The 556,349-nt window shown below is 57.4% G+C and overlaps 15 protein-coding genes across 37 annotated transcripts in view; 6 read left to right on the forward strand and 9 right to left on the reverse strand.

Annotated features, from left to right (window-relative positions):
* Positions 1-14,937: 14,937 nt before the first annotated feature.
* ZNF664 (zinc finger protein 664) lies at positions 14,938-37,978 on the reverse strand. 8 transcript variants are annotated; one of them, XM_062182779.1, is made up of 4 exons: positions 37,891-37,978; positions 27,829-27,909; positions 16,942-17,004; positions 14,938-16,850 (listed from the first exon to the last, which is right to left on the reverse strand). In XM_062182779.1, the coding sequence occupies exon 4, from the start codon at positions 16,306-16,308 to the stop codon at positions 15,523-15,525; it is 786 nt and encodes a 261-aa protein (XP_062038763.1). In that variant the 5' UTR covers positions 16,309-16,850; positions 16,942-17,004; positions 27,829-27,909; positions 37,891-37,978; the 3' UTR covers positions 14,938-15,522. The 8 variants fall into 8 exon arrangements, with proteins under 8 accessions (XP_062038763.1, XP_062038766.1, XP_062038764.1 ...); XM_062182782.1 differs by having other exon boundaries at positions 16,942-17,059; XM_062182780.1 differs by having other exon boundaries at positions 27,829-27,912; positions 37,891-37,972.
* Positions 37,979-38,547: 569 nt separating this feature from the next.
* On the forward strand, positions 38,548-78,443 carry CCDC92 (coiled-coil domain containing 92). Its single transcript, XM_062182413.1, has 4 exons — positions 38,548-38,622; positions 74,455-74,601; positions 75,001-75,042; positions 77,196-78,443. Exons 2-4 carry the CDS (start codon positions 74,472-74,474, stop codon positions 77,969-77,971), a joined length of 948 nt encoding a protein of 315 aa, XP_062038397.1. The 5' UTR covers positions 38,548-38,622; positions 74,455-74,471; the 3' UTR covers positions 77,972-78,443.
* Positions 78,444-78,824: 381 nt separating this feature from the next.
* Positions 78,825-197,743, reverse strand: DNAH10 (dynein axonemal heavy chain 10). The gene is given in 80 exon segments (XM_062182412.1): positions 78,825-78,971; positions 79,110-79,255; positions 79,841-80,021; positions 81,304-81,471; positions 81,561-81,772; positions 81,870-82,001; positions 82,790-82,961; positions 83,429-83,524; positions 83,612-83,821; positions 84,565-84,765; positions 85,191-85,374; positions 87,183-87,337; positions 88,240-88,394; positions 88,581-88,685; positions 89,247-89,520; positions 90,492-90,721; positions 91,158-91,437; positions 93,395-93,542; positions 93,651-93,872; positions 95,337-95,554; positions 96,234-96,370; positions 96,852-97,033; positions 101,752-101,926; positions 103,903-104,064; positions 105,161-105,358; positions 108,219-108,299; positions 108,793-108,996; positions 109,682-109,853; positions 110,449-110,637; positions 111,347-111,514; positions 111,686-111,779; positions 112,578-112,750; positions 118,666-118,926; positions 120,978-121,130; positions 121,380-121,525; positions 122,770-122,889; positions 124,749-124,965; positions 125,159-125,293; positions 126,338-126,460; positions 128,571-128,706; positions 129,679-129,837; positions 131,065-131,183; positions 133,812-134,003; positions 134,861-135,007; positions 136,238-136,426; positions 136,700-136,852; positions 137,342-137,476; positions 140,149-140,332; positions 140,434-140,703; positions 142,692-142,915; positions 144,818-145,051; positions 147,071-147,193; positions 150,281-150,514; positions 151,565-151,718; positions 154,443-154,654; positions 155,750-155,928; positions 157,358-157,460; positions 157,551-157,667; positions 159,048-159,206; positions 159,310-159,786; positions 160,725-160,881; positions 162,451-162,658; positions 162,990-163,154; positions 165,864-166,015; positions 166,392-166,567; positions 167,535-167,660; positions 169,207-169,383; positions 170,843-171,013; positions 174,740-174,934; positions 177,873-178,071; positions 180,344-180,351; positions 180,353-180,535; positions 182,597-182,827; positions 183,237-183,394; positions 186,922-187,141; positions 189,016-189,131; positions 191,735-191,843; positions 192,423-192,517; positions 194,951-195,034; positions 197,530-197,743. Coding segments are annotated over 80 exon segments (13,770 nt in total).
* Positions 197,744-198,251: 508 nt separating this feature from the next.
* Positions 198,252-234,935, reverse strand: ATP6V0A2 (ATPase H+ transporting V0 subunit a2). 3 transcript variants are annotated; one of them, XR_009864909.1, is made up of 21 exons: positions 234,773-234,933; positions 230,354-230,432; positions 227,753-227,850; positions 225,161-225,298; positions 223,905-223,990; positions 222,178-222,304; positions 218,152-218,234; positions 216,395-216,488; positions 214,913-215,125; positions 214,044-214,194; positions 213,701-213,837; positions 212,783-212,970; positions 212,600-212,690; positions 208,916-209,034; positions 208,008-208,218; positions 205,991-206,110; positions 204,648-204,767; positions 203,119-203,236; positions 200,898-201,069; positions 200,264-200,496; positions 198,252-199,326 (listed from the first exon to the last, which is right to left on the reverse strand). XR_009864909.1 is itself a non-coding variant. In XM_062182797.1 (20 exons), exons 1-20 carry the CDS (start codon positions 234,887-234,889, stop codon positions 200,391-200,393), a joined length of 2,568 nt encoding a protein of 855 aa, XP_062038781.1. In that variant the 5' UTR covers positions 234,890-234,933; the 3' UTR covers positions 198,252-200,390. The 3 variants fall into 3 exon arrangements, 2 of the variants coding, with proteins under 2 accessions (XP_062038781.1, XP_062038782.1); XM_062182797.1 differs by having other exon boundaries at positions 198,252-200,496; XM_062182798.1 differs by lacking the exon at positions 225,161-225,298 and having other exon boundaries at positions 198,252-200,496; positions 234,773-234,935.
* An 887-nt stretch (positions 234,936-235,822) lies between these two features.
* TCTN2 (tectonic family member 2) lies at positions 235,823-261,642 on the reverse strand. Of its 4 annotated transcripts, none has more exons than XM_062182384.1 (19): positions 261,472-261,642; positions 261,241-261,348; positions 260,964-261,043; positions 260,232-260,421; positions 255,925-256,025; positions 248,395-248,591; positions 247,920-248,046; positions 247,065-247,206; positions 246,778-246,882; positions 245,766-245,831; positions 244,940-245,074; positions 244,625-244,702; positions 243,447-243,527; positions 242,808-242,919; positions 241,218-241,324; positions 239,301-239,454; positions 236,420-236,545; positions 236,217-236,305; positions 235,823-235,998 (listed from the first exon to the last, which is right to left on the reverse strand). In XM_062182384.1, the coding sequence occupies exons 1-19, from the start codon at positions 261,551-261,553 to the stop codon at positions 235,895-235,897; spliced, it is 2,184 nt and encodes a 727-aa protein (XP_062038368.1). In that variant the 5' UTR covers positions 261,554-261,642; the 3' UTR covers positions 235,823-235,894. The 4 variants fall into 4 exon arrangements, with proteins under 4 accessions (XP_062038368.1, XP_062038367.1, XP_062038370.1 ...); XM_062182383.1 differs by having other exon boundaries at positions 260,958-261,043; XM_062182386.1 differs by lacking the exon at positions 246,778-246,882.
* A 4,388-nt stretch (positions 261,643-266,030) lies between these two features.
* GTF2H3 (general transcription factor IIH subunit 3) lies at positions 266,031-283,573 on the reverse strand. Of its 2 annotated transcripts, XM_062182070.1 has the most exons (13): positions 283,478-283,573; positions 281,596-281,675; positions 277,122-277,228; positions 275,150-275,316; positions 273,021-273,083; positions 271,823-271,852; positions 271,651-271,679; positions 270,427-270,501; positions 268,627-268,680; positions 267,622-267,690; positions 267,120-267,255; positions 266,995-267,031; positions 266,031-266,912 (listed from the first exon to the last, which is right to left on the reverse strand). In XM_062182070.1, exons 1-13 carry the CDS (start codon positions 283,488-283,490, stop codon positions 266,843-266,845), a joined length of 930 nt encoding a protein of 309 aa, XP_062038054.1. In that variant the 5' UTR covers positions 283,491-283,573; the 3' UTR covers positions 266,031-266,842. The 2 variants fall into 2 exon arrangements, with proteins under 2 accessions (XP_062038054.1, XP_062038055.1); XM_062182071.1 differs by lacking the exons at positions 275,150-275,316; positions 277,122-277,228; positions 281,596-281,675; positions 283,478-283,573 and having other exon boundaries at positions 271,823-271,860; positions 273,021-273,073.
* An 85-nt stretch (positions 283,574-283,658) lies between these two features.
* EIF2B1 (eukaryotic translation initiation factor 2B subunit alpha) lies at positions 283,659-294,148 on the forward strand. Its single transcript, XM_062182569.1, has 9 exons — positions 283,659-283,759; positions 284,338-284,439; positions 285,466-285,602; positions 285,802-285,918; positions 287,378-287,494; positions 291,202-291,266; positions 292,327-292,402; positions 293,371-293,496; positions 293,981-294,148. The coding sequence occupies exons 1-9, from the start codon at positions 283,747-283,749 to the stop codon at positions 294,146-294,148; spliced, it is 921 nt and encodes a 306-aa protein (XP_062038553.1). The 5' UTR covers positions 283,659-283,746.
* DDX55 (DEAD-box helicase 55) lies at positions 289,930-311,638 on the reverse strand. The gene is made up of 14 exons (XM_062182568.1): positions 311,510-311,638; positions 306,535-306,585; positions 306,363-306,449; positions 305,596-305,687; positions 305,448-305,510; positions 304,541-304,690; positions 303,816-304,005; positions 300,560-300,642; positions 299,253-299,384; positions 298,538-298,630; positions 297,195-297,309; positions 296,451-296,619; positions 295,860-296,149; positions 289,930-295,717 (listed from the first exon to the last, which is right to left on the reverse strand). Exons 1-14 carry the CDS (start codon positions 311,615-311,617, stop codon positions 295,541-295,543), a joined length of 1,800 nt encoding a protein of 599 aa, XP_062038552.1. The 5' UTR covers positions 311,618-311,638; the 3' UTR covers positions 289,930-295,540.
* A 1,570-nt stretch (positions 311,639-313,208) lies between these two features.
* TMED2 (transmembrane p24 trafficking protein 2) lies at positions 313,209-326,743 on the reverse strand. Its single transcript, XM_062181963.1, has 4 exons — positions 326,490-326,743; positions 325,360-325,552; positions 321,029-321,136; positions 313,209-314,712 (listed from the first exon to the last, which is right to left on the reverse strand). The coding sequence occupies exons 1-4, from the start codon at positions 326,667-326,669 to the stop codon at positions 314,588-314,590; spliced, it is 606 nt and encodes a 201-aa protein (XP_062037947.1). The 5' UTR covers positions 326,670-326,743; the 3' UTR covers positions 313,209-314,587.
* A 13,302-nt stretch (positions 326,744-340,045) lies between these two features.
* On the forward strand, positions 340,046-375,009 carry RILPL1 (Rab interacting lysosomal protein like 1). Of its 3 annotated transcripts, none has more exons than XM_062181914.1 (8): positions 340,046-340,425; positions 349,584-349,734; positions 356,192-356,310; positions 356,835-357,056; positions 366,835-367,007; positions 367,842-367,934; positions 372,047-372,134; positions 374,289-374,379. In XM_062181914.1, exons 1-8 carry the CDS (start codon positions 340,117-340,119, stop codon positions 374,292-374,294), a joined length of 1,161 nt encoding a protein of 386 aa, XP_062037898.1. In that variant the 5' UTR covers positions 340,046-340,116; the 3' UTR covers positions 374,295-374,379. The 3 variants fall into 3 exon arrangements, with proteins under 3 accessions (XP_062037898.1, XP_062037896.1, XP_062037897.1); XM_062181912.1 differs by lacking the exon at positions 372,047-372,134 and adding an exon at positions 372,350-372,373 and having other exon boundaries at positions 340,048-340,425; positions 374,289-375,009; XM_062181913.1 differs by lacking the exon at positions 372,047-372,134 and having other exon boundaries at positions 340,050-340,425; positions 374,289-375,009.
* A 3,146-nt stretch (positions 375,010-378,155) lies between these two features.
* SNRNP35 (small nuclear ribonucleoprotein U11/U12 subunit 35) lies at positions 378,156-385,069 on the reverse strand. The gene is made up of 2 exons (XM_062182502.1): positions 384,929-385,069; positions 378,156-379,680 (listed from the first exon to the last, which is right to left on the reverse strand). Exon 2 carries the CDS (start codon positions 379,675-379,677, stop codon positions 378,937-378,939), a length of 741 nt encoding a protein of 246 aa, XP_062038486.1. The 5' UTR covers positions 379,678-379,680; positions 384,929-385,069; the 3' UTR covers positions 378,156-378,936.
* Positions 385,070-402,930: 17,861 nt separating this feature from the next.
* RILPL2 (Rab interacting lysosomal protein like 2) lies at positions 402,931-423,498 on the forward strand. The gene is made up of 4 exons (XM_062182533.1): positions 402,931-403,299; positions 412,291-412,442; positions 417,481-417,585; positions 423,068-423,498. The coding sequence occupies exons 1-4, from the start codon at positions 402,973-402,975 to the stop codon at positions 423,096-423,098; spliced, it is 615 nt and encodes a 204-aa protein (XP_062038517.1). The 5' UTR covers positions 402,931-402,972; the 3' UTR covers positions 423,099-423,498.
* A 4,575-nt stretch (positions 423,499-428,073) lies between these two features.
* On the reverse strand, positions 428,074-445,018 carry KMT5A (lysine methyltransferase 5A). 2 transcript variants are annotated; one of them, XM_062182786.1, is made up of 8 exons: positions 444,937-445,018; positions 440,360-440,481; positions 439,174-439,330; positions 434,833-435,052; positions 434,382-434,469; positions 431,449-431,508; positions 429,550-429,740; positions 428,074-429,058 (listed from the first exon to the last, which is right to left on the reverse strand). In XM_062182786.1, the coding sequence occupies exons 1-8, from the start codon at positions 444,944-444,946 to the stop codon at positions 428,848-428,850; spliced, it is 1,059 nt and encodes a 352-aa protein (XP_062038770.1). In that variant the 5' UTR covers positions 444,947-445,018; the 3' UTR covers positions 428,074-428,847. The 2 variants fall into 2 exon arrangements, with proteins under 2 accessions (XP_062038770.1, XP_062038769.1); XM_062182785.1 differs by lacking the exons at positions 440,360-440,481; positions 444,937-445,018 and adding an exon at positions 440,744-440,830.
* A 14,589-nt stretch (positions 445,019-459,607) lies between these two features.
* On the forward strand, positions 459,608-536,018 carry SBNO1 (strawberry notch homolog 1). 6 transcript variants are annotated; one of them, XM_062182604.1, is made up of 32 exons: positions 459,608-459,712; positions 476,419-476,550; positions 478,253-478,357; positions 480,589-480,901; positions 484,547-484,647; positions 492,072-492,168; positions 494,566-494,726; positions 496,442-496,575; positions 497,554-497,644; positions 500,002-500,163; positions 501,056-501,191; positions 501,269-501,374; positions 502,094-502,247; positions 503,651-503,833; positions 504,259-504,356; positions 508,294-508,445; positions 509,484-509,681; positions 510,045-510,212; positions 510,293-510,468; positions 512,151-512,282; positions 513,605-513,740; positions 514,894-515,006; positions 515,115-515,186; positions 515,898-515,997; positions 519,634-519,708; positions 520,232-520,378; positions 520,463-520,557; positions 520,655-520,747; positions 526,385-526,522; positions 527,180-527,256; positions 528,901-529,094; positions 530,160-536,018. In XM_062182604.1, the coding sequence occupies exons 2-32, from the start codon at positions 476,419-476,421 to the stop codon at positions 530,300-530,302; spliced, it is 4,182 nt and encodes a 1,393-aa protein (XP_062038588.1). In that variant the 5' UTR covers positions 459,608-459,712; the 3' UTR covers positions 530,303-536,018. The 6 variants fall into 6 exon arrangements, with proteins under 6 accessions (XP_062038588.1, XP_062038589.1, XP_062038586.1 ...); XM_062182605.1 differs by lacking the exon at positions 459,608-459,712 and adding an exon at positions 468,216-468,347; XM_062182602.1 differs by lacking the exon at positions 459,608-459,712 and adding an exon at positions 471,115-471,250.
* A 12,557-nt stretch (positions 536,019-548,575) lies between these two features.
* The window catches only part of CDK2AP1 (cyclin dependent kinase 2 associated protein 1), a 10,246-nt gene continuing 2,472 nt past the window's right edge, over positions 548,576-556,349 (forward strand). The window contains exons 1-3 of one of the 2 annotated variants that reach the window (XM_062182710.1): positions 548,576-548,690; positions 552,886-552,983; positions 554,576-554,702. In XM_062182710.1, the coding sequence (XP_062038694.1) occupies positions 548,597-548,690; positions 552,886-552,983; positions 554,576-554,702 (319 nt within the window). In that variant the 5' untranslated portion in view covers positions 548,576-548,596. Of the gene's footprint in view, positions 548,691-549,207; positions 549,316-552,885; positions 552,984-554,575; positions 554,703-556,349 lie in introns of those variants that run through there. The other variant, XM_062182711.1, reaches the window with a different exon arrangement.

Here is a 556,349-nt window from a genome sequence, read left to right on the forward strand (position 1 = left end):
GGAGTGGGCGCCCATCCACAGAGCCCAGCTGACCTCCACACAGGGAGTCCCGGGCGTGGCCACCCAGGGTGGCTGGGTGGGTGGGTTGTCCACGGCCCGGCTGTTTCCTTGGCACTTCCCTCCCTCTCCCAGAGCTCACCCGTGCGCACCGTGACACCCCCGCCGGGAGCTGGCCCTTGCTCTGCTGGGCAGGTTGCAGGCCCCGGGGAGTGCAGAGACGCTCGCCCGGAACCTGTGCCCGCGGTCAGGGGTGAGGGAAAGGCCTCGGCTCTGGGACTCGGGGAGGCATGGCTGTTCGTCGGCACAGTCACGTCCGGGCGGCCAGGCACCTGGAGAAATGCAGCCCCTGCCCCAGCCAGGTTCAGACCAGCACCTTGGGGGGCCTCAGCCAGGCCCCCCGCAAGTCCTCTGCTCCGGTCAATGCCCAGAAACGCGGCTCCACGGGAGCCCAGCCCCTGCCCACGGTGGCTCCCGTGTGGCGCCGCGGCCAGAGTGCCCTCGTCTTCCTGACACCCAGAAGACAGACTCTCACTGCGAGTTCAAGGTCTTCGTTGATGGCACGCGGGATGTCCCCGAGCAGACCCTCGGGCACGCAGGGGTCCCCCATCTGCTGGAATGTTTGCAACCACGGGAGCCCCCGAAGGCTGAAGCTCCAGCCAGGAAAGCACAGGGGGTCCCTGGCAGTCCCGGCGCCCACGTCCCACAGAGCAGCACCCGGGCTCGAAGCGCAGCCCCGGCTCCTCGCCCCGGCTCCCGGGCGATGCAGACTCCGGGGGGCAGCTCAAGTCACTGGGTCCATGACTGAGCTGCAGCTCCTGGCTTTGGCCTGGCCCAGCCCTGGCTGTAGTGGGCATCTGGGGAGTGAGCCAGGTGGAATCTCTCTCTCTCTTTCTCACCCTGACGGGCCTCGCCCCCTGGCTCTTGATCGGCGCTTTGCGACTAAGTTGGCGTGTGCGAATCAGACCGAACCTCTCCGAGGTGCCTGACGCGCCTCTATGCCTCCCCTCGATCTGCCCCACTCGCGGGGGGCAAGTGGCCGGGGTCTTTCTTTACTGAGCCTAGGAAAGCCACCGGCAGCCACAGCCGCCGGCCTCAGCCCGAGCCACGGGTGTCCACGGCAGCCACTGAAAGCTGAGGGCCTCTTCTCCAAGTCCTTCTCTCGGGCCACCTGAGGCCACTTCTGACTCTCGAAATAATCCCAGTGGTCTGTAAGAGATGTCCACGGGCTGCGAACCCCACCGTGACTTCTGCCCCTTCCCCCCGCCTCCGTCCACAGTCCATCCTCTCTCCCCACTCTTTACTCCTGGCTAATGGGAAAGACATTCACAAATAGGACAGTGTGTTGCAGGAGACTTCTTGGTTCTGAAAAATCAGAGGTGCATTTGAAAGGAAAAGGACTTGGGGGGGGAGAGCCTACGTTCCCGGGGTGTTGGGCTTGGCTGCCCCCTGGTGGACGCTCTCAGTAGCGACAAAGCCGCAGAGAGAGGGAGACAGGGAGGGGAGCAGAGGGAGGTGCAGAGAGGAGGAGGAGGAGGAAGGAGGCCCAGCACCCCGGCTGTGGCTTTAAGACACCCAGCGTCTGGGGTTCAGTTGGGGCAGCCACGGGACCACTGCTGCCCCAGAGCGCTGGAGGGTGTGCACGGCGGGAGAGGTTGCCTGGGCGTCCCCCACCCCCCCACCCCCAGGTTCCCAGGGGGCAGCAGGGATTCTGGCTGGATCTGCCCCCAGGGCTCCTCTCTGGTCTCCTGCAGCCCACGCCCCGTGCGTGTGGAAGGACGGAGACAGCCTGTGGAGACACTTCCCCCGGTCAGCTGCTGCCGCGGCGCGACAAGAGAGCCGCCCAAATCCGCGGGGCACGCAGAGGCCAGCCTACTTTGGTGCAAAGCAGTTGGCAAATCTGTGCATCGCTCTCTCGTAACGCGCGATGTCCACGAACATTCTGAAGACCGCGCCTGCGCCATGGGCACGGACAGCTGGGAGGGGCGCTCCCCAGCATCGCTTCCAATTCCCCCGAGGCTCGGCTGACCCCGCGGGACAGAGAACCGTCCCTCTCCCTCTCCGGCCGGCCCTGCTGGTTTCATTCCTGTTCCCTTCCTGTTCTCCCAGGACCCCACCCCCCTGGTGGGCGGTCCCGTGGGCAGATGTGTTTCCTAGACAGGAGAAGGTGGCTGCACCCAGCACAGCCCACAGCCAGGGCCCCGTCTCCCATGGAGCTGATTCTCTCGCTGCGTTGAAGACGGAAGCTGCTTCCCAGATTTATCGCCCTCGCTCGCTCACTAACATCTGAGGGTTACACACAAAGCACTAGGAGATTTTAGAAATTGGGCGGGGGCTGGCGCTGTAGCGGGTAAAGCTGCCACCTGCTGTGCCAGTTGCCGGCATCCCCTAAGGGCACCAATTGCACTCCCAGCTGCTCCACTTCCGATCCAGCTCTCTGCTATGGTCTGGGAAAGCAGCAGAAGATGGTGCAAGTGCTTGGGGCCCTGCACCTGCATGGGAGACCTGGAGGAGGCTCCTGGCTTCCATCTGGCCCAGCTCTGGCTGTTGCGGCCATCTGGGGAGTGAACCAGCGGATGGAAGACACCCCCCCACCCCCGTAACTCTGCAGCGTGAAGTCAGGAGCCAGGAGCTCCTTCCAGGTCTCCCACATGGGTGGCAGGGGCCAAAGCGCCTGAGCCGGGTGCCAGGTACACACCCTGCCTCCAGGTACATCAGCAGGAGTAGATGGGAGGCCACGCAGCCAGGGCGCAAACCCGGCACGGGGGCAGGGACCAGGCGCCCAAGCCGCAGCTCAACGCTGCACACCAAGGCGTCTACACCAGGTGTTCAGAGTTCCCGGACCCAGCGGCACGGCCGACTCACCATGACCCACGCCAGTGCTCGGGGCCACACTGCAGCTTGCTGGGCCCCAGGCAGGCTTGCCTATGTCCCCCGAGGGCTCGTGGTCCCCACTCCTGATGGTGACAGGTGTGGGGACCTTCCAGGTCCACTGAGTGGGAGGTCCCTGGGGGCCCCGGGGGGCCCTAAGTTCTCACACGAGGGTCCTGACAGAGAGCCGCCCCACCGGAGCCCCCTCCTCCTGCACGTGCGCCCACCACCACGCTGCGAGCTGCCGCGAGGTCCTCGCCATGCCCTTGAGCCCCCAGGACCGTCACCTCTTTCCTTAATAAAGTAGCCCGACATCCGGTATCTCACTGCGGCAACAGAACGTGGACGACTTCGTTTAATGAACGAAGCACAGCTCGCCGGCTGGGCTCCACGTTCCGGGAGCCCCCTCGAGGCAGGGCCGTGTCGGCGACACCGAGTGTGCCGGGGACGGTGGCCGGCGCCTGGCGTGCACCTGCTCCTCCTGTCATTCTAGGGGAGCAGAGTCAGGTCACACTGGAAGTGGGAAATGGCGCAGCCTCGAATCCACAGCCCGGGGCTGGCTGTGTGCGGTGATGAGAGGGGACCTCACAGCGGGACATTTGCACCTTAACCTGAGGAAGGGGGAGGGGGGAGGCAGCGTGTGCTGTTAACCGGGGGCCCCCAGAGGCCAGCAGGACCACTGCGCCCCAGGAGCCTGCTTCGGCGACCGCCGCCACCCTCTGCCGGCTCAGCTGCTTTTCCACTGACTCACGTTTCGAGAACGCTGTGTGTGTACACGATGACCTGCGGCCTCCTCTTGCCTGAGACAACTTTGCTTGTCCGCTTCACTGTGCCTGTGCTCCTACTTAAAACAGTCACAACACGGGGCCGGCGCGGGGGCGCAGCGGGTCAAGCTGTTGCCTGTGATGCCGGCATCCCATCTGGACGCTGGTTCTAGTCCCAGCTGCTCCACTTCTGATCCAGCTCTCTGCTGTGGCCTGGGAGAGCAGAAGATGGCCCAAGTCCTTGGGCCCCTGCACCCGCGTGGGAGACCCAGAAGAAGCTCCTGGCTTCCGCCTGGCCCAGCCCCAGCCATTGCGGCCATCGGGGGAGTGAACCAGGGGATGGAAGACTTCTCTCTCTCTTTGCCTCTGTAACTGTGCCTTTCATAAAAATAAGAATACATCTTTAAAAATAAATAAATATGAACATGTAAACTTCCCACATTAAACATGCGTGGCTGCAGGTGCCGACAGTTGCGTTAAGATCTGATGTGTCTGGGACACGACACAGATGCTCCCCCTAGATGGCGCTGGCCTGCCAGTCACAGGGAACCCCCGCCCCTCCAGCAGACCCCAGGCCCTCCCACCTGCACGTGGCGATGACACCACGAGGGAGACCCGGGCCCCACAGACCCCCTGTGATGTCGCCGACTCCTCCCTGCTCCCCTGGGGCTCAGAAGAGTCCCCAGGGAGGGAAAGAGGCCACGTTTCGGCACCCAGGGCGGGGATCCGGTGAGGCTTCTCCAACAGCTGGGCTCACGTCACCGCGGAGTTCAGTAGTCGGGGAGACACTGGGGGAGACCTTAAAGGACTTTCTGGAAAAACGCCTGGCCTTTCACTGTTGGGCCCAAAACCCTCAATCATTTGAAGCCAGCAAGCGCCCCCTTGTGGCTGCAGGCTGACAGTGCGGGCTGGCCAACAAAATGGCTGACTGTGGGGTGGTGGGAGGCCGGGGACAGATGAACTTGGAAGGCCTGAGGCTTCCGGCCGGGCGGCAGATGGTACCACCTCCCAAGGCCAAATCCGGATGTCACTGACCATGTCCCATCCGCCAGTCCCGGGACCTCCCCTCCCACCGTTCTCTCCAGCCTGCCCCCAGGTCCATAGCCACGTGGGACACCTTTGCAGAGGGTCCTGCAGGGTGCAGCATCTGGCTTGGGGGTGAGGAGACGGCCGGGCTCGGGTTCGGGGTCCGCTGGGCCTGGGGAGGCGGATGCCCTGTCAGCCTCTGTCTCACCATTTGCACATCTGTACAGGGGCACGCTGCACCTGCTCGGGGAGTTGTCGTGGCGAGTGAGTGCCAGAGCTGTGTCTTGGCCGCCCGCACCTCGGCACCCCGGGGCCCATCCCAGCGCCCTGACCTCATAGCCCACACGGTGCAGGCTGCAGCCACGCTGAGGGGCCCGCTGTCCCCAACCACGCGTGGCCACCAGCCGTTCTCAAAGTAGAGTCCCCAAACCACAGCATCACTGCCACCCCGCCCCCCCCCCCCCGAATGTATTAGAGATGCAAACTCCCTCCTCTGCGACCCTCAGAGCTCTCCCGCAGAAGCCTCTGGGTCTGTCCCGGGAAGTGCGAGAGGCCGTGGGCAGCTGCAGGTTCCTGGGGCGCTGGTTTGCCGGCCCCCAGCACTGCACTCACTGAGCGCTCCGGCTGGTTCCTGGGCACCTCTGAGTCCCACGGCCACAGTGACAGTCGCGGGATGGGGCTGGGAGTCCCCCACGCCGCAGCCTCCGGGCGGGACGGAGCGGGAAGCCCACGGGAAGTTTCTGATGCCCGGCTGAGGTCGCTCTGCCTCTTCCTCTCCCGCCCTCCTCGGCGGTGGCACCTGCACGGCCAGCGCAGCTGAGACTGGGGATCTGCGGTGCCTGGGGCTGTTAGCTGGAAAGAATGGCCTTGGTGTAGGGGAGCCCGGCAGCCGGCACCGAGCACCTGCTGGGATGCTGACGCTTGGGGCCCTGACAAGGGGTCTCCTTTTCCGCCCACGGCACAGGCGAGGCGATGGCTTTGTCGCTTCATGGTGTACGCAGCTGACCTCGGCTCCCACCATGCACCTCTCCAAGGAGACCGTCTCTCGCAAACGTGCCTTCCGTTTTTTATAGCGACTTTGCCTCCTGCGGAACTGAAGTCTCACCGGAACCACACGTTCTAGACGGTGAAGGAACCAAGCAGCGCCGGTCTGGTTGGTAGAACTCGAGAAGCATTGACAAAGCTTGCAAGCAGCTGGGTCGGGTCGTCAGGTTCGATGTGCCATGGGCTGGACTGCGGGGCCACGGAGTTCTGTGACACCCGTGGTGGCGATGGGACAGCACTTGTCGTGAGCCGGAAAATGTTTCCTGGGTGGGGAGACACCTTTGAAAATGAATTCAGGGGTCGGCGTTGTGGCGTTAGGCTAAGCCTCTGCCTGCGGCACCGGCATCCCACGAGGGCACCAGTTCAAGTCCTGGCTGCTGCTCTTCCCATCCAGCTCTCTGTTATGGCCTGGGAGGGCCGTGGATGGCCCAGGTGCTTGGGCCTCTGCACTGTGATGCTCCTGGCTTCAGATCGGCGCAGCTCCAGGCCGCTGAGGCCATTTGGGGAATGAACCAGCGGATGGAAGACCTCTGTCTGCAGCTCTGCCTCTCCAGTCAATAAATCTTCAAAATGAACTCAAAGTGGCAGTTTTTCTCCCAAAGAACCAACCAAGTAAAAACGTTTGGGGAGATGTACGAGGTTGCCATGGAAAATCCCCAGGAAGCCACCCAAGCCCCCACCCCAGGCCGTGGCGACGAGAGGGTGCATCTCCCTCCTCCCACCCCCTGCCTCTTTCCAAAGCTCAGTGACTCCAGTCACTTGCTGCTCCCCAAGGGGCCGGGGGCTGCACCGCAGCCTGTGAGTCGCGGGGCTCGGGACACCGCCAGGTCCCCTGCCCGCCAGTCAAATGCATCTCCAGGGCCGAGGGCGGGTGTTGCTGATTGAAAACAGATCGGCCTCCTAGCTCCAACAGCTCCAGGGTTCTCAGTGAGAAGCGAGGGCTCGGGGCCCTTTGTAAAAGGAAAACAGACACCTCTGGCTGCATCGCGGTCTTCAGGGCAGGGCAGGGCAGGGGAGGGCAGAGCTGGGCAGGGCAGGGCAGGCAGGGCAGGGCTGAGCTGGGCAGGGCAGGGCAGGGCAGGGCTGAGCTGGGCAGGGCAGGGCAGGGCAGGGCAGGGGAGGGCAGAGCTGGGCAGGGCAGGGCAGGCAGGGCAGGGCTGAGCTGGGCAGGGCAGGGCAGGGCAGGGCAGGGCAGGGCTGAGCTGGGCAGGGCAGAGCAGGGCAGGGCAGGACAGGGCAGAGCAGGGCAGGGCAGGGGAGGGCAGGGCAGAGCTGGGCAGGGCAGGGCAGGCAGGGCAGGGCTGAGCTGGGCAGGGCAGGGCAGGGCAGGGCTGAGCTGGGCAGGGCAGGGCAGGGCAGGGCAGGGGAGGGCAGAGCTGGGCAGGGCAGGGCAGGGCAGGGCAGGGGCACCACTCCCCAAGCTACAGAGAGCCAGACCGCAGGATGCAGCCTCGCCGCAGGACGGAGCCTCGCCGGCGTCAGCGAGCCCCCGCTCCTCCCGCAGGAAGATGGCCGGGGGCTGCTTCGATGAGGTCAGCGGCGCTCGCCCAACCGCGGAGTGAACCAGACTCGCTCAGGGAACGTGAGCGCGTTCAGTCTGACCCTTCAAACCACGGGAGGGCAATTCGGACGCGGACAGACTGCGCGCACCCACGTCACCATCCCCGCTGCTCCCCTGCCACCCTGCGTACTGAGGATGGGAACTCAGACCACGAGGACCAGAGGGCTCTGAGGGCCGTGCAGACCCACTGTGTGCTGGGTGCCAGGGCTGCAGACCCACTGTGTGCTGAATGAGGGTGTGCAGACCCACCGTGTGCTGGGTGCCAGGGCTGCAGACCCACTGCGTGCTGAATGAGGGTGTGCAGACCCACTGTGTGCTGAATATGAGGGTGTGCAGACCCACTGTGTGCTGGGTGCCAGGGCTGCAGACCCACCGTGTGCTGGGTGCCCGGGTGTGCAGACCCACCGTGTGCTGGGTGCCAGGGCGTGCAGACCCACCATGTGCTGGCTGCCAGGGTGTGCAGACCCACTGTGTGCTGAATATGAGGGTGTGCAGACCCACTGTGTGCTGGGTGCCAGGGCTGCAGACCCACTGTGTGCTGAATGAGGGTGTGCAGACCCACCGTGTGCTGGGTGCCAGGGCTGCAGACCCACTGTGTGCTAAATATGAGAGCATGCAGACCCACTGTGTGCTGGGTGCCAGGGCGTGCAGACCCACCGTGTGCTGAATATGAGGGCATGCAGACCCACTGTGTGCTGAATATGAGGGTGTGCAGACCCACTGTGTGCTGAATATGAGGGTGTGCAGACCCACTGTGTGCTGGGTGCCAGGGCTGCAGACCCACTGTGTGCTAAATATGAGAGCATGCAGACCCACTGTGTGCTGGGTGCCAGGGCGTGCAGACCCACCGTGTGCTGAATATGAGGGCATGCAGACCCACTGTGTGCTGAATATGAGGGTGTGCAGACCCACTGTGTGCTGAATATGAGGGTGTGCAGACCCACTGTGTGCTGGGTGCCAGGGCTGCAGACCCACCGTGTGCTGGGTGCCCGGGTGTGCAGACCCACCATGTGCTGGGTGCCAGGGCGTGCAGACCCACCATGTGCTGGCTGCCAGGGTGTGCAGACCCACTGTGTGCTGAATATGAGGGCGTGCAGACCCACTGTGTGCTGAATGAGGGTGTGCAGACCCACTGTGTGCTGAATATGAGGGTGTGCAGACCCACTGTGTGCTGGGTGCCAGGGCTGCAGACCCACCGTGTGCTGGGTGCCAGGGCGTGCAGACCCACCGTGTGCTGGCTGTCAGGGCGTGCAGACCCACCGTGTGCTGAATATGAGGGTGTGCAGACCCACCGTGTGCTGGGTGCCAGGGCTGCAGACCCACTGTGTGCTAAATATGAGGGCATGCAGACCCACTGTGTGCTGGGTGCCAGGGCGTGCAGACCCACCGTGTGCTGAATATGAGGGCATGCAGACCCACTGTGTGCTGAATATGAGGGCGTGCAGACCCACTGTGTGCTGAATATGAGGGTGTGCAGACCCACTGTGTGCTGGGTGCCAGGGCTGCAGACCCACCGTGTGCTGGCTGTCAGGGCGTGCAGACCCACCGTGTGCTGAATATGAGGGTGTGCAGACCCACCGTGTGCTGGGTACCGGGGCGTGCAGACCCACTGTGTGCTGGGTGCCCGGGCATGCAGACCCACTGTGTGCTGGGTGCCAGGGCATGCAGACCCACTGTGTGCTGAATATGAGGGCGTGCAGACCCACTGTGTGCTGAATGAGGGTGTGCAGACCCACTGTGTGCTGAATATGAGGGTGTGCAGACCCACTGTGTGCTGAATATGAGGGTGTGCAGAAGCTGAAGTTCTGATGCGGAGGACAAGCCACGTGGCTCCCTCGCCAGTGGCTCTGGGAGCCTGGGAGAGCGGCCTGTGGCGGTCACCGTCTTCCCAGGGGCTGCTGGGGACCTGGGCCCGTGCTTTGTGGAGACGCACAAGCTGCCAGGAAGCGACCCCATGTCCCGCCATGGCTGAGCACCAAAGTGGACCTGAGCTGGGGACGCTGACTCTGCCCCCTCGTGCCCTGCGATTGGACGCTCAGGGCCCTCAGATGGGGCTTCGTGGGTTTGACATCCTCTGTGAAAGCGACTGACCGACAGACACCACTCTACTCACTGAGGACGGAGCGCTCTGTGGACTCACCCAGCTGGGTCCCTGGGTGAGCTCAGCCCTTCAACTGCGTGGTCAGTGCGTGCTGCTCTTGAACCTGGACAGCGGGGTCCTGGCCTGGCCCATGCTTTAGAGGTGCCCACTCGGACCCCCAGAGGCCCCAGGGTGGAGCCAGCTCAGAGCCAGCCCCACTGCCCGCCCCGAGCTTCCTTCTCAAGCGAGAGCCTGGTCCCCAGCTGTGCCCTCCCCAGCCAGGGTGTCTACAAGGTAGCCCGCACGGACAGACGGCCAGAGCTCAGGCTGAAGACTGGGGCCGCCGCACAGGCAGGCGGGGATGGGCCAGGCCAGGCCAAGGTCGCACGGGTCCCTCCTGTGCCACGTGGTCCCGGGCGAGCTCCGGGAGTCGTCGGATCTCTGGGCTGTGGCCATGGGCAGGATGGAGGAGCAGTCTTTAGCCGCTGCTTTGACGACTGGATTTACGGCTCTTCCAGGGCGGGCGTGCAGGGTCCAGGCGTCCACGTGGAAGTGACGTCACGACGTGGGAGCTCCTGAGGGTGTTTTGACAAACAACCTTCTGGTATACACAGAAAAACAGCTTAAACGACAATAATGCATAAATGAAAAAATAAGAGGATTAAAAATCATATGGAATTGGTAAGAGACTGAGGGGTGAGCGCTGTGGCTCAGCATAAGCAGCCGCTTGGGACGCCCGCATCCCACACTGGACACCTGGGTTCAGGTCCCAGCTCCCTGCTGATGCACCCCTGGGGGAGGCAGCAGTGCTGCTCACGTACTCGGGTCCCTGCCACCTCCATGGGAGACTCGGCTGGGGTTCTGGGCTTCTGGCTTCAGCCTGGCCCACCCTGAGGGCGGGTGCCCGGAGCCCCCCAGGCCCTGATTGCTTCCTGCAAACCTAGCCCCTTGGTGCTCTCTCCACCTCCACGGGCGCCGCGTCTCCAGGCCTCTGATGCCTCCTCTCCTGCCCCAGAGAGGCCTGCCCACCCCCCGCGCCCCCTTTCTGGATGCCAGCGCCCTCTGTCACCCAGCCTACACGAGCCTGGGATTCCAGGGGGCATTCTGAGTGCATGTGTCACATGTCTGAAACTCGAAGGTTACTGGGCGTCCTGCATTGCCTCCGGCGAGCCCCAGGGCCCTCCCCTGGCCTCCCCGGCAGCCTGCAGGGCCCAGGGGCGCTGGAACCCAGCGTCTCCCTGGCTCAGATGGGAAGGGGGAAGTCAGGAGATTGACCTCAGCCGTGTATCCCTTTACTTCTGCCCACGTGGTCAGGAAGCACACACAGGTGAAACTTCCCTCGCAGCGCGTGGTCGCCGGAGGAAAGGCACCTGCCCGCTCTGCACAGTGCGGGGAGGGAAACGTGGGCCACACAGCCCCCAAGGGCGCCCCCCTCCACTCAGCCGCGCGAGCACGGGGCAGCAAGCCCCCAGAACAGCGGCGTTCCGACACAGGAGGCGCCCACGGTTACGTGGCTCAAATTATAAAGAAAGGTGATGAAGTTGGCAAACCACCCGCGCGTGCCCGCGCCCTTCCCTTCCCAGTCGGCATCGGCGCCGTGCGTTCAACACCTTGGCATCCAGCGACGAGAAACAACGCCCGGTCTTCACCGGAGGGAAGAGGCTGGACAAACCACCGGGTGCTGCTCCTGACACACAGCTCAGAGGGGGAGGGGCAGGTGCTGCGGAATAAGTGGAGAAACCCAGAAAAGCGAGCGGCTGGCTTTGTAACGGCACCGCCCATGGCCAAGATGCAGGAAGCAAAGCTGCTATGGGGGCAGGGGTGCCGGGGTGCAGTGGGCTAAGCTGCTGCCTGGGACACCCACACCCCACACTGCAGGCTGCTCCGAAGCCTGGCTTTCAATCCAGCTCCCTGCTACTGTGCCTGGGGAGGCAGAAGATGGCACAAGTGCTTGGGTCCCTACCACCCAGGTGGGAGATTTGATGGAGTGTTGGGCTCCAGGCTTCAGTCTGGCCCAGCCATTGTGGCCATTTGTGGAGTGAACCAGCTGGATGGATTCTGTCTCCATCTGTCTCCCTTTCAAGTAGATAAAAAAAAAAAAAAAAATTAAGTTCATGGAAAATGGAATTAAAAGATTTCTTGTTTTTTAAAGGGCAGGATAGCTGGCTAGCCATTTGGGGATATCCACGCGGGTGCAGGGGCCCAAGGACTTGGGCCACCTTCTACCGCTTTCCCAGGACATAGCAGAGAGCTGGATGGGAAGTGGAGCAGCCAGGACTCGGACTAGCACTCATATGGGATGCCGGCACTGCAGGTGGGGCTTTACCCCCTATGCCACGGCACTGGGCCTGGGGAAATCCTTTTGAATCCTTATCTCATTCTGTACAAAATTTGGTGTAGACCAACCAAGGAAACAAATGGAAGCATGCTGCACTGAGCCACCGCATGGCCCTGGAAAAACAAGCGCACACCCCGGCACGCAAGTTAAGATCCTGGGTCTCCAGGTTCCAGCTTTGAGAAGTCTCCACCCACAACACTGCGGTCAGGCTCTGGGAGGGGCTCCCAGGCTCCGTGTTCCCGCACATCTTGATACCTCAGGATAGGAGCTGTCACAACACCCAGTGACTGATTTCACAGAAAATCCGCCCACGTACCCTGGGAACGTCACCTCCGGGCCCCTGCCCCTCAGGGGGCAGCTCCGTGGCCTGTGGGTGCCCAAAGTCCTCCCGAGGTGACCACACCTCTTCCGCCCCACCACGTTCACTCATGCATGGTGCCGAGTTCTGGCCCACTTGAGCCTGGATACGGGACCCACTGTCTCCGCCCCCTGCCGACCCTTTTGCCCACTTGAAAGCCACTCCCTCTCAGCATCCCATCCCCCAGCTCCAGGGAGGCACCGTCACCCAGGGTCCCACGGGAGACCTTGCCGCCGGATGCCGCCTTCGACAGGCTTCCTCGTTGTCTTCCTGTCACGGACTCTCCTGGGAGGCGGAGTTCTTAGCATGCACCTGAATCCCGGACACCCCCCCCCCCCAAGTGCACTGCACACACCTCACCCCTGGGCTGCGTGCCGTGTGCATGGTGTGCTGTGCACAGGTGCAGTGTCCACACCGTGCAGCGTAGTGAGGACGCACAGGAAGGTGTGCAGTGTTGGGCCCTGACTCATTGGAGTTTCTTCTTTTGGGGGGGGGGGGGGTGAGGAGGAGGAAGAGACGGAGTGAGATCGTCCATCTGCTGGTTCACTCCCCAAATGGCTGCAAAGACAAGACCAGGCCAAAATGGAGTCAGGAACTGCTTCTGGGTCTCCCACGTGGGTGCAGGGGCCCAAGCACCTGGGCCATCCTCCACTGCTTTCCCAGACACATTAGCAGGGAGCTGGATCCAAGTGTTGGTGTGGGCTGCCAGGCCCCACCGTGAACCACAACGCAGAGTTCCACGGAAGCCAGCGAACACCAAGAGCTGTCAGACCGTGCACAGCCGGGGCCGACAGCCGGGGAGGAGCAGGCTGCGTCCACCAGGGCCACGGGGGTCAGCAGGCACAGGCGAGACGGGGGGAGAGACATCTCCAGTGTGTGAAGACTGGACTCTGTGTAAGAATCTGAGGCACAACGTACACGTCAGCCCTACACACACACACACACACTCAGCCCACCACACACACACACCACACACAGCCCACCATACACATCACACACACGGCCCACCACACCACACACACACACACCACACACACTACACACGCACACGCAGCCCACCATACCACACACACACCACACACGGCCCACCACACACACACACCCCACACACAGTCCACCACACACCACCCACACACACGCGTGGCCCACCACACACACCACACACACACAACCACACGGACTACACACACACCACACACAGACCACCACCACCCACACACATGAACCACCACACACCCTACCACACACAAAAACATGTACCACCACACACACACACACGAACCACCACACCCACCACCATATACAAACACACACCACACACACACACGTACACACACACGAACCACCGGCCGAATTCACTTGCATGGCAAGCGCAGAACCCCGTTATAAAGTGATTTTATTAAATTGATTTGGACATACTGTAGGTCAAATAATATTTTCTGAAGATAACAATTATGGACCTTAAAGCTCGACATAAAATTAGTAGCTTCCAAAGTGTTAGTCATCCTCCCCAGCAACAGCATGATAAAATAATTCAACTATGTAGAAATATAGAACTCTAGGACTAGCTGGAAACTCGGAAACCGTGGAGCCTGCCATCCTCACTGCGCGAGGAAACCCAGACCCGAAGATTAAGCGACTCGCCCAAGCTCACATACCTAACAGCAATAAAGCTAGAAATCAAACCGATTTTTTTCCTAAAACTAAAATTCTACCAATGATATTCTCAGCTGGCTGTCAACTACAAGTCTAGGCTTTTCTCGAACGCTCCACACTACCGTGGCAGGAAGGGGTCAGCGGCCGCGTCCACCGGGCCTGGAGGGGCTTCAGCAGATCCCGAAGCCGGCCCTCCACGGCAGGGCAGCCCTGGGGAGGGACGCCCGGGCCGGCAGCAGGCACAGCCAGGTGAAGACCCAGACAGCGGCCCACCCACTCCGCTCCTCCTGATCGCCTTTGCGTGTTGAGGTCTTACAGACAACCCCTTCCGGTTCAACAGAAATGAATTCAAATATGGAGACAATCCAGCTTTGCGTCAGTACTTGTGAGACCGTTTGAGTACTCACCCCCGCCTCAGCCCACAAACAGCGACTCGGCCACCCACTCAGAGCTGCAAAGACCCTCCACGTCCCCAAGGACTTCCTGAGCAAAAGGACTGTGTGTGGGAACACGGGACGGGAAGGAAGCCACGTCAGACACGGGCGCTTCTGTCCTCGCCGTCGGGGACTCTGGTCTTCAGTCCGCGAGTCCCTCCAACCTCCTCAACGTCACCCAGCACCGAGCAGTGCCTGCTTCCCCGCGGCCCACCACCCCCAGCACCTGCCTTCTTCCTGTCCCTACACTCAGGGCAGGTCCTGGAGCGAGCACCCCATCCGGGGCTTCCCTGACCACTAGCTATGTCACCCCACCCCCGCCCCGCCCCCACCACCCCACACCATCACCCTAGTTTATTTCTCCATAGCACTTAAGCACTACCTCAAACTACGCTACGTACTTGCCTATCGCCTGTCTCCTGCGCCAGACCAGGTCGGCAGGAGCAGGCCCCTCGCTGTCCGCTCAGAGGTGTTCCCGGCACCAGCAGTGCGCGGCACACAGCAGGTCCTCAATAAATACGCGGAGTGAACGAAGCAAGCAAAGGACGGTGGCCTCACGGGGCTGCAGCCCGGCCCACCGCGGCTGCCCCGTCGCCCACGCAGCAGGAAACGCCCGCCCACCGGGCCCTCAGCAGGGCGCCCCTGGCGACCGGGACCACGCGCCGCACGGGCAGAAAACGCCCCCTTTGCTTGCTTCTTCCTCTCTATTTACATTCAGCTGTTTTGGAAAATTCAAGTTAAAAATGTGATGCAGCCACTGGAACGCTAAGTCTGAGTGACGGGACCCAGTGATCAGCAGATCCACGACACTGAAGCCGAGTGCAGGGCGCCCGCCAGCCACGGGCAGGAGTCACCTAAAACCTAGCCGCGAGGTCCCGCCACCTAGGAAGGGGTCTTTCCAGGTACTCTGAGGACACTCGGACAACAGGGTCGGGAGCACTGGGGCGCGTGGAAGCTGCGTGGGCCGATCAGAGCACGGCCCTGGGGTCCGTCCCCGATGGCAGTAACCAGGAGGCTCGAGTGAAGGGGAGGACGGGCCTGGGAGCTGCGGAGACAGCCCGGGACCCTTCCGCTCGGGCAGGGAAGGCGGCTGGGGAGGCCGGGCGGTGCCCACAGCCTGTGGTATCTGCACGTGGGGGATTCCTGCTGGACTCCACACACACCCCTGAGCAGGGCCCGGCTGCCCGCGTGGGCAGACCCTCACAGGGACTCCACGGTCACAGCCAAGTCCAGGAACAAACTTGGCATGAACCAGAAAGCAACCCGACACGGCCTCCTCAGGGGGACGCTCGCCAGGGCCGCCGCAGGTATTTCTCGGGACAGTGTGGGTATTTACAGGGTCTCCTTCCTAGTGGCACTTATGGGTTTGAAGATTTTTAACTCTCAGCACGCCTCACATAACTGCTATCTTGAGATGGTTCCGCTCCTTGGTGTGGACCCTCTGGTGGATGCACAGGCTCGTGCTCTGGCTGAAGGCCTTGCCACACTCATCACATTTGAAAGGCTTCTCCCCCGTGTGGACCCTCTGGTGGATGCACAGGCTGGAGCTCTGGCTGAAGGCCTTGCCGCAGCCACAGCATCTATAGGGCTTCTCCCCCGTGTGGACCCTCTGGTGGATGCACAGGCTGGAGCTCTGGCTGAAGGCCTTGCCGCACTCGTAACACTTGTAGGGCTTCTCCCCGGTGTGGACCCTCTGATGCATGCACAGGCTGGACGTGTGCCTGAAGGCCTTGCCGCACTCTTCGCATTTGAAGGGCTTCTCCCCGGTGTGGACCCTCTGGTGCATGCACAGGTTGGAGCTGTTGCTGAAGCCCCTTCCGCACTCACTGCAGACGTAGGGCTTCTCCCCGGTGTGCACTCGCATGTGGATCTGGAGGTGGGAGCTCCAGTTGAAGGCCTTGCCGCACTCGTAGCACTTGTAGGGCTTCTCCACGGTGTGGATCTTCTTGTGCCTGTTCAGCTTGGTGGTGGTGCTGAAGTCCTTGCCGCAGTCGTCACACTTGTACACCTTCTCTCCTGTGTGGTCTCGCCCGTGGCTGTGCAGCTCCGATATGTGGAAGAAACCCTTGTCACACTTGTCGCACTTGTGGGGCTTCTCGGCCGTGTGGATTTTCTGATGCATAAAGAGATCGGCTCTCTCCGAGAAGAACTCCCGGCACATGGGGCACTTGTAGATCATCTTTCCTATTTGGTATCGCGAGTTCGAGAACACGTCCGGACACGCCGGCTGCGGGACTGCTGTCAGCCAGTCTCTCACTTGGCCATGGCGGCCGCCTATCTGGGGCTGGCTCCACTGCGTGGGCGTGCGGTCAGCCTGAGCGTCTCCCTGCCTGCGTTCCTGTGGAAGGCCTCTCCCTGCATAGTGCCCCTCCCAGTGCTACAGTGGCATTCGCCTCCACGCACTTCTGCAACTCACTCAGGAAAACTGCCTTGGAGATCCTGAGTTGTCGACATTCCCAGGGCTGCCAAGGCGCAGAGCCTGGCGTGGCCGAGCCCTGGGGGCTCCGCTCGTGGGGAAGTCCCGGATGCTCCCTTCGAGGGAAAGGACCGCACAGTGTGTCCCCCACGCTCCAGGGCGAGCGTGCTGGCCGGTCAGGAGCCCCTCAGCCTCGCCGGAGTCAGCACATCTTCCTGGCCCCTGCACGTCAGCTGGAACGCGTCCAGGAAGCGGCTCCTCGGGCTCCGGGCGGGGAATTCCTTTGTGGGCAGCACCCCAGCCTCCTGTAATGAAAGCACAAACTGCGCTGAGCCTCTTCTGTGGTGGCGCCACAGGCCCCACAGGCCCCCTGCAAAGCGACAGCAGCGAACAAACCTGTGCTGACCTTGAGGCACGGCTCCCTGACCTCCCAAGGCGGCGGCTCCTGGACGTGCAGGTCTGAAGAAGAGAACCGAGATGTCAGGCCTGCTCCCGGCCCAGCTGTGCGCCCCAACTGCAACCACAGACAGGCAGAGTTATCCAAACACCAGCACGGAGAACACGGTGGAGCAAAGGAACCCTCAAAGACCGACACCAGAGTGTCGCCCTGCCCACTAGGACCTCCCTGTGGAGCGCAGCAGGCACAGTGCGGTGCCGGGCTGTCGCTGCTCACCCACAGCATGGACACGGACAGGACGCACCTGCTGCCGGCGTCCGCAGGGCCCGGCTCACTACAGCTCTCCACACCCCAGGCTGCCTCAGGGCCTTTGTGCACGCGGTGCCTCCCCACGCTGCAGGGGCTGTGCCAGGTGCTGCTGCCTGAAGTAGGAAATGCCCCAGCGAGTCTCCCTGCATCTCAGAGCACACACAGCTGACAGCTCTCATCTGTGCCCTGCTTTCCGATCTGTCCACTGCGCGAGGGAACTCAGCCAGCGCTCACAGCTTCTCCAGAGATAGACGCCCAGAAAAATCACACTCGCGTCCATTGTGTCTGTGCAGCTCTGCCCAAGGACACGGGTAAGGGCAGGCAGTGTTTGCCACACTGCGTGGGGGCCACCCGCACAGCAGACACGGCCAGGGCACCAGGACTGGTGCACGGGAAACGGGCAAGGCACAGGCGGCGCCGAGCGGGCCCTTCCTGGCTGCGGTGGCCTGGGTCTGCGTGCAGAGAACTCGGTCACGGTCGCCCAGAGCGCCCAACTGACCACCTGGGTGGCAGGGAGGGACGTGAACGAGGTGAAGACTTGGGGGAATACACCTGGCTCCGCCCGCTGGCTTGGGAAACACAAACGTTGACAGATTCCAAAAATATCAACAAGCAGAACTGGAAGAGAAAACAGCCTCTAGAATCCTCAAGCGAAACAGAATGAGCCCTGACTGCCCTGCTGGTGACGCGAGCACAGGAGAGCAGGCGTGCACACCCTGCAGGCCCAGCCACTGACACGGAAGCGCCGGACCTGCAACAGCCCGAGAGGCAGTCGTCCTCACGAACGCTGCTGGGAACCGCGAGTCGACAGAGGAGTACAGGCATCAGGTGGAGGGGAAACCCCCCTCCCAGTTTCTCCTCTGGTAGCTCAGTCCACCAGCACAGCCTGGAGGCAGCAGGACCGATGGGAAGCGCACGCGGAGCCCTGGGGGAAGGGGGGGTCTCCCTTACACAGCAGCCGCCCCTGGCCACAGAGGACATCAGCTGAAACACCGAATGAGACCTGCACACCTGCTGTCCCTCACAGCAGGGGGGCACGGGTAAGGCAGAGAGGAGACCCCAGATGCTGGACCAAATGGAAGCAGTGAGGGCGCCAGCTCTGAGCCTGGACACTGGCCAGCAGCAGGAAGGAACCAAGCCCGGCTCCTGGTTTCCTCCAGGAGCTCCTGCAAGGCCAGGAAACCCCCTCTCACACGAGGGCCCTTAAGGAAACACCTGCCTTGGCCCACCACGGGCAGGAGCCTGGCACTCACCGGGGGTCAGACTGCAGTCACCTGCAGCCTGCCCCGGTATGGCGGCACAGGGCGGGTCAGACCTGACGGTCTAACAAGGGGACCTTCTCTGCCATCTGGCGCGCGCCAACCTGCCACTGAAGACACGGTGGAGGAGCGGGGGCGGGCCGCCTGGCAGCCGTGGGAACCTACACCCACAGGGACAAAACAAGGCCGCTGGAGTGGGTCTCAGGACGCTCGGCAAACACCAGGAAGGGGCAGCAAAGGGCAGAACTGCCGTGGGTGCCGGGCCTCCAGGACGGACGCACAGGTGCCTGCGACATCCCCGCGTGCGTGCGGCTGCAGCTCCTCGGGTTAAGCCCTACCATCATCTCCCTGCTCGTCCTGTGGCAGCAAAGCCCAAGCACTGCAGAGCTGCAGGGGGAGCTAAGGCCAGCCCCACAGTCCAGCCTCAGCGTGTCCAGGACAGCGGCAGGCAGGGGCGGGGCAGACATGGCAGAGGACAAAACTCGTGGGGCTGCAGGTCTCCCTCCCTCACAGGCCAGGCCCAGCAGACACGTGTGCCAGGCCCCCCGGGAAACCACGGGGCAGGGGGCAGGGGGCAGGCAGGGCAGTCATCAGGCCGGTGAGGAGAGGCCGGCTCCGCTCAGAGCGCGACAGGGCTCCCGGGGCTGCCCCTCTCAAGGAGGAACCGGGCCCGGCCATTCCGTCGGGGTAACACCCATCTCCTGGTCTCCCACCAGGGTAGGACAGATATATCCTGCAGGCAAAGGAAACACAACAAAGCAAAACAGTCCGGCAAGTGTGTCACGTGACTAATCAAAGCCAGAAAGACAAACCAACGACCAGGCTGACCAGCGGTTCCTCCGACAGGCCCCTGCCCCCATCCTCACAGGAAGTAAAGGAGCCCCGAGGCCGCACGCACCCTCCCCAGCGTCCTCCCCCATGTCACATGCTCGGCCCACAGGGGCCACCTGGCACCTCAGGCAGCAGCCATCACTTCTCACTCGGAGTCAAAGCCCGGCTCTCCTGCTTCCAGACGGTGCCGCAGCAGGCAAGATCTTCCACGTCAACCACCAGACAGAGCCGTCTCCACGCCTGCAGCTCTCCGGCCTAGGACAGCGCGCAGCACTGACTTCGTGCCTGGGTGCAGCCAGCACCGCGCGTCCCTCCTCCCACCTATGCCAGCAAACACAGGGGCGCACGGCCGTGCACACTCTGCTGCCACCCTCAGTGGCCTCTCTCTACCCAGCAACGATGGGCTGTGAGAGCCGGGCTCCCCGGGCCCTGCCCTCACTCCCAGTACAGGCAGAGGCGCGGCCAGGACCCGGCTCAGCCAGTGGGCCGTGCTCTGCAAGCATGGAGGTGTGTGACCCGCCACGACCTGGGGCGGCTGTGCTCTCCTCGCCGACGTGCCCACCACCCATCACTCACCACCCAGCAGTCAGTGCGGCACCGGCTTCCCAGCAGCCACTACCGCGGTCCACCTGCCTCGGTCCTCTCTGCCAGAGCCTGAGTGGGACTCCAGCCGCGACACACACACCACCATCGCTGTCAGAAAGCACCGCCCAGGCCCCTGCCCAGGGCCCCAGAACTGCAGCTGCAGGCTAGCACCGAACGCGGGTCTCACGGCACCCAAGCTGCCAAGGCGCTGGCCGGGCTGTGTGTTCTGGGCGGGTCTGTTACCTGAGTGAGAATGCTCTTTGTGAAGTGTTCTTGTAAAAAAAAAAACCCACTGCGCTCTACCCTCCCCAGCGGAGGGGGCGGGCAGTGCACACCCAGCTCAACGCCTGCTGTCAGGGACAGTGGCCAGAGACCCCCCAACCCAGCTGGCACCAGGTGCCTGTCTGAAAACCAGGCCTGCGCCCCTGCCCAGGTTACTGAGCAAGGAGGACCTGGCCTTCCTCTCCGCAGTCGCTCCCCCGGGGGTTCCAGCTTCGGAGGCAAAGCCGTCCCCGAGCAAGGGGAAGAGCTCGGGTGATGAGGCTCTCTGGAGGCAGGAGCCCGTGCAGGCTGCAGACGCCCAGGTAGAAAACTGCCTGGCATGAAGGGACTACCAAGCCCTCGGCTGGCCTGGCACCGTGTCACAGACAAAGCCACGGGTTCGAGCAAGGCCAGGGAATTCCCTTTCTAGCTTCATTTCTGTGCAGTTACGGTGACCACAAGAGCAGCCATGGCAGTGCCGTCCGCTGAGCCGCCGCAGCGACCTGCCAGGCTGTGGATCTGCCTCTCTGCCGAGCGTGCCGTTAGTGTGCCGTTAGGAAGGCTCTGTTCACCAGAATGTCATGGACGTCAGCGTGCGATGGTTTACTACTTGGGAATGAATTACTTCCGGGGCCAGCACTGTGGTACGGCAGGTTGGTGCACCACCTGTGATGTCACTTCCGAGCAAGCTCCCCGCGAATGCGCCTGGGAAAGCAGCAGAGGATGACCCCAGTGTGTGAGCCCCTGCACCCACACAAGAGACGCGGATGGAATTTCAGGCTCTGGCTTTGGCCTGGCCCAGCCCCAGCCGTTGCCGCCATTTGGGGATTGAAGCACGGGATGGAAGACACCCCCCCCCCCCCCAGTAACTCTGCCTTTCAAATAAATAAAAATAAACTAAAAGATTTTCATTTATTTATTCCCTTCATCTGAAAGGCAGGGAGACAGAACAGACAGAGCTCTCCCATGCACTGGTCACTCCTCAAATAGACCAACAGCCAGGACTGACTGGGCCAGACCAAAGCCAGTATCCAGGAACCCCGTCCAGATCTCCCCCAAGGACAGCAGGGGCCCAGGCACTTGAGCCATCACCTGCTGCCTCCCAGGGTGTGCATTGGCAGGGAGCTGGAAGAGGAGTGCAGCCGCACTCTCGCAGGGGATGCAGGCGTCCCCAGCGACATTTAACCAGTGTAATCGTTCGCCCCCAAGTCCATTCTGTGAATGGGGAAACGTGGGGTGGCCCAGTGCCTTCCCAATGCCCACAGCAACCCACTTCTGTGAAACTTGAAGCAAACTTAAGTGAAGTCACCGAGGTCCTCCACGGTACTCCAGAGACCTTACACACGAGAGGACTAAAGCCGAGCACAAGAAACACGCTTCATAGGGCTTTTTTTTAAAGATTTTATTTATTTGAGAGGTCGAGTTACAGGCAGTGAGAGGGAGGGACAGAGAGAAAGGTCTTCCTTCCATTGGTTCACCCCCCAAATGGCTGCCACGGCCGGAGCTATGCCATCTGAAGCCAGGAGCCAGGCACTTCCTCCCAGTCTCCCATGAGGGTGCAGGGGCCCAAGGACTTGGGCCATCTTCCACTGCTTTCCCAGGCCACAGCAGAGAGCTGGATTGGAAATGCAGCAGCTGGGACCAGTACCAGCACCCATATGGGGTTGCTGGCGCCATAGGCAGAGGATTAACCTACTGCGCCACAGTGCCAGCCCCTCACAGGGCTTTCAGAAACTGTCATGGGGCCGATGCTGTGGCATACTACGTTAAGCCCTGGCCTACGGCACCAGCATCCCATATGGGTGCCAGTCCTGGCTGCTCCACTTCTGATCTAGCTCCCTGCTAATGGGCGTAGGAAAGCAGCAGAAGATGCCCCAAGTGTTCAGGCCCCTGTCACCCACCTAGTAGGCCCGGATGAAGCTCCTGGCCAAGCCCCGATCATTGTGGCCATTTAGGGAGGGATCCAGCTGATGGATGATCTCCATCTCCCTCTCTCGCTCTCTCTCGCTCTCTCTGCAACTATGCCTTTCAAATAAATAAATCCTTTACTTCAGGGAAAAAACGAATCCGTCCCACCAGCCAGCCACTCACGGTGCACCTCTACCTTGTACCGTGTCCCCGCCTAACAGTCCTCCTCAGAGATGACCAGGAAGCCCCAGGAGGCCAAGCCACCGATGTGAAGCAGGCCTGGGCATGCACACTGGCCCCTCCCAGCTGCCAGGGCCTGAGGCCACAAGGGCATCAGATCTGTTGTCACCGGATGAGGGGGCACGGCCGAGGCAGCAGGCACCTCCAGGGCTGCGTCACAGGGAGCCCAGCTACTGGGGACACACAAGGCCTGACCCAGGGCTGCTCGGCTCTGCCGTCTCAGAGTAACAAAGCTGTGACTGGCTACGTCACAGGGAGCCCAGCTACTGGGGACACACAAGGCCTGACCCAGGGCTGCTCGGCTCTGCCCTGTCTCAGAGTAACAGAGCTGTGACTGTGGAATGTCCCGGCCACGCTACCCTGCCTCTTCCATCAGCATCCAGCCTGGGTACACCGACTCAGCATCCCAGGGTGGGTCACATCCCACAGGCCAGACCCACGCAGCTCGGAGCTGTGACTGTGGAATGCCAAGGCCATTACACTCTGCCCCTTCCATCAGCACCCTGGCCTGGAAGACAGTGACTCAGCATCCCAGGGTGGGTCACATCCCACACAGGCCCTGCACGGTCCCTTGCGACAGCTGCTCCGCACGACCTGCACCACCTCAGAGGTGACAGGTCACACTGACACCCCACTTTAGAGGGTGCCAGCCTCCCACCTGGGCAGTGGGCTCCCAGAAAGCCTCTGACCAGGCTTCCCCTGGCTCCTCCCACTTCCTCTCCCTCATCGGCAGCTGTACAAAGCCACAGGCCACCCCACTTTTCTCATTCACCCAAGTGACCTCAGGGGGCAGCGGCTAACACACTGCCAGCTCTACTGCAACACCTGGGTGCAAGCCCCGGCTCTACTGCCAATCCCGTTTCCTGGGACAGAGGGGTGGCAGACATAGCTGGTCACTGCCACTCACACGGGAGACCAGGACCGAGCGCCAGGTTCTTGGCTCCAGCCTGGCCCAGCCGCAGCTGCTGTGGGCACCTGGGGAGTGAACCCGCAGACAGAAGATCTCCGTCTCTGCCCTTCAGATACACAAAGTGAACTCCAACACAGAAGCAGCGGCTGTGGGCGCCCCCTCTGCCAGGCCAGCCAGCTCACCGGGACAGGCGCCGGGCACCGTCCAGACGCAGACCCCTGCACAGCAGCACTCCCCGCCACAGCCCGGCCCAGCCTGGCCCCAGGCGCTTCTGACGACCAGAGCGGCCTCAGTCCCTGCCACCGGCTGCCACGCAGGCGGCACCGCGGCCCAGGCCCCAGCGACACCCAGATGCCCGTCTGCTAGCGCCGAGGAGCAGCCGGCATTCCTGAGCGCTCCTCCTGCTGCAGGCCCTGGGAGGCAGCCTCACGGCTGGAGGAGCTGGGCCCCGCCACCCACGTCGGAGACCCGGATCGAGGTCCCAGCTCCCGGCTCCAGCCTGACCCAGCCCCAGCCACTGCACCGCTGGGGAGTGAACCAGCAGGTGGGAGCTCGCTCGCTCTGTCTCTGCCTCTCAAACATCAATAACGGGAATAACCTCTCCAAAGGGTTTTTTTTTTTTTTAATTTTTTTGACAGGCAGAGTTAGACACTGAGAGAGAGAGAGACAGAGAGAAAGGTCTTCCTTCCGTTGGTTCACCCCCCAAGTGGCCGCTACGGCTGGCGTGCTGCGTTGATCCGAAGCCAGGAGCCAGGTGCTTCTCCTGGTCTCCTATGCAGGTGCAGGGCCCAAGCACTTGGGCCATCCTCCACTGTACTCCCGCGTCATAGCAGAGAGCTGGCCTGGAAGGGGGGCAACCGGGATAGAATCCGGTGCCCTGACCGGGACTAGAACCCGGGATGCCGGCGCCGCAGGCGGAGGATTAGCCTAGTGAGCTGTGGCGCCAGCCCCCCAAAGGGATTTGAAGTAAATGTATGCTGTTCAGAGGAAGCTCTGACTGAGCAGGATTCTCCAGCCCATCTCAGGAGGTCAGGCAGGGCCCACTCTTGTCCTCTCTGGAATGAGCTCAAACTTACAGATGGCACCTCGGACGCCATCCTGTCTGTATCCGCCCCAGTCACTGGACGAGACCGGAAGCCGGAAGAGAAGCTGCTCTGGGTCTCCCGGAGCAGGTGCCCTGGGACCATCCTGAGACCACGCCTACCTGGAGCCCTGACGAGGCCCCCACACCGTGAGTCCCAGGCTCCCCTGCCCCGGTTTCAGTGAGTGTGGGAGAGGCTGTCTTCCCGTGCTGGGAAAGCGGCTCGCGGCGTGACCCGGCCCAGACTCCTCACGGAGGAAAGGCAGGACACCGGAGAAGCCACGTCTGGTCTTTCGGAACTGGAGTCACCACGGACGTGAGGTTGGACCCAGGGAAGGGGAAAACGAGGACGGAACAGCAGCACACCCTCGAGGCCGGGGCCGGCACCCGGCCCGCTCTCCTGCAGCAGGGATCCGTGCAGCACGCAGCTGGCTGAGGGCCTCGGCCCGCCACTGCCTGGGTCAGGGCTCACGGCAGAGCGCTCTGCACCCCCCGCTGGGACCACCGGGGTGAGCGCCCCAGCACGGCTCAAGCTAAACACTTGCTTCCTCAATTCCTCTATACCAATCAGGCATGACACACGCACCCACTTGCCAAGATGCTCTCTCCCAGGGGCTCCCGGCCGTGGGGCTCTGCTCTCCCTGTGGTCCAGGCTCCTGCTCTGTTCTAAGGCCAAGGCCGCCACGCCTCAGTGCCTGTCTCCTGCCCCCACCTGCGCCCTCCCGACCCCGCTCAGAGGACTGGCCTTCACACACCGTGCTCAGCGGCTGTCCCGTGTGCACTGCACCACCCTGGCCTGCTCCTCGGCTCCGCGTGCAGCAACCCCCGCGTGAGGGACAGACGGCCGCCCGGAGCTGGCCCTGCCCACAGCCCACGACAAGCCCAGGCTTATCTTATCATCCAGCAAATGTGTAACACACGATACTTGGGCGGGCAGGACACCAGGCCTTGGGTCAAAAGGCCCAAGTTCATGGTCATGTCCTTGCCAGGACCCTCTGTAGCCGTGTGACAGGTGACGCACCGTGTCAGCCCCCAGCTGACTTAGCTACAAAGGAGACAACACAGAGCTCCCTCGCAGCAGGAAATCAAGGTCAGAGGCTACGCAGAGGCACAGTGCTGGGGTGACTGACACGGCCTCTACAGCACCACCCCAACATCCAGAGTGTGTGTCCATACCCAGCGACCCGGGTGGGGGGGGAGAAGTCCACCCCTCTGCGGCCAACTCTCTGGCCTTCCCCGCCTCCCACACCCCGCCTGCTCTGGGCTGGGGGTGGGGGGTGCTGGGGCAGAGGGAGCGTCCAGAGAAGCACCGGAGGCAGCCAGGCCGGCTCTCAGGCACCACGAGCGACTCTCGAGGGACCAAGCCCACGCTCAGGCCCAGGAGAACAAACAGACCGGCGCGCTCAAGCCAGCCCAGAGGAGGGAGGAGGGCCGGCCACAGTCGCCGGGGGCGGCCCCAGCGGAAAGCAGTGATCAAGGCGGAGACAGCAGCCCAGCAGCACCACCCTCGGCGACTCCGCCACTGCCCCAGCAGTCGCCAGGTCACGGGAGGGATAAGAGCCTGGCAGTTGTCCGAGACGGATTTTTAAAAGCTGTGATCCAAGCACGGAAGATCACCCACCTCATCTGCATTAGGCGGACCGTTCAGGGGTGTTACCTATATGCTCCCCGCTGTGAGAACTCCAGAACGCCCACCCCCTCTCTACAGAACACCCCCGAGGCCCCATCCTGCTCTCTGGGAACCAGACTATTCCAGGTCACGCCTGCCAAGCCTGGGACGGGGCAGATCTGAGGGGCAGGCTCACTCAGGAAGCATCCAGGGCCAGAGGATCGCTCAGCCGAGAACCTGAGTGCTGGCCAGGCCTCAGAGGTGTGGGCTCAGGATGAGTGCCCGCCCACAGGGGAGCTCCTAACAGGTTCTGGAAGGCGGCGCGACCTGGAAAGTGTTCCTTACCAGTGGCTGGCGTCAGCATCAGGCAGGGTCTTGGCAACCCCCTGCAACTTCCGGGTGCCGCAGGTGACAGCCACGCAGAGCCACGGGTCCCACCCCCGGGGCAGCACTGCACGAGCGAGGCCGCATATCCCAGAGAACCCCGTTCTCCTGAGGCTGGTGGCAACCCTGTGCCCGAGACCTGAGTCTGGGTCCTCACCACCACTGTGCAGACGGCGGGCCGAGGCACCTGTCAGCGAGCCACACGAGCCAGGGACGGGGACAGCACACTGCCGTCACATCAGGGTGCACCTGCTCCCAGGTTCCAGACAGCGTGGCCACGTGGAGACCGCTGCAGCACAGGGTAAAGAGAGAACGCCGCCAGGCCCTTCCCCGGAGCAGCCGCAGCCTTACCACACAGCCACTGAAGCCACGAAAGGGAGACACCACCAGTGCACGTGGCCTGAACCTTCCACAAGGTCACGGTCACTGGGCTCAGGGCGACAGGGGCTGCTCACCGAGCCAGTTCCCCTCATGGATGGGGAAGAGAAGCCATGAAGGGAGGGGCCCGGAGCCTGGGCGACAACCTCTAGCAGCAGGGCGACGAGAGGTTTTCCTGTCTCCCAGGTACACAGCGGAACAGTGTGCAACGCTACGGCACGTGCGAGCCATGGCCACGGAGGCTGCAGCCGCACACAGAACTCCCCGGAGCTCAGCAGTGCAGCCGACAACGACTGAACCCCCCACTTGTAAGGTCCACATTGTCCTCCGGAGTCGAAACTTCGAGAAATGATTCCAAATACAAAGCTTCAAAGACAAGCAAAGGGAAACAAGCGCTCGTGCCGGGAATCCGACGGCTCTGAGTGGCGCCGGCGAGGAGACTGACGCCAAGCCACAATCCCAGGTCCCCGGAACTCCTGCCCACGGCGACGGCTGCGGTGCAGGCTCTGAGAAAAATGCCAGAAACCTACAGAGTAACAAACTCAGCTTTCAAAGAGGTTCTGAGACCTCAGAGAAGATGGGGACGATGGGAGAGAACGGGCGGGGCCGGGGCCCAGTGGGTTAAGGTGCCGCTGGCGATGCCAGCCCCCTGCAGCAGAGCAGGGGTTCTAGTCCCAGCTGCTCCGTCTCTGATCTGGCTCTCTGCTCATGAGCCTGGGAAGGCAGCAGGTGATGGCCCAGGCACTTGGGGCCCCACCACCCATGTGAGAGACCCAGATGGAGCTCCTGGCTCCTGGCTTCAGCCTGGCCCAGCCCTGGCTCTTGTGGTCATTTGGGCAGTGAATGAATCAGCACACAAAAGATGTCTGCCTAATATGTAAAGCTTTAAAAACGACAAGACAAGGCAAGACAGACGGCACAAGGTCCACACCAGCAGAGGCAGGCAGGATGCACTGCGGCTGCTTCACCCACCACACGCCTGTGTGAACGGCAGACAACGAAGCTCCCGGGACAAAGACTCTGAGCGCCGAGGGGGACGTGCTTAGAGAACCTCCAGAGACTGCTTTGGCCTCAGCTCCTCAGAGCAGACTCCCTGGCGGGGACACGGGGAGAAGCAAGGGGCATACTTACGCAGTGACAGGATCTAACCCGAGACCTTCCAGAGGGGCGGCAGGGCTCACGGTGGCTGGAGGGGACAGCGGTCTGAGGACCCTGCTGGGCGAGAGGAAAGCAGGTGGCCAGTTAGGGTCACCAAGTCTTCTGAAAGCGGCTACAGCGAACGGCGGCCCCAGCGCAGAGGGCGGAGCAGGGTGACAAGATGCCGGAGCCGGGCACGGGCCGTGCACGGCGCCCTCCAGGCTGCAGGAGCCCTGACACCACAGCCAGCCTCTTGACCCGCGGCATCCACACCGAGTCGCAGGCTCGCAGGGCCCCGGTTCCAGCACTCACACCGACCCAAGTGCTGAACCGTCGCCTGAGGCCTTTCAGGGTCCGCACCAGCAGAAGCTGGAACCCAGAGCAGAGTCAGGACTCGAACCCAGACCCTCCAATACGGGAAACGTGTAACTTAACTGCTAGGCCAAACGCCCACCTGCCTACTCAGGATCCTTTTTTTCTTTAAAAAAAAAAAAAAAATTAACTGAAACACAGAGTTAGAAAAGGAGAGACAAACATATCTTCCATCTGTTGGTTCACTCCCCAGATGACCACAACAGCCAGGGCTGGGCTAGGCCAAAGCCAGGGTAGCAGGGACCCAAGGACTTGGGCCGTCCTCTGCTGCCTTCCTGGGCGCACCAGCAGGGAGCTGGATCAGAAAGAACTGGAGCCAGTGCTCATAAGGGATGCCAGCATGGCAGGTGGCAGCTTCACCCGCTGTGCCAGAAGCCTGACCTCCCAATGCTCACCTCTCTACTTCCACCCCACCCCACGACACTGCTGACATTCCTCCCTGACCCCGCTGGCCACTGCTGTCTGCAGTCCTCAGGCTCCTGATTCTGGGTCGCACTGTCACTGCAGAAACAGTCTGGGGCCAGGTGTGCAGCGCAGACGCCGCCTGGGGTGCCCACAGCCCAGTGCTGGCTTCGTCCTGCTCCACCCTACTCCAGTCTCCTCCTCTGAGGACTCTGCCAGGAGACAGGAGGCTCCCGGAGCTGGCCACCTGCCACCCACACGGGGACCTGGACTGAGTTCCCAGCCCCGGCGCTGTCCCGGCCCAGCCACAGCACCGCAGGCATCTGGGGAGTGAACGTGTAATGAGAGCTCTCGTCTGTCTGTCTCGGTGTCTGTCTCTCTCTACCTCTCAAAGAAATTTTTAAAAAGAAAAACCACTGAGAAGCCCCCTACCCAGTTTGCCGGGGAGCGTCTGTGCCTCTGCAAAGCCCAGTGCTGCCATGGGGCCCATGTCAGCTCTCCTCCACGCCCAACCTCCCCACCAGTTCTAACATCTCAGCCCCGTTCTCAACCATGGCTGCGGCAGAGAAGCGAGTCGGCATTGCAACTGCTCCTACCGCCTCCAGAGGGCGCTCCAACACCTGCTCGGACCAGCACGGACACAGAAGGGCTCACATACAGCAGGCAGCGGCAAAGCAGGGTGAATATTCCTACAGCTTCCTGATGCTACCTCTTAGCCTCGGGGCTTATCACGAGGCCCGAATCCTATCCAAACATAAAGCTATAGCAATTAAATTCTTGCTTATTGGTTAACTGAGGAACCCGTCACGTTTCAGCCGACGCCAAGTACGTACAATCAGCGAAATATGCTTAAACCCCATCAAGCTCCATCCTACCCACATCTCAAATGGCGCTGCAAGCCGAGGGCCAGCAGGGCGTCTACTCTGCACAGGCTCTGGCCGGTTCTGTGAATGTCCATCCTGAGTCCCCAGGCAGACTTCAGCCCTTCTGGGAGCCTGGTGCAGAACAAGGTGTGGAGACGCACCGCCTCGCTGTGAGCCCGCGGGGACGTGGAAAGGCCAGGCGCTCTCAGCCGGCCTACAGGACTCCCTGTAGTGTGCTGGGAGACACGGCACACTGTGCAGTCCCGAGGCAGATCAGAGGTGCAGGAACCCCACAGCATCAGACAGAAACACACACTGCGCTTTAAAGCTCAACTGCCGGCCGGCGCTGTGGCTCACTTGGCTAATCCTCTGCCTATGGCGCCGGCACCCCGGGTTCTGGTCCCAGTTGGGGCACCGGTTCTGTCCTGGTTGCTCGTCTTCCAGTCCAGCTCTCTGCTGTAGCCTGGGAGTGCAATGGAGGATGGCCCAAGTGCTTGGACCCTGCACCCCATGGGAGACCAGGAGAAGCACCTGGCTCCTGGCTTTGGAAAAGCGCGGGGCACCGGCCACAGTGGCCATTGGAGGGTGAACCAACAGAAAAGGAAGACCTTTCTCTCTGTCTCTCTCTCACTGTCTATAACTCTCTCTCTCTGTCTAACCCTGCCTGGCAAAAATTAAATAAGTAAATAAATAAATAAAATAATAATAATAAAAAAGCTCAACTGCCAATGCTCCAAAGCTGGATCTCTCTCTCCCAGTTTGCACAGACAGGCATCTGCGGCTGGGCACTAGCCTACATCTGGTGCGGTGAGCCAGGCTCACAAGCCCACGAATGGAACCAGTTTCACTCCTGATGCCAAGTCACACCTCCAGGCCCCAGGAGCCTGCTGCTCCTGCCCACCTGTGAGACACCCCATAACTCCCAGACTCCTCTCTGGAGCACCACCTACGTATGTCTGCTGCTCCCACAGGCCACGCAGCAGCAAACACAGCCGTGGGGAACTGGCAGGGGCAGTCTCAGGACAGCCTCATGAAGCAGCCACACCCAGCAGTCTCAAAGGCAGAGGGCAGCTGCCCTGACCTCTGACCCCCCCCCCCCCCGAAGCAGCACATTTCGCCATTTCCGGAGGGTGTTACTTGCTCCCAACCACACGTGCTCTGCTGAAGGCATCCTCTGAGGTGCCCACCCACTCCCAGCCCATGGCGGGGACATGGACAGCTCCCAACCTCCATTCCCATGCTAACAAGCAGGCGGGTGCTTCCACCTGCACGCAGGGCCAGGTACCACCGCTTCTTGGCTGCCGCTACGTGTGACAGAGCAGCTCACCCACTCAGCAATCACTCCGAACACCAGGACTCTCACAGAGGCCCAGAGAAACCTCCAGCACCTGCCCACCCAGGCTTCCAGATCCCTGCGGGACACGCCCCAACGTTAAAACAACTGAGTGTGCAGTTAGCTCAGAGAACGTACCCTGCACCCACCCAGTCGTTCACACACACACACTCACGCACGGGAGAATCGCTGTCCACAACCCACACGTCCTCGAAGTCCTTCGAACACAGCAAACGCTAACGGGAATCGGTCACGTCCTCACCAAAGCCCGCTAGGAAAAACGACCAAGGCCCCTCCAGGCACTCCGCCAGCACTCTCAGGGTGCCCGGGGCACCGCCACCTTCTCGGGGGTTCACGAAAGCTCCCAGTCTCACCTCCCCTAAGTCCATTATCTACTCCGCTGTGCTCACTGCCTGAACACCCACATCCCACATGGGAGCGCCTGGGCCAAGCCCCAGTGCCCTCTTCTGATCCAGCTTCCTAACGTGTACCCTGCGAGGCAGCGGACGGTGGCCCAAGCATTTGGGGCCAACACCCATGTGGGAGACCCTGATTGGCTTCGGGCTGGCCCCGTTCTGGCCGCTGTGATCACGTGGCCAGTAAACTGGCAAGTGGAAGATCTCTGCTTCTCTCTCTCTCCCTGCCCTTCAAATAAAAATAAACTTTGTGGGCATCCCTTTGATGATTCCTAGCCGGCTGCCACATCAAGAATGTGTTTTTAAAGTTCCTGATACACAGGGCCAGCGTCACTCAAGGTCTGACTTTTACCGTTCCCTTTCAAGTATCAGGTACCACAAATGCGCAGTCTAAACTAGACCTTTATTAAACTGAAGTGAGAAACTGCCACACCTTTTATTTCAAAACAACACTCATCATCTGAAAACTGGGAACAGTACTAAAGCAGTCTCCCCTCTGTGCACCCCCGAGTTCCTCATGCCTTCTTCCAGACTTCCTATTTGTATTCAGGACATACTCAACTATTTTGTTCTGCATCTTACAAAAAACGGGATTAAACTTGTTTTTCTGGCTCAATAGCACATTCTGGACACCCATCCAGGCAACGCCAAAGCACCCACACCCATCTCCTTCTAAAGCTCCATACGAGGGGCCGAGTGGTGGCCCAGCAGGTCAGACGGCCAGCTGTGATGCCCACATCCCGGCTGCTCCACTTCTGACCCGGCTCCCTGCTAATCCATCTGGGAAAGCAGAAGGCGGTCCAAGTACTTGGGGCCCCGCCACCTACTGGGGGCTCCTGGCTGCAGCCCGGCCTAGCCCCAGGTGGTTTGGCCATTTGGAGAGTGAGCGAGCAGATGGAAGAACTCTCTCCCTCTCTAACTCTTCTCTTCCAAATAAAATAAATAAATCTTAACAAAACACTACTCATGAGCAGGCTACCCGGATTCCGTCCCTGGCTGCAGCTCCCGACTCCCGCTGATGCAGACCCTGGGAGGACGACAGCTCAAGTCGCTGGGTCCCTGCCGGCCATGCTGGAGGTAGGGATGGAGCGCCCAGCTCCCAGCCTCCACCTGGCAGAGCTGGTTCAGGCCTCAGGATAAACCAGTGAACAGCGCTTGCTTGTTTGCTCTCTGCTTCTAAACAATTAAAAAAAAATTACTGTATTTCATGGTATATGAACCAGAACTTACTGTTACCTCCTTTACCCTCATTATAAACGCTGCTGCAAGAAACCTCACTCACATCACCTGACGTCCTCTCTGAGGCGGTCCCCGACCACCTGAGTCAAAGCAGACGTGTGTGTGTGTGTGTGTGTGTCCCTGACCACCTGAGTCAAGGCAGACGGGGGGGAGGGGGGGGGGGACTTAACCACAAGTGAGGTTGAATTCCTCGTTTTGCTATTTTCATTTCTCAGAGAACTATTCGTATTCTCAACCCGTGTTTTAATTCTGTCAGTTCTCTTTATCCTTTATACATGTTATAAAACCATTTTCCCCAGTCATTTGCAACTTTTTTTTTTTTGACAGGCAGAGTGGACAGTGAGAGTGAGAGAGACAGACAGAGACAAAGATCTTCCTTTTTCCACTGGTTCACCCCGAAATGGTCGCAGCAGCTGGTGCACCGTGCTGATCCAAAGCCAGGAGCCAGGTGCTTCTCCTGGTCTCCCATGGGGGTGCAGGGGCCCAAGCACTTGGGCCATCCTCCACTGCCCTCCTGGGCCACAGCAGAGAGCTGGACAGGAAGAGTTGGAGCAACTGGGACAAGAGCCCAGGGTACCGGCGCTGCAGGCGGAGGATTAGCCTAGTGAGCCGCAGCGCCGGCCTGCAACGTCTTTTGCAACAAAAAATATCAACTTTGATTATGGTCAAATTTCTCTCTCTTTACAACTTTAGGTCTTGGACTATGCAAAGGAACAAGATATCCTCTCACACAACAGATTCTCTGATACTTCCTTCAACCTTTACAGGCGTTTTTTGTTGAGTTAGCTCTTTGAGCCGTCTAAAAGCCATTTTGAACATGGAGAAGCAGGACCCTTCCTTCCAAATAAAGAGCCATTTATTCCTACCCAGTGCCTTGAGTTCTAATTTCCCACTGTTGGAAAATGCCCACTTGACCATAAAGCTCTGGACACCGTCCCTGGGCCCCACTTCCCGACACTGCACGCGACCGTGGCCTGCATTTCCGGTACAGCCAGTCCATCACTCCTTCTCCAGTCGAAAAAGCAACTTGAGCCACTCCAGCAAATTCACTCCTCCGAAGAATTTTAGAAGCGACTCAAGTGTCCAAAGATAATTCCCAGGGGGATTTCAACAGGAGCCGCGTGGGGACAGGGTCGGTGGGAGGGAACAGCGGCCGTCTGTGCGTTTACTTAAGGCAGCTTTCACGTGACTTACGGGAGTCTGACTTCAGGAGGTCTTGGTACAGACACATTTTACTCTAAAATGTGCTCTAGTTTCCTGCTATTAAGACCACCAGTGAGATCAGCTTTGCAAGCACTTGGCAAGCTACCGGCTCACTGTCTGCACGTCCGCACCCTCGTGGACGTGGGCTCCCACTGCTCTTCTCTACGTGAATTCTCTACAACTGAAGAGACGAGCACTTCCCTCACCATCGCACGTCTGTTCCTGCGTCGTGGCTTCGCTTTGAATCGCGGTTTCCTTTCCCTTTGCTTCTTTAACAGCTTAGAATGTGCACGGGACCTGGTGTTATTTTCTCCATTTTCACTAACAGCGTATTTGATGCCCTGTGCATGCCAGACCCGCCACCTCTCGCCAACACCTGCGAGGGAGGGGCTCTTCCCTTCGGGTCATGCTCTGCCCACCCGGGCAGCACCACAGTCCTCTTCCCAAGGTCCCAAGGTTCATTCCCACTTCCTTCAGACCTGCGGGCATCCATGGTGGCTCCTTCATCCCCGACTCCACTGCCCACGAGGGAGCTGATCTGGGGGACGCTCAACAGCTCCCGTGACTGGTGCAGGCGACGCTACGGCCAGGACCATGCTGTCCTAACACACCTGCTTCTGCAGCACACGCAAATGTTGGCCCCTGGGCTGCCCCACGCAGGACATCCCGGCTCCGCGGCTCCCACAGCATCCTGTTTCCTCAGGCAGTGTGGTCGCAATCAGGTTTTCTGTACATTTGTTTTCACTGTTTTCTGTTAGGTTTAGTATTCAGACAGCTATTCCAATGGTGTACACGCATCACACACCTGCATCATATACCTCACATACACACATCACACACCTGCATTATATAACTCATATACACACATCACACACCTGCATCATATACATCACATACACGCATCACACACCTGCATCATATACCTCACATACACACATCACACACCTGCATCATATACATCACATACACGCATCACACACCTGCATCATATACCTCACATACACACATCACACACCTGCATCATATACATCACATACACGCATCACACACCTGCATCATATACCTCACATACACACATCACACACCTGCATCATATACATCACATACACGCATCACACACCTGCATCATATACCTCACATACACACATCACACACCTGCATTATATAACTCACATACACACATCACACACCTGCATCATATACATCACATACACGCATCACACACCTGCATCATATACCTCACATACACTCATATACCTCACATACACGCATCACACACCTGCATCATATACATCACATACACGCATCACACACCTGCATCATATACCTCACATACACACATCACACACCTGCATCATATACATCACATACACGCATCACACACCTGCATCATATACCTCACATACACTCATATACCTCACATACACGCATCACACACCTGCATCATATACATCACATACACGCATCACACACCTGCATCATATACCTCACATACACGCATCACACGCCTGCATCACATACCTCACTACACACATCACACACCCAGCCCAGCAACTGCTCTGCTGTTTCCTTTCTAGGAAGAGCACCTGCAAATCCTCCCCTCTGTTTTAGGGCCCCACCTCTTATTTGTCACTATGGCAAAACTTAACCAAAACCATGTTAAATGAAGTCTCAACTTTTACTCTGAGCTGATATTCTGTTTAGCCTGGAAAACGAGGTTAACATTTCCATGCACTTTTGCATTAAAAGTGCCTTGTTAATCTCACTTTTGATTCCACCTTAAATCAAACATCTGTCTGACCTTAGTGGAGCCGGCAGTGGGATTTCAATGTGAACCCAAGGTGAAGCCCTTGTCTCTTCTGGAAGGGCCTGCCTGGTCCTCCCCAGGTCTGCGTCCCGGCTTCCCCACCCCCACCCCAAGTTCCGCACCCGGCAACTGGAGCGGCTGTTTAAAAATTCAAATCTTCTGTGTCCTGCCGGGGCCTCAAACCCAACCCTCACTGTGGTTTCCCATTTCACTCTGGATCACACACAGCACCCTCGGCCTGCCCTGCAAGACCCTACATGATCTGGCCCGGAGCCTAGCACACTGCCCCTCACCCACTTACCCGGTCCACACTCTGCTTCCAGCTCCCAGAATGGGCAAAGCTTTCCCCCTCAGGGCCTTCCCACACGCTGCTGCTCGCCGGACAATTATCCCCACTTCACTCCACAGGCCGCCTACTCACCCTTCCAAGCTCGGCGTCTTAGTTCTGCCCCTCCCGGGCCTGCTCTCCCCGGCCTCGTTGGCCCCTTCTTTCACACGGGCACTCGCAGCAGCTCCCCAGTTGGTGAGCACCGCGTAGCTGTGCCATCCTGTCTCTCTGACCCCGCCCCAGAGAGCACGGGCAGCCGCTTTTGTGGCCATTCAACAGAACTAAGAAAACCAGCTGCAACTGCCACCATGACCCCCACTGGCGCCCCCAGATCGCTGACAGCGCCCCCAAACTCGGAAAACCCATCTTCCAGGAAGGGCACGAAGCCGGCGTGGCCCCACTGCCACCCCGGGAGATCTGTGTGCGGCTCAGATCAGGGGCTAAGCCGTCACTGTACAAGTGTCACTTGGGTGCGGCGGCCCTCATGGGCAGCTATGCATCCGCCTTGCTCTCTAAGGCGTGGGAAAATGCTCTGCGTGGTGTTCTCCAAGGTTAACGCTCACGAAACCACGAATCGCCAAGCATTCAAAAACGGCGACGGCCAGGACTTGGCGATGGGCACAACTGGTCACACAGAAAACACCAGCAGTGCCCGGATCACGCCGGCCTTCAGCCGCGGCCTCACCGCGGCCTAAGCACTTCCACACGCCCACGGCCCCACGCAAGCTGCCCCGCAGACAAGCGAAGCTGCCAGGGGCCAAGGGCACAGGACTTGTCAGGGACCAGTCCCAGCGCCCACGGGTGAATTTCTCAACCCGCGAGAACTCCCCTGCAGACGCTGGGTCTCCTCTCTAATTAGCACAGGTCTGTGCGAAGGGTTCATCTCGGCAGAGAACCCACACCCCACACCCGCAGAGCTGTTACAAAGTTCAGACTTCAACTGGTGCCCTGTGGAAAGCGGCTGAATAAGCTACTCTACAGCCAGAGTGCGGAGGAGCACGCGGCTCCGTAAATGGGTTAAATCACAGTCTATGCTGAAATTCGGAGCCGAGGCACACTGGCACTCGTTAGGGCATCCCACGGGACGCGCGTGCACACGGAAGCACCCGGGAGACCGGGAAGGGCCCGGGGTGGGGGTGGGGAGCTCTGGAGCATCTACAACCGCAGGGGCCCCGCACCGGCGCACACACTTGTCCTCTCTGGAGCCGCGCTGCCGGAGGCTTTACCATCCCCGAGATGCGGCCCTTTTCCCACAAACAAAAACAAGTCAGCGCATTTACGAATTTCAAAACGCTCTCTCAAGGCTCCAAGTCGCCGGTGCGTGGCGCAAGGTCACCCGTGCGCTCCACGGCGGCGGCGAGGGAAGCCGACATCCGTTCTGTAAAAAGCCGCTGGCCGCCGAGGCCGCGGCCGACTGTCACCACGTCCCGCACCGCGCTGCCCTCGGAGGCGGCGTGCGCAGGCCCCTTTGTTGCGCCGGGACAGGCCGCGGCCGAAGTGGGGGCGGCCGCGGGGCTCACAAAGGAGCGGGCCGCGAGGGCAGAGTCCCCCGGGGCCGGCCGGAGGGCGCGGCGGGGGGGGGATGAAGAGGAGGAGGAGGAGGAGGCGGCGGCGGGGGCGCGGGCGGCCGCTTACCTGCGCGAGCGGCCCTGGTCGCGGTCACACAATGGAGGCGTCCGGCGGCGGCCCCGGGCGGGATGCTCGTGGCCTCGGCCCGGCCGGGCGCTGCAAACACACAACAGCACCGCCTGCGGCGCGCCGCCGCGCCCGCCTCCCCGGGGCCCGCCGGGAAGCGCTCCAAGGCGCGGCCCCAGGGCGCCGGGGCGGCCCCGACAACAATGGAGCCCGGCCCGGGAGTGCGGCTCCCGCGGGGCCTCGCCCTGCCCGCCGCCCGCCGCCCCGAGGCCCGGGCCTGGCCGCCGCCCGCCCGCCCGCCCGCGGGGAGCCGCGCCGACCCCCGCGCGCCCCAGGCCCGGCCCGGGCGCCGGCTGGTTTTCTTCCCACCCCCACCCCCGGCCCGCGCCCCCCGGCCCGCGCCCCCGCCCGCGCCCCGGAAAAGAAGGCCGACGACAGCTCGGCCGCCGCCAACTCACTCCAAGTGAGGGGTGCGGGCGCCCCGGGGGCGGGCTCCGCGCACCCACCCGCTCTCTCCTCCGGGGACACCTCACAGGTGCGCCTCCGAGCCGCGCGCGCGCGCTCCGCACACCCAGACGCCTCCGGGGGACAGCGCGCGTGCGCACGCACGCGGCCGGCCGGCCCCGGGGGTGCGGGACCCGCACGCATGCGCGAAGCCCCCGCGCGCGCCCCCCACCCTCGGTCGCGCGCGCGCGCGCCCGCTCGCGTCTCCCTCCTCTCCCCGCCCCCCCGCCGCCGCGGCCCGCCCAGGCCCGCGTTGCCCGGGGCAACCGCAGTGCGGCCGCACCTGAGCTGTGCGCCTGCGTCCCACCGGCCCGACCCGCCCTCCCCCTCGGCCCCGTCCCCCGGCCCGGCCGCAGCCCCGGGGAGCCGGGCGGCGCCCCCTCCCCGCCCAGTGAGTACCAGCCGGCCTCCCCGCCCCTCCCGGCGGACGCCGAGCCGCCGCCGCCGCACGCCTCAGCGCGCCCCGGGCTCGCCGCCGCCGGCTCCCAGGGTGCACCGCGGCGGCGCTCGCCGGCGGCCGGCGAGATGCGCTGAGCGGGCGGCGCGGACGGACCTCCCCGGGCGGCCCGGCCGGGCAGGGCCGGAGCCGAGGCTGCCCCGCCCAGGGGCTGCGGGCCGCCGCCGCCCGCCGGGAGCCACGAGCCGAGCCGGAGCCGCCTGACGGACCGCCGCGGCCGCGCCCGCAGGTGAGGCGGGGCCCGCGGAGAGCCAGGCCGGCCCCGTGGGGCAGCAGCGCGGTGCGGGCCCGGGGCGTGGGGGTCTCCTGGCGGAGACGCCCGGCGGGGCGGCCGCGGCGCCCGGCCCCCGGCGGGGGAGGCGAGGCCGGCCCGGGCGGGATCCGCATTGCAGGTGCGGCGGCGGCGCCCGGGGGGGGGGGGGGGGAGGCGGGCGGCGGAGCCCCTGGCCGCCCCCGGCCACCCTGGCCGCCCCGGCCAGCCCCGGCCGCCCCCGGTCACCCCGGCCACCCCCGCCGGCCCCGGCCGCCCCCGTCGCCCCCGGCCACCCCGGCCACCGGCCGCCCCCGGCCACCCCGGCCGTCCCCGGTCACCCCCGGCCACCGGCTGCCCCCGCCGCCCCCGGCCGCCCCCAGCCACACCGGCCACCCCCGCCGGCCCCGGCCGCCCCCCCCACCCCCGGCCGCCCCCGTCGCCCCCGGCCACCCCGGCCACCCCCGCCGGCCCCGGCCTGCGGGCTCGCCCTGCCTGCTGCCCGGTACCGTGGAGTTGGCAGCTGTGGCGCTCGCCGGTGCCATGCGGTGTCGGCTACCGCAGCGGAGCGGGGCGGCGGGGGGGGGGGGGGCAGCACCGCGCGCTGGGCTTGCGGTTGCGACGATGAAGGTTTCACCCCAAAACCAAGGCTGGAGCGCGTCGCGCATTCCCGGGAACCTGCGAGTGCGAGGGCTAGCACGGCCGCTTTGAAACGTGCGGTTGGAAACGGGCTCAGGGAGCGGGGTTTGCCGCTCAGCTGGTCCGGGGGGGTGGGGGGGCGGTCAAGAATTCTGCGTTTTCTCGCCGTTGAACTGTAGGAGGAAAAGCTGCCAACATCTACAGCGGGTTTTACTTCTGATATGAAATGTACGCATGTTTCTCTTTGGCTAAGTGCTCCAGATGTGTTTGGAGGAAAGCTTAGGCTGGGTCTTTATCTGTACACCTGTGCGCAGGGGAGGGGCTGCAGGAAAGCCTGTGCACCTGGAATTCAAAGGTCACTTTGTCTCGTTGCAAGATTGGAAATCCATGATTTATTTTTTCACGATGGCTCTTTGAAGACCCCCTGTCGTTAAACACCGCTGATACCTTAGGGTAATTGTTCCTCCACATCGCTTCTTAATCACTCGCGAAGTTTAGGCTTTTTTTTTTTTTTAGGACAGTTATTTCATTTTTACTGTTACGTTTAAACAGGTTTTTTTTTTTTGAAATTAGATTTTTTTATTGTTAACTCTTTTTCAGAAGCGAATGGATGCTTTTACTCAGATCGTTCGTGTTGGGTTCTTAGCTCTTTTCTGTCCTGATTTTAAGATCCTTGCCTCCCTGGGGTGCGTGTGCCCCAGCACTGATGCTTTTCAAATCCAGTTATCGAACGTTCTCGTAAGTCTGGTGAGAAAAGACTTTGTGGAACCAGGTCTGCCCTGTACAGCTGGTACAGAACGGGCACGTCTGGTAGCCAGGCTTCCTCACGTCGCCCCGCGGCGTCCCTGGAGGCAGAGGCTGGCGCCGCCCGTGCCTCCGCGGCAGCGCTGCAGTCGGGTTTGAGGCGGCCCCAGGCTGCGAACCAGCTGGGCCGGCGCCAGCTTCCGCACCTGTGCCCCGGGTCCCCAGCCTCGAGCGTCCACCTGCGGGGAGTGAGCGCGGCCTAGCTGTGGGTCCTGGTGCTAGGGCTCCGGGTGACTTTGCTTCACGCCGTCCCTAGCAGGAGGCAGGTGTCCCACGGGGAGATAGGCACACGCCTTGCCTGGGAGAGCTTCCAGCGGTGGGAAGGGGGCCTGCTCCCCGCTCGGGTGCCTGCTCCCCCCTTGGGTGCCCCACCTGGCAGAGCCGCTACCGGAGTCACAGGGGCGGGGTACCTTGGGGTTCCAGCTGGATTTGGGGAGCTGTGCATTTCCCCTCTGGCTCTGTGGTTCTTACACTGGCTTCTCCGCCCATGCACCCGAAGCCTCAACCCCTGGAGGACTTGTAAGGCCGGCGTGCCCTCAGAGCCGAGTCTAATCAGTGTGGCGCAGTGCAGGTCTCAAAGCTCTTCTGGCCTACCAAAGACTTTCTAGTTGTGATCTGTTTTTCTCCCTTTGACTTTTATTTTCTACAATAAACTTTTTTTTGTTTTTGTTTTTGACAGGCAGAGTGGACAGTGAGAGAGAGAATCTGGCGCCCCGACCGGGACTAGAACCCGGTGTGCTGGCGCCGGAGGCAGAGGATTAGCCTAGTGAGCTACAGCGGCGCCGGCATCTACAATAGACTTTTAATCAGATGGAAAATTATCTTTTCTAGGAAACCAAGCAGAGGAGTTTGTTTTTTAAAAGCTTATTTAAAAATGGGATGATGTCAGCTCTCCTTTTGAGTCAGGGAGTTGTGAAGCTACGTCTTTTTTTCTTAGATGAAAATGCTTTTCAAAGATACTAATTAAGAGGTGATTCTGTGCTTGCTCTGCGTTTTCGTTTTTCTTTATTTCGTTACTCAAACATGACTCAGGTTTCACAGCAAGACGTCCAGTCACATCCACCCACAGTGAGCTGCACTGAATTGTTCCCCAGTACGTCTGGGGGAGTTTAGATGCCTGCTGGCAGCCAAGATAAAGCTTGAGTAGCGTTCTGGGGAACGGGTGAGCTGAGGTGAAGGAGGGCCCTATCTGCCGCCCGACCTCAGCTCCAGGAGTAAGGCGGCCGCGGGCCGAGGGGGGACACCACTGCGTGGCTACAGCTCCCAGCCCCGTAGTGCCCGAGACCAGTGGGGCGAGCTGCTAACAAGGCCAGTCGTTAACCCAGGGTCTGACCTGATTCAGGAAGAAGCTAGAGAAAAACACAGTTCTGAGATCATTTATGCATGTACTTAATTTAAAAGAAAAAACAAACCTTAAACATCAGTCGTCTCTTCCGTAGCAGGTGCCTCTGTGCCAGTCACTCTGCATCCGAATTCGGGTGCGAGAAGCGAAGTGACAGGGAGTCAGAGTTCGCACAGGAACACATCGTGTATGTACCCGTGTGCGTGACAGGAAGGCGAAGAGCACCCAACTGATAAAATGAGAAAACCTTGGAGGTATTTAATCAGGAACAACACCACGGGTGCTACTTTATGTAGATTTACCAGGACAAAAGATGTACCAATAAGGGAGCCAGGCAGGTAACAGCCTCCGAAGAAGTGAGAGGTTAGAGGTTACGTCGGAGAGCTTCTAGCCCAACCCCTGAAGATGTCTTAGCTCTTCCGAAAACCGTGTGCATTCTTATGCAGACTCAACCGTCAGGAGCTCTCTGAGATGGAGATGGACATGTTTACTCCCAGGCTACCGCTTACCAGAGTAACTTTATGGAGCCAGAAGTGTCTGCCTGTGTCACTGTCAGGGAAGAGGGTCAAGCTTTTCTGGTTGTTTCTGAAGTTCTTTATCCTCGCTGAATTCTCGAGACTGAGCTGGGTTGAGGAGCTTAATGCTGGCAATGAGGCGGGGAGGGCGGAAGAAACTTTGGAGAAATGGAACGCGGAGTGCACCACGCCCTGCCCTACAGATGTTCTCTGACAACACAGGGCTGCTGAGCTTAGGTCTGTGCGAGGCCCGTTCTCCTTTGCACTTTGTGTTCCTTCCCAGTCTATTCCCAGTGCGTCCTAGGCTCTTCTTACCGTGCGGGGAGTGTGTCTGGGGCTTCCCTCTAAGCCCATTTTCTTATGTGGCTTTGCCTTGGCATTACTGCTACCTACCCAATATCAGTAGAATATCAGTACAAGGCTGACTCTTTTTTGACAGGCAGAGTGGACAGTGAGAGAGAGACAGGGAGAAAGGTCTTCCTCTACCGTTGGTTCACCCTCCAATGGCTGCTGTGGCCAGAGTACCACGCTGATCCAAAGCCAGGAGCCAGGTGCTTCTCCTGGTCTCCCATGCAGGTGCAGGGCCCAAGCACTTGGGCCATCCTCCACTGGACTCCCGGGCCATAGCAGGGACTAGAACCTGGTGTGCCGCGCCGCAAGGTGGAGGACTAGCCTATTGAGCCGCGGTGCCGGCCAAGGCTGGCTCTCTTAAGATTGATTGATTGGTTGATTTGAGGCAGAGTTAGAGGGAGACAGACATAAATCTTCCATCCTCTGGTTCACTCCCCGAATGGCTGCAACAGCCAGGACTGTACCAGGCCTAAGCCAGGAGCCAGGAACTCCATCCATGTCTCCCACTTTGTGACAAGGACCCAAGCCCTTGGGCCATCTTCCTCTGCCTTCCCAGGCGGCTTAGCAGGGAGCTGGACTGGAAGCGGAGCAGCTGGGACTCTTGTGTACACTGGTGTGGGATGTCGGTGGCCCTGTGCCCCAGCACTGCACGGCATTATACTCTGAAATCCCATCTTGGATGTCCCACAGGGCTTGTGTAAAAACACTCGTCCCCCAGATAACGTTCCAGCTGTCAAATCATAACCATCCCAGGATCACCATTGCTTTCTCGTGGCTTCTAAGCTAGTTCGCTGGTGAGTAGGTGTAGGAGGTGAGACTCCTGCCAGGCCCTGAACGTGGAGGGAGGCTCCTCCTCACCCCATCTGGTGCTGGTTCCCCTGCCGCGAGCCGCTTTTTACACAGCGTTAAGTTCTGTGCATTGGTGAGAAACATGAAGACACGATTTGTATTTTCCAGTCTGCGTTCCCATCAACAGGACTGTGACCGTGGATTTGCATAGCCTGTGCTCCCCCAGAGGCCCGTCTGTCTCGCGCAGTGAGTCGTTCTGATCTTTGGTTGAGTCCCCGTGAACACCCAGAAAGTTCCCGTGGAGTAGAGCAGCAGCTCCGGCCATTGAGGGGCTGACTGCCGACTGCAGGCGGGCGGGCGGGCTCTTTGGGAAGAGAAAAGGGGTCTGTACCCTCCCTAGCCTCTGCCCCGTGTGGTAGCTACCACGTGATTTTCACGGGGTCTTTCAGTTCTGGAAGGCTGTGGATCCCCTGCAGGGATGAGCAAACCCAGACTTTTTGGAGGCCAAGGTTTTTTAAGGAGAAGACGAATCAGCAGGCACGGGAGAGCGCCTTGCAGGCAGGCTGAGCGCTGTGTGCCCGGAGGCGCGCCCATCTCGTGCGAGGTTCCGGGGCGGGAGTCGGCAGCAGGCTGTGGCCGGCAGAGTGCCTCTCCGAGCAGTCCCAGGATGCTGCCAGGGCCTTCCTGTGCAGGGACCTGCGAGTCTGGAGCTCAGGTGCCTTAGCGGGAGGCCAGTGAGCAGTGTGTCCGGCAGGGGCTGCCAGTCTCGGCACGTGCATGGTGTGGACTCGGTCACACAGGCCTCTCGCACACGGGCGTGAGACGCATGCTCTTCAGTCATCGGTGTTTCCCAGCCACAGAGCCAGCTGCACACACCTTAATGTTTGCCCACGTGAGACGTCCCAGAGGCCTGTGCGGTCTCGGGGGGACGTCCCGGGCTTTGTTTACGTGTGTGTGTTCTGTAGGTGGACTTGGGGCCACTTTGGTTTCTGCAGGGTCCTGGCCAGGTTATTTTCTCAATTCTGGGATGAGAAGTCACTCCCTCTGGTCCCGGGTGCGACAGTGGAGACCTTACTGTGGTGTCGGGCCTTGCAGCTGGACTTGGCCCACGCGCCAAGTGGGCTCCTGCTACAGGCACACTGACATGCCATGCCTGCACATCCTCCCTTCACAAGTCTTTTTAAAGATTTACTTATTGGAAAAGCAGATGCAGAGAAAGAGAGAGAGAGGTCTTCCATCTGCTGGTTCACTCTCCAAATGGCCTCAATGGCTAGAGCTGGGCCGATCTGAAGCCAGGAGCCAGGAGCTTCTTCCAGGTCTCCCACACAAGTACAGGAGCCCAAGCACTCAGGCCACCTTCCACTGCTTTCCTAGGCCATAGCAGAGAGCTGGATCAGAAGTGGAGCAGCCAGGACTTGAACCGGCGCCCGTATGGGATGCCGGTACTACAGGCAGCAGCTTTACCTGCTACATCACAGCGCCGGCCCTGACTCCGTCTTGAGAGGACCTGTTCTCTTGTGGGACCTGATCTGGGGCAAGGACAGCATGGAAGGGAGTTGCCGTGGGGACGGACAGGGTCTGGAAGCATGACCAGCGAGAGCCTTGGCCGTGCCACTCACCCGGGGAGGCTCCCTGAGCAGGGAGCCCTGGGCATCTTCACGGTCGTCCCTGGGACGTGAGGCTGAGAACAGAGCGCCCCAAAGAGCAGCTCTCCGGGGCTACCAGCGTCCTCCACGCGCTTCAGACACTTCCCTCCCCGCCCCTGGTGTTGAGGTGTCTTTAAGTGGCTGTTTTACACTTTTTTATGTAGGGATTTTAAAGTGTAGCTGTAAACTGTCATCAGACATGGCAGGTATCCATAGTACATTGGCTGGTTTTGCCGTGTAGCTGGTCATCTGTGGGGATTGCTGGGCGGCAAGGTATTTTTTTTCCTGTGTGAATTTTCATTTCTTCACAGGTCTTTAAGTAGATAGAGATTATCGGCTAATTAGGAAACGTACATGATTTGCACTAAGGAAAAACACCGTGTGGATGCAGCAGTTGTCAGCAGCATGCATCTGAAGGCACTTTGCAGCTTATGGGACAGCGTGCCGTCACGTGGGACAGCGTGCCATCATGTGGCACAGCGTGCCGTCATGTGGGACAGCTCTGAGATTTCTGAGGAGCAGCTGGGGCCCGTGCGTGGAGATCCCCGCTCTGGGTGAGGGCGCGGGGGTCTGTGGTCTGGTCTGTGAGGCAGGTGTAAGGAGCCAGGACGCTGCACGGCCTGTAGCCTTGGGGCGAGCACTTCTCCCTGTTGTATGATGAACGGGCGCAGTGTATGGCCCCCCAGCCCCGGCCTGCAGTGCCAGCGCCAGTGCTGTATTCCTGGTTTCCCTATGGTGCCTGGCTCAAAGATGCCCACAGAAAGCTCCTTTCATGGCCCAGACAGTGTAGCTTCGCTCAGCCCCAGAGGGGGCGGCCCAGCCTCCTCTCACACACAGGTTCACAGAGCAGTGTGTGAAGGGTGAACTTGGCAACTCGATCCTTTGTATTCTTCTGCCTTGTGTCGGAGACCCTCACTCTTGTCCTTAGTCAGAAGCTCTTAAAGGAAAGGCGCGTGGCTGTTCAGTCGGTGCCTGGGTCCCGGCACTGCACTCTTAGCCTGGGGCTCGTAGCCTGAGGACTCGTTCTCAATCCGATGAAGACCTTGGCCACGCAGAGGCCACTGTACGATTTACCAGCTCAGCGCTGATTTCTGTGCTTCTCCAGTATATTTGTGCGAATTATAAAATGTAGATCACGGCTTTTTGTCACAGAGTTTCCTGGTGGCCGTGCAGCCTGTACTTTTCACTTCTCACCGCCTGGAACGCTTTTCTTAAAGTGTAAAATATTAGGTGTTTTGGCATGATTTCATAAATCCCTGGAGAGTCCTTAAAAATCTTCATAAGGTTTATATATTTAGTGATTTCCTTAAAAACAGAAATTCCTTTCCATTGGAGAAATGTTAGGAGCTTACGCAGCAGCATCCCTAGAGCCTCGCTGCCTGTTCTGCATGGGAGTGCTCCTGTGGAAGTTTCCGGACAGGCAGCCTTTATGACTGCACCGCGGCCTCGCTCCCCAGCGTGGTGTCGGCTTACCGCAGTGCTGTGCGCCCACCCTCCCGGTGTCGGCTCACCGCAGTGCTGTGCGCCCACCCTCCCGGTGTCGGCTCACCGCAGTGCTGTGCGGGAAAGCCTGCGTGAACCCTGCCGTCAGAAGGCGGAAGTCCGTTCTGCGTGCTCACGCAACCTGCTGTTCTTTGCAGCGCTTTTCTCCCAAGCAAAAGAAATGAGGAAGTGCCTGGGCTTGATCCGGTGTGGGGAGCAGGGGCAGCCGCGCCCGTCTGCACCCCTGCCTTGCCGGGAGAAGAAAGGCATCCAGGTGGTCCTCCCCCTGCCAGTGGCCTCTTCCCAGGGTCAGGAGCTGTCTGTCACAGGAAGGAAGCTGTGTGAGGTCGGGGCTGGTCACCCCACAGCTGACCAGGAAGCCCAAGCAGAGTCAAGCTGCAGTCAAAAGGGAGGAGGGGGAGACCTATCTCAGATTAGGTGGCCTCTGGCCCTGGGTTTCCTACCTCCATCGCCATTTGGAACCAGATGATTCTCTGCCAGGGGGTGGGGGGGTGTCCTGGTCATCGGGCCAGCATCCCGACCCACTCTCCACTGGGTGCTCCCGCCGGCTGGGCCAGCCCTGAATACCGGAAGCCAGCCAGTGCCTCACCGGTTCCCACAAGGAGTCTCTCCCTGCACGCTGCACGTGGTGCAGGCACGGTGCTGGGCCTGTTTATGGAGCAGGCGAGGACCGAGCTCCATTGGAAGGGGGCACTTGTCAGATCTGCGTTTGTGTCCGTCTTCCATGTGGAGATACCAGGCCGCACCTGAAGAGCGTCTCTGTCCATGGGTTACCCAGGCAAACACACAGCGAGCTTCTGGGGGTGAAAGGTCGTGGGCCAGGGACTCAGCAGCTCCCGGGGCCCAGTGTCTGACGCTCGACTGCAAGCAGACGGCCGCACTTTTTCGCCTGCAGTTCCGCACGGAGCACAGTGAGCCCATTCTTGAGCCCCCACGCAGGTTATTTTTCACAAGCACCGAACAAGAGAGCAAACCTGAGGCCCCTCCGGCTTGAAACAGGGAAAGAACCTTCAACCTGGAGTTCAGGGAGTGGGGCTCTGTGACGACCTCGCCCTGCAAACAGACGGTCCGGTGACCAGCTCAGACACTGGCGCCAGGGTGGTTTTGGATAAGGCAGCCATCTGTCCTTCTGAGCATGGGTGCTAATATGTGCCTAGGGAAGAGGGTGCTCTTGTGGGCATGGTGTTGTATGCCTAGGGAAGAGGGTGCTCTTTGTGGGCATGGGTGCTGTGTACTAAGGAAGAGGGTGCTCCTTGTGGGCATGGGTGCTGTGTACTAAGGAAGAGGGTGCTCCTTGTGGGCATGGGTGCTGTGTACTAAGGAAGAGGGTGCTCCTTGTGGGCATGGGTGCTGTGTACTAAGGAAGAGGGTGCTCCTTGTGGGCATGGGTGCTGTGTGCCTAGGGAAGAGGGTGCTCCTTGTGGGCATGGGTGCTGTGTACTAAGGAAGAGGGTGCTCCTTGTGGGCATGGGTGCTGTGTGCCTAGGGAAGAGGGTGCTCCTTGTGGGCATGGGTGCTGTGTGCCTAGGGAAGAGGGTGCTCCTTGTGGGCATGGGTGCTGTGTGCCTAAGGAAGAGGGTGCTCCTTGTGGGCATGGGTGCTGTGTACTAAGGAAGAGGGTGCTCCTTGTGGGCATGGTGCTGTGTGCCTAGGGAAGAGGGTGCTCCTTGTGGGCATGGGTGCTGTGTACTAAGGAAGAGGGTGCTCTTGTGGGCATGGGTGCTATGTGCCTAGGGAAGAGGGTGCTCCTTGTGGGCATGGGTGCTGTGTGCCTAAGGAAGAGGGTGCTCCTTGTGGGCATGGGTGCTGTGTGCCTAAGGAAGAGGGTGCTCCTTGTGGGCATGGGTGCTGTGTACTAAGGAAGAGGGTGCTCCTTGTGGGCATGGGTGCTGTGTACTAAGGAAGAGGGTGCTCTTGTGGGCATGGGTGCTATGTGCCTAGGGAAGAGGGTGCTCCTTGTGGGCATGGGTGTTGTGTGCCTAGGGAAGAGGGTGCTCCTTGTGGGCATGGGTGCTGTGTGCCTAAGGAAGAGGGTGCTCCTTGTGGGCATGGGTGCTATGTGCCTAAGGAAGAGGGTGCTCCTTATGGGCATGGTGCTGTGTGCCTAGGGAAGAGGGTGCTCCTTGTGGGCATGGGTGCTGTGTACTAAGGAAGAGGGTGCTCCTTGTGGGCATGGGTGCTATGTGCCTAGGGAAGAGGGTGCTCCTTGTGGGCATGGGTGCTGTGTGCCTAAGGAAGAGGGTGCTCCTTGTGGGCATGGGTGCTGTGTGCCTAAGGAAGAGGGTGCTCCTTGTGGGCATGGGTGCTGTGTACTAAGGAAGAGGGTGCTCCTTGTGGGCATGGGTGCTGTGTACTAAGGAAGAGGGTGCTCTTGTGGGCATGGGTGCTATGTGCCTAGGGAAGAGGGTGCTCCTTGTGGGCATGGGTGTTGTGTGCCTAGGGAAGAGGGTGCTCCTTGTGGGCATGGGTGCTGTGTGCCTAAGGAAGAGGGTGCTCCTTGTGGGCATGGGTGCTGTGTACTAAGGAAGAGGGTGCTCCTTGTGGGCATGGTGCTGTGTACTAAGGAAGAGGGTGCTCCTTATGGGCATGGTGCTGTGTGCCTAGGGAAGAGTGTGCTCCTTGTGGGCATGGGTGCTGTGTACTAAGGAAGAGGGTGCTCTTGTGGGCATGGGTGCTATGTGCCTAGGGAAGAGGGTGCTCCTTGTGGGCATGGGTGCTGTGTGCCTAAGGAAGAGGGTGCTCCTTGTGGGCATGGGTGCTGTGTACTAAGGAAGAGGGTGCTCCTTGTGGGCATGGGTGCTGTGTACTAAGGAAGAGGGTGCTCCTTGTGGGCATGGGTGCTGTGTACTAAGGAAGAGGGTGCTCCTTGTGGGCATGGGTGCTGTGTGCCTAGGGAAGAGGGTGCTCCTTGTGGGCATGGGTGTTGTGTGCCTAGGGAAGAGGGTGCTCCTTGTGGGCATGGGTGCTGTGTGCCTAAGGAAGAGGGTGCTCCTTGTGGGCATGGGTGCTGTGTACTAAGGAAGAGGGTGCTCCTTGTGGGCATGGGTGCCGTGTGCCTAAGGAAGAGGGTGCTCCTTGTGGGCATGGGTGCTGTGTGCCTAAGGAAGAGGGTGCTCCTTGTGGGCATGGTGCTGTGTACTAAGGAAGAGGGTGCTCCTTGTGGGCATGGGTGCTGTGTACTAAGGAAGAGGGTGCTCCTTGTGGGCATGGGTGCTGTGTGCCTAGGGAAGAGGGTGCTCCTTGTGGGCATGGGTGCTGTGTACTAAGGAAGAGGGTGCTCTTGTGGGCATGGGTGCTATGTGCCTAGGGAAGAGGGTGCTCCTTGTGGGCATGGGTGTTGTGTGCCTAGGGAAGAGGGTGCTCCTTGTGGGCATGGGTGCTGTGTACTAAGGAAGAGGGTGCTCCTTGTGGGCATGGGTGCTGTGTACTAAGGAAGAGGGTGCTCCTTGTGGGCATGGGTGCTGTGTGCCTAAGGAAGAGGGTGCTCCTTGTGGGCATGGGTGCTGTGTGCCTAGGGAAGAGGGTGCTCCTTGTGGGCATGGGTGCTGTGTGCCTAAGGAAGAGGGTGCTCCTTGTGGGCATGGGTGCTGTGTGCCTAAGGAAGAGGGTGCTCCTTGTGGGCATGGGTGCTGTGTGCCTAAGGAAGAGGGTGCTCCTTGTGGGCATGGGTGCTGTGTACTAAGGAAGAGGGTGCTCCTTGTGGGCATGGGTGCTGTGTGCCTAAGGAAGAGGGTGCTCCTTGTGGGCATGGGTGCTGTGTACTAAGGAAGAGGGTGCTCCTTGTGGGCATGGGTGCTGTGTGCCTAGGGAAGAGGGTGCTCCTTGTGGGCATGGGTGCTGTGTACTAAGGAAGAGGGTGCTCCTTGTGGGCATGGGTGCTGTGTGCCTAAGGAAGAGGGTGCTCCTTGTGGGCATGGGTGCTGTGTGCCTAGGGAAGAGGGTACTCCTTGTGGGCATGGGTGCCGTGTGCCTAAGGAAGAGGGTGCTCCTTGTGGGCATGGGTGCTGTGTACTAAGGAAGAGGGTGCTCCTTGTGGGCATGGGTGCTGTGTACTAAGGAAGAGGGTGCTCCTTGTGGGCATGGGTGCTGTGTACTAAGGAAGAGGGTGCTCCTTGTGGGCATGGGTGCTGTGTACTAAGGAAGAGGGTGCTCCTTGTGGGCATGGGTGCTGTGTACTAAGGAAGAGGGTGCTCCTTGTGGGCATGGGTGCCGTGTGCCTAAGGAAGAGGGTGCTCCTTGTGGGCATGGGTGCTGTGTGCCTAGGGAAGAGGGTGCTCCTTGTGGGCATGGGTGCTGTGTGCCTAAGGAAGAGGGTGCTCCTTGTGGGCATGGGTGTTGTGTGCCTAGGGAAGAGGGTGCTCCTTGTGGGCATGGGTGCTGTGTACTAAGGAAGAGGGTACTCCTTGTGGGCATGGGTGCCGTGTGCCTAAGGAAGAGGGTGCTCCTTGTGGGCATGGGTGCTGTGTGCCTAAGGAAGAGGGTGCTCCTTGTGGGCATGGGTGCTGTGTACTAAGGAAGAGGGTGCTCCTTGTGGGCATGGGTGCTGTGTACTAAGGAAGAGGGTGCTCCTTGTGGGCATGGGTGCCGTGTGCCTAAGGAAGAGGGTGCTCCTTGTGGGCATGGGTGCTGTGTGCCTAGGGAAGAGGGTGCTCCTTGTGGGCATGGGTGCTGTGTGCCTAAGGAAGAGGGTGCTCCTTGTGGGCATGGGTGTTGTGTGCCTAGGGAAGAGGGTGCTCCTTGTGGGCATGGGTGCTGTGTACTAAGGAAGAGGGTGCTCCTTGTGGGCATGGGTGCTGTGTGCCTAAGGAAGAGGGTGCTCCTTGTGGGCATGGGTGCTGTGTACTAAGGAAGAGGGTGCTCCTTGTGGGCATGGGTGCTGTGTGCCTAAGGAAGAGGGTGCTCCTTGTGGGCATGGGTGTTGTGTGCCTAGGGAAGAGGGTGCTCCTTGTGGGCATGGGTGCTGTGTGCTAAGGAAGAGGGTGCTCTTGTGGGCATGGGTGCTATGTGCCTAGGGAAGAGGGTGCTCCTTGTGGGCATGGTGCTGTGTACTAAGGAAGAGGGTGCTCCTTGTGGGCATGGGTGCTGTGTACTAAGGAAGAGGGTGCTCCTTGTGGGCATGGGTGCTGTGTACTAAGGAAGAGGGTGCTCCTTGGGGTGTCAACACGTGACACCGTGCCTTGCACTGGCCCTCAGTGAGAAACGGCTCCATGTCTGCACCTCTCCCCCGAGATAAAGGCTCTCCCACTGCATTCTGTATCCTCCAAGCCTTAAGTGGAGATTTTGCATGTCAGAGCTGACCCTCTCCAACGTCCCATGTACCTCACCGGAAGTGCCCCCTGCTGTCCTAGCCCGCCGTCCTTGGACACAGCTCTGTCCCCGCCTCTGCAGTCCTCGTGTGCTGTCAGGGCTGAGGGACAGGAGTGCTGCAGAGACCGAGGCGTGGCCCTGTTCTCCAGGCCTTTGCAGTGGCTGTGGCTGCGTGGATGGACCCCTCTCCAGGCCTGCCTCCCTCAGGAGGGTTTCATGGTGGTGGTGTCCCCAAGTTGTAGTACAGACCTGGCTACACAGTGGCACGTTGGAAACATGCTGGCTTGATCTTTAGCGTGCAGGTGTGTATTTAAAAGGGGGACTGACCTGTGGTAGTAGGCCTCATAGACTCTGAAGGGTTAGTTTAAAGGCAGAACTGATACCAACAGCCATGACCATAACCTCCTGGTGGTTTCCGTGGCTCCAAGGTGCTGGGATCCATGGAACAGTGCATTTTTAAATGGAAGCGTTCTGAAATGAAAGTAAGATTGTCTTTGTGTCAGATAAAGTTAGCCTAATGGAACACTCACTGCATGGTCCTTGCTTTTCTCACTTTGTCACAGCCCAGGCAGGGCATCGCCAGAGCACAGCACTAGCACAGCCTGAATTCCCAAGTGTCTGCCCCCGGTCGGTGACGGGGATCCTAAGCTTACTGGTGGCGTGGCCATGCCCCACAGTTGACATCGGCCTGGGTATCTGCACTTAGAATTGATACAGTGGGCTCAAAACAGACACATTTCACAGGCGGCCTATGCTGCACCCAGTAGATGCTGCTGAGGGGAGGTGGGGTCCCACGCTGTTCTTATTCCAGTCTCCTGGCCTCTGTATGATGTAAGAATTCAAAGCAAAGACGTGGGTAAAGTCCAAGAATGGGAGCAGGAGTTCTCGAAGGAACTAGAGCACATTCAGACCTAGTGAGGCGCCTCGTGAGGAGGATGTCCCCTCCCCAGTTCAGCGGCCCCCTCTACTGGATAGGCTGTGGTGCCCTGACCGAGCGTCCAGCGGTCCCTCTACTGGATAGGCTGTGGTGCCCTGACCGAGCGTCCAGCGGCCCCCTCTACTGGATAGGCTGTGGTGCCCTGACCGAGCGTCCAGCGGTCCCCTCTACTGGATAGGCTGTGGTGCCCTGACTGAGCGTCCAGCGGCCCCCTCTACTGGATAGGCTGTGGTGCCCTGACCGAGCGTCCAGCGGTCCCTCTACTGGATAGGCTGTGGTGCCCTGACCGAGCGTCCAGCGGTCCCTCTACTGGATAGGCTGTGGTGCCCTGACCGAGCGTCCAGCGGTCCCTCTACTGGATAGGCTGTGGTGCCCTGACCGAGCGCCCAGCGGTCCCTCCACTGGAGAGGCTGTGGTGCCTGAGCGCCCAGCGGTCCCCTCTACTGGATAGGCTGTGGTGCCTGACTGAGCGTCCAGCGGTCCCTCTACTGGATAGGCTGTGGTGCCCTGACCGAGCGTCCAGCGGTCCCTCTACTGGATAGACTGTGGTGCCCTGACCGAGCGCCCAGCGGCCCCCTCTACTGGATAGGCTGTGGTGCCTGACTGAGCGTCCAGCGGTCCCTCTACTGGATAGGCTGTGGTGCCTGAGCGTCCAGCGGTCCCCTCTACTGGATAGGCTGTGGTGCCCTGACTGAGCGCCCAGCAGTCCCTCTACTGGATAGGCTGTGGTGCCCTGACCGAGCGCCCAGCGGTCCCCTCTACTGGATAGGCTGTGGTGCCCTGACCGAGCGTCCAGCGGTCCCTCTACTGGATAGACTGTGGTGCCCTGACCGAGCGCCCAGCGGCCCCCTCTACTGGATAGGCTGTGGTGCCTGAGCGCCCAGCGGTCCCCTCTACTGGATAGGCTGTGGTGCCCTGACTGAGCGTCCAGCGGTCCCTCTACTGGATAGGCTGTGGTGCCCTGACCGAGCGTCCAGCGGTCCCTCTACTGGATAGGCTGTGGTGCCCTGACTGAGCGTCCAGCGGTCCCCTCTACTGGATAGGCTGTGGTGCCTGACTGAGCGCCCAGCGGTCCCTCTACTGGATAGGCTGTGCTGCCTGACTGAGCGCCCAGCGGTCCCCTCTACTGGATAGGCTGTGGTGCCTGACTGAGCGTCCAGCAGTCCCTCCACTGGATAGGCTGTGGTGCCCTGACCGAGCGCCCAGCGGCCCCCTCTACTGGATAGGCTGTGGTGCCTGACTGAGCGTCCAGCGGTCCCTCTACTGGATAGGCTGTGGTGCCCTGACCGAGCATCCAGCGGTCCCCTCTCATGGATAGGCTGTGGTGCCTGACTGAGCATCCAGCGGTCCCTCTACTGGATAGGCTGTGGTGCCCTGACTGAGCGTCCAGCGGTCCCTCCACTGGATAGGCTGTGGTGCCTGACTGAGCGTCCAGCGGTCCCTCTACTGGATAGGCTGTGGTGCCCTGACTGAGCGTCCAGCGGTCCCCTCTACTGGATAGGCTGTGGTGCCTGAGCGCCCAGCGGTCCCCTCTACTGGATAGGCTGTGGTGCCCTGACTGAGCGCCCAGCGGTCCCCTCTACTGGATAGGCTGTGGTGCCCTGACTGAGCGTACAGATGGGGTAGAGTTTCGGCAGGGTTCAGTGCTTGTGATGATCTGTGGGAAAGTTTCGTGGCGCCTCCACGTGGAGCTCAGTGTACACATGTTCATTGTGATGTCTCCACATGGAGCTCAGTGTACGCATGGTCATCGTGGCGTCTCCACGTGGAGCTCAGTACTCAGTGTATGCGTGGTCGTCGTGGCACCTCCACGTGGAGCTCAGTACTCAGTGTACGCGTGGTCGTTGTGGCGTCCTCACGTGGAGCTCAGTACTCAGTGTACGCGTGGTCGTCGTGGCGTCCTCACGTGGAGCTCAGTACTCAGTGTACGCGTGGTCGTCGTGGCGTCTCCACGTGGAGCTCAGTACTCAGTGTACGCGTGTTCGTCGTGGCGTCCTCACGTGGAGCTCGGTACTCAGTGTATACACGGTCATCATGGCGTCTCCACGTGGAGCTCAGTACTCAGTGTATACACGGTCATCATGGCGTCTCCACGTGGAGCTCGGTACTCAGTATACGCGTGATCGTCGTGGCGTCTCCACGTGGAGCTCAGTACTCAGTGTATACACGGTCATCATGGCGTCTCCACGTGGAGCTCAGTACTCAGTGTATACACGGTCATCATGGCGTCTCCACGTGGAGCTCAGTTCTCAGTGTACGCGTGGTCGTCATGGCGTCTCCACGTGGAGCTCAGTACTCAGTGTACGTGTGGTCGTCGTGGTGTCCTCACGTGGAGCTCGGTACTCAGTATACGCGTGGTCGTCGTGGCGTCTCCACGTGGAGCTCGGTACTCAGTGTATACACGGTCATCATGGCGTCTCCACGTGGAGCTCAGTTCTCAGTGTACGCGTGGTCGTCATGGCGTCTCCACGTGGAGCTCAGTACTCAGTGTACGCGTGTTCGTCGTGGCGTCCTCACGTGGAGCTCGGTACTCAGTGTACGCGTGGTCGTCGTGGCATCTCCATGTGGAGCTCAGTACTCAGTGTATACACGGTCATCATGGCGTCTCCACGTGGAGCTCAGTACTCAGTGTATACACGGTCATCATGGCGTCTCCACGTGGAGCTCAGTACTCAGTACTCAATGTATACACGGTCATCATGGCGTCTCCACGTGGAGCTCAGTACTCAGTGTACGCGTGGTCGTCGTGGCGTCTCCATGTGGAGCTCAGTACTCAGTACTCAGTGTACGCGTGGTCGTCGTGGCGTCTCCACGTGGAGCTCAGTACTCAGTGTACGCGTGGTCGTCGTGGCATCTTCGTGGTGGCGATGGCGTGGGTGCAGGTGGGAACGTGGGTTACTGAATTAACATACAAGAAGTGGAGTTAGGGTGCGGGGCCTGTGAGACACAGAGACTGCTGGAAACCTCCCCGCTCCTTTGCCCCTCACTGCCTCCCTGCCTGACCTCTTCATCTCCCCCACCCCCACCCCAGGGATTTTTCATCCTTGAATCCTCATGGGAGGCGGAGGGAGGATGGTGTGTCTGCCATGTCTGCCTCGTGCAGGACTGGCCTTGTCCCTGCCTGTCCAGGGGACAGAAACCTCCTGCTAACCGGTGTAGAGATTGGGTCTCAGGGGTGGAGTCTTGCCACCAGTCCTCGTCAGAGGCGGAGTCCCTGTGTAACCATCATTTCCGCGAGTAATTTGACAGTTAAGATGAGCCCAACTGGAAAAAGAAAAGGAAAACATTTCCTTCCTAATGCTGCCTGAATGGTAGAAGCTGGAAGACTTTCCTCACCGAGATACAGAACCACGGCCTGGACATAATCCTCGTGAGAGCTGTCCGTGAGTGCAGTGTGTTAAAGGAAGGGCGGCAGATTCCGGTAGTTTCTGTGCATACACCGCCTTGCTTTGCCAGTAGATATTCCGGGCTGCTTCGTTTTCCGTGACCACTGTGGCTGGGGAGTCCACAGACTGCTGGAGTGGCTCTAGGACTTAGCCAGGAGTCTAAGCTCTGCTGCCCAAGGCAGTAGACGGATGTCTTAGAGCAACTTCATGGTCATAGCAGGAGTTTTCCTGCCAGTGTGTTTGCTGAGAGTCAGAAGGGGTGGACAGGACATATCCACTGGAAGGTACAGTAGCCTTAATATCTGTCCATGAGGACAAGTGTATAATACAGAAAAAAATTTACTTCTGGCTTTTTGAAGAGACGTTGGGCTCCTCAGTTGGCTTACAAGAGGAGGCAGAATTGCCCTCTGTGTACCTGGGAAGACCCACAACGTGGAGGTTTAAAGCCGTTTCCAGAATCTTCCGAACAGCAGCCGCCTTTGCTGCCCTCTGCCAGGCCTCCGTTCCCCCGCTGGTGTCTCCCGCCGTGGGCAGCAGCCACTTCAGGAGGCTCCAGATCTGCCCGGCGGAGCCTGAAATCGCGTGCTCTCTGCTCATGGGAGAGTTCTTCAGTCAGTACACCCTTTTCTCCGAACGTCTGCCTGTGCACGCAGCGCCCCAGAAGGGCACATCTGGAGTTTGTGTAGGTGATTAGCTCTTTGGCTTTTCAGCCTTACAGGCCGGAGTGCTGGTTGGCAAAGCCTGAGCGCCCACCGCGGGAGTAAGATCCACTCTGGCGCACGCTGTCTTTCCAACTCCTTCCTCTGTGCAACTGCTACGGCCAGCAAACTGTTCAACATCAGGGTTTCCCAGAGGTCCCTCAGGTCCATGAGGCCTGCTGAGTCCCTCTGCTCTGCGGTGTCTACACACAAGGGCCCTCAGGTAGCACAGGGCAGCTGGAGTGAGGACGTGGCGTGCTGTGAGAGTTACTGCCACAGCAAAGAAGGGCCTGTACTCAGTAAGGCACCGTCCTGTTAACCACAGGTGTCCTGTAACCTCTGGAGCCCCTTGCGTCTGGTGTGGACTGTGATCTTCAAGGGGAAGGCTTGAAGGCAGCTTGGCGGTTTTCTCTACAAAAGCTCAGTAGCAGCCACTGCTCTCAGGCACACAGGTCCTCCCGTGGCCGAGAGTCCAGCTGCTCGGATAAGTAGGTCCCTGTTGTGGAAGCGGGAGTGCACTCGGCTACCCGTGGTTCTGTGCTACACAGTGAAAGGCTCATCTAGAGTAGGGATTCCTAGTGTCGGAGACTTGATCAGTAGGTCCTTAATCTTTTGAAAAGCCTCCTGTTGCTCTCCTGTCCACTCAGGCGGGCAGTGTCCAGACCCTTTAAGCCCTACATAGTTTTGGCTCCAAACTAAAATCCCAGGATCCTGTCCTGCAGAAACCTGCCGTTGTCAGGAATGCTCTTAGCTGGTGGCCCTGTGCTTAGTACAGCTGCCTTTCCTTTAAGTGACAGGACAGGCTTTCTTGGGGACAGAACGTGTCCCCAGTAAGTTACTTCCTATTTAGAAATCTAAGCTTCGGTTGGAGAAACGTTACATCTTTAATCCTCTGAAAAGTTTAGGACCTGGACGGTGTTTTTGTCCAAGCCCTCCTTGGAGGGAGTGCAGATGAAGAATCATTACGTATTGGAGAAGGCGCCAGTCTTTAACAGGAGCTGTGTTCCTGGCAGGTGAGGACTGTCCTTGGTGCTTTGAGGAAGGACTGTCCAAGTGTACTGTTGAGTAATATTTGAGGATGGATCAGTCCATTTGAAGGCAAACAGATCCTGGGATTCTCAGTGCAATGGCACGCAGGAGAAGGCACCCTTCAGTTCCAGGACCGAGAAACAAGGCACCTGCCTTCAATATCGAGCAAGAACAGTGCAGGGATTGGCACAGTAGGGTGAAGGGAAATAACTGCCCCACTGACGGCGCCGAGTCCTGAGCCGTCATGGGGTCACCCCTCTGGCTTCGGGGCAGGGTGAGGAAGCCGGCACAGACCCAGGACTCGTGTTTGAGGACTCTGTCAATCAGAAGTGGGGGTCCTCACTTAGCTTCTGGTTTTACGGGGAGAGTGTCGTCTTGTCCTCTAAGGACCGTGATGAGGCCAGCATGTCCCTGATCCCAGATTTGAGGGTGCTCTAGCTTTGATTTCAGCCGGGACTTGTCTCAGTGCTCCTTAGCGTTAGGACAGAAGACTCCGACTTCGGAGTGATTGAGCCGAGAGTAGTGCCCAGGGGTGACAGTGAGACCTGCCAAGTAGAGGTGCTGGACACCGGCACCACTGGACGTGAGAGAGCATCCGTCTGGCAACCCAGAGGCAAAGAAGCTCTTGAGGGTGAGGCCTGCCCTCAGCTCCTGTCATGATGCACAGTTTGAGGACAGGACTCCGTGTGGGAATTCAGTGCAGAGCGGCCCCTGTGTCCGTGAGGAAACCAGTGATCTTACCTGGGACGCGGAGGTGCTTATCTGGGTTGTGGGCGCTGCCCGACTGCCCGGCCTCTTCAGCCCTCAGACAAGGGCATGAGGGGTCTGGGAGACCTCCTTCCCTCAGCGCGCAAGAGAGCCCCGTGTCCGCTGAAGCAAGGGCGGATGGGCTTCTCGGGCAGGGACGTTCTGAGCGCCAGCGCCCCAGCTCCTCACTCCTGGAACACTCTCTGTTGGCCCTGCGGCAATAGCAAGACGCCCTGGTGACTCAGACGCAACTGCCCAGTGTCCCAGTTATTTCCAGGGACTCCCCTCCGTGCCTAGGGTTCTTGGGTCACAGTGGGCTGCATCACACCCAGGTCCTCGGGGGCGCTAAACTGCATCCGGGAGTCCTTAGACCTTCGAGCTTCCCCATGCCTGGGGTACAGCTTGAACCCTAGGGAATAACTTGCATCCAGGTGTCCTCAGACTCGAGCTAAAACCCACATCTAGGGTCTGGCTTGAACCTCGAAGCTTTTGAAAGGAGTGGGGAGCTTGGGCAGGAGAGATACCAAGCTCCAGCTAGCTGGTAGCAGCCTGAAGCATAGGCTGACACAGAAACAGGGCCTAGAGCTGCCCCTGGAAGCCGGAAACCACACACAGTCCAGCTTGAATGGCTTGGAGCGGCCTGCATCAGCCACCCATGGGGCCAGAGCTCCATCTGCCTCTGGACATTTCTGCCAGGTCAGGGTTACGAGCCGGGCAGTGGACCCACTGCCCCAAGCAGACCATGAGCTAGCCACTGGGGCTTGGATCAGCGGACAGGGAAAGGGAGGAATGGCAGTGTGTGCTCCCCAGACATGTTGGCCAGTGAGGCAGATGAACTGTCCCCACCCAGGGGAGGTACAGCAGAAGGTGGGCACCTGGTCCCACCTTCCCCAGACGCCGGAAACCAGAAGGTGGGCACCTGGTCCCGCCTTCAGAAGCCGGCTGATTCCGGTCTGTGATGTCCCGCTTCCTGGGAGCTGCCCCAAAGCCTGGACGCTGAGCCCTTGCACTGGATCCAGAATCAGGGTGCCTGTGCTTGCTCCATGGCCTCTCCTGCCTCCATGTGTTTGCAGGCAGGATGGCCACACGTTCACCACCCACAGTGGCCAGACACTGGCACCGTGCTCCAGAAGCAAGATCTGGGGCACCTTTGAGGAGCCCAGCGGGGGCTGATCTCATAGCCTGCGCCAGCTCTGGGGATGCCATGTGGCCTGTGCGCTCTCTGCTGAGAACTGGGAACTGGCCTCTGGCTAGCGCGTCTGGGGATAGCTCTCCCTTGGCTTTCCTAGCTGCTGCTTTTCCCAGGTTGCACCTGGCAGCTGTGATTGGTGACCACTGCCTTTCTTCACTGGCTGCTGCCCTTGGCTGTGTGCTCTGTGGAGCTTCCAGCCTGTAGCCGGCGTCCAGTTACTAAGACATAGCAAAGAAGTCCCCAGTCTAGCATTTCAAAGGCCCGCCAGAGATGCTGAGCTGAAGAGAACTTGACCACCCTGGCGTGCACTCCCCAGATGTCCGTGTTGTGTGTATTTCCCTCTCCCCAGCTCTCCTGGCTGGCTCACCACTTGATGCTGTGGGGGCTTGGGGTCCCCCAGCTGGTTTATTCTTGCTTCCATGTGAGATAAGAATTCAAAGCAGAGAGTAGGTAACGTGCGAGAATGGATCAGGGTTTATCTAAGGAGATAGAGCACGTTCAGACGTGAATGTAGGAGACGCTCACCCTGAGGAGAGGAGTGTGCCGCACCGTTCAGTGGTCCCATTGGTGTGGTGCCCTGAGTACAAAAACGGCGTTTGGGCAGGGTCCCGTGCACGCAACGCTCTGTCGAAAGTTTCATGACATTGCACACGAGTTGATGCCGTCTCCATGGGCAGTTCACTGTACAAGTGTTCATTTTGCTGTCTCCACACGGGGCTCAGGATATGTGTGTGCATCGTGACGCCTCCACGTGGAGCTTGGTGTACACACATCATGCCGTCTCCACGTGGAGCTCAGTGTATGCGTGTTCTTTGTGGCAGAGGCACAGGTGCACCATGGGAAAGCGGTGTGCTGAATTGACATGCGAGGGGGTGGAGTCAGGGTGGGAGACCGCAAGAGACTCCTGGAAGCTCCCGCTCCTGTTTTCCCCATGGATACTGTGTATCACAGGCTGCAGGAGGGCCTGCGCAGGCCCACACTTTGCTTCCTGCAGAGCGAACTTGAGCTTTTAGGTGGCTTGATAATTTTTTAGCCTCTTTATTTCACTGCTTTCCCACTAACCCCAGTTAGTTTAAGGCGTGCTTAAACGAGCTACACTTTTCCCTCCCCCCACCTTATCCTCACGCCAACCCGGAATCTGTCTGTACATCCAGCGATACAAAGTAAACCACCCATGGGGTGAGGTTGGAGTAGCTCACCGCCAGTGTCAGCTTTGGAGAACACTTCCTTAAAGACGAGGCTCAGGTTCTCAGAGGCAGGCGTCACGCCAGGTGCTGAGGTAGCAGGGGAAGAGAGAGAAAGACCCTTCTTCTCGTGAGGTGTGCGTGCTGGTGAGAGAGATCAGTGGCCTGGCTGAAGTTGGCCAGGGATGCTTGAAGTCGTGACGAGGCCCAGGACCATCGTGGGCGTTGGAAGGAAGTGGCTGAGCAGCGGCCGCGGCAGAGCCCCCGAAGGGCTCCAGGTGCAGAGGCGCCGGCAGAGGACCTGCGTGCCGGGGAAGCAGCAGCAGCGAGCCGTGGTTCTGGGCAGGTGCTCGTACAGCCATAGTAGGCGCTGGCCGTGCCGGGCTACTTAAATTTTACTTCATCCAAATAAAAACAACTTGGAAAGTTCACACGCCACGTGTCAAGTTCTGGATTTGCTCTGTGCGCCTGGGGCTGCTTGACTGGACGGCAGAGAATCGAGTAAGCACCTCTTCAGAGAAGCTCGCCCGATGGTCACACACCTGGAGGCATTGCACCACCTTCCATTGGCACACAGGGCAAGTAAGGCACAAGGGGTTATGTGTGACGTGCCCAAGGCTGCAGAGTGAGTGAGCGCAGAGCTAGGGTTCTGAGCCTGGGGCTGACCCTTGCCCTGCTGTGAGCATGTCAGTCTGTATCATTGCATGAGGGGCCCGAGCATCCCTGGAGTTTGACGTCCTCAGGACCTCCTCGAATGAGGAGCAGCCGTGCCCATTCAGCAGTCACGCCCCAGCTCATTTGTCACCATAGCTCACAGGTGAGGATGGGACATGCCCACTGCACAGTCCACCTTCAGCTGACCGTGGCGATGTGCAGATCACCCCTTAGTAAGATCTTTTTTTCTTTTTTTTTTTTTTTTGACAGGCAGAGTGGACAGTGAGAGAGAGAGACAGAGAGAAAGGTCTTCCTTTGCTGCTGGTTCACTCTCCAATGGCCGCCGCGGCAGGCGCGCTGCGGCCGGCGCACCGCGCTGATCCGATGGCAGGAGCCAGGTGCTTATCCTGGTCTCCCATGGGGTGCAGGACCCAAGCACTTGGGCCCTCCTCCACTACACTCCCGGGCCACAGCAGAGAGCTGGCCTGGAAGAGGGGCAACCAGGACAGAATCCGGCACCCCAACCGGGACTAGAACCCGGTGTGCCGGCGCCGCAAGGCAGAGGATTAGCCTGTTGAGCCACGGCGCCGGCCCTTAGTAAGATCTTGTTGCGTGTTTTGAGAGGAAATTTTGAGCAAGGGGTCAGGTCTTTCTGACTGATGGTGCATGCCTGTGTCAGTGCCGTCATTCTGTCTGAAAGAAGGCGTCCAGGGCTGGCATTGTGGTGTAATGGGTTAGCTGCCACCTGCTATGCCGGCATCCCACGTGGGCACCAGTTCAAGTCCCAACCGCTCCACTTTCAGTCCATCTCCCCGCTAAAATGCCTGGGAAAGCAACGGAGGATGGCCTACGTCCTTGGGCACCAGAACCCAAATGGGAGACCTGGAAGAAGCTCCTAGCTCCTAGCTTCAGCCTGGCCCAGCCCTTGCCATTGCAGCCATTTGGGGAGTGACCAGAAGATGGAAGACAGATCGCTCTATCTCTCGCTCTGTTTCTGTAATTCTGCCTTTCAAATACATAAAATAAATCTTTTTTTTTTTTTTTTTTTTTTTTAAAAAAAGGCATCTACCCAGCACCAGGAAAATTCTGTGTGGTCTCAGCAAGGCATTGTAGCTCCCCTCTGTGCACCTCAGTTCCCCATCCGTGGAGTGAGGGAAATAGACGGTGCCTGCCGTGGGCTGTTGTGGAAGCTCTCCGTGCAGCCCGGGACACAGCGTGAGGCACGCCTGGACCACACGACCAGGATGCATAGGACACAACAGTGCCTCTGCTCATCTCCTGGTCCCAAGCACCGCAAGTTTGGAAGCCAGGCCACTTAGGGAGGCCGAGGGCAGAGCAGCTGCCAGCCTTTGGAAATGGCTTTGCGCTCGGCTCCCGTGCTTGTGAACTGAGGCAAGTGTCTTCCTCCTCCTCAGAATGGCCGCCGTCGCGCCTGACGGCACGGCTGTTTGGAGAGTGCTGTGATGAGCCCGGCCCTCAGACGTCTGGGGAATGCGGTCAGCTTCTTGCGTTTAAAATGTGCTGTTGAGTGCTTTCCTGCCCAGCTGCCCTTACCCACAGTGGCTGTCGAGACAGAATTGATGGTCAGCAAAGCCGACCTGTGTCCAGCGTTGCCCACTGTTAAATGCAGCGGTCACACCCTCAAAAGGCCTGGGGCAGGAAGGGGGCCTGCATGTAGCAGCTGCTGCACTGAGACGGGAGCTGCTTCGCCCCCTGACCAGCGAGAGAAGCGGCCGCCACGCGGGACCTGCGGTGCCTTCCCGCCCATCCGGAGCACTGGGCGCTGGCTGACCGGCAGGCTAATCAGAGCTGGGTCCCCTGGAAGACGCTCATGCACCCAGCCTAAGGATCGTGAGCTTCACGTGGAAATCCAGGCACTCAGAACCAAACTTGCTGAGTTTCCGAAGTGTGTCTGTGTCAGCCGCTTATTAATGAAACTATCTGAGTCAAAGTGGGCCCTGAAAGAGGATTGTAGCGGTCCCGTGGAGCAGACAGGAGGTCACGTGACAAAGGAAAACAAAACCAGAGGAGTGGCAGAAGCCCAGACGAAAGATGGTGACCTCCTGGGAGGTCAAGGACAGTGGAGCGTAGGGTGTAGGGTGTGGTGGTCGCTTCCCTGCCCGGCTTCTTCCACGCTGCTCCCACAGCTGATTCTCACTCTGGGAAATCTGCCTTGCGCTGCTGGGCCCTGGCGTTAGACCCAGGACAAGCCCCATGGAGCAAGCATACAGCTGCTCCCCTTGGGTCGTCCTGACCCTGCCCTGGGCCTGGCGCTGCTTGCAGTTTGCGTGACAGGCCGTCCTGACGGGTGGATGTCGTGCGGGGAGCTCTTCCCCCCTGAGCAGGGTGCACGTTTGACTAAAGAACTAGAGTGTGTGACTCTGGGAGTCCTCTTGTTCCCCGACGTGATAGAGAAGAGAGAACATAGAAGGAACGTCACGGGAGCGGTCTGACATGTCCGTCAGCTCACCACTAACTGCACGGCACGGGCAGCCCCGGAGAGGAGACGCTTGAGAACAGACAGTCTGTGAGGGGACCGTCATGTTGCCGGGTGCAGCGGGGAAGGGCAGGCGGCCTGCGTCCACCAAAGGCTGCCGTAATGGAGATCCAGGGACTGGCAAATGCCTTCTTAAAAGAGTAGGTTTCTCTTCTTAAAACACTGCCACTTAAGACGCATTATTCCACAGAGATGTCTGCTAGAGACAGAAGTGTTGTTGGCGGCCCCCAAAAGGTGTGGTTGCTTTACTCACTGAACCGACTGGCATTGGACTGCTTTAATAACTTCAAACCCTCTCACAGTCTCCCCGCTCTGAAGCAGTCTGTGCCCCCTGTGGCGACCTGTGCCCACCGCAGAGACATGGAGCCAGCAGAGGTGGCTTTTGCTCAATGGCACAGCTCTGTCTGAGATGCCGAGTCTCGGTGGGGCCTCATAGGTTAGAGGATCCCAGAAGTGACGCTCTGCAGTGCCCAGTCTAGCTACATATATTCTGTGGCAGCCAGTGAGATAATTGGCTATTTTTTTTTTTTTTTTTTTTTTTTTTTTTTGGTAAGCAAACCGTGAAATGTGTGCTGGCTAAATTAAAGTGTGTGGAGTTTCGGTTCATGAGTGCCATTTTCCCCTGAAAACGGGAGTCATGATCAGGCAGCCCCAGGAGTCAAGGAAGGAGGCCCGATCAGTTGAGCCGGCTGCACAGGTGCCGCTGTTGGGCTGACCACAGAGAGAGATTTTTAAAGCACGTGACTGAGGCTTCGGGGCCTTGGAGCTGCGATTCAGACTGTAACCATCAGGCACTGAGATGCAAGGAGCAGTTCCTGTTTCGTTGGTATAAACAGACGTCTTGGCGTTTGGTTGGCCATGTCTTTAGTCATCAACCAGTAGACAGCTCGAATCTGCAGTCACATAGGGAATGGCTTGTCCCCTCAATTACAGGGACATTTCATGCTTTGTGAGTTGTGTCTTGAATTCGTTGGCTCACGGTTCATTTGGACAAAGGATGCTGCTGCCGGGTTCTGAGTGTTGTCGGCTCCAGCCTGTGAAATGAGGTTATTTGGGTGGTCCCTGGAGGGTCATCGGCCTGGGGCTGCTCCAGGAGCGCAGAAGAATGGAAGACAGGTGCGAGCAGGCCCGAGCAGAGCCACCACAGCCCTGCCTGCACACAGCATGCCCTGCCTGGTTCTGAGGGCAGGAATGGGAGCTGTGTGCCTGCCACCTGGGTGGGGTCTGCATAGGGTGCCGGTGCCCTGACTCAGTGGAGGCACCAGGGGACCCGTGCGTGTGCCCCTCTCGGGCTGAACAGCCCACTTAGCACACTCCCCAGCAACCTGAAATACAGACTTGCCTTCCTCCTGAGACGTTTTATCAGCATACAGACATTTGACACGGTTTTTAAATAGACGCCAACAGAAACTCTGAAAGTGTGAGATCATCGGAGTGCAGAAAAGCCCAGTTAGTAACTCCATCCCTTAGGCCTCCAGTGGCTGTGGACTTCCCAGACGGGCCCGGATCGCGTTTCACGTCTGATTGCCAGTCTCTGCTCACGTCTGTTGCAGCCTCAGCGTCAGGCCCACCATGCTCGCAGGAGACGGCTGTCGGTGCCCGCAGCACTCCAGGCGGGCTGTTGGATAATCGCAGGGAGGCACCTGAGTGCACCTCATGGCCGTTTTCTTTTCTTTTTTAAAGATTTATTTATTTGAGAGACAGGTCTTCCATCACTGGCTCGCCCCCAAAATGGCCACAATGGCTGGAGCTGGGCCAATCCAGAGCCAGGAGCTTCTTCTGGGTCTCCCATGCGGTTGCAGGGACCCAAACAATTGGGCCATCTTCCACTGCTTTCCCAGGCACATTAGCAAGGAGCTGGATTGGAAGTGGAGCCGCCGGGACTCAGACCTGTGCTCTGATATGGGATGCTGGCACTGCAGGCGGTGGCTTTACCCACTATGCCACTGCACGGGCCTCCCAAGTTTTTCCATCTTCTGCTGCTCTTCCCAGGCCATTAGCAAGGAGCTGGATTGGAAATGGGGGCAGCTAGGATATGAACTGGCACCTATATGGGATGCCAGCACCACAGATGGTTGCCTAACTCGATATGCCACAGTGCCAGCCCCTGTATATAGCTTTTTTAAAGAAAGATTTATTTGAAAGTCACAGTTATACAGAGAATGGGAGAGAGAGAGAGAGAATCTTCATCTGCTGGTTCACTCCCCAGTATGGCTACAACAGCCAGGCTGAAGCCAGGAGCCAGGAACAACATCCTGGTTTCCATGTGGGTAGAAGGAACCAAAGTACTGGGGTCGTCTTCCACTGCTTCCCTGGGAGCTGGGTCACAGTGGAGCAGCCGGCCTCCCAGCTGTTGCTCAAACAATGGGATGCCGGGCGGCCTGCCTGCGGGCACTGCAGAGCTGGCCCATACGTGCAGCTTCTGACGTGCTCTTTGCTACTTAATCTGTCACAGGTGTGTGAGTGTTGCCTTGCAGTAAGTACAGACGTGCGCGGTTCAGGGCGTCACGCCGGCCCCTCGTCAACAATCAGATGGCTCTTGTGATCTTGTGACAACTGAGACTTCTTTCTTCTGTTTCTACTGCATTTCCTCTTCCAGCTTCTAGAAGCATCCCTCTTAGAAGTCGTGTCTGTTGCCCAGCCAGAGGACGGGGGCGCCACAAAGCATCTCCTCCAGCAGTGTTCACGTGGAGTCCATCGGCTCCGTGGCACAGCGAGCCACACGGCCTGCTTGGTGTTTTGTCTGGAAGCCCCCGCCCTCGCCGCCTCGCGTGTATCCCATGGGTGCTAGGACGACCCCTCGTGTCATAAGAGAGGAAGGTGAGGGCGTGGACGGGGCACACCTCGAAGGTGCTGAGTCAGGGCTGGCTCCCACGCTCAGCTCAGTAGCCCGCCTGTTTGTGCCGGGTTAAAGCCCGACTCTGTAAAGATGACATTCTTGCCTCTGAACAACAACTGCGCCTTTTGCTTTTGACGCTTTTTATTCCGATTTGGAATGGTGTTCACCCATTTCACCAAAATATTTCGGAGTCACTGTCAGATGCCCATGCTGCCTGAAGTGATGTCTTTTTTCTTGCTGCCCCAGCTTTGGGATTTTCCGATCGCTCTGAGCACACGTGTAGTAGCGACGGTCGGCTCCCACACGCAGGTGCTTTGAGTCCAGAGTCATCCAGCGAGCGCCCTCAGAATGGTAGAAAGGTTCCTTTCTGAGAAGCAGGCACTTTGGACTGAGAGTCCGTGGCCTAATTAGCCGTCCGCCTTTTTTAGCCTCTCGTAGAGGACTACGGATGGTTTCAAAGGAAGAAGTAGGTTTTGCTGTCCCGAGGGCGCCTGCTCTGCCCCTCTCTCTGCTTCCCCGAGCAGCTGCTCCCCAGGCAGCTGGAGGATGGGGCCACCGGGAAACAACGCCGTGTGCGCTTCTGTGCCCCTCTCGGAAGTTTCTAGCACTGCTTCGCTAGCTCATTTCCTTGCGTGCGTGATGTTTGGGAAATGCCCTCGTGGGACTAAAGAAACTGCTTGGAGGTTTGTTGATGGAACAGTTGACCATGACTTACGTAGAAACAGACAGCTGCTGTTTATTGAGCTCGTCCTGTGTGCCAGACACTGGCCGAGTGCGTGTGGCACGTGGGCAACCCTGGGAGTCAGTCCTCAGGAGGAGTGGGCGGCAGAAGGCCCCGTTCACCCCGACACAGTCTGACAGCCCGAGTCTCTGCTCGCTGCCCTTCTGTGCCGTCGTGTCCTGCCTGCCGCCTGTGTTCCCTGGCCAGCCTGCGTTTTCCTGACAGCGGCCTGAGCTACAGGACATCAGAGCAGAACAGAAAGTTCCCAAGAGAAGGCCCGGGAGCTGCTGGTGCAGGACGCTGAGAGGCTGTGGTGGGGTCAGGAAGCGCAGAGGGCGGCCGGGCTCCAGGCGCTCCAGCCTTCCTGGCGGGGGAGAGCCGCCGCGAGCGGGTTATAACTTATTCATGACTAGAATCTAAAATAGCTTGCTATAACTAATTCAGAGCCACCACCTGAGTGCTGTGTGCTGTGGGTTTTTTTTTTTTTTCCAGATTCTAAAATTATTACCCTATTTCCAAAGGCTTTGTGTTCAGCTAAAAGGTAGGCCTGGTTCTGATCACCCAGGCACAGAATAAAGGTCCCGTTTCCAAGTGGGAGACCCTTTCCTGCCACCGATACTTCTCTTCTTTCCCCGAGAGACGTGGCTCGTGGACGCCTCACAGCACTTCCCCGGCGTTGTCGGGAAATGGTGGGGTGAGGTCATGTTCCCATCAGTGCTCTGCAGTGTTTGCGACTAGTGCAGCGTGATTCTGGCTCGGGCTCCGGAGCGCGGATGTAACGCGAGTTCAGACGTGAAGCACAAACGGAGGTGAGGTAGGCAGGGGGGCGGGAGGAGGTGTGCGGAGAGTGTGCGAGGCCCTGCATTGGAGGGGTGACAGGACACTGGGTGAGCACATGGCCGGGGGGGGGGGGGGTCCACTGGACAAGGATGGGGAGGGGCAGGCTGACACCGGGTGGGACGTGTTACACTCAGTAGCCAGAGCGTGTGCAGGATAGATGTGTGTGGTAGAACAGATGCTAAGGAAAAAGCGTATTTCGGGAAGGGGCAAAGGTAGGTCTGGCTTGGGTTCTCTGCACCGTGACTTCAGAGCCCTGATGCTGACTCCACCCCTGGAGGGCTCCTGGGCTTGGCGAGGAAGAGGGCACTGCCCTGGCCCTGCCCGGAGATGAGGACACGCCCGTGGCTGGTGCCAGGTCTCAGTCCTTGTTCCCAAGCTGACCTTGCAGCCTTGCCAAGGTGCTGGCCTGGCCCACGACTGCCCCTCCACCCAACTTCTGGGAGATGCGGCTGCCCTTGAGAGCAGGGCTCACTGCTGAGCCTCTGGGGTGGGCGGCAGGGCTTCTGGCAGTGTGAGAGCGGGAGGGGCTGCCTCCCGTGAGCAGTGCTGTGCTGTGCTCGGCGGGCGTCGCCTGGGTCGCGCGCTGCTGGAGCCCGGCCTTGCCTTCTGGGCCCACGCGTCGGTGTGAGAGCGGGGATGTTCACAACTCCAGAGGCATCTCAATTTCTCCACGAAATTCCATCCCCAACCCACAGCCCCCAAGAGCTGGGAAAAGCTGCCGGCCCAGCTGCGTGTCCCGACTTGGGTTCCTGTCTCAGTGGGATGTGCGCCTCGGTCTCCTCGGAGGGGTAGGAAAGCGGAGACAAAGCCGGAGGCATCAATCAGCTGGCAGTGCCCTGCAGGCAGCTGGGGGATTCCCGGCAGGCCCGGGACCTTGCCGCTGGAGAGCCCGGGGCGGGGGCAGGCGCGTCTTTATGGCTCCGAAAGAAGCTGTGGTCGCCAGAAAGTGGTGGGATGCTCCACCTGTCCTGGGCTTCAGAACCTATAGCTACAGAATTTGGGATGAGAGGCCTGCTTCAAGCCTTCATCCCTGGACCTACAGAGTGAACAGTGAGTTTGCTGTAGGGAAAAGAGGGCTGCGGCTTACCTCCTGCCGTGATCCCAGCGCCCTGCTCGGGGTCTGGTCCCTCCGAGGGACCATTCCTCCCGCTCCCACCGGAGCTCTCTGGGAGGTGTCAAGCTGTGTGCTTTCACGAGCATGGCGCTGGGACGGGCACGCAGAGCTGAGGGCAGTGTCCCCAAGGGGAGAAGAAGACCCGTGTCCAGGCCCTGCTATTTGCTGTTTAGAAGTTGCTGATGGCCCCCAGCAGTGCTTAGCACCCAGACCAGTTTGCATCAGGACAAAAGTCAGGATACGAAGAGGCCATCATCTGTGGCGTGTGTCTCGGACACAGCGAGGCCCTTGTGCAACACGTGCTCCCTGGGTGGCCCCCCGCAGCACACAGCTGCTCATCCATCCACCCCTGCCCTCGCCCAACCTGCCCACCCTCTCCTGCCTCGGCCTCCAGAGCACCCAGCTGCTCCCGTGGCTTCGTCCCTGTTGCTGTCCTGGGGTGAGGGGCTGTGTCCTACGGTGACTACAGGTCACTAGCAGCCGAGGGTAACAGCGGAAAAGGTCGCTAACGTTGAAGCTGCGCGACTCACTTGCCCTCAGGATAGCAGTGGTGTTGTATCTTTTGGAACAGGTGAGAAAATAGTAATTTGGTTCCTACTTCCAGTGTCATTTGTCCCTTGGGCACTCAGTAGACTTTTCTTACTTGGATGTACCCTGACGTGCGGGTGACCCTGCTGTGCAGTTGATCCTGGCATACAGGTGGACCCTCCCTCCGTACAGGTGGACCCTAGCGTGCAGGTGACTGGCGTGCAGGTGGACCCTAGTGTACAGGTGACCCTGGTGTGCAGGTGGACCCTAGTGTACAGGTGACCCTGGTGTGCAGGTGACCATAGCATACAGGTGACCCCAGATTGCAGGTGACCTTGGTGTGCAGGTGACCATAGTGTACAGGTGACCCTGGTGTGCAGGTGGACCCTAGTGTACAGGTGACCCAGCATGCAGGTGACCCTGGTGTACAGGTGGACCCTAGTGTACAGGTGACCCTGGTGTGCAGGTGACTCTGGTGTGCAGGTGACCCTGGTGTGCAGGTGACGCTGACGTGCAGGTAACCATAGCATACAGGTGACCCCAGCATGCAGGTGACCATAGTGTACAGGTGACCCCAGCATACAGGTGACCCTGGTGTGCAGGTGGACCCTAGTGTACAGGTGACCCAGCATGCAGGTGACCCTGGTGTACAGGTGACCCTAGTGTACAGGTGACCCCGGTGTACAGGTGACCCTGGTGTACAGGTGACCCTGGTGTGCAGGTGGACCCTAGTGTACAGGTGACTCTGGCGTGCAGGTGGACCCTGGTGTACAGGTGACCCTGGTGTGCAGGTGACCCTGGTGTACAGGTGGACCCTAGTGTACAGGTGACCCCGGTGTACAGGTGACCCTGGTGTACAGGTGGACCCTAGTGCACAGGTGACCCAGCATGCAGGTGACCCTGGTGTACAGGTGACCCTGGTGTACAGGTGGACCCTAGTGTACAGGTGACCCTGGTGGTCAGGTGACTCTGGTGTGCAGGTGACCCTGGTGTGCAGGTGACGCTGACGTGCAGGTAACCATAGCATACAGGTGACCCCAGCATGCAGGTGACCATAGTGTACAGGTGACCCCAGCATGCAGGTGACCCTGGTGTACAGGTGGACCCCAGTGTACAGGTGACCCTGGTGTGCAGGTGACCCCAGTGTACAGGTGACCCCGGTGTACAGGTGACCCTGGTGTGCAGGTGACCCTGTTGTGCAGGTGACCCCATGTAAAGGTGGACCCCAGTGTACAGGTGACCCCAGTGTACAGGTGACCCTGGTGTGCAGGTGACCCTGATGTGCAGGTGACCCCATATAAAGGTGGACCCCAGTGTACAGGTAACCCTGGTGTGCAGGTGAACCCTGGTGTGCAGGTGACCCTGGTGTGCAGGTGGACCCTAGTGTACAGGTGACCCTGGTGTGCAGGTGACCCCATGTAAAGGTGGACCCCAGTGTACAGGTGACCCCAGTGTACAGGTTACCCTGGTGTGCAGGTGGACCCTAGTGTACAGGTGGACTCTAGTGTACAGGTGACCCTGGTGTGCAGGTGACCCCATGTAAAGGTGGACCCTGTGTACAGGTGACCCCAGTGTACAGGTTACCCTGGCATGCAGGTGGACCCCAGTGTACAGGTGACCCTGGTGTGCAGGTGACCCTGGTGTGCAGGTGGACCCCAGTGTACAGGTGACCCTGGTGTGCAGGTGACCCTGGTGTACAGGTGGACCCTGTGTACAGGTGACCCTGGTGTGCAGGTGACCCCATGTAAAGGTGGACCCCAGTGTCCAGGTGACCCCAGTGTACAGGTGACCCTGGTGTGCAGGTGACCCTGGTGTGCAGGTGGACCCCAGTGTACAGGTGACCCCGGCGTGCAGGTGACCCTAACATTTGGCATCTCTTCAGTAGAGCCTTTTACATCAGCACGGAGGGCAGGGGTGGAGAGGGAGGAGACAGCCATGGAACATCCCTGGCAGAAAACCCTTGTCCCGCCCGTCAGCACCGCCATGGTGTCCTGGGAGCCCCCGCCAGCCTCCTCACTGCCAGTGGTCTGCTCCTGGCTCTGCACCTCACTGCTGTAGTCTACCAGGGGAGGCAGGAAAGATGAAGTTGTTACAGTTCAGTCACTGTAGAATGTTTGCATCCTTACTAACTTGTGTTTAAATTTGTCACAGATGAAATTGGCTGCCCTCCTGCTGTGGGCGTGGGCGTGGGCATGTGGGGCTCAGTCTGCGCCATCAGCCTGGGTGAAGCCGGAAGTGGAAGCTGCTGTAGCGTAGCACTAGCCTGTTCTCTGAGCAGGAACCCAGTGGCAGGGCTCTCAGCCTGAAGGCCTGCGCCCCTGGCCACAGACTGGCACCTGGGCCCATTCACTCACCGCGTACTTGCTGCAGGCTGCAAGGGCCAGGCCCACGCTGGGCGCAGGACTCCCGGACGCCCTCACAGCACTGCGGGGAGCATGTGACCTCACCTCCCGGGGGCTAGGCCTTCTGGGAGGAAAGAACTCGGGCTAAGGAGGAGCCTGCTTCTGGGACAGGCTGCAGAGGGGCGGCCTGAGAGGGCCCAGGCAGGCAGCCGTGGCCCAGAGGGGCCCAGACACAAGGAGCTGTCACTGCCAGGACACTGGGGGTGAGCCACGGCCCCGAAGGTGGCGGGAGCAGGCACAGGGCCGGGAGCTGAGGACTCTCAGCCTGGGGACCGCTGGTTGGGAAGCAGTCTTGTGTTCTTCGAGAGCTCCGGCTGCAGGGAGCTGTCGGCAGGGCCTCCAGGAGCGACGCCGCGGCATGGGCAGCGGGGGTGACACTCAGGCGGGTTCAAGAACTCTTCTGGAAGTGGGATCCTCGAGGTGCCGCTTGGACACAGGTGACAGGAGTGTGGCCCCCAGATGGGCAGCAGGACAGTGAGGACAGCACCATGAGAGGGGAGAATGGGCTCAGGGGAGCTCCTCTGTGGGTCAGATTCAGACCAGTCATTCACGAGGAGCACAGACCCCACACCGCAGTTAACCCTGCCCGTGCGCACCACACCGGGGTCCCCTCCAGCAGCCGTGGGGAGTGACCCGGAGCGCCCTGGCTGCCAAGCGCTCAGGTGGATGCCCCGAGTTCCTTCCCTTGACCCTGAGCTTGGTCCTGTGAGGGCCACACAGCCTCTCACGTCCTTGGTGGCTGCTTTAGTGAGAGCAGCTGAGCAGAGAGCAGGGGTCCCAGGCGCCGCGGGGCGCTGTGTGGGAGTGACGGCCCCCCAGCTCCTGCACACGGTTCAGGCAGAAGCTGCTCTGCTGCTCCCCCCGGCCAGTGGGGAGGGCACAGGCTTGCGGCGCCTGTCCCTATTCTTCTTTTTTTTTTTTTAAAGATTCATTTCTTTGAAAGAGTTACACAGAAGGAAAGGCAGAGAAAGAGAGAGAGAGGTCTTCCATCTGCTGGTTCACTCCCCAGTTGGCCTCAATGGCTGGAGCTGTGCCTATCCGAAGCCAGGAGCCTCCTCCAGGTCTCCCATGCAGGTGCAGGGGCCCAAGGACTTGGGCCATCTTCTACTGCTTTCCCAGGCCACAGCAGAGAGCTGGATCAGAAGTGGAGCAGCCAGGACTCGAACTGGTGCCCATATGGGATGCTGGCGCTGCAGGCCAGGGCGTTACCCGCTACACCACAGCGCCGGCCCCCTGCTCTGGTCCTGTCGCCAGTGCGTCATCCCTCACTCTCCTCTGGCACTGCCTTTCCGGCCCTGCTCTGCGTGGCGGCGGAAGCGTGCACCTTCAGAACGAGCAGGCAGACCCGGCGCCCAGCACAGAGACCATCGGGGCGGCCATCAGTGCCTGAGGCTGTGACAACCTGGGATTGTCGCAGACTCCGACGCTGCCCATGGTGCCGGGCAACAGCGTGCCATGCGCGGGGACCTTGGAGAAGCAGTTTCTCTCCGAGAGTTCCCTGGCAGGGGCACTAGGGGGATGTGCTCCGAGGCCCTGGTCATGAGAACAGTTCGTAAGCAGATAGCCCAGTTTGTCCCTGGCGTGTCCCTGTTCCCTCGGTTTGCTCTGGTAGCCTTTCCAGGAAGACAGTGCACTTCCCCACCCCGCCCGGGTCACGGCGAGGGCCGCAGCCTTGACTGGGAATGACAGAGGGCAGGGACCGGGGCAGTCCCTGTGTGGAGCTGCCCACTCTGCCTTCTCCCTCCTGTCTGCAGACAGCACCAAGAGCCAGGTGCAGCCCGGTGCCCGGCTGTCCCCTAGGGGGCAGTCATGTTCCCCGCCCCGGGTGTTGCGGTCACAGCCTGCCTGAGGCTGGCAGCTGGGTCTGAGTCTGTGACCGCGGCTCCTCAGGCCACCTCTGCACCCTGCTCCTCTCCAGTAGAGCGAAGTGGCCCTGGACAGGGCTCAGCTCCTGCGTCCCAGGCCTGGTGTCTGTGCACCCACCATGGCCGTGGCACGCAGCAGGCGCTCAGGAGTGGAGGCTTCGGCGCCCATGGCTGGGCCTCCTGTCCAGGCTGCACTGTCTCCTTGTGCTTCCTGGGGGAGGCCCGCGCCCCCTGCACTGAGCCAAGGAGAGTGAGTGGCAGTGACCACGGTCTTCCCTGCAGGCCACCTGGGTGTCAGCATGGCGGCCACGAACCTGGAGAACCAGCTGCACAGCGCGCAGAAGAACCTGCTGTTCCTGCAGCGGGAGCACGCCAGCACGCTCAAGGGGCTGCACGCCGAGATCCGGCGCCTGCAGCAGCACTGCACAGGTACCGGGCCGGGCCGTGCCCCTGCACCCCACCCCGCCGGCGTCTGCCCAGGCACAGCCGAGGTGCCCTGTGTCGGGGTACAGAGCGCTTTCTGGGGGATACAGACTTTGAAAAGATTGAGGCCCAGTGTTGGAATCGCCAGTGCAGTGTGGAGCTGGTCACCAAGGCGCAGTGTGCCTGCTGTTAGCTGCTCCGTGGTTCTGGGTTGTCAGGATATGTTTGGGGGCAGTGGGGAAGGGGCCTGGGGAGGCAGGAGGGTCCCATTAGCCCTGCTCGCCTCTGAGTTGCCTCTGTGGGGTGGGACTCGCGGCTCCCCTGGGGCTCTGTCTTGTGTTCTCAGAGCCAGGAGGGATTTGATGTGGACTGTGACAGAATTGACATATGAATTTTCCTTCTTAGATTTGACATACGAGCTGACGGTCAAAAGTTCTGAACAGACAGGTAAGAACTGCCCCAGCCCCCGCCCTCAAGATGACGCTGCCCTTGGTCACAGAGCACGGGCTGTGAGGGTCACCAGGCAGCCAGGGCGCCCTGCGGAGGATGGGCAGGCCCCTGGGCTGTGACCAGGAGGCCGCGTTGCTTCTAGTGGCTGACACGTGTGTTCGGACTGTGCGTGTTTTTCTGCTTTTCCTACGGTGAATCCACATTCCTCCTGAAACAGAAGGAGGCCGAGGGCAGGGCCGGCAGAGTGGCTCCACCTCTTTGTGTCCCCAGGGCTTAGGGCCCGGCCATGACCTCAGTGCTACAAGTCCCCAGGGGGTCTTCGTCTGGAATGCAGTGCAGAAGGGCCTCCTCCAGGACCCCTTAGGCTCCCCCTGCTGGCAGCTGGGGCTGTGCGTCCCCCAGGGCGGGGCACAGGCGTGTGTCGGCCCTCTCCTCACCAAGCGTGCTGGCTGCGGTATTCATTCAGGACAGTGCACGGCCGAGCGTGTTACGTGCCCTGAGTGCTCCCGTCAGGAGCCCAGACGGTCCGTGTGTTTGGGGGGCAGTGGAGAGAAGGCACCGGCCTCACGGGCCCTCAAAGAGGAGGGAGGAGAGAGCTGTAGCCAGGAGCCTCTGGAGAGGAGCCGCGCATGCATGGACGTGGCGCCCCCATCCCGGCCAGTCTGCGGGGCCCGTCCTTGTGTGCGGCCTGCCCGGGCAGCCCCCAGCCCCAAGGGCTCGGTGCTGATGATTTGCAAGGGTGGGGAAATCACCGAAACCACCTGTCCCAAACAGATGAGGTTGGAACCCAGATCCTGCGTGGCGACGGCCAGGGTCTGGGAGGAGCCCGGGGATCTGTGTTTACAAAGCCGCCTGGCAGCGACCCCACCAGATCCAGGCCGGCATCGCAGTGCCTGGGTTCGAGTCCTGCCCCGATTCCAGCTCCCTGCTACTGCACAGAGCAGTAGTGACGGCTCAGTATCGGGCCCAGTCCCACACGGAGACCCAGCTGGAACCCCGGCTCCTGGGGTCGGTCCGGCCCTGTCCGGGCTGTGGCAGGTATTTGGAGAATGAAGCAGCAGATGGAAGATCCCTCTCTCCTCTCTCTCTGCCTTTCAGGTAGATGAAAGTAAACAGACATGAAAGAAAGGGGGGCGGGGAACTGGCAGAACGGGAGGAGCCGAGTCGCAGGCTGCGGTCCCCACGGGCAGCCCTCCAGAGTCGGGGGACAAGGCCAGCAGCACCTGCAAGTCTGGGCCAGGGGACGGGTGTGAGCCAGGTGAGGTCACGTTCCAGGAGGGGAGGGGAGTGGCTGTCCCAGAACAGCCTCTGTGAGGTGGCGGCGCCGAAGCGGCGAGCTCCCGGCTGAGGGGTTCAGGTCTCCGAGCGCAGCTGGGTCCTGGGCCTCAGGGTGGCCCCAAGCCACGTCTCCCTTGTTCTCCATGCCTTTTTTTTTTTTTTATTTGAAAGAGTTACTGAGAGGCAGAGAGAGAGAGAGGCCTTCCATATGCTGGTTCACTCCCCAGATGGCTGCAAAAGCCAGAGCTGGGCCAATCTGAAGCCAGGAGCTTCTTCCAGGTCTTCCGCGCGGGTGCAGGGACTCAAGCACTTGGGCCACCCTCCACTGCTTTCCCAGGCCACAGCAGAGAGCTGGATTGGAAGAGGAGCAGCTGGGTCTCGAACCAGTGCCCATAGGGGATGCTGGCACTGCAGGCGGCAGCTTTACCTGCTACACCACAGTGCTGGCCCCAATTTTTTTTTTCTTTTAAATTATTTAAAGTCAGAATGACAAGGAGAGAAAAAATGATCTTCCATCCACCGGTTCACTCCCCCAAATGGCTGCAACGGCTGGGGCTGGGCCAGCCCGAAACCAGGAGCGGCAGCTCTGTCCGGGTCTCCCTGTGGGCGCAGGGACCCGAGCACGTGGGCCATCCTCTGCTGCTTTCCCAGCCACAGTAGCAGGGAGCTGGGCTGGAGGCAAAGTGGCTGAGCCCGGAGCTGGTGCCCGTACGGCACTGATGTCACCACGTCCGCTTACCCCACTGCCGCGGCCCCCGGCCCTCTGCGCTTCAGAGGCCGTTGGGGTTTGTGTGCTGCTGGCAAATGGGGGGGGGGGCTCCTGAAAACCAGCAGTGCACCCCCAGGGCCCGCGCTGGCCTCTCATCCTGCAGGAGACGGGTCTGCCCGGAGCAGTGAGCTGAAGAGGAGATGTGAGGAGCTGGAGGCGCAGCTGAGAGCCAAGGAGGACGAGAACCAGGAGCTGCTGCGCGAGCTGGAGCAGAGGAATGCCGCCATCGCCGTGCTGGAGCACACGGTGCGCGAGCGCGAGCGCAAGTACCTGGAGGAGCTCAAGGGCCGCAGCCACAAGCTGAGCATGCTGTCCAGCGAGCTGGAGCAGCGGGCCGGCACCATCGCCTACCTGACCTCGCAGCTGCACGCCGCCAGGAAGAAGCTGCTCAGCTCCGGCGGCACCTCGGACGCCAGCCCCGCGGGCAGCCCCGTGCTGGCCGGCTACAAGCCCGCGCCGCCCAAGGACAAGCTGCCCGAGACGCCGCGCCGCCGCATGAAGAAGAGCCTGTCGGCGCCCCTGCACCCCGAGTTCGAGGAGGTCTACAGGTTCGGGGCCGAGAGCCGTAAGCTGCTCCTGCGGGAGCCCGTGGACGCCATGCCGGACCCCACGCCGTTTCTGCTGGCCCGGGAGTCGGCTGAGGTCCACCTGATCAAGGAGCGGCCGCTCGTCATCCCCCCCATCGCCTCCGACCGCGGCGCGAGCGAGCAGCACAGCCCGGCCCGCGAGAAGCCGCACAAGGCCCACGTCGGGGTGGCGCACCGCATCCACCACGCCAGCCCGCCGCAGGCCCAGGCCGAGCTGGAGACGCTGGCGGTGGACCAGGTGAACGCGGGCAAAGTGGTGCGCAAGCACTCAGGGACGGACAGAACTGTGTGACGCCGGGGCCCGGGGTCCACGCACTGTGACCACGACCAGGAAATCATCCGCTCCTCGTGTCTCCTGCCCACGCATGCCTGTCACTGCCCCCCCGCGACATCCCTGCTGCAGAACGCGTGACCAGACGCCCGCAGGCTGCATCGCTCGCTTCTGGTCCCACTCCGTGCGGCCCGAGCTCGCTCGCGGACCAGGCCCAGGCCAAGTACCACCGACGTCCGTGACACCTGACAGCCACGCACCTCTACAGGGTGAGAGCAACACGTGCCAGCCTTGGCCCTGCCCCCCGTGCCCTCCTGACAGCCCCCTCCGCGGGGCGGCAGCCGTCACCCAGCAGCCGTGTGTCACAGGCCCAAGATGACTCCTCCTGTCACCACCCCAGTGTGTGTGCATATTTTTTGTTAGTGTTATCCAAAATGTTCAAGATCCCAACAAACTTTATTTTCTCAACCCGCCTTCATTCTGTCCTGTGTCTTCTGTTACAGCACTAGGGGGTACGTGAGGGCGGCAGGCCGAGCCCGCAGCACCTCTCCCTCCCAGGGCAGAGCCCTCCTTCCCTGGGAAAGCCCCCCTCGCCCCCTGCTGGGCGGAGCCCGCCCTGGGCGGCCAGCGGCTGCTGACCCCACCCCAGAGACCCAGCGTATCAGGGGGAGTGCAGGCGGGGCCGAGATGTGAGACAGCAGCCCGGGGATGCCGGGCGTGTCCTCGGGGAGAGAGAAACTTGAGACGTCATAAAACAGTCTGCAGTGTTTATGTTCTGATACACAGAGCCCAGAGAAGTACAGAGTTCAGCAAACCGACCTCCAGGGCGCACGGATCCGGGGAGAGCGGCCAGGCTGCGGGGTGGGGCGGGGCGTCAGTCCGAGTTGAGGGTGAGGCACACCCCCTGCAGCACCCAGTGAGAGATGTGCCTGGTCGTGAAGAGATCCGCTTCGAACACCAGGCCAACTCCCATGGCATTGCGTCTCATGGACGTGGTGTAGACGGGGGTGCGGAAGGTGTTCTGCGAGGGAGCAGTGGGTGAGGGCCTCCCCCAGACACGCCCGCTGGGACCGCGCCAGGAGGGAGGGGCCTCTCCTTAGGGATGAACCCGCCTCCCCCCCCCCCCGCCATGGGGGAGGAGAGAGGGGCGGGCCAGCACCTGCAGCTTGAGGCGGTGGGCTTCGATGGGGATGATCTTCAGGATGGGCAGGTCCACCACCAGCACCTTGGGTTTGCTCTTGATGAGACAGCCTCGCTCGGTGTCCCAGTCAGCACCCTCCAGGTACAGCCCCGACACGAAGCACCCTAGGGACAGCAGAAGGAACCACGTGCGGGGAGCAGCCGTGGCCGGCCCGGGGCTCCTTTCAGAGCAGCAGCCCTAGCAAGGGACCCTGCAGACCCGCAGGGGGGAGGGTGCAGCACTCACCTCTCCCCCGGGGACCTGGCGTCGGGACACAGAGCAAGAGCACGGAGACGGGTCACCCCGAGCCAGAGCCGCGGCAACCCCAGCACCCCGGGGAGCCTCAGAGTGGGTTCCGGGGCCCAAGGAGAGGCAGGGAAGGCGCCTGTCCTGTGGCCCCAGGGCAAGGGGCCGCCCAGCCTGCCCGAGCTCAAGGGGGCAGGGCCAGCAGCCGTCCCCCAGCTGCCCTTGCCCAGTGGGTCACCGCCCCGGCTCCCAGGGAGCCACCTGCTGACCAGACTCCCCGCCAGAGCCGAGTCTGGCCTAGCACCTGTTTCCACAAAGGCTCAACCCCAGTCTCAACGGAGAAGAGAAACGTGGGTGCCGGCCTCAGGTGTCAGGGCGGGTGGAGCGCACACAGCCGCGGCCTGGCCTGTGCGGGGCCACGCTGCTGGCCCCCGAGTCGAGGTCGGCTCGGGGGGAGGCCGTACCTTGCCCCGCCCGCTCGTTCACTTCCTCTGCATCTTGGAACTTGGTCACTTGTGTGAACAGGGTGGACCGGTCCAGGGGCCAGCCGTTCTTCCGGCACGTGGCCTGCACCAGGGCCGTGAGGTAGGATTCCGGGATGTGCAGCCCCGAGAGCCACATGACGCTGGGCTCCCCCTCGGTGACCTGGGGGAGGGCAGAGCAAGCATGGGGGCTGGGGGCTGCCACCAAGTGTCAGGGTCAAGGCTGACCAAGAGGTCACAGATTCACCTCGGCAGCGATTGGCAGTGCACGTGGAGGGAGACCTAGCTGGCTGCCAGACTCCAGACGGATCGAGGTGTAAAGAGGAGACCCCGGAAAGACTGGCCACTGGGGGCGGGAATACAGCCCAGAGCCATGAGAGCTGGGGAGAGTGGACTGCATAGAAACGCAAACCTTCTACAGGCTTAGAAGCCCGCAGAAGTGCTCCCAGCACTGTCAGGCTAAGGGCTGAACAGGGCCAGGGCTGAGCCACCGCTGGGGACACTGCACCCATGTGGCCACCGTGCGAGTCCCAGCTGCTCCATGCTTCCGATCCAGCTCCGTGAAGGTGGCACAAGTGCACCTGCCACCTGGTGGGAGACCCGGGTGAAGTTCCAGGCTCCTGGCTTTGGGCTGGCCTGGCCCAGCCCTGGCCGTTGGCGGCCATTTGGGGAGTGAACCAGCATTTGGAAGATGTCTCTCTCTCTCTCCCTTGTCACTCTTTCAAATAATAAATCGCATTTTTAAAAAGTCGATCAACATGACAGAGGCCTGAGTGAGGTTAAGACACACAGGGAATTCACAGAAAAAGCAGCCAAGCCTGTAAAATACGCTCGACCTCAGCACAGCTCCAGGAATGAGAACGCTCGCCGCCGCCACCTCCCGGCCCCCAGCGTGTGCAGGACGCAGAGCTCCCGGCGAACGAGGCGTGTCCAGAGAACCCAACGCTCAGTGCACGCACAGCTCCGCCCCTCCCGCTGCTGGAGCTGACCCGTGGGGTGTACACGGGCCCGTGCCCTCAGAGTTGTCAGGACGCCTGTCCCTGGAATGCCCTAAGAGCGAGCCAGGATAAAGTCAGCCGTGCAGGGTTCGAGCCCCAGCTGCTCCGCTTCCAATCCAGCTCCCTGTTAGCTAATGAGCCTGAGAGAGCAGCCGAAGACGGCCCAGGTGCTTGGGCCCCCGCACCCACATGGGAGACCCGGATGGGATTCCTGGCTCTGGCTTCGGCTGGGCCTAGCCTTCGGACATTGTGGCCACTTGGGGAGTGACCAGTGGAAGGAAGAGCTCTCTGCTCTGTCTCTGTGTGGCTCTGCCTGTCAGATGAGTCAGTCCGTCCTCACACATGCAGCAGGTACCGTGGGAGAGAAGGCACAAGGAGCCGGCCGGGCAGGGCTGGGAGGTGCTGGAGGAGGCCCCGGCCAGCGGACAGCTGCCCGCCCCCACTCACCCACGACGTGTACTGGCTGAACCTGCGCAGGAAGTACACCATCCAGTTCCCCAGGGACTTGAGGGTGTCGGGGGCCAGCTTCCTCCAGATCCCGGGGATGTGCCCGATAAACAGAGACCTGGCCACGTCATCCAACTCATTGCTCATCCCAACCTCTCCAGCCAAGGCCTGTTGACAGAGCCAAGAGCAGTCGGGCAGGGCAGGGTGGCCAGGGGCGGCCAGGGGTGGCGGACGCCCGGCGCGAGGGGCTCGCTCACCCTCTGCAGCTCGGCCAGCGACCGCGTCATCCGCACCACGAGCTTGTTGAAGCGCTCCAGCTCCTGTAGGAGCACCACCGAGGTGGGGGAGATCCCGAAGCCCAGGTGCTTCCTGACCTGGTCCAGGTCGAAGACCCTGGGCAGCCTGTGCTCTATGTCCTTGGCCACGTGGCCGATGTAGTCGTCGCGGCTGATGCCGCTGCTGGATTCCCCTACAACCAGGACGCTTCTGAGGGGAGCGGCAAGGCCTCCGGGGCGGGGCCACCCTGAGCCTCCAGGCCCGGGAAAGGCGCCGCGCCGCCCACTCACCCGTCTGCGGCTGCAGCTCCAGCAGGTGCCCCCACATGTTGCGGGCCGCCTGTGTATAGTAGCCGATCTCGGCGTTGGGATGCAGGCCAAACACCTCGGGTGTGTTGGCCAGAGGCAGGGCCTCAATGGCTTCTGGAACCACAGAGGACAAGCTGGGGTCACACTGCAAGCCGCCCCCCAGTTCCTGAGCCCCCAGTACGTGCACCATGCTGGGGGGCGTGTTTCTGCACACACACGTACACACACATGTACACACACGCACACGCACGCACACACTCACACGCACGCACACACGCCCCAGGGCCACCCCAGCTGGATGTCACTCCCCTGTAATGCCAGTGGCCCAGTGAGCTCCCCGCCAGGCTCGGGTCCCAGGTGGACCCACGGGCCCTCCCTCTCTCCCTCCCGCACAGGAAGCCGGCAGGCCAAGAGCAGCCACTGAGCCCCCTCCCAGGCCCTCCGCCCTCCGTGCCTGACCAGCCTTGCAGCCCCAGCAGGGGAGGGTTGGAAGCGTAACCATGACAACTACGGGACAGGAAATGGCTGAAATCCACGGCTTCCCTTAGAAACCCCTTTAGGAATCCCTTTTTCTGGGGGCAGGCATTTGGCGCGGCAGTTAGGACGCCCCTAGGGACGCCCGCATCCCACATCAGCGTCGGTTCAAGGCCCGGCCGCTCCCTGCTGTGGGCGCCCTGGGGGACAGCAGAAGACGGCCCAAGTCCTCGGGCCCCTGCCCCCCACGGGGGAGACCCGCGTGGCGTTCCAAGCTCCTAGCTTTGGACCGGACCAGCCTTGGTTGTTGCATGCATTTGGGGAGTGAACCAGTGAGTGGGAGATCTCGCTCTCTCTGCCTTTCAATCAAAATTTAAATAAATGAACAGAGTCGTTAAAAAGGCTTTCTCAGGCCTGAGAAATCTCACCAACGAATTTCTCCTTGACGTCGCCGACGGGGATTTTGTAGTCCACCTCCTTGTTCCGGAAGAAGTGGAAGGGCTGGAAGGTGTCGAAGATGAAGTCGCCCAGGTACTCGTCCATGTAGGTGGTCAGGATGCGGCGGTCGAAGCTGTCGATGGCGCGTCCTCCGTACATGACCTGAACCGGAGGGCCGAGGGCTGGCTGTGGGGGGCTCGCGGGGCCACGATGGCCGCCGGCCTGGCCACTGCACAGCTCCCGCCCATCGGCTCCAACCAGAGGAGCTGCTGACAAATACGGGGACCTCAGTGGGGCATCCCAAAGGGACAGCTCCCTCGGAGAGCCTGGGGACCATACGTGCCTGGAGAGCCCTACCAAACGGGTCAGACAGGCCAGCAGCAAGACGAGGGCCACAGAAGCCAGCAGCCGTCCCGGCCACTGCCAGCGCCACGGCAGAGCTCATGGGACACGTTCCCGTGACCCCGGGTCAAAAGCTGTGGACTCCACGCCCCCAGACATGCCCAAGGCGTGGCCAGGCAGGGCCCCGAGCCCCCAGGCCACTGAGGGGCCATGTGATGGGGGCCCCTCAGGACCGGGACCATCTCACGGGGACCTGGAGGGTCAGCCGAGGGCTCCACAGCCCCCACCTCTCCGATGAGGTACTTGAGGCTGCCCCACGGGATGCGCGGGTCGCGCTGCTGGAAGGCTTTTGTCAGGTACGTGTTCAGGATCTCCATGCAGACCTGCAGGGGGGAGGCCAGGCCCGGTGAGAGGCGACGCAGCCCTGCTGGAGTCGAGGCCGCTGCCCAGCCCCCAGCCGCAGGGAGCACCTGGAAGTCGGACTCGTTGAAGTCGTAGTACACGTTCCAGCCGATCTTGCCGAACTTCCTCCTCTCCTGCACCACGGCGTGGAAGAAAGCCAGCACGTAGACCAGCGGCTTGAAGGCGGCGTGCGGGCACCGCTCCAGCAGCTCCTGCGAGATCTTGAAGTACGTGGCCCTCATGTTCAGTTTGAGCCCGTTGGGCGGCTCCGTGACAACCTGAGAAGCAGCCAGCTGTGGTCGGAGGCCACGGAGCCCTGGGCCGCGCCGGGCAGGTGCCCGACACACACAGCCATCCATCCCCACCCCCGCAGAGGCCCCGGCACAAAAGTCAGAGGCCACCGTGTGCAGCCAGCGCTGGCCCCGGCTGGGCAGGTGACCCAGCCCCTCTCTCACCTCGGGGTCCCCAGCTGGGAGTGGCAGCAGTTACGGCTTCTCCCACCTGCACCCAGGGGGCAGAAGTTGGGCGGGGCCCAGAAGCCACCCAGGGGCTGCTGCAGGCTGGGGGGGGGGGGGCTCTGTCATAAGAGGTGAGGGGGGTTCAACAGGTGTGACCGGGGGAGAGCCCTCTGAGACACTGTTGTAGCCACACAGAAGTGGCAGACACGGGCCTGGGAGTCCAACACTGGGCTGCCAGGCCGAGGACAGCGGCTCCTCCCGAGAGAGGTGAGAGGGGGTTGGGGGGTATCCACAAGGTGTGCACAGGTACATGCACAGACACACACACAGGTACACAGGTACACACACTTGCTTCTACACGTGCACAGACACACGTACAAAAGCACCCACAGACCATGTACACGCATGCATACAGATGCACACATGTATGGCACACGCACGCATAGTTGTGTATGTGCACACACATGTGCATGTAAATGCACACGCAGACCACGTGCGCACACACACACTGCAGTGGCCCTGGGAGGGGGCTGCAGTGTTGGGGTGCACGTCCCGGGCCAGACCTTCAGGGACTTCTGCAGAATCCCGATGGGGAAGCCCTTGGTGGGGTCGGTGGTGAGCCACAGGCGGAAGTCGGGGTGCGGCTTGGTGATCCGCTCCAGGGACTTCTCCAGGTCCCTCAGCCACCGGACCAGGAGGTGACAGTTCTGCAGCATCAGCCACTGGCCGCGAGCCACGGCCGTCTCCAGCAGCTGCAGCGCCACCTGCGCCCGGGCGGGGGAGGAGAGGCGAGGGCTTGAGCCCCGGAGCCAGAGACCACCCCGCCCAGGCCGGCGAGGGGCGAAGGAGCCCTAGGAGACACGGTCCCCCACGCCCCCACCGCAGTCGCACCTGCACCCCCGGGGCCCCGAGGCAGGGCCCTGACCCAGGCCAGGTGCACCAGGCAGCGCGCATGCCTCTGCCCCGGCGCTTCTGGGTTCGGCCTCTCAGGCGGCGGGGGCGGTGCTGATGTCAACCGGCACAGGGCAGGGGCCCAGGGAGACCGTGGTGGTGCGGGGGAGGGCCTTGGAAACCCATCGTCCTCCTGACCTTCCTTACTGCTCCGTCGGACGCACACCCAACCCATGCTACGGCCCGGTTAACGCTCCTCGCCGGCCAGCCACAGCCCAGGTGCACAGCCGCGTGTTACCTTCTCTTGACCTTGACCCATGGCGAGGAATTTGAGGCGGTTTCCTCCAAAACCACATCTCTCGGCTAATTTCATGAGGTCGCTGGCAGGGTCGGAGCCGGGGCTCAGGATGAACACGATGGGGGAGTTGGGCGTGCTCTGCTCAAAGATGGCCTCGAAGCTGATCATCGGGGGCTGCACGTACCTGGGGGGCATGAGGAGCACGCTCACGCGGGCGCGGCGCCCTGAGCCACCGCTCCAGTCCCATCCAGCCCCTGCTGGTGGCCGGGGCAAGCACTTGGGCCCTGCTCCCGCGTGGGAGACCCGGAGGGAGCTCCCGGGTCCTGGCCTCAGCCTGGCTGTTGTGACCTTCTGGGGAGTGGACCAAAGGACAGAAGCGCTCTCTCCCTCTCCCTTTCTCTCCCTCTCTCCCTTTCTCTCTCCCTCTCCCTGTCACTCTGCCTTTCAACTCGATCAATCTTACCAACAAAACAAACAGCTCTCCCTGGGGGACAGCTGCAGGCCGGGAGCCCGCCCGTCGGACCATCACCGTCTCCTCCTTCTGCCCTCCTACCCCTGGCGGGCTCTTTGCCCGGCCTCCCCTGTCCGGGAGCCCGGTCTCTCCTCATAGGGGCCCCTCTGCCCCCCTGGCACGGCTCAGCGCCCATGTGTTGGGCTCAGCAGGTTTATCTGGGGCTGGGCGCCTCGGCATAGAGCCTGGAGTTCCTCGTCACCGGTCCTGGCCCGCGCACCCCACATCTTGAGCTTTGGGGTGTTACTTGCTGCTATGCCTTGTATAGGGTTTGTCCCCCAGGGCTCCTGTGCAGGGGGCTTAGATGGGGGAGGGGGGCTCAGGGAGGCCGCCCTGGGAAGGGTTAGGGCCGCTGTCCCAGGACCACTTACAGAGCAAAGCTGCCCATGTGCCCGGCCCTCCCGTGCACGGCCACTGCCCTCCCCACTTCTCTGCCGATGCTGACACCACAACCAGAACCAAATAGGCTTTTTTCTTTACGCATTACCCAGCATCAGTTATTTGGGTGTTATTTTATTTCATTTAGTCGAAAGGCAGAGAGAGAAAGATCGATCTTCCGTCTACCACTTCACTCCCCAAAGGGCCCCAGCAGCCAGGGCGGGGCCAGGCTGAAGCCAGGAGCCCTGCCCAGGTCTCCCACGTGGGTGCAGGGGCCCAGGCACCCAGGCCGTCATCTGCTGCCTCCTGGGCGCAGCAGCAGGAAGCTGGGTCAGAGCGGAGGTGGAGCTCCACCCCAGGACGTGGGTGACCAAGTGGCGACTTCACTACCACGCTACAACCCCACCCCGGTCAGCTGGGGACGGCGGCACAAACGGACTAAGACCCTGGCCAGCACGCGAGCGTGGAGAGGTTCCATGCAGAACTCTGGGTGGCTTCCTTTAAAGCCTCGGGGGTCTCGCCACTCCGGCCCCTCTTGCCACCTGCCGTCCGTGGCCAGGAGCTGAGAGCAGCTGCCGTGTGGACCCAGACTAGACTAGGAGCTCTGCCAGAGGCCCGTCCCTCCTTTCCACCGCCGCCAGCCACGAAGGCACAGCCCTGTCGGCAACCGCGAGTTACCTCCTTGGCCTTGCACTCAATGCCAGAGCTACCGTGTACTCCCGGGGCCCGCCGGGGCACACAGAGCACCTGCCACGAGCCTGCTCCCAACTGAGACTCGCTACACGTGTGAACCCACACCGATCCTGCACACTCACTCCCCAAAGCAGCCACGTGAGAGCTCTCAGCCACGTTTGCCCTGGTCACGTGTTGAAATGACGTTTTAGCATTCTCGGTTACTAAAACCTGGTGTCAAACTTTGCCGGTTGCTTTCTCTCGCGGCCACCAGGCCATCTGAAGTGGCCCACGTGGCTCAGGTTGCATTTCTCCTGGGCACAGCCGTCTGGGGAGGCCACCGCTGGCGGGCAGGGCTGTGGCAGCCCCGCGGCCAGACGGAGGGGACGACGTCAGATGCGAGGCCCACGGAGCAGGAGGGACGCGCTTACTTCTCCCCCATCGTGAGCGTCACGTAGTCGGTCACGGCCCGGTACACGCGGTCCACGCGGAAGCAGCGCAGGATGAGCAGCCTCTGGAAGGGGGTGATGCTGCTGTCGTAACCCAGGGGGAACGGAGACTGCTCGAGGGAATCCAGGTCGTACCACTGGCAAGACAGAGAGCACGCACCGTGCGTCAGCTCAGAGGCCGCCGCGGCCCCGTCTTCATGCCAAGGTGCCAGGAGTCACCGTAAAGGGACGAGGACCTACAGGTACAGGGCCCCGAGCCCAGTTCTGATCTTGGTCTAACGTTTCCACTCCGAGGAGTCACAGACGTCACAGGGAAGGAACCGAGCCTTGTTCGCTGCCGAGTCTGGTGCTCGCCCCATCGAGTGCTGCTGGTGCTCAGGGACTGCTCTGGGACGCCGGGGGCGGCTGGGGGGCAATGGACGAGTAGGGAGGTGCACGGGTGGCGTGTGAGTATGCGGGTGGGTGCATGGACAGACGGACAGGTAGGTGGGGTGGGAGGGTGGGCTGATGGATGGAGACAGATGGGTGGGTGGACAGACAGGTAGATAGAGGGACAGATGGATAGCTGGGTGGGTGGGTGGATGGATGGAGGGAAGGACAGATGGATAGGTGGGTGGGTAGACAGATGGATAGGTGGGTGGGTGGATGGATGGACGGACAGATGGATAGTTGGGTGGGTACATGGATGGAGGGACAGATGGACACTTGGGTAGATGGATGGATGGATGGAGGGACAGATGGACACTTGGGTGGGTACATGGATGGAGGGAGGGACAGATGGACATTTGGGTAGATGGATGGATGGAGGGAGATGGATAAGTGGGGGATGGGTAGGTGGTTGGGGGGTGAATGGACAGAGGGTGGATGGACAGACTGATGGTCCTCCCACGTAACTGTGTGACTTAGACAAGGAAGAATTCCACCCAGGCAGCTGGAAGGCACGGAGGGCACTGAGTGGCCGTCCTAAAGAGCGTCCTGTCACTCACACGGGGTTGACGCTGTGTAGGCTTGCAGATGGCCGAGAAGACGGCACGCTCACCTCCTGCCAGGCCGCGGGGTGCTTCTCCACGTCGTCCGGGAGGTTCCCAAAGGTGTCGGGGAACAGCTCCGACAGAAGCATGATGTCTTCCCAGCCCTGCTCGGACAGCCACGCGCACGGCTTCTTCCGTCTGCTCTTCTCCAGGGAGATGTTGCCTACCCACGACACAGCGAGAGCAGTGACCCTCTCGCTTCCGTACGTCCACCAGCAGGGACGAGAGCAGAGGAGGGCGGCCGCTCTGAGCCCTGCACAACCACCTCCGTGACCACCGAGACCCGCATGGTCGGGAACGCGCGGGCGCACGGGGACCCCGCGGGCAGGAGGAGCGCGGCGGCTGTTACCTTTCAGGAAGAAATCGAGCTCCTCCTGGGGGACCCTGCCTTCCGCCTGCTCTATCTTGATGGTCATGTTGAAAGAAAACAGCAGCTTGTGCCGCTCGAACAGCCCTGCGGGGACCCAACGGTGTGTGGGTGCCGGCGGCTGCATGTCCGCCTCACAAACCGAGACCCTCCTGGGCGGCTGGCTGAGCCCCAGGCCGGCCACCTGCCCCGCCGGGACCCTCCTGGGCGGCAGGCTGAGCCCCAGGCCCCCCGCCTGCCCCGCCGGGACCCTCCTGGGTGGCAGGCTGAGCCCCAGGCCGCTCACCTGCTTGGCCCGGGACCCTCCTGGGTGGCAGGCTGAGCCCCAGGCCCCCCGCCTGCCCCGCCGGGACCCTCCTGGGGGTGGGCTGAGCCCCAGGCCCCCCGCCTGCCCCGCCAAGACCCTCCTGGGTGGCGGGCTGAGCCCCAGGCCGCTCACCTGCTTGGCCCGGGACCCTCCTGGGTGGCAGGCTGAGCCCCAGGCCCCCCGCCTGCCCCGCCGGGACCCTCCTGGGGGTGGGCTGAGCCCCAGGCCCCCCGCCTGCCCCGCCAAGACCCTCCTGGGCGGCTGGCTGAGCCCCAGGCCGCTCACCTGCTTGGCCCGGGACCCTCCTGGGTGGCGGGCTGAGCCCCGCCGGGGCGCCTCACCTGTGCAGCCGTAGTTGTAGATGTTGAAGGTCAGCGTGTCCATGATATTCTTCAGCCTCTTGAGGAGGATGGAGTCCGGCAGCGACTTCTTCAGGGACAGGCCGAAGACCTCCAGGAAGGCGGTCAGCGAGTACTGGTACATGGAGTTCACCAGGGCCATCTCGGACAGGACGAAGAACAGGATGGCGCCGCGCCGGGCGGCCGGCCGGTAGCCGTCCCGCAGCCTGTCGATGTCCAGCGCCATCTTCTCGGCCAGCTTCAGCTTCTCGGACACCTGGGCAAAGGTGCCCGTCACCCAGGGCCAGGAAGGCGGGGGAGGGGCGGGGGAGACCCCTGGGCGGGTGTGGGCGCGCCTGGCTCCCTTGCCTACGCCCCGCATCCCGTCCGAGGCCGGCACGCCACTCCAGTAACCCTCCGAACCCTCACCCTGGGAGCGAGATTAGTCCTCGGTGACCCCGGAGGGCTGGGGCCCGAGGCCAGAGCAGTCTTGTGACCGTGAGAGGAACCGGAAGAGGGTGAAGCTGACCCAACAGAAGGCCCAGCCCGGACACGGAGAGACACGCGTGGAGTCCCGGAGCCAGTCCGGGTCGTCTCCGCTCCCCAAGATGACAACCTTCCTTTTACTTATTTATTTTTTTAATATTTATTTATTTATGTGAGAGGCAGAGTTACAGAGAGAGAGAGAGAGAGAGAGAGAGAGAAAGGGAGGGAGGGAGAGAGAGACGGAAAGACAGAGATCTTCCCTCTGTAGTTCACTTTCTAAATGGCCACAACGGCCAGAGCTGGGCCAGGCTGAAGCCAGGAGCTTCTCCCAGGTCTCCCACGTGGGTGCAGGGCCCAAGCACTGGGCCATCCTCACTGATTTCCCAGGTGCATTTGCAGGAAGTTGGATTGGAAGTGGAGCAGCCGGGACTCGAACCAGCGCCCACATGGGATGCCGGCGCTGCAGGCCGTGGCTTTACCCGCTGCACCATAGCGGCAGCGCCCTCCCTCTAACTTAAGCCACACAGGGCTGGGTTTTCCGCCCTCGTCAGTGGACAGAGGCCCTGGGAGCCCCGTCAGGACGCCTCCCCTTTCCCATCACGCAAATCCTCAGGCGACTTGAAACCCGACTCTGATGAGCTCCCAGGCAGAGGGGACGATCCTGGGTGGACGCCCCCAGCCCCCCGGCTCCCGAGCCCCTGAGGTCACAGCTGGATTCTCCTCGGGCAGAGGCGGGCGCTGTGCGCCGGCCGTGGCGGCTACCTCTGTGGCCTTGGACTTGGTCTCCTCCAGGGTGTACACCAGCTCGGCGTTGTCCAGCATGTTCCCCGTGGACGTGGCCAGCTCCCGCAGCAGCGAGTCCTCCAGGTCCCGCAGCAGGTTCTTGTTGTCGCTCGTCTCCTGGATCAGGTGCTCCCGCTGCTCCTCCAGCTCGTGCCGCTCGTGGGCCACCAGCACGCTCAGCAGCTGGTCCTCCAGGCCCTTCAGTGTGACTGCAGGGACACGGGTGGCCCTCACCGGCTGCGGCCGGGGCGGCCGGGGTGGCAGCCGGGACCTCTCCGAGCCACCGCCAGAGCTCCAGACAGAACCAGGTGGCAACACGGCCACACGGAGCCGGGTGGTGCTGTGAAGACGCCCCCCACAAAGAAAACACCGCATGCTGGGGACCCCGGGCTCAGGCGCTCGGCCCCTCCAGGCCGACAGCCCTGGGGGAACGCGAGCAGCGGCATCCAGTTCTTTTCAGAGGGTGAGAGGGACCCCAGCCCAGCCCGTGTCCTCCCACGCCCCTGTGGAGCCGGGTGGCGTGGCCTGCGCCTGATCCCACGGGCTGCAGTGCTGCCCAGTGACATCCCAGCAGCTCTCCCGAGACCACCGAGGGTGGGGTCACTCCCCGCCCCGCCCCCTAGGCCCCACCCGTTCTGTCCTCACCCGTGTAGTTGATCACCATGGCCTTCCCGAACACCGACGGCGGGTATCTGGGGTTGGCCAGCTTGGTGTTGAGGTAGAGCCGAAAGTTGGAGTCGTAGTCCACCTCCTTGTCTCCCAGGATGATGAACTGACGACCTTGGGTGACCTTGATGTTCTTCTCCAGGACGTTGTCGATCACGGGGTCGATGTACTCGTCCACGTCGTGGAACAGGAAGGGGGTCCCGTACTTGACCGACATCTCCAGCTGCTTGAGGAAGTCGGGGTCGTTGAAGGAGGCCACCTGGAAGACAAGGGTGGCACGCTGGGCGGCGGCTGGTGGCAGGGGGGGGAGCAGGTGCATAACCCGGGGCACCCAGGGCAGGCTCAGGGCAGCCCCTCGCTCCACACGCCCAGGAGACCTCAGAAGGGATCCCAACCCACCGCCCCACTGTGCCCTAGCACCTCTGCCGGCCCTGCCTCCCTCCCTCCCCACCTAGGAACTGTGCTGAGGTCCCTACAAGGGGACCCTGGGGAGCCGGGGGTGGGGCTGGAATGGGGGGGGGTGAGGAGGGGGAGCCCCAGGGGGAGGAGCGCCAGGGAGCCCCATGAATCAGCACATTTGTGCTATCCCAGCCACACCAGCGCTTAGAGGCACCTGCGCACCTGGGCGCTGGGGCCGGCACAAGGAAAAGGTAAAACTGAAAACCACAGATTTGTCCAGCAAAAAGCACCCGGGCCCCACCACCCTCTCCTGGGTACGAGGGGGCTTTGAAGGCTGCTCAAAGTCCGTTCTCTGCATTATCGTTATTATCTTATCCGTGTGGAAGGCAGAGAACGGGGTAAGCGAGATCTGCCACCCACCGAGTAGCGCCCCACATGCCCGCAGCTGAAGCGGGAGCCCGGAAGGCGGCCCGTGCCCCCCGTGTGGGTGGCAGGACTCCCGCACGGGGCCATCACGGCTGCCTCCTGGGGTGCACAACAGGAAGCTGGACCTGACGTGGAGCCGGGACTCAACCCGAGGGCTCAGAGAGGGACGCAGCGTCTCTGCCGGAGTCAGCTGTCCAGCAGCCTCTCTCGCTGTCTCGATTCCATTTTCCCACAAGCTGCTCGAGGCCGCTTGTGCGCCGAGAGGGGTGAAGACACGGCGGCCCCAAAGCAGAGAAGCCGGCGTTTGTCGGGTGACAGGGACACGGATGTGGCCCGCAACGAGCCAGAGTGGACGGCTCTGCTGGGAGCGGTGGCTGCCGACGTCCCTGTGGACGTATAGCCCCGTCCCAGAGCCCTGTGCTACAGCCGCAGAGCCAGCAGGAGACCCAGAAACTGGGCAGATGGACGTGCACGTGAGAGTGGTGGCTGGGGGCACTGGGGAAAGCCGGGCGCTGGCCCTCGGGAGGGCGTGGGGGACGCAGGGAAACCGGCACCGGGAGAGACCTTCAAGAGAGGGAAGTGCGGTGTGCAGCCTCTCCAGAGACTCCGCGCCCAGGTGCGAAGCCCACACCAAGGCTCGGCCAGGAACCAGCGCCAGAGGCCAGAGCTGGAAGCTGACCGGGAGGCTGCCCGTCCAGGTCCCTCCTCCCCATCAGCACCCGGGAGAGGGGTCGTCCCCAGGGCCCAGCGGCCCCGGTAATTCCTCCTTGCCACGTCAGAGCCAGGGAACTCGGACGGACCTCAGAGCTGGAGGAGGGCACTGCCCCAGAGGAAAGAAATTCCACTTCCGCTCTGACGGCAGCGAGAGATCTAAGATCCCTGGTAGACCGTCTCGCTTCGGGTTTAAGTGTGTTTTCTAAATTCTAGAGCGTCCACACCCACAAAGATGGACGGGAGGGAGGAAGCAGAGAGGAAGGGGGGAGTGGAAGGGGGAGGGACGCAGGCCACAGCACAGACAGCTCAGCGCGACGCTGAGTGACAGAGCCGGACGCGAAGTCGCAGCTCCGTGACCCCTTTCCTAGGCAAATCCGCAGGGACAGGAAGTGATCCGTGACGGCCAGGGGCCGGGGAAGGTGGGGTGGAAGGTTGGGTGGCAGCAGCTAAAGGAGATGGCATTTCTCCGGGGGACGACACACGAGTTCTAAGATGGACCTGACGGCCGTCACACAACTTTGCCGGTGCTCGGACCCCAATCTGAACCCCGCGGTGTGTGGGTGACTTCTCTGTCAACCTGGGCTCTCGCCCTCCCTGCCCGCCGTGCCTGGGCGCCCAGGGCCCCCAGGGACCTGAGAGAAGCAAAAGCTCGGCTGGGAGTGGGGGAAGCCCCCTACCCGCAGGTTGTTCTTCTCCTCCTTCCTCTTGATCCAGTTGAGGGCCTGCTGCTGGGGGTCGATGCAGAGGGGGAAGCGGCTGGCGCGCGTGGTGAGGATGCCGTTCTGCACCGAGAGCTCATCGGGGGGCAGGCCCTGGGAGCCCCACCTGCAAGGGTGGTGGGGTCGGCCTTCTGCAACAACCCCACCGCAACCCCCCGGGAGACAAGCAGCCCCCCGGGCACCCTCCCAGACGCTCAGGGCGCCTGCCGCACACCTGCTGATCTCCACGTCGTCGGTGAGCAGGTTCTCCAGCCGGAAAGGCTGGCTCAGGGGGATCTCGCGCTCCAGGATGTCGCTCTGCCACACCTGATTGACCATCTCGTCCCGGAACTCCCAGGTGAAGGCGCCCTCGTAGCTCAGGAAGGCGGCGCACAGCAGGCAGTCCCCCAGCAGCTTCACGCGACGATGCATCAGCTCGTCCAGGTCGCTCAGCCACCTGGCGCGGGGCGGAGGCTGCCTGAGCGCCGCCTTCCGGCCACGCCCACACCCTGCCTCGGCCACACCTCTCCGGCTACCCCACCACACCCCGTAAACACTGGCCAAGGTCGTGTCAGCTCAGAAAGCTAGGAGCTTGCTAGAGTGACACGCGATGGGAATACCAGGTGTGTTCTGCATGGGCCCCCCGCAGCGTCCTGACCCAGAACCAGGGCCCCAAGGAGAGCAGGCGAGGAAGCGAAGAGAGGAAAACGTTCTGAACAGCGAAGGGACGAGAACCACCACCAGGGCCAGCGCTGTGGTGCAGCGGGTACAGCCGCCGCCTGCGACGCTGGCATCCCGTATGGGCGCCAGTCCTAGTCCCAGCTGCCTCACTTCCCATCCAGCTCTCTGCTATGTCCTGGGAAAGCAGCGGAAGATGGCCCAGGTCCTTGGGCCCCTGCAATCATGTGGGAGACCTGGAAGAAGCTCCTGGCTCCTGGCTTCAGATCGGCTCAGCTCCAGCCATTGCAGCCATTTGGGGAGTGAACCAGCGGATGGAGACCTCTCTCTCTCTCTCTCTCTCTCTCTCTCTCTCTCTCTCTGTAAACTCTGCTTTCAAATAAACAAACACAGGCACGCACACAGAGACAGAGGTAGCTGAACCAGCCTGACACCTTGCTAACAGGGCAAGGCAGAAGGAAACGTGGTTTAAAACACGCTCTCTCTGGGCAAGGGAGACCACTGGTCCATTTTGCAATTTCCCACCCTGGTGGACCCAGGGACCTCCAAGCTCAGCAAGTGCTGTCAGGGTCCCCAGTGGCCACACGTCTCCCAATGCCTGGTCAAAGACGCGGACCTAAGGCCAGCGGGGACGCCGCCCAGGCCCACAGAGGCCTTCCGGGCTTCAGAGACGCTGACAACCTCCCGTTCCCACAAGCAAACACGCTTCCAGCATTTTCCGCACCACACCCACTCACGCCAATCGGAAACTATGGCCAGGTGGTCGTGTCTGGGAGGACACCAGCCACGGGGCCCTGCGGAGGTGTCTGTGAGTGACAGACGGGGGCTCCTCCCCCACACTCAGGAGCCGAGGACTGAAGGTCACCAGGAAGCAGACACCCCCTCCAAGGCTCCTCTCTGGGTGCTGCTGGGTCTTCCTGCCTCCTTAACCCTCAGCAGTCAGTAGCCCCTGGGACGGGAGAAGACGGAGTCTGCGAATCGACCATTGGCCGCCTTAACCTGGACAACGGCCAATGAAGGCCTCGCCCCAGGGTCTGCAGATTTTCACACGGAATAAAGAGTGCGGGAGGCGAAGAGTTCCACAGGTGGGGTCAGCCTCAGGAGGACTGCTCGCCTGGGCGGGGGCGGGGCAAGGCAGGGGGAGGAGCCGCCTGCCTGGGCGGGGTGTGGGCGGAGCAGGGGAGGAGCCGCCCGCTGGGGCAGGGCAGGTGGGAGGGGGCGGCCCGCCGGCGGCCAAGCTGACCTGACGTTCTCGGACCCCAGCCCCGAGATGAGTTTGTCGGCGGCGATCAGCCGCCTCTCCATGATCTCGGCTTCTTCCTGCAGCTTCTGCTTCTCCAGGATGGCGGCCTCGTACTTGGCGCCCAGCGCCTCCAGTTCTCTCTGGATGGCGGCCAGCTCGTTCTGGATCCGCTCGAGCTCCCGTTTGGTGAGGTAGAAGTTCCGCTCCAGCCTGGCCACCTGCGGGAGGGCGGTTCAGTCGTCGCGGGCGCCCACCGTGGCCCCTCTCGGGGCACAGGCCCCCCGTCCGGCTCCACGTCCCAGTCCAGATGTCTGCTGGGCTGCTGTGAGACGACCTGCCTGTGACTCCACCCAAGAACCCAGCAGCTGGTCCCACTATGGGGCTCTAAGTCTCTCGAGTTATGAAGCAGTGCCAACACAGGACTTAAAAAGACAGGGTCCACCTATGACCCTGTCCTCGGGGGACACTGCGGGGTGTCGGGGGGAGCCTGGGGCACCGCTGAGCATCCCACAGTGCCGAGGACTGACCACCACAGAGAACCATGGGTGTGGGGCTGGGAAACCCTCATCTCTTTAAAGTTTTATGGACTGATTTTATCTATTAGAAAGGCAGAGAGAAAGAGACGGATCTTCCATCTGCCAGTTCAGCCGCCGAATGCCCACAGCAGCCACGGCTGGGCCAGGCCAAAGCCAGGAGCCCACAGCTGAATCCAGGTGGCAGGGACTCAAGGACCAGGGTATGGGTCAGCAGGAAGCCAGGACTGGGCTGCAGGCAGGGCCGTGACCCCCACCCAAAGGACCCTGGAGACCTCACACGGAGCCCGGTTCTATTGCTGAGAGTGGACTCAGGGCGGTGGGGGAGACGTGGCCATGGCCACGGCCACACAGGGGGCCGTACCTTCTCTCTCTTGGGCTTGATTTCTCTGAAGACGTCGCAGTAGCCCATGACGGCCTCAACAAACTTCAGCATCCCCAGCCCAGCCTTGCTCACGGCCTCCATCTCCTCAATGGTGGTGTTGAGGGTCCGCAAGAGGCCTGGGGAACAGGGTGGGGGTGGGGCGGGGGCCGTCAGCTACCCCCAGGCAAGTGGGGTGGGTTCACCAGTGTGGCCAAACCACACGGAGCACATGGAAGGCCTGTCACGGCCACCTAGGGCGTCCCACGACCCATGACCTCTAAGTATTGCAGGCAGGGGCACGTGGGGGCTCAGGCAGCAGCCAGTTGGGATTCAGGGTTGGGGGGGCCTGTCCCCCGTGCTTGTGAAGTGGGCAGGGCTGCGGCCTTCCACAGCCAAAGACGAGGCCAGAGACTACCAGCTGACAGCAGGTGGCAGGAGGTCAGGTCACAGCCGCCCTGGGCATAGCCACACCCAGGTGGGCCCCAAAGAGGGTCTGCTCTCCCCTCTGCCCTACAGGGGCTGCCGTTTCCCTCTGTCCTCCACAGCCCTGCCTCCTCCCCATGGCCCCTCCTCCTCTCCCCCACGGCCCCGCCTCCTCTCTCTGCTGCAGGCTCTCACTCTTGATGTTTTTCACTTGGCTCTGGGAGATGGCGTCGAAGTCGAGCTCCATAAGCGAGCGCAGGAAGTTGGGGTCGGACATCATGCCCTTGGCCGTCTTCCAGTTGAGCTCCTTGTAGCCCTTCATGATGAGGATACACTCACACACGGTCTGCACCTGCTTCGGGGGCTTTGCGAACGACCTGGGGAGGAAGAAGGAAACGGCAGGCGTCACTTCAGCCAGCAGGCGTCATCCTGGCCAGCAGGAGTCACCCCCGGCCAGCAGGAGTCACCCCCGGCCAGCAGGAGTCACCTCCAGCCAGCAGGAGTCACCCCCAGCCAGCAGGAGTCACCCCCGGCCAGCAGGCATCACCCCCAGCCAGCAGGAGTCACCCCGGCCAGCAGGAGTCACCCCCGGCCAGCAGGAGTCACCCCGGCCAGCAGGAGTCACCCCCGGCCAGCAGGCAACACCCCCTCTACTAGGCAACACCCACTCCAGCAGGTGTCACCCCTGGCCAACAGGCAACACCCCCGGCCAGCAGGCAATACCCCCACCTGCAGGTATCACCCCCATCAGCAGGCGTCACCCCGGCCAGCAGGCATCACCCCAGCGAGCAGGTGTCACTCTGGCCAGCAGGTGGCCCCAGGAGGGCACCAGGGAGCCTGGATCCCAACAGCAATGTGGGCTCTTGGCCGGGCATTCCCTGAGGGCAGGTATGGGTCTCACCCAGCAGGCTCAAATCGCGTGGTGGGGTCATCAGACTCAAACCCAGGCTGCCCAGAATCAGCACTGCAGGGTGGAGCCTGAGACCACATTGTGACTCCTCAGCCTCTAAGCAGTGGCTGCTATGGCCATCAGCACTGTCATCGTCCTTGTCATCATGTCTCCCCAGACACCAATGAAGAGTCGGGCTCCAGGGCTTGGGTGCCCTGCTCTGTTCTCACGGCCTGGAAGGCCTGGGGTCCCCTGGGCTCTTGTGAGGCTGGGCCACCCCTTCATGGCGCTCTTTGTCTTAGCGGAAGCTGGCCAGTTGCTGCTTCTCCAACACATGGGTGTCCGGCCACCCAGACCCCCGAAAGGAAGAGGAGGGGGACAGCTGTGCTGGCACAAAGCCCAGGAGTCCTGAGCCGGCCTCGCAGGCACTGCCTGGCCTTGGTCTCCTGCGGCCGGCAGTGGGCGGAGGTCGCCGGCTCCACAAAGCCGTGAGGAAGGCAGAAACTGGAGGAGGGAGCAGAGCAGAAAAGAAAGTGATGGAGCGGGAGGCAGGGAGAAGCGCGGGGGGTGAGCATGGCCCCTGCGGGGCCTGGAAGCAGCGGGGGTGGGTGCCTGGGCAGAGCCCGGCCTGGTGAGGAGGCGACAGAGGCAGAGAGAAAGGAGGAGCAAGGGACAGAGAGAGAGAAATCAAGGCAGACAGAGAGTGGCAGAGCGAGAGAGGACCGGCTGACCAGGGCCTTTCTGTCCTGGGCAAACCCTCCAACCCCCTACCCAGGACTCTGCTCATGCCCCACAGACAGCACGGGGAGGGCACCACACAGACCAGGGGCAAGCCAGGGCACCGGCCAGGAGGCAGGGCAAGCCCAGTGCCAGCACGGCCCTGAGTCATGGGGGAGACGCTCCTTAGGCCGGAGCAGGCTGTCGGGGAAGCTGGCAACACTGCCAACTGCCTGCGAAAGCTTTCCTGGGGGAGGGGGCGTGGCGAGAGCCAGGCCCAACCCCCCCATGCTGAGCTGTGTGTAGACTTGAGCCAGGGTCTCGAGCCTCCAAGTGAATCAGCGACCATCTGGGGGCCTCAGTCTCCCACCCGTGAAATGGGCGCACACTTAGGAATCCTGCAAGTCTATGGAAGCAGGGTTCTCTGCTACAATGCAAGCATCCCGGGCAGGCGCTGGGGCCTCCGTTATCCAGAACACGCCGCTTCCTGGGGTGCCAGGTGACTGAGGGGTTCAGAGAAATGGAGACATCGTGGCTTCATCTGATCCCTTCATCCCGTCACGAGGCACGCCCAGAGGCAGAGGACGGGAGCATGCGCTCCCTGGAAGAACGTCACCGCGGCAGAGCCCCTGCCCCGCCCCCCATGCCGGTGCTGCCCCCCTGCAGCCAGGGAGCCCTCATCCTCAGCACAGCCCTTCCTTCCCCACCTCCCTGGACGCCACTTCTCGGTGCACGGTGCACCTGGGCCGCCCGGGGCAACAGAGCTCCAGTCCCGACCGCGGGCCAGTCCACTGCCCACCAGCCCCAGGGCCTGCTCAGAGCTGACACCCAGCCGCTATCCAGCAAAGGAAAGGAAGGGGAGGAGAATCCGAGGCCAGCAGCAGAGGGAGCCCTGCACCCCGGCCGGCCAAGGAGCGCCGGCCTCCAGGCAGGCGTGTAGCCAGTGACTGAGACGGCGCTTGGGGACCTCTAAGTCCCAGATCAGAGCGCCCGGGGTCAAGCCCCCACTCCACTCTGGCCCAGCCCCCACCCCACGCGCACCCTAGTGTGCGCAGTGATGGCTCAAGCAGCGGGGTCCCCACCACACCCACGTAGGACAGCAGGATGGACAGCTGCCCAGCCCTGCCTACTGAGGGCCTTCAGGGAGTAAACCGGCCACATAAAAATAAGCAAACACACACACACATGCACGCATGTACCCCACGGGCAAACACACACATGCATGCGTGCACCCCATGGGCAAACACACACACATGCGTGCACCCCATGGGCAAACACACACGTGTGCACCCCACAGGCAAACACACACACACATGCGTGCACCCCACAGGAAAACAACACGTGTGCACCCCACAGGCAAACACACACACACATGCTCCCCACATGCAAATATGCACACATGTGTGTGCACCCCATGAACACACACACATGCGTGCACCCCACGGGCAAATATGCACACATGTGTGTGCACCCCATCAGCAAACACACACACATGTGTGCACCCCATGGGCAAACAGGGAAATGCTCTGCCACTCACGGCAGCACAGATAAACAGCGAGGACGCAGCCTCCCCCTCCCAGCGCCTGGGCCCAGCCCCCAGCTCCAGCTCATCCCCAGGATGGGCGCTCGGCCTGCCTCCCCACTCCCAGCACCTTGGCCCAACCCCTGGCTCCAGTTCATCCCCCGAAGTGGGCACTCAGCCTAGCAGCAAAGACGCCTGCCTGACCCTCCCAGTGCCTGGGCCCAGGCCCCTGCTCCGGCCTGGCAGGCAGCAGGTGGCGGCACAAGTACTCGGGCTCCTGTCATCCGCATCCGTGGGAGACCTGAAAGAAGCTCCTGGCTCCTGGCTTTGGCCTGGCCCAAACCCGGCCGTTGCGGCCACCTGGGTAGTGAGCCAGCAGATGGAAGACCTCTTTCTGTAACTCTGACCTTCAAATAAATAAATAAATCTTCAAAAACAAGCAAACAGGAATCCAGAGTCAGGCGCCAAGGAGACCCTTGCGTACCTGGGTCCTTGACCAGGGAGAAAAACCCTCGGAGTGGGCACTTGACACAGTGGCCAAGCCACCACCTGGGAATCCCAGCTCCCGGCTTCAGCCTGGCCCAGCCAGGCATCCGGGGTGAACAGCCAGATGGGAGGGCTTCCTGCGTCCGCGTCTCTGCCTTGAGAGTAAAACGGGAATGAGCACGAGAGGGACGTAGAATCCTCTCTGATGGACACAGGCTGAGTGAACGGCACGGCGGCCGCCACCGTGCAACTCCTCCCAGCATGCCTTCTCAAGGCCGTCACCCGGGTAACAGCTGATGCCGGCACGGCACTGGCCTTGTGCCCGCGGCTGTGACAGCTCCTCACCCGGGAGCCCTGTGGTCTCCAGAGAGGACCAAAGACGCTGAGACGGTGGCGCGGTGACAGCATCCTTGGTTCACGGGGAGGATGGGTGCCCTGCCGAGGGCCACTCGGCACCGGGGGGCAGCCCCAGGCTGCGTGTCCCCTGCTCTCACCGCGGCATTCAACACAGCACCCCAGGGTGAGCTGGGCCCGTCACGACGCCTGCCTAACTTCAGGGGACGCCTCACACTCCCCAGGATCCCGGGGAAGCCAGGGTCCATGGGGGGCACAGCCCCTCCCCTCCAAAGACACCCCCCTCACGGTCCTCCCAGCCGCCTGCTCTCAGTGCCCAAGTCCTATGACCCTGGAAAATGCGCTGCGAGCACGCCACCTGCCACCCAGCCTCAGTCTCTCTGCTCAGCCCTGACCACCACACACCCGTCCCTGTGCCCCCCACCCCGAGCGCCACGCCCTGTAGAGCTCTGCACATGGCCTCCCCTCCGTCTCCGGCTGTGCTCGTTCCCGGAGCAGTGAGCAGATTCTGTGTGCGAATCCGCCTGCGTTTCACCCACAGGGCCACACGGGGCTCCCACGGGGAACACGGGGAGCGCAGGGAAAGCCGAGGGAGAGGGCCCCTGGGAAGGCCGAACAGCAGCCTGGGAGACCTGTGCAGGGGCCACATGGGGGAGGGGCTGGGTGGGCAACGCAGGGCGTCTCCCTGCTAATGGCGCCGTGAAGATCCATGACAGAGCCCCGGGGAGACCAGGCCGTGCGGGGGGCCATGTGGGGTTGGGGTGGTGCTGGGGGTGACTCGCCACCTCCCCCACCTCCTTCCTGACCGTAGGAGCCCCCTCTGCTTCTGGGGACATCACTTCAGACAGTGAGCTGCAGAGCGTCTGCCCCCTCCCCCACTCGGCTCGAACGACTCCCTGGCTTGGTTACAGGTGTGAAGTGGCGCTCGGGCGTGGTTTCGGTGCCAAGGGCGGGCTGACCAGCTCCGTCCTGGCCCTGACTCAGTCTGCAGGTGGGGGCAGTTAACAGTTCCTTCGAGGGAGCACTGAGCCCCTCACCCGCCCGAGGGGCACGATCAGCACTGCCCAGGCGCACCGGGCGTCCATGGCGGCTGCTGGATCTCGGCCCCCTGTGGCAGCGGCGGCTACCTGATCTCGGTGACGTCCGACTTGTCCAGCTTCTGCAGCTCCAGCTTGGCGGCCTCCAGGACGGGCATGACTTCGGCCAGCGCCGTCTCGGCCTCGGTCTTCTCCACGGCGATGATCTTGTTCTGCTCCTCCACCTCCATGGCCTTCTCCTCCGCCAGCTTCTTCTTCTCCTCGGCTGCAGGGGGAGGGGCGGTCAGCGCAGCCGTGCGGGAGGACGCGCTCGCCACGGCCCGCGTGTGCTGGGCCCACGGGCAGCCCCGGGAGTCCTGGTGGGACGGCAACCCTCGCAACACCTGGGCGGCTGCTCGGACCCTGGCCTTCCTGAGGGGCCCCTGGGCCCCGGCCGTTCCCTCCCGGGGCGGCCGCAGGCTCTGAGAGGGCTCCCGCCCCACCGTGCTGGCTGCAGACTCCCATCTGCCCCTCCTGCTCCCGGCCGCACCCCCAGGCGCCTCTCCCCGCCTCCATCCCCTTCTCCCAGGTTCCCCAGGCCCAGCTGGACATCTGCCCCCTTTGAGGAGGCCCGGCCGCCTCAGGCCCACTCAACCATCCCTCAGCTCGGCTAACCGGCATCACAACCCCAGCCCTCTGCAGCTTCCAGTGTGTGGCCTGGCTGCCTAAGGCGGACGCATCTCCCCTGCCTGCTCCTCCACGCCCATGCCACGGACACCCAGAGCCCTTGTCACAGCACCAAAGCCAAGGGCGGCTCGCGGACAAGTGGCATGCTTGGAGTCCTGGAGCAGGAGCGTGGATGTGGAGAGGGGCGCGGGCGCCCTCAGGAGGGAGGAAGTGGAACTGCAGGTGTTGCAGAGCAGGGTCCCGTGCGATGACACAGGGGAACGGGCAGGGACCTCGGGGCCACGCCGCATACTCACACTGGGCACGCGCAAGGAGAGCCACCCGAGCCGGAGATGCATGGGAACCACCCCACCCACGGAGCGCCCCAGCTCAGCAAGCCGGGTGCAAGGTAGAGACCGGGGTGTCCCCTCCCCACCACGGGGTGGGACCGCACTGCACAGGCCCAGGTGCAGAACAAAGCTCGCAATTCTGGGACTATCGCTGCGGTGTAGCGGGTAAAGCCCTGCCCGGCAGTGCTGGCATCCCACATGGGTGCCGGTTTGTGTCCCGGCTGCTCCACTTCCAATCCAACTACCTGCTGATGGCCTGGGAAAAGCAGAGGAAGATGGCCCAAGTGCTAGGGCCCCTGCACCCCACATAGGAGGCTCAGATGAGGCTCCTGGCTCCTGGCTCAGCCCTGGCTGTTGCAGCCATTTAAGGAGAGAACCAGCAGATGGAAGATCTGTCTCTTTCTAACTCTGCCTTTCAAATCAATAAAATAAATGCAAAAAAAAAAAAAAAATCGCAATTCCAAGTATGGAGGGTGTGGACCGCGACCGCTCTGCCAGCATCATCAAGCTGGAGATCGCTAGGTGGGACCACAGCCAGGCAGGGACCCTCTGCCAGGCCAGCTGCCTCCCCTGCACGGAACAGAGACCGACAACGGTCAGGTCAGGAGAAACGAGACCTCGTCGGAAGGAGCCGAGCTAACTCACGGAAACGCGGGGCTGGAAGTCAGGGATCGGGGTAGCCGGGGGCCCAGGACTGCGGAATCAGCCCATCCCGGGCGGTGGGTGCTGTCACCTGGCGGCGGCTAGGGTGACAGGGAGGAGGGGCAGGCAGGGCGAGCGGCTGAGAATGGGCGGGAAAGGTGATAGCCGCGGGAGCCCAGAGGCCCCGAGAGAGGGCTGCGGGCCGTGTCTCCGGCAAGACGTAGGTGGCCAGGCAGCTTCCCGGCGGCAGTGTGGTCCAGGTCCCCGGCTGCTCAGCCAGAAGAGCCCAGCCAAGGGCCCGAGAAAGGTCCCGGATGTCCCGAGGGACCACCGCCAAGGCCAAGCGCCGGCCCGTCTGGCTCAGCTCACGGGGCTCAGGAGATGGCCTCCCACTGGGCAAACCCCCAACACATCCCCCACACACGAAGTGACGATGTAGGGGCGGGGCGGGGGGAGCGCTGCACAGGGCACACCTGTCAGCGCACCACGGGCTCAAGCCACCAGCTCGTGTCTGTGCACAGATGAGACCGAGTGGACGCCAGCTGCGCCAGACCAGCAGCGCAGGGGCCCGGGGCGGCTGTGCCCAGCGCCCGTCCCCGCTCACCTATGGCCGTGTTGGTGACGATCTCCTCCAGCAGGGCCTCGCAGGCGGCCGACTTCTCGGCCAGCACGATCCTCTGCTCGGCCAGCTTCTGGTTCAGCTCGTCCAGCTGGATGGTGGCCTCCTTGAGCTTGTCCAGGCCGCCCTCCAGCCGCTTGCACTGCGCTGGGGGAAGAGAGGGCCCCGTCACCGTCCAGGGCCAGGCCCTCCGGGGGCCTCGCCGAGGTCCCTCCACCCTGGGCTCATGGGAAACGAATCCATGCTGTGTGCGTAGGTGTCCCCGGTCCTTCCCGTCCCGAGACAGGAGCCGTCAGCCAACGTGAAGTCCCCGGGGCCTTCAGAGTTTGTGAGTTGGTGTCCGTGCTGAACAATCTCGCATTGAGGCCCCTGGTGCTTCTCACCATCACACTTCCCTGGGGCGCGGCGGCAGCTGGGCCTCGCTCTGAGAGGCGTTTTCCAGGGGCGGGCGTCTGGTGCAGTGAGGATGCACGGGGGATGCCTGCGCCCCCACAAGAGCGCCCGGGCTCAAGTCTGGGCTCTGCTTCTGCCCCTGCGCCCTGCCAATGCACCCGGGAGGCAGCAGAGATGCCCCAAGTGCTGGGGTCCGCGCCACCCACGTGGGACATCGGGACTGAGTTCCAGGCTCCTGGCCGTGACCAGGCCCAGCCCTGGGTATGTGGGCATTTGCTAAGAGATCTCTCTCTCCCCTTTCAAACAAGTAAATTAAAATTTAAAAAGCACCTTTCAACACAGCACGTCGTTGCAAGACTGAGAGTGTGCAAGCATCCTGCCCGCGTAGGATTGCTCCCGGTAACAGCCACAGAACAGGCCCTCCTCCACCCCCACCCAAGGGTCTCAGCGACAGCAGGAGCTGTGCCGCCCCCTCCCCGGGGCGCCCAGTCAAGCCCCACCCACTCTGCTTCTGGTCCAGCTGCCTTGATAATCCAGCCTGGGAAGCCCCGGTGATGGCTCCAGTGCTTGGGCCCTGCTCCCCTGGTTGGAGACCTGCGTGGAGTTCTGGGCTCCTGGCTTCGGCCACGCCCAGCCCCAGCCGTTGTAGACATCTGGGGAGTGAGCCAGCAGATGAAGGCGCTCTCTCACATCCCACCCTACCCCCAGCCGCAGATACACGTATGTGTGAGTACGTATAGCGAGGCCTTTCAAGTAGCTGAACTTCAAAAACCCACGAAGGCCAGCACCTGAAGCCCGCCCCCCGCCCCGGATCACGACTCCGCCGGCCGCCCCGCGCCCCGTCTCTCACCTATGTTGCACTGCGTCTTCTCATCCAGCAGCTTGGCGTACGAGTGGATGAAGTCCAGGTAATTCTTGGGGGTTACGTAGTTGCTGCGCCTCAGCTTCTGCAGGAATTGCCTGCTGAATTCGTCCACAGATTCGTGGACCAACACAACGTGCTCCACCAGGTCGTCTATGTTCCCCAACGGGATCATGGGATTGTCCCCTGCAGGGAAGGAACGGGAAAGATGCCTCGTAAGGACAGGACACGCGTGCTCCCCCCGACGTGAGGAGCGGAAATTCCACCTGAGCCCACGACGCCGCTCCAAGACCCGGAAGACAGGAGGGACTCAGCCGCTGCCGAGAGCGGGAGTTCATGGGGGCCCTGCCACCACGGCCGGCAGGTGCCACCAACCCTGACGGCCACCGGTGATGAGCGGGCACGGCGTGCTCCATCCAGCCACAGAAAGAAACGAGGCACTGACGCGCTCCAAGTGCGGCCGAAAGCCAGAGACGGAAGGGGAAGCGAGGCGGGAGTCCGTTTCTACGCGACCCCCAGGACCGGCAGACTGAGGCGGCCGGGAGGCCGGGCGCCAGGGCCAGCTGGTGTCAAACGGTATGGAGCGTTGGTTTGGGAAGACGAGAACTGATTAGAGACAGACAGGGGTGACGTTGGCCACGTGTGCACTCAGAACTGGTTCAAAGGGGCGCTTTTATACGTGTTCGATCGCAATAAAAACGATGTGTTACATTTCCTTTATCTGAAAGGCAGGGAGAGAGAGCTTCCATCTGCTGGTTCAGTCTCCAGAGGCTCTAAAGGCCAGGGCCGAGCCAGGCCAAAGCCAGGATCCAGGAGCTCCCGCTGGGCCCCCCACGTGCGTGGCAGGGGCTCATCAGCAGAGAGCTGGAACTGTAAAGGGAGCCGGATCGAAACCAGCACCGCGGCATGGGACACAGGTGCCCTGGGCGGCAGCTTCGCTGCTGTGCCAAACGCCCGTCTCCAGAAAGCACTGTTGTTGTTTTTAACGTAACCCAAAGGAAGAGAAAGGGCAGCTACGAACCCGCGTGGCTCGGATCTGCCAACACAGGAGCCAGGTTCTCCTCCCAGCTGCAGGGGGACCCCGCGAGGCGGGAGGGGCTAGGGGCTCACTCGGGCTTGCTGGAGAGCTGCCGGGAGGCACCAGGTGCCTCACGTCTCAGAGATCCATCCAGGTTCCGAGATCCGGCTGTGGGTTCCACCAGGGCCGTGGCTCCCTCACAAACCCCCACGCTCTGGGGTGCAGTCCTCCAACCCAGGCTACGGGGGTAGGGAACCTGCACTTCAGCGGCAGGCACACACACATTCCGGGCGGCGTTTGCTGATGACCAAAAGCAAATCCAGGCACCGACACATGGGAGTGGCCAACACACCGATGAAAACCAGCATACAGCTGTATGGGAGCGGCAGACTCTGGCCCAGAGGGCAAATTCGGCCCACAAGGCGGTGTTGTAAATAAAACTTTATTGGGAGGCGGACATGGCCATCCACTTACACACTGACACTGCTGTCACGACACAGAGGCAGAACCGAGAGGTGGCAACACAGTGGACGATGCCTGGCAACCCTCGCCTACACCACCAGCAGGGAGTCGCTCCTCCCAGCCCTCGAGCCTGACCTCACCTTGACCTTGACCCTAACTCTACAAGTGCGTTAGGATTCAAGTTACGACGTTGGCTTGTGGGAAAATGGAATTAAAAAGTTTCGGGGCTGGCACTTTGGCATAGTGGGTAAAGCTGCCACCTGCATTGCCAGCATCCCATATGGGGGCTAGTTTGAGTCCTGGCTACTCCACTTCCAATTCAGCTCTCTGCTATGGCCTGGGAAAGCAGTAGAAGATGGCCCAAGTCCTTGGGTCCCTGCACCTGTGTGGGAGACCTGGAAAAAGCTCCTGGCTTCGGATTGGCCCAACTCTAACCATGTGGCTATTTGGGGAGTGAACCAGTAGATGGAAGACCTTTCTCTCTCTCTCTCCTTCTCTCTTTAACTCTGCCTCTCAAATAAATAAAATTTAAAAAAAAAGCAAACACATGAGGCCTTTGGTGTCTCCACCTTACGAGGAAACCCAGTGCAGCTGTCCTTGGGGCATCCTTGGGGCCAGGGTCAGCAGCTCCGTCCCGACAGGGACAGCACAGCCTCTGTTACAGTCGCTCAACTCTGTAAGTGCAGCCACAGCCACTGTGGAACCAACGAGTGAGCCTTGTTACCAATAAAACTTTATTTAGCAAGGCAGGCAGTGGGCCACGTGGGATGCGGCATCAGGCTGTGGCTGGCCAGGGCCTGCTGCCGCTGACCCCTAATCCATCCGTAGCCTAAATCGTCCTCCGGAGTCTTCTGACGTCACTCAGGACAAATGTACAGCGCAGCCCAGAAACAAAGCCTTTGTGCTCGCGGGGACTGGGCTGAGACCCCGGGCCCAGGTGAGGAGAGTGGCTCCGGGAAGGGCGGGCCTGGGCGCTCCCATCCCACACCGGAGCTCCCTGCTTCAGGTCTCAGCTTCTCCCCCAGCCCCCTGCTAACCCGTGTGCTGGGGAGCAGCCGTGCCAGCTCAGGTGCCTGGGTCCCTGCCGCCCGTTCTGGCGTTCCTGGCTCCTGGCTAATGCGGGCGTCTGGAGAGTCAACTACCTCTCCCTGTTTCTTTCACACACATTGAAAACATAAGTGGGGCTGGCGCTGTGGCGCAGCGGGTTAACGCCCTGGCCTGAAGCGCCGGCATCCCATATGGGCGCCAGTTCGAGACCTGGCTGCTCCACTTCCTGTCCAGCTCTCGGCTGTGGCCTGGGAAAGCAGTGAAGATGGCCCAAGTCCTTGGGCCCCTGCACCTGCGTGGGAGACCCAGAAGAAACTTCTGGCTCCTGGCTTCGGATCGGTGCAGCTCCAGCCGTTGCAGCCAACTGGGGAGTGAACTATAGGATGGAAGACTCACACTCTCTCTCTCTAACTCTTTCAAGTAAAATAAATAAATATTAAAAAAAAACATAAGTAAAACTTTAATGAACAACTGCCTTGCTAATTAAAGCCCGAAGCGCAGTCCCCGCCCGTGACTCACCTAAAAACGACTTGGCCACAGCATGCAGGGCCTGGGAGGGCCAGGGCATGAACCAGTCGATGCCAGTGTTGTTCACCAGACCTGGAAGACAGAGAGGGAGGGACGAGACGGCACTGCACACCCACAGAGGCTCAAGGACCCCGCCGTGGTCTCCGGCAGCCGCCACCGGGGAGGAGCTGGCTGGGGATGAGCTGCTCAGCCTGGGCGCCCGATGCTGACATCCGGGGCCGGGCCGTACCCTGCAGGGTGTGGGACAGCATCTTCTGCCCCCCCCCATACACACCCCAGGTGCCACCCCTGTGCTGAGCTGTGACAACCAAAATAGCTCTAGGCCAAAGTCCCCTGGGGGCAAAACCCACGTCCCCTTTCCAACAGCAGGAGCCACCCTTTCCACCGGGCTGGTGGAATTTTCTGGGGGGGGGATCAGCAGAAAGTGCCCCCTCCCTGCCGTGGGCCTTGCCCATGGGGGCGGCGCCGGGGGCACAGAGGGAGGCAGAGCCGGTCCAGAGCCCCCCCAGCGCGGGCGCCTTGCTGCCTCAGAGGGCGGGGCTGTGCGGGCTCCACGCCAGGGCACCTGGGAAGTTCCGGCACCGCGTCCTCAGGGTGTCCCCCACAGGCGACATGCCCAGGACGATGTGCAGGTTGTTGGCGCTCTTGCTCACGAAGTACTGCCACAGGGACTCCTTGGCCGGGCCCAAGCCCAGCCGCGCCGCCTCCTGTCCGATCTGACCGAGGATCGACTCCTTCTCCTCTTCCTGGAACAGGGCCGGCACGATCCCTGGGAAACACAGACGCGGGCTGGAGTCTGGGAGCCAGGAAAAGGCAGCAGGTGCCGTGGAGAGCAGCAGGCTTAGTGTGGGTCCCGACCCTGAGGCCCAAGGCCAAGGCACTCGCTCAGGGCAGAGCCCTCTGAGCCTCAGTCTTCTCGGCTGTAGAATGGGGAGGCAAACGCCTCCTGCCTGCCTGGAGGGGCCACCGTGAGGCTGGACGGCGACTGCGTCTGGGAGCAGGTGCTCGGCTGCAGGCGGCTGCCCCACCCGCCCTGCACAGCCCAGGAGGCGCCTGGCCCGGTCCGCAGGCACTCTGCCGTCACCGCCTGGGGAGCGCTGTGCTAGCAGCCAGGATACCCCGAGCTGCACCGCCCACAGTAGCGAGCATTTTCTCTCGCGGACAGGATCTCTCTCTCTGAAGGCCCCGGGGGAGGAGCCTCCTGCCTTTTCGGCTTCTGGCAGGTGCTTGGAGGGGGAAGGGTGCCCGGCGGGGGCAGGGACGCCCAGCTGTCCCGGTGACTGCTGTCCTGATGGGGGGTGGGCTACAGGGGTCTCATTTGCAAAAGATGCTCAGACCCACTGCAGAGGCCACGGCCAGGGAGTAACGGGACGCAGGGGTGTGGGACCCCGGGCAAGGTCTGCAGGGGTCATGCTGGGAGCTGGGATCGGCCTTGGCCTTGACCTTGGCCGTACCCGACGTCAGCATATTGTTGATGAGCTCCAGGAAGCCCTCCTCGGCCACGTGGGCATCCGTGAACAGAAAGATCATGGTCTTGTTCTCAACGCCGAGCTTCAGGTAGAGGTTCTTTAGATCTTCCCGGAAGTTGTTCTCCGAGTAGCCCCGGCTCAGCAGGATCTCGAATACCTGCAGGCACAGGGGGCGGAGTCACGGAGGACGCCTGCACCTGTATCAGAGGGCCTGGTTCAAGTCCCAGCTCCTCTACTTCTGATGCAGCTCTCTGCTCACGCACACCCCGGGAGACGGCGGGTGACGGCTGGGTCCCTGCCGCCCAGGTGGGAGACTTGGACTGAATTCTGGTCTCCTGGTCTTGGCCTGGCCCAGCCCCGTCTGTCCTGGGTGTTGGAAGAGTGAACCAATGGATAGAAGATCTATGTCTCCCCCTACCTCTTTCTTATTCTATTACTCTGCCTTTCAAATAAATATTTTTTTCAAAAGAAAAAAGGACTGGAAAGAGCAGTGTCCGTCGTGAGAACAAGGTCCTCGGAGTCACAAAGAGGGAGGGCGGCAGGGCCTGGGGAGTGGGAGGGAAGCAGCGCTGGGCCCAGCCAGCACGGGGGGGTGGGGGGCGGGGGGGTGCAGCCCCAAGTATGCAGCGCCCAGCAGGAGGCTCGCAGCGATGGCCCCCTCGGGGGAGGGGCGCAAGGCGCGTCGCTGAACTTGTAATTCGTAGAAACACCGTGCACACAGACAAGGACGCGCACGCGGCAGGCGGACTCGCCTCGTAGCCGGCCGTGAAGGCGGCCAGCCTGGACAGGGACTGCTTCCCGGAGCCCCCGACCCCCACCAGCAGGGCGTGGCCGCGGTCCATGCGTATGATGCGGTGCACGCGGGTCAGGTGCTCCAGGGCGTCGTCGAACAGGACCAGGTTCATCTTGGTGTTGCTTTCGTTGTACTCCTCCAGGATTTCCTGAGTTAACACGGGGGGTGGGGTGGGGGGCAGGCGCTCGGCTCAGCAGCGAGGACAGCACCGAGGGGCCTGCAGCCCCCAGCACGTGCCGGGCTCCAGTCCCACCTCTGCTCCCGGTTCCAGCTTCCCACGACGTGCACCCCGGGAGGCGGCCGCCATGGCTCAAGCACCTGGGTCCCTGCCGCCCGCCCACGTGGGAGACCTGGATGGAGTCCCCTGATCCGGCTTTGTCTTGGCCCGGCCCTGGCTGGCGCAGGCACTTAGCAGGGAGCCAGCGGATGGGGGAATCTGTCTCTCTCTCTCCCCCTCTCAAATTGAAGGAAAACAAGGCCCCCTGGGTCGTTTGCCCAGGAGACTAGGAACGGAGGAGAGGTCTTCTCTCCTGAGCATCCATAGCGGTGTCACTAACCCATTGTGGTTCACAGTCAAGGCTGCCATCTGCTGGTCTCTTCCCGGCCAGCAGGGGGCCCCCCAGATGACAGGGTTCCTCTCAGGGCCTTAACCGACCCGGCCCGGGGTCCCCACGTCTGGCTCTGGGTCAGAACCCCGCAGGAGCCCTTGGGCTCTCTCGGTGGGGTGGAGGTGGGGGCTGTCCCCACTGAACGAATCCCCACGGCAGCCCCGGGCAGCTCTGGGCGAGTCGAGCCCGCGTGCGCGCCCCCAGACCCAGCCTCGGGGGTGTGACCCGTGGGTCCCCGGGGGCGCACACCTGGAACAGGGCCTTGGCCGCCTCGTAGTCCTGGATGTCCTCGTACACGCGCGTCTCCTCCTCCTGCAGAGCCGACCGGAAGTCCCCGAACAGGACCGGGTCCCTCATCACCGCCTCGGCGTCCTCGCTGAAGTGCTCCACAACCAAGCTGCCGATGTGCTCCTGCACCTTGCACCCGGGACCCCGTGGAGACCCCGTGAGGACCCTCGCTCGGGGCCGTGACCACCGGGAGGGCTCGCGACTCCTGCCCCCCTCCCCCACCCCGCCCAGCCTGCCGTCCTGGGAGCCCTCCGTGCACAAAGCGGCGGGGCTGCCCCCGGCGCCAGGCCCAGCACTGACCAGCTTCTTGTCCGTCTCGTTGATGAGCCGGTCGTGGAATACCCGCAGACACTCGTTCCTCCAGACACGCACCATCTGGGCCACCGTCTGGAACCTGCGCCGGGAGAGGTATCGTCCGCCACCGTCACTGTCCCCGTCACCGTCCCCGTCACCGGGCCAGCAGCCGGCCCTCGCGCTGCCGTTCTCCCCCAGCCCCGGTCTCACACTGACACAACCTGGCAGCCAACAGGTGAAACACGGGGAGCAGCCACCCTCCCATGGGGCAGCCGGGAGCCTCCTCCCACAGCACCAGCGACGTGGAACGGGCTCCTGACCCCACACACCCCTGCCCGCGAGCCGCTGGCATTTGGTCAGCACCCACTCCATCCGGCCCCATTCCGGGACCTTCCCTGGTTTCTGCCCAAGAGGAGTCACTGTCCCGAAACACCTGCAGCTGCCTCCCCCTGGGGGGTCACTCGGGACGCTGCGAGGGGGCCCCAGAGCAGTCTGGGAACACGGAGAGCAACCAGACAAGGCCCGCACTGCGAGCTAGGCTCTTGCACACCCCCGTGGGAAGGGATCGGTCTTGCTTCCTCGAGAAGACTCCCAGACCCGGCGTGAGTCCCTTCTGTCCCCGGCGCGTCCCTCTCCTGAAGACCCTCCGAACAGAAGCAGCCGCAACCGGCAGCAAACACCCAGCCTCAGAACTGGCGACGCGGCCCCACCCCGGGGCGCTGACACCTGTCCGCCTGGCCAGCCGGTGTCTCTCCTTGGCTCAACGGCTTACAGAGCGCCAGGCCTTAAATCAAGGGGTCCTCTCCTTTCTCCACCGAGCACAAGCGAAGGCATTGGATAATGCATCAAGCGCCGCCCTGAATCGCGGGACCGACTGCACGGGCCACGGAACACTCACCGCTCCGGGTGCGTGAGCACGAGGCCGTTGAAGACCCGAGAGAGGTCTCGAAGGTTGAAGATGTAGTGGAACTTGGACGGCGTGGGAGGCAGGTCCTGAACAATGTTTTTGTAAAGGGCCAGCGTGCAGGTGGTCAGCTCGCCACTCACAGCCACGATGCTCTCGTGGAAGTTCTGTGGAACCAAGGAACCCGCAGCCAGCGTTAGCAGAGGACGGAACACGGCTCAGCCACACGGCGGAATATGTGACCACGACGGGAATGGGGGGACCCCTGACGCCCACAGCAGTACGGACCACCCCATCCCCCCAGCCAGCATCAGCAGGGGACAGAACGCGGCTCATCCACTCGGCAGAACATGTGACCATGACGGGGGGAGGGGAATCCCCTACGCTCACTGCAGTGTGGACCCCCCCCCCCCGAGGGAGGGAAGCCAGCCCCACGGGAGCAGAAGGCAGGCGGGTGGCTGCCCCGAAACCGGCTTCCTCTGCGGCGCACCAGGCAGCAGTGACAGCGGCACAGCACCGTGGTGCAGCCAACGCCTCCCAGGTGTGGACTGCAAACGCCCAAATGACGACCTTCACGTTATGTGGATCGTACCAAAACTTTTAGAAGCTTATTTGAGAGGCAGAGCGACAGAGAGAAATACAGAGATCGTCCATCTGCTGGTTCACTCCCCAAATGCCCAGAGCAGCCAGGGCTGGGCCAGGCTGGCGCCAGGAGCCAGCAACTCCACAGGTCTCCCACGTGGGTGGCAGGGGCCTCACTGCCGCCTCCCAGGGTGCGCATGGGCAGGGAGCCAGGCACAGAACCAGAACTCAGACCGAAGTTTCGGATCCAGTGCGGGGTTCGTGTCCCAGCGTTGTGTGCTGTGCCATACGCCGTCCCTCCACACACTAGAGGCTTAACAACAACAAAAGCCCAGAGAAGCCGACCACGGGATCTGGTCTTCTCGCCCTGGGTTCTCATGCTCACCGAAGCGGCAGCGCGCAGTGAAACCAGAGACCTGAGCCCGCCCTCGGCCCGAGGTTACTAACCTGCAGCAGACCCCACAGCTTTGGATTCGGAGCCTTCAGCTAGGGCACAAAAACCCAGGTGCTCACGAGGCTGGCGCTGTGGTGCAGCGAGTGGAACCGCCCCCTGCAGCCCCGGCTGCTCCATTTCCAATCCAGCTCCCTGCTATGTCCTGGGGAAGCAGTGGAAGACGGCCCAAGTGCTTGGGCCCCTGCCCCCACGTGGGAGACCTGGAAGAAGCTCCTGGCTTCGGCCTGGCCCAGTCCCTGGTGTCGTGGCCACTAAGGGAACGAACCAGAGGATGGAAGATTCTCTCTCCCTCTGTGTAACTCTTTCAAACAAAATATTTAAAGAAAAAAGAGGAGAGAACCCGGCTTTCACAGCTCCTAACGACCTCCCCTGGCCAGGCACGGCTGTACCTTACTGCCCTGTCCCCTGGGCCAGGATGACAAGGTCGTTGTTCGAATGAATGGGTTCCATTTGAGGGGACAAACAAACCCTACCAACTGCAGCAGGACCCAGTACCTGGTGAGCACGAGCCGGGCAACGTGCCACACGCGTGTGTGTGTGTGTGTGCCACACGCGTGACCTGCACTTTCCTCCTTACATCCTCCCAAAACCCGTGTGCAGTGGCGCCATCGTCACCTCCCCGTTCAGGCGAGCACGGGAGCCACAGAGCTCAAGGGTCTCGGCCAAGAAGCAGAAGGGGGGCTGCCGAGCCCAGGCCCCTCAGACCCACTGCCCAGACTCCGCACGGCACACCTGCCCCAGGCCCACGTCCGACGCCACGGCCCAGGGTCCCTCCTTCCATCGCAGTAAATTAAAGTTGTATGACTGCAGCGGTAGGAAGGCGAGTGTTTTTCCTTCTGATCTGGGGAGAAATTTAAAAGCAAATGTTGGGGCCGGCGCTGTGGCGTAGTGGGCAGTGCCAGCATCTCATGTGGGCACCGGTTTGAGTCCCGGCTGCTCCACTTCCAATCCAGCTCTCTGCTGTGGCCTGCAATAGCAGTAGAAGGTGGCCCAGGGCCTTGGGCTCCTGTACCCACATGGGAGACCTGGAAGAAGCTCCTGGTATGGATCGGCACAGCTCTGGCCATTGCAGCCATTTGGGGAGTGAGCCAGCTGATGGAGGACCTCTCTGTCTCTCTCTCTCTCTCTCTGCCTCTCTATACCTCTGCCTTTCAAATAAAATAAATAAATCTTTAAAAAATAATAAAATAAAAACACATCTTCATGGGCCCCGGCCGTGCAGGTGAGGCGGCCTTGGGTGGCTTCTGGACCCCCCGCCGGCTCCCCAAGCTGTGACTTCTCACCGAGGTGTGGCCTCCAGACCCCCTGCTGGCTCCCCCAGCTGTGACTGCTCACCGAGGTGTGGCCTCCGGACCCCCCCGCCGGCTCCCCCAGCTGTGACTGCTCACCGAGGTGTGGCCTCTGGACCCCCCGCCGGCTCCCCCAGCTGTGACTGCTCACCGAGGTGTGGCCTCCGGACCCCCTGCTGGCTCCCCCAGCTGTGACTGCTCACCGAGGTGTGGCCTCTGGACCCCCCGCCGGCTCCCCCAGCTGTGACTGCTCACCGAGGTGTGGCCTCCGGACCCCCGCCGGCTCCCCCAGCTGTGACTGCTCACCGAGGTGTGGCCTCCGGACCCCCCGCTGGCTCCCCCAGCTGTGACTGCTCACCGAGGTGTGGCCTCCGGACCCCCCCCCCCCCCCCCCGCCGGCTCCCCCAGCTGTGACTGCTCACCGAGGTGTGGCCTCCGGACCCCCCGCTGGCTCCCCCAGCTGTGACTGCTCACCGAGGTGTGGCCTCCGGACCCCCCGCTGGCTCCCCCAGCTGTGACTGCTCACCGAGGTGTGGCCTCCAGACCCCCTGCTGGCTCCCCCAGCTGTGACTGCTCACCGAGGTGTGGCCTCCGGACACCCCCCGCTGGCTCCCCCAGCTGTGACTGCTCACCGAGGTGTGGCCTCCGGACCCCCCCCACCCCCCCCGCCGGCTCCCCCAGCTGTGGACTGCTCACCGAGGTGTGGCCTCCGGACCCCCTGCTGGCTCCCCCAGCTGTGACTGCTCACCGAGGTGTGGCCTCCGGACCCCCTGCTGGCTCCCCCAGCTGTGACTGCTCACCGAGGTGTGGCCTCCAGACCCCCCGCTGGCTCCCCCAGCTGTGACTGCTCACCGAGGTGTGGCCTCCGGACCCCCCGCTGGCTCCCCCAGCTGTGACTGCTCACCGAGGTGTGGCCTCCGGACCCCCCCCCCCGCCGGCTCCCCCAGCTGTGACTGCTCACCGAGGTGTGGCCTCCGGACCCCCCGCTGGCTCCCCCCAGCTGTGACTGCTCACCGAGGTGTGGCCTCCAGACCCCCCGCTGGCTCCCCCAGCTGTGACTGCTCACCGAGGTGTGGCCTCCAGACCCCCCGCTGGCTCCCCCAGCTGTGACTGCTCACCGAGGTGTGGCCTCCGGACCCCCCGCTGGCTCCCCCAGCTGTGACTGCTCACCGAGGTGTGGCCTCCGGACCCCCCGCTGGCTCCCCCAGCTGTGACTGCTCACCGAGGTGTGGCCTCCGGACCCCCCGCTGGCTCCCCCAGCTGTGACTGCTCACCGAGGTGTGGCCTCCGGACCCCCCTGCTGGCTCCCCCAGCTGTGACTGCTCACCGAGGTGTGGCCTCCGGACCCCCCGCCGGCTCCCCCCAGCTGTGACTGCTCACCGAGGTGTGGGCCCTCCGGACCCCCCCTGCTGGCTCCCCCAGCTGTGACTGCTCACCGAGGTGTGGCCTCCAGACCCCCCTGCTGGCTCCCCCAGCTGTGACTGCTCACCGAGGTGTGGCCTCCGGACCCCCCTGCTGGCTCCCCCAGCTGTGACTGCTCACCGAGGTGTGGCCTCCGGACCCCCCCTGCTGGCTCCCCCAGCTGTGACTGCTCACCGAGGTGTGGCCTCCGGACCCCCCTGCTGGCTCCCCCAGCTGTGGACTGCTCACCGAGGTGTGGCCTCCGGACCCCCCTGCTGGCTCCCCCAGCTGTGACTGCTCACCGAGGTGTGGCCTCCGGACCCCCCTGCTGGCTCCCCCAGGTGTGACTGCTCACCGAGGTGTGGCCTCCGGACCCCCTGCTGGCTCCCCCAGCTGTGACTGCTCACCGAGGTGTGGCCTCCGGACCCCCCGCTGGCTCCCCCAGCTGTGACTGCTCACCGAGGTGTGGCCTCCGGACCCCCCGCTGGCTCCCCCAGCTGTGACTGCTCACCGAGGTGTGGCCTCCAGACCCCCCGCTGGCTCCCCCCAGCTGTGACTGCTCACCGAGGTGTGGCCTCCGGACCCCCCCCTGCTGGCTCCCCCAGCTGTGACTGCTCACCGAGGTGTGGCCTCCGGACCCCCCTGCTGCTCCCCCAGCTGTGACTGCTCACCGAGGTGTGGCCTCCGGACCCCCCGCTGGCTCCCCCAGCTGTGACTGCTCACCGAGGTGTGGCCTCCAGACCCCCCCGCTGGCTCCCCCAGCTGTGACTGCTCACCGAGGTGTGGCCTCCGGACCCCCCGCCGGCTCCCCCAGCTGTGACTGCTCACCGAGGTGTGGCCTCCGGACCCCCCGCTGGCTCCCCCAGCTGTGACTGCTCACCGAGGTGTGGCCTCCAGACCCCCTGCTGGCTCCCCCAGCTGTGACTGCTCACCGAGGTGTGGCCTCCAGACCCCCCGCTGGCCTCCCCCAGCTGTGACTGCTCACCGAGGTGTGGCCTCCGGACCCCCCGCTGGCTCCCCCAGCTGTGACTGCTCACCGAGGTGTGGCCTCCGGACCCCCCGCTGGCTCCCCCAGCTGTGACTGCTCACCGAGGTGTGGGCCTCCGGACCCCCCGCTGGCTCCCCAAGCTGTGACTGCTCACCGAGGTGTGGCCTCCGGACCCCCCGCTGGCTCCCCCAGCTGTGACTGCTCACCGAGGTGTGGCCTCCAGACCCCCTGCTGGCTCCCCCAGCTGTGACTGCTCACCGAGGTGTGGCCTCCGGACCCCCTGCTGGCTCCCCCAGCTGTGACTGCTCACCGAGGTGTGGCCTCCGGACCCCCCGCTGGCTCCCCCAGCTGTGACTGCTCACCGAGGTGTGGCCTCCGGACCCCCCGCCGGCTCCCCCAGCTGTGACTGCTCACCGAGGTGTGGCCTCCGGACCCCCCCCCCCGCTGGCTCCCCCAGCTGTGACTGCTCACCGAGGTGTGGCCTCCGGACCCCCCGCTGGCTCCCCCAGCTGTGACTGCTCACCGAGGTGTGGCCTCCAGACCCCCTGCTGGCTCCCCCAGCTGTGACTGCTCACCGAGGTGTGGCCTCCAGACCCCCCGCTGGCTCCCCCAGCTGTGACTGCTCACCGAGGTGTGGCCTCCGGACCCCCCGCTGGCTCCCCCAGCTGTGACTGCTCACCGAGGTGTGGCCTCCGGACCCCCCCCCCCCCGCCGGCTCCCCCAGCTGTGACTGCTCACCGAGGTGTGGCCTCCGGACCCCCCGCTGGCTCCCCCAGCTGTGACTGCTCACCGAGGTGTGGCCTCCAGACCCCCCGCTGGCTCCCCCAGCTGTGACTGCTCACCGAGGTGTGGCCTCCAGACCCCCCGCTGGCTCCCCCAGCTGTGACTGCTCACCGAGGTGTGGCCTCCGGACCCCCCGCTGGCTCCCCCAGCTGTGACTGCTCACCGAGGTGTGGCCTCCAGACCCCCTGCTGGCTCCCCCAGCTGTGACTGCTCACCGAGGTGTGGCCTCCGGACCCCCCGCTGGCTCCCCCAGCTGTGACTGCTCACCGAGGTGTGGCCTCCGGACCCCCTGCTGGCTCCCCCAGCTGTGACTGCTCACCGAGGTGTGGCCTCCGGACCCCCCGCCGGCTCCCCCAGCTGTGACTGCTCACCGAGGTGTGGCCTCCGGACCCCCCGCTGGCTCCCCCAGCTGTGACTGCTCACCGAGGTGTGGCCTCCGGACCCCCCGCCGGCTCCCCCAGCTGTGACTGCTCACCGAGGTGTGGCCTCCGGACCCCCCGCCGGCTCCCCCAGCTGTGACTGCTCACCGAGGTGTGGCCTCCGGACCCCCCCCCCCTGCTGGCTCCCCCAGCTGTGACTGCTCACCGAGGTGTGGCCTCGCAGGATAGAGGAGTAGATCAAATGCAAAGACTCCTCCGAAGGGAAGGGGACATTGAAGACGCTGAAGAGGGAGAGGAACCTCGGGTCCACTTCGTTGCGGCCGCCTCCCGCCTTGCCCATGGCAGCCACGAAGCCCAGGTCGCGGAGGGTTTTGCAGGTCAGCTCCTTGCCCCGGTCGTACAGGTAGCCTTTCTCCAACAGCAGCTTGAGCAGGGCGATGGGCTGCTGGGTGCCGTATTCATCCACCTTGGTTTTGTTTTGGAAGAAAAGAGAGCATCGGATCACCAAGCAGGACTCCGAGCGGCTCTACCTGAGCCCCGGCGGCAGCTCAGCCCGCCCCCTGCCCCCGGCACCCTGGTTTATTCTCAGGGAACTCTGGAAGCTTGCACTCACATGTTCATCCCCTCCCCTCCCTCTCTCACTAGACCACGCTCCGTGAGGGGAGGCACAGGAGGCGCTCGGTAAAGATACTTAATTGAATGGAGGGGTGGGTGGATGGGTGGGTGGATGGGTGGGTGAGTGAGTGGGCAGATTTATGGGTGGGTGGGTGGGTGGACAGTTGAGTGAGTGGATGAGTGGACAGGTGAGTGGATGGATACATAGGTGGGTGGGTGAATGGGTAGGTGGACGGGTAGGTGGGTGTGGGGTAGGTAGATGAATGGGTGGGTGGATGGGTGGATGGGTGGACGGGTGGGTGGACGGGTGCACGGGTAGGTGGACGGATGGGTGGATGGGTGGATGGATGGGTGGGTGGGTGGACGGATGGGTGGGTGGGTGGACGGATGGGTGGATGGATGGGTGGGTGGGTGGGTGGGTGGACAGATGGGTAGGTGGGTGGGTGAGTGGATGGATACGTAGGTGGGTGGGTGAATGGGTAGGTGGATGCAGGGTAGGTAGACGAATGGGTGGGTGGACGGATGGGTGGATGGGTGGGTGGGTGGGTGGACGGATGGGTGGATGGGTGGGTGGACGGAGGGGTAGAGGGGTGGATGGGTGGATGGGTGGGTGGGTGGATGGGTGGGTGGACAGATGGGTAGGTGGGTGGGTGAGTGGATGGATACGTAGGTGGGTGGGTGAATGGGTAGGTGGATGCAGGGTAGGTAGACGAATGGGTGGGTGGACGGATGGGTGGATGGGTGGGTGGGTGGGTGGGTGGACGGATGGGTGGATGGGTGGGTGGACGGAGGGGTAGAGGGGTGGATGGGTGGATGGGTGGATGGGTGGACGGGTGGGTGGACAGATGGGTGGATGGGTGGGTGGACAGATGGGTGGATGGGTGGACGGACGGATGGGTGGACGGATGGGTGGATGGGTGGACGGGTGGGTGGACAGATGGGTGGATGGGTGGGTGGACAGATGGGTGGATGGGTGGACGGACGGATGGGTGGACGGATGGGTGGATGGGTGGACGGGTGGGTGGGTGGATCGATAGATGGACTGGTGCATGCTGAACAGGTAAATGGGTGGATGTATAAACAGATCTAGATGGGTGACCGGGTGAACAGATGCAGGAGTGGATGGACAAACAGACAAATAATCAAATGGGTGGTGAACGGACACACAGAAGAAGAGATGGATAAATGTGTGGACACGTGTGTGGACGATGGATGGGTGGGTGGGTGGACAGATGGATGTGTGGACACGTGTGTGGACAGATGGATGTGTGGACACGTGTGTGGACAGATGGATGTGTGGACACGTGTGTGGACAGATGGATGTGTGGACACGTGTGTGGACAGATGGATGGGTGGGTGGGTGAACAGACGGGTGATGCACACACAGGTGAGTGAATAAATGGGTGGAAGAACAGAACAGTAAGCAGACGGACAGATGTCTGGGTGGACGGATGGGTGGACGGGTGGACGGACGGATGGGTGGATGGGTGGATGGGTGGGTGGACAGATGGGTGGATGGGTGGGTGCTGGCTCTGCACTCTTAGGGTGAGGGGGGGGACCCTGGTTCTGCAAAAAGACGCCAACATATGCAGCTGCACATTAAGGAAATGTTGCCCCTCGCAGGCTCTGGCTCCAGAACACCCCGCCGTGCAGCCTAGCGCCCTCTCCTTGGTAATCCCGGGGTGGGGTGGGGTCCTTGGGCAGCGTCTGCCCTGGTCCCGTGTGCGTGGGCTGAGCACACAGTGTCACCACCTGAAGCGCAGCTCATTTGGGAAGCCCTTCCGCGGACGCACGCCAAGCACACAATGGCCGCCTGTGCCCTGCCCTGCAGGACAGAGCGGCTGGGAGGGCCCACGTGTGCCCGCGCGCCGTGCCGAGCTCCCGCCCCAAGCCGCCGGCCACCTTGGGCATGTTCATGTCGTCCATGAACACCAGCAGGCGCTTCCCCATGGGGGGGCCGTAGGTGTCTTTGGTTCGCTTCTCCACGCTGGCTTCCAGGTTTCTCTGGATGTCCATGGACGTGGTGCGGGAGGAGAAGTTGACGATCAACACGATCTGAGGCGGAGAGGCAGGGTCAGAACACGGCCCCCACGCCACCGCCCACCGTGCAGACTCAGGGGTCCCTGCCACACCGGGCTCGTCCTCACCCCGCGGGAAGCCTTCCCGTGCAAAGCAAGACCTACTCTGGGCACCAGCCTGAGCTCCAGCCACCCAGCGAGGCGCCCGTGTGTGCTGTGCGAAGCCACCGTGGCGGGGGCGCGCGGTACATGCGTGGGGCAGGGACACCCGTGGGGAGCAACTTACGTTGTTTTCTTCGTTCAGGTTTTTGAGGAAGTTCTGGGTAGTGGCCGTCTTGGAGGTGCCAGATTCTCCAACCAGGATGACCGGCTGCTTGACTTTAACCATTTGCTCCAGCATCCAGGTGGTGCGGGTCGTATCCACCGTGTGAACTGGAGGGCGACAGCCAGGATGGGCGCGCGGCAGCAGCACCCAGAGCGGGAGCCTTTGGCCACTGGGGGTGTCCGAATGCCCCGAGCCCCACCAAACGCATCCACAAAAGCTGGGCCTGGACCTCAACAGCACACGCAAGTGTGGCCTGGTGACTTCCTCCTAGACGCTCATCCCTCTGGCCGCCGCCGCCCACGGCTTTATGGAGGCCTAACTTCTTCACCGTGACACCCACACCCCCGGGTAGAGTGTGCTTTGGTAGCTGGCATTGTGGCATGGCAGGTGACACCACGTCCTGTGACTCCGCCACCCCCGTGTGGGCACGAGTTCAAGTCCCGGCTGCTCCACGCCCACCCAGCTTCCTGCTGGTGGCTGATGGAAGCAGTGCAGGACGGCCCAGATGCTTGGGCCCTGCACCCACTTCAGACCCGGACAGAGCTGCAGCCTGGCCCAGCTGCAGCTGCTGTGGCCATTCGGGAAACGAAACAGCGGATGGAAGGTTCTCATAGTCTTTCTTCTCTCTCTCTCCCCCCACCGGTCTCTCTCTCTCTCCCTCCCTCCCTCTCCCCCTTTCTCTCTCTCCCCCCTCCCTGTCTCTCTCTCCTCCCCTCACCCTGTCTCTCTCTCCCCATCTCTCTCTCCCTCTCTCCTCCCCTCCCCGTATCTCTCTCCCTCCTCTCCCTGTCTCTCCCCCCCCCCCGTCTCACTCTCCCCTCTGTCTCTCTCCCCCCATCTCTCTCTCCCTCTCTCTCTCTCTCTCCCTCCCTCCCTCTCCCCCTTTCTCTCTCTCCCCCCTCCCTGTCTCTCTCTCCTCCCCTCACCCTGTCTCTCTCTTCCCGTCTCTCTCCCCCCTCACCCTGTCTCTCTCTCCCCATCTCTCTCTCCCTCTCTCTCTCTCTCTCCCCCCGTCTCTTTCTCTCCCCCCCACCCATCTCTGAATATCCAAGTGTTTCGTGAGGATTGCAGGTGACTGGGGTAGCTGAAACCAAGGCCATGGACAAGGGGACTACCGGGCCCCTCTTGGACTTTCCAGACGAGAACAATTTCACTTCGGTAACTTTCACACACTGAGTGGCTCTCAGGCAGCACTGCTCATGAAATGCTGTCCCATTCCTTCCGCCCCCGGGTGCTCAGAGCAGGCCTCGAGGGGCAGGAGCCACAGGTGCGCCCGCCCCGCCCTGCCCCTCCTCCGCCCCAGCTCACTTCCTCCCGGAGCCAGGTGGAAGCCAGGCACGCTGGCACTCACCCAGGATGTCAATGAACTTCCTCTCCGGGGAGTGAACGTACTCTGGGACTAGTTTACTCCACGGGATCCACTGATTCCATTTGGGGTCAAAATGAAAGTCGTACAAGGTTGGAAGGTGACCTGCGGTGAGTAAGGGGCTGTCTCGCCTGGATCCGAGACACAGAACCGGAGCCCTCCCGGCCCGCGCTGTAAATGGACAGACGCTGCTGGGCGCCTCCGGGTGACTGCCCCTCGGGCAGTACTTGAGCCAAGGCTACTCATCCCCTGGACGGACACTGGCCACCGGGAGGGAGGACGGGCCGTGCAGGGCGGGCTGGAGCCAGCAAAGGGCCGCCGCGTGGAGCCAGAGCGGCAGGTGCGGCTGGGAGCGGGGTCACCGCTGCAGGGCGCTCGGCCTCCATGGGAACGGGGCAGGCTCCCCGCAGACCCTAGAGGACTTGTCCCACCTTTCCCTCCCCCTCTGGTTGAGACCCCTGGTGCCAACCAGACCCTCCCCGACTCCTCGCAATGCAAATGGCAGAGTGGAGAAGCCGCACAGGGCAGCTCTGACGCAGATCAGGGGGAGGCTCCCCGGGGCTTCAGAGAGCCCCCTACTCTCCCGCCAGCTGCCTTCTACCACCCCCCCCACACACACACAGTGGCAAATTCCCTCCTGGCGCCAACCTCTCTGCTTCACATAAAGCAACCTGTCTCTGTGGCCGTCTCTCCTTTCCGGGGGTGCGAGAGGCCAGAGCCCCGAGCTCTTCCAGACCCAACAGACCCCTCCCTGGTGACGTGGCAAGACCAGCGAGACCGGACAGGAAAGTGGGTCTCAAGGGAAGGAGACAGGAGCCAAAGAGCCTAAGGGCAGCGGGCAGGGGTCAAGGGTCAGAGGGCACAGAGTTCCGGGTTGTGGGGGGGGGGGGCCCAGAGCGCAGAGGGAACACAGGGAAGTCAGGGCAGGTGGTCCTGAGTGTGCATGGTGAAGGGGGGAGGGGTTTGCGGGGGTTGGGGGAGGCAGGCCTTGAGCAGGCGGGGGGTGGGGTGGGGTGGGGAGCAGCAGGCCTCACATCAGAGGCAGGAAGTCCTGGGGGCACAGGCCATCCTCTGTGGTGGGGGGTCCCGCAGTCAGGGGCAGGTGGTCCTGTGTGTATACCAGGTGGGGGGGGGCCGCTGTGGGGGGAGGGTCAGGGAACAGAAGGCCTCGCAGTCAGGGGCAGGAAGTCCTGGGGGCACAGGCCATCCTCTGTGGGGGTCATGGTGGGGGTCCCGCAGTCAGGGGCAGGTGGTCCTGTGTGTATACCAGGTGGGGGGGGCGGCTGTGGGTGGGGGGTCAGGGAACAGCAGGCCTCGCAGTCAGGGGCAGGAAGTCCTGGGGGCACAGGCCATCCTCTGTGGGGGGGGGGTCCCGCAGTCAGGAGCAGGTGGTCCTGTGTGTGTACCAGGTGGGGGGCGGCTGTCGGGGGAGGGGGGAAGCAGGCCTCACAGTCAGAGGCAGGAAGTCCTGGGGGCACAGGCCATCCTCTGTGGGGGGGGTCCCACAGTCAGGAGCAGGTGGTCCTGTGTGTGCACGAGGTGAAGGGGGTGGCTGTGGGGGGGGGGGTCAGGGAACAGCAGGCCTCACAGTCAGGGGCAGGAAGTCCTAGGGGAGTGGGGGGGGGCCGTCCTGGGCTGTGAGGGTGGGGTTTGGCTAGAAAGGACAAATCAGAGCTGTTGGGGCCACTGAGCTACGGGGAGAAGCCCCTATCAGTGGTTTTCACTTCTGTGTCCAAAAAGAATCTCTGCAGAAAAAGAGGAGACCCGGGGAGCTCCTGGCTTCAGCCTGGCCCAGCCTGGCTGCTGTGGGTATCTGGGGAGTGAGCCGGCGAACGGAAGATCTGTCCACCTCTCTGCCTTGCGAGCAAAATGACAATAAACCAGAAAGGAGGGAATCATTCCCTATTTATAAAAGCCGCAGCAGCCCAGACACCTGCCGGGAGCCCCAGGAGCAGGGCCCCTACCTGGCAGCTCCCCGGGCCGGGCCCAAACCCCTTCCGTGTCCGCAGTGGGCAGAGAAGCGATGCGCTTGATGCATTCGTCGAAGTGGAGCCGCCCTTCCTCCAGCAGGGAGGCGCCCAGCGAGCAGTACAGGGCCTCCAGGAAGTAGCACTCCAGCACGTCGGCGTCCTCCACCTCCCCCTCGAGCAGGGCGTCCAGGATCCTGGTGAGCTGCGTCACCTGGCTCACGGGCAGACACCTGGCTCAGCCCAGAGTCCACCTGCACGGGGTCTGTTCCCGCCCCAGACCCCCGGATCCTGGAGCCCAGCGCCCACCCCCACGCCGTGCTGACGGTGCCAGCGCTTGGCTGGCTGGCACGGCGCCCCCTCCCGAGCCCATGGGTGTCCGTGTGTGCACGGCGAGGGCCGCTCACCATGTTGAGGTCGGTCTGAGGCACGATCGTCTTCAGCTTCTCGGCCTGCCTCCCGTCCACGATGCCCTCCACAATCACGTTGATGAGGTAGGGTACGTACTTGTCGAAGAGCCGGTCCAGGTCGTTTTGCTCCGCCTGTGGGAGAGCCTTGTCCCAGAGCGTTCCCGAGGCGGGAAGCAGCTTCTGACGGACGGCGCACTTGGCCAATGGGAAGCCCCGGTGATGACGCCTTAACAGGTGTAAGGACATTTGTCCTTCATGTTTCCATGCCGGGGGTCCACCCCACTCCCTGGGAGAGGAAGGGGAGGAGGAGGAGGAGAGGGATGGAGGAAGGATAACAGGTCCCACTGGACAGAAAGGGGTACGCCCACGGTCACCCAGCAAAGTGTGCAGAGCCTCGGAAGGCCCTGTGCCCTGTCAGGGCAGCCACGGCCTCCAGGGACTGCCCTGGGGCCTCAGCATCCCCCTCTCCCAAGGGACAGCATCCCCGACAGTGGTCCCCTCGCTCCCTGGGTCTTCTCTTCTCGGGTGTCATCCTGTTCTGGTTCCGACTTCTGCCCCTGCTACAGACACGGCCAGGTCACCCGCTCCCTTTGACAACGTGCTCCTGGTATCCCAGGTGTGGCTGGGCCACAGACCGCACCTGCCTGCCACACCCATCCCTGCCCGTCGCGATGACAGCACCCCTTCCAAGGAGCTTTGTGACACATGGTGGGTGGGCTCTGAGGTCTGACACCGTGAGATCCTGGGGCCTTCCCACGTGGCACTCACCCAGCCGCTCCTGGACACCCGGTCATCAGTCACCACCCCACGTGCCAAACTGGCAAACCTTTACTGGCACACGGTCACCCCCGCGCGTGTACGCGGCTCCTGGCTGCTTCCACACCACGGCAGCAGAGCTGAGCAGTTGCAAAAGAGACCACATGGCCCACACACAGGGCCAACGCTGTTTACTGTCGACCCCACGGCAGGGAAAGCCCGTCAGCCTCTGGTCTGGACCATCGCCATCATCACCCAGCCTGCCAGCCGTGAACCCGACACGCGTGTTGGGTGTTTCTGTCTGGTTTGTGCTCACAGACAAAGCTGGCCAAGGACGAGGTCTTGGCTCCAGCTCCAGCTCCCTCTGGGCTAAGTTACCAACACCACCCACGGCAAGCTCTCTCCAGAAACGATCTTCACCTTGTTCTGTCGCTGACTGACCCATTTTTTCCAATATGGCTGATACTTCAGGTTCTTAGGGTCCACGTAAACCATGCCACACCGAGACACGGTTGCGGGGGAGGCGTACTGTAAATCTCCAACCTGGGGAGTGAAGAAGACCGGTCACGCCTGCAGCTGGACACGTGTGGACTCCACACGGGGGGGAATGAAGAAGACTGGTCACGCCTGCAGCTGGACACGTGTGGACTCCACGCAGGGGGGAATGAAGAAGACCGGTCACGCCTGCAGCTGGACACGTGTGGACTCCACACGCGGGATTCACACCTGCAGGAATCCCAGGTCTCACCCAGGCTAACGCGGCCTACAGGAAGCTTTTAATCAAACCCCTAGTTTGTGATGGGACAATTACGCTTTTTAAAGTTTTCTTCTACTGCAGAAGTAATGCGAGAGTTAATACATTGTAGACTATCCGACAAAAAATAGGAAAGCATGAAGAGGAAAAAAAGCTGCCGCAATCCCACCACCTGGAAACACACACCATTTCGGTGTGTTTCCTTTCTGTCTTTTTTTATTTTCTTAGTGTGGTTGAGATCAGGGAATCTGAAAAATGATGAGCACACAGCTAAGCCAGCAATATTAAGAAATACACATCTAGGGGCCAGTGCTGTGGCATAATAGCTAAATCCGCTGCCTGCAGTGCCCACATCCCATATGGGTGCCAGTTCACGTCCCGGCTGCTCCACTTCTGATCCAGCTCTCTGCTATGGCCTGAGAAAGCAGTACAAGATGGCCCAAGTCCTTGGGTCCCTGCACCCATGTGGGAGACCTGGAAGAAGCTCCTGGCTCCTGGTTTCAGATTAGCTCAGCTCCAGCTGTTGCGGCCAATTGAGGAGTGAACCAGCAGATGGAAGATGTCTCTCTCTCTCTCTCTCTCTCTCTCTCTCTCTTTCTCTCTCTCTCTATGCCTCTCCCTCTCTCTTGTGTAACTCTAACTTTCAAATAAATAAATAAATCTTTTAAAAAAATACACATCGGGCCAGTGCCATGGCTCACTTGCTTAATCCTCTGCCTGTGGCACCGGCATCCCATATGGGCACCGAGTTCTAGTCCTGGTTGCCCCTCTTCCAGTCCAGCTCTCTGCTGTGGCCTGGGAAGGCAGTGGAGGACGGCCCAGGTCCTTGGGCCCTGTACCCGCATGGGCGACCAGGAGGAAGCACCTGGCTCCTGTCTTTGGATTGGCATAGTGCCAGCTGTTGCAGTCATTTGGGGGGGGGGGGTGAACCAATGGAAGGAAGACCTTTCTCTCTGTTTCTCTCTCTCACTATCTAACTCTACCTATCAAAAAAAATTGCACATCTCTCTCTTCTAAAAAGCACACAGCTGATCAGATAACTGTATGTGTAAATACTCGTGCACTTATACGATTTAGCAGGCCAAGTGAGGAACAACATTAATATTAAGAATGAAAGCAAGTCCAAGGACCACAAACACTGGTAATGGGTGCAGGGGATGGAAGACATTCAAGAGCAGAATCCAGAAAAAAAAATAGAGGCTCAACAGAATGCCTGATATGACAGAGGATTTGAAAGAACAAACGAGGATAAGATGAAGCGAACAGCATGGGTGGGGAAAAACAAAGGCAACTACAAACTCCAGGCAAAACAAATGGCTCTAAAGGAGCATATTCACTGTGGCTGGCCCCACGGCTAGTAGCTCCATATTTACAATCTGTAAATGCTGCTCACTGCTAACCAATTTAGCAACCAGCAATCTGAGGAGGGAAAGTGGGCTCGTGGTACAAGAGAAGAATCCTCACTGTGATAGCTGTCAACAGATAAGGTGCAAACTTGATCAAGGAAGACACAGCTTGCTAGACAAGCTGTTGATAGGTACTAGGACAGTCATCAGAAGAGAAAACGAAAAAAAAAAAAAAAAAAAAAAAAAACCAGCAGCAAAAGTGGCCACCTGTGGGATAGAGGTAATGAGGCCAGCAGAGGCCAAGGAACTGCACTCCGTGTGAACTCTCCCGCGTTGTTTTTCTGACAGTCACCTACGCTTTTTACCACTCCAATAAACATCTAAGTTTTTAATTGAAGAAAGCCTTGTTGAACATTTTGTGGGCACTATAAAAACCTGAGACACGGAATTCAAGGCCATGTTGATTTTGGCGTGAAACTCCCTGAGGGCCCTGCACAGCTTTCTCTTCCTGTGCGTCTCACGAGGACGGCTCCTGCTCCTCACCCCTACTCACCTCGAAGAGCAGCGCACAGTGTGCCTGGAGCCGGATGCGCTCCCCGTTGGCCAGCGTCAACAGCTTGTTGTCGTCCATCACAGAGTTCATGTTTTCCACCCACAGAGCGTCCACGTCGCCGTCAAATAAGATGTACCTGCAACGGCCACAGGAAGGTGAGCCACGGGTCTCAGGAGGAAGTCGATGTTCCCTCCCCGTCCACGTGAGGTGCCTCCCCCCAGCCAGGACTGGACACACAGCACTCTACTGGCCCAGGGCCACTCCTGAGTTTCTCAAGGAGGGATCACAGGAATGAGTGACAGCCAGCTTTGGCCTTTGGCACCTGCGGAATGTCCCCCACTCAGCTACACGGACCCTCACCACATCACGTGGAGAGGGAAGCTGGGCACCGTCAGCCGTGTCTGCCCAGGGAAAGCCAGGCTTAGAGAAGCGTTCTAGCACTTTCCATGATGCTCTGCTGCCTTGCCTGGCACTAGACAGCACAGTGTCACCAGCCCAGCTCATGCCCCTGATCTTGGGCAAGGCTCTCTCCCCAGGCCTCCGTTCCCTCCAGGGGAAGCTGGAGACAGCCCTGGAACTCCCACGTGGCAGAATGAGGACAAAACTACAAAGCACAAGCGGGGACCTGGCACTCCGTGATGGAGCTTCTGGGACTTGACTCGGTCTGCTGGGGTCCCAGCAGGGAGCTTACAATATAAAAGTTCTCCTTTCCCCATTTCTTTCTTTTTAAAAAAGATTTATTTATTTATCTGAAATGCAGTTACAGAGAGAAAGGGAGAGATACAGAGATAGGTCTCCCATCTACTAGTTCACTCCCCAAATGGCCTAACAGCTGGGGTTGGGCCTGGCTGAAGCCAGGAACTTCTTCTGGGTCTCCCACGTGGATGCAGGGGCCCAAAGACTTGGGCCATCTTCTGCTGCTTTCCCAGGCCATAGCAGAGAGCTGGATCGGAAGTAGAGCAGCCAGGACTGGAACCGGCGCCCATATGGGATGCAGCATGGCTTCAACCCACCGTGCCACAACACCAGCCCCCTCTTGCCCCATTCCTAACCCCAGCTAAGTATCGCTAAGCAGCCTGGGTGCCCGCCTACTCGCAGCAACCCTCACTTGCGCTCCTTCTTGTCGGTGGGCCTGTTGATCTCCCGGAAGATGTTCGACAGCACCCCGTCCGTCCAGTCCCGGGTGGTGGGGTCCAGGATGCCGTAGAGCTCTATGACGCTCACAGCTTTGGGGTTCAGGATGTACAACTTCGTCATTATGCCGAGCCTGGAGCAAAGGAGAGGCTTCAGCCGTGGCTTAGGCAAACCTAGTGCGAACATCTGGGTTGGGTGTGTGAGGGCTCCATGCTTTGGAAGACGCCGTCCATGCAAACCTTCCCCGGGCTTCGTGTCCGCTCTCAGCTGTGCACACTGAATGTGAAGGAACATTCTTTTTCTTAGCAGAAGCTCGGCCCCAGCACACGTGAGGTCTGTGCAGGGAGCACAACTCTGCGTCATTTTCACACACATGTCATACTCCTGTACGGGTGACACCTTTATACCAATGTTTCCCAAAGGGGACAATTCTGTCACCAGACGACACAACGTTCAGTCTCCTGGTGGCAGGACATCTGCTGTGTGTCAGCAACTCTGCAAGTCAAGCAAACATGGCCCGGCCTCGCTAAAGGAAGACGTGGTACAATTCACCCCCAGAAACACAAACCACGGTGCACAGCGGCAGCGGCACACCTGAAAGTTACACGCATGCACTGCTACACGTGCACACACAAGCATGTGACAGTTCCTGGAGTTATCCGGTGACGAGTCCATCACAGAGCGAGTCGCGTGAGGCTGGCGTGGCCCACTTGGAGCCAGGGAGCCCTTGCCCCCCGGCATCCCCGGCAACACGAAGGAAGGAAGTTGCTTCCGCTCACTTTCTCGTTCCGGCTGAGACCATCTAGAAATTGGAGTCACCAAGATCTTTGCTGGAATGCTCAGCCTCCCCTGACTCTGTCTGGGCTCCCGTGCGATTCAGGAGAGAGACGGGAGGTCAGACCACCCCCACCGTGGGCACCGGGCCGCCATGGGCACCAGGCCGCCGACCCACGCACGGGGGCTTCGGGTGCAGCAGCTTTCCCGGATGCTCCCTGTGGGATCACTCTTCCCTGCGAGCAGAGTCGCCCTGCAGAGCCAGGGACACCAAGCTCCCAGGCAGGTGACGATCTCTCCGGCCACTCTGCAGCATCGCAGCCCCGGGCTCGCTCTAAAGCAGCCACTCGGACGCCAGGGATGTGGGATTTGATTGTCAAGTGTTCCCTATAAGCAGTGGGCAAAACAGTCCTGACAGTGTGGTCAGTTATGTCCCCAGACACGCGGCCCGAGCCAGCAGCGAGATGAGCACAGATATGCCGAGCTCAAAGTGGACTTGGGACAAATTCACTCTCCCAGGAAGTCATGGACCAGGGCGGGACCTGGTGGCATGGCCAGCAGCCCCCTCCCCATGGCGCCAACTCACCTGGTCTGCGCCTGGCACAGCGTGTTGACGACCACAGACTTGCCGCCTCCTGTGGGCCCCACCACCATCGTCGTGTGGCGGGTGAGCATGGTCTCAAACAGCTGCACCACTTTGTCCACCTGGGAGACAGCGACAGCTGCGTCGTCACATGTCCTTAAGGACACTGCTCACCACGACAGAACCCCCACGCCACACAGCTTGCCCATTCAAAACACGCAGCTGGGCGATGTCTCACACAGTCCCAGAGCTGTGAAGCCGTCCCCACCGCCAGTTCTAGAACATTCTCAACTCCCTCCCCGAACACCCTGTACCCACTCCAGCACCCACTCCTCTCTCTCTCTCTGGATTTGCCCATCCTGGACTTTTCCCATTAATGAAGCCATGTGACGTGTGTCCTGTGTGTGGCTTCTGTCACTCAGCATCGTGTCTGCAAGTTCCCTCCATGCCGTAGCACAGGTATCAAGACATCACGCGCTTCTGTGGCCAGATCACATGCATGCTCCATCGTGTGGCTGGACCACGTCTGTTCATGTTTGGTGGCTCATAGAGACTGCGCTGTTTCCACTTTTTAAAAACAAATATGAGAGGCCGGCGCTGTGGCACAGTGGGTTAACGCCCTGGCCTGAAGCGCCAGCATCCCATGTGGGCGGGCGCTGGTTTAAGAGCCGGCTGCTCCACTTCCCATCCAGCTCTCTGCTGTGGCCCGGGAGTGCAGTGGAGGATGGCCCAAGTGCTTGGACCCTGCACCCCATGGGAGACCAGGAGGAAGCTCCTGGCTCCTGGCTTTGGATCAGCCCAGCTCCGGTCATTGCAGCCAATTGGGGAGTGAACCATCGGATGGAAGACCTCTCACTCACTCTCTCTCTCTCTCTCTCTCTCTCTTTCTCTCTCTCTGCCTCTCCTTTCTCTGTGTAACTGTGACTTTCAAATAAATAAATCTTTAACAAAAAAAAAAAAAAACAAGTGTGAAAGGCCTCTTCTTTTATTGATTGTAGTTATTTGAAGGGCAGAGATCTGCCATCCGCTGGCTCACTTCCAAACGCCCACGTCTCGGGCTGGGCCAGGCCAGATCTGGGTCACTTGTGTGGGTGACAGGGACACAAGCACCTGAGCCCTCAGCTCTGCCTCCCAGCGTGCACATCAGCAGGAAGCTGGAATTGGAAGCAGAGGTAGGACGTGGACCCAGGACCCCCAGCATGGGCTGAGGGGGCCCCAGGCGGCGCTGTAACTGCTTCCCCAAATGCCCATGCCGTGTCGCCGTGTCGCCGTGTTCTGGTAACGTTGCTGGGAAAAGCTGTTAGCAGAGTTCTGAGTAGAAAAACCCCTCACGCCCCGGGCAGACCGAGAGTGGAACCTCCGGGCCACATGGCCACTCCGTGTCCAACTTGTGAGGACACGCAGGCCGGCTCCCACAGTGGCTTCGTCGCTCCACGCCCCCGCCTCGAGAGAGGCCCAGGGCCAGCGAGGCTGCAGCGAGGGCCCCTGGTGGCCGCTGCCCACAGCCAGGCCCGGGCAAAGCACTGCGGCGACGAGTTCCTGGCTGGACGTGCCCGGCCACACGGTCCAGCAACACTGCATCTCCTTGTTCTGCGGGGCAGCCTGGGTGCCGGGGGGGGGGGCGATGAATGGGAGCCGCCGCGTACAACAGCCGGTCACCGTTCCCGCTGTGCCGGAAGCGCCCCTGAGCGTCCGGGATGAAATCGCATCTGGCCTTAGGGAGGGCGGGGATTCCGACACGGCTACGGCCGGGATGAACCTCGGGGCAGCAAGGTGAGTGAAACGAGCCGGCCCCAGGGAGCCGAGCGCTGCCGGGGTCCCCCGACCTGGGGGCCCACGATGAGAATGGCGGCACCGGGGGCCTGGGGAGGACGGGGGTGGGGAAGGGCTCATCGTGGCGATGCCATTTTGCAAAATGAGAGAATTCTGGAGGACGGCAGTGCTGTACGGTGACAGCGGCTCCAGCTGCTCCCCGGGCACCCGCACACGGTGCAGACGGAGGAGGCCAGGCTACACAATTTTACAACAAAACCAGGAGGGGAATGGCCAAGATGGCTTAAAAAAAACAAAACAAAACAAAAAAACATGTTTGTTTGTTTTATCTTGTTTGAGAGAGAGACAGAGAGAGCCCCCATCTGCTGGCTCACCCCCAGAATGCCCACAAAAGCTACGGCTGCCCAAGGCCAACGCCGGGAGCCAGGAACTCAGCCCTGGTCTCCCACGTGGGTGGCAGGGACCCAATGACCTGAGCCTCCCCTGCTGCCTCCCAGGGCCCAGGTTAACAGGGAGCTGGAGTCGGGAGCCGGAGCCAGCATCGCCCCCCGGCACGGGGGTGTGGATGCCGGATCTCAACCTTTAGGCTGAACGCCCGCCCCAGGGTGGTAAACTTCCCACGTGCATTTTACCGTAATGTCTTAAAGCACTGCCAAGAACCCAAACGTACAGCAAACCCAGCGGCCAAGAGGCTGGCCCGCGGCTCACCTGCACGGGCGGGACAGCATAGCCCGCGGCTCACCTGCACGGTGGGTCGGCATGGCCCGCGGCTCACCTGCACAGGCGGGACAGCATAGCGCGCGGCTCACCTGCCCGGGCAGGGCGGCGTAGCCCATGGCTCACCGGCACGGTGGGACGGTGTGGCCCGCGGCTCACCTGCACGGTGGTGACGGCGTGGCCCACGGCTCACCTGCACGGTGGTGACGGCGTAGCCCGCGGCTCACCTGCACGGTGGGACAGCGTAGCCGGCGGCTCACCTGCACGGGCAGGACGACGTAGCCCCTGTCCTCCAGCACCTGCTCCACGGCGTCGTTGAAGTCGGGGTAGCGGACCCGGGGGCAGTCGAGCCCCGGGAACAGATCAGAGATCAGGCCCAGGAAGAGGGGGACGTCCTCAAACACGAACTTGGGCAGGTTCATGTCCCGCAGGGCCCGCATCAGAACCACGTCCTGGACGAGACCAAGCAGCATGGCCGAGGCGTGGGCGGAGGCCGTGGGTGTGGGGCCGCCGCCCCTCCCAGTCTCACACCGCGGCCTTGGCTAAGAACGTGGCCCACGGCCCAGATGTTCTTCTATGCTCAATACGCACACAGTAACCAGATGAAGTACACACCATTTTAAACTCATTCGAAAATTGAGATTTTTCACATAAAACGTCATGATTTTCTGTGACGTATATGCCACGTTTATAAAAACGAAATACAAAATTTTATGTGAATCTTATTCTAAGTGTTGATGGGCCATTTTCCAAATGTCTGAAATTTTACATGAAAAAGAAAATCTAAAATGAAATAGGTAAAAGCGAAACATCAAAATTAAATTATATGTAAAAATACAACAGAAAACCCTCAAGTGTGGTTACAAAGGAGACACACACCCTGCTGCCCACACAGCAGCGTGGACCCAAACCCCTGCCTTGGGCAAGTCCATCTACCACATAAGAAACGTGGCCCGCCCCTCTGCCACGTAAGAAACGTGGCAGGTCCATCTGCCACGTGAGAAACGTGGCCAGTCCTTTCGCCTGCGTGGTGGAGGGAATATCAAACCCCACACGTGTGGCTCGTGGCTTCCATCTTCCTGCCCCCTCTGCCCCTGACCCTGAGACCACGGGTCGAACGTAGCGACGGAGGTGTCAACACCTTCTGTCTGGAGTGAGGACACGGAACCTGACCCTGAGGCAGGGAGTCTCCAAAGCGGGAGAACCCCAGGAAGAGCGGACGACCAGAGCACACGGTAGCTGCATCTCAGCACGCCGGCTGAGCCCCGCGCCGAGCCGCCCGCCTCCCCCAGCCCGGCGGGGGCCCTACCTCCTTCAGCTCTGAGGAGCCTCTCTTCAGCTCCCCGGCCATCACCAGCACCGACTTGAGGGCCCGGAGTCCAAAGTCGTAATGGTACTGCTTGGACAGCTGCTCCCGCGCCAGCTTGTACAGGACGGTCATCTTCTTGGCCAGCGTCTTTTCCACAGGAAATGGGGGGGGGAGGGAGTCGCATGAGATGACGCCCAGGCAGCAAGCATCTTCACGCAGGAGCGAGACCGCACACCGGCGTCCCCACGCGGCGATCGGGGGAGCAGACTGGGGACCTGTTCTCCCCAACACCTGCCTTCCCAAGGCAACCCGGCTCTCCCCAGGAGCCGGGGGAGACCTAAGGGCCTCTGTTCAGAGAGTAGGGCCCTCGAGCAGCAGGCTCTCACCCAAGCCCACTGACGAACCTGCCCCGCCCCCGTGTTTGGGGACAGCTCGAGGGTCAAGGAGTCAAAGCCCCCGGGACCCCCAGCCCACTCCGGCTGGCCTAGAAACAAAAAACAGGAGCTCTCATTCCCGACGCAAGGTCCTGGCGGCCACAGGAAGCAAGAGCCTTGCAGCCACGCGCTGCAGGGGACACCTTCACAGCCCCTAAGGCCAGCAGCACTTTCCAGAACCTTCTGGAGAGAGCTACGTGCATGCCTTGATAGATATTTCTGAAGATAATAAAAAACTGTGTGTATATATATATATATATATATGCCACACATAAGGGATTTTCAAAAAGCTCATAAAAATGTGTTATTAAAAAACCATGTACTGAATTCATTTTTTTTTTTTGCACCAAACTACTCTATTGGCTTCACTCCCACTCCCGTGGTCACTCCGATGCCCCTGTGTCCCTGGGGACACACAGGAAGCCCGCCCCGAAGGGCTGCCTGCTGCAGCGTGGACGCAGTGCATGGACGGGCACAGAAGGCGTGACTGAGGGGTACAGAGGCTGCGTGAGTGCCGGGGGACACGGCAGCAGGGTGACTGCGGTGACACGAATGCCCGCCCAACGTGGTGACGGAGAGGGGAAGGTGAAACCTGGAGAAGCTGGCTGACGGCAGGACACAGGGACAACGGCCCATGGCCGCTGACAGTGTTCAGAACGGTCACAGTCTAGGCACCTTACCAGAAAACCAAGCACGGCTTCCCATTTGTGTTTCCTGGCACCAAAATGAACGCACCTTTTCACTTCGTTTCTCCCCGAGCTTTCTGAAGTCCCCCACCACCCGCCACGCGGTCACCCGGGAGCTCTGTTGCCATGTGCCACCTCCAGCCAGGCTTTTCCAACACTAAAGTCGTCATTGCTTTTAAAAAGAGAGAGAGGAGGGCACACGGGGCCGCAGCAAGGCCATGCAGGGGCCCAGGAAGCCAGGGCGCGGGCAGCCCCACCTTGGCCATGAGGAAGCCCTCGGAGAACAGCATGATCTCGCAGATCTGCTGCAGGTCCGGCACGATCACCACCACGGGCCGGAACAGGGCCTTCACCGACTCGGGCAGCTCCGTGCGGCCCGCGTAGCCGGGGTTCATGGTGATGAAGATGCCCATGCGCGAGTCCAGGGAGATCTCCTGCCCCTCGAACTGCAATGTGGGCGTGGCGGGAGGAAGAGAGGTGGAGGGAGAGGGAGGAGGCGTCACCGAGCTGCCCCAGGCCAGGGCATGGCTGGCCAGGTGCCCGGGACGAGGTGCATGTGGCCATGGTCCCTTCTGTGTGGGACCCCCTTGCCTGGGCACCAGCCCTGGGGGGGGGGCCCAAACTCTGGGGAAAGCCCACAGCCCAGGGCCGATGCGGGGGCCTGGCCCCGACCACCGCAGCGTCCGGCCTGCAGACGGCTCCCGGCCCCGCTCTCTCACCTGGAAGGTGGTCAGCTGGTGGATCAGAGCGTTCCGGATTGTCTGGATCTGGGACGAGATGACGGAGAGCACGGAGGCGTCGATCCGGTTGAACTCGTCGAAGCAGCCCCAGGCCCCGCACTGGGCGAGGCCCGAGAAGATCTTCCCAACCGCCTGGGGCGAGAGGAGCGGCCACGTTCACCCCTGAACCCGCCCGGCGTGCATCTTCTACGCTGAAGCCACCCGCGAGGGGTCGGCGCGGCACAGAGGCGGCCGCCCCCCAGGCCGATCTTCCCTGCAGGACGCCCGAGCGCCACGCCACATGACGCACGCTCACATTTTTGCACAAAATGCAGATTTCCAGTTACTCTCGAAATACTAGCAAGTCGTGTCCACTGTGCCACGTGGCGCCAGGGAACCGAAGCTGAGCTCAGCTCTTCTCCGGGGGGCCACAGCCCCCACCACTCCCTAGCGCCCCGCTCAGCCTGCTTTACTCCATCTGCCCGAGCCTGGCTCCACCTGCGGCTGACAAAGCAGCCACGTGTCCATCCTGAGGCTGCCAGTGAAGAGCTCCCAGCCACCAACGCGCCGCGCACGGAAGACCGCGGGCCCCGCTCCTCTCCGCCCAGCGACCTGGGCGCAGAAGCAACAGCACGGCCTTACTTTGTAATCCATGCCCTCGCCGCAGTTGGTCACGACACACAGCAAGCCCAGGGCTTTGGCGAGGTCCTTGGTGGTCTCGGTTTTGCCGGTACCTGCCGGGCCAGCCGGGGCCCCTCCCAGATACATGGACAGTGCCTGTCATGGGCCAAACGCAAGCATCATTCTCTGAGTCACGGGAGGGAAGGGTACTGTGTCCAAGTTCACCCCTCTGACAGCATACGCGGGACTAGGTGGACAGAGGGATGAATGACAGGCGGATGGATGATGGACAAGACACCGACACAGAGAGCGAGAGCGCTCCCTGGCGACCTCGGGGCCCACTGTGGTTCAGCACTGCTGCAGGCTGTCTGTGACGGCCGAGCTCACATCCGAACGGGTGACCGGCGTGAAGAAGGCGGTCCTCCCCGTGTGGGCGGTGTCTCCAGCCCGCTAAGGCCTGGGCGGAGCACACAGGTGGAGCAGGCGGAAAAGCCCCCAGGATTCCTGAGACAGGAAGTCGCCGTCCGGCCCGCTAGGCCCCGGCTGGAACGCACATCGCCACTGGGCTTCTCAGCTCTCCCGCCGGCTTGCAGGTGGACAGGGCGGGGCCGGCAGCTCTACAGCTGTGTGAGCCAGCAACCGTGTAACAAGTCCGCACACACACACACACACAAACACACATCCCCATATATACACACATAATACACGTGCACACACGCACATATACACACATCCCCATATATACACACATAATACACGTGCACACACGCACACTACACACATACCCATATATACACACATAATACACGTGCACACACGCACACACATACCCATATATACACACATAATACACGTGCACACACACTACACATACCCATATACACACATAATACACGTGCACACACACTACACACTACACACACTACACATACCCATATATACACACATAATACACGTGCACACACACACATACCCATATATACACACATAATACACGTGCACACACACACAAACACATACCCATATATACACACATAATACACGTGCACACACGCACATATACACACACTACACTCACACATACCCATATACAAACATAATACACATGCACACACGCACATATACACACACACTACACATACCCATATACACATAACACACATGCACACACACATGCACACACACCCATATACATACACACATAACACATGCACACACATGCAAATACACATACACATACATGCATGTGCATACACCTACACATATACATACACACATAGCACATGTACACACATTTAAACATGCATGCACATATGCGCACACAGCCATCCATATACATGCACACATAACACATATGTACACACAAACATGCATACACATACATGCATACGTGTACACATACACACATAACATACATGTACATATACACATGCAAATACACATAACACATGCATATACATATACACACACGTGCATATATACACACAGCACAGCTGTATATACACACAACACATGCATGTACATATAATACACACGTATACACATATATACATACATAATACACATCCATATACATGAACATACACATACATGTACATATACAAACATACACATACACAACATGTGTATACATGCATGCATGTACACATGCATACATACACATGCACGCCCATACACATGCATGTGCACACATGTGCATATACATACATATGTAAACACATACACTTATATACACACATACATGTAAGCACATACACTTATATGCACACATACACACATATATGTAAACACACACTTATATACACACACATGCATATCCATACACATATGCAAACATGCACACGTTTGCACACATACACACAGGCATTTATACACAGACACACACATGCATATCCATACACATGTGCAAACATCACACGTTTGCACACATACACACAGGCATTTATACACAGACACACACATGCATATCCATACACATGTGCGAACGTCACACGTTTGCACACACACACACAAAGGTCTTCCAAAGGCCAAGGGAAAGGTGTATTATGAAAAAAGCTATGCATTGATTTCAAAAAATTTTTGCACCAAAATAAATGTAGCCTCTTAAAGAAACTATATTTTTAATTAATTGTTTCAGTCAGAGACACAGAGACAGAGGGAGGGAGCTCCCACGCACTGGTCCACCCCCCCGATGCCCAGGGGAGTGGACAATGGCCACGGCTGGGCCAGGCTGAAGCTGGGAGCCCGGAGCTCCAGCCAGGCCTCCACCCCTGCTTTACCAGGAAGCCGGGGTCGGCAGCCAGAGCTGGCATCAAACCCAGGCACCCAGGTGGGGGGCGCGGGCATCTGAACAGCCCGGCCAAAGCCCCAGGCCACACTCACCTCCTTTGTCCATTTCCCCATGGATTTTCTGGAGCTGCCCTGTGGGTCTGTACTGGTGCTGTCTCGGCGGGGAGGGGGCTCAAGCATACTTTGTTTTGTTTTTTTCAAAAACAAAGAGCAGTGGGTGGTGCGGGCTCCATGGACCCCCACCCCCAGGCCCCTGGACCCACAGAGGTGATGAGACAGCTGGGGGGGCACACATGGTGGGTGGGGGTCACAGCTTAGGAAGCCCCCAGTCACCAGGGGGTGGTGGACAGCACCACTTGGACAGGGCCGAGTTTGCCCTCCGTCCGAAGGAGAGCTCATCTCTGCCTTGGAGGCTGCACCGCCCCCTCTCCCAGTCCCGACACCCTCCCCCCACTCCGCAGGGACCAGAGCCGGGGGCCAAGCTGCACACAGGTGACGCTCACTACCGGTGACCACCAGGTGGCGTCCTGGGCCCTCACCTGAGTGAGCGTCAGGTAGATGCGGTCAGTGAGGGGCGTGATGACCAGGCGCCCGTTCAGGCCCATGTACTCGTAGCCGTAGCCGAAGGTGCCAGTGCACTGGCGGATGCTCAGCTCGTCCGGCTCGCGGTCCCAGTAAAACCGCAGCTGACTCTCCCACTCGAACTCCCGCGCCTCCATAATGCTGGACAGGGAGAGACCAGGAAGAGGAGGAGGAGGCGGAGCGGGCGGTGGGGTGGGGTCGGGGGCAGAGCGGAGGCGGCCGCGGGGCGCCCAGGGCCCCACCTGCTCCGTATGAACGAGTCCACGATGTCCCGGGCGTGCACGTCGATGATGAGCACCGTGTTGTACTTCTTGCGGTCATTCTTGCTCAGGGGCATGGTGATGCGGGTCACCAGCTCGTCGATCTGCTGGTGCATCTTCTTGCCGTAGTTCTTCATGGCCTGCTTCTCCCCTTCCTGCACCTTGCGGAACACGTCCTCCACCTCCCAGGTCCACCACACCTGGCTGGCCACCAGCACCACCATGCCCTGGTACAGGAGCATCCAGTCCACCCTGCGGGGGAAGCAGAGCCGTGAGGGACGCGCGCCAGCCCGAGGGCAGCTGCCAGCGTCGGTGCCGGCGGGGATCTCTCTTCAGTGTGCGTAGGGCAGGGAAAGGAAAGCCTTCAGTTGGGGGCCAGCACTCTGGTGTAGTGGGCTAAGCAGCCGCCTGCAGCGCCAGCATCCCATATGGGCGCCGCTTCAAGTCCCCGCTGCTCCACTTCCAATCCAGCTCTCTGCTGTGGCCTGGAAGAGCAGCAGAAGATGGCCCAAGTGCTTTGGTCCCTGCACCCATGTGGGAGACCCAGAAGAAGCTCCTGGCTCCTGGCTTCAGATCAGCACAGCTCTGGCCATTACAGCCATTTGGGGATGAACCAACAGAGAAGATCTCTCTAATTCCACCTTTCAAACAAATAAATAAATCTTTAAAAGAAGAATCAAGAAAGAAAGCCAGCCAGCCTTTAGCCGAGCAAAGGACGGCGAGATGCCCCTGACCACACGGCACAGCTCCAGGCCAGCGATGCTACCTCCCTGAAAAAAACAAACAAAAATGCTGCAGGCCGTGGCTGCTGAGAGAGACACCAGGCCGAATGCCAGCCTCTCTTCACAAGTCTCCAAAATGACCCTGTGGTACAGGTGTAGTCACAGGTGCACAGCGACAAGCAGAAAGACATCCCAGAGGAGCTGACTCGTCTGTGCTCGGGGCCAGGCTCGGCCCGGGCTCCTAGCGGCTGAGCCACACCTGCCGCCCCGTCCCACCCTCCTCCATGCCCGCTAAGTCACAGGAGAGCACGGCGGGGCAGGGGCGCCGGCGGCTGCCCCTCCAGCTCCTCGGATCACTCTGCGCCTTGCTCTCCTCACTCCAGTGATTCCCATGGGCAGGCCTCCAGTCAACGGACCTGGGTGTAGTGCAGGTTGGGGACAGAACTGTGTCCCAGGTTCGGGGAAAGAGGTGAAGCCCAGGTAGGGGACAGAGATGGGGCCCAGGTTGGAGAAAAGAAGGGAGCCCAGGCTGGGGGACAGAGGCAGAGCCCCGGTGAGGGGACGGAGGCGGGGCCCAGCTGGGGGGACAGAAGTGGGATCTAGGTGGGGGGCAGAGATGAGGCACAGGAGGCGGGGCCCAGTGTTCGGAGCACAGAAGCTTCACAATCTACCCTAACCTCACCTTAGTGAATTCTATTCACACGGCTTCCTGTGCTTTGCCCACCACCAACCCCACAGTACCATCCCTGAACACCAGCGGATGCTGTCTGGGGACCACGGTGGTGGGAACAGCTGGAAGCTGGGTGTAACTGGCACCTGTTGGGTCCCCTAACACCTCGGACAGTCCCCCATCACCAAGACAGAAGCATCCGCCTCAGATGGCAACGGTGCTGGGGCTGAGCAGCCTGCCCCCTCGTGCGTCGCCAGTCCCGATGGCTCAGAGCCGCCTCCGGCACCACAGAGAGCCCAAGGCAGTCAGCCAGGCCAGAGAACACACACGTGGTAGCTTCTGCCTTCTGTGGAAGTGGTCAAAGGATGGAGCACAGCAGGGCGGGCCCCACCTGTCTCAGCGCCGCCTGCTTTTAAATTTTTGCCAGTCTGCAGAATGCAGAAACCGGCTCCACTTCCGATCCAGCTCCCAGCTAGCGAACCTGGGAAAGCGACAGAAGATCTCCACGTGGGAGACCAGGACGAAGCTCCTGGCTCCTTCCTGGCTTCAGCCTGGCCCAGCCACAGCCATGGTGGCCATTTGGGGAGTGAACCAGCAGATGAAAAATTTTTCTCCCTGCCCCACTCCGTAACTCTACCTTTCAAATAAACAAACAAGTCTTAAAAAATAAACACCCTCACAGCAGGTTCCTGGGCCCCAGCCCAGAGCCAGATGTGCATGTGGGGGAGCCCCGGGGAGCCCTGGAGCGCACTCTGAGAAGCCCTGAGTGCCGGGGTAACGCCAGCTGCCTGCAGCCCACGCACCACGTTCAAACAGTGGGCCCGGCTGGGCGTCGGCTGGGGCCTCACCTGCTTCTGTCCGCACAGTAGCGAAAGATGGCCTCTTTGGTGATGCGCCTGTTGGACCTCCTCATCTCGGTCAGCACGGCAGTCATCCAGTCTTCCACGCGGCCCTCGGCCCGCACGATCTTCCCAAACTCCATCACTTCCCCTTCAGCAGAGATCATGGCGCTCACCAGCTTCTCGCCGCCGTCCCCGTCGCTGAACCGCAGCATGGCTATGTTGTCGTACATCTGCAATGGCGGGTGGGCAGGTGGGCAGTGGGGGGGGGGCCGGCCCAGCACTCCTTCCCCACACGGGGGCTCCAGGGGCACAGACCCCCCTGGTAGATTCACGAGGCGAGGAGAGGAAGCCCGGAGACTGCAGTGCCTGCACGGCCTGTACCCGCTGGACGGGGGCGGGCGGGGCCGGGGTCAGAGACCTGGGGCGGGACTCGCGGCTCCCCTGGCCCCCAGCACAGGCCGGGAGCACCGGATGCAACCCCATGGGGCAGACGCTGGAGCCACAGATGCGGTGTACGGACTCCTGCCAGCACAGGAGGGGGCCTGCAGACCCACATCGTGTCTCTGATGCTTGGATCAGAAAGACGGGGGGGGGGGGGTGTCCCAGGGGCACAGCAGAGCACTGCCTGCAGGGATGGCATCCCGTGTGGGCGCCCGCACAAGTCCCGGCTGCTCCACTTCCAATGCTGCTCCCTGCTGCTGCACCTGGGAAAGCAGCGGAAGACGGCCCAAGTGCTTGGGCCCTGCACCCGCATGGGAAACCCGGATGGAGTTCCTGGCTCCTGGCAACTGCACGGATACTAGGGAGTGAACCAGCAAATGGGAGATTCCTCTCACACATTCTCTCTCTCTCTCTCTCTCTCTCTCTCTCTCTCTCTCTCTCTCTCTGCCTTTCAAATACATAAAAATAAATGTAAAAATTTTAAAAGAATGGAAGCCTCCCCTTTGAGAAAGGGAAACACATGTGGAAGGAAACCAGCGTCCCCGAGAGGGGAGGTGTGGACAGAGCTTGGTCCCTACGCTGGGCTTACGTGGCCCTGAGGAATTCCGGGATGACCCTGGTCTCGGCTGGGGAAGATCTGGCCCCACGGGGACACTTCTGCTTGTCCTCACCGAGAAGGAGATGGCCTCAGGCAGGTACGGGCCGGGAGCACGGCCAACAGCCCGCAGTGCACGGGACGCACCGGCTGGCTCGCCCAGCCTGGCGCCAGCAGTGCCACGGCCCAGAGGCCAGCTGCAGAGCCCAGGTGGCCGGCGAGGCCACAGCGGCCGTCACCCGCTCCCTGCCGGACAGCAGCTCTGCTCTGCTGGCTCAGGCAACCGTTTAAAAGTGATTTGAAAAAACAACACTCACCTGTGGGAGCAGGTGCCTAGCCCGGCAGTGAGAGCGTCACGTGGGACGCCCACACCTGTATCAGAGCACGGGGCTCCAGGCTCAGCCTGATCCGGACCCAGCTCCCTGCCCCCGCAGACCCGGGGAGGCAGCAGGTGATGGCCACGTGGAGACCCAGAAGCTCCGGGCCTTGCGGCCGTCTGGGGAGTGAGCCAGTGGATGGAAGGTGTCCGTCCGTCTGTCTCTCCATCTCTCTGAGTAGCTCTTTCAAATAATTAAATAAATCTTTAAAAAAAAACCAAATCACAGCAGCCTTCCACGGTCTGTCTGTGTGTTTGTTAATTATTGGGAGGCAGAGACAGAGCTGGAGAGTGCTCCTCTCTGCTGGCTCACTGCCCAGATGTCCAGGACGCCTGGGGCTGGACCGGCCCAGACCCACGAGTCAGGAACTCAGTCCAAGCCTCCCGCGTGGGGAGGCACCATCACCGTGGCCCCCCCGGAGGGTGCATCAGCAGGAAGGTGGGGGCAGGAGCTGGAGGCCGGTGTCCAACGCGGGACGCGGGTACCTTCCCTCCAGCCACCACCGCACAGCTTCAACCTGCAGGCCATGCGCGGCTCACGGTGGGAGGACGGGTGGGGGCCACAGCAGGAGGACGGGCAGGGGGCACGGGGTGAGGTCATGGTGGGAGGATGGGTGGGGGCCACAGCAGGAGGACGGGCAGGGGGCACGGGGTGAGGTCATGGCGGGAGGACGGGCACGGGGGGAGGGGGGTGGGGGGCGGGGGCGGGCGGAGGCCGACCTTGATCATGTGCTCCTGCACGCAGAGCGGGTCGCTGCTGCCCAGGATACTGAGCAGCTCGTCGTCCGAGATGAAGAAGAAGCGGGGGAAGGCGTTCCTCTTGGTGTCCAGGTAGTCGTTGAGGCTCTTCTGGCACCGCTCCAGCCCCTCGGCGACGTGCTGCAGGTCGCTCAGGCGGTTCGGGGCCTCGCAGCACCGCTTGATCACCGGGTCCTTCAGGGTCTCGCTCATGATCTGGCCAGGGTGAGGAGACGGCGTCAGCCGAGCCGCGGCACGGGCACCGGCGCACGCAAAGCTGGCCCAGGGCCCGGCGCCACAGCCAGGCGGGCCACTGGCAGAGAGCGTCAAGCTCTTTTTGGAAAAACAAATATTTGGAAGGCAGAGAGAGAGAGTCTTCCATCTGCTTGTTGACTCCCCGAATGGCTACAGAATCCAGGGCTCGCTCAGGCCAAAAGCAGGGGCCAGGAGCTCCATCCAGGTCTCCCACGTGGGTGCAGGGCCCAAGCACATGGGCCGTCTTCCACTGCTTTCCCAGGCCATAGCAGGGAGCGGGATCAGAAACAGAGCAGCCGGGACTCGCACTGGTGCTCACATGGGATGTCGGCACTGGGCAGCTTTCCCCGCTACGCCACAGCGCCGGCCCCAGGGCCACCAGGTTCTTAAGCAGGCGCGCCCTCAGCATCTTCCAGCTTCACAGAACTCTGACTTGTGGTGTTTCCTTCACCGTCTCTGGAGGGCCGGCCTCAGGCGACCGCCCCAGTTCTGCTCGCCGCTGTGTCCTACGCGCCGACGGCAGGCTGCCACGGAGCAGCCCCTCACCCCCGTCAGCACTTCCTGACTGGACGGAGCCAGCGGCACCACTGTGCACCGTCTGCACACGGAGAACACTCCCTGCTGCTCCCCGTGCGGCAAACGCAGAGAGCGAGCGACAGCCCTGGTGCCCGTCCAGCGCCAGGGAGGCGGGCACTTCTCCAGCTGCCCATGTATCCGAGTGTCCCCAAGATGGCACGAGAGGAGCGCTCACTGTGCCAGTGTGTGTGTGTGTGTGTGTGTGGGCACGTGTGTATGTATTTATTTACCTATATATTTATATAGCAATCCATATTCTGGAAACACACGAGCTCAACTGTGGCATCTGGGGGTGGCACTGGGTGCAGCAGTGGGGACCCCACTTGGGACATCCACAGGTTCAGGTGCCAGCTCCGCTTCTGGTGCAGCCTCCTGCTCACGGCCATCCTGGGAGGCAGCAGGACCGCTCCAGCGGTCGGGTCCCTGGACGGAGCTCCTGGCTCCTGGCTTCAGCCTGGCCCAGCCCTGGCTGTTGTGGCCATTCGGGGAGTGAACCAGCGGATAGAAAATCTCTCTCTCTCTCTCTCAGTATGCTTGTGTGTCTATCTTCCATGAGAAATGAAAATAAAGTAAAAATTTTTTAAATAAAGTAAAATGGTCATCTTGAGCAGGAGGATTATGGGTATTTGTTCTTTGCTCTTTTTTTTGCCTTTTTATAATTTTCAAATCCTTCTATAATGAATTTCAATAATTACCTTGAGTTTTTTTACAAAAACATTTTTTAAAAAGAGCTAATGCAAAGGCTAAGAAAAAAAATCACGAACTCCAGGGGACAAAAAGAACAGAGGGGCCGTGGGGGAGGGGCTGTGTCCAGAGAGGAAGAATTCACGGCAAAGCCAAGCAGCACAGGGCTGGGTGCCAAGGGCAGTGGTGGGGGCGGCAGCCCGGCCCCGCGCGCGTCTCCTCGAGGACGTCTACCGCTGCGCGCCACGCCCGGCTTCCAGCCCAGAAACAGCAAACGCTGAGGCGCAGCCCGCGCTGTCCTGAAAGCAAAGGACTCTGGGAAAACACAGCCCCCACTCCTGGAGCACCGCCACTGCCGCCACCTGTCACACCAAGCCCCGGAGCACCACGCCCGGAGCACCACACCCGGAGCACTACGGCAGCCAGGAGCCACCCCTCATAACACTGAGACCACGGCGTGTGAGTGCAGTGTAGACACCCATGTGAGTGAGTGCACTGTGTGAGTGCAGTGTAGACACCTGTGTGAGCATGTGCACCATGTGAGTGCAGTGTAGACACGTGTGTGAGCAAGTGCACTATGTGAGTGCAGTGTAGACATGTGTGTGTGAGTGTGTCCATGTGAGGGCAGTGCAGACACGTGTGTGAGCATGTGTACCATGTGAGTGCAGTGTAGGGCCCACCCCCGCCCCGCCCCCACCATGGCAGGCGCCCCGCACTTGCCCTTCTAAACACCCTGTCGATGTTGTCGAACTTCTTGGCCTCGTCCGGGAGCTGGGACCGGATGTCTCCGCCGATGAAGATGCTCTCCAGGTACATCCACTTCCTCTGAACCGACATCCAGACCTGAGGGGATGGCCGGGCCTCAGCGGGGGCAGCACCCACACCGGGGCCGTGTGGACGGGGCTCAGCGGGGGCAGCACCCACACCGGGGCCGTGTGGACGGGCCTCAGCGGGTACAGCACCCACACCGGGGCCGTGTGGACGGGCCTCAGCGGGGGCAGCACCCGCACCGGGGCCGTGTGGACGGGCCTCAGCGGGTACAGCACCCACACCGGGGCCGTGTGGACGGGCCTCAGCGGGGGCAGCACCCACACCGGGGCCGTGTGGACGGGCCTCAGCGGGGGCAGCACCCACACCGGGGCCGTGTGGACGGGCCTCAGCGGGTACAGCACCCACACCGGGGCCGTGTGGACGGGCCTCAGCGGGGGCAGCACCCACACCGGGGCCGCGTGGACGGGCCTCAGCGGGGGCAGCACCCACACCGGGGCCGTGTAGATGGGCCTCAGCGGGGGCAGCACCCACACCGGGGCCGTGTGGACGGGCCTCAGCGGGGGCAGCACCCACACCGGGGCCGTGTGGACGGGCCTCAGCGGGGGCAGCACCCACACCGGGGCCGCGTGGACGGGCCTCAGAGGGGGCAGCACCCACACCGGGGCCGTGTGGACGGGCCTCAGCGGGGGCAGCACCCACACCGGGGCCGTGTGGCAAAGTCCCAGCGCTGGCATGCGCTCAGCTCCACAGGGGGCCGGGGGCTTTCCAGGGGTCGCCTGACTGACCCCTCCATGCCAAGTCCACCATCGTCCCCATGTATCCACGGCGCTGCTCTCCTCGGGCTCAGGTGTCCACGCTCACCCACGCCCACGAGGGTACAGGGCACCGAGGTGCTGAGAGCGAGCACAGCGGGCCGGCACTGGGCCACCACCTGCAGCACCGGCACCCCATACGGGCGCTGGTTCGAGTCCCGCCTGCTCCTTTTCCAATCCAGCTTCCTGCTAATGCATTTGGGAAAGCACCCCACGATGCCCCGAGTCCTTGGGCCCCTGCACCCATGTGGGGGACCCGGAAGAAGCTCCTGGCTCCTGGCTTCGGATTGGCCCAGCTCCAGCTGTAGCGGCCATTTGTGGAGTGAACCAGCAGATAGAAGACCTCTCTCTCTCTTTCCCCCTCTCTGTAACTCTGTCTCTCAAATAAACAAACAAATCTTTAAAAAAGAAAGAAGTTAAAATCTACCACAGTCTTACGTGTGCACAGGAAGAAACAGCACACGTCAGGGTCGGCTCTCTCCACGGCTTCGGGCGGCCGTGGGAAGCCTGGAACGCGTCCCCTCTGGGCAGGGAGTGGGGGAGACTTGGAGGAATGCTGCAGACACTTGCCCACACGTGGCGACACACACGGCCCCCTCTAGAGGAAGAGCGCCCCCTCCAGCCCGGCACAGGGATGAGCCCGCCGGGAGCCGTGGCAACCACGGACGGGCCGGGCAGAAGCCCACGCAAAACCCAGGCCGAGTCCCCTGTGCTCAGCAACCCCAGCCAGAGGGATGCACGCGGCAGAACCGGAAACAGGGACTCCAACAAGCAGCCGGACACGGGGGCGACAGCAGCCAAAGGTGGCACCTGCCTGCCACCAACCAACAATGGGACCAACAACACACGTGCCACCCGTCCCGCAGAATCTCACTGCGCCACGGACAACGCAGCTGGGACGCAGGCGGCAGCAGGGGGGGACCTCGGAAGCACTGTGCTAACAGGCGCCGGGCAGAAGGGACCACGCGTCGGCGGCTCCACCCGTGACCAATGCACAGAGCCAGAACACGGACTGGTGCTTGCCGGGGGAACCGGGTCTCCTTCTGATCTGTGAGAATGTTCTGCAACAGGACAGAGATGGTGGTCGCCCAGTGTGAGTGTGCCGAATACCACCGAACGGTGCACTTGGGCTGGCCATAGCCTATGGCGAGTACATTTCACATTGGTAAAAAAGCTTTCTCAACGAAGCAGGCAGACAAACAGAGCCACATCTGCCTAAGAGCTTCCGCTGACAAACAGGACAACACCGGCATCACCACGGAGAGCCCGGCGTGACGGGAGGCCCGGCCTGGGCCCGACGCCCAGCCCAAGCTGTGCCCGGGAGCAAGGTGCTTGCCTGTGGCCTGGGAGGGAAGGGACAGCCACGCAAAGGTGGTGAAGGCAGTCCTCCCAGGTGGCAGGACTCGCGTTGTCCACCAGTGAGGAGAGCCCCAAACCACCCAATACGGTAAGAGCTTGTCCGGCGCAGCCCCGTGTGGCAGGCCAGGTTGCAGACTGCAACACCGGATGACAACACGAGGCAAGCAGAAGAAAACGTACACGAGGTGAACCTCAAAAGCCAACATCACACAAGCCAGAGACAGCAGAGGCAAAGGAGGGGGCGGATTCTGACCTCAGAAATATAAAGTAGAGAGAATCAGAGGGAAAAGAAACATCGGTGAATGTTTACAATTCTCAGTGTGGTTTTAAAGGAGACAAAAGCAGCCTTGCAACAAGAACAGAACAGCACTAAACAAGAGCAGGGATATAGAGAAAGAAGCAACGGGACTTCCTGAAATAAAAAAAATGCTGATTAAATGTAGCCTGGGGTGACCCTGCGCCTGGTGGGCGTCCGCCTGCCCAGCCCATGCCGACGGCTAACCTGACTGCAGGCAGGTGGCAGGAGCCCCAGGCCCACCTCCCCCACCCCGCCTCCTGCTGAAGAGATCAGGGAAAGTGCTCCCGGTGTGGCCAGGCCCATCAGGAAGGCGCCATAGGCTCCGTGACCTTCCAGCTGATGGAGAAGTTCGGCGGCGCCAGTGTCGGCTCTCTCCTATGGAATCAGTGTTGCCCTGAATTAGCTACGCCCCCTCTGCCTGCCCTTTAAAAGGTGTGCTTGCTCGTTAATAAACGGACACGTTCACCAGCGCCTGTCTCCGGCGCTTCCCGTCTAGAACGCCGTCGCCCCACCCACGCCAACAGTGCGTGGGCCTCGCAGGACGGGCCCACAGCAGTCATCGCAATAAAAACAAAAAAGCCTCAGTCACCCATCCGCTTCCCCAGAAGAGAACGCGGGAAACAGAGCCGCTCCCGGCACAGCACGTGAGGGCCGAGCTGCGCCTGCGCCTGCGCCTGCACCGCTTCTCACCTCAATGACCTCCCCGATGAGCGAGAGGCTCTTCTCCCACTTGTGCACGGCCTGCAGGAAGGGGCCCACGAATCTGCTCCCCGAGATGCTCTGCAGGTTCACGGTGTTGTCGTCCAGGCTCTGCACGATCTCATCCACCGACCCCAGCACGTAGCCGCGCTCCTGCGTGCCCTTGTAGTACTTGACCACCGTGAACTTCATGTTTTCCCATGTGTCCAGGATTTCCTTCACGGCCTGCCCGGGGACACAGACAGGACGAGTCAGGCCCACTCGGGAACCCCAGCCAGCCACTCCCACAGCCGGACTTCCCTCAGCACCCGCTCTGCTTTCTGGGGCAGGAGCTCTGGCGCGGCCACCTGGCCTCGGTCACTCAGCATCTGCCGTGCTCCAGGTAAGCACGTTACACACGTGTCCTCGTTTATTTGGTCCCAGGATCGTGTTTGCAAATAGTATGTGTACAGGCACGTGTGTAGCATGTGTGCATGTGTGTGATGCGCATGTGTTCACGTCCATACATGTATGGACATAAATGCATGTGAGTATTGCGTGTGCATACATGCCTGAGTGTGTGTACATGTGAGCCATGTGTGCATGTGTGTGATGTGTATGTGTTCACATCCATATGTGTATGGACATAAATGCATGTGAGTATGTGCATTGCATACATGCCCATGAGTGTGTGTACATGTGAGCCATGTGTGCATGTGTGTGATGCGCATGAGTTCACGTCCATACGTGTATGGACATAAATGCATGTGAGTATGTGCGTGTACATACATGCCCATGGGTGTGTGTACATGTGAGCCATGTGTGCATGTGTGTGATGTGCATGCCTATGCACAGGTCTATGTATGTGCGTGTGCGTGTGCATACATGTCCATGGGTGTGTGCACGTATGTGTGTGCAGGTGCATGGACGTGTGCCTATGCATATACCACGTGGGCTTGTGCACATGTGTGTTATCTGTACACGTGCATGTGCACTTACACGTGTGTGCACATATTAAAACAGGGAAGAACATGTACTAACACGTAACCACAGTCATCTTCAGGTGGCCGGATTACATGTGATTTGTTTACTCCTTCTGCTCTGGCTAGGAACACCCATCACTTCCGTGACAAACACAAGCTATCATTGGCAAAGACCGGAAGTGTGCCTGAGGCAGAGGCTCCTCCTACAGCAGCTCCTCGTCCCTCAAACACAACGCACACCGCACACCGGGCACACGCGCCTCGACTCCGAACAAAGCCCGTCCTCCCCTGCCCCCGGCCCCACCGGCCGCACCTTCTCGATGGCCACCTCCTTGATGGCGGCCGTGACGATCTCCCCCAGGACGTCCGCGTGCCTGTGGAGCTCCATGGCGAACATGTTTTCCAAGGTGAACGTCTCCGTCATCTCAAAAAACACGCCCGTCTTCTCCATGAGTTCCTTCCAGTGCCTGTGGGGAGTCGGGCCCCCTTTTACAGCAGGGGACAAACCCCACCAGGCAAACCCCCGTGACGCAACGGAGTTCTGAGATACGGGGACACCACCGGCTCACACGCCCAGGCTGCCAGAGTGGAGTCCAGGACACGCCATCCCGCAAGACACCGCCCTCGTGACGCTGCATGGCCAGACAGGGAAGCACACCAGTGCCAGGCCGGTGCTGTAGCACAGCGGGTAAAGCCGCCGCCTGCAGTGCCGGCATCCCATGTGGGCGCCGGTTCGCATCACAGCTGCTCCACTTCTGATCCAGCTCCCTGTTAAAGTGCCTGGGAACGCAGTGGAAGATGCCCCAAGTCCCTGGGCCCCTGCACCCGCGTGGGAGACCTGAAGAAGCTCCTGGCCCCTGGCTCCAGCCTGGCCCAGCCATAGCTCTTATGGCCATTTGGCGAGTGGACCAGTGAGTGGAAAATCTCTGTCTCTTCCTCTGTCTATAAAACTCAGCTTTTCAAATAAGTAAATCTTAAAAAAAAAAAAAGAATTTTCATGTATCTGCTAGAAATTTGTAAATTACATGAGTTGGGTCCTCAAAAAGTCCGTGAAATATGTGTCTTATGAAAAAAAAACAGGTGCAAACTTCAAACATTTCTTGTGCCAAGGTGAGTGTGCGTCGCAGCCCTACCTTCCAGGAAACACCTGAACTGACCTCACGTGAGCGTCCCTCTGTGTCTCTGCTGGATGGGGCCTGCGTGGGCCCCTTGCCATTCTTCTGTTTTCCTTGCGAGTTTCCAAAAAAGACCCCCTCCCCGCAGGCAGCGACTGCCAACGGCACTTTCTCCTTGAGGGGCGGGCGATGCAGTGGTGGCTGGCGTGCAGAGCACCGTCTCCCGCGCCGTCACCACCCCCACCCCGCGGCACTGCCCAAGCCTCGGCCACGCATCTAAGCAGAGGCGATGAGCAAGGTGCACGCTCCCCCACACACGCACATGCACACACACACACGCATGCATGCACGCAGGCCGCAGCGGGGAGCTCGCACACACACATGCACACCCACGAGGGCCACAGGGGGGAGCTCACACACACACCTACACACATACACACGGGCCACAGCGGGGAGCTTGCACACACACACGCACACCCACAAGGGCCGCAGGGGGGAGCTCATACATGCATATGCACACGTGCGCACACACCTACACACACACACGCACATGCATGCATGCACGCGGGCCGCAGCGGGGAGTACACACACACAAACACACACACCCACGAGGGCCGCAGGGGGGAGCTCACACACACCTACACACACACACACACGGGCCACAGCGGGGAGCACACACACACATGCACACCCACGAGGGCCACAGTGGGGAGCTCATACACGCATATGCACACGTGCACACACACCTACACACACACGGGCCGCAGCGGGGAGCTCGCACACACACACGCACACCCACGAGGGCTGCAGGGGGGAGCTCATACACACGCACACCCACGAGGGCTGCAGGGGGGAGCTCATACACACATATGCACACATGCGCACACCTACACACACACACACGCATGCATGCACGCGGGCCGCAGCGGGGAGCGCACACACACACACACACGAGGGCTGCAGGGGGGAGCTCACACACACCTACACACACACACAGGCCACAGCAGGGAGCTCGCACACACACATGCGCACACACACACGGGCCACAGGGGGGAGCTCACACACACACACATGCACACACACACACATGGGCCGCAGTGGGGAGCTCGCACACACACATGCACACGTGCGCACACACACACGGGCTACAGCAGGGAGCTCTCTCACATACACATGCACACACACACGGGCCGCAGTGGGGAGCTCACACACACACACAGGCCGCAGTGGGGAGCTCGCATGCACACACACGCACACGTGCACACACACGCACACGGGCCACAGCGGGGAGCTCGCACACACACGCGGGCCACGGCGGGGAGCTCACACACATGCACACACACACACAGGCCACAGCGGGGAGCTCGCACACACACACACACACGGGCCGCAGTGGGGAGCTCGCACACACACACATGCACACACACGTGGGCCGCAGTGGGGAGCTCACGCACACGTGCACACGTGCACACACACACGGGCCACAGCGGGGAGCTTGCACACACATGCGCACACACATACACACGGGCCACAGTGGGGAGCTCACACACACACACCTACACACACACACAGGCCACAGTGGGGAGCTCGCACGCACACACACGCACACGTGCACACACACGCACACGGGCCACAGCGGGGAGCTCGCACACACACGCGGGCCACGGCGGGGAGCTCACACACATGTACACACACAGGCCACAGCGGGGAGCTCACACACACACACACGGGCCGCAGTGGGGAGCTCGCACACACACACGTGGGCCGCAGTGGGGAGCTCACGCACATGTGCACACGTGCACACACACACACACGGGCCACAGCGGGGAGCTCGCACACACACATGCGCACACACATACACACGGGCCACAGTGGGGAGCTCACACACACATACCTACACACACACACACACGGGCCGCAGCGGGGAGCTCGCGCACACACACATGCACACATGCACACACACACACATGGGCTGCAGTGGGGAGCTCACACACACACATGCACATGTGCACACACGCACACGGGCCACAGCGGGGAGCTCGCACACGCACACAGGCCACGGCGGGGAGCTCGCACCTGTCTCGCAGCGCCTCGTGCTTCAGGTCCAGCAGCAGAGGGATGGAGTCCTTGAAGGCCTTCATCTTGGCCTCCAGGTGGAAGGCCACGGACAGGCCGCGCACCGAGCGCGGCAGCTTCTTGAGCGCCTTGAAGAAGCCGTCGATGCCCTCCTGCAGGATCTGGACGTTCAGGTTGATCCAGAGCGCCTGCGACCACTCCTCCTTGGCCACCTGGAGAGGCGCGGGGGGCGGCTCGGTCAGCAAGGCCACCTGGGGGGCACGGGGGCTGCGGGACAGCGACAGCCAGGTCCGGCCACCCAGCCACGCCCAGCAGTGCCAAAACGCTATAGCTCGGGGACCTGGACCTCGAACCAAACCACGCCAGCTTCTGTGAGCCCTTCCAGATTGGACTGCAGGGTCCACTCCAGAAACACACGTTCCCCTTCTAGACCAAAGTGAGGGTGGGGACAGACAGAGGAGCTGCTGGGCTCCTCGTTCAGACGCCGGGACAGAAACTGCTCCTCCCCGGTCACAGTAGCTGGGCGGATGGCTGACCCGTCCACCAACCACGCCCGTGCGCCCGGGGTGGGGGGGGCGCTCCACCCTGGGGCAATGTATGGTGGCGGCCCCAGGAGATGGCTGCACACTGGTGACTGGCGGTCACTTCTACACCTGGAGCCCTGGGCAGACGTCTCTCTGAGCCACAGACAAGGGAGCACAAGGTGCTCCAGTCTCCAAAACCCGTGCTGGGGTCTGAGTGCCGTGGGCAGGTGGGAGTGATCCCCGGCACAGCTGCTGGCAGAAGAATGGAACGGGCCCCCTCCCCGTCCCCTACAGTCTCCTACCCCCACCCCCCGAGTGACACACTCCCTGGCTCCGCACAGAGGCTGGGGGAGGGTGGGGAGAGATCGAGACGAGGGCAGGTTCTGCCCCCTCCACCCCAGCTCCGGCCAGCACGGCAGGGGCCTGCAACGCACTAGGTCACTCTGCCAGTGAATGAATGAATGAATGCGCGGTAGGAATTAGCACCGGGAACATAGAACTAAAGAGACCCCTAGACGCCACGCTGTTCCTGGCTCCCACACCGTACCCGAGGCTGGACCTCCGGGCGCCTGGAGCTCTTTTGCCCAGTTGTGGGGACTGCACGCATGTCACACAGGATTCACCCTTCACCGTCTTGATACGGGAATTCCTTGCCGTCCGGCACTTTTCAGTGCTGGGCAGCTGTCCCCACTCCCTAGCTCCAGAACTTTCCGACACCCTGGGGGGGGGAGCCTGAGGCCCCCAGCCCTTCAAGGCCTGCGGGCCCACCGCTCCCGCGTTCACCTTCAGGGACTCGTAGAGGTCGTAAATCATCCTCAGGCCGCTCATCTCCTTCTGCACCTTGAGCAGCTCCGGGTACATGGTGATGGGGAGGTCGAACAGCTTCTCGGCGTTGGCCAGCTGCTGGCGGCTCCGCTCGTGCTTGGCCAGCTCTCTCTCAAAGCTGCCCAGAAGTTCCACTCCTGGAAAACAGAGACGGTGACTCACCAGCACCGGAAGGCCTATGGGGCTGGGGGACAGAGGACCGGCGGTGCGCGTGCACTGTCCCTGCAGCCACACGCAGAAGCACTGACTGCATCAAAGCCAAAGCACCGATCGCACCTGCAGCTGTGGGCGGCGGGGGGGGCTGGGGGGGGACCTGTCGATTCTCACCCCCAGAGCGGTCGAGAGCTGAGCTTATTTTAAGGGGATGCGCTCTGGCCCTCGCGGTGGTCTGCGTCCCCAGCCTTGCCGCCCCTGGAGCCCTCCAGGGCAGTGACGATGTCCCACACTCACAGCTGCACACTGCTGCTCCCAGTCCCCACAGCCACCACCTCACGCCATCCCCGCCCACAATCGCCATCCAAACGCCTTTCTTTGCAGCATCCCTAAAGGGACGCAATTGGTTTCTTCCCCTTTTTTTTTTTTTTTCTTGAAAGGCACAGGCACAGAGAAAGGCAGACAGACGCACACACAGACAGAGATTTCCCTTCCATTGGTTCACTCCCTAGATGACCCCGACAGCCAGGGCTGCACCAGGCTGAAGCCAGGAGCCCAGAACTCAATCTGGGTCTCAGGCACTCTGATCCGGGCCTGGGTGTCCCACGCGGCATCCCAGCCACAGGCACCAAACACCCGCCCCCACTCCCGCCCGTTTCTTCTGTGTCCCTGGCAGCCTTGAACTTGCTCCAGTCTCGTGGTATTTGTGGAGCTTCGTCTGGAAGACTCTCAGTGTTTTTCTTGTCACCGTCTTCTGTTATTTGAAGGGCAGGGCAAACAGGAAGTGGCCAGGATCCAAGCCCAGGAATGAATGTGAGCGTGGTGGGGGAGGCGGGCAGGAAGCAGGACGGGGACGGGGGTGGACCTCTGAGCGGCCCCGCCCACCGCACCTGTCTCAGTGCCTCCACACAGCAGGTCCACAGATCATCCACGGAAACAGCAGTTAAGGAAGAAAGACACGTAAGCCACGTCTCAACGGCCACTTCCCATAAACCCCTTCAGCGAAACCTCGTCTGGGGCCAGAACAGGGGCGCAGTGGGTTGACACCGCCTGCGATGCCCGCATCCCACGTGAGCACCGACTTGAGTCCTGGCTGCTCCACTTCTCCTCCAGGTCCCTGCACATGTGCCTGGGAAAGCATGGGAAGCTGGGCCGAGCACCTGGGCCCTGCCACCCACATGGGAGACCCAAACCGAGTTCCAGGCTCCTGGCTTCAGCCTGGCCCAGCCCCGGCCATTGTGGCCATTTGCGGAGTGGACCAGCAGATTAAAGACCGACACCTCTCTCTCTCTCTCTCCTGACCCACCCTGTAACTCTGCCTTTCACATAAATAAAATAAATCTTAAAAAGAAAAAAAAAAGAGAGAACATACATCATCCAACAGCCCCACAAAATCGACGGCGCCATTCCTACCTTTATCAAGGTCCTCACCAACAGACCCAGGGCCTTCGCTGTAAAAACTCTTGGCAAACTGCTCTATCTGGTGTCTGTAGTTCATGATTTCGCCGCGAGTAATCTGACAACGACACGGGGGCGTCGGCTCAGCCACACACGGCTCACGGCTCAGCCGCGCTCGGCCCGCCCAGGGGCCACACGGGGAAGGTACCTCTGTGAAGGTTCTCTTTATGCCCCCAAGCGCGTGCTCCACGTTCACGGAGTCGGCGAACAGGTTCAGCCACGTGCTCTCCAGCCTTTCCACGAGCTCTCGCTCTGCGTCGGCCGGCTAGGTTCCAAAACGGCAGAGCGAACAACCCGTCACCACCAGCCCAGAACGACGTTTCCGGTCAGGTTTCTGGTCAGCTCTCTGCCCTGCGTCTGAAGGACCCTGCCTTCCAGCAACACAGCCTAGGTCATTCGAACCCACTTACAGAAAAAAAAAAGCTACCTGAAATATTCATATTACATTTTATAATTAAAATAATAAAAAGTGTTAATTTTTTTATAAAATGATTTTTAAAGATAAAGAGATGACCCAGAAAGCCCTTCTTAAACCGAAGCCCAGCTTCAGACCAACGTAGTCGGATTAGGATAAGGTTGGTTTTGCAGGCTGGCACTGTGGTGCAGCGAGGCACCTGTTCAAGCCCCTGGCTGCTCCACTTCTGATCCCGTTTCTTGCCAATGTGCCTGGAAAAGCAATGGAAGACGGCTCGAGTACTTGGGCCCCTGCCACCCGTGTGGGACACCCAGATGGAGGACAGTTATTTTTCCTTTCTAATACACACTGGGATGGCCATGGAAGATGCCCAAGTGCTTGGGTCCCTGCCGCCCACGTGGGCAACCAGGATGGAGTTCCTGGCTCCTGGTTTCAGCCTGGCCCAGACCTGGCTGTTGTAGCCATTGGGGAAGTAAACTAGCAGATGGACGATCTCTCTCTCCTCTCTCCTCCCTCCCTCCCTCCCTCCCTCCCTCCCTCCCTCCCTCCCTCTCTCCCTCTCTCCCTCTCTCCCTCTCCCTCTCTCTCTCTCTCTCTCTCTCATTGGCCAAGGAGAAATACACAAAGACTATCAGTCTAGCGTTGCACAGAATTTATGTGTCAGCACTCAAGTTGCACCCCTAGAGGCCTCGTGGTGAGGGAGCAGCGGCCTGGCTTGAAAGCTGAAGACCCACCCGTCAGACAAACGCGCAGAATACAAACCCCACCCACACCCCAAACCCAGCCGTGGACTCTGAGCTCCTAGAAATCCAGGTCAATAAAAACAAGGACGGGCCGGCTGGATCATCTCCTGCCAGTTTCCTTTGTCATCTCGCGTCTCCTCTGTCTACAACTCTGCCTTCCAAATAAGTAAATAAGTCTTTCATTAAAAAAAAAAAAGAGAGAGAACAAGAGGATGGAGAAGGAGGAGGAGGAAGAGGGGAAGACAAGACTGGAGGAGGAGGTGGAGGAGGAGGGAAAGAAAGGGGGGGTTGAATTTGTGCAGGTACCGACTGCTCTACAAAAACACCACTCAAACACGCAACACTGGGAAGCAACCTGAGCTCTCGTCACTGGACTGCGGGCCGCCACACACGCATGTTCTGTTACTTGGAGGTAAACAGGTGGCCACAGGCCTGAGCAGCGCCCCCAGCGGGGGCCTTGGCCGCCCACGCCCCGGCGCCGACTCACCAGGATGTTGTACATGGCCATGGTCCGGTACCGCTCCTGCACGTCCCTGTATCTCAGCTCCATGACCAAGGACTTGCTTCTGATTTCGGCAATTGTGGCGAGCACAAACTTGAGGTCTTCCAGAGTGCTGGGGCTCTTCTTCAGGTTTTTGGCCAAGTGCTGGAAGGCGAAGTTCAAAGGACACAAAACGGACACAGAAGACTCAGCCAGGCCGCCTCCTCGGCCAGACGCCCCGATGCTGCCGCGCCCGGTGCCCGGGTACCTCCATCTCCTCGTGCAGGCTGTGCAGCTCCTCTCGGGCCGAGTCGTTGAGGAGCCGGCCGAGGGAGATGACCCAGGACTTGGCGTTCTCCTGCACGGTGCTGGCCAGGGGCCCCAGCTGCAGCCTGACGCAGTGCTCGTCCTTGGTCAGCGGGTGGCGCATGACCTCGGAGGCGATCTTGGAGTAGAACTGCAGCTTCTCGTCGTACAGCACGCAGGCCGGCTTCTTGGCCGCAAACTTCTCCATCACGATGGCCTTGTCCAGCTTCCAGAGTGGCCGGTACCGCTTCCACTTCTGCAGGTACTTCATGAGGTTCATCAGGAGCCTGTGCACGCTCTGGGGGATCATGACCGCCTGCTCGATTATCTGCGGGTTCTGGGAGACGTCGCTGTAGAAGCTTATGATGACCACTTCCTCCTCCTCCCCCTTCTGCGGGAGGCACTCAATGCAGCTGCCATTCATCCAGCGCACAAAATGCTAGAAAAGCAAAGTCAGGGGGCAAGGGGGAGCCTGCATTCACCCCTCTGTCACTCAATCGTTAAGTCCCCCGAGTGCTGGAAGATCGCTGAATTGCTAAGACATCGTGCCGGACTGCAAAGCTGACCCCCGTCTTTGGTTCCCCCCATCAACAGACGGACTCTTATTCCCCGGCCCAAGCTGGCCTAGGGACTGGACCTGACCAACGTGGCAGGAAGCAAGTGCTGAGCCCCTGACCCAAGAAGGCCTGCAGCTGTCACCCTCTTGAAATCCTGCAACCGCCAAGTGCACGCGCTGGAGCCGGCCTGCCACGCTGAGAGCCGAGAGCCCCGGCGCCCTGACGGGCAGGACCGGGCCGCAAGGCAGGAAGTGAAGAGTTGGACCTGCCGAGCCCAACATCCCAGGGGAGACAGCAAGTTGGCAGAGGGGTAGGAAAACGTGAGTGACAGAGAGCTCAGAGTTGGGGTCGTCCCCGTGATAAAAAGCCACAGGGGGGGGCCGGCGCGGTGGCGCAGCAGGGTAAGCCGCCACCTGCGACACCAGCACCCTGTATCGGGGGTCCAGTTCCAGTCCCGGCTGCTCCGCTTCCGATCCAGCCCCCTGCTAATGCACCTGGAATAGTGGGGAGGATGGCCAGAGTGCTTGGCCCCTGCACCCACGTGGGAGACTCCTGGCTATTTGGGGAGTGAGCCAGCGATTCAGCGTACATTTCTCTCTCTCCCCCTCATCTCCCTCCGTCACTCTACCTTTTAGATAAGCAAAATAAAAAGATGTTTTCTTCAGAAGCTACGGGACTGGTCACGATCAAGCAGAGGCCGACGGAAAGGGGCCGGGTCAAGCTGTGGGCCGCTCGTGGTTTCAGACCCGTGCAGGGGGGCAGCGGGCAGAAACAGGACCCGGCGGCCCTGGGCCCCCGCCCCAAGGAGCAGCGCCCCCACCTTGGTCATCTCCACACAGCTCCGCACGCAGTGCACACACATCTTGTCGATCTCGTTGGCGTTGGGGTGCAGGATGATCTCGGGGGCGGTCAGGATGGTCTCCGTTTGGAACAGGGGGACATTCCCAAGGATCAGAGAATTGAAGGACTGCAGATTCCTGGGGGAGGCAGACAAGAACGACCCGGGATTCGCGGGAGCCGGGGGACCCTGTGGCGGACCCGAACGTGGGGCAGTGGTGTGGCCACAGGTGGAAGGCTGCCGGCCAGGGGCAGCACCCGACGCACGGTGCCGTGTGCTCCGGGGTGAGGTTTGCTCCCCACACGCTGTGTGTCCCACACTTAGTCAAACAGTTCATTTCCACACCTATCAGCTGGGGAATGAGTGAAAATGATGACCCGAAAGCTGTTCAACTCTGGCTCAGGAGGGCGAATGCTCATCCTGCCAGCCGCTCTGTCCTCCCCGGCTGGAGCCCCAACCCCGTGACCCCCAGACCTGCTGCCCCCTTCCCTGTCCTGACCCTGTGACCCCCAGACCTGCTGCCCCCCTTCCCTGCCCTGACCCTGTGACCCCCAGACCAGCTGCCCCCTTCCCTGTCCTGACCCTGTGACCCCCAGACCTGCTGCCCCCCTTCCCCTGCCCTGACCCCGTGACCCCCAGACCTGCTGCCCCCTTCCCCTGCCCTGACCCCATGACCCACAGCGCAGCCAAAGGGACTTCCCTGAAACCTGCGATCCCACCCCCACACCCCCACTGCAAACACTCCCAATTCCCGTCACTCAAAAATCAGAGGGAACCAAAGAAAAACACTTTCTCAGGAGGCTGAAGTCACGGGAGAAGTCCCCTGGGGTTCTTCATGAAGAAGTCCCTGTGTGGTGACATGAAGGCCACCCTGGATGCTTTGAGCATAGGAGCAGTGGTGGGGGCCGGCACTGTGGCGTAGCAGGTAAAGCCGCCACCTGCAGTACCGGCATCCCATATGGGTGCCGGTGCGAGTCCTGGCTGCTCCTTTTCTGATCCAGCTCCCTGATACGGCCTGGGAAAGCAGTAGAAGATGGCCCAAGTGCTTGGGCCCCTGCACCCACATGGGAGACCTGGAAGAAGCTCCTGGCTCCTGGCTTCGGATCAGCCCAGCTCCAGCCATTGCAGCTATCTGGGGAGTGAGCCAGCAGATGGAAGACCTCTCTCTGTCTCTCTCTCTCTCTGCCTCTCTATAACTCTGCCTTTCAAATTAAAAAAAAAAAAAAAAAAAAAACGCAGTGGTGATGGATTTCAAAGGCTGATTTCTCAGGTCACCCCTAAGCTGCCAGCCTGTGTCCCAGCACAGCTCAGGGGCTGCCCCCGTGACCAAGTCTGGCCGCTCGGCCCAGCCGCTGGTCTTCCAGGCCGGGAGGGGGGCACACGGGCTGCTGGATGTGCAGTTGGCACACGACACACACGTGACGAGCTTGCGAGCCAGGGGTCGCTCCAGACCAGCAGGAAGGGGGCAGGGCCGTGGTCCTTCCACGCCACGCTCAGACGGTGTGAGCGTGGTGCCCTCTGGGGCTCCGGCAAATACTGAGTGACAGCAACTCCCCGCCACCAGGCGAGCGCAGACACACGTGGCTTCCAGACGGCCGAGGTGGAGGCAGAGCTGAGCTCCCTGTTGGCCGTGTCCGGGGACCCCGGGGCCTCCCGAGAGCGTGCGCCCAAGGCCGGCGGCCAGGGCACGGCGGGCAGAGGGTCCCACCTGAGCACAAGCTTTGTGAGCACCTCGTAGATCTTGTTCTCCCAGTACTCGTAGTAGGCGGCCAGCTTGGGGGCCTTGCCTGTGTTGGTGTGGACCACCAGCCCCTCGACCTTGGTCAGCAGCGGCCCGATGGCCAGGTACCACCTCACCATGTGCTCCACGTCCTTGGCCCGCTCCCGCTCGATGTGCTCGAAGAACTCCTTCACACCTGCGGAGAAGGTCGCGTCCAGACATCAGCCCCCGACCTTGACCCCGAAAGCAGAAGACGAGCCCACCCCAGTGGTCAGGGCCCGGCGTGTGCACAGGGACGCTCGCCCGAGTATTCCACGCACGGACGTGGCCTCGGGTCTTGGGCAGCTTTGCCTCTTGACGATGCCTCGCTGCCTCAGGACACGTGTGTGACTGCCTGGGTACCCACAACACGACCACAACACAGAAGAACTCTTTCTGACCCCCGGGCGTGGGACAGGACAGCGGCGCCGGGGCGGCCAGGAGGACACCTGCCTTCTCCCCGCTCAGGCCCGGGAAGCCACACCCACCTGGGATGTCTTCCTCGCCCTTGGGCACTGGGTACTTGAAAAGATTGATGGACTCAATGAGTGTGAGCCTGGAGGAGATGTCGTCCGCGTTCTTGTGGATCTGGTGCACGAGGGACTCGAACTTCCCGATGGCCTGGCGGCACCGGGTGATGTAGTCGGCGATTCCTGCAGGGACACAGGCAGGGGCTGGGCTTCCGCTGTGTCTCCCCGGTGCCGCCCACAGCCCCGCAGGAGCCCCGGGCCCCAGTCAAGCCCCCATCAAGCTGCTTCCTTCCCAACTGTGCCACAGGCATGGTGGCAGTATGTGGGGTGATCCGTCTATACCGCCTGCGGCCTGCCAGGGAGACAGCAAGCCTGGGGACAACACCCCCAGGGCGAGGAATGGCCACCAGTCTCACACTTTGTCCAAAAATCTCAAAACTGACCGCAGACTAAACTGGAAAACGTGAAACTGTAGCATTTTCGGGGGGGGGGGGGGAGGGTCTGTGAGAGGTAGGTGTAGGCGATGCTGCTCAGCCTGACACCAAAATGAGAATCCAGGGAGGAACAGGACCTCACCACAAGCCAAAACGTGTGCCCAGCGGGAGGCCCCGCCCAGTGGACAGAAAGACGCGGCACGGGCGGGAGGAGATGTCCGCCAGCCGCTTCCCCAGCCAGGGCCCGGGAGAGGGGACGTGCGAGGAACTCTGAGAGTTCGGTAGCAACAGTGCCAATGATTCGACAGAAAATGCAGCAGTTCCGATGGCAGGCAAGGGGCCGGGTAAAGGCGACGCCTGTGGCGCCGGCATCTCACACGGGCACCGGTTCCTGTCCCGGCTGCTCCACTTCCCACCCAGCCCCCTGCTGACGGCCTGGGAAAAGCAACAGAGGATGGCCCAACTGTCTGGGCCCCTACCACCCATGTGGGAGACTCGGACAAAGCTCCTGGCTCCTGGCTTCGGCCTGACCCAGCCCTGGCCATTGTGGCCATCTGGGGTATCAACCAGCAGATAAAGATCTCTCTTCTCTAACTCTTTCAAATAAATAAAAATATCTTTTTCTAAAATAAAAAAGATGCCAGTTAAGACACCTGTGCCCGACGTCAGAGTGCCTGGGTTCAAGACTCCCCTCTGGCTCCTGCTAATGCAGACTGGGGGAGGCAACAGGGGATGGCTCAAGTAGTTGGGTTCCTGCCACCTACATGGGCAGCCCAGATAAGAGCTCCTGGCTCCTGGCCTGGCCTAGCCCGGCCCTGACTACTGTGGGCATTTGGGGAGTGAACCAGCAGACGGAAGCACTCACTCTCTTAATATAATCTTTAACCTTTTTAAAAAAGATTTTGTTTACTTATCTGAGAGGTAGAATTACAGGGAGAGAGAGAGAGAGACAAAAGTCTTCCATCCGGCCGGTGCTGTAGCTTACTAGGCTAATCCTCCACCTGCGGCGCCCGCACCCCGGGTTCTAGTCCCGGTTGGGGCGCCGGGTTCTGTCCCGGTTGCCCCTCTTCCAGTCCAGCTCTCTGCTGTGGCCCGGGAAGGCAGTGGAGGATGGCCCAAGTGCTTGGGCCCTGCACCTGCACGGGAGACCAGGAGGAAGCACCTGGCTCCTGGCTTCGGATCAGGGTGGCATGCCGGCTGCAGGACACCAGCCATAGCAGCCATCTGGGGGTGAACCAACAGAAGGAAGACCTTTCTCTCTCTCTCTCTCTCATTAACTCTGCCTGTCAAAAAATAAATAAATAAATAAGTCTTCTATCCACTGGTTCACTCCCCAAATGGCCACAATAGTCAGAACTGAGCTGATCCAGAGCCAGGAGCTTCCGCCAGGTCTCCCACACAGGTGCAGGGGCCCAAGGACTTGGGCCATCTTCTACTGCCTTCCCAGACCATAGCAGAGAGCTGGATTGGAAGAGGGGCAGCCAGGACAAGAACCAGCACCCATATGGGATGCCAGTGCCACAGGCAGAGGCTTAGCCCACTAAGCCACAGTGCCAGCCTCAAAATTTTAGATTTTTTTTTAAAGATTTATTTATTTGAAAGTCAGAGTTACAGAGAGAGAGGAGAGGCAGAGAGAGACAGACAGACAGAGAGACAGAGAGAGAGAGGTCTTCCGTCTGATGGTTCACTCTCCAGATGGCCGCAATGGCCGGAACTGTGCCAATCCAAAGCCAGGAGCCAAGAGCTTCTTCCGGGTCTCCCACATGGGTGCAGGGGCCCAAAGATTTGGGCCATCTTCTACTGCTTTCCCAGGCTGTAACAAACAGCTGGACTGAAAGAGGAGTATCTGGGACTAGAACCGGTGCCTATATGGGATGCCAGCGCTTCAGGCCAGGGCATTAACCACTGCGCCACAGTGCCAGCCCCTAAAATTTTAAACTTTTTAAGTAAGAAAATAGGTGCCAGCCTTGTGGCACAGAGGGTTAAGTCACCACTGACAATGCCAGCCTCCCATGTCAGGGCGCCGGCTCGAGTCCCAGCTGCTGTTCCCAGTCCAGCTCCCTGCTAGCGTGCCTGATACAGCAGGCGATGGACTAAGTACTTGGGCCCCTGACACCCACGTGGGAGACTCGGGGAGCTCTGGGCTCTGGCTTCAGCCTGGCCATTGCAGCCCTTTGGGGAATGAACCAGTGGATGCAAGACCTCTCTCTGCATCTCCATTTCTGTCTCTGTCTGTCTATCTTTCTCTCTCTCTCTCTCTCCATCTCTGTCTCTGTCTCCCTCTCTCTCTGGCCTTCTCACAGTGTAACTCTCCCTTTCAAAATACATAAATCTTTTTGAAAAGCCGCGTTAGCTGGATCTGTAAACACAGGTAAACGACGATTCCACAACAGCCTGCAAGCGTGTGTGCCCCCCCCCCCCGAGGCTGTAGGGGCGGCGAGGAGGCGTGTCACGGTACCCAGCGAGTTCCAGTTCAGCCGCTTGTACCCGGACCGGAACACCCTGATCAGCTCCTGGGAGTGGTCGTCCAGCAGCACGGTCTCGGCCTCGTTCAGCGTGCCGATGAGCGCGTGGTAGTGGTCCAGCATCTGCTGGATCCCGTGCGTGTACCTGCAGGGGGAGGGGGGCGCACCTGCGTCACCACCCACCCCCACCCCAGCAGCTCCTGGTGAAGCCCGCCAGACGCTCAGCAGCCGAACCCACCGGGCACCCGGGCCCGGGACCCATAGCTCTGACCAGGAGAGCCACGGCACTGGGGACGCCGCCACCGTGCTCGCAACTTCCTGTGTGTCACTGGCAGTGTACGAGGTTCCTCATCGTGGCTTCTAGGTGGATGAGTGAGTCCACGCCTTCAACACTTGCTGGTTTGAATTTCTACTGTGAATAGCGGGACTTACAGAGTCCACAGAGATGGAAGCCGGGGGCCAGGGCGGGGCTGGGTCCCGGGTGGGGCTGGGTCCCTGGGGACGCGGGAGCCTCCTCTCACCTTAGGAATTTGTCCTCCTGCAGAGCCACGTTCCTTGCCAGCTCGGGGACGATGAACCCCAGCTGCTCCAGGTACTTGGCTTCGTGAATGATCTCTTTCAGAGCAGGAGCGAAATTGATGATGAACACGGTGCCCCTCTCGGAGGCCGCCGAGGCCTCGTCCGGGGCGGTGGAGGACTGTGGGACAGACGACTCAGGTTCAGCACATGGGGGGCGGGGGGGCACGGAAGCCACCGGGGCCACGTGACCCCTGCAGAGGTGAAGGCGGCTGGGGAGCCGGCCGGCATGCGCCTGGACACGCAGGATCCCAGCGCCTACGGCGGAAAGCTGGGAGATGCTAGGAGATGCGGGCGGGCCTGGCACGACCCGGGGTGGGGGTGGGGGGGCAACAGCCACTGTGTTTGGGCAGAATTTCAGGGACCAAAAACCCAAAACTGCCATGCGCAGGTCTTTCCTCCTGACAGCGGGGGGCGCGGTCAGCCTCCCCGTCCAGGGGTCCACATCACAGATTCAACCACCCATGAGAAATATTCAGAAAAATCCAAGTCTGTGGGGAACAGGCACAGAGCTCCCTTCCTGCCATTCACCCTGAACAGCACAGCACAGCTCCCTACACAGGAGCCACCTGGCATTTGGTACCCTGGGTAATTGGAGACTTAAGGAGAATGAGAGGACTGTGGGAGCTACGTGCTGGCCCCTGGGAGCTACATGCAGACCCGTGGGAGCTACGTGCTGGCCCCTGGGAAGTACATGCGGACCTGTGGGAGGTACATGCAGGCCCCTGGGAGCTACATGCAGGCCCCTGGGAGGTACATGCAGGCCCCTAGGAGCTACATGCAGGCCCCTGGGAGCTACATGCAGGCCCCCGGGAGCTACATGCAGGCCCCATGTGAGCTACATCCAGGCACTGTGCCTTTTTTTTTTTTTTTTAATTCCAGGGGCAAAAAGAGAGCTCCAATCCCCTGTTCATGCCCCAGATGCACGCGCTGCCCCAGCCCCGCCTCTCCCGGCCCAACCCTTGCCCTCCTCGGCCTTTGATTCTGGAAACACCCGTGCACAGCAGCTACCCAAATCACGAGGCAGTGATGCAGGTGCCGGGGCCACCCATGGCTGGGGCCCTGGGGCGGAGGCCTGGGGGAGGCACCTTGGTGAGCAGGCTCCTCTTCATGAGCGCGGGCAGCGTCTGCTCGGTCATCTCCCTCCACTGCAGGTACTTCCGGTCCTCGTAGTCCTTCATCGTCTTCCCCACCTCCAGGTACTTCTGCTTCACCTACCGAACATTTCAGGCAACGGTCAGCTCAGCCTTCGGAGTAGCGTCCCCCGCCTCTCTCAACCTGCACTGCACTAACTCATCAATACAAGTGCACTTCTGAAGGCTCATGGGGGAGGGGCCGGCACTGTCGCGCAGCAGGTAAAGCCACTGCCTGTGACACCATCATCTCCCGTGGGCACCGGTTCAAATCCTGACTGCTCCACTTCCCATCCAGCTCCCTGCTATGGCCTGGGAAAGCAGCAGCACATGGACCCACGTGGGAGACCCCATCTCATGCCACAGTGTCTGGGTTCACGGCCACAGCCACACTTGCACATGAAGAGACTGTTGGGAAACCAGGGTCTTACACTGTGAGGTTGACCAGTTGCCCAGAGATGGTGCAGTTTCCCCCCTCCCTAAATGTCCAAAATATTTATTACTTAGGTCACTAAGGAAAAGGTCTTCCAACCTCTGCTCTTGGTCATACAACTATCCATGCACTGTGGGGAGGAATAGCATCACAAGCGAGGGGCAGGCTCCAAGGAGACTGAAGACCAAGTACAAGGAAAAGCCCAGGTCACCACTACCTGGACGACGCCAGAGAAAGACCACAAAGGTAGTTTCGCAGATGGGCCCTGGGCTGGTGCTGCAGCACAGTGGGTTAAGCCACTACCTGCGACAGAAGCACCACGTGGGCTCCGGTTAAATCCCTGCCACTCTGCTTCTGCTCCAGCTCCCTGCTAATGGCCTGGGAAGGCAGAGGAAGATAATCCAGCTCCTTGGGCCCCTGCACCCACGTGGGAGACCTGGATGGTTCCAGCTCCTGGCTTCAGCCTGGCCCAGCCCCAACCATTGCAACCAGCTGATGGAAGATATCTCTGTCTCCCCCACTCACTGTCACCTGCCTTTCAAATAAATAATTTAAGGGGGGGGGGCTCCTGGGGCTGGCGCTGTGGCATAGCAGGTAAGGCTGCTGTCTGCAGTGCTGGCATCCCAGATGGGCGCCAGTTTGAGTCCTGGCTACTCCACTTCTGATCCAGCTTTCTGCTATGGCCTGGGAAAGCAGTAGAAGATGGCCCAAGTCCTTGGGCCTCTGCACCCACAAGGGAAGATGGCTCCTGGCTCCTGGCTTCGGATTGGCACAGCTCTGGCCATTGCAGCCAATTGAGGAGTGAACCAGCAGATGGAAGACTTCTCTCTGTCTCTACCTCTCTCTGCCTCTCTCTCTTTCTCTCTCTCTCTGCCTCTCCTTCTCTAACTCTTTCAAATAAATTAATTAATCTTTAAAAAAAAAGGGGGGGATGGGGGGAGATCCTAAATCAGTATACACAGGAAGACCCCCTGAGGAGCAGGCATGGGTTTGAAACCGAGCCGCTTCTGCCCATGGCTTCTGGAAGGTGACACCACCGAGATCTCTCGGAGGGCGTCAGGTGCCCCCAGCCCCCGTAGGCTCAGGACGTGCCTAGGAGACCTACTTCCTGTGACGCCACTGAAATCCACTGTTCTCTCGGATGGCGTCAGGTGCCCCAGCCCCGTAGGCTCAGGACGTGCCGAGCAGACCTACCTCCTGTCCCCGCTCACTGTCCAGTATCTCCTCCACTTCCTGAAATCTGAGGATGGTGTGCTTGATCCGGTAGAACAGGGAGCGCTCCCAGTAAATGGCGCCCGCAACCGGCGGGTGGTTCTTGTACAGCGGAGGGCTCTCCAGGTTCTGCACGAAGATCTTATTCACTATGTCGATCTGAAAAGCAACCACAAGTGTCCACACGAGCCACAGGCACCACCTCGTCAGCCAAGGAACACTGGAGGTCTGAGTCTACAATGAAACAAAAACCGGAATGTCAAGAAACATCCTGGGGCCAGCACTGTGGCGCAGCAGGTAAAGCCACCGCCTGCGACGTCAGCATCCCGCACGGGCGCCGGTTCGAGTCCCGGCTGTTCCACTTCCAATCCAGCTCCCTGTTAATAGCCTGAGAAAAGCAGCAGAGGATGGCCCAAGTGCTTGGGTCCCTGCACCCGCGTGGGAGATCCGGAAGAAGCTCCTGGCTCCTGGCTTCAGCCTGGCCCAGTTCTGGCCACTGTCGCCATTTGGGGAGTGAAACAGCAGATGGAAGACCTCTCTCTCTCTCTATCTTGTAACTCTGCCTTTCAAATAAATAAATCTTAAAAATACGAATTCTAACACCCAATGATCTCAAGGAGTAAAAACAAACATTTTAAGATAAACAACAGTGCCTCTACTCCTCACACACCTCCTACTGCCTCTGCTCATGCTCCCGGGTAATTTTCTTTGGTTTAATGCACGCACTGATCCAGCTGCCTCACGGAGCGTGCGCACCGTGTGCACTGGTTTGGCCAGATCATCGGAAGCCCTACAATCCTGCAGACCTGACGGGTGGCAACCTGCCTCTGGGCTCTCGTTCGGGTATTCCAGTGTGGTCGGCTTAGGATGAGGCCCACATCCTAATGCCCAGAACGGCGGATGTGCCAGGTCCTGGGAGAACGGGGCGTGGAGGCTGCGCTGAAATTCAGGTTTGCTGATTCGGGAGCTGCCCTGGACCCTCTGTGTGAGCCCAGGCTCCTCACAGGGACAGGAGCAGGGGAGCAGGCCAGAGTGACGGCCAGGACCCCCGAGGATCTGGGAAAACCAACAAGTCCCCTCCCCTGGAGCTCCAGAGGGGAACCCAGTGCAGCTGCCACCCAGCCCATGGTGCACGGGAGGCGGTGCGTGCCGAGACCACGTCAGGGTCTCATCCCGCCCCTGTCCAGCCTCCGTGGCCTGCCTCCCCCCACGTTCTCATTTGTCATCTGTGGGGACCCTCAGCATCTTTTGTGGCTGTGTCTCCCCCTAGATACTGATTTCGTGGAAGGCAAAATCTGGGATTTGTTCACCGCTGTGCTGGGGCTGCACACGCCCCGGGAGAAGTCTCCTGGATTAATTACAAACACAAACCGATCCTTGGACACGGGAGGCCGTGGCTGGCACTGCCGGTGCCGTGGTGGCTGCTAGCCCAGGTTTCCCACTGAACTTCCCGCACCCAACAACAGGCCCCCTGTGGTTGGGCCACCGTGTTGTGCGAGAGGCCGGCCACGGGAACTCCAAAATGCAGATGGCTGGGCAGCGGGGAGATTCCGTCGCTGGCGTCCGTCCCGCCAGGCACGTTTCCCGCAGCCGCGGCGGCTGTCCGTTCTGTGGTTACCTCTTTGCAATACTGGGCGAGGATGTCGTTGAACTTCATCATCATCTGCCGATTGATTGCCTCCCGCGAGCGGATGTGCTTGAACTTCAGAAGCATGTCAAACGCTGCCTCGGCTGAGCGGAGTGTCTTAAAGGATTCGTCAATGAAGTTCTTTGCTTCTTTCTCAATAACCTGCAAAAAAAAAAAAAAAAAAAAAAGGTGGGAGGGGCATGAAAATAGCCCTCGGGCACCTGGAATCATCCTGCAAAAACCAAGTGGCAGGAAGCGAGAGGGAGAGCCCGCGGCCGAGGACGCCTCCCACCGGGCTCTCACGGAAGCCGCTCTCCATTCTCCATTCAACGTGGCAGATCGGCTGCCTTAGTGCAGGACGATCGGAGAGGAATTTGTTAAAGTATGAATGCTCCCGGACTAAAGGTGTGGGAGAGGCTGCAACAGCAGGGCAGGTGGTACACGAGCTTTCAGCCGAACAAGAGGAACTGACTCTGCGGAAGGCAGAGAGCCCTTAGTGCTGGCACTGGGGGAACTGGTCAGTGTCTGCTCCCCAGAGAACCTTCCAGAAGGCTGAGCACCCAGCACCGGAGGAAGGGAGAAGCAGGGGGTGGCGTGAAGGTGAGGGGCACCCAGAGGAGCCCCTCCCCACCCAGCACAGCCAGGCCACTGTGCATCCTCCATCCCTTCCCCTCCCCCGCGCTTGTGACACCAGCATCCGGTAGTGGAAATTAAGTTCTAACCCAGCTGTTCCGCTTGTGATCCAGCTCCCTGCTAATGTGCCTGGGAAGGCAGCAGAGGATGACCCCCTGCCAGCCACATGGGAGACCCAGATGGAGCTCCAGGATCCCGGCCTCAAATGTGCACAGCCCTGGCTCATTGTGGTGGGACACGTAAAGCTGTCATCTGCAATGCCAGTACACCAGTTCAAGTCCCGGCTGCTCCACTTCCAATCCAGCTCCCCACTAATGCACCTGGGAAAGCAGTGGAGGATGGCCCAAGTGCTTGGGTCCCTGCACCCATGCGGGAGACCCAGATGGAGTTCCTGGCTCCTGGTTTTGGCTGGGCCCAGCCCCGGCTCTTGGAACTATTTGGGGCGTGAATCAGCAGATGGAAGATCTGTCTCTCCCTCTCTCTGTAACTCTGCATTTCAAATAAATAAATCTTCTTTAAAAACAGATAACTGAATGAATACTTGAGATAAAATCTGAGAAATGGGTGTACAGCAGGGAGAGCCACCCAGGCCGCTCCACGTGGGAGTCAGGAAGGCAGTCACGGGGGTGCACCTGAAGGCGCTGACGACAGAGCTTCCTGCCCAGTGCTGGGCAGGACTGTGCCACGGGCCGTGCTGCGTGGCGTGGAGTCTGCCTGAGCCCGGACGGGGCTCGGCGGTGGGGAGGGCGGGGGAGATAGTGCCACGGGCTGTGCTGTGTGGCATGGAGTCTGCCCAAGACTGGATGGGGCTGGGGAGGGGGAGGGCGGGGGAGATAGTCCCACGGGCCGTGCTGCGTGGCGTGGAGTCTGCCCGAGACTGGATGGGGCTCGGCGGTGGGGAGGAGATAGTGCCATGGGCTGGTGGGGAGGGTGGGGGAGATAGTGCCACGGGCCGTGCTGTGTGGCGTGGAGTCTGCCCGAGACTGGACGGGGCTTGGGGGTGGGGAGGGTGGGGGAGATAGTGCCACGGGCTGTGCTGTGTGGCGTGGAGTCTGCCCGAGACTGGATGGGGCTCGGCGGTGGGGAGGAGATAGTGCCATGGGCTGGTGGGGAGGGTGGGGGAGATAGTGCCACGGGCCGTGCTGTGTGGCGTGGAGTCTGCCCGAGACTGGACGGGGCTTGGGGGTTGGGAGGGCGGGGGAGATAGTGCCACGGGCCGTGCTGCGTGGCATGGAGTATGCCCAAGACTGGACAGGGCTGGGTGGGGGGATAGTCCCACGGGCCGTGCTGTGTGGCGTGGAGTCTGCCCGAGAATGGACGGGGCGGTGGGCCAGGGGAGATAGTCCCAAGGGCCAAGTCGTGTGCGTGGAGTCTGCTGGAGATTGGACGGGGCTCAGGGTTGGGAGGAGATAGTGCCATGGGCTGGTGGGGAGGGCAGGGGAGATAGTGCCACGGGCCCTGCTGTGTGGTGTGGAGTCTGTCCGAGACGGGACAGGGCGGTGGGGGCGGGGGGGAAGATAGTGCCATGGGCTGGTGGGGCGGGCGGGGGAGATAGTGCCACGGGCCCTGCTGTGTGGTGTGGAGTCTGTCCGAGATGGGACAGGGCGGTGGGGGCCGGGGGGAAGATAGTGCCACAGGCTCGGGGGAGAGGGGGAGATAGCGCCAGGGCCAGGCCGTGTGCGTGGAGTCGGGCTCTCAGACGCTGCCCCTGCCAGCTCTGCTTGCCTGCTCCCTAGGGCACTGCCTCACACCATCTCCCAAGCCTCTGTCGCTCCCCAGCCCAGAGCTGCTGTGGCCAGGGGAACCCTCCTGACGGACACTCCCTGCTCGACAGCCTGCCACGGCTCCCTGCTGCCCGCTAGACTAAGCCCCCTTCCTCACCCCCCTCCCCCCACACCCCCAGCCCACAATCCCTCCACCACCTCGCCCGTGGCCGACACCAGACCGCCCGCTGGGCCTCCCCCCAAACAGCTCCTGCTTGCTTTGCTGCTGTGGCTTCTAACAGGGACTCTGGAGGGTGCGCAGACAGCGCACAGGATGAGAAAACCAGGCACGGCTTCAGAAGCGGTCGCGCCGAAGTCCCCTTATCGCCTAATTCCACTTCCCAGGAACCTTGAGAAGTGTCCCTGATCCAGAACCCCGCTCGCTCGCTGTCGCCTTCCTCACCCCCACCTGCACCTGTCCCAGGGCCCCCCGAAGCCAAAGGCCATTTACATCTGCTGCTCTCCTTGCCACCGACCACACCACCCCCCCCGACAAAACACCGTTATCTGAAGGCCCCTTTCTGTGGCTCACAGGCAGATGGACTGGCACTGCGGGAACCCAGCCTTGCGCGGCTGCCCGTGTCCCACCTGGGGGACGGCGCTGGGGGCGGAGATGGCTGGGGGGCATTTGCCTCCACCATGCACTTCTGCGCTGTTTCGTGCTTTACAAGTGAGCAGATAATTGAAACAAAAACAAAAACCACCCCTCAGGCGAGCATCCGACATGGCAGCAAGCCCCCGCGTGGGACGCCTGTGTCCTGTATGACAGAGTCTTTGCTCCTTGGCTTCCAATTCGGCTTCCAGCTAACGCAGACCCTGGGAGGCAGCAGGTAGTGGCTCAAGTACTTGGGTCCCCGCCACCCACGTGGGAGACCTGGATGGGGTTCCAGGCTCCCCGCTTCAGCCTGGCCCAGCCCTGGCTTTTGTGGGCATTTGGGAAGTAAACAAACAGATGGAAGATCTCTGTCTCTACGTCTCTCTCCCTTTCAAATAATGTGAAAATTAATTTTTTATTTAACTTATTTTTCGGGGCCAGCACTGTGGCTTAGTGAGTAAAGCCACCACCTGCAGTGCCAGCATCCCATCGGGCACCAGTTTGAGACCCAGCTGCTCCACTTCCTATCCAGCTCTCTGCTATGGCCTGGGAAAGCAGTAGAAGATGGCCCAAGGCCTTGGGCCCCTGCACCCGCATGGGAGACCTGGAAGAAGCTCCTGGCTCCCGGCTTCGGATCAGCGCAACTCTAGCTGTTACAGCCATCTGGGGAGTGAACCAATGGATGGAAGACCTCTGTCTCTCTCTCCTTCTCTCTCTCTCTCTCTCTCTCTCTCTCTCTGCCTGTGTCTCACTGTAACTCTTTCAAGTAAATAAATAAATCTTTTAAAACATTTAATTTTTCAAAACCTCTAAACATCACTAAACAGCCCAGCAAATTTCACACCAGGGAAACACGGTACCCACTCCCACGATGAACTCAACAGGCGGGTCACTTGCCAGAATTTCAATCTTGAAGTCATCCATCACGTATTTCCAGTACTGGGAGGACTTGATGCTGAAGGGGTCAAAGGTCAGGTGCTCCATGGGGGTGACCAGACCGTCCACCCGGCACAGGACGTCGTCAATGCGCTTGGGGTCCCCAGTCACCGCCTTCAACTCTGGGCCAAATATGTTGTAGAATTCCTCCATGACCTGCGTGAGCGACAGAGCAGTGCGGCAGGGAAGATCCTGACTGCCAATGGAAACCCCACCACACAGACACCCTCCTCCCCACCCACGCCCCCCCAGAGCCCCTGCACAGAGGGTGAGATCCCCACGTCCGAACCCAGACAACGCCCCCCAGAGCCCCTGCACGGAGGGTGAGATCCACACATCCCACTCTAACCCACGCCCCCTGGAGACCCTGCATGGAGGGCGAGATCCCCACGTCTGGCCCCACCCACGCCCCCACCCTCCTCTCACTGCTGGACCCCGACACCTTGCCGCCACCCGTCCTCTCTCAGCCCAAGGCTCCGTCTGTCTCCAGGCCTGGGCACTTGCGGTCCAAAGCTCCTCCCCCTCGCCACACATGGCTCCCTCGTGCCCAGCCCTTGTGGACCAGGTCAGGCACATCACACTCAGCTGCATTCACTGGTAGCCGCGGCCATTGCACCTGCTGCTTCTCTCCCGCTGCACAGTAGGCTCGGTGGAGCCACACAGCAGGTGTGCCTCGGGCAGGGCCAGTGTCCTAGGTGTGACTCCTGGGCGGGTGCACAGGGCCCCACGTTCAGAGGGCCCTGATCTGCGTTTAATATTCTGCTATGGCCATCGTGAAATTTTTAACAGGGCAGGCATTTGGCCTGGCGATCGGGACACTGGTTAGGACACACGTGCCACATCAGGCTACTTGGGTCTGAAGCCTACTCCTGGCTCCAGGCCCTGGGAGGCAGCCGTGGTGGCTCAAGTACTTGGGGCCCTGCCACCCACGTGGGAGACCTGGATGGAGTTCCCAGCTCCCAGCTTAGCCCCGGCTGCAACAGGCATTTGGGAAGTGAACCAGCAGATGGGAGGTGTGTGTGTGTGTGTATGTGTGTGTGTGTGTGTGTGTAGTTTTCAAAGAAAACGAAAATAAATGAATAAATTTTTTTTTTAAAAAAAGGAGGCTAAGAAATGTTCAGAGAGGAGCAGGTGTCACTCCCTGGGAGTCCCCCACGCGCTCGGAGGAGGAAGTGCAGAGCCAGCAGAAGCCAGAGACCCTCCCATCTCCGGAAGCTGGGGGCAGGGGGCGCCGTGGGACGTGCCAGGCCCGAGAAGCGAAATGAAAGCAGCTGTGTTGGTTGCACGTGGCGTCCCCACGGCTCGGCTACGGTGAAAGACCACACATGTGAGCTGTGGAACGGGAACCGCATCGCCTCACTGACCGCTGGGCAGCAGCATGCGTGCCGCTCATTTAAAAGCCTGCATTTCTGTACTTTCCTTTCTTGTCTCGCCTGATACCACAGCAAACCAAAAAAGCCTGACGGGGAGAGAGACGTCAAATGAAAAAAAAAAACAACCATGTTTGAATTCCACAGCATCGCTTCCCCACATTTTGAACAAGGAGTCACGTTTCTCTCTCACACCGGGCCTGGCAGCCCCACGGCCATCCTGGCTCTCTCACACCGGGCCTGGCAGCCCCACGGCCATCCTGGCTCTCTCACACCGGGCCTGGCAGCCCCACGGCCATCCTGGCTCTCTCACACCGGGCCTGGCAGCCCCACGGCCATCCTGGCTCTCTCACACCGGGCCTGGCAGCCCCACGGCCATCCTGGCTCTCTCACACCGGGCCTGGCAGCCCCACGGCCATCCTGGCTCTCTCACACCGGGCCTGGCAGCCCCACGGCCATCCTGGCTCTCTCACACCGGGCCTGGCAGCCCCACGGCCATCCTGGCTCTCTCACACCGGGCCTGGCAGCCCCACGGCCATCCTGGCTCTCTCACACCGGGCCTGGCAGCCCCACGGCCATCCTGGTTCTCTCACACCGGGCCTGGCAGCCCCACGGCCATCCTGGTTCTGCTCCCCTTCTTTCCTTGAACGGCAACCCTGAGCCTCTGGCACGTTCTGAGTGCTCTGTAAATACCAGATTTAGGGGCTGGCGCTGTGGTGCAGTGCATTAAAGCCTTGGCCCGAAGCGCCAGCATCCCATATGGGCACTGGTTCTAGTCCCAGCTGCTCCTCTTCCAATCCAGCTCTCTGCTATGGCCTGGGAAAGCCGTGGAAGATGGCCCAAGTCCTTGGGCCCCTGCACCCACGTGGGAGACCTGGAAGAAGCTCCTGGCTCCTGGCTTCGGATTGGCACAGCTCTGGCCATTGCAGCCATCTGGGGAGTGAACCGGTGGATGGAAGACCTCTCTCTCTCTCTCTCTCTCTGCCTCTCCTTCTCTCTCTGTGTAACTCTGACTTTCAAATAAATAAAATAAATCTTTGAAAAAAATACCCACATTTAATAAGCAGGTGGACAGATGGATGGACATATAAGTAGACGAACGGATGGGTAGATGGAAGGGGGGTAGATGGGGAGATGAAGGTACGCTGATGGATGATTACGTGGTTAGTGGACGGGTGGATGGGTAAGTGGTTAGATGAGTGGGTAGGTATTTGGGTGGGTGGGTGGGTGGGTGGATGTCCACCAGGTAGGGGCAGTGGCCAATTCATCCAGTCAGACCCTGACCACTTGGTCACACATCCAAAAGCAGTTAGGGATGGGATCCGCGTGGGGTCCCAGGCAGTGGGCGAGGATGCTATGGCCCGAGGAGGAAGTGAAGAGAGAGGGTCTCAGTCTGGCCCTGGAGGAATTTCTGAGGAAAAGAGGCAGGCGGGGGACTTTGCAAGACACAGAAAAGGAAGCAGGGAGAGGCAGCCCAAGGTGGGTGCGCGCGGCACGTACCCGTCATACCCAGCACGGCACACAGCCTGACGCTCCGACATCCTCCTGCCCCGGTGCATTCTGGTACTTTCTAGTGTGTTCCACATGTTCCTTCCAGTGTCCCTCTTCGCCCGCCCCGAATCCCCGGTTCTGACACAGAGAAGCCAAGTTGCTTCCCACCAGGCAAGCTCTGACCCCACCCACCGCCCTCCTGTCACTCAAAAGCACGCAGCCCGGCCCCCGACCTGCAAAATGTAGTAGAGGTCCTGGCAGATGGTGGCCATGTAATCCGTCCGCTCGAACAGCCGCTTCCGGTCAAACTCCCAGCGCGCCTCCCGGCCCGAAGCCTCGATCTTGGCGCGGGTGTCGAAGTAGGCCTTCTTCCACAGTCTCAGCGTGTTCTTGGCGTCCAGGGTCTTGCGCTGTGCACTCGCTCGGTTTTCCCTGGGAAGCCAACAGCACCATGGAGGGGGAAGGCAGGCGGCGGGGCCCAGCCCGGTTCCCAGCGGGAGCAGTGGCCTCGGGCAGAACACTTTTCCTTTTGTCTCAAAAAACGCAATTTCTTCTACATCCGGGGGGTGTCACACATTTGGGGAGGTTGTCATGTCCTAGGTGTACACGCTGCGTATGGTGTGATGAACGGTCACGAGTGCACACGCTGTGTACCATGTGACGTCATGGCACAGTACAAACGCTTGTGTGCTGTACGACATGTCACAATGCACACGCTTGCTACCGTGTGACGTCGTGTCACAGCACACGTCTGTGGGGTACCGTGTGGTGGCACAGGACACCTCCACGTCTGGAAGGGATCCAATCACGGTCACCAGTGTCTCTGTCTCCTCCTCTGCGCCACATGCGTGGCCTTCGCGAGCCTCTGTTCTCGGCCCCCATCCGACCACACGTGTCCAGTGTGACCTGGGCCCGGCTGCCCCGCCTCCAGCACACACCGCTCTCCACTCGGACCCAGGCTGCCTCAGCCTCCACCAACGAGAGGATGTGAGGACGCGCCCTGCCCCCCTGTGCGCCTGGCTTCTCCCACGTAACGCCGGGACCCCAAGGAGCCTCCCTGTCGGGAGAAGCTCCGGGTGCGCCAGGGAGGAAGCCCAGGCTGGGGACTCGGCCCCGCCGCTGCTGCCGCCCACCGTGCAAAGCCGTGGTCGCCTGCGGAGCTCTGTTTGCTGCAGGAGGGGAGCCGGTGGCCGTGGATCCTACGCCAGAGGCCATCGTGGTGGCTGCGGCACCTGTGCAGCCTGGAACACCACGGCACTGGTGCTTACATTCATGGAATTTGTATTTACGCATTTCCACTTCACTTGAAAGGCAGAGACATAGACTGGGGGACTCAGAGACAGAGACAGAGAGAGAACAGATCTTCCATCTGCTGGTTTGCTCCCCAATTGCCCGCGACAGCCCAGGCTGGGCTAGACCGAAGCCAGGAGTCAGGAACTCAATCCAGGTCCCCTGTGTGGGTGTCAGAGACCCAAGTCCTCAAGCCACCGCCTGCTGCCCCCAGCTGCACATTAACTGGAGCAGAGCCGGGATTCAAACCCGGGCACTCCAGTGTGCAACGCGGCACCCAAGAGGCGTCTTAACCTGAGACAAACACTTGTCCCCTTGATCTTTTTTTTTTTTCTTTTGGACAGGCAGAGTGGACAGTGAGCGAGAGAGAGACAGAGAGAAAGGTCTTCCTTTTTCCATTGGTTCACCCTCCAATGGCTGGCGCGCTGCGGCCAGCTCATCGCGCTGATCCGAAGCCAGGAGCCAGGTGCTTTCTCCTGGTCTCCCATGTGGGCGCAGGGCCCAAGCACTTGAGCCATCCTCCACTGCCTTCCCGGGCCACAGCAGAGAGCTGGCCTGGAAGAGGGGCAACTGGGACAGAATCCGGCGCCCCAATTGGGACTAGAACCCGGTGTGCTGGTGCCGCAGGCAGAGGACTAGCCTAGTGAGCCATGGCGCCGGCCCCCTTGATCTTTATTAAAAAAGTGAAAAAGGGGCTGGCATTGTGGCGTAGCGGGTAAAGCTGCCACCTGCAACACTGGCATCCCACATGGGCGCCACTCCCCATCCAGCTCCCTGCTGTGGCCTGGGAAAGCAGAAGATGGCCCAGGTGACTGGACCCCTGCTCCCACGTGGGAGACCAGGAAGTAGCTCCTGGCTCCTGGCTTTGGTCTGGCCCAGTCCCTGCCACTGTGGCCATCTGGGGAACCAGCCAGCAGATGGAAAATCTCTGTCTCTCCCTCTGTCACTGTAACTCTTTCAAATAAATAAATCTTAAAGAAAGTAAAGTAAAAAGACGTTGAGGGAGCTGGGGTCCCAGACTAAGGGCCCCCTGTTCCCCATCGCACCGTCTCCAAGCAGAACCAGGGAAGACCATGCCAGGTCAGTCCCACCCAGTGCCACCCAGCCAAGGAAAGGAGCAGGGGACACACAGAACCACAAGTGGACGGGCCCTGGAAGCAGGTGCTGAGCGCCAGGCCCAGAGGAGCCCACCATGTTCGGTCCCCAGGGCCAGTGGGGCTGCAGGGCTTGGGGACAAGTGCTAAAGGTGTGGGGCATCCTCTGGGGACACAGGAAGTGCCCCTCAGATGGGTGGTGGTGACAGATGTGCAGTCCTGGGACCTGTGAAACCCCTGAGCTGCCCGTGGCGGCCGAGTGCGTGGTGCGGGGCCCTGCAATCCCCCCGCCCCGGGACCAGCCGCGCCCCTGCCCTTACTTGAACAGGGGTACGCAGGTTCACCACCCTGCAGACCCTCTCGGCGATCTCCCAGGCGATGCGCTCCATGAGCGGGATCATCCTCTCGTCCTTGTTGTAGTGCCGCGAGATGATCCACACCATGCGCAGGGCGCTCATCATGGAGGGGATGGTGTCCAGGACCACGTGGAAGCCGGCCCCGTGCGTGATGTTCTGCCGGGGAGGGGAGAGGGGAGGGTGCGTGATGTTCTGCCGGGGAGGGGAGAGGGGAGGGTGCGTGATGTTCTGTCCAGGAGATATGGAGGGGGGAGGGTGCGTGATGTTCTGCCTGGGAGGGGAAGGGCGAGGGTGCATGATGTTCTTCCCAGGGGACACAGAGGGGGGAGGGTGCGTGATGTTCTGTCCAGGAGATATGGAGGGGGGAGGGTGCGTGATGTTCCGCCTGGGAGGGGAAGGGCGAGGGTGCATGATGTTCTTCCCAGGGGACACAGAGGGGGGAGGGTGCGCGATGTTCTGTGAGGTAGGGGAGAGGTGAGGGTGTGTGATGTTCTGCCTAGGGTAGGGGAGGAGGGAGCCAAGTGGCCGTGGCCCGGGTCAGGGGCCCCAGGAAGAGGTTCGAGACGAGCCTGCACCAGCGGTGGGAAGCACGGGCACGTCCACGTACCACTCATGTAGGATTTATGTGTGTGTGTGTACACACACACGTGTGCATGTGTGTGTGTGTTGTGTAAAGAGAACACGTGTGCAGTCGTCCATGGAGGGCCCAGTTCAAGGGCCCCAGACCCCACACTCCGCCGGCCTGGTGTCTACGAGCCCCTATCTACTGTGTCCTGCTGTGCACGTCCCAGGCGACACCCAGTGCCAGGGGTCCCCAGCACGCCCACGGAAAACGCATTTCATGGAGAAGCTACGCGTGGATTTCAGGAACTTTCTTTGCACCAGAATAAGGTCACATTTTAGTGCCGTTCTCTGCAGACACTTGGGGAAGTGTCCCGGCCCCACGTCAGCACTACGAACACAGCTCAGAGACAAAGCCAGCGCACGCTCAGGGCACGCACAACAGCTTTTCAAACACTTGCCATCCGCAGCTGGTGCCTCCACGGACACAGAACGGTGGAGCTGAGAGCTGACTGTGTGTACTGAGGAGCACACGCACGTACACGCACACACAGCCTACACACAGGACATGCAGGAAGGCGCTCGGCCCAGTGGCTGAGACCCTGCTCGGAACACCCGTGTCTGACCAGAGTCCCTGGCTCTGCTCCCAAATCCAGCTCCTTGCTGATGCACACCCTGGAGGCAGCAGGCAGTGGCTCAGGTGCTTGGGCCCTGCCACCCCCGGGGGAGACCTGGAAGGAGCTCCTGGCCCCTGGCTTCAGCCCGGCCCAGGCCCAGCCCCCAGCCTTTGCAGGCATTTGTGGAGTGAACCAGCAAATCTCTCTCTCTTTTCTCTCCCCTCCCCTCAAATAAAATAAACAAACGAAAAAGCAAAGGCAGCCACAGTGACAACTTGGTCCCATCCCCCTGCAGCAGGAGGCGGACTCCTCTCCCCACCTCCCGGGCCTGCGGCCACCCCTGCTCTGGCCAGCAATGCGGAGCTGCTGCCAGCACGGCCCTGCGTCCTGACTGCGTGACTGCTCCAGCACCCTCAAGGCCCCTGGGCGAGATGTCACAGGAGAGGGATCCCCCAGGACCGGCACTGTGACACAGTGGATAAAGCTACCGCCATATGGTTGCTGGTTCAGCCCCAGCTGCTCCACTTCCGATCCAGCTCTCTGCTGTGGCCTGGGAAAGCAGTAGAAGATGGCCCAAGTCCTTGGGCCCCTGCACCCGCGTGGGAGATCTGGAGAAAACTCCTGGCTCCTGGCTTAGCCTGGCCCAACCCTGGCCATTTGGGGAGTGATCCAGCAGACAGAAAATCAATCAATCAATCAATCTCTCTGTAACTCTGCCTTTCAAATAAATAAAAGAAAAAACCCATGTCCCCACAGAAGCACGCAGGCAACGCGCCAGGGGCTGAGCCTCCAACAGGGGGGATGGGGCAGGGGAACCCGGCACGCCATGGGCGAGCCCGAGAGCACGCGCTCCGGGGCGGATGCCGGACGCAGGGGTGCAAACCCCGCAGGAGCCCAGGCACCTGGGGTCTGCAGGACTCGCGAATGCAGAGACTCCTGGGAGGCCGTGGGTCAGGGGTCCTATCAGGGCTGTAGCCTGGGGGGACGAGGCAGGTGCCCGGTGTGACAGCGGGTGCCTGGGCGGCATGGCTGGGCCTACCTTGAAGTGGCGCTCCACGGTGGACAGGAAGCGCACGTTGTCCGAGGCCTCCATGTGCAGCTTGAAGAGCTCAGTGAGCACCGGCTGCAGGTTGGCCACCAGCATGGACTCGGCGTGCCGGATCACCTCCAGCACCTTCCGCACCACCGGGAGCTTGGTCTGCTCGTGCAGCGCGCTCAGCGTCGCGTTCCTCTCCCGCCAGAACTCGATCTCCGCCAGGGGCCCGTTACCCTGCGGAGTGACGCGGCCACGCCACCGGCTCTCAGCACCCACATGGGGACCCGTCGGGCTGGGTGCTGCGGCTGGGAGCGCTGGGCCAGGGCCCTCGGCCCCTCTCCTGAAGGACGGACAAGGTGGTGCGCACAAGGGGGACCCGCATGGGCTTCAGAGGACAAAGTCCCCAGAGAGGAGGCGGACAGGGACGCAGAGTCCAGGGCAAGCTGCCTGGCGTCTCAGCCCCTGAGCCGAGCACCAACCTCAGACGGCCCAGAACGGCGCTCTCAGGACCTCTGAGGGAAGTCAGGGGACAGCGAGGGCGGGGCTGCAGCATGCAGATCCTGGCCCACCCTCCCCCAGCTGCCTCTCGGGGAGGGGGCGAGTGCGGCCAGTTCTCGGGGACACTGGGGGCCCGGCGTGTCACCTGCGGCGTCTTCTTCAGCTGGCTCTCCAGGGCTGTGGAGATCTGGTTCAGCCAGTTGATCACGCACTGCTCCAGCGCCTCCAGGGTTTCGGGGTCGGCAGCGAGCTCAGACACCTCCCCCTCCACACTGATGGTGGGCATCTCCAGCTTGATCTCACCTGGTGGCCAGGGAGGGCTCCGTCAGCCACCCCGCAGACCCCTTGGAGCCTGCTCCAGCCCGGCTGCTGGCTTCCCATCCAGCTCCCTGCTAGTGGCCTGGGAGGGCAGCGGAGGGCGGCCCTGTGCCCAACCTGGGAGACCTGGAGGAAGCTCCTGGCTCCTGCCTTCAACCTGGCCAAGGCTCAGACATATGGCCATCTGGGGAGAGAATCAGTGGATGGAAGACCTCTCTCAGGGGCCAGCGCCGTGGCTCACTAGGTTAATCCTCCACCTGTGGCACCGGCATCCCATATGGGTGCAGGTTTCTAGTCCCGGTTGCTCCTCTTCCAGTCCAGCTCTCTGCTGTGGCCCAGGAGTACAGTGGAGGATGGCCCAAGTGCTTGGGCCCTGCACCCGCATGGAGACCAGGAGGAAGTACCCGGCTCTTGGCTTCGGATTGGTGCAGCACTGGCTGTAGTGGCCATTTGGGGATTAAACCAATGGAAGAAAGACCTTTCTCTCTGTCTCCCTCTCACTGTCCATAACCCTGTCAAATAAATTTTTTAAAAAAAGACCTCTCTCTCCCTATTTCTATCTCTTTCTTTCAGTTATAAATATTCAGTAGAATAAATATTTTTTAAAATAGTCTATTAAAATTTTTAAAAAATTGAACAAGCAGCCAGAATTCAACAGATATTTGAGAAAACCTCCAGAATGAAACAGAAAAAGAAAAATCAGGGGAAACAACCTCAGAAGAAGCGGAGACCATTTCCCAAGAGAAGGCCCAGCTGGTGGCCTCGGAGATTCGAGACGCACGCAGCCATCAAACGGAAACGAAATGCTGTGGGAAATGTGCAAAGACTGAGAGCTCCTTAGAAACATGGCGGCTGACAGCACCTTCTGTCTCTCCTCTCTCCGCCTCTGCCTTCAAATAATACACAAGTAAATCGTCCAATCAATATGTACTTGAAAGGCAGAGTGATGGGGAGAGGGGAGAGAGGGAGAGAGGGAGGGGGAGAGGGAGAGAGGGAGAGGGGGGGAGAGGGGGAGGGGGGAGAGGGAGAGAGGGAGAGGGAGAGAGAGGGAGAGAGGGGGAGGGAGAGAGAGGGAGAGAGGGGGAGAGGGGGGAGAGGGGGGGAGAGGGGGAGAGAGGGAGAGGGAGGGGGGGAGAGAGAGATAGAGGGAGAGAGGGGGAGAGAGGGGGAGGGGGGGAGGGAGAGAGAGGGAGAGAGGGGGAGAGGGGGGAGAGGGGGAGAGAGGGGGAGAGAGGGAGAGGGAGGGGGGGAGAGAGAGATAGAGGGAGAGAGGGGGAGAGAGGGGGAGGGGGGGAGGGAGAGAGAGGGAGAGAGGGGGAGGGGGGGGAGAGAGAGAGGGAGAGAGGGGGAGAGAGGGAGAGGGAGGGGGGGAGAGAGAGAGGGGGAGAGGGGGAGAGGGGGAGGGGGGAGAGAGAGGGAGAGAGAGAGAGGGAGAGAGAGAGGGGGAGAGGGAGAGAGGGGGAGAGAGAGAGAGCGACGGGGAGAGGGGAGAGAGGGAGAGAGGGGGAGAGGGGGAGAGAGAGGGAGAGAGGGAGAGAGGGAGAGAGAGAGGGGGAGAGGGGGAGAGAGAGAGAGTGACGGGGAGAGAGGGAAAGAGAGAGGGGGGGAGAGAGGGGGGGGAGAGAGAGAGCGACGGGGAGGGGGGGAGAGAGGGAGAGAGAGGGAGAGAGGGGGAGAGAGAGAGCGCGACGGGGAGAGGGGAGAGAGGGAGAGAGAGAGGGGGAGAGAGGGGGAGAGGGGGAGAGAGAGAGAGCGACGGGGAGAGTGGAGAGAGGGAGGGGGGAGAGGGGGGGAGAGGGGGAGGGGGGAGAGAGAGAGAGAGAGAGAGAGAGAGGGAGGTCTTCCATCCGCTGGTTCACCCCACAAATGGCCACAACAGCCAGGGCTAGGCCAGGCTGAAGCCAGGAGCAAGGAACTCCTTCCAGGCCTCCCACGTGGGTGCACTGGCCCAAGCACTTGGGCCATCTTCCGCTGCCTTCCCAGGCCATAGCAGAGAGCTGGATCAGAAGTGGAGCAGGGGCCGGCACTATGGCATAGCCGGTAAAGCCACCGCCTGCAGCGCCAGCATCCCATATGGGCGCCAGTTCAAGTCCCAGCTGCGCCACTTCCTATCCAGCTCTCTGCTGTGGCCTGGGAAAGCAGTAGATGACCCAAGTCCTTGGGCCCCTGCACCTGTGTGGGAGACCAGAGGTTCCTGGCTCCTGGCTTTGGATCGGTGCAGCTCCAGCCTTTGCAACCATTTGGGGAGTGAACCAGCAGATGGAAGACCTTTCTGTCTCTCTCTCTGCCTCTGCTTCTCTGTAACTCTGCCTTTCAAATAAATAAATAAATCTTTTTAAAAAAAAAAGAAGAAGAAGAAGAAGAAGTGGAGCAGCCTGGACACGAATCAACGACCGCTGGGACACCAGTGTCACAACACCACAGCACCAGCCCCCTCTGCTGTCTCTTCACCGCTGAGAGAGGCCCACCTGCCGCCTCGCCCACCGCTCACTCTCCCGGGCTCCGGCACTCTGGCCCGCCTCGCCCCACCGCTCACTCTCCCGGGCTCCGGCACTCTGGCCCGCCTCGCCCACCGCTCGCTCTCCCGGCTCCGGCACTCTGGCCCGCCTCGCCCCACCGCTCGCTCTCCCGGGCTCCGGCACTCTGGCCCGTGTCCTCGCCCACCGCTCGCTCTCCCGGGCTCCGGCACTCTGGCCCGCCTCGCCCACCGCTCACTCTCCCGGCTCCGGCACTCTGGCCCGTGTCCTCGCCCACCGCTCGCTCTCCCGGGCTCCGGCACTCTGGCCCGCCTCGCCCACCGCTCGCTCTCCCGGGCTCCGGCACTCTGGCCCGCCTCGCCCACCGCTCACTCTCCCGGCTCCGGCACTCTGGCCCGCCTCGCCCCACCGCTCGCTCTCCCGGGCTCCGGCACTCTGGCCCGTGTCCTCGCCCACCGCTCGCTCTCCCGGGCTCCGGCACTCTGGCCCGCCTCGCCCACCGCTCACTCTCCCGGCTCCGGCACTCTGGCCCGTGTCCTCGCCCACCGCTCGCTCTCCCGGCTCCGGCACTCTGGCCCGTGTCCTCGCCCACCGCTCGCTCTCCCGGGCTCCGGCACTCTGGCCCGCCTCGCCCCACCGCTCGCTCTCCCGGGCTCCGGCACTCTGGCCCGCCTCGCCCACCGCTCACTCTCCCGGCTCCGGCACTCTGGCCAGGCCGCCACCCACTTGAGGAGGTGCAGGGGCGCTTGACTCAATAGAATCGCTGCATGCGACCCTCAGATGAAGTCAAGCGCCACCTCCTCCACGCAGCCCCCCCTGGTTCCCCTTCCCCCACTCCCCTGTTGGCTCTCCCACTACCAAACCCCGGAGGCCCTCCTGTCTTTCCCGCGCTCTTCCCTCCGCCACGGCTCCGTGTGCACCTGGCGTCCCTTCTGCGGATGGCTCGCTCGGGGCCTCCCCCATGACGTCAGTGTTGGTGACACAGACGCTCCTGCCCCCTGGCCGCCTCCTCCGGGGGGTGGGCCAGGCGCTCACCCTCCAGCTGCTGCATGGTCCTCTGTATGCTGCTGGCGAACTTCTGCACGTTCATCAGGAACTCATCCCGGATGAGCTGCACGCCGTGGTACTCCACGGCCTCGCCGGGCACAGCCGGCAGCACCATCTCATACTCCACAGTGCCCGCCGTCTCCCCGGCGCCCAGGCCTGTGGCCGCCTCGGCTTTGTGCTGATTGAAGGCCAGCGCTGGCAAGAACACCTGAAACACCAAGTGCACCAAACAGCTCACACCGCGTGGCTGCCGCTGGCTCTCATGGGCCGTGACCCTGACATCTGCGTGTGAGCACATGAGCCACGCAGACCCAGGGCACAGACCCAAACAACAGAAGCTGGATTTGACTCAAGAAATGTAATGGGGGCTGCCGCCTGCAGTGCCAGCATCCCATACGGGCAACGGTTCAATTCCCAGCTGCTCCACTTCCAATCCAGCCCCCTGCTATGGCCTGGGAAGGCAGTGGAGGATGGTCCAATTGCTTGGGCCCCTGCACCTGCATGGGAGACCCAGAAGAAGCTCCTGGCTCCTGGCTTTGGCCAGCCCCGGCCATTGAGGCCACTTGGGGAGTGAACCAGCAGATGGAGGATCTCTCTGTCTCTCTGTGACTCTGGCTTTCGAGTAAATTTTAAAAATAAATAAGAAGGTGTCCTCAAACAACCACGGTGTTCAGGAAGTCTGGTGGTGACCCACAGGGTGCCCAGCTCTCGGGAGCTTCCTGTCCACCCCTCCCCCCACCACCACTGACCTCCAGCACTGCTCCATGGCAGCCACCAACAGCGGCCAAACCCACCAGCCCACTTCGCCTGTGGCTTCCGGCCTCCAGCAACGCCTCCAGCATCCCAGAGAGCATCGCCTCCTGCTTGGGTGGCCCAGGCCCCCGGCCCCCCGGCCCCTCCGCCTCTGCTCACTCCCTTGCTGGTCTTGCCAGGTCCCTTGGCTCGGCACTGTCTTCGGTGAAGGGTCACTCTGCTCAGCAAGTGATGGGTATGGCCCGGGGGAGAACAGAAGCTGGGAGGACTCTTGGCTACTGCACCAGTCCTAGTAACCTGGACACTGGCGGTATCAGTGAGGCCTCCCTCCCCCTGCCCCTGGGCAAAAATCAGAGAAGCCCCCAGCTTCCCTTCCCCCCGCTTCCGGTGTGCCGTCAGACTCCTCCTCAACTCTGGCCGAGGTCTACTACTCCATGCGTTTCCTCGCTGGTCTTGGTTAACGAAAAGCTTCCAGACCGGAACGGGAGCTCCGTGGGACAGGGGCCCAGTCTGGGACCTCACAGGCACCCCATGAGCACGTGCCACACGGCGGCCCTGAGCACGGCCCTGTGCTCCAGACGCACACACCTGCCTCGGCCTCCACTCGGAGGCTTCGGAATTCGGGGATTCCCCACCCCCCACGCAGGCCCCGGCTGCTCGGGCCCCAGAGCCCCTGATACCGTCTCTTCCTCAGCCTCCCGCGCCCCAGTCAACAGTAGGTCCTGCGCTCCACCCCCTCTTCTCTCACCTCCTCCCCACCCAGACATTTCCACGGCCCCCCCTTAGGTCTCCTCTACCCCAAATTCTCCCTCCTGCCTGCAGTGGCCAGAGGAAACCCGCATGCCTGAAGGCCCAGCTCCCCTCCCCACCCTCCCTCACTGCTGTCCAGCCACATGGCTGTCCTCCAAGCCGCGTCAGCTCCTGCCTCGGGGCCTTTGCACCTGCGGTTTCCCCTGCCCAGGACGTTCCTCCTCCAAGCCCTCCTCCCCCGCCACCTTTGTCTCGTTCGGATCTCAATTTGATGCTGCCTGCTCCGGGGGTCTCTCCCGAGCCCCTCTGTGCTTCCCCTGGAGCTCGGCCCCAGTGAAGGGGCCTGTCTGGGAGGTCTTTTGGTTCTTAAAGCAAAACCTGACATCACATCCGGCTCAAGGTCACACACACTACCAGGGTTGGTCTTCCCCGTGCCCCTGTCACCTCCTGGATTTTGTCTCGTCTCTCACTGCCATGCCTGGGGACGTCACCCATACCGCCCATGGCCTTGCCCTCCGTGTGGGAGCTGCCACTGCCTGTCTGTGCTCGGGGACACCGAGCCTGCCCGCGCCCGCTCACCTGGCACAGGACATCCCTCAGGAAGCCGAGCACCTGGCCGCTGATGACGCCATACTCCAGCGTCTCCGGCATGATTTCCATGGCCTCCTTCATGTCACTGGCCTCGGCGACAGTCTCTGCGTGGGGAGAGTGCCGAGGGCCGAGTCAGCGCGCGGGGAGGAGGCCCTCTCCCCCAGTGAGGTCACGGCGTGGGGATGCTGTGGCCGCAGGCCTGGTACATCCTCTACTTTGTGTTGAAACGAAGCCCCGGGCTGGTGAACAATGGAAACAGCACGGGCACGCTGTGGCTCGGGAACTCTGCTCACAAGCACCGTGCACACTAGTCAACCCGCTGGAATGTGTAGATGGACGGTAATAGGAAAGGTTTCTGTTGTCTAGAAACATCCATTTGGGGCTGGCACTGTGGCACAGGGGTAAAGCCACCGCCTGTGATGCCAGCACCCCATATGGGCATCGATTCCAGTCCCGGCTGCTCCACTTCCCAGCCAGCTCCCTGCTAATGTGCCTGGGATAGCAGCGGAAGACGGCCTAAGTCCCTGGGCCCCTGCCTCCCACATGGGAGACCCTGATGCAGCTCCTGGCTCCTGGCTGCAGCCTGGCCCAGCCCCAGCAGATGGAAGATCTCTGTCTCTCCCTCTCTCTGTAACTCTGCCTTTCAAATAAAGAACTGAATAAGGAGGGAGGGGGGAGGGAAACAAACAAAAGAAAAGATTCTTGGGCTCCTGGCTGCTGTGAACAGAGTCTGTGTCCCCCAGTTTCCCGGGGTGGGGCTGCACCAGCCCCTTGAGCTTGGACCCGTAGCCGCCAGAACCGTGAGAGACAGACAGCTGGCGTCTTCGGCTCGGTCTGTACCTTCCGCCAGAGCAGCCCCAACCGCCCGCGACACCTGCCAGCCAGCGTGCCCACCACCCAGCAGCTCCTCCTCAACCCACTGCCCACGCGCCTCACGAGCCCCGGGGCCTTTATCGAGACAAACTTGCTGACAGGCTGATCGACGCCACGCAGGTGACCTGGACCCTGTGCCCAGCCTGGCGGGGGAGCAAGGCAGAGAGGCGGCCACACCGCGGAAGTAACTCTGCCATCTGGCCAGCCTCGCAGGCCGCACTGTTGCTGGCTCAGTGCGTCTCTTTCCATGGCGATACAGCAGCGCGGTAGCCATGAATGAATGACGGGTGCAGAGGGGCGGGCAGGGAGCTCAGCGGTTAGGGACCCTGGGCGCCTGGGATCCACTCCCAGCTCCGGCTCCCGACTCCAACTTCCTGCCACTGCGGACCCTGGAGGCAGCAGTGGAGGCCCCAGTAGCTGGGTTCTTGCCACCCACAGGGGAGACCTGGATGGCGTTCCCAGCCCTGGCCGTTGCGGGCACTTGGGGAGTGAATCAGTGGATAGGAACTCCCTCCCTCCAACTATCTATCTCTCTGCCATGCAAGTAATACGATTAATTTTTAAATTAATTTTTTAAAGTTCACAGAAAATGCGTATTAAGAAAAGGCCATACATGGATTCAATTTCTGCACCAAAATACGCATATCTACTTTTAAAGGATTTTGTTATTTATTTATGCATTTGAAAGGCAGGGAGAGTTCCCGGTTCACTCCCCAGATGCCCACAACAGCCAGAGCTGAGCCAGGAGCTCCATCCGGGCCTCCCATGTGGGTGGCAGGGGCCCAGGCACTTGAGCCGTCACCGCTGGCTCCCAGGGTGCCTCGCAGGAAGCTGGAACCCAGGCACTCCTGATGGGACTGTCTTAACCGCCAGGCCAAAGCACACCCATTAATCTTGTCTTTTTTTTTTTTTTTTTTTTTTGGACAGGCACAGAGTTAGACAGTGAGAGGGAGAGACAGAGAGAAAGGTCTTCCTTTTCTGTTGGTTCATTCCCAAAATGGCCACTACGGCCAGCATGCTGCGCCGATCCGAAGCCAGGAGCCAGGTGCTTCTCCTGGTCTCCCATGCGGGTGCAGGGCCCAAGCACTTGGGCCATCCTCCACTGCCCTCCCGGGCCACAGCAGAGAGCTGGCCTGGAAGAGGGGCAACCGGGACAGAATCCGGAACCCCAACCGGGACTAGAACCCGGGGTGCCAGCGCCACAGGCGGAGGATTAGCCTACTGAGCCCGGCGCCGGCCCAATCTTGTCTTTTTATTCCTCTTCCCATGAACCTTCTGAAGCACCCTGGGCTGAACCGTGTCCCCTGGGGTGGGGGTCCTGCCAACCTCGGACCACGCCGGCTCATCAGCTGTGCGTGTGGCTCTGCTCAAAGACCCCCGGCTTAGCTCAGGCCGCCGTCACTCACGCCCGAAGGCCACTGCGCTAACACACACGTGTTCTTCGCGTGCCGAAACCTTCTCGTGCTTGCCGACACGAGGCTGCGCGACGCTGAGCGGCGAGGTCTCCAGGAGGCTCAAACACGCACACACGTGGTGCTCAGTCATTCACAGCTCGCTCGCACGTGAGAACCGGAGTAGGGAGCGGTGCGGGCAGAACGCGGCCCCGTGCAGGCTCACCTGGGAGCACACGTGTGGGGCGGCTCCAATCCGCCTCGCTCTGCCCGCCCACCCGTGACCGCCAAGAGCGAGATTTCAGTGAGTGGGCGAATTCGCAAGTACCCCTCTGTAACTACCGGGGATCCAGGGCGCTAACAGAAGGTTACACCCCAAGAAAGGTAGAGGGGAAAGAGCAGCTCTCTCTCTCTCACACACACACACACACACACAGACACACCTTTCGTGTTTCTGAGGAAAAACACCACGTTCTGGTCCAGGAACTCCTCGGGCACCGGGATGCAGAACACCTGGAGGTAGGTCCTGTCCACGATGCGCTTCGCCAGCCTCTGAGACAAAGCGGGCCGGACGCGGGTCAGAGCTGAGGTCCGTCGCCCGCCCAGAGCCCCCGCCCCAGTCACAGGTGCCGGCCCGGCCGGAGCTGGGTTGCAGCGTGGGACCCGTCCATGCAGCAACGAGGTCCCACTGTGGGAAGCCCGGCCGCCCCCACTGCCCACCCAGCTTCCTGGCCTTGGCGCTGCCGCAGGAAAGAGCTCTGGCAGCAGGCCTGCGCAGTGCGAACCCTGCCTTCCGCGGGCCTCGGGGACCGGCCCTGCACGGCGTCTGCGGGGCTGCCTGACCTCTGGGAAAAGCAGGAAAGTCGTCCAGAGACCCCCGGTCTGAGTAAGGCAGGCCCCCCGTGGGGCTCCCAAGCAAAGCCCAGGGCCCCAGGCTGGGGCTACTGCTGTGGTTGGCAGAACGTGGTGAGCGTTCCCACGCACGGTCACCGAGTGCACACGGCCCCCTGGATCCGAGGGCGGCCCCGGGGGACCCCAGCACCGTCTGTCCCCTGGCTGCGCCGTGTCCGGGCTCAGCGGGGACACGCGGGGCCCGCCACCCGCCCAGCGAGGACGCAGAGCCGTGCGTACTTTGGGGGAGACTCTCTCTGAACTGGCTGCTTCTTCGTCCTCTCCGCCCAGAGAAGGCGGGGCGATGGATTCGCTTCTCAGCTGCAGGTTCTTAGCTGCAAAACAGGATTGGGCGCGAGGTGAAACGGGCAGGAGGCCAGGATTCCTGCCCGTGTCGCACCGTTCCCCACGCATGTGCACCGTGTGCAAACAAATCCTATGGGGCATCCCGGACCACTGTCCGTGAGGAATCAACATGCGTGTGCGTGTGCGTGTCCAAGTTCCAGAGCCCAGCGAGGGGGTTCTCAGCTTTTCACCTAACAGGCGACTCAGCATCCATGCGAGAGCCACAGCAGACAGGTCACCACGTCCTCCTCCTCTGCGGGACTCAAACCCCACGGGGCACGAGACGGCGGCTCTCTCAAGTCCCCATGGTCAGTGCACCTGGGGCAGCCAGGGGAGCACCACGCCTCGGCCCCGGGGGCCCCGGCACAGCCAGCAGTCAGTCACAGGGGACGGAGGGATTTCTGCAGGGCTCAGCTGTCGCGGTCAGGCGCTGCGCACAGCCAGTGTGGCTCCAGGACCCACTCGGAGGAGGAGGCGACCCCTCCCTGCTGCTGCTTCCCTCACCCAGAGAATGGGCGGTCACTTCCCGCGGTCAGATCCCGGGATCCCACTGAGAAGCACCCAGCACCTGAGCTGGCAGAGGAAACAGGCGGCAGGACCCACGCAGCCGGGTCCGCTCACTGCCCACAGGCACAGGCGCCGGGGCCGCCGCCGCCACAATGAAGTCGGCTTGTTGTGGAGAGGGACACACGGCAGGCCCACGAGTGCTGCGGCCCCGGCGAGCCTGGGCTGCCCCGTGCTATCACGGGAGAGGAGTTCCAAGCGTCCCAACACAAAGAAACGACCTTGTTTCTGCTGGGGGCCCTGTGGATTTTTTTTTTATTTATTTATTTTATTTATTTGAAAGGCACAGATACATAGAGAGAGAGAGGTCTTCTATGCACTGGTTCACTCCCCAAATGGTCACAATGGCTGGGGCTGGGCCAATCCAAAGCCAGGAGCCAGGATCATCTTTGTGGTCTCCCATGTGGGTGCTGGGGGCCTAAGCACTTAGGCCATCTTCTACTGCTTTCCCTGGCCACAGCAGAGAGCTGGATGGGAACTAGAGCAGCCGGGACTAGAACCAGCACCCAAACGGGATACCGGCACTGCAGGCAGAAACAGCCTACGGGCCCCAGGGCCGGCCACCATGTGGGTACCTGTAACACCACTGGCGAGCCATACAATGTTATCAACGTGAAGACCAGCCTGCTACAGGTGGGCTGAATTCTGAGTCCTGCCTGTGGCTGCCTTGGCAGGGCCAGACCAAAGACGTCACTGGCCTCACTGAGACCCCGGCTGGAGGTCCCCGGCCCTCGATTCCGTCAGCACACCAGGCCCCTGGGCAAGTACGGTGGTCAGGTGTCAATCAGAATCAGTACATACCCCCTGACCCGGAAGTAACACCCCCTCACTTCACAGGAAAGGATCTCCCCGGCCTTCCGGCCCCATCTCTCCCGGTCCTGGGTCTGCTGTCCCCTAGGAGGCCCTCGGTAACTGCTCTGGCTACCGGGTCTTATTAAAGACGCCTGCCTCACGGCGGCCACTTGGTGCCACAGCTCAGATGCTGCTGGACCTGGGCCGTGCTGCGGCACAGCAGGGTAAAGGGGCATCCGCTGCGGGCGCCAGTTCAAGTCCCGGCTGCTCCCACTGCCGGAAAGCAGCAGAGGATGGCCCAAGAGCTTGCGCCCCTATGCCCACGGGGGAGACCCGATGAGTTCCTGGCTCCTGGCTTCAACCTGGCTCAGTCCTGGTTGCTGTAGCCATTTGGGGAGTTAATCAGCAGATGGAAGATTCTGTCTCTGTAACTCTTTCAAGTAAATAAATCTTAAAAAAAAAAAAAAGAAAGAAAAATGCTGCCTGGGACTCCCACATCCCATTTCAGGGCGCCTGGGTCAAGTCCCCGCTCCTCCACTTCTGATCCAGCATCCACTGTGGGAGGCAGCAGGCGGCTCAAGTGCTCGGATCCCTGTCACCCACGTGGGAGACCCAGGTGGAGCTCCAGGCTCCTGGCTTCCGCCCGGCCCGGTTTCAGCTGTTACAGTTATTTGGGGAGTGAACCACGGGAAGCCTGTCTCTCTCTCTTAGATAAATTTTTTTTTTTTAAACAGAAAGAGGCAGGAGAGGGAGACAAACGCACAGGGAAAGGCCAGGTGACCACAGAGGCAGGCACGGGGCTGACGCAGCCACGGAAGCCAGAGAGGCCGAGGAGTGGCCCCTGTCACTGATCTTCAGCCGGCCCCCAGAACTAGGAGAGTGTGACACGCGTCACTTTCAGCCAGCTGGCGCAGCCCTGGGACACTCGGGTGCACCTGCTGACAGCCCCGCAGTGGCCCTCTGCAAAGACGCACCCCCCTCCTCCAGGTGAAGCCTTCACAGGCTGCCTGCCCCGGGGCCCGGCACCGGTGCCACACCTGGAGCTTTATCCACTGCCGGCGCCACACCGGGAGCTTTGTCCACGTGCTCTGTTTTCTCGGCGCCGGTCTCTTCTTCCTCATTCGCCTCCTCGGACAGCACAGGTATGTCATCTTCAGAGCCACACAGCCGGGAAGGAAAGACAGAACGTAAGTTTGCACTGTACAAGACCCAGAGGCAGGGAAGTGGCTCACCGGGGAGCGGTGTCTGTCTCAGCAACCCAGAAAGAGCCCGGTTACCAGAGCCAGCTTTCAGCGACAGCAAGGAAGACCGTGCAAATTCTGCTGAGGAGCCAGGGCCACAAGAATGACCACAGAGCCCCCCTGCCCCAGCCCAGAGACACAGAAATGACCCACCAGCCTGGGCACGAGGCCCAGGGGTGCTGGACATCGGGAATGCACGTGAGGTCGCCAAGCCGGGCGCTTGACGTCGGTGAAGATGGCACACTGCGTGTCACGTGGACAGTACCACAATTTTAAAAACTGAAGGAACAAAAAGACTAGAAATAATTACGTAAACATGAATTAGAGTAAGGAAATATGTCTATTTTCATCTAAGGGATTGGCAAAAAATGTTTTTGAACCTATAACATCCGACAGCCAATGCCAGCACGGTGCTGGGGTCGGGCACCGTGGAGCCGCTCTGCACAGCGGACTGGCAGGACCTGTGCGAACCGCAGACACAGTTCCTGGGTAAAACCCGTGCTGCAGAGACGCACCGGTGGCTGTGGGGTTAGTGCTCTGAGAAGCCAAATACCAGACACACAGGGTGGATCCATGCACTTGAAGTTAGGGAGACATGGAAGAAATCCCCGGACACCCAGGACGGGGAGGACAGGCACAAAATAATACTACAGTGAGATCCTAAGGGACCGGCGCTGTGGCATAGTGAGTTAAGCCACTGCCTGCAGTGCCGGCATCCCATATGGGCACCACTTCGAGTCCCAGCTGCTCCACTTCTGATCCAACTCCCTGCTATTGTGCCTGGGAAAGCAGCAGGAGATGGCTTGGGCCCCTGCACCCACGTGGGAAACCCAGAAGCAGCTCCAGGCTTCAACCTGGCCCAGCCCTGGTCACGGTGGCCATTTGGGGAGTGAACCAGAGAACTGATCTCTCCCCTCTCTATTTCTGTCTCTTCCTGTCTCTCTGTAACCCTGCCTCTCAAATAAAGAAATAAATCTTAAAAAAAAAAAGATCTTAGGGACTCTATACATCTCTATGCTGGCATTTTACACATACGTATAATTACATGGAGAACAATACAGATGATAAATATCTGAGAAAGATCTGGCAGGATACACACCAGATAGCCACAGTGGTCACCTGCAGGAACGGGAGGAGCACCGGGGCTTAAGGGCTGAACGGCCGCTTTCCCGCATTTCACTTTACCTAATTCTACACGGTGTTAGGAGAACATGACTCTGGTGATACGTGTGTAATTTTTAAAAATTATTTGGTGATGGCCGGCGCCGTGGCTTAACAGGCTAATCCTTGCGGCGCCAGCACAGCGGGTTCTAGTCCCGGTTGGGGCGCTGGATTCTATCCCGGTTGCCCCTCTTCCAGGCCAGCTCTCTGCTATGGCCCGGGAGTGCAGTGGAGGATGGCCCAAGTGCTTGGGCCCTGCACCCCATGGGAGACCAGGAGAAGCACCTGGCTCCTGGCTTCGGATCAGTGCGATGCGCCGGCCACAGTGGCCATTGGAGGGTGAACCAACGGCAAAAAGGAAGACCTTTCTCTCTGTCTCTCTCTCTCACTATCCACTCTGCCTGTCCAAAAAAAAAAAAAAATTATTTGGTGGTACACACACAGCCACATTGTGTCCCTGTCGGAACAGCACCTGGGGCTGACTGCTTCTGGGGGGGACGCCCCCACTTCCTCACCCTGTCCCACATCCGTGTCCACCTGCACGGCAGCCGTGAGCAGGGGAGAGACAGAAGGGACGAAGGCCACCGGTCCCCTGGACTGAGCTTCCCTCCCCCAGAGGATCTGGTGAGACCCCCGGCTCTGTGGGGCTGGGGGCTCAACAATCAAGGGAGTGAGTGGAGCTCTCCCCGCCCTAGCCAGAACCCCACATGCCGGTACATCCAGGATCAGGAACTCACCTGGTCACCTGGCAGTGACCGTGGAGAGGAGCCACAAGCACAGGGCAACACCAGGGCCCAGGGGAGGCAGCCCCGGGATTTCTGAGTGCCCTCTGCAGAGTCCAGAAATAAACCAGGGCCCTGTGAGGCCAGACCGACCTGTGTCCGCGTGGGATGGGGCCACCCAGGAGGAGCCCCCGCACATGGACATGGGACCACGGCCACCAGCTCTCTACAGACGCTCTCCCAGGGCGCCAGAGCCAGGCCCCTATTTCGGGGTCTTGTTACCTTTCCAAAAATGCAGTCAGGGTCCCCGCCGCTGTGGAGCGGGTCAGACAGTGGGGGCTCCCGGCGGCTCGGGCCCCCAAGTTCCCGGAGCCCACCCCAAAGCGGACTGGGCCTCCCCGGGGCGGGGTGGGGGGCGCTGGGGATGCGGTGTCCGTCGGTTTGCGCATCGCTAACACTGCAGATGGCCTGTCGCCTTCCCAAAGCCGGGGCGTGGGCAGCCCCCTCCTCCGCCGCGCTCACCGATCTCCACCTCCTCCTCCTCCGGCACCACCTTGCGGCAGAAGAGCAGCGTGGCGGCGGCCTCCTCGTCGCTCCTCTGGTTGAGGAAGTGCAGGACCAGGTCCTCCGCCTCGCCGTCGCCCCGGCTCAGCAGCTCCTCGAAGAGCTGCGGGTCCGTGAGCCCGAAGGCCGCGTACACACGGTCGCGCATCCACAGCACCCGCAGGTCGTCCATGGCGCCTGGCGGGGCGCAGCCTGCGTGGCCGGGACGGGCGGGCGTCTGTGGCGACGGCGCCCCTGGCAACGGCCGCCCGGGAAACGGCCGCCGCCCCCGCGCCGGGCAGCTCGAGCCCCTGCGCGGGCCACGCCGGATGAGGCCGAGGGGCGAGGGGCGCGGGAGCTTGGGGGCAGGGGGGCGCGGGGTGGTGGGCGCGGGGTGGCCGGGGCGTGCGGGGCGTGGGACTCGGGGCGGCTGGGGCCCGGGGGCGGCGGCGGCGCGGGGCCTGGGGCGCGGGGCGGCCGGTGCGTGCGGGGGCGGCGGGCGCGGGGCCACCGGTGCGTGCGGGGCCGCGGGGGCGCGGGGCCCGGGGCGGCCGGTGCGTGCGGGGGGCGCGGGGGCGTGCGGCGGCGGGGGCGCGGGGGCGGCGGGGCCCGGGGCTGCCGGTGCCCGCAGGAGCCCGCACCGCGGAGGGAGGGGCGGAGCGCACGGGCCTGCTAGTAACGCACACAGCCACGTTCTAAAAATAGAGTATTTATTGGTCGTTAGTAAAAGGCCAGTCCTGACAGGAAGACGCCCCCGTGGGCCCCGGAGTGTTCGGAGCGGCTGCAGCTCCACAGGACGCCCGGACCTCAGGCAGAGCGCGGACACGCGGCAGGCGGCCTCTGAGCGTCCGCCCCGGCCACCCTGGGCCTGGGTGACAGCCCGGGCCACCTCCACCCTGCGTCCCTGGGCGCGCCATTGACGGGCCAGGGTCCGATGAAGAGGCGGCCCCGGAGCAGCCCCGGGTCAGGTCCTCGGTGTGGAGTCCGGCTCTGATTCCGGCCCGGGCTCTGGCTCCGGCCTCCTGCCGGTGCCAGCCCCGGGAGCACTGGGGCAGGAACCAGCAGATAGGAGCTGTCACTGTGTCTCTGCCTCTCAGATAAATACTTTAAAAAATGCAATGTGCGAGGCTCTAAGCAGTAGCTTCAAAACAAAAGTCAGCACTCTGGCCACGTCACTGCAGCCAGTGACCAAAACACCAAATTTCCCCCAGAAGACACAAGTCATTTGCAGAGTTCTTTCACAGCAGTTAGAATTCCGGAGTCGCAGGCTACATAACCACCGCGGAGGGACTCTTCTCTCCTAGGAGTTCATCAGAAACCAAGGCGGCCCCCACGATGCTGCAGTCCCACACCCCGCAGGTGGCACGTGTCCCTGGCTGTCCCCTTAGGCTGGGGTAGACGTGGGGGGGCATCCGCTGTGCCCACCTTCTCGCCTGGGGGCCCTGCCGGAGAGCAGCGCGCTCTGCAGCTCCAGCAGCACCCTCGGCCCGAGGACCTGGCAGGACAGGCAACGCCACCCAGCCGGCCGGCTCTGCCGCACCGCGAGCAGCGCCTCTGCTGTGACCGAGCTCTGCGGTCCCAGCTGTGCTGCCCGGCGCTGCGCGCCTGCCTCTCGGCACCGGGGCCCAGGGTCCAGCACTGCCAGTCCTGGCTGGTAAGCCAGGCCCCCAGCTCTGCACCACGCCACGGCCCAGGAGCGTGGTGACAAAGGCCCTGGAGGGAGGGTGTCACTTGGCATCGTAAGAACGTGAAAGTGCTGATTATCTAAAGTGAATTCTAAAAAGAAACATGAACATTGTTAGAATGCAGACTGCAGCAGAATGTTAATGGGAGCGGCCCAGACTCCCGCCAAACCCAAGGCCAAGGTCAAGGCGGCGCCGGCGTCATCGCTCCCCGGAGCGCGGTCTGGCCTTCAACTCTCACTCATGAGACCTCGGTTACTAATTTCTAGTCTGAAGGTAAAAAAGTATGCTGTTCTCAAGGATAGGTACAGTCTCTCCTGGTAAAATATCTTCATTTATATTCTGTTACAAAAATATACAAAACCCTACTCTGCGTTGCCCTTCACTCCTGGGGACACTCCGGGGGACCCTCCGGGCGCCGCGCCGAGGTTCCGCCTGCCTGCGGCAGTCACGCGGAGCTACGGCTCAGGCTGTACTTTATCTTCCCAAGCAAACAATGATCAGAACTGGTCTGTGTGAGGAGAACAGGAAAAGGATTTCCTACAAAAATACCTGCGTGGGAAAACCACTTACATTCCCTTTATCCCGTTTTCTCCAATTATTAAAACAGGACAAAACCGTAGAAACGACCCTCTACCGGCGCTTCTGCACAGCATATGAGAAAAAAGTTCACGGGTTTTCAACCAAACAGAATAAACGTGAATCTTTCTGATTATCTACCATTAAATTTTTTCAAAAAATTATAGTTAACTTCAGCTTTTGGAAAATACTATCTGGCAACATCAGGTGACAGAATAACTTTTTTTAAAAAAATAAGGTCTAAAAGGAATGAAAGATTTAAACCATTTTCAATTAGTCATTCAAAATTGGCTTTCCTCCCCAAATGTGACATTTTAAGAATTAACTTAAACATAACATTTGGCATTAACTTGTATCTGCTCATAATAAAAACCAAAAAGAAAACAAATTAGCTATCTGAGATTGGAAAACTTTACAAAATATTTAACATACGAGGAAGAGGTATATCTTACAGGGTTATTTGGCTGTGTCATAAGGCAATCAATGAGACAGATTTTTTTGTATCATAAATCTGACATAAATGGAATTCTGTAACATAATTCCCGTAGCTCCGAACGCCCGTGGGTCACAGCAGTGTGGTCACGCCACGTCGTCCTCACCACCAAACTTCGATGAGAGCAGACTGAATGAGAAAGGAACAAACTTGGTGCCTGCGCCAGTGTAGAATTTGTTCTGAAATTCTACCCTAAAAAGAGAAACAAACAAGAAACCCACGTGTTAATGTGGATTTTTGACGTTGCAGTGTTTCCTGGAAACAACATCTGTGCGGCTTTCCCACACTTGCTCCTGGCAGAAGAACTGTCACTTAGCTGAACGCTGGCTTTTCCCTGTGCGCCAGCAACACGAACCCATCCTGCCCGTCCCACGCAACCCCCACCGCACCGGGAGGCTCTCAGGTACCAGATCCACTGGGGTGACTGATACAGCGGAAACAGCTTAGAGCAGGACAGGGCGACCTGGCGGGCCCAGGGAGAGCTCGAGGCACGGGACATGTGTGTTTAGAGATCTCTGCAGGCGTGACAACGGTGCAGAACCCAGAGCGGGAGCCGGGGACGTGAGCGGAGGCCGGCGGACACGGGCACTCACCAGTGCAGGCGGATGGCGTGCAGAAACGCCGACAGCCCCTCCATGACCAGGAGGATGAAGACGGTGAGCACGGCGAAGAGCGCGATGACCGGGAGCAGCAGCAGCACGCCGTAGGTGGTGTCCACGCGGAGGCCCACGCGCATGAGCATGGCCCATAGCACGTCGGACAGCTCTGCAAAGGAACGCGCCTCTGACAACGCTGAACGTGACACACGCATCCACACACAGAGCACGTGTGTCGCCCCGAGCCGGACTGGGCGCTCCAGGAAAACCAGAGCCCCTGCTCCCAACGGCAGATCCTGACTCGGATCAGTCAGGAGGGGACGAGGGTCGAGCGGGACAGGCCCCGGGCACCAGGCGTCCACTCCCGGCTCTGCCCAGAACGGAACCGCTGGCTGCACCTGTGCACAGTGGGGACGATGGCCACAGGCTCCTCTCCAGCTGGGCTCACCCAGACCTCTGGCTGAGCTTCAGTGCAAACAAGCCGCGGTCGGGGGCTTCCCCGAGCACAGCAGTGCAGCCACATGGACAGGGCTGCGATCAGGCATCTAGTCACAGTGACCACACGTGCTGGCAAGGACCCAAACACTGGAGCCACCATCTGCTGCTTCCCACGATGCACACTAGCAGGAAGCCGGATCAGAAGTGAACTCGGAGGCTGGCACTGTGGTGAAGCGGGTAGAGCTGCCGCCTGCTGTGCCAGCATCCCCTATGGGCGCCGGTTCCAGTCCCAGCTGCTCCACTTCCAATCCAGCTCTCTGCTGTGGCCTGGGAAAGCAGTGGAAGATGCCCCAAGTGCTTGGGCTCCTGCACCCATGTGAGACCCAGAATTAGCTCCTGGCTCCTGGCTTTGGAACGGCCCAGCTCCGGCGATGTGCAGCCACCTGGGGAGTGCGCTAGCGGATGGAAGACCTCTCTCTCTCTCTCACTCACTCTCTCTCGCTCTCTCACTCTATGTCTCTATGTAACTCTGCCTTTCAAATAAATAAATAAATCTTTAAAAAAAAGAAAAAGAAGTGAATCTGGGGACTCTGATAGGGGATGCTGGCATCCCCAGCAGCAGCTTAACCCCTGCCCCACAACACCCACCCAATGTCACGTTTTGTTTCTTTGTTGTACTTTGATCTTTGCTGGGCCCTTCTCCCTTTCAGTTACTGGTTTTATAGAATATCCTGTCAGTCTGTCACTGTTCAAGGGGCCAACACACACAAGAGTCGCTGTCTGTGCAGGGCTGAATGGTGATACACAGTGGCCAACCACAGCAGGCTGGGGGCGCATCCAGGACGTGCGGACTGGGCGCCTCTTTTGCAGTTAGTAAACTGTGGCAACGGAAACTTGATCACGCGTCCACCACTGGGCCTCTGCACAGGGCCACTGCCAGTCAGATCTCTGCATCGGCCCCACGTGGGGGCTGCTCGCTGGGAACAAACCCCCGTACCTTGTAGCAGGCTGAACAAAGTAACGGCCACAAACAAAAGCACGTGGGGGGGTGGGGGGTGGGGGCATTGTAGTGTAGTCGGCTAAGCACATGGGGGTGGGGGGGTGGCACGTGGGGGTGGGGGGTGGCACTGTAGTCGGCTAAGCACGTGGGGGGGGCGGTACTGTAGTGTAGTCGGCTAAGCATCCGCCCTAGGCGCTGGCATCCCATATGGGTGCCAATTCATGTACCAGCTGCTCCTCTTCCAATCTAGCTCCCTGCTAATGGCCTGGGAAAGCAGTGGAAGACAGACCAAGTGCTTGGGTCCCTGCCCCCACGTGGGAGACCTGCAAGAAGCTGGCTGGCTCCTGGCTTCAGACTGGCCCAACTCCGGCCGTTGTGGCCATCAGGGGAGTGAACTAGCAGATAGAAGACACCTCTCTCTCTCTGTCTGACTCAAACCCGCAAATAAATAAATAAAATCTTTAAAACAAAAGCGCTAACAGCAGAGCATGCCAGAGGGCCCTGGTCCCTCGCGAGTCTCAAAGCCCCTCCTGTGTCAGGGATTATTTTCACAGCACCGCAAGGCCAAAACAAAAACCCAAGATATCTGGATTTCAAGGGAAGTCCAAACACCTCAGCGGAACTCAGCGTCCACAGGATAACCGGAAGGCAGAGGCTGCCGACATCCCTCGGGGCCCCCACCGAGCTCAGCGTCCACAGGATAACCGGAAGGCAGAGGCTGCCGACATCCCTCGGGGCCCCCACCGAGCCAGCCAGGCACCGCAGGGCAGCAGGACTTACGTGCGTGAGCCAGGCTCAGGGCCCAGAGCCGCAGGTAGGAGGCCGTGTTGGAGATGCAGCCGAGGCAGTACTCGATGGAGTGGATCACCTGGGTCATCAGGATCTCCCCAAAGTTAAACTGAAGGAGACGACACGCGTGCGTCAGTCCCCACAGGCCTGCCGGGAAAGAGCCGGCTTCCAGGAGACTGGTGGGCACAGTCCCGGCATGACGAAGAGGGAGCCCCAGCTCTGCGCCAACCGGCTCCGCGACCACAGCCGTCCCCTGCCCAACTCCCCACCCCTCCAGCCTCAGTTTCCCCTGTGCACACGACTGCCCCGAGGGCCGCAGTCTCCGACTACAGCACAACTCATGAGGAGAGTTCACAGCTGCACACAAAGGCACCTGAACCGGAGGGCGGGGGGCGGGGGCTCCGGGGGCCCCGAGCGATGGCTCCGGAGCAGCGGTGCTGGTCCTCCCAGCCCGGCTCGTTCCCTCTGAACCTGTGCAGCCTCGTCCCAAGTTAATGCACTACACTGCCGGACAGTGACAGGGCACTGACCCTAAGAGGCTTTGTCGAATCCTCATTAAGTGGCCAGTCTCCAGGACAAGACAGTAGCTCAGAGGAGAGCCAAGTGCTCGCTTCCACCTGCCCAGGACGGCACCACCTTTCTCTGGGGGCCACTGGAGCCCCAGAGACCCTGGGGGACCCCTACCCACAGCTCTTGCGCACTGAACTGTGTCCCCCCAAATCCCTGTGCTGAAGCCCTAACCCCAACCTGAGTGTATCTGAGGCAGGGACTTTGAAGGGACAGCTGAGGCCACATGTGGTCGTAAGGGTGCAGCCTGATCCCCAGGACCGGAGGAGACACCAGGGGCGCACCCAGGAGGAGGGGCCCCATGAGGACACGGCACGGAGGTGGCTGCCCTGAGCTGAGGAGAGCGGCCACAGGGGAGGCCAACGCCGCCTACACCATGATCCACACAGCGGGGAGACACATCTCTGCCGTCGGAGCCGCATTCCGCACAGTCCAGTGACAGCACATGCCCCAGCCAGCACTACCCAGGTGCTCCCCAGGGTTCGCCGTCCCAGTGCTGAGCAGGCCAGAGCACTGCTCTCCTAGGGGAAGACTGAAGGCTGCCGGGCTGTGGCCAGGCTCCTGGCACGGCGGAGCCAAAAGCTTTAGAGGAGAAAGCAAACTCAAAAGAATCAAACCCACCAAGGCCTCGCAGGTGCACATCCAGAAACCGTGATCACCGCTCCAAAACCAACCCCGTCCTGGCCCAGTGCGGGCTGCGGGCCTCCCCAAAACCGGGAGGGGGCGGGTCTCCAGCGTGTGCGACCACAGCGAGCTCTGGCTACCAGGGCCTACAGTCACTTGTGTTAACACTGGACAGAGCAGCAGACAGGTGAAACCCCAGATGAACACGCGTGCTCCTGTGTGGCGGCACCGACTGGATGAGCCACACGGCCTCGGGAAAGCCTGAATCACCGCTGTGGTTCGGGCTACGGACATCACGTCAGCCGGGTCCCCCGCCTGCCTCCGCTCACCTCTTTGCATGGCAGCTCCCTGCAGCCGTCTTCCATGGGGTCGCCGCCGCCCTCTATGTCCTGGTTCCCCAGCAGCGACACCTCCTCCTCGCTGTCCTTCCTGACGAGGGTGTAGCCACTCTGGCAACCAAAGCAGACGAGTCAGCGCCTGGGAGCCACAGGCCACGACAAAGCCAGAGGGCCACGCGCCTGCGTGTCTCCATGACTCAGCTCTTGGGAACAAAAAAACTCTTTAAAAGACAAAAAATCATTTCACACCCATTAGGACGCCATCGTTAAAGAAACAGAAAACGAAGGCGCTCCAGCAAGGACGTGGGGAGCGGCTAGTGCTGCTCGCCGGCCTATGGCCTCGGCGGCTCCAACAGCACTGCCATGCACCGCGGTGGCTCCGCTTCTGCTCGGCCTCCCGGGAGAGCTTGGATCAGACTCCGGGAGAGGTAGCTACACGCCACGTTCACAGCAGCGTTAGCCACCACATCCAAACCGGCACGAGCCAAGCACCCATGAACCCACAAACACAAGATGGCCCAGCCGGTTAAGCCGCCACCTGTGACACTGGCATCCCAATGAGTGCCAATTCAAGTCCCAGCTGCTCCACTTCCGATCCAGCTCCCTACTGTGGCTGGGAAGGCAGTGGAAGATTGCACAAATGCTACACTTTAATTACATTATTTAAGTCAGTAACACTTAAAAAAAAACTTTTAAAAATTAATTAGTTAATTTAATTAACACTTTAAAGAAAATGTTAAAAGGAAAGAATATGGGGCCGACACTGGCGCAGTGGGTAAAGCCACCACCTGCGGCACCCGCATTCCACATGGACGCCAGTTTGAGTTCTGGCTGCTCCACTTCCGATCCAGCTCCCTGCTAACGCTCCTGGGAAAGCAGGAGATGGCCCAAGTGGGTGGGCCCTGTACCCACGTGGGAGACTCGGAGGAAGCTCCTGGCTCCTGGCTCCGGCCTGGTCCCGCATTGGCTATTGCAGCCATTAGAAGAATGAGCCAGCGGATGGAAGATCAACCTCTCTCTTCCTCCCTGTCTCTCTGCCTTTCAAATAAATTTTTTTTAAAAAAATGTTAAAAAGGGAGGAATATGGAAAAAAAGTCTTAATTATGCCGAGCCGTGCCGAAGGACAGAGCTCGCTCCTGGTGGGCAAGCTGCCCCAGCGGGACCTGCTGCCCGGCGCAGGACCGGCAGGCACCTGAAGCTTCTGCCCAGCCCACGGCACCAGCGTCCCAGGAAGCAGCCCTGGCTTTTACAGCGAGAGCTGGGACGCATCCCCAGTCCCGACAGTATAGACAGAGCCGGTCACGCTCCCAGACACGCAGCCAGCTCACACTTACCCGGCTCACGCCAAAGCAGCTGCGCCCATTGTGTAGCCACAACAGAAACAGGGGCTTTCCCAGGAAGAGGACGGGGACAGACAGAGCGACGACCACCAGCAACACTCTCTGGACGTGCTCCTGCAGGTGCACAGGGGGTGTGGAGGAAGTGACACGGTGAGGGCGCGCCGGGCAGCTCCAGACGCAGCCAGCGCAGCCAGCGTGAGGCCGAGCACGGCTGTAGCTGAGCCCGCAGCCCAGCGCTAGCGCTGCACAACACCACTGACCAGCAGTGACCAGCAGTGACCAGGGTGGTTTCTGGGTTCAGACCAGGAAGAAAATGGTGGGAAAACTCCAGACAGAGTCAAACTCCAGCGAGCACCTTGCTGAAAGCACTGAAGTGGGAAAATACCAGCAGAATACCTTTTCCTACTCGTGGGGCTTACGGGGATGGGGATGGGGATGAATGACTGACGGGCTGGCGCTGTGGCACAGCAGGTAAAGCCGCAGCCTACAGTGCCAGCATCCTACATGGGCGCCAGTTCAAGTCCCAGCTGCTCCACTTCCAATCCAGCTCTCTGCTGTGGCCTGGGAAAGCAATGGAAGATGGTCCAAGTACTTGGGCCCCTGCACCTGCATGGGAGACCCAGAAGAATCTCCTGGTTCCTGGCTTCAGATCAGCACAGCTCTGGCCATTGCGTCCAGTTGGGGAGTAAACCAACAAATGAAAGACCTCTCTCTCTCTCTCTCTCTGCCTCTCCTTCTCTCTCTGTGTGACTCTTTCAAATAAATAAATAAATCTTTAAAAAAAAAAAAGAATGAATAACCGAAGGCCAGAGTCACAGTGCAGCATGCAAAGCTGCCACCCGCAGCACTGGCGTCCCACATGGGCGCTGATTCAAGTCCTGGCTGCTTCACTTCCTATCAAGCTCCCTGCTAATGACCTGGAGAAAGCCGTGAAGGACGGCCCAAGTGTTTCGACCCCTGCCACCCACATGGGAGACCCAGATGAAGGTCCTGGCTCCTGGCTTCAGCCTGGCCCAGCTTTAGCCATTATGGCCATTTGGGGAGTGAACCAGTGGATGGAGGATCCCTCCCTCACTCTCTGTAACTCTGACTTTAAATAAATAAATAAATCTTTCTTTTTAACCAGTAACCAAAGGAAGCATCATTGCCTTGGGTCAGCACTGGGTGCTAAGTGAGGCAGGTCTGGGTCAGTACTGGGCGCTAAGTGAGTCAGGTCTCAGTCAGTACTGGGTGCTACGTGAGGCAGATCTCAGTCAGTACTGGACACTAAGGACAGGTCTCGGTCAGCACTGGGCGCTAGGGCAGGTCTCGGTCAGTACTGGGTGCTACGTGAGGCAGATCTCAGTCAGTACTGGACGCTAAGGACAGTCCTTGGTCAGCACTGGGCGCTAGGGCAGGTCTCGGTCAGTACTGGGCGCTATGTAAGGCAGATCTCAGTCAGTACTGGGTGCTAAGGACAGTCCTCGGTCAGCACTGGACGCTAAGGACAGGTCTCGGTCAGCACTGGGCACTAGGGCAGGTCTCAGTCAATACTGGGTGCTACGTGAGGCAGATCTCAGTCAGTACTGGACACTAAGGACAGGTCTCGGTCAGCACTGGGCGCTAGGGAGGTCTCGGTCAGCACTGGGCGCTACGTAAGGCAGGCCCTTTCACTGATCTTCCTGCCACAGCACCTGTGCTCCACTGAGCGTCCTTGAATACCTGCTTCCGTGTTCATCTACAAAGTTTTAATAAAATGATAAAATACAATTAAAAAGAAAATCATGAACAGAAGTATAAATAAAAACAAAAAGTTCAAAAAGGACACAAACATGCAGCCAGAAGTCAGTCCAAAGTTCTCCAGGGTAAGCTTTAACGTAAAACATCGTGAGACAAACCCTCGGGTCATACACGTCTTCCCACCAGGGCTGACGGCCGCCGAGGGGCAGCAAGTGTGACGTCACGCCCAACCAGAGCCTGGCGCGCTGTGGTGACGGCAGGTGCCCACGGGCCACGGGGAGAAGACACCCACCTGGCCCGGGTAGAGCCCACTCGTCGTGCTGGCTGGGAACAGGAACATGTTGATGAACTCGATCAGAATGCTGGGCGCCGCCCGGGAGGTGTCCGCCGAGTACACGAGCCACTTGTAGATGATCATGAAGATCAGGTACCCGAAGATGCACAGCATGAACAGGAGCTCCGGGATGGAGACCAGGTAGACGTTGAACTTCTTCCTGAAGTGCCTGGAGAAGGGCGGCAGCGTCACCCCACCACCACGGCGGCCTCACTGGGCACGTGCGGAGCCGCGGCCAGCACCGACAAGGGCACTGCAGTGCAGCGGGGTGGTCACCGCCTGTGACACCAGCGTCCCACATGGAAGCACAGACAGCAGGCCCGGCTGCTCTGCTCCAGTCCAGCTCCCTACTAATGCACCTGGCAAAGCAGCAGAAGACAGCCAAGTACATCCACCCTGCCACCCACGCGGGAGACCTGGCTTTGGCCTGGCCCAGCACTGGCCATTGTTGCGTTTGGGGAATGAACCAGCAGATGGAAGACCTGTGTACGTGTGCGTGCGTGTGCGTGATGTGTGTGTGCACGTGTGGGTGTGCACTCCTCTGTCATTCTGCCAATAAATGACTGTGGAAATAAACAGGAACTTGCAGAGTGCACACCGCCCCACTTCCGGGTAAGCCCCCTGAGGACAGAAACTTCCTGTCCCTTCCCTGCTGAACCCCTCGTGCCTGGAACAGCACCTGGCACACACCCTGTGCTCGTATTTGCCAGATAAAGGAGGCTCCTAAGCAACGCGAGAGGACTGCGCGATCACACGCAGCGCGACGGCTACCCTTCGCCCAGCAGGACAGCCGTCAGCAGGCGGCCACGCTCGGGACACGCCCCCTGGCTTATTACAAATACGGCTTTTAAAAAATATGTACTTACAAGTGGTTAAATATTCCCAGAATGACGCCAAAAGTCATGTGAATAATTCCTAAAATCACAGACATTTTCATTTTGAAGGAATTTAGGAAAGTGAGGCGGTTTGTGGCCAAGTTCCAAATCTAAAAACAAAACAGAAGAGGAGACCTCCCTCAGCAGCTGGCACTCGAGACAGTTCCCGGCTTCAGCTGAGGCAGCTTCCAGTCTAAGGAGGAAACAGCATTCAGACGACGCCCTCAACCGGGAACCCGCGACCTTGCACCAGGCCAGACTGAAGGGCCACTCCCACCACTATCGAGTTCACAAAAGGTTTAGGGCACCAGCCCAGGCAGAAACACCATAAAGAACGGCACAGTGCAGAGCAGAAGGTCCCTCCGGCCCCCGGCCCCTCTGGGGAAGGGAGCAGGACACTCGCAGGGTCCTGGGCTCCATCCCCTCCCTTCCCTGGGCAGGGGTACAGAATACACATTAGAACACACCGACATGTGGTATACACTCTCTGACATGTGTGTTTTATGACAGGTTGGTGGGGGAAGGGGGCAGAAGTGTAACAAGGAGCTGGACCCAGACTGAGCTGGGCCCAAGCACAGAGTGGCTCTGACCCCAGCCGCCCCAGGCCTCTGCACCCCCCACCCAGGCCCCTGCCCAGCAGCTCAGATCCCAGCCCCCTCCACAAGGCCTCTGCTCTGCCCACTCCAGGCCCCTGCCCAGCAGCTCAGACCCCAGCCCCCTAGGCCCCTGCCCAGTGATGGCTTTGCTTTCTCCTTGAAAATTAATCACTACAGTCCTGCCTGCAGGTGAATTATGAAAAGAGAAACAAGGCATATTAGGACAGAAAAAAAATCACTTTTAATTAAAATAAGATTTTAGGGGCTGGTGCTGTGGTGCAGCAAGTTAAAGCCCTAGCCTAAAGCGCCAGCATCCCATATGGGCACCGGTTCTAGTCCCGGCTGCACCTCTTCCCATCCAGCTCTCTGCTATGGCCTGGAAAAGCAGTAGAGGATGGCCCAAGTCCTTGGGCCCCTGCACCTGTGTGGGAGACCCGGAAGAAGCCCCTGGCTCCTGGCTTCGGATCGGCGCAGCTCCGGCCATTGCAGCCATCTGGGGAGTGAACCAACAGATGGAAGACCTCTCTCTCTCTCTCTACACCTCTCTCTGTAACTCTGTCTTTCAAATAAATAAAATAAATCTTCAAAAAAAACTTGGGCTGGAAAGTAAGAGAAGGGGTACCGGTGAGCTTCCCTGGTGTGAAGGCGTGGAGGCCAAGCCAGCAGAAGAGCGCGGTCTCGGACAGCGCAGCCCTGGAGGGCGTCTGGCTCCACCCATACTCACCCACCCACAAACACTCTAAAAGGACACAAGGAACCACCCGCCCACAGAGGCTGCTGAGCAGGGGTGAGGCTGGGACTGGGAGGAGGCGGCCAGTGGGAAGGGGACTCATCCATTGGTTCACTCCCTGAATGTCTGCCGCAGCCAGGGCTGGCGCAGGCCAAAGCCAGGAGTCAAGAGCTCCATTGCGGTCTCCTACGTGGGTGGCAGGGACTTGAGCACGTAGGCTACCTGCTGCCTCCCGGGTGTGCCAGCAGGAAGCTGGACTGAAAGTGGAGCAGCCAGATCTCAAGCTAGCTCTCTGCCACGGGACACAGGCACCCCAAGCAGCAGCTTGACAGGCCGCGTAACAATGCCCAGAGACAGAGACAGACACAGACACAGCACCCATCGTCTGCTTCACTCTCCAAACGCCCACAAGAGCCCAAGCTGGGAATATAATCAGATCTCTCACTTGAGTGGCAGGGACCCAAGTACTTGGGGCATCACCACCACCTCCGAGGGCCTGAATTAGTAGGAAGCTGGAGTCAGAAGCCGAGCCAGGAATCAAACCCAGGCACTCCAACGTGGGACGTGGGCATCCCAACCACGGGGCCACATGCCTGCTCCAAGCGGGGACTTTTTAAAAGGCTGGAGATGGCTCATCTCTTTCTATGTGTGTGTGCATAAACACAGGTATAAACACTTCATGGAGAACGGAATTAAAGATAACCTTCTTTTGGTGCATGTGAGAAGGTCTCGGGAAGTGTGGGAAGATAGTGCGTTGAGAGAAAACGATGCATAGATGTCTTCTGCCACCAAAATCAAGTCATCTTTTAACCCCTTTTCCCACGAACGCCCTGAAGTCCCCACACACGTGTCTGCAGGACCCCGCTGCAGACCCAGGAACTCATCCTCACTCCACCCAGCACTGCCCAGGGACTCCCACCCCCCTCTAAGCCCCTCTCTGGGACTGAGAATCGCCAGGAAGGCTCCCAGTGGTCCAGGGGACCTCTGCTCTGGGATTCCCAGGCCTGAGCCTCACAGGGACCCAGCCTGCGGGGCAGGGGTCCTGGCTCCCAGCCTGCTTGGGCCCCCATGTGCGGGGCGGGGGTCCTGGCTCCCAGACTGCTTGGGCCCCATGTGCGGGGCGGGGGTCCTGGCTCCCGGCCTGCTTGGGCCCCATGTGCGGGGCGGGGGTCCTGGCTCCCGGCCTGCTTGGGCCCCATGTGCGGGGCGGGGGTCCTGGCTCCCAGCCTGCTTGGGCCCCCATGTGCGGGGCGGGGGTCCTGGCTCCCAGACTGCTTGGGCCCCATGTGCGGGGTGGGGGTCCTGGCTCCCTAAGAAGCTATTTTCCTTCTGCAAACACTTTCCAGTCCAACCAAGCACCCCAGCAGGCACCAGAGAGCCTTAAGCTTCCTTTTAGCTCTAAAACACCATATGGCTTCTTTCTCAAAGAGTCAAAATTAATGCACATATACAAAGAGACTTAAGGGACCAGCACTGTGGTGCAGTAGGTTAATCCTCCGCCTGCAGTGCTGGCATCCCATATGGGAACACTGGTTCTAGTCCCAGCTGCTCCTCTTCCAATCCAGCTCTCTGCTATGGCCTGGGAAAGCAGTACAAGATGTCCCAAGTCCTTGGGCCCCTGCACCCGCGTGGGAGACCAGAAGCTCCTGGCTCCTGGCTTCGTATCGGCGCAGCTCCGGCTGTTGCGGCCAATTGGGGAGTAAACCATCGGATGGAAGACCTCTCTCTCTCTCTCTCTCTGCCTCTCCTCTCTCTGTGTAACTCTTTCAAATAAATAAATAAATCTGAAAAAAAAAAAAGTAAAAAAATTGTAAACAAAGAAGAGACTTAAGCAATGGTATCCATTCTATGGCTCCTGAAGTCACTTTTCGCTAGAGTAAAATGGGCCAGAAGATGCAGTGTACCACCCAGAGGCAGCAGGTGGTGGCTCAAGTCCCTGGGCCTGACACCCATATGGGAGACATGGACTGAGTTCCCGGCTCCTGGCTTTGGCCTGGCCCAGCCCCAGCCATCACAGGTATCTGGGGAGTGAACCAGCAAACGGGAGCTCTCTACCTGTCTCATTCTCTCTCTCTGAAATAAACAAAATAAATCTTGCTTTTAAAAAGGAAAAAGAAACACGTTGGGATGCAGAGCTCTCTCCATGGACTGCTCAATTTGGGCACGGGCCTCACTCCCCAAATGCAGACTCGCCAGCTCACGGCTCCATGCACACGTGACCTGCTCAGAACACACCCAGCCGGGACCAGCCAGGACCAGCCGGGACCAGCCGGAGCAGGGGCGTGCTGCTGCAGGACAGAGAACCAGGTGGGACAGAGCAAGGAGTACCGTGGCAGTGAAGACACTCACGGGATCGATTCCAAACGGGTAGGGGCCTCGGAACACTCCAGGAACACTGGGATCCAACTGCAGAACCCTCGTGTGCCTCACGATGCTGTCGCTGCAACGCAAGGCAGAGTGAGCCGGCGGCCGCGGCTGGGGGCCGGGCCACGGGGAGGCGCTGGCAGCCACCGCTCCGGAAGGGGAACCTACTTCCACAGCACCAGGCTCCTCTGCTCTGCCGGAGAGTGGCTGGCGCTGTACATGGCGGACACGTTCCACCCAGAGCCGAACAGGTTCACCGACTTGGAGAAGCAGTCGTTGTAGACGAGGCCCGTGTACACGGAGAACAAGCCCATCAGCAGCAGGATGTAGCGGCCGTTGAAGAACATCCTCATGATCTGTGAAACGCAAAGGCAGCGGGAGCTGTGTTCAGGCAACAGCAGCAGCTGCGGGCCCCGGCCACGCCTGTCTCCAGGTGACAGGCCACACAGCTGAGCCATGGCGAGCTAACACGGGCCACACAGCTGAGCCATGGCAGGCTAACACGGGCCACACAGCTGAGCCATGGCGCGCTAACACGGGCCACACAGCTGAGCCATGGCGGGCTAACATGTGCCACACAGCTGAGCCATGGCGGGCTAACACGGGCCACACAGCTGAGCCATGGTGGGCTAACACGGGCCACACAGCTGAGCCATGGCGCGCTAACACGGGCCACACAGCTGAGCCATGGCGCGCTAACACGGAGGACAACACCTCTCAGGATGCGTGCTTGGTCCAGCAGCTAGGAAGCTGACTAGGAGGCCCGCAACCCGTATCCGAGTGCCTGCGTCTGAGTCCTAGCTCTGCTCCCGATTCCAGCTTCCCTGGGACACAGCAGTGACAGCTCAAGTACTTGGGTCCCTGCCACCCATGGGGGAGACCCAGATGGAGTTCCTGGCCCCGGCTTCAGCCTGGCCCAGCCCTGGCTGTTGTGGACACTTGGAGAGTGAACCAGTAGATGGGAACTCGTTCCTTCTCTCCTGCTCTATTTCTCAAATAAATAAGGCGAAAAGAAAACCCGTCTTAGGATGATCACTGCTATGCTCCCTGATCAGGCGTAACGAGCTGGCATGTTTGCATTTTTACCTCCTGGGACTGGTTCAGCCTGGGATGGTTTTCATTCAACACCAACAAGAGGGCAAACAGGAACATCACAAAGCCGTGCCCAAAGTCCCCGAACATCACAGCAAACAGGAAGGGGAAGGTGATGATGGAGAAGAGAGCTGCGGGAGGACACAGGCGGGAGGTGTGAGTGCCGGTGCACACAGCACGTTTGCGCGAGGCCTGCAAGGCGACGGCCCACGATCTAGACTTTTCCAGACAGGAGTGAGGCTCAGCTCACGGCCGAGCACTAAGAGGACAGAGCTGCATCAGAGGGTCCATGTGCCCAACACCAACCACACCCTCATCCCGCGGGGGGATGTCCCACCTGGGTTCACTTCTCTGTAGCTGCCCACCCCGTAGGCGTCCACGATGTTCTGGAAACCCTCGGTGAACTTGTTGGTGCGGATCAGAGTCGGGGGTGTCTCTTTGGTTGGGATTGTGTTCATGAACGAAGGGAGCGTGGCACCACTCTCTCTCTGTCACACAAAACAAGAAAACAACAACTGCCAATCACCTCAAGGCCTGGCTGCCTGCCCCGGGCCAGGTGACAGGGAAGTCAGTCGCCACCTGGGACGGGGGCAGGCTCAGCAGGAAGACCAAGAGGAAGAGGCACCTCTTCGAGGGTGGGGCTGTGGGAGGGACCCCTGGGGGCTGCCGTCTCCCAAAAGGAAGAAAAAGGCCAACAGCGCAGCAGAAAATGGGCAGATGGTATGAACAGGCAATTCAGGGCAGGCTTTCAATCAACCCATAAGTTCCACTGGGAATTCACCCCGCAGCTGCGTGTGCCCAGGTCACACGGAGCTCACTGCAGGGTTAGCTGTGGAAGTGCAAACTACCCAAATGGCCAGGGAACTAGTCAAAGAAACCACAGTGTTTGCACACAATACTAAATAGTTATAAAAAAAAAAAAAAAAAAAAAAAAAAGAAAGGTTTTTTAACGAACAGTCTTGGAAAGAGCATCTGCTGACGTCTGTGATGAGCAGCCTCAGAACAGCAACAACACCTGCACTAAGCGAGACCGTGGGCAGGAGGAAGCCACTCACTGTGCCTCCCACGTGTCTCTACCTTCTACTCTGAGCCACGGGAACGTCCTGCTTATGCAAACAGCACATCTCCACGCGTGCTCACACACAGCACTCTGAGACGCGCCCGCGCCCAGGTGCTCTGAGCCCCGCAGCGGGCCGGCGGCCTTACCGAGCCCTCCTCCAGTGCCTGGCGCAGGGCGTGCAGGTGGGCCTCGGGGCACCAGACCTCGGCGATGAGGCACTTGTTGGTCACGTCCAGGCTGCACATGTTGAGCATGTGGTAGATGGCTTTCATCTTCTTCACCTGGATCACGCGGCCGTACACGGACTCGGCGGCCTTGCACAGCACCTGCCTCAAGTAATCCTCGGTTTTGTGCAGCACCTGGGGGAGCACAAACACGGCTGCCAGGCAGGAGCACTGGCTTCCCGTCTCGCACACGGCTGAAGGGTCATCAGGACCTGCGTGCAGCAGGAGAGCAGGGGCTGGGCGGAAAACAGCAGCTCAGCCAGTGAGCCTCGGAGGTGCCTCTCGAGAACACACGCAGGACAACGCAGGACATGGTGGGAGGTCACTGCCTACTGGGGCAGCCCAGCTGGGGGCAGACAGCTCCCCTCTGCAGTCTTACCTATTCCTAAGTTTAGGCCGGCCCCTGCCACCCAGGAGCCACCAACAGCCCACCCCATTCCTTTCTGCCAAAAAAAAATCCACTTTTGGCCGGCACTGCAGTGTAGCAGGTTAAGCCGCTGCCTACGGTGGCATCAATTATGAGTGCTCCTCTTCTGATCCAGCTCTCTGCTAATGGCCTGGGAAAGCAGTGGAGGGCAGTCCAAGTGCTTGGGCCCCTGCACCCATGTGGGAGACCTGGAAGAGGCTCCTGGATCTGACCTGGCCCAGCCCTGGTCACTGTGGCCATTTGGGGAGTGAACCAGCAGATGGGAGATCTCTCTCTCTCCCCCTCTGTAACTCTGCCTTTCAGACAAATAAATCTCTTTTTTTAAAATGACTTATTTATTTATTTGAAAGGCAGTTACAGAGAGGCACAGGCAGAGAGAGAAAGAGAGAGGGGTCTTCATCTACTGGTTCACTCCCCAAATGGCCACCACAGCCGGAACGGGGCTGATCTGAAGCCAGAAGCCAGGAGCTCTTCCAGGTCTCTCATACAGGTGCAGGGGCCCAAGGACTTGGGCCATCTTCCACTGCTTTTCCAGGCCATAGCAGAGAGCTGGACCGAAAGTGGAGCAGCTAGGATTCAAACCAGCACCCTCATGCCAGCACTGCAGGCGGCAGCTTTACCTGCTATGTCACAGCATTGACCCCAACAAATAAATCTTTAAAAAAAAAAATCCCCTTTTGCATGAACAGGTCAGAACCTATTTCACTGCCTGCCACCAGAGCCCTGACTGATACAGAGGACGCAGGGATGGAAGCAGTGCAGGTGGAGGGTCCCCGCCACCCACACAAGACCTGTTGTCATGTGTCGTCTGACGACCCAAGAATCTCTTCCGACATTCCACCATGACCACCAGGCTAATGAAACCAACCATCCAGGGTGGGGAGGGGCACCCCACCCGAGCACGCCTGTCCGGCTTGTCCGCAGCCACACTGCCCGCTCACGAGCGCACACGGCCCCGGGGGCAGATGCGCACTCACAGTGTACAGATCCTGGATCCGCGTGTTCAGCCCCTCCTGGATCTCTCTGCGCTCCTCCGCGGTGCCAGGGTACGGGTAGACGTGGCAGTGGTGACTGGAAGCGGAATTCAGTCTCAGCTCAGGACCACAGGGGCTGAGAGCAGCCGCCCCCGCCCCGACCCCTCCCACACGGGGCAAAGTCTCCCCTGGGAGAACAGAAGGGGCGCAGGCACCTCCCCCGGAAGGTGCTGTAAGGACATCAGCAAACGCCTGCTGAACCCACACTGGCAGGTGCTCTCCACACCCCCACTCAGGGAGCCCCGCTCTGAAACCCACCAACATCCCAGGCTGCAAATCACTCTACAGATTTAACACACAAAGACACACACACAGGCGCACGCACACACAGCCACACACACGCTCACGCACACACATGCGCACGCATACACACGCTCACGCACACACAGGCGCACACACACAGGTGCACGCACACACACATGCTCAGGCACACACATGCGCATGCACATACACACTCATACACACACTCATGCACACACAGGCGCACACAGGTGCTCGCACACACAGGCACACACACGCTCATGCACACACATGCGCACACACGATCACACACAGGCATACACTCACACACGCTCACACACAGGCATACACTCACACATGCTCACACACACAGGCGCACACGCACACACGGTCATGCACACGCTCACACCCAGGTGCACACACGCTCACACACATGTGCTCATGCACACACACACACACTCTCACATACACACAGGCGCGTGCACACACGATCACACACAGGCATACACTCACACACTCTCACATACACACAGGCGCACGCACACACGCTCATGCACACGCTCACACTCAGGTGCACACATGCTCACACACATGTGCTCACGCACACGCACACACGCTCACATACACACAGGCACACGCACACACAGGGCAAGAAGAGAACTGAGCTCTGGCTGCCCAGAGCCTCCTCAGAGCCGACGCTTTCTCAGGGGTCACTGGACACTGGGTCACTGCCGGCCACCTCAGCATGCGAACACCAAACTTAATTTCACTTAAGTTCAGACTCTGGAAACTTACATCCTCCCCTAGCTTTTACCCTGTCTGATCTGTGCTAAAATACATGTGTATCTGTTAAAAAATAACAGTTCACCCAGGCAATACCTAAAAATCACCTCCCACGCTCCTGAGATCTGAACACCAGGAGCCGGGACACCCGGGCCCCACCGACCCAGGAGACTCCGTGCAGCCTCGCGGTTCTGGGCAAGCACGTCCAGCCTTCGGCTGCTGCTCACGTGTCTCCTGGCAAAGGCAGAGTCCCAGGCAGCTGCCTGCGCCCCACGACAGTCACGCATGGTCTGCGCCCCCAGGACACCTCCCACCGCCTCATCTCAGTCAGTCCTACAGGACTTGGGGACTGGGACCCCTCCTGCCTTTTACACATGGTGACTTGTCCAAGCAATTCCAGCCAGGATGTGGCCGAAGGAGTCTCTGGATCCAGGAAGGCCCTGCCCATCCGCATGTGCCCACCCTCCCCACGGTGCAGGGGAGTGAATCCCCCAAGCTGTGCCACGGGCCCAGTGGTGCCACCAGAGCCCAGCGTGCAGCCCAAAGCACAGCAACTCCAAACAGGAAAGTCGGAAATCATGTGGCCCAAACCCAGCACGTTTCTCCCCACAGGACACTGGCGGAAAACCAGAGGTGACCGGTACAGAGGTCAGATGACGAGACGCAGCTTCTCTTACCAATCGCAGATCTTCTTGACCTTCTGGCCGATCTGCTCTCCCCAGAAGGACACCAGGAACACACCCCACTTCACCACTTCTCCCTACAAGGAGCAAACAGGGCCAGGCGTTACTTCCGAGGCGCCACAGCTCCAGCGCTGCCACGGAGCTTGGGCACGCACTCACTGAACACGGCCAGTCCTCCTCCCCCCGGTCCCACAGCCGCGGAGCCCCTCCTCGCTGCGGGGGGGCACCCATGGGGCAGTGCGTGTGGCATGCCCAGCCCAGCAGGGCGGACGCTCTGGGCACCCAACTCCACACGCCCAGTCTGGGGCAGCGCCGTGTCCTCGGGTCCGCGGTCCACACACAGCAGGGGTTCCCCCACCTGCGTGCCTCTGCTGCCAAGCACTCAATGACGTCACCGGCCCTTTGGGGCTAACACAGGGGCTGGAAAAGCTCCGCCGGCCCCGAGGTACATGGCCGGTGGCGGTGAGAACAGGAATGAATGGGCAGCGTACACCAGGCCAGGCGCCTTTCAGCAGGGCGTCGCCCTCAGGCTGCGAGGACTTCTGAGAACACGACGGGTGTGCCCGGCAACACGGAAGTCGAGAAAACGGGTTTGGATTTTGGCCTGTTTGCCACGGGCTGCTGGAGCTGCTGGAGATACGGCAATGAACACGCGAGGTAAAAGCCCCTGGCCGGGGACGGGAGGGGAGCTGACATGCACACTGACAGCCAGAGACGCAAAGCCCAGGAGGTCAGTGCTGGGGGCTGAGCCGCTGCTCTGGGCGCCCATAGCCCACAGAAGAGCGCCAGTTCAGGTCCTGGCTGCCGCACCTACGACCCAGCTTCTAATGGGCACCCTGGGGTGCAGCAGCTGATAGCTCAAGTGCTTGGGACCCTGCACCCGCCTGAAGAGCTGGACTAAGTTCCTGGCTCCGGGCTCCAGCCTGGCCCAGCCCTGGCTGACGAAGGCATTTGGGGAATATTTGGGTAATGAACCAGCTGATGGAAGACCTCTCTCTTGCTCGCTCGCTCACTTGCTCTCTTGCTCTGCCTTTAAAGTAGATGAAAAATAAAAATAAACTTAGAAAAAAAAGAAAAGAAGGCTGGAAGGGGAGACGGATGGAGGGCGGGGCTGTGACCCCAGAGAGGGGGCCCTGGAAGGCCTCCCTGAGAAGCAACGCTGGGGCAGACACAGCAGGCAGCCCAGGAGCGGCCGGCGCAGAAGCAAGTTCAGGGGGAGGCCAGAGCGCGACAGGCCGGGCAGCAAAGGAGAAGGCCCGGATGTGGGAGGGCCACAACCCCTTGAAGCAGAGAGTGCCACGATGGGACTGCAGGCTTACAGGATGGTGCTGATGCGGGGGGGCAGGGGCAGGGGCAGGGGCGGACGGCAGCGCTGGCCGGGCAGTGGCTGCAGACCCGCTGGTGGCAAGTCCTGACACGAGCAGTGTGGAGGGGCAGGGTCGGGGGAAAGAAGGAGCTCGGCCTAAGGCCCCGAGGGGAGACGTCTCCCGGACACTTACGTGGGCAGTGAGGTAAAAGCCTGGTGTTCAGACAGAGGGCAAATCGAGGCACCCATCCGGGCATGGTGTTTAAAGCATGAAATTATCCATGAGCCCAGAGGGCCGGAGGAAGACAGAGCTATGTCCTGGGGGCAGGGCCAGGGCCAGGCACCGGGGGAGCTGAGGAGCCACTGCAAAGCCACGCAGGTGGACACCCCCCAGCCAAGGACACAGGGTGGCATGGAGGGGGGGGGAGTGGCAGCAGGGGGAGATGAACTCTCCAGGGCGACTGAGCACCCAGGCACCCAGGCCTTGGTGTCTCGTCCTAATCTCTGCTAACCTCTGCTACAGAGAACCCGGGCTCCTGGGAGGAGCAGCTGCCGAGATGCGATGCCAGCCAGAGTCCACAGACAGCGGCCACGGGCAGCCAGGGCCAGGGGCAGAGGCGAGAGGGAAGGGGCACCAGGGCCGAGGTTTGTGGAGGAACAGACGCCGCCGTGCCCTCGGAGCATCTCCACAAGTGACCAGCGATTCACACCAAAGAACAGAGCTGAAGGTAGGGTGGAGAAAGCTGGCAGACGCCGACACACAGCTGACCGGGCTGCACGGACAGCAACAGCGACACCGGAGCCTCCTGCTGGGAGCTGCTGGAGGGTGGGAGTGTTGACTGCAGGCGCTCCCCCGAGTGTGGGGTCTCCCTCTGGTCTGACACGGAGCAGGGAGGGGGCAACAGTGGCCCATGGCAGAGGCCATCCGCACAGGGGAGCAGCCGGGGGCACCAGCAGAGCCCAAACGGGGTGAGAGAGGGGTCCAGGCACCAGGGGCCCGGTGGGCGCGGGGAACTCGGAGCTCAAAGGAGCACGGCTGGGCGACGGGCGGGAGAGCAGCTACTCAGGCAGGGACTGAGCGGGCCGGTGTGCAGGGCCAGGAGCCAAGCTCCCTACTCCGAGGAAAGGAGCCAGACACAGAAACGGAGAAGGCCGGGACCAGGCCTGGGGTGCTGGGCTGTGGACAGCAACGCAGCAAACAACGCTCTGAGTGTGTCTGCCAACGGCTGACCCAGGGCTGCAGGGGGGGAGTCACATCTTGATCTGGGTATCTGCGTACGCGCGAAAGCCAGGGCGTGCTCCAAATTTGATGGGAACAGGTGAAAAGCCACAGCAGCTCCGGTTGCCGACCCCGGAGAGGCAGTGTCGGAGGCCACCCGACAAACCACATGGAAACACGCAGCACTCAGTCAATTCATCACCACGTTTATTGCCTCATCGCGTTCCAAGCCAAAGTAGGGGGCCTGGCGATGAGGGACTGGAGGCAGTCTCCCTAAGGAAACCCTTCAGTCTCCAGCCCCGAGCACACAAAAAGACAAGGATATATACCCCAGACCCCATACAAATAACATTCATTGTGTCCAATCATGCATAGCACAGGAATAGAGCAAGTTTACAAAGTAGCAATGATCAGGGTACAAGCTCTGCAAATAGAGCAAAGAACATCATAAACCTTCATCAAAAGTCACATCCTGCCTGCAGGAATATGGGACGAAAAGTCTTGGAAACAGAATTAGATAAGGGACAGCCTCAGCCTGCTGCATCTCATGTCGGGCCAGGGCCACTGGCCCCGACAAGGCAGCATGTCGGCAGAGCACAGCCGCCAATCCAGCAGGAAGAGGGCGCGAGCTGTCCCAGCACCTTTCCCAAACGCTCGCTCGTCACACAGACAAAGAGCAGCCGCTCAGCGCAGGAGCCCAGGGCCCAGCGAACGCTCCAGAACAGGCCGCAGAGCCACGTGTCACATGACAGGGTGCCCCGGGAAGAACACAGCACCACTTCCTGCCCGGGACACATGACCTGAACCTCATCATGAGAAAGTAGCCGACAAACCCAGAAAACACCAGCCCGTGGGGCCGGCGCTGTGGTGTAGCGGGTAAAGCTGCCACCTGCAGTGCTGGCATCCCACACGCATGCCGGTTCAAGTCCAGCTGCTCCACTTCCGATCCAGCTCTCTACTGGGAAAGCAGAAGACGGCCCAAGTGCTTGGGCCCTGCTCTTGCGTGGGAGAACCGGAAGCAGCTCCTAGCTCCTGGCTTCAAATCGGCCCAGCTCTGGCTGTTGTGGCCATTTGCAGGGTGAACCAGCGATGGAAGACCTCTCTCTCTCTCTGTAACTCTTTCAAATAAATTAAAAAAAAAAAAAAAAAAGACTGGCCCATCATTTTTTAAGTGGCAAGGTCTTGGGAGTCAAGGAGAGCCTAAGAAACTCCCAGAAAAAGGAGACCAAGGACACAGGACCCCCAGATCAACACTGGTTCTAAACCACACCCTCTGCCGGGACAGCACCGGGACGGTGAGGTACATCTGGTATCTAGTCCACATCTTGCCCTGGTCTCACCTTGGCAACAGGGAGAGTGGCCTCGAGCTCAGGGACCACACGCAAACGTGCCGGAGGATGGTCGGACATCGGGTTCAGGAGGAACGTTTCTTGGCCTAGGCTTGCACTTCTCTCCCGTCTGCCATGGGCAGCAGGTGGTCACGCCGGGCACTCACCGTTTCGGGGTCTTCGAGGGGCTCGTCCAGCTCTGCGTAGGTCAGAATGGTGTACCCTTTGCAGACCCGCCACAGCATTTTCTCAAATGCTTCCACTTTTCCTTGGTTAATCAGGCCAGACACAAACCTGTGAGACAACACAGACCACCCAGAGGCAGTTGAAGGCAACAAAGTGGAGTGAGGGAGACATCCATTTCCAGCCAAACGGTGAGACAGCCCGAAGTTCTCCAGCTGCAGACACCTGACACACTGCACAGAATTTATCTTAATGCTTGTTTATTTATTTACTTATTTATGCGAAAGGCAGAGTAATAGAGAGTGAGAGACCCGGAGCCAGAGTTCTTCCATCTGCTGGTTCGCAGACAGCCCAGACCAACAGGGCTGGTTCCGGCAGAAGCCAGAAGCCTGCACAGAGCGCCATCCTGGTCTCCCATGTGGGCGGCAGGGGCCCAAGAACTTGGGACACCTTTCCGCTGCCTTCCCGGGCGCATCAGCAGGGAGCTGAATCAGAAGCAGAGTAGCCAAGACTTGATCAGATGCTCCGATACGAGAGGCCAACATTGCAAGTGCTGGTTTAACCCACTGCACCACAAAACCCCACCCCGCAGATGGAGCATTTTTTTAAAACACGTTTAAATGGCAGCCGAGCCTAGAGGAAAGGGAAATTCCTGGAGTCAAAAACTGAAACAGTCCGGTGTTTAGGGCAGCAGGGCCAACAGGCAGGCCTGGGTGCAGATAAGGTGACGGCAAGAGCCGATCGCCCCAAGGCCAGCACCTGTCCACACCCAGAGCACCTGCACAGGAGACCACGAGTGAGCTGGTGTGCTTCAGTTTGGGATCTGCATGGAGGCAGAGTCTCCCCTGAGAACTGATCAGCATGGGTTAGAATTCACCCAGGTTTGGGGCTTGAGTTCATATTGTGGGGCCGGTGCGCTGGCGCAACAGAGTAAGCTGTCACTTGTGACGCCGGCATCCCACATCAGACTGCCGGCTTGCAATCCGGCTGCACCACTTTCCACCCAGCTCCCTGTTAATGCACCTGGGAAAGCAGCAGAAGACGGCCCAAGCACTAGGGCACCTGCACCCACGTGGGAGACCCTCCTGGCCCAGCTCTGGCTATTGTGGCCATTTGAGAAGTGAACCAGGGGACTGAAGATCTCCCTCCCCCTCTCCCTCTCTGTGGCTCTACCTTTCAAATAAATGAATAAATCTGTTCTTTTAAAATGTGCACTACCTGCACAGTCAGAACACCAACAGAAAGCCCGCGCCGAGGGGTGGACGTGCAGCGGCCGCGGGCTGGAGGGCGTGCCCGGGCTCTCCCAGCCCCTGCCCACGAGGCACTGAGAAACGAAAGCTTACGAGCATTTCAGTAAATATTCACAAGTTGTAAAAACCTCAAATCATACAGGGAGGTGGGTCGCCACCAGTTCAAGTGAGCAAACAGGATAAAAGGCCAAAGGAAAGCGGCATGAAGCAGGATCGATGGAGACAAACAGCCCGGCCCGGCCCCCGCGTTCCCAGCGAGGGGACGCCTCGCCGAGCGACAGAAGACCTCTCCCTCCATCTGCACCCTGCCTAGTCCACAAGGCAACCAGCTGAGCACAGGAGGGCAGCGGCGTCGGAACACACCCTCACCCAGCGCAGGCTCAGCCACGCTCAGCCACGCTCAGCCACGCTCAGCCACGCACCCCACGGGAAGGCTCCACGGCCCCGGCACTGCCACCTACCCTAGTTTGGCTCCCAGCCTCTGCATGTTGTAGTCCAGCAAAGAATCGCTCTCCAAGGAAGGGAATTCCTCGTAAGTGGGTTCAAACTAGAAAGAGATCAAACCACGTGCGTCTCAATAAAAGTCACACTTGATTTCTCATGCCTTTTTTTTTTAAGAATTATTTTATTTCTCTGAAAGACAGTTACAGAGAGAGGCAGAGCTAGACAGAGAGAGGTCTTCCATCCACTGGTTCACTCCCCAAATGACCACAACAGCCAAAGCTGAGCTGATCAGAAGCCAGAAGCCAGGAGCTTCTTCCAGGTCTCCCATGTGGGTGCAGGGGCCCAAAGACTTGGGCCATCTTCTACTGCTTTCCCAGGCCATAGCAGAGAGCTAGATCGGAAAAGGAGCAGCCAGAACTAGAACCAGCACTGCTATGGGATGCCAGCGCTGCAGGTTGGGGCTTTAACCCACTGCGCCACAGCGCCAGCCCCTCTCACGCCATTTTCTAGACACATTCTCAGAACATCTTAGAGCCGTTGTGAAGGCTGTGAGATAATTTAGCTACATAACTTGGCTCTGATAAATAAGGAGACACTTCCCCACCGCTTCTTTGGAAGACACCTGAGGAGTTCTATGTAAGAGCAGTTAAAACTGAAGTCACCGCCCTAATCCAAGCGACGATGAGTGCGTCAGAGGCCACGGCTTGGGAGCGCGAGATGACAGCGGACTTTGCTGTCACAAACCACAGAGCACAAGCGACGTCCCTGCTCTCATTCCTCGGAATAACCGTGCTGTTCAGTCTCAGACCATAGAGAGGCTTTTCACGGCGTGGGCGTTTGACAGAGGCCCTGCAGAACACCACATAGGAGGCCTGCGCCCTGTCTCAGGGTGCCGGGTGGGAGTCTCCCATGCCGGCTCCCTGTAACGCACCTGGGACACAGCAGGTGGTGGCTCAAGCCCCTGCATCCCCGCCACCCAGTGGGAGACGCAGACGCGTTCAGGTTCCTGGTTTTGGTCTGGCCCAGGCCGGGCTGCTGAAGGCATTTGGGAAGCGAGCCAGTAGCTGAAAAATCTATCTCTGTCTCTGCCTTTCAAATAAATAATTTTTTTAATGGGGGGGGGGCAGTTTGTCAACTGCAAACTACAGCATTTTACACAAATGAAGCATTTTCATTGCTAATAACAACCAGCCCAGAACAAGGCTCCCGGGGCTTTTTAATTTCGTACACTCGGGGCAGCGGCAGCACGCAGCGTCACGGGCGCGCTCAGTACCTCCACGTTGCGCCTGACGAAGGCCTTGGTGACCCGCAGCATGTGCGTGTACTCGATCAGCTCCAGCAGGTTCTTCCTCAGCTTCTCCTTGTTCCTCGTCACTTCCCGCAGCTCCACCTCGAGCTTCTGCAGCTGCTCCTGGAATACACGGTGGCTACAGACGACCCCGGACGACCCCGGACGACCCAGTGCAGCTCCAGGCATCCGCCCACCGGTACCAACACCAGCGGCGTTACAGCCAGAGCTGTGCACGGCAGACGGAGGCTTTACCGACTCATCTCACCCAGGCCACCCGTGACGGCTGCAGGGCCGCAGCGACTCCGAGCGGACCCCTCCCCTGCTGACTCACCCCACACGTCAGTCTCCCTCTCCACCTGGGTCCCCTTTACTTCGGCAACACAGATCATCTCCCCTAAACGGGTACTTCCTTAGTCCCCAGCTTAAAGGTTTCTATGCGATTAACTGGGCATAAAAATTGTCGAGAACAATTCTTCGTTAACAATGAGTTTATCAGGAGCGGGTGTGTATCCCGGGGCCAGGACACCAGTTCAGACGCCTGTGTCCCATACGGCTGTGCCTGAGTTTGACTCCCGGCTCTCTCTGGCTCCTGGCTCCAGCTTCCTACAGCGCAGACCCTGGGAGCAGCAGTGACGGTTCAAGTGACTGGGGTCCTGCCACCCACACGGCGGGAGCTCCCAGCTCCTGGCTCCGGCAGGCATCTGGGGACTGAACCCGCAGGTGGGAACACAGAGCACTCTCACCCTGTCTCTCTCTCTCTCTCTACCCCGTCCCTGTCTCTCTACTCTCAAATTATGTTTAATGTTTTTAAATGAGTTTACTAGCACAGCAACTTAGGAAAACAGTGTGGCTGTTCCTCTAGAGGCTAACGCAGAGCCAGCACACGCCCCAGCAATCCCACTGCCGGGCGCGGATGCTGGGGAAACGACCTCACTCTGCTGCAGGGCCGCCTCGCTCCCAGTTCACTGCGGCCGAGAGACGGGAGGGCGGGCGTGCACACACGCTGGAACACTCTCGGCCGCAGCAGGGGCTGCGGTCTCGCCAGGTCGGCAGCGTGGCACCACCAGACGTCACTACGTGGTGACACAAGCCAGGCACAGAAAGACAAGCGCCACACGACCTCACTAACGCGCGGAGCCTTTCAACAGGGTGGCAACAGGAAGCTAACAGCACAGCGGCGCTCACCGGAGCTGCGGAGGGAAGAGGGCAGGCAGGGCTGGGGAGGGCGAGCGGGCTCTAAGCCACGGGAGACGCAGGAGCATGGGCCACTGCACGGTAGGGTGACCAGAGATGACACTAACGTACTGGAACTTTCTCTAGTGAAACCAAATCCCAGGGGACAGGAGTTTGAATGTTTTCTCCACAGAGAAATGTTCACAGGGCCAGACACACACACCCTCCCTGCACACTACACGTGTCCACACAAGGGGGACGTCACAGGATACCCCATAAGTATGACAATTTTTTACATGTATGTTAAAAAAAAAAAAAACTTTTAATGAAGAAATTAAGAGGGCCGGCGCTGTGGCACAGTGGGTAAAGCCGCCACCTGCACTGCCAGCATCCCATGTGAGCACCAGTTTGAGACCCAGCTGCTCCACTTCTGACCCAGCTCCCTGCTAATGGCCTGGGAAAGCAGCAGAAGATGGCCCAAGTCCTTGGGCCCCTGCACCCGCGTGGGAGAACTGGAAGAAGCTCCTGGCTCCTGGCTTCGAATCAGCCCAGCTCCAACCATTGTGACCATTTGGGGAGTGACCCAGCAGATAGAAGCCCTCTCTCTCTCTCTCTCTCTGCCTCAGCCTCTCTGTAACTCTGCCTTTCAAATAAATAAATAAATCTTTAAAAGAAAATTAAGAACTGACAAAACTATACGCAAGATAATCCTAACAAGGCGTTGCAAAGCTAAGCATTGGGAAACCAATCAGCGATCGATGAACGCTGCTTACACACCACCTATGAACCCCTAACACACCACATTCAGGGCTGTGCACTGCCGTGTAAGCACCGCCCAAAGCCATCAGCACGTCTGTGGTCACCTCGTCCCCACCCCATCCGACAGGCCACACCACATGCCTGCCTCCTCCTCTCTCCCAAGTCCACTCAGCCCACGTCACTAGCATTCCTCCAGGTACACAGAGCAGCCCTGGCCCCACAGCGGGAGCTGTCTCACAAGAGCCCCATCGAGCTCTGGGTTGGGTCCCACGGTGATGAACCACAGAGGCTGACACGAAATTCGATGTGGCCACCTCGCAGGAGGACGCCGACACACGACACCCAACTGTCGGCAGACGCTCCCTCCCAGCACACAGCCAGTAAGTCCGGAGGGGACCCTGGCTGCCACCGTCCCAACACACCGCCTGCTGGAAATCAAGGGGGTGGCCAGGGAGCGCAGGGACAAAGGGCAGGCCCGGGGCGGCGAGCCCGGCACGGGAATCTGCTTCCTGAGGCATCACCTGACCAGTGAGCGGATGCCATGACCCTGGGGGACGGAGCCACGGCGACGCCTTGAGAGGAAAGGCGGAAGGCACCAGGCAGCACGGGGCGGAGGGACACACACAGGTGCGCTAGACTCACCTCCATCTCCAGAACCTGCTTCAGGGGCGGCGCGGGAGGACTGGCCTCTCCCTCGGGAAGGGCGATATCCGCTCTGCTGATTTCCTGCACCAGGTACACTGGGGAAATGAAAGTTAGCACACGAGCTACAACCCGCGAAGCCCAACCTCGTAAACACACAAAGCCCCCGACGTACAGGCACCGTCACGCCGGGGCTCCCAGCTCTCCCACTCCAGAACCACAGCAGATCCACGGCAGCCCCCAGGAGACGCCACCACGACTTCCCAGCAGTCGCCCTTGGGAGCCAGGCACCCGGAAGTTCCCGCGCGCCAGCAGGCGGGGCACCCAGGGACAGGGCACAAAGCCAGGCTCTCGGCGACTCCCCGGGCAGCCCTCGTGCTGGGACGCAGGACGACCGGTGAGGCCTGGCTACTTAAGGTAAAACTGGATTTGTGAAGGAACAGCACACCCGCCAGGACCAACTTCCTTCCTTTAGCTTGTGTTTTCAATCCCGTGAGGAGCCCACTTCCTGAGGCCCGAAGCCACAGCACCTGTTGAAGTCCCTGCCAGGCCTATCTCCAAGACGTGTTACCACCTGCAGAGTGGGGGCAAGGCGTGAGCGGGGGAGGGGGAGGAAGACACAGCAGTCTTCCCAACGAGATGGCAAAGGAAGCACGGGCTTCACGGCTGTCTCCAATCGGACACAAACTGTTTTAAGCAATTTATAGCTAACTTCACTTTCGAATTCTGTTTTTGATTTTTATGTTCAGTCTGCTTGAACTTTAGAAACAGTTCAAGCCACAGGAAGTCCTAGACCCATCTCAGGGGTCATCACCTTTGCCCTCTCACTCCCCACTGACCCACACGTGTTTCAAAGACAAGGACACAACGTCGCCCACAAACACAACCCAAGGAGTAACTGGACCTCAAGCAGTACAAAAGGGAACAGACCTCCAATGACCGAAAGTTACTGCTAACGTCAAACGTGTAAAAGCCAGGGCTGACGGGGAGCAGCGGGCTACAGCCACCACTTGCAACCCCCTCGTCCCACATCAGAGCACTGGGTCACATCCCCGGCTGCTCTGCTCCCACTCCAGCTTCCTACTGATGTGCTGGGAAGTGCCTGTCCCCCATGTGGGAAACCTGGATGAAATTCCTGGCTCCTGGCTCCAGCCCGGCCCAGACCTGGCTGCTGCAGCCATTTTGGGGAGTGAACCAGTGGAGATCTCCCTCTCTGCCTTTCAAATAAATAAGTAAATCTTTAAGATATACGTATGACATCCAAACTTCCAGAAGTCATTCTGAAAGTCCTGCTTCCTCCCCAGCCCACGTCTTCTGCTAATTCTTCTACAAAGTCTGTACTCCAGCCAAATGTCTGTCACTTCCCCTCTTTTAATGTTTATTTTATTTATTTGAAAGACAGAGTTAGAGAGAGAGAGAAGTCTTCCATCTGCTGGTCCTCTCCCCAGATGGCTGCAACAGCCAGAGTTGAGCCGATCTGAAGCCAGGAGCCAAGAACTTCCCCCAGGTCCCCTACTTCAAGGATGGGGGTGCCAGCACTGTGGCATGGCGGGCTAAGCCTCTGCGGTAGTGCTGGCATCCCATACGGGCGGCTGCTCCACTTCTAATCCAGCTCCCTGCTAATGCCTGGGCCCCTGTACCCACATGGGAGACTCGGAGGAACCCCCTGGCTCCAGATGGGCCCAGCTCCGGCCACTGCATCCATTTAGGGAGTGAGCCAGCGGATGGAAGACCACTCTGTCTGTAGCTCTGCCTCTCAGATAGAAAAATAAATCTTTAAAAAACAAAACAAGGCTGGATCTGTGAACAACTACGTGAGGCTAAGAAGTTAAAGGCATTGGAGATGAAGGAGGCAGCCCTGGGTGCTGAGTCTGTTACCGGCTAACAATGGAGCTGCCCTGCCCTGCCCTGCAAGGAGGCCCTGGAGGAACGACCGTCAATGTGTCTGCCAGGCTGCCTTTGCGCCCTGACCTAATCTGACATTAATATATTAAGGTGTAAATAATATTTTTAAATTAATGAGCCACAGAAGATTGGCTAAATAAATCATGGCACCTTAATACCAGGAAACTCTCTGCAGCCATTAAAAACGGCGAGTGATCTGCCCCCCCCATCTTTATTTGAGAGGCAGGGAGGGGTGGAGGGAGAGAGCTCTCCCCCACCCACTGGTTTACTCTTCAAACGCCTGCAGAGGCTGAGGCCGGGCTGCAGCCAGAGCCAGAAGCCAGGAACTCAATCCAGGTCTCCGTGTGGGTGGTGGGGACCCAACTAATCGAGCCATCACCAGGGCCTCCCAGGGCCTAAACCAGCAGGAAGCCGCAACAGGGGACGCGGCCTCCCGAGTCTCCGGGCCCAACTCGGCCCCCACATGTTTATGGACAGGAAAGTACTACTTAGTAAGGAGCAAGGATAACAGAAGAACCTCCCATGGTCTACGTAACCCTGCTTCCGCAGCCGGCAGGCGAGGTCTGGATCAATCTGCACGACAACAGAGCGACTGCCGGAGCATGACCTTTCCTCTCTGCCTTCCGGTACCTTCTACAATGAACCAAGTTCACGTTCATGAACACCATCAAGCTGTAAAACGGAAAGTGAACTTACCCAATATTCGCTCCAGCTCTTCACACCTCTTCACCTCACCAACAAATTTTCTTTGAAAAGAACTTACATTCTGGTTGAGCTGAAAGATGAAAAATCTGCTTTACTCTTCTAGAATGGGAAAATGCATTTTATTTTGAACACAAAACGCTATTGCCGTGGGTGTGGGGAAGCGGGCCCCACCCCCACCCCCCTGCATGGGCCGTGAGCCACATGGCTCCTGCGCCACCATCCAAAAAGTCCCAAAAATATCTCTCTTGGCCCAGGGGCCAGTGCTGTGGTGCAGTGGGTTAAAGCCCTGGCCTGCAGTGCTGGCATCCCACATGGGCGCCAGTTCGAGTCCTGGCTGCTCCTCTTCCGATCCAGCTCTCTACTATGGCCTGGGAAAGCAGAAGATGTCCCACGTCCTTGGGCCCCTGCACCCGCGTGGGAGACCTAGAAGAAGCTCCTGGCTCCTGGCTTCGGATTGGTGCAGCTCTGGCCGTTACGGCCATCTGGGGACCGAACCATCGATGGAAGACCTCTCTGTCTGTCTCCACCTCTCTCTGTAACTCCGTCTTTCAAATAAATAAAATAAATATTTTTAAAAAATCCCTTGGCCCAGAAACACCCCACCGAGAAATTTAACCTAAGGATGCAAACATGAGCGCATGGAGAAGTGCATCACTACAGCAGGTTAACCCCAACATCCCACATGGAGGCGCCAGCCCCGGCCTCGGCTGCTCTGCTTCCAGTCCAGCTTTCTGCCAACGCGCCCATGAAGGCAAGGAAGACGGCCTGGGAACTTGAGTCCCTGCCACCCACGTGGGAGACCCAGAAGAAACTCCTGGCTTCAGGCCAGCAAAGCCCTGACCATTACAAACATCTGGGAAGCGAACCAGCAGATAGAAGATACCTCGCTCTGTCTCTCCCTCTCTCTCTCTGTAACTCAGCCCAGGGCTCCATCTGCAGAAAATGCCCAGGAGGAGGAGCAGTGGTAGCCGGGGCTGGCGGGGCTGGCTCGAGACCAGGGCTATCTGTATTTGGGCACGAGGACTCCTGGGCGACCGCTCTACACCAGACTGCGGGCATGGTTCTGAAAACCACGACTTGCACACTGGAAATGGGTGAGTCCTGGCACACAGCTTTACAGAGCTAAATAGAAACTGATGTTCAGCCGGCGCCGTGGCTTAACAGGCTAATCCTCCGCCTTGCGGCGCCAGCACACCGGATTCTGTCCCGGATGCCCCTCTTCCAGGCCAGCTCTCTGCTGTGGCCCGGGAAGGCAGTGGAGGATGGCCCAAGTCCTTGGGCCCTGCACCCCATGGGAGACCAGGAGAAGCACCTGGCTCCTGCCTTCGGATCAGCGCGGTGCGCCGGCTGCAGCAGCCATTGGAGGATGAACCCACGGAAGGAAGACCTTTCTCTCTCTCTCACTGTCTAACTTTGCCTATCAAAAAAAAAAAAAAATGTCCAGGCATGATAATAATGTTATGGCTATGACTTTAAAAATCTTAATTTTTTAAAATTTATTTGAAAGACAGAGACAGACACCTCCCATCCACCAGTTCCCTCCCCAGATGCCCACAACAGCAGGGGCTGGACCGAGTCAGAGCCGGAGCCGTCCAGGCCTCCCACGTGGGCACTCCTGCACCAGTGCCCACCCCATGGCTATGATTCCAAAGGGTCTTTATCTTTTAGACACACTCAATGAAATATTAAAGTATACGTCTTTGGGTTTACTTCATCCAATTTGGGAGAAGGGAAGGGGAGGGAGAGAACAAGTGGCCATCACTCTACATTAGGGGACCCGGGGGTCACTGTGCCCTTGTCTCCACTTCTTACAACACAGAGCTTAAAAAAATAAACATTTAATGTTTAATGAAATTAAGAAATTGTCGAGATTTGTGTATAAAAGGCAGATTAAGGATACTCAATGTGATTCAACTATATAAAAATGCATAAATGAAAACATTACTTGAAAAATGGTACACATTGCAGAAAGCTGAGGAGTTATTTTCTGAGTTATGGGATCCTGCTGTCTACGTTTCTACAACAGACACATACGGCTTCTACAATTAAAACTAAAATCAGGGCCGGCGCCGCGGCTCACTAGGCTAATCCTCCGCCTTGCAGCGCCGGCACACCAGGTTCTAGTCCCGGTTGGGGCACCGATCCTGTCCCGGTTGCTCCTCTTCCAGGCCAGCTCTCTGCTGTGGCCCGGGATGGCAGTGGAGGATGGCCCAAGTGCTTGGGCTCTGCACCCCATGGGAGACCAGGAGAAGCACCTGGCTTCTGCCATTGGATCAGCGCGGTGTGCCGGCCGCCAATGGTGGCGGCCATTGGAGGGTGAACCAACGGCAAAAAGGAAGACCTTTCTCTCTGTCTCTCTCTCACTGCCCACTCTGCCTGTCAAAAAAAATAAATAAATATGGCCGGCGCCACGGCTCAATAGGCTAATCCTCCACCTTGCGGCGCCGGCACACCGGGTTCTAGTCCCGGTCGGGGCACCGGATTCTGTCCCGGTTGCCCCTCTTCCAGGCCAGCTCTCTGCTGTGGCCAGGGAGTGCAGTGGAGGATGGCCCAAGTCCTTGGGTCCTGCACCCCATGGGAGACCAGGAGAAGCACCTGGCTCCTGCCATCGGATCGGCGCGGTGCACCGGCCGCAGCGCGCCAGCCGCGGCGGCCATTGGAGGGTGAATCAACGGCAAAGGAAGACCTTTCTCTCTGTCTCTCTCTCTCACTGTCCACTCTGCCTGTCAAAAATACAAAAAATAAATAAATAAATAAATAAAATCAGAGCAATCATTTTTGCTGAGAAGCATTCAACACAAGGCTCTGTCTTCATTCCGCCCAGGGCTCGTCCTGGGGACCCTCAGAGACACTCAGACAACCGCTCGGCAGGAAGGTCCTCCAAGGACCAGGGAAGTGGGAGCTCCCAGTCTCAGTTCTTGTTCAGTTTGTTTTTTTTAAGAATTAAGCAGAAGATAATTCCAATTTCACTTCTGTTTGTCAGCGTCTCATTCCCTTCTGGAGGTCAGATAAAGCCACCACTTCCGAGCCCCTGAGACGCTCCCCTACCTGCAGAGTAAGGACGGGAAGGGAAGCGATGCGGCCGCCAGGGTCCGTTTCCCCTGCTCCCGCAGCAGAGTTAACGCTAACTGCACAGCACGTCCCACACCCAGGGGCTTCCTGATGAGGGGATGGTGGCGCTGACGCTGGCCACCGTCGCAGCTCACATACACGGCCTCCCAGCTGTGGGGCTTCTTTTACAGTTAAGTTACAGTTTTGTGTTTGTTTGTTTGTTTGTTTGTTTCCCCTTTTGAAGGCCTACAGTATCAAACACATTTCCACAGAGATGCATCTGAGACAGGCATTTAATGGAGATCCCGGGCCCTGGCACCACCGGCACCGATATCCCCGCGTGCGTCCTCCCCCTCCAGCAGCTCCAGGCGTGAGATGAGCTGGCCAGCGGAGCGAGCGCCTGGCACCTGTCTTCCCAGGGCTTACCCCTAGCTGTCACCCGCCCCCTTCCCCAGAGCCAAGCCAGCAAGAGGGGCTGAACCAGAGAGAGCGGGAGGGAGGCACCGAGCCCGTGGACCCCCGCAAGGAAGAGCCGGGCACAGCATTCTGGCTTCAGCTTCCTCTGGACCCCAATGCCCTGCACCTAGGCTGGCACCCGGCAACCGGAGCACCTGCTGGGATCTCTCGGATCTACCCCTGCCCTGCTCGGCTGAGCGCGGCACCTGCGGGCGGCCAGGCCAACCAGCTCCAGGAACCAGGAAGAGCCCGGGCCGCCTCCCCCACGCCTCGAGTCACCCCGGGACGCCAGATCTTGGGCAGGGTGCTCCCCCTGGGAAGGCGGAGGCCAGAGCATCAGCCCCCTCCCTGCCTCCTGCCAGGCGCTGAGCTCCAAGAACCCGGGGGCTGGGGCCGCCCTGCGCACCAGCTGGTCCCCAGCGCAGCAGGCACCCAGTCCAGGCTTGTTCAGCCACTCAACAAGCGAGCGCCCTACGACGGCCGAGGGGACCCAGGCGGGGCCCAGGCAGGCAGGGGCCTGCGCCCGCGGAGCCTTGGCTGCTGCCTGCTGGGCACACAGCTCCCTCCACCAACACGCGGGGCGGAGGCCTCTCCCCCGGCCGCTGCCCAGCTCGCTCCCCACCGCGAGGGCCCCTGTCCCCCGGGCCGGCCCGACGACCCCGCCAGTCCCCGGCCGCGGCTCCCGAAGGCGGGACCCGTCTCCCCGCTTCGGTGCCCTCTGCTCCCGCGAAGCGCCCACCACTACCCCACGGGGACGCCACGGGGTTCGCTGTCCGCGCGGCTCGGCGCCCCCCACCCCGGGGAGACCCCGGCCGCGGAAGCTCAGGCCGGCAGGCTGGGGCCTCGGCGTCCCCGTCCGGGACATGGGAGCACGGCGCGCCCCCACGGCCTGCGGACACTCACGTCTCGGAACTGGACCAGGCCCTTCTCGCCCAGCGCGCTGAGGCACTCGTAGGCCGTGCCCGACTGCAGGAAGAGCTGCGCCAGGCACATGGGCTCGCTCCGGAACAGGGACCCCATGGCGGGCCCGCCGCGCGCTCAGCCGGCACGGCCCGGCCTCGGCCTCTTCCTGCGGCCTGGCCGCTGCCGCGCAGCATGGGGCGCCGGGCTGCGGGACCGGCCCGGGTCCTGCCACCGCGGCCGCGCTCCCGCCGCCGCCGCCGCCGCCGCCGCCGCCGCCAGCCAGGCCCCGCCCCCGAGCCGCGGCCGGTTCCGGTTCCGCCCCCGCGCCCCGCCCCCCGCCGGCCGACCAATGGACGCGCGGAGTTGGGTTGAGCGGCGCACAGGCGGCGGCGGCCGCGCGGGGGCGGGGCGCTCGCCATTAAGGGAAGAGAATCACTTTGCAAATTCGGATTACCGACGGTGTGCAAGATCCTTCTGCTACCGCGACTAAACGATCACCTGGCACAGAGAAGACTGGCAGGGGAGGGCCACGTGGTTCCCCCGGGGCGGGGCTTGAACGCCCACCCCCCACCCTGCCAGCCCCTCGCCAGGGACCGGTGCACCTGGCCCGCCGGGGAGTGATGCGCCTGGCAGGCAGGGACCAGAGCGCCTGGCGGGCCAGGGACCAGAGCGCCTGGAGGGCCGGGGAGTGAAGCGCCTGGCGGGCCGGGACCGGGGTGCCTGGCGGGCAGGAGCCCCGCCATCCTCGCTCCTCTTCACGGCTGGCTGCTTCGCGGGATCCTTTCCCCACGCTCAGCGGCGGGGTGATGTGCGCCTCTGAGGCTTTACGCCGAAGTCTGGAGCCCAGTTCCCGGAGCCCCCACCCCCGCCTCCCAGGGGCTGCACTGGCCGGAGGTGGGGTCCCCGGGGGGCGGGGCAGCTCCTGGGGTCTGCTGTGGTAGATTCCCGCGGCTACCTCTCCTGCATTTCACTGGGTGCAGGCAGCAGGGAGCATCCGGGCGGCTGGACCGCGTGCGGCCGTCAGTCACGGGACACTTCACACACTTTCGGCTAAATAAACGTCTCATTTATTAAAGTTTGCAGAGGCACGCACTTGGGGAAAGGCCTGTGGTCTCTGCGGGGTCAGGCCTGGCATATTCTGGTGCAGGGGTTACTGAGGAAGGCGGCCAGCAGGAGGAACGAGGCCAGCAGCAAGCCCTTGGCCACGCACTGAGAGTACGGCTCCCCTGAAAGACAGTGGGCACAACCGAGCGACGTCAGTCCTCGGCTCCTTACCATCACCCAGGGAGAACCAAGCCACGCAGAGTGACGACGCTAAGAGGCAACATGACCACTAAGTTCTTTACAACCTCTCTCCATTCCCTGGCATTTACACAGGACTTTTTAAATTTTTTAACTGACATAACGTAGTCGGTAACCACCCCAGAAACCCGATTTGTCCTACCTTGATAATACCCGGTCAGTGGATATAGAAGTTGTGGCCAGCACACCTCGTTTCTGGTACAGTCGTACTCTGTAAAGTTGATCTGGAATCTGAAACGTTTTGAAAGGTTACGACAGGTGGAAAGCACGGAGACTCGACTAAAGCACAGGCCTTCTACTTCTGAGTGCATACTCCCCGGCCAGCTGGGTCAGCGGCCGTGTTACCTTGTCAGAGGGCGGGGTGGCTGCGCGGGTATCTTAATGAATCGGACTGACACGCCGAGGGGGAGGAGGCCGGCCTTGTCCTCACAGGTCAGGCCACACTGGTACTGCCAGTTCACCGTGGAGAACCTGGGAGGGAAAGGTCACGCCGGCCACTCAGCACCCTTCGTTTCTAGCCTGCCAAGAACACCAAGTACCGAGGGCTTCAAAACACCCAAGGGAATATGGATTAGAAGTTTATTTGGGTGCAAAACAGTCTTCAGATCCCATGCATCAGTTTTCGGCGACATGCATTTTCCATGAACTCCTGGGGACCTGGTATGACCTTTCACGTCAGTTTTCAGACAGACCCAAGAGAGCGAAGAGCTTCGGGAGCCCCTAGGGAACCCCGCACCCAGCTCCAGCCCTGCTGCTGTCCAGTCAGCTTGGCCTACTGAGGTGCTCCGAGTCCCTTGTCTCAACAACATAACAGTAACAGTCGTGGGTGCAGATCCCCTGCGGCCAGCCCTCCGATGGCTGCCATCCGTTACCTCTGCCCACCCAGCATCGCAGCCCTTCTCTTTCCTTCTGGAAACTGCACCCAGTGTTTCCGTGGGGGACACCCTTGCCCACTCTCAGTTCCGTAGACCAGAAGGCACCGGCCTCGATCCACGTCTGGGCCCGGCACCTGAATCCCGCCAATCAGAGCGGTCTATCATCCGGCCACAGTGTTTGCGTCAGAAAGGCCCATGTGACCCAGATGCACCAGGAAAGATTTGCCCAGGTGGTTTAGGGACAGATGGAAGAAGAGGCTCCATCGATGGCACCTGGACTTGCTGGCATGTGTCTTTGCCGTGTGCTGAGGAGAACGAAGCCAAACCAGAGGGAAGAGCAGCCAAGAGATGGTGACAAAAAGGCCTGGCCACCCAGGAACTGCTGCAGGTGTGCTCTCCCAAACCTGCACCAACAACGTCCCTTCTGCTCCAGTCAGTGTGGCCTGGGGCCCTCCACTCACAAGCGGGGAGGGGTTGACACACGGGCCCTACTCCCGCCTTACCGTGAGGAGACTGCAGCGCGGAGAGCTCAGATAGCTCCCGAGGCCACAGGGAGCCCAAAAGTGGGAGCCCCTCACTGGAACCTGCCTATCTGCCTCCACCACCGGGCAGTGTCCCCTGAGCAGCGTGCCAGGCACCGGCATGGATTTCACGATGTGCTCGGCACCACGGAGCCCCAGTCACCTCCGCCACTCAGCTTTGCGAGGGCCGTGAGGCTTCCTCTGGGGCCGGCGCTGCAGCATTGTGGGTAAAGCCACCGCCTGCGTGCTGGCATCCCATACGGCCGCTCCACATCCAATCCAGCTCCTTGCTAATGGCCTGGGAAAGCAGCAAAAAATGGCCCAAGAGCTTGAGCCCCTGCCACCCATATGGGAGATCCAGAAGAAGCTCCAGGCTCCTGGCTTCAGATCAGTTCAGCTCCAGCCATTGCAGCCATTTGGGGAGTGAACCAGTGGATGGAGACCTCTCTCTCTCTCTCTCTCTGCCTCTCTCTACCTCTCTGTAACTCTGCCTTTCAAATACATAAATAAAACTTTGAAAAAAAAAAAAAAAGATTCCTCTGTAAACACAATTCCACACAGTCGTCCTGCTAACTAACAACTGTCAAACAATCGGACTCTCAGTTGGCATCTCCGGTTCTCCCTGCGCCCGCCCCTGGACCCCTCTGAACAACCGGACTCTCGGTCGGCGTCTCCGGTTCTCCCTGCGCCCGCCCCTGGACCCCTCTGAACAACCGGACTCTCGGTCGGCATCTCCGGTTCTCCCTGCGCCCGCCCCTGGACCCCTCTGAACAACCGGACTCTGGGTCGGCGTCTCCGGTTCTCCCTGCGCCCGCCCCTGGACCCCTCTGAACAACCGGACTCTCGGTCGGCGTCTCCGGTTCTCCCTGCGCCCGCCCCTGGACCCCTCTGAACAACCGGACTCTCGGTCGGCGTCTCCGGTTCTCCCTGCGCCCGCCCCTGGACCCCTCTGAACAACCGGACTCTGGGTCGGCGTCTCCGGTTCTCCCTGCGCCCGCCCCTGGACCCCTCTGAACAACCGGACTCTCGGTCGGCATCTCCGGTTCTCCCTGCGCCCGCCCCTGGACCCCTCTGAACAACCGGACTCTGGGTCGGCGTCTCCGGTTCTCCCTGCGCCCGCCCCTGGACCCCTCTGAACAACCGGACTCTCGGTCGGCGTCTCCGGTTCTCCCTGCGCCCGCCCCTGGACCCCTCTGAACAACCGGACTCTCGGTCGGCGTCTCCGGTTCTCCCTGCGCCCGCCCCTGGACCCCTCTGAACAACCGGACTCTGGGTCGGCGTCTCCGGTTCTCCCTGCGCCCGCCCCTGGACCCCTCTGAACAACCGGACTCTCGGTCGGCGTCTCCGGTTCTCCCTGCACCCTCCCCTGGACCCCTCTGAACAACCGGACTCTCGGTCGGCGTCTCCGGTTCTCCCTGCGCCCTCCCCTGGACCCCTCTGAACAACCGGACTCTGGGTCGACGTCTCCGGTTCTCCCTGCGCCCGCCCCTGGACCCCTCTGAACAACCGGACTCTGGGTCGGCGTCTCCGGTTCTCCCTGCGCCCGCCCCTGGACCCCTCTGAACAACTGGACTCTGGGTCGGCGTCTCCGGTTCTCCCTGCGCCCTCCCCTGGACCCCTCTGAACAACTGGACTCTCGGTCGGCATCTCCGGTTCTCCCTGCGCCCTCCCCTGGACCCCTCTGAACAACTGGACTCTCGGTCGGCGTCTCCGGTTCTCCCTGCGCCCGCCCCTGGACCCCTCTGAACAACTGGACTCTGGGTCGGCGTCTCCGGTTCTCCCTGCGCCCGCCCCGGACCCCCTCCCCGCTGCTCCGAGACGTGCTCGTACCTGGTCTCCACGCCGAGTATCTCCTGCTGGATGAGCCCCTGCACCGCGCCAGCCTCTGCGATGAGGATGCGCACACTCAGCTGGGCGGGGACGTCCAGGCAGAGGCCGCTGGCGCTGGTGGGCGGGTCCGCACCTGCACCGGGGGCGTCCACACCTACAGACAGGTCAAGTCAGGCTTTTCTCCTCCGGTGTTGTGACAGCGAAAGGCTGAGAAGGGAATCCCCCGAATGAGACCGCAGCCTCTACCAGGTTCTGGCCACCTCTCACCCCCTAGCCATGCGACCCCTGGAAACTGGCAGGGCCACGGGTCAGCGTGCTCGAAGTGTTTCCTAAATCAGCCACTGGGACTGTCAAAGGCCCGACAGGCGTCAAGATGCGACACAGCACGGCTCAGCTCCGCGCTCCCCGCAGCAGTCCCCTGCCTTTCCACAGACACGCACGTGACCGCGGCAAGAGTGGGATGCACAGGGAGGTGTCGCGGCAACAACCCAGACATTTAGCACCTCGCTTGGTATGCACCTGAATACCAGGAACGTGACTTCCTAATGTCTTGGCACAACAAGCAACACTGCTGGCAGAGCACGGGGCTGAAGGGAATTCATCTTCAGCCACCCGGAGGACTGGGCACAAGCGGGAGAAGCCAGCGGGGCCGACGACAGGAGGCCGTGGCAGGCGCCGAGGCGACCCTCAGGTTTCTTGAAGGTCGGTGACACCTTCCTTAGCGCACCTAAGTTCCTGGTCTTTGACACACACAGGTCAATGTCACCTCTCGTCTGCTGATTAACTGGGCTCACAGCTGCTCTTTGCTAAGCCATGATGAGATGCCAGCACCTCTGACCTCAGGCCTGGCCACGCTGGGCTCTGCGTGGCACCTTAGTCCCACAGTTCGTCCTTCTCCGATGCCTTGACCGAGTCCCTCCCTCCTCCAGGGGTTGTTATGTGCCTGCCTCACTGGCCTAGAGGCAGAGCCTGTTTGCAGAAGACAACAGAACTCTGGGCCTCATGCCCTGAGTAGGGGCTGGGTCAACACAGGGCTGCCTGGGAGCCCTCCCAGAGCCGGACAGCGGTGCGGGTTCTCCAAGCCAAAAAAGACGCCAGCACTGTGGCACACCAGGTTAAGACACGGCCTGCAGTTCTGGCATCCCATATGGGTGTTGGTTCAAGTCCCAGCTGTTCCACTTCTGATCCAGCCCCCTGCTAATGCTCCTAGGAAAGCAGTGGAGGATAGCCCAAGTCCCTGGGCCCCTGCACCCTTGTGGGAGGCCTAGGAAGAAGCTCCTGGATCCTGCCATGGACCTGGCACAGCCCTAGCCACTGCAGTCATTTGGGGAGTGAACCAGCAGCCGGAAGACCTCTGTATCTGTCTTTCTCTCTCTAACTCTTTGACATAAATCAATTAACTTTAAAAAAAAAAGAAAAAAGAAAAAAAGGCTCGGCAGGCATTTGGTGCTGTGGTTAAGAGGCTGCTTGGGATCTCTGTATTCTGTTTCTGGTCCCGGCTACTCCACTTCCCATCCAGCTTCCTACTAAGGTGCACCCCTGGGGATGTGACGGCTCCGAGAGCTGGGTCCCTGCCACCCACAAGCCAGGCCCTGATGGAGCTTCAGGCTCCTGGCTTCGACCTGCCCAGCCTTGGCTGCTGTAAGCATTTAGCGAGTGAACCAGTGGGTGGAAGATCTCTCTCTTTCTCTCTATTTCTCTGTTTCTCAAGTAAAATTTCTCTATTTCTCTGCCTTTCAAATAAAATGAATACAAACAACAAGGTTATAACAAACAAAAACAGCACCACAAAAAGAGGTGAAAGACGGAAAGCACTTCCTGTCTGGACCACAGAAAGGCAGCCTCTGGGCTCGGGCTCCAACAGCACGACTGCAGGACCAGCACACACAGGGACACACACGTGCAGCTCTGACTTACGTATGATCTCAAGCCAGCCATCACTGAGGTCGCTGTAGTCAGAGTTGCCTCTTGTTGCCACATGCGTTGCTTGTATTAGTGAACTTAGTCTTTCAACAACATTCTCCCTACAAGAGAGTAAGACAATTCACAGCTCGTGGTTAGCAGGTCTGGCCCAGAAGTCCTTAACAGTCAGTGTCCAACTGTGCTTGAAAGGAACCTGAGTCGGAAAATTTAGTGAAGACTCAGGACTGGAACTGGACCTCCCTCCTTTCCTGTATTATCTATATCTGTCAATCTCGCTGCTTCTCAAATACATGAACAAGATTTTAAAATAAGGGAAGGGAGGGGCGGCGCTGCGGCGTAGCTGGTAAAGCCTCCACCTGCAGTGCTAGCATCCCATGTGGGTGCTGGCTTGAGTCCAAGCTGCTGTGCTTCCAATCCAGCTCACTGCTGTGGCCTGGGAAAGCAGAAGACGGCCCAAGTCCTTGGGCCCTTGCACCTGTAGGAGACCCAGAAGAAGCTGCTGGCTCCTGGCTTCAGATCAGCACAGCTCCAGCCATTGCGGCTGTTTGGGGAATGAACCAGCAGATGGAAGACCTCTCTCTTTGCCTCTGCCTCTCTGTAATTCTGCCTTTCAAATAAATAAATCTGAGAGAGAGAGAGAGAGAGAAAGGGGACCCCACATTGTGGTATAGCAGGTTAAGCCACTGCCTGCAACACTAGCATCCTATATGGGTGCAGGTTCAAGTCCCAGGTGCTCTACTTCCTATTCAGCCCCCTGCTAATGTGCCTGGGAAAGCAGCAGAAGATGGCCCAAGTGTGTGGGCCCTGCCACCCATGTGGGAGGCCCAGATGGAGTTCCAGGATCCTGGCTTCTGCTGGGCCCAGCCCAGGCTATTGTAGCCATTTGGGGAGTGAATCAGCAGATGGAAGATTTCTCTCTGTCTCTCCCTATCTCTGTATTCTGTCAAGTAAATAAATAAATCTTTAATAAACATATAAACAAAAAATGAGAGAGAAAGAGAGAGAGAATGGGAAGAGACAGGTTGGAAGACCAAGTAGAAACAATTCAAGGACTTTTTTTAATGACTAAAACGGCTTCAGCCCCAGGAACGAGGACTGTTTCCTCCACACTGACATTGAATCAACTCTAGCACAAGTTCCTGTTTATTCACTATCATTTTTATATTTTTTAAATTTTTAGTTTATTGGAAAGGCAGCGACAGAGAGAGACTGACAGAGAAAGATCTATTCATTGTTACACTCCCCAGATGCCCACAACACTCAGGGCTAGTCCAGGCCAAAGCCAGGAGTTGGGAACTCCATCCAGGTCTCCCACCAGGTAGGGAGCCCACTTGAGCCATCACCTTCTGCCTGCCAGGGTGCACATTAGCAGGAAGGTGGAATTGGAGACAGAGCTGGGACTTGAACCCAGGCACTCCAGTACAGCATGCCAGCATCCCAAACAGCGCCTTAACCGCTAGGCCAAACACTGGCCCAACTTTTACAAAGTGTTCATTCGTATTCACGTCGTCCTCCTCATGTGTGCAGTGAGTTAACTTTAATCAGCCATTCAGGACGCGGACAGCTCACCAGTGACACACTCACCGGAGCGCGGTACAGTTCTCACGGATCCCGACTTCTAACAGGCACCCAGACGACGCATCTTCTCCAAATAAAATGGGTCTCAAAGTCGCCGACGTACACAAACCCCTTCCAGCTGTAACAGGAAAAAATTATCATCTCTTTGCTTTTGCTGAGTAAAAGGCTCGTTCCAAAGTTTCTATTGACAGAGAAAAGAATGAGTAGAAATCAAGTTCCCAGATTTTGAAAACTGACATCACTGTTGCTCTGGTCCTTCCTGTACCACGTTCCAGGACCACGACCAGGGTTTCCTCTGAACATGACCCCGAGGGCCTCTGGAAGATGTGGCTGCTTCCCACCGATGCACAGACTTCCCACCACTCAAGGTGAAGCTACTCTCATGCCCCAGCCAGCACCACGCGAGGCTACAGGCGGTGACGACAAGGGACTCTCGGGACAGTCTCCTGCTGAGTCATCTCTTTCTGATAACCAGCACTCCAGGTGCAAACAACGGGAACGTTCCTTAAAGCCAAGACAACTGCAAAAGCACGGAAAACCGCCACCCGCCCCTGCCCGAGTCTGCTGCGCTTTCAGGGAACTGATGACTTGATCCAAACACGGCAATGCTCCTAATTCTAGCTCACAGGGCGGCTAACCAATTACCTGGCTGCCAGACGTATAAACTCGTGACATTATTTAGCCTGTCGGTGTTCAGAGCCCGGACAGGCCTGCCAAGCTGGTAACCTAGACAAACACAGCAAGCGAGAATCAACACCTTTCCTCCCAGACACGGTTATCCTCAGCTTCCACACGCAAGGCTGGCGTTCCACACTGGAGTGCAGGCTGGGGTACCAGCTACTCCGCCACCAACCCAGCTTCCGGCTAACACACCCGGGAAGGCAGTGGAAGACGTCAGCAGGAAGCTTAAGTCAGGCGTCATAGGTGTGTTCTGGACCCAACATGGGACGGGGGCATTCCAGCTGCATCTCAACCACTAGGTAGATGGCCTACGCATTCCCCCTTTTAATATTCTTTTAATTCTTTTTTTATTCTTTTTTTTTAAGATGTATTTATTTACTTATTTATTTGAAAGGCAGAATGACAGAGGGAGACAGAGTTCACATCTCCACGGGTTCACCACCACCACCAAATGGCCACAACAGCCAAGTGGAAGCCAGGAGCCAGGAGCTCAATACTGGTCTCCCACAGGGGTGACAGGGGTGGCAGGGGCCAGAGCACTTGGGCCGTCTTCTGCTGCCTTCCCAGACACATGAGCAAGAAGCTGCATTGCAACCAGGGCAGCCTGGACTTGGACTCGGACCAGCACTCTGATGTGGGACGCCAGCCTCACAAAGCTGCGGCTTAACCTGTGCCACACCCCTCCCCCACTTTTACCGTTCTTAATCAGGCAGTGATTAGTGCTGAAGGAGCTAATGAAGGTTGTTTTTAAAGAAGCTCTTCTTCTGCATGGCTTTGTTTGACGTCGTATGTAGTGATTCAGGGGCAGGCATTTAGCCTCGCAGTTAAGATGCCTGCAGCTCACGTCAGAGCACTTGGGTTCCATCCCTGACTCCAGCTTCCTGCTGGCGGGCACCATGGGAGGCTGCCACCCTCGGAGGACTGTGTTCCCAGCCCCCGTTCCAGCCTCAGCCCAGACCCAGCTGTAAGGCATTTGGGGAGCGAACCAATGGATGGGCATACACTCGCCTGCATCCTCTCTCGCACATGCTCTTTAATAAGTAAAAGTTTTAAAAAAGATTTTAAGTTCATGGAAAATGAGTATTGTGAACAAACTCTACATGGACCTCAACATCTCTTCACACCAGAGGCCACCGTCTCACCTGGATTTCCAGAATATTCCTTCTCGCCGCCACTGTTATAACTTAAAAACTGCACTGTAAACCTCTGTGTCATGGTTCCTAGAAACAAAACAAAACAAAAACACAGTGTGCGCTACTCCACTCGGAAGGGAAGAGTCCCCCGTGGTCCTACTTTATTTACCTTAAAATTTCATTTTGACACACACACACAAAATGCTGCCTCTTTGATTCATCATAAAAAGACACCAGAGATGGCTCTTAGTTTTATGTATCATAACGACGAGAATCTTGAAGAAAGAAATAAACAGAGGCGTCTCGCGCTGCCACCAGAGTTACCTTTCCAGGAGGCACTGACTTCCGCCCTAATGACTCTAACGTTCACTTCACTGATTGTATTGTTGTTCCATCTGAAGACGTAATGCTCTTCCACGGTCACGTTTCTGGGGGCGGACCCGTTACCTAAGAGTGTTTCTGCAAGTATAAGAACACATTCAGAAACGAGAGGCCCTCCCGGAGCTCACGTCTGCCTGGGCACCGGCCACCGCCTGCCTCTCCCCAGCTCCCTAGCGCAGCACGTCTGTGAAGGAAGCGGCAGTGCCCAGCCTCTCTATCCCACCACAGCGTCCTCGGTGAGATCCGTCCCCTTCCTAGCACCCAGCTGAGATGTGGCACAGAGCGCACCCTCAGGGAGAGGCCTGTGGGATTTCAGAGGCCTCCCCTCCCAGCAGGGGCCAGCGAGGTGCCCCCAGCTCTACTGACACCTGACGAAGTAAGGGGTACACTGGGGAATTCGAACACCTTGAAAAGTAAATAGTACCCAGCATTGAAAACAAAGCCCTGGTGATGTCAGCCAACTGTAACCCATGTGACTGCATCACAATTACAAAGGCTAATAATCTAAGAAAGCAAGAAGTAAAAACATCCTGTCCTAAAGAATCCCTTAATGATGTGACAAACGCCCAAGGCCTGCAAAGGAGCCGGCTCAAGGTCATGGGAGCGAGTCTCAAGCAAGCAGGACACACAGGACAAAGAAGAGACGGTGCTACTGCGATGCCTTCTGACTAGCATGAACCAACTCTATGTCTTCCACTACGTATGGTGCTTGTAGGAAGGGACCCACACCCTCCTGTAGAAGGGACATGAAAGTGTAACACGAAAATACCTGTAGTGCTGATGTATTTGCCCAGGTCAGTTGCTTCCTCGTAGGTTACTTTTGGAGTAACTATGCCTAAAAGGAAACAGACATGAACTTCCTGGGGACCACACAGCCTGTGTGACCAGAGGAAAGCTGACCAGGCAAATACGGCCGCTGCGCCTACCCCGTGTGCCAACTGGGAAACTCCCCTCCACCATCAGTCATGGCGAGGGGGAAAACCCTAAAGTTGGAGACAATAACCTGGCACGCCTCCCTCCCGAGAACCCACAGGAGCACAGCACCGGTGGGAGCGGCAAACAGTCTGTGGGTCCCTCAAGACACCATGTTAGCACTTGGCATGGCAGGTGCATCCCTGTGTGTCCCGCCAAGGGAAATGAAGACACTGTCCACACGCAAGCTGCCTGCGGTGTTCACAGCGCCACTGTCCGTGAGAGCCAAAAGGTGGAGACACCAAACACCCACCAGCTGACAGACAGACAAATACCATGTGGCCTGGCCACGCGCCCGCTCTGACTCCACCGTCGGTGGGATGAAACATTGACCCGTGCTACCACACAGAGGAACCGCAAAACCATGACGCTAAGCCAAAGACACAAAGGCCACACAGAGGGTGCCTCCGCTGGTGTGAGATGTCCAGAACAGGCAATCCAGGGGTGGGTCCGAGCGCAGGGGAGAACGAGGGTGGCGGTTCAGGCCGCAGCTTCCTCTGGGCTGGACAGAGGTGATGGCTGCACAACACTGTGCATGCCGCCAGTGCCACTGAGCTGTGCACTCTGACGTCACATGAACCTTGCTTCAACCTTTAAAAAAGCACTGACAGGCCGGCGCCACGGCTCACTAGGCTAATCCTCCGCCTGTGCGCCAGCACCTCGGGTTCTAGACCCAGTCAGGACGCCAGATTCTGTCCTGGTTGCTCCTCTTCCAGTCCATCTCTCTGCTGTGGCCCGGGAGTGCAGTGGAGGATGGCCCAAGTGCTTGGGCCCTGCACCCGCATGGGAGACCAGGAGGAAGCACCTGCCTCCTGGCTTCGGATCAGCACAGTGCACTGGAAGTGGCGGCCACTTGCGGGATGAACCAACGGAAAAAGGAAGACCTTTGTCTCTCTCTCTCTCTCTAACTCTGCCTGTCAAAAAATGAAAATAAAAATAAAATAATAAAAAAGAATAAAGAAGCACTGATAAACACGACGCCCTCTACGGCGTGGAGCTTTTCCCAAGGAGAACACCTTCCTCAGTCAGCCAGAAGTGACCGATGTGCTCACAGCATCCTACTCCACCCTACTGTTTCCAAACTGACGGAACATACCTCCTACGGTCCCATTCCTTATCTTCATGTTGATGGTTCCATCTCGCTCTTGGTATGCTTCCAGATGGGTGGTGCATCTGACATCAAAATTCTGCAGGAACGCCACTGGGGCATTCTGCATACACTGGCCGGCCAGGGACACCTGGGGTAGGGGACAAACCCACAGCTACGGCCTCTCTGCCGGCCAGGGACACCTGGGGGTAGGGGACAAACCCACAGCTACGGCCTCTCTGCCGGCCAGGGACACCTGGGGGTAGGGGACGAACCCACAGCTACGGCCTCTCTGCCGGCCAGGGACACCTGGGGTAGGGGACAAACCTGGCAGCTACGGCCTCTCTGCCGGCCACAGCAACAAGTCAGGGAGTCTTACCACTGTCCTTCCTGTTGCCTGCTCCTACTGCTGAAACCTACTGCCTAGATCACTGACAGACTGACCAGCCTGAGTAGAATACTCAATGAATTTGCTAATCAAGGCATGGAAGCCACTGACTGAGGAGTCACAGCAAATATTACCTAATAAAAACAAAGAGGACTAGACATGAAGCCGCCACTGGGGACACGCACCACCTATCACAGTGCCTGGGATCCAGCCCTGCCTCTGATTTTGATTCGGTTTCCAGGATCAAACGCACACACTGGGAAGGCAGCAGGTGGTGGCTCAAGGATTTCAGTCCCTGCCACCCAGACAGGAGATCTGGATGGAGCTCCTGGCTTTGCCCAGCCTCGGCTGTTGTGAGCATCAGGGGCATGAACCAGCATACAGAAGCTCCATCTCTACCTCTCTCCCCCTCTCTAGAACCTCTCTCCCTCTCTCTGTGGCTCTTTCAGATAAACAAAGACAGTGGCCACCCTTACCTGTGGAACGGTAAGGTATGCCTTATCCAGAGTCACGATGGCGTCTCCTTGTTTGTAACCAAAGTGCGAGGAGTCTTTTGGCTCAGTGTGCAGATGCACTTGCGAGGCAGCGTGGGGTCTCTGGGAGCTGCGAATCAGTGAGACGGACTTTGACTGACACTTCCAGGAGTCACCTGCTAAAACACGGCTCTCCTGTCCGCCCTTCATGTTTGCAGATACGGAAATCCCAACAGCGCGGAAGGTTACAGACCCAGGAGCCCCTGCCCGAGAGAGTCACGGACCAGCTGTGTGTGTCGTCGGTCCACTCACTCTCAGTGAGGCCCAATTCCCTCAAATACTTCACGCAAATCGAGCTGCTGACGGAAATCTAGAAGCGAATCCTCAACGCGAGGACCCCCTGGAGAGGCACTGAGAAAAACATGGCCAGAGGGACGAGCGGCTAGTGGGGCTGCAGAGTGCTGCCCTGGGCACTTACACAGAGCCGTGATAGAAGTAGCCGAGGAAGGGCGAATTGGCCAAGGGCGACTGCACACAGAGCAAGGGAAACCAGTCCGGGACCTGCTGTGCCGACCCAGCGGAGCAGAGCTGGTCAAAGAGAGGACTGACGTCCCCGCCGAAAACACCGCTGAGACAGGACTGCCCGAACAGCTCCCGGACCTCCGCCGAGCACTCCTGGAAGCAGAGAAGAGCGGCAGTGAGCAGGCAAGGCCTTCCCTGGGCCTCCCGGCAGGCCAGCACGGATAAACAGCATCTGTGTCATCTCACAGTGCTTTCACCAGTTCCAGAATTTCCTTCACAGACCCCCTAACAAACGTGAAGCCTTCAAGGGAACCCCAGCTTGCTGGGAGCCTGAGAGGTGCCCCACATAAAGGAACAGAGCAGACCCCAAATGGGGACTCCAACAGAGGACACGCAGCCCAGAGAAGCCTAAGGACATTCAGAGCTTGGGCAGAGTTCCTACGCCACAGTGCCGGGCAACACAACCCATTCACTCACCATTTACCTACTCATCCACACCTGCCCGGTTTCACAAAGGATGGCGAGACTGAAAACTTACAACACGGCCTCAATCCTTCACCTGCTGAGGGTACAACAGTGATCTGCTGGCTTGTTTAACTGGGGGGGGGGGGGGGGGGGGCGCAGGTGGTTAAATTTTTTTGATTTTTTTTTTTTTTTTTGACAGGCAGAGTGGACAGTGAGAGAGAGAGACAGAGAGAAAGGTCTTCCTTTTGCCGTTGGTTCACCCTCCAATGGCCGCCGCGGTAGGCACGCTGCGGCCGGCGCACCGCGCTGATCCGAAGCCAGGAGCCAGGTGCTTCTCCTGGTCTCCCATGGGGTGCAGGGCCCAAGCACTTGGGCCATCCTCCACTGCCCTCCCGGGCCACAGCAGAGAGCTGGCCTGGAAGAGGGGCAACCGGGACAGAATCCGGTGCCCTGACTGGGACTAGAACCCGGGGTGCCAGCACCGCAAGGCGGAGGATTAGCCTATTGAGCCGCAGCGCCAGCCCAAGATTTTTATTTATTTAAAAGGCAGAGTGATATGGAGGGAGAGATGGGCATCTTCCAACCATTGGTTCACTCCCTAAATGGCCACCATAGCCCAGGCTAGTCCAGGCTGAAGCCAGGAGACCGGAGCTCCATCTGGCTCTTCTGTGTGGGTGCAGGGGGCTAAGCGCTTGAGCCATCTTCTATTGCTTTTCTCAGGCCATTAGCAGGGAGCTGGGTCAGAAGTGGAGCAGCTGGGACCTGAACTGGCACTCTGATGTGGGGTGCCGGCATCACAGGTGGCAGCTTCACCCACTGTGCCACAACACCAGCCCCTAAATTTTGTTTTAGTTTATTTACTTGAGAGAGACATGGAGAGTTTCCAACTCCTGGTCCACTCCCCAAGTGCAGTGAGAGCCCAGGCTGGGCCGGGGTGAAGCCAGGAGTTGGACACTCAACCCAGGCCTCCCACGTGGATGGCAGGAACTCAGCCAACTGTGCTACCACAGCTGACTCCCACGGTCAGCAGGAAGCTGGAGGCGGAGCCAGATGTGGGTGTCCAACCCAGGCAGTCTGATGCAGGATGGCGGCGTCTTAGCCACTGGCCCAAATGCTCGCCCCCGTTCTACCGTTTTAAACAAGAGCAATTTGAACAAAAAATTGTGTCCTAAGTGACAGGTGCGGTGAGCTGACGATGTCACTGGGCAGGGAATCCCAGTGGGGCCGGGGCTGGTGCTGCAGTACACACGTGTCAGTCAGCGAAAGGCACCTGAAAAACACCAGGTGGGCCGGCGTGGGGGCGATGTGGGCTCGCATTAACACACACCCTACTCTCTCCATTCCTAGTCTATAAAACCAACCACGGCAGCACACTTAAAACGTTGCTAAGAGGGTAGATCCTACGTTGAGTGCTTCTATCACAAAAGGAAATAAAACAGCAACAAAGGAGTGGGAGGAAATGTGGAGGTGACAGACAAGCTACGGTACGGATTGTGGTGATGGGTTCCTGGGTGCACTTACCTCCACACACACCAGACTGTATACATTAAGTAGCTACAGCTTGTCAGTTTAAAAAATAAATATTTGTGGCCGGCGCCGTGGCTCAATAGGCTAATCCTCCACCTGTGGCGCCAGCACCCCAGGTTCTAGTCCTGGTTGGGGCACCGGATTCTGTCCTGGTTGCCCCTCTTCCAGGCCAGCTCTCTGCTGTGGCCCGGGAGGGCAGTGGAGGATGGCCCAAGTGCTTGGGCCCTGCACCCCGTGGGAGACCAGGAGAAGCACCTGGCTCCTGGCTTCGGATCAGCGTGGTGCGCCGGCCACAGCATGCCAGCCGCGGCAGCCATTGGAGGGTGAACCAATGGCAAAAGGAAGACCTTTCTCTCTTTCTCTCTCTCTCACTGTCTACTCTGCCTGTCAAAAAAATAAAAAATATATATAAAAAATAAAAATAAATAGATAAATATTTGTTCCCCTAGTGGGGGCGTGAAAACCCCAACCACGTGTGACTGCACTCATCCAAACACAGAGTGATTCAGGTACCAGCAAGTGTGCTTCATTCCATCTGCATTCCTCTCCAACCAAAGTAAGAACTTAAAAATACCTACCCATCCTGGGATTAGGCAACAGTTTCTAAAATATGACACCAGAAGCACAGAGCAACAAAAGAAACATCTAGATTTCATCATATTAAAAAATCTGGGCCGGCGCCGCGGCTCACTAGGCTAATCCTCCACCTTGCGGCGCCGGCACACCGGGTTCTAGTCCCGGTCGGGGCACCGATCCTGTCCCGGTTGCCCCTCTTCCAGGCCAGCTCTCTGCTGTGGCCAGGGAGTGCAGTGGAGGATGGCCCAAGTGCTTGGGCCCTGCACCCCATGGGAGACCAGGAGAAGCACCTGGCTCCTGCCATCGGATCAGCGCGGTGCGCCGGCCGCAGCGCGCCAACCACGGCGGCCATTGGAGGGTGAACCAACGGCAAAGGAAGACCTTTCTCTCTGTCTCTCTCTCTCTCACTGTCCACTCTGCCTGTCAAAAAAAAAAAAAAAAATCTGGGTTTTAAAAAACACCAACAAGAAAGTGAACAGCTGGGCCAGCACTGTGGCTCCGCAGGTTAAACCACTACTTTGGACATCGGCACCCCTTGTGGGCACCAGTTGAGTCCCTGCTGCTCTGCTTCTGATCCAGCTCCCTGCTAATGCTCTGGGAAAGCAATGGAAGATGGGCCAAGTATCTGGACCCCTGCACCCACATGGGAGACTCGGATGGAGTTTCAGGCTCCTAGTTTCAGCCTGGCCCAGTCCTGGCCATTGTGGCCACTTGGGGAGTGAACCAGCAGATGGAAGACCTCTCTCTGTCTCTCCCTCTCTCTCTCTCTCTCTCTCTGAAACTCTGCCTTTAAATAAACAAACAAGTAAGTTTGCAAATGCTCTGAACAGACCTTTCTCCAAAGATACACAAAACACAGTAAGCACACAAAAAGTTCAACACCATTGCCACTAGAGAAATACAAATAAAAATCACAACGAAATTCTACTTCACACTTGCGGGGATGCTATAACCTAACCCAACACCAGACACCAACAGCACTGAGGACACGGAGAAACTGCAACTCACAGGAACTGCTGGAGGGGACAGACAGTGGTGCAAGAGCTTTGGAGAACAGTTCCCCAAAAAGGTTAAACACAGCCACCCAGTGGATCCGCCATTCCTTCCGGGGTCTGTACCCAAGAGAAACAGACAGAGACAGCCACACAAGCACTGCACACCAGGCTCACGGCAGCATTGCTCACGACAGCCACAGTGAAAACAACGCAAACGTCCTTGAGCAGACAAGCGGATATGGGGCTGGCACTGTGGCACAGAAGGCCAAGCCTCTGCCTGCAGCGCCAGCATCCCGCATGGGCACCAGCTGGAGTCCCAGCTGCTCCACTTCTGATCCAACTCCCTGTTAATGTGCTTGAGAAAGCAGTGGAGATGAGAGGACCAGGACATGGGGGCACAGGTGCTAACAGGGGGAACCAGAGGACAGGGCATGGGGGCACAGGTGCTAACAGGGGGAACCAGAGGACAGGACATGGGGCACTGGTGCTAACAGGGGGAACCAGAGGACAGGACATGGGGGCACAGGTGCTAACAGGGGGAACCAAAGGACAGGGCATGGGGGCACAGGTGCTAACAGGGGGAACCAGAGGACAGGACATGGGGCACAGGTGCTAACAGGGGGAATCAGAGGACAGGGCATGGGGGCACAGGTGCTAACAGGGGGAACCAGAGGACAGGGCATGGGGGCACAGGTGCTAACAGGGGGAACCAGAGGACAGGGCATGGGGGCACAGGTGCTAACAGGGGGAACCAGAGGACAGGACATGGGGCACAGGTGCTAACAGGGGGAATCAGAGGACAGGACATGGGGCACAGGTGCTAACAGGGGGGAACCAGAGACCAGGACATGGGGGCACAGGTGCTAACAGGGGGAACCAGAGACAGGACATGAGGGCACAGGTGCTAACAGGGGGAACCAGAGGACAGGACATGGGGGCACAGGTGCTAACAGGGGGAACCAGAGGACAGGGCATGGGGGCACAGGTGCTAACAGGGGGAACCAGAGGACAGGACATGGGGGCACAGGTGCTAACAGGGGGAACCAGAGGACAGGACGTGGGGGCACAGGTGCTAACAGGGGGAACCAGAGGACAGGACATGGGGGCACAGGTGCTAACAGGGGGAACCAGAGACCAGCACATGGGGGCACAGGTGCTAACAGGGGGAACCAGAGGACCAGGGATGGGGGCACAGGTGCTAACAGGGGGAACCAGAGACCAGGACATGGGGGCACAGGTGCTAACAGGGGGAACCAGAGACCAGGACATGGGGGCACAGGTGCTAACAGGGGGAACCAGAGGACAGGGCATGGGGGCACAGGTGCTAACAGGGGGAACCAGAGGACAGGACATGGGGGCACAGGTGCTAACAGGGGGAACCAGAGGACCTGGGCATGGGGGCACAGGTGCTAACAGGGGGAACCAGAGGACAGGACATGGGAGCACAGGTGCTAACAGGGGGAACCAGAGACCAGGACATGGGGGCACAGGTGCTAACAGGGGGAACCAGAGGACAGGACATGGGGCACAGGTGCTAACAGGGGGAACCAGAGGACAGGACATGGGGGCACAGGTGCTAACAGGGGGAACCAGAGGACAGGACATGGGGGCACAGGTGCTAACAGGGGGAACCAGAGACCAGGACATGGGGGCACAGGTGCTAACAGGGGGAACCAGAGGACAGGACATGGGGGCACAGGTGCTAACAGGGGGAATCAGAGGACAGGACATGGGGCACAGGTGCTAACAGGGGGAACCAGAGGACAGGACATGGGGGCACAGGTGCTAACAGGGGGAACCAGAGGACAGGGCATGGGGGCACAGGTGCTAACAGGGGGAACCAGAGGACAGGACATGGGGGCACAGGTGCTAACAGGGGGAACCAGAGGACAGGACATGGGGGCACAGGTGCTAACGGGGAACCAGAGACCAGCACATGGGGGCACAGGTGCTAACGGGGGAATCAGAGACCAGGACATGGGGGCACAGGTGCTAACAGGGGGAACCAGAGGACAGGGCATGGGGGCACAGGTGCTAACAGGGGGAACCAGAGGACAGGACATGGGGGCACAGGTGCTAACAGGGGGAATCAGAGGACAGGACATGGGGCACAGGTGCTAACAGGGGGAACCAGAGGACAGGACATGGGGGCACAGGTGCTAACAGGGGGAACCAGAGGACAGGGCATGGGGGCACAGGTGCTAACAGGGGGAACCAGAGGACAGGACATGGGGGCACAGGTGCTAACAGGGGGAACCAGAGGACAGGACATGGGGGCACAGGTGCTAACGGGGAACCAGAGACCAGCACATGGGGGCACAGGTGCTAACGGGGGAATCAGAGACCAGGACATGGGGGCACAGGTGCTAACAGGGGGAACCAGAGGACAGGGCATGGGGGCACAGGTGCTAACAGGGGGAACCAGAGGACAGGACATGGGGGCACAGGTGCTAACAGGGGGAACCAGAGGACAGGGCATGGGGGCACAGGTGCTAACAGGGGGAACCAGAGGACAGGACATGGGGGCACAGGTGCTAACAGGGGGAACCAGAGGACAGGGCATGGGGGCACAGGTGCTAACAGGGGGAACCAGAGGACAGGGCATGGGGGCACAGGTGCTAACAGGGGGAACCAGAGGACAGGACATGGGGCACAGGTGCTAACAGGGGGAATCAGAGGACAGGACATGGGGCACAGGTGCTAACAGGGGGGAACCAGAGACCAGGACATGGGGGCACAGGTGCTAACAGGGGGAACCAGAGACAGGACATGAGGGCACAGGTGCTAACAGGGGGAACCAGAGACCAGGACATGGGGGCACAGGTGCTAACAGGGGGAACCAGAGGACAGGACATGGGGGCACAGGTGCTAACAGGGGGAACCAGAGGACAGGGCATGGGTGCACAGGTGCTAACAGGGGGAACCAGAGGACAGGACGTGGGGGCACAGGTGCTAACAGGGGGAACCAGAGGACAGGACGTGGGGGCACAGGTGCTAACAGGGGGAACCAGAGACCAGCACATGGGGGCACAGGTGCTAACAGGGGGAACCAGAGGACAGGACATGGGGGCACAGGTGCTAACAGGGGGAACCAGAGACCAGGACATGGGGGCACAGGTGCTAACAGGGGGAACCAGAGACCAGGACATGGGGGCACAGGTGCTAACAGGGGGAACCAGAGGACAGGACATGGGGGCACAGGTGCTAACAGGGGGAACCAGAGGACAGGACATGGGGGCACAGGTGCTAACAGGGGGAACCAGAGGACAGGACATGGGGGCACAGGTGCTAACAGGGGGAACCAGAGGACAGGACATGGGGCACAGGTGCTAACAGGGGGAACCAGAGGACAGGACATGGGGGCACAGGTGCTAACAGGGGGAACCAGAGACCAGGACATGGGGGCACAGGTGCTAACAGGGGGAACCAGAGGACAGGACATGGGGGCACAGGTGCTAACAGGGGGAACCAGAGGACAGGACATGGGGGCACAGGTGCTAACAGGGGGAACCAGAGGACCTGGGCATGGGGGCACAGGTGCTAACGGGGGAACAAAGGTGACTGCAAACAGGTACAGGGTTCTTGTTGGGGGTATAGGAAAAATTCTAAAATTAGATGGTCGTGACAGCTGCACAATTCTACAAATCATTGAAAAACCGTATTTCCTTCCTTTTATGTTTCCTAAAGGCTTGTAAATAAATAATATTCAAATCAGCCTCTCAGTGTAAGTTTAATCTTCACAATCTTGGCTTCACCCAAAGATAGGTTTTTTCCTTCTATTAACGAGACTAAACACTCAATGGGAAAGCAATGTGCAACACGAAATCCAATCCCAGTTTTGAAAGACCACCCAATAAACAGCTACTGACAGGGAACTGTGGGTACTGTGCCCCTGTAACCTTTGTACTCGGTAGTGAACGTACCTGGTCACAACAGCAGCGGATGTCACAGGCCCCGGCTGTCAAATTACAAGGACAAGGCCCCAGGGGCTGATACACTTGGTTGGGAATAACAGTCACATTCTCTGCAAAGCATACAGAATAGAAAAGTTCAGCCATGAACCTCGGACAGCGCATTGTCACGTCCTCCGCACTGAGCGGGGACGCAAGACGCTGCATTTCCCCTCACCAGTTCCAAACATCCCACGATAAAGAATTTCACAAACTACGCATGAACCACATCTGAGTCCTGTATTGACCCCATTAACTACTGTGTCTACCGCATCTACTGCTCCCAGAAAAACCCGCATCCAAGAAAACACGCCGGTTACGATGAACTGAAGAAGTCACGGTTGACTGGCTGATGAAAAGTTGTAAGTTCAGATAAATGCATGGCACTAGTTCTATTTTTCAAAACACTGAATATCCCTTTTCATAACACAGAATGACATTAAGCATCTACTCCTTCAAATTCATTACCTCTTTTTAGCTGACCAAACCGAAGCCTTGGTGACATTTTAGCTTGTCCGGAACCCACCTGGCCACAAGCTCCTACTTCACTATACTACATCCCCAGTGTCAAGTCCCTCCCAGACCACAAACCCAAATCTTCACAGCAGATTCTGCTGCAAGGATGAGGGAAATTAAGTCGAAGGGAGAACGTCAGGGGATTTTAGCTTGCAAGAAATTAACTATTCCAGCCAGTCTGAAGCATCCGCCCCCTTGGGGTCTCCCCTCTCTGAATTGAGAGTCACAAAGGTCTTTCTAAAAATACAAGGTATGCCATATCCCTTTGCTGTGGAAACCCCTGGCCCCACTCCGCCTGTCCTTGACACCTCCATCTTGCTCTTCCCTGAGGATCCCTCACTCTCAGGGAGGAGAGACAGGTAAATAGATCATGTGACCGGAAAGGAGTAGACACCATGACGGATTCGTCTTGGGAACCCAGGAGGGCACCTGGAGCAGAGAAAAATACAAGCCCACAGCATCCAAGGGAGATGGCCCAGGTAAGAAGCCACTGAAGAGGGACCGAAACTATGGCACAGCAGGTTACAGCTCGGCCTGCAATGCCAGCATCCCATGTGGGCACCAGTTAAGAGACCCAACTGCTCCACTTCCCATCCAGCTCCATGTTAATGTGCCTGGGAAAGCAGCAGACAATGGCCCAAGTCTTGGGCCCCTGCACCCAGGTGGAAGACCCAGATGAAATTCCTAGCTCCCAGCTTCAGCATGGCCCAGCTCCGGCCACTGTGGCCATCTGGAGAGTGAACCAGACGATATCTCTCTCCCTCTCTGTCTGTAACTCTGACTTTCAAATAAATAAATAAATCTTGGGGCCAGCACTCTGGTGCAGTGGGTTAAGGCCCCAGCCTGCAGCACCAGCATCCTATACGGGCGCCAGTTCGAGGCCCTGGGAAGGCAGTAGAAAGGACCTCTGCACCCATGTGGGAGACCTGGAAAAGGCTCCTGGCTTCAGATCAGCTCAGCTCTGGCTGTTGTGGTCATCTGGGGAGTGAACCAGCAGATGGAAGACCTTGCTCGCTCTCTGGCTCTACCTCTCTCTGTAACTCTGTCATTCAAATAAACAAAATGAATATTTAAAATAAATAAATAAATAAAGCTTTTTTTAAAAAATAAAAGGAAAACCAGAAATTGCCTTTTCTGTAAGACAGATGAGAACTCAGCTGGGAAAGTTCCGGCTTTGGAGGTGGAACACTTTGAATTCCAGAATGTTCGCTCTGGTCAACCCTGGGCAAGGTACAGACCTGCCTGAGCCTCCATGCTCCCTCTTGAACTCCCCTGACCAGCGCAGGAATTAAACAAGACAAGGTGTGCAAACGACCTTACATACAGTAGGTGCTGAATAAATGCTGGTGCCACCCCCTCTCATTTCCAACAGCCTGTTTAAGAGTCACACAGGTGAGATGGGAGTCAGCAGGGTAGACAGAAGACTCTGGGTGAACATTAAAGAGGTTCCCTTTGGGGGAGGAGCATCATTACGGTATCGTTCCCCGACACCTGCTCTCACTGATCGTGTGCCTTGCAACAGATCTAAGCAGAGCGTCCATCATCCAGGTACTCTTCACATGCCAGAACCCCTCACCATTTCCCCAGTTTCTAAATAAAATGGTTTTCAGGAAAAAATAAATCTAGCATTTTGCTTACACCACCCCCCAAAAAAAAAAAAATTAAGATGATATTTAAAAAGTAAAGTCCTCACTCTCACTCAGCCCCTCTCTGCCCTCACATCGCCCCCAGCCTGGCTGGGGTATGCTGGTTATCAGCTTCCACAGTTCACTTATACCCACAGATAGGTGCTTTGATTTCTGCCTCCTTTTTGACAAAAGATGTCAGGCTGTTTGTGGCTCCCTGCACCTGCCTTTCTCACTGAAGAACTGCTCTCGCGCTCTCCCCAGGCAGTGTGCTGAGGGCACCGCCGGCAGCTGAGTGGGCCTGGCCTGTCTCCTCCTAGCCCTCCTCAAGCAGCAGGAGGCCATGGGGATGGGGCGAGGGATGCCACCTAGGGGTTCTTCCCTACACGGGTCTCCTTAGATGGACGTGCCTCTGCTCTTAGCGGTTACCTGAGAGGGAGGCCGATGCACAACATGTTCTCACGTCCAGGAGCACACACGTGTGCACATTTCTGGAGCACGGGTCCCAGCACCAAAAGCCAGAAAGGAGTTAAGAGCCCAGCCAACATAAGAGACTGGTTAACTAAGCAACGGGACGTACACACATCCACATGTAGTCTACCGTGCGGCTGTGAAATGAACGAGGTGACCCTACCTGTGCTCAAATGAACAATCTCGGAGCTGCATAATCTTCAAAAACTACAAACTCCGGAATCACGTTAGTGTGGTATCGTGGGTTTCTTGCTTGTTTTTTGTTTTTTAGGGAAGGAATACATGTTTCTCTAAGCCTAATCAGCAGACTTACTCAAAGAAGGGGAATGATAAGTCAAAAGTTTTCACTGAAAACCTAGTGTTTTTCTATAACCTCAGGAATCTTCATTTTTTATTTTTTTCTTCTTAAAACAGAGCTAGGGGGCTGGCATTTGGCATGCGAGGTAAAGCCTCCGCCTGCACTGCCCGCAGACCACATGGACACAGGTTTGAATTTCGGCTGCTCCACTTCCCATCCAGCTCCCTGCTAATGCACCTGGGAAAGCAGCAGAAGATGGCGAAGTACTTGGGCCCCTGCACCCGCATAGGAGACCCAGAAGAGGCTCCTGCTCCTAGCTTCAGGCTGACTATTGTGGCCATGTGGGGAGTGAACTAGCAGGTGGACCATCTCTCTCGCGCGCTCTACTTCTATTTGTGCCTTTCAAACAAATAATATTTTCCTTTTTAAACAAAAAGGCAACATTGGGGCCAGCGCTGTGGCACAGCAGATTAATGCCCTGGTCTGAAGTACCGGCATCCCATATGGGAGCCAGTTCTAGTCCCAGCTGCTCCTCTTCCGATCCAGCTCTCTGCTATGGCCTGGGAAAGCAGTGGAAGATGGCCCAAGTCTTTAGGCCTCTGCACCCATGTGGGAGACCCAGAAAAAGCTCCTGACTCTTTCCTTTGGATCAGCGCAGCTCCAGCCGTTGCGGCTGTTTGGGGAATGAACCAGCAGACGGAAGACCTTTCTCTCTCTACCTCTCTCTGTAATTCTGTCTTTCAAATAAATAAAATAAATCTTTTTTTTAAAAAAGGCAACCTTACGGCCGGCGCCGTGGCTCAACAGGCTAATCCTCCGCCTTGCGGCGCCGGCACACCGGGTTCTAGTCCCGGTCGGGGCACCGATCCTGTCCTGGTTGCCCCTCTTCCAGGCCAGCTCTCTGCTGTGGCCAGGGAGTGCAGTGGAGGATGGCCCAAGTGCTTGGGCCCTGCACCCCATGGGAGACCAGGAGAAGCACCTGGCTCCTGCCATCGGAACAGCGTGGTGCGCCGGCCGCAGCGCGCCTACCGCGGCGGCCTTTGGAGGGTGAACCAACGGCAAAAGGAAGACCTTTCTCTCTGTCTCTCTCTCACTGTCCACTCTGCCTGTCAAAAATTAAAAAAATTAAAAAAAAAAAGAAAAGAAAAAAAAAAAGGCAACCTTAATTAAAAAAAAAAAAAAAAAAAAAACAGCCATGGGTTCAACTCATGGAAACAAATTTTACCTACTCCCAAAAAGGATTTAAGACAGCTTACAAAGATGCTAGCAGTGGAGCAAGATAAAACAAACCTTAACCAAACAATCCAGTGAAAACCTCGGCAATGAGACCACACCAGGACACCCACGATAACGGCTCACGGGATCCTTGCCTGATGCGTGTGGCGTCAGGGAAGAGTTGGCGTAGATCTCCACCAGGATGAGCACGTGTGCTAAGCAGGTGGCGTTGTGAGCCGCCGACACCAGGAGGGTCTGCACCAGGCACGGGGACTCGGGGAAGGGCTCTGTCTCCCAGGAGGAACACGGGCCTCCCTTCCATCTGACCGTCACCTCCAACGAGTCCTGGAAGAGACAGACCGCTGTGCCTTCAGAGCCAGGGGACCCCAGCACTTGTAGGGGTGCCTCTCGGAAAACAGCAGGGAAGCAGCCTCAGCCTGGGGCTGCTGCCTAGGACCACGGACCTCGCTCCCACGCCTCCCTGAGCCTCTGGTGATGCGCCGTCTGGCACAAACGCTACCCACAGTCTAATTCAGCTAGCATCTTCCTGGTTTCCCCATCGTCCTCCGGGGCTGTCCCCTGCGCCCCCGGACCCGGGGATGTTCTTCCTTGGGCCCAAGTGCAGCGGGTGGAGGCCTGGCGCCAGGGTGGAGGCCTGGCGCCGAGAGGACACACGGCTCCAAGCTGGGCACCATCGGTGGCTCGAGAGCTTCCTACAGCACCAGGCCCATCTGAGAACTGGCCGTCTCGCGGGGAAGACGCGGGCCTCGGGCTGTGACAAGGGCACGGCCGGGTCCCCCAGCCCCGGGCTGGACGGGTGCCCTTCCAGTTTCCCCACATTCAGAGCACGGAGAACGCCGCGCCCTGCCCGGCCAGCGCACCCTCACCACAGCCGGGGTCGTGGTCAGGCTCCAGGCGGCCGTCTCGTTGCTGGGCGGCGATCCGCAGGCCGGGCCCGGCAGCATTCCTGGCGGGGAGAAGCGCAGAGGACCACGCTCAAGCCAGCGGCCAGCAGTCCCCGCCGCGGGACCCCGTGTGTGGCCCTCGGCAGGGGGCTCCGCCACTGCCGCGCCCAGCGTGCGCCCGGCTCCCGGGGCGCCCTCAGCACCGGTCCCACGCTTCCTCCCCGCGCGTGGGCAGAGCCGGGGCCCTCGGCCTCTTTACCCGCCTCGGCCTGCAGCGCGGCCAGGGTCACGGCCACATCCTCGGTGCCTCCGACCAGGGTCGCGCTGACCGCAGGGCCGGACATTCGGATCAAAGACGGGATGAAAACTGGAGGGGAAGGAAAGGGACGGCCAGGGGTCACTGGCCAGGGCGCCCAGGCTCCCGGGACCCGCGGCAGCCCGGCCCCGGCCCGCAGCCCGGCCTCCTCAGCCTCCGCGCCGCGGTACACACCCAGGTCCCCCCGCAGCGGCCTCAGTGCTCCCTGCAGAACAAGGAGCCCCAGGAGGAGAGGGGGCGGCGGCGGAAAGCCCATGCCTGGGGCTTCATGGGCCGCGACGCTCACAAGCAGGGAAGAACCCGGCGGCGAAGACACGGCCGCCGCCGCCCGGGCGCCGCCATCTTGTCAAGCGCACGCCAGGAGCTATGGCAACCACCAATCGACTTCCGGCTGGCAGAAGCAGCGCCCCGTGATTGGGCCAACGGAGAAACAGCCCGCCCCTGAGCCGGGCTCAACGCCCCGGCCACGCCCACCAGGGCGCGCCACCTCTCGAGGCCTCAGATTCGATGAAGTGAAGGCTCCTGGGGTCAGGCCGATGTCTGACGTGAGGAGCGCTCCGTGACCACGTCTGACGTGAGGAGCGCTCCGTGACGACGTCTGACGTGAGGAGCGCTCCGTCACGCTGTCTGACGTGAGGAGCGCTCCGTGACGCTGTCTGACGTGAGGAGCGCTCCGTGACGCTGTCTGACGTGAGGAGCGCTCCGTGACGACGTCTGACGTGAGGAGCGCTCCGTCACGCTGTCTGACGTGAGGAGCGCTCCGTGACCACGTCTGACGTGAGGAGCGCTCCGTGACCACGTCTGACGTGAGGAGCGCTCCGTGACCACGTCTGACGTGAGGAGCGCTCCGTGACCACGTCTGACGTGAGGAGCGCTCCGTGACCACGTCTGACGTGAGGAGCGCTCCGTGACGCTGTCTGACGTGAGGAGCGCTCCGTGACGCTGTCTGACGTGAGGAGCGCTCCGTGACCACGTCTGACGTGAGGAGCGCTCCGTGACGCTGTCTGACGTGAGGAGCGCTCCGTGACGACGTCTGACGTGAGGAGCGCTCCGTGACCACGTCTGACGTGAGGAGCGCTCCGTGACGACGTCTGACGTGAGGAGCGCTCCGTCACGCTGTCTGACGTGAGGAGCGCTCCGTCACGCTGTCTGACGTGAGGAGCGCTCCGTGACCACGTCTGACGTGAGGAGCGCTCCGTGACGCTGTCTGACGTGAGGAGCGCTCCGTGACGCTGTCTGACGTGAGGAGCGCTCCGTCACGACGTCTGACGTGAGGAGCGCTCCGTGACCACGTCTGACGTGAGGAGCGCCCCGTGACGACGTCTGACGTGAGAGCGCTCCGTCACGATGTCTGACGTGAGGAGCGGGCCGGTGCCCGGGAAGCCGCAGAGGTCGTTCCAGTCCCCGTGAATTTCCTTAAGTCCCGCGCGTGGTGCTTAGCGCCGTGGCCAACAGTGAACGCCAAATGGTGTCTGTCACCGTTATTCTTTTTTATAAAAAAAGATTTATTTTAGCTGCAGTTACAGGGTCTTCTATCCACCGGTTCACTCCCCAAACGGCCGCAGCGGCCGAGCAGGTGCAGGGCCCAAGCGCCTGGGCCGTCCCCCACTGCTTTCCCAGGCCGCTAGCTGGGCACTGGATGGGAAGGGACGGGGCAGGTGGGCAGCCGGGACTCAGGCCAGCGCCCAGATGGGATCAGCACCGCCACGGCGCCGGCCCCCACTGTGCTGATAGAAACCCAGCCTCCTGAAAGGGCTCCGAAAGGCTGACCCCTTGTTTGTCAAAGGCCTTGCAGCAGCCAGGAGGAAGCCAGGAACCAGGGCTCCTCCGGATTTCCCACGTGGTGCGCGTGGACCTAAGCACCCGAGCCACCATCTGGTGTCTCCCAGGGGAGCCGGACTGAAAGCGGAGTATTGGCAAACCAGCAATCCAGTATGGGATGGGGGCAACCAAGCAGTGACCTAAGCTACTGCACCCATTTTTAAGGCGATTCATTTGAAAGACCAACAGAAAGAGAGGGAAACAGATCTTGCATTCATTGGTTTATTTCCCCAAATAGCTTAACAGCCAGGGCTGGGCCAGCTCAAAGCCGGGAGCTCCACCCAGGCCTCCCACATGGGTGCAGGGGCCCAAGGCCTTGGGCTGCCTTCCCAGGTGCATCAGCGGGGAGCTGGATTGGAACCGGGCAGCTGGGGCTCCAGTGGGCACCTTGGGAGGGTGAATCGCAGATTAGGTTGGCGTGGCCAAACTGTCAATCTTGTCAAGTCTGAGAAAGGAAGCCTCCCTAAGCCCAGCCTGGGTATCCCCCTCCCACACATTTCACAGAGAGGCTCCCGTAAGACGCCGAGTTTGTGCAGGACGGTTTGTGACAGCTGGACACGGTCGAGTCTATTTAGTCTCATGGGAACAGAAGTCCAGCCTAGCAGACGACCGGGTTTGGACCCGGTAATCCAGAGCTGTGGATTGGCGCAGCATGCTGACCAGCAAGGCAGAATGCATGCATGAACCAAGATGGGAGCATCTCTCTCTCTCTCTCTCTCTCTCTGACATTCAAATAAGTTAAAAATTAAAAAGACAAAAGAGCAAATGGAAGAAAATTAATCTGGGAGGGGGAGAGGTTCAATTCTATTATAAAACATAGGTGTGGGGCCGGTGCTGTGGCATAGCGGGTAAACTGCTAGCATCCCACATGGGCGCAGGTTGAGTCCTGGCTGCTCCACTTCCAATCCAGCTCCCTGCTATGGCCTGGGAAAGCAGAAGATGGCTTAAGTCCTTAGACCCCGCTCCTACATGGGAGACCGGGAGGCAGTTCCTGGCTCTGGATCGGCACAGTTCTGGCCTTTGCAGCCATCTGGGGAGTGAACCATCGGATGGAAGACCTCTCTCTCTGCCTCTGCCTCTCTGTAACTCTGCCTTTCAAACAAACATATAGATCTTAAAAAAAAAAAAAAAAGCCAGTGCCGCGGCTCACTAGGCTAATCCTCCGCCTGCAGCACTGGCACTCCGGGTTCTAGGCCCGGTTGGGTGCTGGTTCTGTCCCAGTTGCTCCTCTTCCAGTCCAGCTCTCTGCTGTGGCCCAGGAAGGCAGTGGAGGATGGCCCAAGTGCTTGGGCCCCTGCACCCACATGGGAGACCAGGAAGAAGCACCTGGCTCCTGGCTTCAGATCAACACAGCGTGACAGCCATAGCAGCCATTTGGGGGGTGGGGGGTGAACCAACAGAAGGAAGAACTTTCTCTCTGTGCTCTCTCTCTCACTGTCCACTCTATAAAAAAATAGGTGTAGCAGGTAAAGCTGCTGCTTGCAACACCAGCATTCCACAAGGGCGCTGAGTCAAGTCCTGGCTACTCCACTTCTGATCCAGTTCCTGGGTAATGCTCCCGGGAAAGCAGTGGCACACGGCCCACATACTCGGGCCCCTGCACCCACGTGGGAGACCCAGATGAAGCTCCTGGCTCCAGCTCAGTCCAGCCCCAGCCATTACAGCCTTTTGGGGAGTAAAACAGCAGATGGATGTTCACTTGCTCACTGTCTCTCCCTGTCTCTCTGTAACTTTGCCTTCAAAATACACAAATCTTTAAAAAAGGAGAAAAGAAAAGCGCATATTTGAAAAAGAGTTGAATGGGCATGACATAAACAATGAGTAAGAGGAAACAATTCAACCAAATATGAAAACTTAAATTATTATATAAAATACATCATAAACACAACAGTTAAAAATATAAAACTTGGGGGCAGGAGCTGAGCCTAGCAGTGAACACATGCGGTCAGGCACCTGCATCCCACACCAGAGGCCTGCCTTGGGCTCCTGGCTCCGGCTCCTGGTTAATGCGGTCCCTGGGAGGCGGCAATGAAAGCTCAAGTAGTCAGGTTCCTGCACCAGTGTGGGAGATCCGGATTGAGTTCGCAGGCATTTGGGAAGTAAACTAGTGGGAGAGAGCTCTGTCTGTCTTTCAAATAAAGAAAATTATTTTTTTAATTTATCATGTTAAAAACAAAAACAAAACAAATGGAGCCAGCATTGTGGTGCAGGGGGTTGGGCCACCGCTGCAATGCTGGCATCCCAGTTCGAGTCCCGGCTGCTCCACCTTCAACCCAACTTCCTGCTAATGCGCCTGGGAAGACAATGGAAGAAGGCCCAAGTCTTTGGGTGCCTGCACCCCCATGGGAAACCTGGACGGAACTCTTCATCTGGGAAGCGAACCAGCACATGGAAGATCTCTGTCTCTCCCTCTCTCTCTGAAACTCTGCCTTTCAAATAAGTCAGTCTTAAAAAAAAATTAAGCAAGTATATAAAACATTTTAAATGAAAAACTACCAAAGCCTTACTGGTTTGTTGAAATTATTCACCTGTTAGACATGCAATGATTTATTTCCTAGACGTCCAACAGTGATTCTCATTCTCTTAGTGTATGAAATATTATATTTTTAAAAGATGGATGCTTTAGCTCAAGGATTAACAAACACTTGCAAAATGATCACCAAAATCCTTGTATTTGTTAATAAGACTGCAACTCTAGAATACAAAATCTACCTCAAAATATCTCACCAAACCCCAGTTACTGAAGTGGTATAAAGAGAAAACTTAAATCTTATTTACATATAAAAGTTTTGTATACAAATGGGTTTTTGTCATCATACTTTTCAAAACAAACCAAAATCATCCACTATTCCCTAAAATCCTTCCTAAACTATATTGGAACTTAAAAGGACTTTAAATAAATCCAGGGAAAATTATTAAGTAGTAAAATAAATTTTTATTGTTGAAATTACAAGGAACTTTTAAACTTATGAAAGTTTTCAGTATTCAGTTCAAGGCTTCTAAAGAACAGTTTTCCACCAGGAATGTGTGGTTTCTCCACTACAAAAGGACAGAATTCCACCTGGGGACACACTTAACAGAATCTATTTTTCCCAACAAACTCCCTCAGAACCCACGGGTCAGCTTTTATGAACAAACTCTGCACACAACTGTTTTTGAAGGAAAATTTGCTACCAGGCCTCCACACCTGTTCCCCTTTGCCACCCAAAATCAGAGTTTCTGCTTATTCCGTGATGGGCTGTGGGCCTGCTTGGACCACGGACACCAGACTCCGGATAAACGTCTGCTGGATCTACGCTGAACCTCAGCCAGGACACCTGCGGAAGCTAACTGCTGTCTCCAGAGAGAGACGTCCTATCCTGATGGATGCAGTCACTCTAGCAATGGCCCTTGTCCCAAAGCTGTGTTCAGACTTCGCCCACTGTCCATGTCCCAGGAAGGCCCTCCGTGTGGGCCGTGGGTCCTGAAGCCCCCGTCGGAATGGGCTTTCACAATGAGCAGCCATTAAAACATGTCACCAGCTGAGCTTTCCTCCACCTGTGAGCAGAGTCAGAGTAATCCCCTCCAGCAAACGAGTACCCCGGAAGCACAGGCTGCGAGGGACGCCGTGCAAACCCTTCCTGTAAGAAACTCCGACGTTAAGGATGACCCCGGCTGTGTTTTTATTGGAGTCTCCCCAACAAAGGCTCTGCCACACGGTCTCTACTGAGAAGGGAGAACGTTGTCATGCAGACACCTTCAGTTTCTTTTTCTTGGCCTTCAGCATGGGAGGCAGAGAGATCTTAAAGGCTGTCCTGCAATGACACGGAGAGGAACCATGAGTTAACGCTCTGAGTCTCGGAAGGCTGAGCCGCCCACGCCGCCTCAGACACTCACTCGCACGTGGTGCAGATGGGGCTGAAGCTGCAGAATACTGCAAGGCAAAGCCAAGAGCAGGTGGTTACGTCAGAGTCCGAGACTTCCTGCCCCGACCGGCAGCAACAATAGGCACAGGAACTTACTCGACAGACACACAGAACAGACGTAGCCGATTTCAATGAGGTTTCGATGACAGAAGCAAGCAGCCCTGTAGTCCACGTGAACTGGGGGTGGCAGGATTAACTGCGATCTCTGATCTTGATCGGGAAGAAAAACCCACTGTAACGGGGAAAGGCAAGGAACTTTTATTTAAAACATGGGAAAAAGCAAATGAAGTCAGACCACAGATGACCGCAAACACTAAGGAAATGCTGACTCAGGGTTTCCTTGGCGTCCACTGAGAAGCGCGTACGGAGCTCCTACCCGTACGGGCACAGGGCGGCAGCACGCACAGGACACTGTGCACACGGCAGAGCGCCCGGACCACCTGAAGTCCTTCCCCCTCGCGCCGCAGCTCTGAATCTCCAAGGCCACCCAGCTCTTCCTTCCCGCCAGGTGCTAATCTCGGAGGCACCAGCGGGGTTGTTCCCACGGCTGCCCCACCAGGGACTCTGCTCGGGGACCGGCTCGCTGCTGCTTCCTCACCAGCAGGTACTGCAGGAGGGACGGCATCTGAGGCACCTTCAGGTACAGCCCCCCAGTGATGTCACAAGCCTGCAAGACACAGAAAGGGCCCTGCACACCGGCACACACCCAGCTTCCCGGGGCAGGGAGCCTCTCCACCAACTCCTCCAGCCCACAGAGAGGACATGTTCCAGGAGGGCGTGAGGGCCAGAACCTCCGGCCACTTCCCAGGACGTGCAAACATCCGAGGAGGACGTTACATCCAGTGAAACGCCAGACACAGAAAGCTGGGAACTGCATACTTCACTCAGGGGGAAGCCGAGGAGCGCGACCCCAGGTGAGAGGGCAGAACAGTGACCGCTCAGGGGGGAGTGGAGGGAATGGGGAGAGTGGAAAGCCGGTACCAAAAATACAGACAGACGGGCACTAACGAACACTACGTAGGCTGAAATGTGCAACCAAGAGACGTACTCAAGCCCTCTGATTTCTCACCCTGAAACGTATGCGCCAGAGCAGGTACAGGAAGTGTGAGTAGGTTTAAGCGGCACAGTGAACACCGCGTTCCTACCACCAGGCACAGAAACAGGACAGACAGCACCAGACCTTTGCATCTCCCTTCCCCTACCCCAGCAGGAACCTTCAATGGGTTTTCTAGTTTTTTTGCTTTTAACTGGTCTTTTAGGAAATAATATTACTGAAGGCCAAAAAACATTTATCAAGAGACTGATAATCTCTACAGCTCTATTTTGGGTTTTTTTCCTTTCTGGTTAAAGTAAAATTCAATTCCAAACTTGTGATTAAAAAGCACATATAACGGAACAGAAATGGAACAGAAACACAATGCAAGTCATATTGAGTGTGTAATTTATAATTTCTAGTAGCCATATTTAAAAAGGTGAATCAAACAGGTGAAATTAGTTAATGACATATTTTACTTAACTCAATATATCCAATCTATATTAATATTTACTCAACATAAAATTGATTTTCCTAAGTTCCAATAACAAGCATTCTCTTAAAACATACCTGTTGGAGGAGTCCTGAATCGGTGTCTAAAACGCAGGCATCAATCAAAATATTCTGAAAGGAATATTTTGCAAATATTAAAGGAACAACCCCAGTAGTAATTACTTTGAGCCTACATATGCCACTATTCTTTGGTGTTTTTTTAAGTATGAAGTCTTAAATCTTCTTTCTTTTAAGATTTATTTTATTTTATTTGAAAGACAGAGTCACAAAGAGAGGTAGAAACAGAGAGAGAGAGAGAGACAGACATCTTCCATCATCTGGTCCATTCCCCAAATGATGGCCGGGGCTAGGCCAGGCTGAAGCCAGGAGCCAGGAGCTTCTTTCAGGTCTCCCACATGGGTGCAAGGGCCCAAGGACCTGGACCATCCTCTACTGCTTTCCCAGGCCATCAGCAGGGAGCTGGATCAGAAGTGGAGCAGCTGGGACCCAAAATGGTGCCCATATGAGATGCGGGAGCTACAGGCCAGGGCTTTAACCTGCTGCACCACAGCACCAACCCCTTAATTTTTTTTTTTTGCTTAAGATTTATTTATTTATTTGAAATACAGAATTAGAGAGAGAGAGAGTGAGGGAGAGACAGAGAGAGATCTTCCATCTTATGGCTCATTTCCAAAATGGCCTCAATGGCTAGGGCTGGGCCAGGCCGAAGCCAGGAGCCAGGAGCTTCTTCCAGGTCTTCCACATGGGTGCAGAGGCCCAATCACTTGGGCCATGTTCCACTGCTTTCCCAGGTAAATTAGCAGGGAGCTGGATCAGAAGTGGAGCAGCTGGGATTTGAAGAGGTGCCCATATGGGATGCTGGCACAGCTTAACCCAGTACGCCATGACACCAGCCCTATGCCAGACTACTCTTAGAACAGGTCACTTTGGCTGGCACCACAGCTCAATAGGCTAATCCGCCACCTGCGGTGCTGGCACCCCAGGTTCTAGTCCCAGTTGGAGTGCCAGATTCTGTCCTGGTTGCTCCTCTTCCAGTCCAGCTCTCTGCTGTGGCCCGGGAGTGCAGTGGAGGATGGCCCAAGTCCTTGGGCCCTGCACCCGCGTGGGAGACCAGGAGCAGCATCTGGCTCCTGGCTTCGGATCAGCGCGGTGCGCTGGCCGCAGTGGCCATTCGGGGGTAAACCAATGGAAAAAAGGAAGACCTTTCTCTCTGTCTCTCTCTCTCTGTCCACTCTGCCTATCAAAAAAAAAAAAAAAAAAAAGGAACAGGTCACTTAGTGTGTGTGACTGCAGGCAGATACTTCATCTGAATCTGGGAGCTAAAGCACCCTGGTTTGGCCAGGCTGTGGTCACAGAGTCAGTGGGTGGTAAGGCTGTCACCCACTCCCCTGTCCCCAAAACCAACACTTTTCACCACATCAGGCTGCCCCTCCAAGACCAGGGGTGTTGTGTGTGACTATAGAAGCACTTTTCTGTTCTTTTTAAAAATTATCAAAAAAGAAAATGTATGAGTCATAATTCATAAAAATGACTTTAGTCACTTATGGACCAAAAATATCGCACCTTTACACACCTTTAGTAGCGAGAAACTGAGGCAAGGTTTATGCAGCAACCCATCAAACCAGGGGTCCTGCAGCAGATGGGGCAATGACTACCATGGAACTGTGCCAGCTGTGCTCAGCAGGCCCTGTTCTGGGGCCAGCTGGATTCTCAAGGGTCTCAGGGGCCAAAGTAGAAAGAGAAGAATAGGCAGCATAATAAGACTAGTTAGTCACAGGACCTCTCCGAGTATCGATCAGGAAATGAAACTGATGCCTTCGTTATGACACAGACATGCAGCAGAAGGCTCTCACGCACCTGCTTCTGTGCTGCGAAGATGACATTCATGAAGTTCATATACTGCAGCGCGCTGTCTTCCGCGGCCTTAATCACCTACGATCACAGCCACGTCAACACCTCACAAGCACATCCCGTTCTCTCGCACAAACCCCACAGAGAACTGCAAGCCACACCAATGCTGTTTTCAACCTGTCTGCCTACTTACCATTATTAAAGACCGAAAGTGCAAAGGCAACGTTTCCTCTAACCCCGGCACCCAGAGGAAACCCTTGTGAAGTTTGCTGAGCACCTGTCAGAGCACTGCAGGGGGCATGGACACACACGCACAGGTGCAATGGGCTGGCACTCTACCCAGTGTCCTGCAACCTGCTGTTCCAGGTCAAAATACAGGGGAAACATTTTGACGCCTAGGAACCAGAACACACAGCACGCTTCTGGCTACCTTTATCGATTTCCACGACTGGACCAGTTATCTACAGAGGACTTGTAAGCAGTTTCCAGTTCTACTTTGAACCCTTCTCTGATGGCAGCCTCACACAGCCTTTGCATGGCTTCCAGATTGCCTCCTAAGATCATCATTGACCGCTACAAGGTATGCACACTGGGTGTTCACCCAGGTTACCCACTGCCCTGCAGAAAACCAAACCAGGGTACCCTCCCATTGGCAGTGTGAGAACAACCAGTCCTCAATACTGCCATCAACTCTGGGGACCACCAGGGTTTTCATTCAGGCTAAACAACAAGCAAACAATGAAAACCCCATTATTTGACATTTTCTACTTACTAGTAAAGCTAGTCTAGCTATCCTTCAAATAAATAAAATAATTGCTTTCCAATTGTCTGTTTCTGTCTATCCAGTTGTATAGCATTGACTTTTTTTTTTTTTTTTTTTTTTGACAGGCAGAGTGGACAGTGAGAGAGAGACAGAGAGAAAGGTCTTCCTTTTGCCGTTGGTTCACCCTCCAATGGCCGCCGCGGTAGCGCGCTGCGGCCGGCGCACCGCGCTGTTCCGATGGCAGGAGCCAGGTGCTTCTCCTGGTCTCCCATGGGGTGCAGGACCCAAGGACTTGGGCCATCCTCCACTGCACTCCCTAGCCACAGCAGAGAGCTGGCCTGGAAGAGGGGCAACCGGGACAGGATCGGTGCCCCGACCGGGACTAGAACCCGGTGTGCCGGCGCCGCAAGGCGGAGGATTAGCCTAGTGAGCCGCGGCGCCGGCAGCACTGACTTTTTTAATCTTACCAATATTCTCGATTTCATCTCCTGATTATCTATGAAGAGAGAAAAACAAATTACAGTTTAAGTGAAGAACTTACCATTAATAACTGAACAACTTAACATATTAGACGTGTATGTTTCTAACCAATTTTGAAACACTGCCCCGATCACACAGTAGTAAAACACAGGCTCCTACCTTTCACCTCCTTGTTCATTCTATGAATATCTACATTTCTTTGTATTAAGGAATATAGAAATACCTTTTTATTCCATAAATATTTAAACAGGGAAAAGCCCCTCGAGTTCTAGTTAGAGAAGCCCAGCACCGCCCTGCTGAGAAAGGAGACTGCGCTGTCAGACACACAGGTGCGCGCTCGTCCCATCACAGCACACACCATCGCAGACTAAAATTCCAACTCTGGCTTGTCCTACTGTTACCACCCAGTCCTAGACCAGGCCACTGGGCAGTCAAGTGTCCCAAACCAAATCTGAAAACCACACAGAGATGACCAGGCAACTGGAATCAAAATCTGGGACAAATACATAAAATCTTAGAACAAATCTCACAACAGATAAAATCAAAATGCTGAGAAAGGTGCTGTGGCCCTGAGCTAATCCTCTGCCTGTGGGAAAGGGGCCACTCACGTATGAAGCTTCAGTCAGTTAGAGGCTTTTCAAATCAAACACAGCTCCCAACTCAAGGAAGGTGAAAATCAAAAAAGCAGCAGTTTATCAAAAAAGAAAAGGAAAGCACCCTGAAGCTTTTTTTTTTAAAGACATTCTGCAAATCTTTCTCTTTGTTTTTTCATTCTGCTACAGGAAGAAGGATGAATGGAGAAACTCAGCATTTGCTTACTCTTCTATTTCAAGTTTTTATGGCTTGTACTAAAAATATTTCAAAGGCAAGATAAACACATTTTTCATTACCTCCCATTTTAAAATGTCCATGACTCCCATTTAACATGGACACACAAGTTTCTAAAAAAATGTCCCAACCTGAAAATGCTAACCACACAGGGTCAGCATTGTGGGGCGGTGGGTTAAGCCACCACGTGCAGCACCAGTGTCCTGTACCAGAGCACCGGTTCCAGTCCCAGCTGCTCCTCTTCCCGTCCAGCTCCCTGCTAATGTACCTGGGACAGCACTGTAAGATGGCCCAAGTCCTTGGGCCCCTGCAACTCATGTGGGAGACCCATATGGAGTTCCAAGCTCCTGGCTGTGGCCTGGCTCATCCCTGGCCATTGTGGCCATTTGGGGAGGGAACCAGTGGATGGAAGCTCTCTCTCTCTCTGTTGCTCTACCTTTCAAATCAAATAAACAAATTTTTTCTTTTTTTTTAAACAATACATTGATTACATAAGACACCTCTTGAAGAATTTAAGCACCAAGGATACAGCAAAGGGCTTTGGCCAGGGATCCTGCCAGCAGAGTTTCTGTATGCTGACCCTTTATGTCACCTACAAACAAAACAACAGCAACAAACAACATTAAAAACGGAATTTTTAAACACTGTCTTGACCTAAAATCATTTTCAAACCAAAACATTTTTTATGAATATAATCAAATGATGACATGTTCAACCTGGCTTTAAAAACATACATAGCAATTTGTACTCAGTAATGCTTAAATAAGCAACTTTTGACCTTTTCTCAATTTAAAATGTCCTGGCATCTTTTCAAGAAGTAGGGGGAATAGAGAACTACTGTTTACTGGGCACGAAGCTTCAGTTTGGGAGGATGGACAACGCTGGAGGGTGATGGTGATGCAGGCATAGTCACACCAATGTGCTTGACACTATTGCACTGGATACCGAAAAATGGCTAAAATGGCGATTTTTGTCATGCAGATTTGATTACATTAAAAATATTAGCCTGAGCCTGGCATTGTGGCGTGGCAGGTGAAGCTGCCACCTGTGACGCTGGCATCCCATTTGGGCCCAGGTTCATGCCCCAGCTGCTCCACTTCCGATCCAGCTGTTAATGTGCCTTGCATCCACGTGGGAAGACAGGAGTCAGAAGGGCAGGTGGAGGAGGCTATCACAGGGCTCTCCACCTGGAGGGCGCTGGGCTGTCACGATCAGCGGCATCGTAGCATCTGCTAGGTCGAGGCCAGGGATGTTGCTAAGTGATGCACAACGCACAGAAGAGCCTGCACAGCAAAGAACCATCCAGCCCCAAGCATCAGAATGATCTAAAGGACAATTAGGGTCAGGTTTGGGAGCTGCTCATAGCTGATTAGATGCCAGATGCAAGAAGAAAAGAGTCAAAAATTAAAGTTTCAAAGTTGGAGAACTAGGTGGATAGGATGACAGAAATACAAACAGAAATGGTGGTGTCGCTGAGGCAGAAGATAATGAGACTAAAGTGCACTAAGGAGATGGGGTGAGGGAACACAACTGTGGCACTGCAGGTTACACTACCCTGGCAAAGCCAGCATCCCACATTGGAGTGCAGGTTCAAATCCTGGCTGCTCCAATTCCAATCCAGTTCCCTGCTAATGCGCCTGGGAAAGAAGCAGATGATGGCCCAAGCACTTGGGTCCCTGCCACCCATGTGGGAAGCCTGGACAAAGTTCCTGGCTACTGGCTTGGCCTGGCCAAGCCCTGGCTGTTGCAGGCATTTGGAGAGTGAATCAGAGTTTGGAAGATCTCCCTCTCTCTTTCTCCTTGTCACCCTGCTTCTTCAATAAATAAATAAATCTTTGAGAGAGAGGGTGAGACAAAGACTAGGAAGTATGCCTATACAAATGACAATTACAAGCAAAAGTGGTTGAGAAAATAGAGGGAAAAAGTCAGAAAATTATACACAAGATAGGCCAGTGTTGCCATGCAGCAGGTTAAACCACTGCCTGCAACTCCAACATCCCAGATGGGAGCACCAGTTCAAGTCCCAGCTGCTCCACTTCGAATCCAGCTCCCTGCTCATGTGCCTGGGAAAGCAGCAGAAGATGGCCCAAGTGTGTGGGCCCCTGCACCCACATGGGAAACCTAATGGAGTTCCAGGCTCCTGGCTTCAGTCTGGCTCAGCCCTGGCCAGTGAGGGCCATTTGGGGAGTGAACCAGCAAATGGAAAATATCTCTATCTCTCCCTCTCTCTCTTCCTTCCTCCCTCCATCACTCTGCCTTTCAAATAATTTAAAATTATTTTTAAAAAATGTACAGAATTTAAAAAAAAAAAAACATTTTAAGGGACAAGACGAAGGAAAAGTCAGTAATGGAGAGTGAGAAAGGAAGGTCTCGGAACGAGGGCAGAAGCAGGGCCAGAGGCCGTGCTCGGGAGCCGGAAGCCATCTGAGAGGCACAGGCTGCGCAGCAGTGGCCAGCACAGAGGTGGAGCAAGGCCCAGGGAGGCTGGGTGACGACGGCCGAGAGCGGAGAGGGAGTGGTGTGTGCACGTGGGCAGCATCCACAGCCTCAGGACTCTGGACCCAAGTCCTCAGGGACAAGGCCTCAAAATCAACTCCATTTGCAAAACAGTAATAGTAGTAGAAATGATGATGATAATAATAATAAAAAAACTGTTACTTTTTGTCATGAGGTCTTTAATCTCTTCCACAATCACTTCATTTGCTGCTGTTAACAGTTCATATTTTCCGTCTTTACTTCCAGAGGGGTTAAATTCAGAAGATGGGTTGCCAGGGTCCCCAAAGAAGTCTCCAACTCTGCCATTCTTCCCAGGGTATAAGAATCGGCTGAAACACAGCAGGAAACACTACTCACACCAGGCCTTCCTGCCCCGCTGCCACTCACACCAGATGAAATGCAGCAGGGACGACAGGAATCACAGCCAGCCTCTGACCCGCACGTTCCAATGCACAACACAATCAAGCATCAGAAGGGGCTCCTGTTCAACATCAGCATCTGTACTGGACACGCACACACTGCTGCCACTCTTCTACAAACAGGGCGGGACAGCCAATTCACAGACTGGACAGGCACACCACTGCTGCCACTCTTCCATGAACAGGGCGGGACAGCTATTACAGGGTGCTCACACTGGTTGGGGTGACACGTGACCTGGGGTGAGTTAACGTCTATGGGAGGATGTGCTTGGGCTCTATGCAAATACTACGCCATTGAGATGAGGGACCTGGAACTGATCCCCCACAGGTACTAAGGAGCGACTGCACCAACAATGGATTCACAATGTGCTAACACACATTGCTTTTTTTTTTTTTTTTTTTGTTAAGACTTATTTATTTATTTGAAAGGCAGAGATAAAGAGGGAGAGATATCCTCCACCTGCTGGTTCACTTCCCAAATGGCTGCAATGGCTGGACCTGGGCCAGGCCAAAGCAAGGAGCCAGGAGCTTCTTCTCGGTCTCCCACATGGGTGCAGGGTCCCAAGCACTTGGGCCATCTTCCACTGCTGTCCCAGGCACATTAGCAGGGAGCTGGATCAGAAATGGAGCATCCAGGGCTCAAACCGCACACTCATATGGGATACCAGCACTGCAGGTGGAGGCTCAGCTTTCTACACAACAGCACCGGCCCCATACATTTCATCTTTTAAAAATGAATAACAGGTAAATTGGCAAGCATCTGTCTGCCGCCACAGAATGCTTTACAGTACCAATTGGGCAGGGCTACAGTCTCCCCAAGTGTCCAGGGCGATTCCCACATTCACCTCATCTGGCGACACCAAAACAGAGTCACTCGTGCCAAATCCTAACAATGAGTTTACTGTCTATCCCTTTAAGATAAAAACCTGCCGGCGCCGTGGCTTAACAGGCTAATCCTCTGCCTTGCGGCGCCAGCACACCGGGTTCTAGTCCCAGTCGGGGCACCGGATTCTATCCTGGTTGCCCCTCTTCCAGGCCAGCTCTCTGCTATGGCCCGGGAGTGCAGTGGAGGATGGCCCAAGTGCTTGGGCCCTGCACCCGCATGGGAGACCAGGAGAAGCACCTGGCTCCTGGCTTCAGATCAGCGCGATGCGCCGGCCGCAGTGGCCATTGGAGGGTGAACCAACGGCAAAAAGGAAGACCTTCCTCTCTGTCTCTCTCTCTCTCACTATCCACTCTGCCTGTCAAAAAAAAAAAAAAAAGATAAAAACCTGGGCTGGTGAGGAGCAGCGAATTAGCCTACTGCCTGCAGCACCGCCATCCCATGTGGGCACCGATTCACACTCTGGCTGCTCCACTTCTGACCCAGCTCCCTCCTAATGCACCTGGGAAGGCAGCAGCAGATGGCGAAGTGCTGCGGCCCCTGCACCCATGTGGGAGAGCCGAATGAAACTTCCTGGCCTCGGCCTGGCCCAGCCCTGGCTGTTGTGGCCATTTGGATACCAGTAATGGAAGATTTCTCTCTCTCTCTCTCTCTCTGTAACTCTGCCTTCCAAATAAAGAAAGAAGGGTTTCAGTGTCCACACAGATGGAAATGTACTGACTCTTGAGCTGTGGCTGTCTTTCACCACCACAGGAAACACCCCTTTTGCAACCCAGAGTAAGAACAGTATGTACCAACCAGCACCGACAGGCAGACACCACAGCAGCCATACCTCTCTTGGATGTGACTGGCGATCACGGCTAGTTTGTTGGAGCGATTCATGAACAAGTGGGAGTTCCCCAGCACCATCACGGCATCGATACATTTGGATAGAGTAAACTGCCAAAAAACCAAAGGCATGAGAATCAATCAGCTATCCACACTGCCAGGTCCCGTCTCAAAACAATCACGACTCCACTTGCGCCACACACACTCATTCACCACTAGACTTTGCTCGCGAGCTCCCCCTACAGGGCCACAAGAGACACTGGACAACTGCAGTTTTCTGACCGTCTGAACACGAAATCAATTCCACTTCATCACAAAAGCAACACCTTAGGGAAAACAAACATGACGCATCTTCTCTAACAAAATAACTAGCAAACTTTTGCTACCTATGGAGTATTTAATACACAGTGATTAAATTGGAGATCTGTAAAAGTATTGATCTGTTCACATTTATTAGCAGTGCAGAGAATCGCACACAGGTATTTTCTTTCTTTTTTTTTTTTTTCTCTTTCTATTAAACTTTTATTTAATGAATATAAATTTCCAAAGTATAGCTTGTGGGTTACAATGGCTTCCCCCCTCCCATAACTTCCCTCCCGCCCGCAACCCTCCCCCCTCCCGCAGGTATTTTCATAATCCTAGAACAAGGCAACTCCTCTTAAAGAAGGCAACTCTGGGAGCGGGCGTTGTGGTACAGTGGGTTAAGGAGCTGGTTGGGATGCCCACACCCACGATGGAGTGGTGGTTAGAGCTCCGCTTCTGATGCAGCTTCCTCCTGATGTGCACGATGGCCCCAGTACTGGGTCCCTGCCATCCATGTGGAAGACAACATGGAGCTCCCGGCTCCTGGCTTCAGCCTGCCCAGTCCCAGCTTTTGCAGCCATTTGGGGAGTGAACAAGCAGAGGGAAAATGTCCCCCTGTGTCATTCTGCCTTTCAAATAATTTTATTTTTAAGATTTATTTATTTATTTGAAAATCAAGGTTACAGAGAGACAGGGAGAGACAGAGAGACAGAAAGAGGTCCTCCATCTGCTGGTTCACTTCCCAGATGGCACAACTGCTAGGACTGGGCCAGGCTGAAGCCAGGAGCCAGGAGCTTCCTCCGAGTCACCCACACTGGCAGCAAGGGCCCCTCTTCCACCACTTTTCCCAGGCACATCAGCAGGGAGCTGGATTGGAAGTGGAGCAGCCTGAACATGAACCAGTGCTCATATTGGATGCTGACATGGCATGCGGTGGCTTTACCTGCTGCGCCATAATGCCGGCCCATCAAATAATAAACACACACACACATACACACACGTACACAAAATTAGCAGCATTTCTTGTAGACATAGACAAGCTTAACCTAAAATGTATATGGAAAGTCAAGAGAAGTAGAACAGTTAAAAGTCTGAAAAGGAAAAATAAAGTGACAAGAATCCAGCAGACTTCCAAGAGGTACAACACCGGGGCTAGCACTGTGGTGTAGTGCATTAAGTCGCCAATTACAGCAACGGCATCCCATATGGACACCAGTCTGAGCCCTGGCTGCTCCATTTCCAATCCAGCTCCTTCCTAATGCGCCTGGGAAAAGCAGCAGAGATGGCCCAAGTCCCAGGACCCCTGCCACCCATGTGGGAGACCCGGATGAAGCTCCTGGCTTTGGGCTGGCCCAGCCCCTGCCATTGTGGCCATGTAGGGAGTGAGCCAGCAGATGGACAATCTCTCTGCGTGTCTCTCCCTCCTTCTCTGAAATTGACTTTCAAATAAATAAGTCTAAAAAAAAAAAAAAAAAAAAAAAAGAGGAGGTACCATCTAGGTATTGTGCACTAGTCAGGACTGTGCAGCGCTGGTGCAGGGACAGACACAGATCAACAGAGCAGAGGCCCTGGACAAAAACCCACCGGGGGACGCACAGCTGGTTTTTGACAAGGGTGCCTAACTGACTCAATGGAAAAGGATAATCTTTTCAACAAACACTGCTGGAACAATTAGCAACAGGCCCAAAAAAAAAAAAAAAAAAAAAAAAAAAGAATAAAACAAAACCGCAACCTAAACCTCAGCATATTAAGAAACTAACTCAAACTGATTCTAGCTTGAAATGTCAAACTTCTCAAATAAGTCACTGGCAAAAAAATCTTTACAATCTATGGCTATTTGAAGAGTTCTTAGATTTAGCACCAAAAGCACAGTCCAGGTTTTTTCTTTTTTTAAATAATGTGGACTCTCATCAAAATTGATCTGTGGCTTTAAGTATAACAGAAAAGCTAAACTTTGAGAGAAAAAACTCACAAACCATTTATACAATAAAGGACTTGTATCTGGGAATATGAAGAAAGTTCAAGGGGCCTGCATAGTGGCACAGTTGGTTAAGCTGCCCCTGCAGCTGGTTAGAGTCCCAGCTGTTCCACTTCCCATCCAGCTCCCTGCTAATGTACCTGGGAAGGTAGGGGAAGATGGCCCGAGTGCTTGGCCCTCTGCCACCCACGTAGGAGGCCCTCACAGAGTTCCAGGCTCTTGGCTTCAGCGTGGCCCAGCCTTAGCCACTGACAGCCATTTGGGCCATCCTCCACCACCTTCCCAAGCGCATGAGCTGGGAGATGGGTTGGATGTGGAGCAGTGAGGCCTCAAAGCTGTGCTCCAATACGGGCCGCCAGCACTGCAGGAAGCAGCTTGGCTCACTGCAGGACAGCAGCACCTCAATGCTGCACGGACACACACGCACTAAGGCAGAAGCGGCAAGGACACATGCATTAAGGCAGAGCGGCGTGGACACGCGAGTTAGCTAGGGCAGAGCGGCGTGGACACACGAGTTAGCTAGGGCAGAGCGGCGTGGACACACGCGAGTTAGCTAGGGCAGAGCGGCGTGGACACACACGAGTTAGCTAGGGCAGAGTGGCGTGGACACGCGAGTTAGCTAGGGCAGAGCGGCGTGGACACGCGAGTTAGCTAGGGCAGAGCGGCGTGGACACGCGAGTTAGCTAGGGCAGAGCGGCGTGGACACGCGAGTTAGCTAGGGCAGAGCGGCGTGGACACGCGAGTTAGCTAGGGCAGAGCGGCGTGGACACGCGAGTTAGCTAGGGCAGAGCGGCGTTTACACACGCGAGTTAGCTAGGGCAGAGCGGCGTGTTCACACGCGAGTTAGCTAGGGCAGAGCGGCGTGGACACACGCGAGTTAGCTAGGGCAGAGCGGCGTGGACACACAGGAGTTAGCTAGGGCAGAGCGGCGTGGACACACGAGTTAGCTAGGGCAGAGCGGCGTGGACACACGAGTTAGCTAGGGCAGAGCGGCGTGGACACACGCGAGTTAGCTAGGGCAGAGCGGCGTGGACACACGCGAGTTAGCTAGGGCAGAGCGGCGTGGACACACGCGAGTAAGCTAGGGCAGAGCGGCGTGGACACACGCGAGTTAGCTAGGGCAGAGCGGCGTGGACACGCGAGTTAGCTAGGGCAGAGCGGCGTGGACACACACGAGTTAGCTAGGGCAGAGCGGCGTGGACACACGCGAGTTAGCTAGGGCAGAGCGGCGTGTTCACACGCGAGTTAGCTAGGGCAGAGCGGCGTGTTCACACGCGAGTTAGCTAGGGCAGAGCGGCGTGGACACACGCGAGTTAGCTAGGGCAGAGCGGCGTGGACACACACGAGTTAGCTAGGGCAGAGCGGCGTGGACACACACGAGTTAGCTAGGGCAGAGCGGCGTGTTCACACGCGAGTTAGCTAGGGCAGAGCGGCGTGTTCACACGCGAGTTAGCTAGGGCAGAGCGGCGTGTTCACACGCGAGTTAGCTAGGGCAGAGCGGCGTGGACACACGCGAGTTAGCTAGGGCAGAGCGGCGTGGACACACGCGAGTTAGCTAGGGCAGAGCGGCGTGGACACACAGGAGTTAGCTAGGGCAGAGCGGCGTGTTCACACGCGAGTTAGCTAGGGCAGAGCGGCGTGGACACACGCGAGTTAGCTAGGGCAGAGCGGCGTGGACACACGCGAGTTAGCTAGGGCAGAGCGGCGTGTTCACACGCGAGTTAGCTAGGGCAGAGCGGCGTTTACACACGCGAGTTAGCTAGGGCAGAGCGGCGTGTTCACACGCGAGTTAGCTAGGGCAGAGCGGCGTGTTCACACGCGAGTTAGCTAGGGCAGAGCGGCGTGTTCACACGCGAGTTAGATAGGGCAGAGCGGCGTGGACACACGCGAGTTAGCTAGGGCAGAGCGGCGTGTTCACACGTGAGTTAGCTAGGGCAGAGCGGCGTGGACACACGCGAGTTAGCTAGGGCAGAGCGGTGTGGACACACGCGAGTTAGCTAGGGCAGAGCGGCGTGTTCACACGCGAGTTAGCTAGGGCAGAGCGGCGTGGACACACGCAAGTTAGCTAGGGCAGAGCGGCGTGGACACACGCGAGTTAGCTGGGGCAGAGCGGCGTGGACACACGCGAGTTAGCTAGGGCAGAGCGGTGTGACACACGCGCTAAGGCAGCGCTGCCCGAGGCCCCTCCAGCTCTCACCTGAGACTCCTTCAGCGCCTGCTTTCCCCACCATATCGGGTTGGTATCCACTATGATTACCAGTAGATTCAGTTCATCTTCTGTCAACAGGGGTAAAATGAGAGACATCAGCGTCATGGAAATGCGTCAGACCTCACACTCTAAATGCATAACTTCAACCCAGGCAAGCACCGTCACAGCCTTGAGGTGCCTATCATCCCGATGTTGTGGGATTCGCAGGAGGCCCGGTATTGGAGGACGTACTCAGCGGGCCTCACCATCGTGTCAGCCCTGGTGGCCGTCCTCCACACACTGGAGCGTGAGCCCTGTAAGGACAGGGGTCTTGTGTTTTGCTCACAGCTCATCCCCGGCTCCCACCACCCTGCCTGGCGCACATCTACCGAGTGAACCCGCAGACACCTGCCCGGTTACAGAAGGCAGCGAGGGGCCAGCGGCGAGAACCCCTGCACACGGAACTCCAGGCTTGGCCGACTCAGGGAGGAGCGGGAGTGAGTCTGGGCCCAGGTCCCTCCTGTTAGCTAGCAGCAAGTAGCCAATTTTTAGAAGGCAAAAGCCAAAAAGGAAAAAGCAGTCTCCACGCGCGTAAGGCTTCTGCGGTGAGCACAGCATCGGCCTGCCCTCCACAGGGCCGCCCTCATCCATGATGGCCTAGCACGTGGAATTCGTGAAGCTGCCAAAGCCTTAGACAAGCGCCAAGCCCATCTTTGTGTGCTTGCATCTAACTGCGATGAGCCCATGTATGTCAAGCTGGTGGAGGCCCTGTGTGCTGAGCACCAGATTAACCTCATTAAGGTTGATGACAACAAGAAACTTGGGGAATGGGTAGGCCTCTGTAAAACTGACCGAGAAGGGAAACCCCGCAAAGTGGTTGGTTGCAGTTGCGTAGTGGTTAAGGACTACGGCAAAGAATCTCAGGCCAAGGATGTCATCGAAGAATACTTCAAATGCAAGAAAAGAACAAATAAAAATTTGGCTCATTTAAAAAAAAAAAAAAAAAACACGCGAGGGGCTGGGGCTTCCGGGCGCCCAGCTCACCCCGGCGTGGAGAGGCCAGGACGCTTGCACAGGGGCACAGGCGGCCTGCCTGTCTCCTCCTCAGGACAGCCCCCACCCCGTCTTTGACTCGTGTCCCTCTGAACCCTCCGGACCCCACCAGGCTGCAACCCAGTTCTTTCCTCCGGCAGGAAGTCGAGGCGCCCCATCGGAGGGGAGTGGGAACGCCGGCCCGCTCTGCGCCACGTCCCGGCACCGGCCATCCCATAACCCCACCCACGGTGACACCCGCGGCTAGCTAGCACGGACGCCGCCCTTCTCTTTCCCAACCCCTCACGGCCGCTGACAGCCGGACTGACAGCGTCTGTCTGTCTGTCTCAGCGGCGCACCAAGTCACCGGTCAGACGAGGGAACCTGCCCTGAGTCACAGGGCCGCTGGCCGGGCCGGGGCCCCCACTGCCGCCCCCGCCGACACAGACCACGAGTCAGCGCCCGCGCTCCTCATCTCTCCTGCTGGTCCTCCCTATCAGACTGCGGGCTGCTTTAAAAATGACATTTTACCGCCGATCTTAGGACGAGATAGCACGAATTCATCAGGCCCCGCCCGACAACTCCCAATCCTTCCAGGAGGCTGCCATCAAGCCTCTCCAGGACGCCTGAACCTACTCGCCACACCGTCCTGGAATACTGTCTTCGAAATCACTAACCGACTGGCCACCTGCCTGTCTCAACCGCTAGGCTGGCCCCTGCCGCCTTCTCCCGAGCCGAAAACGCCCGGCACTCAGGACGGAGTTACCCAGGGAACGGACACTCCGGTCTCTCCTCAACAGACCCCACCCAGCCCCAAGGAGCCACCTTCCGGACCGAGCCCCCCCAGCGAGGCCCTCACCATCCGACACCATGGTGGCCCCGGCACCTCAGCGCAGAAGAAACGGCCGTTAGCCGAGTCCCAGCGCCTGCGAGTCGCAACTTCCGGCGCCGCCGAGTGACGTCACGCGGTTTGGCCGGGGCCGCGCGCCGTACCCAGGGTCCCGCCTCCGGCGCGCCGGAAGTGAGGCGCGGAGGTGCGCCGCGCGCTGTCAGCGTCAGCTTGGTGGACCTGCTCGAGGCAGCGCGTGCGGCGCCGGGGCCCTCGGCGCCCGCGGTCCGGAGGGCACCATGGACAACAAGGGTAAATGGAGTCCGGCCAGGGCTGCGGAGCCGCGCGGGCGTTCCTCCCGGCGTGGCACACCGGGCAGGGCTCCGGGAGGGTCCCTGTCCGAGCTCGGGCTGTTCGGCCGGGGCCGGCCCCACCAGACCCCTCTCGCCGCCCCGGGACCCTGAGACGCCCGCAGACCCCGCACATGCGCGCTTCGTCGCCGGGACTTCCCCCGCGAGACGGAGGGCGCGGCGTCAGGAGTGCGCCCCCCGCCCCGGCGGCCCTCGGCGGAAGCGCGAGGCGTCGGGAATGAGTGCAGGGGCGCAGCGGGCGGGCGTCGGCGCGCGCCGAGTGGACCGGGGTTCGCGCAGCCGGCAGGAGGGGTGCGGGAGAAGCTGGCCCGGCGGCCGAGTCCGGGGTCCTCTCGGAACTTGGGCCGAGGAGGGGAAGGAAGACGAGCGTCAGGGCGTGGGGTTTCTGAACCCCACTCCGTTGCTCTCCCGTCCCTGTTCTGAAAACAAGGGATTTTTGTTATTACTGCGTCTCTAGCCGTCATCTAGTCGTCCACCCGCTAGATGAACTGAGTGGGCCCCGTCTCTCTCCCTTCCCAGAGCTGATCCAGTACTTCCAGTCTCAGATGAGAGGAGACCCTGACATGGCCTCGGCGGTGGCCGCCATCCGGACCCTGCTGGAGTTCCTGAAGAGAGACACAGGTCAGCCCTGGGGGCGCCCGCCTAGGGTAACGCAGCCCCAAGCTCAGCTCGGCCCTTTGACTGGCAGCAGCCCCCGAATTATCCCGAGTGCAGAGGGAGCCGTTTAAGTCCAGGTAGCCCTGAGGCCTAAGTCACAGCAGTAGAGGGGCCGGTGTCTGGCCTCGCAGTGAACACGGGGGCTAGGAAAACGGCCGGAGCGCCTGGGGTCGAGTCCTCGCTTCCTGGGACCGCACACCCTGGAAGGCAGCAGGCGATGGCTCCGGTACGGGCGTCCCTGCCGCCTGCGTGGAGGCCTGGGTTGCGTTCTCATCTCTCGGCCTCAGCTTGGCCCAGCCCTGGCTGTTGCGGGCATTCGGGGAGTGACCCGTCAGGCAGGAGCTCTCTGTGTCTTGACCGTCCACCTCTGCCACGATAAGGTCAGAGTTGCAGCGTTCAGCTTTGCGAGCCGTGCAGGAACGGCGCCCGTCGTGAGTCTGCTCGCCAGCTTTCTCAGTGTGAGCACTTGGGCCCGGCATGGCGTTCGTATCAGCAGCACAACAGTACTGAAGCCGCCTTCCATCCTAGGGCTGGCTGGGGACGTGTCCCTAGGGCAGCCTCCAGCGTGGCGCTCTGGACTTGGAGTGCCTTCCAGACACGTCCTCGTCCCAGCCCCTGTGCTGTCCCCCTGGTCTTAGGCGGTCCCCATCTTGGGGCCTCGGCACTGTGGCGGGCTGGGCCTTCTGTGGCTCGGCCCTTCCTCCTCAGGTCACGGTGTGGACAGCCCTCAGCCCCAGAGGCCGACCCCGCTCCGCGGCCCTCCTGAGTCATCACCCGGCTTTGGTCTCCTCGTGACGGCCTGGAACTGGCTTGTGTGTGTCTGTGCGTGCTTGCTGGTCGCCGCCGCCACGGGGAAGGGAGCTCCGTCGGCAGAGCCGCCTGCCTGGGTCACGGTGTGTGCCCAGCTCCATGCGGTGCCTGGCCCGAGGGCACGAAGGCCCAGCAAGGCGCTGGATGCCGACGTCAACACCACGCCTTTGCTCATCTCAGGGGAGACGATCCAGGGCCTGAGAGCGAGTCTCACCAGCGCCATAGAGACGCTGTGCGGCGTGGACTCCTCTGTGGCCGTGTCCTCCGGCGGGGAGCTCTTCCTCCGCTTCATCAGCCTCACCTCCCTGGAGTACTCGGTAGGCCCTGCCCGCACGCCCAGCCCCTGCCCTGGCCCTGCCTAGCCCTGCCCTGCCTGGCACAGCCCTGCCCCTGCCCACCCCAGCCCTGCCCTACCTTGCCCTGCCTGTCCAGCCCGGCCCCGCCCGCCTGCCCTCCCCTGCCCAGCCCTGCCCCAGCCCACCCTGCCCCGCCCTCATTCTGTGCCTTTCCTCCCAGGATTATTCCAAGTGTAAGAAGATCATGATTGAGCGGGGAGAGCTTTTTCTCAGGAGAATTTCTCTGTCGCGAAATAAAATTGCAGACCTGTGCCATACTTTCATCAAAGATGGGGCGGTGAGTAGATGCCCTCCCTGTGTGGTGAGGAGCAGCAGGCGCGCGAAGTCAGACTCCCGGCCCCACCACTGCCGCTGTGCAGCCTCGGATGAGTCGCCCCACCTCTGCACGGCCGTTTGATCTGCGGCAGCGTGCCGGGCACACAGCAGGGCTGTGTGGATGCAGACGTCGTCATCAGTGGTGTCACTGAACAGGCAGAGGGCAGGAGGGGACAGCAAGGCCGCTCCCGACTCCAGGGGTGGCTCTGATTAGGGAGCAGCAGGCCACCCTGAGTTAAGTCCCAGAGCAGCTCTCGGCTCGTGTTCTGCCGGCGTCTGCCCGAGGACGGTGCACCGCGCACCGCGCGGAGAGTTCCCCTTGACTTGGTTTGCGACGCTGTCACAGAGAAGCAGAGCTGTGTGAGGGGACAGGAAACGCAGCTCAGCCAGGCTCCCGGCACAGGGTAATTGCCTTGAATGCCGCCCCTCCCGCCAGTAGAGCGTGTCTAACCACAGCCAGGCTCTTAAAGCCTGTGCTGTTTCATCACCTGCCCCCACCTTTGAAGTGTTGTTCAGGAAACGTCATGGTAGCTGTGAGCGGGACTCGCACAGAAGCCAGGTGCAAACGAGGGGAGGCTGGCACTGCCTCTCGCCCAGGCGTGGTGCGACGCCGCGTGCCGCTGGGCTTCTGTGGGCCCTGCTCCAGGGCGGCGTGCTGTGCACCCCCCTGCACCTGCAGTCCCTACTTGGCGCAGATTCAGACTGCACGTAGAGGAGAGCTACACGAGTTGGAGCGTGGGCGTCCTGGCTCAGTACAGATGGATTCAGGAGGCTCTGGGGCAGGGCCTGGGAACCTGCAGTTCTACCAGGCTCTGGCGCGAGGCCCTGAAAGGAACTGGAGCCGTGTCCACCCCTGTGCGTTACAGCCCCTGGGCTCTGCCTTAGCCGGTGGTCCTGCCGAGTTCTGTAGATTGTACCCATGGAAGGTTTTAAAAATTAGTTAGCCAACATGGAAGTCGTGAACCTTCAGCTTCTCTCCAAATCACACGCCTGGCAGTGGTGAGAGCACGTGGCACTAGCAGGAGCCGTGGTGCCCAGGCTCACGGCCTTTCTGCCTTGCTGCGGGCCTGCCTGGATGGGTGCCCTGCCTGGTGCCTGCAGGCCCCAGTGCACAGGTCACAGCCCAGAACACTGGAAGCCAGCCCAAAGGAACCTCAGAGCCTCAGGCAGCCAGGCCTCCGAGGCTCACGAGGACCTCAGTGGGGGTCCCCCCTGCACCTGCCAGGGGAAGGGAGAACCACACTGCAGTCCCCTGCCAGCACCGCTCTCAGCATCGAAATTCAGCGCACGACAGGGCTCCGTTCTGAGTACCCTTGGTCCGTGAGGAGACAGAAGCCTGGGCGCCGGGACCACGCGGCACCGTGCAGGTGGCAGGGGGACCCCAGGAGCGGCTGTCTGATCAACTTCTTCTCTGCCCGCAGAGAATACTGACTCATGCCTACTCCAGGGTGGTCCTGAGGGTCCTGGAGGCAGCTGTGGCGGCCAAGAAGCGCTTCAGTGTCTACATCACAGAGTCACAGCCGGACTTGTCCGGGCAAGTACTCCCCACACAGCCTGCCCAGCAGCCACACAGGGACAGAGTACTCCCCACACAGCCTGCCCAGCGGCCACACAGGGACAGAGTACTCCCCACACAGCCTGACCAGCGGCCACACAGGGAGAGAGTACTCCCCACACAGCCTGACCAGCGGCCACACAGGGACAGAGTACTCCCCACACAGCCTGCCCAGCGGCCACACAAGGACAGAGTACTCCCCATACAGCCTGCCCAGCGGCCACACAAGGACAGAGTACTCCCCACACAGCCTGCCCAGTGGCCACACAAGGACAGAGCACGCCCCGTATAGCCTGCCCAGCGGCCACACAAGGACAGAGCACTCCCCACACAGCCTGACCAGCAGCCACACAAGGACAGAGCACTCCCCACACAGCCTGACCAGCGGCCACACAAGGACAGAGCACTCCCCACACAGCCTGCCCAGCGGCCACACAAGGACAGAGCACTCCCCACACAGCCTGCCCAGCGGCCACACAAGGACAGAGCACTCCCCACACAGCCTGCCCAGCGGCCACACAGGGACAGAGTACTCCCCACACAGCCTGCCCAGCGGCCACACAGGGACAGAGTACTCCCCACACAGCCTGACCAGCGGCCACACAGGGACAGAGTACTCCCCACACAGCCTGACCAGCGGCCACACAGGGACAGAGCACTCCCCACACAGCCTGCCCAGTGGCCACACAGGGACAGAGCAGTCCCCACACAGCCTGACCAGTGGCCACACAGGGACAGAGTACTCCCCACACAGCCTGACCAGTGGCCACACAGGGACAGAGCACGCCCCGTATAGCCGGCCCAGCAGCCACACAAGGACAGAGCACGCCCCGTATAGCCAGCCCAGCAGCCACACAAGGACAGAGCACTCCCCACACAGCCTGCCCAGTGGCCACACAGGGACAGAGCACTCCCCACACAGCCTGACCAGCGGCCACACAGGGACAGAGCACTCCCCACACAGCCTGCCCAGCGGCCACACAGGGACAGAGCACTCCCCACACAGCCTGCCCAGCGGCCACACAGGGACAGAGCACTCCCCACACAGCCTGACCAGCGGCCACACAGGGACAGAGCACTCCCCACACAGCCTGCCCAGTGGCCACACAGGGACAGAGCACTCCCCACACAGCCTGACCAGCGGCCACACAGGGACAGAGCACTCCCCACACAGCCTGCCCAGCGGCCACACAGGGACAGAGCAGTCCCCACACAGCCTGACCAGTGGCCACACAGGGACAGAGTACTCCCCACACAGCCTGACCAGTGGCCACACAGGGACAGAGCACGCCCCGTATAGCCGGCCCAGCAGCCACACAAGGACAGAGCACTCCCCACACAGCCTGCCCAGTGGCCACACAGGGACAGAGCACTCCCCACACAGCCTGACCAGCGGCCACACAGGGACAGAGCACTCCCCACACAGCCTGCCCAGCGGCCACACAGGGACAGAGCAGTCCCCACACAGCCTGACCAGTGGCCACACAGGGACAGAGTACTCCCCACACAGCCTGACCAGTGGCCACACAGGGACAGAGCACGCCCCGTATAGCCGGCCCAGCAGCCACACAAGGACAGAGCACGCCCCGTATAGCCAGCCCAGCAGCCACACAAGGACAGAGCACTCCCCACACAGCCTGCCCAGCGGCCACACAAGGACAGAGCACTCCCCACACAGCCTGACCAGCAGCCACACAGGGACAGAGCACTCCCCACACAGCCTGCCCAGCGGCCACACAGGGACAGAGCACTCCCCACACAGCCTGCCCAGCGGCCACACAGGGACAGAGCAGTCCCCACACAGCCTGACCAGTGGCCACACAGGGACAGAGTACTCCCCACACAGCCTGACCAGTGGCCACACAGGGACAGAGCACGCCCCGTATAGCCGGCCCAGCAGCCACACAAGGACAGAGCACGCCCCGTATAGCCAGCCCAGCAGCCACACAAGGACAGAGCACTCCCCACACAGCCTGCCCAGCGGCCACACAAGGACAGAGCACTCCCCACACAGCCTGCCCAGCGGCCACACAGGGACAGAGCACTCCCCACACAGCCTGCCCAGCGGCCACACAGGGACAGAGCACTCCCCACACAGCCTGCCCAGCGGCCACACAAGGACAGAGCACTCCCCACACAGCCTGACCAGCGGCCACACAGGGACAGAGTACTCCCCACACAGCCTGCCCAGTGGCCACACAGGGACAGAGCACGCCCCGTATAGCCGGCCCAGCAGCCACACAAGGACAGAGCACGCCCCGCACAGCCTGCCCAGCACCCACCGCAGCCATGCAGGGACAGAGCACGCCCCACACACCCCTGCACAGCCTGCCCAGCACCCACCGCAGGCACGGCAGGGACAGAGCACGCGCCCCCCACACAGCCTTGCCTTTGGTTCACCAGGAATCTGCAATAAGCCATAGTACAAAATTGTTTATTTTTGTTTGTTTTTAGCAAGATTTGTTTGAAAAGCAGAATTTTAGAGATAGGGGAGGAGACAGAGACATCTGCTGGTTTACTCCCCAAATGGCCAAGACAGCCAGGGCTGAGCCAGGCCAAAGCCAGGGGCTGGGAACTCCATTGTCATCTCCCAGCGTGGGTGGTGGTGCCTAAGTACTTGGGCATCTTCCACTGCCTTCCCAGGCACATGAGCAAGGACTGGATCGGAATTGGAGCAGCGGAGACTTGAACTGGCTCTCATGTGGGATAACAGCACATTAGGTGGCAGCTTAACCCACTGGGCCAGCATGCTCGATCCAAGAGATTATTTCATTGAAAAATTTTTACCATGGTCAGCGCTATGGCACAGCTGGTTAAAGTCCCGGCCTGGAGTGCTGGAATCTCGAATGGCACTGGTTCAAGACCTGGCTGCTCCACTTCTGATCCAGCTCCCCACTCATGTGCCTGGGACAGTAGCAGAGGATGGCCCAAGTCCTCGGGCCCCTGCACCCACGTGGGAGACCTGGGAGGTTTCCTAGCTTTAGATTGGGTCAGCTCCAGCCGTTGTGGCCATTTGGGGAGTGAACCAGTGGATGGAAAACCTCTATGTCTCTACCTCTCTGTAACTCTTTCAAACAAATAAAAATTTTAAAAAAGTTCTTATCAAGGAATAGGTAATTGACATCTCCATCTCTATATGGAAGATAAAGCAAAACATCTCTTTTTTTCTTTTAGTTTCCTTGTCTTACCCAGAGTCCCTGAGAGTGTAGTTCTCCTGACATACTGCTTCCTAAAGAACCCTATTGAACCCAGTTCTCAGGCTGGGTGTCGTGGCACACCAGGCTAAGCCACCACATGAGAAACCCACATCCTGTGCTGGAGCACCACTCCTGTCCTGTCCGCTCTGCCTCCAGTCCAGCTCCCTGCCAGTGCACCTGGGAGGCGGCAGATGACCCAGATACTTGGGCCCCTGCCATCCTCGTGGGAGACCGATGGCATTCCTGGTCCTGGCTTTGCCTGCCCTAGCCCCAGCTGCTGCAGGCGTCTAGCATGGAAGACTCTCCCCTCCCTCCTCTTCTGTCCAGCTGCCTTTCGGTTCTTTTCTAAAGGAGCCCAAGTGCAAGCACCGCAGTCCATATAACTGAGCTTCCACTGGCACGGTCTGTCACTGCCCAACTCCTGTGACTCAGGGACATCACTCGGGACGTTTTGGACTTTATCTAACATTCTCAAAATGTCATCTTCAGTAAGAAAATGGCCAAAGCCCTCTGCCACCTCAACGTCCCCGTCACCGTGGTGCTGGACGCTGCTGTCGGGTAAGCACCTGCTCCTCGGCGTGGCCATCAGCCCCTGCCCACCCCAGGGGGAAGGTTTGAGGCCGTCATAAAACCGCCTGGGCAGCGTCCCGCCTCTTAATTAATAGCTGCCCTAACAAGCAAGGCATTATGAGGTCTGGACAGTGTGGGTGGAAGATGGGCTGTGGGGTGTCACCCACTGAGCCATGTGCCACGGGCAGGAGGGTCAGTGCACTGACTGAAAGAGCCAGGTGCCAAAGGCCGGGTGGGTCGGCGGTCAGGGTCATCCGTGCTCTCCAGCCAAGGCTCAGCTGCTCCCGGGGCCAGCCGTGGCCAGGCTGGGCTGTCGTGTCCTGGGTGCTGGGGCAGCCCCCATGCAGGCTGGGCTCTCCTGGGAGGAAGGAGCAGCAGTGAGCTGGGCACTCAGCTCACCCAGGCAGCTTCTCTCCCGAGACCAGCGTCACGCGTCCCTTGGATTGTGGGTGTGAGAACAGCAGTGATGGTTCGTGGGAGGCAAGCGCCCAAGGCGGGCGGTGAAGGAAGTCGGGAACGCTCTCAATACCCCTGGAGGCAGCCACGCCCTTGTTTGAGCCACACACGCTCCTGGCTGAGGTTGCCGTGTGCCTCTGCCACAGTGCCAGGGCTCGAGTGCTCTTTTGAGAAAAGGTCATCGTAGCTGGCTTTTTTTTTTTTTTTTTGGACAGAGTGGACAGAAAGGTCTTCCTTTTCCATTGGTTCACCCTCCAATGGCTGCCGCGGCTGGAGCGCTGCAGCCGGCACACCACGCTGATCAGGAGCCAGGGGCTTCTCCTGGTCTCCCATGGGGTGCAGGGCCCAAGCACTTGGGCCATTCTCCACTGTACTCCCGGGCCACAGCAGAGAGCTGGCCTGGAAGAGGGGCAGCCGGGACAGAATCCAGCGCCCCGACCTGAACTAGAACTGGTGTGCTGGCGCCGCAAGGCGGAGGATTAGCCTGTTGAGCCACGGCGCTGGCCAGCTGGCGCCTTCTGTGCAGAAAAGGGAATGGTGATCTTCCCAGAGGGCCCAGTGTCGACAGCACTTCTGTTCTTGTTCCCTTTAGCTATATCATGGAGAAAGTGGACCTCGTCATAGTTGGTGCTGAAGGAGTTGTGGAAAACGGAGGGATCATTAACAAGGTAGGGGCCGCCCCTGTCCCCGCTGACCTGGGCGCTGACAGTGCTGTGTGCCTCTCCGCTTCAGGGCCACCCTGTGAGTTCCCAAAGCCACTGCACTGCTCAATCAAATTTTGTTCTGATTTTCCTTGGAGATTGATCTGCATAAATTAAGATGGGGTAATTTATATTTACACAGCATAATTTGTATTTACACAAAACGAGTCTTAATTAGAGCTGGGGTTGGCAGTCTTGTTGTCATTTTAATTTGGCATTGACCTCAGTGTAATTCATCATCTTCTGTGTGCACTGCTTAACTGGGAAACGTCGGTCTGCGGTTTGTTCTCATTTGCGGTTGATACATGAATGAGATTTCCACGTAGTGAGTGCGGTTCAGCAGCACTGAGTCCATTCACAGCCTCGCTACACTAACCTTGTCTGTTTCCAGAACTTCTCCATTCTTTCCTAACGCAGTCTGTCCCGATTAAACACCTAACAGCCTTTCAGTCTCCCTGAAGGCCCTGGTCGTCTCCACTCTGCTTCCTGCTACCTGGGAGCGCGACTCCTGTGGCTGGGCACGGTGTTGTCGAGGTGTATGCTCGGGGCACGTGTCCGGCCCTCACTGCGTTCCCTTTTTAACTGATCCATAAGCAGCCTGCATGTTTACGCAGTACCACGTGATGTGTGGCGCTAAAGTCAGGGGACGCACTATGTGTTCATTCCAGAGAGCTGCTTGGGCTGGTTCTGTGTCCTGCCCCTGTGAACACGGTGGATCCGAGCCGAAGCCCTGGCTGGTGTCTCATTGAGGTTCTGAGGTCCATTTCCCTCGGGACCCTCAGGACGAGTGATGCTGGGCGTCTTCTCGGGTGCGGAGGGACCTTTGACCCTGGGACCTCTTTGAAAGGCCCTCTGGCTCCAAGCCCTGTGCCCTTGCTGCGGGTTCCACGTCAGAGGTGCTCTAGGAGCTCCTTCGCCATTTCCTGTCTTCCCAGATTGGAACCAACCAGATGGCTGTGTGCGCCAAGGCACAGAACAAGCCCTTTTACGTGGTCGCAGAAAGCTTCAAGTTTGTGCGGCTCTTCCCGCTCAACCAGCAGGACGTGCCGGATAAGTTTAAGGCAAGAGGGGGGCACGGGAAGGGGACACGGGAGACTCGGCCTAACCCTTGGAAGACCTAGTGCCACCAGCGTTCCAGTTAGGCGTTCACCTGCCACTGCCATTCTTTCCAGCATCAGTCGGGGGTCCTGGAACTTGCACTCCCATGTTTGTCTCCAGAATTTCAGTCTGCAGCCCCTTGCCCACACAGCCAGTGGAGTGTGGGAAGAGGAGCCAGGAAGCTGGCAGCCAGGGTCCCAGCTTTGGAATCCACTCAGCTCCCCCCCACCCCTGCAAACGTGTGACCAGGGGCAAGTGCTCTCACTGTCACTTGGCTTGCTTCCTGTCTGTCATCTGACGGAAGCTGGGGACTCCGGCTGTCCACAGGGCCTGGCACGTGGTAGGCACTGGCCCCCTCCTGGCCACATGCCGCCAGAGCTGTCTGAGGTAGCAGCACGCCCGAGCTGGCGCAAGGCCTCCCACTAACACGTGCTCTTGTCCCCGCAGTACAAGGCAGACACTCTGCTCAAGTCCGTGGAGACCGGGCAGGACCTCAAAGAGGAGCACCCGTGGGTCGACTACACCGCCCCCTCCTTGATCACCCTGCTGTTCACGGACCTGGGCGTGCTGACGCCCTCCGCGGTCAGCGATGAGCTCATCAAGTTGTATCTGTAACGCAGGCCCCTGTCTGCCAATGCCCCCAGCGAGCCGGCCAGAACTGCACTGTGTTTTAATGAACACTTATGGACCACTAGAAACTTGAAGTCTGAAATCTTGGGGTCTCTTTTACTCGCCTCAGTAATGCATTCATGGCCCTCAACCCAAACGGGGCTTATGGTTTCCAGAAGCTCATCCTAGGTGTTCAGCTCACCGAACAGTTTGCCGAAAGCAGAACCAGGCCTCTACGGCGTGACCATCACTAGCCAGGACGCCCATCACGGTGCCTTGCGGGAAGGCGAAGAACACGAGTGTGCCTCTGGCTTAGGCGGGGAACAGGGCCGAGTGCCGCATCCCTGCACTGGCTCCCGCCCCGCGGGAGAGACCACCGAGGGGAAGGCAGAAACAGCATGGGGCACTCGTAGCCGGCACGGCCTGGCACACGCAGAGACACCCTCCCCAGCACTGCAGGCTCACATTCTGCCTCTGTGAGATGCTGACTTCCTTTACATGTGTCTGGGTCCTAAACAGCTTGGAAACACCCTGCCTGGGAACAGGTTTGGCATCTTTTCAAATAAACTAGGAACACGATGTTGATGTGTGCATCAGTAAGGCAGGCCGGCCCTTCTGGTGCAGACACAGCAGCGGCACGCACACCCACAGCCAGGCCGGGCGTTGGCCTGGTGGTTAATACGCTCGCGTGCCCACCTCAGTTCCTGGGCTCCAGTCTCGGTCCTGGCTTCCAGCTCCAGCTCCCTGCTGATGCAGACGCGGGAGTCACTGATGACAGTTCAGGTGACGGGCTTCCTGCCACCCTCGGGGACCTGGATTGTGTCCTGGGGCTGCTGGCTTTGGCCTGGCCCAGCCCGAGCTGTTGCAGGCTTTAGGGCAGCGAGTTGGTGCGTAGGAGCTGTCTGCCGCTCCACAACAACAAAATGCCAATCAGAAAGACATGGTTTACTCAACAGGAGGCGTGAAATTCAAAATGTTCTGCCCAGAGTATGACCCGATTCCTCTGCTTTTCTGATACTTGCCTGGGGATGATTCTTAAAAAACAACACAAACCCCAGCACACTAGCCTGCCGTGAGGAGCTGCAGGCAGGGCTCCGAGGGTGGAACGTGTAGGCGCAGGGGCCCAGGGCGGTCGGGAGGCCGACGGTGCTAAGGAGCTGCATAAAGCAGACTTCAGTACGAAACCTCAGGGACAATGAGCTCTGGACAGACAGCGATCAAGGCCAGCGCTGACACCCGTGTTCACTCCGTGTCACACTTCCTCCTGTGACACCTGCCTCCAAGGCTGCTGGGATTTCAGTAACACCCAGACAAGTGTGCAGTCCCCTCGTGTCTGACTGAGGGGCTGGTGCTCGCCAGCCGGCCCTGGCCTCGTGCTTCTCACCAGGGACGCGGGAATCAGCAGGCGTCTTCCACGTCAGAGCTCCCGACATCCGCCGCCTTGCTCGTCCTTTTGCCGCTTGTCAACACCCCCTTCTCGAATTCTTCCTCGGTGATTTTGCCCTTCTTTAACTTCTTCAAGAGCCTTGTGTCATTAAGGAGTTCCTCCATGTCCTCCTCTTCGATATCGGAGCCCTAAATGCAGGAGAAGCCACAAACCCCTGAATCTCGCAGCCGTACCCACGTGAAACCAGCAATTTGTCACAATCACACCATAGAGTTTGTTCGGAATGTAAGCTATGGAAATTTAAACAAGGGATAAAACGACAAACTGTACCTCTTGCCTTTTCCTTTTTTCATTCATTTTTTTCTTCTTCTCCCTTTTGGCCTTCTGCTTGGACCAAGCTTTATTTTTTATGAATTTTCTTCTCCCTTCATTGTCACTTTTCTCTTTCCTTTGTTCCAGCCGTTTCTGCCTCTGCTTTTCTCTCGTTTTATCTTTAAATGGGATCGTGTCCGTATCAACGTCCACAGGCACAAAGTCTGGAAAGTTCTTCCCTCTCAGTTCCGGCATCTTGGGCATCCTCAGCAGGGCAAAGCCGCGAGCAAGGCTGGCAAAATCGAGATCTGATTGAACAAAGAGCATCATTAGCCCACGCACGACAGGGCAGGTTCCCGACAGTACCACTCCTAACCAGAGGACCTAATGGAGTCACTCTCTGAACAGGGACAGCTGCACGTGTACAGGGTGGAAGGAAGACTTGGCAGCTGGCGCCGGTAGACGGCGTCTACTCAAAGCCCAGGAAGACGCCCATTGAAACGCTCGGAGGCAGCGACCCTGACAGGCGCCTAACAGCGCTGTGAGAGCACAGCTTGGCCCCAGACTGTCCCACAGCTCCGACGACGCGGCACGGCACGGCCAGCTCACCCTTTACCCTGAAGATGAGGCTGCACTCGTGTTTCGCATAGGCCTGGATGTAGGACACGAAGGCTTTCATGCCCTTTTCAAACACAGCTCTGTCGGCCAGGGCCATGGACCTGAGCTTGGGCAGCAGGTCCGCTGGGTTCCTCTGGAGTTTCATCTCCTGCAGGGGACACTGCACAGAGACCACGGGCTCAGCTTCCCACGCCAGCACCACCTCAGCCAGCCCGGGGGCTCCCCACTCACAGGCCTAAAGCCGATCCCACCCAAGTATATCACTTGGTTCAAAAACTGTTCTTAAAGATTATAGAGACAGAGTCCATGTGATAATTCTGACGTGGTAGCAAAGGATGGTAACCCTGGATCGGCTGGGACCCTGGCCCGGGCCCCCAGAAGGCCGGCACCCCCACAGACGTGAAGCCAGCCGGGGTCCCTGGCAGGACCAGTCCAGCCCGCCTGAGTCCGCAGCCTCTCACTGACCTCCTAAACAGAAACGACAGCTGGGTTGGGCATTTGATGCAGCCTGGACACCCTTACCCCGACTGGAGGCCAGGGCTGGCATGGAGCTCCGCCTCTGACTCCAGCGTCCCAGTGCCCCCTGGGAAGTGGCAGGCGACCGCCCACGTGGTCTGGTCCCCATCACTTGGACTGAATCCCCAACTCCTGGGTTCAGCCTGGCCTGAAGTGAACCAGCAGAAGAGAGGTCCATGTCTACCTTTCAGATAGATAAAATGAATGAAGACAACTCACTTTTTGGTTAATTGCTAGGAAATTGACATAAGCCTCTTCCATGGGCAGGAGGAACACCAGAGCACTGCCACCATGGCCGATGCGTGCGGTGCGACCACAGCGATGCACGAACGCACTGCGGGAAGGGCAGGAGCGAGGGGTGACAGTGAGCGCGGGGTGACTGCAGTGTGGGGTGACAGTGTGCAGCCCCAACCCCACAGCTCAGGGCTGACACGGCTGCTGACCAGGGTGGGAGACGTTGGGCTGCCACTAGGGGGCCTTGTACACACTCCCAGAGACACCTCACCTGCTCCAACTACTTTCCTGTCTTTCTTGGGCCATACAGGCAGGACATGGTCCCAGTGAGAAATCTGGGAACGATGTAAAATACAAAGAATAAACACAGTCTAATCTCCGAAGTAGCCACTTCCCGTGTTTGGGAGCATGTGTTGCGGATTTTGTTTCTATGGGGAAAACATATTTTCATGGGCGGAAATTTTTTCATTTAAACATTTCTGTAATTGCTGCAATGTGTCACTAATGAGTGCCACAGGCTGTGTCTCTCTGTGAGGTGAGAGACGGTTCTGTAGGGGCCAATGCTGTGATGTCACAGGTTAAACCTCCACCTGCAGGGCCGGCATCCCATATGGGCGCAAGTTCAAGTCCCGGCTGCTTCACTCCCAATCCAGCTCCCTGCTAATGTGCCTGGCAAAGCAGCAGAGGATGGCCCAGGTCCTTGGACCCCTGCACCCGCGTGGGAGACCTGGAAGAAGCTCCTGGCTTTAGCATGGCCCAGCCCTGGCTTTTATGGCCATCTGGGGAGTGAACCAGCAGATGGCCAATTTCTCTCTGGCTCTCTTCTCTCTCTAATTCTGCCTTTCAAGTAAATAAAAGATAATAAAAAAATAATTAAAAAAAAAAAAAAAAAAAAACCAGGCCGGTGCCGTGGCTCAACAGGCTAATCCTCTGCCTTGCAGCGCCAGCACACCGGGTTCTTGTCCCTGTCGGGGCGCCGGATTCTGTCCTGGTTGCTCCCCTTCCAGGCCAGCTCTCTGCTATGGCCTGGGAGTGCAGTGGAGGATGGCCCAAGTCCTTGGGCCCTGCACCCCATGGGAGACCAGGAGAAGCACCTGGCTCCTGCCTTGGGATCAGCGCAGTGCGCCGGCCACAGCGGCCACTGGAGGGTGGACCAACGGCAAAGGAAGACCTTTCTCTTTGTCTCTCTCACTGTCCACTCTGCCTGTCAAAAAAAAAAAAAAAAAAAAACTGTTCTGGTGACCCTCGGAGTACATTTCTCACGCTCAGGATTCTTGTTCCATGAGGCTCAATTCCAAGACAGAGGGCAGCATCCTACCACACTGTACCTCGCACTGCTGGGCGGGTCGTACTGCAAAACCCAGTTCACTTCGGGAATGTCTATTCCGCGGGCCATCACGTCCGTGCACACCAGGATCCCACTGGAAGAGAACACGGCACACGGCACGGTGAGCGAGCAGGCCGTGTCTCCCTCACCACCATCTGCACTGACCTCACCCATACCCACACGCAGCTTCTGGAGCTGTTCACAAGCAGATGCTCATGGATGGTAATGTGATTTTTTCCCCCTTTCTAAGAATCCCCAATCCTTTACAAATTCCCAATGAAAACTGTGAGGAGGGCAGAGAAAGGGTTTCTAAACGTGTTATTTCCACTTGAAAAACTAAACGGGTGGTCTGATCTTTTGCCTCAGAAAACAAGGACAGGTGCAGCACGCAAGGTGCCCCTCTGCCCTGTGCTGCCCAGGGAGGAGACAGCAGAACAGTATGTCACACCAGTGATGACTGGGGACCGCCGGTTCCCGGCTGCTCCCCCTGCCCCTCTGTCCTCCCCAGGACCAGGCGTGTGAACAAAACACCCGGTTTCAGTCTTTGTGGAACCCAGATTCTGGCGGGGCTGAGGCCAGAGAAGGGCGGAGCAGCTGTGGAGATGTGGAGATGGTCCGCGTGACAACACGTGCAGGTGCAGCGGCTGGGGCAGAGGGGCTGGGAGCCGCGCGGGGCGGTGTGCGGAAGCCGACCCTCCCCCATGTGGCCGGCGCACCTCGGCAGGCTGCGGAACTCCATGAAGATCTTATTGCGCTTGTGCTTCATCTTGCCGTGAATGCACAGGATCTGCACGCCCCTCACCAGGGCCTCCAGAGCCTTCCCGTAGTACTCGACGCAGGCGCAGGTGCTGCGAGAGGGGACACAGGCTGAGCGGCGCGGGCCACGCTGGTCGTCCTACAGCTGGGGGCAGGCAGGCCGCGAGCACAGACGCGGACGGCCGACTGAGTTCCGATCCTCTCTGGGAGAACAGAGAAGAGAACGGCTCCAAATAAAAGCCGCACCTCAGCTCCAGACCCGAGACCCTCTCCGCCAACGAAAGGTCAATCCATTGGCACAATCCATTAAACAGGTGTTAAAACCACAAGGCTGTATTCCCACTGCCAAAAGCTGGTCCAGCGAGGGAATCTCCCCGGCACGTTGGCCTGAGATCTCAGAGCACCCCAGCTGCCCGGAGCTCAGCACACGGCCCACAGATGGCCAACCACAGCCTCTCGCCCAGATCGTCTTCATTTATGTTCTTTCATCTCCTTGAAAGAGAGATGTATCTCCCCTGTGCTGGCTCACTCCCCAAATGTCTGCAAATGTCAGGGCTGGGCCAGGGCAAAGCCTGGAGCCCAGAGCTCCACCTGAGTCTCTCACGTGAGTGGCAGGGGCCTAAACACTTCAGCCATCATCTGCTGCCTGTCAGGATGTACCCGCAGGAAGCCGGATCAGAAACACAGAGCAGCCAGGACTCAAACCAGCACTCCAGAGTAGGCTACGGGTGTCCCAAATGGCAGCCTAACCCACTGCGCCACAACACCAACCCCCAGAGATGTCAGCCTTCCGACTGCCATTCAAGGACAAAAGGGGCTGAGACGGGGTCATCCCACTGAACCCGTGAAGCTCTCGAGGGGCTCACTGCCCCCGTCTTCCGGGGCTGTTGGCCAGCTGCCCTCTACTGAAGCGTGGCCTGCTCCCCTGTCTCCACGGGAGGCTGCCCGAGACGGCCTTCAGCTTGGCCACCAGCACAGGACAGAGGGTGACACAGGGGAGCGAAGACCAAGGCGGTCCCAGGAGCAGTAGCCCTGACCGTGCAGAGGCCGAAGCCAGCGCCGGACAGGACTGCTTCTGGACTGCTTTCTGCAGGACAGACAACCCCTCCACTGGAGCCAGGGAAGCTGGGCTCTCAGTTATGTGCAGCCTAAGGCACTCTGACAGCCCTGTCCTCATGGATCCTGAACCCGAGGGCCAGTGCACCTGCACTTTTGCTGGGGGAGAGGGGCCTGAACCCCAGCCCCAGCCCAGGGCCTAGAGTGTTACCTGAAGAAGACGAGATGTTTTTCCTGCTTATGATTGCGAAGAAAATGCACCAGCTGGTTAAACTTCTCATCCGCCTTACACACCTGCAGAGAAGGAAAACTGGTGAGAGACACTGGCTACGCAACCCCTCATGATCCTAGGGATCCGAGTCCTCCGTGGACGGACGGACTGGGCTCAGGAGCGTCAGGACACCCAGCATGGAGCTCTCACGGCCGACGGGCACTGCCACGATGCTCAGTGGCAGCACAGTGACGTAACCGCGCAACGATGTCATCCACTGCCCCGGCACACGCACAGGCACCAGGTCGGAGGGGTGAGCACGCTGCCCCGGCACACACACAGGCACCAGGCCGGAGGCGTTAGGAACACACTGCCCCGGCACACGCACAGGCACCAGGCCGGAGGGGTGAGCACACCGCCCCGGCACACGCACAGGCACCAGGCCGGAGGCGTTAGGAACACACTGCCCCGGCACACGCACAGGCACCAGGCCGGAGGCGTTAGGAACACACTGCCCTGGCACACGCACAGGCACCAGGCCGGAGGGGTGAGCACGCTGCCCCGGCACACGCACAGGCACCAGGCCGGAGGGGTGAGCACACCGCCCCGGCACACGCACAGGCACCAGGCCGGAGGGGTGAACACAGCTACATGGAGAGTCTTGCAGGGGTCTCCAGTCTCTCCTACGCAGGTACAGGGGTCTCAGGGGGTCTCGGGGACGGTCTCCACAGTCTCTCTTAATGCACCAGGTGCTCCATTCAAGTCACCTGAGTGCATCCCCCTGATTTTTACCACAACTCCCAGTCTGAAGTTCCTTCTCATGAATTCACGTGTCTACACATGTCACGGGGGTGAATACCAACGGGCAAACAGGACTGCGACCACACAAGTTTGTGCAGCAGCAGCATCGGCACTGCCTGTGAACTACGCACCGACCCAAACACCTTCCGTGGATGTGGGCACCGATGCTCTACGGTGCGGCCTGCAAGTTCACCCAGTTCATTAAGAGCCAAAGGCAGGCTGTGCCCCCCCAGGCAGGCTGTTCCCCCCCCCCCAGGCAGGCAGGCTGTGTCCCCCCAGGCAGGCTGTGCCCCCCCAGGCAGGCTGTGCCCCAGGCAGGCTGTGCCCCCCCAGGCAGGCTGTGCACCCCCCAGGCAGGCAGGCTGTGCCCCAGGCAGGCTGTGTCCCCCCAGGCAGGCAGGCTGTGCCCCAGGCAGGCTGTGCCCCCCCAGGCAGGCTGTGCACCCCCCAGGCAGGCAGGCTGTGCCCCAGGCAGGCTGTGTCCCCCCAGGCAGGCAGGCTGTGCCCCAGGCAGGCTGTGCCCCCCCAGGCAGGCTGTGCACCCCCCAGGCAGGCAGGCTGTGCCCCAGGCAGGCTGTGTCCCCCCAGGCAGGCAGGCTGTGCCCCAGGCAGGCTTGCCCTGGCCCCCACTCTCGGGCATTTGCACCAGGGGTGGTTTCTGAGGCACCAACTCCAAGGCTCACCCTCTCTTCAATCTGCCTGTGCAGCGACAGGGACGGGACAGCAGCCGCGGCCACGGCAGCCATGGGGAGACTCGGGGCTCCCCTCTCCACGTGCAGCAGCCATGCTCAGGGTTTGCGGAGCCCCCTCTGGGCCTAGAGAAAAGCCCCGTCCCCGGAACGTTCTGCTGGGCCCTGTGAGCAGTGCCCCTGGCCTGGGGCTCTCTGAACTCCTAGATGGTGCTGCCTCCCCACTGCCCCCGCCCTCAGATGCCCCATGGCCCATCCAACGATGGAAGAAAAGGGAATGAGGTGGCCCGGTCACTAAGCGGCCTACTCCCCACGGCCTGTCCAATGTTGGGGAGGAACTCCCGAACACGGCAGCGAGGTCCTCCAGCTGCGGTCAAACATGCAGGACACAAGGGTGCAGGTGGAACGCCCCCGCCTGACAGTCTCCTTCAGTGAGTCGGTTTCTGACTCCACTCCCCCTTCACATCTAGCCAGCCCTGCTCTGACACAGGTTCTTGTGATGGCCCAGAAACCACTGTGTTCAACCATTCCTGCACCCACCCAGGCATGGACGGGCAGTGGACAATGCACTTCAAACACGTAAACAGGGGCCAGCACTGTGGCACAGTAAAGCCGCCACAGTCAGCAACCCACGTGGGCACTGGTTCGAGTGCAGGCTGCTCCACTTCCAACCCAGCTCCCTGCTAATGCACCCAGGAAAGCAGCAGCAGACGGCCCGAATGCTTGGGTCCCTACACCCATGTGGGAGACTCGGAAGAAACTCCTGGCTCCTGGTTTCAGCCTGGCCCAGCCCTGGCTGTTACAGCCATTTGGGAAGTGAGTCAGCGGATGGAAGATCTCTCTACCTCTCTACCTCTGCCTCGCCCTCCTTGCAGTCTTTCAAATAAATCAATCTTTAAGACACACACACACACACACACAGAAGCAGGGCCAGGTGTTTGCAAACCCGCATCCCACATCAGAACGCCCGAGCTCAATGCCCAGCGCCAGTCCTGACTCCAGCTTCCTGCTAAGACAACCCTGAGAGGCAGCATGACGGCTCACCTGGTTGCGTTCCTGATACCCATGTGGAAGACACGGAATGTGTTCCCAGCTCCCTGCTTTGGCCTCAGCCCAGATCCAGCCACTGCAGGCATCTGGGGAGTGAACCAGCAGCTGGGGACACCCTCTGTCTCTCCAATTCATAAATAAATGCCTTTCTTCAAAAAACACACTATGCTGGGACTGGCGCTGTGGCATAGTGGGTAAAGCCACCGTCTGCAGTGCCAGCATCCCATATGGGCACCCATCCGAGTCCTGGCTGCTCCACTTCCGATCCAGCTCTCTGCTATGGCCTGGGAAAGCAGTGGAGGATGGCCCAAGTCCCTGGGCCCCTGCACCCGCGTGGGAGACCTGGAATAAGCTCCTGGCTCTTGGTCTCAGATGGGTGCAGCTCTGGCCATTGCAGCCACTTGGGGAATGAACCAGCAGATGGAAGACCTCTCTCTCTCTCTATGCCTCTCCTTCTCTCTCTGTGTAACTCTTGCAAATAAATAAATAAAAATAAATCTTTAAAATAGAAAAACAAAAACCCTACGCCCAATGGACTTAGTCACTCAGCCCACAAGGAGGGCCACCCAGACCACCTGTCCTCATTCTGTCCCCAAATGCATCTGAAGGGTGCCACAAGGTCTCTGATTTGCCATCCTGGGAAACAGCAGGCAAATCCCCAGGACAGCGACCAACAGCCCTGAGCGGCGGGGCCGGCGGAGCAGCCCCGTGCTCACCATGTAGGAGTTCTCCAGGCGGGATGGCGTCTTCTGTGTGCTGCTGGCCGCCACGCCCTTCTCCTTCACCGAGATGCGGACGGGGTTGCGCAGGCCGGCCCTCACCAGGTTCTCCACCTCCTGCGTCTGTGTGGCGGAGAAGAGGCCCGTCCTCCTCTGCTTCGGCAGGAACTCCAGGATGGTGTTTATGCTGGAAAAGAGCTCACACTTAGCCTCGCTCGCCAGCAACAAACAGGGCTGCTGATGCTGCACGGGGCTTGACAAGACTGCAGGGGAAGCCGGCCCAGTATCTACAGCGCGTGTGACTTAAGGAGAGATTATGGCAATTCGTGTTTCTTTACCCTTTCCATTTCTCTAATGTGAGAACATAGTTATGGCTGTATAATGATCATAAAAGACTCTGAAATTTTGAGATGAAAAAAATCACTGTACTATAGGCTTAAATAAACAAACGAGATGATACATGAATTACAGTCCAATGAAGCTGTTCACTAAAAAAACACCAAAAAATAAATAAATAAATAAATAAAGACTTAAAAAACTATGAGGGAAGATCAGAGAACTGGAATCACACTGAGTGGCAGAGTTTGGAAGATTGGGCTCACTGATGATTTCCAACACAAACGGGCGATAAAAACACGCGACCCCAGGAGTCCATTCTGCCCTCCTCCTTACGGGCACCAGTGCCCGCCCCAAAGCCCCTGAAGTGCAAGCTCTAGGCGCACCTGGCCTCAAAGCCCATGTCCAGAAGTCGGTCGGCCTCATCCAGCACCAGGACATCCAGGGCTTTCACACAGCTGGCCAGGTCCAAGCCCTCAGCCTTCCTCCGGAACATGTCCTCCAGGCGGCCCGGCGTTGCCACGACGATGTTCCCGCTAGGGAAAGAGGGTCACCCTTACCACCTCTGCATCATGGGAGTACCGGGTTTCAGGAAGGACCACTTCCCCCAAGTCCCCTAAGGCCCAGGGAACAGAAGGAGGCCACGAGCGGGAAAGCAGGTGCTGTGGAACAGGGGGCTAAGCCTCCATGTGGGATACATCCAGGATCCCTTCTCAGAGTATGGGCTCAGGTCCCAGCTGCTCTGCTTCCGACCCGGCTTACACGCCTGGGAAGGCAGCCTAAGCCTGCCCAAGTGCTTGGGACCTACTACCCTTGTTGGAAACCAGGATGGGGCTCCTGGCTCCTGGCTTCAGCCTGGCCCAGCCCTGGCTGCTGTGGGCAGTTAGGGAGTGAACCGGCACATAAAACATCTGGCTCTCCCTCTCTCTCTGTTGCTCTGCCTTGCATATAAATAAATAAATCTTTTTAAGAAAGAAAGAAAACATACAAATATGGAATTTTATCTTCCATGTTAAAAATTCAAAACCTGGCAATCCTGGGCTGAGTCCTTTGAGCTGGACATGCATATGGGGCACCTCCTAGCCAGCTCCCCACAGCCCCGAGCCCACACCCATCTCCATCATTCTCCCGAGTCGTGTTCATCAGGGCCTCACGGGAACAGTCAGCGAGCCGGCCTGGAGAACACACCTCTTCTGCGGAACAGGCGCTCAGTCAGGCCCAGAACAGACACCGCTTCCTCTTGGGTTCAGTGCCACGGGCAAGCAAAGGAAGGACAGACGGCAGTGAGCTTACCCTTGCTTCTTAAACCTCTCGACATCTTCTCCAGGATTCCGGCCTCCGATCCAAAGAATCTGGCTGAACAATAAGCGTGTCTCTGAGCACGTGCGGCCCAGCAGCAGCCACGTTCCAAGGCGGGCGTGCGTGCGTGCGTGGGGTTTACCTGAACTGCGGGAAGTGCCTGGTGAAATGCGAGAGCACCTCGTCGATCTGAATGGCCAGCTCGCGCGTAGGGGTGATGACTATGGCGCCCACCTGCCCACGTGGAGGGGAGGGTCTCAGTGCACAGGGCTCTCGGCAACGGACACACAGGCCCAGGCCCTCCTCCCCCTGGAGGGAAGTTCCAGAGAAGACAGCACTTCCTGTACTTTCTCAGCGGCAGGGTCACAGCACAGGTCAGGCCCCTTGCATCAGGGCGCGGGTCCTCACCGAGAACACCGAGCGGGCCAGTTCTAAGCCGCGCACCGCAGCCCGGCTCCACCAGCTGATGAACACCAAGCCTCGGCTCACGTGCGCTTCTGCTTCGAGACCCCACACTCAACACGCTCACGTCTCCGGCGCGTCCACATCCAGCTCACTCCCGGCAGCGCTCTAACCCATGCCTGAACGAGGCTACCTGACAGGTGTCCTCTCTGTACAGCACACCCTGTAGGGCACGCTGGCACCACACTGGGGGCCCACGGCAACATCATCAATGCGGCTCGAAACCCTGAAAACCCGGCACTCCACACACCACGGAGAGTCCAGCTGCCCGAGGCGAGCCAGCTCTGCGGACGGCGTGACTGATCCAGACAGCAGCCCAGCACAGATCTGACAGGGCAGGCACACCCACACACTCAGCCAGTCCCGAGCCTCGGCTGGGCGCTGCCGCTCGCGGTTCTAGACCCGCCCCTCCCTCGGCCCCGCGGCTCTCCCTCACCTGACGCTCACCTCGCTCTTCTTCAGCTTCTCTTCCCTTCGCAGGAGAATTTCCAGGATGGGGATGACAAAAGCGAGGGTTTTGCCGCTCCCCGTGACCTGCGGAGGGAGGCAGAGCTGTGGTTTGTCTTGTGTGCCGCTGAGGACGCCACGTGAGCAGGCCGCCTCCGTGTCAGGTACTCACCGCTTCCGCAGCCACGTCTTTGTTCCTCATGAACAGAGGGATGGTGGCGGACTAGAGAGAGAGAGAGAGAGCAAAGCGCTGGTTAAAGGACACCCCGGGCTGCCTGGGGAGGCCCAGCCCCTTACACCCTGGGCAGTAAGGGTCCCGGTGGAGGGGCCGGCACTGCGGGTTAACCCGGCATCCCATATGGATGCTAGCTTGAGTTCCGGCTGCTCCACTTCGGATCCAGCTCCCTGCTAACGCACCGGAGGATGGCCCAAGGGCTTGGGCCCCTGCACCCACGTGGGAGACGCAGAGAAAGCTCCTGGCTCCGGACTTTGACCTGGCCCAGCTCTGGCCATTACGGCCGTTTAGGGAGTGAACCAGCAGATAGATGATCTCTTTCCTCTCTCCGTCTCTGTAACTCTTTCAAATAAATACGTAAATCTTTTTTTTTTTTTTTTTAAAGGCCACAGTGGAGCCCACCACAAGGGGACTCAGAGGAAGCCAGACAGGGCAGAGGGGACGGAGCAGGCGTGCCAGAGGTGTGTGCACGCGGAGTGCGCGGAGTGCGCCAGGCGTCCTGGGTTCCAGCTCCGCCCCTCCTAGTTTTCCTCTGCAGACCCCGTGGTTTAAGGTCTCATCCAGCTCTGAAACCAGGTGCAACGATTCAAATAAACCTTTCACGTTAAATAAACGTGGAGGGCTCCAGACGGTACGGAAGCCGGGAGCTCTGGTTTCAGCGACCAAAGCAGCTCAACCAGAAGCAGATCCAGGCCTTGGCCTCCAGGCTGCTCCCACCAGGACCCCACGTCTGGTCCCCAGAGCCTACACAAACCTTCAGCACAGCACTGTCACAGGTTCCCACGGCCTCCACACAAGTGGGTCTCAGCCTCCGACACCTCTGGCTCCCCGCTCCCCAGCTCCTCCCCAAGGAAAACCTGGCACCATCTGGAGACACTTTTGGTTGTGCAAGCCCAGGGAGCAAGGACCTGCCGCGGGCTTTGGGTGGGCAGATTCGAGGAATGCCGCTAACACCAGAGTGCTCGGCACAGCCCCCGCAACAAAGAATTTTCCAGACAAGACACCATCAAGGCCGAAACCGAGGCCCCTACTCTGGATCAGTGCTGTCCACAGAAATATAATGTGAACCACACACACGATTTCAAATTCTCTAGTAGTCACGAGAAGAGTAAAAAGAAATGGGTGAGAGAAGTTTCAACAGGCCAGTGCCACAGCTCAGTAAGCTAATCCTTCGCCTGCAGCGCCAGCACCCCGGGTTCTAGTCCAGGTCGGGGCGCCAGATTCTGTCCCGGTTGCCCCTCTTCCAGTCCAGCTCTCTGCTGTGGCCTGGGAGGGCAGTGGAGGATAGCCTAAGTGCTTGGGCCCTGCACCCGCATGGGAGACAGGAGAAGCACCTGGCTCCTGGCTTCGGATCAGCGCAGCGTGCTGGCCACAGTGGCCATTGAGGGGTGAACCAATGGAAAAGGAAGACCTTTCTGTCTGGCTGTCTCTCTCTCTCTCACTGTCTAACTCTGCCTGTCAAAAAAAAAAAGGCAGGCGCCATGGCTCAACAGGCTAATGCTCCGCCTAGAGGGGCAGGCCCACTGGGTTCTAGTCCTGGTTGCCCCTCTTTCAGGCCAGCTCTCTGCTGTGGCCCGGGAGGGCAGTGGAGGATGGCCCAAGTGCTTGGGCCCTGCACCCTATGGGAGACCAGAAGAAGCACCTGGTTCCTGGCTTCGTATCAGTGCGGTGCGCTGGCCACAGCGCACTGGCCGCGGCGGCCATTGGAGGGTGAACCAACGGCAAAGGAAGACCTTTCTCTCTGTCTCTCTCACTGTTCATTCTGCCTGTCAAAAAAAAAAAAAAAAAAAAAAAAGCCGGCGCCGCAGCTCAACAGGTTAATCCTCCGCCTAGCGGCGCCGGCACACCAGGTTCTAGTCCCGGTCGGGGCACCGGATTCTGTCCCGGTTGCCCCTCTTCCAGGCCAGCTCTCTGCTGTGGCCCGGGAGTGCAGTGGAGGATGGCCCAAGTGCTTGGGCCCTGCACCCCATGGGAGACCAGGAGAAGCGCCTGGCTCCTGCCATCGGATCAGCGCGGTGCGCCAGCCGCAGAGCGCCTACCGCGGCGGCCATTAGAGGGTGAACCAACGGCAAAAAAGGAAGACCTTTCTCTCTCTCTCTCTCACTGTCCACTCTGCCTGTCAAAAAAAAAAAAAAAAAATAGTATACCTTATTTAACCCAATGTGTCCAAAATATCATCACTTTAGCTTTTAGTCAGTATTTAATAACTAATGAGATATTTTCCATTGATTTCTCATAGCAAGTGTTCAAAATCCAGTGTCCTGACAGAGCACTTCTCAGTTTGGACTAAGCGTATGTCAAGTGGCCAACGGCCCTGTGTGTGTGGGAACAACTCCAGGGTGAGCTCTGCAGGCAGACACTGGGTCCACCCAAGGCACAGAGACACTGGGTCCACCCAAGGCACAGAGACACACGGAGACACTGGGTCCGCCCAAGGCACAGAGACACACGGAGACACTGGGTCCACCCAAGGCACAGAGACACACGGAGACACTGGGTCCACCCAAGGCACAGAGACACACGGAGACACTGGGTCCACCCAAGGCACGGAGACACACGGAGACACTGGGTCCACCCAAGGCACAGAGACACACGGAGACACTGGGTCCACCCAAGGCACAGAGACACTGGGTGCGCCCAAGGCACAGAGACACACGGAGACACTGGGTCCACCCAAGGCACAGAGACACACGGAGACACTGGGTCCACCCAAGGCACGGAGACACACGGAGACACTGGGTCCACCCAAGGCACAGAGACACACGGAGACACTGGGTCCACCCAAGGCACAGAGACACCGGGTCCACCCAAGGCATGGAGACACACGGAGACACCGGGTCCACCCAAGGCATGGAGACACACGGAGACACTGGGTCCACCCAAGGCATGGAGACACACGGAGACACTGGGTCCACCCAAGGCATGGAGACACACGGAGACACTGGGTCCACCCAAGGCACAGAGACACACGGAGACACTGGGTGCGCACAAGGCACGGAGAAACACGGAGACATTGGGTCCACCCAAGGCACGGAGACACACGGAGACACTGGGTCCACCCAAGGCACGGAGACACTGGGTGCGCCCAAGGCACGGAGACATTGGGTCCACCCAAGGCACAGAGACACACGGAGACACTGGGTCCACGCAAGGCACAGAGACACACGGAGACACTGGGTCCACGCAAGGCAGAGACACTGGGTCCACCCAAGGCACAGAGACACACGGAGACACTGGGTCCACCCAAGGCACAGAGACACTGGGTGCGCCCAAGGCACAGAGACACACGGAGACACTGGGTCCACCCAAGGCACAGAGACACACGGAGACACTGGGTCCACCCAAGGCACGGAGACACACGGAGACACTGGGTCCACCCAAGGCACAGAGACACACGGAGACACTGGGTCCACACAAGGCACGGAGACACACGGAGACACTGGGTCCACCCAAGGCACGGAGACACTGGGTGCGCCCAAGGCACGGAGACATTGGGTCCACCCAAGGCACAGAGACACACGGAGACACTGGGTCCACGCAAGGCACAGAGACACACGGAGACACTGGGTCCACGCAAGGCAGAGACACTGGGTCCACCCAAGGCACAGAGACACACGGAGACACTGGGTCCACCCAAGGCACAGAGACACTGGGTGCGCCCAAGGCACAGAGACACACGGAGACACTGGGTCCACCCAAGGCACAGAGACACACGGAGACACTGGGTCCACCCAAGGCACGGAGACACACGGAGACACTGGGTCCACCCAAGGCACAGAGACACACGGAGACACTGGGTCCACACAAGGCACGGAGACACACGGAGACACTGGGTCCACGCAAGGCAGAGACACTGGGTCCACCCAAGGCACAGAGACACACGGAGACACTGGGTCCACACAAGGCAGAGACACTGGGTGCGCCCAAGGCACAGAGACACACGGAGACATTGGGTCCACCCAAGGCACAGAGACACTGGGTCCACCCAAGGCACAGAGACACACGGAGACACTGGGTGCGCCCAAGGCACGGAGACACACGGAGACATTGGGTCCACCCAAGGCACAGAGACACACGGAGACACTGGGTCCACCCAAGGCACAGAGACACACAGAGACACTGGGTGAGCCCAAGGCACAGAGACACACGGAGACACTGGGTCCACGCAAGGCACAGAGACACACAGAGACACTGGGTCCACCCAAGGCACAGAGACACACAGAGACACTGGGTCCACGCAAGGCAGAGACACTGGGTCCACCCAAGGCACAGAGACACACGGAGACACTGGGTCCACCCAAGGCACGGCACTCTCACCCGCCTGCTCCCACCCTGCCTTTCCTGGGGATCTGACCGACACCTCAACTCCGAGTTTGATACCCGGAATCCCTCTCAGCATCGGCGCGTGGTTAACACCGTCCACCCAGCTACTAAAACCAAAACCTCGGGTCATCTAGACTCCTCTTTCATAAACCCCACACCCGGTCCCTCCGCAAACCTCATGCTACCCTAGCCTGACTTCCGGATCTCTCTCTGCCACCCATCTCCAAGCCACCATCTCCCCGACAGTGGCCTGCTGCCTCCCTCAGCCCGGAAAGCCCGTCCTCTGCACGCCACGCCCCTTCTGCTCTCCCACGGCATCTGCTGCGCTGAGAATCAAGTCCACGTCCCCACAGACCCTGCACCATGCGGCGCCTGCTGTGCGCGTCTTACACCACGCACGACGCTCGGAGCTCATGCCCAGCCAGCCCAGGGCTCGCCCGCAGGCAGCTGTCAGGTCTCAGCTCAATGACCACTCCTGGGACGGCACTAGCACCGCACCTGACCCATCCCACACCTGCTCACACTTCCGGGACACCCGCCAGCGGCCGACATGGCCGCACTCCTGACTTCGTTCCCTAACGGACCTCACCTGCACCGGCGTCATGTACGGGAAGCCCAGCTCCTGCAGCGCGCCCAGCACGCGCGGGTGCAGCTGCACCGGCAGCGACTCCCAGGAGCCCTCCGTCACGTGCTCCATGGCTCGAGCCCCCGCCGCCGCCGCCGCCGCCGTACCCTCTGCGGACCCAGCCAGCGAGCACTTCCGCTTCCGGCGGCGCAGCGCCCGGGCGGGAACCGTGCTTCGGCGACAGGGTTCCGGAGGCCGCGGCGGAGGGGTTTAGGCGGGCACGCGGGCCGGGCCGGGCACGCGCACCGCACTGCGCAGCCGCCTCGGCTCCCGGCGCCCTTCCGTGAGCTGAGCGGGAATTGCGGCGGGCGGCGTGCCGGCCAGGCGCCCGCCGCGTGTCAGCCCGCCCGAGGCTGGTGGCCGCACGGCCCCGCGGCCGGACCCCGGCTCGCGGAAACGCAAAGCGGGGTGGATGGCGGGGTCGCGGTGCCGGGACGCGACCCAGGACCGGGCGGTCGCGCGTCTTCGCGCCTTCACCCCGCGCCGCCCGCCGTCGGTGCCGGCCCCGCGGGCAGAGGCGGCCGTGAGGGGATGCGCCCCGCGCCGTCGGTGCCGGCCCCGCGGGCAGAGGCGGCCGTGAGGGGATGCGCCGCCCGCCGTCGGTGCCGGCCCCGCGGGCAGAGGCGGCCGTGAGGGGATGCGCCGCCCGCCGTCGGTGCCGGCCCCGCGGGCAGAGGCGGCCGTGAGGGGATGCGCCCCGCGCCGTCGGTGCCGGCCCCGCGGACACAGGCGGCCGTGAGGGGATGCGCCGCCCGCCGTCGGTGCCGGCCCCGCGGGCAGAGGCGGCCGTGAGGGGATGCGCCGCCCGCCGTCGGTGCCGGCCCCGCGGGCAGAGGCGGCCGTGAGGGGATGCGCCGCCCGCCGTCGGTGCCGGCCCCGCGGGCAGAGGCGGCCGTGAGGGGATGCGCCGCCCGCCGTCGGTGCCGGCCCCGCGGGCAGAGGCGGCCGTGAGGGGATGCGCCGCCCGCCGTCGGTGCCGGCCCTGCGGGCAGAGGCGGCGTTTGCCGTGCTGGGGTCCCAGCCTCCCTGGCCCAGGCCCGGCTGCCGTGGGCGTGCGGGGAGCGCGCCTGGCGGGCTGGAGGCGTTTGTGCTCTGGCTTCCGGAACTTGCCCGCTCGGGAGACGCTTCCCGCCGTGGGGCAGACACCACTGCCCGGTGCCCAGCTACGGTGCCGTTTGCCAGCTCGGACCCCGGGGCCCGCCCCAAGCCTGCTCCCTCCCTCCCAAACGACCGTTAGACCGCGGACTGCACGGTCCCATAGAGGAAGTTTCTAGTGCGATCTGGTCTCCGTTCCACCGACTTGGGCTAATCATTGAGCCTCTTAAACCTGTTTCCACATCCATAAGCCAGTGGCAAAGTGAGTGCAAATAATTCAGACTTTCCCCCCAAATTAAAAAAAATAATCATCAAAGAAAGACACCACGGGATCAAATCTGTCTTCTGCTCCAGCTTCCTGCTAACACCTGGGGCGCCGCAGGTGTTGGCTTAAGCACCTGAGTCCCCGCCAACCACATCAGACACATGGACGGAGCTCCTGGCTTCAGCCTGGACCAGTCCCACCTGTTGCAGGCATCAATTAAAAATGAATTTACAAAGCACAGAGTGTTGGTATGTACCAAATGTGAATTAGTCACCATTAATACATAAAACGCAGAATACTGACTGTTTTTAAAAAGAATTGTTTATTTACTGAACCTGGGGCATATTAGATATATAACCAATTTTAAATTTACATCTTTTAATTCAGTTTTGAAGTGTTTTCACACACACACAAAATTGGCAAGCAACAGTTACCCTAAGGTGAAACACCCTCACCTTAACAATGAACTGTTGCAAGTTATTGTCATCCAAGGTTGAAAAAGTATTTGTCCTCAACATGGAAACTGTAACAAATTTAAATTAATTATATAAAACTTGTTACTTATAGTTTTTCCCTTGCAAAGATCCAAAAAAAATGTACAAGTAACTAATATACATCAGTCACAACATAATCCTGGATCATCCCCACACCAACAACAGATGCTCCTTTAATTTCAAACCCATCATCAGAGATCGAAGAGAAAAGTCATTCCGTTCTATATAAAACAAAATTCACATGTGCCAAAAAAAGAAAAACCCAGGAGAAACAAACAAAAAACCCTAGAGCTGACATGACGTCCAATGCCCTAGGTAAAGTGGCCCAAAGACCACTGGTGAAAAATAAAATAGTGGCTGGATGTCACCGCAACAAAACCCAACAGGCTCTAAGCCTCTGACATCAGAAATCCAGACTGTTCCAGTGACATGAATGCATACTTTGTACCTGCCAAGAGTGGACGTGGCAGCACGGGGGAGCACTAGCATTTGCTGAAACACCTGGAGAGTGGCTTTTAGAGCAACTTCTGACAAGATTGGGCAGAAGCCAGACGATGGTTATTAGATGCTTCTGTCATCAATTTATATGGAGGTGACTGAAGCCTAAAGTTTGATGTAAAAAACAGAGGGGGAACTGTGTGTCAGAGGAGTCTTACCTTTAAAGCAAAAACAAACAACATAGAATGACCCAGCACAAGCAGGTGCTCCAAGAGAACTCTGCCATTAGGCAAGGCCAACAATGGCAAGATTCAGATTGCTGCTCCTCACACGGACTCAACAAAATGACTTTTTAATGACGTGAGCCACAGGATGAGGGGACCCAAAAATGCAGTCATTTTAGTAGAGATCTGTCAGGCACTGTGCCAATATCCTGACCAAGCTGCAATTTAGTATGAAAACAAAAGATCTCCTGAAGACTCTACTCCTATGTGTCATTTACAGTGTTTGAGTTCTGAAAGGACTTGTATCATGAAGGCAGCATGTTAAGAAATTATGCCAGATGTCAGATTTTCACTGTCACTTTCTTAAGGTGTTTCTCCCCCACTATCTACTCGTCGCAAAGAAAACATAAACCAAACCGTGAAATGTACAGTTCAGAAAAGAGAAACAGAAACTAATGACATTATTATGACCAAGGTGTTTGGTAAACAGTGAGTTATGAGTTTGGGATCCTCAGGAAAAGGCTTTTTAAACCACCCTCCGGACTTCAAAAAACCTCTTCAGGTAGTAGATCTGTCCCAACGTCATGGCAACCAGGACAAGGGCTTCAAAGAAGGACCAGAGGACCACTCTGCTGTTGGTGTTGTCGTTGACTGTGGAGGATAAAAGAAATTAAAAACAATACCCCCAAGTAAGGCATAATAAATAAGGCATTATAAATCATCTCCTAGTGTGGATGTGAAAGTGGCATTTTACACAGCATTCACAGTGTCTAAATGCATTTGTCCCCACACACGGACATACTTGGAAACAGGGATTTACAACTTTAAAGGGATCACAAAGATTGAGTGAGTAGAGCCAAGCTCATGAATGGAGAGTAAAAGGAAGTGTGAATTGCCCAAGATCACACTTTCAGGAATAAAATCCACTCCAACCTCCTTTCTCTCTCATCCTTGAAATGTCCTGTATTAGAATCTTTTTGCTGAATCAGAAAATAGACATTAAAAAAATTATTATTTCAAGATTACAGTTGAACAAAAAGGACTATCTCCTAGTCAGTGTCTTCTCCCTTAAGCATTCATTCAGCAAGTACTTACTGAGGACCCGGCACACACTCTAGAGGGGAGAGGCTTCTCTGTCACCAGCTAGGTCACATACAAGACAGCCATCATGGGGCTGGCACTGTGGCATAGTGGATAAAGCCACCGCCAGCAGTGCTGGCATCCCATATGGACATCGGTTCATGTCCTGGCTGCCCCACTTCCAATCCACCTCTCTGCTGTGGCCTGGGAAGGCAGTAGAAGATGGCCCAATTCCTTGGCCCCTGCACCCGCACGGGAGGCCAGGAAAAAGTTCCTGGCTCCTGGCTTCAGATCAGCCCAACTCTAGCTGTTGCGGCCAACTGGGGAATGGACCAGCGGATGAAAGATCTCTCCTTCTCTCTCTGTGTAACTCTCAAATAAATAAATCTTAAAAAAAAAAAAGAAAGAAAGAAAAAAAAGAAAAAAGTCATCACGCAGTCCAAGCTCAAAGCTAAGGATTTGATTCACAGGAGTTAAGGTCCTGACTACACTGTATTACTTTCCTCTGCTTAATTTATCACTACTCTTTCAAGTTCCTGATCAAGTTCTACAGCCTTAACTTTTTTAAACTACTTGGTAGGGGCTGGTGCTGTGGCGTAGCTATTGAACTAATGATCAACAGGAAGTGAAAAGCATTTATCATGCTTCCAAGAGGTTATCTTTCAATTATTCAAAAGTATGTGACTTTTCAAATAGACACTTGCCAAGAACAACATTAACTAAAAGTCTAAAAACCACCAAAATCACTGAAATTTTAGTGCTAACTCCATGAGATGGAGGTTACTTCCGCTGAAAACCTAGCAACCAATTCCTAACATAACTCGAATGACTCATTATGTTAGGACTATGTCTAATACATGGTTCCATAAATATTTCAAAATACCAAGCAATCATTAAAAGTGAATTTAGAGGCATAGGAAAAATGTGTTTAAAATCTTAAAGAGTTGAGACTGGTGTTGTGGCACAATAAGCTAAGCTACTGCCTGCAACATCAGTATCCCATATCTGAACACTGGTTCGAGTCCCATCTATCTCCACGCTAATGCACCTGGGAAGGTAATGGAAGGTAGCTCCAGAACTTGGGACCCTTCCACCCACAAGGGAGGCCCTGATGGAGTTCCAGGCTTCTGGCTTCAGCCTGGCCCAGACCTGGCCATTTTGGCCATTTAGGGTATGAACCTATGGATGGAAGATCTCTCTCTCTGTCTCCCTATCACTCTGCATTTCAAACAATTTTTTTTTTTTTTTTTTTGACAGGCAGAGTGGACAGTGAGAGAGAGACAGAGAGAAAGGTCTTCCTTTTGCCGTTGGTTCACCCTCCAATGGCCGCCGCGGTAGCACGCTGGGCCGGCGCACCGCGCTGTTCCGATGGCAGGAGCCAGGTGCTTATCCTGGTCTCCCATGGGGTGCAGAGCCCAAGCACTTGGGCCATCCTCCACTGCACTCCCTGGCCACAGCAGAGAGCTGGCCTGGAACAGGGGCAACCGGGACAGGATCGGTGCCCCGACCGGGACTAGAACCTGGTGTGCCGGCGCCGCAAGGCGGAGGATTAGCCTAGTGAGCCACGGCGCCGGCCCAAACAAATCTTTTTTTTTAAAAAAAGATTTATTTATTTATCTGAAAAGTAGAGTTAGAGAGAGGAAGGGAGAGACAGAGATCTTCCATTTGCTACTTATTTCCCAAGTGGCCACAACAGCCAGGGCCTGACCAGGCCAAAGCCAGGAGCCAAGAGCTTCTTCTAGGTCTCCCACATGGGTGCAGGGGCCCAACCACTTGGGCCATCTTCCACTCTTTCCTATGCACATTAGCAGGGAGACAGACTGGAAGTAGAGCAGCCAGGACTCAAACTGGTGCTTATATGGGATGCCGGCATTACAGACGGCAGCTTAACCTGAAATACAACCCCAGCCCCACACAATCTCTTAATTGTAAATATAAAACATATTTCTTGGCCGGCGCTGCAGCTCAATAGGCTAATCCTCCACCTTGCGGTGCCGGCACTCTGGGTTCTAGTCCCGCTCGGGGCGCCAGATTCTGTCCCGGTTGCCCCTCTTCCAGGCCAGCTCTCTGCTGTGGCCCGGGAAGGCAGTGGAGGATGGCCCAAGTGCTTGGGCCCTGCACCTGCATGGGAGACCAGGAGAGGCACCTGGCTCCTGCCTTCGGATCAGCACAATGCGCCGGCCGCAGTGGCCATTGGAGGGTGAACCAACGGCAAAGGAAGACCTTTCTCTCTGTCTCTCTCACTGTCCACTCTGCCTGTCAAAAAAAAAAAACAAAACAAAACATATTTCTCTCTCCTAGTAGTTAACCAGTTAAGACACCCACATTCCGTATCGGAGAGCCTACATTCGACAGCCACTTCCAGCTCCTGACTCCAGCTTCGGGGTAGACCCTTTGAGGCAATGGGGATGGCTCAAGTGATTGGGTTTCTGTCACCCATGTGGTAACCCTGGAGTGCGTTCCTGACTATTGGCTTTGGCCTGGCCTGGTTACTACATGCACTTAGAAAGTGAACTAATGAATGGGAGATCTACCCTGTCTGTACCACTCTGTGTTGCTCTCAAATTAACAAAACAAAAAATTATCTCTTCTTTAATTTAGAGAAAAGTACATCTTTAAGGAGAACACACTGAAGCACTACAACAGAAGGTAGACAGCTAGGAGAGCAAGCATAAGGCACGTTTACGCAGTTCACCTATCACCTGGTCTGGAGGCAGCACCGTCACTGGAGCAAAGGTCTCGCAAAGTTCACCTCCAAGGGGTAGGGGCTATACAGATGTATACAGAAACACTGGGAACTATTCAGTTTACATAAATAAACTGAGTGCCTGAAACTTCAATTCTATAAACTGCTATCGGTTGAGCATCCGCAATTCAGATATTGAAACCCAAAATGCTCTGAAAACTGAAATGCTCCAAATCCTGAAATGCTCCAAAATCCAACACTTCTGGGGCCCAGACACGATGAATCAAGGTTTAACTTCAGGGCCAGCACTGTGGTGCAGCAGGTGAAGGTGCCACCTGCAGTGCCAGAGTCCCATATGGGCACCAGTTCAAGTCCTGGCTGCCCCACTTCCAATCCAGCTCTCTGCTATGGCCTGGGAAGGCAATGGAAGATGGCCCAATTCCTTGGGTCCCTGCACCTGCACGGGAGGCCCAGAAGTTCCTGGCTCCTGGCTTCAGACCAGTCCAGCTCCAGCCATTGTGGCCAATTGGGGAGTGAACAAGTGGATGGAAGCGCCCATGCTCGCTCGCTCACTCACTCTCTCTGCCTTTCAAATAAATAAATAAATAAAAAAATTTTTTTAAAAAAAAAGCTTAATTTCCTGTAGCATTTGGGATTTCAGATTTTCAGATTATAGGTGCTCACGGAAAAGCCCATGTAAATATTCCAAGACCTAAAAAACTGACATCTGAACACTTCTGGTCCCATGCACTTGGGATAAGGGATACTCAACCTGTAACACTTCTGTTTTTTATTTACTTGAAAGGCAGAGACAGAGATCACCCATCTGCTGGTAAACTCCCCCAAATGCCACAAAAGCTGGAGCTGGGCCAGGCCAAAGCCAGGAGCTGGAACTCGAGGGTGTCCCAAGTGGGTAATTGGAACTCAGCTGCTTGAGCTGTCACGTATGGCCTCCTAGGGTACACATCAGCAGGAAGCTGGAATCAAGAGTGAGCTGGGACTCAAATCCAGGCACTCCCATAAGATATGCAATCATCTCACCCCATGCTATCTGCTGTAATACTGTTAACACGAGTACTTACTAACCCACTATTTGTGAAACAAGTATATGGGGATCTCCACTGCAGCTAACAGTGGGAGACCGGCAGACAGGCACACCCCCTGGCCTCCGTGTTCCGAAGAGCTTGGGATGTCATCAAAGCCATCTGGTCTAACTAGTTAAAACTGCAAAGTAGTGAAAATTCTTAGCCCTCCGACTACAGCAAGGTAACTAAGGTGAGGCAAGAAGATGCAGACCCCAGAGGATAATCACGTGTACAGTGGCAGCCAGCAAAGACATTGTGGGGGGAACAGGCAGAAGTGTGCCCCACTGCCCCACGGACTCGAGGGGCTTCTCCGGTCTGTTACATTTACCCCATATCCTGCCCAGGTAAGGGCTCTACCTGAAAGCACATCTCCAGCAGTGGCAGGAATAAATTTAAGGAGTAACAGGAGCAGAAACCCCATCTTAATTTCAAGATGTGCCAGTCTCTGGGTCAATCTTCTGTCCACTCCCTAGCCCAATTCAGAGCAAAGAACTACTTGGAGGATCAAAGACTTAAAGCATGGCATTTGGTCTGCAAGTCAATATGGCACCTCTTAATTTGAAATGCAAAAGTCTAATATACAATGCTAGGCTGTGCGCTACACAGACTTCTGTAACCGAACACAAGGTACTAATCACCACTGTTCCCAACTCACAAATCTCGGAACCCAGATACCCACCTGGTGACTTGCCCATGTAAATGCTCTGCTATTTTCTATTCTAACTAGAGTAGACCTTCTGCTTGAGAAAAAAGTTTAAATCTCAGTGTACCTTATAACACTGGTATAAAACAATGAGATAATTATAAAACCGACTGTAATACTCAATTTATGATTTCTCTTTCCCCCTCTCCTTAAGAAATCCATCAGCTTACTCCTTAGCTTACCATGCAATGTAAAAAAAATCACAGCAACTTATGATGAATCTTAATAGTGCTTTATGATTTAAAATGCCCCAATAATATACTATAATTTAGTGCAACACTCTAAATGTGTATACTCAAAAAATATTTTTCCACAAGTTTTTTGTTTTTTTTTTTTTAAGATTTATTTATTTACTTATTTGAAAGGCAGAGTTACAGAGAGGCAGAGGCAGAGAGAAAGAGGTCTTCCATCTGCTGGTTCACTCCCCAAGTGGCTGCAACAGCCAGAACTGGGACAATTTGAAGCCAAGAGCCAGGAGCTTCTTCCGGGTCTCCCACGCAGGTACAGGGGCCCAAGGACGTGAGCCATCTTCTACTGCTTTCCCAGGGCATAGCAGAGAGCTGGATTGGAAGTGGAACAGCTGGGACTCGAACCGGTGTCCACATGGAATGCCAGCACTGCAGGTGGCAGCTTTACCCAATGCACCACAGCGCCAGCCTCCACAAGTGCATTTTTAAAGTCAAAGTTTAGTAGGCCAGGACCAGTACTGTGGTGCAGTGGGCTAAGCCTCCACCTGTGGCGCCTGCATCCTATATGAATGCATGTTCATGTCCTGGCTGCTCCTCTTCTGCTACAGCTCTCTGCTTATGGCCTGGGAAAGCAGTGGGAGATGGCCCAAGTGTGTGGGCTCCTGCATGCGTGTGGGAGACCCAGAAGGGGATCCTGGCTGCTGATCAGCTCAGCTCCAGCTGCTGTGGCAATTTGGGGAGTTGAGTGAGAGGATGGAAGATTTATCTCCGTCTCTCCCTCTCTCTGTGTCTTACAAATAAATAAATCTTACAAGAAGAAAAAAAAAAGGTTTAGTGGGCCAGCGTTTTGGTGCAGTAGATTAAGTCACTGTTGGCAATGCTGTCATCCCCTATGGACGCGAGTTTGAGTCCCCGCTGCTCCACTTCAGATCCAGCTTCCTATTGACGTGCCTGGGAAGAGCAGAAGATGGCACAAGTACCTGAGCCCCTGTTATCAACATGGGAGACCCGGATGGAGTTCCAGGCTCCTGGCTTTGTCCTGGTCAGGCCCTGGCTGTTACAGCCATTTGGGGGAGTCCAGCAGACGGAAGATATCTCTGTGTAACTCTGCCTTTCAAATAAATATATGTCTTTAATAAATAAATAAAGTCAGTGTCTAGCACGACACGTTGAGTTTCCAAGCGAGGGAGAACAGACGTCAGTCACACCACACGGCTGCACTTACTGGCTCTGTGTATCCTCTCTCGCACCTCCATGTACTCCTGCTCATGCTTTACGGCTGTCATGGCCACTGCCAGCTCATTGATCATTTCTTCTAGCTTGTTCTGGTGAGCTACGGAAGGATTTGAACACATGTTAGCACACATTTGACAATCTCTCTTCAAGAAATACTTGTTTAACAATAAAAACAGTCCTCAGAGAGGCTTCTAAAAGGAACTATGTTTAGAATGGCTCCGACATCAACGTGGACCACTGTTGAAGCATTGGTAACAATTTAATTCTCAAAGCATTTTGTGAAAGTTCATTCCCAGGAGAGAAACTTCTTTCAAGGTAGAAAATATACTATAAAATGCTTACTAAAGGAAAACAGTTGACACTACAATTGTCTTGTAATGAACTGTTGCTGATATATGACATTTACTGATGAATAAACTACAGAGAAGTAAAGACTGAGGGAGAGAGAGCACAAAATAAACATTAAAGGCTTCAAAAAGTTCACAGAAAATGAGCCGGCGCCGTGGCTCAACAGGCTAATCCTCCGCCTTGCGGCGCCGGCACACCGGGTTCTAGTCCCGGTCGGGGCACCGATCCTGTCCCGGTTGCCCCTCTTCCAGGCCAGCTCTCTGCTGTGGCCAGGGAGTGCAGTGGAGGATGGCCCAAGATGGCCCAAGTGTTTGGGCTCTGCACCCCATGGGAGACCAGGAGAAGCACCTGGCTCCTGCCATCGGAACAGCGCGGTGCGCCGGCCGCAGCGCGCCTACCGCGGTGGCCATTAGAGGGTGAACCAACGGCAAAGGAAGACCTTTCTCTCTGTCTCTCTCTCTCTCTCACTGTCCACTCTGCCTGTAAAAAATAAAAAAAAATAAAAAAGTTCACAGAAAATGAGTTCCCAAGAAAAACTCTGCATGGATTTCAACATTTCTTGCACCAAAACTATTTTCCATGAATATTTTGAATTAAACGAGCAGGTATGTATTTAAGAATCAATATCCTATACATATAACACTTAAACTAAAATTGAATCTCCTCCTAAGAATCACATTAACTCTAAACGTTAATTCAGAAGTAACACCAAAACAGACTTTCAGACTTCCCAAAGCTGAGCAGAAAAAGCATGGCACTCTTGGGAAAATCCGCAGCAGCTCAATCACTCCATGACCGTCAAACAATGAGCTCACAGCGTGGGGAGCAGCAGGTATTGCAAACACAGACACGAGCTCTCAGCTACGCGGAGTCTTCTACCAGATAATCTACCTTAACCAAAATCGAGGGAGAAGACACTTGGCTTGGTGGTTAAGACGGAGGTTCGAATGCCCACATCCCACAGCAGCGTGCACAGCTTCTATTCCCAGCTCCAGCTCCTGAATCTAGCTTTCTGCTAATACAGACCCTGGGAGGCAGCAGCAATGGCTCAACTGACTGGGTTCCTGCCACCGTCTCGGGAGACGTGGAGTGAGCTCCTGGCTCCCAGCTTTGGCTCAGCCCAGCTCCAGCCCTTACAAGTACTCCAGGGGACAGACCAGTGGATGGGAGTTCTCTCAAATAAATTAATATATAAGCTTATAAAATACAAAACACTGTTTCTAAAGAATAAGCACATGTTTCTAGGCAGTGCTATGGCAATGAGCAAGAAGGCAGAGAAGAAGCAATACAAGGGAAAATTCTCAGGACAAGGGGACTCTGTTCACCCCCACCCTAGACCCAGGGCCTCCCTGGGGTGCCAGATGCCCACAATCCTAAACTCCTAAAAAGAAGCTAAGAGCCACCCGACATTTAATGCGGGTAAGTTCCTCACCAGCTTCACTTCAGAAGGCCCGTGCACCACACAGAACCTTCAGCTGAGGGCTTTGCGGCGTGGCACTGCCAACATTTTGGCCACGTGTCCCATGTCGTGGGGAGCTGGCCGACGCCTTTCTGCAGGACTCAGCCACACCCACGGCCTCTAGTCTCTAGGTGCCAGCGGCAGCCACCCAGACTCCAAAGCACTGCTGAGACGGCCAAGGTGCCCTGGAAGGTAAAGACCCCCTGCCTTGAGAACCACTCAGTGCAGGAAGGCGGGACTTGACAGCTGCCATTCCCTGACATTAACAAGCAAGATCAAGAAGGTGAAACACTGTTCAAGGACTACTAAGACTTCCAACATCCATTTTCTTTTCTTTTTTTCTTTCTTTTTTTTTTTTTTGACAGGCAGAGTGGATAGTGAGACAGAGAGAGAGGTCTTCCTTTTTGCCGTTGGTTCACCCTCCAATGGCCGCTGCGGACGGTGCATCGTGCTGATCCGAAGCCAGGAGCCAGGTGCTTCTCCTGGTCTCCCATGCGGGTACAGGACCCAAGGACTTGGGCCATCCTCCACTGCCTTCCCAGGCCATAGCAGAGAGCTGGCCTGGAAGAGGGGCAACCGGGATAGAATCCGGAGCCCCGACCGGGACTAGAACCCGGTGTGCCGGCACCGCAAGGCGGAGGATTAGCCTGTTAAGCCACGGTGCCGGCCCCAACATCCATTTTCTAACCATGTAAATAGGACCAACTTGCAGAAAATGAACAAACATAACACGCTCCCCAAAAAACTCCTAATTCTCAAGAACAGCCAAGTCCTGCCCAACACAAGACCCTGAAAAATGAGCACAGGAATCACTAAGTAGCATGATTCCCGAGCTTGGACGATGTTATCATGCTAGTGCGAGGGGGCGTCTAAACAACTGCTAGCTTCTAAAAATCCTGGCATGTACTGTGGTCTCCAAAAGCACACGTGCACACACACATGTACTGTGGTCCCCAAACACACGAGTGCACACACATACTGTGGTCCCCAAACACATGCGTGCACACACACGTACTGTGGTCCCCAAACACATGAGCGCACACATGTATTGTGGTCCCCAAATACATGTGTACATACACATACACACACACATACACACACATACACTGTGGTCCCCAAATACATGTGCATACACACACACGTACTGTGGTCCCCAAATGCACACACACAGTACTGTGGTCCCCACACATACGTGTGCACATACACATGTACTGTGGTCCCCAAATGCACACACACGTATTGTGGTCCCTACACACACATAAACACACACACATATGCACACACATACTGTGGTCCCCAAACGCACGCACACGCACACACACACATGTACTGTGGTCCCCAAATGCACACACCCACACACATAGGTACTGTGGTCCCAAACACATGCACACACGTACTATGGTCCCCAAACACACACACAGTCACACACATACTGTGGTCCACACACAAACACACATGCGCACACACACATACTGTGGTCCCCAAACGCACGCATGCACCCGTGCACACACACACACAGGTACTGTAGTCCCCAAACGCACGCATACACACACACACACACTTAATGTGGTCCCCAAATGCACACACACATGTACTGTGGTCTCCACACACACACACTGTGGTCCCCAAACAAACACACATGCGCACACACAAGCAATTAATCCAGAACAGCCAGTCAGGGTCACTGCTGGTCAGCTGGGTAATAAGCAACCTATCCACACATGTGGCCGAGAGAACATTTTTCACTGTTATCTGCACATGGCTCCTAGCGCTGCATTCCATATCCAAACAAGCTGCGAGCCAGAAGCTTGAATGGTAACACAAGCCTGCAAGATTAGTTATCCAAGCCCCATCTGCAATTAGCTAGGTTTAATTAGGACACTTCTTTCCCACCCTTCAGTTTTCACTGTGAGGAATCAAAATGTTACTACTGACACGTCAATCACTGTGTTCTCCCTGATACTAATTTTAAAATAACTCATACTCCTGTCAACCAAATAGAAAACCACAATAATCAATCTCATTAGTTGCACTTTTTTTTTTTTTTAAGAAAGAAACACACTCATGCCAGCAAACTGAGGTTAGAAAAAAGGAAAGCAGAGATTAGACACTGGCAAACACAACGATGCAAACAGGATGCTGTCGTCGGCAGTGCACGTACCGTCCCACGTGTCTCCACCACCTGAAGAAGCAGAAGACGTGAACACGAGGAAAAAACCGAAAAGTTTAGCCACAGTAGTCATATACACCAGGACCAGGAAATAACACAACAAACTGCCCACGACTCTGCACCCTAACGCCTGAGACCACCAGGGACAAGTGACCCAGAGGGGCAGCCACGAAGAGTGAACTTCCAGAAACTTGTCCATCAGGGCACTTGCTTAAGTAGCAACTACATCTCCAAAGAGATAACACAGCTTAAGGGCGGTGAACTGACGAGGAGGAAAAGAGTTCTAAGAGCCCAGTGCTGGGTTCTGCCAGACACCAGCGCGCAGGGAGTGCCGCCGGCTCACCTTCTGTCTCCATGTCCTGGCCCTTCGGGGCCTCCCCAATGTCGATGGTGAACATCACGATCTTTGGGGTCATGGTGGACATCCTGTTGCTGAAACAGAACTTGTACGTCCCGTCCATGTGAGCAGCAAACGTGTACTTCCCACTGGACTCCCGGTCCCCTTTGTAGATCCCTTTATTGTCAGGGCCTGTGATCTGGAGGAGGGCGGACAGACAGGAAAGGTCACCTAGAATTCGGCATCACGAACTTGGCAAGCAGCGTCTGCCGGCCGCGGAGACCCACTACGCACAGGGCAGCACCTGCACAGTGACAGCGACAGCGGCGGCCGGCCACGCTCTCCCGCTCCGTGGAAAACGGCCCGTCCCCTGGCTCTCTAGAGCACCTGTCGTCACCGACTCCGTGGAGGTCTCGCTTGTCCGGTTTAAACCTCGATCCCCTCACACGGATCCCGCACCTTACACGTGGCCTGCAACCGGCCTTCCACCACCAGCAAGCAAGCGACTTCCATCAAAACCCAATCAGAGCCGCTCAGGGACACAGAACTCTAGGAAGTCAACGTTTAATCTGCTTCAAGGGAAAACGCGGAGCGCGAAAGTCCCCGTCCCGGCCAGCTCCCAGCCAGCTGGCAGGGCTGCTCCAGGCACCTGCTCTCCGCCCGCCCCGGCCCCGTAATCCGAACGGCGGACTTCTGAGGCCCACGCTGACAGGTGCTCCCCGCCGGCCTATTACAAACGATCCCCAGCTCGCTCCAGATACGCTGCCATCCCTCCGCCCAAAACGCACGACCCGACTGCACCTCTCCCCCTCCCGGGTCCCCGAGCAACAGACGGGCCAAACGCTGGTTCGACGCCCACGCGCCGCCGGGCCCGCCTCGCTGCCTTCCCACCACTTTTTTCAAAAGTTTCCACGCCGCGCTCCAACAGTCGCCCGCAGCACCGAGAGCGCTTGCTTCCCGCGCCCAGCTCCGCCGCCGCGGCCGGGCCCCCACGGCGCCTCGCGTGCGGCGCTGGAGACCCGAGCCCACGGGTCGAGGGGCGGCGGCCCCGGCCCCGCCCTGCCCGACGGCCGCCTCCGAGCCTCTCCCCCGCAGGCCCCGCGACCCCGCCTCGGCCGCGGGCAGCGCGCCCGCACCTCCACGTCGATGTCCAGGAAGCCGCCCTCGGCCACCTCGAAAATGAGGCCCATCTTGGTGCCCGAGGTGACCCGCTCGAAGAAGCACTCCTCGGCGTGCGCGTCGATGCTGACGAAGTAGCCCGAGGCCGTGGCCAGCAGCGCGGCCAGCAGCACCAGCAGCTCAGCGAGCGTCACCATCGTGGCACGGGGGCCCAGGCCAGGACCGGACTGCGGCCTCCACAGCCGCCGCCGCCGCCGCCGCTCAGCCGCCGCCGCCGCCGCCGCCTCAGCTCCGCCCCTTCCGGCTGCGCCGCCGACGGGGCTGATGCGGGCGCCGACGATTGGCTGGCGCGGGCGGCTGCCACGTAACGGACGCACGGCGGCCGTCGAGGGACACGGCGGCCCGCGCGGCCCGCGCCGGGACGGCGGCTCCGAAGGGCCAAAACTGGTCGTCAGCCGCCTTTTCGCGCTCAGAGGCGCGTTCACGTGGCCCTCCCGAGAGAGCGACCGCATCGCACGGGATCTCGCGCGCTCGCGGGATCGTCCGGGAATCCCGGGAGGCATTCGGACGCTGCAGGGGAAGGGGACGGGGTGCGAGGGGTGGGGAGCTCGGCCCGCCCCGGCCGCCCCGGCCCCCGCTTACCTGGGGCCGCTGTCTCCCCCGGAGCCGGGGCTCTGTTCACGCGTGCAGACCCTGACCACCCACACCCGGGGCGGGGTCCGGATCGCCGCAGGACAGCGGTGCCCCAGCGCCAGCGCCGCCTGCTCCCCCGCAATCAGCCCCCGGTCGCCTCCGTGAAACCTCCCTGGGCGTCGTCCCCGCGGACCCGAGGCTGTGGTCCGGCCTTGGCCGAGCTGGCCCGGGGCCCGGCGCCGCTCCGAGCCTCGGTCTCCTCGTCCGCGGAAGGGGCGGCCAGCCGCCGTGTCCTCGGGGGCGGCCGGGGTGACCGCGCGGTGTCCGGCCGGCCGAGGGCCGCTTTCCCGCCCCGCACCGCTGCGGGTGGCCTTGCCCCGCGACCTTTCAGTTCAACTTCGTGACATCCTGAGTTGGTTTTGCAGGCATTTAGCGTGTGGACACTCGGCGTCAGTGGAACGCGATACCCTGCGTATTTGTTAGATAAATCCGGCGACGCGGGCCCGAATGTCCGGAGGAATCGGCTTTGCTGCTTGGGCATCAGGAGTGGAGGGGACGTGGCAAACACACGCAGTTCTACCTTTTAAAAACACAGCAGTGGGCCGGCGCCGGGCCTCACTTGGTTAATCCTCCGCCTGCGGCGCCGGCATCCCATATGGGCGCCGGGTTCCAGTCCCGGTTGCCCCTCTTCCAGGCCAGCTCTCTGCTGTGGCCAGGGAGTGCAGTGAAGGATGGCCCAAGTGCTTGGGCCCTGCACCGCATGGGAGACCAGGAGAAGCACCTGGCTCCTGGCTTCAGATCTGTGCACGCTGGCCGTGGCGGCCACTTGGGGGTGAACCAACGGAAGGAAGACCTTTCTCTCTGTCTCTCTCTCACTCACTGTCTAACTCTGCCTGTCAAATAAATTTTAAAAATTAAAAAAAAACCCGGTCGGGGCGCCGGTTCTGTCCCGGCTGCCCCTCTTCCAGGCCAGCTCTCTGCTGTGGCCAGGGAGTGCAGTGGAGGATGGCCCAAGTCCTTGGGCCCTGCACCCCATGGGAGACCAGAAGAAGCACCTGGCTCCTGCCATCGGATCAGCGCGGTGCGCCGGCCGCAGCGTGCCTACCGCGGCGGCCATTGGAGGGTGAACCAACGGCAAAAGGAAGACCTTTCTCTCTGTCTCTCTCACTGTCCACTCTGCCTGTCAAAAAAAAAAAAAATTAAAAAAAAAAAAAAAAACAGCAAGGGGCCACGGGTGAAGCTGCCACCTGCAGTGCCGGCATCCCATATGGGCCCTGGTTCAGTCCCAGCTGCTCCACTTCCAACTCAGTTCTCTGCTGTGGCCCGGGAGTGCAGTGGAGGATGGCCCAAGTGCTTGGGCCCTGCACCGCATGGGAGACCAGGAGGAAGCTCCTGGCTCCTGGCTTCGGATCAGCACAGCTCTGGCTGTTGTAGCCAATTGGGGAGTGAACCAGTGGATGGAAAACCTCTCTCTCTCTCTCTGCCTCTCCTTCTCTCTCTATGTAACTCTAACTTTCAAGTAAATAAATAAATTAAAAAAAAAAAAAAAAGAGCGAGCGAGCTGTGTCTGCGCCGTGTTCCAGCGTAGCCTGATCCGGAGGCCTCATGCTTCAGTGGGTCAGCACAGTGGCGATCTGCTCCTGTCGCCATCTACCACACAGTCCAACGCACCCCTTCCTCACAGTGGTTCAGGAACTCAGCGTTCCCCCACTTAGTAACTCTACCACTCCACAGGAGTTCAGGGGCCGCCCTTGGGGTGGGGGGAGCCCCCTTAGTGGGATCTGCCCGCGATCCACCGTCCAGAACTCGGTGGCACAACTGTAGCAGCAGCAAAGGAGGCCAGGAGATGCCATGCAGCAGGCGCCCCGGGGGGAGAGCTGCACCGAGAGGCAGCCAGCGCGTACAGGTTGTGCGCACAGATTCTATTCCTCCTGGGTATCCATCTGAATCTTACGTGAGGCACAGACAGACATTGTCCATCTGCTGTTCACTGCTCAGATGCCCACAACAGCCAGGTTGGCCAAGCTGAAGCCAGGGGCCCGGAACTCCCAAGCACCTGAGCCACCATGCCTCCCAGGGTGTGTACCGGCAGGAAGCTGGACTGGAGGCAGAGAAGCCAGGACTCACACCAAGCTCTCCACTAGGTGTCCCAAGCAGCATCACAACTCTGCCAAACGGCCACCCACAATCTGTTCTTCTCCTTTTTTTTTTTTTTTTTTTTTTTTAAGGATTTATTTGAAAGAGTAAAAGAGAAAGGGAGATCTTCCATCCAGTGGTTCACCCTCCAGTTGACTGCAACAGTTGGGGTGGCTCAGGCCAAAGCCAACGGCCAGGAACTCCATCCAGGTCTGTTATGTGGGCATCAGGGGCCCAAGCGCTGGGGCCATCTTCCACTGTTTTCCCAGGCGCATTAGCAGGGAGCTGGATCAGCAGTGGAGCGGCTGGATCAGAAACTGTAACCAGTAGCGCTGCAGCCCAGGTAATGAAGAGGAAAGGCTAGGGCAGGTCATGAGGATGAAAGCGAGGTACAACGCGTTTTCAGCGCCAGCGTGATCGCACGGCCAGATTTCTGGTGAGACTGGGTCTCCGGGTAAGTACTGGGCTTTCTCTGTTTGTCCTGCTTTGGCTTTTGGTGCTCAGTGTCCACTCACCCTCTGTGAGGCTGCCTTCGTTCTCTGTTAAGGTCCGCCTGATGCCATCATCCCCTGCCTTCCGGGTGGACAGTCTGGCTCCAAGCCGGGGCAGTCAACAGCTCTAGCTCCCCGAGTGCAGTGGCTGCTCCCAGGTGGGCAAGTGTCCCTTGTGGGGTTAATGGCCTCCAGTGAGAATTCTGAGGTTATGGAACCGGTAAGCCGTGGCCATGGAGGTCCCAGGGCCACCTCTGCTGTGGGAGTCACATGATGTCATCATCGTGCAACCTGTGGCTTCTGGATTTCAAAAAACTGTTGCACCAAAATACACTTGTCTTTTAATCCCTTTATTCCCCAAAGTTTTTGAAATGCCCTTGTATTTGCACACACACACACACAGAGTTAGAGACAACGCACAAGAGTGAGCAACAAGTCTGTCTTCAACTCTCTGGAATAAAAATTCTTTGAGGGGCCAGCGCTGTGGCATAGCAGCTGAAGCCGCCACCTGCAGTGCCGGCATCCATATGGGCTTCGGTTCAAATCCTGGCTGCTCCACAGTACTTTCAAATTTTACTTTAATTTGCCTTTTTATCAAGCTATGAATTAGGCACAATGGAACGCATAATCTCATTGAGTTTCCCCATATGTGTGCATCACCAAACCCACTTCCCAGGCTAAGACAGAAAAAGTTGGCTCAGGCGCCGCCTGCAAAGCGCCACCTCCCGTGTGAGGCAGCTTCGGCTCCGACCACTGACACGGGACTCCTCGAATGTTTTCTGTTGGTTTTTAATTAATTAATTAATTAAATCTGAAGGAAAGAGAGCCCTTCCACCCACCAGTTTAATCCACAATTCCCACAGCAGCCAGGGGCGAGCCTGGAGGTGGCAGGGACCCAGGTCCTGGAGCCGTCACCTGCTGCCTCCCAGGGTGTGCACTAGCAGGAAGCTGGATGGGAAGCGGAGTCCAGACTCCAACCCAGACCCTGAGAGATGGGCTGCAAGGGTCCCAAGGGCAACTTAACTGCGGCACCAAACGCCCACCCGCAAGTTTTGCATGTTTGCTTGTTTTGGCTTTTTAAGGATTTATTTATTTGACAGGGAGAGAGATTTTCCATCCGGTTGCTTCACTCCACAAAGAGCTGCAACAACCAAGGCAGTGCCAGGCTGAAGCAAGGAACCCTGGGTTTCATCCAGGTCTCCCACGTGGGCACAGGGCCCTGTGACTCGGGCCGTCCTCTGCTGCTTTCCCAGGCTCACTGGCCGGGAGATGAATCAGAAGTGGAGCAGCCAGGTTTTGAATGCGGACTTCTCAACCAGCAGCTTAACCCCCAGGCCACAGCGCCAGCCCATGTTTTGTTTTGTTTTTTGATAGTTGTGGTAAGCCTGACCTTCTTTGTTTTTCTTTCTTTCTTTTTTTTTTTTTTAAGATGTATTTATTTGTTAGAAAGGCAGAGAGAGGTCTTCCATCCACTGGTTCACTCCCCAATTGGCCACAATGGCTGGAGCTGAGCTGATCCACAACCAGGAGCCAGGAGCTTCTTCCAGGTCTCCCACGTGGCTGCAGGGGCCCAAGGACTTGGGCCATCTTCAGCTGCTTTCCCAGGCCATAGCAGAGAGCTGGATCAAAAGTGGAGTAGCCAGGACTCTAACCAGTGTCCATGTGGGAAGCCGGCACTACAGGCTGCGACTTCACCCACTACGCCACAGCACCTGCCCCCAGATGTTGTTCTTGAATCAACTTCATTGATGTATAATAAAAACATGTCCATCGGACATTTCCTTCTATCCAAAAAAATGTCCTTGTGCCAGTTGCCATCCCCACGTCACCTCCAGCCCCAGGAGCCACTGCTGTTCCTGTCCCTTGAGCTTAGATTCACCTCCCAGAAATTCCACAGGAAAGGGATCCTGCAGAGTGTGATTTATACCTGGCTGACTTCGCACAGCATCTGCTCGGGAGAGTCCTGCGTGCTGTTCATACAGGAGCTGACTGTGGTTCTCCATTGCTGCATAGCATTGCATTGTACGCACAGATCCATCTATTCTAAGAATGTTCCGCTAACTTCCTGTTTCAATAATTTGGCGGGGGCCGGCGCTGTGGCGTAGCGGGTAAAGCCGCTGCCTGTAGTGCCGGCATCCCATATGGGCGCTGGTTCGAGTCCCGGCTGCTCCTCTTCCAATCCAGCTCTCTGCTATAGCCTGGGAAAGCAGTAGAAGATGGCCCAAGCCCCTGGGCCCCTACACCTGCGTGGGAGACCTGGAAGAAGCTCTGGCTCCTGGCTTCAGATCGGCGCAGCTCCACCATTGCGGCCATTTGGGGAGTGAACCAGCAAATGGAAGACCTCTCTCTCTGCCTCTCCTTCTCTCTCTTTGTAACTCTTTCAAATAAATAAATAAATCTTTTGAAAAATAATAGTAATTTGGAGTGCATCGTTTCACTGCTTTGGGTTTAAGCCTGGGGCGGGATCATCCCAATGTGGTAGAGATGTAGATTGTCTTAATTCTGACAGTTCACCAAAGTGGGTTTGCCAGTTGCACTGCTACCAGCATTGTCTGACCTTGACAAGTGTGAAAGATGCAAGAGAGCTGGTGTGGTGGAAACGTGGAGAAGCAGAGAAGATGGGGCTGAAGAGGAAGGAGGAGCCGGGTCCCTGTCCAGTTCCAGCTGCCAGAGAGCAATGTCAGCCACGAGAGGGGCCTGCCCTCGCCGCGGTGCTTGCTGGGCCACCTGGGACGCCTTTGGGGCTGCAGCTATGGCTCAAGTGCTTGGCTCCCTGTCACCCACACAGGAGGCCTGCATCGAGTTCCCAGCTCCTGGCTTTGGCCTGGCCCAGTCCTGGCTGTTGAGGGCCTTTGGGGAGTGAGCCAGAGATGGGAGCTCGCTCACTCGCTTTCTCTCTCTCTCTCTCTGACTTTCTTTGTCTCTCTCTCTCTCTCTCTCTCTCTCTCTCTCTCTCTCTGCCTTCCAAATGCGTTTAAATAAATATTTGGTAAAGGAACCTGTGAGGAATATTTACATCAGAAATTGACGAGGTGAGCTTCACATCTTGGAAACTGCAGGCTGCAGGCTGCAGCCCGGAGCCAGCGCCCTCACCGGCCGCTCTGGGTCGTGCTGAGAGCAGCCCTGGCCTTCAGTCTTCCTCTTTTAGCCGGAGTTAGAAGCAGGCAGGGGCCCCAGCAGGAGTAGGCACCTGAGCGTGTAACATGCTTTGACCACTTTTCATAAACTTGAGAGAACCAGAAATTAAGTGTCAGTGGGCACAGCAACATTGTTATAAAACAGCTGAAACCAGGAAACACTTGGAATGTGGACCAAGGGGACGATGATAGAGCACATTATAGCAAATCCACAAAACACAATGCAGCAGGCACTGCCTGCTTTGTTTTTGTAACAATGAGGTAGATCTATATATGCTGAGCTGGAAAAGTGACTATAGGCTATTATTTAAAAAAAAAAATCTATTTATTTGAAAGGCAGAGAGGCAGAGGTCTTCCATCCAACAATGGCTGCAATGGCCAGGGCTGGGCCAGGCTGAAGTCAGGAGCCAGGAGCTCCATCTAGGTCTCCCACAGGGGTGGCAGGGCCCAAGCACTTGAGCCATCACCTACTGCCTCCAACCCTACTAGCAGGGGCCACCTGGAAATGGGGGAGACTAATGTCCCCTGGGGGGACTGATTAGGATCCCCACTCTCCTCGCTGATGCACTGTTCTGAGAGTCACTGGTTTCCCCATCCTCCTTAGAGACACCCGGTGAGGCCAAGCAACCGGCTGAGGGTTCCCGCTAGGCGGGACAGCTGTGCTGGGCTCTGCCTTGCACCTGCTCTCCCTGCTCTGCACCAGGCCTCTTCTTCCTGTGCCCGGACTGCCCTGGTGCCAGCCTCTCCAATGAACTTGGGCCTCTGCACCCATGTGGGAGACCCGGATGGAGTTCCTGGTTCTTAACTTCTGTCTGGCCCAGACCCAACCGTCGCGGCCATTTGGGGAGTGAACCAGAGGATGGAAGATATTTCTGTCTCTGTCTCTCCCTCTCTGTAACTCTGTCTTTCAAATAACTAACTCCTATAGCTCAGCCTAGATGTTAGGACACACACAGAGGAGTGCCTGGGTTTGCTCTCTGGCTCCAGTTCCTGACTCCAGATGTCCACTAATGCAAACTCTGGGAGGTAGTGGTGACGGCCCTTGTAATTGGGCCCTGCCACCCACAAGGAGACCTGGATTGAGCTCTGGGCTCCTGGCCTCTCCCCAGCGCAGTCACAGATGTGGCTGGCATGTGGGGACTGAACCAGAGGAGGGAAGCACACTCTGCCTCTCTGTGTGTCTGTCTCCCTCTCTCTGCTTCTCAAATAAGTAACTGAAAACATTTTTAAATAAATAAATATTGGGGGCCGGGCACTGTAGTGTAGTAGGTAAAGCCGCCGCCTGTAGTGCCAGCATTCTATATGGGCGCTGGTTCAAGTCCTGGCTGCTCCACTTCTGATCCAGCTCTCTGCTATGGCCTGGAAAAGCAGAAGATGGTCCAAGTCCTTGAGCCACTGTGCCCACGTGGGAGACCCAGAAGAAGCTCCTGGCTCCTGGCTTCAGATCAGCGCAGCTCTGGCTATTACGGACATCTGGGGAGTGAATTAGCAGATGGAAGACCTCTCTCTCTCTCTCTCTCTGCCTCTCCTCTCTGTGTAATTCTGACTTTCAACTAAATAAATAAATCTTTTAAAAAACAAAATAAAACATATAGTTGAAAGGAGGGGCAGGTGGGGCGGAGCTGGACTGCTGAGGCCTGGGAGAACCCGCGGGCTCAGGCACGTGCTCCCAGGTCTCCCCTGGAGCTCTCCCGTGGTTCCTCAGGCCCCGTGGCTCCAGTTTCCAGGAAGCAGTGACTTCTTCCGCAGAATCACTGCTGCTCTCTGCCACGTGCCCCACCGCAGTGGCTCCCAGGGTGAGGAACACCCGTCACCGTCACCGTCGCCACCACAGCGCTTCCTCCTACCCTAACTGGTCCCAGCCCCCAGCCCTCGCCCGGCTCTCCCCACCCTCCAACCTCCTATTCCTCTTGGGGCACCAAGTGCCCCATCCTTCCACCATGGCTGCAGCACACTAACACTTTCTCGGTCCTTGACGCTCACAGTGTTTAGTAAAGCAAACGCCACACAGGGGCAGGCATCCAGCCAGCAGGAAGACGTGGCCGTCCCAGCCGGGTACCCGGCTGCGGCTCCAGCCAGCAGGAAGACGTGGCTGTCCCAGCCGGGTACCTGGCTGCGGCTCCAGCTTTCTGCTGGTGTGCATCCTGGGAGCGACAGCCCAGGTAGTTGGGGTCAGGATTTATACGAGGATTAAAGAAGATAAAATGAGCAAAATGCTTAGCACAGAGCCTGTACATATAAGAACTGCTGACATTAGCTGGCGCTGTGGCTCAATAGGCTAATCTTCCGCCTTGCGGCGCCTGCACGCTGGGTTCTAGTCCCGGTCGGGGTGCCGGATTCTGTCCCGGTTGCCCCTCTTCCAGGCCAGCTCTCTGCTGTGGCCAGGGAGTGCAGTGGAGGATGGCCCAAGTGCTTGGGCCCTGCACCCCTTGGGAGACCAGAAGCACCTGGCTCCTGGCTTCGGATCAGTGTGGTGCGCCGGGCTGCAGCGCGCTGGCCGCGGTTGCCATTGGAGGGTGAACCTACAGCAAAGGAAGACCTTTCTCTCTTTCTCTCTCTCTCTCACTGTCACTCTGCCTGTCAAAAAAAAAAAAAAAAGAACTGCTGACGTGCAGAGCTGGAAATCAGACTTGCTAGTTTACAAGCTAAAGATGTTAAGCAACTGGGACAAGTAACCATAAAATCTTCCAAGACATCTTGGGACCTCCTATGGAGACCGCAGGTGGTACTGAGCCCTATATATATATGAACCTTGAGTTCCTGGCTCCTGGCTTCAGCCTGGCCCAGCCCTGGCTATTGCAGCCATTTGGGGAGTGAACCAGCAGACAAAAGATCTCTCTCTCTCTGCTTTGCAAATAAAATGAAAATCAATGAAACACATTTCAAAAGCAGATTCAAAGCAGCATGCCTGGAGGGTTCAGAAAGACAAGGCCACAGCACGGTGCCGGCCCACTGGGCAGAGGGCAGCAGGGCTCTCCGGCCGGGTCCTGTGCCGGCCACCAGGCTGCAGACCGCCAGCTCGTTCTGCTCCTCTGGTGCAGGGCTGGGTAGGGTTGAAGCAAGCAGCTCTCACTGCTGGGGCAAGCCAAGCCCTGCACACACACAATACCGAGACGCTATCCCGGGGCTGGCGGGGAACAGGGGCCCAAAGCCACGGTGCAGTACCACGGGGCGAGTGGCAGAGGAAGCTGGGCAGGAAGGGGCAGAGCCTGGGACAGGGAACAGCGTGCTTGGAGGACAAAGGTGCCCAGGCCACAGTGGCCGGCATGTGGGGAGCTGGGGAATCAGTGCTCCAGTGTACCCTCTGCCAGTCCCCAGTCTCCCACAGGGCAGCTGGAGCCGGGAGCCACCTGGAGAGGAGGCACTTGGCCGCATTCACAGACTTCCTGGGGCCCAGAGCAGGGTGAGCGACAAACAGATTCCAGCATTGTCTTCCATGTCACCTGGGACCCGCAGTCTCTGTCTGAGTGCCTGGTTCAGGTCCTGGCTCTGCTTCTGACCCCAGCTTCCTGACCCTAGCAGTGGACGATGGCTGAAGTGCCAGGGTCCCTGCCACCATGTGGGAGACCTGGATGGAGTTCCCAGCTCCCAGCTTTGGCCTGTCCTGTGCAAACATTTGGGCCGAGAGCCAATGGATGAGGGCTCTCTGTCTGGCACTTGCTTTATGTCTCTCTCAAAAACAAAAAAACAAAAAAAACACTAACTTTCATCATCGGGGGTACTTGTTATTTGGGTTCAGCTCCAAGGTATGGACAAGATGCCTGGGACTGGTGCAGTCGTGGGCTAAGCCTCCTGCTGCAGCACTGGCATGCCATATGGGCGCCGGTGTGAGTCCCGGCTGCTCTGCTTCCCATCCAGCTCCCTGGGAAAACAGCAGAAGGTGGCCCAAGTGCTTGGGCTTCTGCACCTGCTTGGGAGATCAGGAAGAAGCTCCTGGCCTGGCTCCTGGCTCCTGATCAGCCCAGCTCCAGTCATCTGGGGAGTGAACCAGTGGATGGGAGACCTTTCTCTCTCTCCCTCTGTCTGTAACTCTACCTCTCAAATAAATAAAATCTTAAAAAAAAAAAAAAAAAAAAACTTGACCTTCTGTAGTGGACTGAATGGTCCCTGGGGCCTTTGACGTGAACGTGAGCTGCCTTGGAAAAATGGTCTTCGCCGCTGTGAGTAAGAGTCTCGAGATGGTGAGGTCATCCTGGCTTGTCAGAATGAGCTGACGTGAGACGGAGGCAGAGGTTGGAGGGGCATGGTCATAAACCACGGAACACCTGGGGCCACGGAAGCTGGAGAGGGCCAGGAGGGAGCCTCCCCGGAGCCTTGGGTGGTTTCATGGCCTGCTGATGCCAGGAGTTTGGATTGCTGGCCTTCGGCTCATGAGAGAGCAGGTTTCTGAGTTCGAAGCCACCAGGTTTGTGGAGTTTGTCACAGTCACCACAGAAAACCACTGAACTCCCACGCCTCCCAGTCCTTGCAACGGGGCGGCCACTTCCTTTCGGTGGCTGTGAGCACAGAGGGCTGCTCCAGAACGGGGAGCAGGAGCTGCAGCCTGGACCGGAAGCCGACTGCTCAGGTGCGAGCCTGGGTTTACCTGCTGGCTGCCCGGGCAGATCCAGCCTCTCGCCTAGCACCCTGCACCTAGCACCCTGCACGGTAGACAACAGTACTTCCCTCCCAGGTGTCTGACGGCAGCAATGCTTAACCCTTTAGTCTCAGGACCCCTTCACCTTCTATTTTTTCCATCTTCTTGAAAGGTGCAGTGATCCAGAGAGATCCTTCATCCACTGGTTCACTCCCCAGATGCCCACAACGGCCAGGGCTGCGCCAGGCTGAAACCAGGAACTCCTTCTGGGTCTCCCAAGTGGGTGGCAGAGACCCACGCACTTGGGCCATCATCTGCTGCCTCCCAGGATGCATTGGGAGGAAGCTGGGCAGGAAGTAGAGCTGCCCAGATCCCAACTAGGCACTTGGATGTGGGAGGTGGACACCCCAAGCAGCGGCTTAGCCAACTGTGCCACAGTGCCTGGCCTCTCTACACGCTTCAAAGTGACCGAAGCCAGCACACAGCTTCTGTTGGGTATGCTCTGTCTATGGATGTCAACCGTAATTCAAAATGTAAACATGCTTTTGAGACTTATGGTTTTAAAAGGGTGGAAATATTAATGTTAAATATATTTTTTAAAGATTTATTTGTTGGGACAGGCGCTGTGGTGCAGTAGGTTAATCTTCTGCCTGTGGCGCTGGCATACCATATGGGCGCCAGTTCGAGTCCTGGCTGCTCCTTTTCCAATCCAGCTCTCTGCTATGGCCTGGGAAAGCAGTAGAAAATGGCCCAAGTGCTGGGGCCCCTGCACCCATGAAGGAGATCTGGAAGAAGCTCCTGGTTCGGATCAGCCCAGCTCTAGTCGTTGTGGCCAGTTGGGGAGTGAACCATCGGAAGGAAGACCTTTCTCTTTGCTGTAACTCTACCTCTTAAACAAATAAATAAAATTTTTTAAAAAAGATTTATTTATTTATTTATTTGAGAGGCAGAGTTACAGAGGCAGAGAGAGACAGAGAGGCCATAGCAGAGGGCTGGATCAGAAGTGGGGCAGCCAGGGCCAGCGCCGTGGCTCAACAGGCTAATCTTCCGCCTTGCGGCGCCGGCACACCGGGTTCTAGTCCCGGTTGGGGCACCAATCCTGTCCCGGTTGCCCCTCTTCCAGGCCAGCTCTCTGCTGTGGCCAGGGAGTGCAGTGGAGGATGGCCCAAGTGCTTGGGCCCTGCACCCCATGGGAGACCAGGAGAAGCACCTGCCATCGGATCAGCGCGGTGCGCCAGCCGCAGCGCGCCTACCGCGGCGGCCATTGGAGGGTGAACCAATGGCAAAAAGGAAGACCTTTCTCTCTGTCCACTCTGCCTGTCAAAAAAAAAAAAAAAAAAAAAAGTGGGGCAGCCAGGATTCAAACTGACCTCCATAAGGGATGCCGACACTGCAGGTGGGGGCTTTACCATTACTCCACAGCGCCAGCCCCACATGTTAAATATTTTTTAAATAAATTAGGCTTGGGGCTGGCATCTATGAAGACAGTGAAAAGGGGGCAACCTCTCAGAGGCCCCCCTGGGCACGGGGACCCTTTTCACAGACCCAGGGAGTCAGATTAGGAAGCAGTATCTGTACAGCTCTTGGAATGGGACTCGCACTATGTATTTTGTAGCTAAATGTGAAGCAAATACTCAGTGCATCCTAAACTTTTTTTTTTATATTAATCAGTGGGTACCAGATCGGGGTGAGACTTCTGCCTTGGGGAGCTCACAGTCAGACCGGGGAGGCCTCTTGTGTAACCAGAGCTGCCCAGTGGTGGCCAGGGGTGGCAGGGGGGGGTCTCAGGGACGTGCGGATTGAGCCAGGTCCAAAGGACAGGGGGCCGAGGTCCCGGACCGGCCTCGCCCTGGCTGTGAAGTGGCGTTCATGGCACCGGGAGCCGCGCTCGGACGCACCCCTCCCCGCGCCGGAGCCGGAGCGCAGGGCCTGGCGCCGCCCTGTTCTCCCGGTGCCCGGGCCGCAGCGGAGGGGCTAGGGCCGGGGTCCCGGCCTTCACGCCGCGAGAAGCCCCACCCTCTTCTTGAGGTGGGGGCCGCCCCCTCCTCTGCCCAGCCTCGACCCCTCCCCGGCGGCGGGTGGCGGAGGAGGAGCCGGGAGCGGGAGGCGGGCGGGGAGCGGTGCCCCGAGGCGGCGGCCGAGCAGGCGGCGGGTGCGCGCGGCCGCGGGGACCCCAGGGCGCCACCGGGCGGCGGAAAGCGGGCGCGCCCCTCGCCAGACCGGGATCGGGGCGGGGCGCGCGGCATCCCCGCGGGGGGAGCCGGTCCGCCGGCCTCGCCGCCGCCGCCAAAGTTTCCCGGAGGAGCCGGGGGCCGCCCTTCCTCCCGGGCCCGGCCGCGGGGACGCCCCCCGGGCGCGAGCCGTTGCCGCGGGCAGCGGGGCCCCTCTCCGGCGCGCCCGGCGCCTCCATTGCGCCCAACTCGGATTCCCAACTTGGGAGGCGCCGCGGGCCTGCGCACGCGCGCGCCTTCCTCACCTCCCCTCCTCCTCCTCCTCTTCCCCCGCCCCCACCGGGGAGCAGGCTCGGGGCCGAGCCGGGCGCCCGGAGCCGCCGCCCGCCCGGCGCGCCCTCGCCCGCGGGCCCCCTGAGCGCGGGGCGGCGGCGCCGGGGCGGCCGGGCCGGCTGCCCGCGACGCCAAGTTTGGGAGTTGCACTAGTTGGCGGGGCGGCCATGGAGCCGGAGCGGGGGTCGGAGCCGGCGGCCGAGTCGGCGCTGGAGAAGAACGTGGCCGAGCTGACCGTCATGGACGTGTACGACATCGCGTCGCTCGTGGGCCACGAGTTCGAGCGGGTCGTCGACCAGCACGGCTGCGAGGCCATCGCGCGCCTCATGCCCAAGGTCGTGCGCGTCCTGGAGATCCTCGAGGTGCTGGTCAGCCGCCACCACGTCGCGCCCGAGCTGGACGAGCTGCGCCTGGAGCTGGACCGGCTGCGCTTGGAGCGCATGGACCGCATCGAGAAGGAACGCAGGCATCAGAAGGTGGGCGGCGGCTCGCTCCGGCCCCTCGGGGCGGCGGGGTCTGAGCGCACGGGAGGAGAGCGCCCGAGCAGGGGGGAGGCCCCGGCCCGGTTCTGTCCAGCAGGTGCCGTCAGACACCTTTGCCGTTTCGTAGCTGGGTGACCTTGGGTAAGTTACCTGACCTCTCTGGGGTTTGCGCCTCACCTGGCAGCGGTGGGCACCTTACCAGAACGCTGGGGTGAGGTCGGTAAAGTGCTCAGATGCTCTTTTCCTGGAAGGAAGGGAGCCCCGGCTCTAAAGTGTCCCCCGTGGCACCAGGCCCCTTTCTGGTCCCCAGGGAAGGGGACCTGACCTGCAGCCAGTCTCCAGGTCCCCTGCTGCAGCCGTTCTGGGGCTTGCCCGCCTGTGCCCTGGGGGCTGGCCGGCCTGGATTCCTTTCTTTGCCCCTCAGGACCCTGAGAGGGAGGAGTTACCTTCATCTCACAGGGGTGGGAGTGGAGTCAGTGGAGATGGCTCCCCGTCTGCTCCGCCTGCTTGAACCGGAGCGAGAGGGGCTTGGCGGCGGCCGCCTGTGCCACCACAGAGGGAGTTTGTCTGAATCACGGCTTCCCACTGAGCCGTGCGTCCAGACGGGGTGTCTGGGGAAAAGGAAGTGGGAGATATGTGGTTTCCTGCCCGGACCTCAGCCCGGGAAGTCTTGGCAGGGCCTTCAGGCTGAGACTGGGAGGAAACTGCTTTCTGGGGGGGTCAGGGTGCCTGGCCAGCTCTGGCTTGCCCTGCGGCCTCAGGAACACAGCTGGCCTCCCCAAGCCTCTCTGGCCAGCCACCACCTGTTGTGTGTTTTCGGGGAGAGTGGGCAGAGCTGGGGTTGCAGCCTTCGCCCGAGAGCAGGTCCTGGGTGGCCGAGAGCACGGTTGCCAGGTTGGACTGCCTGTCCTCGCAGGCCCCTGGCCCTGAGGTTCCATTTCCAAGGTCACACTCGAGCCTGAGCCTGCCTTGCTCCTCTGCTCAAGTTTCAGGATTGCAAGGAGCCACGCGGGCTTTGGTTTCGAGCCCCGCCACCCTCGGCCAGGTCTGCCTCAGTTTCCTCGGAAGTTTCCTGTGAAGTGGGAGAACAGTCGTTACCTGCTAGGGTGTGTGAGGATCCTCGGAGGTGGGAGAAGCCCAGCGGCCAGGGCGGAGCCTGCCGGGTTCGAGGCTTCGCAAGTGGTGCCCACTATTTTTAGGCCTGGGCGGACTTGCCGCGGGACATTGGGGCTGACAGTGGGGCTCCTCCCCGGAGGCCCCCATCCCTTCCAGAGGGCCAGGGTGGGAGGAGGCCTTTGGAAACCTGTGTGTGCGGCTGCCTCTCACTGACCGGGACTTCAGGGCTCAGCCCCCATCACACGGAGGCCCTGGCCCCCGTGTCCCCAGCCCTGGTCCTAGGTGCTGCCGTGGCTGGCAGAAACCCTCGGGAGCTGCTGACGGTCATCAGGCCTGAACAACCGCACTTGTTGCTTCTGGAGCCCGCTCAGCCAGGACGGAAACAGCAGCCGGTCCAGAGCCTGGCTGGCTGTGAGCAGGGAGGACCAGCTCACGAATCAGAGGACCAAATCCTTCTTGCAGGCCCCTTCCTTCCGTCCTGGGGACCTGCAGAAACTCCCGAGGCCCTTTTCTGTAGCCTGGGTGCTGTTTCCAGGCAAAGTTTTCCAGGTCTGCCTGGCTCCAGCGGGACACACCCGCCTCCCCCGCGCACGCCTGCTCTCGGTCAGTGCTGCGCATCCCTCGGTCCCAGACGCTCAGTCTGCAACCCCACCAACAGGCCTGGCCTGCAGAGCACCCATGGGCAACGCAGAGAAGAGCCAAGCGGTGGGGGCAGGGGCCCCCATGCGGGCCAGCAGCGGGGTCGGGAGGGAGGCCTGGAAGCGCGCAGTCTTTGCAGACCAGTGGCTGTGCACGTGCGTGTTTAGTGAGCTCCGTGGGCACTGGAGTGGTCTCGACCCTCGTGGGCAAGGCCTTTTTGGGCAGGGTCGTCAGACAGAAATGTGATGTGGCTCCCCGGTCAGTGGGACAGGCGAGGCGAATTTTCACACATCTTACAGGAGCCAGTGTACCCGAGGTATTTTCTGTGCGTCAGCCCTATAAGTAATTGTGAATGAGATCTTCTGCATTCACTTTTTCCTACTCCATCTGTGAACCTGGTGTGTATTTAACCCTTGTTGCACGGGTCATTTCCACCAGATGTGGTCCAGGGGCTTAACGCCATGGGTGTCATTATAGCGTGAGGAGAGAGATTTAAAACCAACATCAGCTCATGAGAAATGGCATGAGAAAAATACGACAGTGTCTCAGAAAATCTGGGGGGGCATTGAATTAACAGATAAACTTATTTTGGTGCATAAATATTTTGAGAGGCCGGCACTGTGGTGCAGCGGGTTAAGCCACCGCCTGCAGCTCCGCGCCCCACATGGGCACCAGTTCAGTCCCGGCTGCTCCACTTCCCATCCAGCTCCCTGCTTCTGGCCTGGGAAAGCAGCGGAAGATGGCTGGAGTGCTCGGGCCCCAGCTGCCCACGTGGGAGACCTGGGCGAAGCTCCCAGCTCCTGGCTTCTGTCTGGCCCAGCCCTGGCTGTGTGGTCATTTGGAGAGTGAACCAGCAGAGGGAAGATCTCTCTGTCTCTCTCTGTGTATCTAACTCTGCCTTTCAAATGAATAAATAAATACATCTTTTTTAAAATGTTTGAAATCCAAGGTGGGCATTTGGCCTAACAGCCACGCCACCCTGTGGGATGCCCACATCTCATATTGGAGCACCTGGTCCCTGCCCCACTGGGTCCTGCCCCACTCCGCTCCTGGGCCCCTGCCCCACTCCACGCCTGGGCCCCTGCCCCACTCCGCGCCTGGGTCCCTACCCCACTCCGCGCCTGGGCCCCTGCCCCACTCCACGCCTGGGCCCCTGCCCCACTCCGCGCCTGGGCCCCTGCCCCACTCCGCGCCTGGGTCCCTGCCCCACTCCGCTCCTGGGTCCCTGCCCCACTCCACGCCTGGGTCCTGCCCCACTCCATGCCTGGGTCCCTGCCCCACTCCGCGCCTGGGTCCCTGCCCCACTCCGCTCCTGGGTCCCTGCCCCACTCCGCGCCTGGGTCCTGCCCCACTCCATGCCTGGGTCCCTGCCCCACTCCGCGCCTGGGTCCCTGCCCCACTCCACGCCTGGGCCCCTGCCCCACTCCGCTCCTGGGTCCCTGCCCCACTCCGCGCCTGGGCCCCTGCCCCACTCCGCGCCTGGGCCCCTGCCCCACTCCGCTCCTGGGCCCCTGCCCCACTCCGCGCTTGGGCCCCTGCCCCACTCCGCGCCTGGGCCCCTGCCCCACTCCGCGCCTGGGCCCCTGCCCCACTCCGCGCCTGGGTCCTGCCCCACTCCACGCCCGGGCCCCTGCCCCTCTCGGCTCCCGGTCCCAGCTTCCTGCCCGGGTCCCTGCCCCTCTCTGCTCCCAGTCCCACCTCCCTGCCCGGGCCCCTGCCCCACTCCGCCCCTGGGCCCCTGCCCCTCTCGGCTCCCGGTCCCAGCTTCCTGCCCGGGTCCCTGCCCCTCTCTGCTCCCAGTCCCACCTCCCTGCCCGGGCCCCTGCCCCACTCCGCCCCTGGGCCCCTGCCCCTCTCGGCTCCCAGTCCCAGCTTCCTGCCCAGGTCCCTGCCCCTCTCCGCCCCCGGTCCCAGCTTCCTGCAGCTGCACAGCCTGGGAGACAGCAGTGATGGCTGAGCTGAGCTCCTGCCACCCCCACGGGAGACCTAGACTGGGTTCCCGGCTCCTGGCTTCAGCCTGGCCAACCCTGGCTGTTGCAGGCGTTTGGAGAGTGAGATAGTGGGTGGGAGATAGCTGATCTGTCTCTCTCTCTCTCTCTCTCTCTCTCTACCTTACAAATAAATAATTAAACTTTTTTATCTATGCAGTTTTTTTATGACATGCGTTTCCATGAACTTTTGGAAGACCCCTCCCAGAACAAGGAGATGTCTGTTATGATTATCAGTTTTGTTGAGAGGTAAAGTCAGAGAGCTCCTATGCTCGGGTTCACTTCCGAAATGCCCACGATGGCTGGGATGGGCTGGGTTTGGAGCAAGCAGCTCAATTCAGGGCTCGCAGGTGGGAGACGGGAACCCAGTTACCTGAGTCCTGACCACTGCCTCCTAAGGTGCTGGAGTCAGGAGCCAGAGCCAGGGTTGGACCCAGGCCCTGTGATGTAGGACACTATCTTAACTGCTCCTCTACCCGTTCCAAACAGGAAGATGTTAGGAGACAGGCTGGGGTGTGGGTCTTACAGGTGGGGCGGTCCGGAGGGTGAGAGCGGAATGATGTGTAGAGCCAGCCACAGAGAGATCTGGGGGAGAGGCATTCTGGGTAAGAGACACAGCAAGTGCAAAGGTCCTGAGGCGGGAACCTGTGTGCTGTGATCAGGGAACACAGACAAGGCTGGCGTGGCTGGAGCAGTGTGGGCGAGGGAGGGGCATCCCGGAAGATGAGGTTGGGGATGGAGGGACCTTGCTGGCTGCAGTCAGCAGTCAGAGGCTCACTGGTGCCGAGAGAAGGCAAAGGAGGTAAGCAGCCGAGGCTGGTGTTGGGGAGGGCGCTTTGGCTGCCCGGAGACAGGTTGAGCTCTCTGCGGTGAGCTCGGAGGAAGGGGCTAGAGAGAGGAGAAGCAGCCGGGAGAGCAGGACAGGCGCGTGAGAGGGAACAGGAAGGTGTGGTGCGGTTGCACCTGGAGACTCAGTGCCCAGAGGTGTGCTTGACCCACGCAGCCAGTCCTGGCCCCCCAGGTCTGAGTGGGTCTCCCTGGGTCAAAGTCGGGGTGTCAGGAAGGCTCCATTCCTGCGGGGGGCGCCAGAGAGGAGCCCGCCGCTCAGCCCTTCCCAGCTCCAGGCTGCTGTCTTTGGCCTGGTCTGCAGCCCCTCCCTCCCTCCCCTTTCCCAGACAGCTGTGCGGCATCTGCACCCACACCTCTGCTCCCACACCTCCTTGTCTCCGGCTCCCACCCTCTGCCTCCCTGCGGCGAGGGGCTTCGCATGGTTATGGAAGAAGGGCATTGGAAGCGGTTTGGGACAGGCTTGTGGTGTACAGTTCAGAAGGCGCCAGTGAGGACATGGACGCGTGCGTCCCATATCCCAGTGCCCGAGTCCAGGACCCGGCTCGGGTGTCCAGCTCCAGCTTCCTGCCACTGCAGGCCCTGGGAGCCGCAGGCGATGGCTGGAGTGTTTGGGTCCCTGCGGCCCACGTGCGAGACCTGGAGCAGTTTCTGACTCCTGGTTCCGGCCCTGGGCCCAGCCCTGATTGCTGTAGGCATTTGGGGAATGAATCAGAGGCTGCGAGCCCCCTCCCAGCTCCCCATGTCTTTCTCTCTGCCCTCTGCCTCGCAAATTACAAAATTTTGGTGTAAAAATATTGTGGAGTCCATGCATAATTTTTCATGATACACACCTTTTTTTTTTTTTTTTTTGACAGGCAGAGTTAGACACTGAGAGAGAGAGAGAGAGACAGAGAGAAAGGTCTTCCTTCCATTGGTTCACCCCCCAAGTGGCCGCTACGGCTGGTGCATTGAGGCCGGCGCACCGCGCTGATCCGATGGCAAGAGCCCGGTGCTTCTCCTGGTCTCCCATGGGGTGCAGGGCCCAAGCACTTGGGCCATCCTCCACTGCACTCCCTGGCCACAGCAGAGAGCTGGCCTGGAAGAGGGGCAACCAGGACAGAACCGGTGCCCCAATCGGGACTAGAACCCAGGGTGCTGGCGCCACAGGCGGAGGATTAGCCTAGTGAGCCGCGGCGCCGGCCATGATACACACTTTAAAAAAAATGTTTACTTGACAGAGTGAAAAGAGAGTAAGAGGAACAGACAGAGAAAAAAGATCTTCCTCCGCTGGTTCACTCCAGTGAAATGGCCGCAGCAGCCAGGGCTGGGCCGGGCGGGAGGCAGGACACGGGCTCCATCCCAGCCGCCTGTGGTGGCAGGTGTCGCCTCCCAGGGAGGCATTAGCGGGGAGCTGGATCAAGTACGCTCCCATACGGGATTCTGGCGTCTCAAGCGGTCACTTAACCTGCCGGGCCACGACGCCGGCCCTGTGGTCACATTTTCCATGAACTCCTTTTATCAAGGTTTGTTTACTTATTTTGTTTGAAAGGCAGAGTGATGAGTGAGAGAGAGGGAGCGAGCGAGCCTCCATCCGCTGGTTCACTCCCCAAATACCCCAACAGCCTGGCTCCACCTGGGAGCCCGGACCCCAGCACTTGAGCATCATTTGCTGCTTCCCAGGACCTTAGCAGGGAGCTGGACCGGGAAGTGGGGCAGCGGGGACTCCCATCCGGGATGCGAGGGTCCCAGGCGGTAGCTTAACCTGCCGCCATGACCCCACATGGAAGGACCCTGTGCTGACACCCACCCACCAGGTAATCCAGGATCAGCCCCACCCCAGCCCCTAACCTAAGCACATCTGCAAGGCGCCTTTTCCGCACAGGGTGACAGATTGTGGGGCTCCGGGGATTAGGCTGTGATGTCTGAGAGGCCGCTGCACTCCTGCCTCAGCCGGCTGCCCTGAGCCCCTGTGGGAGCAGAGAGCTCTATGTCTGGCGAGTCGTGTGTCCGCTCCTTCGTCCCATCCCCACAGCCGCCCCCTGCCCCCACCCTCGCCTCCTGGGCTGAGCCCGCCGCACCCACACTCCATGATGTGTTGACTGCTCTGTCCCCGGTGCTGCTTCCTGGCGGGGGAGGTGGGATCTAGGGCTTTAGCTGGAAGACGGACGGAGGCTAAGCTGGCCATCCGGCACCGGCTGGCCTGGGAGGTCTGCGGAGGCGCAGGGAGCCATGACATTCCAGGGCCCTGGCAGGATTCCAGCCACTTTCCCTGTAGTCACCCTGGGGTCCCCACAGCACCCCCCAGGGCAGAACCCATGCCCTCCCCCTCGTCTCCAGAACACCCGGAGGCTGAGTGGCGTCCCCACCTGCCCAGAGCACTCCTGTCAGTAGCAGGCGGCAAAGAGGGGCCTTGGAGTCGGCTCTGGGGTCTGGGCCTGAAGCCATGACTTTGGGCAGGCAGCAGTGGCGATGCCCGCGCAGCGGTTTACGGTTTTACCACGTCCATTTCACGTTCAGGGCTTTATTGAGCTTGCCCCACGCCGTGCAGTTCACCCATTTGAAGTATCCAATGCGGTGGATTTTAGTCGATTGGAAAACGTTTTCATTACTGCAGAGAAGACCTGTACCCATAGACCGCGGTCCCTCTGCCCCAGGGCCCCGCCCTGCACGGCACCAGCCTCTCCCTGTTCTCTGGCTCGGGCTGTTTCCCGCAGTTCATGTCCACAGGACCACATGACACCAGCCCTTTAGCTTCAGGTCTCCTTCTTTAGCATAATTGTTTTTAAAGATTCATTTGTTTGCCAGCGCCGTGGCTCAATAGGCTAATCCTCCGCCTTGCGGCGCCGGCACACCCGGTTCTAGTCCCAGTTGGGGTGCCGGATTCTGTCCCGGTTGCTCCTCTTCCAGTCCAGCTCTCTGCTGTGGCCCGGGAGGGCAGCGGAGGATGGCCTAAGTGCTTGGGCCCTACACCCATAAGGGAGACCAGGAGAAGCACCTGGCTCCTGGCTTCAGATCAGCGCGGTGCGCTGGCCGCGGCGGCCATTGGAGGGTGAACCAATGGTAAAGGAAGACCTTTCTCTGTCTCTCTCTCTCACTGTCCACTCTGCCTGTCAAAAAAAAAAAAAAAAAAAGATTCATTTATTTGGGGGCCGATGCTGTGGCACAGCAGGTGAAACCATGGCCTGCAGCACCAGCATCCCATGTGGGCGGTGTTCGAGTCCCGGCTGCTCCACTTCCGATCCAGCTCCCTGTTAATGTGCCTGGGAAAGCCATGGAGGATGGCCCAAGTGCTTGGGCCCCTGCACCCACGTGGAGTCCCGGAAGAAGCTCCTGGCTGGGTTGCAGCCATTTGGGATGTGAACCAGCGGATGGAAGGTCTCTCTCTCTGCCTCTCCCTCTCTTCTCTGTACCTCTGCCTTTCAATTAATTAATTAATTAATTTAAAATTTTATTTAATTTGAAAGGCAAAGCATCAGAGAAAGAAAGAGAGAAATAAAAAGCGCTTCTGTCTGCTGTTTCACTCCCCAAATGGCCACACCAGCCAGGGTTGGGACAGGTTGAAGCCAGGAGCCAGGAGCTCCATCCGGGTCTCTCACACGGGTGGCAGGGGCCCAAATAATTGGGCGTCACTGCTGCCTCTCAGATGTAGTAACAGGAAGCCGGATCAGAAGTGGAGCAGCCGGGACTGGAACCGGAACTCCCGTATGGGATGGCGTTGTCGTGGCCTAACCTCATGGAGCCTGCCCCTACGTAATGTTAACTAAAGCTGCAGCGTCGTCAACGCCCTGTAACCTTTTACATCTGCGTGACGGTGCCTTGGGGAGACGTGGGGTGTGGGGGGTCCGCGGCTGATGGGCGTCTGCGATTGGCTGCTCTGAATTGTGTGGGGACCACGTCTGCGGGTGGACGTTTTCCTCTCCCGGAGCAGAACCACAGCGCCCCCTGTGGCAGCGTTGTCCAAAGTGGCTGCACCTCTCGCCCTCCCACCTGCGGCGTCCAGGGCTTATCAGACGGCAGCCACCCGGGAAGTGATGCTCAGGGGCTGATCTCGTGTGTCCCCACTCTGCCGTGTCTGGGTCCCCTCAGCTGGGGAACCGGCTTGGGTGATCCAGGAAGTTGCCAAAGACACCTTGAGGAGAGCTGTGCGTGAGGCAGCCGGGGAATCGGGGCAGGTGGCGCTGCCTGCCTGGACGGCCCCAGGCTCCCGGCAGCCTCTCCCCCTGGGCGAGAGGCCTGTGCAGACCCCGCGTGCAGCCCAGGGGGTCGGACAGGTGGCTGGGAACAGAGGGGGGGACCCGCACCCCTCCTCCGTCATCCCGATGGTTGCTGACAAGTGCAGTCCGGCTTCGTGCGTGTCCGAGGGCGGTTCCAGGACGGTTGTCACCTGGCCAGGCGCTCGTGGCATCGGTGGGGTGCCTGCCCTGCAGGAGGCACCTTCTGTTTCTTACGGAGGTGCCGTGGGGGTTAGCGGTGGCCTCGTTCTCACCTGCCCGCCGCCTGGTCCCCGTGGGGAAGGCGACAGCCCAGAGCCCGGGGCTGGGCAGGCTGTGCAGGCTGTGACCGCGCCCCCCGCCCCGGCAGGAGCTGGAGCTGGTGGAGGACGTGTGGCGCGGCGAGGCGCAGGATCTGCTCTCCCAGATCGCCCAGCTGCAGGAGGAGAACAAGCAGCTCATGACCAACCTGTCCCACAAGGACGTCAGCTTCTCCGAGGAGGAACTGCAGAAGCACGAAGGTAGGGGGCGGCGCAGGGCGTGCACCGCTGTCACTCCAACCCCTGGGCTCCCGGCTCCCCCACTCCCCGCCCCCGACCCTGGAGCCTCCGCTGATGGCAGCTCACAGAGGCTGCAGCACTTGGGGCGAGACGAAGACCTTGCCTTTGTCACGTGGTCTTCAGGTGCAGACGAGGTCGCCGATGCCGGCGGCATGGTCCCTTCTGGTGGGGGCCTGGACCTCAGCACCGCCGTGGCTCTGAGAAGGAAGGGCTGCTCTGGTGAGGCTGGAATCCTCACCTTAGATGCCTGTTGTCGCGATGCACAATGAAAACATTGAGTCCTGAACTCAGCACTTGGATGCCGGCTGGCTTTGATCGAATCACCTGTGTGCCTAAGCCGCCCCCCGATGTTAAAAAGAGGGTCACAGCTGTATCTCCCTCGGGAGGTTATACCAAGGATTAAATGCGTTGGTGGGTGTAGACGGCTTGGAATCCTGTCTGGTACCTAGAAAACACGCAGCAGGCGTTCCTGGTGTTCTCGGAGCTGCTGTTACAGTGTCTGCCTCCTTACTGAACAGATGAGGAAAACGTAGACTGAGGGGGCAGAGGGTTGCCCGGGGTCACAGCGAGTTGTGGCAGAATCAAGACCAGAAGTGGCCCCTGGAGGAAGGCTTCTGCCTCTCTGGGACCTTGGCGTAGGCTTGGAGGAAACACGGGGTTCAGGCTGTGGGGGAGATGGCGATCTTGTCCAGCCCCGAGAATGGCCCACTGTGACATCCTGGTGCCCGGGAGCTCGTGGCCCCCAACAGAGGGCAGTGTTCCTTCACTCACCCCGTCTCCTTTGTCACCGACGGAGCACCTGCTCTGTGCCTGGGCTGCGTTGGAGACTGGGATATGTGATGTCTTGAGTCTCTGTCCTACAGAAGGGACAGGGAGGGGGGAGCCTGGTGCAGTGATGACTCAGCCCCGCAAATGAAGGCGAGGAGAGAGACAAAACAAGCAGAACACGTGACAGGTGAAAGACAGGCTCAGGCAGGGAAGGCCCTGGGAGGTGTCAGTCAGTTACATCAGAGGTTACATTAAGTGTAAATGAGCCAGACACTCCAGTTCAAAGACAAGGATGGTTAGGCCGGTGTGGGTCCAGCCGCCTGCTCTTTATAAGAGACGTCCGTAGTGAAAGTTGAAAGCAAAAGGGGAGAAAAAGATACACCATGCAAATACTGACCCAGAGGACGCGGGTACAGCGATGTGAATGTAAGACAAACAGACTTGAAGGCACAAGCATCAATAGAGGTTACTTTCTAGTAATATAACAGTTCTCCAGGAAGAGCTAATGATTTTTTTAAAAAGATTTATTTTGTTATTTGAAAGTCATAGTTACGGGGGGTGGGGTACAGAGAGAGAGAGAGAGAGAGAGAGAGAGAGAGAGGTCTTCCATGTGCTGGTTCACTCCCCAATTGGCCACAACAGCCAGGATCCAAAGCCAGGAGCCAGGAGTTTCTTCCAGGTCTCCCATGTGGTTGCAGAGGCCCAAGGGCTTGGGCCATCCTCTACTGCTTTCCCAGGCCACAGCAGAGAGCTGGATCAGAAGAGAAGCAGCTGGGACTTGAACCAGCACCCATATGGGATGCTGGCATTGCAGGCAGAGACAACCCACTATGCCACAGTGCCGGGCCCAACAGGTCTTTTAAAAACAAAAACAAAAAACTATATCCTAATTATGCTGGGAAGTTTTTAAATAGATTTGTTTAAGTGAAAGGCAGACAGATCTTTCGTCTGCTGGTTCACTCCCCAAGTCTAGGCTGCTACGTTGGATTTAGTGCCGTGAACTTTTCTCACTTATCTGGCAGAATTTCTGTACCAGTATGGATCTGTTCTTATTTTCTCTTTTTCCTAATTTTTAATTTATCTTTATTTACCTGAAAGACACAGAAACAGACAGAAAGACCTTCCCATCTGCTGGTTACTCCCCAGGTGCCTGTAACAGCCAGGGCTGGGCTGGGCTGAAGCCAGGAGCTGGGAACTCCATCTGGGCCCTCTGTGCGGGTGGCAGGGGCCCGTGTACCTGAGCCATCATCTGCTGCCTCCCAGGGTGTGCGTTAGCTGGAAGCCGGGCCAACAGCAGAGCCGGGGCTGAGACCCAGGCAGGCTGGTGTGGGCTGTAGGCATTTTTTATTTTTTTATTTTTTAAATTTAAAAATTTTTTTTTTTTATTTTTGACAGGCAGAGTGGATAGTGAGAGAGAGACAGAGAGAAAGGTCTTCCTTTGCCGTTGGTTCACCCTCCAATGGCCGCCGCGGCCGGCGCATCATGCTGATCCGATGGCAGGAGCCAGGTGCTTCTCCTGGTCTCCCATGGGGTGCAGGGCCCAAGCACTTGGGCCATCCTCCACTGCACTCCCTGGCCACAGCAGAGAGCTGGCCTGGAAGAGGGGCAACCGGGACAGGATTGGTGCCCCGACCAGGACTAGAACCCGGTGTGCCAGCGCCGCAAGGCGGAGGATTAGCCTAGTGAGCCGTGGCGCCGGCCGGGCTGTAGGCATTTTAACCTCTGTGCCACATGGCCCCGCCCTGCCCCATTCTGGTCTTTTTGAAGGACAGAGAAGCAGTTTAGCTTGGAGTTGGGAAGTCTGAGCCTGGAGGCCAGGCTGCTGGCGTCCGGTTGTCCGCCCGGCTGGATCCAGCCGTGCGGGGTTGAGCCCGGCCCCTGGGGCCGCTCCCTCATCTGTAAAACGTGGGCATTGTTTTGAGCCCTGAGTCAGTTCGGGCAGACACCGGGCACTGGGAAAGCCCGGGTCAGTACTGGCTGCCGTTTGCTCTGTAAGCAGTGCTGTGGTCTGCAGGTCACCCGTGTAAATCGCACAGTTCCGGCGTTTTCTGTAGGTGCAGAGCCGGGCCCTGCCACACTCACAAAATGTCTTCATCAGCAGCCACCAGTCCACCCCGTCTGCGGATGTGCCGGCCCGGACGTTCTGTAGGAATGTAGCTGTCCGGGGCGGGTCTGCTGTGCCCGGCTCCCGTTCCGTGGTGCGGCAAAGTCGCGGTGCAGCCACGATGCAGCCCCGTCGGGAGCTGCCTCCCTGCTGCTGGTGGCCAGGTCGGATTCCAGTCCTTGGAGATCGCGTGTCTGCTTCACCCGCTTGCCCCCCGCCGACTTCCAGCTTGGTCCCACGCTTCGGCTGCTGGGAGCGTTTGCGTGCAGGTGCTGGCATGCACGTACCGGCTGTTTTCTGCTCTTTGGGTGCAGGCCTAGGAGTGGTGCTGCTGGGTCATACAGAGACTGTGCCACACCTACCAAGGGACCTGTAGCCATCTTTTTGTGTGTAACATTTCTGCAGGGTGCGCAGGCCTCTGGGGTGCCCCGGGAACTCTAAGCCTGATGCCATGAAGCCGCAGAGGCCACGGCTGAGAGCACCGAGCTGCCTCATCACAGCTGTATGCTTCCACGGTGTCCCACGGCGCTGCCGGGCTGTCCTGCCGCAGCCCACGGGAGTGCAACTTCAGACGCGCTGTCTGCTGCTGCGTGGGTCCAGCCCCCAAAGGGCCAGCCCTGGAGGCCGCTCAGCTCCTGCACTCCATCGGCGCCCGCCCGAGCTAAGCAGCCTGGCAGATGCCAGGCGTGCCTGCGTGGTTATTTTTACTTTGCCTGGGAAGCCACGGGAATGCGAGGATAAAGACTTCCTCCACCTGCCAGGGGAACGGACATCGGGCAGAGGGGGCCCTGGGAGGAGGTGGAGCCGAGAACTCGGGGTCCTGGGCCAGGGGTGACCTTGAGCAGAGGCGGGGCGGAAGCCGGGGATGGACTGAGGGGTTGAGGGTGCAGCTGCCCGGTTTCTGTGGGTGGCGCAGTGTGGCTTTCTCAGCACTGGGTGGGCCCTGCACTCGGAGCCACCTTGGTGGCCTCCTCTCCCATTCCCTCTCCCTGGGGCCCCTGGACCGTGAGCTACACCTGGAGCCTTCCTGCCCCTAGACAGCGAGCCGCACTCTCAGATGGAGCTTGCCGGCGTGCAGCCAGAGGCGCCTGGTTAGCGGCTAAGGCACACCCAAGGGGCTGGCGTGGTGGTGCAGTGGGTTAAGCTGCCACCTACGATGCCAGCATCCCATATCGGGTCCCAGCTGCTCCACTTCCAATCCAGCTCCCTGCTGACGGCCTGGGAAAGCAGCAGAGGATGACCCAATGCTTGGGCCCCTGCACCCATGGGGGAGACCCGGAAGAAGCTCTTGGCTTCAGCTTGGCTCAGCCGTTTTGGCCATTTGGGAAGGAAACCAGCAGATGGAAGACCTCTCTCTCTCTCTGCCACTCTTTCAAATAAATACACGGAAGCCACCCTGGGTGGGCATTCGGCGTGGCAGTGAAGACCTGCGTGGGACGCCTGCGCTGCGTGTTGGCGCTCCGGGCTCCAGTCTGGCTCTGCTCTGAGGTCCACTCCCTGCCCATGTGCACCCTGGGCGCAGGCAGTGGTGGCTCATGGGCTCATGGACTTAGGTCTCTGCCATCCACATGAGACAGGGAATGAGTTAGGGGCTCCTGGCTTCTGCCCGGCCTGGCCCCAGCCGTTCCAGGGATTTAGAGGGTGAACCAGTGGATGGGAGGCTCTCTCTCTCCCCCCCCCCTCTGCTGTTCAGATCAACAGGTGACGGGAGGAGGTGGCAGGCGAACCATCGCTGCCGCCTTCCACGGTCTGCAGTGGTGGGAGCCAGAGCTGGGAATCGAACCCAGGCCCTCTGATGCAGCCTTACCCACTGAGCTGCAACCCTGGACATCTCTGGCTCAGCTGCTTCTTGCCAAGCTGTGAGTGTCCTGTGTGTGTGGTGGACACGGTTTGCCAGCAGTCTCCCGTTCTGTGGGTGGCGCCGACCGAGAGCTGCCCGGGCCGGTGTAGCCGCAGCGCGTTCCCTGTCCCGCGGTGTGGCTCTTTCTCCTTCTCACGGCCCATGGGCATTCGCGTTGCTCCCAGCGTGGGGCCGTTGTGAGTGCAGCTGCTGTGAATGCCTCTACCTGTCCCGTGCTGGACGTGAGTCCCTCTCCCGCACTGGTGTGCCTCGGTCTTCAGTCTACAGAAAGCTCACTGGTTCTCGGGGTTATTCATTCTTTAAAGGTATATCTATGTATTTGAAAGGCAGAGTGAGAGAGAGGGAAAGGCAGAGAAACAGACAGAACTCCCGTCTACCTATCCACACCCCCAAATGGCCAAAACAGCCGGTGCTGGGCCAGGCCAAAGCCAGGAGCCAGGAACTCCACCGTGGTCTCCCACATGGGTGCAGGGACCCAAGCCCTTGGGCCGCCTTCCGCTGCTTTCCTGGAGGCATTAGCAGGGAGCTGTATCGGAAGTGGAGCAGCCGGGACTTGAACCTGTGCTCTGATGTGGAGTGCTGGCTCACGAACAGAGGCTTCTCCCGCTGCACCCTGGCGTCGGCCCCTCTGGGTTTTTTGCCAACCGCCCTGCCGGGGACTTGGCCAGGATGCAAGCGCGGGCGCGTTGTGCGTGTGCCCGCTCCAGTCGGTGCTGGCCCGGGCCGCTTCCCCACTGCTGTGTTCTGAGAAGGGCCTTGCTGGCGACGGCGCAGACGGAGCCAGCTGCGGCATCACCAGTGGCACAGTCTTGGGGTCGCCTGTCATATTTGCAGCCTGTCATTGGCGAAGGCGTCGGCCGTGAGGTGAAGCCGTTTTCCAGGGCAGCCTCCAGCATCCCCAGGGTCCTGGGGGGTTTCCGTGCTCTGCCTCCCAGCGAGGGGGCCGAGGCAGGCACGAGGAGCCCACCACGTGGCCCCGTGAGCGCCTACTGTGTCCTAGGCATTGCTTTCTCAGTGGGCTGTTGTCACCCATTTTATAGATGTGGACACTGAGGCACAGAGAGGCCAGTCCACAGCCGCACGCCCAATAAACAGGAGCCGGCGTTTGAGCCACAGAGGCTGAGCCGGGTGTCACTGAGCAGTCCTCTTTCGTCATGTGTAAGGATACAGGAGCTCCCTAACAACTCAAACCTGCGGCCGGGGCGGGTGTTTGGCCCAGTGGTCCAGAGGAAGGGGTCGAATCCTAGCTCTGGCTGCTGACTCCGCTGAGACCCTGAAGAGCAGCAGGTGATCGGCCAAGTACTTGGGTCCCTGCCACTGACGCGGGAGACCCCGAGGGAGTGCCTGGCTCCTGGCTTTGGCCTGGCCCAGCCCTGGCTGTTGTGGGCATTTGGGGGGTGAAGTGGCAGATGGGCGCTCCGTCCGTCTGTCTGTCTGTGTCTCTGCCTCTCAGATACGACCGCAGTGCTGAGGAGGAGTGAATGGTGGGTAGGGGAGTGGGCAGAGGGAGAAGCCAAGCCGGCTGGGTGGGGGAGTGGAGGGAGGGAGGGCTACTCGGGGGTGTCAGCGCCTCGGTGAGGAGGGGACTCTGCGGGCGCTGGCGGTGCTGGGCAGGCGAGGGGAGGCGGCCCCCAGGGGGGCGCAGGGGAGGAGGTGCAGCCGCCGCCGCTGTCCCCCCCACCCAGGCATGTCGGAGCGGGAGCGGCAGGTGATGAAGAAGCTGAAGGAGGTGGTGGACAAGCAGCGGGACGAGATCCGCGCCAAGGACAGGGAGCTGGGCCTGAAAAACGAGGACGTGGAGGCTGTGAGTGGCGCCTGGGCTGTGTCCGCCCTCCCGGCCGGGAGGGACCACTGGGGCGGGCCCTCTGCCCCCCACCCCTGCTTCCTCCTCGCCTTCTCCAAGTCCCACATCTCCGTGGGCCACATCCCTGCTGGGAGGGCGTGGCAGTGCCGAGTGGCCCCGGGTGACCCAGCTCCGTCCACACCCTGGGGAGGCCCCAAGGCCCGGTCAGCTTGAGCTGTGGCCCCCAGGCCACCTCAGCCGCCCTCTGCCGGCAGATTGAGCGCGGTCCGGGCTGCTCCAGGGCTGCTCCAGGAATCCACGCGTATCTGCCGGAGTCAGAGAAAGACTTCACGCTCTCTCCTCGGTCATGGTGGATTAATTCTATGACGCCGACCTCCCACCTGCCCTAAGTTTATCCTGGGAAACACACAGTTGCCCATCTCTGGTGTCCCCGGAGTTGTAAGATGAACAGATTCAGAGAAGGGTGTGCGCCACGCGGATGGCAGGGCCCAGCCTGAGCCGCCGCCCGTGGTCTCCCCTGACAGCTTCAGCAGCAGCAGACTCGGCTGATGAAGATCAACCACGACCTCCGGCACCGCGTCACGGTGGTGGAGGCGCAGGGCAAGGCCCTGATCGAGCAGAAGGTGGAGCTGGAGGCCGACCTGCAGACCAAGGAGCAGGAGATGGGCAGCCTGCGCGCGGAGCTGGGCAAGCTGCGGGAGAGGCTGCGGGGCGAGCTCAGCCCGGACGCGGAGGAGGAGCCCGAGGTGAGCGGGCGCGGGGCACAGGGCGCGGGGCACAGGGTGCGGGGAGTGGGCCGGGGGAGGAGCCCGAGGTAGGGGGCGCGGGGCACAGGGTGCGGGGAGTGGGCCGGGGGAGGAGCCCGAGGTGAGCGGATGGGCGGGCGCGGGGCACAGGGCGCGGGGCACAGGGTGCCGGGAGTGGGCCGGGGGAGGAGCCCGAGGTGAGCGGATGGGCGGGGCACAGGGTGCGGGGAGTGGGCCGGGGAGGAGCCCGAGGTGAGCGGATGGGCGGGCGCTGGGCGGGGGCGGAGCCCCAGGTGAGCGGGCATGGGGCGCGGGGCACAGGGTGCAGGGCGAGCTTAGCCCCAGGTGAGCGGGCGCGGGGCGCGGGGCACAGGGTGCAGGGCGGGCGCTGGGCGGGGGCGGAGCCCAAGGTGAGTGGGCGTGGGGTGCGGAGGTGGCGGGGGCGGGCGAGGCTGAGCAGTGAGTGGTCCCAGGGTCTCCCCGTTGTACTTTAGAAAATGGGAGGCCCGGAGAGCAAGCCGCTGGCCTGAGGACACACGGCAGGGTGGGCAGACGCAGGGCCGGGTCTGGAACCAGGGCTGGGGACCGGTCACTGCCGTCTGTTCCCCCCTTCGAACGGCTGCTGCCCATGTTGGCCAGCCCAGACTGGGCCCTGTCCACGTGGTGCTGGGGTTTGGTATGGGTCCCGATGTGTTGGTCGTCATGCGATGCTCTGTGCCCCAGCAGGGACCTGGGCACAGTGTCCACCTCGCCACCCGGACACAGGTGCCCAGAGGTGGGAGCACCGTGTGTCGTCAGCTGATGAGCGGTGACCCCGGGTGGGGGCTGTCCCCACGGCGGGGGGCTGTCCCCACGGCAGGGGGAGGGCGTGCCAGGAAGGAAGCCCCTGAGAACCAAGCCCTCCCCAGGAGGCTGCGTGCTGGGCGAGGCCATGTGTGCAGCGTCCACGCGGCACCTCGGGTGGCTGGGGCTGGGGAGGTGGGAGCATGGGCCGCGGCTGCTCGGTGTGACAGCAATGCCCTGGACTTGGACAGTGGCGATGGCTGCACGGCTCTGAACGCGCTGAGGCCCCCGGGACTTTATACTGGAAAGGGGCGATTTTTTGGTATCTGAATTATATCCTGAATTTTTTTTTTTTTTTTGGACAGGCAGAGTGGACAGTGAGAGAGAGAAAGAGAGAAAGGTCTTCCTTTTGCCGTTGGTTCACCCTCCAATGGCCGCCGCGGTTGGCGCGCTGTGGCCGGCACACCGCGCTGATCCAATGGCAGGAGCCAGGTGCTTCTCCTGGTCTCCCATGGGGTGCAGGGCCCAAGCACTTGGGCCATCCTCCACTGCACTCCCGGGCCACAGCAGAGAGCTGGCCTGGAAGAGGGGCAACCGGGACAGGATCGGTGCCCCGACCGGGACTAGAACCCCGTGTGCTGGCGCCGCAAGGCGGAGGATTAGCCTAGTGAGCCGCGGTGCCGGCCCGAATTTTTAAGAGAAGAAATTCACAGGGAAGGAGAGGCACAGGGGCAAGAGGCCCCCAGGGTCGGGGCCAGGAGCACTGCTGGCCACCCCTGCGACCCTCTGTGCGTGTCCCCTTGTCTGACCCCAGAGTCGTTCCAGGAGTTGAACGAGCTGGGTCACTGGGAGCCAGTGTCACCTGTTGTCACCTGTTGTGACCTGTTGCCACCAGCACAGTCCGGGGCCTTTCCCAGACGGAGAAACGTGTGAGAACGAAGTAGGGAGTGAGTTCCAGGCAGGGGATGGGTGTGCAAAGGCCCTGTGGTGGAGAAACTGCAGTGCAGAGTGACGGGGAGGGAGAGGGTCTGGGGGAGGTCAGGGAGGCGGGCAGGGGTTGGTCCCACAGGCCACGTGGAGGAGAGGATTTGGTTTTCCCTCTGAGAGCAGTGTGCTGGGTGCTGTGAGGGTTCAGGGAGCTCACGGTCCAGTGTGGGCGACAGCCTGGGCACCGGCAGCCTCGCTTCGCCAGAGCAGCTGGGGGCTGGGGAGAGAGTGCACTGTGCTGAGCGCGCACAGCAGAGCTCCAGGCAGGTGAATTTGGGGGGTGGTCCCGGAAGTCAGGGCAGAGATGGGCAAGGAGGGAAGGTGAATTGGGGGAGGGGTGTCACCGAGGCTGCTGCTTGGGTTCCAGGAGCCCAGTGCCGCCGGGAATGCCAAGGGGGCAGGCAGAACCCCTCCCAGAACCGCCCTTCTGAAGAACGAAGGCTCAGACGTGGACCAGCAGGCACCGGCCCCCAGGGGAGAGGTGGCCCCCAGGGGTGGGGCGTCCCCTGGCTTCTGAGCAGACATCTAGCATGAGTGGAGGCGGCACCCTGGGTGTCTCCACCCGCACAGCGGCCCTGTGGTGTGGGGCTTTGTGGCAGGGCTGTGGTATGAAGCTGAGATCCGGACAGGGAGCAGGTGGCCGACAGGTGCGCCGAATCGGAGCACAGCGCCGGCGCGCGCTCTCCCTCCAACAGGTTTTCACTGACTGTCTCAGGCCCGCGGGCGCTGCGCTAGTCACCTGGGCTGGAGGACAGGTGTGCTCGTGGGCAGGTGGGCTCACGGCCCAGCGCTGAGTGTCCTGAGGGTGTGGGGTACAAGAGAAGGGAGGGGCAGAGGTCTGTAGAAGGCTCGGGGCCTGCTTTAGTGGTTGAGCCGGGGGGAAGGGGATTGATTGGCCAGAAGCTTTGAGTTGGGAACAGCTGCAGGTTCGGCGGGTTCCGGGTGCCAGGTGATGCTCTCGGCGCTGGGGCCACTCTCCGGCAGGCTCCCACCGCAGCCTGGACCCTGGTGCTCAGCCGGCGTAGCAGTCCCAGGAGAAGGACCTCGCCCCTTTCCTGAGACTCCCAGTGACAGCCTCGGGGAGTCCTCTCCTCATTTGCCAACCAGCCAGTCACTGTGGCCACTGGTATAGCGTAAGTGCCGGGCCAGGTAGACTGAGAGTGGGGGCAGGGTCTTCCTCCAGCGGCAAGCTGCGGTGACTTAGCCCCAGGGGCAGGCAGGGGCGGGGGCTGGGCAGTAGCTGTGGTCTGCAGCACTGGCGATCTGGAGCCAAGAGTGCCACCTGCAGGGCTCAGAGCAGGAGGGGTGTGCAGGCGTGAGCCGGCGAGTGGGGAATCAGGGCAGTGGGGGGAGCTGGCCCAGACGCATGGCCGTGGGATGTGGGGGGCGGGCACACTCAGGCCTGTCTCCCTGGCCAGGCGGGGCCCATGGACCTGACCCCAGCCGGCTCTCCACTTCTGCAGCGGTGCCCCTGGGCGTGGCTGCGGGGAGGGGGGCCAGCTTCCCTTTCTGGCAGTCGAGGGGTAGGGGTGGGGGAGGAGAGTCAGGTGGTGGTGATGAGGAACCTGCTGAGCCGCTCTGGTCCCATGCCCAGGACGGGCTGCCCTGTCCATCTCTCGGGCTGTGTGGAGTTTGCCTCGTCGTTATCCACACAGGGGCTGCAGCTGTGCTGTCCCGTGGCCCAGGCCCGTCCGCCTCTCTAGTGGCCCGAGAGGTGCCTCGTCTGACCGGCGTGTGTGCTGGGAGAGGGTGCGGTGAATGGCAGGGCAGGGGCCGGGCCGGCCAGCAGGTGCAGCTTGTGGGGTGCCCAGGGTTTCCTGCAGAACGCCGGCAGGCCATCCAGCCAGGCAGCCGCAGAGCCGGCCTGGAGAGCAGGCAGCCGTGGTGGGAGCTGGGAGCCCGGAGCTGGAGGGGAGTCCCCTCCCTTCACTGCTGTCTCGGGGCAGGCACGATGGCGCAGCGGGCGTTCTGGGCGCCTGCACATCATAACAGGAGTGCAGGTCCAGTCCTGCCTGAGCTGCGTCCCGTCCCCAACGCCGCGGCCGCAGAGCCCTCCCCGAGGGCGCCGTGCAGCTCTGCCGCTCGAAGCTCGAGGGCTCGGTCGTGTTTAGTGCTTCCCGGTGCTGCGCGGTCACCGCTGCTGTCCCTAAGAGGCAGCAGCCCCTGCTCACCAGCAGGCACTGCCGTCCGTGGCTCTGGCTTCTCCCTGGAGGCCTTGTCCTGGACGCCCAGCTTCCAGCGCCCGTGCGCCTTCCAGTTCCCACTCCTCATGTCACAGCCGAAGGTCCACCTGCCTTCCACAGACCCGCAAGCCCGGCTGTTAACAGCTGCCCCTTGGGTTTCTCCGCCCCCCCGGGCTCTGCTGGCCTAGTACATTCTGGTTAAAGTGGACGGCAGGTCAGATCTAGGCCAGTTTATGCCTGCTGGGCAGAGGTAGCGAGCCACCCAGAGCACAGACGGTCATCCCCATCGCTGCCCTGGTGACCGCTCCAAAGGGCATGGTTAGGAGGCCGCGTGGGACACCTGCATCCTGCATTGGAGGGCCTGGGTTCGAGTTCCGGCTCCCCTTTCAATCCAGCTCCCGGCTGATGTGCACCCCGAGAGGAGGCAGCATGTGGTGCCTCCGGCACTTGGGCCCCTTCCACCCGCGAGGGAGACCCAGACGGAGGTCCTGGCTCCTGGCTCCTGGCTCCTGGCCCAGCCCTGGCTGTTGTGGGCATTTGGGGAGCGTATCAGCAGATGGAAGCCATCTCTCTACCTGCCTCTGTCTCTCTCCTGTTCAAAAAAGTAAAAAACTAATCTTAAAAAGAAATTTAGAAAAGGGCCAGCAACGTGGCTCACTAGGCTAATCCTCCGCCTGCGGCACCGGCACCCTGGGTTCTAGTCCCGGTTTGGGCGCCAGATTCTATCCTGGTTGCTCCTCTTCCAGGCCAGCTCTCTGCTGTGGCCCAGGAAGGCAGTGGAGGATGGCCCAAGTCCTTGGGCCCTGCACCCGATGGGAGACCAGCAGGAAGCGCCTGGCTCCTGGCTTCGGATCGGCGCAGCGTGCCAGCTGTAGTGGCCGTTTGGGGGGTGAACCAACGGAAGGAAGACCTTTCTCTCTGTCCTTTTTTTAGAAAAGGAAGTATGTGCGAGGAGTGGGAGAACAGGTGCTTTGGCTCTGGGGCAGCGCGGCCCACTCCCGGGCAGCCAGGCCTCACTGCCTGTTACCGGTCTCTTGGGCCTCCCTGGGCAGGGCAGCTCCCTCGAGCCGTGCCCAGAGTGCCCCCAGGGATGAGTGCACACCTGCGGATGGACCTGGCGTGTCCCAGATAACCTCCCTGGCCCATGGTCCCTCGGGGAGTAAGCCAAGAAGAGCCACTGCCTCCGGCCGCTGCCGTACAAGCCGCTGGTCATCGAAGGAGGAGCCTTTGCGTCCTCTGGGTCTGGCCAGTGCGGTCCTGGGCTGCCCGTGGCACCACCGTCACTGCCCCGAGGCCTGGGGAGAAGCTGGAGCTGCAGGCTGCTCTCGTCCGTGTACTTGTGGGGCGGGGAGCGGTGGTCCCCGAAGCAGAGCTGCACACTGCACGGGGAACCCCAGCTGCAAGGGGATCGGATCCCCGCTTCCCCCAGAAGGCCATCCCTGCCCGAGAGAAAGAACCTGGGCTCTGAGGAAGCCTTTGGGGGTAGGCAGGGGTTGCCACAGCCTCAGAGGCCTGCACTTTTAGGAATCCCCTGTGTGCACGCAGGGCCTGGAACTGCCCCTGGGAGGAGCGGGGGGCCTGCCCTCGGCCCCCAGGGAGCTGGAATTGGCCGGTTCCTTGGAAGGCCTTTGCCCTGCCCCAGGCCGTGGGGTCTTCTGTCATGCCAGGGACATGTCCCCTGCCAGGGACACAAGGAAGCAAGTCCCTCACCCACTGGTGAGCAGCAGGACCTAGCTGTCTGTGGCCAGAGGGGCTGGGGCCACCATGGAGTCTGAGGGCGGGGCCAGAAGGACACGCATAAAGAAAGGCAGGCGGGGCTGGCAGATTGAGCAGAGTGAGCTGAGCCTCCCCCTGCAGCGCCCGCATCCCATGTGGGCGCCGGTTCGAGTCCCGGCTGCTCCACTTTCTGTCCAGCTCCCTGCTGATGGCCTGGGAAAGCAGTGGAAGATGGCCCAAGTGTGGGAGACCCAGAAGCTCCTGGCTCCTGGCTTCCAATCAGCCCAGTGGTCATTTGGGAAGTGAAACAGCGGATAGGAGACCTCTCTGTCTCTCCTCCTCCTAACTCTGCCTCTCAAGTAAAATATAAATCTTAAAAAAAAAAGCAACTGCCACTCAGTGTCCGTCTGTCCCTCCCTCCCTTCCTTATTTATTTCTATTTCAAAGGCAGAGAGGGAGAGGGAGAGGGAGAGCGAGCGAGAGCGCGTGAGCTTCCATGCATTGGTTCACTTCCCCGATGCCTGCAACAGCAGCCAGGACCGCGCCAGGCTGAAACCAGGGTCCCGGAACTCCACGTGGCTTTCCCGTGTGGGTGGCGGGGATCCATCGCTGCTGCCTCTCGGGGTGCGCACCAGCCGGAAGCTGGATTGGAAGCGGAGACAGACGCTGAACCCAGGCACCCGGGTATGATGTGGGCATCCCAAGCAGCGGCTTAACAGTGCCGGCCCTGCTGCTTTACCAGTCGTCTTCGTGCGACTGCTTCGGCGGCACACATCAAGTCGAACGATGCAGAGACGAGGAACGAGGGTGACAGGCGATTCGTGAAGCGTCCCGCGTTTTTTCCCCTGAACGTGTCGCGTGCCAGAAACCACGAGGTGCGGCGCCTGTCATCCCCAGCAGGGAAGCTGCTCTCGCGGTCACCTCGCTGGCACTGCCGTTTGCCACTGATGACCGTTCTTCTCTTCCTTGGGGAGAGAGCGAGAGGAGGATGTGGTTGGAGTGGTAAACGAAAAATAGTTAATTAAAAATTTGTTTTCATTTGTTTATTAGTGAGACAGAGCTCTCAGCCCCTCGTGTACTTCCCAAGGGCCCACGGTGGCTGGGGCTGGGTCAAGCCGACGTCGGGAGTCAGAAACTCAGTTCAGGCGTCCCACGGGGGTGGCGGGGCCCCGGTCACCTGAGCCTTCACGGCGCCTGTCAGGGTGGGCGCTGGCAGGAGCCAGCAAGCGCCAGAGATCCAGGCTCACCTGCAGGAGGCCACACGCCTGCCCCCTCTGATGCTTTCCCCAGAAGCAACCCCAGCCCCAGCCTGCACTGTGAAGTCTCCTTGGCAACCGGTGCAGCAGAGTTTGCATCGCGTGACTGCCGTGGGGGCCCCGGGCTGGCCTCAGGGTGCCCAATTTGCAGCCTCTTGTGTGTGCAACTCCTGCCCGTCTGTGCAGACCCCGCGCCCAGGGCCCGCCCCCGCAGCTCTGACATCCCCGGTTCTCCGCGCTCAGCTTGGGCTCCCTGCGCCCCGAGCCTCCGGTCTGTGAGCTGCTGGTGGTGCAGGTCTTCCCCAGCCCCTACTGGGTGCTGCTGATCCGGTACTGAGCAAGGCTCCAAGTTAATGACCAGCAGACGCTGGGTGGCTGTTGGACATCCACGTCCAGCCTTGCTTCATGGGCAGCGTGGGCAGCTGGCGCTATTGAGTGCTTGCTGTATACCAGTCACTTGTTAAACGTGGTCCTGTGTGGAGGATACAGAGATGTGGCTGTCAGGTGGTCCCAGGAGCAGTCCCGGGGCTGGACCCAGCGGACATGCCCTGGAGACACAGCAGCGCAGACTCCCAGAATTCCTAGCAAGTTTCATCCTCCAGCAGCTCCTCCCCTGCCCGCAGCGGGAAGTGGCCTGGTACCACGGCCAGGTGGTCCAGGGGATGACAGATGTGTGCCAGGCTCCGGCTTCTTGCTGTGCCGAGGCACTGCCCCTGCTGCCCGCTGCTCCATGGCTGGGCGTGACCAGACCTGCCCTCCCTCCCCGGCCTGCCGGGCTGCTTTGTCACCTGATCTGCCCCATGGGCTTCAAGTGTCCTGTACCGGGAACAGCTTGTCCCAGCTCTCCCTGGCTCTGAGGCCTTGCGTCACCATCCAGGCTGGAGTCCCCTTCTCCTTGGGAACTGCTGTGGTTCTGGTTTTCTGGGGTAGGGGTGGGAGGGGTGCAGAGTATCGCTTGCCTCCCACTTCCCCTATTCCAGAGCTTTCCACTGTTGTCCGGCCTCTGTCCACTCTTCTTGGCGTGAGTCGGTGGCTCACGGGTGTCAGGGACACTACACTACCTCGGGATTACAGGCACCTGTAGGCTTGGGCAGTGAACAGCCCCCTGGGAACTATGTCTCTCAAATAAATAAGAAGAAAACTGTTTTTTTGCAAAAAGTTCCACAAATCTGCCCCTAACTCAGTAGCTCCCTCCCGGGCATCTAAGAGGACTGGGAGGCACTCCAGTACCGGCACATGCAGGTTCACAACGTCGCTCCTGACAGCCACAAGCCGGGAAGACACAGGTGGCCATCCACTGAAGAAGGGGGCCACCACCTAAGCGTGGCAAGCGTGGCCCAGGCGCACAGTGGGCGTTACCATGAGAGGAATGCGGCCTTGATGTGTGCGACAAGGAAGCCAGACGCTAAATTCCATGGTCGGGAAATGTCCAGAGTATGCAAACCCAGAGACCAAGGGGAGGTTGGGGGGAGAGGGGCGGGGGCTGGAGAGTGCCAGCCTGCTGGGGGCGGGGTCTCCCTTTGGGGAGGTGCGGCTCTCCCAGAAGCACAGAGGCAGTGTTTGCCCAGCGCTGTGGAATGTGCCTCTGAGTGCCACTGAACTCTGTGCTGTGGTAATTCTTGTGTCACTACAGTTTTATTTTTTTGACAGGCAGAGTTAGACAGTGAGAGAGAGAGAGAGACAGAGAGAAAGGTCTTCCTTCCATTGGTTCACCCCCCAAATGGCCGCTATGATCTGCAGCCAAGAGCCGGGTTCTTCCTCCTGGTCTCCCATGTGGGTGCAGGGCCCAAGGACCTGGGCCATCCTCCACTGCCTTCCCGGGCCACAGCAGAGAGCTGGACTGGAAGAGGGGCAACCGGGACTAGAACCCGGCCCGCACCGCAGGCGGAGGATTAGCCTAGTGAGCCGCGGCGCCGGCCAATCACTACAGTTTTTTAAAAAGGCTTCCTTGTGTCGGGAGAAGGTGGGAGGCGGGCTCTGCGTCTGACTGGGTTGGTGACTTTGTGTGGCTGTGTAACTGACGAGGAGGAGAAATGGCTGAGAGTGCCACCCTGAACCCCCAGGCACCATGCTCAGAGCCCCTGGGGAGGAAGAGGCTTGGCCAGACAGGGGTGATGGCTGGGAGAACGCAGGTGTGGCTTCGGGTGGAGAAGTCAGGGTGGGCAGACTGAGGTCCCGCCTGCCGTGGCCAGGTTAGCCGTGGCCCTGGAGAGCCTGCAGACGCCAGGGTGGGCAGACTGGTCCCGCCCGCCGTGGCCAGGTTAGCCGTGGCCCTGGAGAGCCTGCAGAAGCCAGGGTGGGCAGACTGTGGTCCCGCCCGCTGTGGCCAGGTTAGCCTGCAGACGCCAGGGTGGGCAGACTGTGGTTCCCACCCGCCGTGGCCAGGTTAGCCGTGGCCCTGGAGAGCCTGCAGAAGCCAGGGTGGGCAGACTGTGGTCCCGCCCGCCGTGGCCAGGTTAGCCGTGGCCCTGGAGAGCCTGCAGAAGCCAGGGTGGGCAGACTGTGGTCCCGCCCGCCGTGGCCAGGTTAGCCGTGGCCCTGGAGAGCCTGCAGACGCCAGGCAGCAGATTAACGAGGCCGGCAGCACCGGAGGCGCACAGTTTCTGTTCCTGGGACAGCTTTTCCAGCTTGGGATAAACCCTGAGTCAGGTGGGGCTGTGTGGGATGTGGGTCTGGCTGCTGATACAGGCGGACGAGGAGAGCAGGTGGCCGCGGCTTCCCTCCCCGGGGAAGCTGCACAGAGGCCCCCACGAGTGCTGAAAATAGCGCCCTGGGCGAGCTGCTCGCCCCCGGGAAGCATGTGGGGGCCGGGCTGACCGGGCCACTCAGCAGCAGCATCTGTGCCTCCTGCAGGCGGAGCTGGGCGGAGAGGAGTGTGTCTCCGACGCGGAGAAGGCAGCCATGGATCTCAAGGACCCCAACCGCCCCCGGTTCACGCTGCAGGAGCTGCGGGACGTGCTGCACGAGAGGAATGAGCTCAAGTCCAAGGTGTTCTTGCTGCAGGAGGAGCTGGCCTACTACAAGAGGTGAGGCTCCCTGGGAGCGCCTGGGCGGCCCCTCCTGGAAGCCACGCAGTTCCTGGGTGCCCTCCCCTGCGAGCTCTCAGGGCCTCCAGGACTCTGCAGCTGCGAGAATGAGGATCCCTGCCCACCCCTACCCCACCCACCCCGTCCACCCCTACCCCACCCCCCGCCCTGCAAGGTCTGGAGCAGCAGCCTGAGGTCAGGCAGAGACTTAGCTGGGGGGCTAAGCGGCGACTACAAGCAGCCCGTTTTGGGTGCACCTGAGTGGGCCGTCTCATCCCGGGCGCGCTCACACTCACCAAGCTTGTCCCACCCCAGGGCCTCTGCACTTGCTGCCCCCAGCGCTCCCCGTGGCTCACAGGTCCCCTCCCGCGCCCCCATCCAGGAGAACTCCCTGTCCCAGTTCCATCTGTCACCTGGCCAGATCTATCCCGCATGCTCACCGAGGCGCTTGTTTTGTCGTCTGCTGCGTGGCAGGCAGTAAGCAGCTGGGGAGCCGACTCTCTTGTTCATGGCTAAGTTCCCAGCACTTACGGCGGAGCTCAGCACATAGTAGGTGCACAAGAAATATCTGCTGAAGGAAAAGCCAGGAGGAGGGGCAGATGTGCCAGGGACAGGAGTGGGCCAAAGGGGGCCTGGGCCAAAAGGATATGGGCACCTTGCCCCTCCCTCCGAGGCGGGACCACTCCCCCCAGCTGAGAGACCCTGGGGGCAGAGGCACCCGGGCCCCCTTCTTGGGCCCTATATTCCAACTCCCCGCCCCAGATCATCAGACAGTGCCCTTCTGGAATGTTCCAGCTCTCCCGGAATTCTTGACTCTCTCTCAATTCCTCCCAGTGAAGAAATGGAAGAGGAGAATCGGATACCCCAACCTCCACCCGTCGCACACCCGAGGCTGTCCCCCCAGCCGGAGTCTGGGATCAAGCGGCTGTAAGTGACACGCTTCCCGCACATGGGGCTGCTTTGCCCACGGCTGTCATCCGGGCGTCCTCCCGGGCACCTGCTCCCAGGGCCAGGCCTGTCGCTGACCACATCCTGCTGAGAGGCGCTTCATCCGGGAACACATCGGGCCTGCCCCGACTCTGGGCTCCCCCCCGCCTGAGTGCTTCCCCCCGGGGGGCTCTGGGCTGGGAAGGAGAGCGGCTTGGACCTGTGGCTGCTGCTCAGGAGCTGACTGAGGGTGCGTTGGGGGCGAGAGGGCCGGATCTGTGTGTTTGAGGACAGTAAACAAGCCTGGGGGATAGGGAGGTGCCTGCACCTGTGGGGCCACAGCCCCCAGCTCTGAGGTCGGGAGTGGCCCCAGGTCCACCCGCTCCGTGTATTTCTGTGCTGACTCGGTGCATACTACACGCAGAGTCAGACCCCAGTTGCTATGGGGGACACACAGCCGTGACCCTGCCCTGGCCCTCAGCTAGACCGTGAGCCCCGCTAGTGATCCGGGCAGAGATGGTGCCACGTTCCAGTTCTGAGCCCCGCAGCCCGGATGAAGCTGAGGGTGCCCTGGACCATGTCGGTTAGCACGGGCTCCCTTCCAGGCCTCTGGCCGGCTTCAGGTGGCCTGTCAGCTTGGCTGTAGGTCCCTGCTGGCCTCGGGAGGGGCGTGGTCCCAGCTTGGGATGAGATCCATATTGCCGAGAGGTGAAGCATGGGACCAAAGAGGCTTCCCTTGAATCCCAACTCAAAGTAGCTTGAGAAGGAAGACTTTAGCTAAGCCGCCAAAAACTAGGTTGCCCCAGCTTTGGGCTTAGCTGAATCCAAGCCGTGGTTCTGTCCCCCACCTTGGTTTTCCTCTCTGTGGGCCAAGCTGAACCAAGCCTGGAGCTCCATCCAGGACTCCCATGTGGGCGGCGGGGACTTGAGTACTTGAGCTGTCACCTGCTGCCTCCCGAGCGCATCGCTGGGAAGCTGGACAAGAGGCAGAGTAGCAGGGACCCAAGCCAGTGTTCCATGGGAGGCACCGCAGCACCTGCCCCCAGGCCTCTGTTCTCTCCTGTCTGAAACTCCAACTCAGATTCCCTCTTCCCAAGAGTCAGACTCAAGTCTCATTGGCTCTGCCCGGGTCACGTGACTGCTCCTAAACCAATCACAGGCCAATGGTCCAGGTCAATCAATTGTCCAGGTCTGTATCTCGCGCTCATCCCTGAGGCCAGAGTAGCTTTAACTCCACCGAGGTCACGTGGACCGACAACAGCTGGGAGAGGGCTGGGTCCCTGTGGGAGGTCAGAGAGCCAGACAGAAGCTCGCGTGGCCTCCGGAAGCCTTGGTTCTGGATTCTGTGCAGTGCTCAGTCCCTGGTCAGCTCCTACAAGAGAGGGTGGCCTGGCTTCCACCATGAGCCCCGAGCCGGTCCCGCCTGTGAGGATGAGCAGCATCCATGTGGGGTGCTTGGGGAAGCTGCCAGAAGCTGTTTGAACCCAGACAGTTGCTGCCTGGGCTGAGGGTGCAGGGAGACCGAGAGATGTGCGCCTACATCCTCAGCCGTCCGTCCCCGGTCTTTTAAGAATCAGCCCTTCCCAGCGTCTTCACTTCAGCTCCAACACTGGCAGCGCCTCCAGCACCCACGGGCATACGTAATTTAAGGATGCCTTCCAAAGCGAGGCTTTTCTCACTCTGAAATGCTGTGCGCCAGCCCCCCTTTTTCTAAATAGGTAATTAAGAGTTGGCTTTTGCAAATCTTAGGTTGCAGCTGTCTAGAGGAAAGTTATCAGAATTAGCCAGCAAATCTCCCCACCAGTTCTACCCACACTGAACAGACAGACTCTGGGGTCCGCCTCTCTCTTCCAGACTGCTCCTAAAGGGCTCAGGGAACTTTCCAGAGCCCCTCTCCCCTTCAGCTTGGCCTCGGGTTGCCCGGCAGGATCTGGGGCTCTGAGCCTGGCAGAGGCAGCAGCTGGGGCTGGGAGTGCACGAGACAGAGACACGTCAGAGCCGGAGTGCGGCCAGCACCTCTCACCCAGCGTTGCAGTGCCAGGCCCGTGGCAGCGCCGGCCTCCAGAGCAAACTGGCACAAAAGGCTTTTGACCAGCACAGGCAGGACACTGGCCGTCTTTGTGCACCACGGCTGCTGACCAGGAGCTGTGGCCCGGGAGCCCAGGGGCTGGGAGGAACTTGGGGCAGGGATGGGGCTAGGCTGGGGCTGGGCTGGGCTGGGGCTGGGGCAGGGGAGGGCAGTTCTCAGACGGATCTTAGCCCCCTCCTTCCTGTGCTCCCCCTGCACCCCGCTGGCCGGCTCTGGGGGCGTCACTCACGTGGTCAGTGTAGCTCACAGCTGCTTCCTGGCCCAGCCTCGTGCCCTTGGCAGGGTTTTCCCCCACCTCCTCCTTCCCCAGCCACCAAGGGGGCTTGCAGGGGCTTCCCCAGCTGAGAGCACTTGCACTAAGCAGTCTTCCACCCTGCCGAAGCCTAGAACTGGGACGATTATCCCCATTTCTCAGACGGGGAAGCCAAGGCCCAAAGCAGCCCACTGACTTCCCTTGGATCACGCTGCTGGAAGGACCCCAGATCAGGACTTGAACCCGTGCCTTCTGGCTGCGTCCCCTTCCCAGTCCCCAGCTGTGAGCCAGCTCCCCGGCCCCTTGTCTCGGGTACACCCTGAGTCACGGACGTCAGACTCCGTCTCTGGGCTGAACTTGACAAGGGCACCGGAGGCTGCTGCTGCCAGTCTAAACAGCGAGCCCAGAGACACTCCAAGAATAGCGTGTGACCGAGCAGCTGCCGCCCGGGGACATCACGTGGGAGCCCCGAGTGACCTCAGCCTCGTCCCCAGTGCACGCTGGCACCAGCGCCCCCTCTTGGCGTGGTGGCTTCCCTGAGGCCGGGCAGTGGGGCCCTGGGTGAGGGGAAGGTGGGAGGCCACCGTGGGCAGAGGGACAGCCAGGAAAGCCGCAGCCCAGCACTGGCCTGGCAGAGGGAGGGCGCGGCTCCGGGTGGGCGGTGCCCCCAGTCTGCACCGCCAGCAGCACTTTCTGTCCCCGTCCTCCTCCACACCACCCCTCCCCAACCCTGCTGCCACCCGCCTGGGCCCAGGAGCAGTCTGCTCACAGCCGCCCGCGCGCTGCCTGAGTGGCATCCTTAGAGCTGTGCTGGGTTGTAGCCTTCCAGAAACATCAGCGGCGAAGGGGGATCACCCAGCCGTCCTCCCGCAGGGTGGCGTGGGGAGGGGGCTGTCTGTCCATTCATGCAGACACACAGACACTCAGGACAGCCCTGGCGCCGGCACCCGGCCAGGCCCCAGGTGAAGCGGGGCGTGTTCAGGGTTCAGACCCCTCATTGGCTGTGTCCTGAGGGGCAGCTGTTTGGGTCCCGGTGGGGGTGGGGGTGGAGTGGTGTGGCTTGGGGCCTGGCCTCTGCAGGTGGGCCCGTTCCTGGCACTGTCTCCTCTCCGTCCCCCGGGGGCTTCTGCCACTCGGAAGGGCACTGGAGGGGATGCGGACAGAGAACCCCCAGCCCTCCTGCGATGGCCGCTGCCCGGCCTGACTCACCCAGAGGGGCGAGGAAACTGCCCTGAGACCATGCCCGGTGGCACAGAGACCGAGGCTCCCTCCCGGCAGCCAGGCCCCTGACAAGGGGGTCACCACGAGCCCCAGAACCCAACCTGACGCCTTCCTTCCCGGCCCAGGCTGAACTGCGCCCTGGCAGCTGTCACTCAGTGTCCTCAGGAGCTCTAACGGAGCCCGTGGACGCCGGCTGAGACCACACGGCCGCGGCGCCATGACTACCGGGGCCCAGGAGCGGGAGTGCCCCAGCCTCGTGCCTCGCGCTCACTGGTGTTCCTGGGCCTGTGGAAGTGCCACCCCAGCCTCTGCCTCCTTCTGCACGGGGCTTTCCCCCAGAGTCCCCAGTTACAAGGACACCGGTCATTTAGGATGTCCATCGGGGAAGGACCCTGTTTCCGAATGGGGTCGCCTGCTGGGGCCCGGGGGAGGCTGTGGCCCGTGAAGCTAAGGCGGGGACACCTCTGACGCAGTCTCGGGCGGCGTTTGGCAAGTGTTTCACACATCCCCGTTTTTCTCTCCCATGTCTACCCGTACCTCTCTAAGCAGGATCTTTACAGCCATAATGCCCATGGTAGCAGCTGGACTGTTAATAGATGACCCCGCCCTGCAGCCTGCCCGACGACTTGTCCCCCTTGTAGGCACTGTGTGTGTGTTGGGTTGCGTTTGAGCTGTGCCCCTGGCGTGGCTGCTGCATGGCCGGCACCTGCGTGTCCCCGTCTGCGGCGGGTGTGGGAGCTGTGGTGGCAGACACACCTGCACAAGGGAAGCCTCGGAATTTTCGGCTCTGTCACCGATAATTCTTTCTGTTTCTTCTGTTTCTGTTCTAAAACCACCTTGTCCATGGTCCAGTAAAGAAGGTCCTTTAAGTGACGGGTCAGTAGCCCATGCCCACCGCGACCCCCGCGTGACACTAACACCGTGTGTCCACGCCCAGCTTTCTAAACTGCTTCATTTGGCCAGGCCGTCGCGGTCACCTCCTGGTCCTGTGAACAGGGAGCAGCAGAGTGGGATGAAGTTCTGATCCGTCCCCGCTGAAGCGGACGTGGCTGCCCCGCTCAGCTGAGGCAGCAGGGCGAGACGTGACGGCCGTGTGCTGCCGTGTTTGCAGCTGGCTCCCTGCCCCAGTTACTCCGTGGAAAGAGCTGAGGAGTCACCAGGGTTGAAAACTGTAGTCACTGTCACCTCCAGAAGTACCTCAAAATGTGCGTGGCAAATGGAATTAAAAGGTCAGCTTATTGTGGTGCAAGAAAACTATTTTAAGATGTATTTATTTACTTATTTGAAAGGCAGAACGACAATGAGAGAGGGAGAGACAGATCTTCCACCTGCTGGGTCGCTCCCCGAATGGCTGCCAACAGCCAGGGCTGGGCCAGGCAGGAGCCAGGAGCCAGAAGCTTCTTCCAGGTATCCCACGTGGGTGCAGGGCTGTCCTCTGCTGCCTTCCTAGGCCATACACGGCAGGGAGCCATACGGGAAGTGGAGCTGCCAGGACTGGCGTCACAGGCAGCAGCTTCACCCGCTGCGCCACCGTGGCAGCCCCCTCCGTGAACTTTTTGAAGCCACTGTGTATGCATGGATTTCAGATTTTTTTGCACCACAATAAACATCTTTTAATTCCACTTTCCACAAACCTTTTGAAGTACCCTCCTCTGCTGGCATGAGAACAGCCCTCAGTCCCTAGGGAGCCTCTCGTCCGGCCCCGGTGGCTCGCCCTCGCCGTCTGATGAAAGGACACCGGTCACGGATCCTGCCAGAGAGCGACTCCACCCACACGTGGTGGAAACTACAGCCCCCGGCAGTGGCGCTGTAAGCAGCCGTGGGGGAACAGAGGCAGCCGAAAGCCTTTTCTCTAAAGCTTGGATGCCTGCGCCCTCCTGCCTGTTCCCCCGGGAACATGACACTGCCGCTCTATCTTTGCCCAAGTTCAGAAACCCGAATGCCAGAGATAAGAACTTGGTGACAAGAGAAGCCCGGTGGCCTTGAGGGCAGCTGGCAGCTTCACGAGCTTGTGGGAGATCGAGTGGGCTGAGGTCAGGTTCGCCAGCCAGGGCCCTCGGCACCATTCTAAACAGACCCCCCCTCCCCGCCCCCGCCCCAAGATTTCGCTCAACTTCTGCCTGCACGTTTGGAGGTGCTGGTCAGTCAGCAGTCTCGCTCTGCATTAGCTGTTGCTCCGCCGCTGGCTGGAGACATTGCCGAGGCCGTCAGCAGTAGATCCATTTGTGGAAGCACACAGCGTTCACCTAATCGGAGAGCCGTGTGTGCTGTGGTTGACTTAATCTGTTTTCCAGCTGTCTCGTTTTTCCTGAATGCCCACAGGAGCCTCGTCCTGGGCGGTGATGTGCATGAACTTGGGCTGCGCTGTGTTACGTCTGTGGCCTCTGGGTGACGTTAAGCGCACAGCGGTCCACGGGAGGAATCCTCCTCCGCTTACAGCGGAGTCGGCCTGTCCCCACGTGGCCGCCGAGCGAGCTTTCCTTGGCATCCGCAGGCGTGTTAAAGACCCCGTGTTCCTTGGTGGCTCGTTTCCGCTGGCCACGGGAAGGCGCCCCGGCCGAGGCCGAGGTGGGAGATGCCTCACACATCCCACACGCACGCGGCGTTCCCGCACTGTGTGACCTTCGTGGTGCTGTGAGCCGCTTGGAGTCACTCTGACCCACACCCCCGAGGCCTCTCACACCTTGAACTGATTCCTTGTTTGCTGCTCTGTGTCCCTGGCATTGCAAACAAATGTGGAGCGCCCAGCAAAGCTCAGCTCTCACGTCTGTCCTTGCTCTGCCTCCCCAAGGTTTAGCTTCTTCTCCCGAGATAAGAAGCGCCTGGCCAACGCGCAGAGGAGCGTGCCCGTCCACGAGTCCTTCGGCCAGTGGGCCAGCACCCAGCGCGACGACGGTTACACGGAGCAAGGACAGGAAGCCCTGCAGCACCTGTGACCTCGGGCCTACCAGAGACTACGACCACACCTGCAGCCCAGGGGTCCCCGCCTCCAGGCTCGCCCTCAAACAAACCGCTTTGGGGACAGGCATTGGAACACTGATGCCGAACTCTACAGGAACGATTGTCTATACGCAGGGCTCTCTCCGTTTATACTAGACGACTCTGATCCCGTAGGATACGTATTTAATTACTCCGTGGACTGAGGCCAGACTTCTGCGTTAACTTCAGTAACACAGCTTCTTTAAGCCAAATACAGGAATTGCCACTGTCACTGCTGTTCGGCTTGCTTGGTGTGAAATTCTGTGTGTAGAGGTTTTATGGCCACATCTGTCCTGTAGTGGGAGGCAGGAAACGGGTAGCTGGCGGTCCCAGCAGATTGTGTAGGACCCTGACTGGACAGGCAGGGCCTCTGAGTCACAGAGGGGCTGGCCCGACTCCAGCAGGCCACCGGAAGCCACGGGTGACCGTCCCCCAACGCCTGCAGCAGGTGGGCCCGCCGAGGCAGGGGCTGCGCACCTTGGAACCTGCTGTGAGTTTGCAGTGCTAACCCAACAAAGTTGCTGAGGATAACACACGCGACAGTCCTGTGTGCATCTCTTCTCTTCGCGTTCACCGCGTCAAACATTCGGTCCTCTGCGAAGACGAAAAACATCCCAGAGCTAACTGGGAGCAGGGCACAGGTGCACGGTGATGAGGCGGAGGGGTGGGTGGGCAAACGGCTTGGGGCCTGCAGCTCTGGCCGACCCTCAGCTGCAGCAGCCTGTGTGTCATTAGGGTTTTCTTTGCTAACACACAACACCTGCAGCTGAGTAATTTGTAAAGAAAGGTTTGGGGAACTCAGGGTTTGGGAGGTTTAAAGTTCAAGGCCAGGCGGCCGCACTGACTTGGTGACGCTTTCGTGACAGAGGCACTGTGGTGGGAGCCGGGAGAGGGACAGGAGGCGTGGCACACAAGGAGCGAGAGCAGGACGGGGCCAGCCCTGCTCACAAGGACCCTCTCTGGATTCCACCGGAACTAATTCCTTCCTCCCTGGGCAGCACCCCCAGTGCCTCACGGCCTTGCACTATAACCCTGCCTCTGAAGGTTTTACACGCTCAGTGCTGGTGCACTGGGAACCAAGCGACAGGGAAACAGCTGTGTACTGCACTTCAGTCTGCCCACTACCGCTGCACCCCACCTGGGTGAGCCGGGGACGGCCCTCGGAACACTGGCCTTCTCCCCACCTGTGGAGCACCCCCAGGGCAGGGCGTCTGATGGGGTGGGGGGCACAGTCTACACAGCCGCGTTTTTGAGACCATTAGTGCACAGTTCCAGGTCGCTGGGGAAACCACCAGACACCAAAATGCTGCTTGAGTGGCCTCAGGCTCGACTGCCGGTCAGGGTCCTGAGGATTCATGACCCGGAGGGGGCACAGGCAGTGGAGGAGTGGAGGGGCCCTCCCCGCTCCCCACCCCAGGGACTCTGCAGCAGGTAAGGCAACCAGAGTCGCTCCAGCCTCTCCTGAGAGTTTCTGCCTGCAATTATGTACACCACCTGTGTACCCACCCCCCGACAGTGTACACCACCTGTGCACACCCACCCCCAGTGTACACCACCTGTGCACACCCACCCCCCACAGTGTACACCACCTGTGCACACCCACCCCCAGTGTATACCACCTGTGCACACCCACCCCCACAGTGTACACCACCTGTGCACACCCACCCCCAGTGTATACCACCTGTGCACACCCACCCCCACAGTGTACACCACCTGTGCACACCCACCCCCAGTGTATACCACCTGTGCACACCCACCCCAGTGTACACCACCTATGTACCCACACCCCCACAGTGTACACCACCTATGTACCCACACCCCCACAGTGTACACCACCTGTGCACACCCACCCCCACAGTGTACACCACCTATGTACCCACACCCCCACAGTGTACACCACCTGTGCACACCCACCCACAGTGTACACCACCTATGTACCCACACCCCCACAGTGTACACCACCTATGTACCCACACCCCCAGTGTATACCACCTGTGTACCCACACCCTGACAGTGTACACCACCTGTGTACCCACCCCCCGACAGTGTACACCACCTATGTACCCACACCCCCAGTGTATACCACCTGTGTACCCACACCCTGACAGTGTACACCACCTGTGTACCCACACCCCGACAGTGTACACCACCTGTGCACACCCACCCCCAGTGTACACCACCTGTGCACACCCACCCCCAGTGTACACCACCTGTGCACACCCACCCCCACAGTGTACACCACCTATGTACCCACACCCCCACAGTGTATACCACCTGTGCACACCCACCCCCAGTGTACACCACCTGTGTACCCACCCCCACAGTGTACACCACCTGTGTACCCACACCCCGACAGTGTACACCACCTGTGCACACCCACCCCCACAGTGTACACCACCTATGTACCCACACCCCCACAGTGTACACCACCTATGTACCCACACCCCCACAGTGTACACCACCTGTGCACACCCACCCCCACAGTGTACACCACCTGTGTGCCCACACCCCGACAGTGTACACCACCTGTGCACACCCACCCCCAGTGTACACCACCTGTGCACACCCACCCCCACAGTGTACACCACCTGTGCACACCCACCCCCACAGTGTACACCACCTATGTACCCACGCCCCCACAGTGTACACCACCTGTGCACACCCACCCCCAGTGTCCACCTCCTGTGCACACCCTCACCCAGTGTACACCACCTGCATACCCACCCCCCACAGTGTACACCACCTGCACACAGACCCACAGTGTATGAGATACCTCAAGAAGTTCCTGGAAAATGGAATTACAAGTTTATTTTGGTAGAAAAAGATTTTTCTATTCATGCAGTTTCTCATGGTACACATTTCCCGTGAGCCTGCAGAGCACCCCTGTATACGGTGCACAGCCTTTTGTTCCTACACAAACGGCGCCCTAAGGCTCCCACACGAGCTGTTCTGCACCTCTGTCCTCAGATTCCTAGGGAACGTCTCCCGAGTTCCTGTGACAGTGCTCCCCGGGCCGCTTGGCAGCGTCTGGAGACATTTGTGGTTGTCATCTCGTGGGTGGGGGAAGACCAGGCTGCTGTAACTGCCCCCACACACACACAGGACAGCCCCATGGGCAAGGACTGCCCCACCTGGGTGGCAGTGGTGCTGAGGCTAAGGGGCCCGGTCTGCCATGCAATCCATCACTCCTCAGTGACCGCTGGGCCCCTGCGGACAGTCCTGCACTCTCACACACCGTGGCACACATGCACGCAGGCGCAGCGGCCTGCACAACAGATCAGGAGCAGAACTGCTGGCTCAGAGCCCCTGTGGCTCCTGGGCGGGGCCGGGCGCTCCCCCTCTCAGGCCCCCACAACACCAAGCCTGGGCCAGAGCCTGAGCGTGCCAAGTTCTGACGCTCAGAGCTGACAGAGGCGACGGGACCTGCGTTTGCTCCTGTCTCACATGCTTCCTGGAAGTGAGGCCGTCCCGTGGAGCTCAGGAAGCCACCACCTCCGGCTACCGACACGTGTGGGAACCCACCACCTCCGGCTACCGACACGTGTGGGAACCCACCACCTCCGGCTACCGACACGTGTGGGGCCACAACAGGAGGCACTGCCGTAAATGAGACGTGCGTGAGCTCTGAAGGGTGTTCCTGAGCCGGGGAAGCAGTCGATTCTATCCTGGAATTGCAAAGGGAACGGTTCTAGCAGCCGACAGCAGTTTTCAACCAGCAGATTGGTCTGGTCCCTGGGTAACCTGAGAGATTCACCCTCTGCACCCTCGTCACGAACACACAGCTGTTGGCTGTTAGAATCGTCATTTATTGTGTGTAAAACATGCCGAATTTCAAGAACCTGAACTTGCAGAGATAACAGCCGCTGATAAAAATGCCACAGGTCCCTGTCTGGGGAAACCACGGGCCGGGGCAGGCTCCTTCAGTGCCCTCCCAGAGGACGGCGGCACCCCTGGCACTCGCCGACTTCCGCCGACTTCCCCCACTCCCTTTTGTTGTCTATGTCTTCACAGCGCGGGGAGGTGCCGTGGACCTCAGCCCTGCGACTTTGGTTCTGAATTCTAAATGCCAGATAGGAAAAGAAACAAGCCAGTCAGCATTCTGAGGCCAGCAGGGCAGTGTCTGCCGGACCGGAGCTGCGTGCTGACTCAGACGTCCAGTCCGGCTTCCGGTCTTGTCTCTGGACTTCCCATGCCCGTTCCCTTTCAATCCAGAAAACCCTTGGGCTGTGGGGACGAGGGTGGAAAGGACTTACCCTGACGAGGGTGTCCAGGAGTCACAGGTGAGCACAAAGGACTTTAAGGCAAATCGTTTCAAACAGGTGGGAGCAAACACAAACCCCCTCCAGCTACGCACGCCCTCTTCCCTGTCGGGTGGCGTGCCCTCAGAACCGCGCCATGAAGACGCTGGCTCCAGCCGAGGCTCTGCACCCCCGCTGCTGGGAGCCAGGCCGGCGCCGCCTCTACTTGCTCCACTCCCTCCTCTCCTTCCCCCGGGCCCTGTCCTCCCTGAAGTCCCTCTCCCGGTCCCAGTCGCTGTCGGGCCAGGCCCTGGCCTGCTCTCTGTCTTGCCATCTCTTCTCGCGGCCCCGGCCGTGCTCTCGGTCCCTGGCCCTGGAGTCCCAGTGCCGTTCCCGGGACCGAGACCGCTCCCTCCTCTCCCTCTTCCCCTCTCTGTAGAGATCATTCTTAACAACTGGCAAATTAATAGGTTTCCGGAAAGGCCGGTCCCGGCCCCCAAACCTCAGTTGCCCCGACTCCTTCTTGCCCCCCAGACCGCCCCCGAGGCGCCGGGGGATCCAGCCCTTGAGAGTCCTCTCCAGTTCGTAGTCCACGAAGATCTCGTGCTGGTCGATCACGAGGCCGTCGGCGTCCCGGTAGGCCCGGAGCAGCGCACGCTCCTCTTTGTACTCCACGAAGGCGTAGCCCTTGGAGAAGCCGGTGACCAGGTCCCTCACCAGCCGGAGCCTCCGGATGTCCCCGTAGCGGGAGAAGACCTCCTTCAGTTTGTCCTCTTTGGTCTGCAAGTTGAGTCTTGCCACGAAGAGGGTGAGGAGGGGGTCTCCGGTGACGCCCTTGTTGGGGACGTAGCGTGCCAACATTGCCCTCCAGATGGCGCGGTCGTGGGGGTCCTCATCGGTGCCGTCGATGCTGCCGGCTTTAAGCGGGTCATACTCCTTGGCGATGGGCATCCAGTCATTCATGTTCTAGGAACGACAATTGTAAGCGTGTGTGCAGCACCAGCCGTGGGCCACCCCTGAACCCCCACAACAGCCCCGCGGAGCCGACGCGGACGGCAGCCCTTCTACAGACAGGGAAGGCGCGCATGCCCACACTAAGGCTCCCGCGCCGGTGAGTGGGGCGCACAGTATGAATGCGAGGGGGTCAGGCTCCGGAGACGCCCTGAACCACTCCCCAGACTCCAGTGCAGGAAGCAGAGGGCAGGGGGCTTCATCCATGGGTGGCATCTGGTTTGGTCTCATGAGGGCACTCACCAACTAATTTTCATGTGGCCCCATGGAGTGAAATCCACACTCACCCGCAGAGATTTTAAAACAATCAGAGGAAAAGCAGCCTAAGAACTGCTGTGCAAAATCACTTCTTCTTTTAAAAAAGTTCTCTGAGAGTCAGAGTTACAGATGGAGGCAAGGGGGTGGGGGAGAGAAAGGTCTTCCGTCCACTGGTTCACTTCCCAAACGTCTGCAACAGCTGGAGCTGGGCCAATCTGACACAAGGAACCTGGAGCTTCTTCTGGGTCTCCCACAGGGGTGCAGGGGCCCAAGGACTTGGGCCATCCTCTACTGCTTTCCCAGGCCATAGCAGAGAGCTGGATCGGAAGTGGAGCAGCCAGGACTCGAATCAGTGCCCACCCGTAGGTGGTAGCCTTACCAGCTATGCCACAGCAACGGCCCCTTGTGTTTTCTTTAAAGAGGCAGAGAGACCACTCTCATCCATTGGTTCACTCCCCCAAATGCCTGCAATGGCCCCACAAAGAGCCAGGATCTGGAACTCAACACAGGTCGCCCACGAGGGTGGCAGGGACCTGGTCACTTGAGTCACCACCACTGTCCAGCAGGAAGCTGGCGTCAGGAGCTGGAGCCTGGCACTGACCCCAGGCATCCAATACGGGACACGGCGTCTTGATCGCTAAGCCCAATGCCTGCCCAAAAAACAACATGTTAAAAAATCCTTACTACCAAGAATTCCAAAAGTATGCCAATGCGGAGAACAGGATAGCAACCATGCGTGAGCGCCTCACTTGGCCCCCAGCAGGGCCAGCAGCCTGTGGCCAGAATAATCCAGCTCAGATTATTCCAAAACAGATTCCAGCTATTGTATCATTTATCTGTAAAATTTTCAGTATGCATCACTAAAAGATAAGGATTTTTGAGAAAACAAAACTACAAGGAGAAACAGTGATCGCAATGTAGCGTTTTACAGCACAGACAGCAAATCTGATGAAGGCCCCCGCAGCAGGCTCTTTGGCAAAAGGAACACGGATTCCTCCTCAGGCCACAGCTGATGATTCGCGTTTGCAGAACCTGCTGCAATGGCAGTTTAACCCAGCAGGCACTCCGCACCTGTCCTTCCTTCTGCCTCATGCATATTCATTAGTTCATGGACTGTCTGCCAATATTGCAAACGCTGCGAGAGCTTAAGCGACCACCTCTGGAAACGCAGCATCCACGCTGAGGTAACCTTCCATAAAAGCCAGAGCTGGGGCAGGCGTGCGGCTCAGCAGGCTACGCTGCTGCTTGCAATGATGGCATCCGGAACCAGAAAACCAGTTCAAATCCTCGCTGCTTGGCTTCTGACCCAGTGTCCTGCGTATGTGCCTGGAAAGGCAGCAGATGGTGGCCCCTGCACCCAGGTGGGAGACCCAGATGGAGGTCTAGGCCCACAGTTTCGGCCTGGCTCGGCAATGGGCTTTGCAGCCACTTGAGAAGTGAGCCAACACATCCAAGACATCTCTGCTTCTCTGTCTCTCTACACTCTGCTTGTCAAATAAATTTTCAAGATGAAATCCAACGCTCCAGGGCTGGGGCTGATGCTGTAGCGCAGGAGGCTAAGCCTCCACCTGTGGCGCCAGCATCCCACATGGGCACCAGTTCATGTCCCAGCTACTGCTCTTCCAACACAGCTCTCTGCTATGGCCAGGGAAAGTAGTGGAAGATGGCCCAAGTGTTTGGGCCCCTGCACCCACATGGAGACCTGGAAGAAGCTCCTGGCTGCTGGCTTCAGATCAGCTCAGCTCTGGCCATCTGGGGAGTGAACCAGCGGATGGAAGACCTCTCTCTGTGTGTCTGCCTCTGTCTGTAGCTCTGGCTCTCAAATAAATGAATACAATCTTTAAAAAAAGGAACCTAGGGGCAAGCACTGGCCTCGCAGTGAAGCCATGGGTTCCTGGGAGCCAGGGGTGATGGCTGCAGCGGTGGTTCCCGCCGCCAGGGGAGACCTGGGATGAATTACAGGCTCCGGGCTTCAGCTCAGCCAAACCCCAGCCGCTGCAGGCACCTGGGGGTGAAGAGGGAGGGAGGTGCGCTCTCTCCTCAGTCTTACTCTGCCTCTCAAATAAATAAATCAATTTTAAAGCAGAACTCTGTGAAGTACTTCTCACTCCTAACAGCATCTTTCCACAATATTTATTTATTTGACAGGCAGAGTTAGACAGTGAGAGAAAGACAGAGAAAGGTCTTCCTTCCATTGGTTCACACCCCAAATGGGAGTGCCGATTCGAAGCCAGGAGCTTCTCCTGGTCTCCCATGTGGATGCAGGGGCCAAGGACTTGGGCCATCCTCCACTGCACTCCCAGGCCACAGCAGAGAGCTGGACTGGAAGAGGAGCAACCGGGACAGAATCCGGCGCCCCGACCAGGACTAGAACCTGGGGTGCCGGCGCCGCAGGCGGAGGATTAGCCTATTGAGCCACGGCGCCAGCCTACAATATTTATTAAAATGGTATCTACAACTTTCCCCCCTTCTCCGGTTTCCCAGGGGTCTCTCTGCTTTCACTCCTGTGGGGGAATGAATGCTGCCGAGGCGAACTGTGGAATCTCTCCCTTACCAGAGAAAACGCCAGACTCCCACAGCATGGAGCCGGAGGCCACGCGCTGCACGCGGGACTCTGACCTGCACACCCGTCAGGACGCAGGCTACGCCCCCGCGAGCGTGCCCTAAGCCCCCAGCTCCAGGCCTGTCCCTGCGCAATTTCCTCTGCTGGGAACCTTCCCCGCCACCCCACTTCTACTCCGCGTGTGGGAGCTCTCCGGAACCCTCCTCCGGGGCCGCGGACCTGCCCCGCAGAGCCACCTGTCTCCAGCCGGCACCCTGGGCACTTTCTGCTGACAGCGGGGGGGGGGGGGGGCACGAAACCATGCCCACTCAGAACTCACAAAACATGTCTGTGTCCCAGCCAGCCAGCAAAGGAGCAGAGCACTTCGCAGACTGGAAGGCGGGACGCTCCGCCTTCTCCCCAGGATGCAGGGAGGGGAACACGTGCCTGGCACCGTGAGCCGGCACCGAGGACGTGGCCTCTGCTGGCCTTGGCGGGGAGACAACTTCAGGTCTGCTCCCGAGCTTCTCCACGTGGAAAAAAGCGAGAGCCAGCCCGATGTCACCTCCAGCCCGATGTCACCTCCATCTCCCTGCTCTGGCGTTGGCTACAGAGACGCCTTCTAGGGGCCAGCGCCTCACCTCTGACCTCCGGGAGGTGCCAGGTTCCTGAGTGCCCCCTCCCCCGCCACGTGCAGGCCATGGGCACCACAGCTGCCGCCGCCTCACACCGGCAAGGTCAGACACACAGAGGCTGAGCGGCTGCACCCCAGAGCTGGCCTCTCATCTCCGTCACCGGCCAGGATTCTGGGTGGGTGGGGCCCAGGCGTTTCCCACCCCCAACAGAAAGACTCCCTCCTCATTCGCAGCACAAAAAAGCCACAGGGGCTCACCCTGTGCCGGCATCCCATATGGGCGCCAGTTCAAGTCCCGGCCACTCCACTTCTGATCCAGCTCTCTGCTATGGCCTGGGAAAGCAGTACAAGATAGCCCAAGTGCTTGGGGCCCTGCACCCACGTGGGAGACCCGGAAGAAGCCCCCGGCTCCTGGCTTCAGATCGGCACAGCTCCGGCCGTTGCAGCCGTTTGGGGAGTGAACCATCGGATGGAAGACCTCTCTCTCTCTCTCTCTGCCTCTGTAACTCTGCCTTTCAAATAACAAAGTAAATCTTAAAAAGGAACCACCAATAACACAGCCCTTACGGCACCAAGTCAGAGTTCCGAGGGGCATCACCTCGGGTCGCCCTGCTCTTGGGGCTCGCTCTGTAGCTCGCTCGCTCTCCCCCTCTCGTCTCCGCGCCCCACCAGGTCTCACGGCCCCGAGCGCAGGCTCCACCCTCCCAGGCCGAGGCGCCCTGCGAAGCCTTCCCGTCCACGATCTCCGCTCACACGTGCGGGGCAGCGCAGAGCGCGGGGCTGGGGGCGCCGGACACGCGGGCAGAGCGCAGGGGGAGCGCAGGGCGAGGGCAGAGCGCAGGGGGAGCGCAGGGCGAGGGCAGAGCGCAGGGGGAGGTCAGGGGGAGCACAGAGCGTGGGGGGAGGGCAGGGGGAGCGCAGAGCGCGCGCGGGGGGGGGGGCACAGTGCGCGGGGAGGGAGGGCAGGGGGAGCGCAGAGCGCGGGGCTGGGGGCCGGACACGCGGGCAGAGCGCAGGGGGAGCGCAGGGGGCGGCAGAGCGCAGGGCGAGGGCAGAGCGCAGGGGGAGGGCAGGGGGAGCACAGAGCGCGGGGGGAGGGCAGGGGGAGCGCAGAGCGCGGGGGGGGGGCGCAGAGCACGGGGGGAGGGCAGGGGGAGAGCAGAGCGCGGGGCTGGGGGCCGGACACGCGGGCAGAGCGCAGGGGGAGCGCAGGGGGCGGCAGAGCGCAGGGGGAGGGCAGGGACAGTGCAGGGCGCGGGGCTGGGGGCCGGACGCGCGGGCAGAGCGCAGGGACAGTGCAGGGCGCGGGGCTGGGGGCCGGACGCGCGGGCGGAGCGCAGGGGGCGCGCAGAGTCTGGGCAGCGGCCACCCGCACGGCCGGCCACCCGCAGGGCCCCGGGGGAGGTCGCGGTCTCGCGGGCGCAGCCTGCCCGCCGCGTCCTCAAACCAGCGGCTGCAGGGGCACACGGGGGCCGGGGCGGCGACCCCCACCCCGCGCAGGCGCCGTGGCGCCGGGGACCCCAGGCGGAAGTCGGGGGGGGGAGGCCCGGGCGGCCGACCCCCCGCCTCCGCCCTGACCGCCGGCCGCTGCCGAGCCGGGTGGGCGCGGGCGGGGAGGAGGGGGCCACCCTGCCAACGCCACTCCGCCCCGCGCCCCGCAACACAGCCCCGGACGGCGCCCGCTGCCCCCACGACACAGACCCGGCGTCCGGGCCGCAGCCCCCTGCCTCCCCCCGCGTGGGCCCTGTCCCCTCCGCGCCCTCGCTCACCTCAGCGAAGCGTGGGCTGTGCCCACGGAGTCAGGCCCGGGCTCCCGGCCACGGGAGAGTCCTCGCGCCGGCCTCGGCCGCGCTGTCACTTCGGGAGCGGCAGATTCGCCACGGACGCCGGCGCCCTCTTTTGTATTCAGAAATATTTCACCGCGAGGTTGAGCGTCGCGCGAGTGGCTTTTCCGAAAAGAACGAGCCTCGCGGTGTTTCCGATTTTCTGCGCGAGCACGAAGCTGGCCGGCTGAGCACTGGACAGGCCGAAAGTGCAGCCCGCGGAGCAGCCGCCTCCCAAGATGGCGGCGTCGGCGGGCGAGGCCCCTGGTGCCCGCGGGCTTCCGTGGCCCCCGGGTGGATTAAGTTCGCTTTCCGCACGAGCAAAGCGGGTTTTCGGAGCCGGCTTGGAGCCGCTGACTCTAGACTGCGCTGGGAGCTTCCCCGGCCCCTGGACTCAACCTCTAGAAATTTGGATTTTTTAAATTTTTTTTCCCCCCAAGTCCTCAGATGAGTCTTGGAGCAAACTGAGAGACCCCCGGCGTCAGAGCCGCGGGTGCAAAGCCGGGATTGGAACCCTGGGCCTGAGGGGCGAGGGAGGCGACAGGGTGTGGTCGAATGAGTGATTTGACAGGCTCGTCCGTTCACCCGGATCAGGGTGGCGTGGAGTTAGCCTTTTTTATTTATTTATTTATTTATTTAAATTTGAAAGAGAGAGGAGAGGCAGAGAGAGAGAGGTCTTCTATCCGATGGTTCCTGCTTTCCCAGGCCATAGCAGAGAGCTGGATTGGAAGAGGAGCAACCAGGACTCGAACCGGCTCCCATATGGGATGCCGGCGATTCGGGCCAGGGCGTTAACCCGCTGCGCCACAGCGCCTGCCCCGGATTCAGCCTTCTTAGGTCCCAGCGCTGGGTGTCTTCCGCGACCACCTGAGCAGCCCCTTCCCCGCGTGGGACTTCCGCAGATGGCTGAGCCTTATTCCTGGAAGGTGATGTTACCGCCCATTGCTGCAGTCATAGGAAAAAGGTATTTTTTTGGTGCTGAAAATTTTAGAAGTCTGTGCGCTTTTTCCCATAAATACACATGTTTCAGAAACTCTTTGAAGATCCCTGGTATGCATGAGTTTCAAAACATTTTTGCACCAGCGTCAATTTCATTTCGTGCCATTTCCCACGAACTTTTCGAAGCCCCCCCGAACAGCTAGGTTAGTTGAGTGGACCCCTGAGCAGAGCCAAGCTAGGACAGGAGGTGGCACTGGGCAGGGTTAGGTGACGCCTGTGAGTCCTGAGCACGGGGAAGCTAAATTGGGCCGGGGTCTGCAGGGTGATGCAGGTGTGCCGCCGTCGAGGGCAGAGAGAGCAGCAGTGGGAACGCGGGCGTCTGGGACTGCAGCGGAGACCTCGCCAACCCAGTGGGTTGCTCTGCGCCCGTTAAGGGTGTCACAGCTCGTGCAGAAATGCACAGACCCTCATGTCCCTGCTGTGCCCAGCCAGCGACACAGCGTGGCCTGGGGAAAGGGTGTCCATGGCTGGACCCAGGTGCTGTAGCTGGGAGCCCTCGGCAAGCTGCACCCCTTGCATCTGTCAATTTCTTTCTTTCTTTCTTTCTTTTTTTCTTTTCTTTTCTTTTTTTCTTTTTTTTTTTTTTTAAAGATTTATTTATTTGAAAGAGTTACACAGAAGAAGGGCAGAGAGAGACAGAGAGGTCTTCCATCCGATGGTTCACTCCCTAGATGGCCACAATGGCTGGAGCTGTGCCAATCCGAAGCCAGGAGCCAGGAGCTTTTTCCAGGTCTCCCACGTGGGTGCACGGGCCCAAGCACTTGGGCCATCCTTCACTGTCCTCACAGGCCATAGCAGAGAGCTGGACAGGAAGTGGAGCATCTGGGTCTCGAACCGGCGCCCATGTGGGATGCCAGTGCTTCAGGCCAGGGCATTACCCACTGCGCCACAGTGCCAGCCCCCAAGTTCTTAACTTCTATTGTTCATTTTTTTTTATTGTAAAAAACGCACAACACTTATGATCTTAGTCATGTCTGAGTAGTGCAGTAGTGTGCAGTAGTTTTACATTGTTGTGCAATCATCTTTCAAAACTGAAATGCTGTTGGCCATTCAACAGCACCCCCTTCCCCAATTCCCCATTCCCCTGGCCCGCGCCATTCTTCTGTCTGTCTCCGTGGTTTACCACCCGGGTACCTCCCACGAGTGGAGCCGTGAAGGATTTGTCTGTCTGACTTCTCTCACTAAGCAGAGGGTTCTCAAGGCCTTCCTGGTTGGAGCCTGTGTCAGGCTGACGTGTGGATGTTGGAGCGTGTGTCAGGCTGACGTGTGGATGTTGGAGCGTGTGTCAGGCTGACGTCGTATGGATGTTGGAGCATGTGTCAGGCTGACGTGTGGATGTTGGAGCGTGTGTCAGGCGGACGTGTGGATGTTGGAGCGTGTGTCAGGCAGACGTGTGGATGTTGGAGCCTGTGTCAGGCTGACGTCGTATGGATGGACTGCATTTCTGTTTATCCCCTCGGATACCGATGGCACTGGCTGGCCACTATCACGTGGCTGTTGGGGATAGTGCTGCTCTGAACGCGGGTGTGAAAAATATGTTTGAGAACCTCCTTTCCGCTGTTTGGGTTCATAGCCACAGTGGTCTTGTTGGACCAGGTAGCCGTTCTCTGTATAATTTTTCGGGGACTGCCAGACTGTTTGAGATCACTGCACTGCACCAGTGGACGTTCCCAACAGCAGTGTACAAAGGTTCCATTTTCCCCGTATTCTCACCAACACTTGTTATGTCTTCTTTATCTTAAAAAAAAAGTTTAGGGGCCGGCGTTGTGGCACAGCACAATAGGCCACTGCCTGTGATGTCGGCATTCCCACATGAGCACTGGTTTGAGCCCAACCGGCTCCACGTCCAATGTGGCCTGGGAAAGCAGCAGAGGATGGCCCGAGTGCTTGGGCCCCCACCCATGTGGGAGACCTGGATGGAGCTCCAGGCTCCTGGCTTCAGCCTGGCCCAGTCCTGTCACAGACATTTGGGGAATGAACCAGCAGATGGAAGACCCTTCTCTTGTTTTTCCCTCTCTGTAGCTCTGCCTTTCAAGTAAACAAGCAACTTCAAAGACATTTATTTGAGAAGCAGGTAGAGAGAAAGACCAGCAGAGATGACGAGAGGCCTCCTGCTGCTGGTTCAGTCCCCAGATGCCTGCAGTGGGTGGGCCACGGCCAAAGCCAGGAGCCCAGAATGCCGTCTGGGTCTGCCAAGTGGGTGGCAGGAGCCCAGTTACAGGGGACATCGCTGCTGCCCCCAAGGTCCTGCACTGACCAGAAGCTGGAGTCAGGAGCCAGAGGCAGGACTTGAATCCGGACTTCTTTTTTTTTTTTTTTTTAGGATTATTTGAAAGGCAGAGTTACAGACACACACACATAGTAGAGAGGTCTTCTGTCTGCTGGTTCACTCCCCAAATGGCCAGAAAGCCCAGAGCTGGGCTGATCCAAAGCCAGGAGCCAGGAGCTTCTTCAGGGTCTGCCACATAGGTACAGGGGCCCAAGCACTCGGGCCATCTTCTACTGTTTTCCCAGGCCATTAGCAGAGAGCTGGATAGGAAGTGGAGCAGCTGGGACTCAAACTGGCACCCATATGGGATGCTGGTGCTGCAGACAGCGGCTTTACCCGCTATACCACAGTGCTGGCCCCTCTCTCCTCCTCCTTTTTTTTTTTGACAGGCAGAGTGGACAGTGAGAGAGAGACAGAGAGAAAGGTCTTCCTTTTGCCGTTGGTTCACCCTCCAATGGCCGCCGCGGTAGGCGCGCTGCAGCCGGCGTACCGCACTGATCCGATGGCAGGAGCCAGGTGCTTCTCCTGGTCTCCCATGGGATGCAGGGCCCAAGCACTTGGGCCATCCTCCACTGCACTCCCTGGCCACAGCAGAGAGCTGGCCTGGAAGAGGGGCAACCGGGACAGGATCGGTGCCCTGACCGGGACTAGAACCCGGTGTGCCAGCGCCGCAAGGCGGAGGATTAGCCTAGTGAGCCGCGGCGCCGGCTTTTTTTTTTTTTTTTTTTTTTAAAGATTTATTTACTTATTTGAAAGAGTTACAGAGTGAGAGGAGAAACAGATCTTTCATTTGCTGGTTCACTTCCCAAATGGCTGCAATGGCTGGGGCTGGGCCAGGCCAAAGCCAGGAGCCAGGAGCTTCCTCCAGGTCTCCCACGTGGGTGCAGGGCCCAGGGATTTGCACCATCCTGCTGCTTTCCCAGGGGCACTAGCAGGGGTGGAGTCAGAAGTGGAGCAGCTGGGACTCGAACCAGCGCCCATATGGCAGCAGGTTTAAACTTCTAACCCAGTCTATTTAATCAGGGTGGGGGTGGGGTGGAAAGAGCATAAAAGGAGATTACAGTGAAGGGACTAAGGTCCCCCACCCCTCCTCCTCAAATCAGCCCTGCACCCGGGGGCGAGGCCAGGCCAGTTAAACCACAGACAGCAGCCTAACCAGCTGTGCTACAGCACTGACACCCCACCTTTTAAAATGTATTTTACGTGTTTGAAAGAGAAAGTTAATAGTGAGAGGTAGAGACGGAGAGAGAGAGGTCTTCCATCCACTGGTTCACTCCCCAAATGGCTGCAACAGCCGGAGCTGAGCTGATCCTAAGCCAGGAGCTTCCTCCAAGCTTTCCACATGGGTGCAGGGACCCAAGGACTTGGACTGTCTTCTACTGCTTTCCCAGGCACACCAGCAGGGAACTAGGTCAGAAATGGAACAACCAGGACTCGAACTGGCGCCCGTATGGGATGCTGGCACTGCAGGCCAGGGCTTTAACCCACTATGTCACAGCGCTGGCCCCTCTTGATCTCCTTTCAAAACTTTTTATTTATTTACAATGTATTTGAAACACAAGCAGATCTATTTCGATCTTCCATCCATTGGTTCACTTTCCAAGTACCCACAATAGCCCGGGCTAGACTAGATGGAAGCCAAGAGCCTGGGAGTCAATCCAGATCTCCTACGGGGTGGCAGGGACCCAAGTACTGGAGCCGGCACCTGCTGCCTCCCAGACGCACGTGAGGAGGAATCTGTATTGGAAGTGGAGCTGGGACTCCAACCCAGGCACTCCTGATAAGGGACTCAGGCTTCCTAAGTGGCGCCTTCGCCGCCGTGCCGAAACCCTGCGCCACTCACCAGTCTTGCTGGGCGACCTGACGGCATACGTCATGGCCGCCAGCCCGGCACAGTCGCCAGAACACATTTTACAACCCTAGCGGCAGGCCTGGAGGACAGGCGTTGCTGCAGGCACAGAACCACAGAGCAGCGTGCAGTGTTGCTGTGAGGGCCTGCTGAGCTCACCTCACTCTGTAAGGAGGGTGGCCTGGCCTCGCCCCCGGGTGCAGGGCTGATTTGGGGAGGAGGGCGGGGGACCTTAGTCCCTCACTGTAATCTCCTTCCACCCAACTCCCACCCTGATTAAACAGACTGGGGAAGTTTAAAAAGATTGTTCTCTTATGCTCAAAACAAGTGCCCTGGGCACCGCCTTTCTGCAGGGAGATTCTTTGCCGAGAGGGTTAAACTCCTCGGGATGAAATCTCCAAGATGCTTGGTGTTTCGGTGTATGATTAAAGGGCAACAGACCTAAAAATAACGTAGAGAACAGGTGACAACAGCCTCACAGGACCACAGGTGTTCAGAGACCCCGCACGCTGACTGCTTCGTGGACCAGGCAGGACCCCCACAGGTCCTTGTCCCCGAGTTTTGCCTCCTCATGGGCATTAGACCCCAGTCGTGGTCAGCGCCGTCTTGCTCAGGTGAACCCACTCACTCTTCATTTTGCAGTTCACTGTTTCCTTTCTGTCATTTGCTTGCTCTCAGAGTCAGGGAGGGGAACTCCAGCCCCCACCGCTACAGCCTGTCCTCACAGGGCACAGTGGCTTTGGGGTTATTTTTAAAACTTGGTATAATGACAGATCTTTGGGGCTTTTTTTAACTGCTTTGTTGTGGACAAATGAGGGTACTTCAAAAAGTGAATGGAAAATGGAATTAAAAGTATGACTTTAGTGCAAAAAAAATTTTATAACGTGTGTGAAATATGTATTATGAAAAACTATGACTTTCAGAAATTTTGCATAAACTTGTTACTTGTTTATTTGTTTAATTTTGACGCAACAGTGGCTGGTAGAGCTCTCATCCCCTGGTTCAGTCCACAGATGTCCCAAAGGGTTAGGGCTGGGGCAGGGATGGCGCCGGGGACTCAGCCCAGGTCTCACCCATGGGTGGCAGGGACCCAGCCTCTTGTCCCCGGAGTTTGCAGTGGCAAAGCTGGAACTAGGAGCTGGAGCCGGGAGTTAAACCCAGGTTTCACAGGAGATGCAGGTGTCGTAACCAGCCGCTCAGCCCTGGGCCAGGCCAGACCGCTCTTTACTTTTAATTCCATTTTCCCATGAACTTTTTTGATGTCCCCTTGTATTCTGTGAATGCCATTGATCCTGCTTTTTTTTTTTTTTTTAACCTCATTCCCAAATAATTATGTAAGGTGAGAAATGTTTTATACTGTATATTTTTCTAGTGAAAGGAGTTCATAATAGCAACTGCCAACATTCATTTAATTGAATACTTACTATGTGCCAGACACGGTTCTAAACACCGCCTAGCGATTTGTGACATCACCGCTATCCTTGTCCCCATGTTGCTGTTGGGTGGCGGAAACTGGACATGGGGAGAATCTGCTGTCTGGCGTCACACAGCCTGCAAGAGGCGGAGCGAAGCTCTGAGCAGGCCCCAGCGCCCACTCCCTTGAACACCGTGTTACCACTCGCTGCCTTCAGACGTGAACACGCATCAGAATTACCTAGAGGGCTGGTGCGTTACACACTGCTGCGGCCACCCAAGGGGTTTCTGGCTCAGCCAGCAGAGAATTTGCATTTCTGAAAAGTTCCCAGGTGACAGTCACGCTGGTCCCAGGACCACAGGTTAAGGAGCGCTGCTGCAACTCAGAATCTGTGCAACAGAGCGAGCAGGGCCCTGCTCAGCTACCAGCAGACCTGTAACATTCTGTGAAGGGGGTGCAGGGCCGTGGCGCAGCGGTAAAGCCGGCCCCTGCGGCACAGGTATCCCACATCCCATATCCCACATCAACAACGGTTCGAGTCCTGGCTGCTCCACTTCTGATCCAGCTCCCTGCTGATGGCCTGAAAGCCGTAGAAGATGGCCCACGTGCTTGGACCCCTGCACCCACGTGGGAGACCTGAATCGAGCGCCTGGCTCCTGACTTTGGCCTGGCCCAACTCAAGCCATTAAGGCATCCGGGGACTAAACCAGCAGATGGAAGACGTCTGTTTCTCCCTTTCTTTCTCTGTAACTCTGACTTTCAAATAAAGAAATCTTAAAAAAAAAAAAAAAAAAAAAAAATCTGTGACGGGTCCAAGAATTCGGTTTGCTGACACTGTGACGACAGCCGGGGACCCGCCGATGCTTGTGACAGGCACTGCGGGGGGGCTGTCCCAGGGCGTATCCCCCACTCCGCTGGGCCCTCAGTCCTGGGGGGCTGTCCCGGGGCGTATCCCCCCAGTGGGCCCTCAGTCCTGGGGGGCTGTCCCGGGGCATATCCCCCAGTGGGCCCTCAGTCCTGGGGGACTGTCCCGGGGCGTATCCCCCAGCCCTCAGTCCTGGGGGGCTGTCCAGGGGCGTATCCCCCAGTGGGCCCTCAGTCCTGGGGGGCTGTCCAGGGGCGTATCCCCCAGTGGGCCCTCAGTCCTGGGGGGGCTGTCCCAGGGCGTATCCCCCAGTGGGCCCTCAGTCCTGGGGGACTGATACTTTCCTTTTCCCCAGCGCACGGTGAGGAATGAGTTTGGAGAGATCAGGGAACTTAAAAAGGCTCAGGGACCAGCAGGTGCACAGTGCTGAGGCTCAAGGCTCAAACTGCATTCTTCCGTGGTTCCTTTGATGCCACAGATTCTGAACACAGCAGATGCTAAGTGAATCATGAATGAGTGACCTAAAGAATCTTTGATTTTTACGGAGCCAGCGCTGTGACGTAGCAGGTAAAGCCAACACCTGTGGTGCCGGTATCCTATATGAGTGCTGGTTTGAGTCCCAGCTGTTCCACTTCCCATCCAGCTTCCTGCTAACAGCCTGGGAAGGCAGCAGAAGATGGCCTTTCGTGGGGCTCCTGCACCCACAAAAGAGATGTGGAGGAAGCTCCTGGCTCCTGGCTTCAGATGGGCCCAGCTCCATCCATTGCGGCCATTTGGGGGAGTGAACCAGCAGATGGAAGACTTCTCTCTCTCTGTGTTACTCTTTCAAATACATCAATAAACCTTTAAAAAAAAAAAAAAAAAAGAATCTTTGATTCTCAGATCGAAAGCGTAGCAACTCGCAGGAAGACAAGTTGGCCTTGGAAAGGCCTGGCCGCCGGGCCTGCCTTCTCAGCCAGGGAGTGAAGCAGGAGGGAGACAGAGCACCTTCCAGGGTGAATTTCTGGGGAGATTTCAGAACTTTCGATGAGGCTGAGAAAGGAAAGTTAAAAAAGCAATGGCACACTTGACCCTCTCCTGGGCCCCGCTGGGGGAGAGGACTTCCCCGTAACAGCTGAGACATTCACCTGCCGTGAAATTAACCTGAGTAGCGGGTGTGGATGGGGGTTTTTGGTATCCGCACGTAGTTGGGCAACCATCGCCACAGCCCAATTTTAGCACGTTTTCATCACCAAAAATCCCTGTCCTTCGAGGCAGACCCCATTTTCCCGCCCCTGAATGTGGCGAGGGGAACATGAAGCTGCCCCGACTCTGGATTTGCCAGCCCTGGGCTTTTCAGACGCGGAGGTCACACCACCTGTGGCCTGTGTGACTGGCTTCTCTGACTCAGGCGAACGTGTTCGGGTCCATGTCACAGCATGAGTCGGCGCTTCTTTCCTTCCTCCCCCACCCCGGCACTTCATTTTTTAAAAGATTTTATTTATTTGTTTGAGAGAGTTACAGTCAGTGAGAGGGAGAGACAGAGAGAGGTCTTCCCTCCACTGGTTCACTCCCCAAATGGGTGCAACAGTCGGAGCTGAGTCAAACCAAAGCCAGGAGCCAGGAGCTTCTTCCGGGTCTCCCCCCAGGTACAGGGGCCCAAGCCTGTAGGCCATCTTCTACTGCCTTCCCAGGCCATAGCAGAGAGCTGGATTGGAAGAGGAGCAGCCGGGACTAGAACCGGTGCTCATATGGGATGCTAGCCCTGCAGGCAGAGGATTAACCTACTGAGCCACAGTGCCAGCCCCCCAGCACTTTAGTGAGATACAGTTTCCCTAAAGGAGACATGTCAGTGTCAAGTGTACAGTTCCACAGGTTCCCACCTTGTATGCTCCTGGAACCTCCACCCACACGGAGTCAGAGCACACTCCACGGAGTTTCTTGTGCACTTATAAAAGGTCTGCAAAAAATACACATACCATGAAAATTATCATCTTAACCATTTTTAAGAGTATACTTCAGGGGCCAGCGCTGTAGCTCACTAGGCTAATCCTCCGCCTTGCGATGCCGGCACACCGGGTTCTAGTCCCAGTTGGGGCACCGGATTCTGTCCCGGTTGCCCCTCTTCCAGGCCAGCTCTCTGCTATGGTCCGGGAAGGCAGTGGAGGATGGCCCAAGTGCTTGGGCCCTGCACCCCATGGGAGACCAGGAGAAGCACCTGGCTCCTGCCTTCGGATCAGAGCGGTGCGCCGGCTGCAGCAGCCATTGGAGGGTGAACCAATGGGAAAAGAAGACCTTTCTCTCTCTCTGTCTCTCTCTCTCTCTCTCAGTGTCCACTCTGCCTGTAAAAAAAAAAAAGAAAAAAAAGGAGGGGGGTGTGTAGTTCAGTGGTAATAAACATTGCACAACCTATCTCCAGAATATCTCAGCTTCCCACTGAAACTGTGCACCTATTAAACGCTAACTCCCCATTCTCCTTCCCCAAGCCCTCTCTGCCTCTATAGATTTGCCCACTCTAGGTACATCATAGGGTGGGGATCATACGAGAGAACTTCAAAAAGCCCATGGAAAAGTGGCATTACAGGATAAGTCTGGGGGTGGGCATTTGGCAGAGTGGTTAAGATATAGACCAGGATGCCTGCGTCCCACCCCAGAGCCTGGGTCAGGCCCGGGACGCCCACGTCCCACACCAGAGGCTGGGTCAGGGCCCGGACGCCCACGTCCCACACCAGAGCCTGGGTCAGGCCCGGGACGCCCACGTCCCACACGAGAGACTGAGTCAGGGCCTGGGATGCCCACGTCCTACACCAGAGCCTGGGTCAGGCCCGGGACGCCCACGTCCCACACCAGAGGCTGGGTCAGGGCCCGGGATGCCCGCATGCCACACGAGAGACTGAGTCAGGGCCTGGGGTGCCCACGTCCCACACCAGAGCCTGGGTCAGGCCCGGGACGCCCACGTCCCACACGAGAGACTGAGTCAGGGCCCGGGACGCCCACGTCCCACACCAGAGGCTGGGTCAGGGCCTGGCTTTGCTCCTGATCCCGCCGGCCTGTTCACGTGCTCTCTGCAAGGCAGCAGGCAATGGCTCAAGTAGTTGAGTCCCTGCCACCCACGTGGTAGGCTCAGGTTGGGTTCCCAGATCCTGGCTTCAGCCCTACAAAGCCCTGGCTGTTGTAGGCATTCGGGGAATGAAACAGCAGATGGGAACTACTCCTGTGCTTCTATCTACTTCTTAAATTAAAAAACAAAACAAAACAAACAAACAAAAACCCTCTCGATCTCTCTCTTTGTCTCTCAACCCCTCTTGACCTCCCTCTGTCTCTGTCTCTCACTCTCTCTCGACCTCTCTCTTATACTCTCCTTATCCCCTTTTCCTGCTTCCACCCTTCCCTCTGGTCTGTTGGGTTTCCCCATCAATAAACTCTTTTCCCTTTTTAAAAAAAAGGGGGGAGGGGGACAGCGCTGTGACATAGCAGGTAAAGCCACTGTCTGCAGTGCCGGCATCCCATATGGGCACCGGTTCTAGTCCCGGCTGCTCCACTTCCGATCCAGCTCTCTGCTGTGGCCTGGGAAAGCAGTAGAAGATGGCCCAAGTCCTTGGGCCCCTGCACCCATGTGGGAGACCCGGAAGAAGCTCCAGGATCCTGGCTTCGGATCATTACAGCTTCAGCCATTGTGGCCAACAGAGGAGTGAACCAGATGGAAGGCCTCGCTTTCTCTCTGCCTCTCCTTCCCTCTCTGTGTAACTCTGACTTTCAAATAAATAAAAATCTTAAAAAAACAAAAACACGTTGGAATCGATGCTGTGGTGTAGTAGGCTAAGCCTCCACCTTCCACCTGCAGTGCCGGCATCCCATACAGGCACCAGATCATGTCCTGGCTTCTCCACTTCCAATCCAGCTCTCTGCTGTGGCCTGGGAAAGCAGTGGAGGATGGCCCAAGCCCTTGGGCCCTGCACCTGTGTAGGAGACCCGTAAGAAACTCCTGGCTTCAGATTAGCTCGGCTCTGGCCATTGTGGCCACTCGGGGAGTGAACCAGCAGATACAAGACCTTTTTCTTTCTCTCTCTCTCTCTCTTTGTAACTGCCTCTCAAATAAATAAATCTTTTTTTTAAGTTTTAGCATGAGGATGTTGAAATCCATACTTAACTTTTTTTCATGATACACATTTTCCGTGAACTTCTGGAAGCCCCCTCGCATGGTGCTTGTGACTGGCTCATTTCCCGTAACAGTGCCTTCAAGGTTGTCCCCCCTGGAGCCCATGTCAGAGTCCCCTGCCTTTTCCAGGCTGAGTCATATTCCTGTCGTGGGAAGGCCACATTCTGTATTTCCACCCGTCATCGGTGGCCACGTGGCATGCCTCCACCTTTCACTGTTATGCATGGTGGTGCTGTGAGCACGGGTGTGCACGTATCTGCTTGAGAGATGCCTCCAGTCCTCCTGGTTCCATACCCAGAAGTGGTATCGCCAGGTCTTGCTGTAATTCTGTCTGCACGTTTTGAAGAACCTCTGTGCTGTTTTTTGCCGCAGTCCCACCGTGTCACGTTCCATGCAGCAGTGCATAAGGGTTCCAGAGTGCGCACATCCTAACGCGTGTTTTCTTTTCATTTTCAACCTATTTATTCGAGAGGTAGACAGTGACAGACAGACACTCCCCAAATGCCACAAAGGAAGCCAGAGTCAGGAACACAACCCAGGTGTCCCGCATGGGCGGCAGGAATCAGGAGCTGGAGCTGGGAACAGAACCCCGGGCCCTCCAATGTGACACAGGACCGCAGTCCCAACCACTAAGCCAGACACTGGCTCCTACCGTAGCCATCCGAACGGGCATAAGTGGGGTCTCATACAGATTTTTAAAAAAGATTATTTATTTGAAAGGCAGAGTTACATAGAGAGAAAAGGAGAGGGAGAGGGAGAGGGAGAGGGAGAGAGAGAGAGAGGTCTTCCATCTGCTGGTTCACTTCCCAATTGGCTGTCACGGGCAGAGCTGTGCTGATCCGAAGCCAGGAGCCAGGAGCCTCCTCTGGATCTTCCCACACGGATGCAGGGGCTCAAGCACTTGGGCCATCTTCTTCTGCTTTCCCAGGCCATAGCAGAGAGCTGGATCAGAAGTGGAGCAGCTGATACTAGAACCGGTGCCCATATCGGATGCCGGCACTATAGGCGATGGCTTTACCCACTATGCCATAGCGCTGGCCCCTCCTCATATCAATTTTGATTTGTGTTAGCCCAATGATGAGTGGTGTTGAGCATCTTTTCTTATGCTTGTTGGCCATTTGTACAACTTTGGTGAAATTTCTATCCAAGCCCTTTGTCCATTTTTAATAGGATTATTTGCAATGTGTTGTTGAGTTGTAGTTCTTTATGCTATGTTTATGTCAGATACAATTTGCAATATTTTATCCTATCCCACAGGTTGATTTTATTTTATTTTATTTTATTTTATTTTTTGACAGGCAGAGTGGACAGTGAGAGAGAGAGACAGAGAGAAAGGTCTTCCTTTTGCCGTTGGTTCACCCTCCAATGGCCGCCGCGGTAGCGCGCTGCGGCCGGCGCACTGCGCTGTTCCGATGGCAGGAGCCAGGTGCTTCTCCTGGTCTCCCATGGGGTGCAGGACCCAAGGACTTGGGCCATCCTCCACTGCACTCCCTGGCCACAGCAGAGAGCTGGCCTGGAAGAGGGGCAACCGGGACAGGATCGGTGCCCCGACCGGGACTAGAACCCGGTGTGCCGGCGCCGCAAGGCGGAGGATTAGCCTGCTGAGCCACGGCGCCGGCCCCCACAGGTTGATTTTAAAGTATATTTCTTTGAAAGGCAGAGTAAGAGAGAGAGAGATTATGGTGTACTGGCTAACTCCCCAGATATCTGCAACAGTCGGGGTTGGGCCAGGATTCAGGAGAGAGAGAAAGAGGGAGGATGAATATGATGTACTGGCTAACTCCCCAGATATCTGGTTGGGCCAGGATTCAGGAATTCATCCGGGTTCCCAGAGGTTAGCAGGGACCCAAGCTGTTTGGTGACTTCCTGCTGCCTCTCAGGGCTCGTCAGCAGGAGGCCAGAATCTGGAGCAGAGCCGGGGCTTGGACTCGGGCACCCAGGTGCAGGGTGCAGGCGCCCCCCCGGCGCCCCGACCACCCTGGATCTACTCTTCGTTCGCTGCCTGTGCTTTCGGAGCCACATCCCTGGACTCGCTGTCGAATCCCACATCACAAAGCGTCTCCCCGAGGTCTTCATAGTTCTTCTGTCTAGATCTGATTCATTTTGAGTTTTGTTTTGTTTTGTTTGTATAAGGTGAGGGTCAACTCCATTCTTTTGCATGTGGACCTCCAGCGTTCCCAGGATCATTTATTGAAAATACGTCCCTCGCTGAGTGGTCTTGGCACCCTTACTGAATGCCATTTGACGCCGTGCGGGTGTGTGTGGGGGTTGGGTTTAATTCCTTCCTTCCTTTGAATGGCTGGGTCATGGTCCACTGATGGACACGCACTGACCTAGGGTGAGCCTCACACTCGGCTGGGTCACGGTCCGCTGATGGACACACACTGACCTAGGGTGAGCCTCACACTCGGCTGGGTCACGGTCCGCTGATGGACACTCACTGACCTAGGGTGACACACTTGGCTGGGTCACGGTCCACTGATGGACACTCACTGACCTAGGGTGACACTCACACTCGGCTGGGTCACAGTCCACTGATGGACACACACTGACCTAGGGTGAGCCTCACACTCGGCTGGGTCACGGTCCACTGATGGACACGCACTGACCTAGGGTGAGCCTCACACTCGGCTGAGTCACGGTCCACTGATGGACACACACTGACCTAGGGTGAGCCTCACACTCGGCTGGGTCACAGTCCACTGATGGACACGCACTGACCTAGGGTGACACTCACACTCGCTGGGTCACGGTCCACTGATGGACACTCACTGACCTAGGGTGAGCCTCACACTCGGCTGGGTCACGGTCCACTGATGGACACTCACTGACCTAGGGTGACACACTTGGCTGGGTCACAGTCCGCTGATGGACACGCACTGACCTAGGGTGACACTCACACTCGGCTGGGTCACGGTCCACTGATGGACACGCACTGACCTAGGGTGACACTCACACTCGCTGGGTCACGGTCCAACGATGGACACTCACTGACCTAGGGTGAGCCTCACACTCGGCTGGGTCACAGTCCACTGATGGACACTCACTGACCTAGGGTGAGCCTCACACTCGGCTGGGTCACGGTCCACTGATGGACACACACTGACCTAGGGTGAGCCTCACACTCGGCTGGGTCACAGTCCACTGATGGACACGCACTGACCTAGGGTGACACTCACACTCGGCTGGGTCACGGTCCGCTGATGGACACACACTGACCTAGGGTGAGCCTCACACTCGGCTGGGTCACGGTCCACTGATGGACACACACTGACCTAGGGTGAGCCTCACACTCGGCTGGGTCACAGTCCACTGATGGACACACACTGACCTAGGGTGAGCCTCACACTCGGCTGGGTCACGGTCCGCTGATGGACACACACTGACCTAGGGTGACACACTTGGCTGGGTCACAGTCCACTGATGGACACACACTGACCTAGGGTGAGCCTCACACTCGGCTGGGTCACGGTCCACTGATGGACACACACTGACCTAGGGTGAGCCTCACACTCGGCTGGGTCACGGTCCACTGATGGACACTCACTGACCTAGGGTGACACACTCGGCTGGGTCACGGTCCACTGATGGACACGCACTGACCTAGGGTGAGCCTCACACTCGGCTGGGTCACGGTCCACTGATGGACACTCACTGACCTAGGGTGACACTCACACTCGGCTGGGTCACGGTCCGCTGATGGACACTCACTGACCTAGGGTGAGCCTCACACTCGGCTGGGTCACGGTCCGCTGATGGACACACACTGACCTAGGGTGAGCCTCACACTTGGCTGGGTCACGGTCTGCTGATGGACACACACTGACCTAGGGTGAGCCTCACACTCGGCTGGGTCACAGTCCGCTGATGGACACACACTGACCTAGGGTGACACACTTGGCTGGGTCACAGTCCGCTGATGGACACGCACTGACCTAGGGTGACACTCACACTCGCTGGGTCACGGTCCACTGATGGACACTCACTGACCTAGGGTGAGCCTCACACTCGGCTGGGTCACAGTCCACTGATGGACACGCACTGACCTAGGGTGAGCCTCACACTCGGCTGGGTCACGGTCCGCTGATGGACACTCACTGACCTAGGGTGAGCCTCACACTCGGCTGGGTCACGGTCCACTGATGGACACACACTGACCTAGGGTGAGCCTCACACTCGGCTGGGTCACGGTCCACTGATGGACACTCACTGACCTAGGGTGAGCCTCACACTCGGCTGGGTCACGGTCCGCTGATGGACACTCACTGACCTAGGGTGAGCCTCACACTCGGCTGGGTCACGGTCCGCTGATGGACACACACTGACCTAGGGTGAGCCTCACACTTGGCTGGGTCACGGTCTGCTGATGGACACACACTGACCTAGGGTGAGCCTCACACTCGGCTGGGTCACAGTCCGCTGATGGACACACACTGACCTAGGGTGACACACTTGGCTGGGTCACGGTCCGCTGATGGACACGCACTGACCTAGGGTGACACTCACACTCGGCTGGGTCACGGTCCGCTGATGGACACGCACTGACCTAGGGTGAGCCTCACACTCGGCTGGGTCACAGTCCACTGATGGACACGCACTGACCTAGGGTGAGCCTCACACTCGGCTGGGTCACGGTCCACTGATGGACACGCACTGACCTAGGGTGAGCCTCACACTCGGCTGGGTCACGGTCCACTGATGGACACTCACTGACCTAGGGTGAGCCTCACACTCGGCTGGGTCACGGTCCACTGATGGACACACACTGACCTAGGGTGAGCCTCACACTCGGCTGGGTCACGGTCCACTGATGGACACTCACTGACCTAGGGTGAGCCTCACACTCGGCTGGGTCACGGTCCACTGATGGACACACACTGACCTAGGGTGACACACTTGGCTGGGTCACGGTCCACTGATGGACACACACTGACCTAGGGTGAGCCTCACACTCGGCTGGGTCACGGTCCACTGATGGACACACACTGACCTAGGGTGAGCCTCACACTCGGCTGGGTCACGGTCCGCTGATGGACACACACTGACCTAGGGTGAGCCTCACACTCGGCTGGGTCACGGTCCGCTGATGGACACACACCGACCTAGGGTGAGCCTCACACTCGGCTGGGTCACGGTCCGCTGATGGACACACACCGACTCAGGGTGAGCCTCACACTCGGCTGGGTCACAGTCCACTGATGGACACTCACTGACCTAGGGTGACACTCGGCTGGGTCACGGTCCGCTGATGGACACGCACTGACCTAGGGTGACACAGTTGGCTGGGTCATGGTCCACTGATGGACACGCACTGACCTAGGGTGAGCCTCACACTCGGCTGGGTCACGGTCCACTGATGGACACACACTGACCTAGGGTGAGCCTCACACTCGGCTGGGTCACGGTCCGCTGATGGACACGCACTGACCTAGGGTGAGCCTCACACTCGGCTGGGTCACGGTCCACTGATGGACACTCACTGACCTAGGGTGAGCCTCGCACTTTATCTCAGTGCTCAGTTTCCCCTGAAAGCTGTGTGTTTGGTTTGTCCGCGTTGCTTTTGGTTTTGTTTAATCCCCGGACCACCTCGGCGCCGCCAGAACCTGGGTGTGGAGAAAACCCCGTGCGCCTCCCACGAAGGAAGCCGGGACAGGCGCGCCCCGGGGCTGAGCTTTCTGCCTAGGACAAACCCCAGCTGCACCTGAAGAACCCGGGTTCTGCCAGCCACGCCGCCTCTGCTTCCTCCTCGGCGGCGCACACCCGCAGCCCCCAGGCTGGAGGAAGCAAAGGATGAAGGCTGTGTCGGCGCCGGCTGCCCCTAAGTGCCTGGCAGACCACACGCACGATCCGGTCACCTCCCAGGTTCCTCGCTGCCCCCATTCTACAGAGCCGCACACTGAGGCCCGGGGCTCGCCACGGTCACGGCGTGAGATACGCGGGGGAACCCCGCCCACGGCGGGCGCCCCCCTGGTGCTGCTGACCCTGGCCCGGGGCTCCCAAGCCCGGGAGCTTCGCGCACCCCTATCCTTGGCGCTCAGAAAATAGCCCTGCACCAGAAACCCGGGCCTGCCGTCACGGCGCAGCCAACCGCAGGACTGGAAAGCCTGCGCGCGCAAGAGGGCGTGGAAACTCGGCCCGCGTCGCCGTGGAAACGCGGCTTCCCCGCACCGCGCGCGGCTCGCGGGGCGGGGGCGGGGGCGGCCGCCGTAGCCCGCGCTCGGCGCCCCGCCGCGCCCGCGTCCCGCGCGCTCCGGGCCGCGCCGTGGGGCGCCCGCCGCTGCGCGCCCGGCGTCCGGCCCGAGCGGCGCCCCGCGCGGACCCACCCCCGGGCCGCGCCGATTGGCGGGCAGGGTCTCCGCCCCGCGGAAAGTTTTGGGTGCCTGGAGGAAGTCGGAGTCCGGCAGGCGAGCGCGGCGCGGCGCCGGAGGCCGCGGGGGTCCGGGCGGGCGGGCGGCCATGGAGGAGCCCCCAGTGCGCGACGAGGAAGAGGAGGACGGCGAGGCGGAGGAGGCCGGGCCCGAGGGGGCGCTGGGCAAGAGCCCCTCGCAGCTGACCGCGGAGGACGTGTACGACATCTCCTACGTGGTGGGCCGCGAGCTGATGGCCCTGGGCAGCGACCCCCGGGTGACGCAGCTGCAGTTCAAAATCGTGCGCGTGCTGGAGTTGCTGGAGGCGCTGGTGAGCGAGGGCAATCTGACGGCGGAGGCGCTGCGCCTGGAGCGGGACAGCCTGCGGGCGGAGGTGGCCGGGCTGCGCCGGGAGCTGCCCCCGGCTCGCGGGGAGGTGAGTGGGCCGGGGGTTGCGCGGGGTGGGGCGGGGTGGGGCGCTCCTTTTCCTTCCCGGCCAGAGGCCCCCAGAAGCGTCCCCCGCCGGTGGCCGGGCCACCCGGAACAGACCTAGCGTCCCAGGTGCGGGGTCCGAGGTCCGCGCCGCCCTCAAGTCCCGGGGGATGCGGACACATTGCACGCTGAGCACCTTTGACCTGGAGACCTTCGCGTGCCCGTGGCCACAGAGCAGTTGTGTAGGGGGTGTGTGTGCGCGTGCACGGCGACGAAACACAAGGGGAGCCTTGAGGGTGCGGGGCTTGCGGGTAAACCGCCGCGGGCCCTCCCTCCAGTGCCTGCGTTAGGTTCCCAGCTCCCCAGCTCCTGCTGGTGCAGACCCGGGAGGCAGTGGTGATGGCTCCTGCCGCCTGCTGGGGAGTCCTGGGTTCAGTTTCTGGTCCAGCCCTGGGTGTCTGAGGGATTTAGGAAGGTGTTCGCTCTCTCCCGTAAATGTTTTAATTTTTCTTAAGAAGGGAGTACCGGTGCAGTATGGGGGAATCTCCCAGATGTTACATTGACATACAGAAGCCAGGCACAAAGGAGAAACTACCCGTACATTCATTGAAAATTTCAGAGCCGGCAGAATAATCTTTAGAGAAGGGAGGGGGGGGATGGGGAAGGAGCGAGCAGGCACTTGATGGACAGCCAGAAACTTCCTTATCTAAGATGTGGTTGTACTGGTGGGTGAAGTATGTCAAGAACCAGCAAGCTGGGGCCGGTGGGCTTTGAGCAGTGGGGCGACACCCATACCCCATATGGGTGCCTATCCCAGTCCTGGCTGCTCCACTTCCTTTTTAAAAATAAGTAAATAAAGATTTATTTATTTGAAATATAGAGTTACAGACAAAGTGAAATAGTGGTGGAGAGAGAGGTCTTGCACCTGCTGGCTCAGCCCCCTAAGTGGCTGCGCCAGGCCAGTGCCAGGAGCTTCTTCCAGGTCTCCCATGCAGGTGCGGGGGCCCAAGCACTTGGGCCATCTTCTACTGCTTTCCCAGGCCATAGCAGAGAGCTGGATCGGAAGTGGAGCAGCCAGGTCTAGAACCGGTGCTCATATGAGATGCCAGCACTGCAGGTAGAGGCTTTACCCCCTATGCCACAGTGCCGGCCCCAGTTGTGTGTGTGTGTGTATGTGTGTGTTTTAAGATTTATTTACTTGGGCCAGTGTGTGGCTCAATAGGCTAATCCTCCGCCTGCGACGCCGGCACACCGGGTTCTAGTGCCGGTCAGGGTGCCGGATTCTGTCCCGTTGCTCCTCTTCCAGTCGATCTTTCTGCTGTGGCCCGGGAGTGCAGCGGAAGATGGCCCAAGTGCTTGGGCCCTGCACCCCATGGGAGACCAGGAGAAGCACCTGGCTCCTGGCTTCGGATCAGCATGGTACACCGGCCACGGCGACCATTGGAGGGTGAACCAACGGCAAAGGAAGACCTTTCTCTCTGTCTCTCTCTCTCTCACTGTCCAGTCTGCCTGTCAAAAAAAAAAAAAAAAAAAAAAAAAAAAGATTTATTTATTTGAAAGCCAGAATTACAGAGAGAAAGGGAAAGAGAGAGAGAGAGAGCTTTCATCCACTGGTTCACTCCACAACGCTCACGACTGCTGGGCCAGGCCCACGCACTCAGACCGTCTTTGCCTGCTTTCCCGGGCGCATTCGCAGAGAGCTGGGTCAGAAGCAGGGCAGCCAGGAGGCCAGCAGGCTGTTGTGGTTTCTCTTCTGAATTTTAAAACCTTGTGAGTTTCACTAATCTGTTAGTCACAGGTAAAGATTCTGAACAGCTCCTGGACGTGGATTACGTCGCTTAAACCCACCCCATGGCTGAACTCACTGTGCTTTGCTGACTGTTAATTTGCATGAGGACTTACTGCTGGGAGAACGGGGTCAGCGTGTGAACTCAGAGAGTCTGCATTCACTGCGCCGTGACACTGGGCCATGTCTGTTGGGCTGGCGTTTGGTGAGGGAGCTGCCACAGGCCAGGCCCGGGCATGCAGGTGAGCTGGACAAGGCCACTGCCCTCATGGAGCTGCCACCTAGCAGGAGAGGTACAGACCCAGCAGTGGGCGTGAGAGACGGCAGAGAACAGGGCAGGGTCCGTGAGTGTCCCAGGGGAGCGTGGGCGTCCTCAGGGGCTGCCCCGAGTCAGGCCGACACTGGTACTCGTGGGCGGGCTTCTGCTGTGGCATCCGTCCTGGGGGTGCCCGAGGCTCGTCGCTAGCAGCCTGGCTTTGCAGAGGCCACAATGCTTGTCCAGGAAGGTGTGGCTGCGTCCAGCGCCACCCTCGCCCCGGTCCCCTGGCAGGAGGAGGTGGAGGCAGCCCTCGGGGCCGGTCGCCGGGTCGTTTCCTGTGTGGTCTGCCCGGGGCCTGGTCATTTCCCGTGGGAGGCGACTGTGGGAGGCAGCGGATGAAGTGGCACATTTTCTCCCCAAACCGCAGTCTGAAGACAGCACGGTTACAGAGAAGGAAGGTCAGTGCCACTCGACAGTGAACGTGCACCTTGTTCTCTGTTGTGCTCTCTTTTCTGGCTGTGGTAAAATACATCTCGTGGGAGCTTCGCCCTCTCAGCTGCTGGTGTGTGCACAGTTCACAGTCTTCCATCCACTGGTTCACTCCCCAGATGGCCAGAACAGCCAACTCTGGGCCAGGCAGCAGCCAGGAGCCAGGAGCTTTTTCCTGGTCTCCCACACGAGTGCAGGGGCCCAAGCACTTGGGCCATCTTCCGCTGCTTTCCCAGGCCATAGCAGAGAGCTGGATCGGAAGTGGAGCAGCCAGGACTCGAACCGGCGTCCATGTGGGATGCAGGGGCCACAGGCCCAGGACATTGACGTTGTGTTGTGCTGGGGTCACTACCATCATCTCCAGAACCTTGACATCTTTTAAAACTGAAACTGTAGCCATTGAATAGCAACTCCCAGCTTCTCCGCCTCCCGCAGCCCCTCCAACCTCTATATTTTACTTTCTTTTTTTAATCAATGACTATTGCTTCACCACACATTCTACCGAGGATACAAAGCTGAATTTTTAAAATCATACCACACGAAGGCCAGACGACTCACCAGCTCAGTGGCGTACACACGGAAGGGAAGCACCCACTGCACCTTCATTTTGTGTCCCCCACTCAGGCTCACACCTGCTTTGGCGTGGAGACAAAATCCACACAAGGGTAGAATCCATCGATGCATCTGGGCGTCTCAGAGTGAGGCTGGCCGGCAGCCGTCCCAGGGCGTTCTGAAAGCAGGTGCACACAGCTGAGCTCTGCCTTTCTTTTTTCGAAGAGAGGGAGAGAAACAAAGGTCTTCCATCCGCCGTTGACGCCCAAGTGGCCACGGTGGCCTGGGCTGGGCGGGACTGACGCCAGGAGCCAGGAACTCCATCCTGGGCAGAAACCCAAGTTCCTGGGCCGTCCTCTGCTGCCTTCTCAGGCACATTAGCAGGGAGCTGGGTCGGAAGTGGATTAGCCGGTCCTCGGGGTGGCGGCTTAACCCACGGTGCCACGGTGCCACGGTGCCGGTCCATGAGCTCTGCTTGGCGTCTTTGTGAGTTTACCAGTGTCGGTGCTACACAGAATGTGGTCATGGGACCACTGTCCAGCTGGCACTGGCCTGTTTACCTGACATAGGTCCTCAAGTGTCCATCGTGCTGTGGCATGTGTCCGAATCCCCCGCCCTGGTAGGGCTGAGTCATGGCCCGCCGGCCTCGAGACCAGGTCTCGCCCCTCTAGTCCCGTGCTGGGAGCCCAGGTGCTGGGGTTGCGTCCACCCCTTGGCCGTTAGGAACGGCCCTGCCCTGAACACGGTTGTCCCGAGAAGCGTCTCTTCATGTCCGTGCTCTCGGTGCTTTGGGGCCATGGGAAGCAGTGGAATGTCTGGATCAAGGAGGAGTTCTGTTTCCTGTTGGGAGGAGGCCACACTTCCTTTCCGCGGTGGCCTTGCCACCTGCACTCCCGGGCGAGTGCCCAGGGCTGTGGTTGTTTTCTGTTCTTTGTGGTTTTTTTGTTTTGTTTTCTGTTCTTTGGACAGGGCCCCTCCTGATGAGTGTGAGGTGATACCTGTCTCTCAGGAGCAGACATGAGGCTTAGTGGTTACATCACCTTTGGGACATTCACATCCCATATCTGGGTGACACCGTTCAAGTCCCGGCTGCTCCACTTCCAGTGCAGCTCCCAATGTGCCTGGGAAGGCAGCGGAAGATGGCCCAGGTGCTTGGGCCCCTGCACCCACATGGGAGACCCAGATGGAGCTCCTGGCTCCTGCTTTGGCCTGATCCAGCCTCTGGCCATTGTGGCCACTTGGGGAGTGAATCAGCAAATAGAAGATTCTCTCTCCCTCTCTCTCTCTCTCTAATCTGCCTTTCAATTAAATAAATCTTAAAAAATAAACTAAAAAAAAAGAATAAGTTCAAAGTTCACAAGGGGTTTTTGCTTTGAAAATTACCCATCCCATCTGTCTCTGCCCACGCCACCAAGTTCCCCATCCTTACGGAATTTAAATGGTCGATTTCTTATGTATCCTTCCAAAGGCTCTTTAAGCAGAAATAACAAATATGACTATTTCCCATTTTTCACACAAATGGCATTGAATAGACACTGTTCTGCCTCTCCCTTATTTTCTTCCAACACAGCTCGAAAGTTGAACCAAACTGGGCTGTGAAAACTTCCTTGGTTTGTAACGGCTCTTAGAAATTCCGTTGTTCAGTGTTACTGTTTGTTCGCTCTTAGGGTTTTCAACTTGGTGTCCGTGGGTTCACCCAGGGAACGTGATTCTAATTCAGAGGCTCGTGAACTATCATGGGGCGAAAATTTCAGACTTATTTTCACCAACCTCCAAATGAAATTTTTCAGTTTCTCCAATTATGAGTGTGAAGAACGTGCCCCAGTGACGTGAGCAAAGCCTGGAGTGTCAGCAGCGGAGTCCCGTCCGTGTCACATCGTGTTCCATGTAGCACATATCTCAGAGCTTTCTGTTCAGTGTATATATTTTATTAAAGGTTTTGTTTATTTACTTGAGAGGTAGAGTTACAGACAGAGAGAGGGAGAGACAGAGAGAAAGGTCTCGCTTCCACTGGTTCTCTCCCCAAATGGCCACAACAGTGGGAGCTGCACCGATCTGAAGCCGGGAGCCAGGTGCTTCTTCTGGGTATCCCACATGGGTGCAGGGGCCCCAGCACTCGGGCCATCCTCCACTGCTTTCCCAGGCCATTAGCATGGAGCTAGATCGGAAGAGGAGCAGCCAGGACTTGAACCGGCGCCCTTCTGGGATGCCAGTGCTGCAGGCGGCAGCTTTATCTGCTACGCCACAGCGTCAGCCCCCCCCCCCCCATTTTATTTTACTTTATTGCATTTTATTTTATTTTATTCATTTCAAGACGCTGTTCTGAGCAGGGCCCCCTTGGGCTTTGCCGGGCTGCCAGGAGGGGCCCAGCCACCAGCAAAGGTTGACAATTTCTGCTTCAACTGATCTATCAAAAGACACTTCTTCTCCAATCATTCCCTCTTGTCACACGCATTAATGAATAACCCTGATGCATGCCATAGGGCCTGGAAGAGGCCAGTGTCTGGAGGAAGTGGGCCCTCGCTATGTCCAGAAAGGTGTGTTTGACATTTTGATAAGGACTCGTGTTGCCCAATTGCACTCCAGAGAGGTTACCGAGACCCAGACTTGTCCCCCAGTTATCAGCATAAAGTCCCTGTTTCTCCCTAACATTCACAATACAATGCATTGTCTTTTTTTTTTAAGTTTATTTTTACTTATTTGAAAGGCAGAGCGATAGAGGAAGAGAGAGATCGATCGATCGATCGATCTCCCATTTCATTTCCCCAAATGCCTGCAATCGCCAGGGCAGGGCCAGGCTGAAGCCAGGAGCCCAGAACTCTATCTGGGTCTCCTACCTGGGTGGCAGGAACCCAAGTACGCCAGCCATCTGCTGCTCCCGGGGCACTGACTGGCAGCTGGATCAGAAGCGGCGTGCGGGGACCGAAGCCATCACCTTGATGTGGGAAACCTTCACCTGCTGCCTCACCTCGCCCGCCCCACAGGCGTTTGCAGAGGTACTGATCTCTCCCCTCTCTGGGTGAAACTCGCTCACTCACCATCGCATTTCTCTTGACAGCAGGCCTTATTCTCACTCTCACCTGTAGAACGTTCCAGAGTCTAGCGGTGCCGTAACTAGACGTCTAATAACGGACATTAAGGTTGCTCTCAGATGTTTGCTTTATTTCCACTTGAACTTGAAAAAGCTTCAGACTGGAGGAAACAAGAGTTGCACGATCAGTGGCCTCAACTCAGGCGTGAGTGGTACCCAGCTGTGTGTGTCCTCGGGGGTTTCAGAAGGTTCTTGGAGAGCAGAAGTAAAAGATGCTCAGGGCAGACATTGGGCCCAGCAGTCAGGACTCACTGAGACGCCGGCATCCCCCTTCCGAGCCCGCAGGTCCCAGCGCTGGCTCCACGCCTGATGCCAGCTTCCCGCTAACCGCAGCCTTGGGAAGCGGCGTGTTCCGGCCACTTGTGCGGGAGACCTGGGTTGAGTTCCCAGCTCCTGGCTTCAGCCCCCAGCCCAGTGTGGCTCTTGTGGGCATCTGCGGAGTGAGCCAGTGGATGGGAGCTCCACTCTGCCTCTCAGATAAATTTAAGTAAATCCGATGCTGTTCATCGCCGTGAACTTCTTGAAGAGCCCCCATGTAGACAAACATGGATCTGTCCATGTATATGGAAGAATCGCATCTACATATTGTTCACTCGGTGTTTGCTCAAGCATTTGAGAGTGCGTTGCAGCCATTTGAATCCTCTGCCTCTAAAGACGTCAGTGAGTATCTCCGATAACATCCAATAAAGAGCTACAATATGTGATCCGGGGCTCGCACTGTGGCGTGGCAGGTGAGGCCGCTGCCTGTAGTGCCGGCATCCCATGTGGTTGCCGGTTTGAGACCTGGCTGCTCCTCTTCCCATCCAGCTCCCTCCTATGGCCTGGGAAAGCAGCAGAGGACGGGCTAACAGCTTAGGTCCCTACACCTGTGTGGGAGACTTGGCAGAAGCTCCTGGCTTCAGATTGGCACAGCTCCAGCTGTTACGGCCATCTGGGGAGTGAACCCATGGACTGAAGACCTCTCTGCCTCTGCCCTCTGTAACTCTGACTTTCAAATAAATAAATGAATCTTAAAAAAAAAAAATAAGTAAGTGACCAAACGCAGAGGAGAAAGGTGTCTGAATATGAAGATCTAATTCGCCCAGCGCCCACGTTAAGCACTTCCTTTTTCTGACGTGGGATGGAATCTGGGTCCCACGGCACTCTCGGTTGTCGTCTGGCAGCTCCGTGTCGGCGTCTGTGGTCTCCACGGTTCTGAGGGTGCAGCGGAGGCTGGTTCCCTGGGTGCTTCGTGGCCCCTGGTGGCGAGGTCCCTGCCCACCATGAGGCACAGGCTCTCGGTCGCCCCCTCCTGCTGTCTGCAGGATTGTGCACACTGACAGGTGCCTTTCTTCCCTCTGTCGTTGATAAGCTGCGTACAATATCCTGTTTCCCAGCAAGCTTCCACCCGGGTTTTGGATGCACTCGTCGGTCCTCCGCGAGTCAGTCGTCCGCGGGTGGTTGCTAAGCAGTGGTCTCCAGCTCCGTCATCGTCGGTTATTCACGGCACTCCGCCTGTGAACTGCAGACTCCTCTTCTCTCGTGAAGAAAGGAATTCATTTTTATTTTATTTTATTTTTTAAGATTGGCTTCTTTATTTGAAAGGCAGAGTTACAGAGAGGCAGCGAGAGAGAGAGGGAGGGAGAGAGAGAGAGAGAGAGGGAGAGAGAGAGGGAGAGAGAGGTCTTCTATCTGCTGGTTCACTCCCCTACTGACCACAAAGGCCGGAGCTTTGCCAAGCCAAAGCCAGGAGCCAGGAATTTCTTCCAGGTCTCCCACGCGAGTGCAGGGGCCCAAGGACTTAGGCCATCTTTCACTGCTTTCCTAAGCCATAGCAGAGAACTGGATCGGAAGTGGAGCAGCCAGGACTTGAACCTGTGCCTGTATGGGATACCAGCACCACAGGCAGAGGCTTAACATGCTGCGCTACCCTGCCGGCCCCCATTTTATTTCTGTGCTTGTCAAATTACATGTGATTGTTAAAAAACCTTGTTTTGAGAAGCAGAGACAGAGACCAGACAGAAAGAAAGAACGCCCGCCCACTGATTCACTACACAAACGCCCACGATGTCCAGGGCTGAAGCCGAGAGCCAGGAACTCGATGTCGGTCTCCCGTGTGCGAGGCGCAGACCCAACTTCTTGAGTCCTCGCCTGCTGTCTCCCAGAGTGCACGGCGGCAGGAGCTGGGTGTTGAAGCCAGGAACTCGATGTCGGTCTCCCGTGTGCGAGGCACAGACCCAACTTCTTGAGTCCTCGCCTGCTGTCTCCCAAAGTGCACGGCGGCAGGAGCTGGGTGTTGAAGCCAGGAACTCGATGTCGGTCTCCCGTGTGCGAGGCACAGACCCAACTTCTTGAGTCCTCGCCTGCTGTCTCCCAGAGTGCACGGCGGCAGGAGCTGGGTGTTGAAGCCAGGGACTCTGATGTGGCACGCAGGTGTATTAATGGCAGGACAAGCACCTGCCCGTCTTGATATTCTAAGTACAGACTCCTGAATTCTCCTGTCCTCTGATGTAGTAGTACCCATTCCTGTGATTGTCCACTCAGCACTCAAATTGTCCTCCCTTTGCGCAGTGGGAGCGCCTTCACACTGTGTCGTTCGGATGCATCTCCATTGCCTCGCACGGCAGCCGGGACCCTGCTTGGTTCGCGCTCTCTCCGCCCCAGCCCTGGAATCGGCCGTCCTCCAGGGAGTCATGGTTCTCCGCTTGCAGAACGGTGTCAGGACTGTGGCTGCTTTTCCATCCGCCGAGCACTTCCAGCGGGCAACATCTCGGCTCGTAGGGTCCCTGGGAGCCGGACAAGGAGAGCTTTTCCCTGTAAGCGGTATCTTTTCTTCCAGGTGAACCTGGGACCGGACAAAATGGTGGTTGACCTGACGGATCCCAACCGGCCCCGCTTCACCCTGCAGGAGCTGCGGGACGTGCTGCAGGAGCGCAACAAGCTCAAGTCGCAGCTGCTGGTGGTGCAGGAGGAGCTGCAGTGCTACAAGAGGTGGGCTCTGTGGCCTCGGGCTCCGCCCGGGATGCCCCGCATGGCCCCTGGGTGTTCTAGCGGCCTTCAACCAATTTCTTTCTTTTTAAGATTTATTCATTTGAAAGGCAGAGTTAGAGAGAGAGGGAGAGAGATCTTCAGTCTACCGGCTCACTCCCCAGTGGCCACAATAGCTGAGATTAGACCAGGCTGAATTCAGAAGCCAGGAGCCAGGAGTTTCCTCCAGGTCTCCCACATGGGTGCAGAGGCCCAAGCACTTGGGTCGTCCTCCACTGCTTTCCCAGGCACGCTAGCAGGAAGTTAGACAGGAAGTGGAGCAGCCGGGATTCGAACAGGCACCCATTTGGAACGCCCGTGTCACAGGGGCGGCCCCGCAACCAGTTTCTCAGAGACCTGCTGTATGCCAGACATGTTCCAAGCACTTGGCATAGAGCAGTGAACAAGAGAGAGAGAGAGAGTGAATCTCCTTGCATTCTGCCAGGGGAGACAGGCGATGGACAAGGAAGCCGGAAACCATGGTGGCAGGTGCTGTAAACTGTGAAACAAGGGGCAGGTGCCACATCCAGTATCAGAGTGCTTGGGTTCGAGTCCCCCCTCCACCGCCCTTCCAGCTTCCTGTAATGCAGACCCTGGGTGGCTCAAGTACTTGGGTCCTTGCCTCTTATGTGGGAAACCTGGATGGAACTCTGGGCTCCTGGCTTCAGCCTGGCCAAGCCCCAGCCATTGCAGGTGTTCAGGGACTAAACCAAGCAATGAGAGCTCTCAGTTTCTCCTCTCTGTCTCTGTGTCTCTCAAACTTTAAAAAAAGAAAGAAAGGAAGGAAGGGAGGAAGGAAGGAAAGAAAGGAAAGGAGAGAGAGAGACATGACAAGAAAGTGGGGGGGACAGGAGCCCCCTTCAGAGTCAGCGGCCAGGGAAGACCCCTCTCAGGAGAGTGAGGAAGAGGAGGCTGGTTAGGGAGTAGAACGCTCAAAAGATCCTGCAGTGGGAACCAGTTTGGCCAACTTACAGAGGCCCAACTTAAAGGGCATAGTGGGCTAAGCTTCTATCTGCGATGCTGGCATTCCATATGGGCACTGGTTTATATCCCAGCTGCTCCTCTTCTGATCCAGCTCTTTGCTAATGGCCTGGGAAAGCAGTAGAAGATGGCCCAAGTGCTTGGGCCCCTGTGCCTGCATGGGAGACCCGGAAGAAGTTCCTGGCTCCTGGCTTTGAATCAGCCCAGCTTCAGCCATCGCAGTCATTTGGGGAGTGAACAAGTGGATGGAAGACCTTTCTCTCTGTCTCTTGCTGTCTATCTCTCAAATAAATAAATAACTCTTTAAAAAAGAAGAAGAAGAAGAAGGGCCGGCGCCTTGGCTCACTTGGTTAATCCTCCACCTGCGGCACTGGCATCCCATATGGGCGCCGGTTCTAGTCTCGGTTGCTCCTCTTCCAGTCCAGCTCTCTGCTGTGGCCCGGGAGTACAGTGGAGGATGGCCCAAGTGCTTGGGCCCTGCACCCACATGGGAGACCAGGAGGAAGCACCTGGCTCCTGGCTTCGGATTGGCACAGCGCCGGCCGTGGCGGCCATTTGGGGGGTGAACCAACGGAAGGAAGACCTTTCTCTCTGTCTCTGTCTCTCGCTAACTCTGTCAAATAAAAAAAAAAAAGAAGAAGAAGAAGAAGAGGAGGCCCAACCTGATAAAACTTGGAAAGCAAGAGCCTTGATTTTTGTCCATGTAACCAGAAATCATTGGAAAGTGTTAATCAAGAGATGATAGGATCCATCTGATTTTCTGCTTTTTTTAAAATTTGTTTAAGATTTAATTATTTGTTTGAAAGGTAGAGTTAGAGAGAGAAGGGGAGAGATAGAGAGAGAGCTTCCATCTACGATTTTCTCCCCGGAAGGCCATAGTGCCTAGAGCTGGGCTAAGTGGAAGCCAGGATCCGGGAGCTTCTTCCAGGTCTCCCATGTGGGAGCACGGGTCCAGGACTTAGACCCTCTGACGCTGCTTTTCCCAGGCCGTCAGCAGGGAGCTGCATTAGAGGTGGAGCAGCCAGGACTGGAACCAGCACCCACATGGGATGCCAGCGCTGCAGGTGGTGGCTTTACTTGCTACACCACAGCGCCAGCCCCAAAAGGGAGTTTTTAGGTGATGCCTCTTATAGAATAGTATTAACATTATTATGATAAATACATAACAAAGCATAAATAATAATATCCAACAATAAGAACCCGCATTTTGCAAAACCCTTTAATGAAGATGGAGGGTGGAGGATGAACCCTGCCCCTAATGCTCGCACTGACCAAGGCTGTGTGGCTCCGTGGAAGTCCTGGGTCACGGTGCCAGCACTGTCGGCTTGTGGTGAGGGCCCTCTTCCTGGCGGGCCAGTGCCGTCACCTGTGTCCCCACAGGCTCTGGGCTCCCTTCTCACGGCCTCTTCTAACCCTGAGTGAATCCTTGAGGCCCATCCCGGGAGCGTAAGTGGAGTTAGGCAGCAGCCTGTGAGTCCGAGGGGCGCGGTGCAGGGGACCTGCCCTGGCATCGAGTCACCGTGGGCCTCATGGCACAGGAGCTGAGCGCAGAACTGAGCCAATAGGGACGTGTTTGCTGTTGCTTGCTGGTGACAGAAGTCCGGTGGAAATGGGGCTGCAACACAAGAGGGAAGCTTTTTGTTTCCCCTAATCTTTGTTAAAGATTTATTTATTTATTTATTTATTTATTTGAAAGGCAGAGTTGGGGAGAGAGAGAGAAAATCCATACACTGGTTTGTTCCCCAAATGGCTGCAAGAGAAAAGAAAGAAAAAAAAAATTTTTTTTTTGACAGGCAGAGTGGACAGTGAGAGAGAGAGACAGAGAGAAAGGCCTTCCTTTTTCCGTTGATTCACCCCCCAATGGCCACTACAGCCGCGCGCTGTGTTGATCTGAAGCCAGGAGCCAGGTGCTTCCTCCTGGTCTCCCTTGCGGGTGCAGGGCCCAAGCACTTGGGCCATCCTCCACTGCCTTCCCGGGCCATAGCAGAGAGCTGGACAGGAAGAGGAGCACCCGGGACAGAATCCGGTGCCCTAACTAGGACTAGAATCCGGGGTGCCGGTGCTGCAGGCAGAGGATTAGCCTAGTGAGCCGTGGCGCCGGCCTGAAAGAAATATTTTTAAGCAAAATTGGAACCAAGGCATTAGGGTTGGGACAGCACGTGGCGCTCTGCTTGCTCTCTTGGCTCCTCGTCACCTGTGTCTCAGATGAGCCTCCTCCGATCGTCCGGAACTTGGCCCCTGGGGATCGCAGTGGAGTGAGAGAGAGAACAGCTTGCAGACCTCAAGCCCGGGGTCGTCCTCAGGCCGTCCTTGGGCCACACCCCAGCGTGACCTGACCCATGGTGCCACCATCTGGCCGCCTGGGTGCGCGTTCATTTTACTTCTTTCCTCGCGGGCTGCCGGTTCTGTCCCCACGGGACTGTGAATGGTGTGAGGAAGACGGCTGTCTTGCTTAGACCACAGACTACCCTGGCACAGGAGGTGGCTTCATACCTTGGAGGGCAACTCAGAGTTTGTGGGACATGGAATTAAGAGGTGCTTATTCGGTGCACAACATTCTGAAATCCATGCGTGTGAAGGGGCTGCAGCAAAGCCATGGGAGATGCGTGCTTGGATTTCTGTGTGTGTCTGTGTGTTGAGAGGTAGAGACAGAGAGAGCTCCCATCTGCCAGTTCACGCTCCAGATGTTACGGCAGCTAGGGCTGCGCCAGACAGAAGCCAGGAACTCAGTCTGGTCCCCCACATGGGCGGCAGGGCCCCAGCCACTTGGGCCATCACCTGCTGCCTCCCAGGGTCACATGAGCAGGAAGCTGGAGTAGGAGTGGAGCTGAGACTTGAACCCGGGTCCTCTAATACCAGACTTGGAGGGGGTCTCTAGTAGCATCCTTTTTTTTTTTTTTTTTTTTTAAAGATTTATTTATTTATTTCTTTTTGACAGGCAGAGTGGACAGTGAGAGAGAGACAGAGAGAAAGAGAAAGGTCTTCCTTTGCCGTTGGTTCACCCTCCAATGGCTGCCGCGGCCAGTGCGCTGCGGACAGCGCACCGCGCCGATCCCAAGGCAGGAGCCAGGTACTTATCCTGGTCTCCCATGGGGTGCAGGGCCCAAGCACTTGGGCCATCCTCTACTGCACTCCCGGGCCACAGCAGAGAGCTGGCCTGGAAGAGGGGCAGCCGGGACAGAATCCGGCGCCCCGACCAGGACTAGAACCAGGTGTGCCGGTGCCGCTAGGCGGAGGATTAGCCTGTTGAGCCACAGCGCCGGCCTAAGATTTATTTATTTAAAAGAGTTACCCAGAGACAGGGAGAGTCAGAGATCTTCCATCCACTGATTCACTCCCCAGATGACCACAATAGCCAGCGTTGGGCCTGGCTGAAGCCAGGAGCTTCTTCTGGGTCTCCCACATGGGTGGCAGGGGTCCAAGCACTTGGGCCATCTGCTGCTGCTTCCTGCAGGCCATTAGCTGGGAGTTGGATCAGAAGTTGAGCAGCCAGGACATGAACCGGCTCTCATATGGGATGCTGGCCTCTCAGATGGCGGCTTTACTCACTGTGCCACAGCGCCGGCCCCTACCAGCATCTTAAATGCTAGGCCAAATGCTCGGTTCTATGGATTTCAACAATTATTCTTGCACCAAGATAAGCTTAACCTTTCATTCCATTTTCCCACAGACGTTGAAGTGCCGTGTGTCTGTCACATGTTAGATCCTTTACTACCCAGCCCTAGGAGGCAGGTGCCCCCGGCGTGCGCATCCTACAGGTTGGGAAACCAGGGCCTAAGTCAGCGGGTTTGTCCGCGGTCCTGTTGCTAGGACGTGGGTCGGGGACGCTTGTACTGGCCGGCAGTTTACACAGGAGAACGAGGGGCTTCAGGGCTGCCCAGGTGCAGGGAAGCCTCTGGGTGTCTGCATCAGAATCCCACCGGCTCTGGCTGTGAGGCCACTGATGGACGACGGTCAGGCCCTTCGCCTTCCGGGGGGCACAGACAGGACGCCCGTTCACACACGCACCCCCTTTCCCCAGTGGCCTGATCCCAGCACGAGAAAGCCCAGGACGGAGAAGAGGGAAGGAAGCCGGGGCTCCCGGCGCCAGCAGTAGCAAGGAGGAGAAGACCATCATGCGGAAGCTGTAAGTCCCCACCGGACCGTCACTGCGGGGCGGCGGGAGGAGGCGGGGCTCCGGCGGCTGGCCCCGAAACTCAGTGCCAGCGTGGGGTGGGAATGGCAGCTGCCAGGCAGCAGGCTTGGCACTGGACTGTACAGTTTGCTGTCCACGGTCACCCACGGTCCAGAACACTACCTGGGAGAGCGCTGTTCTGAAGAGCGTGATGAAGTCTCGTGCCGTCACGCTCCACCCAGTGTATCCTCGCTGTGTACACTGCCCACCTGGGAGGGACCTGGGGCCGTCTCGGTTATCAGAGTGATGGGGGTGCTTTCGCGGTGCCTCTGCCCTGGTGACCCTTGTACTCCATGTCGACTCCAAAGCGCCAGAGTCCAGAGGCTGGCGACTCAGGTGTGCTAAAGAGAAGCTTCCTTGGAGAGAAAAGGTGGACGTTCGGCCTGGGTGTGCTGTGGCTTCAGGCGTCCACTGAGGGGTCCCAGCATGCATTTCCCTCCGAGAAGAGGCAGGGACTGTTACTGTCCCCATGTCACAGATGGATACATGGATACAGAACGTAGCGTGCCCACGGCTACACAGTAAATACTGAAGCTGGGATTTGAACCCCTGGCTTCCACACTCAGCTTCCTCACTATGATATAACAACAATGACCAAACAGAAACAGGCTTACAAAACTTAGAAAGACAGTAGCACTGATGACTGGCGTTGAAGGGGGATAATCCATCAGCTCTCCTCCCTCCGGTCCAGAAAGCCAGGACATCCAAGGATCTGCCCGCAGCTTTGGAGAGGGCCTGGGCTCGGAGCGAGACTGGGATTTCTGCTCTGTCCCCTTCCTGGGACTGACCCAGGCCTTCCTTCTGAGAGGCAGGCCCAGGGGAGGGCGCGGGAGGACGCCTGCACCCCAGCAGCAGCTGCCCCTGGAGAGCACCCAAGGGAATGAGGCCAAGTGTGTGCCCTGGCAGAGAGTGGTCAGTCCCCCCCGGGCCGGCCAAGGCAGCTGGGAAAGAGCTGGCTTCTTCCCTGTGGTGTGTCCAGGCTGCAGGTTTCCATCTGATGGGCTGCAGTAGGACCGGGGAGAGAACAGGTAATCCCCCGCCCTTCAGTCGTCAGAGGAGAGCTTTGGCACAGGCGCCACTGGGAACGCTGCATCCTGGTCCCGGTCCCAGCGTCCCGCTCGTGCACATCCCAGGAAGCAGTGGGCAGTGGCTCAAGTACTTGGGTCCTTGCTACCCACGTGGGAGACCCAGATGGAGTTCCTGGCTTTGGCCTGACCCAGCCCCGGCTGTCACAGGCATTTGCGGATGGAAGAGCTCTCTGTGTCTCTGCCTTTCAAATAAAATGAAAAATAATAAACTTTTTTTTTTTAATTTTTTTTTTGACAGGCAGAGTGGACAGTGAGAGAGAGAGACAGAGAGAAAGGTCTTCCTTTGCCGTTGGTTCACCCTCCAATGGCCGCCGCGGTAGCGCGCTGCGGCCAGCGCACCGCGCTGATCCGATGGCAGGAGCCAGGTGCTTCTCCTGGTCTCCCATGGGGTGCAGGGCCCAAGGACTTGGGCCATCCTCCACTGCACTCCCTGGCCACAGCAGAGAGCTGGCCTGGAAGAGGGGCAACCGGGACAGGATCGGTGCCCTGACCGGGACTAGAACCCGGTGTGCCGGCGCCGCAAGGCGGAGGATTAGCCTAGTGAGCCGCGGCGCCGGCCAATAATAAACATTTTTTTTAAAAGATTCATTGTAGTCCCCACTTAAGAAGCCCATTTTGCCGGCGCCGCAGCTCAATAAGCTAATCCTCCGCCTTGTGGTGCCGGCACACCGGGTTCTAGTCCCGGTCGGAGCGCCAGATTCTATCCTGGTTGCCCCTCTTCCAGGCCAGCTCTCTGCTGTGGCCCGGGAATGCAGTGGAGGATGGCCTAAGTGCTTGGGCCCTGCATCCCATGGGAGACCAGGAGAAGCACCTGGCTCCTGCCATCGGATCAGCACGGTGCACCGCTACCGCGGCGGCCATTGGAGGGTGAACCAACGGCAAACAGGAAGACCTTTCTCTCTGTCTCTCTCTCTCTCTCACTGTCCACTCTGCATGTCAAAAAAAAAAAAAAAAAAAAAAAAAAAAAACGAAGCCCATTTTATGATGGGGAAGCTGAGTCAGAGGACTGGCCACTTGCGAGGGCCACGCGGCCGGCCAGCTGTGGGGACTGGGACACACAGCCTCGGCTGGCTCCAAGGGCAGGCGTTCCCAATCTTGTGCTCCTTGGAGTCCAGAGTTTCCTGCTGACCTATGGATGCCCGAGAGATGGAGTCAGCTCAGAATCTCCTTGCTGACTGCAAAGAATCAGAGCAAAGGGGGTCTCAGCCTGGCCTGGGACGTGCCGAGAGCCCCTCCTGTCCCGGGTGGAGCCGGTTTCCCTTTAATCCTTCCCGCACGAGCAGGCACCACTGTGGACCCCTCATTCCTTCAGATTCTGCTTTTTTGGTTTGTGAAATGCAGAGAGGCAGGCAGAGCTCCTCCATCTGCTGATTCCCTCCCCAAACGCTTGCAGCAGCTGGGGCTGGGCCGAGCCGACGTCAGGAGCCCGGAACTCAGCCTGGGTCCCCCACCCCCGCTGCCTCTCCAGAGGTGCATCAGCCGGAAGCTGGAGCTGGGAGCTGGTGTGAGAATCGAACCCAGGCACCCCGACGCAGGATGTGGGTGTCCCACAGGGTGTGTTAGCTCTGTGTGGCACACGCACCCCCGTGGCCTCTGGTTTCGTCTTGCCTCCTTCTGGGGGAGCTCTTGGGGTCATTTCATCAGAGCCTGAATCAGATGTGGCACAGATGAACTGTGGAGGGGCTCGACGAGTGCGGGGCCTGTGTCCGTGGTCCCCGCAGCGAGCTGGGCTCACGCAGAGTGCGAGAACGAGGGGATGACTGCGGCGCTGCAGGCCACGCGGCCTGTGTCCGTGGTCCCGGCAGCGAGCTGGGCTCGCGCAGAGCGTGCGAGAACGAGGGGATGACTGCGGCGCTGCAGGCCACGCGGCCTGTGTCCGTGGTCCCGGCAGCGAGCTGGGCTCGCGCAGAGTGCGAGAACGAGGGGATGACTGCGGCGCTGCAGGCCACGCGGCCTGTGTCCGTGGTCCCGGCAGCGAGCTGGGCTCGCGCAGAGTGCGAGAACGAGGGGATGACTGCGGCGCTGCAGGCCACGCGGCCTGTGTCCGTGGTCCCGGCAGCGAGCTGGGCTCGCGCAGAGTGCGAGAACGAGGGGATGACTGCGGCGCTGCAGGCCACGCGGCCTGTGTCCGTGGTCCCGGCAGCGAGCTGGGCTCGCGCAGAGTGCGAGAACGAGGGGATGACTGCGGCGCTGCAGGCCACGCGGCCTGTGTCCGTGGTCCCGGCAGCGAGCTGGGCTCGCGCAGAGTGCGAGAACGAGGGGATGACTGCGGCGCTGCAGGCCACGCGGCCTGTGTCCGTGGTCCCGGCAGCGAGCTGGGCTCACGCAGAGCGTGCGAGAACGAGGGGATGACTGCGGCGCTGCAGGCCACGCGGCCTGTGTCCGTGGTCCCGGCAGCGAGCTGGGCTCGCGCAGAGTGCGAGAACGAGGGGATGACTGCGGCGCTGCAGGCCACGCGGCCTGTGTCCGTGGTCCTGGCAGCGAGCTGGGCTCGCGCAGAGTGCGAGAACGAGGGGATGACTGCGGCGCTGCAGGCCACGCGGCCTGTGTCCGTGGTCCCGGCAGCGAGCTGGGCTCGCGCAGAGTGCGAGAACGAGGGGATGACTGCGGCGCTGCAGGCCACGCGGCCTGTGTCCGTGGTCCCGGCAGCGAGCTGGGCTCACGCAGAGCGTGCGAGAACGAGGGGATGACTGCGGCGCTGCAGGCCACGCGGCCTGTGTCCGTGGTCCCGGCAGCGAGCTGGGCTCACGCAGAGCGTGCGAGAACGAGGGGATGACTGCGGCGCTGCAGGCCACGCGGCCTGTGTCCGTGGTCCCCGCAGCGAGCTGGGCTCACGCAGAGTGCGAGAACGAGGGGATGACTGCGGCGCTGCAGGCCACGCGGCCTGTGTCCGTGGTCCCCGCAGCGAGCTGGGCTCGCGCAGAGTGCGAGAACGAGGGGATGACTGCGGCGCTGCAGGCCACGCGGCCTGTGTCCGTGGTCCCGGCAGCGAGCTGGGCTCACGCAGAGTGCGAGAACGAGGGGATGACTGCGGCGCAGCAGGCCACGCGGCCTGTGTCCGTGGTCCCCGCAGCGAGCTGGGCTTGCGCAGAGTGCGAGAACGAGGGGATGACTGCGGCGCTGCAGGCCACGCGGCCTGTGTCCGTGGTCCCGGCAGCGAGCTGGGCTCACGCAGAGTGCGAGAACGAGGGGATGACTGCGGCGCTGCAGGCCACGCGGCCTGTGTCCGTGGTCCCGGCAGCGAGCTGGGCTCGCGCAGAGCGTGCGAGAACGAGGGGATGACTGCGGCGCAGCAGGCCACGCGGCCTGTGTCCGTGGTCCCGGCAGCGAGCTGGGCTCGCGCAGAGTGCGAGAACGAGGGGATGACTGCGGCGCAGCAGGCCACGCGGCCTGTGTCCGTGGTCCCGGCAGCGAGCTGGGCTCGCGCAGAGTGCGAGAACGAGGGGATGACTGCGGCGCTGCAGGCCACACGCAGAGGGAGCTTCGTCTTCATCCTGAGGATGGTGGGGGGCCCTGGCAGGGTTCGAGCCCAGGAATGACTGAGCCAGCTCCTCGCTGCCCTGAGATTGCATCGCAGCGGGGCGCAGGGGGGTGGCCGCACCCACTCCTCGTGGTGGCCTGGACTGGCAGATGGCAGTGGAGGAGATGGGGGGGGGGGGTTGGGAACATATTTGAGTTGTGGTGACTCAAATATGGCAGATGGTGGGGGCGTGGAGGACAGCTCCCCAGCTTCCCAGGGACAGGCTGGGTGGGGGGTGAGAGGTGGAACTCCAGCAGCAGGAGGGGGGTGCCCCGATGCCTGCGTCACACACAGGACCAGCTGCTGGGGTGCTGGGGGTTGGTTTCTCACGGAAGCAGAACCCACGGCCCCACCACTGGATTTGACCTTGACAGCTCTGTGTGGCTGCCGGGGAGCCGACGCCAAGTAAGGGGTCCGGTCTGGGGGTGCCTCTGTGTTTCATCTGTCTCACCCCAGACCTAGACCGCAAAGGTCTGCTTTGCAGCTGGAGGTCCCACGGAGAAATCGCCACCTCCTCCACGTGGAACCTCCTAAGTTTAGAAACACAAAACACAAACCGAAACAGCAGCTATGGGGATGGCACAACGGCTAAAGCACGGCTCAGGCCCAGCTCCTGTTGCCTTAGCCTCCCAGGGCCTCCAAGTGCTCATCGTACTCACTGCGGAACTGGCGCAGCCGCCACGCAAGCCAGTAGACGGGAACACTCAGCACTTCGCCCGGCCCATGACGCACCCTGAATAAATCCTGACCTTGCCAGGTTTTGCAGGGGTGTCTGCGCCCCATGCTTGTTCCCTCTGCTCACTCTGCCCCCTCGCTCTCCGCCCAGGTTCTCTTTCCGGTCTGGGAAGCAGATCTAAGTCGAAGGCCATGACCCAGGCCACAGCTGCCCACCTGGAGAAGACGGCCAGCAAAATGCCTTGCGGACCCAGCTCTCGGTGCTGTCAGCACACACTGTGCCCGCCCCCTTGCTTCCTCTCGGGCGGTCTGCGGCAGAAGATGAGGTTCTCCCACCCGCCTGCTCCCCGGCTGCACAGCTGGATGTAGCCGGCGCAGGAGGCCGGAGGAGAGCGCCGGGGCCACCTCCTGCCCCTGTGAGTTCTGCAGAGGACGCTGGTGGTGACCGTGCTGCAGATGGGAGTGGGGAGCGCTGTGGACATTCCAGGGGTGACGTCACTGACGCGCCACGAATATTTGACTCAGCCCACGTGACCCTCTTTGTGTGATTTTGTATTAAAGCCAAATGACTTTTAGACTTTCTGAGGCTATTTGGAATGGTGTCCTGGAGTTCAGGTCGTGGATGGGTCCGTGCGTGTGTGCGTGTGTGCGTGTGCGTGTGCGTGGCACTTGCCCCTGTTTCCCGGGCTCTGAGTGATACACCATCATTTGTGACGCCATGCTGCAAAGTCTAACTGGGATGCTACCGATCTGAAGGCTCGTCCTGGGGTCGGAGTTGGTGAGATGAGAAGATGGGTGTGTGGGAGTGAAGGAAGTGCGGTCGGGAGAGAGCTGCGCCCTGGACTCCCTCCTCTGCTCCTGGTGAGGACTCAGGGGGCTGGGGCTGGGGCTGAGCTGGCCCCCTGGTTTGTGGATTGCAGACTGAAGCAGCTCGCACGGCAGAGGCAGGCTTGACCCAAGGCCTGGGTTCTCAGCTGCGAAGCTCTCTGCAGAGTTTCCAACATTGCAAGGGAACTGCAGAAAGTGGAAGTAGAACTGAGTTTATTTTGAGGCAGAAAATTCCTTTGTAGTTCATGAAAATGCATATTGTGAGAAAACTACATGGATTCCAAAGTATATTTTTTAAAAAATATTTAGTTAGGGGCTGGCGCTCTGGCAAGTAGGCTAAGCCTCTGGTTGTGGCACTGGCATCCCACATGGGCACAGGTTTGTGTCCCAGCTGCTCCACTGCCAGCCCAGCTCTCTGCTATGGCCTGGGAAGGCAGTAGAAGATGGTCCAAGTGCCTGGGCCCTTGCACTCACGAGGAAGCTCCTGGCTCCTGGCTTTGGATTGGCCCAGCTCCGGCTATTGTGACCATTTGGTGAGTGAACCAGTGGATGGAAGACCTCTCTCTCTGTCTCTCTCTCTGTAACTGTACCCCTCAAATAAATAAAATATTTTTTAAAACATTTAGTTAGTTGGTTACTTAGTAATTTGAAAGGCAGAGAGACAGAAGCCCAGGGGTTCTGTGCTCCGGGCCTGGCCCAGCTCGAGTTGTTGCAGGCACTTTCTGAGTGAACCAGCAAATGGAAAATCTGTCAATCGCCTTGCAGATAAACAAGCGTACACAGACAGACTTTTTTTTTTTTTTTTTTGGTGGGGGTTGGGAGAGACCGTTCTGCTGGTTTATTCCCAAGAGCCTGCAGTAACCAGGGTAAGGCCTGGCCCAAGCTGGAGCCCAGAACTCTAGCCTGGTTTCCCACATGGGAAGAGCCAGCATCTGCTGCCTCCCAGGCTGTACAGTCCAGGAGGCTGGAGCGCAAGCAGAGCTGGGATCCGAAGCCACGGGGCCCATGTGGGTGCAGGCACCCCAGGCAGTGGCTTCACCGCAGTGCCACACACCCAACCTTCAAAACTTTGTTGCACCAAAATGAATTCATACTTTTAACTCCATTTTCCCGTGAACGGTTCGAAGTACTTTATGTTAATGAGCACAAGTCCCTGCATGCTGCTGCCTGTGAGGTGGGTATTGTTCTGGGTGTACGCTCAAGGTGGTACACGCAGAGGGAAGTGAGGGACTTGGCCAGTGTCCCAAGCTAGGGAATGCTGGGAGCAGGACACGGAGCGAGTGCGAATGCCACGACCCAATCGTAAGCACCCTGTCTCCGACAAAAGGGCCCCCGGCCTTAAAGCCCTAATCCAGAGGTGGCGTTGTAGCCCAGCGGGTCAAACTGCCCCTGTGATGCCGGCGTCCCATCCCCGAGAGCAGGTTCGAGTGGTGCCCCACTTCTGACCCAGCTCCCTGCTAAGGTGCCTCGGGCAGAAGATGGCCCACGTGCTTGGATTCCAGCCAATGGAATTCTAGGCTGCTGGCTTCCACCTGGCCTAGCCCAGGACATGGCAGCCTTTGAACCACCAGGTGGACGCACTCCCTCTGGCCCTCTTTCAAGTAAACAGATAAATGTTTTGTTTTTAAAAACGCCTAATCCAGGTCACCCTCCCACCAAGTCACCCCCTGAAGCTCTCAAGAATGCTGTCTCCCTGGCTGGCTGCCCCCCTCTCGTGCTCCCTGGCAGGCGAGTGTCAGCCCGGGAACCGGAACCACAGGTGGACTTGAGGGAGGGCAGCAAGCCCCACAGAACATGCTGTGCGTGGGCAGGGCCACACGCGTGGCAGAGGCCGTTCCTGGGACTGAAGTGTGGCTGCTTGGTGGTTTTCTAAGGATTTTATCCATCCATCCATCCATCCACTTATTTATCTGAAAGGCAGAGTGACAGGGAGGTCTGCCATCAGCTGGTTCATTCTCCAAACAGCCAAGGGAAGACCAGGCCAAAGCCAGGAACCAGGAACTCCAGCAGGACCTCCCACATGGGTGGCCCCAAGCACGCCAGCCATCTGCTGCTTTCTCGGGCCTGTAGCAGAGCGCTGGGACTCACACTGTCACTCCGTATGGGATGACAGCATCGCACGCAGTGTTAACCCCTGCACCACAACACCCGTTCCTGGGGACTGAAGTTGGAAGTCCAGCCCTGGGGGCAATCCTACTACACCTGAGCCATCCTTGCCTCAGTTTCCCCATCTGCAGGGCACGGGGCAGCCGCAAAGCACACGTAAGATCATCGTGTACTGCCATCAGGGAGCCGTTGGTGTGTGTGGCTCGTGTTTCCAGACCTGGGGTCACCCTGTATATGTGCCCCTGCTGCCTTCTCCCTGGGGTAGACACGAGAGCCCTCTTGCCCTGATGGTGCCAGTACTCAGGCTGGGCATTTGGTGCAGTGGTTAGGGCACAGCTCGGTTCCTACCTCTTGCTAATGGGAGGCAGCAGGGGCCCAGCACCCTCATGGGAGACCTGCAGAGGGGTTCTTGGCTCCCAGCTTTGGCCTGGTCCAGCCTGGGCTGCAGCAAGCATTGGGGGGAGAAGCAGGATATGGGAGATTCTCTCTCTCTCTCCCTCTGCCTTTCAAGTAAATGTTTCACGAAGTCTCCAGCAAGAAATGCTTGGGGAGCGACTCGGGAGAACCTGACGCTGGGGCGTGGGAGCGTTTCTCCCAGACACAGGCCTGGCAGCAGCGAGATAACGGCCCTGGCGTCCCCTGCGTCCTGCCACTCCCCCACTGCAGGCTCCCAACACACCCAGCACGGGTGCGGGGCACAGGCTGAGGAGCGGGCTCCAACCAGGTCTCACGCAAAAGGCACAGGAAGTGGGTGCTGCGCCATCATCTCGCACAAACGAGCAAATCAACGCAGCAACTCAAGGAGAACTCGGGAGGCCCGGGCTGAGCACCTGGAAACAGCCAGCGGCAGGAAACCCCTCCACTTTTATGTGTGAGAGGCGCTCGGCCAAGGGCCTTTTGTGCAGTGTCACCCAGTCCTTGCAATCGTAACGTCCCAGCGCTGTTACCGTCTGCCTGCCGCAGGTGGGAACCCACACACATCGGCAGCCTAGGTGCCTACATGGGCGGGAACCAGAGCGCCACTCCCGGGCCTGTGTGGCCAGCAGACCACACGGACGCCCCTCCCCCCAGCACACACAAGGAGACTGTAAGAACACCTGAGGACCAGCTCCCCAAGATGCCCCCCAAGGCACACGGGCAGATGCCTGCACAGCGGTCAGGTTTCAGGGGCCACTGATTGTGTGTGAGGTCGCACAGCTGACCAACACTTGAAGCCAATGCTGGTTCCTACACCAGGGTCCGTACTTGTCTCGAGTGCCCAAGGAGTGGGACTGTGGGAGCCACCAGCCCATTTAAGATGGGGACAAAGGGCCGGGCGGGCCGAGGGACATCTGTCTAAGAATGCAGCTGCAGCTGGCAGCGCCCCCGGGGGCCGGCACTGTCCACGCTCACCTCTCACCTTCACCAGCACCTGTGCCCCCATCACACAGACAAGCACACTTCCAGGCCCCCCAAGCGGACATTCACGCACACTGATGCCCCGCCCCCACCCGCCGCGCGGCCCTCACAAACCCCAGACTGGGCTCTTCGTAAGAACAGACACACAGGCAGGTGATCTCGCCTGGCAATAAATACTTTAATTTCTCATTTCATTTTTATGATGACAAATAAGATTCAAGTTTATTTCCTTTTTGTTTGTTTGCTTAAATACAAAGCTAAACCACGACGGGTACAGCCCAGACGTTTTCTCTCACATTTCCTCGCTCCCATCGGATCCTCCTCCGACTTGCTGCCCACCCACCAGGCCGGCGGGGGCGGGGGAAGACTTTCTTAGGTAGCACCGTCATGAGCCTGGGGTGGGGTGAGGCGCCTGGAGCAGAGGGCAGGCTCTCGACCTGGCCCCATGGCCTGGGGACGGACAGTGAGAACCAGCCCCCTCGGGGAGGGAGAGGGAGCCACTTCTCCTCCCGCCACCGGTCCAGGGGAAAACACTTGAGCTTTGTCCTCGAGCCCTGCCTGCTGTCCCATGTACCTGGCTGCCTTTCCCTGAGGCCGGCGGCAGGGGTCCTGGGGCACCGAGGCCTTGACAGCAGGTCTTGGGGCGGGGGAGGGGGGGTGGCCGGGTAAGTCATTTCTGGTCCCACTACAAAAACTTTATTTTTGATTAGAATAGAGTACCATCTCAAATCTCGCCTACAGAAACAAAGCAAAGAAACCCAGAACAAAAAAATGCAGCCACTTCACTCACTTCAAGACCTATATACATGTAAGTTGTTTTCTGTGGGTTTTTTTTTTTTGCCTTTTTTCTTTTTAAAATTTTTTTTTGCTGTTTTTTTAAACGTTTTAAATTTTTTTTTTAAAATAAACTCAGTGTTCACATTTCTATAAAGAATTAATAACCCAGTTTCGGGAACCCTGCCCCGGCAGCACAGGGAGGCGGCGCCTCCCCCGCCTGCCTCCTGCCTGCTCGGCCGCTCTGACGCCAGGGCGCCCAGGAGGTGGCAGCCCGTGGAAGAGGAGTTGACACCAGGCCTGTGCTCGTGGGCCCCGGGGCCAGGAAGTTTTCGAGAAAGCAGAGGGAAGACTAGCTTACTGTGAAACCCTTTAAAAAATATTCATACACTTCAGCGTGCGCCTGTCGAGACGCGGGGAGAACAAGAGCTTGGAACACCCTGGGCAGGCCGTGGGCAGGCGGGCAGGGCCTGGCTCTGCACCTGCAGGCAGGAGACCCGCCCGGCGCCCTGCTTCTCTTCCACTCTTTGCTCTAAAACCTGTGCCGAGTCTTTGACCACATGCACGGGGAAGCACGGACGTTCGACTTGTATGCAAAAAAGGTACAAAACAACTAGAATATAAAAGTTTTGGTAATATAAGGCCATCTGTTCAAGTCTACCTTGGAAACCTGGAACAGACATTTAAATACTACAGTGAAAAGGCATCTTAATATACTTTTTAAAAACATCTGAAGTAATCTGCTAAGACTAAGTGTAAAAAAAACCAAACAAAAACCCACCCCCTTTGAGGGCACTTTGTCCTGCGGCGGCCGGCGGGCGGCGGTCAGTGCTTCAGCCAGGGGTGGGCTTCGATGGAGGCCTTGCTGCGGTCCCCGTAGTCGTAGAGCAGCTCCTCCCCGGCCGCGATGTCCCGCGCGGCGATGAGGATGAGGTGGGGCACGCCGTCGATGTCGTGCAGCTTGGTCTGGCAGTTCCCGCACTTGCTGTGGTTGATCAGCCGTCCCAGGCGGTTGGTCTCACGCGTGGCGTCCACGCTGGCGGGGAGGGAGGGAGGGGGTTACACGGGCCAAGAGGCCTTTCGACCCGTCAAGGGCTGGAGGGAAGGTGACCGGGGTCCGTGAGCTGTTTGTGAGCCGAGAGGCCCCAGGGGGCTGGAGGCGCAGGGGACACAACCCACAAGGGCTCTTTCTGGAGGCGAGGGAGGCAACTGGAGAGTTTTATGAACTAAATCCATGGGCAGAAGTCAACTCTGCTGGCCACAGCCAGGAGCACTTCGCGGCCACACAGAGCAGCCAGGTGGGCTGTCGGGCAGGGCTGCACGAGACGGGTCCAGTTCTGCTTCTTGCTGGATGAGGCGCCCCCAGTGCACCTCCCACCCCAGGGCTTCCAGACAGGAAGTGGGGAGACAGCCCCGAGACAGGCAGCAAGAGCTGCATCCGAAGCCAAACCACAAAGAGCTCGAGCAGCCCTCGGGCCGTGGCTGGCGGGGTGCAGGGGAGGCCACGTGAAGCAGCCGTGGACTTACCAGTAGGTTTTGCTCAGATACTGGAAATAGTACATGTAGCAGCCCGTGGAGGGGTCCTGGGCGTACAGAGCCTCGCGCTTCTTGGCATCGGTGATCTCGATGAGGTCGCCGTGGTACTCCACCACAAAGTCGCCCCGGGAGAACTGCTTGGTGGCAATCACGCCCCTGCCTTTGCCGTCGATGAGGTCGATCTGCCAGGAGGTGGCGAGAGAGCATTGGTTCTTAAGAGCAGTGGTGGCCGCGAGGCACGGGCCTTCCTCGGGGCCCGCCAGGGGCAAGCTTTATTTTATTATTCTTTTCAAATTTTCAAGATTCATTTATTTATGTGAAATGCAGAGTTACAGATAGAGAGGGAGAGACAGAGCTCTTCCACCTGCTGCTTCATTCCCCAAACACCAGGGCTGACCCAAGCCTAAGCCAGGAACTTCATCCGGGTCTCCCACATGGGGTGGCAGGGGCCCAAGCACTTGGAGCATCTTCTGCTGCTTTCCCAAGACACTAGCAGGGAGCTGGATCGGAAGCAGAGCAGCCGGGACACAAGCCGGCGCCCACATAGGATGACTGCGTTGCAGGCAACGACTCAACTCTAAGCCCCACGCTGGCCTCAGGAGCAAACCACACTGAAGAGTGGATACAGCTGTGCAGCCACCACCGCAACCCGACTTCAGAACGCCTGTGTCCCCCGGAGCACAGTGTGCCCATGGGCAGGGCACTGCACGAGGCCCTCAGGGCAGAGCCACCCCATGCTGCAGACTGCATGCAGGAAACCCAGGCTCACCGAGCACAGCCATGTCGGAGGCCACAGAGCCAGGAAGCAGTGCACGGGGACTGCACCGCAGCCTCGGCCTTGCCGTTTAGGTTCCAGCGCCAAGAGCAGGGGCCAGGGGGCTGGCGCTATGGTGTAGCAGGTAAGGCCTGCAGTGCCGGCATCCCCGGTGGGCACCAGTTCGAGTCCCGGCTGCTCCACTTCCGATCCAGCTCTCTGCTATGGCCTGGGAAAGCAGCAGATGGCCCAACTCTTTGGGCCCCTGTACCTACCCCTGGCTTTGGATTGACACAGCTCTGGCCATTGCAGCCATTTGGGGAGTGAATCACCAGGTGGAAGACCTCTCTCTCTGTCTTTCAAATACATAAATGAATCTTTAAAAAGGAAAAAGGGCAGGGCCTGGGTCCCAGGCTCCCCTCCCCTCCCTGCCAGAGTTCCCCTTGCTCCATCAAGATGGAGTCAGAGGGTGGGGGCTTTAGGGGCCCAGGGCTTGAGTTCCGATTCCCTTTGGGGGGGTGGGCACTGAAGATTTCTGAGCCCTGGGCCAAGTCCAGACCCACCAGGCCACCCCAGCCTGGAGTAGAGAGTCACTCCGCCCCTCTCCAGAGCTGCGAGTCACTCGGGGTTGCCACTGCCCAGGACAAGGCACATGTATCAGTTTCCCCTTTAAGTCAAAGCAGCCAGAGCCGGCCAGCTGCACCAGCTGCACCCCTGCCCTGTGTGGCTCAGGCCGCAGGACGCACCAGGAGGCAGATCCAGGGCCCAGAGTGCGGGGCTGGCGGGGGAGCGGGGTAAGTTCTGGAACTGGGTAATGGTGACGGTCACACAACATCCTGACTGCGCCCCATGACACACAAGTGTCCACTTTAAAATGACATTTGTTCTATTACGGGCACTTCACCAGGACTTTAAAACCTTTCCCCAGGGTAACACGGACGCACAAAGCCCATTTATGTTTCCTTCACAAAGCGTCTGCTTGGCAGTGTTAGTGCCTGGCTCTGACACCCCAGGAGCCTGACCAGTCCCCGCGACACTGGTGGCCAAAGCCACAGGCGCCCCCACCACGGGCTTCGAGTGGACAGCCTCGGCCACGCCCACCCTCAGCCACGCCCACGGGCTCCTCTGCCCCTTACCTTCATCCCTTCTTCCTTCCCGCTCTCGATCAATTCATCTATTCTTTTCCGCTCTTCGGACTGGGGGGAGGAGAGAGAGCGAGTGAGCGAAGCATCAGCGTTTTCTCCCGCGCCCTGTGGCCGGTCCGGTCCAGGGCAGCCTCTGCCGTGAGCCCCGAGCTCCTGGTCTCCCAGCTGCTGTGGAAGGCCAGTCCCCTGGGTTCAGCTCGGTCAGGAGGGCCACAGTGCGGGGCCAGAGCGGGACAGGACTCACAGATGTGTTCTGTTCCGCCCATGCAACATGCTAAAACCTGACAATCACGGACATCCGAAAACCGGGACTGCGACTTTATACACTCGGTGACGGCGACGGCGGATATGGGGCCACACCCCCCAGAGGGGCCCTGTGTGTCTACGCGCCCCGCAGCGGGGGGCCCTGGGGTGCTGTCTAGAAGTCAGTGCCCTGGGCGAGACAGTCCTGACCGACACATCCAGCCTCCTGTCCTACAGGCCACAGCCGTCCTGCTGCCACCTCTGTCCTTAACTGGGGTCCCCTGTGGCACAGGAAGTGAGGGAGAAAAAGGAACCACGCAGACAGGGAACCCCGCACCAGCGCTGGCCCCAGACCCTTCTGCACACAGCCTGCGGCCTGTCTGGCCACTGACCACACCCACAGTGCGTGCTGGAGACACGGCCAATGGAACCACGTCTCTGCAGCCCCAGCTGGGGGCCTGCACACAAGCAGCTCCGAGCGTCCTAAGGAGAACTCTGGCGGCAGACAGACAGGGAGTCAGCAGGCCTGAGTGCCAGGAGGCCTGCGAACAGGAAGGGCCCAGCGCCCAGCCACGCCCGAGCTGGAATCCGCAGTGGAGCCGCGCCAGTCCCTGGAGCCGAGCTTCACCCTCCTTGACCCCCGGTGCAGGGCCAGGGGGTCCAGGCCTCTCTGCAAGGCTCCCCCCGCGTCCAAACCCTGCAGCCCAGAGGCCAACTCCTGCCCTGGGCTCTGGGCTGTCTGCTGTTTCCAGACGGAGCAAGGTGTCCAGGAAGCTTCCCTCCCAACGCCTGGCCAGCCACTCTGCTCTGCCCCGCCCACCTGGACCCCAGCCCGGGCACAGTCTCTGCTGGCCCTCTAGGGCAATCAGGCCAGGCCTGGCCGCACCCTTGGGCTTGCCCTATGCAATAATGTGCACCAGGACCAGCTGTCGTCGCTCTGTGCCGGCCAACAAGAGCCACAGTGTCCGGCTGGCAACAGCGCCATCGTCCTGGCCGGCCACTGCCTGACTGCTCCGGCCAACAGCAGCTCCACTGCAGGCCAACGGCGGCTCACATGGTTCGCTCAGCAGAGCCAACACAAACAGTGAGGGGCACAGCAGGGCTCCGGTGCTGGGTCCAGGAACAGGGTCAGCTCTCCTGCGCCTGCTAAGGGGACGTGAGGGTGTCCCCCTCACACTTGGCTGCTGATGAGGTCAGCTGACCCACTCCCAGGCCCCGAGCCCTCGCTCCTTCAGGCCGACAAGCCGCTGCTGCCATTCGCAAGGCAGGCTCGGCTGGCTGCGTGGGCACATGGCGGCTGGGAGCCCAGCCGGGAGGGGCCGAGGGCTCTGCCGCCTGGTGTGGCCTCCCCCTCTGCAGAGCCGCGGCTGCAGGCACACAGTGCAGCCTCCCACTGCTGGTGCGCCCATTAGGATGGCTCGTTCTTGGCCAAAAGACTTTGCCTTTCTCTGGAAATGCAGCCAACGCTGCTCCCCGGGGCGAGGTGGACTCCCCACCCCCTTTTGCTGGCTTGTTTCTACTAGTTACTTTAGTGGCAGACAGACAGCCAGAGGGACACTAACAGACACACAAACAGCAAGGCGGAGACGGCTCCCATCCGCCAGTTCACTCCTCCAGTGTCTGTATGGCCGTGGCTGGGTGGGCCCAAAGCCAGAGCCAGGAACTCAACCCCGGTCTCCCCTGGGGGTGCGAGAGACCAGATGACTTGAGCCATCACTGCTGCCTCCCAGGGCCTGCACCGCCAAGAGGCTGGAGCCAGGTGCTCAAGTGTGGGGCATGGGCGGGACATGGGGCCCTAATTGCTGTCTTAACCACTGCCCTGCAAGCCTGCTCCCAGTTTGGTTTTTAAAGGCAGGAGAGACACAGAAACCGGGACTGGTGCATCTACACATCTACAACTGCAGATTTAACATCAAAGTATGGGAAAAGTTGGGGGGGGGGGGGGCTGAAACACAGAACGCCCCCAGGCCGGGCTCCCCACTGCTCCGTGGGGGAGGCAAGCCTGGGCACTGCCCCCAGACCCTGGCTGAGAGGGGCCGCCCCCGCAGTCCTGAGGGACCTGGCCACACCCCGGGGCTCCACCAAAGAGGCCCTGGCTGTCCCTCCCTGCACCCCTGTGTGTCACTCTGGTCTGCTCCTCATGTCCCTAGGGTGGTAGCTGGGCAGGAGAGCAGAGACGAGCCCCGGGAGGAGGCCCCACGGGGAAGGTTAAGTGCCAGGCACAGTGCCAAGAGTCCTACACACATGAACACAGGCAGCCCACCACGACTACTCGGCCATCCCACCTATAGCTGGGAGAGCCGAGGGACTGCCGGGGCGCAGCTGGCACACGAGACACCACCCACGGCTCCTAACCACCCTGAGCCACGCCAGGGACGCAGACAAGACACAGCTCCAAGAGACCAAGCAGCGCTCCAGGCGGCAACAGCCCTGCCAACTCGCCCTGGAGCACCCGGCTCTCCACGCCACAGGCCACAAGGCTCCCTCATGGAAGTGTCTCCCCAGGCCTCACAGGGACCCGCTGGGAAGGCAGAACAGGCTCTGAGACGACCCCCTTAGATGGAGGAGACAGCCAAGGCCAGAGGGGCCGAGCATCTCGCCCTAAGGTGACACAAACGAGGCTGGAGACACAGGCCGAGCACTGCCCACTGGGCCACCCTGCCCCCAGAGCTGGACTCTACCTGCAGCTCGGCTTTGCTCTTCCTGGAGCTCCTTCGGACAGGGTAAAAATCCGTGAGTTTGCGATTCTGTTGCGTTTTTCCTTGAGCTCTGTTTAAGAAAGGAAGGTGGGGAAAGAAAAAATATTAGACGGAAAGCCACGCTCGCACCTAGGAGGTGGCTCCATGGGAACGATGCCCCTGAAACACCTCTGTCCCTGGGGCCTGGCGGTCACATCAGCTCACCTGCCCCTGAGGCCCCGCTGTGGGGGCACTGCAGAGGCCGGCCCTGCTCGTCGGGGAGGGGAGGGGCGCCCACACTCCCAAACGGCACCAGACCCAGAACTGGGGTCACGGGTGGTAACTCAAGGGGTCCAAGCCTCTGGCCTGACAGGTGGGGACAGGGGAGCATGTAGCCCTCATGGGCGCCCAAGCAGCCTTCCCGGGGGCCAGCACACGGGGCCCATGTGCTTACTTTTTCCGAGGGGTCTGTCTGCCCTTGAGGGGCTTCTTCAGGGCTGGCTTGACGCCGGCTGCAGCGGGAGAGTCACCAGCCAAGGCTGGCGTTTTTGGAGGTTCTGCTGCGTCAGGTTTTTGGTTTGGAAAAGGTGCCAGGGGGCCTCTCCTGGCGTCTCTGAGCTTCTGCTCTTCGGACTTCATGGAACTTCGTATGGCGTTCCCACCATTTCTCTTCTCTGCAGGCAGAGGGTGGAGAAAACAGGGTTCACTCCACCCTCGCTAAGGTGGGCTCTGGGGGGCGGGCATTGGGGCACAGCAGGCAAAGTGGCTGCTTGGGATGCCCGCATCATTCAACAGAGGTTCAGGTTCAAGTCCTAGCTATTCTACTGCTTCTTCTTCTTCTTTTTTTTTTTTTTTAAAGATTTATTTACTAATTCATTTGAAAGTCAGAGTTACTGAGAGAATCTTCCATCCCCTGGTTCATTCCCCAAATGGCTTCATCAGCCGAAGCTTGGCCAGCCTGAAGCCAGGAACTTCTGGGTCTCCTTCAAGGCTACGGGGCCACCTCTGCTGTTTTCCCAGGCACATCAGCAGGGAGCTGGATTGGAAGTGAAGCAGCCAGGACTCCAACCAGTGCCCACATGGGATGCTGGCGCCACCGGCAGTGGCTTTACCCACTACACCACCCACGGCACTGGCACCTTCTTCTTTCAGATTTACTTCTTTATTCACAAGACAGAGTTACAGGCTGAGGAGGGAGGAGGGAGAGAAAAAAACAGAGGTCTTCCATCCACTGGTTCACTCCCTAAATGGCTACAACAGCCACGGCTGGACCAGGCCCAAGCCAAGAGCTTCTGCTAGGTCTCCAGTGTGGCTGCAGGGGCCTGAGCACTTGGGCCATCTTCCACTGCTTTCCCAGGCGCATTAGCAAGGAGCTGGCTTGAACTGGTACCCATATGGGATGCCGGCACTGCAGGCAGCAGCTTCACCCGCTAGCCACTTGTGACCCAGCTGCCTGCCAGTGAGCGTCTGGGAGGCAGCAGGTGATAGCGCAAGTGCTCGGGTCCCTGCCGCCCACGTGGGACCCTCAGAGGGGCTCCTGCTCCCGAGTTCGGCCCAGCCACAGCTGTTGAGGATATCTGGGCAGTGACCCAGTGGAGGGAAGATCTATTTTTGTTTCTCTGTCTTTCAATTAAAATGAAAATAAAATTTAAAAACAATTTAAAGACAGGCTCCAGGAAGAAAAGAGGGTCCCAGGGGAGGGGAGTGGCAGTGGCCTCAGCCTGCTAAGCCTGACGTCCACTAATGGCCACCAAGCAGAAGGGCCAGTGCTGTGACGTAGCAGGTGAAGCCACTGCCTGCAGTGATGGCGGCCCACGTGGGCGCCGGTTTGAGCCTTGGCTGTTTCACTTCCGATTCAGCTCTCTGCTGTGGCCTGGGAAAGCACTAGAAGATGGCCCAAGTGCTTAGGCCCCAGCACCCACATGGGAAACCACAAAGAAGATCCTGGCTCCTGGCTTTGGATTGGCCCAGCAACAGCTGTTGCGGCCATCTGGGGAGTGAGCCAGATGGAAAACCTCTCTCTCTCTCTCTGCCTCTCAAATAATTAAATCTTCAAAAAATAAATAAATAAAAAAATAAGACTGATTTATTTACTTGAAAGGCAGACTTACAGAGAGGCAGAGAGAGAGAGAGAGAGAGAGAGAGAGAAATATGTTCCATCCACTGGTTCACTCCCCAGATGGCCACAACAGCTGGAGCTGGGCCAATCCAAAGCCAGGAGTTTCCCCTGGGCCTCCCTTGTAGGTGCAGAGGCCCAAGGACTTGGGCCATCCTCCACTACTTTCCCAGGCACATTAGCAGGGAGCTGGATCGGAAGTGGAGCAGCTGGGACTCGATCCGGCGCCAGCTTACCTCTACAGCACAGCACCAGCCCCTGGCTCTACCTTTGACCGACACACTGGGCAGAGGTTCTGAGCCTCTGTGCTGGCTGTGGAGCGCCTAGGAGGCAGAAGCGGCACGCACAGCACTGCCGGCAACAGCACCTCGGGAACCAGGCTGCAGAGCTGAGCGAAACCTCCACTCCCGCAGAGTGGGCCAGCTCTGGCCCGCAGGGGCGGGGCGAAGCAGAGCGTCCCCCAGAGCTGCCTGGACGTATCAGGGGCTCTGGTGCAGGGGTTAAGCCGCTGCTTCCAGAACTGGCTACTCTGCCTGGGCTTGTGCAGCCCTTTGGGGAGTGACCCCGTGGACAGAATATCTTGGTCTCTCTCTCTCTCTGCTTCTGAAATAAGTAAATGAATCTTTACAACGGAACAGGGCTGCCGTGCGTGTCCAGTGGCTCCCGCAGACTGGCCGGCGTGTGATGGGGAACACTGCAACGATCCACTACTAAAACAGGTGTGCAGCGCCTGTGCTGTGAACTTCTTGCCCTCCTTTTCCTCTTAATTTACTTTTAACAGGTAAGTCAACACCACACTCCTGGTAGGAATGTGAAATGGTACAGCCACTCTGGAAAACACTCTGGCGTCCTTCGAAATGCTAAACACGGAGCTCCCACGTGGCCCAGCAATCCCACCCCAGGCATCCACTCAAGAGAATGAAAAACACGTGTGCACACAGACTCTGATCCTCCAGTAGGCCAAACGTGGAACGAGCCAGGCCACAAAAGGTGGTCCATCCACACCACGCAACACAACTCATCCATGAAAAGGCATGAGGCCGACCCGTGCTACAGCACGGATGCGCCCCGGGAGCCAGACCCGGGAGCCTCCACGACGTGACTCCACTTTTACGAAACATCCAGAGCAGCAAACTCCTAGAGACACAAGAGCCGAATGGCTGCCTGGGGTTGGGGGCGTGGAAAATGGGTACAAGATTTCTTTTTTGGGAGGAAAAGAACATTCTGGAATCAATGAGTGGTAATGGCTGCACACCACCGTGAACGTACTAACAACCAGCAAGTTTACACTATAAGGTGATGAGCTTCATGACGTAAGAATCATACCTCAATACACAAGAGAAAAATCAGTGTGTCCACACCATCCGGATTGTTCTTACTCCCTTACACACCTTCTTGGGTGGCACCAAAGGCCAGGCTGTCAACCTCACACTGGGCACGTGTGGCGCCCGTGAACATCTCGCTTCTCACCGGCATCATGGCAGAATCAGAGAAGTCTGGCCCCTGGGGTCCCCAGTGTTCATCACTGCCATCTAACAGCTTTCTAACTCGGGCGCTACAGCGCCATGGAACAATGTGAACGAGCCTCACTGACTGCTGGTCCTAGAAAGAGCCTTTTGCACACCCAGATGTGGCAGGGACAGCATGGGAGCCAGGGCAAAGCCCCTCTGCATCCGTGCGGCGCCTGGCAGTCAGGAGGACTCTTCCGCCCAGCCCTTGCACCTGCCTCAGCCTGCCCTGGGTCACTCTGACCCCTTCTGGCCGCTGGCTGCTCACCTCCTTCCTGCAGAGACCTCTGTGGGCAGCTGGCTGTCGCACTGGCCAGATGTCCCCTTGGTGAGAGAGCCAGAGGCCGCAGGTGTTGGGGGCCCGGGGGATTCCCAGCCTGCCTGCCCTCCCGCGGGAGGACCCCGGGGTCCAGCCTACAGGAGACACCACTGGGCTCGGAAGGCTGCCTCCTTTCCAGTGGCAGAGGCAGGATTAGAACCCAAGTCACCTCAAGACACACAGAGGTCACGCTGCCCTGTGCACTGGGAAGTCCAGCCCGGGAGGCTTCTGCCCCCGAGGCCGGCGAAATCGTCACTCGGGACCCGTTCTGTGGGAACACAAGGCTTCCTTGTGTGGAGCTGCCGGGAGCCAGGCGCTCCGCTGCTTTCAGGCAAGTTTTAATTAGCAGGCAGCATGCCGAAGGGGGGGGGGGGGGGCTCCCCCACCGCAGCTCCGAAAGGGAGTTTCTGGAGGACGGCAAGACTTCCGGGAGGTTGCAGCTTGTTTGGTACAGCACGATCAGGCGTTCGAGAACCACATTCCCTTGCTCAGTACTTTCACTCCAGAGCCCACGGCACAGTATGCTGCCTCCCGGAGGTGGGGGTAGAGGGCGGGGAGCTGGCGCCCTGCGATCACCCTGCGCAGCAGCCAGCACTGAACCCGCCTGGCGGGACGACCCAGACTCGCCATTCCTGCGCCTGCCTCTCTCCTTGTGAGTCAGGCGGGACGTGGCAGCACCACCAGGGCTAAGGTCGCGCTAACTCACGTGAGAGCAGGGAGAACCTGTCTGACCAGCCAGGCACACGCTGACACATGGGGCTCAAACCTCCGCGGCCTGGCAGAGGGCAGGAGGAACAGGGGACGCCCAGGGCTTTATGAAGGAGAAAAAGGCCGGCCACGCCGGGCACTCACCTTCTCGCCTCCGGTAGATCCCGGCTAATGGTCTCCCCGGGCACTTGGCTTCGTAGTGCGCAACGGAGTTGTCTTCCTGCAGCGGGGAGCGCACTCCGGAGCACTTGTTCGGGCTCATGTAGGAATAGATCTTGGACTGCCCGGCAAACACATTCTCCTAAAACGACAAACACACGCTCTGAAGGGCGCTGGAGCAACAGCAGAGAGGCAGAGAGAGAGAGAGAGAGGTTTTCCATCCTCTGGCTCACTCCCCAGATGGCCGCAACAGCTGTTGCTGGGCCAATCCAAAGCCAGGAGCAACAAGACCCCCGCAGGAGGCAACCAGGACAAAGGGGGCAGAACAGACACCGTGGCTGGACCCCGGGGTCCTCCCGCGGGAGGGCAGGCAGGCTGGGAATCCCCCGGGCCCCCAACACCTGCGGCCTCTGGCTCTCTCACCAAGGGGACATCTGGCCAGTGCGACAGCCAGCTGCCCACAGAGGTCTCTGCAGGAAGGAGGTGAGCAGCCAGCGGCCAGAAGGGGTCAGAGTGACCCAGGGCAGGCTGAGGCAGGTGCAAGGGCTGGGTGGAGTCAGGCCAGACGCCCCTAGAGGGACAGGCCTGGGGAACCTGACTGACCACTGGGTCCTGAGGTCGGCTGAGGGGGCTGGTCAGCACCCCCAGGCCCCTCTCAGTCGCTGCAGCCCAGCAGCCTCCTGGCTCCGGGCTGGCGACTTTTCTTGGGTGACTGGGTGACTTTTCTCTGGGTGACTGGGGAAAGCTAATGGGAGCAGAGGCTCCCGCCAGCCCACCCAGGGCAGCGGCTATTGCAAACCACACCAGGGAAGGCAGTGGGCATGCCCAGCCACTACGCGGTCTCTGGGTGTGGGGCCTCTCCTGACTACGCAGGCCAGTTTCTGGGGCCCTCCCCCCCGCGGCCTGATAAGCCGGGAGGCGCCGGGGTCGGGGAGGGACCCGGACAGGCCCCGCACACGGCCTGGCGAGGCAGCCCCCTCGAGGACGCTGGGTCTCAGCGACGAAAAGGCACAAACTTTTCCGAGGTCGAGCACTGCCAGGCTCATGGCGCCAGCAGAAAGGAGGCAGCCCCAGCCGGGCGCCCCAGGGCGGCGGGGGCCGGGGCGCCCACGTGCTAGCGGCCCGGGCCCGGCGGGCGCGCAGCGGGAGTGCGGGGAGGGTGCCTGCTTACCCCGTTGGTGCGGGGCCTCCCCGGGCCCCTCCGCTCCACCATCTCCGGGCCCGGGGCCGTCGCTCCCACCGCCGCCGCCGCCGCCGCCGCCTCCACCGCGCGGGGCTTGGACATCTTCCTGCCTGGAGAGGGGGGACCCGGGGGAAGCGGGGGAGGGGAGCGCTCAGGGCGGGGCGGGGCGGGGAGCGGGGCCGCCCGGGCCGGGCGCCGCAGCGGCGCCTCCCGCCGCAGCCATGTTTCGAGGGCCCGGCAGTGGTGGGCCGCCGGCGCCGCCGGCCGATCGGCAGGGCCAGGCCCAGGCCCGCGCCGCCCTCCCGCCGCCCGGCCCGGCCGGGCCCCGCGCGCGCCGCCCGCCCCCCGCGCGGCCAGGCCCGACACACCCACCTGCAGCCCGGCCAGGCCCATGGCGGCGCGCCCCGCGCCCTCGCCCTCGCCGCGGCCCGGCCACCAGCGCTGCCGCTGCCTCTGCTGCTGCTGCTGCCGCCGCCACCAGCGCCGCCGCGGCGCCCCGGGGAAGGGCCGACGGCGCCCCACGGCGCCCCCTTCCCCCATGGCCTGCGAGCAGGGCCCGGCACCCGCGCGCCGCCGCGGCAGTCCCGGGCCGCCCGGAGCCAGGGACGCGGGGAGGGAGGCGCAGGCGGCGCGTCCTCCGCGGCCCGCCCGCTCGCCGCCGCCCACCGTCCGGCGCCCAGCCCGGGGAGGGGCCGGCAGGGGCGGCGCCGGAGGCTCCGCGCCGAGGGGCGGGCAGCCCGCGCGGCCCGGACGAATCCCGACTCGGGCGCGCCCCCGCGCGCGCGAACTCCGCTGCTCGGGCAGGAAGGGGTGGGAAAGGCGATCTCCTCCGCCCGGACTCCGGCGGCTTCTCCCGCTGGCTCAGCGCATATTTGCGGAGCCCCGTCCGAGCCGCACGAACTCCGCAGCGGCGGAGGGCGAGGGCCCGCGGGGGTGCCCAGAGCTGCGAGCCCTCGGCGCTCAGGTCCTGTCCCCGGGACAGTGGGGAGTTCTGACGTTCCAGGGATGTGCAGGGGGTCGCCCGGGGCCACAGACCCAGGTGACTGGGCCAGGTGTCAAACCCAGGGGTCTGTATTAGACCGGTAGGGGTCTCTGGGGAGCCAGAGGCAGGGCGTTAAGTTTGCTGGGCGCTCCTCTAGCATCATTCAAACCTCAAACGGGCTGGTGAGCGTGGGCTCCGTTACTATCTCTTCTCTGTAGACAGGGAAACCGACGCTGGGGGAAGCCAGGGGCTCGGCCAGGTTCTCAGAAGTCCTCGTGGGTTGCCAGCCCGGGCCCCCTGACCCTGAGCCCACGCGCCCACCCTACTGCAGCTGAAGAGCCACTGTATTTGTGCAGAGTCATAGATGTAAACAAGAGGTGCCCAGCTGCTGCCTCCCCCCGCTGTGGTCTGGGAGTCGGGGCCCCGCCTTCTCCCCCTGCATCTGTTCTCAGGTCTGGGCCTCAGCACCTCTCCAGGGTACAAGCCAAGCCCTCCCCCTGGGGGGGGGCTTCCCACACCCACAGATAAACAAATGGCTGATTCTCATGGGGGAGAAGACAGGAGGATTAAGTGACAGGACCCTGCCACCCAAACCAGCTGGTGCTGTAACTAACATCCTTTGGGTCAGGGCCCCCACCCCAAGCACTGGCCCCGTTGGGGCAGGGGCCTCTGCCCAAGTCCTGTGCAGTGTCTACCACACTTGAATCCCCAAAACGACCTGAGAACGAAAGGATTCCAAGGTGACACGGTCAGGCTGGGCCGTTTCAGAGAGACTCCGACAGCTACTGCAGGAATCGCAGACTGGGAGTGGCAGCTGCCAATCATCTTGTCCACATCACATACTATTTTTTTTTAAGATTTATTTATCTATTTGAAAGAGCTACAGAGAGGCAGAGGCAGAGATAGAAAGAGAGGTCTTCCATCTGCTAGTTCATCTCCAGATGGCCACGACGGCCGGAGCTGGGCCGATCGGAAGCCAGGAGCTTCTTCCAGGTCTCCCATGCGGGTGCAGGGCCATCTTCTACTGCTTTCCCAGGTCATAGCAGAGCTGGATTGGATGTGAAGCAGCCAGGACTTGAATGGGTGCCCATATGGGATGCCGGCACTGCAGGCAGCAGCTTTACCCGCTCCGCCACAGCGTTGGCCCTGTCGCCTACTCATGGCCACAGCCCTCACTGCCTGGTAGCGCCCACTGCAGGGGCTCTATTGCAAACCTGGCACCCGTTCATCTCAGCCTGGGGCTCAAGCTCCTCTCACCCAGTGTAAGTGTCAGATAGCCCTGCCTTGTGGTGCAACGCAGGCATTCCATCTTGGAGCACCAGTTCAAGGCCCTGCTGTTCCACTTCCTGGCCAGCTCCCTGGTAATGCACCTGGGCAGGCAGCAGAAGATGGCCCAAGTGCTTTGGTCCCTGCCACCCGCATGTGGGACCCAGATGGAGCCCCAGCCCCCAGCTTCGGCCTGCCGTAGCCCCAGCCTTTGAGGCCATTTGAGGAGTGAACCAGCAGATGAAGGCTGCTCCCGCTCTGTTGCTCCCTCTCTCTCCCCATGACTCTGCCTCTCAAGTAAAGAAATCTTTTTTAAAAACTGATAGTTCAATAGCAGCAAGGCTAATAGCTAACACTTGTAGAATATTTACAATGTGTCCCGGAAGCCCTGTAAGACTCCTACTGCACTCTAAGGTCAGGGCAGAGAGATACATCACTTTACTAAGAGTTCTGGTGATTAGGAAGGGATGAGCTGGGCTCTGCGTGAAGGCACGTGATCGTAAAAGGTACACGGCGTCTCTCAAGTTCAGATACTAACACAGTGACTGATTCATCCGGTAGACAGTTACAGAGTGCCTGCTTGGTTCTAGGCTCGGTGCTAAGGACACAGACTGCAGTGGAACCGGAAGGGTTAGCAGGGGCTCACCAACCATGCTGAGGGGTTCAGGCTTGGTCCTGAGAAAAATACCGGGGCTGAAGGCAGGGGTGTGGCGAGGGCCGCATGGGAAAGCACTCCCGCACTTCAGCTAAGGGGCCGTGAACTGGAAATGGTGAGGCCGGAGAGGACTGACCGGTGAGCAGGCCGCACAGAAGGGGACCCTCCCGGAACGAAGGCCCCTGGGCTACCAGCGCTCAGAGGATCAGGAAGCCTCGGCCTGCAGCTCCTTCATGCCACCCAGCAGGGCTCTCAAATAAACTTTTGAGTTTGGAACAAAGAAAAACACTGGCCCTTTATTTCAAGCACCGTAAACGACCTGCTATTTCCAACTCTAATTGTCCGATCTAATCGTCCGCCCGCGAGAGCCAGGAGCCCGGTAAGCACTAAGCTGGGGATGCCACGAGACACAGAGTCACCGCCCCATAATCGCAGAGCTGATCTGTAAGCCCGCGGAGAGGGGAGCTGGAAGACGTTCGTTTCGACCTTGTGGCTGCTCTGGGCAGTGACTGTGCACTTCGGCTGCCCCCCTGAGAACCGCGAGTGACAGTTTCAGTAAGCTTAACCGCAATAACAAAGTGGCTGGCCCTCAGTGGCCACTACCGTTGCCTGTATTTAAGTAGTTCAATGATAGATGGGTTTTTTCTTCCCCTTACAGACTAACTACAGCTTTTTGAAAAAATTTTTAGCATTAGTTTTGAAACAGGCTATTTAAATGATTTCACTATGATGGGGAAAATGAACCAAATTAGATACTACCAAGTATGCTTTTCAATGCGTAACACTTTCCTAAGAAAAAATATTAATTTTCTGCACAAATTGGGTTATGAAGCTCACGATGCTTCATTTATTCGTCAGAAACTGGGTAGGTCTCGTCCCAAAGGGCCCCAGGCGGATGCTGGGAGAACGAATGATGCAACTGGGTGCCGGGCCTGAAAACCGAGGCGCCTACTAACGGAACGCACCGCGGCCGAGGGCCCACTCCTGCCAACGGGGAGCCTTGAGGAACAGGTGACACCCAACTTCCTCCGTAAAGATCACGATCCCACTCCACTGCCACGCTCAAGAGTCAGGCCCGCGGGCGCGCAGGAGACCCCGCGGCCGGGGCGCTCTGCCGCATAACGTGGGTTTCGCGGTGCTGCCCGCAATCTAAGTGTGCCAGGGGCGCCACGGCCCGCAGGGGCGCCGCGGCCCGCAGCCGCCCTGCCCAGGCCCACGCAGGCCACTCGCGCCGCTGACTCAGGGAGCCACGGAGGCACCCGCCGCGAGGTCCGCTCGGACGCGCTCCGCAAGAAGCGGGGTAAGGCTGTGCGCCCCCACCTCGGGGTCGCGCCCTTCTCCACCGGCGAGAGCCCCACGGTGGGCGCAGCCTCATGGCAAGCCCCCCACCCCCGCCATGCCAACCAGCACCATCCCCGGAGGTGCCCGGAGCTTGTCCCCGCCGAGCCCCTGCACAGGCAATCCGCGCGTGCCCACGCTCCAGAGCGGGGAAACCGAGGCAGGGCCGTGGGAGGGGCTCCCGGGGGCCTCGGAGCGGAGCGAGGGAAGGTTCCGCACAGCACCGCCTCCCCCCGGCCCCGGCGCTCCACCCGCAGGAGGGAGCCTCCCCGCCGGCCAGACCCCCTACCCAGCCGCCCGGGCGCAGACCACCGGGGCGGATACCTCTAGCCATGGCCGGGCTCTGTCACCGCCTGGGATCTCCCGGGAAACGGAGCTTTCGAAAAAAGTTGCAACAACTGTAGCCAACTGCTCCGCCGAGCTGCAGCTGCCCGCCCTGATTGGCGCCGACGCCCGCCTTTCCTCGGGCTGCCCGTCGTGATAGGCGGACGTGGGAGGAGAGCCCGCCCTTCTCCCCGCCTCCCCGGTGGGGGCGGGGCCAGCGGCCGCACTTTCTACAAACGCTTTCGGGACAGGTCCCAGAGGAGGAGGAGGAAAGGGGAGGGGGTTTAAATTTGACCGTGGGCTGGCGTTGATTGGCTGCTGCGCAGGGACCCTCCCGGGCCGCCATTGGGCGGCCGATAGCTCCTCCCCCTCCGCGGGCTGAAGCTCCGCCTCCGGAGCTTTAGTCACGCGGCCGCAGGCCCGCGCTCGGAGTGGGTCCGATCCGGACTTCCGCTTCCCCTCCCGGCTTGACCGGAACCCGACCTTTGACCCCTCAGCCTCCACGTGTGACCTGGGGCGCCCGGCGGCCGCGGCGGCTGGGCACCTGCGGCACCCTAGCCCCTCCAGCCCTTTGATCTCTGCCTCGTTGGGCCGGCCTTCCGGTCCCACGCCTGCTGGCTCGGCTCCTGGCCCCCGGCCGGGTCTGGGGGTGAGCTTGCCAAGACCCCGAAGGTCCTGGCCCGGCACTCCCACCCCTCCTGTGGCCGGGGCAACTGGCTCGCTGCCCACCTGGCTGGCTCTCTTGACTGTCAGCCCACCAGGTGGCCACCGAACCCCACCAAGCGCCCCAGACAAGCAGGGGGTCCCCGGGCGCTCTCCTGGGCGTGACCCCAAGGTGGGTGAGTGGAAGGCTGCGCTTCTGTCCGCAGCTGGCGCTTAGCACTTCTGGGCTCAGTTCCCCCGGGCCGTGCAGGGACGGAGGGGCCGACACACCCGGGAAAGCTCCCTCCCTTACATGCATGGAGGTTTTTGCTTTTTCCAAAATGCATTAATTCATTTTGAGTTGTATGCATGGCATGGTTTCTGTCCCCCAACCATGGCAATTAAGACACAGTTTCATTCCTGCACTTCAAAAAAAGTTTTATTTTTATCTTTGAAAGGAAGGTGACAGGGAGAGCTGTCTTCCATCCTCTGGTTCACTTCCAACATGGCCCCAGACCAGGAATAGGCCAGACTGAAGCCAGGAGCCTGGAGTCCATCTGGGTCTCCCAGGCGGGTGCAGAGGCCCAGGGACTTGGGCCATCCTCCACTGCACTCCCGGGCCACAGCAGAGAGCTGGCCTGGAACTGGCGCTCCAGTATGGGATGTCAGTGTGGCAGGTGACACTTAGCTTATGGAATCCCAACACCGCTGGCCCCTTGCCCACACTTTAGAGGAAGGAAGAAGATAACGGTAGTGATTAATGCTATGGGGGATTACTGGACAAGCGTAGGGAGGGGGCTCTGTCTTTAGGTGGGTGAAGTCAGGGAGGTCAAATCCTCTCAGAGCTGATGGGTTCAAGTTGTACTCCAGATAAGGGGGATTTCCCAGGCGGGAACGCCTGGAGGTGAAGATGAGCCCTTGGGCTGGGGACTAAGTGCTTGGATGCCTGCACTGGGGGAATGCAGGAATGCTGGGAAGGTGGGCAGGGCCTGGGTCATGGCCAAATTACCCTGCCTGTGTGGCCTGGGGCTGCGGTGTGCACAGAGGAGCCCGAGGAGGAGGTGGAGGAGGAGGGATTTGCCACGTTGTCCTGCACCCTGCTCTTCCTTGTGCACTCCCCTTGGTGGTGACACTTTCCTCTGGCATGGCATCTGGTTGGGCTCCAGGTTCTTCCCACGCTCCCAGAAACGGCCTCAGGGCCCTCCGTGCGTGCCAGCAGCGAAAACAAAAATGAAAAATAAATACATCAAGGAGAAGCGCCAGCCGCAGCGGCCTCCCGAGGCTGCGGCAGGGGTGCTGGCTTCTCAGTGGGGTGAGGAACAGCTGAGGGCTCCCCTCGTCTGCAGTTGTTGTCAGGCCTCCACCACCTCTTTAAGCAATTTCCTATTTTAGTTATTTTTAAACTTATTTCAGGGGTGTATAACTGGTTAAGCCACCACCTGCAACCCCAACATCCCATATGAGCAACAGTTTGAGGCCCAGATGTTCAGTTTCTATCCAACTCCCTGCAAATGCAGCCTGGGGAAGAAGTGGAAGATGGCCCAAGTCCTTGGGCGCCTGCTACCCACGTGGAAGACCCAGAAGAAGCTCTTGGCTCCTGGCTTTCGCCTGGCCCAGCCCCAGCTGTTGTGGCCATTTGGGGAATAAACCTCTCTCTGTAACTCTGCCTTTCAAATAAATAAACAAACTTATTTATTTTTAAAGATATTTATTTATTTGAAAGGTGGAGTTAGAAAGAGGAGAGACAGAGAGATGTTCCATCGGCTGTTTCTCTCCCCAGATGACTGCAACAGCTGGGGCGGGGCCAGGCTGAAGCCAGCAGCCAAGAGCTTCTGGGTCTCCCACTGGGCAGCAGGCACCCAACTACTTGGGCCATCTTTTGATGTTTTTCTCAGGCCATTAGCAGGGAGCTGGATTGGAAGTAGAACAGCCAGCACTTGAACTGGTGTCTCTATGGGATGTTGGTGTCCCAGTGGCCTTACCCACGATGCCACAATGCTGGCACCTAAAAGAATTTTTGAATTATTTTAAACAATTTCCTATTTATTTATTTATTTTAAAGATTTATTTATTGGCCAGTGCTGCGGCTCACTAGGCTAATCCTCTGCCTGCAGCGTCGGCACCTCGGGTTCTAGTCCCGGTTGCCCCTCTTCCAGTCCAGCTCTCTGCTGTGGCCCAGGAAGGCAGTGGAGGATGGCCCAAGTGCTTGGGCCCTGCACCCGCATGGGAGACCAGGAGAAGCACCTGGCTCCTGGCTTCGGATCAGCGCATCGCGCCAGCTGTAGCAGCCATTTGGAGAGTGAACCAATGGAAGGAAGATCTTTCTCTCTGTCTCTCTCTAACTCTGTCAAAAAAAAAAAAAGATTTATTTATTTATTTGAAAGGCAGACTTACACAGAGAAAGGAGAGGGAGGGAGGGAGTGAGAGAGAGACAGAGAGAGAGAGAGAGGTCTTCCGTCTGATGGTTCATTCCCCAATTGGCCGCAATGGCCAGAGCTGTGCTGATCCAAAGCCAGGAGCCAGGAGCTTTTTCTGGGTCTTTCACGCAGGTGCAGGGACTCAAGAACTTGGGCCATCATCTATTGCTTTACTAGGCCATAGCAAAGAGCTGGATTGGAAGTGGAGCAGCCAGGACTCGAACCAGCACCTATATAGGATACCAGTGCTTTAGGCCAGGGCATTAACCTGCTGCGCCATAGCACTGGCCCCATTTTGTTTATTTTTAAACTTATTTTATGGCTCAGGTGCTCCACTTTTGATCCAGGTCCCTGCTAATGTGCCTGGCAAAGCGGAGGAGGATGGCCTGGTACTTGGGCCTCTGTACCCACGTGGGAGACCCGGAAGGACCAGCCTAGCTACGGCCTTTGTGGCCATTTGGGATGTGAACCTGTGAATGGAAGACCTCTCTCCAGTCTCTCTCTGTAACTCTGCCTTTCAAAAATAAATCTGGGGCCAGTGCTGTGGTGTAGCAGGTAAAGCCACCGCCTGCAGTGCCAGCATCCCATATGGGTGCCAGTTCAAATCCCAGCTGCTCCACTTCTGATTCAATTCCACTTCTGATCCTGCTATGGCCTGGAAAAGCAGAAAATGGCCCAAGTCCTTGGGCCTCTGCACCTGCATGGGAGACCCAGAAGAAGTTCCTGGCTCCTGGCTTCAGAATGGTGCAGCTCTGGCCATTGTGACCATCTGGAGAGTGAAGCAGCAGACGGAAGACCTTTCTCTCTCTCTCTCTCTCTGCCTCTGCCTTTCAAACAAATACATCTTAAAAAAAAAAAAATATTTTTTTAAAAATTATTTTAAAGATTTATATGTATTTATTTATTTGAAAGGCAGATGGAGGAAGAGAGAGAGAGAGAGAAGGGGGGAGAGAGGGAGAGAGAGATCTTTTGCCCACTGGTTCACTCTCCAAATGGCTGCAATGGCCAGGGGTGGGCCAGGCTGAAGCCAGGAGTCAGGAAGCGTCTGGGTCTCCCACACAGGTGACAGGGGCCGGAACACTTGGGCCAACCTCGGCTGCCTTCCCAGGTGCAGCCGCAGGAAGCTGGATGAGAAGTGGAGCAGATGTCCACTGGTGCCCCACTGTCGGATGCCAGCATTGCAAGTGACCACTTAATCCACGGCACCACAATACCAGTTGCCAACTTCCCCTTTGAAATTCTCTGTTTTCCTGCCTGGGCCCTGATCGACACAAAGGTCACAGTAAGGACTTTGACTCCTATCCTGAGTCCAGTGGAAAGCCATTAAAGCTTTTAAGCACAGAATAGACTGGTAAACCTGAACAGCGACTCACAGCAAAGAGCAACATCAGTCACACTCTGTCTGGAGATTTGGGATCTTGGAAGAATATGGCTCATTTCTGCGGCATTTGCTTCACAGAGTCTCTGTTCCCTGGGATGGCTACATCATGTCAACGCACTCATACCAGTGCTAAGATGACTCTCCCTAGTGTGAAGTTACTTTCAGGTTCCTATTTGCCCAGCTATTTTCTGTTATCAAATACTTCATGTTCGTGAGATCTAAGTACAGTCATCCCTTGGTGTCTGAAGACAGTTAGGTCCAGGACACCCTTGAGTACCAAAATCCTCAGGTGTTCAAATCCCTTTTATAAAATGGCATCGTTGGAGCTGGTGTTGTGGTGCAAGGCTTGGGCTACCTGGGACATCCACATATGCATGTATCAGAGTCCCAGCTTTTCTGTGGGTCCACCTGCCTGCCAATGCACACCCTGGGAGAAGCAGGCGATGGCTCAAATACAGGGGTTCCAGCCACCTCTGTGGGGTACCTGGATGGAGTTCAGGGCTCCTGGCTTTAGCCCAGCTCAGTCCTCGCTGTTGTGGGCATTTCAAGAACAAACCAGTGTATACACAATCTCCCTGAGTCTCTGCCACTCTGCCTTTCAAATAAATAAAAATAAATAAAACTAAAAAAAAACATTGTATGCACTTATAATCTATGCATTGAACATTCTCCCATATATTTTAATACATTTCTAGATTACTTATAGTCTCTAATACAATATGTAAATGCTATATATAAATAGTTGTTGCACTATATTGTTTAGGGAATAATGACAAGAAAAGTACAGAACAGATGCAATTTTTCTCACATATTTTTGGTCCAGGATTAGTGGAACCTACAGATATAGAACCCATGGTCCCTAGGGCTGATTGAATTAGGAAGCTCCACAGCCAGTCGCCACTGTGGTCCGTAACCCTGTTCAACTCAGCGACTGCAAGTACCTGTGTATGCATTTCTTTGCATTATTTATGTATGTATGTATATATATTTATAGACAGACACACGCATATATAAATACATAAAATTCTCTATATGTGCACAACCATGCCACAGTGCTGGCCCCAACTACATGAATATGTGATGTATACACTGAATCTGTATATATGTGTGTGTAATCTACTTGTAACTAGAGCAAGTGGCGGTAGATTCTACACTTACATCATGGGCTCACTGTGAAGATTCTGGTTTTTTTTTTTTTTAGGTTTATTTATTTATTTGAAAGTCAGAGTTACAGAGAGATAAGGAGAGACAGACAGACAGACAGAGAGAGATCTTCCATCAGCTGGTCCACTTCCTGAGTGACAATAGCCAGACCTGGGCCAGGCTGGAGTCAGGAGCTTTATCTGGGTCTCCCACATGAGTGCAGGGACCCAAGCACTTGGGCCATCTTCTGTTTCCTCTCCATGTACATTAGCAGAGAGGTGGATTGGAAGTGGAGCACCTGGGACTCCAACAGATGCCCATATAGGATGCCAGCAGCATTGCAGGAGCAGCTTAACCAGCTGTGCCACAATGCTGCCCCCCCCCCCTTTTTTAAATGTATTTGAAAGACAGAGTTACAGAGAGAAGTAGAGACAGAGAGAGAGGTCTTCCATCTGGTGGCTAACTCCCTAGATGGCCACAACCTGGGCCATCTTCCACTGCTTTCCCAGGCCATAGCAGAGAGCTGGATTGGAAGAGGAGCAGCTGGGACTAGAACAGGCGCCCATATGGGATGCCACTGCTTCAGGCTGGGGCTTTAACCTGCTGCGCCACAGTGCCGGAATGCTGGCCCCTTGTTGTGGGGGTTAAGTGAGACAATTAACAAAAAGAACATAACACCTCCCTCAACCACACACACTGTGGCATAGCGGGTAAAGACACTGCCTGCAGTGCCAGCATCCCAAATGGACGGCAGTTCGAGTCCCGGCTGCTCCACTTCTGCTCTCTGCTATGGCCTGGGAAAGCAATAGAAGATGGCCCAAGTCCTTGGGCCCCTGTGCCCACGTGGGAGACCCAGAGGAGGCTCCTGGCTTCAGATTGGTGCAGCTCCGGACATTGTGGCCAATTGAGGAGTGAACCAGCAGATGAAAGACCCCTTTATCTCTCTCTCTGCCTCTCCTTCTAGCTCTGTGTAACTCTTTCAAATAAAGAAATAATTAAATTTTTAAAAATGACAAAGCACATGGGGATGTAGGAATCTGAAATGGTTGGCCACTAGCAGCCAGTAAAACAAAGTTACAAAAGAGCATTCTGACCCAGCTCCCTGCTCGTGTGCCTGGGAAGGCAGAAGATGGCCCAAGTACTTGTGCCCCTGCATGCACGAGAGAGACCCTGATGGAGTTCCAGGTTCCTGGCTTCAGCCTGGCCCAGCCCCAGCCATTGTAGCTACAAGGGGAGTGAACCAACGGATGGAAGATCTCTCTCTTTCTCTGCCTCTCCTTCTGTGTAACTCTGCTTTTCAAATTTAAAAAATTCTTTAAAAAGAGCATCTTCGTGAATTGCTGTGATTTGGTGTTATTAACACGTCCTCCCTTTGGTGAGATCAAAACTTGTCTATTCAGTAGCTTTTCAAGACAGGTTCCCCAGCCAGGCTCCCTGTCAGGGTGCAGAGAATAAACAGCACAGTGGCAAAGCCTTGACAGAGACCCAAAGGGCTTTCATGTGCAATGAGGTTTTTTTCCTAATCTGCCAGAGGAGTAGAGCTTCTTTCCTCCCCACATTTCCTCTTTAAGAAAAGTGGAGCAGGGTGAGGGGTGGGGGAGTCGAGGAGGGGGGAGTGCTTGGTGCAGCAGCTAAGTTCCCACTTTTGGGACACTCGCACCCCATATCACAAAGCCCGGTTCGAGCCTCGGCTACCAGGCTTGAACTCCAGCACTGCCTGCACACACTCTGCGGGGCAGCAGACGATGGCCTTCGTGCCTGGATCCCTGCCAGTTGCTTGGGAGACTCCGATGGAGTTCTGGGCTTCTGGGGTTGGTGTGGTCCAGCCCTGGCTATTGCAGGCATTTAGAGAGCAGGCCAGGGGATGAAAGATATTTCTGTGTCTCTTTGCCTTTACGAGAGAGAGAGAGGGAGAGAGAGAGAGAGAGAGAGAGAGAGAGAGAGAGAAACGAACTAACAAGCAGGCATGTGGTCCAGCAGTTCACATCCGAGTGCATGGTAGTGCCTGGGTTTCTGACTCCAGCCTCCTGCTAACTGGGAGGCAATGGTGATGGCTCATGTAGTTGGGTTCCTGCCACCTGCTAGGGAGACCTGGATTGAATTCGTGGCTCCCAGTTTTGGCCTTGGCCCAGCCCTGGCAATTCTGGGCACTTGCAGAGTCAATCAACAGAAGGGAGATGAGACAGAGATGGGAGAGAGGAAGACCCTTGTCTGTCTCTGTCTCTTGAATAAACAGTTTGGGGTTGTGGCACAGCTGGTTTAAGTGGCTGCTTGGGACCCGCGCATCTCCCGGCTTCCTGCTAGGACATCCGAGAGGCAGATGACGACTCCATTGCTGGGGCCCACGCACCCGTGTGGGAGACCTGGACAGAGTTCTAGGCCCTTGGCTTCAGCCTGGTCCAGTCCTGATGTTGTAGTCATTTGAGAATGAATCAGTGATAGTGGATCTTTCTCTCTCGCTCTCTTTTGTGCTACCTCCAAGTGGATGAAAATAAATATACATTTTAAAAATTTATTTTGGGGGGCTGGTGTTGTGGCATAGCATGTTAGGCTGCCACTTTCTTCTACGGGTGCCAGTTCAATTCCAGGCTGCTCCACTTTCAATCCAGCTCTCTGCTAGTGCACCTGGGAAAGCAGTGGAAGTGGCCCAAGTGGCTGGGCTCCTGCCACCCACATGGAAGACTCGGAGGAAGCTCCTGGCTCTGGTTTGGCCCAGCACTGGCCATTGCAGTCATCTGGGGAATGAACCAGTAGATGGAATCTCTCTCTCTGTGTCTCTCTGTCAATCTGCCTTTCAAATATAATGAATATTTGGGGCCGGCACTGTGGTGTAGGTTAGGCCTCCACCTGTGGCGCCAGCATCCTGTATGGGTGCCAGTTCAATTCCCGGCTGCTCCAATTCCCATCCAGCTCCCTGCTAATGGCGTGGGAAAGCAGTGGAAGTGGCCCCAGTGGCTGGGTCCTTGTACTCACATGGGAAACCCAGAGGCAGGCCGGGTTCCTGGCTTTAGGTTGGTCAAGCTCTAGCCATTGCAACCATCTGGGGAGTGAACCAGTGGTTGGAAGACCTCTCTCTGTCTCTCCCTCTCTATCTGTAACTCTGCCTCTAAAATAAATAAATACTTTTTAAAAATTTTGTATTTTTAAAGATGTACTTATTTATTTAAAAGGCAGAGTTACAGAGAAGCAGAAGTTTCAAAAATTATCATTCTAGGGCCGGTGCTGTGGTATAGTGGGTAAAGCTACTACTGCCTGCAAGGTCAGCACCCCATGTGTGCAGCGGTTCAAGTCCCAGCTGCTCCACTTCTGATCCAGCTCCCTGATATGGCCTGGGAAAGCAAATAAATACATTAATTTTTGGGAAAAGGTATATTTTATTTGAAAGGCAGAGGTACAGAGAGAAGGAGAGGAGGAGAGAGAGAGAGAGATAGATATTTTCCACCTGCTTGTTCACTTCTCAAATGGTCATATCTGCTGGGGTTAGCGCAGGCTGAAGTCAGGAGCCAGGAGCTTCTTCTGGATCTTCCACGTGGGTGCATGGGCCCAAGGACTTGGGCCATCTTCCACCCAGGCCATAAGCAGGAAGCTGGATCAGAAGTGGAGCAGCCAGGACACAAACTAGAGCCCATCTGGGATGCCGGTGCAGCAGGCAGAGGCTTAGCCTACCACACCACAGCGTTGGTTCCTAGGTTTGAAATTTTTTTTTTAAGCATTTACTTATTTATTTGAGAAGCAGAATTACAGAGAGCCAGAGAGGTCTTCCATCTGCTGGTTCACTCCCCAAATGGCCAAAATGGCTGGAGCTGGGCCAATCCGAAGCCAGGAGCCAGGAGCCTCCTCCAGGTCTCCTACATGGGGGCAGAGGCCTGAGTGCTTGGTCCATCTTCTACTTTCCCAGGCCATAGCAGAGAGCTGGATAGGAAGTAGAGCAGCTGGGACTCAAACCGGCGCCCCTGTGGGATGCCAGTGCTGCAGGCGGCTGCATTACCTGCTATGCCACAGCGCCAGCACTGTTTCGAAACTTAACACTGCATTTTGGTTGGGAACTGTATAGGTTAGGATTCTCCTGGACTGCAAATGTGGAAAACCCCACTCTGACTTCAGGAAAGAAGGACTTATTGACGGTTAGAGCAGTCCAGGGGTGGGGGTAACTCGCCTGGACAGGACCCAGGGCCTCAAGTGATGTCACTGGGGCTGTCTCCCTCTGCCTCTCGGCCCTATACTCGAGGCTGCCCTCACTCGGACTGGCTGCTTGCCTCATCTGACCACTGCCCCGACTTCTCAACACTAGTTTAGCAAGAGCAGCGCCAAGTGGGTGGGGTTCTCCTTAATGTTTGCATGTGACGTTTTGGAATGCAGTGTCACTGATGTGGCACTAGCTCAGTCATGGGGACCTGGCAGTGGGCTCAGGATTCCACTGAGCCAGAGTTCTGGAGTGGTTACGGCTGGGAGACGGCTCGTGCTCCCTGAGCCACAAGGACTTTGGAGGAGGAGAGGTAAGACCAAGGCACTGCTAACTGAAGACAGAGCAATGGATGCCGGACGGTCAGAAGCAGTTGAAACAACTGGCGCCCACCGCCAGGTCCACCCATGTCCACCCCCAGCGGCCTGAGCCACGCCTGGTGCTCTCTGCTGAGCCAGATGCTGCTGCCCGCTCACTCCTCGAAACTTTGCTCCCCTGCTCCATGGCAGAATTTCTTCCTGAATCACTTTCCTTAGGCTTACTGCATGCTCACCTCTTAGACACAAAAACCGAAGGCTCTGGGGCAGGTGCCGGGGCACAGTGGGTTAAACCAGCACTAGGGACGCCCACAGTCCATCTTGGGGTGCTGCTGTGAGCCCTCTAGCTTCCTGCTAACGCCCATGGGAAGGCAGAGGATAATGGCTCAAGTACTTGTGCTTCTGTTACCCACGTGGGAGACCTGGAGGGAGTCTGTGGCTCTTGGGTTAGGCCTGGCTCAGCCCTGGCTGTTGTAGGCACCTGAGGAATGGACTGGCACTTGGAAGACACATTCTCTCTCTAAATCAATCAAAACACAAAACCTTATTTTTTTTTTCCCCCATAAACCAGAAACTCTCAAGGTTCTGCCCTGGGTCCTGCACTTGTCTCTGAATTTCCTCCTGCGTAGTTTTACCCTCTCGTATTTTAATCCCTCAGACCAACAAGCCCTGGATTGCAACCGCTTGCAAGAGTCTCCACTTGGGTTTCCCACAGGGCCCTTAAAACCCTCCAGGAGAGAACTGTGGGGGCCAGCGAATTTCACCTTTTGTTGCTTTTCCTCGAGTCCCATTTGGGCTTGCTAACATCACTCCCAAGTGGTCAGTCAATATGACAAAGACTTAGGGCTGGCGCTGTGGTGCAGTAGGTTAATCCTCCGCCTGTGGCGCTGGCATCCCATATGGGCACCAGTTCGAGCCCCTCTTCCAATCCAGCTCTCTGCTGTGGCCTGGGAAAGCAGTAAAGATGGCCCAATTGCTTGGGCCCCTGACCCATGTGGGAAGCCGGGAAGAAGCTCCTGGCTCCTGCCTCAGATTGGCACAGCCCTGGCAGTTGCAGCCATCTGGGGGGTGAACCAACAGAAGGAAGACCTTTCTCTATGTCTCTCCCTCTCACTGTCTGTAACTCTACCTCTCAAATAAATAAATAAAAATCTTAAAAAAAAAAAAAAAGACGAAGACTTAAGAGAGCTTAGTAGCTTCTGCCTTTCTGTTCTTGGGAGCCCTAAGTCACTACACTTGTGCCACGGAGAGGCCACAGCATCCCAGCCGAGCCCAGCCCACAGCTGACCCATCAGCTGGTGACTGCCCTGCGTAATTACGAGAAACAGCCGGACGTTTGCTGTGTTAGCCATTTGGGGGCGTCTGTAACACACATTCTCCCCACCTAAAGCCAAACTCATTACCTGTCCCGTTATCTCGTTAGGCCTGTTTCTCCTGAGGTCAGTTCCAGCCGACGGCACTGTCCCCTCCCCAGGTAGCAGCATCACGGTGTTGTGCTAGCTCCCCCCACCCCGGGGGCCCCCAAATCCCTCTGCAAACTGCCAGTTTTACCTCCTGCACACTGGCTGAACTTGGCCTCCTTCACTATCGTTTTCTGCACTTCAGGTTCTCCTCTCACCTGTCTGGTCTTTGTACCTGTACTCTGGTTCTTAGACGCCCGGCTTCCAGAGGTGCATCTGACCACAGCCGTCCTCTGTGTAAGAGGGGCTCCGGGTAGCTCCCAGAACAGAGTCCACATCCCAGAGACCGCTTGAGAAAGGCCCGCGTCCACCTGTAACGCTTATCGCGACCGGCAGTGCCTTCACCTGTTCCGTCAAGGCTCGGTCAGGAGACAGTTCATGAATCAGGAATAAACGATGATGATTCAAAAGGCTACCCAGAGATCCTCAGGGCTTCCTAGAGGGTCAACTGCTTGCAGCTCTCCCCACCAAGGGGGAGGGGACACAGAAAGGCTGGTGTCACTTAGGCATGGCCCCCAGTTGCTGAACCCCAACTCCATGGAGGTGGCTCTGCCCAGCTGGTGCTTGTCTGAGCGTGAAGGGGCTGTGCTCCGGTTGGTCCTGGTGTCTGGGGTGGGGGTAGTTGTGCAAGTGTGGTAAAGCTGCACACCGGGAGAGATCTGCAGCCGCTGGGCTGCCGGCCACAGGCGGCCTCCTCCTGCAGCCTTGCCGTCTCCCTCATCGGGGCAGCGCACAGCAGCCCGGGCGCGGAGCTGAGAGCCGGCGGCGTCTGGTGGACTTGCCTTCTCACCGTCCCGCTAGGTGCTTTGCTGCTTCCGGGTCTGGACTTGCACCGCTCTCGTCTCCACGCCTCGTTCACTCTCACCTTTCAAATCTCAGCTGTCACTTTCTTGGGGAAGCCTTCTTTGACTTCCCTGTTGAGGCCAGGTTCCTCTGTCCCAGTGTGTGGCCCACTGGGTAGCACTGCAGTTATAATCCCACAGTTTGTGTGCTTTTGAGGTTAACGTCTACTAGAACGTAAGGACGTTCATCTCCAGGGCAGGGACCATTTCCCCTTCCCGTTTCTTGTTCTTAAACCCATATCCCTACCCCTTTCTCTGTCTCTACCTCTCTGTAACTCTTCCCAATCAATGAGGTAAATCTTAAAACACCCATATCCCTAATGCCTCACGCAGTATGTGGCACGTAGTGACTGGTCGAATGAAGAAGCGTCGTGTAGACAGCCAGTTCCATGCCTGACCAAGCACTTTCTGAAATACCTGCTTCCAGCTCTAATTCCTCTCTGCGCGCACCCAGTAAGACTTCCTCCCACCGCTGACCCTCGGTATCTCAGTTCTTAGACACGGATGCGACCGCTGTGTTGACTTTCAGGGTTTGTGTACACACAAACAAACCGTATCTGAGGCTGTGCATGCTCATATGCGTAGGGAGGGGAGTGCCCTCGCCGAACCCGTCCTTCAAAGACGTGCCAATCTACTGCTTCTTGGCTAAGATCAAGAGCTAAGAAAGGGTGAATCGTTCCCTATCTTTGCCTCTGTGAACGAGTGACCTTGTACACAACCCGGGTGTGCACAAGCACCCGAAACACAACCTTGACGCTCGGCTGCAGGTGCAGGGATGACCAGAGATCTGACTTAGGCTCAGGAATTTCTCAAGGGGTATGTGGGTTTCTGGGTGGGGTCTCACTTCCGGAATCTGGGACCACTGGCCACGCCCCAAAGGCACCACTGCATTTGCTGGGCTGCCTTGGACCTCTCTGCAGCTTCTTCTTCCTTTCCAAGATGACGGGTTCAGACTGCTCGTAGGCCAGTCTAGCGCACAGCGATGCACCAGGCCGCCGAGGTCCTTGCTCGGAATTATTTGTCGAGGGAGGATCAAGAGAAACGGACGCGAGCTGATCATGCACAAAGCGGTCAGCGGGCACTTTCACACCCTCACTTATTCACAGACGCACGCACATACCTATCAGACGCTTCAACTTGGAAGACGGAGTTAAGACGGCCATTTATTTTGTGCAGGACAGTCTGACACCCTCGCGGCCCTCTGTCCTCACACGCATACTTCCGGAAGTACCCTCTGGTAACACAACCTCATTTATCTAGACAAGCAGTGACTGGAAGACTCGTACTCCTAATCACTCCCGCCACGCCTGCCCCCACCGCCTCCTCTGGAGAGCGCACCCTTTCACTCCCAGCCGTTGTCGCGACCGCACTGGGTGGGACGCGCAGCCAGCCGCGGGCAAGAGTCACCCACGCGTGCCCACTGCCCCAGCTACGCCCAGGGCGACCAGAAGTCCAGGCTCGTCGCCCGGTGCGGCCCGGTGCGGGACTGACCCTGCCCTCCTCGGGGTGCGACCGTGGCCTTGCCCCGGCCGCCCGGCCCCGTCACGCGCGGTCCCGGCGCCTGCGGCGAGCCTGACACGCCACGAACATGCGGATTTTTACTTCTAGGACGGACGAGATTTTCAAAAGGACACATACGCCACTGGGTGACTTCCTGGGTCGCCGCAACCCACCCAAAGGGTTCCGAAAATAGCCGCGGGCCCCTCCTAGCCCGACTTTGAAAGCAGGTGTGGGACGCATGCGCACGTCCCACCGGCCGACCTCCTGGCGGCACCCGGCGCAGACCTTCTTCCCGACAGCCCGCGGGAGGCGGGGCGGGGGAACGGAATTCTCGCGAGTGTTCCGCGAGCGCCGGCGGAAACAGTAGACACGTGACTCTCCTCGGAGGCCTTCGCCTACCCCCCTCCCCCTTCTCGGGAACCCGGCCCCCTTACCCCTCGCCCACCCTAGAGCCGCGACAATGGACCGTTTGGGTTCCGGAATTCCCTTGGATCCAACCACTGGTACCGGGCCGGCAGGAGCCGGCGGAGTCCGTTTCTGGCGGCGAAGGCGCGGAGAGGCCGAGATGGGGGGGGAATCATCTTCCTCCGTCTGGGAGGGAGGCGGGGCGCGGGGGAGCGGCGGGGGGTGGGGGTGGGGCGGGAGGAAGTCACGTGGGGGCGCGGCGCGCGCTGCCTGCGCGCGGCGCCTCGTCCGGCGTCCCTCCCCCTCCCCTCCCCGTGGGGCGGGGGGGCTGGGGGGAGGGGCGTCAAGATGGCGGCGGGGAGGTAGGCAGAGCCGGACGCCGCTGCCGCCGCCGCCGCCGCCGCCTCCGCCGCTCCTGCCGCCGCCGGCTCTCGAAGCGCTCGTCGCCGGGGAGAAGCTGTCCTGGCGTCGGGTCCCGCGGGGAAAGTGAGTCCTCCCCTCAGCCCTGCCCTGCCTCCCCTCTCCCCCTCCCGGACAGCCTCCCACTCCCACCCTCCTCGGGGTCCGTGTGGGGCCGGGCTGGGGGGGGCGCCGCCACCTCAGCCCGGGTTGGGGCCTCGCTGCGCGCTCGCCGCCCCCCGCCGCCCCGCGCTCCGGGACCCCCGGGGGCCACGGTCCCGGCGGCGGCCGTGAGCGCCGGGCCCTGCGGACGCCGCTGGCGGGGCTCGGCGCTGCCCCGGGCGGGAGGCGCCCCCGGGCCGAGGGGGCAGCGGCGGCGCACGCCGGCTGCACGGGGGTCGCGCCCTGTGTTTGTCCCGCGAGCAGAGTGGGGTCCGGCCGCTGCCCGAGCCGTGCAGGCGGCTTAGGCGGAGGGAGCGAGGGAGGCTGCGGGCGCCCTGCCTACACCCGAGCCCGTGGCGGCGGTGGGCGCCGGGCACGGTGCGTGCACACGTGGGGGCTGCCTGCGCGCCCCGCCGGCGGCCGGGAAGCCGGCTCGGTGCTCGGGGGACGGCGGTTGGCGACTTGCTCGTCCGGAGAGAGTTCGGTGGAGCGAGCATGTCAGGCTCCCCGAGCAGAGCCGGCCGGGGGTCGGTTTAACCGCTGGGGGGATTTGGATGTTCCCGAACCCTTGGGGTCCGAGTCGGGGCCGACCCGGCGTCCGGCCCGTCCGCTCGCCGGCGCGGCTTTGTGCTGCCGTGCGGGCCGGGGTTGCGGTCCGCGCTCGGGCGTGCCGCGTTGGCCGGGGGAGGCTTTTGTTTTGGGGCTCCGCCGGCCGGGGAGAGGGGCGAGCGGACGGGAGCCGAGGCGCCGTCTCCATCCAATGAATTGCGCAGCCAATTGTAGCCGCACCCGGAAGTTTGTGCTGAACACGTGCTGAGGGAAGGTTATACACTGGTCCCCTCCGACCTTTGAAAGTTGGTTCCCGGCGCTGCGGGCCGGGGGCCCCGGGGAGCCGGGGCGCGGCGCCCCCGAGCCGGTGCGGAGTCGCAGGGCTGCCCGGAGGAGCGCGCCTCGGCGCGGAGCGTCTCCGAGGTCTCCCGGAGCCCGGAGCGCTGCCGTGCGTGTCTCTGCTGGGTTTCTTACAGTTCCTTCACAAGCCTGTGTTTTCCCCTTCAGCTGTCAGGTGAAGCGTCGCCGAGGGCAGGGCAGAGCTTGGGGGTCAGGCGGCGTTCCCTGGCGCCAGGGCTCTGGGGAGGTTTCCCTGCTTTGGAGGCGCTGGTGACAGACACATCTGGGTGTCTGGGTGAGCCCCCTGCCCCGCGGGGGGCGTGCGGGTTCCCTGGCTTGGCCTGCTTGAAGCTGGTGAGAAGATGCATTTTTTTTTTAATAGTGAAGTGCTTTCAGTTTAGCCAATGAATAACTAAGATGATGTAATCCTGAAGTTTTCGGGATTATCTTTGCTGACTGACAGATCTCCTGGCAGGAGCTCCCCCGTGCTACGGACAACTGTGGGAGGGCTGAAGTTGCAGATGCAAGGGCAGGGATTCTACTTCAAGGCTAAGATACGGTGTGAAACCCACCAAATTAGCTTTTCTGTTTCTTGGGAGACAATGTTTAGATTGTAGTAATAATTTTCAGTTTTGTTATAGCTCATGGTGAGAGTTGTGTTTTACATGGTGAGCTAGTATATACACATTTAACAGAAACTTTGCATGAAATGTGTTTTCTGAATGCTGTACACTAATTTTTTATAACAGGGTACTTAAGACATTTGTGGAAAATGCAGTTATAAGTTTATTTGTGTGTAAAATTTGAAATCGATATTTTTTCATAATATGTATTTTCCATGCACTTTTTGAAATAACATCGAATTTAAAAATGCTGGCAATGATACACAAAATTCATTTGATAACATATTGTGACCAGCCTATTAGAAAAATTCTGGTTCTCTTCCAGGACCCCCACGGATCCCAAGCTCTGCACATGCGCTGGTCCCTCACATAAAATGGTGTTGGGTTGCATGGAGCCTCTGTAGATCCTCCTAGACACTTTAAGTCACTTTTAGATCACTAACTGTACCCCAGATAGTGCAGATACAGTGCACACAGTGGTTGCACTGTGGTGGTTGGGGAATGCTGGCCAGAACGGAAGCCTGTAGATGTTCAGTAGATGTTTTGTTCGGAGCCTGAAGATGAGGAGGGTTCCATATAGGGCTAGGAGTAGAGAGGAAAGGGTTTTGAGGGGGTGGGAGTCAGACCTCCTGGTGTGCCAGTGCTCTGCCGAGATTGTGTGCTTGTTAAGTCAAGTTTGTCTTTTTAAGCCTCAGTTTCTCCTTTGTGATGAGGCAATGATGAGTAGTATTGACTCATAGATTATTTTGAAGATCAAAGGACGAAGAAGCCGCAGACAGAGTTTTAGGGTTAGCATCTGAATTTCAGGTAGTGATGATCTAGAAAGTTGTGTGAACTTTGCTTTTGCTTCCCTCTACTTTTTTTTTTTAATATTTTATTTACTTATTTGAGAGGTAGAGTTACAGTGAGAGGGATACAGAGAGGTCTTTCATCTGCTGGTTCACTCTCTAAACGGCCGTAACGGCTGGAGCTGAGCTGATTTGGAGCCAGGAGCTTCTTCTGGTCTCCCATGCAGGTGCAGGGCCCAAGGACTCTGGCCGTCCTCCATGGCTCTCCCAGGCCACGGCAGAGAGCTGGATGGGAAGTGGAGCAGCCTGCCCAGAGCTACATGTGGAGGATTAACCGATTTTGAAACTTTGTTTATGATTTGCACATTCCTTTGTGGATGTCTTCTTTCTAAGGGTTCTGTGTTGGAGGGGTCACTTTACTGAGCAAGGGTCCCTGAGCCATTGGGTGTTGAAAAATACAGATGATATCCTTGTAGGTAAAGGAAGTTCTTAGGTACATTTTTTGTTGTTTTTAATATTTATTTGAAAAGCAGAGACCCACACAGATGGAGAGATACCACCATCTGCTGGTTCATTTCCCTAGTCACCTGGACTGGGCCAGGCCAATGCCAGGATCCAGGAACTCAGTGTGAGTTTTCCACGTGGATGGTTGGACCCAGGTACTTTAGCTGTCACCTGCTACCTTATAGGGTGTGCATTAGCTGGAAATTAATTGCAGAACAGGTACTTGAACCTGGGTGCTTTGGTATGGCATGTGGGTGTCCCAAGCAGCATTTTTTTTTTTTTTTCAGATTTTTATTTTTCTTTTGAAAGCAAGAGTTATAGCAAAGAGGAGAGGGGCCCAGCGCTGTGGCGTAGCAGGTAAAGCTGCCACCTGCAGTACTGGCATCCCATATGGGCACTGGTTTGAGTCCCGGCTGTTCCACTTCAAATCCAGCTCTCTGCTGTGGCCTGGGAGAGCAGTGGAGGATAGTCCAAGTGCTTGGGCCCCTGCACCTGCATGGGAGACCTAGCAGAGGCTCCTGGCTTCTGGCTTCGGATCAGTGCAGCTTCAGCTGTTGCGGCCGTCTGGAGAATGAGCCAGTGCATAGAAGACCTTTGTCTGTCTGTCTCTCTGCCTCTGAAATAAATAATTTTTTTTTTTTTTTTTTTTTGACAGGGAGAGTGGATAGTGAGAGAGACAGAGAGAAAGGTCTTCCTTTTCGCCGCTGGTTCACCCTCCAATGGCCGCTGTGGCCGGCGCATCGCGCTGATCTGAAGCCAGGAGCCAGGAGCCAGGTGCTTCTCCTGGTCTCCCATGCGGGTGCAGGGCCCAAGGACTTGGGCCATCCTCCACTGCCTTCCAGGGCCATGGCAGAGAGCTGGCCTGGAAGAGGAGCAACCGGGATAGAATCCGGCGCCCCAACCGGAACTAGAACCCGGTGTGCCGGCGCCGCAAGGTGGAGGATTAGCCTGTTAAGCCACGGCGCCGGCCTACTTTCTTATAACTATCTTTTCATTTCTCTGATATCTTTATAATATTTTTTAGATTTATTAATTTGAAGGGCCTGCATTGTGTTATAGCAGGTAGAGCTGCCACCTGCGACGCCAGCATACAATATCGGCTCAGGCTTGAGACCCGGCTGCTCCACTTCCAATCCAGCTTCTTGCTAATGTACCTGGGAAAACAGTGGAAGATGGCCCTAGTACTTGGGACTGTGCACCCATGTTGGAGATCTGGGAGAAGTTCCCAACTCCTGGCTTCAGCCTGACCCAGCCCCAGTTGTTGGGGCCATTTGGGGAATGAATCAGCAGGTGGAAGATTCTCTTTCTCCCTCTCTTCTCTGGCTCTTCCACTCTCTGTGTAACTCTGACTTAAATAAATTTTTAAGTAAAAAAAAAAAGATTTAGGCCGGCGCCGTGGCTCAACAGGCTAATCCTCCGCCTTGCGGCGCCGGCACACCAGGTTCTAGTCCCAGTCGGGGCGCCGGATTCTGTCCTGGTTGCCCCTCTTCCAGGCCAGCCCTCTGCTATGGCCCGGGAGTGCAGTGGAGGATGGCCCAAGTGCTTGGGCCCTGCACCCCATGGGAGACCAGGAGAAGCACCTGGCTCCTGCCATCGGATCAGCGTGGTACGCCGGCTACGGCGGCGATTGGAGGGTGAACCAACGGCAAAGGAAGACCTTCCTCTCTGTCTCTCTCTCACTGTCCACTCTCCCTGTCCAAAAAAAAAAAGATTTATTCATTTGAAAGGTGGGGTGGGGGGAGAGAAAGAGATTCCATCTTCTGGTTCAATCCCTAATGGCCCCAAAACATCAAGGCCAGGCTAGGCCAAAGCCAAGAACTCCATCCAGGTCTCCCAGAAGTGTGGTAGGGACCCAAGTACTTGGGCCATCCTCCACTGCTTTCTCAGGTATATTAGCAGGGAGCTGGATCAGAAGCCGAGACACAGAGACTTGAAACAGTATTCAATATGGGATGCTGGCTTGCAAGCAGCAGATTAGCCACTGTGTCGCAGTGCTTGCTGTCTACAGAGATCCGCCATCTGCTGGTTCACTCTCAAAAGCCTACAACAGCCAGGGCTTGGCTGGAGTGAAGTTAGGATCCTGGAATTTAGTCTAGGTCTCCCTAGTGGGTGGCAAGGACTCAAGTACTTGAGCCATCATCCTGCTGCCTTCCAGGGTGTCCGTTAGCAGGAACCTGGAACTTATGAGGCATTAGATAGGAGATGCCATTGTCTAAGGTATCCTAATCATTGCCAAATGCACCCCCTCCCCAATATATGTGTATATATATTTTGTGTGTTTTTTTAGGCACTCCCTTTTTTTTTTTTTTTAAGATTTATTTATTTGAAAGAGTTACACAGAGGAACGAGAGAGAGAGAGAGAGAGGTCTTCCATCCATTGGTTCACTCTCCAGATGGCTACAATGGCTGGAGCTGTGCCAATCTGAAGCCAGGAGCTTCTTTTGGGTCTCCCACGCCCGGTGCAGGGGCCCAAGCGCTTGGGCCATCTTCTGCTTTCCCAGGCCATAGCAGAGAGCTGGATTGGAAGAGGAGCAGCTTGGACTCGAACTGGTGCCCATATGAGATACCGGCGCTTAAGGCCAGGGCTTTAACCTGCTGAGCCACACTGCCAGCCCCTGTGTGTATATATATTTAAACTGCTGCCATGACTGACTGTGTTGCAGTGGGTTAAGCTACCACTTGGCATGCTAGAATCCCATAGAGTCCTGACCACTCACCTTCTGATCTAGCTCCCTGCTAATGTTCCTGGGAAGGCAGTGGAAGATGGCCCAAGTGCTTGGGTCCCTGCCACCCATGTGGGAGGCTTGGGTGGAGTTCCTGGCTCCTGGCTTTAGTCTGGCCCAAGTCATCATTGCTGTCATTTGGGGCGTGAACCAGCAGATGGAAGACTGGTTCACTCCCCAAATGGCCGCAATGGCCAGGGCTGAGCCTTTCTCAGCAAGCACTTGGGCCCTCTTCAGCTGGTTTCCTGGGTGTATTAGCAGGGAGCCGAATTGGAAGTGGAGCAGCTGGGACTCATACTGGTCACCCACATGGATGCCAGTGCTGCTAATGATGGCTTAACCTGCTGTGCCACAGTGCTGGCCCCCGAGAAAATCATTTTTCTTGTTCCTCAAAGCAAAGATATTTGCTAATTGCACATTTAATTTTTTTAAAAATATTGATTTATTTGAAAGAGTTGCAGGGAGTGAGGGAGAGACAGAAAGAGATAGACTCTGCAGTCCACTGATTCACTCCCCAGATGGCTGCAGTGACTGGAGCTGGGCCAGGCCGAAGCTCAGAGCATCATTTGGGTCTCCCACGTGGGTAAGAGAGACCCAAACAGTTGGGCTAGCCTCCACTGCTTTTCTCAGGCCTTTAGCAAGGAGCAAGATAGGAAGTAGAGCAGGTGGGACAAGAACCAGCGCCCATAAGGGGTCGTTGCATTGCAGGCAATGGCTTTACCTGCTAAGCCACGAATAGCCCCTTAAGTCCACATTTTAAAAATGTTTGATTTCTTTTAGAGACAATACTGGGCAAATTTTATGTGTGGCACTTTTAATATAATGGTAATTTGTATTTAATTATTGAGAAGATCGCTAACAATTTTGTTTTGGGAAATAAAGTGTTACATCATTGATTCTGAAGAAAACATCTCTTTTTGAACACAGCACTAATATTTATCAAAATGATGGTTAATAGGTAGAAGTAAACATTTGCTCTAGGTAATATCACTTTCACTACTCAACAAGTACTATAAGGGAAGTTCTAGTTTTATTTCTAAGATAAGGAAACTGAGTCAGGTTATTTTGGATCTATCATGCCATTAGTGGGTCATGTGCCCAGTGTCTGAACCCAGACAGTCTTTCCGACCCCATTGTCTCCTGCACGACTGTGCTATGGTACTGCCTTGACGATACATGCCTTCTGTCTGCTCGGTAGCAAGTCCCTTCTGTCTGCTCACATCTGTAAATTTACTCAGTAGAACTCAGCAGGAGGAGCCTTGCCCTGTTGCAGTGTTAATGTTCTCCATGGGAGTTGCATCCTGTATGCTTCTGGTTGGCTATGGTTTCTCAGTATTCTCTTCCAGCCAAGGGTAGCTCCTGGTTTCTCGCCACCATTTTGTCTTTGTTTTTTGTTTATCATAGCTGTAGTATTTTGAAATAGTTAATGTTTTCAAATGTATTTATGGTAAACATCAAACTCTGTTTTCCACTGATTGAGGTGGATTCCTCTGTGGCACTAACTTGGGTTTGTAGGATTGATCAACGTCATTTGTGGTCTGTGAATTCCTTTGTGTAGACACACTAACAGTTCTTCTATCTATAGTATTTAGCATTTGTTTTATACTTTGTGGATTCACAGTGAAAATGTTGTTGTCACTCCCAGGAACAAGTCTTGTAAAATGTGGAGGAGGAGAGAAATCTGCTAATAAACTTTTCTTTTTTTTTTTTCTTTTTCTTTTTTTTGCCAGGCAGAGTTAGTGAGAGAGACAGAATTATAGACAGTGAGAGAGAGACAGAGAGAAAGGTCTTCCTTCCATTGGTTCACTCCCTTAATGGCCACTATGGCTGGTGCTGTGCCAATCTGAAGCCAGGAGCTGGGTGCTTCCTCCTGGTCTCCCATGCGGGTGCAGGGCCCAAGCAGTTGGGCCATCCTCCGCTGCCTTCCCGGGCCACAGCAGAGAGCTGGCCTGGAAGAGGAGCAACCCGGACTAGTACCCGGTGCCCCAACCAGGACTAGAACCCAGGGTGCTGGCGCTGCAGGCAGAGGATTAGCCTAGTGAGCTGTGGCGCCGGCCAGCTAATAAACTTTTAAGGGTTCTCAGCTTAAACACTGAAATTCTGAGACTTTAATTTTTTTTTGACAGGCAGAGTGGATAGTGAGAGAGAGACAGAGAGAAAGGTCTTCATTTTTGCCATTGGTTCACCCTCCGATGGCCACTGCGGCCGGCGCATCGCGCTGATCTGAAGCCAGGAGCCAGGTGCTTCTCCTGGTCTCCCATGGGGTGCAGGGCCCAAGCACTTGGGCCATCCTCCACTGCCTTCCCGGGCCATAGCAGAGAGCTGGCCTGGAAGAGGGGCAACCAGGATAGAATCCGGCGCCCCAACCGGGACTAGAACCCGGTGTGCCGGCGCCACAAGGCGGAGGATTAGCCTGTTAAGCCATGGCTCCGGCGACTTTAATATTTTGAGAACAAGAATATGGTTAAATATTAAGGGTCATGCCTAATGGAGTTAGAGAATTGGGTAAGAGTTCTTGTTGTGTCTCATCTCCCCTTCTCTGCAAAAGGATTAAGTAGAAAATTTGTGCCCAGTTGGCTGAAAAAGGATCCCTAACATTGTTTGTTTTTAAGATGTATGTAAGGCCAGCGCCGAGGCTCAATAGGCTAATCCTCCGCCTGTGGTGCCGGCACCCCAGGTTCTAGTCCCGATCGAAACGCCAGATCCTGTCCCGGTTGCGCCGGCTACAGCGGCCATTGGAGGGTGAACCAACGGTAAAAGAAAGACCTTTCTGTCTGTCTGTCTGTCTCTCTCACTGTCCACTCTGTCAAAAGAAAAAAAAAAATGTATGTAAGATTAAAGTCTTTTTTTTTTTAAGATTTATTTATTTATTTGAAAATCAGAGTTACGCACAGAGAGAGAGAGAGAGAAGTCTTCTATCAGCTGGTTCACTCTCAAATTGGCCACAACAGCCAGAGCTGCACCGATCTGAAACCAGGAACCAGGAACCAGGAACCAGGAGCCAGGAGCCAGGAGCGTCTTCCAGGTCTCCCATGTGGGTACAAGGGCCCAAGGACTTGGGGCCATCTTTCACTGCTTTCCAGGCCATAGCAGAGAGCTGGATAGGAAGTGGAGCAGCCGGGTCTCGAACCAGCTCCCATATGGGTTGCCAGTGCTTCAGTCCAGGGCGTTAACCTGCTGTGCCACAGCGCTGGCCCCGTCTTGTTCATTTTGTCCATTTTGTCACTACTAAGGTCAGCAGGTCTTGTTATTCATTCATTTAATTAACTGTATATTTATGATATGCAACATGTTTTGAAACATGAATAGATTGCAGAATGGTTAAACCTAATTGTAGTTCCTATAGTGAATTCTGAGCTGGGCACTTATGTGTAGTTTAAACTGTTGATGTGTTTTCTTGTATGAACATCAGAAATCCCACTCCAGGATTTTGCCTTCCATGTTGCTATTTCTTTACTTTTTATTTATTTATTAATATTTATTTCTTTATTTGAAAGGTAGAAATACAAGAGAGGGAGAGGCAGAAAGCGAGGTCTTTCATCCACTGGTTCAGTCCTCAAATGGCCACAATGGCCAGGGCTAGATTAGACTGAAGCCAGGAGCTTCATCTGGATCTGCCACATGGGTGCAGGGTCCCAAGTGCTTGGGCCATCCTCCATGTTTTCCCAGGCACATTAGCAGGAAGCTGGATCAGAAGTGGAGCAGCTGGGACTCCAGCCTGCGCCCATATGGGATCCTGCTACTGTAGGCGATGGCTTTAGTCTCTGTTTTTGTACTTTTAATGCTCCTTGTTAAGAAAACATTTTGAAAAGCTCTTGTGCATTTAGTAACACTTTTCAGTGATTCTCATTTCTTTAATTAAAGATGTCTCTGTACTTTTGAGTATAATTAGGTCTTGGTGTATGTAGGATAAATTAATTAATTGCTTGACCTCCAAAGAGCTCTGTGATCTGTAGTTTGGAATCCTTGGTTTAAAGCAGTGTACTTTTGTTTCAAATGTAAATAAGTAATTCAGTATTTATTTTTTAAAGATTTTATTTATTTTATTTGAGAGGTAGAGTCTCAGTCAGTGAGAGGGAGAGACAAACAGAAAGGTCTTCCTTCTGTTGGTTCACTCTCCAAATGGCCACAGTGGCCGGAACTGCGCCCATCTGAAGCCAGGAGCTAGGTGCTTCCTCCTGGTCTCCCATGCGGGTGCAGGGCTATATATACATTATGAACTGTGGTACAAATATGTTCAAAGAATCCTAAATGAATGCTTGAAAAACATTTTCAAGCCATAAAATATTTCTCTAGGACCAATAATTATGGGAATTTGGGGGGAAGGGTCCCTTTGCCCACCCACTGTGGCAGATTAATAGAATTCGAGATACTATCAAAATGTCATCTTTTAAAAGTAAATACTGGGGGCTCACTAGGCTAATCCTCTACCTTTCGCGCCCGCACACCAGGTTCTAGTCCTGGTCGGGGCACCAGATCCTGTCCCGGTTGCCCCTCTTCCAGGCCAGCTCTCTGCTGTGGCCTGGGAGTGCAGTGGAGGATGGCCCAGGTCCTTGGGCCCTGTATCCGCATGGGAGACTAGGATAAGCACCTGGCTCCTGCCTTTGGATCAGCGCGGTGCGCTGGCTGCAGCGGCCATTGGGGGTGATCCAATGGAAAAGGAAGACCTTTCTTTCTGTCTCTTTCTCTCTCTTTCTCACTGACCACTCTGCCTGTCAAATAAATAAATAAGTAAATAAAATTAAAAATGAAAAAGAGAGTAGACCTGCTGGGATCGAACTGGAGCTCATACCAGATGTTACCTGCTACACCACAATGCCAGTCCTGGGCCAACATTATCTTTTAAATCCATGTTGGACGTTTGTCTTGTCTCCTCTGTCATACTGTTTCTATCTTGTTGTCTGATACTTCATTCTCTTTCCAATTTTAAGCTCAGTTTGACATTTATTCCAAAATAAAGTGTTGAAACTTCATAGATGGTGAATTTCAATTGTATTCGTTGGAGAATCCATGGGCTTTGGAGTTTGCATTATCTGAAATCTAATCTCCTCCCCGTCAGGATGGACTTGGGCAAGTGTATCAACATTTCTGGGCCTCAGTTGAAGCTCTGAATTGTATCACTGGTCTCATACAGGGTTGTTGTGGGCTTAAATATGGCGCTGTAGAGGGAGATCTTAACTGTCAGGCTTGTGGAACACACTTCATCAGTGTGCGTTTCCTTCTCTTTTTTCCTTACTGCTTGAAATGTTTTCGTTCTTTTCTCTGAGAAGTTCTAGAGAAATCCCATCTAGAGATGCTGTCCTTCCTGCAGTCCTGAGCCAGTTTCTCTCTGGATGTCTGTGGTTTTCACTTCATCCTCACTCGTGTTCCCATTAGAATTTCTGACTGATAAACAGACATACAAGATGTAGAGTAGAGAATTTGTTAAATGTCTTGCTGTCATCTGAAACAGTTCTTATACATTGGAAGTCATGGTCATGGTGCTCTCCGCTAACACCCTTTCTGTAGGACATCGTGAACACTGATGTTAATTTTATCACCCAGTCTGAGAACAAATGGACTAACTGAAAATTAGTATCTTATTTATGTAACACGAACTTTCCTGAGAAAAATAAATAAAATCAGATTTCTGTTATGTTTGTATACAAGGGTGCTTGTTTGTGGAAATTGAATTAAAAGATAAATGTATTCTGATGCAAAATTTTGAAATCCATGTGTGGTTTTTATTTATTTTTAAAGGTTATTTTTATCTTTGAAAGGTGGAATGACAGAAAGATCTTCCATTTACTGGTTTATTTCCCAAATGCTCACAACATTCAGGGCTGGGCCAAGCAGAAGCCAGGAACCAGGGGCTCCATGTGCGTTTCCATGTATGTGGCAGGGGCCCAGACACTGAGGCCATCAGCAGCTACCTCTGAGGATGCATTAAGCAGGAAGGTGAGTCAGGAGCAGAGCAGCTGGGATTCAGGCATTGCAAGCAGTGGCTCAGCTCGCTGCACGGCAATGCCTACCCTAGTTTTCTCTTAATGTACACATTTTCCTGATTAAAAAAAAAAAAAGATTTATATATTTGAAAGGCAGAGTTAGAGGCTGAGACAGAGATCTTCTATCTGTTGGATGGAAGATCCCCAAATGGTTGCAATGGCCAGGGCTGAGATAGCCTGAAATGAGGAGCCAGGAACTCCATCCGGGTCTCCCACGTGGATATAGGAACTCAGGCACTTGGGCCATCTTCTGGTATTTTTCCTAGGTTCATTAGCAGGGAGCTGGATCACAAGTGGAGCAGCCGGGATTCGAACTAGCACTCATTTGGTATTCTGGATCACAGGCATTGCTCTTCCTGCTAGGTCACACTGGGTTCCATCAATTCCAATCCTCCCTCTGCTTTTTAAGATTTATTTATTTGAAAGATGGTTGCAGAGAGGAAGATAACATTTACTTCCCATGATTTTTTTTTTTAATTTTTTTTTTTTTTAGTTTTTTTTTTTAATTTTTTGACAGGCAGAGTGGACAGTGAGAGAGAGAGAGACAGAGAGAAAGGTCTTCCTTTTTGCCGTTGGTTCCCCCTCCAATGGCTGCCGTGGCTGGCGCGCTGCGGCCGGTGCACCGTGCTGATCCGATGGCAGGAGCCAGGTGCTTCTCCTGGTCTCCCATGGGGTGCAGGACCCAAGCACTTGGGCCATCCTCCACTGCACTCCTGGACACAGCAGAGAGCTGGCCTGGAAGAGGGGCAACTGGGACAGAATCGGTGCCCTGAACGGAACTCGAACCCAGTATGCCGGCGCTGCAAGGCGGAGGATTAGCCTATAGAGCCGCAGCGCCGGCCTCCCATGATTTTTTTTTTTAAAGATTTATTTATTTATTTGAAGGGCAGAGCTACAGAGAGGCATAGGCAGGGAGAGAGAGAGAGAGGTCTTCCATCTGCTGATTCAGTACCCAGATGGCTGCAACAGCCAGAGCTGCACCGATCCGAAGCCAGGAGCCTGAAGCTTCTTCAGAGTCTCCCATGTGGCTGCAGTAGCGCAAGGACTTGGGCCATCTTCCACTGCTATCCCAGGCGCATTAGCAGGAAGCTGGATCAATAGGGAGTGGAGCAGCTGGTGCTGTGGCTCAATAGGCTAATCCTCTGCCTGCGGTGCCGGCAAGCTGGGTTCTAGTCCCGGTCAGGGCGCTGGATCCTGTCCCGGTTGCCCCTCTTCCAGGCCAGCTCTCTGCTGTGGCCCGGGAGTGCAGTGGAGGATGGCCCAAGTGCTTGGGCCCTGCACCCACATGAGAGACCCGGAGGAAGCATCTTGGCTCCTGGCTTCTGATCAGCATGGTGCACCGGCCACAGCGCACCGGCCATAGCAGCCGTTGGAGGGTGAACCAACAGTAAAGGAAGACCTTTCTGTCTGTCTCTCTCTCTCACTGTCCACTCTGCCTGTCCAAAAAAAAAAAAAAAAAAAAATTAGGGAGTGGAGCAGCCAGAACTGGAAGCAGCACCCATATGGGATACCGGCATTGCAGGTGGCAGCTTTATCTGCTATGCACAGTACCAGCGCCGTTTTTTTGTTTTGTTTTCGTTTTTTTAAGATGTATTTATTGGTGCAGGCACTGTGGCATAGCTGGTGAAGCTGCCGCCTATAGTGCCGGCATCCATATGGGCGCTGGTTTGATTCCTGGCTGCTCCACTTCCAATCCAACTCTGCCATGGCCTGGGAAAACAGTAGAGGATGTCGCAAGTCCTTGGGCCCCTGCACTCACATGGGAGACCCGGAAGAAGCTCTTGGCTTTGGCTCTGCACAGCTCTAGCCATTGGGGCCAGTTGGGGAGTGAACCAGCAGTTGGAAGACCTTTCTCTGTCTGTCCCTCTCACTATCTGTAACTCTGCCTCTCAAAATAATAAATAAAAAACTTAAAAAAAAAAAATGAAGCAGCTGGACTCGAACCAGCGCTGCAGGCAGAGGTTTAACCTACCAAGCCACAATGCTGGACCCTCCCATGGATTTTTGAAAATGTCTTGTATTCATGGATTCCAGGATTTTTTTTTTTTGCATCAGAATAAACTTTTAATTCCATTTTCACAGTTTTTTGAAGTATTTTTCTTAAGTAAATTATTTCAATGAAATTAATGAGGAAAGTTAAAATTGAGAAAGCCTGTTAGGTTTCTTTTTTCCTTTTTGTAAAATGGGTAAAAATACATTTCTGTGGTAGACTAAGTTGTTCTGGCTCCTAGGATTATATTTGTTGAGAGTCAGAGTTAACAGAGAGAGAAGGAGAGGCAGAGAGAGAGAGAGAGTCTTTCATCCACTGGTTCACCCCACAGTTGGCTGCAGTGGCCGGAGCTGCGCTGATCCGAAGCCAGGAGCGAGGAGCTGCTTCTGGGTCTCCCATGCGGGTGCAGGGGCCCAAAGTCCTTGGGCTTTTCTAGGCCATAGCAGAGAGCTGGATTGAAAGTGGAGCAGCCGGGTCTCCAACCGGCGCCCATAAGGGATGCCGGCGCTTCAGGCCAGGGCATTAACCCGCTGCACCACAGCGCTGGCCCCTCTCCTAGGATTATAGTTGTAAAACTGCAACCTGCAATCCATGTGCTGGATCCTAAAATAGCTCTGTGTTCTCCGTACCCCCCATACTCATCCCTCAGGTCTCCTGGGCAGTTTTTATTTTTTCGTTTTCTCTTGGCTTAATTTGAATCATCCCTGTACTCAGGATTTTTCTCTGATGTGCTTCATACTCCTTCCACCAAGTCCAGTGGGTGCATCCTTCCTCCTAAGTATCCTGGACGTCATTCCCTCTTTGTTTTCTCTCTTCCCTGTGATTATAACATCATCTGTCTTCTGCTCTGCTGGAACACTGTTTTGCTTTTGTTTTTATTTTTTTAAATAGTGGTTGAATCTTTTTTTTTTTTTTCTTTCTTTTTTTTTTATTAAACTTTTATTTAATGAATATAAATTTCCAAAGTATAGCTTATGGGTTACAATGGCTTCCCCCCTCCCATAACTTCCCTCCCGCCCGCAACCCTCCCCTTTCCCGCTCCCTTTCCCCTTCCATTCATGTAAAGATTCATTTTCAATTCTCTTTGTATACAGAAGATCAGTTTAGTATATATTAGGTAAAGATTTCAACATTTTGCCCATATAGCAACATAAAGTGAAAAAACTACCATTGGATTACTAATTATAGCATTAAATAGCAATGTACAGCACATTAAAGACAGAGATCCTACATAATTTTTTTTTAATTAATTAATTTTCTATGCCATTTCCATTTTAACACCAGGTTGTTTTTTTTTTTTTTTCATTTCCAATTCTCTTTATATACAGAAGATCACTTCAGTATATAATTAGTAATGACCTCATCAGTTTGTGCCCACACAGAAACGCAAAGTATAAAAATACTGTTTCAGTACTAGTTATAGCATCACTTGGCTTTAGACGACACATTAGGGACAGATCCCACATGGGGTATAAGTACACAGTGACTCCTGTTGCTGATTTAACAATTTGACACTCCTGTTCATGGCGTCAGTAATCTCCCTAGGCTCTAGTCATGAGTTGCCAGGGCTATGGAAGCCTTTAGAGTTCGCTGAATCTTTTTTTTTTTAATATTTATTTATTTATTTATTTAAAAATCAGTGTTACACAGAAGGAGAGGCGGGGGGGGGGGTAGGGAGAGGGGAAGGAGAGAGGGAGAGAGGGGTCATGCAGTCGCTGGTTCACTCCCCAGATATCTGCAACGGCTTGGAGCTGTGCTGATCCAAAGGCAGGAGCCAGGAGCTTCTTCCAGGTCTCCCATGCGTGTGCAGACGCCCAAGCACTTGGGCCATCCTCTGCTTTCCCAGGCTACAGCAGAGAGCTGTATTGGAAGTGGAGCAGCTGGGATTCGAACCGGCACCCATATGGGATGGTGGTGCTACAGGCTGCGACTTTAAACCGTTGCTCCACAGCGCTGGCCCCTGTAATAGTGGTGTCTTCCTGTTTCTGGTTTTACTTTCCCTTTCAGTTTTTCCAAGATTTATTTATTTATTTACTTGAGAGGCAGAGTTATGGAGACGCAGAGGCAGAGAGAGGTCTTCATCTGCTGGTTCACTCCCCAGATGGCCACAATGGCAGAGTTACGCTGTTCTTAAGCCAGGAGCTTCTTCCAGCTCTCCCTCACGGGTGCAGGGGCCCATGGACTTGGGCCATCTTCTGCTTTTTCAGGCCATAGCTGAGAGCTGGATCGAAAGGGGAGCAGCTGGGACTAGAACCGGAGCCTATATGGGATGCCAGCACTGCAGGCGGCAGCTTTACCCACTGCAGTGCAGCCCCTCCCCCCCCCCACATTGCTTTTGAGTAATCTAAATCTCAGATCTGTCTCAAGCAGTTCTCCATCTAAAAACCCATTCATAACCTGTAATACCCCAAGATTTGAATGACCCCTCTAGAATAGTGGACAGAGCTGTGGGTGATACCTGCATCTCCTGTGTGAGCCCCTTGCTTCTGTCCTGAGTGTTCATACCTATGTAGTTGCTCCAGCTGTATTTCTTTTTTATTTTTTGACAGGCAGAGTGGACAGTGAGAGAGAGACAGAGAGAAAGGTCTTCCTTTGCCGTTGGTTCACCCTCCAATGGTCGCCGTGGCCAGTGTACTGCGCTGATCTGAAGGCAGGAGCCAGGTGCTTCTCCTGGTCTCCCATGGGGTGCAGGGCCCAAGCACTTGGGCCATCCTCCACTGCACTCCCGGGCCACAGCAGAGAGCTGGCCTGGAAGAGGGGCAACCGGGACAGAATCTGGCGCCCCGACCGGGACTAGAACCTGGTGTGCCGGTGCCGCAAGGCGGAGGATTAGCCTGTTGAGCCACGGCGCCAGCCTCCAGCTGTAGTTCTTAGGAGGGCCTCTGTAGGTGTGAGATCTGCTCCATTGTCATCTGTCTCACAGTACTTTTAGGCATGACATATACTCTTGCTGTGGTTTGCCTACTTTTCTGTGCTTTGTTTCTGTGTGAGCTTCTGCAGAACAGAGAATAGTTCTCTTGTATATTCTGCCTGACACCAAATTCTTGATAAATACTGAACGAATAGACCTGGTAAGAGGAACACATGTCACTACATTTTTTATGTTAATATTTAATTTTTTTTTTTTAAAGATGGTGGAACCAGGGCAAGATTTACTGCTTGCTGCTTTGAGTGAGAGTGGAATTAGCCCAAATGACCTCTTTGATATTGATGGTGGAGATGCGGGACTTGGAACTCCAACACCCACTCCACCAGTTCAGCAGGTAAGGGTTTTCCATAGGCTCTGTTAAGAAGTAGTCCCCCCCCCCCAAAAAAAAATGTTTATGTATTTTCTTCTATTAAAAGTTCTCTCCCCATGTGGCTGTGACATCCAGGGCTGGGCCAGGCTGAAGCCAGGTGCCCAGAACTCCATCTGATTCTCTCTCATGGTTGTCAGGGGCCTCCCAAGACAGATTAGGAAGAAGTTGGATTGGAAGTGGAGTATCTGGGACTGAACGGGCATTCAGATATGGGTTGCAGGTTTCTCAAGCAGTAACTTAACCCATTCACTGTACCACTACATCTGCTCCAGGGGTATTTTTTTTTTAAAGATTTATTTATTTGAAAGTCATAGTTACACAAGAGAAGGAAAGGCAGAAAGAGAGAGAGAGAGAGAGAAAGGTCTTCTATCCACCGGTTCACTCCCCAGTTGGCTGCAATGGCCAGAGCTGTGCTGATCCGAAGCCAGGAGCTTCTTCCAGGTCTCCCACAGGGATGCAGGGGCCCAAGGACTTGGGCCATCTTCTACTGCTTTCCCAGGCTATAGAAGAGAGCTGGATCGGAAGTGGAGTAGGCGGGACACGAATTGGTACCCGTATAGGATGCCAGTACTACAGGCGGCCGGCAACTTTACTTGCTACACCACAGCGCCAGCCGTGGTATATTTTATTAATTCATAATCTCCACTTAAGTGAATATTTGTACGACTTAATTTTAAATATACTTGTGACTGTTATTTTTAGGTTGAGTGTTCTTTCATGAGGGAGATATTTACAAGGACCCTCCCCCCCTTTTTTTTTAAAGATTTATTTGAAAGCAGACAGAAAGAAGAGATAGAGTGAGAGAAATCTTTCATCAGCTAGTTCACTCCCCAGATAGCTACAATAACTTGGGCTGGGCCAGGAGCCTGGAACTCCATTCATGTCTCCCATGTTGGGGGCGAGGGTCATCTTCACTGCTTTCCCCATGCACATTAACAGGGACTTGGATTGGAAGTGGGGCAGCCAGGAGCTTCTTCCAGGTCTCTCATGTGGGTGCGGGGCCCAAGTACTTGGGCCATCCTCCACTGCCCTCCTGGGCCACAGCAGAGAGCTGGCCTGAAAGAGGGGCAACTGGGACAGAATCCAGTGCCCTGACTGGGACTAGAACCCGGTGTGCCGGCGCCGCTAGGCGGAAGATTAGCCTGTTGAGCCACGGCGCTGGCCAACTGTCTTTTATTTTATTTCTTAAGGTTTATTTATTTATTTAAGAGGCTGAGTTAGGGAGAGACCAAGATCTTCATCCTCTGGTTTACTCCCCAAATCGCTGCAATGGCTGAAGCTGGGTGGATCAGGAGCTTCTTCAAGATCTCCCTCCCGGGTACAGAGGCCCAAGCACTTGGATATCTTTTGTTGCTTTCCCAGGCACATTAGCCGGGAACTGGATCAGAAGTGGAGCATCCAGGACTTGAACCAGCACCCATATGGGATGCAGGGACAGAGTTTGACTTTATTATACATCCTCTCTGAAAGCAAAGATAAGATTCTGTCGTTGGTGTAGTTTATTGGAGATTTAATGCTTGTAAAGGTTGTTAGCATTCAATCTGGTAGTGGTGATTTCACATTCAAAGTACAGTGTGACATTTTTTGTTTAAGAAAAATGCAACTCTTGCTGTTGCAGCAGAGCGCACTGACCTCCTTTGTTTCTCTGATGATGTTTTCCCTGCAGTCCATGCCCCTGAGTGCGTTAGAACTAGGTCTGGAGACTGAGGCAGCAGTTCCTGTGAAACAAGAACCAGAGGCTGTCCCCCCTTCAGCACTGTTAAATATGAGGGTAAGAATGGTTTCCAGCTTCTAGCATATTTTAGGATTACAGTTTAAAAAAAAAAAAAAAAAAAACTTGGAATAGGAAATAGTTATGTCCCCAAGGTGGTTTTCTTTTCTTTTCTTTTTTTTTTTTTTAAGATTTATTTATTCAGGCCGGCGCCGTGGCTCAACAGGCTAATCCTCTGCCTTGCGGCGCCGGCACACCGGGTTCTAGTCCCGGTCAGGGCACCGATCCTGTCCCGGTTGCCCCTCTTCCAGGCCAGCTCTCTGCTGTGGCCAGGGAGTGCAGTGGAGGATGGCCCAAGTGTTTGGGCCCTGCATCCCATGGGAGACCAGGAGAAGCACCTGGCTCCTGCCATCGGATCAGCGTGGTGCGCCGGCCGCAGCGCGCTACCGCGGCAGCCATTGGAGGGTGAACCAACGGCAAAAGGAAGACCTTTCTCTCTGTCTCTCTCTCTCACTGTCCACTCTGCCTGTCAAAAATAAAAAAAAAAAAAAAGAAAAAGAAAAAAAGAAAAAAAAGATTTATTTATTCATTCATTTATTTGAAAGGCAGAGGAATAGATATTCTATTCTCTGGTTCACTCCCCAAATGGCTGCAACAGCCAAGTGTGTGCCAGGCCAAAGCTGGGAGCCAGGAACTCCAAACAAGTCTCCCATGTTGGTGCCATTGGTGTGCCATTCTCCACTGCCTTGCCAGGTGCCCAGAGCAGAAGCGGAGCAGGCAGAACTCCAGCCAGGCTCACCGGCTGGGACTTAACCTGCTGCTCCACAGTGCCGCCCTGTGTCTCCCTAGTTCTATTTTTGCTACTTTCCAAATATCTTACTGTTACCCTTCTACTCTATAAAACATTTCTGTCACTCTCTAGGCAAGTATGTTTAGCAAGAGAAAATTAAAATCACAAAAATTTTTTGAGTTTATTTATTGCACTTATTTAGGAAATTCACCTTTATCCCACTGTTCATTTTTACTTATTTCTGCTTTTGTTTTTTGGCCCTTTATGTGATATCTATAGTTTTTCTTTAAATAAATATAGAGTTCCTTTTTTACCTTAATTTCCTTAAACATGGGAATTAATAACTGAAGTCTAGTGGTATAAAATTACTAAACAAAAACTGTTTAAAGTTGATAATTTATGGTAGTTATTATTGAGAGTTTTATTTTAATGGCTTATTTATTTGAAAGGCAAAGAGACAAAAGATCTTCCATTCTCTGGTTCAATCCCCAAAAGCCCCTAACAGCTGGGGTTGTTCCTGGCCAAAACCAGGGACCTAGAACTTCATCTGGGTCTCCCTCGTGGGTGGCACAGACCCAAGTACTTGGGCCATCTTGTGCTGCTTTCCTTGCCAACATTAGCAGGGAGCTGGATTGAGGGCAGTGCAGACAGGTGTGATCCTATGCTCTGATATGCAATATTCCGATACAAGATGCAGGTAATGCTGGCAGCAGCTTAACCCACTGCTCTACAACACCATCCTCTATTATTGAGGTTTTTATTGAAAAGTGTGATCTAGAAGACTTGTTAATGGAGCCATGTAAAAATAGTTTGAGGAGGAAATAAGGTAGAAATAGACTTAAAATATAAAACATCCCAGTTGTGTGTATATTCACAAATAACATTATTTTCAAGTCAGCATACTTTTTTAAATTTTATTTTTTTTTCCCACTTTACTTTCCCAATAAAAAATAAGGTGATGTGTATGTTGTTGTGTACTGAGATAGCACCTGCATTACCACCAATGTCTTGCTTACGTATCTTGGTTGTTTTTATAACATAGGAATTTAAAACTGGTTGTTTTTGCTGTTTTAAGTTGTACACTTTGACATGAGTTGTGGGATTCTTAGAGGGGGAATGGCCTTCAGGAAAGCGCAGGCCTCCAGGCTTCAGAGCTTTGCGTGCAGTTGTCTCAACTGGTTGGCAGCACTGATCCTGGGAATTCTCCTTGTCCCTAGGCCTTCTGTTATTGGGCTACTTTGCTGTTCATCACAGTGAGCTGGGATAGTTCCATTTTCTGCTTGCTGACCCTGGTGGTTATATGAGATGTCACACTACTACTGTACCTTCTTTTCCTCAACATTGTGTTTTGAGTTGGTAGTTTGTAGGTATTATAAGCAAATTAGAAATGAAGTGCCAGTAGTCAGGCAAGAATAAAATCAATTTGGGGCTTAAAGCGGCTTCCCATGCCCTTGGATGAGGTTAGAGGAATGGGGGTCACATGCTTTGTTTGTTTTCCCAGCAGCAGCCTCCATCTACCACGACTTTTGTGCTCAATCAAATAAATCAGCTTCCGACCTTGGGATCTACAATTGTGATGACTAAAACACCACCTGTAACAACCAATAGGCAAACCATCACTTTAACAAAATTTATCCAGACGACCGCAAACACACGCCCGTCAGTCTCAGCACCAGCAGTCCGAAATGCAGTGACCTCTGCTCCTTCAAAAGAACAGGTTCAACTGAAGGATCTGCTCAAAAACAACAGTCTGAATGAGCTCATGAAGCTGAAGCCGCCTCCTAACATTGCGCAGCCAGTTGCCACGGCAGCTAGTAAGTGTGTTTTCAGTAATACCAACTTTCTGCTTTGGTAAGTGTGTCAAGGTGTAGTTTTAAAGGATTTGCTTCAGGTGTATTTCTTTTAAGATTGATTTACTAGGATGGTGCCGAGGCTCAATAGGCTAATCCTCCGCCTTGCGGCGCTTGCACACCGGGTTCTAATCCCGGTCGGGACGCCGGATTCTGTCCCGGTTGCCCCTCTTTCAGGCCAGCTCTCTGCTGTGGCCCGGGAGTGCAGTGGAGGATGGCCCAAGTGCTTGGGCCCTGCACCCCATGGGAGCCCAGGAGAAGCACCTGGCTCCTGGCTTCAGATCAGCGCGGTGCGCTGGCTGCTGTGCGCCAGCTGCGGCGGCCATTGGGGGGTGAACCAACGGCAGAAAGGAAGACCTTTCTGTCTGTCTCTCTCACTGTCCAGTCTGCCTGTCAAAAAAAAAAAGAAAAGAAAAAAGATTCATTGATTTATTTGAAAGGCAGAGTTAGAAAGGGAGAGATCTTCCATCTGCTGGTTCACTCCCCAAATGGCCACAACAGCTGGAGCTAGGGAGATCTGAAGTCAGGAGCAAGGAGCTTCTTCTGTGACTTAAACATGGGTGCAGGGGTCCAAGTATTTGAGCCATTTTCTGCTGCTTTCCCATGCACATTAGCAGGGAGCTGGATCAGAAGTGGAGCAACCAGGACTCAACCTGGCACTCATATGGGATGCCAGCACTGCAGGTAATAGCTCTTACCTGCTACACCACAGTGCCTGCCCCCGTTTTATTTATTTTAAAGATTTGAGGCTGGTGCTGTGGTGCAGCGGGTTAAAGCCCTGGCCTGAGGCGCTGGCATCCCATATGGGCACTGGTTCTGGTCCTGGCTGCTCTTCTTCCGATTCAGCTCTCTGCTGTGGTCTGGAAAAGCAGTGGAAGATGGCCCAAATCCTTGGGCCCCGATGCCCATGTGGGAGACCTGGAAGAAACACCTGGCTCCTGCCTTTGGATCGGCACAGCTCTGACAATTGTGACCATCTGGAGAGTGAACCAGCGGATGGAAGACTCTGTAACTCCTCTGTCTTTCAAATAAATGAGATAAATCTTTTTTTAAAAAAACTTTTGAAAATCTTTTAAAAAAGAGATTTATTTGAAAGAATGATGGAGAGGAAGAGAGAGAGGTATCTTCTGTTTACTCAAGAAGTCCTCCACAGCTGGGGCTGGCCTGGCTGGCCCTAGGAACCAGGAACTCCCTCTGGATCTCCTGTGTGAGTGGCAGGAACTCAAGAACTTGCCATCTTCCACTGCTTTCCCAGGGTGATTAGAAGGGAACTGGATTGGAAATGGAATAGCTGAGACTTGAACAGACACAATGCTAGGATATATAGGTGTGGATACATAGGTGTTGCAAGTGGCAGCTTAACCCACTGTACCACAGTACCTGCTCCAAAGCAGTTTTGTTGAGATATAATTAATTTAACATTCACTCTCTTAATTTGAGCAACTCATTGGACTTCAGCAAATTAGTGAGGTCTAGCCATCACCACTGTCTAATCCATAATACTTTGTGAGATTTAATTGTTGTTATTTTTTTAAGACTTCTTTATTTATTTGAAAGAGAGGGAGATGGCCGGCGCTGCGGCTCAGTAGGCTAATCCTCCGCCTGCTGTGCCGGCACCCCAGGTTCTAGTCCCGGTCGGGGCGCCGGATTCTGTCCCAGTTGCCCCTCTTCCAGTCCAGCTCTCTGCTATGGCCCGAGAAGGCAGTGGAGGATGGCCCAAGTCCTTGGGCACTGCACCCACATGGGAGACCAGGAGAAACACCTGGCTCCTGGCTTCAGATCAGTGCAGTGCACCGGCCGCAGCGGCCATTGGAGGGCGAACCAACGGCAAAAAGGAAGACCTTTCTCTCTGTCTCTCTCTCTCACTGTCCACTCTGCCAGTCCAAAAAAAAAAAAAAAAAAAAAAAAAATAGGGAAAGACAAGGACAGAGATCTTCCATCCTTTGATTCACTCCTCAGATGGCTGTAACAGCTAGGGCTGGGCCAGGCTGGTGCCAGGAGATTCATCCAGGTCTCCCACACAAGGGCCAGGGTCTCATGTACTTGGGTCATCTTTTGTGGCTTTTCCCAGGCTGTTAGCAGGAAGCTGGGTTGGAAGTGGAGCAGCTGGGACTAGAACTGGCACCTATATGGGATACTGGCATCATAGACTGTAGATTTACAACACCAGGCCCAAGGTTTAGATTCAAAAGGAAAAACACTCAACGATATGATTCTACCTTTTTAAAAATTAATTAATGCATAAAGAATGTGGGTTTCTTCACTTCTGTAGTGACTTTTTCGTTGCCCTTTCTGCCCGTCCAGGGTGAGTAAAGGAACTGAATCTGTGTTCTCCACGTGGATGGCAGGAAAACTGGAACAGTGCCTGCTGCCTCTCGGGATGTGAGTGGCAGGCAGGTGTAGTCAGGAGCCCAGCAAGATGTTCAACCCCGGGGCCTCTGATGTGGGCCTCTTAACTGCTGGGCTGAATTGTCATGTGCTTGTGTTTTTAAAGTAGAAAGTAAAGGACCTTCTAGAGGAGTGAGCAAGAAGTGTCTAAGACAACACAGAACCAACTTTGTCACTAGTGCCATCATTAACTTTGAGTACCTGTTGTACTCCTGTGGCTGTTGTCTCAAGGTCATTGTGCTGAGCTTAGGCAGCCTGACATCTAGGTGCCGGATGGAAGTCATTCTAGCTGTCTTATGACTGATTTTTCCTGTTGTGGAGTTCAGGATGGTGGCCCCACCTCACCTGGCTGAGGTGCAGGGTGACATCTGGGAAGCTCTTGGGAGAGTTGAGGATAGTCAGCAGGTGGTGGAAGGGGTGTTTTCTTAGAGCCCTTGGATTCAGTAAGGAAACTTGCCATTTGTAAATGAGGGGCTTTCATGGGACTGGCACTGTGGCATAGCAGGTAAAGCCGCCACCTTCAGTGCTGGCATCCCATGTGAGTGCCAGTTTTAGTCCCAGTTGCTCCACTTCGATCCAGCTCTCTGCTATGGCCTGGGAAAGCAATGGAAGATGGCCCAAGCGCTTGGGCCCCTGCACCCACGTGGGAGACCCAGAAGAAGCTTCTGGCTCCTGGCTTCAGATTGATGCAGCTCCAGCCGTTGTGGCCATCTTGGGAGTGGACCAGTGGATGGAAGACCTCTCTCTCTCTGCATCTGCCTCTCTGTAAAACTGCCTTTCAAATAAATAAATAAATAAATTTCAAGGTGGGGGGGGCTTTCTGAGCATCTTCGCCTCACATCAGCTTGTACCTGCATAACTTTTTTAAACATTTTTTAAAAAAATTTATTTGAAACTCAGAGTTACACAGAGAAGGAGGGAAGGAGGTTTCCCATCTGCTGGTTCACTCCCTAGATGACCACAATGGCCTCTAATTAATAATTGTTCAAATCTTTTATGCACAAATTTGCTTCTGGGTTTCTTGTTCTCTAAAGTTACGTTTCTATATCCAAAAAGATACCTAGCTTTGGATGTTTTTAATGTTTATGTCTAACAGTGTTTAACAGTGATTAGACTAATATTCTCTGGTTTGTGAAATGCATAAACACTGCTGACTTGTTAAATGATGGGAAAATAAATTGAGGTTTTCTTCTAAAATGTAAATTGACTTTTCCCCCTCAGCTGATGTAAGCAATGGTACAGTAAAGAAAGAGTCTTCTAATAAAGAAGTAGCAAGAATCTGGATAAATGACATGAAAATGAGGAGTTTTTCCCCAACCATGGTAAGTTTCAAGTAACTAACTTGTTTTTGTATCTTATGAAAGTATACTAGTTGGCAAGTGCTCTAGAACATCCTTCAGAAAAATTTCCTTGTGTGAAGGGGGATTACTCATAAAAACAAGTAAGCTTAAACTTCAGTAGAGTTGTTTATTTATTTGTTTATTTGACAGGTAGAGTTATAGACAGTAAGACAGAAAGGTCTTCCTTCTGTTGGTTCACTCCCCAAATGGCCGCTATGGCTGGCGCTGCACTGATCTGAAGCCAGGAGCCAGGTGCTTCCTCTTGGTCTCCTTTGCGGGTGCAGGGGCCCAAACACTTGGGCCATCCTCCACTGTACTCCTGGGCCACAGCAGAGAGCTGGACTGAAAGAGGAGCAACCGGGACTAGAACCCAGCGCCCATATGGGATGCCAGTGCCATAGGTGGAGTATTAACCAAGAGATCCACAGCGCTGGCCATAGAGTTAATAGCTATTAAGAAGGATAATTAAAACTTTTTTTACTTATTTGAGAAGCTCTAGAGTTAGGGAGAGAGAGAGAGAGAAATCTTTTATCTACTGATTCACTCCCTAAATGGCTACAGTGGCTGGAACTAGTCCAGGCTGAAGCCAGACTGGGCATCCCTTGTGGATGGCAAGGGATGAAGCACTTGGGCCATCTTCTCCTGCTCTCCCAGGCACATCAACAGTGAGCTGGATCAGAAGTGGAGCCGCCGGGACTTCCACCATTGCCCATGTGGGATGCCAGCACTGTAAGCTTTACCTGCTATGCCACAGTGCTAACCCATCAAATTTGCTTAGCTATTTATCTATGTATCTGAAAGAGTTACAAAGAGAGAGAAGGAGAGACAGAGAGAGAAAGGTCTTTGATTCGCTGGCTCACTCCCCAGTTGGCTGCAACTGCCAGAGCTGTTCTGATCTGAAGCCAGGAGTTTTCTCAGGGTCTCCCACATGGGTGCAGGGGCCCAGGCATTTGGGCCATCCTCTACAGCTTTTCCAGGCCATCAGCAGGAGGCTGGATTAGAGGAGCAGCAGCTGCACCAGTACCCATATGGGATAGCAGCGCCACAGGCTGAATCTTAACTTACTGGGCCACAGCAAAAACCTGGCCCCTCAGATTTGCTTATTTTGATACGAAGTGGTGTTGCATGCAGTATCGACATCTTTTCTTTTGAATTTTACCTGATGAGGATAAAACTCAATGTGAAAATATTGGATCACCATGAAGGTTCTTCAAAATGGTAATGGAAGACAACCTTGATTTTTTTTTTTTTTTTTCAACAGATTGTGCACTGACGCATCTGAAATAAATCCTTAGTGTTGAGGAAATACTGGATCTTAGTGCTCAGGGTTTAAAGAAATATAGTGATAAAGGTCACCTTAACTTACCAGAGGCTAGACGAGTAAATAGAATCAGCTGCCTTCGGATACCATTTTGAATAAAGGCAGTTGAATTGCTGTATAATCCATAGTCAGATGTATGAATGATATAGTTAAAGTATTTCCAGTATGTAAGGTTTGATTTAGAGATTTTCTCCTAAGGTCTATGTTACAGCTAAAGTTATTAGAAAATGTCTTCTCACTGTATGCATAAATAGAATTTTTTTTTTTCTAAAGATTTATTTATTTGGCCGGCGCCGTGGCTCACTTGGCTAATCCTCCGCCTGCGGCGCTAGCACCCCGGGTTCTAGTCTTGGTTTGGGTGCCGGATTCTGTCCTGGTTGCTCCTCTTCCAGTCCAGCTCTCTGCTGTGGCCCGGGAAGGCAGTGGAGGATGGCCCAAGTGCTTGGGCCCTGCACCCACAAGGGAGACCAGGAGAAGCACCTGGCTCCTGGCTTCAGATCAACGCAGCGCCGGCCATAGCAGCCACTTGGGGGGTGAACCAACGGAAGAAGACCTTTCTCTCTGTCTTTCTCTCTCACTAACTCTGCCTGTCAAAAAAAAAAAAAAAAAAGATTTATTTATTTACCTGAAAGAGTTACACACAGAGGAGAGGGAGAGGGAGAGGTCCTTCATCTGCTGGTTCACTCCCCAACTAGCCGGAATGGCTGGAGCTTCTCCAATCTGAAGCCAGGAGCAAGGAGCTTCTTCCAGGTCTCCGACAACGGTGCAAGGGCCCATGGACTCGGACCATCTTCCACTACTTTCCTAGGGCATAGCAGAGAGCTGGATCAGAAGTGGAGCATCCGGAACTCAAACCAGTGCCCATATGGGATGCTGGCACTCCAGGCTAGGGTGTTAACCCGCTGTGCCACGGCACCGGCCTCTAGAAATTTTTTTTTTTCTTTTAAGATTTATTTATTTATTTGAAAGAGTTACACAGCGAGGAAGATAGGGAGATGCCTTCTATTCACTGGTTCATTCCCCAAGGGGCTGCAATGGTCAGGTCTGGGCTGAGCGGAATACAGGAGCCTGGAGCTGCTTCTGGGTCTCCTGGATGGGTTCATGGGCACAAACACTTGGCTTGTCTTCCACTGCTTTCCTAGGCAGGGAGCTGGAATGGAAATTGAACTGTTGGGATTTGAACTGGTGCTCATTTGGAATGCCAAAGCTACAAGCTACAAGCTTTAGCTATTGTGCCACAGTGCTGGCCCCTTAATTGACTCTTAATTGACAATTTGATTTATTCCTGAAAGCTCCCCCTGTCCTTGTTAAAACAATTAATTCAGATTAAGAAGACAATTAATGGAAAATATGTGTTATGACAAAACTGCACAGTGCTGGCATTATGGTACAGCATGTTAAGTTGTAGCTGTGACATCGCAGCCAATATTGGAGTGCCTGCCTGGCAAGCAGTTTCTTAACCTGCTGTGCTAGAGCTTGGGCCCCTATGTGATCATGTTTCTGTTGTGTTTTGGAGATTCATTGATGCTTTGGGACAGTGGGACCCTACATTTAATTAAGATTTCTCTGGAAAACTGTGAATGTCTAATGGGTTTATGTAAGAATAATTCTTACATAAACATAATTCTTTCTCCAGTAAACATAAAATTTGATAGCTACCTGGATTAAGTAGTCAAGTAAGGTACATCAAAAGGTGCAGTGTAGGGGCCAGTGTTTATGGCTTAGTAGGTTAAGCTACTTGCCTGCAACACCAGCATCCCGTGTGGGCACTGGTTGGACTCCTGGCTGCTCCACTTCCCATCTAGCTGTCCGCTAATGTGCCTGGGAAAGCAGTGGGGGACAGCCCAAAGTGCTTGGGCCCCTGCATCTGTGTGGGAGACCTTGATGAAGAGCCTGATGATGCTGGCTTTGGCCTGGCTCAGCACTGGCTGCTGTGGCCATTTGGGGAATAAAGCAGTGGATGAGAGATCTGTTTCCCGCTCTCTGTAATTCTGCCTTTTAAATAAATAGTCTACAAAAAAGTTTAGGAGTGTGATGCTCACAGCATGGGTTAGGAGTTTGGAGGAAGGGAGACTTCCATGGATTTTGATGATCTGGTAGGCTGTGGAGGAGTATCATAAAGCTGATAAGAGCACGAAGAGACATCGAGAGGCATTTTAAGATGGCTAAAGGAGCAGGTATTTGGCCTGTGGTCAAGATACTCGCATCCACAGTGGGGCTCCTGCTGTGATGGCCTGCGCTGGTTCCAGTCTGGATTCCAGCTTCCTGTTAGTGCAGCCCCCGGGCAGCAGCAGTGAGCCTTCAGTTTGGATTCCTGCCACCTGTGTGGGAGACTTGGCGAGATCTTGGCCCCGGCCTGGCTGTTACAGACATTTAGTGTCTCAATCAACTGTATGAGAATAATACATTTTAAAATAAGAAAAAGAAGGGAGCTGAATTGTTGCCAGGCACAGAGGAGGTGGGAATGACAAGCCAGGACTTGGCTTACAGAAAGAAGTGGAAAGGGTTGATATGGGCTCGGTGGCAGGTTCTTACTTAAGTTTGAAGGATGTTAGACTTGGTGCAGCACCAGTGAGAAGCCTCTGGTAGCCGAGAAGCCAGCTGTCGATTCAGGATGGGTGGGGAAAGACTAGAGAGCTGGTTAGTGATCTGAAAGGGAGGTAGATAGGGATACAAACAAGGATTTCTGAGGAGGTCAGGAAACGGTGAGGAGAAAGGAGAAGAAACGATGATGGCATGTGAAAGTACCAAAGGTGGTTAAGAGACAGATGGAGTCAGGCCTGCAGTTCTGGCGGTTGGTACCAACGGTTCCTGGAAGTTGACTTGGAAACTAAAAGTTCCGTTTTCTTTAAGCCATTTAACAGTTTGCCCATAATAAACCAAAAATTTGCTATTAGCTTCACAGTTAAGAAACATCTAACAGATTGCAAACTGGTATCCTGCGGAGCATAACTCGTTGGCAGATGTGTTTTATTTGGCCTCTGGAGTTTTTGAAGAATTCTGAATTTGTTGCTGACAAAAAAATTCTAATTTTCAAGTTCCCTTATAAGATAGGAATACCTCACCACCCTGTGCCCACCTTCTCCACTTAGTACGTTTTCTGTAGTTGGATAGTGAGTGTTGGGCAGCATTTTTTTAGGAACCGAAGTTTTCCTCACCCCAAATAATCTCTTTGATATCAGCTGCCCTCCCAACTACATCTACCTGGCATAGAAATATCACTTGTGGAGTGAATTTGTCCAAGTGATTAAGACACAGCTTGGGATCTGTGCACCCCTGACTGAGTGCCGGGGCTCCACTCCGTTCCCAATCTAGCTTCCTGCTAATGTGCACCGAGGGAGGCAGCAGGTGATGGTTCAGGTATTTCTCTTCCTTTTTACTCTGCCTCTCAAATAAATAAATACAATTTTTAAAAAGAAATGCTATTTGTCCAGCCCCAGATTTTGCAGCCTTTCAGTATTACCAACTGTTTTCAAATATACACCAGTAATTTATTATTTTTTTTTTTTAAAGATTAAGTTACTTGAAAGATCTTTCATCTACTGATTCACTCTCCAGATGTTCCCAGGGATCAGGTGGGTCAGGCCCAAGTTGGGTGCTAGATACACAATCTACACAATAATGATCTCTCCCATGGGTGGAAGGAACCCAATTATTGGAGCTGTTACCATGCCTCCCAGTACCTGCGTTAGCAGGAAGTTGGATTGAGGAGCTGGAGCTGGGGATCAAGCCTGGTGCACTGCTGTGGGACACGGATGTCTTAACCACTAGAATAAATGTGTGCTTCTCATTGGCAGCTTTTTTTCTTTTATCTTAATTTCTGTGCATTTATTTTTAGACGTGAGAAAGAGAAATCTCCCATTCACCTGATCCACTCCCCAAAGGCCCACAATAGCTGAGGTTAGGCCAGGCTGGAGACAGAAGCTGGGAACACAGTCTGCCTCTTCCATTGATGTCAGGGACCCAAGTACTTGAGCCATCACCTGCTGCCTCTAAGGGTGCATTTTATGTATAAAAATATTTATTGGTTTGAAAGAAAAAAGGATCTTTTATTCACTGGTTCACTCCCTGAATGACTGCAACAGCCAGGGCCGAGACACACTGAAGCCAAAGCCAGGAGGAATTCTATCCTGATCTCTTGGGGTGCAAGGGCCAAGTAGTCGGGCTACTTTCTGCTGCCTCCGAGACACCTCAGCAGGAAGCTGAATTGAAAGCAAAGCACTCAGATATGAGATGCTGGCATCACAAATTGTCTTTTTTTTTCTTAAGATGTACTAATTTATTTGAAAGCGTTACACAGAGAGATGGAGAGGCAGAGAGATAGAGGTCATCCATCTGCTGGTTCACTCCCCACATGGCCACAGTGGCCAGAGCTGTGCTCATCTGAAGCCAGGAGCCAGGAGTTTCTTCTGGGTCTCCCACATGGGTGCAGGGGCCTAGGACTTGCCATCTTCCACTGCTTTCCCAGGCCTTAGCAGAGAGCTGGATCGGAAGTGGGGCACCTGGGACTTGAGCTGGTGCCCATATGGGATGTCGGCACTGCAGGCAGTGGCTTTACCTGCTGTGTCACAGCACCATTCCCTCAGTGCACTTTAGCAGGAAGTTGGAACTGGGAGCAGAGACAGAACTCAAATGTAGACACTTCAGCATGGGACGCAGGGACCTCAGCCAGCACCCTAACCCAGTGGTGGATGCCTGTCTCCCGTTGCCATGACAAAATCAACTGTTTTCCTCCTCCTCCTCCTCCCTTGCTGTTCTGACTTCCAGCATAGCTTCACTGTACTTGCACCCCATTCAGATTCTGTGGAAAAGGACAAGGGAACATTAACTGTGGTGACTGTTCACTTGCTTTTAGGGGATGGTCTTGCTTTACTCCTGTTTTCTTGGTGCAATTAATAATAGCTTCCATTTATGAATCTCCATTGTGCCAGTGTTTGGAGAGGAAATTATCAGGTCATCTGTGTGACTGCTGGTCTGTGAAGACATAAACATCTGAAGGAAAGTCTTTACTCAGAGCAGCTTTTAGGCTTCAGTGTTCTGGGTTTTGGTTTTAGAATCTGAGGTACGAATACAGGTGGAGATAAACTGCAACAATTGCTCTGATAGTGTAGACTATGCTAGGCTGCCAGCCCTTGTCCCCTGCACCCTAGCTCTTTGCTATTCCTGGAGCTGGGATGAAGAAGAGGATTGATGGAGAGAGGAGGGTCTGAGGGAGGGTGGTGGGCAGTACTGACCCGAAAGTGGTGTCAGGTGGTGGAAGCTGGAAGACCAAGGGGCAGAGCCGGCTATCATTGTGCATGTTTACCACTGGAGGGGCAGGCCAGTCACCAGGTGGGAGCCAGATGGCAGAGTTAAAGAGGGGCACATTGTGCGTTTTTTTGTTTTGTTTTGACAGGTAGAGTTGTAGACAGAGAGAAAGGTCTTCCTTTCGTTGGTTCACTCCCCTGATGGCCACCATGGCTGGCGCACCCCACTGATCTGAAACCAGGAGTCAGGTGCCTCCTCCTGGTCCCCCATGCGGGTGTAGGGACCCAGACCCTTGGGCCATCCTCCACTGCCTTCCAGGGCCATAGCAGAGGGCTGGACTGGAAGAGGAGCAACCAGGACTAGAACCTAGCACCCATATGGGGTGCCGGTGCTGCAGGTGGAGGATTAACCAAGTGAGCCACGGCGCCGGCCTGGGCACATTGTGTTTTTAAGAGTTATTTATTCATTTGAAAGAGTTACATAGATTTTCCATATACTGATTCACTCTCCAGTTGGCCACAACTGTCAAGGCTTGGCCAAGCCAGAGCCATTAGAGCTAGGAGCTCCATCCAGGTCATCTGTGTGGGTGGCAGGGTCCCAAACACTTGGGCCATTTTCCACTGCTTTTCCCAGGCCGTTAGCAGGAGCTCGATTGGAAGCAGAGCAGCCAGGACTGGAACTGTCACCCTTATGGGATACTGGTGTTGCAGGCAGCGGCCTCACCCACTATGACACAGTGCCAATCCGGAGGTTGTGTTTTGACAGAAGAGTTTTCTTGTGTGGTGGCCAGTTCTGCTGACTCTGGAATTGGATTGATTGTACTTCTTCTCTCTTGCAGAAGGTCCCTGTTGTAAAGGAGGATGATGAGCCAGAGGAAGAGGATGAAGAAGAAATGGGTCATGCAGAGACCTATGCAGAATATATGCCCATAAAATGTATGTCTTTGGGAATTATCAGAAGAGCAAAAGATTTCCCAGTTCCTCTTCTTTTTTTTTTTGACAGGCAGACTGGACAGTGAGAGAGAGAGAGACAGAGAGAAAGGTCTTCCTTTGCCGTTGGTTCACCCTCCAATGGTCGCCGTGGCCGGTGCACCACGCTGATCCGAAGGCAGGAGCCAGGTGCTTCTGCTGGTCTCCCATGGGGTGCAGGGCCCAAGCACTTGGGCCATCCTCCACTGCCTTCCCGGGCCATAGCAGAGAGCTGGCCTGGAAGAAGGGCAACCGGGACAGAATCTGGTGTGCCGGCTCCTCAAGGTGGAGGATTAGCCTGTTGAGCCACGGCGCCGGTCCCCCAGTTCCTCTTGAACTTAACTCCTCCCTACACTGTTAACTGATTGTTGTTGTTTTTAATTTGAAATACAGAGTTATTGAGATAAAGGGAGAGAGTGGTATTCCATACAGTGATTGACTCTCTAGGTGGCTGCAGTAGTCAGGGCTGGGCCAGACTGAAACCAGGAGCATGGGACTCATTATGGGTCTCCCATGTGAGTAATCGGCCAAGGACTTGGGCTTTCTTCTGCTGCTTTCTCAGGTGCATTAGGGAGGGGCTGGATTAGAAGCAGAACAGCCCTGAGCTTGAACTAGGACTTGCTGTTGGATGCCAGTGTTGTAAGCGCTGACTTGACCCACTGGACTACAACACTGACCCCAATAATAACACCTCTTATATATTTATTTATTAAGATTTATATTTATTTATTTGAAACAGAGAGATAGAGACTGGGGGTGGGCCGGACTTCTATTTGCCAGTTCACTCCCCAAACGGCCGCAACAACTGGAGCTGAGCCAATCCAAAGCCAGGAGCTAGGGACTTTTTCTAGGTCTCCAATGCACAGGGGCCCAAGGACTTGGGCCATCTTTTGCTGCTTTCCCAGGCATACTAGGGAGCTGGATCTGAAGTGGAGAAGCCAGGACTCAAAAGTGGTGCCCCTGTGGGATGCTGGCACTACAGGCCAGGGCCTTAATCCACTGCGCTTTACTGCTGACCCCAAATAATACCTTTTTTTTTTTTAAAGATTTATTTATTTATTTGCAAGTCCAAGAGTTAAACAGAGAGAAGGAGAAGCCGAGAGAGAGTGAGGTCTTCCGTCTGCTGTTTCACTCCCCATATGGCCACAATGGCCGGAGCTGCGCTGATCTGAAGCTAGGAGCCAGGAGCTTTTTCTGGGTCTCCCACACAGGTGCAGGGGCCGAAGGACTTGGACCATCTTCCACTGCTTTCCCAGGCCATAGCAGAGAGCTGGATAGGAAGTGGAGCGCCAGGACTTGAACCGGCACCCATATGGGATGCCAGCACTGCAGGCAGTGGCTTTCCCCTCAATGTGACAGTGCCGGCCACAATAATACCTTTTAAATTAAACCAAAGTTCAGTGTTTAACAACCACATATGAACCTCTAAATCCTTTTCTTTTCTAATCATTTAAAATAAGTTTTAGGGGTCAGCATTGTGGTGCCGTGGGTTAAGTTACAGCCTCCGACGTCAACACACCAGTAGAGCTCCGGATGGAGTCCAGGCTGCTCCACTTCTGATCCAGCTCCCTGCTGCTGCATTTGGGAAAGCAACAGCAGATGACCCAAGTGCTTGGGTCGATGCCAACCATATAGGAGACCCACATGGAGTTCCCAGGCTGCAGCCTGACCCAGCCTGGGCCATTGTGGCCATTTCCAGAGTGAACCAGTGGAAGGAAGGTCTCTCTTTTTCTCTGTAACTCTGCCTTTCATATAAATCTTTTAAAAAATAAAATGTGTTTTATGTTGTGGTATCTAAATTCCTCTCACCCCAACTCCTCCCAAAGATTCAGTTTATCCATGACCCTTTAAATCTGATTTCCTCAAAATAAGTCTCAAAAATGATGTTTTAGTAGGTATAGTTTTGTTAGAATGTAGGCATGTTCATTTCTTTCCTTTCTGCTTTTGGCAGCTTTTACACCATCGACAGCAGCAGGCGAAGTGGTTCTAAGAGACTGGATGGCCTAAAAAGTTAGAAACATTACTGTCTGACCCTTAACAGAAGACGTGTGGGTTACTACACATAGCATATTTGGAGGCAGTAGTTGCTGCTTAGTTTTATAGCCAAACTTTCCTTGCAGAGTACTTAATTGTTTGACTAAATAATGTAAAGTTAACCTCCTTAAAATAGTGTTATGTTCTGTTACTACCGGAGAATGTCATGTTAACTAAGATGGTTTTATTCTAGATCTTTTTATCAAATCTCTAAGCCAAATACGGTAGAACAATACTGTTTTCTCTGACAAAGAATATTGTAGTGTATTATAAAACGGAAATGTTATTACTTAAGTAATTACAATGAAGTGCTTTAAAATTTTCATTTAGTGAAAATTGGCCTACGTCACCCAGATGCTGTAGTGGAAACTAGCTCTTTATCCAGTGTTACTCCTCCTGATGTTTGGTACAAAACATCTATTTCTGAAGAAACTATCGACAATGGCTGGTTGTCAGCATTGCAGCTTGAGGCAGTCACATATGCTGCTCAGGTAAGTAGTAATAATTTGGGAGTTACACACATTGTTTATCTTTCCCTCACAGTGTCTGTTACATAGTTGTTTGACCTAGTGGTATGTTTTAATTATTTATTTATTTTTTATTTTAATTTTGACAGGCAGAGTTAGAGAGACAGAGAGAAAGGTCCTCCCTCCGCTGGTTCACCCCCCAAATGGCTGCCATGGCCGGCGCTGCGCCGATCTGAAGCCAGGAGCCAGGTGCTTCCCCTGGTCTCCCATGTGGGTGCAGGGCCCAAGCTCTTGGGCCATCCTCCACTGCCCTCCTGGGCCACAGCAGAGAGCTGGACTGGAAGAGGAGCAACTGGGACTAGAACCTGGCACCCATATGGGATGCCGGCGCCATAAGGTGGAGGATTAACCAAGTGAGCCACGGCACCAGCCCCACGTTTTTATTTTATGAACAACATATAAATGTGACTTTTATAGCAGTCGCATTTTTGTTTACTTTCTCTTTTTTTAAAAATTTATTTATTTACTTAAGAGGCATAGTCAGAGAGGGAAAAAGAGGTTTTCCAAACGCTGATTCACTCCCCAAATGGCCGCAATGGCCTGAGCTTGGCCGATCTGATGCCAGGAGCCAAGAGTTGCTTCTATGTCTCCCACGTGGATATAGGGGCCCAAGCAATTGGGCCATCTTCTACTGCTTTCCCAGGCCATAGCAGAGAGCTGGTTTGGAAGAGGAGCAGCTGGGACATGAACTGGCAACCATATGGGATGCCAACACTGTAGACGGAGGCTTAGCCTACTATGCCACTGTGCTGGCCACTGTTTTTGTTTTGCTAAGATGTTTATTAATTTGGAAGAGTTACATCAAGAGAACTTCCATCTGCTGATTTACTAACTAAATGGCTGCAACAGCTGCGGCTTTAGCATCCTAAAGCCAGGCATCTAGAGCTTAATCCAAGTCTCCCGCATGGGTGCAGAATCCCAAGCAATTGGGCTGTTTCCCACTGCTTTCTTAGGCATGCCAGGAGGGAGCTGGTTCAGAAGTGGAGCAACTGAAACTTGACCCAACGTACATATGGGATTGCCGGCATCACTCTTCCCTCTAGGAAGTGTCACATGTTAGAAATTTTAAGGTATAGCAGTGATAGGAGGGAGTGCAAATGAAAATGTCTTAACCTTTCTGGAGCTTCTAGGAATAACTTAAAAATGTTTAAGAAATGCCCTATGACATATATTTAATTCATAGGATTCTGTTCAGTAGATAAGAATGCACGCAACACACACGAGTGACTATTTGTTTTGGCTTTGCTCCCCAGTTGGAAAAATTTTGAGTGCAGCTGCGCTCTGGGGTGGTGGTTGAATGTACCAGAATTACCAGAGCAGGGCTGTTGTTTGGTCTGAGACGGTATCAGTCAGTCATGCATATTGTCATGAAGGGATTCTGGTGACACAGTGAAGTACATAATGTCCGAAGTAGCCAACTGTCCATCATATTTATGGGTGATGTAAAAGTGTGTGTTTGATTATGCAATTTTTGGAATGGATGTGAGGTAATCCTAATTTGTTAACTTTATAGTTACATGGTATATGGAGTGTAACAGGAAAGAATATGGTAAATAAACAGTATCTGCTAAAAAGTTAAATTTTATGTCATTTATGTGGAAATAGATATGTATTTCTAAAACTGAAAGATTAATTGCCAGACTGTCTGAAGGATTAATTATCCACTTTTTCATTTTCAGCAACATGAAACATTCCTCCCTAATGGAGACCGTGCTGGCTTCTTAATAGGTGATGGCGCTGGTGTGGGCAAAGGAAGGACAATAGCGGGAATCATCTATGAGAACTACCTGCTGAGTAGGAAAAGAGCATTGTGGTAAGCGTTCAAGATGGTATGGAAGCTTTTGTTTATGAGTTACTCAGCATGTGGCATTCGATTTTTATCAGTAAGCTTTTTTTTTTTTTTTTTTAAGACTTATTTATTTGAAAGGCAGAGTTACAGAGAGGCAGAGAGAGAGAGATTCCATCTGCTGGTTCACTTCCCAAATGGCCTCAGTGGCCGGAGCTTGGCTGATCCGGAGCCAGGAGCTTCTTCCAGGTCTCCTACAAGGGTGCAGGGGCCCAAGGACTTGGGCCGTCTTCACTACTTTCCCAGGCTGCTGCAGAGAGCTGGATCAGAAGTGGAACAGCCGGACTCAAACCGGCACCTATATAGGATGCCGGCACTGCGGGTGGTGGCTTTACCAGTTACACCACAGTACTGGCCCCAAGTAAGTTATTTTTTTAAAAGATTTTTGTTTGGGAGCAGGCGTGGCATAGTAGGTTAGCTTCCACCTGCAGTGCTGGCATCCCATGTGAGTGCTAGTTCAAGAATAGGCTGCTCCACTTCGGATCCAGCTCTCTGCTAATGTGTCTGAGAAAGCAGCAGAAGATGGCCCAAGTACTTGGATCTCTGCACTCATGAGGGAGACCAGGATGAAAATTTGAAAGGCAAAGTTACAGAGAGAGGGAGCGACAGATATCTGAACATCTGTTGGTTCACTTTCCAAATAGCTGCAACAGCCCTGCCTGGGCCAGGCCAAATCCAGGAGGCTGGAACTCTCTCATTTGCGTCTCCTACATGGGTACAAGGGCCCAGGCACTTGGGCCATTGTCTGCTGCCTTTCCACGTTCATTAGCAGGGAACTGGATAGGCAGTGGAGCAGCTGGGATTCGAGCTGATGCCCATATTTGATAGAGCCATTGGAAGTGGAGGCTTAACCTGCTGCACCACAGCAGCAGCACACGGGTTGTTGTTATTTTTAAAGTGTCTGTCAGACCTGACATTAATTTATGTATTTCTTTTTTGTTGCAGGTTTAGTGTTTCCAATGATTTAAAGTATGATGCTGAAAGAGATTTGAGGGATATTGGAGCAAAAAACATTTTGGTCCATTCATTGAATAAGGTATGAAAACTTTGTTTATTCATTAAATGAATAGTCATGAGTATTCAATAAATATTTACCTGTAACTACTTTGTAGGTAGGATTCTATGAGTTAACAGAGAGCCTGGTGATTGCTACTCGTAATTATTGTGGCTGGTTTGTGAAGTACCGTTCCAGGTAATGATTTCGTGGTGGCAAACAAATAGACATTGTCCCTTTTGTGGAATTTTTTTCTTTGAATTTTCAATGTTATTTTTGTCCTGTATCTGGAACAACCCGCTGCGCCATACCGCTGACCCATGGAATAACTCTTTAAAAAAGATTGTTTTACTTGAAAGGCATGGCAACAGAAGAGACAGATCTTCCATCTGCTGGTTCCCCAGATGCCTGCAGCAGCCAGGGCGGGGTCGTGCTAGATCCAGCCCAAGGGTCTGGGACTTCATCCGTGACTCTTACGTGCTCGCAGGGACCCAGGTACTTGGGCAGAAATGTGCTTTCCAGGCGCATGAGCAGGAAGCTGCATCAGAGGCAGATAGCTGGGATGCGAAGTAGCGGTATGTCGTCACTCGAGTGGTGGCGGCACCGCTGCGGGGACTCCGCTGCGGTAATTTTATCTGATGACCATCCGAGTACAGTGTAGAGGAGCAGTGTGCCTGTTGTTGAAGGTCAGCAAATCCTGCGTAGCACACAGGGAACTGCTGTGGCTTAGAGACTGGTTGCAGTGAATGTATAGCTAGTAGGCCTGACCTGTACCTGTGAAAACATTTTGAAAAGTGGAAGTAAATGTGTGTCAGTGTCTGAAAAACAGTTACACGTGATTAGAATTTTTAAACTAATTTAGCGAATCTTTATTAACATACTGTACAGCAGTTGGTGGCATTGTGAGGGCAGACTAGGCAATATATGGTTCCTGCAGGTGCCTCCCTCGTAGCCAAGCTTCCTGATCTGAGCTGGTTCATGTCGCCCTGCTCACCTGTGGCTTGTGTGGGTCGGTTTTACTGACGGCTTGGTAATTAAATAACTAGATCTTGGGTAATTATATGTAGTTTATTTAAAATTTTTTAAGATTTATTTATTTATTTGAAAGAGTTACACAGAGAAGGAGAGGCAGAGAGAGAGAGGTCTTCAATCTGCTGGTTCACTCCCCAGTTGGCTGCAATGGCCGGAGTTAAGCCAATTCGAAGCCAGGAGCTTCTTCCACGTCTTCCACAGGGGTGCAGGGGCCCAGACACTTGGGCCATTTTCTACTGCTTTCCCAGGCCATAGCATAGAACTGGATCGGAAGTGGAGCAGCCAGGACACAAACCGACGCCCATATGGGATGTTGGCACTGCAGGCGGCAGCAGCGGCTTTACCCGCTATGCCACAGCGCCAGCCCCTATAAGCAGTTTAAACCTAAAATGTGTAATGGGAATCTGCAGATGTTTTTGATTTCTCAGTAATGTAATTGAAGAAGGTCATCTTTATAATTAATTATATTTTGCATCCCTCCAAACTTTATCACAGTGTCTTGTATTATATTGGTATAATCAATATTATAACCTTTATTCTTACAGAAGAGTGGGTGTTCTACTAATTTATTTTGTGATAGTTTTTGGAGCTTTGGTGAACACTGGATCTTTGTACATTAAAGATGCACGGATCTGTGTATGTGTATAACATAGTTGCCAACAGATTTTTTTTTTTTTTTTGGACAGGCAGAGTGGACAGTGAGAGAGAGAGAGAGAGAAAGGTCTTCCTTTGCCGTTGGTTCACCCTCCAATTGCCGCTGCTGCCGGCACACCACGCTGATCCAAAGCCAGGAGCCAGGTGCTTCTCCTGGTCTCCCATGCGGGTGCAGGGCCCAAGCACTTGGGCCATCCTCCACTGCCTTCCTTGGCCACAGCAGAGAGCTGGCCTGGAAGGGGGGCAACCAGGACAGAATCCGGCGCCCTGACCAGTGTGCTGGCGCCGCAGGTGGAAGATTAGCCTATTGAGCCATGGCGCCGGCCTGTTTTTGTTTTTTCAAGAATTGTTTATTTGAAAGAGTTACAAAGAGAGAGGGAGAGACATAGAGCCAAGAGTTTATTCCAGGTTTCACATGAGGGTGGCAGGGACCCAAACACCTGGGCCATCTTCTGGTGCTTTTCCCAGGCCATTAGCAGGCACTGGATCACAAGTGGAGCAGCTGGAATTTGCATTGGCACCCAAATGGGATGTCGGTGTTGCAGGCTGTGCCTTTACCAGCTATACCACAACGCCATACTCTAGGCAAGAAGTTTCTGGTAAGAAGTAGTTCTGACCTTTCTGAAGCCTGCCATGCCACCACCAGGTTTGTAACTGTCTGGTTCAGATGTTTTAGAAAGGTGTGTAATTAAATTGTTTTTTTTTTATTCCAGTTTAAATATGGGAAAATTTCTTCCAAACATAATGGGAGTGTGAAAAAGGGTGTTATTTTTGCCACATATTCTTCTCTTATTGGTGAAAGCCAATCTGGTGGTAAATATAAAACAAGGTTAAAACAACTTCTACATTGGTGCGGCGATGACTTCGATGGAGTTGTATCCTTTATGACAAATGTTTTTGATGCTAGAGCTGTGCAAGGATGGACTTTTAGAAAGCGAGTTCTGAGATTGAATGAATAAATTGCTCAGATGAGAGCTTTAATGAGTACGTAGCATCCCAGGGGATTATACAGTTGATACTATTTTGTGTGTGTCAGACTGATACCTAAGCTCCTAGTTTAGGAAGATGTTAATTGATATTAAGAATAATACCTATTAATCTTGGGGATCTACATTGCATATTTAACTCCCTGAAAAGATTCAAGGAAATAGAATTGATGCCGTAGTAATTCCCAGACTTGTCACAGCATATCTTACACCGTCTGGCATGAGGCACGCTGATATCTGAAATGCTGGTTAAGTTGGTTACCAGTTATGCGTCTCCCTAATCTGTGGTGAACACAGATTGTGTGGTAGCTGCAGTGGGTCCTTTCATACATGCTGATCAAGAATTAAATATTAAATATTAAGTGTAAGGGATACCCCTGTGACTAGAAGGATGAAATAGAGGTGTTTAGAGGGTCCTTCTAATAAATAAATATTTTCACTCATCTGAAAAGCAGAGACAGTAATAGACACAGACCGAGCTCTTCCGTCTGCTGGCTCATTTCCCAAGTGCCTACCAACAGCTACTTGAGCAATCACCTGCTGCCTTCCAGGATGTGTATTAGCAAGAAGCTGGGATCAGAAATGGAGCCGCAATGTAGCCTAGGCATTCTGATCACGGCACGCAGGCATCCTGCATGGCGTCTTAACCACTGCACCAGACACCGGGCCCTCATTTGTAATCTAAAGAAAATCTGAAGGCTTTAGGGAAATCAATGCTAACTCTTTCTGAAAGATTAGTGACACTAGTAATGTGATGTGTTCCTTAATTCATTTCTTACAGATAGTCTTTGATGAGTGTCATAAAGCAAAAAACTTATGTCCTGTTGGTTCTTCGAAACCAACCAAGACAGGCTTAGCAGTTTTAGAGCTGCAGAACAAATTGCCAAAAGCCAGAGTTGTTTATGCTAGTGCCACTGGTGAGTAGTACTTACTTTAACAGCTTTGAGTTATTCACTGCTTCAGCTATAATATGTTTTATTTGGGGATTTTTCAGGTGCTTCTGAGCCACGTAACATGGCCTATATGAACCGTCTTGGAATCTGGGGTGAGGGGACACCGTTTAGAGAATTCAGTGATTTCATTCAGGCAGTGGAAAGAAGGTAATGCAGTTTATGGTATATACAGGGGGTCTTCATAAAGTACGTGGAAACGTGTATTGTGAAACAAGCTTGTGCATAACTTCCATTTTGACCATGGCCTTGTCTAAATAAGGTCAGAGTTTGTGAACTCAAAAGGCTTCCATAGCCTTGGCAGCTCATGACAAGAGCCTCGGGTGATTGCTGATGTCATGAATAAGATCGTCAGTTGTTAAATCAACAACAGGAGTCACTGTGCACTTACTCCCCATGTAGGATCTCTGTCCTTAATGTGCTGTACTATGCAAATTAACGGTAAAACTAGTATTCAAATAGTACTTTATACTTTGTGTGTCTGTGGGTGCAATCTGTTGAAATCTTTACTTAGTATATACTAAGTGGATCTTCTGTATATAAAGATAATTAAAAATGAATCTTAATGAAGAATGGGATGGGAGAGGGAGTAGGAGATGGAATTGTTTGCGGTTGCTTATGGGGGAGAAAACTGCTATAATCCAAAAGTTGTACTTTTGAAATTTATATTTATTAAATAAAAGTTTTCTAAAAAAAAGCTTACGCATGAGTACCAAATTTTTTGCACCAAAATGAAGTTAACTGCTGATTCCATCTGTCTGAAGTACTGTCCTCAGTGGCAGTGTAAAGCGCGTATTACTGTGAAAACCCCTTCACCGCGTGTTGCAGTCTTTATTGACAGTCGCTGTTTGTGTTTTAATTTTGTTCAGAGGCGTGGGTGCCATGGAGATAGTTGCTATGGACATGAAGCTTAGAGGCATGTACATTGCTCGACAGCTGAGCTTTACTGGAGTGACCTTCAAAATCGAGGAAGTTCTTCTTTCTCAGAGCTATGTTAAAATGTATAACAAAGCAGTCAAGCTGGTGAGAAATCTTTCTTACTATCTGGTGTTTACTTCATGTACCTAATAATCTTTTGTCCACTGTAATGTCTGCCAGCGAATCAAAATTTTTGCTAGTCTGAAACAATATATAAATTATACGTGATAAGCTGTTTAATCCAAACCCTTATTTTTCAAGTTCTTTTTTTGTTAAAGCAATTCATGAAAAGTAGCCATTTGTCTCAGTTGTGTAGTTTTCTTTTTTCTTTATTTATTAGAATGACAGAATTAGAGAGGTAGAGACACAGAGCAAGAGAGAGAGGTCTTCCATTCACTGATTCACTCCCCAAATGGACGGAACTTTCAGAGCTGTGCCTATCTGAAGCCAGGAGCTTCTTCCAGGTCTCCCACATGGGCGCAGGGGCCCAAGGGTTTGGGTTGTTCTCCACTGCTTTCCCAGGCACGTTAGTAGGGCACTGGATCGAAAGTGCAGCATCTGGGACTTGAACTGGCACCCATATGGAATGCTGGTGCTGCATGCTGGGGCTTTAACCTCTTGCTCCACAGTGCCCGCCCCAGTTGCATAGTTATTAAATGACAATATAATTGTGCTCAAATTATCTAAAATTACTATCTAAGGAAATAAAAATTTTCAGACAACTCTGAGGATCCTAAAAAAACCCTACTGTTAAGAGATTACAGAATTAACTGAAGATGATTATTTTCTTTTTAAAGTTTTGTATATATATTTGAAAGGCAGAGTTACAGAGAGGTCGTTGTCTTATCTGCTGATTAACTCCCCAGATTGCCACAACACCTGGGGCTTGGCCAGGCTGAATCTAGGAGAATACCTTCTAGGTTTCCCCTATGGGTGGCACGGGCCCAAGTACTTTGGTCTGCTCCTGCTGCTCTCCCAGGCCTATTAGCAGGGAATTGGATTGGAAGCAGAACAGCTAAACAACCTGGATTCCAACCAGTGCTCTCGTATAGGGCACTCTGATAAAGGATGCCGGCTTGCAAGCAGCGGCTTGACACTCGATGCCACAGTGCCAGCAGAGTGACAGAGAAAGAGGGAGAGACACAGATCTTAGCATGTGTTGGTTCATTTCTTAAATGGTTGTAATGACCATGGGTAGGAGCCTGTTTAACTCCATCTGGGTTGCCCTCTTGGGTGGCAACAGCCCAAGTATTTGGGCCATCATTTGCTGCTTTCTCAGGCACATTAGTGGGGAGCTGGACTGGGAGCAGAGCAGGGACTCAAGTTTGAATCAGTCTTCAGTATGGGTTGCCTGCATCACAGGTGGCAGCTCTAACTGCTTCAAGGCCACTGTTCCCTTTAGTCATTTTAAATAGTCTTGCGCTTAACATTATTTTGATGGAATGTGTCATTTTGCAATAACTGTGCTCAAAGATGAAATATCTACAATGTTGATTTTATATTTTCAGTGGGTTATTGCCAGAGAACGATTTCAGCAAGCTGCAGATCTTATTGATGCTGAGCAACGGATGAAGAAGTCCATGTGGGGTCAGTTCTGGTCTGCTCACCAGAGGTTTTTCAAATACTTGTGTATAGCATCCAAAGTGAAAAGGGTTGTGCAACTAGCTCGGGAAGAAATCAAGAATGGAAAAGTAAGTTGGAGACCGTATTTAGAGAGTCATTCTTTTTAATTGTTTAGTCTTTGTAGATGGTGAGGTTTTCTCCTCGTAAGTGTGGTCTTCCTAAAGGCTAGTTGTGGCTGCTAAGAGCATAATGAAACTCAGTTGGCCGTCCACAGCCATCAGCCCTCGTAATGTGGATGTGTATTGCTTTATCTTTTTTTTTAATGAATATGTGTCTGTTTAGAAGACAGATGACTGTGCTCTCCTTAGGACTCATTCCTGGTTGTTGCTGTAATCCCGTTTACTGTTGGAACTGCCTGTCTCAGATACGTAGAGAATTAAAACACACATGATGGGGTTGTTCTTCGAAGTCTTAGTTTTTACTAGAGAGGTAAAATGTCTTGATAAGACGCAGATGTATTTTATTTGTAACCTATGTGTTCTTTTTTCTCCAGTGTGTGGTCATTGGTCTGCAGTCCACAGGAGAAGCTAGAACCTTAGAAGCTTTGGAAGAGGGCGGAGGAGAATTGAATGATTTTGTTTCAACTGCCAAGTAATGTTTTTGGTTTTCTTGAGTTTTTACTTAGATTACTTTCATGTTGACATAAACTGGAGATAAAATTTTTTGTACGATTTAATTATTTGAAAGGCAGAGGTAGAGAGAAAGAGAGATCTTCCATCTGTTGGTTATTTCCCCAAATGGCTGCAATGGCTGGTGCTGGGCCTATCCAAAGCCAGGAACTTCTTCTGGTTCTCCCACATAAGTGATGGGGCCCAAGACTTGGGCTGTCTTCTGCTTTCTTGGGCCATAGCAGGGAGCTGGGTCAGCATCCATATGGGATGCCTAAGTTGCAGGTTGTGGCTTTACTCCCTACAACGCTACAGCGTTGGCCCCTGGAGATAAAATTTTTGATTCACCTATACCACCTTTAATGGTCTTCCTGGTTGGAGTTTTTGTAGTTATCTGCTTTTCTGTAACAGTTGTGTTTATTGGAAAACAACAATACTGAATTGTTGAGCATTTTGCCAGTGTTGCACACATTGTGTGAGCCTGCAGGGTTTGATTTTGTTTGCCTTGTGCTGTTGTAGATTTGTGATGCCTTGCTTTAGTTTCAGCTTCACTTCTGTGTATTTGAACTTGAAATTATTATCCAGAGGAGCAGTAACCATGACTTGCACCAGTGTAAGTCCACTGTAGAAATTCCAAACAGGCATATGGCCTTCCAGAAGAGGCTTTTCTAGGCATCTTGTGACAGCTTGCCTAATCTGCCATTTCAACTCTCATGATAATATTAACAAAATAGCCTTTGCTACTACATTATTTCTTGCTTTAGGGGATGCATTCACATACTTGAAATTTGCTTTTTTTTTTAAGGATGTATTTATTTGAAAGTCAGTTACACAGAGAGAGAAGTAGAGGTAAAGAGAGAGAGAGAGGTTGGGGCCAGTGCTGTGGCGCAGTGGGTTTAAGCCCTGGCCTGGGATGCTAGTTCTGGTCCCGGCTGCTCCACTCCCGATATAGCTCTCTGCTATGGCCTCGGAAGGCTGAGGATGGCCTGGGTGCTTGGGTCCCTGCACCCATGTAGGGGACCCAGGGAATGCTCCTGCCTCCTGGCTTTGGATCGATGCAGCTCTGGCCATTGTGGCAATCTGGGGAGTGAATCAGCGGATGGAGGACCTCTGTCTCTACCTCTCTCTGTAACTCTGTCTTTCAAACAAATAAAAAATAAATCTTAAAAAAAAAAAGAGAGAGAGGTCTTCTGTCTGCTGGTTCACTTCCCAGTTGGCCACAACAGCCAGAGCTGCGCCAGTCCGAAGCCAGGAGCCAGAGCTTCTTCCAGGTCTCCCACATGAATGGGAGCACTTGGGCCATCTTCCACTGCTTTCCCAGGCCATAGCAGAGAGCTGGATCGGTAGTGGAGCAGCTGGGACTTGAACTGGTGCCCATATAGGATGCTGATACTGCAGGCAGCGGCTTTACTTGCTACTCCAAGCGCTGGCCCCAGAGGCCTTTTTTTTTTTTTTTTTTTTTTAATTAAAAAAAAAAAATTTTCTTTTTGACAGGCAGAGTGGACAGTGAGATAGAGAGAGAAAGGTCTTCCTTTTGCCATTGGTTCACCCTCCAATGGCCGCCGCGGCCAGCACACTGCAGCTGGCTCATCGCGCTGATCCGAAGGCAGGAGCCAGGTGTTTCTCCTGGTCTCCCATGCAGGTGCAGGGCCCAAGGACTTGGGCCATCCTCCACTGCACTCCCGGGCCATAGCAGAGAGCTGGCCTGGAAGAGGAGCAACCGGGACAGAATCCGGCGCCCCGACCGGGACTAGAACCAGGGGTGCTGGTGCTGCAGGCGGAGGATTAGCCTATTGAGCCGCGGTGCCAGCCAAAACTGCTTTTAAAAGCAAAACTTTGTGTATTTTTCTGTACTTAAGTGCCTGGAAACACCCTGTCCAGTATAGTAGGCACTTGTTACTTGTGGCTATTTTACATTTGAAATGAGTTCAATTTGAAATGTACTTTGAGGCCAGCACCGCGGCTCAATAGGCTAATCCTCCGTCTGCAGCGCCAGCACCCCTGGTTCTAGTCCCAGTCGGGGTGCCGGATTCTATCCCGGTTGCCCCTCTTCCAGGCCAGCTCTCTGCTGTGGCCCGGGAGTGCAGTGGAGGATGGCCCAAGTGCTTGGGCCCTGCACCCGCATGGGAGACCAGGAGAAGCACCTGGCTCCTGGCTTCGGATCAGCGTGGTGCAGCGGCCATTGGAGGGTGAACCAACGGCAAAGGAAGACCTTTCTCTCTCTCTCTCTCTCACTGTCCACTCTACCTGTCCAAAAAAAAAAAAAAAAAAAAAAAGAAAGGAAAGAAATGTACTTTGACTGGAAAGTACCAAGTTTCATAGTCTCCTTAAGAAAAAACACTTCAGGTGGTTAGTGTTGTGTAGCAGGTTAAAGCAACACCAACATCGCATATGAGCACTGGTTCAAGTCCCAGCTGCTCTCTTCAGATCCAGCTCTCTGCTGATTTTCCTGGAGAGGCTGCAAAAGATGGCCCAGGTACTTCGGCCCTGCCCACCTGTGTTGGAAATGCAAATGAAGTTCCAGCCTGCTGTCTTTGGCCTGTCCCAGCCCAGCCCTGCCTGTTGCAGCCATGGGAGTGAAGCTGCAGATGGAGGATCCCTTCCCTCCCTCCCTTTGTAACTGCCTTTCAAATAAATAAGTAAATCTTTTTTAAAAACTTACTTTGTTTATTAGAATGGCAGAGCAACAGAGATCTTCCATCCAGTGGTTTACTTCCCAGATGTCTACAACAGTCAAGTTTGGGCCAGGCTGAAACCAGGAGCCAGGAGCTCCAGCCCAGTCTCCCACCGGCGGCAGGGTTGTCCCAAGCTCTTGAGTCATCATCTACGGCCCTCTCACGCTCTAGCAGGGAGCTGGATCAGAAGTGGAGTAGCCAGGACTGGAACCAGCACATCAGTGTGGGATGCCTGCTGGGCCACAGTGCTGGTCCTCTTCCCCCCTCACCCCTTTTAGTTTTTACGTAATTACTAGAATATATAAAATTGGGTTTGTGGCTAAGCTTTATATTGCAGTAGGATGATCTTGTTCTAGAACATTAAAATTGATTTTGGAACTACATTATGTTTTCTAATATTCAACATTGTATACTTTCTTTTTTAAAGATTTATTTTATTTGCAAGGCAGAGTTACAGAGAGGGGGAGACAGAAATCATCCATCCGCTGGTTCACTCACTCCCCAAATGGTCACAACAGCCAGAGCTGGGCCGATTCATAGCCAGGAGCTTCTTCCAGATCTCCTTCGTGGGTGCAGGCCCCCCAGGATTTGGGCCATCCTCTACAACTTTCCCAGGTGCATTATCAGGGAATAGGATCAGAAGTGGAGTAGCCAGGGACTCAAATTGGTGCCCAAATGGGATGCAGGCACTGCAGGTGGTGGCTTTACCCACTATCCCACAGTGTCAGCCCCTGTATATTTTCATTTATCAAATATATTCAGGGAATTGAAGGAGGGAAGATTTGTATATATGAGAAACATGAATCAGGTTTTTATTATATTAATAAAAATTTTATAAATTATGTATTAAGACTTTATATGTGGGGCCGGCCAGCGCTGTGGCATAGTAGGTAATGCTGCCACTGGCAGTGTTGGCATCCCATATGGGTGCTGGTTCAAGTCCCAGCTGCTCCACTTCTGATCCAGCTTTCTGCTATGGCTTGGAAAACCAGTAGAAGATGGCCCAAGTCTTTGGGCCCCTGCCCCCATGTGGGAGACCCAGAAGAAGCTCCTGGTTCTGGATCAGCCCAACTCCAGCTGTTGCGGCCATTTGGGGAGTGAACCAGCAGATGGAAGACACCTCTCTCTCTCTTGTCTGTGTAACTCTTGACTTTCAAATAAATAAATATTTTTAAAAAATAGACTTTATATGTGACAATTATTTTGCCATGTGAAGAAATAATTGTCAGTATTTCTTTCTTACAGAGGAGTGTTGCAGTCTCTCATTGAAAAGCACTTTCCTGCTCCGGACAGAAAAAAACTGTATAGTTTATTAGGAATTGATTTGACAGCTCCAAGTAATAACAGTTCACCAAGAGATAGTCCTTGTAAAGAAAATAAAGTAAAGAAGCGGAAAGGTGAGTGTTATTCCTAAATAGTTGATGTTAATAAAAAGTGGTTGCAGTTGATCAGGAGTTTAGCTGATATTTGGAATTGTTTTTGTAATATTTGCAAATTGTACTTGTTCCTATCCTTGTCCTAAAGTCCTCAAGATAAGTGTTTTCTCAAATAAAAAGCTTGTCTAAATTTATCTAATCATGGAAAATAATTCAGAACCTAGACATTAATGAAAACTTAAATATTTATATACATAAATCCCATGCTACTTAACCTGAATGAAGTGGAGAAGTGCTAAAGTTTATGTCAAAAGTACTATATATGGTAGCATTTTAAAGTAGCTGTATTTGGGAATGAAGTTTGAATTGGCTAGTGGTTGAATACTTTCACTGCATTCATATAGTTTTACATGCACGAGTAAACTCATTTATTTATTTATTTTTAAAGATTTATTTATTTGAAAGAGTTACTAGAGAGAGAAGGAGAGGCAGAGAAAGAGAAGTTTTCCATCCGCTGGTTCACTCCCCAGATGGCTGCAATGGCTGCAACTGGGCCAATCTGAAGCCAGGAGCCAATAGCTTCCTCTGGGTGTTCCCACAAGGGTGCAGGGGTCCAAGGACTTGGGCCATCTTCTACTGCTTTCCTAGGCCATAGCAGAGCTGGATTGGAAGTGAAGCAGCCAGGATTTGAACCGGATCCCATATGGGATGGTAGCACTGCAGGTGGCAGCATTACCCACTACGCCACAGCGCTGGCCCCTAGACCTCTTCTTTCAACCTGATGCACAGTTAAATTGAGAGAATGCCAGAAATTCTGTTTTCATCTTAATTTGTTTTGAAGCTTCTGCTCTCAGAGACAGTTTCATGTTTATACTGATATATCTATTTCTTGAGAATAATTGAACATATCCTGATTACATGTGGGAGCCCAAGAGTAGCACCTATTTGTGGATTTTATTTTGTTCTGAATTCCGTTTCAAGTAGTTCATGAATGAAATGTGTGATTCATTAGATCTTTAGACACATTGTATTTAGACTGATTCTATTGTTTGGGAGTAGGTGATGAAATAACACGAGAAGCCAAAAAAGCACGAAAAGTGGGTGGCCTTGCTGGTAGCGGTTCTGATGACAGTGGAAGTGAATCCGATGCCTCTGATAATGAAGAGAGTGACTATGAGAGCTCCAGAAACATGAGTTCTGGAGATGATGATGATTTCAACCCATTTCGAGATGAGTCCAGTGAGGACGATGAAGATGGTGAGTTCCTGTGTGACTGAAGTGTGCATGAAAGGATAGTGATGCTCACGTGTAACAGGAAGTGGGATGAAGCCTTAAGTGAAGTGCAGATTGTCACCCAGGGTCTCATCTCGGCTCGGCAGAGACGCCAAGCTTGCCTCTCTTCTGGAGGTTTGAGCGTCATGTGAGAGATGATGGCCTCAGTTTTTATTCAGTTATCTTGAACCTTAGAACAATGGAATGTAGCTAGGATGTGCTGGTTCACTGCTGTAGTGATAACTTGAGTTTGCAATTAACAGTACAAAACACCTCAAGGGCTACTTCCATGAAGATTCTGTACTGGTGTTGACAAATTATTTGACTACATCTTTGCTTTACTTTCAGATCCTTGGCTAATCAGAAAAGAGCACAAGAAAAACAAAGATAAAAAAAAGAAGAAAAGTATAGATCCAGATTCTATTCAAAGTGCCTTATTAGCTTCAGGTCTTGGCTCCAAACGACCTAGCTTTTCATCTACACCTGTTATTGCACCTGCTCCCAACAGTGCCCCAGGTAAGGGTGCTTTTTGAAATACATTTCTAAACAAAATGAATATTTAAACCTTGTACTGACTTTTAACAAATGTTCTCTAGCTAATAGTAATACCAACAGTAACAGCAGCCTTGTAACAAGTCAGGACGCTGTGGAAAGGGCCCAGCAGATGAAGAAAGACCTACTTGACAAGCTAGAAAAATTAGCTGAAGACCTCCCTCCCAATACCCTGGATGAGTTGATTGATGAACTTGGTGGCCCTGAGAATGTAGCTGAGGTAAGTATGATTTTTTTTTTTTTTTTTTTTTTTTTTGACAGAGTGGATAGTGAGAGAGAGACAGAGAGAAAGGTCTTCTTTCCTTTTTGCCGTTGGTTCACCCTCCAGTGGCCGCCGCGGCCGGCACATCTCGCTGATCTGAAGCCAGGAGCCAGGTGCTTCTCCTGGTCTCCCATGGGGTGCAGGGCCCAAGGACTTGGGCCATCCTCCACTGCCTTCCCGGGCCATAGCAGAAAGCTGGCCTGGAAGATGGGCAACCGGGATAGAATCCGGTGCCCCAACCGGGACTAGAACCCGGTGTGCCGGTGCTGCAAGGCGGAGGATTAGCCTGTTAAGCCACGGCGCTGGCCAGTATGAATTTTTTTTTAAAGATTTATTTTCATTTGAAAGGCAGAGGGGGGGGGGGTACCTCTTTTAAATCCTTAGAATGAGTGATACGTTGAATTTCAGATTTTCTTTCTTAGTTTTTTTTTTTTAAGATTTTATTGATTTATTTATTTGAGTGGTAGAATTACAGACAGTGAGGATGGTCTTCCTTAAACTGCTTTACTCCCTAAATGGCCACAGTGGCTGGAGCTGAGCCAGTTCCCTGCCTGTAGCCAGCAGCTTCCTCGGGATCCCTCACATGGTACAAGACACTAAGCACTTGGGCCGTTCTCCACTGCTTTCCCAGGCCATAAGCAGAGAGCTGGATTAGATGAGGAACAGCCGGGACATGAACTGGTGCACATGTGGGGTGCCATTGCCACAGGCAGAGTTTCAACCTATTATGCCACAGCACCGGCCCCTAGATCTTAAGAATCCTCATTCTACTACTTTATTTTGTGTCTTTTTAAAAAATATTATTTTAAAAGGCACAGACATCTTTCATTCACTGGTGCCTTCCCTAAATGCTCCCAACAGGCTTGGCTGGGCCAAGCTGGAGTCACAAGTAGGAAATTAATGTAGGTGCCCTGTGTGCAAGGCAGAAGACCGTCAGCTGCCGCCTCAGGTATAGCAGGAAGCTGGATGGGTGGCTCAGAGGAGCCGTGTAACTGTGCCACAGTGCCTGCCCTTCTCATCTCGCTCTGGTTGTCAGCCCAGAGCAGTGGACGCCCCTCGTGTTCAAATATCAGTCTTGAACTGCTTGTTTGGGTCACTACCACTGTCGGGCAGCTTGGCCTTTTTTTTTTTTTTTTTTTTTAAGATTTGTTTGAAAGGCCAGAACTATAGGGGTGGGGTGGATTATGTCTCCAGTAAGTTTACTCCCCAAATGGCCACAACAGCCCAGGCCAGGGCCAGGCTGAAACTGGAAGCCAGGAGATCCATCCTGGTCTCCCACATGAGTGGCAGAGGCTCAAGTACTTTAACCATCCTCTGCTGCTTTTCCAAGGACATTAGCAGAAAGCTGTAATGGAAGCAGAGCAGCCAGGACTTGGAAATGGCATTCTGATAAGAGGTGCTGGCATTGCTAGCTGCAGCTTAACGCATGGCATCATGGTGCCCGTTGCTGTCAATGCAGTTTTGGTGATAGTGGCCCATGTTGTTTTTTCCCAGTGTCTGTGTTATATGGTGTCTGGTGTCCACCAGTGCCAGCGTGGCTCAGGCTGTGCCTCCGTCTCCCAGGCTTCTTTAGTGAAGGAGGCACTTAGCTGTGTACACCATGGTCAGACGCGTCTCTGTAATAACGCTCTGCTTCTCAGATGACCGGCCGCAAGGGACGGGTTGTAAGCAATGACGATGGGAGCATATCCTACGAGTCACGGTCGGAGCTGGACGTGCCCGTGGAGATCCTGAATATCACAGAGAAGCAGAGGTTCATGGACGGAGATAAGGTAGGTCTTTCTGATGTGCTACAGTGAAAAGAAAAGTGCCTGTATGATATTTATTTATTTTAAAGTTTTATTAATTTACATATTTTTCATTTTAATATAAATCATTTGTGTTAAATTGTATTCTATATTTCCTACTAATGGACACAATCAGTGAATTATAGCCTGTTTTTATTTGTCGTCAGTTAAATGTAATGAGTTTTCTGTATTATGTACACTGTTAGATGTGGTTCGTGATAGTTTTAGTGATTCCTAAACCTAGTGAGAATATAACAATACTATGTTTTTCCAGGTCATCTTTGTATCTTGACCTCTAGTATCATTCTTATTGAGGCTGGAATGACACTTCAGGGTACCCAGATTACTGTGTCCTTTGGTTTTGCTGTTTCTAGTGTTGCTCTGCCCTGGGTAGCTTACGGGGTGAATTTCCACACTTGACTACTCTAGAGATTTCTGTAGGGCCTCCAGAATCTCTTCCTGTAAGATCTCACTGTGAAGTGAACTCCCTCGGCTTTACGCTTCTCCAGTCTATTTCTCTTCATCTGCTCAATAGAATGGAAGCATTTGTTTATGAGATTGTTCAAATGCAGTAGTACCCTTTCATCCTAGCACCCCTAAGACCCATACCTTAATCTAAAACAGGAAGAAAAGTTACTTATCTACCCATATTTTGCCTTATTTCAATGAACTTTTATGCAGTTAGGAAATAGATAATAGATACCACTATGAAAGTTATCTTTAAAAAGTATATTAAATGGCTTTTGTTACATTGAAGATTGTGGGTAGAGTTATCAGTTATTTTATGTCCTTGTTTCATGCATCTGGGCGCATATGCATTAGGAATTGGTACTAATTATAAGTGTTGGAGTGTTAATTGATAATCTAAAATTAATTAACACAGGACAGATGTTCATTTCTCTCAAAAGTTCTGCTAAATAGATGGGGGTGTGGCCCCTTGAAACCAGGCCTCTTGTCTTTTGTTGGACTTCCATTTCCAAGTTACCTCTGTGTTCTAGGAGAGTAGTGCAGATCTTCTCATTACCTTTACATTGTAGCCAGTGGAGAAAGGACAGGAGGAGGGATTGTCTTCTACTTGTAAGGAAGGTTCTAGACATTATACACACAGTCTGCAGGCGGGACCATGTCACATGCTCACACTTCATACCAAGGGAGACTAGGAAATCTATATTCTGGGTAGCCTGGGACCCAGCTAAAATAAGGAGCCATGTTATTTTCAGAAGGAGGTAGGTATTGGTGGACCAGTGAAGCACTTTATTTATCACACTATCCTTTGCAGAGTTAATTTTTTCTTCCTCTTGATACAGAATATTGCTATTATCTCAGAAGCTGCCAGCTCAGGCATTTCATTACAAGCAGATCGGAGAGCTAAAAATCAAAGGCGAAGAGTTCACATGACTTTGGAATTACCTTGGAGTGCTGATAGAGCCATTCAGCAATTTGGTACGTTCCTACACTGGGTTTCACCTGATGAATAGGATAGCTGGCAGTCACTGGGGAAATGGTCGCATATCAGAGTCTGCACTTATGTCCCATGTCTTCGAACTTGAAATCTTAGATTTTCTTAGCATATACGTTATACATAATGTATAGTGTATTAGGAATTTCATCTTAGCTCTTTAGAAGCTGTAAAAAGGGACCAGTTGTAGTCTAGCAGAGTCAGCAGGTATCCCACAGGAGCACTGGTTCAAGTCTGACTGCTCCACCTCTGACCCAGCTCCCTGCTGTTGTGCCTGAAAAGTCAGTGGAAGTTGGGTGGTGTGCTTTGGCCCCTGCCACTCGTGGGAGAGAACAGATGTTAGGTTCCTGGCTTCAACCTGCCCCAGCTCTAGTCCCAGCCATTGTGGCATTTGGGGAGTAAACCAGTGGATGAGAAATCTCTCCCTGTCTTTCTGTAATTCTGTCTTTCAAATAATAATAATAATAATCAGATCTGGTGGGGTTTTGTTGGGGGTCCTTACATTGTATCTGAGAGCAGACCACTGGAAATATCTTCGTTATAGACCTTTAGGCTAAGGGGCGGGGTCAGAGCAGATGCTGTTTCAAGTTCAACTGTGAGCGAGCCTTCCTGTACTTCCACTCTCCTGACTTTTTGCTGACTTAGAAACAACAGTTTTGGGAGAATCTAGTGTGTGCAATCAACATTATAGTTAAACAAAATTGGCGAAGCAGTACTGACACTGTGTGTGTTGTGTGTGTGTGTGTGTGAAGATATATTTATTTAAAAGGCACAGTGACAGAGATGGTGCACCTGCTGGTTTACTCCCCAAATGCCTGTAATAGCCAGAGCTCCGGTACAGGATGCTGCCGTTGCAAGTGGCAGCTTTACCTGCGGCTCCACAGCACCCAGCCCTCATCTGTGACAGGTTCCTGCCTCTTGTCAGGCAGAGTGTTGTTCTGGATACAGGTGTCATTCAGGCCACTGTTTGCAATTTTGATCATTTTAGGGGAGTTGAGGTAAATGTTATATTATTTTTAATTTTTTCTCCTGTTTAAAGATTTCTCAATATCAGCTTTGTATTAAATGCAGGAAGACATCAAAATTTTCTTTTCTAGTGAACACAATTAGTGATCTTTAAAAAAAATTTCATTACAGGAAGAACTCATAGATCAAACCAAGTTACTGCTCCCGAATATGTCTTTCTGATTTCTGAGTTGGCAGGGGAACAAAGATTTGCATCTATTGTTGCCAAAAGACTTGAGAGTTTGGTAAGTGTTTGGGTTATATAGATGTATGTAAAAGATAATGGATGTTACCTGACTTCTGTAGAGGAGTTAATTGTGCCTCAAATAACTGCACGCTTTATATTTTGCTAGGGGGCGCTTACACATGGGGACCGAAGAGCAACAGAATCTAGAGATCTGAGCAGGTTCAACTTTGACAATAAGGTACCTCTCAGTGCTTCTGAACACTCATCCTGTGTGATAGCTGTAGTGGGAAAAAAAGACAGGATACGGCTTAAAGCTGGAAACTACCTCCCTGTAATAGAATGGCTTCCTCTAAGACAAAGGATTTCACATATTGAGTCTTGGATCAGTGCAACAGAATAGTTATATTTTATTTCTACTGGAAAATAGAATTATAATTGCTATTTGGAATTAAGTGTGAATTCCTAGAAAATTAACAAATGTGTGCAAAGGCATGAAGTAGGCTATATAAATATATGTAAAGATAATTGAGAACTGGATTTTTAATATTTGTACAATAATAAGATGAACATTTGTTTTTTTCATGTTTATTTGAAAGACAGATATTCAACCACTGGTTCAGTCCCCAAATGCCCCTAATAGCCAGGGCAGGTCCAGACCAAAGCCAACAAGCCTACGTTTCAGTCCAGGTCTCCTACATGGGTGCCAAGGACCCAAGTAATTTGAGCATCACCTACCTCCTCCCAGAGGGCACAGTAGCAGGAAGCTGGGTTGGAAGTGGAGTAGCTGGAACTTGAACCAGTCTGTAGGAATGGGGTGTCCCAAGCAATAGCTTTATTGCTGTGTCACAGTGCCCACCTCCAATAATACTTTTTATGGTATCCAGATGGTCATATGATTGAAGAGCATCTGATTGCTGAAACTGGTTAAAATGTTTTGTTTTTATTGCAGTATGGAAGAAATGCTTTAGAAATTGTCATGAAATCCATTGTAAACTTGGATTCTCCTATGGTGTCACCACCTCCGGACTACCCTGGAGAATTCTTTAAAGGTAACTTTAAAAAATAAACATGGTGGAAAATCTGTTCTAACATGGTTTTAGTTATTTTTTTTTCCTTGGGACATAATTTGTATAAAACTTAGAAATTAAAAGTGATTAGAACAAAACAAGTTTATTAAAACTAATTTCACATGAAAGTTCCTTTGTTCTTCATAACCTAATACATACTGTCTAATTTTAGATTTAACATAGGATAGTGGTTTTGTTAAAATCACCTTGCCAAATAATTTTTGAAATTTAATTTTAAAGTTAAAATATCCTTTTTTTTCCCCCCTGTTCTATGTGTTTGGAAATTTCCACAGTAGAAGAAACTTCATGGTGCTATAGAAAATCTTGGAGCCGGCACCGCGGCTCAATAGGCTAATCCTCCGCCTTACAGCGCCGGCACACCGGGTTCTAGTCCCGGTTAGGGCACCGATCCTGTCCCGGTTGCCCCTCTTCCAGGCCAGCTCTCTGCTGTGGCCAGGGATGGCAGTGGAGGATGGCCCAAGTGCTTGGGCCCTGTACCCCATGGGAGACCAGGATAAGCACCTGGCTCCTGGCTTCAGATCAGTGCGGTGCACCAGCCGCAGTGCACCAGCCGCAGCAGCCATTGGAGGGTGAACCAACGGCAAAAGGAAGACCTTTCTCTCTGTCTCTCTCTCTCACTGTCTACTATGCCTGTCAAAAAAAAAAAAAAAAGAAAATCTTGGAACCATGTTACAAATTGGTAGAATAGACTCTGTCGCACATTGTCAGTGTAAGTGGGTTAGATGATTTTAGTAGTGCAGAAAGCTCTGAAAGTATTTGTAAAGCCCGTGGATGCAAGATCCTGTACACTGGAAGCCTTTCCTTCCCAGTAGACCTTTCAGTGAGGGGAAGTCTGTTTACTCAGGCATGTGCATGGGCACTGCACCTTAACTCAGCGCTGCCTCACACACAGAAGTACTCCTCCATGGTCGCCGGAGAGGATGTGTCAGAAACTACTTCCTCATTTCTAGTTTTTAAAAAGTATAGGTTACGGGGCCAGCACCGTGGCTCACTTGGTTAATCCTCCGCCTGTGGCGCTGGCATCCCATATGGGTGCCGGGTTCTAGTTCCGGCTGCTCCTCTTCCAGTCCAGCTCTCTGCTGTGGCCTGGGAAGGCAATGGAGGATGGCCCAAGTGCTTGGGCCCCTGCACCTCTCTGGGAGAACGGGAGGAAGCACCCGGCTCCTGGCTTAAGATCAGCACAGCGCGCCAGCCAAAGCGGCCATTTGGGGGGTGAACCAGTGGAAGGAAGACCCTTCTCTGGGTCTCTCTCTCTCTCACACACACACACTGTCTAACTCTGTCAAATAAAAATAAAATAAAATAATAATTATAGGTTACTTACTCCTTGTAAGTAATGGAAATGATCTGAATGGGCTTAGCAATTTAGTTACTACTCTTCCCTTAAACCTCTCCACCTCTTCTATTCCATTTCCTGTATTCAGAGGATGACACTGTGAAATCGACAGCCTTCACATTGTTTTTCCATATTTATCTGAATACTAAGGTTTTCTTTCTTTATTTAAGTATTTTATTTACTTGAAAGGCAGAGTTGGGGTGAGGGGAGAGAGAGAGAGAGCTCTGCCATCCAATGGTTCACTCCCCAGGTGGCCACAGTGGCTGGGGCTGGGAAGCCAGGAGCTTCTTCTGGGTCTCCCATGTGTGTGAGGAGCCCAAGGACTTGCACAGTCCTCTGCCACTTTCCCAGGTGCATGAGCAGGGAGCTGGGTAGGAAGTGGAGCACCTGGGACCTGAGCTGGCGCCCGTGTGGGATGCTGGCATCACGAGTGGCAGCTTTACACTGCCCCTTTTAACATTGATTTGTTTGAAGGGCAAACAGAGAGAAAGTGAGCAAGAATACACACTGCATTCTCCTGTTTCACTCCCAAATGCCCCCATTAACAGGGCTTGGACCAAGACTGGAGCCAGGCCTGGGAACCTGTCCAGGTCTGTTGATGTGGATGGCAGAAATCCGATCGGTTGTTTTCACCACCTCCTCCCAAGGTCTACATCAAGAGGAAGCTAGAGTCAGGAATGCCGCTGAGTATTGATCTCAGGGGCTCTGGTGTGGGACATGGGTATCTTAAATGCTAGGGCAGGGGTCAGGAGCTGTGGTGTAGTGGGCTAAGCCTCCACCTGTGGCGCTGGCATCCCATGTGGGTGCTGGGTTAAGCCCTGGCTGCTCTTCTTCCAATCCAGCTCTCTGGTATGACCTGGGAAAGCAGCACAGGATAGCCCAAATGTGGGCTACTGCACCCACTTGGGGAACTCCAAAGAAGCTCCTGGCTGGAGATGAGCCAAGCTCCAGCCATTGCAGCCATTTGGGGAGTGAAGCAGCAGATGGAAGACCTTCTTCTCTGTCTCTACTCCTCTGACTCTCAAATAAATAAATAAAATCTTTCTTAAAAAATGCCAAGTCAGGTGCCCGCCTCCTTATTTTTTATTTTAAAATATTTATTTGGGATAGAGTTCCCATCTGCCAGTCATCTCTCCAAATGTCCACAAAACTGGGGCTGGATCAGGCTGAAGCCAGGAGGCGGGAACTCAGTCCAGGTCTCCCACATGAGTGCAGGACCCAGCTACTCATCAGCACATGCTGCCTGCAAGAGTGCATTAGCTGGAAGCTAGGATCAGAGTGGAGTTGGGACCCAGGCCCTCTGATGGGGGAAGGGGACAATACTTATTTATTCAAAAGGCATAGTTAACAGAGAGGGAAAGACAAATCTTCCATCTGCTGTATTACTCCCCAAATGGTCTCAATGGCCAGAGCTGGGCTAAACTGGAGCCAGGAGCTCTTTCCAGTCTTCCACTTCGGTGCAGGGACTCAACTGAGTCATCTTTCGCTACTTTCCCAGGCACATTAGTAGGGAGCTGATCTGAAATGGAAAGGCCTGGGCACAAATCAGCGCCCACATGGGATGCCGCCCACTGTGCCACAACACCAGCCCCTTTACGTAATTATTTACTTGGCTAGTATTCTGCTACTTGCACAAAATTATTCTGATTCTGTAGTTGGTTTCTTCACAAAGACCCCAAGTGTACAGGCCACTGTTGGAAAGCTGAAATATTTTTATGAAGTATTGGAATGTAGTGTGTGGAATGTAATTCAGCTAACTGGAGTATCTTAACAGATGTATAGGCTGTCAGTGCTAAAACTCGATCTAGTTTGATGAAGTTAGGTAATAATTCATGGAGTCATTTGAATTACATAGTTTTGTTTTTTAAAATATCTTGGAATAGCTTCCACTGTATTTTTTTTTTTTAATTTTATTTATTTATTAGAAAGGCAAAGTTACAGAGAAGCAGAGGTAGAGAGAAACAGGTCTTCTATCCGGTGGTTCACCCCCCAGGTGGCTGCAACAGCCGGAGCTGTGCCGATCCAAAGCCAGGAGCCAGGAGCTTCTTCTGGGTCTCCTATGTAGGTACAGGGGTCCAAGGACTTGGGCCATGTTCTTACTGCTTTCTCAGCCACAGCAGAGAGCTGGATTGGAAGTGAAGCAGCTGGGACGTGAACCGGCACCACATGAAATGTTAGCACTGCAGGTGGCAGCTTTACCCGCCACAGCATAGCACCAGCCCCCAAATTACTTAGTTTTTTATAAGGTTATTTTCTTACAGATGTTCGTCAAGGATTGATAGGAGTCGGCCTGATAAATGTAGAAGATCGCTCAGGAATTCTTACTCTTGATAAAGGTAATACTGCTATGTTAACTTTGTGTGTATAACTTGTGAGATTAATGACTGTTGTAGGTATTCAGAAAAAGATCATTTTGTCCTTAGAGCATAGATCTCAACCCTGGCTGCAAAAAAACCCTCAGCTGTCAAGGTTTTAAATCTTGAAGCCCGGGGTCAAGTTCAGACATTGGTAATTTTCCAAAGCTCTCAGACACTCTCATTGTTCAGCCAGGGTTGAGACTTAGACTTTACAACTTCTGGAGTTAGGATTTAATGTTAGAGAATGAACATTCTTGGGTGCTCAGTTCTGGTTTCTCTTTCTGTGATATAAAAATTGAGTTCAGCATGAATCTCCAGCATATACAGAGGCAGTGGGAATGGCTAGAGGCAGAATTGGGCAAATTATAGCCTTGTCATGGCTGTGCCAGAACTGAGAAGACTTCATAAGAGAATGTGGAACTTGAACCTGGCCTAGATGATTAGAAATGTGTGGAAGTGTTTTTTGAATGAATTCATCACTTGTGTGATCTTGCCATTGCAGATTATAACAACATAGGAAAATTCTTAAATAGAATTTTGGGTATGGAAGTACATCAGCAGAATGCATTATTTCAGTATTTTGCGGACACACTTACTGCAGTTGTTCAAAATGCCAAAAAAAATGGAAGATATGATATGGGAATCTTAGGTAAGTGGGGAAACGTTTTACATGTTAAGTGTCTTCTTATAAAAAAAAGTTTTTACATGGACATGTTGCTTAATCTCATTCAAGATCTTGGTTCTGGGGATGAAAAGGTGAGGAAGAGTGATGTTAAGAAGTTTCTGACTCCAGGATACTCAACCTCTGGTCATGTGGAGCTGTATACAGTAAGTCTGGAAAGCATGTGTAAGTCCCACTGTCATCTTCCCACAAAAGGCATTTACAGAAATGAGTTTAAGTTAACTCCTGTACTTTGCTTTCTAGATCAGCGTAGAGAGGGGTATGTCCTGGGAGGAAGCCACCAAGATTTGGGCAGAACTGACAGGACCAGATGATGGCTTTTACTTGTCATTGCAAGTATGGCTTTTCCTTTAAGTGTTAATTGTTGAGATTTATCACACTGTTTCATAGAAACACTGTGACTGTCTCCTCCCTGTGTGCACATTTCCCAGTTGTGTGTGGCCCTTTTATTGGTAATTTATTGCTGTAATTGTGAGTTTTTCCATTTATATATGTTTTTATTTAATGTATTTTGAGTGATGTTATTAGAATGGTTTATTACATAATCTTTGTAAAATGAACTTTTCATAATACAATGACATTCATAATGCTTTCTATCTTAAGGACTTTTTTTTTTTTTTTTTTTAAAGATTTATTTATTTATTTATTTGAAAGACAGAGTTACACAGAGAGAGGTCTTCCATCTGCTGGTTCATTTCCCAGATAACCACTACAGCTGAAGCTGGGCCAGTCTGAAGCCAGGAGCCAGGAGCTTCTTCCAGGTCTCCCACATGGGTGCAGGGGCTCAAGGACTTAGGCCATCTTCTACTGCTCTCCCAGGCCATAGCAGAGAGCTGAATTGGAAATGGAGCAGCCAGGACTGATTTTTCAAGGATTAATATGCATGTTAAAAAACAAAACAAAAAGGGGCTGATGCTGTAACGGAGCAGGTAAAGCCCACCGCATGCAGTGCCGGCATCCCATGTGGGCACCGGTTCAAGTCCTGGCTACTCTACTTCTGATCTAGCTCTCTGCTTGGCCTGGCAGGGCAGTGGAGGATGGCCCAGGTCTTTGGGCCCCTGCACCCACATGGGAAGACCCGGAGAAAATTCCTGGCTCCTGGCTCCTGGCTCCTGGCTCCGGATTGGCACTGCTCTGGCTGTTGTGGCCAGTTGGGGAGTCACCCAGTGAATGGAAGACCCCTGCCCCCATCTCTCTACCTCTCCTCTCTCTGTATAACGCTTTCAAATAAATAAATGATCTTTTAAAAAATATATGCATATTACAGGGACTAGCATTGTGGCATAGCAGGTTAATCTGTCACTGCCTGCGTGGTCAGCATCCCATATGGGTGTGGTTCATGTCTAGCAGATCTGCTAATGGCCTGGGAGAGAGCCCCTGCCACTCATGGGAGACCTGGACGAAGCTCCTGGCTCTCGGCTTTGCCCTCGCTCAGCCGTGGGCATTGTGGCCACAATGGGGGAGTAACCATTGGTCAGCCAGGGAGTAACCAGCAGATAGAAGATCCCTCTGTAACTTTTTCCAAAGTAAAGAAAATGCTTATTGCAAAAAAACTTCATGGATTTCTACGTGTTCATGTAGCAATAAATTTTTTTCAACATTTTATTTGTGGGACAGAGAGCTACCATCCACTGATTTTATTTTCCATATGCCTACAATCCCCCAGTTAATGGTGAAGGCAAGAGCCATGAATTCAAACTAGATCTCTTATGTGGATGGTAGGAACCCAATCAGATGAGCTGTCACACTGTCTCCTCGGGTCTGCATTAGTAGGGAGCTGGAGTCAGGAGCTCTGGCTGAAGTCAAGCCCAGGAGCTCCATTGTGGGACCATGGGTATTTTAACTTCTAGATCAGAGATCTACCAAGTTTATCTTTTAATTCCACACTTCCACATAATTTTTGAAGTACCCTCCTACATACTAATGTCCTATATGTACTGACCAGATAGAGTCATACATGGTACAGTATCTTGAATTTAGTAGCTTGTCTTATTATTTTCTAGGTTAACACAGGATAATAATATATTACCAATACTATGCTCCAGTATTCCTGAAGATGCTAAAAAACACCTGTTTTTTGGTTTCTTCCATTTTTAAAAATTGCATTGTGAGAACATGTAACAACTTATATGTATATATGTAACAACTATATATTGTACTTTTATTTTGACCATTAATCTTAGTTCTGTGCATATTTATTTTTCAAGCTAACCCTTTACTTACTAGTTGTCAACTGAGGTTTTTTTTTTTTTTTTTTGGACAGGCAGAGTGGATAGTGAGAGAGAGAGACAGAGAGAAAGGTCCTTTTTGCCGTTGGTTCACCCTCCAATGGCCGCTGCGGCTGGTGCATCGTGCTGATCTGAAGCCAGGAGCCAGGTGCTTCTCCTGGTCTCCCATGCGGGTGCAGGGCCCAAGCACTTGGGCCATCCTCCACTGCCTTCCCGGGCCATAGCAGAGAGCTGGCCTGGAAGAGGGGCAACCGGGACAGAATCCGGCGCCCCAACCGGGACTAGAACCCGGTGTGCCGGCGCCGCAAGGCGGAGGATTAGCCTGTTAAGCCACGGCGCCGGCCTTTGTCAACTGAGTTCTTTAGTCATTTTGTTTGATGCACATTTTGTAGTAGGTCCTTCAGGAAGGGCTAATGGCAATGTTACTCCCTGAGTTCTGCCTGCCGATGAGTTTGTGCTGTTGTACTTAAAGCAGCTTACAGTGTGTGAAATCTTAGTTCACATGTTCTGTCCTTGAGTGTGTGCATCTGAGCTGTGCTACTGCGTGTGCTTCTGGGATGTGCTGGCACACTTTGATGCTACTCTGATTTTTTTCATTTTTAATTATTTTTGCTTATGTGCCCAATAAACTTTAAAGTTTATTAATTCTACGGTAATACATCCTGGTCTTAGTCATTGTGGGTCAGTATTTTCTGGAGTTTTCTCAGGTATGTGCTATATTATTTCAACAAGTAGTTTCAAATCTTTATTTCAGAAAGCTTTCTGAATTGTGCTTTCAAGATTATTTTTATTTTTAAAGATTTATTTATTTATTTGAAAGAGTTACACAGAGAGAGAGAGGTCTTCCATCCGATGGTTCACTCCCCAATTGGCCGTGCAGCAGCTGGAGCTGCGCCGATCTGAAGCCAGGAGCTAGGAGCTTCTTCTAGGTCTCCTATGTGGGTGCAAGGGCCCAAGGACTGCCCTAGCAGAGAGCTGGATCGGAAGTGGAGCAGCCAGATCTTGAACCGGCGCCCATATGGGATGCCGGCACTTCAGGCCAGGGCATTAACCCACTGTGCCACAGCGCCGGCCCCTCAAGATTATTTTTAAAGATTTATTTTATTCATTTGAAAGATGAGTTAGAGCGAGCTTCCATATGCTGGTTCACTCAGATGGCTGCAATGGCCAGGATTGAGTCAAGCCAAATCAGGAGCTTCATCCATATCTCCCACATGGGTGCAGAGGCCCAGACACTTGGGTCATCTTCTGCTTTCCCAGGTGCATTAGCAGTGAGCTAGATCAAAAGTGGAGCAGCTGAGTCTCAAACCATTGTCCATTTGGAGTGTCAGCATTGCAGGTGGCAGCTTTACCTGACATGCACAACTTTGGCCCTCAAAGTTTATTTTTACTTGAAAGGCAGAGTGACACACATTTCCATCTGCTGATTCACTTCCCAGATGCCTACGACATCTGAGGCAGGGTAAGGCCTAAAACCAAGAAACAGGAGCTCCACCTGGGGCTCACCCAGGTGAGAGTGGCAAGGCCTCAGTTCTGGAGTCCTCCTGCTGCTTCCCAGGTTGGAAGCAGAGAAGCCAAGACAAGAAATAGGCAACTTGATGTGGATGCACACAGGCGTCCCAGGCACTGGCTTACCCAGCAGTGCTAGGGCTTGCTCCTGAGTTGTATTTTGTTGGAACCATTTCTGGTGTTCTCTGTTCCTTAGTTTTCCCTCTTTCTGGGTCCTGCTTGTAAAAAGTCAATGCTGGTGCTGCTGCTGTGGCACAGCAGCTTAAAGTCCTGGCTGCTCCACTTCTGATCCAGCTCCCTGCTAAGGTGCCTAGGAGAGCAACAGAGGATGGTCCAAGTCCTTGGGACCCTGCACGCATGTGGAAGACCCGGAAGAAGCTCCTGGCTTCAACCTGGCAGTTGCAGCCATTTGGGGAATGAACCAGCAGATGGAAGTCCCTCCACTCCCTCCCTCTCTCCGCCTGTCTGTCTGTCTGTCTCTCTGTGTCTCTATCTGTCTCTGTAACTTTGTCTCCCAAATAAAGAACATAAATCTTAAAAAAAAAAAAAAAAAAAAAAAACGCTTTCAGGGAGCCTGTGTCTGATCCCACAGGCAGGTGAGGCTGTCAGTGAACAGAGTCCCTGAAGTTTTCTCTGACGGGCCAGTTAAGGGGCTAGCATTTTGGCAGAGGGTTAAGCTGCTGCCTGTATCACCGGCATTGCGTGTGAGTGTTGGTTTGAGCTCTAGCTGCTCCACTTCCAGTCCCACTCCCTGCTGATGTGCCTAGGAAGTGTTCAGGTAATAGCCCACACACTGGGGCCTCTGCAACCCAGCTCCTGGCTTTGGCCTGGCCCATCCCCCACCATTGTGGCCATTTGGGACATTAACCAGCAGATGGAGAATCTCTAACTCTTTAAAATAAATAAATCTTAAAAAACAAAAAAGGTCAGATAATAAATATTTTAGGCTTCGTGGCCCTCTGTGGCCTATGTTGGCCATATTGTTCCCTGAGGTTTTTTCCCTTACTTGCTCATTTCCTCCCCCTCTTTTCCTTAAATTGTACTGCAGCATGGGAGACTCAGGTTAGTTTTGGTCCATAGGCCTAGTTCCTTCTTTTTTTTTTTTTTTTTCTTTTGGAAATTTCACTGGCATGTAGATCTTGTGCAATTAAAAGAAACACCACATTCAGGGACAGCTGTTCAGTCCAGTGGCTGACAGCACTGGACACCCATGTCAGCGTGCCTGAGTGTGAATCCTGAGTCCAGTTCCAGTCTTCTGCTCATGTGTACTGTGGGAGGCATCAGATGATTCTTAAGTAGTTAGGTCCCTGGTGACCATGTGGAGGCCTGGATTGAGTCCCCAGCTCGTGGCTTTTGACTGGCACAGCCCTGGCTGCTGCAGGCGTTTAAGGAGTGAACCAGTGGATAGGATATATCTCTTTTGCCTGTTTGCTTTTCAAATAAATAAAAATAAATAATACATAGGAATCCTTATATACTTTTCCCAGTTCCCTTAATGGCAATGTTTTTTAAGATTATAGTATAATACCACATCCAGGATATTGATAATTTGCCTGTTATATTCACATTTTCACCGTGGATGCTTTTAAAAAAGTAAAAACATTTTGGCACAGTAGGTGAAGACACTAATTGGGCTGCCCACATCCCATATTGGTTCCTGGTTCTAGTCCCCTTACTCCACTTAGTGTCCAGCTTCTTCCTAATTCACATTCAGGGAACAGGTGGATGATGTCTCTAGTAACTGAGTTCCTACAACCCATACAGGAAACTGATGGCATTCTGGGCTCCTGGTTTCAGCTTGGCCAAGTGTCTGTGTTCATAGGAAGCCAGCATCAGGAGCTAAAGCTGGGAATCCAACCCACCTGTTACAGTGTGAGATGTGGGCATCCCAGCTGCTAGGCTGAATGCTGGCTCCGCTATAACCTCGCCCTCGCTTTCTCTCAGCTCTCTCAGGCTAGGTATAAAGAACAGAAAAGGCAGAATTCTTTGTTCGGGGCACTTGTTTTTAAAGAATACTTTGGCTCTCAACCTATGACGTGAGGCAGAATTAAAATCTAAAATCCATCTTTTAGGGGAGGCCTGTGAAAGCCATTTCAACAGTGTAGTCCTTTCTCGCAGTATACATTCATGTACTTCTTTGATGTTACAGTCTTTCAAATGTTTGTATTTACTTTCCTGATGGTAGAAAAATGTGTCAAGTGTGTAGTACTGAACCTTTCTTTCTTTAAAAAAATAGATAAGGAACAACAAGAAAACTGCCATCTTAGTTAAAGAAGTAAACCCTAAAAAGAAGCTTTTCTTGGTTTATCGACCAAATACTGGGAAACAACTCAAATTAGAAATTTATGCCGATCTAAAAAAGAAGTATAAGAAGGTATTTTCTCATTTGTAAATTATCTTATATAATTGTTTTATAATATATTGCAATTAAGTTTAGGCTAGCTATGAAGGTTTTTCTTATATACTTAATGATTAAAGCAAAGCTACTTTTAGAAAAGCATCAAGTCCTGTCACTGATATCTAAGTTTTAATGTTGTCAGCTTTTAAGGGATTTACAAGGTTATATGAAACAATTAATGTTGCCAGTAAAGGGAAGCTGTCAGTGCTAATCGCAAGAGTTAGAATTTTTTAATAAAAGGAACATGTTGAGGCTGAAATTTAAATTGACATAGTTTTATTTTGAACATGATGCTATGTTTGTGTTGTTTTCTAGAAAGCAGCTCCCTGTTAGATTTTATTTTATTAATGGTAGTGTATATATAACTATTCCTACCTATTCTCATTCTGAAACAAATATTACTAAACTAGCTGTTTGAAAGAGAAGAAAAAGAAAGAATAAAGAAAAATTGCAAAGGAGGAAACATTGTAGCACAACTTCTTGAATGCATTCAAATTCAGCAAGTAGCATGGGCTTGGTTTTCTTTGCAGAGAATTTTATGTGAGCTGCCTGTGGAGTTAGAGACCAGTTTTGGCAGCAAGTTTACTTTAAAAGCAAAATTGTTTCAACAGAATTTTTATCTTTCTTTTTCAGGTAGTCTCAGATGATGCCTTGGTACACTGGTTGGATCAATATAATTCATCTGCAGATACTTGCACTCACGCTTACTGGTTAGTGTTTTTATGCTTCTCACGTTTTCCAGGGATCGTGCCCTCACTGTCTGCAAGTGTGTCCTTAGCAGTAGATGAACAAGTTAGCTCTGGGTAGGCGTGGTTTTTCCATCAAGTTTGTGCTGGGGGTTTGCAGCCCAGACACTGCGGGTTACTGTGTCTACTCTGTGCCTGTTGCCGCTTGGTTATTTCCTGCCAGCCCTTGGCATGATGCATTGAACTGTCAGCCTTAGTTCTAGAACTTACTTTTTGCTCCTTCTTTTCCTCACTTTTCGTTTTTCCTTTGTGTCTTTTTTTGTAAGCAAAGCACTGCTGATGTACAGTATCTAGGCAGTTTATGAAAAAACAGAAAGATGACTAAGATACAGCTGGAGCTGACCCTTGTCTGGTGCCCAGCTCGCCCCGTCCAGGGTATGTTCCAGACCCCTCTGTAGAGTTCTGATCCTCTGCAGATCTTCATTGTCTCTCAGTGTTTTTTTGCACTGTTAGTGCTGTTGCAGCACCTGGTCCACTTCATGAAAGTGAATATAAGGGGCTGGTGCTGTGGCATTGTGGGTAAATCTACTACCTGCAGTGCCAGCATCCCATATGATTTGCGAGTTCAAGTCCCTGCTGCTTCACTTTCAATCCAGCTCTTTGCTATGGCCAGGGAAGGCCTTAGAAGATGGCCCAAGTCCTTGGGCCTGCCCCCTTGTGGGAGACCTGGCAGAAGCTTATGGCTCCTGGCTTCGGATTGGCACAGCTCAGGCAATTGGGAGAGTGAACTTTTTTAAAGATTATTAATTGGAAGTCAGGTTAAAGAGAGGGAAAGACAGAAGAGAGATCCTCCATCCAGTGGTTTATTCCCCAAATGGTCGTAACTGCGGGGGCTAGACCAGGCCAGAGCCAGGGGCCAAGAGCTTCCTCTGGGTCTCCCACGTGGGGGCAGGGGCTCAAGCACTTGGGCCATCTGCTGCTTTCCCAGGTGGATTAGCAGGAAGCTGAATCAGAAGTGGAGCAGTTTGGCACTCGAACCAGTGCCATATGGGATGTGGGCACTGCAGATGGTAGCTTATCCTGCTACACAGCCACAGCTCCAGCCCCAAAGATAAAATGTTTTAAATTAATCTCTAAAGGCCTTCTGTAACATTTGCTTTGAGTTACAGAAAGGAAGTGTCCTGTACACAATGTACCACTGTGTGTTAAATTTATCTAGCTTTAATACTGCCTGCAGAGACATCTTATTGTTGAAATGTGTGCAGAATTTTAACTGCAAAATACTGGTATGTCTTCCCTTTTTTAGTTCCTAAATTTTCATTTGGTATGTCTGTCTCTTTCTGATGCTGAGTCCTTTCCCACTAATCTGATTTAGTAGAACAGTGAATCATTATTTCAATAATAAAAACATAACTGGCAATCCCAATTTACAAATAACATTAATACAGTAAGATAATGAGTATTGAAGTGACTAACATGCATAACTGCATATAAAACTGGGAAAACCAGCCCTGTCTGAAGTTTTAATCACCTGTCTGATGTAGGAAAGAGTCTATGAAGGCAGATAATGGCTAGCATGGTTCCTGTTTGGAATTTGGGTAGACCTTGCAAACCTATCATGAGTATGTGTACAGCCTCTGTAATTTTTTTTTCTCTTGTCTTTCCTAGGCGTGGCAATTGCAAAAAAGCAAGCTTGGGATTAGTTTGTGAAATAGGCCTCCGTTGTCGCACATATTATGTTTTATGTGGTTCAGTGCTGAGTGTCTGGACAAAAGTTGAGGGTGTTCTAGCATCTGTCAGTGGTACAAATGTGAAAATGCAGATAGTTCGGCTAAGAACAGAAGACGGACAACGAATTGTAGGTGAGTCTGATTTTTGCTTTGGTTTTAATTAAGGGGAAAAATCAGATCCTGCTGTTTCCAAATTGTGCTTCTTTAGTCTTAGATTTGTTTCAGAGGCATCTAGCATCAACTCCGGTAATGGGAGCTGGCTTTGTCTGGGCTTAGCTTGAACAGAAGTTTAGCCTTTGAGTGGATGTAGCTGGTTCTGGCTGGAGTTCGCATGTGGTCACCTCTTTGATGCCACTGGCAGCTCTACTTTCTCCCCTTTGCAGTTCCTGCTATGTGTACAGGCTCCTTGCTGTGAAGACAGCTTAGCCTCTGGCCCAGGGCTCTTCACTGAGCCAGCTGGAACTGGAATTCAAAGCCCCTGTACAGAGGAGGCTCAGAATCTGCAGGGAGAAGGGCAGAACAGACCACCTGCTCCCACCGCTCACCTAGCCACACGCTGTTCCAGCACCCTGGCAGTACTGCACTCTGCCTGTTTGGTCGGTTTAAACTGTCAGGTATTTTTAGTTGTAGCAAGTTTTCATTTGAATTAGTTGCAGACATGTAAAAACCAAGAGGTTTCATATAAAATCTGGATTTTTAAGAAAAAATCTGGAACATTGAGCCCACATTTTAGCACAGCAGGCATTAAAGTTCTTTTAACCAGGGCTTCCCTGCTTGGTGGTGTCTGTCTCATTTCACACAGCCCTTCAGAGTGAGCTGCTTACTGGCACATTGGAGTTTGCAGCTCCTGCTCTGCGTGTTTGTGGCGCACTAGCACTGTGTAAAGAAGGCGCCATTTGTATTCTTGTGGAGCTGGGAAGATGGTAGATAGCAAAGTCCTATGATCGACCTTCCATCCCTTTAATAAGAAGATAGCGTTGCACTGGACACATTTGTACCCTTTGGTATCGATGGGAAGAATCCGATTACAGCCCCGTGAACGCTGCCATTGTTAGGAACTCATTTCATTTCTGTGTGAATTTCTTGTTCATTGTGCTTACGGTTTTAAAAGCCTCCTTTGGAGTCTGCTGTGAAACTGCAGTACGGCACACAAAGGTTTCTCTGGACACCTCTGTACATTCTCGTTACTGATTGCAGGCCTGATCATTCCGGCGAACTGTGTGTCTCCTCTCGTAAACCTCCTGTCAACTTCAGACCAGTCTCAGCAGCTTGCAGTCCAGCAGAAGCAGCTGTGGCAGCAGCATCACCCGCAGAGCATCGCCAACCTAAGCAATGCGTGAAGAACAGACAGGCCGCATTGTGGATGTATCTGAATGCTGTTGCAGATCATTTGCATAAAAATCAGGGACAGTTTCCAAAGAATTATATATTTTTTTCAGTTTTGCTCCGTAGTTAATTTTGGGGGGATAAGGAGAAACCTGGAATAGATAGCAAAACTGAGAATCAGCAGTGCCGATGGTGGTACATTTGTCTTTCCCTTTGCTTTTCTTCTGGGACTTCCTGTGTACTTTCACATTGAGTGTGCAGAGGGAGGGGTGTGTGTGTGTGTGTGTGTGTGTTAAAGCCTACAAACCACAACTGGTTTAAAAATGCTTAGAACTTCCCAATCTGGCTTTACCTTTCTGTTCTACAGTGCTCAGGGTTAACGCAGTGCACCCATGCCGTTGCTGTGGGAGTTCTCCCCGGATGCATGTGTTTGAGTCCATAAATACAGAAAATACGTGTTGGTTTCTTTTTCCAGCTTAAACCATAGGTTTACTAAAGCATGAAATGAAAGGTTGCACATCATGCATTCAGGTTCTTTTCTAATTTTCTGACAGTGCATGTCTTTGAAAGCATGCGTAAATAAGATTAACACAGAGGTCGAGTAATGGAGAGAAACATTTGTAGCTGTACAGCATTGGTTATTGCATTTTTATAGTGTTTATAATTGCGTATGGCTTCTACTCCATGAGCCTCTCCCCCCTTCCTGTCCCAGGTTTCTTGTCAGAGTAATGACTGCGTACCTTTTTGTGTGTGTGTGTGATAAAGCTCTGAAAGGTTCATTGTAATGTATTAATAGTATTCCTGACTTGTGCTGCAGAAATGGCTATGAGCCTTTTTTCTTAGTGACATTTTCCTTAACTTAAAGCTGGTTTTAGAAAGAAGTACAAATTGGCCTCCATCTTGCAAACACTGTTTTTTTTTTACTTTATTAATTTTTGCTTTGTCATTCATAAAAGAGGAATTGTACTTGAGCTGTAAACTAGACAATGAGGAAACACTTGAGGCTTCTGCTGTGTGTTTTTCTGTTGGTATTGTTGTTACCCAGTAACTTGAATATTGTTTAATGTGTTGTAAGACATTGTAGAGTTTATCTTAAGCTGTTAAAAATCGTAATGTACAAATGTGAATAGACACTTATCTATAATAGGGGTAAGTTTTGTTTTGCCTATAATAGATGTTTATAAAAACAAGTGAGGGGACAATTGGTCTTTTTTGTTTCCTTTTTTTCCCCCTTGGGACAAGTTGCACTATTGAAAAATTGAGATTGTATAAACCTGCTCAAAAGCATCAAGATGCACAAATCTTGTAGCTGTCAAATAAAAAGCTGTTATACTAACAAGAAGTGGACTCTTGTTTAGGCCCTCACCAGGCATCTCTGAGAGTGGCCTCTGGCAGGACCTTGTAGACCTTGCGTGTGCTCCAGCATTCCAGGCCCTAGGACAGTCTGGCCCCGCACCCACCCCTGAACTCTGACAGGTGCCGAGGAAGGGCAGGAGTGTAGTACTGCCGAGTGTGTGCACTGACGTGAAGTTGTTCCCTTTGTAGCTTAGGGACTCGGGTGAGAGGTGCAGGATGGAAACTGGTGGGCAGCCTAGGGCTTTCATCTTCTCCATGCTTCTTTAAGCCTGAGTTTTGTTCTGTTAGGTTTACTGTAAGTGCTCTCTATGGATTTATTTATTCTTGGTGCCTAAAAGGACAAATTGAGAATCATTTCTGTTCTTTGGCATATTCTGCCCCAGTGGATGCAACTCCTCTGCTCAGTCTAGGCTGTGTGTCTCCGGCAGGGATGGCCCAGATTCCGCCATGCCCCTTGTTGGGGCTGTTAGACCAGCTGGCCTCTAAGAGCAGGGCTGGCCCTCCCTTGAGCACAGCTGCCCAGTGGATGGTTCTGTGTCCAGGCACTGAGGGAGTGGGAGCATGGCGCGGACATGCTCCCTCCAGCGAGGTGAGACAGTGGGGCCGGGAGAGCTGCTCTGGTAGGGCTGGTGGCAGTGTGGTCCCCCGGATGTGTGGGTGCCTTTTGAGCAGGTTCGGGTTTCTGCGGTTGTTTCCAAGGCAGGATTGGCGTGAGGATTCCGGGCGTGCGGTTGATGTCTGCTGCAGACCACAGTGTATTTGCTCCTGGAGTGGCCTTCCCGAGGCACAGCGGCCAGTGCGTGCTGTGCTCTTCGGAGTAGTGTTTCTTTACTCCACAAAGAAAGCGTCGGGAAGCTCTCTGCAAGCATTCTTCCAAGGCAATGAGTTTGGATTTGTGGAGCCAGGGTGCATGTGCGGCTTCCAGAGGCTAGTGTCCGCCCCCTCTGGACATCTGATCTCTGCACTGTGCCCTTAGAACAGTGAGCAAGTCTGGATTGATGGCCAGGAGCCCCTAGTAGTGAAGACCCTCCCCCACTGCTCACTTTGTAACCCAGGCCCGTTTGGCATAGGACCCACACCCGGTGACGGAGCCCAGAGGCCTGCTCCAGCCCAGCAGGGGCCCACGTGGCCTCTGGGATGCCTTTTTCCCCTTTTAGCAATACGACTCTGAGCACAAAGGTGGGGTTGAATCACCTTCGTGCGTTCAGAGCTCACGGCGTCCATAGTGCTGAAAACCACTCCCCCAGGCCAGAGCCGCTCATGTTATCTCGGGGGTGTGAGGGAGCTGCTCACGTCACCGCCTCCAAGCCACAGGATCTCTGCAGTTCAGGGGCAGTGTCCAGGGGTGCTGGCAGCACGCGGATTCCTCCCCCTCTGTCAGCACAGTGATCAACAGTGGATGTGTAAGCGGTTCTCTCCTACTGCCACTGAATTGCTGATACCCTCTTGGATATCTTTACCGTGTGTGTTAGCAAGAGCCTGCATCCAAAGCACTGTAGAAGTGTGTATGTGTATATATGCGTGTATATATGTCTGTGTATATATATATATATTTATATTTATTCTAATCTAGCTAACTAGCACTTCAGAAACCTTTTTGAGCTTGCTTCATTTGTAGAGGTGAAAGTTCTAGACTGCCAAGCTCTAGGGGAGTGTAGTGTTTCCGAGGTACAGGTTAGGCCACAGTCCTGGGGCATCCATTTGCTGGTCTCCCAGTGAGGCTGTGAGAACAGCTTGTAACCAGCCCAAGCAGGAGAGTGCGGGGCAGCACGGACACGTGTGATGGGGGCGTGGCCCAGCTCCCTCACCTCCCCTGTCAGCATGAAGGGGAAGGCAGAGTCCATTAGCAGTCTCAGTCGGTGGAAGCAGGGACACGAAGTCCCTGAGTAAGAGGTCGAGGGCAGTCCCTTTCTTTGTCCTCTCATTTTACAGATGTATTTGGGTGACACTTGGTCATTTCTCAGGGTGATGCTACATCAGCCAGCTGCATTCAGATGGCGAGGTCGGACTGGGATTGCCACCTGAGTGACGGGCATTGGTTGACCGCCCTTCCCATCCGTGTCTGTGTTCTCCCTGGCTAGCACTATACCCGGGTGCCACCTGGCTGCTGGACTCTAGCGAGCATTCCATGTTGTGGCTACAGCTGAGAGCAAAAACCATTGCAGACAGTTCCTCTCTCAATGCCAATCGACTGATCAAACGCAGGGTCTCTGAAGTGAGGGGGCCACGTCCGCCAGCCTGCGACTCCAGCTAGCTAGGGCTTTGTTTTCTGAGTCTGTGAGGTGGGGTTCAAAGGCCACCCTCGAATTCTGTGCTGCACTTACATGTATGTGTATAAATTTGTATATACAGAAATGTTGAGCTCTTTGGAATTCTGAATGTAAATATTTCTTGTACATTGGGACCTTGACCCATGTTTTCTCCTTTTCCTGTTTCCTGTCCTATTTATGCTTGACTTCTCATGGGACACCTTACTCCTTCCTGCGTTTTTTTGTTTTTTGTTTTTTAAATTCAGAAAAGCGTGCGAAAGTTCTTAGTTGAATTTGTTCCTGTATTTTAGAATTTGGTTCAGTTTTGCGTCTCTGCCGTAGAATTGCTGCCTGTCTGTTTCATGCTAATATCTTTCAACATTGTGTTTTGCATTTCTGTTATAATTTTTACTGAGTGCAACGCATTGTGTTGTGAAAGCGTTTGAGGTGGTTTTCTGGTGCTGTCGGGATGGGACTGTAGTTCTTTGGGAGCTGTTGTGAGCCTGATGTTCTCACAGGAAGAAAGAATTGCTTCCCGAGGCTGCCTGTACGCTCCTCTAACTTCTTCAGTGCGTGTGGGATCACGCCTAGCTCTCCAGTAAGCCCAGCGCAGGCCTGGCCCTCACCTGACACACTGAGACCGTGGTCAGGTCAGCAAAGGTCAGTCTGCCTCTGCTGTCAGTGTTAGGGGTATTTACAGCAGGCAAGTGACAGGCCTGGCCCGTGGTGGACAGACGGGACTTTAGAGTGTCCCTGAGGTGCAGTCGTCCTCCAGGCCCCTCCAGCCGTGCTTGGAGCTGATGCCCTAGGGGAGAGGGCAGTTATCATGCAAGGACTCTGTGTGACCCCTGGGCACGGAAGGCTTCCTGACATGAGCTGGCAGTCCAGGAAACCAGGGTTGGGTCATTACCCAGCTGCCAAACACTGGTTTTTTGTTTATAGGTTTTGTACCTTTAAAAAGACATTCCTTTGTAACTTCCAAGAAAGATGCTGGGCACATTTGTTTCTTGGACCCCTGTTTTCATGTACAAGTTCTACTCTTCTTAGCTTGCCAAGACTTGTGGAAAACGTAAACGTCGTCCACGTCTGGGTAAGCCCGGGGCTGCACTGGTTCCCTCCCCTGTGAGTCCCTCGCCCAGCCTTCGGCCCGGGTCGCCCAAGCAGCAGTTGGCCCTGTGGTTTGCAGCAGGTGGCAGGGCAGAGTCCAGCTAAGCTGCCCTTGCGGTGCGCGGGCCACAGTCGGCCCCTTCTGACCCTTGCAGCTTAGGTCCCCGCCAGGTGGAGGAGCCGCCCACGGCTCCCTCGGAGTCGGCTCACCTGGCTTTAACGTCTGCGAGCCCCGGCCTGCGCCCTGCCTGGGAGCCCACTTGTGCCCAGCAGACTTGTGTCAGTGGCCAGCGAGGGCCTTCTTGCTGTGTGGTGGTTGTGGCACTGAAGAGGGTAGAGAAGCTCGGGCCTTGTCTCTGACTGCTTGTGGGGCGGAGCCTTTTCTGCGTAGCACACAGCGCCGTCTCCGCCGTCGGGCGTCACCCTGTCCATGGTGTGTACTGACTTTGCATACTACTGAGATGATTTGTCAATAACCACTTGTACCTGCCATCAGCCATGAGAGGTGAGAAGAGGTACGCTGTTATCTCTGCAATAAACTCTTGCTAGGTTCTACCTCTGCACAAAGGCTCCTTTTCTACGTAGGCGTAGATTCCTCTCCTGCCCCGCGCTGTGCGTCGTCTGGTGGAACCCAGAGACATGGAAACAAGGGTGCGTGTGGACTCTGGTTGTCTCCGTGTGTTCTCTTCAGTCTCTCCCTTTTGATACTGCTGCTCTGCTGCGGGGCGTCCTCCGTGTGCGAAGGTACGAGCTGTTCTCACGACACTGCACTGCTTCCTCCAGCCTCTCGTGGGAATGCTGTACCACAGCCCAGAACCGAGCGCTCCAAGCGTTTCCATGTGTAACCTCCACAGCCGCTCTCGCAATAACATGTATTGGCTGCATCAGGCAGGGTTTCCTCTTGCAAGTAAGAAGTACCAACCGTGAAGCAAAACAGACTCTGTATTTGGGTTCTTGTTGTAGTTCCTGAGGTTTTTTTTGTTTTGTTTTGTTTTTGTAAGATTCTTAAATAAAATAAAGAAACATCCTTTTTTCTTCGTGTGTTCTTAATCTGAATCCATGTTGGGCTTTGTGTTCGAAAGGCATTGTAGGAAATTTCCCACACCAGGGATAGGACACAGCCACTCAGCTGTGCTAGCCCAGGCGTTCCTGGCAGCTACACAGGTCCTGAGGAGTGTCCTGCACAGAAGACACCAGGGCAGAGGACGGCCACGAGACCAGGCCTCAGGTCCCAGGCTCGCTGGCCAGTGTCCACGCTGGGGCCAGGTGTGGCTCGCAGCAGCCGTCCAGCCTGGGAGTCGGACAGAAGTCAGTGTAGACCATGCTACTAGCAGACATTTAGCCTTGATGGGTACGCTCTGTGTTTGTTAACTCAGTCCTGGCCAGCTCTCGGTGGAGGTCACTCGGGCCAGGGATAGATGGGATTTCTGTGGCTGGGGGATGGGAGGGAGTGTCCCAAGTGCCTGGGGTGAAGGACTCCTGAAGGGGGGCACAGCCAGGAAGCTGCTCCCGGGCGCGGGGGGTGTGGGCTGCACAGAGGGCAGCGAGCAGTTCAGGATGGGGCTCGTGCCTGTGTGGGGGTTGAAGTGCCCCAGAGGGATCATAGTGTGTAGCTTGACCTGCACACGGGGCTTCCATCAAACTTGTGGACGGTGTTAGTGTGTGAGACAATTTCATCTGAAATATGTGAGCATTGATTGATTGAAGAACAAGTCACAGGGGATATTTCAAATTTTGACCGTAATTTGACTATTTGCAAGTTCCTCTTGAAGACTGAAAGAATCTTAGATTTTAAAATACAGAACCTAGGGGTCAGCGCTGTGGCATAGCAGGTAAAGCCGCTGCCTGCAGCACCAGCATCCCATATGGGAGCTGGTTCGAGTCTCGGCTGCTCCACTTCCTACCCAGCTCTCTGCTATGGCCTGGGAAAGCAGTGGAAGATGGCCCAAGTCAAGAAAGTTTTTAGATTTATTTTTTTATTTGAAAGAGTTACACCGCACTGGCCCCAATAAGTAAATCTTTTTTTTTTTTTTTTTTGACAGGCAGAGTGGACAGTGAGAGAGAGAGACAGAGAGAAAGGTCTTCCTTTTGCCGTTGGTTCACCCTCCAATGGCCGCCGCGGTAGCGCGCTGCGGCCGGCGCACCACGCTGTTCCGATGGCAGGAGCCAGGTGCTTCTCCTGGTCTCCCATGGGGTGCAGGGCCCAAGGACTTGGGCCATCCTCCACTGCACTCCCTAGCCACAGCAGAGGCCTGGAAGAGGGGCAACCGGGACAGGATCGGTGCCCCGACCGGGACTAGAACCCGGTGTGCCGGCGCCGCAAGGCGGAGGATTAGCCTAGTGAGCCGCGGCGCCGGCTCCAATAAGTAAATCTTTTAAAAAATACAGAAACTAGTAAGTTGAGCAGTGGAGGCCGTTCGGCAGCAGCCCTGGCCTCTGCCCACTTGTGCCAGAGCAGACCCAGAAAGCCCCCAGACGTTCCCCATGGCCCAGGCAGGTCTGGCCTGGAGAGGCAGACGCTGGGGTGCCTGTACAGAACAAGTCCCTGAACAGAGGGCAGCACCCCCCGAGGACGCGAGGTAGCTGAGGGTCTGGAGCGTGCATGAATATTTATGAGACAGTCATTGGAGAGCGTGAGGCAGAGGAGCCATCTGTGGAGGCCTCTGGAGAGAAGGATGCGTATTTTTAGAGTCCAGTTCTCTGCAAGCTGCCCACTCTGGGTGCCGAGTGCCTTACTAGGTTAGGGACGAAGCCACAGCGTGGATGCCACGTCTGGAGGCTGAAAGGCGAATCAGGCAGGGGTGACGCCCATCGGTCCGGATGCTTAGTTTTACTATTGATAGGTCATTGGCCTGGATAAGCTAGCACACAAGAAGACGATGCTAATGGTTTCCTCGGCCGCCACCCACGCCCTGTGCTGTCAGGGTCTAGAGTATCCTCTCTCCAGAAACTAGAAGATAAAGTTGTGGGTATCACAAAAATTGTAAGGATTTATCAATTTATTTGAAAGAATGACAGAAAGGTCTTCATTTGCTAGCTCGTTCCCCAGATAACCAGGGCCAGGAGCCAGGCGCTTCAGCCAGGTCCCATGTGGGTGCAGGGGCCCAAGCACCAGGGCCATCTTCCACTGCTTTCCCAGGCCATAGCAGGGAGCGGGATTGGAAGAGGAGCAGCCGGGACTCAAACCTTCACCCATGTGGGACGCCGGCGCCTCAGGCAGCCGCTTAACCTGCACCACAGCGCCAGCCCCCGCGAAAAAGTTCTGTTGTTTACCTCCAGCTAAAGGTAAGGACTCTTTGCAGAGAGACTGATGTGGGACTCCCCAATTACTGGAGAAATCCAAACCAGTAACTTATTGTAGGAAGCTGAACAGCAGCAGTCTGCAGTAGTGAGCTCTGAGACGCCCCATCGGTGCCCCCGTTCCCGCGTGGTCGGAGATGGAGACGCTGTCTAGAGCACTCGGCTTCCTCGTTGATGAGGGATCGCTGGCCAGCTTCGTGGTCCCACAGGTCGTATCGTGTGTGTTTTGTTCAGATGTAGTGATAGGAAGAGAGCTTTATGTCTTCGGATGTTTGTGTCCCATCTGTTTACGATCCACGGGGAATCTGGCTTAAGCGACATAAACAGGCTGGGAGGGCTGATGTGATGGGACACCCACGTCCGTGCCGGGGGCGCTGATGCAAGTCCCAGCTCCTCCGCTTCTGAGCCAGCTCCCTGCCACCCATGGGGAGTCCTGGGCTCCTGGCTTAGCCCAGGCTGTTGGAGGCATTTGGGGAGTGAGCCAACCTCCTCCCTCCCTCAAGTAGAGAAAAATACACAAACATTTAAAAAGGCATTGGCACACGGTGGCCCGCAGGTCAGAGCGAGGCCACCACCTGTTTCTGAATGGCCTTTCAAGCTACGAACTATTTTTATGTTGTTTTAATGGTTGGCAAAAATAAAATACATATTTTGTAACATGTGAAAATGATATGAAATTCAAATTTCTGAGCCTATAAATAAAGTTTTATTGGCACAGTGCCATGCCCATTCTGTGTGTTCTCTGGCCGCCTTAAAGCCGCAGTGGCAGAGCTGTGTAGCCAACAGAGCCTAAAATCCAGGCGGTCTGACCGTCTCCATAAGCAGCCTGCCGGCTCCTGCTGTGGAAACAGCAGCAATGGCAGAAAAAAAACTTGCAGGTGGAGCCTCCATGCACACCCAGGTGGATGTGCGCTCTGGCTTCATGTGTCCTGAGGACAGAAGCCCACCACAGGCGCCACGACGGGTCGTCAGGCTGTCCCCCGCTGACCTGGCTGGCCGCCCCCTCAGTGGCTCTGTAGATCTTGGGTTTCTCAACTTTGGTCACATACTCCGACTGGGGGAAAAAAAAAAAAATGGACGTGGGCTGGAGCTGTGTTGAAGCAGGGTAAGCCGCCAATAGCACCAGTGGCCCATGTGGATGCCAACTCATGTCCTGGCTGCTCCGCTCCGATCCAGCTCTCTGCTGTGGCCTGGAAAAGCAGTGGAAGATGGCCCAAGTGCTTGGGTCCCTGCACCCACGTGGGAGACCCAGAGAAAGCTCCTGGCTTCAGATCAGCCCAGCTCCGGCCGTTGCAGCCATCTGGGGAGTGAACCAGCGGATGGGAGGCCTCTCTCTGCTTCTACCTCTGCTTCTGTAATTCTGGTTTTTAAATAAATAAATAATTTTTTTTTTGACAGGCAGATTTATAGAGAGAGAAAGTCTTCCTTCCATTGGTTCACCCCTCAAATGACTGTTACGGCAGCGCTGCACCGATCCAAATCCAGGAGCCAAATCCTGGTCTCCCATGCGGGTGCAGGGCCCAAGCACTTGGGCCATCCTCCACTGCCTTCCCGGGCCACAGCAGAGAGCTGGCCTGGAAGAGGGGCAACCGGGACAGAATCCGGCGCCCCAACTGGGACTAGAACCCGGGGTGCTGGTGCTGCAGGCGGAGGATTAGCCTAGTGAGCCGCCCGCCAATAAAAAAAAATTTTTTTTTTTGACAGAGTGGACAGTGAGAGAGAAAGGTCTTCCTTTTTTTTTTTTTTTTTCTTCCCGTTGGTTCACCCCCCAGTGGCCACTGTGGTTGGCGCACCGTGCTGATCTGAAGCCAGGAGCCAGGTGCTTCTCCTGGTCTCCCATGCGGATGCAGGGCCCAAGCACTTGGGCCATCCTCCACTGCCTTCACGGGCCACAGCAGAGAGCTGGACTGGAAGAGGGGCAACCAGGACAGAATCCAGCGCCCTGACCGGGACTAGAACCCGGTGTGCCGGCGCCACAGGCAGAGGATTAGCTTAGTGAGCCGCAGCGCCGGCCTAAGAAATCTTTTTTTTAAATAACACATCAGTGCCCTGACTCCCCTCGTACTGCCCGTAATCAGGGTGTGGGTGCTGTAAATGCCACGTGAATACCACCTCTCACTTCCCCTCCCCAGTGATGACCCTGTCTTACCACCAGGGGTCGGCACGCCCTGTGCTGGAGCCCATCACTGCGGGGTGTGGGGACGTGGGGAGCAGCCCACGGGTTGTCACCTGTCAAATTCCTCGGGGATCTACTGTCGCCCACCTTACAGGTACAGCAGGCCTGACAACAGGTGTGGTGGAGCAGGGGCCCTCTTCTGTGTTCGCCTGTGCTGCGCACAAGCCGCTCTGGCGTGGCTGCCTAACTCCTAAGGAACCGGTGATTACGCATTGTATGCAGGCTCTAGATCACCCTGTAGCCCATAAATAGTTACGTGTCAATCATAAGACAAGACCCTGGTAACCATTCTAGACCATCCTACACCACTTACTGCGTGAGTGCCACGTCGTCACGGGCTGTCCCGAGGAGCTGTGGCTCGGAAAGAGGAGGAATCGGGACCCTTTTGCAAGCCTGTTAGGGGTTGTTGGTGCCCAGACCCCAAAGATATCTGTGCCTGGAACTTGTGCACAGGACCATACTCGGAGACAAGAATAAGGATCTTGAATCCGGTGAAGACACAGGTGGAGGCAGGGGCAGAGGTTGGAGGGTGGTGGCCACCAGGAGAGGGATGCCGGGAGCCAGGGGCTCCTCCCCTTGAGCCTTGGGAGGGAGTGGGGCCATCCCAGGGCTGCATTTCAGAGTCTGGCCTGCAGGGCAGGAAACTGACTCCTGATTGGAGGGCTGTGTCCCTTGCGCAGAGCCTCAGCCACGTGGTCTGTTGGGGAGCACACGGCGGCTGTTCCGGGAACGCTCCCTGCGCCCTGCAAGCAGCTCGGGCTCCCCAGGTGCAGAGCAGAGCAGGCGTGGGGGGGCAGCCGGCCAGGACGGGCTCCAGAGGCCACCTGCTGCTGCTTGCCCAGGCGCGCTGGCGGGGGCTGGGCTGGCCCCAGTCCTCGCTGCCCTGGAACTCAGGAGTGTTTGATGAGGCGAAAGGGACACGTGGTCCTTTCAATAAAAGCTTTTGACAAAATCCAACACCTTTGCATGATTTAAAAGAAAAAGTGACCTAGAACAGAAGGGGACTTGATACAGGGCCCCTACGAGCATCTGCCGGTGACTGACGCAGCCTCCCTGAAGACGGGGAGCAGGACAAGGATGCCGGCTGTCAACACCGGGCCTCCTGCAGCTCCTCCTCAGGGTTCCAGCGAGAAAGAGATGCAAGTGACATTTGGTTCGAAAAACAACGGGATTCCATGTGTAGACAACCCTGAGGAATCACTGGCACAGACGGCCAACGAGTGAGTCCATGTGCAGAACTCGGATTGTTTCACTGTAGAAGTGCACAATCAAAAAATGAAACAGGTGCTTTTTTTTAAAAAAAAAAAAAAAAAAAGGGAGAGGGGGCCGGCGCTGTGGCATAGCTGGCAAAGCTGCCGCCTGAAATGCCAGCATTCATATGGGCCGGTTCTAGTCCTGGCTGTTCCTCTTCCGATCCAGCTCTCTGCTATGGCCTGGGAAGGCAATACAAGATGGCCCAAGTCCTTGGGCCCCTGCACCCACGTGGGAGACCTAGAGGAAGCTCCTGGCTCCTGGCTTTGGATCGGCGCAACTCTGACTGTTGCAGCCAACTGGGGAGTTAACCAGCAGGTGGAAGTCCTCTCTCTCTCTCTGCATCTCTCTGTGTATCTCTGACTTTCAAATAAATTAATTAATTAAAAAAAAAAAAAACGGCAGCATTACAGACAGAGAAAGAGACAGAGAGGCGCCTTCCATCGGCTGGTTCACTCCCCAAATAGCCACAACATTGATCCAAAGCCAGGAGCCAGGAGCTTCTTCCTGGTCTCCCACATGGGTGCAGGCACCCAAGGACTTGGGCCATCCTTCACTGCTTTCCCAGGCATATTAGCAGAGAGCTGGATTGGAAGTGGAGCAGCCAGGACTCGAACTGGCGCCCATATGGGATGTTGGCCCTGCAGGTGGAGGCTTAAGCTCTATGCCACAATACAGGCCCGTGAATAAATCTTTTTTTTTTTTTAAAAGACATACTTAGGAATTTAACCTAAGAAGTACAAGACTTGCACCTGAACATCAAAAAACATTGTTGAATTGAAAAAAAAAAAAAAAAAGTAAGTCCTAAATAAATACATATACATCTGTGTTAATGGATTAGCCGGGATCTGGCGTGTTCGGGGTGGGATGGCTGTAGACAACGTGTTCAGGCACTAGAAGACTTAATATTGCAGTTAAGATAGCCGTACTCCCTAGATGAATTCGCAGATTGAACACAGGCCCTGTGAAAGTTCCAGTCATCATCTTTTTTTTTTTTTTTTTTTTTTTTGACAGGCAGAGTGGACAGTGAGAGAGACAGAGAGAAAGGTCTTCCTTTTGCCGTTGGTTCACCCTCCAATGGCCGCCACGGTAGCGTGCTGCGGCCGGCGCACTGCGCTGATCCGATGGCAGGAGCCAGGTGCTTCTCCTGGTCTCCCATGGGGTGCAGGGCCCAAGGACCTGGGCCATCCTCCACTGCACTCCCTGGCCACAGCAGAGAGCTGGCCCGGAAGAGGGGCAACCGGGACAGGATCGGTGCCCCGACCGGGACTAGAACCCGGTGTGCCGGCGCCGCAAGGCGGAGGATTAGCCTAGTGAGCCGCGGCGCCGGCCTCCAGTCATCTTCTGCTGTGTGGTAAGCCACCACTTGGGACTCCCGCACCCCATATCGGAGCGCCAGTTTGAGTCCTGGTTACTCACTTCCGATCCAGCGCCCATCTGGTGTGTTTGGGAAGCAGCAGAGGTGGCCCAGGAACTTGAGTTCCTGCCACCCACCCGGGAGACCCAGAGGGAGCTTCCGGCTCCTGCACTGTTGCAGTCTTTGGGGAGTGAAACTGAACACAAGGTAGTTCTCTCTCGCTCTCACTCTCTCTCTCTCGCGCTCTCTCTCTGCCCTTCAAATAAATCTTGTTAAAGTCCCAGTTGACTCCTTTTGCAAAAATGCTCATGTTGATTCTGAAACCCCTATTGATAAATGCAGGGAACTCGGAGTGGGCAAAACAGTCTTGAAAAAGAACTGAGCAGCTCAGGCCTCCCAGTTTCAGAACTCACTGCCAAGCCACAGGCGCTGAAGCAGGCTGGAACCGTTAGAAGAAACAGCGGCGGGCATTGTGGCACAGAGGTTAAGCTGCCGCTTGGGACAGCTCTGGCCCATATCCGTGCTGGTTCGAGTCCTGGCTGCTGCACTTCCAACCCAGCTTCCTGCTATGGCCTGGGAGAGCAGTGACCGGTGGCTCAAGTGCTTGGGTCCCTGCACCCTTGTGGGAAACCTTGGTGGAGCTCCTGGCTCCTGGTTTCAGCCTGGCCCTGCCCTGGCTGTTGCAGCCATTTGGGGAGTGAACCAGCAGATGGAAGATTCTCTGTCTCCCTCTCTATGTCTGCAACTCAGCCTCTCAGATGAAAAATAAAATAAATATGGCCGGTGCCACGGCTCACTAGGCTAATCCTCCGCCTGTGGCGCCGGCACCCCGGGTTCTAGTCCCAGTTGGGGCGCCGGTTCTGTCCCGGTTGCTCCTCTTCCAGTCCAGCTCTCTGCTGTGGCCGGGAAGGCAGTGGAGGATGGCCCAAGTGCTTGGGCCCTGCACCTGCATGGGAGACCAGGAGGAAGCACCTGGCCTGTGGCTTCGGATCGGTGCAGCATGCTGGCCGTAGCAGCCATTTGGGGGGTGAACCAACGGAAGGAAGACCTTTCTCTCTGTCTCTCTCTCACTCACTCACTCACTGTCTAACTCTGCCTGTCAAAAAAACAAAACAAAACAAAACAAAAAAACTATCTCTCTCTGCTTTGCAAATAAAAATAAAAGAAAATAAATAAACATTAAAAACTACTAGGCTGGTGCCGCGGCTCACTGGGCTAATCCTCCGCCTTGCGGTGCTGGCACACCGGGTTCTAGTCCCGGTCGGGGCACTGATCCTGTCCTGGTTGCCCCTCTTCCAGGCCAGCTCTCTGCTGTGGTCAGGGAGTGCAGTGGAGGATGGCCCAAGTGCTTGGGCCCTGCACCAGCATGGGAGACCAAGATAAGCCCTTGGCTCCTGCCATCGGATCAGCGCGGTGTGCTGGCCGCAGCGCGCCTACCGCGGCGGCCATTGGAGGGTGAACCAACGGCAAAAAGGAAGACCTTTCTCTCTGTCTCTCTCTCACTGTCCACTCCGCCTGTCAAAAATAAAAAAAAAAAAATTAAAAAAAAAAACTACCTTTGTGGGGCTGGTGCTGTGGTGTAGCGGGTAAAGCCACCACCTGTAGTGCCAGCATCCCATGTGGGTGACGGTTCGAGTCCTGGCTGCTCCACTTCCAATCCAGCTCTCTGCTATGGCCTTGGAAAGCAGTAGAAGATGGCCCAAGTCCTTGGGCCCCTGTACCCGCGTGGGAGACCTGGAGGAAGCTCCTGGCTCCTGGCTTCGGATGGGCCCAGCTCCATCCATTGCAGCCATCTGGGGAGTGAACCATCGGATGGAAGACGTCTCTGTCTGTCTCTCTCTGCCTGTCTGTAATTCTGCCTTCAAATAAATAAATCTTTTAAAAAATGACCTTTGTCTCTCTGCCTTTCAAATTAAACATAAACCAAAAAAATAAAAAATAAAATAAAAAAAAAGAATGATGAAACAAAATTGAGAATGCAGACATGAGTCCCACAGTCCCCATCAATGGATTTTCTGCAAGGGTATGTAGACAATTCCATGAGAGAAAATACTATCCCCATGCAAAAAAACAAAAATAAAAATCTAAGTCCTGATGTAAGAGCACCAATTAAAAAGCTCTTCTGAAGAAAATGAGTGAAACTCTTAGTAGACAGACACACCAAAGGTACAAGAACCAAAGACAAAAACTGCCCTGAAGTATATTCTCAGGGAAATGAAATCGCAGCCCATAGAATGGGAGACAGCGTTTGCAGATCACAGCTGATAAAGCCCTGTTGTCCAGAATACGTAAGGAAATCCTACAATTCGACATAAGTAATTGCAATTCAAAAATGGGAAAAGGATCAGAATATACATTTCCCCAAAGAAGATACACAGGGGCTTGGTGTTGGGGGCGGCCACTTGCAGTGCTAACCTCATACTGGAGCGCCAGTTCGAGCCCCAGCTGCTCCACTCTGATCCAGCTTGCTGATCACGTGTCTGTAGGCAGCACTAGGGGGTCCAGGGGCTGAGGGGAGACCTACATGGAGTTCTGGGCTCGTGGCTTTGGCCTGGACCAGCCCTGGCCATTGCAGCCATTTGGGGAGTGAACCAGCAGATGGAAGATTGGTCTCTCTCTCTCCCCCCCCCCCACCTTCTCCCTGTCACTCAAATCTTTTTTTTTTTTTTATAATTTTTTTCTTTGACAGGCAGAGTGGATAGTGAGAGAGAGAGACAGAGAGAAAGGTCTTCCTTTGCCATTGGTTCACCCTCCAATGGCCGCCGCGGCTGGCGCGCTGCGAGCGGCGCACCGTGCTGATCCGATGGCAGGAGCCAGGTGCTTCTCCTGGTCTCCCAGGGGGTGCAGGGCCCAAGGACTTCAGCCATCCTCCACTGCACTCCCTGACCACAGCAGAGAGCTGGCCTGGAAGAGGGGCAACCGGGACAGGATCAGTGCCCCGACCGGGACTAGAACCCGGTGTGCCGGCGCCGCTAGGTGGAGGATTAGCCTGTTAAGCCACGGCGCCGGCCTGTATATCTTGTTTTTAAAAAAGATTTGAGAGTGGCCGGCGCCGCGGCTCATTAGGCTAATCCTCCGCCTTGCGGCATCAGCACACCGGTTTCTAGTCCCGGTCGGGGTGCCGGATTCTATCCCGGTTGCCCCTCTTCCAGGCCAGCTCTCTGCTATGGCCCAGGAAGGCAGTGGAGGATGGCCCAAGTCCTTGGGCCCTGCACCCGCATGGGAGACCAGGAGAAGCACCTGGCTCCTGGCTTCGGATCAGCGCGATGCGCCGGCCGCGGCGGCCATTGGAGACCAACAGCAAAAAGGAAGACCTTTCTCTCTGTCTCTCTCTCACTATCCACTCTGTCAAAAAAAAAAAAAAAAAACCACCCAAAAGCTACTGTCTTTCCATTAAAAAACAAAAACAAAAACAAAAACAAAAAAAACAGATACATATGTCCTAGTAATTCCATTCCTGGGTAAACTTCCCGAAGGGTTGAAGACGTGAAGTTTACACAAGAACTTGTACAATGTTTGAGCAGCACTATTTGTAACAGCCAAATTGTCGAAACAACTTGAATGTGCACGGAGAAGCAAACCAGGGGAATATTAGCCACGAAAAAGCACAGAGGGCTGACAACACGGATAAATCTAGAAAACCTGACTCAAAGTGAGAGCCAGACACAAATGGCCACATATACATAGATGTCCAGTATAGGCAGAGCCACATACATAGAAGCGAAGTTGTTGGCCCTATGACAGGCGGGACCCGGGGTGGGGAACAGGGTTTTCTGGAGTGATGAAAAACGTCTATCTTAGTGGTGATCATTGTATAACAATATACTAAAAGCAACTTACATGCGAATTACGGGCCAGGGTTGTGGCACAGCAAGTTTAAACCAGCAGCCCATGTGGGCACTGCTTCAAGCCCTGGCAGCTCCAGTTCTGATCCAGCTCCCTGCTAATGTGCCTGGGAAAGCAGCGGAGGATGGCCTGAGTGCTTGGGTCCATGTACACCACGTGGCTCCTGGCTTCAGCCTGGCCCAGCCCTGTCTGTGGTGGCCATCTGGGGAGTGAACCAGCAGACGAAGACCTCTGTCTCTCTCTCCCTGCCTCTCTGTATTAACTGCCTTTCAAAAATTATTTTTGAAAAAATTGATTTATGTATTGAATTACATCTCAATTAGAAATAAAGTAACAAATGTTAATTTATCTCAGTTAAAAAAAAGTTCACTGGTACTGAAAAAGAAAGGGCAAAAATATTTTTCAGTGATGTGATGACCAGGACTTCGAGGCAGGGCTGGGATTGTGTAAAAATGGAACCATCTAGAAATAGAAACGCTCAGAACCTTCCTGGAGGGGCGCTCTGCACTCCCACCACCTGCCCGCACAGCTCCCGGGGGGCCTCCTGCCCACCTGCTGCCTCACGTGCTGGCCCTGTGTGTCTTGGTACCCAGGAGCCCTGATGCGGCCAGGCCCCAGGGAGACCAGTGAGACACCGGCTTCCGCAGACTTCCTACCATAAGGGCTGCAAACTTTTGCCGCTCATTTCACTCTGGGGTGGGCAGTGTGGTCAGCGGGCCACCCTCCACTGGGATGCCTGCACTGATGCTGGCTCAGGCCTGGATCCAGCTCGCGTCCAACGCGCCCCTGGAAGGCTGCAGGGGTGCCTGGGCTCCTGGGCCCCCGCCGCCCACGGCGGAGACCAGGACGGTGTTTCTGGCTCCTGGCTTTGGCCTGGCTCAGCCCTGGCTTTCAAATAAATAAATAATAAATCTACCTTTCAAATAAATCAGTCTGTACAAAAACAAATCAAACCCTGTTTTGTTCATTATATATTGAGCTCACCCTTTTGGACTTATGGTGATAAATAAAATAGTTGAAATGAATTTCACCAGTTCCTTTCTCCTTCCCGAATCGTGGCTGGTAGAGCCCTGAGCATGACTTCCTGGCTCCCACTGTTTCCACCAGGCTGCTCTGGAGCAGGGGAGACGTTGGGCATGAATTTATTAATTGAGCTTGGTCGGCACCCGCCGGAGCCAGGCTAAGGCTCAGCCCAGGGGTGCTGGCCAAACCCCCCGGAGTCCCGTGTTCCCTGCGCCCTTAGGCCCAGGTGAGGGTCGCCTCTAGGGTGGGAGGGTGAGGTCTTTGCCAGCTGACCCAGAGGGGAGGGTCTGACGATGGAAAAAAAACCAGGAGATGGCAGGCACCTCGCAGGGTTTGAGGCGTCTATGGCTTGGGCAGTGCTCACCCCAATAGTATCGCACGCGGGGTCCAAGGAGGGTCACAAAAATGCCGGTTACACCCCAGGGGGGCAGCAACTTGGCCAAGTTCCTTCCCCGGTGCTCGGCACCTGGACGGGCCTGGGCCCCAGCAGGCGCTCCCCGGACACCTGAGCGAGCTAAGGACGCAGCACCCGGGCCTGTGTGTGTGTCTGTGTGCGCGCGCGCCTGGGTGCGCTTTGGCCTGGGGGAGGCGGCCCGGCTCCTGTCCGGCCCGCAGAGGGTTAAAAGCCACTGGACACACAGACATGACATTTATTCGAAATCAACGTGCAGAGCCGGCCGCGCGACCCCGGGGCACAGCCAGCCGAAGCGCGCCCGGCTCGCCACCATTTTCTCCAGGTAATTTTCCATCCCTGCCCCCCACCGCCCAGAGGGGAGAAAATCCCACCCAGAGTGACCTCCGGAATCCCACCCGGGACACCGGGGTGGGGGGCGGGGGGGCCGGGGCGGAGGGGCAGCCGCCGCCGCCCGGGGAAGCCGCCGGCGGGCGCGGGGGGCGCGCGGGCGCCGAGGCCACGCCGGGACCCCAGCCCCCCAAACTTTGGCAAGTTCGGGCGCGAGCGCTCCCGGCGGCGCGGGGCGCGGGGCGCGGCCGGGGCGGAGCCGCCCCCTGACGCCGGGCCGCCCCTCCCGGCCCCGGCCGGCGCCGCTGGCTCGGCTCAAAGTTTGCGGCCGCCCCTGCGCCCGCCGATGCACGGGCGGTCGGCTGCGGCGGTGTCAGGGTGAGGGACGGCCATATTTGCCGGTGCGGCCCGCGCCGTCAGCAACAAAAAGTGCGCGGGCGCTCGGCCGGCGCTCGGACGGGCGCGGGGCCGCCGGGGCCGCCGCGCCGCCGCCCGGCCTCGCCGCCGCCGCCGCCGCCCTCGCGGCCTGGCCCGGCTGCGCCCGGCGCGCCCGCCGCCCGGGGGGATGTCTTACAAGCCGAACTTGGCCGCGCACATGCCCGCCGCCGCCCTCAACGCCGGTGAGTGAGCGCCCCGGCCGCGCGCGCCGCGCCCCAAGTGCCGCCAAGTTGGGGGCCCGCGCGCCCGGCCCCGGCCCGGGGACCCCGGGGGGCGCGCGCGCGGCGGCGGCGGGGGGCGGCGGGGGGCGGGCAGCCGGTCCCCGCCGGCGCCGCCATGATTCCGGCGCCCGCCGCCAAAGTTCGCGGGTGCGCCCCTCGCCGCGGCGGGCCTCGGGGGGCCGGGGCCGCGGGGGTGCCCCCCACGCCGGCGGCCGCGGATCGCGGGGAGCGAGGGCGAGGGCGGGGGAGGCTTTTTCTCGGCTCCTTTTTCCTGCGCTCTTGGGCGGCTCGGCGAGGGCCCCTGCCGGCGGGAGTCGGGAGCGGCCGGGCCGCGCGGGGCGCGGGGCGCGGGGCCGGGTGGCCCCGGGGAGCGCGGAGCAGGCCCCGGCTGGGGGCGCCCCGCACTGGGGCCAGCCGGTGCGGCGACAGGCCCCGCGCGGGCAGGCTGCGGGAGGCGCGTGCCCGGCTGCAGCCGGCCCTGGGGGCGCGGGGCGGCCGGCGCGGGATGGGGTCGCCAGCGGGCGGGAGACTCGTAGGCAGGGGGGCCTCTGCCGGGCTCGTGGGAGCGGGGCTGCGCCTCCGGGCTCCAGGATGTCCCCTCGGGCGTGCGCGCAGGGACAGAAGTTTGGAAGGGTGCGGGATCCGGGGGTCTGCGGGAGGAGGGAGGGGGAGGCTCGCCGGGACCCCCCTCTGGGAGCGCAGGGCCTGGGCGCCGGAGGCCCCCTGCCGCCGGCTCCCGCCGGACGCCGGGCAACTCCTGCAGAAGTTACCAGGCAGCTCCAGGCTGTGCCCAGGGGCCTGCCCTGGGGACCCGGAGCCGGGGGAGGGGGCGCACAGTCGGGACATCGCAGGTGACGAGCTTTGTGCCCTGCCCAGGGCTCCTCTTCTTCGGAGTCTTGGATGGAAACAGACGCGCCTCCCCTTCAAAAACGAGGCGCGTTGGGGGAGAAGGGGCCAAGGCGTTGAGGGGGGGAGGGGCCGGCCCTGCAGGTCAGCGACGCCACGCTGGCCGCTGGCCTCCTGAACTCCAGAAATCCCAGGAGGGACCCAGACTGGAGAGATCTGCGAGGGAGAACTTCTTGGGCACTGATTTGGGGGTTGGAAAGGGTTAAGGTTAGGGGTGCAGAGAGAGAATGGAGTTGCTCGATGGGCCCGGAGCCCGCTGGCCAGGGGTCCTGGGGTCCATGCCTGACAAAGGCTGGCTTTGTTGCCAGGTGGGATTTTTCCAAGCCCACCTCCTGTGCCACTGGGGTGGGAAAGGTAGGGGGCCACCTGCAGTCAGGAGCCGGCAGGGTCCTGGGCTGGCGCTGGAAGGGGGTGGCCGGGGCCCTAAAACTGGGACCTTTGGGGCTTGGGGTCACAGGGAAGGAGGGAGACCCCCGGGACCCTGCAGCCCTGTTCTGGGGTGGCTGGCACCTTGTGCAGGTCTCCTCTCTTTTTGGCGAATTCCTGGCATGACTGCTGAGGTCCCCAAGTCCCGGCTGCTCAGGTGGGGGCCGCCCCTCCCCGTGGACCCCTTTGCAGAAGGCCTGGCTCTCTCCCCTGCCATTTGCATCCAAGATGGACTCTCGCCGCTCCTCCGGCTCCCTTGTCATCATCTCTCACGCCCTCCAGTCCTGCCTCCTGCGCGCGGGTTGCCAAGCTGCGGCCTGGCCGGCGGTGGCAGTGGCGGAGTTAGACAAAGCCCCCGCCTCCCCGCCCCGGAGCCCCCCAAGCGCCCCAAGTGGCGGGAAGGCCGCCAGCTCCCCAGGCCGCTCTTTGTCTGGCGTGGGGGTGGGGAGCCGGGCGGCCCCAGGAGCTTCCTGGCCTCTGCCAACCCCTCCCGGCGCCCTGCACACTGCGCGCATTGTCTGAGATGCTCCGAGCCGGCCGCTGACGTGGAGCCTGGCGCTCCGCGGCCTCCTCGGCTGTCCCCGGGTCAGCAGGAAGGAGTGGGCACGAGTGGAACTCGGGGCCCTCTGCCAGCTCTCTGCAGGGCCACTCCCCTCCCCCCAGGCTGGCTCAGGGACTGGCCTTGGTGTGCAAGGTCACCTCCCACATTCTCAGCCCTGGCCCCACTCCCCCCAGCCAGGATGGGGCGATTTCTTATTCGCCCCCCTCCATAGCCCCCCAAACCGGACCCCAGTGCCACCCACCAGTGGGGTCCCAGGGCCGGAAGACCTCCCACTGGGACCAGTGTCTCCAACAGCTGGGGAAGTAGGGCCCAGAGGGGCAGCGCCTTGTCTGTCGTCACAGCTTCTGGGTCAGGAGGGGAGAGTGGCAGAGTGGAGGTGAGAAGCAGGGAGAACAGCAGGAGGGGTCCGGAGGTGCTCCCCCCCCCCCCGGCAGGACGCAGGGCCCTTGTGGACGCTGCCGCCTAATCGTCCCTAGCCAGGCGACATGTGACAGCTGGTTGTGGCCAGGATTGGAACCCAGAGCCAACTCTGGGCCGCATCAGGAGGCTTAGGACCTTGCGATTTGGTGTTAGGAGGCAGCTGGGCCCCCCGCCCCACCCCATTCTGCTCTGTGCACTGGCTGTGCTGGAGTGGGCAGCATCACATCTCACCCCCCCAGGCTTGGTGTGGCACAGCGGTCCTCCCGGCTCGGGACCCAAAGCCAGTAGTGGCAGCCTATGCTTGATCTGCAGCCTGGGCTCTGCAGGGAAACCAGGGCAGGGCCAGGATGGCGCCTCTGGGGCACCTGCTGCCCACGCTTGCTCTCCTGGGCTGTGCGGCCTGTATCCTCCCCGCCCAGGGCAGGTGTCTGGCCCTGCGGCAAGGGGCTTGGATCTGGAGTTCTCGGGGCCCCTCCCTCTCCAGCAGCCCACGCTGCTGCACGCCCCACCCCTCCCCCACACCAGAGAGCAGCTGGTCGGGCTGGCCAGCCTGGCACCAGCTGTCCCTCCCCGGGGCCAGGTCCGCCGAGCCCACTGTGTGCGTGAGGGGGAGAGCGTTTGGCTCTGGGAGTAGCGAGCGGGCCGCTGCCCAGAAGGCCTGGGTTAGCTCTCCGTGGTGACTGCTGACTGTGATCCGGCCGCCATGATGGGGTGCATGCCCCAGTCTCCCCACCCCATGTCCAGGAGCCAGCAGCTGAGCCGGGCCCCGGGCCGCGTCCCTGGTCACCTGTTCTCGGCTCGTGGACTCTAAGGAGGCCTGACCCCTCTGTGGGTGAGGCCACGCAGAGGCCGGCCGTGGTCCCCAGCTGCCTGTTTTTTTGTCCCATGTGCCTATCCCCAGCCGGCAGGGGATGAAATCCTGTTAGCTTCCGACTCAGTCCCTGGGTGCGCAGCCTCAGCGGCAGGTGGGCTCAGGTCATCAGGGGCTGGGGCAGGGCCCGAGGAGAGCAGCGGAGGGGAAGGCCCCTGGGACGCAGGCCCACCCTGGGTCGTCCGGGCCCGGGCTCTGGGCCTTGCCAGACCGGAGGTGGAGGGTGGCTTCTCCATCCTGTGAGTAGACTCTTGCTGGCCTTGCGGGCGGGGGCAGTCGTGGGACCCGGAGTCCTGGCCCAGGGCACAGCCGGACAAACTGCTGACACCGCTCTCTGCCCCTGCAGCTGGGAGTGTCCACTCACCGTCCACCAGCATGGCCACGTCCTCCCAGTACCGCCAGCTGCTGAGTGACTACGGGCCGCCGTCCCTAGGCTACACTCAGGTATGGCAGTGGGGCCCGGGCGCTGCGGGGACCCAGCGGGAGAGGCGAGAAAGGGGAGGAGTGACCGGGGTTGTGCTCCGTGGGAGCGCCCCGGGGTGGGGTGGGGGGCCTGGTTCGGGCCAGCGGCACAGGCCGCCACCCTGCATGGCTTCCGGCTGGGTCGCTCAGTTCTGGGTCCTGGACCTGCCCTCTCTGGTCTGCGCACAGAGTTGGAGCCTGGGTCCCGTCCCCGTCTTCCTCGTGTGGCTCCACCCTTAGGAGCCTGCGATCCCCACGTGCAGCCGCTTGGAGGCTCAGCTGCTTTTTGTCTTTTTTTCATCTTGATAAAAGATGTATTTATATAAAAGAGCTACAGAGAGAGAGAGAGAGGTCTTCCATCTGCTGGTTCACTCTTCAGGTGGCCGCAACAGCCGGAGCTGGGCTGATCCGAAGCCAGGAGCCAGGAGCTTATTCTGGGTCTCCCACGTGGGTGCAGGGGCCCAAGCACTTGGGCCATCTTCCACTGCTTTCCCAGGCCATAGCAGGGAGCTGGATGGGAAGTGAAGCAGCCAGAAGTTGAACAGGCGCCTGTATGGGATGCCAGCGCTGCAGGCCATGGCTTAATCCACTATGCCACAGTGCCCGCCTCGGTCTCCGTTTCTTCATCGGTCTAGGGAGAAAGCTACCACTTCAGCAGCGTCCCCAGTCTACAGGGAACACACTGCCCCTGGGGAGGGCCCCAGCCTGAAGGTTCTCTCCCTGGACCTGACCCCAGCCAGCACTCCGGGGTCACCATGGAGGCTGTTGCCCGGGCCCTAGGTGGTGGCCCTGGCACCGTACCTGCCCTGATCATGCCCCACCAGACCGAGCTGTCCCAAGAGAAGAAGCAGGCACCGGCGTGGGCCCGGGAGCGGGCCCGACTGAGAAAGGAGCAGTGGCAGGAAGACAGGGAGAAATGTAGCCGAGAGCGGCAGCGCGGCGCCCTGGCCGTGACCCGGTGCCACCGGCAGCAGCGGAACTGCCTTGAGGCCAGGAGGTGGCCACGCCGTGAGGCCCAGCAGCCGGGCCAGGCTGGGCGGCAGGAGTGCGAGGCCGAGGAGCAGAACTGGCCTCCGTGCGAGGCTCAGGCCATCTCCCTGGGGAGCGAGGTGGCCGTCTCGATGCGGTTGCCAGCAAAGGCCCAGGAGGAGGAGGAGGAGAGGCCTGCGCAGGCGGCCTTGGCCCCCGGGCACATGGGGAGCCCAGCTCCGCTGATCTGGGTGCTTGCTTGGGGGCTGCTGGTGCGGTCTGGAGGAAGAGGCTTTCCGGTGGGTGTGGGCTGGGCAGGGCGGAGTGAGCTCATTTTAGGCTCTGGCCGGGGGTCTTTGGTCACCCTGGCCCTGCTGACCCCAGGTGTGGCCCCTGTCTGCTTGGGCCCTGGCGGGCGGACTCTCTGAGCTGTGGTTTGTGGAGACGGGCTGGTTCTTTCCCTCTCCTCTGGGGTGATAAAGGAACTCCCTGGAGCCTGCTGGCTGTGTGTGCTTATGCCAGGACAGGAGGGTACGACCGGGGTCCTGACCACACGGGGTCGGCTTCGTGTTCATCCGTTGGGACCCACGTCTCTCTGATCCTAGGGAACCGGGAGCAGCCAGGTGCCCCAGAGCAAGTACGCAGAGCTGCTGGCCATCATCGAAGAGCTGGGGAAAGAGATCAGACCCACGTACGCGGGCAGCAAGAGCGCCATGGAGCGGCTGAAGCGAGGTGAGCTGGCGGTCCTCCCCCGCCACGCCTCTTCCCTGCCCTGGGGGATTCTGGGGAGAATGATGGAGGTGGAGGGTGGGGTGGGGAAGGGTCTGCGAGCCCACTAGGGCCCTTTGTGATCCGGGATCACTCTGCAGCAGGCATGGGGGAGTGAGGTCAGGTGGGAAACGGCTTTGGGCGCCACGCATCTTTGGAGGGGCATTTTGAGAAGGGCAGTCCACACTCTCCCTGCTGCTGGCCAGGGGCTCTGGGTGCGGAGTGTGCTAGCCCAGGCCCTGTGGCTCGGGCTCCTTCCTGCCCAGCTCCTGTCGGCCAGCACCTGCACAGGTCAGGCAGCAGGATCCCCCTTAGGGCGGAGTCATGACACAGGTGGGTGGGGAGGGTGGGAGGCCGGAGTGTGCACTGCCCTCGGCTTTGACCTCTTTGGGTTGTGGGCCAAAGAGCTATGTGGGCCTCTCCTATGGCCTGGGGGACAGCGGAGGGCACTTGGAATTAAAAAAAAAAAATAAAAATCACTTGAGAGACAGAGACAGACACAGAGAGGGCTCCCATCCACTAGTTCACTCCCTAAAATGCCTGCAACAGCCAGGGCTGGGCTCGCGTCCGAGCTGGGGGCCGGGAGCTCTGTCCAGGTCTCCCCTGTGCGTGCAGGAGCTCTGCTGCCCCCTACAGTCTGCATCAGGAAGCTGGAGTCAGAAGGTGGCGCTGGGTGCCGACTGGACCCAGGCAGCCTGAGATGGGACACGGGTTTCCTGACCACGAGGCTGCATGCCTGCTGGGGGGGGTGGGGTGGGGGACGGATGGTGGGCTCACCGAACGTGAGGGATCAGCTGTGCTGTTGCCTCTGGGGGTAGGGGATTTCTCCTTTAGGAGAGGGCACTACAGAGCTTGCTGGGCCCTTGTGCTTGTTTAGGATCAGGAGAGAGTTGGGAGACAAAGGAGAGGAACATTGGTTACAAACTGGTGGTGGCACGGGGGCGTGGGGTGGGGACGTGTCTGGGTGACAGGCTGCTGCTGGGAACGAGGTCCCACCCCCTGGAGACGGGGCTGCCTGACCAAGCACAGTGGGGACAGGCTTGGAGAAGGGTCGCATCCGAGGCTGTGGCTGAAGAGGGAGGGCCTGGGGCGGGATACTCGGCCTGGCTCTGACCCAACTCCGGGTGCTGCCGGGAAGTCAGAGCAGGAGAGGCCTGGGAACCGGAGGGCTGGTTACGTGGACGGGGATCCTGGGGTGACGCCGGGCCCCAGAGCCTCACGGGCGATCCGCAGCCACCCGAGAAAAGAGTCAGCGTGGCCTGCGGAGTGCCGGCTCCGGGCACTGGTGCCGCGGCACGGAGCCCGAGCTCAGGCTGAGCAAGCTTCCGTCTCAGCGGGGGTGAGCAGGGGAGGAGGCGGTCAGGGACGCTCCTGAGAGGCTGGCAAACCCCAGGCCAGGAGTGGCTTTTTAGTTTTGAATGGTGGAAGAAGCACAGTGACTTGAGGAAACCCTATGCGCTCCAGACTTCCGTGTCCCCAAATCAGGACCTCCTGGGTCACTTGGCAGCGGCCTGTGGCTGCCTTCCGAGGAGGACGAACTGAGTGCTTGTGAGGGACCGTGCGGTCTGAGACGCTGAGGATTCCCGCTGCCCAGACTGGCGACCGGACACT

Source organism: Lepus europaeus, chromosome 23, assembly GCF_033115175.1.
Source record: "Lepus europaeus isolate LE1 chromosome 23, mLepTim1.pri, whole genome shotgun sequence".
Classification (NCBI taxonomy): domain Eukaryota; kingdom Metazoa; phylum Chordata; class Mammalia; order Lagomorpha; family Leporidae; genus Lepus; species Lepus europaeus.

Bases quoted from the DNA above. Each gene is read 5' to 3' on its own strand.
- ZNF664 (XM_062182779.1), bottom strand. From the start codon at position 16,308: ATGATCTACAAGTGCCCCATGTGCCGGGAGTTCTTCTCGGAGAGAGCC.
- CCDC92 (XM_062182413.1), top strand. From the start codon at position 74,472: ATGGCGGCCACGAACCTGGAGAACCAGCTGCACAGCGCGCAGAAGAAC. The intron at 74,602-75,000 runs GTACCGGGCCGG...TTTCCTTCTTAG, and splicing joins CCTGCAGCAGCACTGCACAG to ATTTGACATACGAGCTGACG. The intron at 75,043-77,195 runs GTAAGAACTGCC...CTCATCCTGCAG, and splicing joins CAAAAGTTCTGAACAGACAG to GAGACGGGTCTGCCCGGAGC.
- ATP6V0A2 (XM_062182797.1), bottom strand. From the start codon at position 234,889: ATGGGGTCCCTGTTCCGGAGCGAGCCCATGTGCCTGGCGCAGCTCTTC. The intron at 230,433-234,772 runs GTGAGTGTCCGC...TTCATCTTTCAG, and splicing joins GCCTGGTCCAGTTCCGAGAC to CTCAACCAGAATGTAAGTTC. The intron at 213,838-214,043 runs GTGGGACATCCC...GTCCTCCCGCAG, and splicing joins CTACAGAGAAGTGAACCCAG to CTCTCTTCTCCATCATCACC.
- TCTN2 (XM_062182383.1), bottom strand. From the start codon at position 261,553: ATGGGCTTTCCGCCGCCGCCCCCTCTCCTCCTGGGGCTCCTTGTTCTG. The intron at 260,422-260,957 runs GTGCGCTGGCCG...TGTCTCTTCCAG, and splicing joins CGACCCCGGCTGTGGTGAGG to GACTCGTTGGAGGTGACGGT. The intron at 235,999-236,216 runs GTAGGACAAATC...ACTGTCTTTCAG, and splicing joins ACTGACCGGGTATTATCAAG to GGGAGCCGTACTCTCAGTGC.
- GTF2H3 (XM_062182070.1), bottom strand. The intron at 271,853-273,020 runs GTATCCTTGGTG...AAAGAAATGTAG, and splicing joins CCTGGCCAAAGCCCTTTGCT to ATATTCATAGAATGAACAAG. The intron at 267,032-267,119 runs GTAAGTTCCTGT...TTTGCCTTGCAG, and splicing joins CTGTTCTGTGTGTCTGTCGA to TATTCTGCAGCTTCAGCCCC.
- EIF2B1 (XM_062182569.1), top strand. The intron at 287,495-291,201 runs GTACTCCCCACA...ATCTTCAGTAAG, and splicing joins AGCCGGACTTGTCCGGGCAA to AAAATGGCCAAAGCCCTCTG. The intron at 293,497-293,980 runs GCAAGAGGGGGG...TTGTCCCCGCAG, and splicing joins ACGTGCCGGATAAGTTTAAG to TACAAGGCAGACACTCTGCT.
- DDX55 (XM_062182568.1), bottom strand. From the start codon at position 311,617: ATGGAGCACGTGACGGAGGGCTCCTGGGAGTCGCTGCCGGTGCAGCTG. The intron at 306,450-306,534 runs GTGAGTACCTGA...CTCCCTCCGCAG, and splicing joins AAGACGTGGCTGCGGAAGCG to GTCACGGGGAGCGGCAAAAC. The intron at 304,006-304,540 runs GTGCGCCTAGAG...GCTCTTTTCCAG, and splicing joins GACATGGGCTTTGAGGCCAG to CATAAACACCATCCTGGAGT.
- TMED2 (XM_062181963.1), bottom strand. From the start codon at position 326,669: ATGGTGACGCTCGCTGAGCTGCTGGTGCTGCTGGCCGCGCTGCTGGCC. The intron at 325,553-326,489 runs GTGCGGGCGCGC...GCCCTCCTCCAG, and splicing joins TCCTGGACATCGACGTGGAG to ATCACAGGCCCTGACAATAA. The intron at 321,137-325,359 runs GTGAGCCGGCGG...ATCCTTCCGTAG, and splicing joins CCAGGACATGGAGACAGAAG to CTCACCAGAACAAGCTAGAA.
- RILPL1 (XM_062181912.1), top strand. From the start codon at position 340,117: ATGGAGCCGGAGCGGGGGTCGGAGCCGGCGGCCGAGTCGGCGCTGGAG. The intron at 356,311-356,834 runs GTGAGTGGCGCC...CTCCCCTGACAG, and splicing joins AAAACGAGGACGTGGAGGCT to CTTCAGCAGCAGCAGACTCG. The intron at 372,374-374,288 runs GTCAGTAGCCCA...TGCCTCCCCAAG, and splicing joins GAAGGTCCTTTAAGTGACGG to GTTTAGCTTCTTCTCCCGAG.
- SNRNP35 (XM_062182502.1), bottom strand. From the start codon at position 379,677: ATGAATGACTGGATGCCCATCGCCAAGGAGTATGACCCGCTTAAAGCC.
- RILPL2 (XM_062182533.1), top strand. From the start codon at position 402,973: ATGGAGGAGCCCCCAGTGCGCGACGAGGAAGAGGAGGACGGCGAGGCG. The intron at 403,300-412,290 runs GTGAGTGGGCCG...CTTTTCTTCCAG, and splicing joins TGCCCCCGGCTCGCGGGGAG to GTGAACCTGGGACCGGACAA. The intron at 412,443-417,480 runs GTGGGCTCTGTG...CCCTTTCCCCAG, and splicing joins GAGCTGCAGTGCTACAAGAG to TGGCCTGATCCCAGCACGAG.
- KMT5A (XM_062182786.1), bottom strand. The intron at 435,053-439,173 runs GTGAGTGCCCGG...CTCTGCCTGCAG, and splicing joins GATCTACCGGAGGCGAGAAG to AGAAGAGAAATGGTGGGAAC. The intron at 434,470-434,832 runs GTAAGCACATGG...TTTCTTAAACAG, and splicing joins AGACAGACCCCTCGGAAAAA to AGCTCAAGGAAAAACGCAAC.
- SBNO1 (XM_062182602.1), top strand. From the start codon at position 471,170: ATGTGCGTTTCCATGTATGTGGCAGGGGCCCAGACACTGAGGCCATCA. The intron at 502,248-503,650 runs GTGAGAAATCTT...TTATATTTTCAG, and splicing joins ATAACAAAGCAGTCAAGCTG to TGGGTTATTGCCAGAGAACG. The intron at 515,187-515,897 runs GTACCTCTCAGT...TTTTTATTGCAG, and splicing joins GGTTCAACTTTGACAATAAG to TATGGAAGAAATGCTTTAGA.